Raw genomic sequence first — 576,716 nt, 5'->3', positions numbered from 1 at the left:
ATCCACAGATCTCTAAAGGTTGCCAGTCAAGTGGATAGAGTTGTGAAGAAGGCCTATAGTGTGTTAGCTTTTATTAACAGGGGGTTGGAGTTTAAGAGCCGTGGGGTTATGCTGCAACTGTAGAGGACCTTGGTGAGACCACATTTGGAATATTGTGTGCAGTTCTGGTCACCTCACTATAAGAAGGATGTGGAAGCGCTGGAAAGAGTGCAGAGGAGATTTACCAGGATGCTGCCTGGTTTGGAGGGTAGGTCATATGAGGAAAGGTTGAGGGAGCTAGGGCTGTTCTCTCTGGAGCGGAGGAGGCTGAGGGGAGACTTAATAGAGGTTTATAAAATGATGAAGGGGATAGATAGAGTGAACGTTCAAAGACTATTTCCTCGGGTGGATGGAGCTATTACAAGGGGGCATAACTATAGGGTTCGTGGTGGGAGATACAGGATGGATATCAGAGGTAGGTTCTTTACGCAGAGAGTGGTTGGGGTGTGGAATGGACTGCCTGCAGTGATAGTGGAGTCAGACACTTTAGAAACATTTAAGCGGTTATTGGATAGGCACATGGAGCACACCAGGATGATAGGGAGTGGGATAGCTTGATCTTGGTTTCAGATAAAGCTCGGCACAACATCGTGGGCCGAAGGGCCTGTTCTGTGCTGTACTGTTCTATGTTCTATTTAACTCATAGCTTTTGTGATAGGCAAAAAAAACTGTTATCACAATCAATCTTGCTCCTTTAATGTAGCAAACACTTCTATAATATGGCAAAATAATGAAGAACATACCTTGGCATAATCAGCTTGTCTTCCATTTACTTTAGCCTAAAAACAGAGACAAAGTGATAAACAATAAATATTTAGCACCAATGACTCAACTGGAAGTTAACCAAAATATAATCTACTACGACTTTTAAATAACTTTGCATCATCATTCCCAATCTCTTTAAGTTCTGCAGGACATAAGATTCCGTAGACTAGATTTTCCCATTGCAATAGCGATATTTTAAATTGGCCACAGTGGAAACATGTTCTCGTTCCTGTAGTTATGGTTTTAATGATTAGTGGACTAAAACCAGCAGGTTTACCTTTTTCCAACTTAGCAAATCACAATCTGTCTAGAGTCATGTTTACAAATAGTGGTCACACAATCACTTCTGAAGTGGAAGCACGGAATCCATCAAGCTTCAGTTTCTACAGCTCCTGGATCCTATAAAAGGCCATTTCATTTCAAGTGTTTTAATTCAACTGCATTAAGTTCACTGACTACACCAGCCTCTTCTTCCTTTTGCTCCACTACCAGCAGCAAGGTCTTCAGCCACTTTACAAAAGTAATACTTCAGAAAAACCACTCTATTGGCTGTAAAGCATTTTTGAGATGTCTGGTGGTTGTGCAAAGCACTATATAAATGCAGAGTTTCCAACTCTGCAGCACTGCCTCATTAAACCCATCCACCTCTCCCCCTTCCTCCTTTAAAAAGCTCCACAAAATCCAGCTTTTTGACCAAGTGTTTAGGTGCTTCTCTTAATCTTTTCTTTCCTGGGTCAGTCTTCGTTTATCATTATTTGCCCATTTGTGAAGTGCCTCTGGATGCTTGTAACCTTAAGGTGTGATATAAAAGCAAGTTACTGTTGTACAATTAAATTTCACCTGGACCTGAATTACATGGTTTGAATGGTCAACAAACGTCCATGTGTAAACCTGATTCATAAGAAAGGACACGTATAAAAGACCCGTTTTCTGCTAGATGGATTTTATTAAGTACAAACTTGGTGCATTGTGCAGGCTTTTGTTACATGGAACCATCCCACTTTGAAAGGGATGTTTATTTTCAGCGTGCTTCCACTGCACCCAACCATCACCACAATTCTTTCTACACTCAAAGGCACGACTGGCGTGGAACCCAATTCTGTACAACTAAAATCACTGGTCACTCCTCTAAACTATGAATAAAGTTAGCTGCACATTTCTCAAGTAAACAAATGCCCAAAATATGTTCAATACATGATATTTCATCTATGTTTGATTCTTGTTGCAATACTAATTTATTTTATAGGAAAATTAAGCAGAGTTGAAATCCTGGGCTGAGCTGTAAGATATCGCTGTCAATAAGAGTCCCATATAAAATGGGTTTCAATCAAAGAACCAAAAAGAAAAGTTAGGGCACAGAAAGAGGCCATTCAACCCTTCTCCATAGTTCAACAAAAACAGAGTTTCCTATCTGGAGGTCCACAGCAGACGCCATCTTCCTGGCCCTGCACTCAACCCTGGAACACCTAGATAACAAGGACACTTATGTCAGACTCCTACTCAGACTGCAGCTCAGCCTTTAACACCATTATTCCTACGAAACTCATCTCCAAACTCCGTAGCCTAGGGCTCAGCTCCTCCCTCTGCAACTGGATCCTAGACTTCCTAACCCACTGACTGCAATCAGTAAGGAAAGGCAACAACACCTCCTCCATGATCACCCTCAACACCGGTGCCCAACAAGGCAGTGTCCTCAGCCCCTTACTATATTCCTTATAACACCTATGACTGTGTGGCCAAATTCCCTCCCAACTCGATTTTCAAGTTTGCTGATGACACCACCGTAGTGGGTCGGATTTCAAACAATGACGAGACAGAGTACAGGAAAGAGATAAGAGAATCTGGTGAATTGGTGCAACGACAATAATCTCTCCCTCAATGTCAACAAAACGAAGGAGATTGCCATTGACTTCAGGAAGCGTAGCGGAGGACATGCCCCTGCTGACACCAACGGGGTCGAAATGGAAATGGTCGAGAGCTTCAAGTTTCTAGGTGTCCAGATCATCAACAACCTGTCCTGGTTCCTCCATGCTGACGCTATTATCAAGAAAGCCCACCAACGCCTCTACTTTCTCAGGAGGCTAATGAAATTTGGCATGTCCGCGACGACTCTCACCAACTTTTACAGATGCACCACAGAAAGCATTTTTTCTGGATGTATCACAGCTTGGTATGGCTCCTGCTCTGCCCAAGACCGCAAGAAACTACAAAGGGTCGTGAACGAAGCCCAGGCCATCACTCAAACCAGTCTCCCATCCATTGACATTGTCTACACATCCAGCTGCCTCGGAAAAGCTGCCAGCATAATTAAGGACCCCATGCACCCCAGACATTCTCTCTTCCACCTTCCTCCGTTGAGAAAAAGATACAAACGTCTTGAGGACACGTACCAACCGACTCAAGAACAGCTTCTTGCCTGCTGCCATCAGACTTTTGAATGGACTTACCTCGTATTAAGTTGATCTTTCCCTACACCAGGGGTCTCCAAACTTTTCAGTACAAGGGTCACATCGTATATTTTACACATTTTCAGGGGCCAAAGAAAAAAAAATTAGTTTTATAAATGAACTGGAGATGATTAAGCCCGTGAGATCGAATGAAATTCACTGTTGAAACAACAGGTTTCAGAACGCAAGACATATCCACATATTTTCCACACAATGCTTGTTGATGGATAATGCAATGCAGAAACATGGGCTTTGAGAATCCACCAACCTCACAAGCTTTTGTGATTTGTCCAACCAAACCTTTCTTCACCCCAGACATGTTCTTTCCTCCATCAATTGTCACGCATTGCAGTTTATTCCACTCCAGGTTATATTCTAACACAATTTTTTGCAATTCTTTGAAGATGTCTTCTCCAGTTACTCTGCTGTGCATGCTATGCACTGATGCTAATTCTTGTGTCACATTAAATTCACTGTCAACGCCACGGATGAACACGAGGGGATGTGATGTGTCACACACATCAGTCGATTCATCAAGTGCGAGAGAATACAACTGAAAATTTCTTGCTTTGTCTGCAATTTGATGAAATATATTGCTTCCTATATCCTCAATTCTACGAGCAACAGTATTTGGCGCAAGACTGATGATTTTGAACAGATTTGCTTTTCCTGGGCATAACTCTTCCACTGCTTCCATTATACACTCTTTGAAGAGATCTCCATCGGTGAATGGCTTTCCTCTTTTAGCCAACACATGAGCTAGTTTGTAACTGGCCCTGGTTAAAGCTTCATTTTCAGTTATCTTCTGCGTAAAAAAAGCTCATTGGGAAAGCAACCTGCGTTGCATTGATTCAAACTTTCCCGAACGCTGTGTTCCTGTGAATTGGGAATAACTTGGTTCATATTTGGTCTCATAGTGCCGACGTACATTGTACTCCTTCAAAACGGCAACAGTTTCATTGCATATGACACACAAGGCTTTAGGGGCGGCACGGTGGCACAGTGGTTAGCACTGCTGCTTCACAGCTCCAGGGTCCCGGGTTCGATTCCCGGCTCGGGTCACTGTCTGTGTGGAGTTTGCACATTCTCCTCGTGTCTGCGTGGGTTTCCTCCGGGTGCTCCGGTTTCCTCCCACAGTCCAAAGATGTGCGGGTTAGGTTGATTGGCCAGGTTAAAAATTGCCCCTTAGAGTCCTGGGATGTGTAGGTTAGAGGGATTAGCGGGTAAAATATGTGGGGGTAGGGCCTGGGTGGGATTGTGGTCGGTGCAGACTCGATGGGCCGAATGGCCTCCTTCTGCACTGTAGGGTTTCTATGATTCTATGATCATCTGCTTGTACAAAGAAGTACTTTACACCCCATTCTTCATTAAACAGGCGGCACTCACTGTCCACTTTTCTTTTCTTTTTTCCTTCCATAACTGAATTGGTCTGAATTGCCGCCATCATCGTCATTGCTCTCGCTCATTTCAGACAGATGGAGCTTACGGATTGGATAAAGCAGCTGTCACTCAGTCAATGCAGAGCGGCAATTGGATAACAGATGTCTCAATTGCTGATTCGTTTAATGAACTGTCAGTCACAGGACGGCAGCTCTGATTGGACAATAGGCCGGTAAAGAGGGCGGGGATTCCCATGGGTCCATCAGCCACCGCACGGAGCGGCAGCAAATGTCCGGCCTGTGGCTTCCGTCCCCGCGTCCGGATCCCGAGTCAGCGGCGGGGTTCCGGACGCGGGAGTGTTTTCGGCAGCGGGAATCCCGTCTCGCCCCACTGGCTGCGGGCCAGATGTTAGCCCGCTGCGGGCCGGATGTGGCCCGCGGGCCGTAGTTTGCTCTACACCCTAGTTATGATTGTAACACTACATTCTGCACCCTCTTCTTTCCTTTTCTATGTACAGTATGGTTTGTCTGTATAGCGAACAAGAAATAATACTTTTCACTGTACACTAATATATGTGACAATGAATCAAATCAATTTCTACAACCATCCTGAGCAGACAGATGCATCTTGGTTTAACACACTAGCTGACAGGTCAGTTCTCCAATAATGCAGCACTCCCTCAACACAAGACTGAAACATCAGCCTTGGTTGCTGGGTGAAGCATGAGAGGTAATTAAGTGTTCTATATGCAGGGGAGGTGATGGTTTAGTGGTATTATCACTGGACTAGTAATCCAGGAACCCAGGGTAACGCTCTGGGGACCAGAGTTCAGTGAAATTTGAATTCAGGCTGGAATTAGAAGTCTCATGACGACCGTGAAACCATCATCAATTGTTGTAAAAACCTATCTGGTTCACTGATGCCTTTTAGGGAAGGAAATCTGCTGTCCTTACCTGGTCTGGCCTACATGTGACTCCTGATCCACAACAATGTGGTTGACTCTTGAAAAAAAAAAGCCTTCTGAAATGGTCTAGCAAGCCACTCAGTTCAAGGGCAATTGGGGATGATTAGGAAGAAACATTTCCATGACATGGCACAAGTACTCCTTGACTTGATGTTCCAAATGCATTCCGTTAGAAAAAATACAATAAATATTTACATTATTTCCACCAATTTTTTTCCCCAATAGCTTTTCTCTGGAACGGAAAGCGGCTTCTGATAGAAAACACTAAATTTAAAATGTTCAAAAGGATAGTGAGATGGTACAACAGCCTGGAATTTAAAAAAAACCTGTCATTTTCCTTACTATTTATTAACATGCGGTGAAAACACAACACTGAAGAAACTGCCATAACACTTGGGCTTAATAAGCATACACAGAATGAAGTTGCAAGTTTGAGCATGCAATTAACCTGGTGTTCTGGGTGTACATCACTAAACTAATTATCCTGAAATGTCATGCTGTTATTTTACAAATTCGAGTTGTGTTTTATTGGTATGAAAGTACTTATATGCAGCATGCCTCTTTGACTTTTCCTATGTGATGGAACTCGGTTGTCTCGTACATTCACCTGATGGAAAATCTCACACCAGACACTCCAGAAGCATCGCTCTTTTACCGGTAAAAGCAAGAGTCACTCAGACTCTGTAGGACCACAGTGAACAGAACTGAAACTGAGCTGTTTCTGCTGGCCGCAGGCTTCTAGATTGGCAAACTCGATCAGAAAGACTTGCAGATACTGGTGTGAGGAATGGCCTGAGCCATCCAGTGAGTGCTCCTCTGATGTCAGAGATGTAGGCATTTAAAGGACACTATTGGAGAAATGTCCTTGGCGGCACGGTGCACAGTTGTAAGCACTGCTACCTCACAGGGCCAGTGACCCGGGTTCAATTCCGGCCTCAGGTCACTGTCTGTCTGGAGTTTGCACGTTCTCCCCGTGTCTGTGTGGGTTTCCTCCGGGTGCTCTGGTTTCCTCCCACAGTCCAAAGATGTGCAGGTTAGGTGGATTGACCATGATAAATTACCCATTAGTGTCAGGGGGATCAGCAGGGTAAATACATGGAGTTGGGGGGATATGGCCTGGGTGGAATTGTGATCGGTACAGACTTGACGGGCTGAATGGCCTCCTTCTGCATTGTAGGGATTCTATGACAGGAAAATCTATCAGCTCTGACGAAGGTCACCCAGACTCAAAACGTTGGCTCTATTCTCTCTCCACAGATTCTGTCAGACCTGCTGAGTTTCCCCAGCGTTTTCTGTTTTTGTTTTAGATTCCAGCATCCGCAGTATTTTGCTTTTATACTCTATCTTCTGTCTGGTCATTTTTTTCTGATCCAAACTCATTTGATTCTGACAGTTGGTGCCAAGTTGAGACAAGTTCAGCTCCGTAACACTAACAATTGTCACCGTGATCACATTATATACAAATTGCTGGATTCATGCAAACCAGCTTCCCATCCATTGACTTGGTCGACACTTCCCACTGCCTCGGAAAAGCAGCCAGCATAATCAAGGACCCCACATATCCTGGACAGACTCTCTTCCACCAGGAAAAAGGTACAAAAGTCTGAGGACAGGTACCAACCGACTCAAGAACAGCTTCTTCCCTGCTGCCATCAGCCTTTTGAATGGATCTACCATATATTAAGTTGATCTTTTCTACACTCTAGCTAGGACTGTAACACGACATTCTGCACACTCTCCTTTCCTTCTCCCCTATGTACTCTATGAATGGTATGCTTTGCCTGTCAAGCGCACAAGAAACAATACTTTTCACTGTATCCCAATGCACGTGGCAAGGAAAGGGGAGCTAAGACCACAACCAGATCAGCCATGATCTTATTGAATAGCAGAACAGGCTCAAAAGGTCAATTGGCCGAATTCTGCTCCTACGTTCTGTATTCCTAACTTAAACATTTTTAAAAATTCATTCGTGGGACATGGGCATCTTTGGCTGGCCAGCATTTATTGCCCATCCCTAGTTGCCCTTGAGAAGGTGGTGGTGAGCTGCCTTCTTGAATCGCTGCAGTCCATGTGCTGTGGGTTGACCCACAATGCCATTAGGGAGGGAATTCCAGGGTTTTGACCCAGCGACTGCAAAGGGACGGCGATATATTTCCAAGTCAGGATGGTGAGCGGCTTGGAGGGGAACTTGCAGGTGGTGGTGTTCTCATGTGTCTGCTGCCCTTGTCCTTCGAGATGGAAGCGGTCAAGGATTTGGAAGATACTGTCTAAGGATCTTTGGTGAATTGCTGCAGTGCACCTTGTAGATAGTACACATTGCTACTACTGAGCGTCGTTAGTGGAGGGAGTGGATGTTTGTAGATGTGGTGCCAATAAAGACGGCTGCTTTGTCCTGGATGGTGTCAAGTTTCTTGAGTGTTGTTGGATCCGAATAAGCTGTGGATTTATTAAATTATGTTTTTTGCAAAAATATACTTTATTCATAAAATATCTGAAAGAACACAGCAAATCATGTCAAAACAGCCAAACTATATCTTGGCGCTTGTTTGAAGGTTCTGGCAATGACTTTGACAGCCTACCCAGGGGACCACCATCTCCTTTTCATGCAGGGCCTCGAGGACGTTACATGCATCCCACTGCCTGATGGACTTGTGGTCAAAGATGTTTTTCTACATAAATGTTTCCATGAGGGACAGGTGGTATAACACGTTCCAATTATCTGGAGCGTTCTGGGACAGTGTGGCCAGACCCATCCTTCACAACACCAGGGACAGGTAGAATCTCAGCAAGTAGTGACACTTGGCGTTTGTGTACAGAGGATCTACACACAGCTTGATGCAGCCACACACAAAAGTGACTATCAGGGTTAGGGTGATGTTGGATACATTTTTTCCCCTCTTTATCAAGAGGATTGTACATCGCGTCCGTAATAATGGGCATCGACCTCCAGATAAAGCAGAAGATGGCTCAGGTGATTGTCACAGCACAAGAGTGAGGAACAGACCAGACCTGTACAGCAACGCCAAGAGTGCCTTGCACCTGGTGACCAGGTTCTTAACCATAATGGAGGGGGACTGTTGCCCCTACATGCCCAGTTTTTGTTTCACTATAGCTACTCGCTTCTTCCTGTTCCAAACGCATGTCCTGATCCCTCCAAACCATATCCCCAGCACATTCAGGCAGTCTGACCTGACAGTGAAGGGGACAAGAGATCTGTCAGCACAGTTCCCAAAGAATGTGGCCTCACTCTTGCTACGATTTACCTTGGCATCTGAGGCCAGTTCACAGCAGGGCATGGAAGGTAATGTAGGACCTGCCTAGCTAATCACTCTTGATCTTTCAGATCTTGTGCATCTAATGTACACCCTTTGGTTAGGGTGAGTGAGATAAAATGGAATTCTCCCCAAAAGAGAGAAAAGAATATTTTAAAAACTGAAATTGTGTGCAAGTTTATCAGTTCCTCTCATGAGTGTATACTTGGTCAATTTGCTTTGAATTTCTATCTCCGTAACAATTTTACGATTGTATTATGAGATCACCATTCCACTTTAGCAAGGATGAAGTCTTCGGGGTAACTGCCTTTAACAAAAACCATACTCTGTGCTACAATTCCCTTTCAAGCTGATTCACTGTAATAAAGATTCAGAGTACCACTGGGACAAATGATTAAAACATATTGCTTTCTGAGCATTAATTAAAACTATTCGGAGGACTAGGTGGAATAATACATTATTACCCTTACACAATAGGGACCAATTAATAAAAACATACTTGTACTCACTGATTTCTGCAAAACCTGGGCAGTCTACTGCTTTCGCTACATTGTGTGCATGCTCCCATTAAAAAAAACAAATTATTGGCATACTTCTATTTTTAGGTAAAAGAAAAATCAGAAGAGTTTTGCGTTAGTTTTAATAGCTCCAGATTTAGATAAAATAAGCATGATATTGTGCTTCTCAGTGAATGAAAAAGCGCACTAATTTTCTTGACTGTAATGCCCTTAAAATAAAAAAACCTTGAGGCAACGTCGCTGACATTCTTATTTTACCAAATGCAAAAACACTGGATCTGATGCTGATGAGGTTATTCCTAAAATCAGGATGAAATACACACGAGTTTTATGGTTTTTGTATTTGTAACAAGGGTGACCATTATCTGAAATAATGACTGAACACTTAAGCAGTTGGACAAATGTATTCTTCAAATGAGTAACACACAGCAACTTCGACAAACCGGTTTCTACAGTCTCCTACACTTCCACACATGCTGCAACTCCAAACTAATTCTTCATTCATTCGGCACTTCATGGGATCACAGAATTTTACAGCAAGTGAAGCCACTGTTTGGTCCACTGCTACTTAGTCAGCTCTCTGAAAGAAATATCCATTTAACTCCATTTCTCCACCCAAATTTTGATTTTTAATAACTATTTAAACCACTGTTTCTGGTAAGGTATTCCACTCCACCTAATCTTCATCCTTTTGGTGATGATCTTAAATTCATGCCCTTCAGTTATTAATTGAAGGATCAGTGCAAATGATTTTCCCCAATTACATTCTGAGATCCTTCACAATTTTTGAACACCGCTTTCTCTGCCTGAATGAAAAGATGCCGTTGCACCTCTCTCACCCTCCTCAAACACCTCATACACCAACTGTACAGCAAACGCCGCAGCCTGGAAACCAAGATCGAATCCATATTCTCAACTTGCGCTCAGGACGCAGACCAGCTGCAAAACTCTGCCAAGCAGACGAGACAAAGGAACTACACCATCTACATGCACACCAAGAACAGGAAACGGCATCTCCACATCATGAATGAAAAGAGCCAGGGTTTTGTAGTGTTTCCTCACAACTAATGTGGCGGCACAGTGGTTAGCACAGCTGCCTCACAGCACCAGGGACCCGGATTCAATTCCAGCCTCGGGTGACAATGCAAAAGTTTGCACATTCTCCTCCGTGTCTGCATGGGTTTCCTGCGGGTGCTCCGGTTTCCTCCCCAAAGAAGTGCAGGTTAGGTGGTTTGGCCACTCTAAATCGTCCCAAAAGAGACCCAAGATGTGTAAATTAGGGGAATTAGCAGGATAAATACATGGCATTACAGGAGATAGGGCCTGGGTAAGATACTCTGTCAGTCATTGCAGAATTAATGGGCTGAATGGCCTCCATTCGGGATTCTATGATTTCTTTTTTTTATTTGATTTGATTTATTGTTGCCACATGTATCAGTATACAGTGAAAAGTATTGTTTCGTGCGTGCTATACAGACAAAGCACACCATTCACAGAGAAGGAGAGTGTGTACAATGTAGTGTTACAGTCATAGCTAGCATGTAGAGAAAGATCAACTTCGTGCGAGGTAGGTCCATTCAAACGTTTGATGGCAGCAGGGAAGAAGCTGTTCTTGAGTCGGTTAGTACGTGTAACCAGACTTTTGTATCTTTTTCCTGACGGAAGAAGGTGGAAGAGAGAATGTCCGGGGTGCGTGGGGTCCTTAATTATTGCTGGCTGCTTTGCCGAGGCAGCGGGAAGTGTAGACAGATTCAGTGGAAGGGAGGCTGGTTTGCGAGATGGATTGGGCTACATTCACGACCCTTTGTAGTTTCTTGCCTCGCGTCCCCGACCACTAACGTATGAATCACTTTTGCATCCTTTCTGTAGTCTTGTCTTCCTAAAGCACAGCGAGATAAACTGCACAAAATTTCCTAACCCCTGATGGACCAATGATTTGTAGAGTTGACATGCTTTTCAGGACTTGGATTTGATGTTTCTATGAATAAAACCTGAGATTTCATACGTTTTTCTTCAATGCAAATCACAGTTGATTAGTAAGAATTACAAAAATGTGTACTTTTGTATCCAATAGTGACGCAACTATGCTCAACCAGAATGGAAAATATCGGGTAAATCCCTCGACAGAATGCACTACACTAAATATAAAAGCAAAATACTGTGGTAGCAGACTCAATGGACCAAATGGCCTAATTCATAGAAACATATAAGATATGAGCAGGAGGAGGCCATTCGGCCCTTCGAGCCTGCTCCGCCATTCATCACGATCATGGCTGATCGTCCAACTCAATAGCCTAATCCTGCTTTCTCCCCATAACCTTTGATCCCGCTCACCCTAAGTACTATATCTAGCCGCCTCTTGAATACATTCAATGCTTTGACATCAACTACTTCCTGTGCTCATGAATTCCACAGGCTCTTTGGGTGAAGAAATGGCCCCTCACCTCCGTCTTAAATGGCCTACCCCGAATCCTCAGACTGTGACCCCTGGTTCTGGATTGCCCCACCATCGGGAACATCCTCCCTGCATCTATCCTGTCTAGTCCTGTTAGAAAGTCTCTATGAGATCTCCCCCTCATTTGTCTGAACTCCAGCGAAAACAATCCTAGCTCAGTCAATCTCTCCTCATACATCAGTCCCGCCAATTCTGCTGCTATATCTTATGGGTTCTGGAAATCTGAAATAAAAGCAGAAAATGTTGGGAATGGTCAGTTGGTCTGAGCAGAAAGAAGCTAAGTTAACATTTCAGGTCGATAGCCTTTCATCAGAAACGGTCGACCAGTTGCTGCTGAGAATTTTATTTCAGATTTCCAGCATCCACAGTGTTTTTCCTTATTATTGATGGGATCGACATTCTTGCAAGATAAATCAAGCTTCTGACGTACAAACACTAGACAGACACTGAGTTCCCCAACCCGTGAGATTCGATCTTCAACCTGCGATCATTCCTACAATATGCTGCCATTTCTGGCTTTCAAAATCAGTTGAACAACAGTAGCACAATATTGACAAGCAATAAACACAAGAGATAAGCGGATGCTTTATGAGGAATCTAAATGAATTTAATCCAAGCCTGTGCAATTGTGACAACATTTCAACCTTATGTACACATTAATTGCACTCCATTCACACCTGCTGTAAAGTACCTCTAACCTAATTGATTTTCTGCGCCGTAGTGAGCGGCCTTCCTCCTGAAGCCTGCTCAGATCAATATATTAACATGTCAACATACTTTGTCCCCTTCAAAGGAATGACACAAACCTCGATATCTTGACTACGTTGTGACCTCCAGTTTGAGGGTGATATTTCAAACCTGCTGTTTAAAAGTGAAGCAAAAACCACAAAAAGCACGGCCAATGTTCCTTTGTGTCACAATAATGGAACAATGTTGAACATTTGCACATTTAAAGCTTGGTTTAGGGAATACACTTGAATTATTTGTTACTTGCGTTCCAAGTTAAACTTGATCAAATTTTGATCGGATCATTTAATATTGCTATGAAGAAAAAAAATCCCAAGTAAGCTTAAAGCTGAAGATTTAGGCAAGGCAAGGTGTGGGTAATTAGTTGATGTCAGCAGGGGCTGCAATTGGGTAGTTGAATCAGATTCAATCATAAGATCTTACAGCACACAAGGTGTCCATTCAGCCCTTCATGGCTTTACTGGTCCCTTGGAAGAGATTTCCAATTAGTCCCACTCCTCTGCCCTTTCCCCACCGTTCTGCAATTTTCTTCCTTTCAAGTATTTATCCAATTCCCTTGATAAAGTTACTGAATCTGCTTCCATCACCTTTCAAAATAGTACATTCCAGATCATGACAGCTCCCCATGGAAAATAATTTCTCATTTGCCTCCCTTCTGCCAGTTTCCTTAAATCTGTGTCCTCTGGTTAATGACGTACCCATAACCATCCTTGTATCATCCTATTCATATCTGTCAATAACACAGAGACAACTTTGCCTCCAAAAGTTTCTCTTTCTCCATGCATTATCAATGGTTGTAACAATGTTGGGCGAGTATGAGGAGAAATCAGGGCGGCACGGTAGCACAGTGGGTTAGCACTGCTGCCTCACAGCACCAGGGACCCGGGTTTGATTGCCGGCTTGAGTCACTGTCTGTATGGAGTTTGCACGTTCTCCCCATGTCTGTGTGGGTTTCCTCCTGGTGCTCCAGTTTCCTCCCACAGTCTGAAAGACGTGCTGGTTTGGTGCATTGACCCGAACAGGCGTCGGAACGTGGCGACTAGGGGAATTTCACAATAACTTAATTGCAGTGTTAATGTAAGCCTTACTTGTGACTAATAAAATAAAAAGGTTTCTTATTCCTGATCGCTATGCAATGAATTGTTGAAAAGTTTTTATATATGGAATCCAGTGTGAAGCAGAGTCAAACAGCCACTTACTGTCTAAGTTTCCAAATGAAGAATGGACACTTCAGCATATTTTGAACCGCGTGGGGAGTTAGTGCCTGATGGAAAAGGTGCATGCTGATCAGGATAGGACTAGTGTTTGAAAGATTCTAAAGGGATTTCTTTCATGCAACATGACACAACATTCCCCAGTGTTGCACATTCTACATTCATTCATTTGTGGGACATGGACGTTGCTGGCTGGCCAGCATTTATTGCCCATCCCTAGTTGCCCTTGAGAAGGTGGTGGTGAGCTGCCTTCTTGAATCGCTGCAGTCCATGTCCTGTGGGTTGACCCACAATGCCGTTAGGGAGGGAATTCCAGGATTTTGACCCAGTGACTGTGAAGGGCTGGCGATATATTTCCAAGTCAGGATGATCAGTGGTTTGGAGGGGAACTTGCAGGTGGTGGTCTTCCCATTTATCTACTGCCCCTGTCCTTCTAGATGAAAGTGGTCGTGGGTTTGGAAGGTGCTGTCTAAGGATCTTTAGTGAATTTCTGCAGTGCATCTTTTAGATAGTACACACTGCTGCTACTGTGCGTCGGGATGGAGGGAGTGGATGTTTGTAGATATGGTGCTAATCAAGCAGGCTGCTTTGTTCTGGATGGTGCCAAGCTTCTTGAGTGTTGTTGAAGCTGCACCCATCCAGGCAAGTGGGGAGTATTCCATCACATTCCTGACTTGTGCCTTGTAGATGGTGGATAGACTTTGGGGAGTCAGGAGGTGAGTTAGTCGCTGCAGTATTCCTCGTCTCTGACCTGCTCTTGTAGCCACTGTGTTTTTGTGGCGAGTCCAGTTGAGTATCTGGTCAATGGTAACCCCCAAGGATGTTGACAGTGGGGGATTCAGTGACGGTTACACCAGTGAATGTCAAGGAGTGGTGGTTCGAGTGTCTCTTATTGGTGATGGTCATTTCCTGGCATTTGTTTGATGTGAATGTTACTTGTCACTTGTCAGCCCACGCCTGGATATTGTCCAGATCTTGTTTCATTTGAACATGGACTGCTTCAGTATCCGAGGAGTCGCGAATGGTGCTGAATATTGTACAATCATCGGCAAACATCCCCATTTCTGACCTTATGATGGAGGGAAGGTCATTGATGAAGCAGCTGAAAATTGTTGGGCCTAGGACACTACCCTGAGGGATTCCTGCAGAGATGTCGTGGAGCTGAGAGGGCTGACCCTCCACAATCACAACCATCTTCCTATGTACCAGGTATGACTCCAACCAGTGGGGAGTTTACCCCGATACTCATTGTTTCACTAGGGCTCCTTGATGTCACACTCGGTCGAATACGGCCTCGATGTCAAGAGCTGTCACTCTCACCTCACCTCTGGAATTCAGCTCTTTCGTCCATGTTTGAACCAGGAGCTGAGTGCCCCTGGCGAAACCCAAACTGGGCGTCACTGAGCAGGTTATTGCTGAGCAGGTACTGCTTGATAGCACATTTGATAACCCCTTCCGTCACTTTACTGATGATCGAGAGTAGACTGATTGAGCGGTAATTGGCCGAGTTGGATTTGTCCTGCTTTTTATGTACAGGACATACCTGGACAATTTTCCACATTGTTGGGTAGATGCCAGTGTGGTAACTGCACTGGAAGAGCTAAATCTGCAGGATACGGGAAATATATTCCCATGTCAATGGGTTGAATAAATAAGGAAACAAAAGTGTTCTTGATGGAATTTTAAGAAATCTAACAGGAGCCAATTAAACTCCGAGTCAGAACCTCAAGCCTCAAGGAGGTTTCCGAGCCTCTGCTTTGAAACAGGATGTTTAGCCTCGATTTCCAGCAAAGCCTGCCCTAACCCTAACCCACTTTTGAATTACACCTGCGTTCATAATTTTTGATTTGTAAGTCAATCGGATACCTGCAATGCCTCACAAAACCTACCTGTTTAAGTTGATTAATCCAAATGTCCCGGCCCGAAGCTTCCTGATGCAGGATTACTGGAGCAGAGTTCAGACTGAAAGGCACCGTGTCACAGGATGTCTCCGCAACAAATGGCTGGAGGTCAGAATTCAGCTGCAAAGTCATAAAGAGTAAAGTCAAAAACAGTGAGAATTTAAAAAGGTGAGTCAAACAAACATTTTTTTATTTAATCAAACAAGACTATAATACTGCACGAGGAAACTTCAAACCATTCAGCAGCTCAAAAACACTCATGAGGAACAGCAGATTTCAGCACACAGAGGTTCAAAGTGCTGTGTCAAACTGGCAGAATCTTGTGATCGCGAACAAGGCAAAAAGCTGGTAGAAAGAATGTTCGGGGTAAGTTTTTCACACAGAGGGTGGTGGGTGAGTGGAATCGGCTGCCGTCAGTGGTGGTGGAGGCGAACTCAATAGGGTCTTTTAAGAGACTCCTGGATGAGTACATGGGACTTAATAGGGTTATAGGTAGGCTTAAAAGGTAGGGGTATGTTCGGCACAACTTGTGGGGCCGAAGGGCCTGTTTTGTGCTGTAGTTTTTCTATGTTTCTAAAGAAAGGAGAGGGGTAAAACCTGGAATGCTTTCAAAAGGAAAAAGAAAAGGAATTCACTGCTTGGGAGGGTGGTGGAGGCGGGATGCCTCACATCCTTTAAAAAGTACCTGGATGAGTACTTTCAAGGCTATGGACCAAGTGATGGCAAGTTGGATTAGGTGGGCAGGATAGGACCTTTCATGCGTCGGTGCAGACTTGATGGGCCGAAGGGCCTCTTCTGCACTGTAGCATTTTGTGAAAACCCACCCGCAAAACGTGAAATGTGAGACAGTAACAATTCCCTGCATTTAGCTGATCCATATCCGGTCTCCTCTGTACCACTTTGCGTTTTACGCCCTCAATTTTAAAAAAATTTCTAATCGGTGAGTAACATCGTGAGAAATCTGTGAGTCAATAATATTTCAAAACCTTGTACATGGAAATACAGAACCACAGCATAATGAGCCGGTGTTACAACTGCAAACTGTTTTTTGGTGAATCACATTGTTGTACTGGAAATTGGCCAATTGCATTATAGAACTAGAAATCAAGCCATCAGGATGACCCGAGACTCACCCTGTAGCCTAATTTTCAACTGATTAATTGATGTGACAAATGCACCACATTGTATATCCACTTAGAAGTTAAATTTATATAAAACACATTAAAGTTTCAATCATTTATTGGGGTTGGAATTCTTCCCATGAAAATTCTCAAACTTTAAAAAATGAGCAGCTTCTCAAAGATGATCTCCTCTGCGGATCCGCTGCTCCGCAATCAAACTCTATGTTTTCCCACTCTCAACAAGGCACCTGTACCTGCAATGGTTCAGCACGGGAGGAGAAAGGAGCAATAAAGTCAGGTAACATTGCTCAGGGCGACCATTCTAGAATATTTCCCTCCTATTTTTGCTTTTCTATGGACTGCTTTTCCCAAGGCTGAACTCACCTGACTGTATTTGACTGTGTATTTTGAACCCTACACCATGTTGATGCACTCTAGACTTTAGCCCAATTCAAGGCTGACATGGTGTCATAGACCACACCAATGACGATAGTTCCACCTTACCCACAGTCCCCCTGTGCCTATGCTGGTTTGGTCACGTTGGAGTACTTTACACTTCATTTCAATGCTACTTACGCATCAGTACTCACTCAAATTTCCAGCTTTTTGAAATTAATCTTCCCCAACATTAATTTCTGTGAAAGCTTAAGTGAAAATTTTGCAAGATTAGTGGTCCAATTATCACATTTGCATTGCAAACTGGGTCAGTTTGACACTTCATTATTCACAAATTGCACGATTAGGATTCTAGATATGATTGTTGTCAGCATTTTGTACTAAATGGATGTATTTTTGTAATGCAGCACACCTTTGGCGTATCTCGTTAAATGCATACCAGGGCTAGGAAGATAAACTGTCAGGAAAAATTACATGCAGAATAAAAATTTTAGGTTGATTTAATCTAACTTCCTTATGCTCAGTAGAGTCAATGAGGCATATCTGATGCAGCTTAACAATGTGTGGTAAATTATCATCCATTTCTGAAAAAAAAGAGACTTGCTGTAAAAGCTTTTGTCTTGCAGTCATCAGGACAGATGCAAGAATACCAAATCTCAAAGGGAATTATTTATACAGCATGAGAAGAGGGTGCAGATTGGTTAGCAAGTGGGACTCTGATTGGCACAGGCATTGCCATGCAGAATGCACCAGCGAAGAATTAAGTGCCAAGCCTTTGTTTAGTTTAAAAAGGTGCAATGCGTGAACATGTTCTTTCTGTTTACAAAGGACAGTGCCCTGTGTTGCTTCTAGCACTGTAAGTAAGCCACACTGCAAGCCTAACTGATCATCGTTTATTGGTTGTTAGTGCAATTTGTAGCACAATTGGGATTGTTGAGTAAGTGTTGTTCAATCGTGGAATCTAATGTTGGACACTATGTTCTGAGTTTTGCAAGCACGGGCTGGTTTGGTACGATCAGTAACTTTGCCTGTTGTGAACAGTTGGAAGGATGTACTGTTTGGTGCAATCCACCAATCACTGGGATGTACAGCCTACAGACCTGGCAACATACTGGCACTGAAATTCATATACCACGCATTATTCATTTGTGTGATAGAACAAATTGGCTTGTTGGCGGCATTTTGTTAGCGGGGACTTCCACTCATGTTGCTACTGCATAGTAGCAGTGCAAAATGGCTCACTTCATCCGTTGCTTAAATTTTTGAGACACCTTATTCTTCCAGGGTGACCTGAGGTAAACTGGGCACTTACCAGGACTTTTAAGGCCACAAACCTATCCCGTGAGAAATGACTACTCTGGTCAGATCATTAGTCGAAGTAGGGAAGGAGGTAGAAGAGGGGGAGGGGTAGCATTATTGGTCAGAGATTGTATCACAGTGTCAGAGAGGAGGTTTGATGAGGACTTATCTGTTGAGGTAGTATGGGCGGAGATTAGAAATAGGAGAGGAGAGGTCACCCTGTTGGGAGTCTTTTATAGACCTCCTAAAAGTTCTAGAGAGGTTGAGGAAAGGATTGCGGAGTCAATCCTGCTTAGGAGTGAAAGTAATAGGGCAATTGTTATGGGGGATTTTAACTTGACTAATATTGACTGGAATTGTTATAGCTCTAGCTCGTTAGAGGGGTCAGTTTTTGTTCAAAGCGTGCAGGAAGGTTTTTTGACTCAGTATGTAGACAGGCCAACTAGAGGTGAGGCTATATTGGATCTGGTGCTGGGAAATGAGCCAGACCAGGTGCTAGACTTGGAAGTTGGTGTGCATTTTGGTGATAGTGACCACAATTCGGTTACGTTCACCTTAGTGATGGAAAGGGATAGGCATGAACCTCGGGCCAGTGGTTTTAGCTGGGGGAAGGGTAATTATGAGGCTATTAGGAGAGAATTAGGAAACATAGGTTGGACTAGGAGATTACAGGGACTGGGAACGTCCGACATGTGGAGTTTTTTCAAGGAGCAGCTACTGCGAGTCTGTGATAGGTATGTCCCTGTCAGGCAAGGAGGAATTGGTAGGGCTAGGGAACCGTGGTGCACCAAAAAAGTTTCTTTGTTGGTTAAAAAGAAAAAGGAGGCTTATGTTCGGATGAGACGTGAGCACTCGGGTAGTGCACTAGAAAGCTTTAGATTGGCTAAGAGGGAGTTGAAGAGCGAGCTTAGAAGGGCTAAAAGGGGACATGAGAAGACTTTGGCGGATAGGGTTAAAGAGAATCCTAAGGCGTTCTATAGGTATGTCAAGAACAGAAGGTTGGTTAGGGCAAGTTTAGGGCCAGTTATAGATGGCAGAGGGAAGTTATGTGTGGAACCGGAGGAGATTGGTGAAGCATTGAACCAACATTTCTCTTCGGTGTTCACGCAAGGGGACATGAATATAGCTGAGGAGGACACTGGGTTGCAAGGGAGTAGAATAGACAGTATTACAGTTGATAAGGAGGATGTGCAGGATATTCTGGAGGGTCTGAAAATAGATAAATCCCCTGGTCCGGATGGGATTTATCCAAGGATTCTCTGGGAGGCAAGAGAAGTGATTGCAGAGCCTCTGGCTCTGATCTTCAGGTCGTCGTTGGCCTCTGGTATAGTACCAGAAGATTGGAGGTTAGCGAATGTTGTCCCATTGTTTAAGAAGGGGAACAGAGACTTCCCCGGGAATTATAGACCGGTGAGTCTCACTTCTGTTGTCGGCAAGATGTTGGAAAAAATTATAAGGGATAGGATTTATAGTTATTTGGAGAGTAATGAATTGATAGGTGATAGTCAGCATGGTTTTGTGGCAGGTAGGTCGTGCCTTACTAACCTTATTGAGTTTTTTGAGAAAGTGACCAAGGAGGTGGATGGGGGCAAGGCAGTGGACGTGGTATATATGGATTTTAGTAAGGCGTTTGATAAGGTTCACCATGGTAGGCTTCTGCAGAAAATGCAGATGTATGGGATTGGGGGTGATCTAGGAAATTGGATCAGGAATTGGCTAGCGGATAGGAAACAGAGGGTGGTGGTTGATAGTAAATATTCATCATGGAGTGCGGTTACAAGTGGTGTACCTCAGGGATCTGTTTTGGGGCCACTGCTGTTTGTAATATTTATTAATGATCTGGATGAGGGTATAGTTGGGTGGATTAGCAAATTTGCTGATGACACCAAAGTCGGTGGTGTGGTAGACAGTGAGGAAGGGTGTCGTAGTTTGCAGGAAGACTTAGACAGGTTGCAAAGTTGGGCCGAGAGGTGGCGGATGGAGTTTAATGCGGAGAAGTGTGAGGTAATTCACTTTGGTAGGAATAACAGATGTGTTGAGTATAGGGCTAACGGGAGGACTTTGAATAGTGTGGAGGAGCAGAGGGATCTAGGTGTATGTGTGCATAGATCCCTGAAAGTTGGGAATCAAGTAGATAAGGTTGTTAAGAAGGCATATGGTGTCTTGGCGTTTATTGGTAGGGGGATTGAATTTAGGAGTCGTAGCGTTATGTTGCAACTGTACACAACTCTGGTGCGGCCGCACTTGGAGTACTGTGTGCAGTTCTGGTCCCCACATTACAGGAAGGATGTGGAGGCTTTGGAGAGGGTGCAGAGGAGGTTTACCAGGATGTTGCCTGGTATGGAGGGGAGATCCTATGAGGAGAGGCTGAGGGATTTGGGATTGTTTTCGCTGGAAAGGCGGCGGCTAAGAGGGGATCTTATTGAAACATATAAGATGATTAGAGGTTTAGATAGGGTGGATAGTGATAGCCTTTTTCCTCTGATGGAGAAATCCAGCACGAGGGGGCATGGCTTTAAATTGAGGGGGGGTAGTTATAGAACCGATGTCAGGGGTAGGTTCTTTACCCAGAGGGTGGTGAGGGATTGGAATGCCCTGCCAGCATCAGTAGTAAATGCGCCTAGTTTGGGGGCGTTTAAGAGATCCGTAGATAGGTTCATGGACGAAAAGAAATTGGTTTAGGTTGGAGGGTCACAGTTTTTTTTTTTAACTGGTCGGTGCAACATCGTGGGCCGAAGGGCCTGTTCTGCGCTGTAATGTTCTATGTTCTATGTTCTATTGCTCTCTCACTATCGCACAAACTCGTGAAGAGAGCCAAGGCCATGGCTTTTGGTCCTGAACAGTAGCCAGTCTACCTCAGATTGCCCTGGAAGGATAAACCGTCTCAAACATTTGAGCAACAGATGACACTAGCGGTGAATAATTGCATATTATTCAATTTTTTAGCGCTGAAGTCAAACCGTTAGGTTGCCAAATAAAAAGATATTAACCAATTCATTTTGGTGCAAAGATTTACTTTAAAGGAATGGATGTGTTAGGCAAACTCTACCCCATTTCTATAAAACATACACACTCTCAACATACTGGGGGAGCAGACGAGAGACAGATGAGGGGAGCAAAGGGAAAAATTAACAACTTGACAAATGTTGGATAGCAATAGCCACCATTCGAATGGTCAAGGCTAGTCCCAAGTATAACTGTTATATTTTCAAAGGTAAACTAATATTCCAGTTAAGAGCATTAACTGGCTGCATTGACTAATCATCATGAATTAAGTTGCACCACGCCACACAAAAGCCAATTTCTCCAGCTGAGAAAGGTACCAGACTAAAATATATTTGCAGAAATACAAATAAAATAAACCCTTTGTCTAACTTTTGTGCTAGTCAGTTTAACCTCAACAGTCACTTGGATAAATCCAGATTGATTAAGGAAAGCCAGCCCATATTTGTTCAGGACAAATCATGTTTAACGAAACTGCTCGCATTTTTTGATGACCTAACAGAGGGGGTTGATGAGGGTCATGCGGTTGGTGTGGTGTATATGGACTTCCATAAGGCAGTTAATAAAGTACCATGTAATGCAATAGTAAAGTTGAAGCCCTTGGGATAAAAGGGACAATGGCAGCACGGATAGTGACAGAAAATACAGAGAAGAAGTGGACAGTTGTTTTCTGGACTAGAGAAAGATAGAAACTGGAGTTCCCCATGGTTAATGATAAGACTGCTGCCTTTCTTGAACCATATCAATGGCCTAGACTTTGGTGTACAGGACACAGTTTCAAAATTTGGAATGATTGTGAACAGCAAGGAGGATGGTGATCAATTTTAAGAGGAATTAGACAGGCTGGTGGAATAGGCAGACAAGTGGCAGATTAAATTTAATGCAGAGACAGTCAGAAGTCTCACAACACCAGGTTAAAGTCCAACAGGTTTATTTGGTAGCACGAGCTTTCGGAGCGCTGCTCCTATATCAGGTGAGTGCTAAGGAGCAGTACTCCGAAAGCTCGTGCTACCAAATAAACCTGCTGGATTTTAACCTGGTGGTATGAGACTTCTTACTGTGCCCACCCCAGTCCAACACCGGCATCTCCACATTAATGCAGAGAAATGTGAAAGATTCATTTTAGTAAAACGAACATGGGGAGACAATATAAAAGGTCCAGTTCTAAAGGGAATGCAAGGGCAGAGGGGCCAAGGTTGTACTTGTGCATATACCATTGAAGGTGGCAGGGTAGGTTGAGAAAGTGGTTAATAAAACATAGACGATCGTAGGTTGGAATTCTCCAATGTCAGACCCCTGACGCTGCGAGAATGGAAAATTTGGCACTCAGCCAAATCTCCATTCACTCCAGCAGGTCTGGAGAATCCCAGCTGTGGGCGCGGTTGGATAATTTCAGCCTTAGTCTTTATAAATAGGAGCATGTGGTACAAAAGGAAGGAAGTTCAAATGAATCTTTATAAAACCGTGGCTCAGCCGCAACTGGAGTATTCTGGACATCATGCTTCAGGAAGAATGCGAGGGCATTCGACAGAATGCAGAAAAGATTCACAAGAATAGTTCCAGGCATGAGGAACTTCAGTTGTATGGATAAATCGGAGAATCAAGGCTGCTTTTTTCGAAGAAGAGCAAGAGAGGATTTGAGAAAGTTGTTCAAAATCAGGAGGACCTGCACAGAGTGGACAGGGATGAACTGTTCCCATGGGCAGAAGAACCAAGAACCAGAGGACACCGATTTAAGCTACTTGGCAAAAGCAGCAAAGGTGATGTGAGGAAAAGCCTTTTCCCAGTGAGTGGTTAGGACCCGGAATGCTCTACCTGAGGATGAGCTGGAGGCAGATTTAATTGAGGCTTTCAAAAGAGAATTGGATAATTACCTGAAGCAAAACGTTTCAGGTACAATGTGGGACTAGACAAGTTGTTCTTGCAGAGAGCTGACATGGGCACGATGGGCCGAATGGCCACCTTCTGCACTGTAAGCATTTTATGATTCTATCAATAATAAAGTGCAATATGGATTCGTGCTACAGATAGGTAAAGAAAATTAGACTCATAATGCATCATTGAACTCCTGTTCTTTGACATATTAACTGTACAAGACAAGTGAAAACAAAGGTGCTAATGCTTGGTAAGTGATTGCAATTTATCCAATTAGCAATATTTTATAAAAAAAAGCTTGTGTGGTCTCCAACATAACTAATGCCAGTTGGAAAAACTTTCAGTGGGTGCAGTCATATCCAGCACAAAGAAAACTTTTTTTAAAAAACATGACATAGTTAAGCCTCAATTGAAGCTTATTGGCAACCCATGTGACCACTCTTTTTTGTAAATTTAACAAAATAAGGAAATTCCATTCAGGCAGCCAGATGTTAACTACTTATTTATTTACGCCAAGGGAATTAGAGTAGGTAAAATTTGTAATATTGTACCTAATAAATTCATACTACGCCATCACAATGCATGAGGGAATTCTTTATAGTTTAGCCAAAGTATCTAGAACAGAGAGCTTTTTCTACTGAAAAGCACAGCATGTTACACAAAACAAAACTCTTTTCTGCCATTATTCCTGGTACCGCCAGGGCAGGCCAAACACAATTTAGTATGCCTGCCTGGAAAAGGTCTTGTTTTAGCAAGTGCATTAGCTTGACAGCTGGTACTCGGAGTAAAACAGAAAACTGTCCCCCTTCAAAATGTAAAACTTGCCAGAAACCTTTTTGGGGAGATGAACAATAATTTAGCAAGTAGAATTCAGACGTCATAAACCACTAATGAGTAACATAGAACAGAGTGGATGTGGTGCTCTCCAGGGAAAATTTGTATATTACATAGTGATATTATGCAAATGGGCTGGGTGGCACCGTGGTTAGCACTGCTGCCTCACAGCGCCAGGGACCTGGGTTCAACTCCGGCTTCGGGTCACTGTCTGTGTGGAGTTTGCATATTCTCCCCGTGTCTGTGTGGGTTTCCTCCGGGTGCTCCGGTTTCCTACCACTGTCCAAAGATGTGCGGATTAGATGGATTGTCCATGCTAAATTGCCCCTTAGTGTCCCAAGATGTGTAGATTAGTGGGATAAATGTGTGGGATTACGGAGATAGAGCGGGGGATGAGCCTGGCTAAGATGCTCTGTTGGAGAGTGGGTGCAGGCTCAATGGGCCGAATGGCCTCCTTCTGCACTGTAGGGATTCTAAACACAAAGTACATGACCAAGAGAATAGCCTTGACCATTTACTATATATCCTTAAAGGAGTGGATCGCTCCCATTTTAAGCTCAAATTTCTTCTTTTAGCCCATGGTAAATGGCAGGCCACAAAAATAAGAAAAATCAACAAATTCAAAAGTAGAGATGAAATGATTTCATAGAGATATAATCTATGTGCTGGAATAATTTAAGCAGATAACAACTTGATGGAATGAGCGATTAACCTGACTCTATATGACAGAGAGTTACGTGCAAGTGCATCATTCAGAGAAAAGAATCATAATTATTTGTGTCCACTTAAAGTTTAGCCAGGACTTCATCTGGAAAAGGAGCAAGTTGAAAAAGTAACTTACAAGTAACTGGAGAGATTGTCTGACTACTGATCAAGTCTGGCGCAATTCCTTCACGGGCTGCTTGTAGTAACGCCGTGACAATAAAAAGCAACTGGTAAGTCAGCCATCTTAAATTACAGCAAAACTACACTGTATCTGAGATGGAGCAGCAGAATGACGAAACAATCCTGACATTAAACCAACACTAAATCTGTCACTTGAGGCAATACTCATACTTTATACTCAAACATTCAGGAAGAAACCAAACGTTTGATCGCAATAAACCATAGAAACCCTACAGTGCAGGAGGTGGCCATTAGGCCCATCGAGCCTGCACCGACAACAATCCCACCCAGGCCCTACCCCCGTAATCCCACATATTTACTCTACTAATCCCTCTAATTTATGCATCCCGGGATACTAACGGTCAATTTAGCACGGCCAATCCACCTAACCCGCACATCTTTGGACTGTGGGAGGAAACAGCAGCACCCGGAGGAAACCCACACAGACACGGGGAGAATGTGCAAACTGCACACAGACAGTGACCCAAGCCGAGAATCGAACCCGGGTCCCTGGGGCTGAGAGGCAGCAGTGCTAACCACTGTGCTACCGTGCCGTCAATCTTCACAATGCTTCAAAGAGGTTTCTTTTTTAAGGTTAATCTCATTAGTTACAATTACCAGGTTCTCAGCTCAGACCCCAAATCTAAATCACTGGACTGAATGTGTCTGGAAATCCTGCAGGTTGAATTCCGCCCAATATCCCACTTAAGGGAATAGGGAAAATGTGACCACAGCAATTCTGCTCAAGAACAATTTTCCTTAGGTTTATCTAGCACCAACATAAAATGACAATAATCAGAAAGGCGCTACAAGTTAAACTGAACATTAATTAAATTAAAGTTTAAAATTTATTTATTAGTGTCACAAGTAGGCTTACATTAACACTGCAATGAAGTTACTGTGAAAATCCCCTAGTCGCCACACTCCAGTGCCTGATCGGGTAACAGTGAGGGAGAATTTAGCATGACCAATGCACCTAACCAGCACGTCTTTCAGACTGTGGGAGAAAACCAGACTACCCGGAGGAAATCCTCGTAGACATAGGGAGAACGTGTAGACTCCGCACAGACAGTGACCCAAGCCGGGAATCGAACCCAGGTCCCTGGCGCTGTGAGGCAGCCGTGCTAACCACTGTGCCACTGTAGTGGATTAACAATGAACCAAGGACAACAGATAGGGTCAGTATGACACTCGCTGTTTGCTTTTAGTTTCTGTTCTTAAACACAAAGGGGAATTACCCTGATGATGAGATGATAAATTTCACACAGAACGGCACCAACAGTGAATTAACCCAATTATTTTCCAATTCGTTCCCGAGGGTAAAGTGGATGGATTGAAGTGAGGGCATGGGAATGTTAATAGCTTAAATAATAATTAACTGTGGTCACAGATACACTTAGAAAGAGTCTTTGTCCAATTGTGGTTTTAATGTCAATCTGGTACTGTAACTAATCTTTTAAATACAATTTCCTCTGGTGGTCTCAGTTTCTGTTTGAGAGAGAGGTACTGAACATTAGAGAAAATCTCAACCTCCATGATGATGATTGATGATGTGGTTATGCCTCAGCTTGAAGACATTATTATTAAAATTAACTAACGTAATACTGAAAAGGCCATTCAGACCTGCAAACTCCCATCACCGAGGCAAGCATTTGGGTCAACTTATTTGCAGTCTGTGGTGTCCCAAAAATCACTACACTGGCAATTTTCCATCCGTATTTAAATATTCATGATTGTAACGGCTCATCTATTTTCATTACACTGTAGAAAGCCGCTTACTTTGTGAGCTAAAGACATGTGTTTTCCGTACTGAAACGCCATTTCTTGAACTTGTGTGTCATGTTTTGCCAGTTGCATCGCACCTTGACAACTCTTCGCCAGCAAAGCACCATGAGATAGAAAAATCCGCTCCACCCAGTTAGTCATCAGGATGTCATCAGTCACCTTCTCCTAAGAATAAGCACATCAATGATCATGGGATTATAAGTAATAAATGCACCTCCAGATATACCAGTACATTCCAGAGCAATACATGGCTTAATGACCTGTGGTAAGTTAACTACCGATAATAATGCGCACAGTGGTTAGCACTGCTGTTTCACAGCGTCAGGGATCCGGGTTCAATTCCCGGCTTGGGTCACTGAATTTTTTGAGGAGGTAACTAAGTGTGTAGATGAAGGTAGTGCAGTTGATGTCATATACATGGATTTTAGTAAGGCGTTTGATAAAGTCCCCCACGGTCGGCTTATGAAGAAAGTAAGGATGTGTGGGATAGAGGGAAGTTTGGCCGATTGGATAGGTAACTGGCTATCTAACAGAAGACAGAGGGTGGTGGTGGATGGAAAATTTTCGGACTGGAAACCGGTTACCAGCGGAGTGCCACAGGGATCAGTACTTGGTCCTCTGCTATTTGTAATTTTTATAAATGACTTGGAGGAGGGGGCTGAAGGGTGGATCAGTAAATTTGCTGATGACACCAAGATTGGTGGAGTAGTGGATGAGGTGGAGGGCTGTTGTAGGCTGCAAAGAGATATAGATAGGATGCAGAGCTGGGCTGAAAAATGGCAAATGGAGTTTAACCCTGACAAATGCGAGGTGATTCATTTTGGTAGGACTAATTTAAATGTGGATTACAGGGTCAAAGGTAGGGTTCTGAAGAATGTGGAGGAACAGAGAGATCTTGGGGTTCATATCCATAGATCTCTGAAGGTTGCCACTCAAGTGGATAGAGCCGTGAAGAAGGCCTATAGTGTGTTGGCGTTCATTAACAGGGGGTTTTAGTTTAAGAGCCGTGGGGTTATGCTGCAACTGTACAGGACCTTGGTGAGACCACATTTGGAATACTGTGTGCAGTTCTGGTCACCTCACTACAAGAAGGATGTGGAGACACTGGAAAGAGTGCAAAGGAGATTTACCAGGATGCTGCCTGGTTTGGAGGGTAGGTCTTATGAGGAAAGGTTGAGGGAACTTGGGCTTTTCTCTTTGGAGCGGAGGAGGTTGAGAGGAGACTTGATAGAGGTTTATAAGATGATGAGGGGGATAGATAGAGTGAACGTTCAAAGACTATTTCCTCGGTTGAATGGAGCGGTAACTAGGGGGCATAACTATAGGGTTCATGGTGGGAGATATAGGAAGGATGTCCGGGGTAGGTTTTTTACTCAGAGAGTGGTTGGGGTGTGGAATGGACTGCCTGCAGGGATAGTGGAGTCAGAAACTTTAGGAACATTTAAGAGGCTATTGGATAGGCACATGGAGTACTTCGGGATGATAGGGAGGAAATAGCTTGATCTGGGTTTCAGACAAAGCTCGGCACAACATTGTGGGCCGAAGGGCCTGTTCTGTACTGTACTGTTCTATGTTCTATGTCTGTGCGTAGTCTACGTGTTCTCCCCGTTTGCGTGTGTTTCCTCCGGGTGCTCCGATTTCCTCCCACAGTCTGAAAGACATGCCGGTTAGGTGCTTTGGCCATGCTAAATTCTCCCTTAGTGTACTCGAACAGGCGCCGGAGCGCGGCGACTAGGGGAGTTTCACAGTAACTTCATTGCAGTGTTAATGTAAGCCTACTTGTGGCACTAATAAATAAACTTTAAACTTTTTTTAAAAATCAGAAATGCGACTGAAGAAATTTTTTGCGCGAAGGGCCACAATCCGTTATGATTCCCAAACAAAGGTGATCAATGTTGACAGATTTTTGAATCATTCCAATCGCAAAGAGAAGCCCAGTGCGGCAGTCACCATCTCACAGCAATTCATATTTTAGAAACTTAAGTTTCTGGTGTCAGAATCAATCATGTTTAGGAAATGATTTCTCATTCACGAGATAATCACCAGCCCCTCATTCCTGCTCCGTCGGATGGTTCATTTATTTGAGGCTTAAAAAAAAAATGAAAGCCCTGGAAGCTGAGCAAATTAATAGCTACCTACAATATGTCCTTGAAGAGGTGACTGGAAAAATCAAAATTTAGTTACTTTTGCGTGACTATCTAAAGTATCCCATTTTTCTTGATAAAAAAGATCTCTCAAAATATAAGTGGGTTGACTATCTGTTAATAGTGGATCTCACGTTCTGATATGCAACCCAATTGACCTGAATAGCAAGGAAGCGAAGGAGATATTAATTTTCTGAAACTGTATTGCTTTGTTGGTCATAATGGAACAGTAGAGCAGAGGGGACCATCTTGATAGCTCGGGTGAAAGTAGTATTCTCTTCAAACTGTAAAAGTGCAATGATCCCTGCAGCATATTCCCAACCTCACTATAATGTTGCTCTCCTGAGCATTGCAGGCAGTTTGTGGCAATGAAGTGCTAGCTAAAAAAAAAATAATGTAAGGTTCCCCAAGAAGCAGATGATTGCAATTAATTGTTAGTTTGGGACTCCCTTCCTCATTAGCGCACAGGCACTTTTTTCAGATGCATTTCACTCAGAATTCCATTATTTTCGTTTGTGAAGGGTGGGGGGAGGTGAACTGAGGAGTTCACCTCCCCCCACCCAGCAGACAGTTCAAAGTTCAGGTTATATTAGAAAAGCATCGCTTCACCATGATGGCAATTTCAGTTTCTGTGGAATTTTCATCTTTCTCAATGCGCTGGTCCAGAGACTGCATTACTGCACGGGTATATGGCACCGAGAGGAAAATTGCGAGCCTGGAGTGTGTTGTGAACAGACACTCTGCCGGCAGAAGCACGCGTGAGGGAGAATTTTCAACACATCACCGCGGAAAAGCAAAACGTGCACTGGAGTGGCTACAGGATCGAAATCAAGCAACCCCAGAACCAGTCTATTTAATATTTAAGCATTGTCGCACATCAGGCATTCAAGTCTAAAAACAGCATCGCAAGATTGACATTTTTTAAAAAAAGTTTATTTATTATTGTCACAAGTAGGCTTACATTAACACTGCAATGAAGTTACTGTGAAACCTCCCAGTCGCCGCACTCCGGCGCCTGTTTGCGTACACTGAGGGAGAATTTAGCATGGCCAATGCACCCAACCAGCTTGGCTCTCTGACTGTGGGAGGAAACCACAGCATCTGGAGGAAACTCACGCAGACACGGGGAGAACGTAGCCCTTCAAAGCTTTATTAATCAAAAATATAAGTATTAGTCTTGTAAACCTTTTCTGAACTGCATCTAATGGCTTAGATGCATCTAACTTCACCTTTCCTTAAATAAGGATACTAGTACTGTACACAATACTCCAAATGTGGTCTCATCAATGCCCTGTACAATTGGAGCATAACCTCCCTAGTTTTGTAATTAATTCCCCTCACAATAAATGATAGCATTGTAGTAGCTTTCTTAATTACTTACTGTGCTTGTAGACTAGCCTTTTGTAAATCATGGACTAGGACACCCAGATCCCTCTGCACCTCAGAACTCTACAATCTCTCATCATTTAGATAATAAGCTTCTTTTTTATTGTTCCTGCCAAAACGGACAATTTCACATTTGTCCACATTATACTCCATTTGCTAGATTTTTTTCCCACTCACTTAACCTGTGTCCCTTTGTAACCTCCTTACGTTCTCTTCGTAATTAACTTTCCTACCTCCATTGTGTCAGCAGCAAATTTAGCAACCATACCTTCAGTCCCTTCAAAGTCATTCATGTAAAATACTGATCCCCGTGACACACCACGCATCACATCCTGCCAACCAGAAAAAAACATTTATGCCAACTCTGTTTCCTGTTAGCTAGCCAATCTTCAATCCATGCCATGTTATCCCCCACACCATAAACTTTTATTTTACACAATAACCTTTGATGTGGCACCTTATCAAATGCCTTCTGGAAATCTAACTACACTATATTCACCGATTCCCTTTTATCCACGGCATGTGACTCCTTCAAAGAACTCCAATAAATTGGTTAAACATGATTTCCCTTACTTCTTTCAAGACCTTAGGATGAAGTCCATCCGGACCTGGGGATTTGTCAGCCAGTAGATCAACTATTTTCTCAACGTAACTTCCCTGGTGATTGTAGTTTTCCTGAGTTCCTCCCTCCTTTCATCTCCTGGTTAACGACTAATTCTGGGATGTTACTTTTGTCCTCTGTAGTGAAGACAGATGCAAAATACCAGTTTGATTCACCCCCCATAGTCCTACTTTCTATTATCAATTCCCCAAATGCACTTTCTATAGGACCAAAGATCACTTTGTGAAGTTTTCTTACTTAAATATCAACAGAAACTCTTACTGATGGTCTTTATATTACTAGCTAGCTTTCTCATACTTCAGATTATCAATTTTGTCACTTTTTTGATGTTGTCTATATTATTTCCAATATTTTGACCTGCCACTCGTCTTTGCGCAAAGATGCTTTTTCTTGAAGTTTAGTACAGTATTTTAACTTTTGAGTTAACCACCAATGATGATTTGATTTGACTTATTATTGTCACATGTATTAGTATACAGTGAAAAGTATTCTTTCTTGCGCGCTATACAGACAAAGCATACTGTTCAAAGAGAAGGAAATGAGAGTGTGCAGAATGTAGTGTTACAGTCATAGCTGGGGTGTAGAGAAAGATCAACTTAATGCAAGGTTGGTCCATTCAAAAGTCTGATGGCAGCAGGAAAGAAGCTGTTCTTGAGTCAGTTGGTGCATGACCTCAGACTTTTGTATCTTTTCTCAACGGAAGAAGGTGGGAGAGAGAATGTCCAGGGTGCATGGGGTCCTCCGTCTACACTTCCCAAGGCAGCGGGAAGTGTAGTCAGAGTCAATGGATGAGAGGCTGGTTTGCGTGATGGATTGGGCTACATTCACGACCTTTTGCAATTCCTTGTGGTCTTGGGCAGAGCAGGAGCCAAACCAAGCTGTGATACAACCAAAAAAGAATGCTTTCTATGGTGCATCTGTAAAAGTTGGTGAGGGTCGTAGCTGACATGCCAAATTTCCTTAGGCATCTGAGAAACTAGAGGCTTTGGTGGGCTTTCTTAACTATATAGTGTTGGCATGGGGGGACCAGGACAGGTTGTTGATGATCTGGACACCTAAAAACTTGAAGCTCTTGATGGGCCTTTATCTTGGAATCTTTCCTCTTCATCTACACCTGAACGTTGTTCATGCACCGTTGCTATACATTTTGATACATTTACATAACTATAATTTATCCATCTTAATTCTGAACTTTTCAGTTCATCTCTTATTCACAGACTTTTGGGCGACCAAGTTCCAGATTACCTCCACATGATTTTAGCTCCTAAATGACATAACTTTCAAAACTTTACGAATGTGTCTTGTTGGCCTGGATTCCTCCACCGGAGGAAATGGTTTTTATGTGCCTAATCTATCAATTCCCTTAATCGCTTTAAATGCCCCAATTAGACAAATTTACAACCTCCGAAACTCAAGGACATACAAGCTAAGTTTATACTTCTTAATTTAACCCAGCATATCTGCGCTCTACTCTTTCCACAGTCAATGCACTGTTCGTAAGGTGTAAGGGGAGGCAGTGGCGTAGTGGCATTGTCACTGGATTAGTAATCCAGGAACGCAGGGTAATACTCTGGGGACCAGAGTTCGAATCCCACCATGGCAGATGGTGAAATTTGACTTCAATATAAATCTGGAATTTAAAGTCTGATGATGACCATGAAACCACTGTCGATTGTTGTACAAACCAATCGGTTTACTAATGTCCTTTAGGGGAGGAAATCGACATCCTTAGCTGGTGTTACATGTGACTCCAGATCCACAACAATGTTAACTGCTCAAGGGCACTTAGGGATGTGCAATAAAATGCTGGCCCAGCGAGTGGTGACCACATCCCATGAAAGAATTTTTTAAAAAATGACCAAAACTGAATGCAATAGTCTAAATGGGGTCTGACCAAGACTCTGTACAACACAAATAATATTCCCCCACTGTTGAATTCCAACCCCATTTCAGATAAAAAGGTCTCATTCATTTCATTTGCCTTTCCCCTTTTTTCCTTTCTGAATGCAACCAAAGTCTAAATAATATGTAACTGTATCCAATTAAATATGGCAAAGACTGAAGGCATTGCTTTCAGCCCCATCTCCAAACTCCATTTCCTAGTTAGTGACTAGGTCACTTGCTCTCCCTGGCAACAGTGCAAGAAAAAGGTCAATTCACAACCTTGGTGTCAGATAGGACCCTGGGATAAGCTCTAAAGGAATTCCAGAGCGTAGAGTCTAGACAGCTGCCTGCGCGGCCACCAATGGAACAATTTAAATTGAGGATGCTTGAGAGGTTAGAATTAGAATGGGGGCAGATAACTAAACCTGTTGGACTTTAACCTGGTGTTGCGAGACCTCTTACTGTATAAGCTCTAAACTCATATCTCTGCCACATTAGGGCAGCCTATTTCCATCTCTGCTGCTGTCTCAGCTAATGAGCTGCTGAAACCTTTGTTGCCTCTTGGCTGGATTCCCAAAGTCTACCCTCTGTAAACTTGAGGTTATCCAAAACTCTGCTGCCTATGTGTTCCCACATTACCCCTGTATTCACTAACCTAGATTGGTTCCTAATCAAGTTGATTTTAAAATTTTCATCCTTCCTTTCAAATCCCTCCATGGCCTCATCCATCCCCCTCTCCACAAGCTCCTCCACCCTTACAACCCTCAGTTATCTGCCCCCATTCTAATTCTAACCTCTCAAGCATCCTCAATTTAAATCTTAGAAATCTTAGAAACCCTACAGCACAGAAAGAGGCCATTCGGCCCATCGAGTCTGCACCGACCACAATCCCACCCAGGCCCGATCCCGACATATTTACCCACTAATCCCTCTAACCTACGCATCCCAGGACACTAATGGCAATTTTAGCATAGCCAATCAACCTAACCCGCACATCTTTGGACTGTGGGAGGAAACCGGAGCACCCGGAGGAAACCCACGCAGACACGGGGAGAATGTGCAAACTCCACACAGACAGTGACCCAAGCCGGGAATCGAACCCAGGTCCCTGGAGCTGCGAAGTCACAATACTTTTCTTTAGTCACAATACATTACTTTTTAATGCATTGATGAATTTCTTGCACACTTCATCTTCCCAATTGACCAATTTTTTATTCATGAAGCTCAGGAATTGCTAGATGAGGAAAAAAAAAATCCAGGTCCACCCAGTTTAACTTCTACCACCCTGGCAGCTGCCCAGTTCGATGAGGATGGAGTTGTTGACTGAAGTTCCAGGAGAGAGAGTGAGTGAAGAGGAAAAGGGAAACTTGTCTATCTTTGTCAGCTATAAACGCTCCAAGGTCAGACAGAGCAGAGCCAGAGAGTAGAAGTGTCAGTACTTAAGGTCAACTTCAGAAAACCATTCCCTGCTTCACTCACAGCAGCGAGCTTTAATCAGTTATTTTTTTTCCCCGATCACTCCAGTTTGGATTGGAACTCAGGTCTTAAAGATCAGAAAGACAGTGTCCTAACCTACCTTTTTCCCCTCATCGTAGTTCAACAGATAGTGCAACAATCCAGAGTCAAAAAATACTCCCAGCATTTTCTGTTCTTAACTTCAAGACTTCCACAATTTGTCGTGTTTCTCCCTCATGAGTTGAGATATTGCCAAGTCTATTAAAATTGGTGTTAGACTTTTAACTGCTTTTGACCCAAAGTTGTTATCTTCTCAGAAATAGAATATGTTTCTCTTTATTGTCTGCTGTCCTTTCACTCTTTGATCATGTGAAATGTGGAGGTTTATTTTTAACACCCTAGATATATATAAAACGTTCCTCAAATAGTTCATGGTTTTACAAAGGAAATACAATAAAGTGATTATATTACCTCATCAGTTCGAGCATTTTCGTAATACACGCCTTGAACCAAGTCTCCAATTGCACTTGATACAAGCTCCACAACCTGCGGAAAGAAATAAAGACGTCATTCAGGATTGCGAGGACAGCCTCCCTCGCCAACTGAAATTCTATACGCTCTCACCCATTTGTATATGGCAATCAGATTCTACTGGACTAACAGCTCTTCCAGCAGCAATCATTTCTTACTTTCTTTCCATTCACAAGATCAGCAGTCAAGTCTCCCCGGTCGTGCTGTTTGAAAGATTAACAATTTCAACTCAAATTGAAAACCCGATCAGAGCACGTTGGATTGAAATTACATCCTAAAATCATGAGTGATATTTTTATCCACTTTCTAATGTTGCGCCGTGTGTGGGGATAAAGTGAAATGTACAAAACAAATCGTGATCTTAACCAAAGTTTCGAGTGATGTGATTAGCATTCAATTCTATTTAGCTGAAGAAAATACCGTGAATTATACAAATCTGACAAAAGAAAAATACGTCTCAACCACATTTGCTAGCATCACGGATTTTAAGGGGTCCAATTCTGGCCACATCAATCCAGATTCAGTACTGAACTAATCAGGTCACTTACATGTTGCTTTTGATCACAATTTCACCATATGATGCACTTGTATTGAATTTTCATTGGAAAAGAGAACTTTACAAAGTACAAATTGTAACTGCATTTGTGAGTGTTAGTGTAGGTAGGCATTCATGTCACAGTGTATGCAAGTGGTTTAAGCAACTTTTGCTCCCTTGACCTACTGCATAAAACAAGGTTCCACTGTATTTCTACAAATTAAGGTACATCTCATCTCCCAGCAACATGCCCTGTTCAGTAAAACAAGCTTTAAAGTACAGTGCAAAACAAAAAACTATTATAATCAAAAGCAGAAGTATTAATTATGTAACAATTCCATGTCAACCAATGCCATTCTCAACAACTCTACTGTTACGATATATTTTTTAAAAAAAACTATTTTTCTCCCTTGAATCCAGAAGGTTTAAGTTTGGAGTCCAGAGTAAACATGGTTCTTAATCAGTCATGTTGCCCTTTGAGTAACTGGATCCTTGAGGAAATATTGTAGCAATATGAGCTGCAGCAGTAACCCAAGGACAATGCTCCTACAGTGTTACCAGATGTGTTGTGCTATTTAACATGGGAATAGAGAAAATGAAGGTTTTTTTGGAAAGTATCAGATAAGCCCCATTCCCAAATCCGAACGGATTGAGTATCGCCAACAGGTCTATGAAGAACTGTAACCAAACTCCTAACAAAGGATTGTATTACAGTTCATACAAGCTACATCCCAAGATTCTTCTGATGGCTGAGACACATAATACAAATCAATCACTCACAAAAATGTTATGGTTTGTGAAACGGTCTGTGCCTAGAGACCGGCAGATCAACAGCCACTGGTAATACGAAGAGGAATTCACGAAGACACCAAGTCCTGTTCTAAATGTCAAAGTGATAGCATGAACTCCTAACAATGCATTGAGCTGTGGATAACTAGCTATTTTCTGCCTATGCTGTAACACTAGACACCATACAATGCAAGCAGAGACTTTGTTCTCTTTCAGCACTGATCCTGACCAGCATTAGGAGAGCCAACTTTTTTTTAAGCCAAAGAACAAGGGACAGAAGTAAAATTGCAGATGTTACTATTTGGTTTGCAATTCAGTGACTTAGCAAAAATGGAATCAGAATTATTGAATAATTAGGAACTTGGTTAACATTATTCCCCACGCACTGCAGACAATAATGCACACATTCACATCTATCACTCCCACTAATACACAAGTAAGTAAAAGGACTTTTGCCAGAGTGCAAGACTCTGTCCAATAATGCATTTTATTGCTGATATTATTTCAGGAAATTATATTATGCAATTCCGAACAAAACTTGCCTGAAACATTACAGAATATGAAGACTCCAAGTGTTATATTTCAAAGTTCACAACCCAAACGTTAGTACTGGCAATGTTTCCCTAGCTGTTAATGGAATAATTTAGGATCACTAACATAGGTCTTATTTTTGAAAGAATGATTGCAGGTGTCAGCACTTATATGAATAAGCCGTGGAATAATGAATTTCCTTTTGTATTGGACAGAGCACCAATATTTTCTGCAACTTGACAATGACAATAGCAAAATGACTTTATGAATTAATATGACAACAAAACAAAGGATCAGAGAAATCAAAAAAATTCAACGGTAAAAAAGAATATATAAACTCATTATTCATTTTCAATTCAGTCTTTGAAGCTCTGTTCCCAGAACATTGTCAGCAGCCTAGTCACCAGGATGCAGTAGGGAAGCTGATCAGCAGCATCTCTCCATTCTGAATCTTCCTGTATGTTCAGGAAGACAATCCAACATTCACCAAACTGGAGAGGAGCATAATCAGACAGATGCTCAGCATTAGAGACATGATTTCATACGGTGGGGCTCTTTAGACCGAACAATAGGTGCCTCAGTGGGGGACATTATAAAGCAGAGGTCGCCCAAATTGTTTATGTTCCTTGTGTATTACAGAGCTTGCGGCGTGTCGATTTTTACAAACTGCCAAAATGATTATATTGATTGAGATGATTCAGAACTTCTCAATTTGTTCACACCCTTTTGACGTTTTGGTACTTGTTCCCCATCCTTTCTCCTTCCACCCCCTTTCCATGCAATTTCTTCCTCAATCTCCAGTTGAGGATGAAGTCTTTCTTCCCATGATCTACTTCAAGGTGGAGTTTTCTTCCCTTGCCTCCCCAATTCAAGAGCGTATTCTTCTTGGCCTCCCTTCCAACTTTCATGCTGGCGCTCTGTGTCCTCACTACCACCCCAGGCCTTTTGTGCTTTCTACCTCACCTTGCCCCATGGTTGGTGCAGATCCTTTGTTGCCTCAGCCCTGGAACCCTAAACTCATTCAACTGGAAACACCATCTCCAAACTCACCTGTTAACTAAGTTTTTGTGAACTCTACCGAACTGCATGGAGCCTAACAGCAGCATACTTTTGGTATGGAGACTATACCCCTGCTGCAGAACTCTAACTCACCAAGAAAGCGCACAGATAAATTGAAACCAGGGAACCACCTTACGTTTCGCCCACCTCCATGACAATATGGCCTTTCAGGGTTCACCGAATGCTTTTAAGGTAATGTAGCCCTAACTTCAAAAACAAAACAACTTCTTGGACTTAAGTTCTTTGCAAGCAGTATAGACATCGTATCTCCTGTTCTCCTGCAAAATCAGCCCAACTGCTGTTTTAGGATCTTACCTTTCTCGATATTAACCCCTTAAGTCAACATGGCCCTAACCCTTTACGTGCAATAGTCTTCAAGTTGCTTTAGTTGCATCTATCCCATTTTCAACAATTAAACTTTAAGCTTCACAGAACTAACCATGAACTAGATACATGTCTCAGTGCTAGACAAGGGCAAATGGAAAATTGGAGGGAGATTCAGGGCATTTAGGGATTACTAGCATGCGTCTACACTTCAATTTCCCCGTTTGATTTCAAATTTCCACCATTACCTCCCCTCCCTCCTTCTCCAGTTTCTGCACTAAAAGATCATTCCTAGGGCTTCTAGAACCTTAAAATGTAGAAATAAAAATAGGATGAAGGAACAAATATGATAGTGGGCAGCACAGTGGCACAGTGGTTAGGACTGCTGCCTCACAGCGCCAGGGTCACAGGTTCAATTCTGACTTCGGGACACTGTCTGTGTGGAGTTTGCACATTCTCCCAGTGTCGGTGTGGGTTTCCTCCGGGTGCTCCAGTTTCCTCCCACAGTCCAAAGATGTGTGGGTTTGGTTGATTGGCCATGCTAAATTGACCCTAGTGTCGGGGGGATTAGCAGGGTAAATGCATGGGGTTACGGGAATAGGACCTGGGTGAGATTGTGGTCGGTACAGACTCAATGGACCGAATGGCCTCCTTCTGTGCTGTAGGGATTCTATGATTCAATGAACTATCTGGAAAAATTGATTTTTGGATTTCTTTAGTTAAAGTGGCAAAGGGAAGATTGCCAAAGGCTGCATTTGAAGTGGTGTTAAACAATTATTACGCAGATGACTTAAGCTTGACCCAGGATGTGGGTGGCCGTGGAATTTCTGATGGCTGGAATCATCAGCTATAATAAGCCAGCTCCTAAACAATTCTGAAGTGATGTCAGCAGTTGACCCATCCCTTTTATACACAGGAAATGTCATCCACTCAAAGGTAATTGGCAATGCTTCACCACAAATCATTTATTGGAGAAAATCTATATTATCAAACAGAGACAAAGAACAAAGAAAATTACAGCACAGGAACAGGCCCTTCGGCCCTCCAAGCCTGCAGCGACCATGCTGCCTGACTGAGCCAAAGCCCCCTACCCTTCCTGAGACCATATCCTCTATTCCCATCCTGTTCATGTATTTGTCAAGACGCCCCTTAAAAATCACTGCCATATCTGCTTCCACTACCCCCTTGGCAGCGAGTGCCATGCACCCACTACCCTCTGTGTAAAAAAACTTGCCTCGTACATCTCCTTTAAACCTTGCCCACCTTAAACCTATGCCCACTAGTAACTGACTCTTCCACCCTGGGAAAAAGCTTCTGACTATCCACTCTGTCCATGCCCCTCACAATCTTGTAGACTTCTATCAGATCGCCCCTCAACCTCTGTCGTTCCAGCGAGAACAAACCAAGTTTCTCCAACCTCTCCTCATACCTAATGCCCTACATGCCAGGCAACATCCTGGTAAATCTTTTCTGTACCCTCTCCAAAGCCCCCACATCCTTCTGGTAGTGTGGCGACCAGAATTGAACACTATATTCCAAGTGCGGCCTAACTAAGCTTCTCTAAAGCTGCAACATGACTTGCCAATTTTTAAACTCAATGTCCCGCCCAATGAAGGCAAGCATGCCGCATGCCTTCTTGATTACCTTCTCCACCTGCGTTGCCACTTTCAGTGACCTTTGTACATCCAGATCCCTCTGCCTATCAATACCCTTAAGGATTCTGCCATTTACTATATATTTCCTATCTGTATTAGACCTTCCAAAATGCATTACCTCACATTTGTCCGGATTAAACTCCATCTGCCATCTCTCCGCCCAAATCTCCAACCGATCTATATCCTGCTGTATCTATCCTCTGATGGTCCTCATCGCTATCCGCAAATCCACCAACTTTTGTGTCGTCCGCAAACTTACTAATCAAACCAGTTACATTTTCCTCCAAATCATTTATATACATATTACAAACAGCAAAGGTCCCAGCACTGATCCTTGAGGAACACCACTTGTCACAGCCCTCCATTCAGAAACGTACCCTTCCACTGCTGCAACATAAGCTTCAAGTCAGTACTTTTATTTACGATGTGAACTCACATTTATGAACATATAGTGACGATACTGCAGCAGTGGCAGGTTACATTTTGATTTTGTCCTAAGCGTGAGGTCATAGAGTCAGAAAGCAATACAGCATGGAAACAGGCCCTTCGGCCCAACCGGTCCATGCCAACTATACTGCCCTTCCAGCTCATCCCAATTGCCTGCGTTTGGCCCATATCCCTTAATTCTTTCCCATCCATGTACTTATCCAAATGATTTATAAATATTGCTGTTGTACCTGCCTCAACCACTTTCTCTGGCAGCTCATTCTATATACACACCACCCTCTGTGAGAAGAAGTTGCCCCTCAGGTCCCTTTTAAATCTTTCCCCTCTCACCTTAAACCTATGCCCTCTAGTTTTCAATTCCTTTTCCCTGGGAAAAAAAGACTATGTGTGTTCTACCCTATCTCTCTCTGCCCCTCATGATTTTATACACCTCAGTAAGGTCACCGCTCATTCCCCTACGTATAGGTGCTTACAGATTCTTCAGCGCAAAGATTGAAATGATGCATTCAATTTTCTCTGCTACTTCTTCACCTTCCACTTTCCAACCAAGCTAAACTTCCCTTCCAGGTAACCCCCCTGCTCTTGCCTGAATCTGCATCTTTCTCTAATCTCTCTGTTTTCCCAGCTCCCTCTCATGCCCTTTGCAAGCTTATCTTGTCCCCAAGACTTATGTCCTGTTTCTTTGACCTCGCGAAGACTAAACTTCTCTTCTTGGACTCCCATGTTAGCTGACATTATAAATGGTTCCCTCGGTTAAAGATATTGTTCGTATCCCTTTTAAAAGCAAGCCCATTCTTCATCCCTCATGAAAAGAAAACCGTCCCATGACCCTGCTATTCTTGTGAACCATTAGCCCACCTGCAACTTACCTTTGTTCAACAAAACCCTCTTAAATCTGTACCCATCATTCCCACAACTCTGCAGAGAGAATTTCTCCAACCATATTAACATCCCTGGTTCTAATCAAAATCAATGCTATGATCTGTGAAGCGTGATCTTTTAACCCTCTTCGACGTCTCCGCACCAACTGCTGCCTCTTGCACAAGCTACCTGGTCCTCAAACCACTATCTGTGTCTTTCTCACCTCCAGGTGCACCTATTCCAATTCTCTCACCATCAGCCTCGCATACTCCACCTTCCATAAACTTCAACCCCAATGACTCCAATTCAAAACTCATCCTGGTGCTTAAATCACCAGGAAGTCTACACTTCCCGCTGCCTCGGAAAAGCAGACAGCATAATTAAGGACCCCACGCACCCCGGACATTCTCTCTTCCACCTTCTTCTGTTGGGAAAAAGATATAAAAGTCTGAGGACACGTACCAACCAGCTGAAGAACAGCTTCTGCCCTGCTTTGAATGGACCTATCTCGCATTAAGTTGATCTTTCTCTACACCCTGGCTGTGACTGTAACACTACATTCTGCACTCGCTCGTTTCCTTCTGTATAGCATGCAAGAAACAATATTTTTCACTGTATACAAAAACACGTGACAATAATAAATCAAATCAAAATTGCTTCATGAGCTCACCCCTCCTTGCATTTGTAATATCAAATTGTACAACATTTTCTTGGTGAGACCACATTTGGAATATTGTGTGCAGTTCTGGTCACCTCACTATAAGGAGGATGTGGAAGCACTGGAAAGAGTGCAAAGGAGATTTACCAGGATGCTGCCTGGTTTGGAGGGTATGTCTTATGAGGAAAGGTTGAGGGAACTTGGGCTTTTCTCTTTAGAGCGGAGGAGGTTGAGAGGCGACTTAATAGAGGTTTATAAGATGATGAAGGGGATAGATAGAGTGGACGTTCAGAGACTATTTCCTCGGGTGGATGTAGCTGTTACTAGGGGACATAACTATAAGGTTCATGGTGGGAGATATAGGAGGGATGTCCGAGGTAGGTTCTTTACTCAGAGAGTGGTTGGGGTGTGGAATGGACTGCCTGCTGTGATAGTGGAGTCAGACACTTTAGGAACTTTCAAGCGGTTATTGGATAGGCACATGGAGCACACCAGAATGATAGGGAGTGGGATAGCTTGATCTTGGTTTCGGACAAAGCTCGGCACAACATCGTGGGCCGAAGGGCCTGTACTGTGCTGTACTGTTCTATATTCTGCAGCCATTCTCTGTAACATGGCTGGTTTATTATACATTGCAATCATACCAATAACATGTCAAGGAACCATGCTCTGCTGTTCTCTCTCCAAACTCATCCATCTGTCTCTCCATTAAGACCCCAAGTCTTGAAAGGTAATGCAGATTTACTAAAATATTTTTACCAGGGTTGCAAGGGTTAGATCACAAGGAGAAATGACATAAACTAGGCTTGTCTTCCCTGGAATAAAGAAGATTAAAGGGTGATTTGGTTCAGCGATTTAGGATTTTGAAATGAATTGATAAAAAGAAAGAGAGAGAAACTCTTTCTATTGGTGGGATTCCATTGGAGGGAGTGTCTAGGACCAAGGGATCCAACCTTCAAATCCGAACCAGCCCATTCAAGAAATGACTTAATGTCAGAGATACTAGCTTAATCAGATTAAATCTACAGCTCACCAGCTCCTTTGGCTTGGCATCTTTTTTTTTTGTCTGACAACCTTTGCGAAGTGATTAGGGATGATTTTCGACATCAAAGGCCTGACATAAATTGTTGTAAACAGCATTAAATCCTGCCCACATCATCAAACTGCATATAGCTGAAGAAATAAACAGTCAAAAGCCCTAGTATTATAATGAGATGTCTCAATTCACTTCATTCAGGGAAAAGTATCGCTGTAGGTTATATTTACTGTTAATTCAATAACCGATTACTTCCTGAAATTCATTCTTTTGTTATCTATAAGAAACAAGAACTGCATGAGCAGAGGGAGAATTTAATCATAAAATCTCTTTGCAAAAACATTTTTGATTTGATTTATTATTGTCACATGTATTAGCATACATTGAAAAGTATTGTTTTTTGCGTGCTGTATGGACAAAGCACACCGTACATAGAGAAGGAAATGAGAGAGTGCAGAATGTAGTGTTACAGTCATAGCTCGGGTGAAGAGAAAAATCAACTTATTGCAAAGAGAGGTCCATTCAGAAGTCTGACAGCAGCAGGGAAGAAGCTGTTCTTGAGTCGGTTGGTACGTGTCCTCAGACTTTTGTATCTTTTTTCCGACGGAAGAAGGTGGAAGAGAGAATGTCCGGGGTGTGTGGGGTCCTTAATTATGCTGGCTGCTTTTCTGAGGCAGCTGGAAGTGCAGACAGAGTCATTGGATGGGAGGCTGGTTTGAATGATGGACTGGGCGTCCTTCACGACCCTTTGTAGTTTCGTGCAGTCTTGGGCAGGGCAGGAGCCATACCAAGCTGTGATTCAACCAGAATGAATGCTTTCTATGGTGCATCTGTAAAAGCTGGTGAGAGTCGAAGTGGACTTACCAAATTTCCTTTGTCTTCTGAGAAAGTTGAGGCATTGTTGGGATTTCTTAACTATAGTTTTGGCATCTTGGTTAGTCAAGGCACGAATCAATTCCAGCCTCCCGGGCTACCTGGATCCACTACAGTTTGCCTATTGCCGCAACTGGTCCGCAGCAGACGCCATTTCCCTGGCCCTGCACTCAACCCTGGAACACCTAGATAACAAGGACACCTATGTCAGACTCCTATTTATTGACTACAGCTCAGCCTTCAACACTATTATTCCCACAAAACTCATCTCCAAACTCCGTAGCCTGTGCCTTGACACCTCGCTCTGTGACTGGATCTTGAGCTTCTTAACTCACAGACCACAATCAGTAAGGATAGGCAGCAACACCTTCTCCACGATCATCCTCAACACCGGTGCCCCACAAAGCTGTGTTCTCAACCCCCTACAATACTCCTTATACACCTATGACTGTGCGGCCAAATTCCCCTCCAATTCGATTTTCAAGTTTGCTGACGACACCACCGTAGTGGGTCGGATCTCGAACAACGACGAGACACAGTACAGGAATGAGGTAGAGAATCTGGTGAACTGGTGCAGCAACAATAATCTCTCCCTCAATGTCAATCAAACGAAGGAGATCGTCATCGACTTCAGGAAGCGTAAAGGAGAACATGCCCCTGTCTACATCAATGGGAACGAAGTAGAAAGGGTCGAGAGCTTCAAGTTTTTAGGTGTCCAGATCACCAACAACCTGCCCTGGTCCCCCCACGCCAACATGACAGTTAAGAAAGCCCACCAATGCCTCTACTTTCTCAAAAGACTAAGGAAATTCGGCATGTCAGCTACAACTCTCACCAACTTTTACAGATGCACCATAGAAAGCATTCTTTCTGGTTGTATCACAGCTTGGTATGGCTCCTGCTCTGCCCAAGACCGCAAGGATCTACAAAAGGTGCTGAATATAGCCCAATCCATCACGCAAACCAGCCTCCCATCCATTGACTCTGTCTACACTTCCTGCTGCCTCGGCCAAGCAGCCAGCATAATTAAGGACCCCATGCACCCCGGACATTCTCTCTTCCACCTTTTTCCTTCGGGAAAAAGATACAAAAGTCTGAGGTCACGTACCAACCGACTCAAGAACAACTTCTTCCCTGCTGCTGTCAAGACTTTTGAATGGACTTACTTTGCATTAAGCTGATCTTTCTGTACACCATAGCTATGACTGTAATGGTACATTCTGCACTCTCTCATTTCCTTCTCTATGAACGGTATGTTTTGTCTGTATAGTGTGCAAGAAACAATACTTTTCACCGCATGTTAATACATGTGACAATAATAAATCAAATCAAATCCAATCAATCAAATAGTGGTAGAAGTGATCCTAAAAACATTCAGAAAAGCTGAATTCAAAAAAGCACACACATTTACCACAGTAGCAAGAAATGTACTTGAAGATGGAGCCTTTTGGAGCTTTTAAACTTGTGCTTAAACTACAGTTATGCTATGAAGAGCTTTACTATCTCTGCTGTTGATGAAGCTGGAAAATTACAGCTCTATTGTCTTTTATTACATTAACTGCCTTCTGTTTGGCAGAATTTTAACATACACAAGAGTACGTGTATTGTACAAAAGCTACTTCAGCTCCCAGGGGATGTCAGTGTTTTTGGGTACACTAACAGATGTGGTATCCGGTATGCATATTTCTGAAAGGATGACAGGAATTCATTCATGAAATTTGGTGAAAATAATACAAGGTTAGTGTTCACACACGGACACATGAGCAGCTCTATTACAGCACACATTTCTGGCTTCTATAATGAGGAGGCAGGATTGAAAAAGAAAAAAATCATGCGTCGAGTTGATATTTTGACAATGCCAAAGTACTGACCATAGTTTATATTACCAGAATATTATATATTAACAAGCTTCACTGCATTGATGGCAACAGCTTTTGGAGAGTGTCTGACCAAGCTGAGAAAGGTAAAATATAATTTTATATTGTAGAATGCAAAAGTACAGCTGGAGACAGCACGGCAAAGAGTAGACAGAATCATAGAACAACCACCTTCTGTGTCGTAACCATTCAACTTATCCTGTCCATACCAACCCTCTGCAAGAACTCAGCTAGTCCCACTCTCCTGTCCTTTCTCTATAGCTCTACAATTTTCTTTTCAGTTCCTCTGTTTACCCAATTCCCTTTCTAAACCCACAGTTGGAACTGCCTCCACCGCATTCCCAGTCATTTCATTTAAGATTCAAACCACTAACTGCATTAAAAAAAATTCCTCATGTCGCCTCTGGTTCTTTTGCCACCCACCTTAAATCAATGTCCTCGGGTTTGTGACCCTTCCGCCAATGGAGTTTCTTTCTTGACCATTGATGAATAACTTCTATCAAATCTCTTCTCGATTTCTCTTCTCTAAAGAGAACAACCCTAGTTTCTCCTATCTATCCACATAACTAAAGTTCCTCCTATCTATCCACATAACTAAAGTTCCTCATCCCTGGAAGTGATCTCGTAAATCTTTTCAGAACCTTCTGCAAAGCTTTCACAGCCATCCTAAAAGTATGGTGCCTGAAATTGGATACAATGCTCCTGTTGAGGTTGAACTAGGTTTTTAATGGTGTATCGGGGTATGTTCTGAGGCCAGCTTCAGCTGCTTCTTCAATGACCTTCCCTCCAGGCACAGTCATTCAGTAACATCCATAGCTCCTCATATACTGACCATGTCCAGTTGCAGCAAGACTTGGACAACATTCAGGTTTGGACTAATAATCAGCAAGTGGCGTTTGTGTCACACGATGACCATCTCCAACGAGAAACAAACAAATCCTCGCCCCATGACATTCAATGACATTACCATCACTGACTCATCCACTGTCAACAACTTGAGGGTTACCACTGACCAGAAACATAATTGGATCAGTCACATAAATACTGTGGCTACAAGAGCAGGATAGAGGCTCGGAATTCTGCCATGAGTAACCCACCTCTTGATTCCAAAGTCTGTCCATCATCTACAAGATACAAGTCAGGAGTGTGGTAGAATAGCCCCCACTTGCTTGGATGAGTACAGGTCCAATAATACTTGACACTTGACATCATCCAGAACAAAACAGCCCACTTAATTGGCACACCACCTTCAAAATTCAGTCTGTCCACCACTGGTGTACAGTGGCTGTAATGTATACCATCACAGAATCCCTACAGTGCAGGAGGCCATTCGGCCCATCAAGCCTGCACTGACAACAATCCCCCCCCCCAGGCTCTAACCCCATGTAGTTACCCTGCTAGTCCCCCTGACACTAAGGGGCAATTTAGCACAACCAATCAACCTAACTCCCACATCTTTGGAATGTGAAGGGAAACCAGGGCACCTGGAGGAAACCCATGCAAACATGGGGAGAATGTGCAAACTCCATACAGACAGTTACCTGAGGCCAGAATTGAACCCGGGTCCTTGACGCTGTGAGTCAGCAATGCTAACCAATCTGCCACCGAGCCACCCATGCTGTTTCTTCAAGATGCAGTGTAGCAACATGCCACTGCTCTTTCGGTAGAACTTTCCCCACCTGTGACGTACACCACCGTCACCTGGAAGTTCCCATTCAAGTCACAGATCTTCCTAACTTGGAGCTATTCTTTCATTGTCACTGGGTCAAAATCATGAAGCTCCCTCCCCTATCAGCATTGAGAGTGTATCTACACCGCATGAACTGCAGCGGTTCATTGCCACCCACTCAAAGGCAATTAGGGCTGGTGAAATAAACACTGGTCTTGTCAGTGATGCCCGCATCCATGGCCAAATAGAAAACAAGCGAAGTAGGCACCCAGTAGAATGCACATCTCTGACATGCTGCGTTAACTCAATGCTATTAACTACATGCAGATAAATGATCTTAGGATCTGAAAATGATCCCACTCTGGAACATTTACCACTAAAATTAACCAACTAGATACTGCAAAAGTGTGACTTTTCAAGGCAATTTTAAAAAAAATTGTTTAAACTAAATTGAAAAAAAACCTAATTTTGCTCTATCTCCCCACAATAACACAGCCTTTAAAATATCAGGATCTAGATCTGCATCTTTGCCACAAACAAGGCACTTCTTCCTTGGACCAAGTTAAAACTCATCTGTTAGTGTTTGGCATATATTGTTCACAGACAAAAAATGTTTGTTTTCTTCATAGCCATAGTGTGGCTGTTGGCATCATCTCACCTTTTTTCCAGCTTTCTTCAAGTCTCCCACAGTTCACGTCTCAATGTTATCCCTCCATCTCACTTTTCTTCTTCCCCTTCTGTTTTTACCCTAAATATCTCCTTCAGTTGTTGCCAGGACAAGGCAGTCAGGTCTTTATTTCCAATGTCCGTACATGGCTATCAACAGGGATGAAAACATAACCTATTTGCACCTTCAGTGGTAACAACAATTGGATGGACCGAGCCACCATTAGGTTTGATTCAATTTATTACTGTCACATGTACCGGGATACAGTGAAAAGTATTGTTTCTTGCGCTATACAGACAAAGCATGCCATTCATAGAGTACATAAGGGAGAAGAATAGGAGAGTGTGCAGAATATAGTGTTCCAGTCATAGCTAGGGTGCAGAGAAAGATCAGCTTAATATATGGTAGGTCCATTCAAAAGTCTGATGGCAGCAGGGAAGAAGCTGTTCTTGAGTCGGTTGGTACGTGAATAGGATATGTCTGGGGTGCGTGGGGTCCTGAATTATGCTGGCTGCTTTTCCGAGGCAGTGAAAAGTGTAGACAAAGTCAATGAATGGGAGGTTGGTTTGCGTGATGGACTGGGCTATATCCAAAACCCATTGTAGTTTCATGTGGTCTTGGACAGAGCAGGAGCCATACCAAGTTGTGACACATCCGGAAAGGATGCTTTCTCTGGTGCATCTGTAAAAATTGGTGAGAGTCGTAGCTGACATGCCAAATTTGCTCAGCCTCCTGAGAATGTAGAGGCTTTCTTAACTATAGCATCAGCATGGAGGGACCAGGGCAGGTTGTTGGTGATCTGGACACCTAGAGATTTGACATTCTCGACCATTTCCACTTCATCACTGTTGATGGGGCGGCACAATGGTTAGCACTGCTGCCTCACAGCACCAGGGATCCAGGTTCAATTCCAGCCTTGGGTCATTGTCTGTGTGGGGTTTGCACATTCTCCCCATGTCTGCGTGGGTTTCTTCCGGGTGCTCTGGTTTTCTCCCACAGTCCAAAGATGTGCGGGTCAGGTTGATTGGCCATACTAAATTATCCCCTAGTGTCAGGGGGACTAGCAGGGTAATATGTGTGGGGTTAAGCTTTGAGTGGGATAGTTTCCGGGCAGGCTTGATGGGCTGAATGGCCTCCTTCTGCACTTTAGGGATTCTATGTAGACAGGGGCATGTCCTCCACAACGCTTCCTGAAGTCGAGGACTATCTCCTTCATTTTACTGACATTGAGAGAGAGATTATTGTCATCGCATCAGTTCACCAGATTCTCTACCTCTTTCCTGTACTCCGTCTCGTCATTGTTTGAGATCCGACCCACTACGGTGGTGTCACCAGCAAACTTGAAAATCGAGTTGGAGGAGAATTTGGCCACACAGGCATAGGTGTATAAGGAGTATAGTAAGTGGCTGAAAACACAGCCTTGTGGGGCACCGGTGTTGAAGATAATTGTGGAGGAGGTGTTGCTGCCTATCCTTACTGACTGCAGTCTGTGGGTTAAGTCTAGGATTCAGTTACAGAGGGAGGGGCCGAGCTGCTGGCCACAGAGTTTGGAGATGAGTTTTGTTGGGATAATGATGTTGAAACTGGAGCTAAGTCAATAAATGTGAGTCTGCTATGTGTCCTTGTTATCCAGGTGTTCCAGGGTTGAGTGTTGAGCCAGGGAGATGGCGTCTGCTGCAGACTTGTTGCAGCGATAGGCAAACTGTAGTGGATCTGGACAATCTGGGAGCATGGAGTTGATCCGTGCCATGACTAACTTTCGAAACACTTCATAATGATGGATGTCAGAGCCACTATTATGGCTTTATTACAGTTACATAACTCTGCTTTGAGGTTTTTCCCTGTCTGGTTACCTCCGCCACTGAATGTGGGCAGAGGTAATGCTTTTGCCCATTGGTTAGTCTGTTTGTCTGTAAACTAGCCGTAAAAATCTAATGGAGAGATTTCAATGAACGTGGTACACAGATAGAGTATGGCCCAAGGAAGAACCTATTAGCTTTTGATGAAGTTGCAGATCGGGATCCTGGAATTCTTTAACAGATCCGTAAACATTGAGAGATAAGACAAATGGACTTTTTTTTGAAAAAAAGTGAATTATTTTAATTAGCACGTTGTTAATTGTTTTAGAATGTTGGGAACTGTCTCAGCTGCTGTGGTGGAACTGGTCACAGCGCTCAAAATGTGAACAGAGTTTTCAGAGCAAATCGTTAGACGTGATTTGTTCTGAAGCCTCAGCAATTTGATGGAAGTTCTTAATAAAAAGATTTTATTTCAGTAGTTAGAGCATCAACAAATGAAGAGGGCATTCAGTAGAGTGTATCTGTTGCCAAGCTGTATTAATTCAATGTTAATATAATTACACAGCACTTCCTTGAGGCTTTTTCTTGCTTGGTTGATGCTACGGACACATTCTCCCTGCAATTGAATCAATCATTTTTACCACGCTCCACACATTCATATACATGCACAGTAACCCTAATTTAGGCTGTATTAGCTTCCCCCTCACTCTGATTCCACCTAATAACTTACTATTGCCTGCTCTAGTGGTATCTATCTCTTCCAATATTGTTTGCACCTTGGTATCCTTTTCTAGTATTATCACCTGGTTCGTCATGTGTTTGGGGTCTAGCCGGGATCTTTGGGGCTTGCCTGTTATTTCAAAACAAGTAGCTTGAGATTGAGCATTGTTCAAATCATTGCACCATTTTACTGGAAAAAGATTGGAACTTCTCCATCCAGATCTCTGTTAATTATGTGACGCTACATCAGCATCATGTGTTTCTGATGTTAACTCTTCACTCTACAGTTCCCAAACCACTGCCAATAGCACCAGTAAATCACCCCAGAAGGAAACTGGCCCCAGCTCCGTTAGGTGAAATCCGTCTGGTCCCGTATAGCTCCCATCTTTTTATTCATTCGTGGGACATGGACTTCAAAAGCCAGCATATATTGCCCATCCCTAGTTACCCTTGAGAAGGTGGTGGTGAGCTGCCTTCTTGAATCGCTGCAGTCTACATGTTGTGGATTGACCCACAATGCCATTAGGGAGGAAATTCCAGGATTTTGACCCAGTCACTGCGAAGGTACGGTGATTATATTTCCAAGTCAGGATGGCGAGGGGTTTGGAGGGGAACCTGCAGGTGGTGGTGTTCCCATGTATCTGCTGTCCTTGACGTTCTAAATGGAAGTGGTCGTGGGTTTGGAAGGTGCTGTACAAGGATCTTTGGTGAATTGCTGCAGTGCATCTTGTAGATAGTACACACTGCTGCTACTGAGCGTCGGTGGTGGAGGGAGTGGATGTTTGTAGATGTGGTGCCAATCAAGCGGGCTGCTTTGTCCTGGATGGTGCCAAGCTTCTTGAGTGTTGTTGGAGCTGCACCCATCCGGGCAAGTGGGGAATATTCCATCACACTCCTGACATGTAGATGGTGGATATGCTTTGGGGGGTCAGGAGGTGAGTTACTCGCCGCAGCATTCCTAGCCTCTGACCTGCTCTTGTAGCCACTGTGTTTATGTGGTGAGTCCAGTTGAGTTTCTGGTCAATGGTAACCCCAAGGATGTTGACAGTGGGGGATTCAGTGATGGCAACACCATTGAATGTCAAGGGACAGTGGTTAGAGTGTCTCTTATCGTTATGGTCATTGCCTGGCATTTGTGTGGCGTGAATGTTACTTGCCACTTATTAGCTCAAGCCTGGACATTGTCCAGATCTTGTTGCATTTGAACATGGACTGCTTCAGTATCTGAGGATTCCCAAATGGTGCTGAACATTGTGCAATCGTCGGCGAACATCCCCACTTCTGACCATATGATGGAGGGAAGGTCGTTGATGAAGCAGCTGAAGATGGTTGGGCCTAGGGCACTACCCTGAGGGACTCTTGCAGAGATGTCGTGGAGCTGAGATGAATCACCCTCCACAACCACAACCATCCTCGTGTGTACCAGGTATGACTCCAGCCAGCGGAGAGTTTTCCCCCCTGATACCCATTGATTCCAGTTTTGCTAGGGCTCATGATGCCATTCTCGGTCACATGCAGCCTTGATGTCAAGGGTTGTCACTCTCACCTCACCTCTGGAATTCAGCTCTTTTGTCCATGTTTGAACCAAGGCTGTAATCTCTCTCAGAGCCGGTCTCAATGCCCCAGGAATCTAAACCCTCCCTCCTACACCAGCTTTCCAGCCAGCTGCTTTATCCTTCTATTTATACACTCGTGCACGGAACTGGGAGTAATGCAGAGATTACTACATTTGAGATCCTGCTTGCTAATTTCCGACCAAGCTCCCTAAATTCAGACTTGCAGAGCACATCCCTCTTTCTGCCTATGCCACTGGTACTGATGTGGGTCACGGCTGCTGGCTGTTCACCCTCCCCCCCTCAGGGTGCTCTGCAGCCAGTCATAATGAGGAGTTATGCAGTGATTCTTTACAAATGCCCATTCTTCTGTCAGGACTCTCAGTCATCTTGATCACAGCCTTGCTCCAGCGTAAATCATCGCTGCTTAATGACCCAAAAGCTTGTATTCAGTGGCACTAAATGCTCTCAGCATCATCTTTTTTCGAGGGAAATACACCAGTCTTAAGTGTTAGTTGTCTGTTTCAGCTTCTGAAAATATCATCACGAGACTAACTTCTCAATAACTGAACTGGAATGAACACTTTTAAATGTCCTGATCACAGATTCTGTCAGTCAATAAAGAGACATTAAGCAATGCATTACAAGGAGACACATGCCACCACTTCACATGAGCTAAGTCGTGAAATGTTGATGGTTTAGACTCTCTGCTCCTGAGTGGTTAGTAATTTATTATAACAGCAGTGCCACTTCATTCAGCAACAGTGTAAATGAATTGGGTCATCACAATTTTTTGACCATAAATTGAGTGTCACCACATCAATCATAAGCAGGTGCCTCATATAACATAGTCACAAAGCATAATTCATTGGGTAATAATCTGATATACATGACAGCCTGAAACACTTTTGCCTCCGAGTCAGGGGGCTGCAGATTCAAATGGCACTGCAGGACATAAGCACACAATATAAGGAAACACTTCAAGTGTTGTAGCCATAGAAGCCCTACAATGCAGAAGGAGGCCATTTGACCCATCGAGTACGCACCGACAACAATCCCACCCAGGCTCTATCCTCCTAACCCCATGTATTTACCCTGTTAATCCCGCTGAAACTAAGGGGCAATTTAGCATGGCCAATCCATCTGACCCACACATCTTTGGAGTGTGGGAGAAAACTGGAGCACCCGGAGGAAACTCACGCAGACATGGGGAAAATGTACAAACTCCACACAGACAGTGACCCATGGTCATAACTGAACCCGGGACCCCGGCGCTGTGAGGCAGCAGTGCTAACCACTGTGCTGCCCATGATCGGCACTTGATGCACTGTCAGATGTAATGTTAGACCTATACTGGTGGATATAAAAGTAAAATCTCATGGTACTCTTTGGAGAAAGAGCAAGTAACCCACCCCAGCATCCTGGCCAATATTTATCCCTTGAGTAACAACACTATGAAGACAGATTAATTGTTGATCTATCTCATTGTTGCATATGAAATGTTGGAGTGTACATATTGACTGCCTCATTATGCCTACAAAAAAGTGATTAAATTCTAAAAGCAATCTATTAACTTGCTAATTCCTGAGACAATATCCTCAATCGAACTGCAGGCTTACTACTTGCTGAAAACTTGACAGTGAATTTGGTTCCATTTTCATTCTGTTCTCTCTATTTATAATGTTAACAAACCATGCGTTTCATATCCTGGCTTGTGCCCATTCTGCTCAAGACAAAAACTAAACGTCACAGATACCAGGCAGTCCAGAATCAATGTAAGCACAGGCAAAGAACAAAGAACAATACAGCACAGGAAGAGGCCCTTCAGCCCTCCAAGCCCGTGCTGCTCCCTGGTCCAAACTAGACCATTCTTTTGTATCCCTCCATTCCCACTCCGTTCATGTGGCTATCTACATAAGTCTTAAACGTTCCCAGTGTGTCCGCCTTAGGCAAAGGATATCTATCTAAATCACGAGCAGCTTTCATACAAAGCATTTAGGAACATACCTATTGCTAAAACAGAGGCATATTTTACTGTCCTCAACCAGCAAACTTGCAAGCAGCGTCACCCACACCCATGGGTGAAAGAGGCCTGTAAAATTCCCAGGTGGCCTTCCCGCTGCCCTCTACCTGCCCCAAAGTGTCTGCAATTTTACAGGAGAGCGGTGAGGCCTAGCCACCCTCAACACAATCGAGGCCTATAAGCGGCCAATTATTGGTCAATATTAAGGCCAGCCGGAGGAGTTCAGGGGCTGGTGGGGAAGCTCAGCTGGTCATCCTACTCAGGCCTGAGCAGGAAGTGTGTCGGGGGGGAGGGGGGTGTCATCCAGACGTGAAACATTGGCTCTATTCTCTCTCCACAGATGCTGTCAGACCTGCTGAGATTTTCCAGCATTTTCTGTTTGTGTATGTGTGATGTGTTTTACTTTCTTGCTTCATCTGATCACCCAAGTCCAATTTAATTATATCTGCATAATTGCAGTTCACCATCCGTCATCCCACATTTAAGACAGATGCAAAATAGTTCACCTGATTTGATCTGTTGCAATAAAGCAAAATAGCTTTAATATGACTGCACCCTCCACATCGTGCAAAATTATCTTAGGCCCTACAGTAATGTCGCCTTTACAACCTTTAAATCGATATCGTGGCCTTTTGTTTGCACAGGCAGGCTCTGTGGCCCCAACGTATAATGGCATGAAAAGTTAGAAAGAGAATAAACTATTTGAATACATTATGTGCAAGAAATAATAGTCAGGTTTAGGGTTGTAACCCAATCGCTGGATTGTGTAGACACAAACTGCTCAGGTTTCACTTTTGCACTTTAGGACATTTGAACGGTGTGATTGAGTTACGGTAATGCAATAGCTTTCTGTGATTCACAGGGTGCTGTGCTCTCCAATAATGACATCAGCAAGGGCTGCAATACCCTTCTGAGATTCAGGCAATTCCACTCACAAAACTCAGCACGAACTGCTCAGCACTTTCACTCAACCGTAAGCATGCTCTGGAGTATTTTCTTTCAAAATACAGCAAAAACAGTGCATATTACATAAAATAACATGGGTAGTTAAAATAAAGGCGGTAAACCCATCCGGGAGTTCAAATGACATTTAAATTGTGGTCATTCGAACCCCTTGCTCAGGTTACAGCTTTGCCACTCAATCCCAAGTATCTATTATTGTTTATGCCACACACATGGTCTCCCGAGTGTTGAGATATGGAAATAGCACTGGACATTTCACAAGACTCTGGTCAACAAGTTAGCAATGTCACAAAGACAGCTTGTTGTTAAGTTATAAAGGTTTTATGCTTATTGCAGTAACAATGTAGGATGTCCAGCTAATAAAGTAGTAAATTTCCAATCCATTTAACTCAAATAATAAAGTGAAGCCAACATCCTTCAGGCATCACAGGCTTATGCTTTACGTCTTATTAATGTCATTCCGAATTACTTTGCAGTAGTCTAAAACCAGATGGTTAACAGATATTCTGTTAATATATTCTACACATGAATAGCTGTCGAGTGCCAAGAGAAAACTGGAGAAAAAAAAAATCATTCCTCTACTTGGTCCCATAACGTTACCACTGGAATCGCTCAGTGTACCGTCCTTGGTATCATCGCTTCCTCGTCAACACCTTGTCTCTTGGTGCTATCATTCACACACATGGTATCAGCCTCCACATGCATGTTAATGACACTTTGCTCATCAATTCCACTGCCTACATGCTGTTTCACTGTTTGACTGATGAGCCACAATTTCCCCCAGTGAAACACGAGGAAGTTTGAAGCCGTTATCCTTGGCACCCACTGTGAACTCCATGCCCTCACCATTAATTCCTTCCCCTCCCTGGCCCCTTTCACAATCTAACCCAGGCTGGTCACACACTCTGCCCTCAATGCCACCCTGAAGCTGAGGTGCTGACCCTCTATATTCTCCATAAACTACCAGGCAGCAACTACATTTCATTGCTTGCCTCCACGACGGTCTTATCTCATCATCGAACTCTCCTCCATGCGCGTAACACCCTCAGACTCAACGATTTCAAAGTTCTCCTGGCTGAGCTCCCATTCTCCACAGTTTATAAGTATCAGCTCATTAAAAATCTTGCTGCTCGCATCCCATCTTTCACCAAGTCCCACACTTAGTTGTCACTGCTTCCGTACTTATCTCCATTGATTCAAAGTTGCTCAAAGTCTAAAATTTAAGGTCCCCATTGTTGTGTTTAAATTGCCTTGTGGCTCTGTCCCTCCCTATTCCTGCCACTTCCTTAGGCTGTACAACCACCCCCTTCACTCAAACCTGCCACCCTCTTACAAATCACTTCACCTGCGCTTACGCCCTGGCAGTGATCCTTTCAGCCCCTTTGCCTGCCCAGCATGGCGTTGCTTAAAGTCCATTATTTTGACCACGGAATTTGGTTAGCCATCCTAAACTGCCTTGCTTTGGCTCAACATCCAGTTTTGTCTGATTATCTTCCCACAAAGCAACCTGGAAGTTTATTATTTTTAAAATGCTCTGGAAATGGAAGTTCTTGGTGTTGTTGTTGTATTTTTTTTCTACTTAAATGTAAAGGATTTGACCTAGGCTTCAAGAAGGATATAACCCAAGGTTGCTGATGGTACCAGTTAGGGAATATGGAAAACTACGAGGAAGAATGCAGGATAGTGCAAGGGGGCAGATAGCACTTGTTAGGGAGAACAGAAGCAACCAAATGCATTCCCTAAATGGCAAGGGCCTGAGCAATGGAGGCACAGGAGATTTGATCTCCTGTGATACCCAATACTTTAAAGGTGGGAGCTACGCACAAAAGGCCACAAGAATCGCAAACAGGATACTAGATTTTATGCAAAACAGGAAAGTGATCTGGACAAAAACACAGGTTAGAAATTAAGAGCATCATATGCAGCTCATGACACATAAATGAGAAAGATAGTAGGTTGACAGAAAGAATACTGTGAAGATTCACCATAATACTACAAAGTGGTCACGGTTATGAAAAATGTTAAAAGGGCCTTTTTTCATCAGAACACAGAATGTATGCGTGTAGGAGTGGGGGGGGGGCGGGGGGGGGGGGGCTCATAAAAGTTTCCAAATGGTTCTACTGTTTGTTTAATCATTCATACAGGAGTTTGAACTTGAGAATAATCATTAGGAGATTATGGAGAAGTGGCACATGGAAAAATGTGTTTCCAATCCACTCCTTTTAATTCAATTTGAATTACCTGTTTGTTTGATTTTTTTTTTGAGTGCAATAAAGATAAGTACTCTTTTAACTGAGTTGTTTAATGAAAATTGCAGGGTAATTTGATATATTTCATTCAAAAAATAAAACCAAATTTAGAGCATAGGATGTTTTGCCATAAGTAGCTATTGAGGCAGCCACCACATTTAAAAGGGAGCTGTGTAGGACCATAAACAGATACATGGAAAAGGCAAGGAAATGCATTAAAAGATTGAAATACTGTATTATCTCCAATTGAAGGGCTCGCAGCAATGCAATGACTTCTATGTAATATCTCTGATTCAAATAGTGCTTCAGCTGAGAAAGTGAGAAGCAGCCAGAAATTCTATTCATTGCATCATCTCTTACTTCATATATAGCTGTATCACAGTTCCACTTTAAGTAAGCGTGCTTGAATCTATTCTCAATTTCATTGAAGAATTTCACAGTTCAACAGTGACTGGTAAGATTGCAGAGTGACTGGTCGGATTGCACATTCTTATCTGTCTCCTTGCAGTATTCTCGGCAAGATGCACTTTAAGTAAATGCGTGCAGAGATTTTGCTCCTTCAGATTCCACTTCAAATTATTAACACTTGGCCCTGGGCTTTGTGCAAGGACAGGAAAATATGAGTCGGGACCTTTTGGGGTCTCCAAAATGTGAGCTTAACTCCAAACCCCATTCTTGTGATATTTTTGTCTCTCAGAGATGTGGGTGAGGAGAGCTTGTGTTTTACAAGCCGTGATGCAATGCTGGAGAGTGGGGGGGGGGGGGGGCAAGGCGTGCTGGTTAAAGGGCCTGCCTTGTTCTCAGGGCCATACGTCCAGCTCTCAACATTGTTCTTATGCCCCCTAAGCCTCACCCCATCATCTCCCCCACCCATCCTTCATGTATCCCCCATAGACACTCAGCCAGTATCCACAACAGGTGACCTCAGGGTGTCTTTGAAATAGACAAAAGAAAGTGTAAAAATCTAATGGAGATGTTATTCAAACATACTTCATACCAAGAAAAACTCTTGCAATAAAACCCAAAAAATGTAAATCCCCTCATGCAGTCAATCTCTTTGTAAAAATAAACTCTTATTCAAAGACCACATCAATTCAGATATGTCTTCAACACCTCTTTCAACTATCAAAATGTGAGTACAGACTCATGCTGAGGTAAGTTCTCAGCTAAGCATTCATAATAAGCTTAGCTGTCAAAACAAATCATTACCAATGCAAACAATGGAGTCTAACAAAAAGCTTTTTTTTCCTAAGCTACAGTAGATATGCTGTCAATCAAAGCAGTTTTTGCCATCAATTAGTTTTTATCCCCCTCTAAATGAAAGCTGTTATATCATTTTTTTTCCAATTTAGAAGAGAGCTGGGCATTTAAATCACTTCAGATCATTAAGCAGTATTTTCTTCAGTTTCTAATGCATAAGAAAACTTTCCCCATGAGAAAAGTACTCTAATGCATCTCAACACTGAAACAATGCTGGCCACTTTACCAGAGCCCTGTGATGAATCATGGCAGTTCTAATGCATATACATTATAAAACAGCATCAAATAGTGTCATTTGAAGTTGTCAAAACAGTTAACATTTACTTGACGGAATTCTCTTGATGCTTCAGCAACCTTCCCCCAGTGGTAATGAATTGCCCAACAAGGCGTTTTTAAAATGGACCTTCAAAACCCTCACCAGCACACGAAGCCAGGGGATTGAGGAGGAGGGATTCGCATTCCATTCTCCTGGAATCACAAAGACAACCTTGACCTCAGAAAAGATGCTGGAGGGTCACGACCCAAGTCCCTACCAACCCATAAAATGGCCACAGAAAAAAGCCCAGGAAGGCACCACAAATTCCAATCTCCAGCAAAATAAAATCAAGTTTTGTGCAGCCAAGACCATTCCCACATCCAAATTGACAGAGAAGCTAGGTCCCAAGTTTCAGAAAATAGAACATTATAAACCAGAATCATTCACCTGATCTAACAGCTATGTTAAACAATAATATGAATCAGTATTGTAGAAAGTTAACTTTTAAACTTAAAGTATATGCTTTCATCCTAATTGCCGTAATATTCCTGACTATTCATACGCAATATTCAAATCACAATAGAAAATTCCACTCGGATATAGCACAAAACAAGATCTGAAATTTTAACTCTGTTCCTTTTCCCACAGATGCTCCTAACCTGCTGAATGTTTCCAGCAATTTTGGCATTTAATTTAGATTTCCAGCAGCCGTAGTAGTTTTACTTTTATCCCTGCCCACCTCAAAAATCAACATTTAAGGCAGGCAGGGAAAAAAGTATCTCGCCTGGTCCAAATGTGAGATATTTCTTCTCTGGTGAAAAATCAAATCAACCCACCGAGTGGAGGGCAGAGAAGACCTAACAAATGTGTTATTGAGCAAGTGAAAAGAATGACAATAGGTATACACCTTCGATCAGAGAGCTCCATACACCTGAGCATTCAACTCCAATGCAGGTTTAACAACAAGTTTCAGATCCCCTCAACTGCACCTCATCCAAATCGTTCTGAGTCTGACACATTGCTAACATAAAACAAGTTTCTGTCAAATCTACAGTTATCATAGAATCCTACAATGCAGAAAGAAGCCATTCGGCCCATCGAGTCTGCACCGACCACAATCCCACCCAGGCCCTATTCCCATAACCCCATGCATTTACTCTAACTAGTCCCCTGACACTAAGGGACAATTTAGTATGGCCAATCCACCTAACCCACACATCTTTGGACTGTGGGAGGAAACCGGAGCACCCGGAGCAAACCCACACAGACACGGGGAGATGTGCAAACGGCACACAGTCAGTGACCCCCAAGCCGGGAATCGAACCCAGGTCCCTGGTGCTGTGAGGCAGCAGTGCTAACCACTGTGCCACCGTGCCAGCCCGTGTTGTTCCTGAAACTTAAAAAATCATGATTGTTGGAGATTTCCACCCCCCAAAGAAAGTTGAGGATTAAGACTCTGTATTTTCCATTAGCTCAGTTTAAGCTCCATATTAACGAATAACTGGTAAAGTGATCGACGATCAGCTCATGACGAAAACCTATGTTCAGCCTGTAGATTCCAGAGATTCAGTCCGCAACATGTGTAAATGGTGAGGTAACCCGTCACCACAGAGACATGCTAATTTGTTAATGCAAGGAAGAAACAAACTCAAACGTCTTGCATTTTACTGATTATTATTGAGAAAAGATTTATTTTTAAATCCCACACTACACCCATTCTCCCCAGCTTTCAGGAAATGCATTGTGGTGAATGAAACCATAAGATATACCAAAATGTTGAAATTCCAACAGCAGTGTTAATATGATGCAAAGTAGCATCTTTTATAACAGACGTAGCGAATCCCCAGGCAATTGCACGAAGCCCTACATATTGATGTCTGTAAATTAGACTGCAACACCAACTCTTGCATAAGGCAAACATTCTGGCTTGTAAGGTTCCAACAACTTGACCAAGATATTTTATCCAGAAAGATCTCCATGAGCAAAATTCATCATGTGATAAATGTACAGATGCTTCCTTCAGGAAGCAGACACGAAAAAGTAATATTCAGTTCAAAGCAAAAAAAACAACCCATCACACTGGTTGCCACAGCAGATTTATTAATCATCCATCGGGATTACACATGCGAGTTGAATTAAGGATGTGAGGGCAATAGTGTGGGTGCAGAAAAAAATTCAAGAGAACGGTTCCAGGGAGGAGGAAGAGTTACATCAAGCCATTTGCAGTACAGGAGGTAGCTCTTTGGTCATGTTGATAGATCGGGGAAGGTGGGGCTCTTTGCCTTGGAAAAGAGAACGAGAGGAGATTTAATAGAGATATTCAAAGTCATGAGGCGCCTGGACCAGAGTAGATAAACTGTAGAGAAACTGCTCCCATCGGTGGAAGCATCAACAACCAGGATCAAGACAGATTTAAGGTCACTGGCAAAAGCAATGAAGGCGACAAGAAGAGAAAATTTGTCACACAAGTAACACGGCCTTAGAGTGTGTTGGGGTTCAATCAAGGCATTCAAGAGGGAATTGGATTATCATAGAGTGATAGTGGTTTACAGCATGGAAACAGGCCCTTTGGCTCAACGTATCCATGCTGACCTTTTTTTACAGTAAGAAGTTTAACAACACCAGGTTAAAGTCCAACAGGTTTATTTGGTAGCAAAAGCCACACAAGCTTTCGGAGCTGCAAGCCCCTTCTTCAGGTGAGTGGGAATTCTGTTCACAAACAGAGCATATAAAGACACAAACTCAATTTACATGAATAATGGTTGGAATGCGAATACTTACAACGAATCAAGTCTTTAAGAAACAAAACAATGTGAGTGGAGAGAGCATCAAGACAGGCTAAAAAGATGTGTATTGTCTCCAGACAAACAGCCAGTGAAACTCTGGGGGGGTTACAAATAGTGTGCCATGAACCCAATATCCCGGTTGAGGCCGTCCTCGTGTGTGCGGAACTTGGCTATCAGTGATCATTGATAGCCAAGTTCCGCACACACGAGGACGGCCTCAACCGGGATATTGGGTTCATGGCACACTATTTGTAACCCCCACAGAGTTTCACTGGCTGTCTTGTCTGGAGACAATACACATCTTTTTAGCCTGTCTTGATGCTCTCTCCACTCATTGTTTTGTTTCTTAAAGACTTGATTAGTTGTAAGTATTCGCATTCCAACCATTATTCATGTAAATTGAGTTTGTGTCTTTATATGCTCTGTTTGTGAACAGAATTCCCACTCACCTGAAGAAGGGGCTTGCAGCTCCGAAAGCGTGTGTGGCTTTTGCTACCAAATAAACCTGTTGGACTTTAACCTGGTGTTGTTAAACTTCTTACTGTGTTTACCCCAGTCCAACACCGGCATCTCCACATCATTACCTTTTTTTAACCACTAAGCTAGTCCCAATTGCCCGCATTTGGTCCATATCCCTCTATACCCATCTTATCCATGTAACTGTCTAAATGCTTTTTAAAAGGCAAAATTGTACCTGCCTCTACTACTATCTCTGGCAGCTTGTTCCAGACAGTCATCACCCTCTGTGTGAAAAATTGCCCCTCTGGACCATAAGACCATAAAACATAGGAACATAATTAGGCCACTCAGCCCATCGAGTCTGCTCCGCCATTCAATCATGGCTGATATTTTTCTCATCCTCATTCTCCTGCCTTTTCCCCATAACCCCTGATCTCCTTATTAATCAAGAACCTATCTATCTCCGTCTTAAAGATGCTCAATGACCTGGCCTCCACAGCCTTCTGCGGCAAAGAGTTCCACAGATTCACACTCTCTGGCTGAAGAAATTCCTCTTCATCTCTGTTTTAAAGGATCGTCCCTTTAGCCTGAGGTTGTGCCCTCTGGTTCTAATTTTTCCTACTGATGAAAACATCCTCTCCACAGCCACTCTATCGAGGCCTCGCAGTACCCTGTAAGTTTCAATAAGATCCCCCTCATCCTTCTAAACTGTAACGAATACAGACAGAGTGTCCTCAACCATTCCTCATACAACAAGCTCTTCATTCCAGGGATCATTCTTGTGAACCTCCTCTGGACCCTTTCCAAGGCCAGCACATCCTTCCTTAGATATGGGGCCCAAAACTGCTCACAATATTCCAAATGGGGTCTGACTAAAGCCTTATACAGCCTCAGAAGTACATCCCTGCTCTTGTATTCTAGCCCTCTCGACATTGCATTTGCCTTCCTAACTGCCGGCTGAACCTGCACGTTAACCTTAAGAGAATCTTGAAAAATGACTCAAGTCTCTTTGTGTTTCTGATTTCCGAAGCATTTCCCCATTTAGAAAATAGTCTATGCCTCCATTCTGCCTTCCGAAGGGCATAACCTCAAACTTTTCCACATTGTATTCCATCTGCCACTTCTTTACCCACTCTCCTAAACTGTCCAAGTCCTTCTGCAGCCCCCCTACTTCCTCAATACTACCTGTCCCTCTACATATCTTTGTATCATCTGCAACCTTTTGTATCTCTCCCCTCTCACCTTAAATCTATGCCCTCTAGTTTTAGACTTCCCCTACCTTTGACTATCCAGCTGACCTATGCCCCTCATTATTTTATAGACCTGGTGTCTGAAGAGTTGTGCACGGCTACAGGGAATAGGGGAGGACGTGGGACTAGGTGGGTTCCTCTTGCAGCGAGCCAGTAGGAAAATGATCGTCCAGATTGGCCTCCTTCTGTTTTATAACCCGTTCTACCATTTGAATATATACGGCTCACATTTCACTAAATCTAATATGCAGCCATAAGATACTGGCTCACACTAACGAGTTATTATTAAAATCAAGAATAAACTGCACAGAAGATTGCACGCATGCTTTTCCACATGAATTGTCAAAACTAGGCAACCAACAGAGGGCGACACCAAGTGGCCATCCAGCATAGCAACACAAAGCCCCATGGGAAAACTAGAGCTAACCTGAGGTAATCTCGGACACTAAAATAAAAACAAATTTCTGTGGATGCTGGAATCTGAGACAAAAACAGAAGATGCTGGAAAACCTCAGCAGGTCTGACAGCAACTGTGGAGAGAGAATAGAGCCAATGTTTCGAGTCAAGATGACCCTTTGTCAGAGTTGAAGACAATAAAAAATAGGAGGATTGACCAAGATGTCATTGCCAAAAAGACAAAGGGAATGTAAGTGGTGGTGGCTAAGAAGGGTGCTGATAGCAGCACATTCAGAGATCAGAATGTGTAACTGACAGGACAAAGGTAAGCAGAGTGTCAAAAGACAAGCTGAGACATGTAACAGATGGCCCTCATGGAGTGAGGGTGGGAGGACCATAGTGAGTGGAAAAAGATGGAAACCAAGGTTTTAATAAAGTGGAAAAATGAAATAATGGAAGAAATAAAAATACTTTTTAAAAAAGATAAAATGAAAAGAAAGAAAATAAAATATATGGAAATGTGGAGGAGAGTTTATGCTCTGAAGTTGTTGAATTCAATGTTCAGTCTGGAAAGAGTGCCTAATCGGAAGATGAGGTGCTGTTCCTCCAGTTTACATTGGGCTTCACTGGAACATTGCAACTTGTCAAGGGAAGACATGTGGACATGAGAACAGGGTAGTGTGTTGAAATCGCAAGCGACAGGAAGGTCTGGGTCCTGTTTGCGGACAGACCGAATATGTTCTGCAAAGCAGTCACCCAGTCTGCGTTTGGTCTCTCCGATGTAGAGTAGACCGCATTGGGAGCAGCGAATGCAATAAATCAGATTGAAGGAGGTGCACATGATGCGCTGCTTCACCTGAAAGGGATGTTTAGGCCTTGGGTGGTGAGCAGGGAGGAGGTAAAGGGACAGGCGTCGAGAGGTGTTGGATGTGATGGAGGAGTGGACCAGGATATCCTGGAGGAAACAGTCCTTGCAGAATGCTGACAGGGCGAGTAAGGGGAAGATGCATTTGGTGGTGGCATCGTGGCACAGGTGCTGTCAGACCTGCCGAGATTTTCCAGCATTTTCTGTTTTTGTGATTTCCGACACCTTCTGCCTCATGGTTGGCACTGGCAAAGAAAATGAAAAAATAAAAAATTTCATATCCACAGAAGCTTTCATACCTTTGGAATGTCTCAAAGCACTTCCCAGATAATAGATCATTGTACTGAAGTTCTGCAACTGTTATGTAGACAAAAGCAATAGAAAGCTTGAGCACAGCAAAGCTCTACAAATAGATTATCTTTTAAATTGTTCATTAATGGGGTGTGAGTGTCACTGGTTAAGCCATCGTTTGTTGCCCATTCCTAACTGCCTTCGGGAAGATGATGCTGCGCTGCCTTCTTGAGCCACTGCTCACTGTGGGGAGTAGGGGCCACCCAGTGCTGTTAGGAATGACCAGCTAACTTGTTTCTGGTGGTGTTTTTAGCCATGATGTGGAGATGCCGGCCTTGGACTGGGGTAAACACAGTAAGAAGTCTAACAACACCAGGTTAAAGTCCAACAGGTTTATTTGGTAGCAAAAGCCACGAGCTTTCGGAACAGGCTGTCCCTTCGTCAGGTGGGTGGGAGTTCTGATTACAAACAGGGCACAAAGACCCTTTGTTCTGCACACATGAGGACGGCCTCAACCAGGATATTGGGTTCATGTCACACTATCTGTAACCCCCACAACCTGCCTGGATATGCAAAATCTCACTAGCTGTCCTGTCTGGAGACAATACACATCTCTTTAACCTGTGCTTAATGCTCCCTCCATTCACATTGTCTGTACCTTTAAGACTTGATTCACATTGTCTGTACCTTTAAGATTTGATTCAGCATTTGGAATACTGCGTCCAGTTCTGGTCGCCACACTACCAGAAGGACGTGGAGGCTTTAGAGAGAGTGCAGAGGAGGTTTACCAGGATGTTGCGTGGTATGGAGGGGCTTAGTTATGAGGAGAGATTGGGTAAACTGGGGTTGTTCTCACTGGAAAGACGGAGGATGAGGGGAGACCTAATAGAAATGTATAACATTATGAAAGGCATAGATAGGGTGAACGGTGGGAAGCATTTTCCCAGGTCGGTGGTGATGTTCACGAGAGGTCATAGGTTCAAGGTTAGGGGGGGGGGGGCGTTTTAACACGGATATCAGAAGGACGTATTTTACACAGAGGATGGTGGGGGCCTGGAATGCGCTGCCAGGCAAGGTGGTGGAGGCGGGCACACTGGGAACGTTTAAGACTTATCTAGATAGCCACATGAACGGAATGGGAATGGAGGGATACAAAAGAATGGTCTAGTTTGGACCAGGGAGCGGCGCGGGCTTGGAGGGCCGAAGGGCCTGTTCCTGTGCTGTATTGTTCTTTGATTAGCTGTAAAGACTCACATTCCAATCATTATTCATGTAAATTGAACATAGAACATAGAAAAGCTACAGCACAAACAGGTCCTTCGGCCCACAAGTTGCGCTGAACATGTCCCTACCTACTAGGCTTACCTATAACCTTCTATCTTACTAACTTCCATGAACTTATCCAAAAGTCTCTTAAAAGACCCTATCAAATCCGCCTCCACCACCACTGCCGGCAGCCGATTCCACGCACCCACCACCCTCTGAGTGAAAAACTTACCCCTAACATCTCCTCTGTACCTACTCCCCAGCACCCTAAACCATTTCAGCCCTGGGTAAAAGCCTCTGAGAATCCACTCTATCAATACCTCTCAACATCTTATACACCTCTATCAGGTCACCTCTCATCCTTCGCTTCTCCAAGGAGAAAAGACCTAGCTCTCGCAACCTATCCTCATAAGGCATGCCACCTAATCCAGGCAACATCCTTGTAAATCTCCTCTGCACCCTTTCTATGGCTTCCACATCCTTTCTGTAATGAGGCGACCAGAACTGGGCACAGTACTCCAGGTCGGGTAAATTGAGTTTGTGTCTTTCTGCCCTGTTTGTAATCAGAACTCCCACCCACCTGATGAAGGAACAGCCTGTTCCGAAAGCTAGTGGCTTTTGCTATCAAATAAACCTGTTGGACTTTAACCTGGTGTTGTTAGACTTCTCATGGCGTTTTTAGCAACAGGAATGTGGCGTGGGACACCAGCTCTTCTTCAAATCGTGCAATGGGATCATGCGCATCCACCTGAGCAGGCAAGAATGACCTTAGTTTAATATTGCATCTAAACCTCTAACAATACAGCATCAAGTGTCACAATAGATTACTATTTACAATGCAGAATAGGAATGGAACCCTTGACCTCCTGAATCTCTGCTAGTAACTGAGCCAAGTTAACATAGAAAGCATTCTTTCTGGTTATCGCAGCTTGGTATGGCTCCTGCTCTGCCCAAGTCCGCAAGAAACTACAAAAGGTCATGAATGTAGCCAAATCCATCATTGACCTCCCATTCATTGACTCTATCTATGCTTCCCACTGCCTCAGAAAAGCAGCCAGCATAATTAAGGACACACGCACCCGGACATTCCCTCTTCCACCTTCTTCCGTGGGGAAAATGATACAAAAGTCTGAGGTCACGTACCAACCAACTCAAGAACAGCTTCTTCCCTGCTGCCATCAGACTTTTGAATGGACCTACCTTGCACTAAGTTGACCTTTCTCTACACCCTAGCTATGACTGTAACACTACATTCTGCACTCTCATTTCCTTCTCTATGAATGGTATGTTTTGTCTGCATAACACACAAGAAACAATACTTTTCACTGTATACCAATACATGTGACAATAATAAATCAAATCAAGAACTGAAAGGAACTTGCCCATTTCTCTGAACCCCAAGCAAATATAATAGAAGACTTGTATGACTTACACTCCAAAACTCTGAAGGATCATGCCCTTGTTAAAAAATAATGGCAAAACTGAGTTACTGCATATCAAGAGGATTTTCATGTTTAAGGCTGGACGCATTCCCTTGTGTACATTTCTTTCAACATGAAAAGATGCCCTGGGATAAAATATTAATTATGCAGACTGCAATTAGCTTCGTGTGTCTATATATTGGATTTATCTACCCATCAGAAGATGACTTGTGCAAATTTATCCATGTAGTTGAAAACATAAAGCTTCAAAAGCCTTTCAAGCATAGACGACTTACAGGCCAAACACAGCAGGTTGCATCATTTATATACACTACGCCACTCACGATATGCAATCTTAACATATCAGAAATTGCTTACTGTGATCATTCGTTCATGGGGTAGTTTGGTTAAAACCATCTATTTTTTAAAAAAAAGAAACCAAATAAAACCTTCTGGAATGTTTGCAATCCCATGGCCATAGGGATTCAGTTAGCATGATAACTAAATTTTTAAAACAAATACAAATTGTCTTGTAGAGGAAAAATGAGATCCAAGTTTATGCCAGTGTTGATACAGTGATGAGTGGTTACAAGAATACAAGGAGATATTTAGTGTCTCCACTTACCATTCAACTGGCCATTTTTTATGAAGCATGAATTTTAAACCCAGAAGGTTGATCTGCTTGTTCTGGAGCACAAGTCTTTGGTACAATTGCCAAAATATTATCAGGGCCTTTGTCAGTCTTTGCACCCTCCAGTGCCTTTAGCTATTTCTCAATATCATTGGCTGAATCGAATTGTCCAAAGCCTGGCACGTCTGATGTTGGGGATCTCAGGAGGAGGTCAGGGAGGATTACACACTCAGCACGTCTGACTGAAGGTGGGTGCAAAGCTCCAGCCTTGTCTTTTGCACAATTGTGCTGGGCTCCTCCAATATTGAGCATGGAGATATTTGTGGAGCCTCTTCCTCCAGTGAGTTGTTTAATTATCCATCACCATACACGAGTAGGTATGGCAGGAGTGCAGAGATTAGATCTGATCCGTTGGCTGTGGAATCACTTAACTCTATCTATCTCGTGCAGCTTGTGCTGTTTGGCACTCAGATAGGTGTATCTGAGTGTAACTTCAACTTGGTGAAACTTCACCAAGTTGACAGCATGTTTCTAGGTATGCATGATGCTGCTCCTGGCATACCTTCCTGCACTCCTCATCGAACCAGGGTTGAATTCCACACAGAACAGGGTCTGTGTGGAGTTTGCACGTTCTTCCTGTGTCTGCGTGGATTTCCTCCGGGTGCTCCTCCTATGGGAGGAAACCGGAGCACCCGGAGGGAAACCCACGCAGACACAGGGATAACTTGCAGACTCCACACAGACAGTGACCCAAGCCAGGAATCAAACCTGGGTCCCTGGCACTGTGAGGGAACAGTGCTAACAACTGTGCCACTGTGTTGTCCCGAGACTAATTTTCAATTCCAGGTTTACTAATTGAATTTAAATTCTACGAGCTGATATGGTGGGGTGAGAACACCCGTCACCAGAGAATTAGTGTGGGCTCTGGGTTGTTGGTCCAGTGACAATACCACTATGCCACTGTCTCCCCCAAATTCCACGGAAGGAAACTTGCTGCTGTGGGCTGCTCTGAGTTATCAATCACTCCAATCCCACATCAATGTGGTTGATTCTCAGCTGCTCGCTGATGTACCTGAATAATCTTCCACTACCCTGACGAAGGAGCAGCGCTCCAAAAGCTAGTGGCGTTTGCTACCAAATAAACCTGTTGGACTTTAAACTGGTGTTGTTAGACTTCTTACTGTGTGTACCTGAATAAGCCATTCAGCCAAACCAAAATGATAGAAGAGAACAAAAGATTACAACTTGACCAACCATTCTGTTGTGACAGAGGCATTCCAGTAGGACCTGCCAAAGGCACACCCTGCCCAAACCCAAACCCAGCAACCCTACAAAGACCTCCTCCCTAATGTCTGGAAACTGATGCTATAGCTCAGATAGTCTTTGAACAAAGTCAAGCAATAGCTTGACATAGGCATTCTTAGAATCAACCAATGTCCAAGGCTTCATCATCACCATTCCTGGGTGTGTCTTGTCCCAGTGGCAGGATGGAACACCAGAGTAGGACTTAACATCCTTGTTAAGACTGAGATTCGTCTCCACACTGTAGACACCTTCCGAACATGTCACGTGTCACCCCCACCCTGCTAAACAGGACAGATTAAGAACAACTCTAGCAGCTCAAAACGAGTTGTCCATGAACACTGTGGGCAATCAGCAGCAGCAGAATTACACACCGTCACAATCTGTAACCTCATGGCCGGGCGTGTTTTTCACTTTTTCATAACTGTAAAGTTAAATGGTCAACCCTTGCTCAGTGAGGAGTGTAGAAGGGCAAACAGCATCAGGTTAACCTGAAAATAAAGTGTCAACCTGGCCAAGCTACAACACCACATGCAAGCTAAAAGCTGGATTCAACGTGCTCCAGGCAGTATAAAATGATTGCACAACCAACGGGTCAGATCAAGCTCTGCAATTCTACCACATACAGCCTCAAACAGTTGGGAGCAATTAAGCAGCCAACAGGAGGAGGAAGCTCCATGGACATTCCTATCCTCAATAATAGCATGAGGCCAGCACGTGAATCCAAAAGACAAGGCTGAAATGTCCGTAACTATATAATCCAGCGGTGATCCATCTCAGCCTCCTCCTTGAGACTCCCGATATCACAGCTGCCAGTTTTGACTCAATTTAATTCACTCTGTCAAATCAAAAAACAACTGAGGGCATGCGGACACTCAAATCCAAACACATGCCCCAGAACAAATCATGCTTTTTCTAAACTATTCCAGTGCATCTACACCAATAATTGCTCAGGTAAACGTTGTCCACAAAGCTGCACAAATCCAATCCTGCCACACACTGTTCCACCAGCTGACTCTGACTCATTAGCAAGTAATGGCATCATCAACATTGTTACCAAGTGGCACCATGAGAATCACTAGCCTCCAGATTTTATTATAACCTTAATTGTAATAATGGACACGAACTGAATTCCAGAGCAGAGGTGACAGTGATTCCCTTGATCAAATGACTACAAAAATGTCCAACAGCACTGCATGAAGGAGTTTTCCATTATAGAATCATATCATAGAATCTACAGTGCAGAAGGAGGCCATTTGGCCCATCGGGCCTGCACCGACAACAATCCCACCCAGGTCCCATTACCGCAACCCAATATATTTACCCTCCTAATCCCCCTGACACTAAAGAGCAATTTATCATGGCCAATCAATCTAGCCTGCACATCTTTGGACTGTGGGAGGAAACTGGAGCACCCGGAGGAAACCCACACAGACAGGGGGAGAATGTGCAAACTCCACACAGACAGTCACCCGAGGCCAGAATTGAACCCGGGTCCCTGACATGTGTCACCCAAATTGTCCTGCACAACATTCCCACTTCAACTATCATAAGAACAGGTCACCTATTTCATTTGTTAGACATTTTTGTGTACAAATTGGTTATAGTTATATACACAGCAGTGATTATACTTTAAAAGTAACATATTGGTCATGAATGCTTTGAGACGTTCTATATAACCATATCTTATTTCTTTGTTTTGCAGGCATTTCAGCATTCTTTTACCTCTTGCACTCCAGTTTAACCTGGATTTCATTTAAATCACATCAACTTTAGAAACCAAAAGTGTTTGAAAAGTATTTTTTCCAAAAGATTTCTAAGAACTGATGAATATGGTTTAAATTACACACCAGAAAAACTAATTATTGAAGAATTGTATGAGATGTTGCTAATTGGGTAAATGAAACATTTTGTGCCTGTGGGCTAATATTGCATGGGGCAGAATTTTACAGGCCATTCAGTCCATTAGGCTGCACATGAGCCTCCTGCAGAGCTTTCTATTCTCATGTACTTATCTAGCTTCTTAAACCAATCTACTGATTCAATCACTCCGCGTGGTGGTGAGTTCCACATTCTAACCACTCTCTGGATGAAGACAGCCTATTTATATATCATGTTATTTCTATACCTCTATTCAGGAGTTTGATTTACATACAGTTTTAAAGAGTATTGCTTTCCAGTTGATATGTTTTAATTCTCAACATCCGAGAATTGCGGGTACAATTTTATTTTTTAAAAAGCATTTAGATAGTTACATGGGTACGATGGGTAGAGAGGGATATGGGCCAAATGCGGGCAATTGGGATTAGTTTAGGGGTTTTTTAAAAAAATAAGGGCCGAAGGGCCTGTTTCCATGCTGTAAACCTCTATGACTCTAATAAAAACTATGATAAATCAACTTTGTGGAAGTTTGCACTTTTAATTAACTATTCACATACAGACAAAATGCAAAATCAGACTGGCTACTTAATATTTTTTTAAATACTTTTGTCAGATATATCTCTCCACATTGATAAATTCACTTCCTTAGTTTGTTGATCATGACTTTAGCTTAATTAAAAGGATAATTTCATTCTATAGTTTTCACATCCAAAAAATGCCACAGCAATGTTTTGTCAACATGCTGTCATTCTGTTGACAAACGGGGTTTTTTTTAAAACACAAAGCTACATTGTACTTTAAATTGCAGATGTTAGATACTGAGGGTCCTTTTGTTTTAATTCAATTTCCTTGGATGGCTGGGTTCTTACAAAGGAATATTCGCAATGATAAATCAAACTGCATTTAAAACCAAAGTACTTACCTCCAGCTCCATTTACCTTACAAACAGGGAGGCACCTGAAATAAGATCAAGGAACCCGAAAGAGAATTCAAAATAAAGGAGGAAAGGAGCACACGATGACAACCAAGAATAAAATGACAAAAATCTGAAACAAGGCCATTTGAACAGAGTGAAGATCGAAGAGAGGAGATAATTAAAGATGGAATGCAAGATGGAATGAAAGATATCAAAGATAAATAATGGAAAATTATTGAAAATATTTATCTTTCAAAAATTGAAAAAAAGAGTGTGGAATAAAAGATCACAAAAGATAATGGGAAACAGATAAAAACAAAGGCAAAAATCAGAAAAATGCTAATAGTTGCAAAAATGCATCCATGCTAATATCTCCTTTGGTACTTGGAGACTGCAAGTCATAAATTGAACAGTTGCACCAATACAAGCAAAGAACGCTTTAGTCTTTCCATTTTCAAGGTCTTTCCATGCTCTGTGCACTTGCAATAGACCTGTTGTTTCCAACTCTGTCTGGACAGAGATCTAGCAGGCTCTCGGACTTGCATGTGGCTTTCCCTGTCTGATTTGCACAATGGTGGAGATGGTGGCATAGTGATAATATCAATGGGCTAGTAATCCAGAGACCCAGGTTAATTGGGCTCTGAGGACATAGGTTCAAATCCCATCAAAGCAGCTGGCAGAACTTAAATTCAATTCATAAAATCTGGAATATAAAACTAGTTTGACTAAAGGTGACCTGCAACTACCATTGGTTGTCGTAAAAACCTACTGGGTTCACTGGAGTCATAGAGGTTTACAGTATGGAAACAGGCCCTTTGGCCCAACTTGTTCATGCCGCCCAGTTTTTACCGTTAAGCTAGTCTCAATTGCCCACATTTGGCCCATATCCCTATATGCCCATTTAACCCATGTAACTGTCTAAATGCTTTTTAAAAGACACAATTGTACCACCTCGATTGCTACCTCTGGCAGCTTGTTCCAGACACTCACCACACTGTGTGTGAACAAATTGTTCCTCTGAACCCTTTTGTATCTCTCCCCTCTCACCTTAAACCTATGCCCTCCCGTTCTAGACTCCCCTATCTTTGGGACAGGATGTTGACTATCTACCTTATCTATGCCCCTCATTATTTTATAGAACTCTACAAGATCACCTCTAAGTCTCTTACGCTCCAGGGAATAAAGTCCCAGTCTATCCGGCTTCTCCTTATAACTCAAACCATCAAGTCCCAGTAGCATCCTAGTAAATCTTTTCTGCACTCTTTCTAGTTTAATAATATCCCTTCTATAATAGTGACCAGAACTGGACACAGTATTCCAAGTGTGGCCTTACCCAATGCCTTGTACGACTTCAACAAGACATCCCAACTCCTGTATTCAATGTTCTGAACAATGAAACCAAGCATGCCGAATGCCTTCTTCACCACTCTGTCCACCTGTGACTCCACTTTCAAGGAGCTATGAACCTGTACTTTTAGATCTCTTTGTTCTATAACTTTCCCCAACACCCCACCATTAACTGAGTAAATCCTGCCCTGGTTCGAGCTACCAAAATGCATCACCTCGCATTTATCTAAATTAAACTCCATCTGCCATTCATCAGCCCGCTGGCCCATTTGATCAAGATCCCGTTACAATCCTAGATAACCTTCTTCACTGTCCACTATGCCACCAATTCTGGTGTCATCTGCAAACTTACTAACCATGCCTCCTAAATTCTCATCCGAAACATTAATATAAATGACAAATAACAGTGGACCCAGCACCGATCCCAAGCACATCGCTCGTCACAGGCCTCCAGTTTGAAAAATAACCCTCTACAATCATCTTCTGACATCAAGTCAATTTTGTATCCAATTGGCTACCTCGCCCTGGATCCTGTGAGGTTTAACTTTACGCAACAACCTACCATGCGGTACCTTGTCATGTGGACTTTACCTTGCTAAAGTCCACATAGACAACGTCGACTGCACTGCCCTCAACCACCTTCTTGGTTACCCCTTCAGAAAACTCAATTAAATTTGTGAGACATGATTTTCCACTCACAAAGCCACACTGACTGTCCCTAGTCAGTCCTTGCCTCTCAAATTGCCTGTAGATCCTGTCTCTCAGAATACCTTCGAACAACTTACCGAGTACAAACGTTAGGCTCACCGGCAAGTAGTTCCCAGGCTTTTTCCTGCAGCCCTTCTGAAACAAAGACATAACATTTTTCACCCTCCAAACATCAGGCACCTCACCTGTGGCTGTCGATGATTCAAATATCTGTTAAGGGACCCACAATTGCCTCCCTAGCCTCCCACAATGTCCTGGGATACACACTTCATCGGGTCCTGGGGATTTATGTACCTTGATGCATTAATGTCCTTCGGAAAGGAAATATGCCATGCTTACCTGGTCTAGCCTACATGCGACACCAGATCTACAGCAAAGGACTTCAGCTATCCTTTGTAATGTAAACCACTCAGTTCAAGGGCAATTATGCTTGGGCAACAGTGATGCCCACATCACTTGAAAGAATAAAGGAGAAATAAATGTTGTGCATTGAAGCCAAATGCACTGGGAGAGAACTCCACCCAAACTTGCTGCAGTCACACGATTGAGATCAGGCACTGGGGCTCTGCTAAATGTTGTGTAAAATTCATATACTAATGAATGCGACAACTTCCGTAGCAACTGCTAAAATAAAGTCACGTTTAACAGTTTTTATCTTAGAAGCGTATTCTGGCAGCAACAATGCATTGTTGTCTTTGGCATTCACCACAAGAATTCATTTGGAACTCTCACTCCATAAAGCTGCGACACTGACTAGCTGCTGCTCGGAAATCTTTGCTGGGCTCAGGTTTTCATTTAGCTCATGTAAATGTACATGTACACAATGCATTTCTGACAAAGATCTAATCAGTGATGATTTTTGAGAGCCCTCTCCGTCACTTGCTTCTCAAGATCAGGCTGGTCTCCCTTCTCATGATGCATTTGGCCGTGGGCATCTGCTTCCTGGTCTCTTTATTCCTCCATTCTTGTACCAGCCTTTCACTAACGCCGAATGCCCTCATTGCAGCACAGTTACTTGGCAAGTTAGCGAATATTAAGACTTCTAGCTGGAAACTGGTTTCATATGCCATTCGTCTTATTGCAACTAATTTCTCTTTGTTGCTCATCATGTGGGGTCTGCCCTGTGTGGGTGTATCTGAAACTGCCATGCACCATCGCAGCACAGCCCATTTTACCCGCTTGGCACCCTGTACCCAGTAACAAGGTACCGCTGAGTAAAACATGCATTTGTAGGCTGAAAGGTTGAGGCTGACGACTAATGCGAGTGTAGCAGGTCACGGATGCTATATCACCCGGGGTTGACTCATTGTGATTTCACTATAATTGTTTTTTGTATTTATTCTCAAGATGAGGGCAACCCTGGCACGGGTGGATGTATTGCTGATCCCCGGCTGCCCCGAAGTGGTAGTGGCGGGCCAGCCACCTTCTTGAAGTAGTGATTATTTGTACAACTGACTAGCTCGCTAGGCCACTTCAGTGGGTAACCAGTTTGTGGCAACACCATTGAATCAGTTCCAATGGCCACTTTTTATTCACTTACACAATCTGTGATTTGAACTCTCAAAGTCTGGGTTGCTAGACCGATATCATCACCAGTGTACCACCTTGCCAGATTTGTTACCGTCAGCTGTGGGATGAACTTAATACCGTCAGCGCACCATGAAATAGTACTTCTAACAGCAATGGATGCTTTACTAATGGATGTAACTTTATATGAGGGGCACCTCTATTCATGACCTGGCTGTCATCTTGAAAATCCCAAAAAAATGAAACAAGCTTAAATTTCTAACCCATAACTCAACAGAAATGTCAAAATTAAATGTTAATGCCGCACGTTTTTGCTGTTGAAGCTGGTAACCAACAGTTAAATACAACCACGGTCAACATGTTGAAACATAATTGTACACACATTAGTCTCAATAAACGTGGAAGAAAATTACCTCCATAATAATAGAAGATTTTTAAACGTGTAAATGAAGAGGTTTGAACACAGACCACAACGAGGGAAGTGTTTCTCGTCTGTGTGCCTAAATCATTCATCTCTTCAAGGGTCTGTTTGATATTATGAACAGTTGATGGAGAACCTTCCAAATCAATTTGTACAAGTTAAAATGCCTCAGAATTGGTCTTTGATGGCCCATCTGCTCTTCTGAAAGAGCTTTAAGGATATAAAGAATTATGGAATTAAAAAGGCTATCTGGTTCTTCAACTCATTCCTTTTATAGGTCATTTAAAACTAAAGGCTCTATCATAACTACCCTGCCAATGGAAAAGTCTGAAACAATTGAGTGTTCTCCACAGGCAACCAACCAATGCTCTAGACTATACAATGGCCACCATTCACTACATTAAAATACTCTACAGTAACTCAGCCACTTGCAGGGGTTACACTGCTGTGGAATCTCACTAACGGCAAAATCGCCAATGACAGACCTACTTTACAATGGGAGTCAATTAGATAGGTTCCAGCCACCCTAAAATTTCACATGTGTAAACGATCATAGAATCATAGAATTCCTACAGTGCAGAAGGCCCATCAAGCCTGCACCAACCACAATCCCACCCAGGCCCCATCCCTATAATCTCACGTATTTACCCTGCCAATCCCCCTGGCACTAAGGGGCAATTTAGCATGGGCAATCCACCTAACCTGCGCATCTTTGGAGTGCGGGAGGAAACCGGAGCACCCGTAGAAAACCCCGCAGACATGGGGAGAACATGCAAACTTGACACAGACAGTGGCCCGAGGCCGGAATTGAACCTGAGTCCCTGGCACTGTGAGGCAGCAGTGCTAACCACCGTGCCGCCCATTAAAGGCAATATAGAACATAGAACATAGAACATTACAGCGCAGAACAGGCCCTTCGGCCCACGATGTTGCACCGACCAGTTAAAAAAAAAAACTGTACAAATTATGTTTTTAATAAATTTAAGAAATTTTTACTGGAGAAATTCTATAATAATGCAATAAAGCAAGAACAATGTAAAATTTATCACACTTACAGTCCTGTACTTTACTTCGCGTGTGGAGGGAGTGGGTGAAGTGGCTGATACAGATTGCCTGCTTCACCTTTTGCTATTCAATTTTGTGAACTTTTCGGTAAAAAGCAATAACAGTGTCAATTACTTTGCTTCTTTGCATGTCAGTCTCAGTCTGTCATCCATTTTTTTCAAATTTTCAGTTCATGAGGTCTGCCATCACCTTGGGTCCAAAATGAGTTTTCTCTGGTTCATCTTACTGCTCCTGTTTAAATCCATTTAATTCCATTAATTCCACCAATTGTTCTGCAGAGAGTTTTGCTTGATGAGACTGAGGCAACTCCTTTGCTTCATCTGTGGCTATATCCTCAAATCCCACACTTCCGACTTGTTTTGCAAATTCAACAATCTTGGTTACCTCAACGTCTACATTGGGGAACCTTGCAAAATCATTCACAGCCTCAGGCCAAACATTTTCCCGCAGGCAATATTGGTTGATTGTCTAATCTCACCCTGCAAGTCCTTAATTATCCCTATTTCTGAGAGAATGTTGAATCCTTTCCAGGCCAAAGGATTTGCTTCCATCAGGCTGAAACTTCGACAGACGTAATGAACTTTGAACAAGGTCTCTCCGACTTAAAAAGTTAACATGGCAGTACAACTACCAGAAACACTGACACTGGGCGTCATTATCTTCAAATGGCCTAATGTACTAACCATTGCATTCCCTGATCCACATGGCAGCGCTTGCACAGTTTTTAAAAATAATAAATCTAATATTGGCCAAGATTGTGACATGGTTCCAAAATCCCACAAGCCAAAAACAGAGAACCTCGCCAGCGAGATCTCATTTTCTGATTTCCCTCGGCAGTGACCCAAGGAGGGACTTGCCCAGGAAGGTCGAGAACCTCATTTCCATACATTTAAATATAACTAATGCGCTTACCCGCTATATCGCATCCCCCTCACCCTCCTGTGAGGGAGGGACATGCCCCAGCACTGCCCCCTCGCCTAAGCCAGCACTCTTGTGCAAAAAAGGAAAAACTCCACCCATCGTCACTTTAGAACATAGAACATTACAGCACAGGGACAGGCCCTCCGGCCCACGATGTTGTGGCGAACAGGACGCCAAATTAAAATAATCCCTTCTGCCTGCCCTTGGTCCATATCCTTCTATTTCTTGCATATTCGAGTGCTTATCTAAAAGCCCCTTAAATGCCCCTGTCGTATCTGCCTCCACCACCAACCCTGACAGTGCGTTCCAGTCACCTACCACTCTCTGTTAAAAAAAACTTGCTCCACTTTGTGAAACGTGTCATCATTTTTCTAGAATGTCTACTGCTTGGCTCTGACTAACTGTTAGCTTCAGTACTGTACTGCACAGGCTTAGAAAAAAGGCCTAAAAGATGTCCCAGATATGGAACTGCCCAGGAATTAAATCACAGCAACAAGGAACACCCACATGCAAATAACAGCAGACAACACACGCGCAATGGATACTTTCTACTGCAGGGAATACATCACGACACCTTCCTTTTTAAAAAAATCTTCATTGAGTCAGTTTTTCTTTTTTGGTGTTTTCTGAAATTGCCTTCTATTTTTTAATTCTAGAACTGTGGGGATAAGGAAACATTTGGGCCTGCAGTGGCCGATTTGGTGCATAAATACTTTAGTGCAGGTAAGTGAACTCACCAAAGAGGAAGTTTTGAATGGTGGGACTTTACCTATCTGTGAAAACGGCATGCGAGAAGTTCCAAACACTGTTCAAAAATCTCAGACATGTGCACCAACACGTGGGCAGAGAGTGTGTCAATCACTTAATGTTACAAAAGTAAACAAGCAATTGAAAAAGCAATTTCGCTGTTGCAAGCCAAACAGAATTTTCAGGAGGCAACTGTTAATTCCAAGACACTGAAAAATGTGGAGGCATTTTTAATTGGAAAATATTGTGCTTTTTTTTAATTATCTGAAGACCCATCTGTCCAAGTGGATTTTAGTGATTATCGCACTATTTGCATGTGTTAACGTCTGCCATCACTTAGGCATTTTGTCACTTTTGTTAATGCATTAAGTTACACAAGACAATGCTTCAACAGTTAAAGCATGCCTGCAATTCACGTGCTTATAACACAACAAAGGGAGCAACTTTGCAATAAATTCAAAATACTACAAAATAGAATATTTAAAAATATATCGAAGCTTCTGCAAACACTCCTCTGCTATCCACAGGGAAATAAATGCCTGAGGAAGAATAATTGACTCAGCTAATGTTACCCTTGGCAATAATCAAAGAGATTTGCATTTCATTAAAATTGTGTAATATAGAAATTCCTCAACCTCACGTTTAATTGTTCCCCGAAATGCATATGGAGATGAATGCTTTGTGCAGATGGACAGAAGTAGGCCCCCATCTGTTACTGGCTTTAGCTCAATCATGTTTTGAAAATGATTACACCTTCCCACAACATAACTATTTCTTGACACAGTAAATTTGCTAATTAACTGTTGACATGCCTAATCACAAGTGACAATCTCAGCCAGTTCCTCCAAAAGTACGCCTTGGATTAACAAGTTCATTGTTTTACGCGTTGCTAAATCAGGCTTGCCTCGGAACCGTCCCCTCTCCAATCACACTGATTGTTTTTAACATAATCCTAGGTACAGAGATTTACCACAAATCCACGTGTAACAGATGGGCGATGAGATAAAAACTACTCAAAATGTTTAAGACAACAACTTAAACAGGATTTACACATCCTCAAGTGATTTTTTTAAATAGTTCATTCTCAATTTATTTAAAGTTGTTAACTCTGCACAGCACATCTTTAGCTTTGCTATTGTAAATCGCCGAATAATAACTGGCAAAAGACAGAAGCCCATTACCCTTCACAGTAACAGCTTCTTCAGGGTTTAATTCCGCAGGGAAAACAGGCACATTTAAAGTTGATTCATTAGTCACAAGTAGGCTTACATTAACACTGCAGTGAAGTTACTGTGAAATTCCCCTATTCGCCACACTCCGGCGCCTGTTCAGGTCAATGCATCTAACCAGCCCAGGGGACCCGGGGGAAACCCACGCAGACACGGGGAGAACGTGCAAACTCCACACAGACAGTGACCCAAACTGGGAATCGAACCCGGGTCCCTGGCGCTGTGAGGCAGCAGTGCTAACCACCGTGCCGCCCCGCCGCCCCAGCGCAGGTCCTTAAGCCCAACAAGCCCTTCATTCCTTTGAATTATCCCAACGCCACAAACCCAGCTTTTCAGTGTACCCTGCAATTCTGGTGTAAATAAACGTTCCCTGATGTCCCTCCTTATTCTAGGAGGCAATAATTATGCACGAGTTCAGGATGGTGGAGTTTGATGGTTCAAATGGCCCTTTCTAATTTTATTATAATTCTGATTTCTGTCCACTGGCTTTTGAACAAATTGTCGGGAGCAATCACATCACACATTTTCACTTAGAACAAACTCATCTACCTTGCTCTTTCCTCATAAAGAGTGATTATCCAGAATTACCTTTAGGTCTGTGTCTCTATGTTCGATGTGGAGCTGCCGGCGTTGGACTGGGGTAAACACAGTAAGAGTTTTAACAACACCAGGTTAAAGTCCAACAGGTTTATTTGGTAGCAAACACCATTAGCTTTCAGAGCGCTGCTCCTTCGTCAGGTGGAGTGGAAATTTCCACTCCATCTGACGAAGGAGCAGCACTCCGAAAGCTAATGGCATTTGCTAACAAATAAACCTGTTGGACTTTAACCTGGTGTTGTTGAAACTCTTACTGTCTCTATGTTCGTGCAAGGATAATATAATTTCAAAAATTGAGAGCGATATGACATCCTCAGTATTGTGTGGCTCACTTCAGGCTGCCCTGAAGCAGCTATCAGCTAAGTTTGAAATCGTAACTGGTGGCAGCACAGTGGTTAGCACTGCTGCTCGCCAGGAACCCAGGTTCAATTCCGGCCTTGGTGATTGTGTGGAGTTTGCACATTGTCCCAGTGTGTGCGTGGGTTTCCGCCGGGTGCTCCGATTTCCTCCTGCAGTCCAAAGATGCGTGGTTTAGGTTGATTGGCCATGTTAAATTGTCCCTTTGTGTCAGGGAAATTAGCAAGGCAAATACATGGGGTTACACCGATGGGGCCTGGGTTATTGCTGGCTTCCTTCTGCACTGTAGGGATTCTATGATTCTATGATGCCATCTTTAGCACTTAAGATATACAGAGGGCCAACCCTGCATCTGACATCTAAAGTCTAAACTGGAGAGAGAGAGAGAGAGACTCTCCTTCTATGGTAGCAACAAAAGTGTAGTCCTTTTAAAAGAAAATAAAACAATGCAATCATTCTTCTTCTGGATAAAGGGGGTGCTGGATTTGAACAAGGTAACTTGGACAATTTTCTTTCTCCCACTTGGGCCAGCTGTAAACAAAGCCACACAGAGAAAATGCAAACAAGGACAAGAGACACATAATGGCGCGTGCGGTTTTAACCTATGATAATTGAACCGTGGGATGATGATTTGGAATACAGTATCTAAACATACTGGAAGGTGATTAAATAGTAAATTACAAATGGAATTGGGCAAATACTTGGAAAGGAGAAGTTTGCAGAGCTACTGAGAAATACCAGGGGAGTTGGGGTTGCTTTTTGAAAGCCAGCACAGGCACAATGGCTTCTTTCGAAACATAGAAGATATGAGCAGCAGGAGGCCATTCGGCCCTTCAAGCCTGCTCCGCCATTCATCACAATCATGGCTGATTGTTCAAATCAATAGCCTAATCCTGCTTTCACCCCATAATCTTTGAGCCCGTTCATCCCAAGCGCTATTTCTAGATTCTGTGATGAATCATATTATGAGATGCATTATTGGTGAGACACGAGTTTCATAACATTTCCTTAGATCCTGATCCAAGTCACACTTTTGTGATGTGACACCACGTACAGAAGGCTTCAGTGTGTCACTGTCCAATTTCCATGCATTTCCAAGCAGCGACTCAATAGTAGAATTGGAAGAAGTCTACAGATCTGCTTGATCTCTGGACCACAGCTGCTGTGTTACCTTCCCAGAAAAGAATGTGCTCATTAGAGGGCAACAAACTCTCAAAAAAACAACTCGTGTACACCAAAACAGCAAGTTTGGAAACAATGTTAAATCTGCATTTCAGATCTTAACTTGCTGACAAAAGATTCTAAAAAAACACCACGCAGATATAAAGAGGCATTTATAGTTAAATGTGTTTTGTCCCCCCCACATCCTGCCACGAATAAATTACTTTTACCAGACACTCATTCCTCACAAGATCAGTTTTATCTTGGAAAGTGATATTTTATATTTAATTAATTTTGGAAATGTGCTTCCTGAACCCAGCCATTAACTACTTGCATTTATATAACGCCTTTAGGAGTCAAAGAACATCCCAAGGTACTTCACAGCATTGTTAGGAAAATGAATGTTGAGCCAATGGATTAGCAGGCAAAGCCAAAAGATTTTAAGGAAATCTTTAAACGGACAGGGAGGAAGTCGAGGTGTAGGGATTTAGGGAGGGAACTCTAAAGAAAATTAACCAGGAACAGATGAGGGGCAGGAGTTTAGGGGGGGGATGTCAGGAAAAACCTTTTTACCCAGAGGGAGCTGATGGTCTGGAATGCGCTGCCTGGGAGGGAGGTAGAGGCGGGTTGCCTCACATCCTTTAAAAAGTATCTGGATGAGCACTTGGCACATCATAACATTCAGGGCTATGGGCCAAGTGCTGGTAAATGGGAATAGGTGAGAGTTCAGGTGTTTCTAATGTGTCTGTGCAGACTCGATGGGCCAAAGGGCCTCTTCTGCACTGTATGATTCTATGAACAGATACCAAGCACGTTGGCAGAAGTGACTAAAGCTTGGTTGAGTGCATCAAGTTTAAGAAGGCTGTTAAGAGTGGAGAAAGGAGGCAAATAGAAACACAAGTTAAGGGGCTGAAATGACTGAAGTTTACCGCGAGGGAGGGCGGGGGGGGGTGCATGGTAACATAGTGGTTAGCACTGCTGCTTCACAGCGCCAGGGACCCGGGTTCGATTTCCGGCTTGGGTCATTGTCTGTGTGGAGTTTGCACATTTTCCCCGTGTCTGCATGGGTTTCCTCCGGGTGCTCCGGTTTCCTCCCACATTCTGAAAGACGTGCTGGTTAGGTGGATTGACCCAAACAGGCAGCGGACTGTGGCGATTAGGGGAATTTCACAGTAACTTCATTGCAGTGTTAATGTAAGCCTTACATGTGACTAATAAATAAGCTACTCAGGAGCTACAATGTCCAACAGTAGTAGCACAGCTAGCCTTTTATACCAAATCAATACAGAAAGGCCTTCTTTGCCTTATTACAAATGTTTGTAAGGTAGTTATGACACACTGAGTTAACAAACCCACATCCTAAATTGGGATTTTAATTAACAAAATATTTCTAACGTTAAAAAAAACTTGCGCTCATTTACGTTACAACAAGCAATACGAAAGAACAGCCCAGTACCTTAGTATTCTGTAACTGAGCAAGACCTGTAGAAGCATTCGCAAGAAGAAAGTCTCCACTCAGGACAGCCATCTTGTTGCCAAACTGCATATCCTTCAATGATCCGTGAGATGATGTCAGCTCGATAATGTTCACTATTCCGCGATGCACTAAAAAAGCCGTGTGGATCAGTTCTGTAATTTCGGCCAGATTCCGCTGACTAAAAAGAGAGCACAGAATAAATTACTTATACACCCAAGCTCCCAAAACAAGAAATTCCTTATCTCCCTAATGATTCAGTGTTAAAGGGACATCACAAGCAGTTCGCAGGAAGACTTGCCTTTCTTGGAATCAAAGCATAGTTACAACAGAAACAAAAAAAGAGGCCTTTGCCTTGTAACACAAGATGCTGACTCTCCGCATGAGCTACTCAACTCTTCTTTGGGGGGAGACAGTCAGATATGGTGAACAGTTTTGGTCCCCTCAGCTAAGGAAAGATATGCTGGCATTGGAGGCAGTCTAGAGAAGGATCACTAGGTTGATCCCGGGTATGGAGAGATTTTCATTTGAGGAGAGGTTGAGTAGGTTGGGCCTGTACTCATCGGAGTTTCAAAGAATGAAACGCGACATTATTGAGACATACAGGATTCTTAGGGGGGTTTGACGGAGTAGATGCTGAGAGGTTGTTCTCTTTGTGGGAGAGTCTAGGTTTAGGGGGCATGATCTCAGAGTAAGGGGGTCAACTCATTTAAAACAAAGATGAGGAGGAATTTCTTCTCTCGAGGCAGTGGATCTGTGGAATTCTTCACCGCAGAGGGCTGTAGGGACTGGGTCGCTAAGTATGCTCAAGGCTGAGGTGGATTGATGTTTAACCAGTAAGAGAGTCAAGGGTTATGGGGATAAGACGGGAAAGTGGAGTTGAGGATCATATCAGCTCAATCACGATCTCACTGAATGGCGGAGCAGGCTCGATGGGTTGAATGGCCTACTTCTGTCCCTGTGTCTTATGGTGCAGTGGTAATGTCACTGGAGTAGTAATCCTCTGGGGGCATGGGTTCAAATCCTACCATGACAGCTGATGGAATTTGAATTCAATTAACAAAATCTAGAATAGAGTTTAAAGTCAATTAGTAATGGAATAGCAATCAGTAACATCAACCATTAAACTATCAGTACTGTAAAGGAGTCATATGAACTCAAATGTAAACTCTGTTTCTCTCCCCGCAGATGCTGCCAGACCTGCTGAGTTTATCCAGCATTTTCTGTCTTTATTTCAGATTTTCAACATCCACAGTATTTTGCTTTTAATTGTGTGAAACTATCATTGTTTGTCGTGAAAACCCATCTGGTTCACAAAGTCCTTTAGAGGGGGGAATTTGCCACCCTTACCTGGTCTGGCCTACATGTGACTCCAGACCCACAGTGATGTGGTTGATTCGTAACTGCTCTCTGAAATGGCCTAGTAAGCCATTCAGTTCAAGGTCAATTAGAGACAGGTAACAAATGCTGGCCCAGCCAGCAATGCCTACACCCATGAGAGAACAGAGAAATGAAAAAGTTCCACTCCTCTGTCCTTTTCAAGTGCGTCAACACCAAATTCATGAGCCGCACTCACAAGACAGCCCCGAACATCACCCAAGCACAACGTAACGCCATTCACGCTCTCAAGACCAACCGCAACATTGTCATCAAACCAGCAGACAAAGGAGGGGCCATCGTCATACTGAACAGAACGGATTACTGCAAAGAAGTGTACCGACAACTAAACAACGAGGAACACTACAGACAGTTACCTGCAGATCCGACCAAAGAACACACCCGTCAACTCAACACTCTGATCAAGACCTTTGATCCGGACCTTCAGAACACCCTCTGTGCTCTCATCCCACGTACTCCCCGCGTTGGAGATCTCTACTGCCTCCCGAAGATACACAAGGCAAACACACCCGGCCGTCCCATCGTATCGGGCAATGGGACCCTGTGCGAGAACCTCTCCGGCTATGTCGAGGGCATCCTGAAACCCATTGTACAAAGAACCCCCAGCTTTTGTCGCGACACGACGGACTTCCTACAGAAACTCGGCACACATGGAGCAGTTGAACCAGGAGCGCTCCTCGTCACAATGGATGTCTCGGCACTCTACACCAGCATCCCCCATGACGATGGCATTGCTGCAACGGCCTCAGTGCTCAGCGCCAACAACTGCCAGTTTCCAGATGCAATTTTACATCTCATCCGCTTCATCCTGGACCACAACATCTTCACCTTCAACAACCAGTTCTTCATCCAGACACACGGAACAGCCATGGGGACCAAATTCGCACCTCAATATGCCAACATCTTCATGCACAGGTTCGAACAAGACTTCTTCACCGCACGGGACTTTCAACCGATGCTATACACTAGATACATCGATGACATTTTCTTCCTTTGGACTCATGGTGAACAATCACTGAAACAACTCTATGATGACATCAACAAGTTCCATCCCACCATCAGACTCACCATAGACTACTCTCTGGAATCGGTTGCATTCTTGGACACACGCATCTCCATTAAGGATGGTCACCTCAGCACCTCACTGTACCGCAAGCCCACGGATAACCTCACGATGCTCCACTTCTCCAGCTTCCACCCTAAACACGTTAAAGAAGCCATCCCCTACGGACAAGCCCTCCGTATACACAGGATCTGCTCGGATGAGGAGGATCGCAACAGACACCTCCAGACGCTGAAAGATGCCCTCATAAGAACAGGATATGGCGCTCGACTCATTGATCAACAGTTCCAACACGCCACAGCGAAAAACCGCACCGACCTCCTCAGAAGACAAACACGGGACACAGTGGACAGAGTACCCTTCGTTGTCCAGTACTTCCCCGGAGCGGAGAAGCTACGGCATCTCCTCCGGAGCCTTCAACATGTCATTGATGAAGACGAACATCTCGCCAAGGCCATCCCCACACCCCCACTTCTTGCCTTCAAACAACCGCACAACCTCAAACAGACCATTGTCCGCAGCAAACTACACAGCCTTCAGAAGAACAGTGACCATGACACCACACAACCCTGCCACAGCAACCTCTGCAAGACGTGCCGGATCATCGACACAGATGCCATCATCTCACGTGAGAACACCATCCACCAGGTACATGGTACATACTCTTGCAACTCGGCCAACGTTGTCTACCTGATACGCTGCAAGAAAGGAAGTCCCGAGGCATGGTACATTGGGGAAACTATGCAGACGCTGCGACAACGGATGAATGAACACCGCTCGACAATCACCAGGCAAGACTGTTCTCTTCCTGTTGGGGAGCACTTCAGCGGTCACGGGCATTCGGCCTCTGATATTCGGGTAAGCGTTCTCCAAGGCGGCCTTCGCGACACACGACGGCGCAGAGTCACTGAGCAGAAACTGATAGCCAAGTTCCGCACACATGAGGACGGCCTCAACCGGGATATTGGGTTCATGTCACACTATCTGTAACCCCCACAGAGTTTCACTGGCTGTCTTGTCTGGAGACAATACACATCTTTTTAGCCTGTCTTGATGCTCTCTCCACTCACATTGTTTTGTTTCTTAAAGACTTGATTCGTTGTAAGTATTCGCATTCCAACCATTATTCATGTAAATTGAGTCTGTGTCTTTGTATGCTCTGTTTGTGAACAGAATTCCCACTCACCTGAAGAAGGGGCTTGCAGCTCCGAAAGCTTGTGTGGCTTTTGCTACCAAATAAACCTGTTGGACTTTAACCTGGTGTTGTTAAACTTCTTACTTTTCAAGTAGCACAGCAAATGTTCTCTCTCAGGTGCTGATCCACCAACCATCCATTGACTCTGTCCACACTTCCCGCTGCCTCGGGAAAGCAACCAGCATAATCAAGGACCCCACGCACCCCGGACATTCGCTCTTCCACCTTCTTCCGTCAGGAAAAAAGATACAAAACTCTGAGAACATGTCCCTATCGCTCAAGAACAGCTTCTTTCCTGCTGCCATCATACTTTTCAATGGATCTACCTTATATTAAGCTGATCTTTCTCTTCACCCAATCTGCAACTGCAACATTATATCCTGCACCCTATCCTTTCCTTTTCCCCTATGTACTTTAGGAATGCAGCTTTCACTCAAATGTCAAGCAATTGCTGAATCAGATTTTAAACTGAATTGGTTGAAATATTCTGTGACTATAAAATGTTGGGTCGTTGGAGATGGGAGATTTTGTGACATCTACAGCATTGCCATTGCTCTGAAGGAGCCAGCAACTGACTGCTCTTTGAAAGCAATGTCTTGAAAATAATCTGCTCTTAAAACGCAGAAATAATCACCGTCGAGTTTCCCAGCTGTGTTAATCGTGTGTGCCTCTTGTCCCTTCATTAATTTCTGTACATGTCTCTGTTTCATATACAAGACGTTTGAAGCGTACTGTTTGAAAACTTGCTGGTTTCAACATTTGCACCACCTGAACTACTGGAATGAGATATAATCCCACTTCATTGTGTGCTTGAAATAGGTGTGAATTATTGACGCTGAACTTCAGCCAGGGACCTTGAGATTATTTTAACAGATTGTACAGAAGTGAATTTTAAAATATCTTGTAATTTCTTGAATACATTTAACACTTGACATATTTGGTATTTTAGCTTGTGTTTTTGTTACTTTTCCTGTTTATTGCAGCTAGTTTAGTGCTGTGCTGCACCATGAAAGATATTGCTGTTAAAAGTCTTGTGGTCTGAAAATTATGTCCTCCAATCTGGCCAGTTGCACTCAATTAATTTCTTTTGCACAATATTTTGTCTGCAGATTCTGATTTGAGGTATTAGGCTCTCTCTTCTGAAGTGCTCACGATTATCTTATTCACTTTAACATGGCTGATTCATTTCCGCATTTGCGCTACGTCAGAAGAGGTGCTCCTTTATAACAGTAGTTATACTGCTGCTGGGAGCTAGCTTTGTGTAATGCAGCCTCTCCCTTGAAAGCCTCGTGGGATGATCTTGCCTTCTTGTCCCATTGGTCGATGGGTGGGGTTAGCCAGTAAGATCGCAAGAGAGGCAAAAAAAAAGTGTTCGCACCCGATTTCTCGCCCCTCACGATCTTACTGGGCCCAGATTTCCCTTCCTGGCCGCGAGGCTGTTTAGTATTTAAATCCATTCAAATGTTACTAGTGAGGCCGGGACGCAATCGTCCGGGCTGCCTTGCCTTAGCGGCCTCGCCAGTGAAAGTCCTCACCAGTGAGGATCACACATGGACTCCATCAATGAGGGCCTGTCGTGTAGGCCTCACCGGTCGGATTGGAGGACATTGAGGCCTCCCAGGAGGTCGGGGGCGGAGGTGGGGAAGTGCTAGCCTGGGACGCAAATTGTGCAAAATGCACAGAGCGGCATAAGATTGGACTTGTGGCCTCGCTGAAAAAAACGGATCTGAAACTCTCCCATTTTCACACTCGTTCGGGACTTAAAATTTTTTTTGATCCCCCCCCCCTCTCAAACTCTAATTGTTATAAATCGTTTTAAGGTCATTCTGAGACCAATTGGGATAACTACTTGACTGCACAGGGCAGAGAGTGATTTTTAAAAATTGTTTTGTTTCTGTTGCACTAATTGGGAATATTTCTAGGTAACTGGGTGACCTCCTGTGCCATTGCTCATGGCAAGGCAGGGGAACAAAAGAAGTTTAGTGCAGCAGACTGAAGTCTGATTGCAGTTTTGAGCCTTTCATCCCACCAATGCCATGCATCCTTGAAAAAGTATGCTACTTGCTCCAGGGACAGAAGGACTCAAGAATTGCCAATGATACGCCCTTGTTCAGGAAGGAGTGTTAGGATGAACCCAGCAAGTCAGTTTAACTTCGATGGTGGGAAAGCTTTTCGAAATGGTAATCCGGGACAAAATTAATGGTCATGTGGACAATTGCGGATTAGTGAAAGGAAAGGCAAATTGTGTTCAACTAAATTGGTTAGGGTTTTTTTAATGAGGTAACTGAGAGTTGATGAAGGTCATGTGGTTAATGTAGACTTCCAAAAGACTTTTGGTGAAGTCTCACACAGTAGGCTTGTCAGCACACTTCAAGCCCATGGAAAGAAAGGAAAAGGGAGTGCGATAGACTAGATGCAAAGTTGGCTGAATAGTAGGACAGAGCAGTGGTGAACGTTGTTTTTTTGGACTGGAGGAAGGAATGCAGTGAGGTTTCTCAGAGGTTCATGTTAGTAATCGAGCTTTTTTACAATGTATATTAATGACTTAATTTGGAGTATTGCCTGCAGTTCGGGTCACCATGCTACCAGAAGGACGTGGAAACTTTGGAGAGAGTGCAAAGAAGGTTCACCAGAATATTGCCTGGTCTCGTTGACTAGGAGGAGAGGTTGAATCAACTAAGATTATTTTCACTGGAAAGACAGAGGCTGAGGGGAGACCTGATAGACATGTGAAGTGATAAATTTTGGTCAGAAGAATGAGGAGAGGCAATATAAAATAAAAGGGTATAATTCTAAAGGGTGTTAAAGAAGAGAGACACTTGGGGATAAGTATGTATAAACATTAAAGCTGGCATGATAGGTTGGAAACAAAGTGGTAGAAAAACATTTGGGATCCAGGACTTTATAAGTAAATAGAGGCAAAGCACAAATGTGAGTAAGTTATGATGAACGCAGAAGTAAAACTGCAGATGGTGAAAATCTGAAGTAAAATAAAATGCTGGAAATACCCAGCAGGTCAGGTAGCATCTGTGGAGGAAAACAGAGCTAATGCAACCCCCCCCCCCCCCCCCCCCCCAGTAAAGAACCGTCAGAAAACGCAGAATCTAACATACAAGAAAGAATACAGCAAGTTCCATTATTATCTCAGGTTTGTTTTTGTATCGCGAAATCCAGTCATCCACAAAAAAAATCAAAAGCAGCAAACAAGACTGTTGTGCTGAACTACAGACCTTTTATCTAAAAAGTTCAGTGCCTCTGCCCAGCATTTCTGTCCTCTTGACAGGGAATGAACATGTTATGGTCTTGCTCCATGGAGGTCAGGAGAGATAATGGTTTTGAATACTGAGTAGCAGAGTCTCTGATCAGTCGCTGTGCAATGTTGTAGTCGGTCCCAACGTATATTGGGAGCACAAATGATGAGCAAGTTTTTTTTTTATAACAAAAAGCAAAAACGCCAGCGATGTCTCATTTCCTGGACTGAAAGCAAATAATTGTATCCGGCGATGATCAGAACTAGGTTTATACTCTCAACAACTGAGGCATGGTGATGAGAGAGCTGCTTGCTTTCAACTGTAGAGGGGGGAGGTCAGTTCAGTCTAGTATTCAAGACAGATAGAAGATATTCCTGCATGCAAACGTTTTATAAATACTTATTTTTTCTGACAAGCGCTTTACTAATTTTAGGAACAGATCAGCTGCTAATCTGATATTTTTTCATTCTGGGGGTTGGGGGTGGAGAAGCTAAAGTCCATTTTTTTTTTAAAGAAGTGATGGAAATGATGCTCCACTTATGAAGTTGTAATGCCTAACAACCCTGCTGCTACTATATCTTTGATATTCAGTGTCTACGCTTGAAATCTAGATTCAGTAGCTCAAATGCTCCAACTTATTCCCCAATATCGATGACATTTTTCATAAATTCTAAAGCTGAATATGTACATCATACTGGAGTGAGAGATAACAGAACCCGGAGGAACTCGCTGAAGTTGCTCGGAAAACATGAAGAGCCGTACTCCACAGGAGATGAACCTTGATTATGCCCAAGAACAGTAACAGATTTACAGGAAATTGAAAAGCCCTCACGGAGCCACTGATTTATGTAAAGGTTTAGCAGACACAACAAATCTGATTGTTAAATTTAGAAAGGACTGAGAGACCCACGGTAACAGTGAATCATTAATCAGGCTGCATTAATTAAAAACAAATTCTACTAATAATGAAGAAAATTAAGGAAACATCCACTTTGCAAAAGCAGTTATAAACAGATGGTGAAGACAAGCAGCAGTTGTTCTGCTGTATCTTAATCCTGAATTATTTAGCTGTCTTGTAAGATGCTTGTACAACACTCATTGTTACTTATCAAAGCAATTTCGTGCAATTTCAGTGTCAGCTTGGCTCAGTTGGTAGCCCTTTGCCCCTTGGCACAGGAGGTTTGCAGGTTTAAACCTCACTCCAGCAATGCATGAAAGAATGGTAGAGACAGAAGCCCTTGTCACGTCTTTAAAAAACACATTTGGATATGCGCTTTAAGTACAGTAAACTACAGAATAATGCATCAAGGGCTAGAAGCTGGAATTAGGCTGGTCGGTGCTTTTTCAGGCAGCACAGACCACTACGGCTCAAATGGCCTTCCTCTGTGCCATAAATATTTCTATGTTTCTTCAGCATGTAACCTCGGCTGACACTTCAGTGTTGTATTGATAGAGTGCTGCATTGTTAAGGTACTGAATTTCAGTTCAGACACAAGGCATATTCTGGGCTTTACAAATAGGGGCATAGAGCACAAGAACAAGGAGGTTATGCTGAACTTAAGAAAGACACTAGTGAGACCTCAGGTGGAATATTGTATACAGTTATGGGCGTCAAACTATAGGAAGGATGTGAACGCATTGGAGAGAGTACAGAAGAGGTTTTCAAGAATCGTTCCAGGGACGAGAACCTTCAGTTATGAGGATAGATTGGAGAGGTTGACACTGTTTTCCTCAGAGAGAAGGCGGCTGAGAGGAAATTTGATAGAAATGTTCAAAATCATGATGGGGCTGGACAGAGTAGATTGGGTGAAACGGTTCCCGCTCATAAAAGGATTAAGAACAAGAGGGCAAAGATTTAAGCTGATTTGCAAAAGAAGCAATGGTGATGTGAGAAAAAATGCATTCACAAAGTGAGTGGTTTGGGGCTGGAATGTACTGCCTGGAAGTGTGGTGGAGGCAGATTCAAATCAAGGCATTCACGAGGTGATTACTGGAATCGAGTCAATGTGCAGGGGTTTGGGGAAAAGGCAGCGGAATGGCACTAAGTCATGATGCTTGTTCGGCAAGTTGGTTTTGACACAATGGGCCAAATGGCCTCCTTCGGCGCCATAACAATTCTGTGATGCTGTGATTATAACAAGCTGTTTCACCGGTTTAGGGAGACCCTAAATCTGACAGGAACATTCTAAAGAGTACAGAGTCTTCCCAGTGTCTTAATCAACATTTATCCTTCAACACCATCATAAACAAATTAAAACAAAGATTGTCAGTTATCTCACTGCACTGTAGGGATCTTGCTATGTGCACAATTCCCCCTTCTGGTTAATTAATAATCACTGCACTTAGCTGAACGTTAAAACTTTCCTCATAGAATCCAAAAAGTTTCTTTGGGATTTTTAAAACAGAACATAACTTTGCTCTCATATTGTCAAACCAGTTACAGTTCTTTACTCTATTAATGCGCTTTGCTATTCCCTTGACCCTAGTTTTTGTTGTTACAGCATCCTAATGTATATCTACTCTGCCCATCACACTTCCATCTCCATCAACTGAAGTAGCAGATGTGAGAGTAAGCCTGGGGAACCAGTCACTGTCCCACCGGCAGCCTGTGTAACAGTAGGAGAGACTGCAGGTGGGCTGTAACACACAGCTGCAATCTGTTCACGCTGCCCACTTCCAAAATGGCAGCCTTGGCGGGGGAACCTCTCTGCTGGAGATGATGGCTCTTTCAATTATACATGTGGAACACAGTGGAATCGTTGCAATGTTGGCTGTACGACAGTGGCAAGTATGCGAATACTTTGGTGCCCAGCAGTTCTACCAGCCTTGCAACAAAGATTTAAAACAAGGGCTAACAAATAATACAATAAGGAATGCAGTGGGGAGGTGAGGGGGGGGGGGGAGGTGAGGGGGGGATGGGGTGGGGTAGCACCAGAGGTGTCCCACTGCATTTCGCAATTTTAAAAAGTGGCAGCAGCTTACTCAGGAAGTGCCTCACCCTCACTCAGAACCATGGCTGGGTAACAGTACCGTCAATCTTATACCTTTTCAGCTCTCAACCATTCAGCACACTTCGCCCTGCATGTTTACTTGCAGATGCTGTCCTCTAAACTTGCCAAGCTGCTATATTTAACTCCTTTGTCCTCAGAAGTTCTGTGCTGCAACAAACTGACTCGGAGTTAGTGAAACAGGGAGCGATTCTCTCTTCCGGTAGCATGCCCTGAAAGGGCGTTGGTGTCCATGGATTTTAGCGTTGGTCCAGAGCTATGCTGGGCAAGGCACTGCAGTGGTCTGCCGTTGCCTTCTACAGATGGCTGACCAGGAGTCTCTCCCATTCTTACTGCCTGCCATTGGAAGGATTTACAAGTTGATACTCAAACCAGTTTAGCCACATCATGAGCTCACTTTCCTCGGCCAGCAAGTCTTGGAGTGGAAATTGAACCCGGAGCTTTTGGCTCAGAAGCAGAGACACTACAACCTGCTCCACAGGTATTGATTGGGGTAATAAAACCAGAAAATGCTGGTACCCAACAGAGCTGGCAGCATCCTTGGAGAGAGAAACAGAGTGAATGTTTCAGCTCAACCTGGTCTGCATTATCTAGTGTTTCCATAGCAACTATTCCGGCCCTCAACAGGAAAAATTAACAGATCGGCTGTGCTACATCTGGATCCAGCACACAATAAGTTCAATAGCTGGCTGCTCGATAATGATAGTTGTCATAAATAAAGTAATGTAAAATGCATCATTCTGCTAAATTTAAGGGGCTAACTTGCCTTCTCCTGCTCCTCGTTCTTATGGTTCTAAAGCGAAACGATATCCCTATAAAGGTACGGAATCCAACTTCTGATAAACAGGTACAAGCTAAGACCTCTCAGGTTCTAATTATGAAGTTCTTGGCGATTTGTGTCAGCAGTAGCTAACAGTTTATTCTCTGTTATGCAGATTATTTTGTATCTCTGCCAAAATCCAACACTGCTTTTCAATACAGCACTGGGGGAGATCCAATGTTCCTGCTTACAGAAACATAGAAGATAGGAGCAGGAGGAGGCCAGTTGGCCCTTCGAGCCTGCTCCACCATTCATTACGATCATGGCTGATCATCCAACTCAATAGCCTAATCCTGCCTACTCCCCATAACCTTTGATCCCATTCACCCCAAGTGCTATATCCAGCCACCTCTTGAATACATTCAATGTTTTGGCATCAACTACTTCCTGTGGTAATGAATTCCACAGGCTCACCACTCTTTGGGTGAAGAAATGTCTCCCCACCTCCATCCTAAATGGTCTACCTTGAATCTTCAGACTGTGACCCCTGATTCTGGACTCCCCCACCATTGGGAATATCCTCCCTGCATCCACCCTGTCCAGTACTGTTAGAATTTTATAAGTCTCTATGAGATCCCCCCTCATTTGTCTGAACTCCAGTGAAAACAATCCTAACCGAGTCAATCTCTCCTCATAAATCAGTCCTGCCGCCCCAGAACCAGCCTTCACTGCACTCCCTCGAGAGCAACATCCTTCCTCAGAAAAGGAGACCAAAACTGCACACAATATTCTAGGTGTGGCCTCACCAAGGCCCTGTATAATTGCAACAACACATCACACTCGAAACCTCTCGCAATGAAGGCCAACATGCATTTGCCTTCTTTACCGCCTGCTGCACCTGCATGCTTACCTTCAGTGACTGGTGCACAAGGACACCCAGGTCCCGCTGCACACTCCCCACTCCCAATTTACAGCCATTCAGATTGTACCATAATTACCATAATTGGAAGGTAGCTAATGTTGCTCCAATATTCAAAAAGGGAGGTAGAGAGAAAACAGGGAATTATAGACCAGTAAGCTTAGCATCGGTAGTGGGGAAAATTCTCGAATCCATTGTCAAGGACTTTATAGCAGAGCATTTAGAAAGCAGTGGCAGGATCAGACAGAGTCAGCATGGATTTATGAAGGGGAAATCATGCTTGACGAATCTGCCTTCTTGTTTTGCTTCCAAAGTGAACAACCTCACACTTATCCAAATTATACTGCATCTGCCATTGATTTGCCCACTCATCCAACCTGTCCAGATCATTCTGAAGGATCCCTGCATCCTCGTCACAGTTCATCCTCCCACCCAACTTGGTGTCATCCGCAAACTTTGAGATGTTACATTTTGTTCCCTCATCCAAACCATTAATATATATTGTGAATAGCTGGGGTCCCAGCACCGATCCCTGTGGCATCCCACTAGTTTACTGCCTACCAATTTGAAAAGCACCCATTAATTCCTACTCTTTGTTTCCTCTCAGCCAACCAGTTTTCTATCCATCTCAATACACTTCCCCCAATCCCCTGCCCTTTAATCTTGCACGACATTCTCTTCTGCGGGACTTTGTCAAACACTTTCTGGAAGTCCAAATATACCACGTCGACTGACTCCCTCTTGTCAACTCTACTAGTTACCTCTTCAAAGAATTCCAACAGATTTGTCAAGCATGATGGCCCCTTCATAAATCCATGCTGACTCTGTCTGATCCTGCCACTGCTTTCTAAATGCTCTGCTATAAAATCCTTGATGATGGATTCGAGGATTTTCTCCACTACCGATGCTAAGCTTACTGGTCTATAATTCCCTGTTTTCTCTCTACCTCCCTTTTTGAGAATTGGAATGACATTAGCTACCCTCCAATTATGGTAAGCTAAATGATATGCTGCTTTGTATGACAATACGAGGACATGTATTTTGCTGAAACTGATTAAAGCTGTGTTCCTTGAAGGTCTCAGTACTTAAATGCCATTAAGTAAACGGCGAATAAGTTTAACTCCAAGACTATCATTCACTTCCATGACTTTCGTTCTGCATTTTTTTGAAAACTGTAATTGCAACTGTCTCCTGCCTTTAGACATTGTGGCTCCTCGTGCTTTTTAAAAATCTGTGACACAGAAATTTAACGTGGAGAGAAATTTGATGGACAGGAAAAGGGTGCTGGGTGCACACATTACTAATGGACACACGCATTATCAACCTCAAAATATCTTATATCAGCACGCGCTGTCAATTTTATTCGATATTCCTACGTCAAGGAAACTGCTGAAGTTGCCTCACCATAGTAAGGACAGAACGTGGAATGCTAAAATGTGGATTGAAATATAGCATCTGACCTTTGACCCGTTTCAGCTGTAGCCAAGTTTGACCTCGACTCACCTTACGTGCCGGCCAGAGGAAGCCGGTTAGCAGACCAGGACTGATAAATGAGAGTGGTCTCATTAAACAGCAGGTGACCTGCAGCTCCAAATATTACCTTTCGTGTCACAATAAAAATACTGCAAGTCAAGGAGTTCTCAAAGGTTTGCTTACAAAAGGTAAACACTTCATTGGTTTTGAAGAAATACAAACAGTAACATTAAATAAATCTTACTCCTGGATTGAGATAGGAATGCTGATATCTAATTAGGCCGGCATCATGTTAAAGATCAGCAGGTCGCTGCTAATGAAAGTTTAAAATACACAGACAAATTTCCAAATCTTTACCAATTCTCCATTTCAGTTCTGCTGAAAAACACACTCATCGAGGCAATACTTAAAGGTTAATGCTTAATGTTTACAGGGTCCCTCCTGTGATAAATGTAACCAATATTTGGCTTGGGGAGTTGGTTGGGGCTCCCTGCAAAGGGATGCCATATTTTGGTTTCCTCTTCCTTCTCTCTCCGTGCTGAATTCTCCCTCAGTGTTACCCAAACAGGTGCCGGAGTGTGGTGACTAGGGGATTTTCACAGTAACTTCATTGCAGTGTTAATGTAAGCCTACTTGTGACACTAATAAATAAATAAATAATGTAATGGCCCATGATCCAGGAGTATGAAAGTTTTAGTTGCATATAGATAAATCTTCTTTGTAGTTATCAATTAGGCAGAGAATTAAGGAGTTAAATCAATGCTATTCACATTATTTTTTCAGAAGGGTCCCTTTTCAAATGGTTAAGTAATGCTGGACACCACCATGCCCCCCCACAATCGGAGGTGCTGCATATGAAGTCTGCTCTAATAAAACTCCTAAGAAATCGACTATTTACTTTTGTACCTCTCTCAGATCTCCTAGGTGCTTGCTCCCCTCCGAGGGGAGATGGCCGCCCCACTCTATACTATCGGTAGTGGCTGTACACCGCTCTCCTCTCATACTTTCACATCGTCTCTCCGGACGCCCAGGAGCCCAGTTTGAGAACCAGTGAACTAACGAATAAAATTACATCAATCCCCAGACTTCATATTAACAAGCAGTGCGCTTTTTTATTTAAGATGCTGAAATGTCATTTTGTAGAATACCTTGGGGCTGTTTGTATTACAGTCTGGGTGTTGCAAGCAAAAGCTAAAATAAGTTTACATTGAAGAGCGCTCAAACTAAATGTTCACAATTAATTATATTTAAGTGAACGTGGCTTGCCCCCCTATTTAACCATCACTAAGACTACCCAATACTTCATGCTTAGGCACGAGGGGAAGTGTAATGGAGTCAATGCAGTCAGAGGGATAGAAACTCCAAAGTAAACAAAGACTTTATAGAAAAAATTCATGACGTTAGTGGTGAAAAGGGACTGGAAGAAATCAGTCAGTTCCTGCTACAGCCACGATTAAAACTCTCAGGAGGGCTTTACAGAAAATTAACAAATTGCTTATAACAACTTGAAATTGCAGTGGCACATGGCACCTATATAATATCCAGTAAGTGAACCATGCTCAAAGCTGGGAATATTTAGCGACTGAATGGTACAGCTCATTGGTGCCAAGAATAATATACTTTATTTCCACCAAGTCTATTCTAAGTAATAGGTAACAGAGCATATTAAAAGAAGCTGGACGTAGGTGGGCAATCTGCCACAGTATTCAATCTTTTCAAGACTAAAGCAGTAATTTTGGAATGCTTCACTTCATTTCAAGAACACAGATCTTGAAATTAAACTATGTGAAGATTAGCATGCAACTCTTACCTCTGAAATTTCGACACATTTTAAAAGGGTAAAGTCCCGTTTAAGGATTCAAGCTCAGAAACATCAATTTCAATAATGAATAAAACACGCGATGTCCCTGCAAAAGACTCTTTATGACATTTCTAATAAAAAAGTTGCAAAATCTCAATTCCTATGCTACTTCAGAAGACTGGGTTTCAACAACTTCTGTATGTTCCTCAATGCTATTCTTGCGCTATTTTACCACGTTTCAGCTGTGACGAAATATTTCAATGACATTTTGTTGAAAATGATCCACCTCACCGCTACAAATTAAACAGGAATAATTAATAAGAGGCCAACCAATCTATTACAGAATCAGAGTGCAGAAGAAGCCCTGCAGCCCATCAAGTCTGCATCGACACTCCTGACCTCCCACCTAATCCCATTCACCAGCACTTGGCCCATAGCCTTGACTGTTATGATGGGCCAAGTGCTCATCCAGGTACATTTTAAAGGACGTGAGGCAATTCATCTCCACCACCCACCCAAGCAGCGCATTCCGGACCGTTACCACCCTCTGGGTAAAATATATAAAATTATATAAAAACTCTGATTATTAAAACAAAGTAATCATTTGTTTGAACTTAGCGTCGTATGTGATTCCATTCAACGGCTTCTTCCTGCTGCCATCAGACTTTTGAATGGACCTACCTCGCCACTAAGTTGATCTTTCTCTACACCTTAGCTATGACTGTAGCACTACATTCTGCACTCTCTCCGTTCCTTCTTTATAAATGGTGTGCCTTGTCTGCATACTCTGCAAGAAACAATACTTTTCACTGTATGCTAATACATGTGACCATAATAAATCAAATCAGTTTGCAGTCAAGGTCACCCATCCCCATAACCTATTGCTGAAGGTAAGTGCATGTTGCTAACTAATATTGTAGGACAGGCCATTTTGTTCCGCAAATTAAGTCAAATTAATTACGTCTAAAACATTCCAACCCCAAATATTGGAAAGTCCTCATCCATCGGATGGGAAATGCCTTTCAGTCCACCTCCACTTTAATTCACAAGAATTTTGAGCTTCCCATCCCCAGATGCCTTTAATACAGTTAGGAAAATTCCAGCAGTATCAGCCAATGCAATGAATGAAGTACCTGGAGGGCCTCAGGTACCCTGTCAAGATGTGTTACTGATATGTTTGGACAGTTTTAATACTGGGTGTCTCACCATTCTGGTCAAAAATGATTCAAGAAAGGTGACAAGTGATGTCAAATATGGAGCATAACTGCCTAACTCTGTAAGTATTTAATTCATAATTATTGTTTAAAAAACTAGCTCATGGAAACCTGCAGTCAGTTATTTCATTGGTAAGGATTTCTTTGTATTCTAAGGCAAGTTCCCTCCTCTTCTTGAAATTTATTTTCAGACAGAATATTGCTCATTATTATTGCTGAAATATGTTCAGAACAGCAAAAATCTACCTGAAAGGAAGGAGAACTACTTTACTCTCGTCTGTAACCAAGGAGAGCTAGAATTGAAGTGTGCCGAGAGGAGTAACCTATTCACTAAGACAGTGAATCTGTGTTATTCAGAGTTTCTGCGAACAGAGTTTCAATAACCTGCTAAATGATCAAAATTTATATCCTAGGAATCTGAGAGCTAGTTATATATAGAAAGCACGACACGTTTAAGTTCATTTATTAGTGTCACAAGTAGACTTACATTAACACGGCAATTAAGTTACTGGGAAAATCCCCTAGTCACCACACTCGGGCACCTGTTCGGGTACACTGAGGGGGAATTTAGCATGGCCAATGTACCTAACCAGCACGTCTTTCAGACTATGGGAAGAAACCAGAGAAACCCGGAGGAAACCCACACAGACACGGGGAGAACGTGCAGACTCTGCACAGAAAGTGACCCAAGCCAGGGATCGAACCCGAGTCCCTGGCGCTGTGAGTCAGCAGTGCTAACCACTGTGCCACCGTGCTGCCCAACTTCCACTTATGCCTTTAAGGCAGGACGGCTCAGGTTCTTTATAGAGCAGAACCAGATAAAAGCAAATCAACAGTGTGCCAAAGTGGCATTAGGATGGGTGGCCAAAGATTGGCCAGAGAGGTTAAGGAAGATCCCAAAGGATGAGAGAGAGCTGAAGGAAAGACAGGTTTTAAAGAGGAAATCACAAACTGAGGGATTAATCAGTTCAAAGCATATTGTGGGGATTTACAAGTCCAGAGTTAGAAGGAGTTCTCTGAGGGATGCAGGACTGGAGAAGGTATTAGAGATAGGAATAGCTATAAAAAGATTTTCAGTTTGAGGCAACTGGAAGACAATGTAGGTTAATGAGCGGCACTTGGTGCAGATAAGGATAGATCCTGTGCCAGGAGCAGAATTGATCCAGCAGAGGTGGCAACACTGGTATATAATCAGGAGGGGATGCCCTGGGAGTCAATATTGACTCCAGATTCCATGAAGTTTCTTGGCATCAGGTCAAACATGATCAAAGAACTCTCCTGCTGATTACCCACACTACCCTTCTCCAGCTGAAGTATTAGTAATCCTCCAATTCGAACTTGGAAGCAGCACAGGGCAGCAATGGTACAGAATGTACTCTGGCCGAGGACGTTCAAGGTCCACTACCAATAATACTTCAGTAGCACCAATATTGATCAAGCCTGAAGGACATAGCATCCAAACTGGTCCTATGGCAGGTAGTGGGAAAGTACTAAAACCTGCTCCTTACCAATCTATCTGTCCCAGATGCATCAGTCTGTGGCAGGAGTGACCAGCATCCAGCCATTTTGGAGACAAAGTCCTACCTTCATACTGCAGACATGCTCCACCATGTTCCGTGGCATTCCAGCGTAGGGAATGGGATATATTTAGAAAGATCTTGCAGTTCAAAACTCTGTATCCATGAGATGCTTCATAAGTAACAGCAGAATTGTATTCCATCACAATCAGGAATCTCCTGACCCAGTTTATCCCTCAATTTACCATTACCATCAAGCCAGGCAAGCAACCCTGATCTGGTGAGGAATGCAGAAGAGCACGTCAGGCAAGAATGACCTGAAAAGGAGGTGCCAGGCCACTACCAAGAATCAAAGAAACCTCTGCAGTCCTTCCATGCTGAATTGTGAATGGTGGTGGACAATTAAGCAACTAGTGGCCATAATTCTATTAGTTTTAAGATAGCTATGGAGAATGATAGTACTGTCCCAAAAGTTAATATTCTAAATTGGGGTAAGACCAATTTTGATGGTATCAGGCAGAGACTTTCAAAAGTTAATTGGGGGAGTCTGTGGGAAGGAAAAGGGACGTCTGGTAAGTGGCAAAAGTGTGTTAACCAGGGTTCAGGGTAAACACATTCCTCTTAGAGTGAAGGGCAAGGCTGGCAGAAGTCGGGAACCCTGGATGACTCGGGATATTGAGGCCCTGGTCAAGAAGAAGAAAGAGGCACATGACGTACATAGGCAGCTGGGATCAAGTGAATCTCTTGAAGAGTATAGGGGGTGTGGGAGTAGAGTTAAGAGAGAAATCAGGAGGGCAAAAAGGGGACACAAAATTGTTTTGGCAGATAAGGCAAAGGAGAATCCAAAGAGCTTCTTCAAATATATAAAGGGAAAAAGTGTAACAAGGGAGAGAGTAGGGCCTCTTAAGGGTCAACAAGGTAATCTATGTGCAGATCCACAAGAGATGGGTGATTTCGTAAATGAATATTTCTCATCAGTATTTACTGTTGAGAAAAGCATGGATGTTAGGGAACTTGGGGAATTAAATATTGATGTCTTGAGGAGTGTTCATATTACAGAGAAGGAGGTGCAGGAAGTCTTAAAGCGCATCAAGGTAGATAAATCTGTGGGACCTGATGAGGTATATCGCAGGACATTGTGGGAGGCTAGGGAGGAAACTGCGGGTCCCCTAGCCAAGATATTTGAATCATCGATAGTCACGGGTGAGGTGCCTGAAGATTGGAGTGTGGCAAATGTTGTGCCTTTGTTTAAAAAGGGCTGCAGGGAAAAGACTGGGAACTACAGGCCAGTGAGCCTCACATCTGTGGTGGGTAAATTGTTGGAAGGTATTTTGAGAGACAGGATCTACAGGCATTTAGAGATGCAAGGACTGATTAGGGACAGTCAGCATGGCTTTGAGAGTGGAAAATCATGTCTCACAAATTTGATTTGAGTTTTTTGAAGGGGTAACCAAGAAGGTAGATGAGGGCAATGCAGTTGATGTTGTTTACATGAACTTTAGCAACGCCTTTGACAAGGTACTGCATGGTAGGTTGTTGCAAAAAGTTAAATCTCACGGGATCCAGGGTGAGGTATCTAAATGGATACAAAATTGGCTTCTTGACAGAAGCCAGAGGGTGGTTGTAGAGAGTTGTTTTTCAAACTGGAGGCCTGTGACCAGCGGTGTGCCTCAGGGATCAGTGTTGGGCCCACTGTTATTTGTCATTTATATTAATGATTTTGGATGAGAATATAGGGGGCGTGGTTAGTAAGTTTGCAGATGACACCAAAATTGGTGGCATGGTGGACAGTGAGGAAGGTTATCTCCAATTGCAGCGGGATCTTGTCATTTATCTCAAGAGGCTTGGAATACAAAAGCAGGGATGTACTTCTAAGGCTTTATAAAGCACTGGTTAGGCCCCATTTGGAGTACTGTGAGCAATTTTGGGCCCCACACCTCAGGAAGGACATACTGGCACTGGAGCGGGTCCAGCGGAGATTCACACGGATGATCCCAGGATCATTAGGCCTGACATACGATGAACGTCTGAGGAACGTGGGATTATATTCATTGGAGTTTAGGAGGTTGAGGGGAGATCCGATAGAAACTTACAAGATAATGAACGGCTTAGATAGGATGGACGTAGGGAAGTTGTTTCCATTAACAGGGGAGATTAGGACGCGGGGGCACAGCCTTAGAATAAAAGGGAGTCACTATAGAACAGAGATGAGGAGAAATTTCTTCAGCCAGAGAGTGGTGGGTCTGTGGAATTCATTGCCACAGAGGGCTGTGGAGGCCGAGACGTTGAGCGTCTTCAAGACAGAAATTGATAAATTCTTGATTTCTCGAGGAATTAAGGGCTATGGGGAGAGAGCGGGTAAATGGAGTTGAAATCAACCATGATTGAATGGTGGACTCGATGGGCTGAATGGCCTTACTTCCACTCCTATGTCTTATGGTCTTATGGTCTTAATTGGGCCAGTGGGCTGACGAATGGCAGATGGAGTTTAATTTAGACAAATGCGAGATAATGCATTTTGGTAGATTGAACCAGGAAAGGACTTACTCAGTTAATGGTAGGGCGCTGGGGAGAGTTACAGAACAAAGAGATCTAGGGGTACATGTTCATAGCTCCTTGAAAGTGGAGTCACGGGTAGACAGAGTGGTGAAGGCGGCATTCAGCATGCTTGGTTTCATCAGTCAGAACATTGAATACAGGAGTTGGGACGTCTTGTTGAAGTTGTACAAGACATTGGTAAGGCCACACTTGAAATACTGTGTGCAATTCTGGTCACCCTATTATAGAAAGGATATTATTAAACTAGAAAGAGTGCAGAAAAGATTTACTAGGATGCTACCGGGACTTGATGGATTGAGTTATAAGGAGAGGCTGAATAGATGGGACTTTTTTCTCTGGAGGCGGAGGGGTGACCTTATAGAGGTCTATAAAATAATGAGGGGCATAGACAAGGTAGATAGTCAATATCTTTTCCCAAAGGTAGGGGAGTCTAAAACTAGAGGGCATAGGTTTAAGGTGAGAGGGGAGAGATACAAAAGTGTCCAGAGGGACAATCTTTTCACACAGAGGGTGGTGAGTGTCTGGAACAAGCTGCCAGAGGTAGTAGTAGAGGCGGGTACAATTTTATCTTTTAAAAAGCATTTAGCAGCACGGTAGCACAGTGGTTAGCACTGCTGCTTCACAGTTCCAGGGTCCTGGGTTCGATTCCCGGCTTGGGTCACTGTCTGTGTGAAGTTTGCACATTCTCCTCGTGTCTGCGTGGGTTTCCTCCGGGTGCTCCGGTTTCCTCCCACAGTCCAAAGATGTGCGGGTTAGGTTGATTGGCTGTGCTAAAAATTGCCCCTTAGTGTCCTGGGATGCGTGGATTAGCGGGTAAAATATGTAGGGAAATGGGGGTAGGGCCTGCGTGGGATTGTGGTCGGTGCAGACTCGATGGGCCGAATGGCCTCTTTCTGTACTGTAGGGTTTCTATGATTTCTAGATAGTTACACGGGTACGATGGGTATAGAGGGATATGGGCCAAATGCGGGCAATTGGGATTAGCTTAGGGGTTTTAAAAAAAAAAGGGCGGCATGGAGAAGTTGGGCCGAAGGACCTGTTTCCATGCTGCAAACCTCTATGATTCTAGTGAAAGGACACAGTTTCAAAAATATTCCCATCCTGAACGATGGTGCAGTCCAGTAAATGAATGCAAAAGACAAGACTTTCGCAGGCACCTTCAACTCCAAGTGTTCACTGGATGATCCATCTTCCACCTCCTGAGGAAACCACCTTCACAAAAGACAGTCTTCAGCCACTTCAATTCAATAAAAATAATGATGTTCGGACATTGTTTTACGAAAGGCAAGTTTGTGCTCGACAAATTTATTGGAGTCTTTGAAAACGGAAATAGAAAGGTAGATAAAGGGGAACAACAAGGTGGCAGATGGCGTATAATGTGGGCAACTGTGAGGTTATTTACTTTGCTAAGAAGAATAGAAAAGCAGAATGTTTTTTTTAAAAAATGTGTTAAACTTTAAAATGCTAAATGTCCAGAAAGACTTGGGTGTATTTGGATAAGGAATAGAAAGTTAGCATTCAGATACAGCAAAATATTAAGGCAATAAATGGCACATTGGCCTTTATTACAAGAGGCTTGGCGTACAAGAATAAAGAAGTCTTGCTGCAATTGTACAGGGTTTTAGTGAGATGACATCTCAAGTCCAGTGCACAGTTTTGGTCTCCATATTTAAGGGAGGATATTCAATAGTTTGTTCACAAATCTCCACATGGGAACAACTAGGCTACAGTTGAAATACTGTGGCAGTATGGGCACAACATTATACAAAAGCTGAAAATGCTGGAAAATCTCAGCAGGTCTGACAGCATCCGTACAGAGAGAACAAAGTTAATGTTTTGAGTCTGGATGACCCTTCACAAGTAAGTATGGCTGTGTTTTGCTAACTAATTATAAAGAGGGGTTTAAGCTTATAAGAGAAACTTTGCTTGGTTAGAACTCATAGGGATAGGTTAGCAGTTAAGAATTGTATCTTGTCATGTTTAAGTATTGTTCAATTGTTAAAAGTTGAGATAATTCATTTGTTATAGTTAAACTTTGTTGTTAAATAAAATTTGGTTTGATAAAAGATCCCTGGTTTGTCAGTAGAATTGCACCTGGAGTGAAACATCCCATCCTTACATGAATGCCAAAATTCAAAAATTGTTGGGGTCTACTCTGGCTTCATATTATACCTTGGAGTTTCTGATCTGGTACCCTAACACAAACACAAGCAGGCAAGACACTGGCAGTGCGCACTTTCTACTGCAGGAAATGCACTGTGGATATCTTCCTTTTTTTAAACTTCCCTTAGGCAGTTTTTCTTCCCTTCGGCATATTCGAAAGCCGATTTCTATTTTTTATATTTTTTAAATCATGGATAAGTGAACATTTGGGTGAAATGGTGTACAAAGATTTCTGCGCAGATTAGCAAGTTCACCAAAGAGAAAGTACTGAATGGCAGGAGTTTACTGTACTGTCAAATTCTCAAGCACAATGGATCTAATAAGTCTTCTTATCTATCTTTCTGCCATTTAGTCCATCCATACATTAACCATCTCTGCAAACATTACATAGAATACTGCAGCACAGAAAGAGGCCATTTGACCAAACTGGTTTATGCCAGCATAATAAAAATAAAAGTAAGTTATTGCGGATGCTGGAATCTGAAACAAAACAGAAAATACTGGAAAATCACAGCAGGTCTGACAGCATCTGCGGAGAGAGAATAGTGCCAATGTTTGGAGTCTGGATGACTGGTTTATGCTACTGTTTCTACTGCACATGAGCCTCCTGCCACCTCACTTCATCTCACCTATCAAGGTGGTCTTCTTTCCCTTTCACCCACATGTACTTATCTGGCTTCCTCTTAATGAGTAAAATCATGGAATGAAAATCTTAATGAGTAAAATCATGGAGTAAAATCATGGAATCTTAATGAGTAAAATCATGGAATGAAAATCATGGAATGAAAATCTCAGCGCACTCAATAGTTTTTTTTGTTAGTAAAATCGAGCTTTGTCCAGCAGTAAGGATGGATTCTTTAAAGAAGTATTTGTGGGGGGATATTGTGTTATTTTGTAAAGAAGGCCGTGTGTGTCCGTGCCCACAATTGATTTAATTAAACTGGGGAAATGTTAAAGGAGACAGCTTGTCTGGGAAAATTGAGAAATAAAAGGAGCAGAGGTGTTAAATGCATACATTTGTAATTAAGCTTTTGATCAAGCGGACTTATAAGTAAATAGTTCAAGTTTATTTATTAGTGTCACAAGTAGGCTTACATTAACACTGCAATGAAGTTGCTGCGAAAATAAGTAGAGTTTAGAAATTTGCATTAGGATAAAGGGGACTTGAGTTTTTCCAGCTATTAAATTTCAAAGGGGAGTAAGGCATTTACTGATTGCAAAGGGTTCATAAGTAGACAAGAGAAGGTTATTTAATCTTATTTGACCCAAAAGGGGAGGCAATAGGAAAAGCATGGAAGATTTTTATATTTTGGAAAAGTTAAGTTCAGAGGTGCTAAGAGTAGTGGAATCGAAGATGACAGGGAAAAAATATATTTAAGGAGACATGCCCCTGTCTACATCAACGTGGACAAAGTAGAAAGGGTCGAGAGCTTCAAGTTTTTAACTGTCCAGATCACCAACAACCTGTCCTGGTCCCCCCCATGCTGACACTATAGTTAAGAAAGCCCACCAATGCCTCTACTTTCTCAGGAGACTAAGGAAATTTGGCATGTCAGCTACGACTCTCACCAACTTTTACAGACGCACCATAGAAAGCATTCTTTCTGGTTGTATCACAGCTTGGTATGGCTTCTGCTCTGATCAAGACCGCAAGGAACTACAAAAGATCATGAATGTAGCCCAATCCATCACATAAACCAGCCACCCCATCCTTTGACTCTGTCTACACTTCCCGCTGCCTCGGCAAAGCAGCCAGCACAATTAAGGACATTCTCTCTTCTGTTGGGAAGATACAAAGTCTGAGGTCATGTGCCAACCGACTCAAGAACAGCTTGTTCCCTGCTGCTGTCAGACTTTTGAATGGACCTACCTTGCATTAAGTTGATCTTTCTCTACACCCTAGCTATGACTGTAACACTACATTCTGCACTCTCTCGTTTCCCTTCTCAATGAATGGTGTGCTTTGTCAGTATAGCGCGCAAGAAACAATACTTTTCACTGTATGTTAATACATGTGACAATAATAAATCAAATCAAATCAAATCAGATGCTGAGTTGGGTTGTGTTGGCTGTGTAGAGAAGACATCCTGGAAAGTCTCAGGTTTCAGAAAGCAGCCTTGTTTCCGAGTTTCTTGGATTTCCACAGCAGAGTGGAATTGGGTGTGAGAAGCTGTGGGGTTTACATTTACTACAGCAACAGCAGGTTTGACTTGGCTAACAATGCTGGATTTCTATTGTAGACATTTGTAAGGGAGTGTTACGTAGAGGGTCTAACTAAATAGTATTTTTGGGGTGATATCTTGTACAACTATTTTAACTGTGTTATTGTACTCTTGTGTGCTTAATTTATCTTTTGTTCTTGCTTTTTTAAATTTTTAAGTAGTGTTATTGGAATTCTATGTTGCTGAGATCAGTAGGTCTCTTCTCATGTTCAGAATACAAAAAAAGGTTGTGGTTTATAAGTCAAGTTTTCCTCTGGGATTTGGCTTGCTTAGTAATTAACATCTGCTGTGGTCATAACACCAGCAAAGAACTGAGCCACGCAAGCTGCAAATAATCCCCATTTAACCTTAAATATGCCGAGTTACCTCATTTTGGATAACAGAGTTTGGCACAATTGGCCCAAATACCTCTAGAATAGGAATTGGAGATAAAATCTTGCCCATGTTTCCCATTCATGATCACCACTCTGATTCCGTTGGTAAGTGCATGTGAGCCAAAAATGGTGAGAATGGGATGAAAGAAAGGTTTTAACCATCCAAAAAGAAAATAATTTTTAAAACTCCAAATATGATTTCAGGTCATCTATTGTAAAAGAAAGCAGGGTGGAGTAACGATAAGTTACTCTTTTGTAGAAAGCTGGTTCATGCACATCACTCTCCACGTTACAAGTCAGTCTCCATCCTGCCACTTTTGGGGGTGCAAAATGGAGGCCAGTCCCTTTGTCTACAGAGAAGGTCGGGAGAGAACATTTGCCAGGCAACCCAGTTCACTTTCAGTTACCTCCTCACAGTCAATTTCAAAGAACTCGGAGTGCTAAGGATGTGGCATCAATCTCTCAGACTGGCTGATGCAGGGCACAGAAAAAAGACCATTTAGCCCAACAGGACTTCACACAAACCTTCTCCCACACCTATTCATCTAACCCTACAAACATATCGAACTACTCCTTTATACCTCATGAATGATCTAACTCCCCACTGCACACATCTAAGCTATTTATCTGAACAACTCCCTAAGATAGGAAGTTCCACATACTCACCAGTCTCTTCGGATTTATTTGTGAGGACAGCTGAAGACGTCAACACATCCCTTTTTTTAAAAATAAGATGACTATGAGTGGTTGGGGGATAGTTTATAAAGAGGGAGTGCCTTCCTCAAAATGAAAATTGCATCCAGCTTCTTATTGTACTGAAACGACCAGCTACTAACATTGTTTTTAGAACTTTTTTTTTCAAGATGGTGCCGAGCGAGGCGACTTCTTGCAATCTGTGCCCAGCATACCTTCTAACTCTATCTTTTACTCTCGTTCTATGCTTCTAAAACTTCATTCTCTTTTAAACTCTCTAACGATGTTCTAATTCAATCTCTTCTACACCCGAACTATGACTGTAACACTACATTCTGCACTCTCTCATTTCCTTATCCATGTACAGTATGCTTTGTCTGTAATACACGTGACAATAATAAAACCAAATCATAGAAACCCTACAGTACAGAAAGTGGCCATTCGGCCCATCGAGTCTGCACCGACTACAATCCCACCCAGGCCCTACCCCCATATCCCTACATATTTTACCCACTAATCCCTCTAACCTACACATCCCAGGACACTAAGGGGCAATTTAAGCATGGCCAATCAACCTAACCCGCACATCTTTGGACTGTGGGAGGAAACCGGAGCACCCGGAGGAAACCCACCCAGACACGAGGAGAATGTGCAAACTCCACACAGACAGTGACCTAAGCCGGGAATCGAACCCAGGTCCCTGGAGCTGTGAAGCAGCAGTGCTAACCACTGTGCTACCGTGCCGCCGTACCGTACCGTACAAATCAAGTAAAAAAATAACTTCAGCTGAGTAAAACGTACCTGGGGTAAATTCCACTGACCAGATCACCTTCAAGGGGAGGATCAGCTGTCTTGCTAGGTCCAGCTGCTTTTGACATCAATAAGACGACAAGACCTCGCAGTTGAAGATTATTCCTGCTGTCGTAGATAAAGCCCCTGTCGAATCAAAACACAATATTAACTGACAAATAAAAATATAAATTCCATACCTTCTTGGCTTTTCATTTTTATTACAACCGTTTGCATAATGAAATGCTAAAATGTTTTGGCATCAAGCTACCAAAACTCTGCAGACCTTCATGTATTCCTTTAAAAAAGTGCATTTATTAAATTTGCTATTGTTAGTGTATCTTTATTGTTTTGGGAATCGTGATGCATCCATGTGCAACAATTATGAGAAGGACTGCCAAGAAGTGACAAATTAAATTTTGCACTCCATGTTTTATTTACATCAGGAGTCACTTCAGGTGGTTGAATTTCTCTTTGTGCGTATCTGCCTATCTGAAAAAGAACACAAAAGTCGCAGAGCAGGAAAGGAGCAACTTTACAAGACGGTAATTCAGCAAAGGTTATGCCAGTGTGCAAGTAAGGAGGGAAGGTGTTGAATACAAAGTGCTGAACCCAAACATTATATAAGCAGAAGCTCAAGGAAGGCAAATGCTGTGGAGGAGAAATTTACAGGTGAGACACTTATTTCCTTAAATTTGACCCTAGCTATAAAAATCGAGCTAGATTGATGGAAGTCTGTTTACTTGATAGTTGCAAGCAAGTATTGAGGATTAACCCAAATAATGCACGGTGAGTCCTCAAATTTTTTCAAGCTTTTGTTACCTGCTAGCAAGGAGAACAGATACAGTGAACAGTGACTTTCACTATGGTGTTCTGTCGATTCATACAGATATTTAGCAGTTATAGTTACAGCAAATGAGAAACGAGCAATTTTCTAATCCTTCATTTGCATACATAGTCCACCAATCATAGCATAGCTTTTTGCCCTTTCTTATCCAATAGGAAACCGTCTCCTTCATTAGCATAATATGTCAACATATCTTGTTTCTTGGTATTTGTCATGGTGACTTGTCTTTGTTTTCATCCTGTGTCCTAGCCCTGGAATGCAGTGTTTATGAAACTGATTAGTCTCTTATCCTGAGTACGCAAGCTCTGGCATCACTTCAGACCTTGTTTGCTAATAAACATTTTCCATTACTTGACAGAGTTGTTTGTCATAACTTAATTTTTCCCTACCAGTATCTGCAGTTTTTAACTGCTTTTAAATATAACTTCTCAAGTTCCAGCAACTCCATGGTGTTTTATTTGAAGTGACCATCTTTAATCTTGCAGAACAAAGTGAATTAAATATTTGGCCGGAGCTGGAATTACAACTTAGTTTCCATACAAGAGCTGAATTAATTTCACTTTCTGTAAGGTTTCATCATGTGTATCAATTTTATTCAGAACTTTATGCTCTACACCTTAACCGCAAGTTATGGAAGGATTTGATAGCCGTGACATTGAGCTTTTAAAGAAGAACACATCCTGTTCATTGCTGAACAAAAAAGGGACACAATGACAAAGCTTTTCGCCTTGCACTCATCAGGACGCCTATACAAGATAAACCAATAGTAAATGGAACAACAATTCATACCGCATGGGAAGAGAACACTGATTGGCTTGCAGGTTGACTCTTCATCGCCAGAGTCACATCCAGCAGGACCCCCTTACTCAATGGACTGGAACCATACTGATGAAAATTCTCCTGAACAATTTCTACAAACTCTTGCCCCTCTCTGCCCTTTACACTATTCATACCTGTGATGACTTCAGCCAGGCTGATGAGGTTGGCTTGTGAGAGTATGAACTATCTGATGAGTCTTAAATGATGGTTAAATCAGGGAGCCTCATGCTCCCTATTTAAAGCAGGTGTGTCAGACTCTCAGCCTGCAGTCAGCAGGGAGCAACTGGAGAGCTGGCTGTGTACAGATATATGGTGTAAATAAAGTAACTTGGTGATGGGACTTTCGCCTCCGTGGAGTGATTACAATACCCTAGACTGTACTCAGATAATTGAAGTTCCCCATTATAACTGCTCTATAGTTCTTGCACTTCTCTGTAATTTCCTTGTAAATTTATTCCTCTATTTTTCCCAATTGTTGGTGGCTCAGTTTCTTCGTTCTAACCAAATGGATTCTGCTCGTGACCCCTCCAGAATGTCCTTTCTCTCCAGCACTGCAATGTTTCTCCTTGATCAAATTTACTTCTACCCATGCTCCTTTCTTTTCATTCCTCCCTCATCTTTCCAAAACATATTATATTCTGGAATATTTAGGACTCAATCCTGCTATTCTTTTGAGTCAGGTCTCCATTATCACCATATCATCATATTTCCACTTGGCTATCGGCGCCTGTAGATCACCAATCTAATTTACTACACTCCATTCACATCCATTTACAGTGATCCTAATTTAGATCTTATTACATTCTCTTACTCTGACCCCCTTATATTTCCTACTCTAGTGTTATCTGTCTTATCCAATTCTGTGCACATTGTTTTTTCCATTTAATGTTACCTCCTGGTCACATTAGTTAAAACCTTTCCCAATAGCACTATAGCAAATCGTCCCACAAGGAAATTGGCCAAAGCTCTGTTCAGTTGTAGCCCATCCAATCTGTACAGATCCCATCTCCCCTAGAACAGGTCCCAGTGTCCCAGGAACATAAAAGCCACCCATCATCGATTACTCTGCATTCTGTTAACTTGTTTATACAAACTGAACCAGTTTTTGTGCCTTGAATCACCAATCCGCTCTCTGTAAAGACAGGACACCATGTGGTAGCATGGGTGAGATTATAATGGGCAGTAAATGCAACAAAGATTCTACCTTAGAACTCCTGAGATCATCCAACTGCTCGGTCGTAAACACATTCCAGATTGTAGGGAATGCAACATCCACTTATGACAGAAGCCAGTAAAACTGGCACTGGGTTATTGGAATAGTTGAGCTTCCCCCGTACAAATTCACATCTGAATTCAGGATGAGCTTTGCCTGTCTGGTTTTAGCTTGGGTGCCTCATAGCAGAAACAGCAACGTAAGAGCCCATTTTATCTCCCAAGTGCTGCTTCTGTTGACCACTGGAATATCATAAAACCTTTTACATTTTCCTTATATATAATAAAACACTTGGAATGTGATATTTCTTCACTTAAAATACTATAACCATGAAATACTTAAAATTAATTTTTTTCCCTCCTGAGAAGGTTGAATCATTCTCTTCAGGAGCCACACATTAATAGCAAGGACTATTTTATGATTTTTTTTATTAATGAGGGATCTATAAATAATGTTTTGTATACCATAATTTATGGGCCATTGGGGTTAGTGGCTACAATATATTGAAGAAAAGCTATGATAAATTAATTCCCAAAGGGCAAGAGAGAATTTCCAAGTGCACGGGCACAGCACGTTTTATCTGTAAAACAGGGATATATATCAATTATCTTCTTGCCAGTCTTCAATGATGAATCATGAAACAACATTACCAAATGCATGGATAAAAGCTAGAGTGTAAAATTAAACTATTAAAATATCCACAGCACACTGAATTATACAAGAGCATATTCTGTTTAAGTAGCAATATTATGGAAATTTAATAACCAAAATTATAATATGGAACCCTTGGGAAAATGCAGACACGAATCAGGGGAATCATTAAGGACAAAGACAAGAGAATCACACCGCCTACTCCAGCTCAGACCACTTGATGTATGTTGCAATTACTCATCCGCTGTAGGGGCTGAACCTGGCTTGTCTTTTCATAAATGCCTGCTTCGGTACTAACTAAGCATTTATATTTTTCGTATTGCAAAGAAATTGCGCAGAAATATTTGGTGTACAAACAGGTTCAAAGGAAAAGGTTTTAAAGCAACAAGTATTACACAATTTACACTATTTTTCAATTTTTGTAATGATCGTGTAGCATATAAAGAGGACTGAGTCCTCTGACACACACAGCTGTGTTCCTGCACTTTCACATGGAGTTCAGCCATAACCAAACGGATCAGCCGGCAGTACCAGAGGTTTGTAAATCTAGGCAGGTGGCTCACAATGAAAAAGGAATCTAGAAAAAAAAAACCTGCTGCTTTTCAAAAAGAAATGCTGCTTTTAAATGACAAACAATTGCAGAATCAAATATAGCTCTGTCCTGACACAGTTACAGCTATCTGAATCCAGCACAAATCACAACTATTTTTTTTTAAAAGGAAACAGACTCTGTGAAGTTATCCAACCCTCCAACCCACCTCCATTATATTTGTACAGAAACCATAGAAGGATGTTGGAAATATTTTAACGAAAAGGGTTTCACTTTGCATCAGGACACGGAGGCACAAAAAAAAAATGACAAAGCAACTTATTTTACAGGGATGTTAGTTAAAACAGGAGCAGAGATTTAGGGGTTTAGTTCCCAAACGTTCAGTGGTTATGATGCTAGAGGTCATAGACTGATAGAGTTTTACAGCACAGAAAGAGGCCCTTCGGTCCCTCATGCCTGTGCCAGCCCTCAAGCACCCATCTACCCTTATCCCATTTTTCAGTATTTGGTCCATAGCCTTGTACGCTATGGTGTTTCATGTGCTAATCTGTTCAACTATATCCCTACTTTCTAAACCTACATTGTTCTTCTCCATAGTGAACACAGATGCAAAATACCTCACCTACATCTTTTGGTTCCACACACAGGTAGCCACTTTGGTCCCTAATGGGCCCTACTCTTTCCTTGGTTACCCTCTTGCCCTTAGTGTACTGATAAAACACCTTGGGATTTTCCTTTATTTTGCCTGCCAGTATTTTTTATGCCCCTTCTTAGTTCTCCTAATTATTATTTTTTTAAATACTCCTCTGCTCTTTCTAAACTCCACTGTTTTGAACCCCCTGAATCTGCGATAAGCCTCCCTTTTTGTCCTTATCCCTTGACATCCAGGGTGCTCAGGATTTGTTGGTCCCATCCTTTGCCTTTACGGGAACATGTTGGCATCATACTCTCTCTATTTCCTTTTTGAATGACTCCCACTGCTCTGATGAGGATTTGCCCACAAGTAGCTGCTCCCAAGCCACTTTAGCAAAATTCCATCTTATTCCTATTAAAAATCAGTCTTCCTCCCAATTCAGAAATCTTAGTTCTGATCCTTCTTTGTCCTTTTCCGTAATTAACTTCAATCTTATTGAATTATGGTCACTATCACCAAAATGTTTCCCCACTGAAACTTCTATCCCTGCCTAGCTTAATTCCCTAAGATTAGGTCAAGTATCGCCCCCTCTCTTGTGAGGCTTTCTATGTACTGGCTCAGAAAGCTCTCCTGGATACACTTTCCGCTCCCTCTCGGGCGTTCACACTTTGCCTATCCCAATTAATATTGGGAATATTGAAATCTCCTGCTCTTATTATCCTTATATTTTTAGGTCCTGAATTCGAATCCACTGGTAAGTTAAAAAACTGTATTTTTTTTATTCTTTCACCGAGTTAGGCCAGCATTTGCAGTCCATCCCAAACTGCCCTTTGGACGGTGGTGGTAACTTGGTAATTTTGGGAAAAAATCACTAAAATGATTGTTCACTAATGTCCCTCAGGGAATTATATCTGCCACCACTCTGATCTACTGGACTTGAGTTTGTAGAATAGCAAGGCAGTACATCTGGTCCCACCAGCTAAAGGTTTATGTCAGATTACTCCTACCTCGCCATAATGTCTTTGACAGTGGATGTGTATCACTTGTCTAGGTCCTCGAGATGGTTAATTGTTCCAACCATCAACACTTGAAAGGAATGCTGTGGGGTCCTTTGTCCGAGCAGACTAACAAATTCTGGTTGGGCAACCTGGCCTTTGTATGATTCTCTTTGAATTTGGTCTTTGCAGCCCACAATGTGTCTGTCATTCGTGTCTCTTCAGAGACAACAAGGTACAAGTTTCTTCAGAACTGCCAGTTAGCGCCTTTTGTTCAGGGGACACAGACATAGATTCAGCCATTTTAAAACGTCTCGGCTATTTCTAGCATTTTGAAAACTGGACCATGAGGATATCTCATAGAAATCATAGAAACCCTACAGTGCAGAAGGAGGCCATTCGGCCCATCAAGTCTGCACCGACCACAATCCCACCCCACATATTTACCCACTATTCCCTCTAACCTACACACCCCAGGACTCTAAGGGGCAATTTTTAACCTGGCCAATCAACCTAACCCGCACATCTTTGGACTGTGGGAGGAAACCGGAGCACCCGGAGGAAACCCACGCAGACACGAGGAGAATGTGCAAACTCCACACAGACAGTGACCTGAGCCGGGAATCGAACCCGGGACCCTGGAGCTGTGAAGCAGCAGTGCTAACCACTGTGCTACCGTGCCGCCCTTGTACAATGACCATGTATTCGCTCCAGCACCAAGACCATCTACATCCCCCTCCATAACATTGCCTACCTTTGCTTCAGCTCAACTGCTGCTGAAACTCCCATCCATGTTCGAGTGACATTCTGAACTTGACAAACCCATGCACTGTTGGGTCGGCCTCTCACCTTCCACCCTTTATAAAATTCAGTTCATTTAGACCCATCAAATTTTGACTGTTCCTGTGAAATCTTATAGGTCCTATGTGCAAGTAGTGAAGGGAGTGTCCCTGGACCCAGGATTATTTGATCTTAACAACGGGTTTAAGAAAAAGGAAAATATCATATTCCAATACTAGCATTATTCATTTTGATAGGCAAAACATTTTAGCAATTCAAGGTTTTGTTTAACAAATTGTCTGTCATGTTGATCCTCTGGCAGCCCAAATGGGGTCTTGGTACATAGAGAAGCAATGAAGTAGTTTTTGACTGATGAAAGGTATTGGCAGTAATTTGTTGGGTATAACACTCTGGTGGGCAAAGAGACTGACAATTATGGTAGAATTGCAACAAACCATTTCAGTTTCTGAGCTAAACCATTGGGATTTGTCAAAAACACCCAAAGCAACCAAATTCCAACTTCATTGAATCGCTCACAATATTCTGAAGAGAAATGCTACAACTTTTATTTAAAACTATTTTCAAATAGAATTTGAAATTCCAAGAGCAGGAAATGGATGGAGAGAGTGTTCTTTGCACAGCTGACTCACTCACTTGGGGCGGCACAGTGGTTAGCACAGCTGCCTCACAGTGCCAAGACCCCAGGTTTGATTCCCGGCCTGAGTCACTGTCTGTGCACGTTCGCCCCGTGTCTGCGTGGGTTTCCTCTGGGTGCTCTGGTTTCCTCCCACAGTCCGAAAGACGTGCTGGTTAGGTGCATTGGCCATGCTAAATTCTCCCTCAGTGTGTATCCGAACAGGCACCGGAGTGTGGCGACTAGGGGCTTTTCACAGTAACTTGATTGCAATATTAATGTAAGCCTACTTGTGACACTAATAAATAAAATGTAAAAACTTTGCTGAATACAGTTCCAAACAGCAGAAAGGAGAATCACATCCACTGCCCCATTACTTTGTGCATTTCCACCACCTAAAGTTAAAAACATGAGGCACTGCGGACATTCAGCTGACCTCATTAGACAGCAGATTGTAATTTATGATTCTGTCATTTTTCCCTCTGGCAGCAATCCCTTCTCCAAGGACCCACATTTCATGCTTGTATCTTTCAGCACTCAGAATATTTTTAAACATGAAAGATTTATTCTTCTGCGTTATAATTTTTTGTGAAAGGAGGAAGCCTGTTTTTGACCTAACTATTTGATTATTTTTGATTTGCCTCTGCGAGAACACACATTGATATTAATAAGGTAACGCGCTGGAAAGTCTCTACCAGCTGTTCAAGCTGCGCCTTCTTTTTGATAACACTGATTTATCTTATCCAAAAGATACATGTTAATGCGCTTGGCAGCATTCTACTAAAAGTTGCCCATGCCAGTTTAACCAGCAATACACTCTCAAAAAAATAAACAAAATTACGCAGTCCATGCTGTAAACCTCTATGACTCAGACTGCATTAAGCAGTCAAATTACGCTGCGTGAAAATCGTTACAACAGATATTTCATACAATTTCAGTTCACTGCACTATAGCTGTTTTTGGGGAGGTGAGCACGGGGGTTGGGGGAAGGGTTAAGTACATCCTAACCGTCATTGCTGAAGATGACATTTTATCTCTCCTTTGCTCTCAAAGAGGCGGCCTCCTGGAGAGAGACAGGCACCTGGCATCAATTGAGCCTGAAGGAATCTGCATGCGATTAAAGTTTCCACTTTTATTTTGAATATTATTTATTTAATACAAGCTTTTTTAAAAAGTTGTTGCATTAGTGCCCAAAATATTAAACATTAGTTGGATTTTAGTTTGAATTTGTGGCTTACTTATTAGCGTGTGTAGGGCAAGAGAGAAACATCAAAATGAAGGAAAAAAAGGAACATAAAACACAGGATATAGCCCTTTAACAGGTGCCAAGGTGATTGCTCCGACTTCTCCCTGGGTGGACCCAGCCTCTGCTCACTTCTCCCAGTAAGAAGTTTAACAACACCAGGTTAAAGTCCAACAGGTTTATTTGGTAGCAAAAGCACACAAGCTTTCGGAGCCCCTTCTTCAGGTGAGTGGGAATTCTGTTCACAAACAGAGCATATAAAGACACAGACTCACACTTCTCCCAGACAGGGTTGGGCTATGGCACATTCTTGTCACTAATTACCAACAGTAACCCGCCTCCATTTAACAGCGAGCAAAGGAACTCCATAAGTGTTCAACATTCAGTTCATGCTGTACCAATTAAACTTCATCCGTCCTTATCAATAAATTAGCAGGCTTGTTTGTTAATCTTGATTAATATGCAAGGGAATTCACGCAACAAAAATGTGATCATAAAGCTGCATAATTGTTCAAAATGAGTGCCAGAGTTCTTTCAATTATTTGTAGAGGAGACTGACAGGGGGCGAGAAAGAAAAGGGTGAAGTTTAATCGATGCACGAGATTGAAGCAGTAATATCTCTCCAGTACAGTGCCAATTGTAAACCAGAGAGTATGTCAAAATGACAAACAATGTAGTCATATGGCCTCTCTCTCCTCTCCAAGATGCTCAAATATGTCTTTGCTATCTAACTTCATGCCCATCTCCTAAAGCTGAGTTGAACATTTTTCACTGCTTCTGTACTTGTCACGACACTGAAAGGTATGTAGTGAAGATCCTAATGACATTGAGACAGACAGTTCAGGTGCATTATTGCTCCTCGACCTTTGTGCAGCATTTATAGTTGAGCATACCACCCATTTTTGTGTTGATAGCTAGTACAACCTTTCCACCACTTTTTCCAGCCCCTCTGCGCTGTCAGATTGCACGCACAGTCTTGGATGCATCATAACTTCCTCCAGCTCAACATCAGCAAGGCCTTTGCCTTGATCCAAGCCACATACTTTGCTCTGTTGCTGGATCATTTCCTCTCTAGCCTCTCCTTCAGAGTGACAATTCATAATCATGAGGTGGCGATGCTGGCGTTGGACTCACCTGATGAAGGAGCAGCGCTCGGAAAGCTCGTGATTCCAAATAAGCCTGTTGGACTTCAATCTGGTGTTGTGAGACTTCTTACTGATTCGTAATCATAGTATTCTGTTCAATCATCAGGTGAGTTTCAAACCTCACTTCCACCTCCAGAATACTATGTACCTCAGTGTCTGTCACTGAACGTCTTCCACCCACTTATCCCTTTTGTTCAGACACAAGTTCTTTAATGATTTGATTTATTGTCACATGTATTAGTATACAGTGAAAAGTATTGTTTCTTGAGTGATATACAGACAAAGCATACCGTTCATAGAGAACGAAACGAGAGAGTGCAGAATGTAGTGTTACAGTCATAGCTAGGGTGTAGAGAAAGATCAACTTAATGCAAGGTAAGTCCATTCAAAAGTCTGATGACAGCAGGGAAGAAGCTGTTCTCGAGTCGGTTGGTACGTGACCTCAGACTTTTGTATCTTTTTCCTGACGGAAGACGGTGGAAGAGAGAATGTCCGGGGTGCGTGGGGTCTTTAATTATGCTGGCTGCTTTGCCGAGGCAGCGGGAAGTGTAGACAGAGTCGAAGGATGGGAGGCTGGTTTGCGTGATGGATTGGGCTACATTCATGACCTTTTGTAGTTTCTTGCGGTCTTGGGCAGAACGGGAGCCATACCAAGCTGTGATACAACCAGAAAGAATGCTTTCTATGGTGCATCTGTAAATTTGATGAGAGTTGTAGCAGATATGCCAAATTTCCTTAGTCTTCTGAGAAAGTAGAGGCGTTGGTGGGTTTCTTAACTATAGTGACGGCATGGGAGGACCAGGACAGGTTGTTGGTGATCTGGACACATAAAAACTTGAAGCTTTCGACCAATTCTGCTTCATCCCCGTTGATGTAGACAGAGGCAGGTCCTCCAGTACGCATCCTGAAGTCAATGACAATCTCCTTCATTTTGTTGACATTGAGGGACAGATTATTGTTGCCGCACCAGTTCACCAGATTCTCTATCTCATTCCTGTACTCCGTCTTGTCATTTTTGAGATCCAATCCACTACATGGTGTCATCAGCAAACTGAGTTGGAGTGGAATTTGGGCACACAGTCATAGGTGTATAAGGAGTATAGTAGGGGCTGAGAACACAGCCTTGTGGGGAACCAGTGTTGAGAATGATCATGGAGGAGGTGTTGTTGCCTATCCTTACTGATTGCGGTCTGTGAGTTCGGAAGTTCAGGGTCCAGTCGCAGAGGGAGGAGCCAAGCCCCAGGCCATGGAGTTTGGAGATGAGTTTCTAGGAATAATGGTGTTGAAGGCTGAGCTGTAATCAATAAATAGGAGTCTGACATAGGTGTCCTTGTTATCTAGGTGTTCCAGGGTTGAGTGCAGTAATGATTTTCCTCCAGGTATTACATCTTCCATTCCCCAGAGACTCCAACTGATCCACAACTTTGCTGCAAAATGCCCCATCCACCAAATGATCTACCCACCTAACATCAGTATTCAATCACTGGCTTTCCCCTGCCAGGGACACATTCATTCAAAATCTTTGGACTTGCACACAGCCTGTCCTCCGTGCATTCTCCTCCAGCCCCAGAGTCCTGCCCAAGTGCTTTATTTCTTTGGCTCTGGCCTCTTGTGCATTCCCTTACCCTTCCTTCATCCAATCACTGCCGGCAGAACCTCCAGCCACCTCAGTCCTAGTCTTTGGAACCTGCTTGCCTTAGCCTCTCCCCATTCTCCATCCACATCTGCAAACCCACAACCCATCTCTTTGACCAAGCTTCTGGTGACCACTTCTAATTTCTCAGATTTGAAAAAAATACCTGAGCACATTCCCTTTATGTAAATTACATGGACTGCATTTTAAAAAAATCTTTAAAAAGCACAATGGGGATCATGGCCCAGCAGGTGTATGGTCTGCCACAGCACAGGTCTGCTCCTGCAGCCAACATGCCTATGTTACAGCTGAACTATCAAAGTGAATGTTTCCAGTCACCGAACTGCCCAAAAATGTTGAAATACAATATTCCTTCAACTGAACCAGGTAGACATGGTGAGAATGCACTGGACCAAATACGCAATCAGCAGACTCTGCTAAAAGGCAAATTAAGTTGGGAGATGCTTCAAAATGTCAACATTCCAAAACCAACTGTATAAATACTTTATCAAGCTAACAACAATTTAATTCTCAAGAGTCATCAAGGCAAATACAGTTATCACGTTCCTGCAGTACATAACTTCTGATATGAATGCAACCATTGCTAATGTATGTATAACCACAAAGTTTGACAAGTTACAATATTTCCTTGCAGCCCATAGAAACTAGAAGTAGAAGCAGGCCATTCGGCCCTTTAAGTCTGCTCCAACATTTATTTTGATCATGGCTGATCATCAAATTCAATATCCCGATCCTGCCTTTCCCCCAATAACCCTTGATCCCTTTAGCCCCAAGAGCGACATCTAATTTCTTCTTGAAATCTCACAACATTTTGGCCTCAACTACTTTGTGGTAGTGAATTCCACACATTAAGAACATAAGAACATAAGAAATAGGAGCAGGAGTAGGCCATCTAGCCCCTCGAGCCTGCCCCGCCATTCAATAAGATCATGGCTGATCTGAAGTGGATCAGTTCCACTTCCCCGCCTGATCCCTATAACCCCTAATTCCCTTTCCGATCAGGAATCCATCCACCACCCTCTGGGTGAAGGAATATCTCCTCACCTCAGTCCTGAAAGGTTTACTCCTTATCCTCAAACTATGAGCCCTAGATCTGGACTCCCCCACCTTTGGGAATCTACCCTGTCTAACCCTGTTAGAATTTTATAAGTTTCTATGAGATCCTCTCTCACTCTTCTAAACTCCAATGAATACAATTCCAACTGACTAAGTCTCTCCTCATATGACAGACCTGCCATCCCAGGAATCAGTCTGGTAAATTTTCGCAGCACTCCCTCTAGAGCAAGGACCTCCTTCCTCAGAAAACGACACCAAAACTGCACACAACAATCCAGGCGTGGCCCCACCAATGCCCTGTACAATTGCAAAGCATCCCTACTCCCACACTCAGGGGAGGCAATGGCATAGTGGTATTATCGCTAGACTGGTAACCCAGAAACTCAACTAATATTCTGGGGATCTGGTTCGAATCCCACCATGGCAGATGGTGGAGTTTGAATTTGAAAAATAAAAATATGGAATTAAGAATCTACTGATGGCCATGAAACCATTGTTGATTGTCGTAAAAACCCACCTGGTTCACTAATGTCCTTTAGGGAAGAAAATCTGCTGTCCTTACCTGGTCTGGCCTACATGTGACACACTAAGAAGTCTCACAACACCAGGTTAAAGTCCAACAGGTTTATTTGGTAGCAAAAGCCACTAGCTTTCGGAGCGCTGCTCCTTCGTCAGGTAAGTGGGAGTTCTGTTCACAAGCAGAGCATATAAAGACACTTTGGCAGTTGTCGGCGTTGAATACTGAGGCAGTTGCAGCAATGCCATCGTCGTGAGGGATGCTGGTGTAGAGTGTTTGTGAACAGAACTCCCACTTACCTGACGAAGGAGCAGCGCTCCGAAAGCTAGTGTCTTTTGCTACCAAATAAACCTGTTGGACTTTAACCTGGTGTTGTGAGACTTCTTACTGTGTTTACCTCAGTCCAACGCCGGCATCTCCACATCATGACTATATGCGACTCCAGAGCCATAGCAATGTGTTTGACTCTCAACTGCCCGCCAAGGGCAACTAGGGATGGGCAATAAACGCTGGCCAGCCAGCAATGCCCATGTCCCATGAATGAATAAAAACAACACTCAAATCCTCCTGCTCTGAAGGTCAACACACCATTTGCCTTCTGTACTGCCTGCCGCACCTGCACACCTACCCTCAGCCTGCTGATCAAATGATTGCTTTAAAGCATTTAAGTATTCATTTCTTTGAAAATAAGAGCAAGTTACATTACATGAAATCGCAATAGATTACAATGTTGTTGTAGATCAGCAACGCAGAAATGGTGAAATTGGTTTTAGATCTGTACACCACCTAGTTTCCTGCAACCTTTCACAGATTCACTGTACACTTCCAATTTATTTGTACATTTTACATAGCGTCAAGTAGGAGAGCTATCAAAAGAATCCCAGTGTATTTCATTGCTTCATTGAAGCAGCTGAGGCAAGATTGAATCAGTATTGCTGGATTTCAAAAAGGTTGTACATTTTAAATTCCATCAAAAATCTTGGTTACAATGGCAAACGTAGATCGGATTTGTTCCAAAAGCTGGTCTTTGCCACTGTAAGCAACTGACACAAAAGTAAACAAGATCGTCCTCAAGGTAGGTCTCATTTTCCCTGGATCAGGAAGCATAGGGATATCTGCCTACTTAAACTGGCAGGTACAATTGCGATCTGAATTCTTGCCATTGCCCATGTTCAAATATAAAAGAAAATGACTGAATGAAAATTATCTTTGCACATATCACAGTGTCTGGAGTTAAGGTGGGTGGAATGGTGTCCAAAACCATGCATTAAAGATACCGCGGAATCAGAAACAATACAAAGTTCCACATACTCATTAGAGGCATGATGGCTTCAGCACATAAATCAACTAATTGCCCCTAGAGCCGAATTTTATGATTTCCTACATCAGCCACCCGAGTAGCTTACTGGGATGAGATCGCCAGTTAAATGTCCCTGTCTTGTTTCCGTCCATCCTCATTCCAAGGATTGGTCACACCATGAGCAATCTTTCTCCACAGATTTTCTATTCTCTGCTGTCCTCACTGCCTGCCCAATAGATAGACCAGTCCATGTTCTTTTCACATCACATGTCCAAAACATGAGCCTCCCAGACAGCACTGCCTCAAACAAGTTCCTCTAAAACACCAGTTTTCACGAACACCCACTCGTTGGTCCATTTAGCTGTCCTTTCATTTCAAAATCTCATGTTTGGGCCTCGTCACTCTTCATCATGGCACAGTGGTTAGCACTGCTGCCTCAGAGTACCAGGGACCCGGGTTCGATTCCCAGCTTGGGTGACAGTCTGTGAGGCGTCTGCACATTCTCCCCATGTCTGTGTGGGTTTCCTCCCAGTCTGAAAGACATGCTGGGGCCATGCTAAAATTCTCCCTCAGTGTACCCAAACAGGTGCCAGAGTGTGGCGACTAGAGGATTTTCACAGTAACTTCATTGCGGTGTTAATGTAAGCCTACCTGTGATGCGAATAAATCAACTTTAATAAACCTTTCACAGCAATACATCATCATTGGCCATATAAGGGCTTTCAGAAGACAAATTCCTGCTGTAATTGAGGGGCTGTGGTTACTCCATATTCTTAAGTGAGTTCGCAATGCCATGACCCCTGTTAAGTTCACTCCAAATGCCCAATTGTGGACAATAATATCCCACAAGCATAAATCCAAGGCGGAAGGACAATGTGTCAAGTCAATTATTTCCACACACACACAATTATTGTCAAACATTTATTTGGTGGACTAAATCACAAATTAAAATGGCAATCAATAGTCACATACATTTCAATATGACGAAAATAACATAACGTATAACTGGATCCTCCTGATTTTATCTGTCCAGGATTATCAAAATATCTTGAAGGAATCATTGTGGATTAGCCCTTCATCATCTTCACACGCACACAAGTCTTTTCTTCTCAACAATTAAACTCATCTAAAATGAAATAACACACTACAAGAAACACAAAGCACCACTCTCCTCAGAAATTTGTTCTGATCAAGGTCACTTGTACATTGAATAGAAAAGCGATAGAAGAATTTTCTCAAGAATAGTATACTTTTCCTATAACCACAGAACCAGTATAATTTCCTATAACCACAGAACAATTTACAGTCATACAAAAGTCAAGATGAAGCCCACGTCCTGGATTGTAAGGGTAGCACTATGCTATTGTGGTTTCTTGTCAGGCTAACGAGAGTTGGAGGAATATCATATTAGAACAGAGAAAATAACAATACAGGAACAGGTCCTTCAGCCCACGATGCCATGCCGAACATGACGCCAAATTAAACTAATCCCTTCTGCCTGCCCTTGGTCCATATCCCTCTATTCCTTGCATATTCATGTGATTATCTAAAAGACTCTTAAACACCCCTACCATATTTGCCTGCACCATCACCCCAGCAACATGTTTCAGACACCTACCACTCTCTGTATAAAAAAACTTCCCCCTCACATCTCCTTTGAACTTTCCCCCTCTCACCTTAAGTGCATGCCTTCTAATATTAGACATTTCAACTCTGGGAAAAAGATTCTGACTGTCAACCCTATCTATGCCTCGCATAACTGTCTTGGAAAAGCTTTGGGTGGCTACCCCCAGCAATAATTACCTCACCCCAAGCAGTTCACATCTGTTCTCAGCTCAATTCCTTGATCCAACAAGTCCTTGATGATTAATAAACTTCCTATTGACCTGATATGCTTGTGCTTCCTTTCTTAAGAAACAAACCATAAAACCCAATCTCAAAGGCTCATTGCTGTGAAATTTGGCTATTAGACCGATTTTAAAATGTCACGTTCGCATGGGCCATTATTTTAGCGTTTGAGCTTTTCTCGATGCGCTCAGCTTGAGAAAGGAAGCATGCTTTACACACTTCAAAGTAACACAATGATAATGACACAGATCACTAGCACTCATCACCATTAACTGCTGGGACTCAGAAACAAAATATACTCTCAACTGGAAAGCCTTGTGCATAACTTGCTTCAGTTCAACAGAATCAGTCTACGCAAAACAAGAAAGTGCTTACCAGAATTATAGCGTCAACGAAATCAGTAATCGATAAGCAAAGAGGAAAAGATAAACTTTTCCCTGTGAAACAGCAACATTTCAGATGAAAAGAAATCTTGCTTTACATAAGAACATAAGTGTGTAAGATTATTCTGCAGGGCTTTTCAAAAGGTGGACGACTGTGATTGGTTACACTTACCAACAAAAGGAACGTGTTGATGTATTTGGAGAAATAAATAAATCCAGTTTTTTTTAATTTTTGTTCTATCGTTAAGAGTTCAATAAGTCACCTGAGTGATATCAGTAAGCACCTTCCTTTAGTCAAAGGAGCTATTCAGGACTTGGAAACTCAACCCTGGACGTCCAACAACTTTCTGAGCCAAAATGGTTAATCTGATGCGAGCGTGCAAAAGAAGGAATAAAATAAAAGACACTGTTTCTACCACTTAGAAAAGTGCATTTCCTTCTTGGCAAAAAAATATAAACACATTATACCATTATATTGAAAAATATAAATGGGAGCAATTCATACGTTCCCCCTTAAGGGGCGACACGGCGACCTAGTGGTTAGCACTGCTGCCTCACAGTGCCAGGGACGCAGGTTCAATTCCGTCCTCGGGTGACTGTATGGAGTTTGCACATTGCCCGTGGGTCTGCGCGTGGGTTTCCAGTGGGTGCTCCGGTTTCTTCCCACAGTCCAAAGATGTACAGGTTAGGTGGATTGGCCATGGTAAATTGACCCTTAGTGCCGGGAGAACTGCAGAGCAAATGCATGGGATTACGGGAATAGGGCCGGGATGGGATTGTCATCGGTGCAGACTCGATGAGCCAAATGGCCTCCTTCTACACATTGGGATTCTATGATTAATGCGCAACAGTAGTTGACACTGCCACCTTGGGTGGCACGGTGCCTCACAGCGCCAGGGACCTGGGTCGATTCCCGGCTTGGGTCACTGTCTTTGCGGAGTCTACACTTTCTCCTCGTGTCTGCGTGGCTTTCCTCCCGGTGCTCCGGTTTCTTCCCACAGATCGAAAGACGTGCTGGTTAGGTGCATTGGCTATGGTAAATTCTCCCTCAGTGTACCCGAATAGGCGCTGGAGCGTGGCAACTGGGGGATTTTCACAGTATCTTCATTGCCATGTTAACATAAGCCTACTTGTGACACTAGTAAACAAACTAAACTTACATCACGAAGGTATGTGGGGAATGTAATGTCCCAAAATAAAAAGAATTTATAAAAGAACCATGTTATTTCTCAAGAAAAAAAAAATCTGTGCTACATAAAGATGTTTGGCACGAGCAGTTGGGAATTTGCATGCAGGTCAAAGGTAAATTTGCCTATGAATTGATGGGTGCTTATAAACCAAAATTCATTGGTACTTATAAACCAAAACTCAACAAGTTTTTCCGACTCTAAAGACTAATAATTGAAAGGCATATATTACATGCATGTTTACACCAGTAAATTTCACAGCTCTTTCCTGACTCTGAATAGCCGCAAATTCAGTTGGCAAGCACTCTGCTTAACATGGAACTGAGCCTCACAGACCAAGGCTGATCCATGCTCTGCGCAATGTTGGCTGATATAAAGCAAGACACAACAATTAGCTTCAATGTCCGTAAGCTTAGGAGGGAAGGGAGAAATAAAATAGTCAGATCTCTTGTCCCTCATCACTATTTGGTGAATCTTGTTAGAAAGTATGCATGTTTTAAAGTTTATTTATTCATGTCACAAGTAGGCTTACATTAACACTGCAGTGAAGTTACTGTGAAAATCCCCTAGTCGCCACACTCCAGCGCCTGTTCGGGGACACTAAGGGGCAATTTAGTATGGACAATCAACCTAACCCACACATCTTTGGACTGTGGGAGGAAACCGGAGCACCCGTAGGAAACCCATGCAGGCACCTGGAGAACATGCAGACTCCACTTAGACAGTGACCCAAGCCAGGAATCGAACCTGGGTCCCTGGCGCTGTGAGACAGCAGTGCTAACCACTGTGCTATCGTGCCATCTATGTGGGCATTAGGCTTTTTCATTTAATTGGTTATGCAATGAAACAATCAAGGAGGTGGAATCTTTAATTATTTATTATTATTTTTCTTCATCCAACTTATTGCTTTTTTTTTATTTCTAAAATTTTCTAAAGGCAACATTTATAAAACTGTATGAGTGAGGTGAACATAAACAGTCGCAATGGACCATTAATTTTTTTTCATGTCAACTGTGAATTGGGACGACTAGTATTGCAGCAGGTGCCACGTCTACAGGGAAATGAACCGAGGTTGTCTAATCTTACTTTACTTCAGGACTGTTAGCAGCTGTCGAAGGGAAAAGGCTATCATTCCATTTGTCTGCAGTGGATACAAACCCAAGGCACAATGGCAGAGACAATTTTACGCTTAACATTAACGGGTAACTGCAGCTTCCAAAAGCCTGCACCATATCCACAAATCAAACCAAAATATAGACATGCAACCCCCACTGGAGTCATTAAAATCTGCAATATTTTCTCAAATACGGGTACACACACTTCCAATGGGAAGCGCTACAAACCTGAACTGTACCTAGTCAAATGCAGCACTAATCACAGGTCACTTTGCACTGACTTGCTTTGGAGTCTCAATTGTGTGAATTAATTTGCACTCTCTCATGTCCTGAGCCCCATCTGAAAACAATTCTTTCACAAATTCAGTGATCGTCCATGCTAAACAAATCTGCGACAATGGTGTAATTTCTTCACAGAAATCAAAAATGGGTGGCATGGTGGCGCAGTGGTTAGCACTGCTGCCCCACAGCACCAGGGATCCCAATTCAATTCTGGCCTCAGATGACTGTGTCTGTGTGGAGTTTGCACATTCTCCCCATGTCTGCGTGGGTTTCCTCCGGGTGTTCCGGTTTCCTACCACAGTCCAAAGATGTGCAGGTTGGGTTGAGCGGCCATGCTAAATTGATCATTAGTGTCAGGGTAAATAGGTGGGGTTACGGTGATGGGGCCTGGGCGGGATTGTTGCCTGTGCAGGTTCGATGGGCCGAATGGCCTCTTTCTGTGCTATAGGGATTCTATGTAATGTGCTTCGCAAATCAGTTCTAGTTGACAATATTCACAATTTCAGCCAACCCTTTCCTTCAGCCCCACACTGGATTACAAGCTCTTTGCAGAAAGAACTAGCAGAGGCAGATCTTAAAGGAAACCAAAAACAGCGAGAACCCAATCGCCTCTTGCATTCGATTATTATGAAGTTAGCCTGGACTCTAACTTTTCTCTATTTTGGCAATGGGGTGAGCATAAGGTATATCACTTCAGGTATGATTCAATTGACCCACTAGGAAGCTTTTCTCAAAACAAACTTTATTTTTAACAACACAGTTAAAATGTAACAAAAAGAATTAGCATAACTTTTGCCAATTGGAAATACTTAACAAAGGCAAGGTATCATTCTTAACTATAGCTATCTCTATAGTTCCATTGTAAGTAGTATCCTCAGAGACATAAATCCCTGTAAGAATCAACACAAACAGATATGATCATGTGGGTGCTATGTTTCCAGCCTGTTCACACCTCTGGACAAAAACAGAAAAACACCTGTCTCCTGACTCTCATACAGCAACCTCGAGAGAAAGATTCACCACCAGACAGCAGAATCTCAGAGAAAGAGACTAATTTCCTGGCAGATCCCAGTCTCAAAATCCAGAGAGACACAGAGAAAGTGACCTCTCTCGAAAAATCCCAAGCAGCAAACCCAAGCTTGATTTCTCTGTGCAAGCCTAGCTCCACTCAGTCACATGATCTTACTTATCAAGCAACCTAATCAAGCCCCACTTTGAAAACCCCCAGGGGAAAGACTGAAATAACAACCCTGCATTAGTCCAGATTTTAAAAAAACATTCCAGCCATTAAAATTAATTATGCTGCTGCAGTAACAACAGAGACTGCCGAATGCAGTCAAAACAGCACCAAGAATAAAACAAACTGCTAACACAGATTCTGCACAAGAAACGTGACCCAAATACATTTCTTAAAGGCACAGTATCGTCACACAACATCGGGAGATGTCTGCTCTTGTTACAGCTCTAAGTAGCCATGCTGCGTTATGTTGTCCATATCTTACCAGCAATGATTATCAGCTCAGTACAAAGAGGAGAGGGGGGTAGGTCTGTCTCTATTAATAATCCACTTTATTATCGTTGCTCGACAGTGTACATATAAATCATGCATCTGGTTAGAACATAAGCATACAGTTTGTATCAAAATTATGCAGCCAAATGCACTCCTATTGGTTTCCATGTCAATCTCTGAGTAATCACAGAATATGAAAGGCAATACCCGGCAAAGGAGAGCCAACTCTGACCAGGTATTCATATTCCCTCTGGATGCCATCTCTATGTCCTTGACACAGGGTCTTCCTCTTCTGCGTGGTTAATCTCTGGAGTTTTCGCTGCAGATGGTCCTGAATCTTCATTCTTATCCTGTCGCTTATCTTTTCCAAAATATGCTGCCCTCTTCGTTGTTGGTTTAAACTTTGTCCGCCTATTTCGTATCTTCCCCTCATTGGACCCAGCCCAAGGTCCTGGGTAGGATTACCTCATTGCTCTCTGGCTAAATAGGGGCTTATGCCTTACAGCATTTCCTTTGTCTTTTTTACAGAACTGAGTAAGTTTAACCAGTTCAAGCCAGTTTCAGGTTACTGCAGTTCAAGCAGAGTTTGCAGACTTTATCTACCCCTTTCAACCTCTGGGCAACAGTTATACCACCTAATGTAAAAAATAAGCAAGCACTACTAAGTGGTGAACAAACAGTGATTGTTAAAGAACAGAAAGATTTGCATTTATATCGTGCTTCATCCTGTTTATCAGAAATGCGTTATGTTCCCACTAATACAGTGAAAAAGTGCAGTAACAGGTATCCTGCAGGCCAAGGCAGCTGCTATGCTAAAAGCTGAAAGGTCCCACAAAGAGAAATGAGATAAATCATGAATTAATCTCATTGTCAAGTGTTGGGTGAGGGAAAGAGTGTGTTGGCCAGCACACCAGCAGAAAGCCCTGCTCTCCTTTGAAAAGTGTCAAATCTCTTGTAAAAAGGCAGCTGAGGTCTTTAAAATTATGAAAGGTTTCAAGAGAGTGGAAAGAGGAGAGAACATTTCCTTCTGCAAGGAAGTACATAGCCAAAGGCCATCAATATAAAATAGCCACCAAGGAGTCCCAGAGGGAATTCGGAGAAAACTTCTTCACCCAAAGAGTGACGAGAATGTAGATCTCACTACCCAAGGGAGCAGTTGAAGCAACTGGTGTAAATGGATTTAAGAGGAAACTGCACAAGCATTTGAGGTACAAGGGAATAGATGGTTATGATAGTGGCTTTTGTTGAGGAACGACGGGAGGCGACACTAGTGGAGCATGAACACCAGTGTAGACTGGATGGGCTGAACAGGCTTCTCTGCCGTAAATCCTGTGTGATCCTACGTAATGGATTTAACAAGGACTTACACCAATAGGTTAGGGAGGTGGGACCTCAGTCTTAATGTCTCTTTTATAAAGCAGCAATTCGTTAACTGCACTAGTGTTAACGTAGATTAGAAGTTCAAATCAGAATCTTGCTCGAACCAAAAGGAGTCCATCTGGGGTGGACCGGTTTAAAGAGGCGAGTCAGGCCGGTGCTTGGTTGGTGATTTGTAGGGGGTAACTGGTGAGAACTAACCTTCCTATTTCCCCTCCTCTTGGCACGGGAGTATTTAATTTGATGTCTCCCTAGCAATCAAGAGATCACTAATTTGGCAAAAGCAAGTGGGAGGAGAAAAATTGCACTGAAAGAAACAAAATTGTAAAAAAACAAGTACACTGACAAAAGCAAGGTGGCACAGAATGGGCTGATTATTGCTGAGGTAAAAGAATAGCATCTAACAACCCTAAACTATTTCTGAACTAATCTGGAAAAAAGTGCTCCCTTTCAAAAACAACACCTAAGGAAGTCTGTTGACCTTAAAATAGTTTTCTGCGTCAACTTTGAAATGTGAGATTTTGAAAGTCAATGACATCTATATTCTAAATGTTATTTGAGTCTTTCCAGTGTCTTGAAACAGTCTCCCTGGTAACCTGAAACCTCGGCTTTCTTCACTTCTCATCTTCCATTGCTGAAATCACCAACAGGCCTTGTGTTTAAACTCTCTTATATGTGGCTCACCTTAAGCTTGCACATATCATCGCTTTGCTCACACACCAGTAGGAGACATATTTCCAAGAGGAGATTAGATACTCAGGGAATCCGCTGAGAAAGCCAGTGTTAGCAAATTCTGCAACAAACGCAAGCAATTTAACTGATTAAAATATAAATGTCAGACAAGAACTTACCCAGAGATAAAGACACAACCCTTCATTTAGGTATGAATGAAGCCCGAGGTCTGATTTGACTGAGTCAAAACAATTTCTAAAATGGCAAAAATAACAGAAAATTCCTCCAGAGAGAAGAACTTGGACATCATATGGTTTGTGTTTCCAGGTCCCTGGTTGTTTTAGCTGGATTTTACAATTTAAAAATCTTAGGATTGGCTTTGCTCATGATTGAAATTTCAACTTGTTTCCATGATATTTAAATTCTCCCTTTTTCCTACTGTTCTATCCCTACATATATCATGGAATCCTAGAATCCCTACATTCAGCCCATCGAGTCTGCACCGACTACAATCCCACCCAGGCCCTATTCCCACATATTTACCCTAGCTAATCGCCCTGACACTAAGGGCCAATTTATCATGGCCAATCAACCTAACCTGCATATTTTTGGGCCGTGCGAGGACACCAGAGAAAACCCATGCAAACATGGGGAGAATGTGCAAACTCCACACAGACAGTGACGCAAGGTTGGAATTGAACCTGGGTCCCTGGCGCTGTGAGGCAGCAGTGCTAACCACTGTGCCAGCCGTGCCGCCCCTATGTAGCCCTATGCAGGTTCACATTTTGGTGCCGTTTTCTCGGTAATTCCTAAAAGGAAAAATTCCCTTGTGGAACTGTGACAGAGTTTGAATGATCCCGTAAATCTAGCTTCCACCTCACTAGCCCCAGCAGTATTTTGCTCGGACGTCCCAGCTGCCTCTTCGAAAACACGATAGCATGGCTGTTACTTCATTAAACTAGCATCAAAGTGTGAAAAGATGGCAGCATTTATTCATCCTTTTGACATTCTAACACCCAGCATCCATCTGTTTTGACTAAGATGTATTCTGCAAACGACAGCTGAACATCGCCTGTTCAAAACTTTCCCAACAATGACCCTGGACTGCTCTGAAGTGATATCCAGGTTTCGGGATGTAAGTGAAGGCAAACAGCATTCCAAATCCTGGGGTCACGATAGGATTTGAAATACTAAGAATTGATTGAATTAAAATCACAGATTATCTTTAAAGAATGTTCACAAAGAAGGAATTTAATAATTTAGCATGAATCATAAAATCCCTACAGTGCAGTAGGCCATTCAGCCCATTAAGTCTGCTGTGACAACAATCGCACCCAGGCCGTATCTCCATGTACGATACTGCATTTTCTCTTTTGATTCGTATCTCCACATATTTACCCTGCTAATCTCTGAAAACAGTGTCAAATTGGACAAAAGCATAAAAGCAAATTATTGCGGATTCTGGAATCTGAAACCAAAAGTGAAAATGCTGGAAAATCTCAGCACGTCTGGCAGCATCTGTAAGGAGAGAAAAGAGCTGACGTTTCAAGTCCAGATGACCCTTTGTCAAAGCTCTAAGCCAAGCTGGGAATCGAACCCGGGTCCCTGGTGCTGTGAGGCAGCAGTGCTAACCACTGTGCCACCCCCCAATGGAAAAGAGAGAAGTAGAGCTTGGTGTCATTAGCATAGTTGTGGGAGCCAATCTCATGCTGCCAGATTATGTCACCAAGGAGTAGCATGTTTCACTGGTCGGCGCAACATCGAGGGCCGAAGGGTCTGTACTGCGCTATAATGTTCTATGTTCTATTTGGATGAAGAGAAGAGGGTCAAGGATGGATGGAGAATATTGGAGCTGACTATATAGAAAAAAGCCACTAGAATCAAAATAGTGGCTGCAGTGCAGTAGGTAGGAACAAAAATTAAGAAGTGCCACTGCAGCAGAGTATAGACAATAGGCATTAGAGAAGAATGGAATGCTCAGTCTTAAAAGTGACAAAAGAAGCCTGAATAGATAAGGAGGACTGGCTTTGATTCCAGTCTTACAGGAAGTGGTTTGTCAATGTGTAATCTTGGTATTGTGGACAAGTGGAAACCAAAGTTGGAGAAGCTCAAACAAGCTGCAAAACTTTAAGCCAAACGGTCCATTCCAGAACTTTAAAGGCTATTTTTAGGTAGGCCAGTGTGAAAGCCTCTAAATACCTTTGCTGCAGAGTGGAACCAGATTCAACACTTTAGAAGTCACTCATGTTAGCTTGTGCTGAGTTACATTATCAAGTGGCTAACCTCACATGTGGCACAGAGACAGCACTGGCCTGCTGTGTGTGAAAAGGCATTCCACGGCTCCCACACTGAATGAACCCTTTCCTCCTCTCCACCGACCACCTTTCACTTTCCCATACAATTCCCCCCTCTTTTTTTTTCCTGAAGGCATCAAATCATCCAGAGTGCAATTCCACAAGATTCAGTGCCAGCAGATCTCTGATTTCTCACTCAAATGGTTTTCTCCACATGAGAGTATTAACGTGAGTGTCTTTTGTCATACCCAGTGAAGGCATGCCTATTCATAGCTTTAAACATCAAAGCCTCTGGAACTGCCTTTTATTTTTATTAAAAATAGATATTCACAAAGATGGCAGTCAAAGGGTCAGGTGACCTTTGTAACGTCAACACAGACTATTTCAAGCTTCCTGAAAGTTCCTAATGGAGTCATCCTGACTTTGGTGCAGGAATTCACACCTGCCAATGTTTGAAGTTAACACAATATCAATGGATTTCTGGAATCCACAACGCCAAGTTTACAATTTAACAAAATAGCCAGTTACCCACAAGTGTGAAAGACAACCATTTATCTCCTGTTGTGTAGAGATGATTTTGGATTTCCAAACCATTCTGGTTAGTCAATAACAGAATCATAGAAAGAAACCCTACAGTGCAGAAAGAGGCCATTTGGCCCATCGAGTCTGCACCGACCACAATCCCACCCAGGCCGTACCCCCATATCCCTACATATTTACCCAATAATCCCTCTAACCTACACATCTCAGGACACCAAGGGACAATTTTAGCATGGCCAATCAACCTAACCCGCACATTTTTGGACAACAGCATTGGTCATGTCACCAAAACTGGCTATAGATGATGGGTTTTGAGCTAAAGACCGCCTAAAGACCTGGGCAGTTTACAGAAGAACAGCACAAGCCCCAATTGCTGCAGAACAGACTTCCATGTTTGCCTTTTAAAAACCTGGAAGCTGTAAAGTCTTTAAAAGCATCCCAGTCAGAGTCCAAAATCCAAATGCACCTGTAAAGAAATTGGACTTCCTAATACAAAAGGCACAAGCGCTTAAGTTCATGACCCATCGAACGCTCATCTCGTCGAGACAATTCTATAATAATCCTATTTCCAACTCCTGACCTCAGTTTACCTGCTTCTGAGACACTCATTCATGCCTTTGGTTAGCATCCAATTTAAGGGTATCCAAAACTCTGCTGCCCAAGTCTTACTTCGCAGCTAGTTTCCGGTCAAACTATTTGATTGGAAATTTTCATCCTTGCTTTCAAATCCCTCCGTGGCCTCCCGCATCCCTATCTCCAATTTCTTCCAGCCCCACAGCCCTCAAATATGTGCACTCAGCTGTTTCTGGCTTTTTGAGCATCCCTGATTTTAATAATTCCAGGATAGGTGGCTATGCTTTCTGTTGCAAAGGTCCTAAGCTCTGGAGTTCCTTCCCTAAGCCTCTCCACTAGTCTACCTCTCTCACTTCCTTTAAATGCTCCATAAAACGTATCATTTTTCAAGCTTTTGGTCACATCCTCCTTATGCTTTCAGTGTCAAATTTTGTTCGATAACACTCTCATGAAGCACCTTGGAATTTTTCCACATTAAAAAGGTGCTATATAAATGCAAGTTATTGCTGCTGTTGCAGTGATTCACCAATCAGGTTTGGGAATTCTGGCTGATTGTTCCTGTGGCCAGTCATAAAACCAATTGCATTGTCCCCAGCTGAGATGAGTTAATTAAGCACAGTCCAGGGGTTGGACCTAGGGCTTTCCTGATCGCTGTGGCTCAGACACTACCAGATGGTACATTTATCCACTGAGCTATCTGGGGAGTTTGATGAAATGTGTATATTAATGAAGCTTTCTCTTACTTGTGAGCATCTCTCTCCCTCATGTCATCAGCATTCAAACGTGACAGCAAATACTCTAACTGTTCAGTTTTTAAAAAGGAATCCCAATAATGAGACTTTTGGGCAGCTGTACAATATTCTGCAACAGTGATATAAATATGCACAATTCATAGCTCTCATTAACAAAAAAAATGCTCTCACTCATGCCTGTAAATCTCCCAGAAGGAACATTATTAACTTGTGTACTGCATTTCTTCATTCAGCCCCCAGGGAATTTGAAATACTCACATGCAGATATAATCCCTACAACATTGAATACTAAATGAACCTGAACACATATCGTACTACAACACCTGCAAATACTTATCTTACATGCTGATGATGAATGCAGCAAGAAACACTAATTGCTCAATCATCAGATCCTCAATACTAGCCTTGCTGAGAATGATTATCCTGGTGTTCCAGCACACCCAAAACTCTGCTGCCTTTATTCAATCCCAATCCACCATCACTTACTGCTCTACATTGGCTCCTGGTCCTCCAAAGACTCCAATTTAAAATGCCCATCCTCATGTCTTTCATGGCCTCACCCCTAGATCACTCCAACTACTCACCATCCCTCATACTTTGCCCTCCTTTGCATCTCCCCTCCACCACTAGCAGTTTCTTCAGTTGCCTCAGCCCCATGCTTTGTAATTCCCTCCGCCCCACACTTTGCAATTCCCTCCCTGAATCCATCAGCCTTTCCACTTCCCTCAAACTCCTTTAAGATCCTCCTTAACCTTCTGATGCACACTTAGCCCAGCATCAATATTATTCTGATAATATTTTAGTGAAGTGCTTGTGGATGATTTTGTAAATTGAAGTTGCAATATAAATGCAAGCTGTTGTTATAGAACTCTTCTGTGTTCCTTAAAGGGATAATTGCACGACAGACGACTGGCTGCTTTCAGCCAGTTGAAAATATCTGCCAATAATCATCGCAACTGTAAATGTCTGTTTCCATGCCAATTGTTTCACTCACTTTGTACATTATGTAGCCACACAGTAAAATCCGAGCCACCTACCTAAAATCCAACATTATTTGCCTCGTGCTGAAAAATAGATCCGTGCTAAGCAATTAGAGCAATGCTCATCATAGAATCATAGAAACCCTACAGCACAGAAAGAGGCCATTCGGCCCATCAAGTCTGCACCGACCACAATCCCACCCAGGCCCTACCCCCATATCCCTACATATTTACCCACTAATCCCTCTAACCTATGCATCTCAGGACACTAAGGGCAATTTCTTTAGCATGGCCAATCAACCTAACCCGCACATCTTTGGACTGTGGGAGGAAACCAGAGCACCCAGAGGAAACCCACGCAGACACGAGGAGAATGTGCAAACTCCACACAGGCAGTGACCCAAGCCGGGAATCGAACCCAGGTCCCTGGAGCTGTGAAGCAGCAGTGCTAACCACTGTGCTACCGTGCCGCCCTCCAGGAACTCCTGGAACTCCAGGAACAACTAGCTTACTGCTAGTTGTTCCTGGAGTGCACCATGCTCAACTATTAACAAGTTGTCCGTAAAACCAGAGAGCTATAGAATAGCATATCGCAGGAACCCATTCAACCCCAGAGTCTATGCTAGCTCTTTTCAACAGTAATCCAGTTAGTTCCAGTCCCCAACTCTCTCCTCGAATCCCTGCATTATTTTCTCCAATTTCTTCTTGATAACTATTGAATCTGCTTTCACCCGTCCCCCCCCTTCGGGCAATGTATTCCAGATCCTAATCACTCCTCAAAAAGAGTCTTGTGATTCCTCTGGTTCTGTGCTCTTGGCTATTGACCCTTCAACCATTGGAAAGAATTTGCTTTATTTATTCTATTTAAGCCCTTATGTTTTTAAACACTTCTATTAAATCTCATCTGAACCTTTTCTGTGCTGAGTAGAACAACCCCAGCTTTCCAATCTATCCCTATAACTATAAACCCTCATCCCTGGAATGACTGTGGTAAACCTCTTCTGTACCCTTTCCAAAGCCTTGCTAAAGTATGGTGCCCAGAATTGAACATTATACTCCAACTGATGCCAAACTAGGGGGGATTTACATTAGGTTCAGTATGACTTCATGGCTGTTGTATTCTCTGCCTCTATTTAAAAAGAGTGCAGTTGTTGCTAACACTGTGCATGCGCAGTTCTCGTGTTTTTCTCAGTTCCATCATTAACTGCTTTGTTTGAGGTTTGTGCGCAAACAACTCTAGGTCTCCATCTTCTTGCATCCCCTCTAAAATTAGCATTTATTGTCTCTCCATATTCTTCCTACCAGAATGCATCACCTTAGACTTGACTGCATTGAATTTCATCTCCATCTGATTTGATTTGTCACATATATTAACATACAGTGAAAAGTATTGTTTCTTGCGCGCGATACAGGCAAAACATACCATTCATAGAGAAAGAAAAGAGAGAGCGCAGAGTGTAGTACAGTCATAGCTCGGGTGTAGAGAAAGATCAACTTAATATAAGGTAGGTCCATTCAAAAGTTTGATGGCAGCAGGGAAGAAGCTGTTCTTGAATCAGTTGGTACGTGGCCTCAGACTTTTATATCTTTTTCCCGATGGAAGAAGGTTGAAGAGATTAGGTCCGGGGTCCTTAATTATGCTGGCTGCTTTCCCGAGGAGACGGGAAGTGTAGACCGAGTCAATGGATGGGAGGCTGGTTTGCGTGATGGATTGGGCTCTGTTCACTGTCCTTTGTAGTTTCTTGTGGTCTTGGGCAGAGCAGGAGCCATACTAAGCTGTGATACAATGAGAAAGAATGCTTTCTACGGTGCATCTATACAAGTTGATGAGAGTCATAGTGGACATGCCGAATTTCCTTAGCCTCTTGAGAAAGCAGAGGTGTTGGTGGGGTTCCTTAACTATAGTGTTGGCAATGGAGGGACCAGGACAGGCTGTTGGTGATCTGGACACCTAGAAACTTGCAGCTTTCAACGTATGGGCATTCACCCATTGCACCCAGTCCATTTGCTTCTCTATGTCCTAATGAAGTCCATTACTATCTTGCTTATTTGCATTTACTACACTCCCGAGTTTCATGTGATCTGCAAATTTTGAAATTGTAGCCTGGTCCCCAAAGGCATTATTAATGCAATGGTTTAGGGATGAACCCTGGGGAACAACACTGCATCTCCTGCCAGTCCAACAGCCCATTCACCACAACTGTCTTCTATCATTTAACTGGCATTGTATCCATGCTGCTACTGCTATTTCAATCCATGGGCTTTGCTTATTGTGTGGTATTTTATCAAATGCCTTCAAAGTCCACATACACAACCAACAGCTGCGCTGCAGGTGTTTACCCTCTGTTACTTGCCAAAAAGCTCATGCAAGTTGGTCAAATATAATTTGCCCTCAGCAAATCCACGCTGACTCTTTATTAGTCCATTCTTGTCCAAGTGGCTGTGCATTTTCTGCTGGAGTTATCCTCCTGTTATTTAAACAATGGTGTAATATTTGTAATTCTCCAGCCCTCCAACACCACTCCTGTAATTGAGGAGAGTTGGCAGATTTTGGCAAGCACCTCAAATGTTCCTATTCAATGTCGTAGCCGGACCCCCACCGATCACCCCAATCCCACTGGCCCCGCCCCCTTTGTACTGCCCGATGGGCAGTGCCAAGGTGCCTCTTAGGCATTGCCACTTTCCCCTTGGGCAGTGCCAGGGCCAGGCCGGCACTGCCAGACTGACAATACCAGCAGGCAACCCTCCCTTACCCCCTAGGGGGCCTCCATGGCCTTTTTCACTCGTGGGGTTGGGCTGCCACCTCCCCATTACTGGGGAGCTGGTGTAAATCCCGCTGGAGTGAAACACCCCTGGCCTTAAAACAGCTCCGCGCCAATTTCTGACGCAAACTGACAATGCCGGAAATCCAGCAGCCAGAGGCACATGGAGGCCAATGGGAAGCCCGCTACATGACCTCTACTTACACCTCCCAGCCCGCTTCGCTGCTAGAGCAGTGCCGCAGTCTGGGAGAATTGCCCCCATGGTCCTTCCCAATAAATTAGATGCATTCAATGGCCTTCCTCATACACAACAGTTTTATGACAATTGTACAAATTTCCTGTATGGTATCGGCTATGTTCCAGCTTGTAAGAAAATGGGCACATAATTCAAATTCACCAGAACAACACCAGGACATGAAAGGGTTAAATTATTAGCAAAGATTGCGTAAACAAATGATGGCGTACAGATCATCCAGGAATTACCCACTGCTGTTCCCATGTTCCAATGAGCGGCCATCATCCGATTACGCAGAAGCAATTGTCAGGAAAGTTGCTGAAATTGAATAAAGAATCAGCAGCTAATGACCAAAAGGTTGCAGAGAGAGAGACTGAATGGTGTAGCAGGCTGGGTAATTCACCTTTTGGGCTCAATTCAACCTAGACTAATGAGATGCAAATTCTCTGGTGTCGACAAGCATTACAAGAGCAATTAATTTTGAGCAATCTCAATCCACATTCTAATAGGCTAGATTTCAGAGCATAAAACTGCCCACAATTGATTAATCTTACCATGGGATGGCTGGTAAAGATGTAGAAAAAGTCACAATACCACAAGAAAGTAGTACTGAGCTGAATTTATGGCCAAGGTACATGTTTGGATTAGATTAAACTTGGGCATTATTCAACTGAACTGGAAATGACTACGGAATGATCCTTTGACCCCCTCACTGTCAGGTCAGATTGCCTGAAGGTGCTGGTGATGTGACTTGGAGGAACCAAGGCATTTCTTATCAGTACCTACAGTCAAATAAAAAAAACAAAAACTGAACATCTGGGAGTGCCCCGTCTCCATTGCAGCTAAGAACCTGGTCATCAGGTGTGAGGCAATCTTGGTGTCACTGTACATGGGCACAGGTCTGGCCCATTCTTTACACCTGCGCTGTGGCGATCACCTGAGCCATCTTCCATTTTATCTGGAGATTAGAAATGGACCGGTTCACAGGAACACAATGTACAAACCTCCAGATGAAAGTGGGAAAAACATGTCCAACATCACCCTCATCCTGATGACCTGTGTGTGACTGCATCAAGCTGCACAAAGATGCAAACACCATATATCACTACTTGTTGAGGTCTACCTGACCCAGAGTTGCGAAGGGTGGGTCTGGCCACGCAGCCATGGAATGCTCCAAGTAGTTGGACCTAGCCGTATTACCCATCACTCATGGAAAAACTTATGCAGAGAAGCACCTTTAACCACAAGCCCATCAGGCGGTGGTCTGCATGTAATTGCCTCGAGGCCCTGTGGGAAAAGGAGGTGGTGGATCCTATTGGATGGTTCCCTGGGTAGACTGTCAGGCATCTGGCAGAATGCCTCATCACCAGAACTTTCAAACAAGCACAAGATGTAGCTTAGCTCATGATGAGAAAGGCCCTTCCCGTCAGATCCTTCCTACACGCCCAGAGTTTCACCCCCTCCACACGTTGCCCTTGAGGTGGCTGTGGTGGGGAAGAGACCATCGCCCTCCTCTTCGTGGAATGTGCCTTTGCAAAAAAGGTCGGCAGAGAAATACAGCGCTTTTTGTCATTCTGAGCAGTTCTATAATGCAGGACTCTGCTGTATGGGCTGTTCTCAGGGCGCACACTGAGACAAACATCAGCTGCTACTGGAAGGTTTTCAACATAGTGAAAGACGCTCTTTGGTCTGCCCGAAAGTTGTTAGTCATCCAGTCCAAAGAGCTGTCCTCGGCCAAGCGTTGCAGACTGGCACGTTGCAAAGTCCAGGACTACGTGCTGAGGGACACACTGCAGGCACTGGTGAGGAGCAATGGGGAAAGCCGCTGTCTAAGATCATTCAGCCACTGTACACCAAGGGACTGGAAATTGTATCCAACACCTCTGGCCCTATGACTCACATGAATATATACAGTAAATATTACATGCACCACAATTGTATTGAAGCACCTCAAAGATGTAACATGATATACGCAGATAATGTGAATATCACTGCACTGTGATGACCATTTTGAAATATTTTATAGTATTCTTTTTCTACATTTTAGTCACTATATTTTTGCAATAAAGAGGAAATGACTGAGGCAGAGAAAAGGGAGGAAAAGAAAGGTAGGTAGAAATTGGTCAATAATTCTTATTGGCTACATTCGCGGTATGGTTTAGAGTGAATCTTTTATGGGTCGCCTGCTGTCACAATTTACCAAAAATACAGTCCTGTAGCATGGAGTTCGACTTCGGAATTGTGCTCAGTTGTGGAGGACATGAGCGGTTTCAGTGTGCGCCATCTGAAAACTCAGACCAGAGGTTTCAAATTCTTCCGATATTTTTGACTACTTGGTACAAGATAAGGCAGTGTTACTTCGGTGGCAAGCAGGCATTACTCAAAGAAGCAGTATCAGTGTAGCTTGTTCTATTTTGGAATTCCTGGAGTATCTGGATATCACAAATTTCTGACCTTTGCAATTACAACCCAGTTTATATCAGTTTCACGTCCGTATCAAATTCAAAAACTAACCCACCAGTGATCGCTGCATACTCCAGTTGACTCAAAAGATTAATCATCATTAACGCGATTGCTGCAGTAAAACTTAATCTTTTTCAGTCGGGATAAAATTACATAACTTTAAAAAAGACCAACATTTAGAACATCCCCCCAGATGTAATAGAGAGAATTATGACTATACAGCTTCAAAAAGTCTTAGAAAAGTAAATCTGGAACTTTAAAGGTCAAATGACAAACTCAAACTTGTGTGCATTCTAGTTACAACTAAATTCCCACCCTGTTCCCAGTTTGCTGCAGTTCCTACATATCTTTTCTATGGTACTCTAGGGGGAGTTTTTGCACATTTTGCTACCAAATAAACCTGTTGGACTTTAACCTGGTGTTGTGAGACTTCTTGCTGTGTTTATCCCAGTCCAACGCCGGCATCACCACATCACTCTAGGGGCAAGACAGTGGCACATTGGTAATGTCACTCTGCTAGTAACCCAAAACCCCAGCTAATACTTGGGGACAGGGGTTCATATCCCAGCATGGCAGCTGGTGGAATTTAAATTCAATTCATAAAAAAATCTGGAATTGAAAGCTAGACTCAATAATGGTGACCATGAAACAATCGTCAATTGTGGGAACAGTGAGAAGCTGTTCCCACTCCAGGGAACTTCAAGAACCAGATGCACAAGTTCAACATAATTGGCAGAGGGTTTACAGCTGAGGCAAGGAAGGAAAATGGAGTCTGGAATGAACTTCAAGAGGGTGGTGGAGGGCAGGTTCGATTGAGATAGTCAAAAGGAAATTAGATTGCTTTCTGAAAAGAAAGACTATGCAAAGTTACGTGAATAAGGTAGGGCTAGTGGGACGAGGTAGAACCAGTGCAGGCTCAGTGGACTGAATGGCCTCCTTCTGCACTGCATTGTTTCTGTGATTCAGCGATAAACCCTCCTTATCCAGTCTGGTCTTCATGTGACTACAGACCAACAGCAACGTGGTTAACTCCAACTAGCCTCTGAAATGGTCTCGGGGTAGGCAAAAAATAAAGTAAAGTTTATTTATTAGTCACAAGTAGGGCTTACATTAACACTGCAGTGAAGTTACTGTGAAATTCTCTTAGTCGCCACACCCCGGCGCCTGTTCGGGTAAATGCTCCTAACCAGCACGTCTTTCAGACTGTGGGAGGAAACCGGAGCACCCGGAGGAAACCCACACAGACATGGGGAGAACATGCAGACTCCGCACAGACAGTGACCCAAGCCGGGAATTGAACCCAGGTCTCTGGCGCTGTGAGGCAGCAGTGCTAACCACTGTGCCACCCGTCATGGCCTTGCCATCGACGCTCACATCCCATGAAGGAATAAAAGAAGATGTTTTAAACCTTAACAGAAACAACAATGTCATTACTGCATTTTGGCTGTGAAAAGATTTTTCTACTGTGGTTGCATTTTTTGAAGTTTAATTATATGTTTCCATGTGTTTGGGTCAATTTCTTTCCTCTTTCTACCTCATGCACAGGTAGGAACCCACTCTTGGGGCTCATGTTGGAAATGACTGCTTCAAACTGTACAGTGTTGGGGAATGGAGTGGGAGAGAAGAGAGAAAGAACTAGTGGCAAATGGTTCTGCTTATTTTACCAACCTTCCTGCCCAAGAAAGCAGACGAATTATGACTGATGGACCACCCAAGATTGGTAACTCAATGTGTGGGCAAATTATGGGTAAAAGTCACCAATGGTACATAGAATCCCTATAATGCAGAAGGAGGCCATAAGACCATCGGAGCAGAAATGGCCACTCGGCCCATCGAGTCTGCTCCGCCATTCAATCATGGCTGATATGATTCTCATCCCCATTCTCCTGCCTTTTCCCCATAACCCCTGACCCCACTATTAATCAAGAACCTATCCATCTCTGAATTACAGAAACACACAATGACCCACTTGGCCCATCGAGTCTGCACAGACCACAATCCCACCCAGACCCTATTCCCGTAACCCCACATATATACCCTGTTAATCCCCTGACACTAGGGTCAATTTACCATGGCCAATTAACCTAACCTGCACATCTTTGGACTTTGGGAGGAAACCGGAGCACCCGGAGGAAACCCACGCAGACACAGGGAGAACATGTAAACTCCACACAGAGAGTGACCCGAGGCCGGAATGGAACCCAGGTCTCTGGCACTGTTAGGTCACTGTGCCATCCAATGAATCAGTGCAAAATCCTCCAAATGCAAACCAATCCTTGGCTGCTTCCCTTTTCTGTGTATCTTGTCACCATGAGCGTGACTAAAGAGCAGTTTATTTAGTAGCAGCATTAGCTAGAAAATTAGGCAACTTATACCAGCTACCAAATACACAATTTCAGTTCATACATGATAAACATTTTTAGCTCACCATACTGAGCATGCCAAAAGAGACCAAGCGTATTTACCCACCACTTAAAGTAATACAGCTTGTTACCAACTGAAAAATTGCACAGAGCTTTAAGCAATAATTAAAAATTAAAGTGCAGCGATTTTCCATCTCTGCTGTTTTCAATGAACACTTTTCTGAGATCTCTTCAGCATTCCACTGCCTTCAGTTGCAAACCAAATGCAACATTGCTCATCTAAAAGCATTCAGTTTCTTTCAGACAGTAAAATATCATCCTATCAGAGGATTTATTTTGGCAATACTATCATACACAAATGGATTGGTGGATTGAATTTCAGGATAAGGTTATCACACCCTTGGGCCAACACTTAGAGTCTAACTGCATTGCAGTCATGACAACAATGTAACTCCGTGTTTCCGTGAGCTTTCTCATGCAAAAGAGAAACATAACTTGGCCCCAATGGAAACACAAAACCTTTTTCGAAACAGATTAGACCGGTTGAGATTTTCCAGCATTTTCTGTTCTTTTTCTAAACTCCCCTTCTCCCAAAACAAGCACGCCCTTTGAGAACTTGGTGCTCACACTCAGCAGAGAAATCAATTGAACAGTGGAGGTGCCAAAGCACTTTACAACCAACTAAGCTCACCTGGTCTGACCTAGATGTGACTCCCGGTCCACAGCAATGTGCTTGATGCTTAAATGCCCTCTGAAATTCTTGGGCCATTCCTGAGATGGCAGGACTGTTATACGAGGAGAGATTAAGTCAGTTAGGATTATATTCATTTGAGTTTAGAAGAGGGAGAGGGGGATCTTGTAGAAACTTATAAATTCTAAAAGGCTTGGGCAGGGTAGATTCAGAAAGAACGTTCCTGATTTTGGGGGAGTCCAGAACTAGGGTTTGAGGATAAGGGGTAAACCTTTTAGGACTGAGATGAGAAGAAATTTCTTCACCCAGAGAGTGGTGAATGTATGGAATTCACTACCACAGAATGTAGTTGAGGCCAAAACATTGTGATTGCAAGAAAGAATTACATGTAGCTCTTGCAGCTAAAGGGATCAAAGAATATGGAGGGAAGATGGGATCAGGATATTGAATTATGATCAGCCATGATCCTAATGAATGGTGGGGCAACTCAAAGGGCCGAATGGCCTACTCTTGCTTATATTTTCTATGTTTGTTTCTATGTAAATAGCCCAGCAAGCCACTGAGTTCAAGGGTAATTAGGAATGGACAACAAATGCTGGTCCAGCCAGCAACGCCCACATCCCATGAATGAATTTTTAAAAAAGGTGTTCTGAAGTGTTCTGCAGTATAAAGTGTGAAACACAGCAACCAATTTGCACATGGAAGCTCCCACTGTTTTTAAATAGAAACACAGAAACTAGAAGCCGGAGTAGGCCATTCGGCCCTTCGAACCTGCTCTGCCATTCATCTTGATCATGGCTGATCATCGAATTCAATATCCTGATCCCCCCCTTCCTCCCATACCCCTTGATCCCTTTAGCCCCAAGAGCTATATCTAATTTCTTCTTGAAATCAGACAACGTTTGATTTGGTGGTAGTGAATTGACCCTCTGGATGAAGAAATTTCTCCTCACCTCATTTCTAAAAGGTATCCTCAAACTATGACCCCTAGTTCTGGACTCCCCCACCATTGAAAACATTCTCTGAATCTACCCTGTCTAATCCTGTTAGAATTTTATAAGTTTCCACAAGATCCCCTCTCACTCTTCTAACTGTTGTTGATGGAGGGATAAATATTGGTCAGTGTTAATAGTATGTTAATTATGTGTCAATTATATGCGGCACAGTGGTTAGCACTGCTGTCTCATAGCGCCAGGGACCTGGGTTCGAATCCTGGCTTGGGTCACTGTGTGGAGTTTACACATTCTCCTCATGTCCGCATATGGGTTTCCTCTGGGTGTTCCAGTTTCCTCCCAGGGTCCAAAGATGTGCAGTTAAGGTTGATTGGCCATGCTAAATTGCCCCTTAATGTCAGGGGGACTAGCAGGGTAAATATGTGGAGCTACGGGGATAGAGGCTGGGATTGTGGTTGGTGCAGACGCGATGGGCCAAATGGCCTCCTTCTGCACTGGAGGAATTCTATTCTTCTAAGATGCACAGATGAAGGATATTGTTCAATTAAGTACCTAGAAACTTTAAAAAGCGACATCCCCTTTAAGGGACAATGGTTCTTTAGTTAATTGGTTTATTTACTTGTTTGTTTTGAGCTATAAAGAGAAACTGACCCCTTTAAAAGGCTGTTATTTAGTGAATTTAGTGGTTAGCATTGCTGCCTCACAGCGCTAGGGACCAGGGTTCGATTCCTGGCTTGGGTCACTGTCTGTGTGGAGTCTGCACGTTTTCCCTGTCTGTTAATTATGCTGGCTGCTTTTCCAAGGCAGCGGGAAATGTAGGCTGGTCAATGAATGGGAGGCTGGTTTGCGTGACGAACTGGGCTTTGTCACAACCCTTTGTAGTTCCTTGCGGTCTTGGACAGAGTAGGTGCCATACCAAGCTGTGATACAACTAGAAAGAATGTGCATCTGTAAAAGATGGTGAGAGTCGTAGCAGACATGCCAAATTTCCTACGCCTCCTAAGAAAGCAGAGGCACTTGTGGGCTTTCTTAACTATAGCAACGGCGTGGAGGAACCAGGACAGGTAGGTGGTGACCTGGACATCTGGAAACTTGAAGCTGTCGACCATTTCCACTTCATGCTCATTGATGTAGACAGAGGCATGTCCTCCACTACGCTTCTTGAAGTCGCTGACTATCTCCTTCATTCTTCTGACACTGAGGGAGAGATTATTATCGTCGCACAGTTCACCAGATTCTCTATCTCTTTGCTGTACTCCGTCTCATCATTGTTTGAGATCTGACCCACTACGGTGGTGTTATCAGCAAACTTGAAAATTGAGTTGGAGGGGAATTTGGTCGCACAGTCATAGGTGTATAAGGAGTATAGTAAGGGGCTGAAGACACAGCCTTGTGAGGCACCAGTGTTGAGGATTTTTAAAAATTCATTCATGGGATGTGGGTGTCGCTGGCTGGGCAACATTTATTGCCCATCTCTAATTGCCCTTGCTAGGTAAGAACGGCAGACTTCCTTTCCTAAAGAACATTAGTGAACCAGATGGGTTTTTTTGACAATTGACAATAGTTTGATGGTTATCGGTAGATTCTTAATTCCAGATTTTTTTTATTGAATTAAAATTCCACCATCTGCCATGGCAGGATTCGAACCAGAACGCCAAATAGTAATAGAGATGTGGAGCAAGAAATTGCTAAGCAGATTATGGATAGGTGTGGAGGTCACAGGGCAGTTGTCATGGGGGACTTTAACCTTCCAAATATTGATTGGAACCTTTATAGGTCGAATAGTTCGGATGGGGCAGTTTTTGTGCAGTGTGTGCAGGAGGGGTTCCTGACACAAGATGTGGATAAGCCGACAAGAGGTGGGACCACATTGGATTTGGTAATGGGAAATGAGCCGGGCCAAGTGTTGGATTTGGTTGTGGGAGAGCACTTTGGAGATAGTGACCACAATTCGGTGTCTTTTGTTATTGCAATGGAGAGGGAGAGGGCCATACAGCAGGGCATAGTTTACAATTGGGGGAGAGGTAATTATGATGCAATCAGGCGGGAATTAGGAAGCATAGGATGGGAACAAAAATTGTCAGGCAAAGGCACTAATGATAAGTGGAACTTTTTCAAGGAACAAATACTGCGTGTCCTTGATAGCTATGTCCCTGCCAGGCAGAGAGGAAATGGCCGAGTGAGGGAACCATGGTTCACAAAAGAGGTGGAATGTCTTGTCAAGAGGAAGAAGGAAGCGTATGCGAGTTTGAGAAAACAAGGTTCAGTTGGCTCGATGGAGGGTTACAAGTTAGCAAGAAATGAGCTGAAAAAGGGGCTTAGGAGAGCGAGGAGGGGGCATGAGAAGTCCTTGGTGGGTTGGATCAAGGAAAACCCCAAAGCTTCTTACTCTTATGTGAGGAATAAAAGAATGACCAGGGTGAGGCTGGGGCCGGTCAAGGACGGCAGTGGGAATTTGTGCATGGAGTCAGAAGAGATAGGAGAGGCGATGAATTAATACTTTTCTTCAGTGTTCACCAAGGAGAGGGGCCATGTTTTTGAGGAAGAGATGGTGTCACAGGCTGATAGGCTGGAGGAAGTAGATGTTCGGAGGGAAGATGTACTAGCAATTTTGAATAAACTGAAAGTTGATAAGTCCCCTGGGCCTGATGAAATATATCCTAGGATTCTTTGGGAGGCAAGGGATGAGATAGCAGATCCTTTGGCATTGATCTTTGCGGCCTCACTGTTCACGGGGGTGGTGCCAGAGGACTGGAGAGTGGTGAATGTGGTTCCTCTGTTTAAGAAAGGGAATAGAAATGACCCTGGTAATTATAGGCCAGTTAGTCTTACTTTGGTGGTCGGTAAGTTGATGGAAAAGGTCCTTAGGGATAGGATTTACGACCATTTAGAAAGATGCAGCTTAATCCGGGATAGTCAGCACGGATTTGTGAAGGGCAAGTCTTGCCTCACAAATTTGATAGAATTTTTTGAGGAGGTAACTAAGTGTGTAGATGAAGGTAGTGCAGTTGATGTCATATACATGGATTTTAGTAAGGCGTTTGATAAAGTCCCCCACGGTCGGCTTATGAAGAAAGTAAGGATGTGTGGGATAGAGGGAAGTTTGGCCGATTGGATAGGTAACTGGTTATCTAACAGAAGACAGAGGGTGGTGGTGGATGGAAAATTTTCGGACTGGAAACCGGTTACCAGCGGAGTGCCACAGGGATCAGTACTTGGTCCTCTGCTATTTGTAATTTTTATAAATGACTTGGAGGAGGGGGCTGAAGGGTGGATCAGTAAATTTGCTGATGACACCAAGATTGGTGGAGTAGTGGATGAGGTGGAGGGCTGTTGTAGGCTGCAAAGAGATATAGATAGGATGCAGAGCTGGGCTGAAAAATGGCAAATGGAGTTTAACCCTGACAAATGCGAGGTGATTCATTTTGGTAGGACTAATTTAAATGTGGATTACAGGGTCAAAGGTAGGGTTCTGAAGAATGTGGAGGAACAGAGAGATCTTGGGGTTCATATCCATAGATCTCTGAAGGTTGCCACTCAAGTGGATAGAGCCGTGAAGAAGGCCTATAGTGTGTTGGCGTTCATTAACAGGGGGTTTGAGTTTAAGAGCCGTGGGGTTATGCTGCAACTGTACAGGACCTTGGTGAGACCACATTTGGAATATTGTGTGCAGTTCTGGTCACCTCACTACAAGAAGGATGTGGAGACACTGGAAAGAGTGCAAAGGAGATTTACCAGGATGCTGCCTGGTTTGGAGGGTAGGTCTTATGAGGAAAGGTTGAGGGAACTTGGGCTTTTCTCTTTGGAGCGGAGGAGGTTGAGAGGAGACTTGATAGAGGTTTATAAGATGATGAGGGGGATAGATAAAGTGAACGTTCAAAGACTATTTCCTCGGTTGAATGGAGCGGTAACTAGGGGGCATAACTATAGGGTTCATGGTGGGAGATATAGGAAGGATATCAGAGGTAAGTTTTTTACTCAGAGAGTGGTTGGGGTGTGGAATGGACTGCCTGCAGGGATAGTGGAGTCAGAAACTTTAGGAACATTTAAGAAGCTGTTGGATAGGCACATGGAGTACTTCGGGATGATAGGGAGGAAATAGCTTGATCTGGGTTTCAGACAAAGCTCGGCACAACATCGTGGGCCGAAGGGCCTGTTCTGTGCTGTACTGTTCTATGTTCTAGAACATTAGCTGAATTTCTGGATTAATAGTTTAGCGATAATACCACTCGGCCATCGCCTCCCCCAGATGGATGATCGTGAAGGAAGTGTTATTGCCTATCCTTACAATAATAAAACAATCTCTGTCATTTACTGTTCTAAGTAGAAGAACTATAATCCCCATGAGAACCAGGGATTTCTGGCTATTGGAGCTTTATTAACACAGAGCTTTGGGCTGAAGAGTAACCAATGTTGTCTTGATATTGTTAATAAAGGAGTATGGCAGGAACCAGAAATTATAGTTAGCCTTGCATCTATCAGTGGTGTTAAATATTTCAGAACAATTGAACAGAATATTATCAGTTCACACCTCAAGAGCAACTGTCATTAATACTTATTTAAAGAATATATGAAGGAACGTTCTTTGCATGCCACATCGAGATTCTGTTGTACTAATTAACGTAAACAACAGCTCAAATGATCTCTGTATCTGACGCATCAGCATCTCAAAAGTTAGAAATACCCAGTGTGTAGCTCATTGTTGGACAACACTTTTCAGCAGATATTAACACTTTATGTAGCTATACAACCTCCCATCTGCTGCTCGGAATATTAGCTTTTCATTTCCTTCCATTCAATGATCTCAACCCAAAAGCAGTCAGTCTGAGAGGAGCACTGTTCAGCTGATTAAAATGCTATTCTGTCCTAAGTAGCATTGCTCATTTTCCATTTTTAGGGGCGGCACGGTAGCACAGTGGTTAGCACTGCTGCCTCACAGCTCCAGGGACCTGGGTTCGATTTCCTGCTTGGGTCACTGTCTGTGTGGAGTTTGCACATTCTCCTCGTGTCTGCATGGGTTTCCTCCGGGTGCTCCGGTTTCCTCCCACAGTGCAAAGATGTGCGGGTTAGGTTGATTGGCCAGGTTAAAAATTGCCCCTTAGAGTCCTGAGATGCGTAGGTTAGAGGGATTAGCGGGTAAATATGTAGGGGTAAGGCCTGGGTGGGATTGTGGTCGGTGCAGACTCGATGGGCCGAATGGCCTCCTTCTGCACTGTAGGGTTTCTATGATTTCTATGAAACACTTCACAGTAGCTCATTAGAAATACCATTACCCATTTATCGGATAAAATTGAATCTGCACAACCTATCACGGCAATCATCTCGCAACCACTATGAACTGGTACTAACGTGAGCAATGCTACTCCAATACAACGATCACCACACAATTGTATCAGATGGGTTGGAAAAGCAGAATTCGATCACTATAGGCAACCGGTCACTACAACAAATGATGAGCGTAACAGGATTAAACTGTATTATTAAATTTACAATTCTCCTCTCACCTCAGTGCACCACCTGGTGTGGTCATGAACCTGGGATCTCTGTCATTTTCAGGTTAGCAAACTGTAATTAGTGGAGTGCCGGAGGGATTAGTGTTGCAGCCGCAATACTTTTGATCTATCTTAATGATTTCGAAGAAGGCACTTACTACATCGTAGCCACATATGTTGATGATACAAAGATAGGTAGGAAAGCAAATTGTGAGGATGTAAAGGGTCTGCAAAAGGATATAGATAGGTTAAGTGAGTGGGCAAAATTTCAGCAGATGAACTTTAAATGTGAGGTAATGTAAGATTGTACACTCTGGCAGGAAAAATAGAAAAGCAGATTATTTAAATTTATTATTTTATTAGTGTCACAAGTAGACTTACATTAACGCTGCAATGAAGTTATTGTGAAAAGTGGCAATAAACTATAGAATGTTGAAGTGCAGAGGGATCTGGGTGTCCTTATACATCAATCACAAAAAGTTAGCATTCAGATATAGCAGGTAATGAGGAAGGCAATTGGAATGTTGCCTTTTTTGCGAGAGAGATGGAGTATTAAAGTAAAGAAGTCTTGTTACAACTGTAGTTGGTGAGACCACACTTGGTGTGTGTAGTCTTGGTCTTCTTATTACAGGAGGTTTGTATTCACATTGAAGGTAGTTCAGAAGAAGTTCACACAAGTTGATTCAAGTTGACTCCTGGGATGAAGAGGAATGGTTGAACAGGTTAGATCTGTACTCACTGAAGTTTAGAAGAATGAGAGGTTAGCTTACTGAAACACAAAAGTTTCCAAGTAGGATTAATAGAATAGATTTTAAGAGGATGGTTCCTCTTAAAGAGGGGGCAGAGTTTCAGAATCAGGAATTATTAGAATTTAGGACATAGAGGAGGAATAATCAGACGAATGAGGGGGGAATCTCATAGAGACTTATAAAATTCTAACAGGACTAGAGAGGGTAGATGCAGGGAGGATGTTCCCGATGGTGGGGCAATCCAGAACCAGGGATCACAGTCTGAGGATTCGGGGTAGACCATTTAGGATGGAGATGAGGAGACATTTCTTCACCCAAAGAGTGGTGAGCCTGTGGAATTCATTACCACAGGAAGTAGTTAATGCCAAAACATTGAATGTATTCAAGAGGTGACTCAATATGGCACTTGGGACAAATGGGATCAAAGGTTATGGGGCGAAAGCAGGATTAGGTTATTGAGTTGAACAATCAGCCATGATCGTGATGAATGGCGGAGCAGGCTCGAAGGGCCGAATGGCCTCCTCCTGCTCCTATCTTCTATGTTTCTACGTTAATTTCTTCTCTCGTTGGAATTTCAATTTAACCATTGGAATTTTTATAGCAGAGAGCAGTGGAGGCTGGGTTATTGAATATATTCAAAAGCTGAGTGAGACAGATTTTTGATCTATAAGGGGGTTCAGGGTTTGGTGGTTAAGAAGGAAAGTAGAATTCAGGCCATGATCAGATCAGCCACAATCATATTGAATAGTGGAACAGGCTCAAGGGATTGAAAGGCCCAACCTCTGGCCTATTTCTTATGTAAAAAATGGCAGAGGATTTAAATCGGGTTGGTGAGAGGGATAGCAATGATACAGGTGAAAAGTGGACTATCTTTAAAATCATTTCATTGCAAAGAAAGCCATATATGCTGGGAAAGTTAAAACACAATGGTGTTGGTAAAGCCACATCAAGGTGCTATCTTCATATATACCCTGTTTCAAATCAGACTTGGAAAAATACTTTGACATGTTAAAAGAAAACAACTCTCAAGAGAGTTCAGAAAGCTTGGCAAAATATCTGTTTCGTTGTCTTGCTGAGAGTTTCTAGAATTTTTCTGATTTGATTTTACATTTGAAGCTTTTTTTCAATATCGAGATTATGATCAACATAAAGCAATGACAGGATAGTGGAGAAGGTTGAAGATAACTACGGTGTCAATACTAAAATCTTTTAGTTAGGTTAGGAGTTGGTTAAGACGTGGCACTGCTGCATCAGTCTTTGTTTGTGTATTTGTACTAAGAGAATTGGGGGTCTTAGAAACATAGAACAGTACAGCACAGAACAGGCCCTTCGGCCCACAATATTGTGCCGAGCTTTATCTGAAACCAAGATCAAGCTATCCCACTCCCCATCATCCTGGTGTGCTCCATGTGCCTATCCAATAACCGCTTAAATGTTCCTAAAATGTCTGACTCCACTATCACTGCAGGCAGTCCATGCCACACCCTAACCATTCTCTGCGTAAAGAACCTACCTCTGATATCCTTCCCATATCTCCCACCATGAACCCTTTAGTTATGCCCCCTTGTAATAGCTCCATCCACCCGAGGAAATAGTCTTTGAACGTTCACTCTATCTATCCCCTTCATCATTTTATAAACCTCTATTAAGTCTCCCCTCAGCCTCCTCCGCTCCAGAGAGAACGGCCCTAGCTCCCTCAACCTTTCCTCATAAGACCTACCCTCCAATTAAATCTTAAATCAGTCTTAATTAAGTCTTTAACCAGATCGCGGTGCCAGTCAAGCATCATATAATTGAGAATCATAGAATCCATAGTGCAGAAGGAGGCCATTTGGCCCATCGAGCCTGCACCGACAATAATCCCACCCAGGTCCTATCCCCGTAACCCCATATATTTACCCTCCTAATCACCAAGGGGCAATTTAGCATGGCCAATCAACCTAACACGCATATCTTTCGGACTGTGGGGGGAAACCGGAGCACCCGGAGGAAACCCACATTGACATAGGGAGAATGTGCAAGTGACCCAAGCCGAGAATCAAACCCGGGTCTCTGGCAGTGTGAGGCAGCAGTGCTAACCACTGTGCCCCAGGAGGTTGCTTAAAGAAATGGGAGCTGCATTGTCAGCATCTTGCTCAAACACGGAATAGTTTTCTGATGGTAGAGATTGTCTCAGGTGATTGCCAGGAGACCAGTGTTGCACCAACATTCAGAAATGGAAACAAATCAGAAATTATGACCCATTAACTGAAGGTTGCTAGAAGGAAATGCTCCATACAACCACCTCACCAGGTAAGAGGCTATCCTGAACATGCTGCCTTTAAAGAAAGTTACTTCTAATTGATGGCTGTAAGAAGGATATAGTTACTGATGAACAAATCATCAATACAGAATGTAATGCCAAGATTACTACGTGCAAAACAAAACAAAAAATTACCCTGTTGTTTTTATACAAGACCTTGGTTAGGACTCATCTGGATTACTTTGTTACCAATTACCAGTTTTTTGTTCGAGCATAGGTACTACACAAGACCTGGAAATGAGATGGACCACAGACTGGTATCTATTTTAAAAGCCCATAATTACCATGAGCTGAGAGCTGTACGGTTTTACCATTGAAAAGATAGGCTCCAAGGGGATTTGGCGGAGACCTTCAAAACAATTAAACAATTGGAGTCAATCCATGGGAACAGGTGGCAGCCAAGAGAGACGATAAGTGAGTTGTGCAAGCATTGAAGTGGTAATGTGACAGGAGGTTTTTTTATAATAGAGTTGTTGACCGAAAGTTGCCAACTTGTGCAATGAATGTGGATTTGTTGAATTTTCAAAAGGAAGCTGAAGAATTTCTAAGATGCAATGCCAGTACAAGGTAGGTGGGATACTGCAGAGTTTTCTCCCAGTCACCACTTATTCCCGGAAACCTGCTTGGTCTCCCTCAGTGGTTGAAGAGGAATTTCTTAGCTTTTTGTTTTCCATAAATTGGTCTTGGGTGTTTCTCCTTTTTTTCCACTGCCCAAAGATTGCTCAGTTGGCTGGTGGGTTACGTTACCAGGTTGATATTACGATTTGCAGAAGTTGCACCATGAATATATGGGTCATAGAAACTAGAAGCAGGAGTAGGCCATTCAGTCCTTTGAGCCTGCTCCACCATTCATTTTGATCAAGGCTGATCATCAAATTCTATATCCTGATCTCCCCTTGCCCCCATATCCCTTGATCCCTTTAGTCTCTAGAGCTATATCTCAAATTCCTTCTTGAAATCAGACAACATTTTGGCCTCAACTACATTCTGTGATAGTGAATTCCACACATTCACCACCCTCTGGGTGAAGAAATTTCTCCTCACCTCAGTCCTAAAAGGTCCCTTATCTTCAAACTATGACCCCTAGTTCTGGGCTCCCCCACCATTGGGAACATTCTTTCTGAATCTACCCTGATGAGATATGATGAGATCAACTCATCAATTCCTGCCCATTGTTTTAATATTTTCCCATTGTCCAAGACGCTTCAGTGGAAAGAACCTATCCCTATAGGCTCGTTCCACCTCTGTTAAACATACAAACTAGAGAAAGTAGGCTATTCAGCCCCTCAATCCCACTCCCCATTCAATAAGATCACGGGTGACCTGGTTGTGACCTCAGCTCTACCTTCCTCTTATCCCCGACTGTGATCCATTGATCCAGACTCTCCCACAAGGGAAGCATTCTTTCAGACTTCACCTTGCCAAGTCTGCTCAGGATCTAATATGTTTCAAAACTCTAATGGATACAGGCCCAACCTGTCCATCTTTTCCTCATAGAATAACCCCCTATTCTAGATCAGTTGAGTGAACTTTCTCTAAACTGTTTCAAACACTTTTATATTCTTTCTTAAATAAGGAGACCAAAACTATATACAGCATTCCAGATTTTGTCTCACCTGCGCAAATACAACTATAGCAAAAAATCACTACTTTAATAATCTATTACCCTTGCAATAAATGACAACATTGCATTTGTCTTCCTAATTACGTCATAATTTTAAACAGATATCAAATCCCCCCTGTTAACCCAATGAAAACAGATGTAATTTTTCAGACCTTTCTTTACATATATATTTAGCAAACAGAATCCAGGTGAATCTGTACGGTATCCTCTCTATTTCCTCGACATCCTTACTATAATGAGGTTCCCAAAGCACACAGCTGTGGTCGATTAGTTCATTTTGTCAGATACTTAATTTTCCTCACCCTGCATGATGTGCGCTCTCATTTGGTAGAGCTACGAAGTGGCGACCTTCAAAAAAGTCTGGTGAGACAGCCCTGATAATTTAAATAAATTATTCCCTTGAATGAAAGGCTCATAGGTTTATAGTAGCTACTGGAACACTTGCGTTCTGCACCAGGACCAAAATCCAGAACAGGTCAGCGTCACATCCTAACTTTGATCCCAATGCTTTGAACCCAGTTTACAGATCTCATGACAAAGAGCACTTAGCGATGAAGATTAATGATGACTTCAATCTGAAGTTCAGTTCTCATCATTGCATCTGCGTAGTCGACAAAATTGAACCATCGAATTCTCATCAGTCGCCTCTCCACATCCTTAACGGGTCGTACTAAATTTTGATGCAATGTTGTCATTTATTGCAAGGGTAATAGATTATTAAAGTAGTGATTTTTTGCAATGATTGTATTGAAACATATTAGATCCTGAGCAGATTTTGAAATTGCACAATAGCACTCACGGACATCAAATTAATGTTTCATGGCTTCTGTACACACCACCTAACCACGAAGCATAAAGAAAAGCATGGTTAGAGATCACAGTCAAAACACTCTTGAATCTTAATTTCACCATGGATAGCATGCAAATCCAAGCAAACGTTACATTCAGCAAATGGTAAACCCATCCTCCAAACTTCCAACATGCCTGAGATCGTGCTTATGATGCCAGGCAATCAGCAGCCATTAGTAAAAAAAAACCTGACAGCCCCTATCCAATCATATTTCAAATTATAACTGTGGGGTTTAATAAGATGCAATAATGCCATTAGCCTGTTGTTTCAACCATTGAAAGCCAACAATCTTAATTCGTGTAATCCTTAGGCAATGGTCTGAAATCACTTTCAGCATTTGCATAATATATTCAAAAGTCAAGCCACAGGTTTATTAACTTTTTCTTGGGCCCATCATCACAAATATTATGAAACTGAATTCTTGTAGTACTTTCTTCACGTTGAAAGAAGAACAAAAAACTGAAACACAGCTGTATTACATTCTACTAAATGAGTACAACAGAGTCTGAATAATACCCACCCAACACAAAGCTGTACAATTAATAGGGCAACAGAGTAAATAAATATATATTTAGAACCTTTACAGGTCCAAAAGTGAGCTGATCATGAAAAAATGGGTTTGTGCAAACATATAATGTGATTGGATGTCAGCTGAAGCCAAGTGACAAGAGTTAATGATTTGATTTATTATTGTCACATGTATTAGTATACAGTGAAAAGTATAGTTTCTTGCGCACTATACAAAGCACACTATACATAAAAAATGTAGTTTAGAATGTAGTGTTACAGTCATAGCCAAGGTGTAGCGAAAGACCAATTTAATATAAGGTAGGTCCATTCAAAAATCTGACAACAGCAGTTGGTACGTGATCTCAGACTTTTGTATCTTTTTTCCAACGGAAGAAGGTGGAAGAGAGAATGTCCGGGTTAATGGTGCTTACAAATCAAAGTAGATTACACCTTAAAACTGTAGAGTATAGGACTTTACATAGACAGGCACAGCTGAAACATAAACATGCGTGTATTTAACATCTTAAACATTTACAAAAATTAACTTCAAGGTTGTTTTTTATACAATAACGGGCATTCCTTCCACAGCACCAACTGTCATCATTAAAGGTAGAGGACATTTCACGCTAGGACATGGGGGTTGAAGGGGTGGAGGCACAAAGCTGCTTTTGTACCCCAACCCAATATTTTCTTCACTTGGAGTATACCATTAGGCTGGATGTAAAATCAGCATTTCCACATGATCCAATGAGTTTTGTACTCAACAAGTTAGGTTAACATGATCAACCATCGCATCAAGCTGCATGCAGATAAACTGCAAGAAGAAGCTTATGATAATATTTCAGTTAGATGATTTACTACAAATTCAGGGGTATTGGAAGAAAAGTAGTACTGAGTATAGGCAAAACAACATTATCAGGACTTTTAACTGAGCTAGTCGTAGAGTCCTAGAGCAATACAGCACTGAAACAGGCCCTTCGGCCCAACCTGTCCATGTCGACCGTGGCGGTCTTCCAGCTAGTCCCAATTGCCCACATTTGGCCCATATCCCTCGAATCCTTTCCCATCCATATACTTATCCAAATGCTTTTTAAATATTTATTTTAAGTCCACAGATCAACAAACAGTTCGTGCACCACTTAAATTCTCACAGGTGCTGCCTGTGACAGAAGTTATGGTTCATCCTTCTTTCTTATATTAAAATGGTTTATTTAACTCGCTAAGAGTTTCAGTTATGACTGCTGTTCTGTCGGTTTTTCTTAGTCTATTTCTTAAAAGCTGTAGGCAGAGTTATCTAAGATTATGCTTGGAAGAATGGGTAACAGCATAGAAATATGTAGAATTTGACAGCCTATGGACAGACCATGGATTGGCCAAATCAGTTGTAATATTTTCACGGACTGGAACTTGTGAATATGAGCACCCATACATCTTTACAGAATGCAACCCAATCTTAGGATTATTGTGAGCCCCGTGGTGCACAAAACTATTCACAATTTCAGATCGTAACAGTAACACTGGCCATAGGAAGTGCATTGTTATTGTTTGCAGAATAACTGTTTCTGGAAACAGATTTCTGGATACTAATGTCATCAAGAGATATGGGGATAGTGGGAAAAAATGACAGAGGGATAGATGATCAGTCATGGTCTATTTGAATGGCTGAGCAAGCTCGACAGGCCAAATGGCCGACTCCTATATTCCTAACAGGGCAGTGAAGGGCGGGTCATAGGGCGGCACGGTAGCACAGTGGTTAGCACTGCTGCTTCACAGCTCCAGGGACCTGGGTTCGATTCCCGGCTTGGGTCACTGTCTGTGTGGAGTTTGCACATTCTCCTCGTGTCTGCGTGGGTTTCCTCCGGGTGCTCCGGTTTCCTCCCACAGTCCAAAGATGTGTGGGTTAGGTTGATTGGCCATGCTAAAGAAATTGCCCCTTAGTGTCCTGAGATGCGTAGATTAGAGGGATTAGCGGGTAAAATATGTACGGATATGGGGGTAGGGCCTGGGTGGGATTGTGGTCGGTGCAGACTCGATGGGCCGAATGGCCTCTTTCTGTACTGTAGGGTTTCTATGATAAATACTGTCTGGCCAGCATCATCCACATTCTAAGAACATTTTTTTAAAAACATTCCAAAGATGTGCAGGTTACGTTGATTGGCCATGCTAAATTGACCCTAGTGTCAGGGGGATTAGCAGGGTAAATATGTGGGGTTACGGGAATAGGGCCTGGGTGGGATTGTGGTCGGTGCAGACTCGATGGGCCGAATGGCCTCCTTCTGCACCGTAGGGACTCTATGATTCGAGCTGGAAAACACAAGATGAAAGACAATACTATCCCATTCTGAAAAGGTTGTAATTAAAAACTTACCCATAAGATTAGTCATGTAAAATATATGCAACAGGTTGCCCCACAGCCTCTCTCTCCCCCAGGACCTGAATTTGGATTCTGCAACCAGAACTGGAAAACCTTCCCCATATCCGTGATAGTCATGTCTGAACGACGAGAAAACCATACAAAATTCTGGGATAAGAATGGGGAAAATAAACAAATAAAGCATGCCTGTAGCACAAGAAAACATTGCAAACAGTTAATTAAAAATAAATGGGAATGAATTAAGCAAGTTTTGTTAGGCAGCAGGCAAGTACAAAATATATCTTTGAAATTTGCAGCTTTGAATATTAGTGAAGAATTGAGGTTTTGAACAATGTATTGAGCAGCATGGGGGAAACAAAGAGTCTTTTAAACAGTGCAGCCATTAAACTGCATTAAAAATTTCAAAATTACAAAAGCTCCGATATCTGTCATAATAGGCTTTTTAAAAACGAATATCAGTTGAATGTTTCAAATTATCCGAACTGTTTTGTTGAAGTTTATATTAGATCTCACTGTGTTTAGTTAGATATTCTCTACATCCTATACATGTATAATATAGAAATGTAAATGTGAAGTATTATAGTTGGCTTTCACAAAATGAAAGTTAAATTTTTTAAGATATGGCTAACTTTTAACAACACTTATCCTAAAGTACAGAGACAAAAAAGGAGTTTATGGAGAAATGGATAAAAAGCTATCTCGCACTTTGTTAAAAACATTCTTCTTGTACAAAAAGTGTGGGAGGGTGTGGTTGGGGAAAGAGAGAAATGAAGGAAACAAAGAAACATTACCTTACTGTCTTGTGTCGTGAATTGTGTTGGAACAGTTGGAAGAGTTAACTTGTCCATGCACCAGCGCTACAGCTACACCTCAACAAGATTAATACAAGGACACAATACTTTTGCACTTCCTACCAACATCGTCTCAACTTCATTGAACATAGAAGTTGGCCATTTGGCCCTTCAAACCTGCTCTGCCATTCAATAAGGTCACGGTTAATTGGTTGTTGGTTCAGCTCCATTTTCCTCTGCCCCGTCCCCAATGTACTTCCTTATCAACAGTGTGACTCAGCATTAAATAAATTTAAGGACCCAGCCTCCATCAACTTTCAGGGAAAAAGAATTCCACAATGACCCTCAGAAAGATGTGTGGGTTTTCTCCAAAGATGTGCGGGTTAGGTTGATTGGCCAGGTTAAAAAAAAATGCCCCTTAGAGTCCTGAGATGCGTAGATTAGCGGGTAAATATGTGGGGGTAGGGCCTGGGATTGTGGTCAGTGCAGACTCGATGGGCCGAATGGCCTCCTTCTGCACTGTAGGGTTTCTATGATTTCTATGATTAAATAATTTTTCATCATCTCGGTCTTAAAAAAGAGACCCCTCATTCTTGAACAATATCCCTTAGTTTTAGCCTCCATCTCAAGAGGAAACATCCTCCAAATGTCCAACCTATCAAGTTCCCTCAGGATCTTATATGTGTTTCAATAAGATCACCTCTCATTCTTCTAAACTCCATTGGGTGTAGGTTGACCCTGTTCAATATTTCTTCAAAACGTCCTTCACCGCAGGAATGAATGGATTGAACCTTCTCTGAAGGTTCTGCTTCTAAAGTAGTTATATAATTTTTTTCAAATAAGGAGTCATAGAATCATAGAATCATAGAAACCCTACAATGCAGAAGGAGGCCATTCGGCCCATCGAGTCTGCACCGACCACAATCCCACCAAGGCCCTACCCCCACATATTTACCCGCTAATCCCACTAACCTACGCATCTCAGGACTCTAAGGGGCAATTTTTAACCTGGCCAATCAACCTAACCCGCACATCTTTGGACTGTGTCCAAAACCATACACAAAGCTCCAGATCCAGTCTCACCAAATCCCTGCATAGCTGCTGCTTTTATATATTCCTTTTTTTTTGCAGTAAATACCAACACTCCATTTGCCTTCTTAATCACTGGCTGTACTTGCATGTTAACATGTGAATCATGGATCAGGACACCCAGATCCTTCTGTATAACTGAGTTCTTCAATCTTTTTCCATTTACATAGTTATTTCTTTTATATTCTTCCTGCCAAAGTGGAGAAGTTCACATTTACTCACATTAAACTCCATCTGCTAAATCTTTGCCCACTCACTTAACTGGTCTACATACCTTTCTATCTTCTCTTGACAACTTACTTTCCTACCTATCTTGTTGTCATCAGCAAATTTAGCTACAATACATTAGGTCCCTACATCCAAATCATGGATGTAGACCGTAAATAGTTGAGAACCCAGCACTAATCCACTCCACTAGTCACAGCTTGCCAATCCAAAAAAGACCAATTTATCCCTACTCTGTTTCCTGTTAGCTAACCAATCTTTTAAACATGCTAATGTGCTACTCCCTATACGTGTACTCTTTCTCGTGTAACCTTCGATGTGGTAACTTATCAAATACCTTCTGGAAATCCAAGTGCTCCACATCCACCAGGACCCCTTCATCCATCTTGAATGTTACTTTGTCAAAAAACTCAAACAGCTGAGTTAAATACCATTTCCCTTTCATGATGGCACAGCAGTTAGCCCTGCTGCCTCACAGCACCAGGGATCTGGGTTCGATTCCAGCTCGGGTCACTGTCTGTGCGGAGTCTGCATGTTCTCCCCGTGTCTGCATGGGTTTCCTCCGGGTGCTCCAGTTTCCTCCCACAGTCCAAAAGATGTGCTGGTTAGGTGCATTACCATACTAAATTCTCCCGGATAGACGACGGAGTGTAGCAACTAGGGGATTTTCACAGTAACTTAATTGTAGTGTTAATGTAAGCCTACTTTGTGACACTAATAAATAAACTTCAAAAAACTTTAAACATTGGCTCTGCCTGATCACATTGTGATTTTCTAAGTGTCCGTCTCCAACCTCCTTAATAACGGATTCAAGAACTTTGCCTCTGACAGATGTCATGCCATGAGGTCACCATCGAATGGAAATTCTAATGTTAACAGCTTTTCCTGGTTACTCGCAAGGAGGTTATGTTGAGCCACCAAGTCCCGAACATCACAACAAAAATTGTAAGCATAAAATATTATACAAAACTGACCAAAACACAATGAAGAAGTTCCAAAAAGCTATCATTTCACTCCAACCATACCATTATGTTTATGGGTAGCACAGTGGCACAGTAGTTATCACTGCTGCCTCACAGCACCAGGGACCAGAGTTCAATTCCGACCTTGGGTCACTGTCTTTGTGGAGTTTGCACATTCTCACCATGTCTGCGTGGGTTTCCTCCAGGTGCTCCGGTTTCCTCCCACAGTCCAAAGATGTGCGGGTTTGATGGATTGGCCATGCTAAATTGCCCCTTAGTGTCAGGGGGATTAACAGGATAAATACATGGGGTTACGGGGATAGAGCCTGGGTGGGATTGTTGTAGGTGCAGGCTCGATGGGCCAAATGGTCTCCTTCTGCATTGTAAGGTTTCTATGATTTCTATGATCTATATTATCCATAGAATCCACAGAATCTGTACAGTGCACAAGCAGGTCATTTGGCCCATCGAGTCTGTACCGATTGTCCAACAAAGCATCATACCCAGGCACACAGCCCCCAGCGTATCTCTGTAACATCGCACATTTACTGTGGATACTCCATCTAACCTACACATCTTGGGACTCATAATCTCATGAGACTGACCTTCTGTGAAGTGGCAGAGCTGACTGCCACTCCACTTCTAGTTTCTTATGTGGAAATCCAGCTGCTCCTCAGACGGGGGGGGGGGGGGGGGGGGGGGGGGGGGAGGAGGAGGAGAGAGAGAGAGAGAAAGAGTGGTGAGAACTGTCTGGTGCAATTCGTTCCTGAGGCCTGTGTCAGAGGCTGGAGAGTTTGAGGTAAGGAAGCCTCGCTGGCTTTTTCTAAAAGAAAACAGCACTAGCTGCAGTAAAGCAGCTAAGTTTAAAGGTCCATCCTCTTTCAGAAGCCAGGGGGAAGGTAAGTTTAATGCAGCATGACTTTCAAAAAGAGAACTTAATTACCATTACATTATTGACGCTTGCACATCATTTCCAAACTTGCTCAAAGTTATGAACAGGCAGATGTGCTGCCTTATAAATGGCTTCTCACAAAAAAAAACTTGACAGGGCTGGAAAGAGTGGAAGAGAGACAGTTTCCTTTCTGGGGCAGCTGTTCCACTGGGCAACTATGCTCCTCATTTGAAGAGATCGCTGCTATAATTTATCTGTCCAATTAGGTCAGCAAAATTGTAGGTTGTACAGCAGAAAGGCAATCCTGCAGAGTCTTCAATGTTAACATTTCTGTGAGTACTGTGTAACACAATACGGTAATGTCCACACTCCCTTCATAGAAATGAATTTCTAGCAAGGCGAAGATTGCATTGAATTCTGGCTGGGACATATTATGCTGGAAGTCAGGAAATTCTACTTCTTCTGACAATAGATTAACCACTTTCCGTATCATACAATCCTTACAGTGCAGTAGGAAGCCATTTGGCCCATCGAGTCTGCACTGACTCTCTGCGAGAGTCTTATCCAGGCCCTCTCCCTAACCTATGGGGCGGCACGGTAGCACAGTGGTTAGCACTGCTGCTTCACAGCTCCAGGGACTTGGGTTCGATTCCCGGCTTGGGTCACTGTCTGTGTGGAGTTTGTACATTCTCCTCGTGTCTGCGTGGGTTTCCTCCGGGTGCTCTGGTTTCCTCCCACAGTCCAAAGATGTGCGGGTTAGGTTGATTGGTTATGCTAAAATTGCCCCTTAGTGTCCTGGGATGCGTAGGTTAGAGGGATTAGCGGGTAAAATATGTAGGGATATGGGGGTAGGGCCTGGGTGGGATTGTGGTCGGTGCAGACTCGATGGGTCGAATGGCTCTTTCTGTACTGTAGGGTTTCTATTCTATGATTTCTATCGCAGTAACCCCACACATTTGCCATGGCCAATCCACCTGACCTGCACATCTTTGGACTGTGGGAGGAAACCGGAGCACCCGGAGGGAAACTCACGCAGACACGAGGAGAACGTGCAAACTCCACACAGACAGTCACCCGAGGCTGGAATTGAACCTAGGTCCCTGGCACTGTGAGACAGCAGTGCGAACCATTGTGCCACCGAGCTGCCCTATTCTGAAGTGGTTTAGAAATAAAGATGAGATTTCATTAGCAGCGGGAGAGCAGCAAATTCAACTCTTTTCTCATTATTCCTCAGCTCCAAATTTTCCAGGGAATGGGGTTACACACCAGCAATGAACTTCATTCTCCATCATTATTGCTCATTCGGCCCCAATCAATCATACAGGAGGTTGCAGTAGAGCTCACTTCCTAAAATGATTGACAAAATGTTTGATTGAGTTATATGAATTTTGATGCAATATTTGTCAGTGTTACCGTAGCCAAATTAAAAATGGTACTGTTACAGCCTGTAAGTATACCTATCCACTTGCCACGATGGCACAGCGGTTAGCACTGCTGCCTCACAGTCCCTGGGACCGGGTTCAATTCCAGGTTTCGATCACTGTCTGTGCGGAGTCTGTACATTGTCCCCCACATCTGCGTGGGTTTCCTCTGGCTGCTCCGGTTTCCTTCCACAGTCCAAAGATGTGCGGGTTAGGTGGATTGGCCATGCAAAATTGCCCCTTCATGTCAGGGGGATTAGCAGGGTAAATACTTGGGTTACAGGGATAAGGCCTGGGTGGGATTGTTGTCGGTGCAGACTCGACGGGTCAAAAGGCCTCCTCCTGCACTGTAGTGATTCTATGATGACTGACACATCGATAAGCACAGGGTTTCATATATTACCGTTCACCAACATTGTACGGGTTGCTTGATGCTTTATATAAGTGGAAGAACCAACTGAAATGAGCAACTAATTTAAAAACATGTTACACAAAATAACGTGGGTCATTTTTAACAATCGAGCGCTTACTGGTTCCAGATACAGAGTTCCAGCAAATTTTCAAAGACCTCTGAGACCCCAGCTGCACTCCACAAGAAAACACTTTCAGAATTCTCTCCTCGGCCCAGAACATTTATAGAGTTCTGCCAAGGGATAAAAATTAATCCTGAAGAAAAATAAACATTGTATAGTTTTAAGAACTTATTAACACCACCAATATGGAGATGTTAAATAGGATGTGTTCCCAACAGTCCCCTTTCAAAACAGTTTATTCTTTGTTTCATCTATCTGCTTCTGTCCATCTTATTTAAACATTTTCCTTCAACATCTGGTTTCTGACAGGATTGGAGAATTTGCCGCCAGACAATTACCGAGCTCAGAAGTGTAACAATACCAAATATCAGCAGAAAGGCAGCAGGTCATGAACCCTGGGTGTTTCAGCTCCACCCCACCCTACCGGTACTGAGCAATACCCCACCACCACCCCAAACCAGTTCCTACAATAATAATTCATGATGAGGATATCAAAGAACTCCTGGAGAAATTAATGAGAATAAAAGCTGACAAATCCTCTGGACCTAATGACCTACATCCTAGGGTCCTAAACAAGATGGCTGCCAGCCTGACAGGTGCATTGTTTGCGATTTTCCAAAATTCCCTAGTTTCTGGAACAATCCCAGTAGATTGGAAGGTTAGGTGTCTTAACAGAACGCTTAGAAAATCATACTATGATCATAGAATTCCTGCAGGGCAGGAGGAGGCCATTCGGCCCATCGAGCCTGCACCAACAACAATCCTACCCAGGCCTATCCCCATAACCCTACGTTTTTACCCTAGCTAGTCCTCCTGACACTAAGGGGCAATTTAGCATGGCCAATCAACCTAACCTGCACATCTTTGGAATTTGGGGGAGGAAACCCACGCAGACACGGAAAACCTGCACAGATAGTCAACCGAGGCCGGAATTGAACCCGGGTGCCTGGCACTGTGAGGCAGCAATGCTGACCACATGGCCACCGTGCCGCCCCATGATAAGGGAATTGTGTTTGACAAATCTATTTACGTTTTTTGAGGTTCTAACCAACAGAATAAATAAAGGCTGAATCGTGGATGTAGTGTCTTTGGATTTTTTTTAAAGGTGCAATGTGAAAAATTCTCACACAAGAATTCATGGGATTGAGGTTAATCTATTAGAATGTATTGAGGATTGATTAACGGACAGAAAACAGTATATGAATGAATGGGTCATTTTCAAGTTGGTCTGTAGGGGGTTGCTATACTTGGTGCTGGGTCTCAGCTATTTACAATCGATATTATTGACTTAGATTAAAGGGCCAAGGTGTAATCAATCCAAGTTTGCTGATGATATACGGTTGGTGGGAAAGTAAGCAGCGAGGAACTTTGGCAAGCAGGACCAGAGGGGGCATATTGCTAACGGCGCCCAATTAAGAGGTTACCACCAGGTCCAGTGTCCTGCTGCCAAAGGGTCAGCAACCATAGAAGCGCCAACACTAGTAGTGGCATGTAGGAGGCTGCAGCACCAGGGTGAAGGTGCCTCAATGGCTGAAAAAGAGACAAGTCAGGTGGGGAAGCCATGGCCAAGCAGAGGTGGGAAGTGGTCACTTAAGTGGTTCTATTAGCATCCCACCAAACACCCAAGCCACCACCTTTCTAGCCAATGGCTATGTAACATGGCGACACAGAAGATGTCTGGTTCCCTTCCACCACCACTTTGCCAGCCCCCCTGCGTCTCCTGAAAGGACCCAGAAAATTTAACCCAAAGAGTCTGCAAGAAAATATACACAGGTTCAACAAGTGGCAAGAAGGTGACAATAGAATGTGTGGGTAAATGAGAGGTTATTTATTTCAGTGGAAGAGTAGAAGAAAAGACTTCTTTAAAAAAAGTGAGAAATCATCAAGTGAGGGATTTGGGAGTTCTTGGAAACTAAATTAAGAAATTTAATATGCAAATACAACAACTGAATGGTAGGTTGATCTTTATTGCAAAGGGATAGGAGTACTAAACAAAGGCAACTTGTACAGGACTTTGACCAGACCACACCTGGAGCACTGCGCAGTTTTTTTACCAAACCAAAGGAAGGATATACTTTCCTCAAAGACAAAGCAACAAAGGACAATTAGACGGATTCCTGGGATGAGAAGTTTGTTCTGCAAGGCAAGACTGAGTATAATGGATCCATATTCTTTGAAGTTTAGAAGAATGAGACATGATCCCATTAAAGCATAAAAGATTCCAAGAGGACTCAACAGGGTAGATGCCCCTGGTTCTCGATACCCATCGCACATTAAAGTAACATTAGCTACTAATGGATCAGTGCGAGCAAGAGCTTAAGGCTTCATGGTGTATTACCTGAAAAACTGAAGAAGAGGTTACAATGAAGACAGACAATGTATGAGGAAAGCAAGATAGAACTACCATGTCTCTTGCATCCTCCATGAAGTCAGAGCACCTCAAAGCATTTTACAGCCAATTTGGCCTTTCTGAACTGCAGTCACTATTGTGATGTAGGAGACAGGAGTCAATTTGACTACAACAAGGTCCCACAAACAGTAACCAGCTCATCAACAGAATCTGTTTTTGCGATGATGGTTAATGGATAAATAACAACCAGGACTCCGGGGATAAACTGGCTTGCTCTTCCCAGTTGTACCTTGACAATTGTTCCAAACACAGGAGAGACACAAGGCCTCAGTTTAGCATCTCATTTGGGTGCTCTCAAGACATTTTTGCATGTTCAGCTGCTGTATTACAAAGCTTGGCCTGATTTGAGAATGTTGGATGCAAACAAATGTAAGAAGTGCCTAAATATCACACTTCTCAACACTGGACTCAGGTGAGCACAAAGTTCACACTTAAAACATTCCCAAAATTAATACAAAAAAAAAGATCCTCCTCGATTTTTTTGGCCTTGGGCCACATCACATTTCATACTGTGCTCAATAGTTATTCACTCTTTGGATACTTGTAGTCTGAACTGATTGAGGACATTTCCCTATGTGATCTGACAAACTAAGATTTCAGTGACAGGTCAGTGCTGCGTATTTCTCAAGCTCACAGTTGCAATCCTCTCCATGTGTTCAGTTAAATTTTATCATTTACTCCAAAGCATTTTCTGTGTCTAACCACACTGAGGCACAGCATATTGGAGCATCCCCTGATGCACCATCCAGATTAAGTTTTAAAGTAATTGAGGCTAAAGTTCAAGTTTATTTATTAGCGTCAGAAGTTGACTTACATTAACACTGCAATGAAGTTACTGTGAAAATCCCCAAGTCGCCACACTCTGGTGCCTGTTTGGGGACACTGAGGGAGAATTTAGCACAGCCAATGCACCTAACCAGCACGCCTTTCGGACTGTGGGAGGAAACCGGAGCACCGGGAGGAAACCCACGCAGACACGAGGAGAACGTGCAAACTCCACAGAGACAGTGACTCAATCAAACCCATGTCCCTGGCACTGTGAGGCAGCAGTGCCAACCACTGTGCGACCATGAGGAGACAAGATCATGATCTCAGATAAATAGACAGACACAGCAGCTTTTTAAACAGCCAGGCGATTGCAAGTCAGGGAAGTGTTCAGCCCCCATGACTTTCCTTGGCTCCCATGAAACAAATGGACCAACCGTATTCACAAAATGAGGCATAACGTTACAGCATTTGTTTTTAATGCAGGGCTCCATGTGAAATGTGACAAGGGTGGGGACCACTGGAGGGATTGGAAATTTAAAACTGTGTCATAAGTCATAGAACAAATGTGTTATTACAGAATATGACTGTTGTTGGCAATATCCACTGCTGCAGATATACAAAGTCTGCTGGGTAAACAGCTCCGAGGCATTCAGAAAACAGAGCACAAATCTTGCTGTGTTGGATAATTAAGGCTGATGGACGAACAAAAGACTGACTAATAAGAGTTTATCACTGCAATTATTTAGGTCTGGCCGCAGCAGGTACTTTTTCTAGTTTTTACTTTCTAACCATACACTTTACAGAAACTCCAGGGGGGGTGATCATTTACACGCAGAATACTCACACAGTGCAAACATCACTTTTCCATCGATTTAAACAAAAACAAAAATAGCTGAGAAGTTGTAAAGTCCAAATATCGCAAGAAAAAAATGTGTACAATTATTAGCCAGCTCGTTCCGTGCTGAAGTGATGCTAATATTTCAAAAAAAATAAGCTTAAATTCACTCGTAAGTGCCGGGGTGTAGATTCCACCAGATTACTGCAGTAAAGATTGCAGCATGTAATCAAATCGCAGAAAGCATTTGCCAGTGAAAATTTGATCAACTGTCAGAAGACTGAACATGGGAAAGAGGATTTTGTGCAGATGTTAAAAATACAGGTCAGGCCAACCCCCTCGAACAGGCAACAAACATTAGTTAACTTGCAACTCCTCATCAGCCACAGCTAGTTAGCAACAAAACTAGTGTTGCCACAATCAACAGCACATGGAACAACAGATCAGCCCATGGGAACCCCATGTGATCAAATCAAGTATATTGCACTAAGATAAACGCAAAATACCGCGGATGCTAGAATCTGAGATAAAAACAGAAAATGCTGGAAAATCTCAGCAGGTCTGACAGCATCTGTGGAGAGAGAATAGAGCCAACGTTTCGAGCCTGGATGACCCCATGACAGAGTACATTGCACGTTAGTACATTGCACGTTTTCTAGATTCCCTTGCATTATACACAACCAACCCTGTACTTTCTCAGGAGGCTAAGGAAATTCGACATGTCCACTATGGCTCTGGCCAATTTTTACAGACGAAAGCACCGTTTCCGGATGTATCACAGATTGGTATTTTTCCTGCTCTGACCAAGACCGCAAGGAACTACAAAGGGTCGTGAACGACGCCCAGTCCATCACTTAAACCAGCCTCCCATCCAGTGACACTGTCTACACTTCCCGCTGCCTCGGAAAAGCAGTCAGCATAATCAAGGACCCCACGCACCCCAGACATTCTCTCTTCCACCGTCTTCCGTTGGGACGAAGTTACAAGAGTCTGAGATCAAGTACCAACCGACTCAAGGACAGCTTCTTCCCTGCTGCCATCAGACTTTTGAATGGACCTACCATTTATTAAGCTCATCTTTCTCTACACTCTATCTATGATGGTAACACTGTATTTTGCATCTTCTCCCCTATGTACTCTATGAACGTTATGTTTTGACTGTATAGCATGCAGGAAACAATACAATGCATGCGACAATAATAAATCAAATGTGGTCTGTAATGGGAATCATTGTCCAGAACAAAATTATATTTTGTACATTTACTAAAAATAAGAACAAGATAATTGTATTTATTTTTTGTCTAAGACAAAAAACAAGAAAATACAATTCACTTTGTGTCTAATATTAGTAATGCCAATGAAAATGGCATTGCAATAGTTCCAACAAAATGTTAAAACATCTAACCTATAACTTTGAAAAGGAATTTGGATATATACTTATATAAAAAGGGAGCATATACATGGTGACAGGGAAAGAATCAGGTAATGGGAGTAATTGAATTGCTCTCTCAAAATGCTGGCTCATGTCAAAATGCCTCTGTGCTGTACGATTCTATTCCATTTTGGTTATCAACAACTTATCTTTATTAAGCACATTTAAAGTAGTGCCCAAAAGGCTGAACAAAAGAGAGACCAATAAAAATCGAAACCACAGAAAGAAATGTCAGGACCGATGTCTAAAAGCTTGGTCAAAGAAGTAGGTTTTAAGAAGCATCTTAAAAGAGGGGAGAGAAGAGGAGAGGAGAGGACAGGCTCGTGGAGAAAATTCCCAAGGTTGGGGTAAGGCAGCTGAAAGCGATGACCAGTGATGAGACAACCTGGTAACAGAAAAATCAGGGAACCGCAAAATGCAGGAATTCCATTACAAAACCCATCCCACTCTGCTGTCAGCACCTCTGCATCCTCAATGGTTGGTTCACAAGCCAGCTGTCATACAACATGTGCTATCATAGGAGGGGGGAAGTAGGAACTTCTGAAATATGAACCACAGAATGCAACTGTGGACATCCACGGCCAACGGGTCCACACTGTTGGAACACAAAGTGGGTCAGCAACGGATAAAATGAAAATCTGGAAATGGGGAAGGAAGGCAATCAGGAAAAACTTGCACTTAGATAGTTAGCCACCAGCCATCCCAAGTTGTTCAACAACCAATGAAGTACTTTTGAATTACAGTTATAATTGGAAAACATGGCAAGCAATTTGCACCAAGTTCCCACAAACAGCTATGTGCTAATGATGAAATAAGCAGTCTTTGTGATGTTGATGGAGGGGTAAATATTAACCAGGAGATCTGGGATAACTCCCCTGCTCTTCTTCAAAACAGTACCACGGGATCTTTAACATCCAGCCAAGGTGGGAAACAAGGTTTCAGTTTCATGTCACACCCAAAAGACAGCACCTCTGACAGTGCAGCATTCCCTCAGTTCTGCACTGGAATTTCAGCTGAGATATTTGTGCTGTGGTCCTGGATTGGGACATGAACACACAAGCAGGCGAAAGCGCTACTGAGTGAGTCACCGCTGACACACACAAAATAGGTGCGTAGATTTTTCAACGAAGATCACACTCAAATTTTACACTCCAAAAGGATAAAGAATTCCATCAGATTGGTTTACTGGGAGAAGTGCGGCTTCAGGAAAGTTTAACCGTTAATGCCATTTTGATAGCCATCTGTTTTTTGACTTTCTGCAGACATGATCCAAGAACACAGAATGGAAAAGGAATGCAATAAATTTTCAATGAGCCACACTATGTTCTCACTATGTTCTCCAGTAAACAAAGCTCCCAGCCTTTTGCAGGAAGTGGTGCAGATCTGATTACTCAAACTGATACTAAAAGGACAGTTCAGCGCAACAGTAAATGCTTAACATTTGAAACGACAGATGTTGTTATGTGCAATAGATCACCATTATCTTACCTGGGTCAGCAGATATTACCTGATGTAGTCTTTGCACTCAAGGATTACATCAACAACAGCAGCAATTTACAGCTTCTCCAGTATTGGAACGTGTCCAGCAAAATGGTTTGAAGCAAACGTTTATTATTTGGCAACGTAAACTAACTCATAATACTTCACTCTATTCCCAAACAGGCAGACCATTCATTCATCTTGTTCCTACCTCTGAAAAGCTCTAATGGTGCAAAAGTGAACTCCGCACCTTGGCTTTCAAAGGTTCCAAGGAAGTGTCTGTTTTTTAAAACTTTATTTTCAATGTCTTTGTTAGTGTTAGTTTTTGTCACCTTCTATTTATCTGGCCTCGCACTTCTGCAGCTGCTGTGAATATCCCATCCAGTCAACGAGTGGAGTCATCCAGGTACGATTGTATCTGATAAAGGCAAAACACTGCGGATGCTGGAATCTGAAACAAAAACATCCTGGCTCAAAACGCTGGCTCTATTCTCTCTTCACGGGTGCTGTCAGACCTGCTGAGTTTCTCCAGCATTTTCTGACTATTATATCTGATTTCCCCCATCTTCCAGAGATGAAGCACAGACTCAGGTTCTTGCTGGTTTACTGCCTTCAGCTGATGCCAGGTTCCTTAATGTTTGCTTGGGTTCAACTGGTTGTCTTCTGATACCTGGCTTATCAGCCCATTCTTCCATGTTTCAACTCAAACTCTTTATATGGTGGAATAGTCTTCTCATGAGGCTGGAGTAAGCTTATTCCCCACTCTGACCCAAAGTCCGTACTTCCTCATGTCCACCAGTGGCAGTGGACAGCAGTCGGGGATGGGAGCCAAAGCCAATCATCTCACCTCCATTATCCAGCTCAGACTGGTTCCAGTCTCATGTCCAAAAACATCCAGCAATTCTATAGATGACTTCTCTTCTCACTCCCTCATTGATAACTTATGAACCAACAAAGAATCCATTCTTGGTTCCCTCCTCTTCCTCTTTGACTTGCTGACAGTATCTACAGACTTGTGGCTCTGCTTCATATGAATATCAACAAAGCTTTGTCAACTTTACTACGTCAGTACCTCCCTCCACTGTCACTATGCTGTCTAACTCGTGTCCGACATCTAATCTTGGATGAGGTGCAATACCCTCCCCTCCCAAGCCATTGTCTCAGGATGAATCAGACTGTTCATAACTTTGGGGTCTTATTCTATCAGTATATGCACAGTATCCAAACCCATACCTTCCCCATTACAAGAACCAGCTACTTTCACCTCAGTAACATATTGTCCCCCTGCTCATAAGTCAGCTCACTTGCTGCTAAAATGCTCATACGTGACTGCCACCTCTAAGCCCGACCACTCCCATACTCTCAGAGTCATTGAGCTATACAGCACATTTCCCAGCACTTGGCCCATAGCCAAGTATGCCTCGGCTGGTCTCTCTTGGCTGGCCTCCCATTCTCTATCCTCTGTAAAGTGCAGCAAATCTAAATCTGATCACCATTTCTATTCTCACAGCTCTGGAGGCTCTTCAAGCATTATGTTAAAAGTACTATTAAATGTTGTTGTTACAGACATATTTGCACCATTACAAGTTTCTTCAACAAGTGGGCATAATCTTAGAATTATAGTTAGACCGTTTAGGAGTGAAATCAAGAAGCACTTCTTCTGCTGACAGTAGTGGAAATCTGTATCTAGTTCCCCAAAACATTGTGAACTCTCGGACAACTGCAATTTTTAAGAATGAAAGATAGATTTCTATTAGATAGTTCCGTTCCGTTGCAACATGTGCAAATAAAATGGAGGCGAGACACACATCAGTCATAGCCTAATAGGTTCAAAGGGCTAAATGGCCTACACTCACCATGGTTCCTTGGACATTTCCTTCCAAACCCGCAACCTTTACCACCTAGAAGGGCAAGGGCAGCAGATGCATAGGAACACTACCATTGGCAAGTTCTCCCCCCCACCCCCCCAAGCCACACTCTACCCTGATTTGGAACTATATCACCTCTCCTTCACTGCTGTTGGATCAAATGCCTGGAATTCCCTTCTCAACAGCACTGTGGGTGTACCTGCATCAGTTCAAGAAGGCGGCAGCTCACCACCACCTTCAAGGGAAATTGGGGAAGGGAGCAACGGCCGCATCTTGTGAAGGAAAATATATTTCTCATCAGAATGTGACATAACGACAGTGCATGTTGGGGAGGAGCTGAAAAGTATGTTCAACTCCCAACCACAAAGGATACAAGGTTGAGCCTTGATGCTGTCCCATCAATCCTATTCACTTACTTCACATCATGTCAGTTTTCAGCCAAGCCTTTCAGTACAGCACCCTTATTGTGTGATCCTGCATCTCAGGGTGAAGGAAAAACTGACTTCATCCAAATCCGCCTTTTGCACTGAATGAGAAGTGGATTGACATTGACAGCAGCACTGACTGTCCCACCCTCCAGGATGGAGGAGGAGGTGGTGGTGATACACAGCTTAGAAAATCATTTATTTCAGTTGAAAAGCACAACAACTCCAGTAACGTTTCTCAAATTCAGCAGAGTTCATTCACTAAAAATGCAATATTTGTCCAGTATTACAGACGATACTTAATCACTATAATCTGTGCTGGTTATCCACGTTTATTGCTTTCATAAAAAGGCTGCTGGCAAGAGGCTGAAGGTGAATTTAGTTGGATTTAGAAGGAAATGCTGCCATAAAACGGTTACAGTTTCACTCTAGTCTCTGCAGCTCTACCGTTAACTTAGAAAGAGGTCCCATTTTTCTAGGATTATGCCATCGCACCACACCAGAGCTCCAACTTGTTACACGGCTTCATCCCTGGATGTTACTCTCCTGCACAGTAAATTAATTAAATCAGTTTCCAGAAGAAGCAAAGCAGAGGCCAGAGGCTCGGAGTTAGAAATGCGCACTCGCACTCACTCCCCCTCCCCTGACACCATCAGCCACCATGATTCCTCAGTCAGCCTGACAAGATATCTGCAATGGAAGTGCTGCACAAATGAAATCTCCCCTCCTGCAAACACAATTCAGACAGGAACAGGAAAAACCCTCTCAAGGGAAAGCCCAAACCCACAGCTGTTGAAACTCAAAAATAAGTTAATTTCTGGACCCGCATTAAGAATCGATTAAAATGGGTAAACATTTTGTGGTAAGCAATTTTTGTCCTTCTGGATTTTGAACAAAAAAAATAAAATTCCTGATCTTAATTCACTGGAAATGCTGTGACAAAATGAGATCGCAAACTTGCTAAAAAGGAAACTTAAGCTGTAATCAAATTCCCAATAAGCCTCCACTACAAGCGGAATCGTGTGTATTATCAGTTGTTGCTTTCTAACTTTGGCAGTGCACATCCGTAACCTTCTCCACAATAAAACCGTCCGTCACCTTCTCCACAATAATACCATGGCAAATTTTTGCAGTACAAATTAGCGTAGCACACAGAATGTTGACACTTTAACCATTCATGGGATGTGGGAGTCATTGGCAAGGGCAGCATTTATTATCCATCCCCAATTGCCTCCACCCTTCCTGAACCACCGCAGCCCATGTGTTGGATACCCACAGTGCTTTTAGAATGGACTTCCAGGTGATTATACCCAATGGTGAAGGAACGGTGAGATTGTTCCCAGTTGGGACAGTAAGTGATTTGGAAGGGAACTTGCAAGCGATGGCATTCCATGCACCTGCTGCTCTTGCTCTTCTAGGCGGTAGAAATTGCAGGTTTGGAAGATGCCAAAGAAACTTTGGTGAATTGCTGCAGTGGATCTTGTAGATAGATAGTACACATTTTGCCAGTGGCAGAGTAAATGTTTAAATGATGGATGGGGTTTTGTGCTGTATGGTGTTGTTGGAGTTACACTCACCCAGGCAAATGAAAACCATTCCTATCACACTCCTGACTTGTGCCCTTTAGAGGGTGAACAAGCTTTGGGGAAATCAGCAGACAAGTTACTCTCTACAGAATTCCTAAGGTCTAACCCGCTCTTGTAGCCGGAGTATTTATATGGCCAGTCCAGTTCAGCCTCTGGTCAATGGTAAGCCTCAGGATGTTAATAGTAAAGTTCAGTAAAGGTAATGCTATTGAATGTCAAGAGGGGAACTTGGTTAGATTGTCTTGTTAGAGATGGTCATTGCCCGGTACTTCTGCAATATGAATGTTACTTGGCACTTAACAGCCCAAGCCTGAATATTGCCCAGGTCTTTCTGCAGGTTGACACAGACTGCTTCATGATGGGACTGAGCACTATGCAACTATTTTAACAGATATTCTGCGTCGGAGCATTACACCACCGCACCATGACAATGAATACAAACACAAAATAGGGTACCACAAACTAGGCTCTAGCCAACTCAACAAACCAAGTTCATTCTCAGAAATTGTACAGAAGAGGACACCACCACATTTTACATTGAGGGCTTTCCATAACTGTCACCACTGAAAGTTATACCAAAAAATCGTTTGTATTTCCCTTAGTTTTATCCCCCTCTCAATGCATTTGCAGCACCAACATGTTAGGAATATAATTGAAGCAGAGGTAATCAAGACAGTCCTCAAGCCTGCTCTGCCCATCCATATTATCATGGCTGATCGCCAATCGCAATTCCAGTCTCCTAACAAATTCCCATATCCCTCGATTCAGTAAAGTGCCTAAACATAAGAACATAAAAACTAAGAGCAGGGGTCGGCCATCTGGCCCCTCGAGCCAACTCCGCCATTCAATAAGATCATGGCTGATCTTTTTGTGGACTCAGCTCCACTTACCCGCCCGCTCACCATAACCCTTAATTCCTTCACTGTTCAAAAATGTATCTATCTTTGCCTTAAAAACATTCAATGAGGTAGCCTCAACTGCTTCACTGGGCAGGGAATTCCACAGATTCACAACCTTTTGTGTGAAGTAGTTCCTCCTCAACTCAGTCCTAAATCTGCTCCCTCTTATTTTGAGGCTATGCCCCCTATTCTAGTTTCACCCACCAGTGGAAACAACCTCCATACTTCTATCTTATTTATTCCTTTCATAATTTTAAATGTTTCTATAAGATTCCCCCCTCATTCTTCTAAATTTCAATGAGTATAGTCCCATCTACTCAGTCTCTCCTCATAAGCCAACCCTCTCAACTCCGGAATCAACCTAATGAATCTCCTCTGCACTCCCTCCAGTGCCAGTATTTCCTTTCTCAAGTAAGGAGACCAAAACTGTACGCAGTGCTCCAGGTGTGGCCTCACCAGCACCTTATACAGCTGCAACATAACCTCCCTGTTTTTAAAACTCCATCCCTCTAGCAATGAAGGAGAAAATTCCATTTGCCTTCTTAATTACCTGCTGCACCTGCAAACGAACCTATTGCGATTCATGCACAAGGACACCCAGGTCCCTCTGCACATCAGTATGCTGCAATATTTTACCATTTAAATAATAGTCCATTTTGCCGTGACTCTTACCAGAATGGATGACCTCACATTTACCAACATTGTACTCCATCTGCCAGACTCTTGCCCACTCAAACTATCTATATCCCTTTCCTGACTTTCAGCATCCCCTGCGCACTTTGCTCTACCACTCATCTTAGTGGTATCTGTGAACTTTGACACACTAACACTTGGTCCCCAACTCCAACTCATCTATGTAAACTGTAAACAATTGCGGTCCCAACACTAATCAAACATCCATCGCTTTTAGCCTGAAATATAAACAAGTAAACATCCACAGTATTTTAGTTTGAGAATTCCACAGACTCCCAATCTGCCGAGTGACAAATTTCCCATCTTAGTCCTAAATGGCAGACTCCTTAACCTGAATCAGTGAACCTGGGATCAACCCTCTCCAACCATGAAATAAGCCTCTCAGCATCTATCATGTCAAGTCCCTTTAAAATCTTGTATATTGAAACAAGATCACCTCTTATTCTTCCTATTCCAGACAGTATAGTTCATTCAATTCAATCTCTTGTCATACGCTAACCCTCTCATTCCTCTCCAACCTCCTTGCAATAAAAGCCAACATGTAATTTGCCTTCCTAATTACTGCACTTGCATACTAACTTTGTGTTTAATGTACAAGGACATGGTGGCACAGTGACACAGTAGTTAGCACTGCTGCCTCACAGCGTCAGGGACCTGGGTTCAATTCCGGCCTCAGGTCACTGTCTGTGTGGAGTTTACACGTTCTCCCTGCGTCTACGTGGGTTTCCTCCGGCTGCTCCGGTTTCCTCCCACAGCCCAAAGATGTGCGGATTAGGTTGATTGGCCATGCTAAATTGACCATTAGTGTCAGGGGGATTAGGGGGGGTAAATGTGTGGGTTTACGGGGATAGGACCTGGGTGAGATTGTTGTTGGTGCAGGCTCGATGGCCCAAAAGGCCTCTTTCTGCACTGTAGATTCTATGGCCCTCAAATCCCTCCAAACACCAACATTTAATAGTCTCACTTCACTTAAAAAATGATCTGCTTTCCACAAAAGTGAATTACCTCACATTTCTCACATTACTTTAAACTGTCCATTATGTAAAACCATTATGTCTACATCCTTTTATAGGCTCTTTATGTTCTCCCCACAGCTTATTTTCCCACTTAGCTTTGCATCTTCAACAAATGTAGATGCATTACCAATGAGATAGATGAAGGGATCAAGTGTAAACAGCTGAGGAATCAGCTCTGATGCTTGTGGCACCACATAAGTCACAACCTACCTCTTGTAAAAGGACCTCTTTATTCTTACTGCTTTCTGTCCTTTAACTAGCCTTCCAGATTGCTCAATTCCACGAGCCTTTAACTTATGTACCAACCTTTTGTGGCATTTTGTTGAATACTTTCTGAAAATCCAAATGTACATCTACTCATTCCCTTTTCACCTACCATCTTTCCTCTCTCCTGCTTTTCTTGGATAGCGATATTGTTTTGCCGTAGTTCCAATAACTATACTTTCAATTAACTGGGACTGTTTTGGAAATTTTAAAAGATCACAAAAATGCAATATTATCTCAGCAGTTAGCTCTTTTAAAACCTTAGACCACGGGATCAGAACTAGGAATATAGCACAGATGAATGTGTGGCTTAAGAGCTGGTGCAGGAGGGAGGGTTTTAGATTCCTGGATCACTGGGGCCGTTTCTGATGAATGTGGGACCCATACAAGCGGGACAGTCAACTGAATCAGAGTGCGACTAGCATTCTTGCAGGTCGGTTTGCTAGTGTTATTGGGAGGAGTGCAAACTAATTTGGCAGGGGGAGGGGACACAGCATAATACAATAAAACAAATCAAGTCAGTGGGAGTACAGCTTTATTAAATTTCAAGGAAGTAAGGTCAGGCCGGATAGCCTCTACTTTAATGCTCGGAGTATTGCAGATAAAACGGGTGAGTTAAGGGCGATGATTGACACGTGGAATTGTGATATAGTAGCCATCACAGAGACGTGGTTGAGGTAGGGTCAAGATTGGTAGCTCAACATTCCAGGACATAGGGGGAATTCTCCAGCCTCCCAGCAGCGGGAAGTGGCGTGGTGTTCGCTGGCGGCCGGATTGTCTGGTCCCGCCGCTGTCAATGGGATTTCCCGCTGATGTCATCCTACGCCGCTGCGAAACCCACGAGAGGAGGTGTGCTGCCAGTGGGACAGCAGAATCCCACCGGCGTGAAAGGACAGGGAATTCCCCCCATAGAATCTTCAGGTAAGGCAGGGGAGGGGGTAAGAGAGGAGGAGGCATTACATTATTCGTTAAAGAGTCAGTCAATGCAGTAAGGAAAGATGATATATTGGAGGGAGCATTGAATGAAGCTTTGTGGATAGAGCTCAGGAATAAAAGAGGGGCAGCCACATTGCTGGATGTTTATTATAGACCTCCACAGATAGTCAGCGGGAAATTGAGGAGCAAATATGCGCACAATTCACGGAGGTTTGTAAAAATAACAAGAGGGTAATTATATTAGGTGATTTCAATTTTCCCAACATTAATTGGGATAGACATAATGTTAAAGGCTTGGATGGAGTGGACGTCTTGAAATGTGTACAGGAGAACTTTTTAGGCCAATATCCAGAGTCAATTAGGAGAACAAAGAGGAGATATGAGGAAGCTCTAGCTAGTAAAAGTAGAGCAAATCCTATGATATTCTATAAGTATATCAATGGGAAGAGGATAACCAGGGAAAGAGTGGGACCCAGGGGGAAATCTGTGGAGCCAGAGGACATTGGTAGAGTGTTGAACGAAAACTTCACATCTGTCTTCAGAGAATAAGAATTAGGGTGTGGAACTCAGGGAGAGAGGCTGAGAAGTTGTTGAGCAAATTGACATAGGGAAGGACAAGGTATTGGTGGTGTTGGCAGGCTTAAAAGTGGACATATCTCCAGATCCGAATGAATTACGTTCCAGGTTGCTGTGGGAGGCAAGGGAGGAGACTGCAGGGGCTCTGACCCAAATGTTTAATTCCTCTCTGGCCATGGGGGAGGTGCCAAAGGACTGGAGAACTGCTATTTAAGAAGGGTTGTAGAGTTAAGCCCGGGAACTACAGACCAGTGGTAGGGAAACTATTGGAGAAACTTTTGAAAGAGAGAATCTATCTCCACCTGGAGAAGCAAGGTTTCTTCACGGATGGTCAGCATGGCTTTGTCAGAGGGAGGTCATGCCTAACAAATTTGAGTGAATTTTTTGAGGAGGTGACCAGGTGTGTAGATGAGGGTGGTGCAGTTGATGTAGTTTTATATGGATTTCAGAAAAGCCTTTGATAAGATCCCATATGGGAGACTTATCAAGAAGACAAATGCATAAAGGATACAGGGCAATTTGATGAGGTGGATTCAAAATTGGCTCAGTTGTAGGACAGTAAGAAGTTTAACAACACCAGGTTAAAGTCCAACAGGTTTATTTGGTAGCAAAAGCCACACAAGCTTTCGGAGCTGCAAGCCCCTTCTTCAGGTGAGTGGGAAACAGAATTGTGAACAGAATTCCCACTCACCTGAAGAAGGGGCTTGCAGCTCCGAAAGCTTGTGTGGCTTTTGCTACCAAATAAACCCGTTGGACTTTAACCTGGTGTTGTTAAACTTCTTACTGTGTTTACCCCAGTCCAACGCCGGCATCACCACATCAGTTGTAGGAGACAGAGAGTGATGACGGAAAGCTGCTTTAGTGACTGGAAGCCAGTATCCAGTGGCGTATCACAGGGATCTGTGTTGGGTCCCCTATTAGTCATCTATGTTGTTTATATAAATGACAAATATGTGCAGGATAGGATTGGTAAGGTTGTGGATGACACAAAGGTTGGTCAGGTCGTTAACACTGAGTTTAAATGTCTTGGGTTACATGAAGATGTAGACAAGATGGTCAAATGGGCAGATAAGTGGCAGATGGAATTTAATCCTGAAAAGAGAGAGGCAATACACTTTGGAAGGAGTAATTTGACAAGAAAGTATTCAATGAACTGCATGACACTAGGAAGTTATAAGGAACAAAGGGATCTTGGAGTATTTGTCCATAGATCGCTGAAGGCAGGAGGGCATGTTAGTGGAATGGTGAAAAAAGCATATGGAACGCTTGCCTTTATCAATCAAGGCATAGATTACAAAAGCAGGGACTCAATGTTGGGGTTGTATAGAACCTTGGAGAGGCCACAGCTGGAATACTGTGTGCAGTTTTGGTCACCACATTATAGGATGGATGTAATTGCGCTGGAGTGGGTGCAGAGCAGATTCACCAGGATGCTGCCTGAGATGGAACATTTAAGTTACGAAGAGAGGTTGGGTAGGCTTGGGTTGTTTTCATTGGAGTAGAGAAGACTGAGGGCGAACTGATTGAGGTGTACAAAAAATGAGGACACAAGTTCAAGGTGAACGGCAGGAGGTTAAGGGGGGGCATGTGAGGCTTTTATCCAGAGGGTGGTGATGGTTTGGAATGCACTGCCTGGGAGGGTGGTAGAGACGGGGTTGCTTCACATCCTTTAAAAATTACCTGTATGAGCACTTGGCACGTCATAACATTCAGAGCTATGGGCCAAGTGCTGGGAAATGGGACTAGGTAGGTAAGTCAGATGGCTCTCATATGTCGGTGCAGACTCGATGAGCCAAAGGGTTTCTTCTGCACTGTGAGATTCCGTGATCCGGGGGACATTTCTGCTTTTAATCCATTTTCTTTCAGTACTTATTCTTTACTAACGTTAATTAAATACAGTCATAGAGGTTTACAGCATGGAAACAGGCTCTTCGGCCCAACTTGTCCATGCCGCCCTTTTTTTTTTAACGACTAATCTAGTCCCAGTTGCCCACATTTGGCCCGTATCCCTCGATAGCCATCTTACTCATGTAACTGTCTAAACGCTTTTTAAAAGACAAAATTGTACCTGCCTCTAAAACGACCTCTGGCAGCTTGTTCCAAACACTCACCATCCTCTGTATGAACAAATTGCCCCTCCGGACACTTTTGTATCTCTTCCCTCTCACCTTAAACCCATGCCCTCTAGTTTTAGACTCTCCTACCTTTGGAAAAAGGTATTGACTATCTAGTTGATCTATGCCCCTCTTCATTTTATAGACTTCTATAAGTTCACCCCTAAGCCTCCTACACTCCAGAGAAAAAAGTCCCAGTCTATCCAGCCTCTCCTTATAACTCAAACCATCAAGTCCTGGTAGCATCCTTGTAAATCTTTTCTGCACTCTTTCTAATTTAATAATATCTTTCTATGATAGGGTGACCAGAACTGTACACAATATTCCAAGTATGGCCTTATCAATGTCTTGTACAACTTCAACAAGACGTCCCAACTCCTCTATTCAATGTTCTGACCAATGAAACCAAGCATGCCGAATGCCTTCTTCACCACTCTGTCCACCTGTGACTCCACTTTCAATGAGCTATAAACATGTACCCCTGGATCTCTTTGTTCCACAACTTTCCCCAATGCCCTACCATTAACTGAATAAGTCTACCAAAATGCATCGCCTCGCATTTATCTAAATTAAATTCCGCCTGCCATTCATCAGCCCACTGGCCCAATTGATCAAGATCCCGTTGTAATCCTTGATAACCTTCTTCACTGTCCACTATGCCACCAATTTTGGTGTCATCTGCAAACTTACAGATGCCTCCTAAATTCTCATCCAAATCATTAATAAAATGTTAAAGGCAGATAAATGTAATGTCTATGCTGTTGGGGTCACCAAGGTTGCCCACACTTACTTCAGGATGGCAATTAATGCTAGCCTTGCCAATAATGCACATCCTGTGAAACAATAAATAAAATTTAAAGCTGTGTCTCCATTGATCTCAAATACTTGATAAATCGTGAATCAAGCAATGATAGTAACAATCAGTGAGGCACCACTGGGATAACACTTTTTTCACATTATTTGGAACAGGACAAACCAACAAGTGAAAACATACAAACAGGATAGACTTGTACAGGCTTCTTCGGGTTCCTCCCCAGATTAGACACCCATACAGACTCGCATCAAAATGCAATTCAGTCCTCAGTCCAAGACTCAAAACAGTTCAGAAGGTTCAATAAACGGCTGGCAAGAAATACACTCCCATCCACTTCAACCGTGGCTTCCACGTGGCTTGCACCACCTCTCCCTTTCCACACAGTAAATCTCTTTGCTAACCTACCTATTGGGTTATGTTCATAGCATTTCAATCAAACTAATGGGTGTATTTATAAATCAATATTTGGCCATCTCCACCTGGACTTACATAGTGCACTGGACACCTGTAAGGAGCACTTGATATGAATTACCTTTAATAAAGCAAAATTCCCCAATACCTCTGTTTCTAATCATCTTTCTCTTCCTCCCTCCATCTTGGCTGGAGGGAATTGCCCAGTGCTCATAACGAACCATTCTTAGAAAGCTTATTGAAGCAGCTATTGTTCATGTGTCTGCCAAGATAGTTTGTTAGCAACCTACCCCATATGGAAGACATTATAGTTCTGCCTTCAGTTAATGCTCTGACATGAACATATGCTTATCAGCCTACTAAAGGGGTCATTGGATAATTCGCTCCTCCCTAACAGTATGAAAGTCTAATGTTTCTATTCCTATCTTAGCTTAGATAGATCAAGAATCAAACCTGACAGCTCATTGGGCTGCATCACTTGGATGAGATTATTTCCACATTCAACTAAGCACAGCATACAAAACCTAATCAAAGTTATGATATGAAAGCCATGAAAGCCAGTTTCCCCTGTTACTGAGATTATAAAATAGGCAGATTTGGCAACAATGTGTAACAGAATGTGTGGAAGATTCATAACACCGGTTTTATGAAGTCATCGTTGCCCACTGCTGCTCAGCCATCCCCAAAGTATAAGCAAGGCTCCTGGCAGTAATAAGTATTTGTGACTTTGCCAATCAAACTATGAGACCTCTACTGATTTCGGGGAAGGTCAGTACTAACTAGCAGCACTGATGGCCTGTATATACGAGTCAGTTGAAATCAAAGGGCACCAGAGGTCAGACCTAAAAATGGCAAGTGCAATGACGATATGCATACCACAGAGGATAAAAGCAAAAATACCCTCCTGGCTCCAATATTATGTTTACTATACAAAGCATTTCTGTGTTGGAGGCAACCCTGTAAGTAAATGGAGGTAGTTGTATGGTTGGTGCCCCCCAAACAAAGCACTGAAAAAATTAACCAGGATTTCCTTTAGATGCACGTGCATTACATCAGGAAGCATGTGTGGCATTTCTTATAGTCAAATAGCCGACTGACAGCTACTGTCCAAATTACACAAGAACCACCATTTGCACAAAGTGACAAAAGCAAAAGCACCTTACCCCAGCAGAAATCTCTACTTCAAGAGAAGAACAGAGAAAACAGAACATTCCACTTGCTTTGCACTAGTACGGACCGCAATCACCTACAGCAGCATTGCAACACATATGAGGTCGGCACGGTAGCACAGTGATCACCGACAGCAGCATTGCAACACATATGAGGGGCGGCACGGTAGCACAGTGGTTAGCACTGCTGCTTCACAGCTCCAGGGAGCTGGGTTCGAATCCCGGCTCGGTTCGCTGTCTGTGTGGAGTTTGCACATTCTCCCTGTGTCTGCGTGGGTTTCCTCCGGGTGCTCTGGTTTTCTCCCACAGTCCAAAGATGTGCGGGCTAGATTGATTGGCCATTCTAAATTGCCCCTTAGTGTCCCGGGATGCATAGGTTAGAGGGGTTAGTGGGTAAATATGTAGGGATATGTGGATAGGGCCTGGGTGGGATTGTGGTTGGTGCAGACTCGATGGGCCGAATGGCCTCTTTCTGCACTGTAGGATTCTATGGGGTGACAATAAATAGCAAGATACTGATCATGGAGTGCATGTCCACAGACCTCTGAAACTAGCTGGACAGGTAGATAAGGCAGTCAAGAAAGCATACTGCCATTATTAGCTGAGGCATAAAATATAAGGTTATGTTGGAGCTTGATAAAACACTAGTAAGGCCACAACTGGAGTACCACACGCAGCTCTGGTTACTGCACTATAAATGTGTTCCACGAGAGAAAGGACAGAGAAGATCTGAGAATGTTACCTTGTCTGGGCTATTTTAGTCACAGGGAAAAGATTAAAGAGGCTACGAACTTTTCCTTTGGGACAGAGGAGACTGAGGATAATCCAAACTTAAATGTATGGAATAACGAGGGACCTGGATCGAGTGCATACGAAGGTCCTATTCACCTTTGGTTGAAGAGTCCATAACATCAATTTAGGGTTAGAGATAGGAGGTTTACAGGTGATTAGTAGGAATTTCTTTTTCACCTTGAGATGGTAAAGATCTGGAACTCAATCTGAAAGGGTGACAGAGGTACTTGATGGATATACATGTGAAGAGGTTTAACATACAATGCTACAGACTAAGAGACAGAAAATGGGATTCGACTGGATGGCTGCCTGGATGGCCTCCTTCTGTGCTATAAATTTCTATGACTGCCACTGCAGCATCCAACACCCACGTACTGGCACGTGACAACTAACAAATATAGGTGCTGCTCCTGAAGGCAGAGCACGTCCCCCTTTCTGCTGGTTACACTGCTCACCTGTACAGCCACAAGTGCACTTTTGCTTCAACTCCCTGGCTTATAACTTGCTGTTTTGCCAATAGTAAATTCACCTGATTCCACAGCAGCTTGAAAGGTGCAGAGGAGGGTGGAAATCAGGTAATTCTGCAGAACCATTCAAGCTCTACGTAAAATAGGACATAAGGTCTGTATAACCTTCCTGGAGATCTGGGAGGTCAAAAACAGCAGTGCTCAAAGAACAAATCAACAAGATAACTCCATTAAAACAATCTGTGTTCTGCATTTTATCCAGCTGGAGATCTTACCTGGCTGTCGATATTAAAGGATGCTTTGTCCCAACCAATTTCCTGACATGAAGGGCAATGTTGCTCAGCTCATCGCTCAGCAGACAGCGGAGACTCATGAAGGAGGTTGGATATCCAACAATCTTCTCCGCCTCAGACACCACCTTGGTCCAAGAGGAAGCGGATGTAGTGGAGTAAAGAGTTTGACTCCGGCAGAAAGCACCAGCCAGAATGGGGACATATACCATTCTCCTCAGGCTCCGTAACATGCTGATGTGTCTAGATGTTTAATTCTATACCTAGGAAACAGAATGCTCCCTCTGCATCCAGGCTGAACGTAGAGGAGGAACACCAGATAGAGGAAGTCATCAGCTGATCCTGACAAGACAAACATAACATTTGATTAATTGAATATTGTGTGCATTTTGCCCCCAGTCATTTTTTAAACTGAAACCACTCAATCGCTTGTTGACGCTGGGAGTTAAAAATCAAGATTCACAGATTAGAGACAGCATTAGATAGTTTTTCTGGCTCAGTGGTACACGATGTACTCAGAAGCAGTCCCAATGTCTTATTTTTTACTAAAGGCCTCAGTATATCCAAAAACACTTTATTGGCAATAAAGTACTTTAGAAGAGTGGTCTTTCTGGCAATGTTGGAAGATTTTAATGTAAATGATTAACACTACCCAATATCTATTTGTACAATAGTGTAACGTATGGAATAAAAATAGATCTGGTAGCTTCTGCAGAGAAAGTAATAAAGTTAACATTTCAGATCTTCAATTTTTCAACAGAGCTGGGATGTAATAATTACACTTGTGACCTGATCTGAGTATTCGTGTCTTTTGCACGTGTATTTCTTCTCAAAGGCACATGAAAGAAACACCAAACATGACTTCAAAAATTGATAAGCTGTTTTATTTCACAATAAGATAAAAAAAATACTGCAATACAGGACTTATGACAGGACTCACTGTATTCACTCAGTTTATCTTTTAAGATAATAATACAAAAGAAAAGACCAGTCGAAATTTCCCCACTGAAGCCAATACTCTCATCTTCACTCTCACCTTCTCACTGCTTGTCTGTATTTTCTTTCAATAATCACCCTGGGCTGCCTGCCTGTGTCTTGTCTCTTGTTATTCAAACCTAGAAGAGGAAGGCCTCTAAACAGCATGTCCATAGAAACCCTACAGTGCAGAAAGAGGCCATTTGGCCCATCGAGTCTGTACCGACCACAATCCCACCCAGGTCCCTACATATTTACCCACTAATCCCTCTAACCTACGCATCTCAGGACACTAAGGGGCAATTTTAGCACGGCCAATCAACCTAACCCGTACATCTTTGGACTGTGGGAGGAAACCGGAGCACCCGGAGGAAACCCACGCAGACACAAGGAGAATGTGCAAACTCCACACAGACAGCGACCCAAGCCCGGAATTGAACCCAGGTCCCTGGAACTGTGAAGCAGCAGTGCTAACCACTGTGCTACCGTGCCATGTCGAATGCCATCTGTCAACAATTCCAACCCATCTCCAACTTCCTTTCCTTGCCAAACTCCTTCAACATGTTGACTCGCATCAATTCCATGCTTTTAACTCCATGTTTGATTCTATCCAGTTTTCTGCCTCGACAATGCACTTAAACATCCCTAATCAAAGGCAGTGATGACACGCTGCGCCTGTGACAGAACATAAATATTTCCTCAATCTTTCTGAACATTTTGACAGTCAACCACACGATCCTCTTCCAACAGTTTGTCAGTTTCATGCTCAAATGGTGATTTCTTTGCTTAAGTTTTAAGTTTATTTATTAGTGTCACAAGCGGGCTTACATTAACACCATGAAATCCCCTGGTCAACACACTCCAGCACCTGTTCGGGTTCACTGAGGGAGAATTTAGCATGGCCAATGCACCTAACCAGCACATCTTTTGGACTGTGGGAGGAAACTGGAGCATCCGGAGGAAACCCACACAGATACAGGGGGGAACATGCAAACTCCACACAGACAGTGACCCAAGCCAGAAATCGAATCAAACCTGGGCAGCGCACTTACTCAATCCTATCCTAAGCATCAAGTAATGTTTTCTCCTCCCATCTCACAGCATTACTTCTGGAATCCCCCAAGTATCTACCTTGGATTGGGATACAAAGAACCAGAGTAGTTTATTTGCAGTAAGAGCTACAGTGTCACCACTGGCAAGATTGAAATTATAGGCTAGCAAGGCAGTTTCCACTGTAAACATGGTCACAGAAATGTATAATGAAGAAAGCTGACAAAATCCACACAGACATAACATTTTAATGTTATAGAATCATAGTCATAGAGGTTTACGGCATGGAACCAGGCCCTTCTGCCCAAATTGTTCATGCCGCCCCTTTTTTAACCACTAAGGTAGTCCCAATTGCCCATATCCCTCTATACCCATGTAACTGTCTAAATGCTTTATAAAAGACAAAATTGTACCCGCCTCTATCATTAGCTCTGGCAGCTTGTTGCAGACACTCCACCTTCTGTGAAAAAATTGTCCCTCTGGACCCCTTTTGTATCTCTCCCCTCTCACCTTAAACCTATGCCCTCTAGTTTTAGACTCCCCTACCTTTGGGAAAAGATGTTGACTATCTAGCTGATTTGTGTCCCTCATTATTTTATAGTCCTCTACAAGGTCACCCTTCAGCCTCCTACATTCCAGGGAAAAAAGTCCTCGTCTATCCAGCCTCTCTTTATAATTCAAACCATCAAGTCCTGGTAGCATCCTCGTAAATCTTTTCTGCACTCTTTCTAGTTTAATAATATCCTTTCTATAATAGGGTGACCAGAACTGTACACAGTTATAAATGAAGGGAGGTCATTTACCACTGAGTCTGACATTGTTACTTTATTTTACCTCTCGCCACCACATTACTTATCGTATATTTAAAATGCATGCCTGTTTAGCGACAACCCTAGCCTCTCACTGTCCCGAACTTCACATATAGCGCAGCTTCTCTCCTCCTGCAGCCAGACCTGCAGAAGGGGATGATAGAGGAATTCCCTCTGTAAGAGGGGAGGTCCGTATGTGCTAACTAGGGGGTGGGTGAGCGAGCATCAGCTGCTGGCCTGTACACTTCGGATAGTTTCACTGAATGTGTCCAAACAACTCCACATGAAGCAAACACAAAGTCTGCCAGTGCAGCGCTGTCTCGGGGCATTTGGAGTTTAGACTCTGAGACATGATGATTTGTTTCTCTGTGTGTCAGAACAAAACAATCCCTGGTCTCTCCCCCCCGCGGCTTGACCCTGCTGCTACGCCCGCAAGTGGCGGGTCTCCCCCTCCGAGCCAGGGTCCAGGCTCCTGCCGCGAGCCTCGGTCTGTTTTCTGTCAGCCGGAGGAGCGCAAACTTACCTGGAGCTGGGCGCCGCCATATTGAACAATCCACAACACGGCACATCGCAAAGAACAGCGGAGGGGGCCACGACACGGGCGGTAAAGTGTGAGGCGCCGGCTGGGCTCTGTAACCATGGAGACGGCGCCCAACGGCCGGGCCGGTGGGCGCATGCGCACTAACCGGCGCAGTCACTGCCGGCGGCTCCAGGGTGTCAATTACTTTGATTGACAGGTTCCTTCCCACTGATTTCAAACTTCAGATTTTTCCTTTCAATCTAATGTTATTTTTATATATTTTTGTACCCGGTCTTTTTTTTTATATTGATCACAGCTTCGGGGGAAAAGGAATGAAATATCAGTTTATTTGGAAAATGAGGCTGACTGAAGAATGGGGTGATCAGAAAATTTTAAATGCTGAATAAACTAGACAGTAAAAAGGTACAGTACCTGATCATGAAGATCAGCAGGCCATCATCTCGAAGGCGGTAGAACCGGAATGGAAAAGGAAACACTACAGCTGCTAGGAATCTAAACTGAAAACAGAAAATACTCAGCAGCATCTGTGGAGAGAAACAGAGTTAACATTTCAGGTCTACCCTTCTGCTGAACCATTTTGATTTGATTTATTATTGTCACATGTATTAGTCTACAGTGAAAAGTATTGTTTCTTGCTGCTATACGGACAGAGCATACTGTACATAAAGAAGGGAAGGAAAAAGTGCAGAGTGTAGTGTTACAGTCTTAGTGTACATTTACATAATATTGGAGAATCATTTTCCATGCTGCAGAAGTCTTTCTTAATAACTCGTGACAAACGGGGAAATCTGAAACAAAAACAAGAAAAAAGGTTCAATTCTGCCCTCAGGTGACTATGCGGAGTCTCCCCAGGTCTGCGTGGGTTTCCTCCCACACTCCAAAGATGGGCGGGTTAGGTGGATTGGCCATGCTGAATTGCCCCTTCGTGTCAGGGGGACTAGCAGGGTAATACATGGGGTTACGGGGATAGGGCCTATGTGGGATTGTTGTCGGTGCAGATTCGATGGGCCAAATGGCCTCCTGCACTGTAGGGATTCAATGATTCTATGAAAATGCTGGATAAACTCAGCAGGTCTGGCAACATTTATGGAGAGAAACATCGCTAACGTTTCAAGTCCATATCACTCTTCTTCAGAGCTGGAAATCTGAATGGAATAAGCTTGAATTGAAAGAAAAATCTTAAACCACGTTCTTATCCTTAACTTCTTTACTTCACCTAACAGGAATCATTGAATGATACATTTTAAAGGACCATTGAGCCCACCATACCTGTGCTGCTTTTTGAAAGATTTGTTCAATTACTCCCACTTTCCCGCTGTTTTCCCATAGTTCAGCAAAATTTCCGCTTCAAATATACCTTTTGGATGTTTTTAAATCTGCTTCCACCATCTTCTCGTGCAGAGCAGCCTAGATCAAAATGACTTTCTGTGTAAATATGTTTTTCTCATGTCACCTTTTTTCCATTTACCTTAAATCTGTGATCTCTGGTTAATGGCCTTTCTATCACTAAAAATTGTTTCTCCTTATTTTCTCTCGAATTTTGAATGCCTCTATCAAACCCCCTCCTCTAAGGAGGACAACCCCAGCTCTCCATATAACTGAAAACTTCTCTCAAAGTTGACAGCGATGGCTCAGTTGGAAGCATTCTCACCTCTAAAATACAAGATTCGGACTTTATGTCCAGGACTTGAGCAAATAAGTCTATGCTGATGCTCCAGTGCAGTACTGATGGAATGCAGTGTTGATAGAGGTGCCATCTTTTGGATGTTTTTTTAATTTGAGGCCCTACCTACCCTCTGAGGTGGGTGTTAAAGATTGCATGGCACTACTTTGAAAAGAACATGGGAGTTATCCTTGGTGTCCTGGACAATATCCCCAATCAACAGTACAAAAACAGATTATGAGATTGTTATTATATTGCTTGTAGGACTTTACTGTGTGCAAATTAGCTGCTGCATTTCTGACTACAGTGGTTATAAAGGGCTTTGAGATGTCAGGTGGTCATTAAAGACACCATATAAGTACAAGTTTTTTCTTTTTCCAGTCTGAAAAACAACCGTTCACCATGATTCTGCTTTATATCTCTTGGACTATTTGGTTTTAATCGCAGGAGTTTCTATTCTCCTGACAACTCGATATGTGGTACTTTATCAAATGCCTTTTGAAAATCCACATATACAATATCAAATGCACTACCGTCATCAACTCTTCATTACTTCATTAAAGAACTCGATCATGAACTCAAAAACTAATTACTTTATTAAAGAACTCAAAGGTGATATGCCTGTAATAAATTCATGTTGGCTATCATTCATGAACCCACATTTTTCCCAAGTGTCAATTTTTTCCCCACATTAATGTCATCAAACTTTCACTGCCATCAACATTAGGCGAACTGGCCAATAATTGCATGATTTATCCCTCTTTCCTTTTTTGAATAGGGTTGTGATATTCACAATCCTCCAGTCCTCTGGCACCATTCACATATCTGAGGAAGATTTGGAAAGATTATTGGAAAGTTGGAAGAGCTTCTGCAATTTCCACCCTTATTCCCTCAGCAATCTTGGGTGTATTCCATCAGTCAAGGTGATCTTTCTACTTAGACACTGCCAACATTTTAAGCAACTCCTCTTTATTTTTATCCAATCTCTACCACCTCCTCCTTTATACTGACATTGGTAGAAGCTCCATTTTTAATGAAGTATTAATTTAGTACCTCAAAAGGATAATTTTGTGAGTGGGGTCGGAGGGAAAAAGGTGTTTTGTTCCGGATTGTCTTACATGCTGTGATATTTTGACTCCACAGCGTGTCCCTTTTCTTCCAAGCAGGTTCTCTACCTGGAAGCAAGCCTGATTGGCAGGCTTGTTCGGGAGCAGATGGCCGGATAGGAGCAGGCAGGCACTCCACAGCTGACTAAGTGTGAGCATGGGGGAATCACAATCTTGGGTTAGGATGGTCACCAGGAAGAAAGTAAGGTTGAGGGCCAATGGGCTGATCTCCAGATTCTGAGGATGACACCAATCCTGGTTGGGAAGGGGTGGGGGTGCCAGAAGCTGGTTACCGATCGCTGGAGGTGATCTGATATTGATGGGGTATGGCTAGGGTCATCTGATAACATGGCAGGAGTTCTCAGCTTGATCGCAAAGAGGTCTTATCATGGTGTGAGAAGATCTTTGAATCTTGATCAGAAGCAGTACTGTAAAGACATTGACGTTTTCCGTGAAGCAATTTTCACCTTCTTTATGCTGCCAGGTTTCACAAGGTGCAAGAATCTTGATGAGGCACAGTTAAATCTGGAAGATGCATTGAATATGAGACACACGTAAATGGACAACCCATCTCCTGGGAGCAGGTTGCTTTGGTTCTAAGTCACCAGATTCCTTTTCAACTGCTGAAATTTCCCCTCCTTCAGTTGAATATTTTTGCATTCAATTTTCCCTTGTCCTTTTTTATAATTGGTCTGATGCTAATTATATTTTTACCAATTTTTACCAAACCTTAAGGGAGGCAATGGCCTCGTGGTATTATCGCCAGGCTATTAATCCAGAAACTCAGCTAATGTTCTGGGGACCCAGGTTTGAATCAGATGGTGGAATTTTAATTCAATAAAAAATATCTGGAATTACGAATCTACCGATGACCATGAAATCACTGTCAATTGTCGGAAAAATCCATCTGCTTCACTAATGTCCTTCAGGGAAGGAAATCTGCCGTCTTTACCTCGTCTGGCATACATGTGACTCCAGAGCCACAGCAATGTGGTTGACTCTCAACTGCCCTCTGAAATGGCCGAGCAAGCCATTAAAATTTCAAGGGCAACAAGGGATGGGCAATAAATGCTGGCCAGCCAGCGATGCCCATGTACCACGAATGAATTAAAAAACAAGCACTGTCGAAACATATTCCACTTGCCACTACTTCATTTGCCAGAACACAATCCAGACTGCTTTCTTCCTCCACAATAAAAATAGAAAATGCTGTAAAATCTCAACAGATCTGACAGCATCTGTGGGAAGGGAATAGAGTCAACGTTTTGGATTGGTATAGAGGGAGTTGGGCCAAATGCGGGCAATTGGGATTAGCTTAATGGTAAAAACTGGGCAGCATGTAAAAGTTGGGCCGAAGGGCCTTTATGACTCTATCCGCAGTATTTTGCTTTTATCTGCTTTCTTCCTTGCTCATTTATAAATATACTGATGAACGAATTCTTTGAGAACATTACATGTGCAGTGGACAATGGGGAACCTGTGGATGTGGTGTATCTGGATTTCCAGAAGGCATTTGACAAGGTGCCGCACCAAATACTGCTCCATAAGATAAAGGTGCACGGTGTTACGGGTAATGTATTAGCATGGATAGAGGATTTGATAACTAACAGAAAGCAAAGAGTGGAGGTAAATGGGTGTTTTTCTGGTTGGCGATCAGTATCTAGTGGTGTGCCTCAGGGATCAGTGTTGGGACTGCAATTGTTCATGATTTACATAGATGATTTCGAGTTGGGGACCAAGTGTAGTGTGTCAAAATTCACAGATGACACTAAGATGAGTGGCAGAGCAAAGTGTGCAGAGGACGCTGAAAGTCTGCAAAGGGATACAGATAGTCTAAGTGAGTGGGTGAGGGTCTGGCAGATGGAATACAATGTTGGTAAATGTGAGGTCATCCATCTTGGTAGGAATAACAGCAAAATGGACTATTATTTAAATGGTAAAAAATTGCAGCGTGCTGCTGTGCAGAGGGACCTGGGTGTCCTTGTGCAGGAATCTCAAGGAGTTGGTTTGCAGGTGCAGCAGGTAATTAAGAAGGCAAATGGAATTTTGTCCTTCATTGCTAGAGGGATGGAGTTTAAAAACAGCGAGAATACGTTGCAGCTGTATAAGGTGTTGGTGAGGCCACACCTGGAGTACTGTGTACAGTTTTGGTCTCCTTACTTGAGAAAGGATATACTGGCACTGGAGGGGGTGCAGAGGAGATTCACTAAGTTGATTCCAGAGTTGAGAGGATTGGCTTATGAGGAGAGACTGAGTAGACTGGGGCTATACTCATTGGAATTCAGAAGAATGAGGGGAGATCTTATAGAAACATAAGATTATGAAGGGAATAGATAAGATAGAAGCAGGGAAGTTACTTCCACTGGCAGGTGAAACTAGAACTAGGGGGCATGGCCTCAAAATAAGGGGAAGCAGATTTAGGACTGAGTTGAGAAGGAACTTCTTCACACAAAGGGTTGTGAATCTGTGGAATTCCCTGCCCAGTGAAGCAGTTGAGGCTACCTCATTGAATGTTTTTAAGGCAAGGATAGATAAATTTTTGAACAGAAAAGGAATTAAGGGTTATGGTGAGCGGGCAGGTAAGTGGAGCTGAGTCCACAAAAAGATCAGTCATGATTTTATTGAATGGCGGAGCAGGCTTGAGGGGCCAGATGGCCTACTCCTGCTCCTAGTTCTTATGTTCTAATATATACTCATATGTTTGATGAATACTGTAATTCTGTGTCTTTTTACCTTCCCTATCTTTGTTGAATACATTGTAGCCAGGAATATTAAGTGTCCATTCTACCCTTATTTGTGCAGGTTACCGTTATTGTACCTTAACGTAGTTCCATTTGGCTACTTGTGTCTATAGCTCGCCATCCTTATTCAGCATGCTCCTTGCATTCACGCACAGAACACCAAACAATCTTAATATGCATCACATATCCCCCTCTATCTGATCTCTCCTATTTCCAAGTACTGTTTATTCTAATGTTTTTGTCCCTCCCAGACTTCTGTGCATGCGTAGAAATCAGGAGCAGGGGTAGGCCATTCAGCCATTCAGCCTCTCAAGCCTGTTCCACCATTCAATAAGAGCACAGCTGATCTGATTGTGGACTCAACTCCACATTCTGCTGACTCTCTGATAAACCTTTACTACTTATTAGTCAAAAAAAAGTTGGGATGATTAAAAATAGCATTAAGGTAAACCTGAAGGCTTTGAACCTTAATGCACTAAGCATTCGGAATAAGGTAGACAAACTGACAATGCAAATCGTGGTAAGTGGATATGATTTCATAGCCATGACGGAGATACATGTAACACATGCGGATGCTGCAATCTGAAACAAAAACGGAAAATGCTGGCAGTGTCTGTGAGAGAGAATAGAGCCAATGTTTCTAGTCAGGATGATCTTTCACCAGAGCTCAGACATTTTGGAAATATTAATATTTAAATCGGCTTCACGCCCTGGCTTTCAGCGCGGGACCAGTTCGCATCCAATAGACCGGCGCAGCAGGCCAGAAAGATCGCCTCCATGGAGTGCCTTATGGGTAGTTTTCTCATGCAGTATGTCATGGAGCCAATCAGGGAACAGGCTATCTTGGATCGAGCAATAGGTAATGAGGCAGGTTTAATAAATGACCACAGAATAAAAGATACCCTCGGAAGTAGTGATCATAACACGATAGAATTTAATATTCAGTTTGAGAGTGAGAAACTTGGGTCAGAAACAACTGTGTTAACTTAAATAAAAGGAATTATAATGAAATGTGAATAGGATTATCTTAGGATTAATGATGTTCCTTACTGTTCCACCAACAAAGCGAGACACCATGCAGGACTCATATTAGTAGTTGTAGAAACACCGGTCCATCCGGTCTATGGGTGGCACGGTAGCACAGTGGTTCACACTGCTGCTTCACAGCTCCAGGGACCTGGGTTCGATTCCCAGCTTGGGTCACTGTCTGTGTGGAGTTTGCACATTCTCCTCGTGTTTGCATGGGTTTCCTCCGGGTGCTCCGGTTTCCTCCCACAGTCCAAAGATGTGCGGGTTAGGTTGATTGGCCATGCTAAAAGAAAATTGCCCCTTAGAGTCCTGAGATGTGTAGGTTAGAAGGATTAGCGGGTAAATATGTAGGGATATGGGGGTAGGGCCTGGGTGGGATTGTGGTCGGTGCAGACTCGATGGGCCGAATGGCCACTTTCTGCACTGTAGGGTTTCTATGATGATTCTATCTCCCTAACAATCAAATCCTTTATGACCACTGTGTATCTACACTTGGAGGGTTCTGGAGGACAAGCAGGAAAGTGGAGTTGAGGCCGAGGTGAGATCAGCCATGATTGTATTGAATGACAGAGCAGGTTCAAGGGGCTGAATTACCTACTCTTACTCCTAGTTCTTATGTTCTTTGCTGTGCTCCCTGTACAGCCCTGGTGTCATGGATGTATTCCAAACGGCACTCCTCCAAGATATCATCACCCTCACCAGTCTTCAGCACTGCACACCTTCCTGACAATGCCAGACTCCCAAAAGTTTCCTCCTCTGCCAGACAACCACCCACTTAATATCTTCCTGAACTCTCTGTAACTGTGCAGTGCCCCTCCCTCAAAGGTGCGCTGCAGGAAATTCTCAGCTTTTTACATTAAATGTCCTGGGGTTCCCACACAGCACAGGAATTGCAGACAACAGGGCTCAGCTGTCCCATCATTTTCTGTAGTGTGTGCTGACCAACCTGCTGAGCTCTACCCTTCAATATTTCCTTTACATAGGATGAACACGGTCATGAAATCCCAGCTCAAGAGGGAACATAAGCAGAAAGTAAACTGAGCAAGTCAAGTCTGACAGATTTGCATTCAGAAAAACAATAGAAGTTGAAGAGTACCAGAAAGGAAATTAAAAGTAGTTGGGATTTTTCACTATAGGAATCAAGTTTGATTAATTTCAACTGTGTAGAGCAGGTTCAAAGCAAATGTGAAATGCTTGGCCAGCTCATTCATCCCTTTATCCAAATTACTTTGACCACATGATGAAGGCTGTCCTGCCCTGGTGTAGGTTCCTGCCTCAAAAATGCAACCAAGCTTTAACAGAGTTGTTCAGTGTTACCATGATTAAAAGCCTAAAACCTCATCAAATGAGGCAATTATGCTATAAACTAAAATTGTGTACCTTTAGAAATGATCTAAATGTGCATTTCTGAGCAACATGACATTTTCTTCTATCACAAACTATAAAGGGAAATGTTTCAAATCTCTGCCTGAAGTGTCTCTCTTTTTCCATCCTCCTTAGTCTCAGTTTCTATCAGTATCTGTTTACATTCCACCCTTTTGCCAATAAACCATTACTATTTCTCTTCAGGCGGATTTTGACTATTCATAACTGCAATCTACATTATAGATCTGAGAATATTTAAACTTAATTTCAGAAATATTTTTAACCACACAAATGTGTTTCTAACAATTTTTTTAACGTTTCTTTTGACATTAATTCAACCTTCAAATCACTAAACGCTTTCTGGAACTTCATCACTCACTCAGGAGACATAAATTGTGAATGCATTCAAAAACTGAGCAACCCAAATCAAGGCAATAGACTCAAAAGCCAAAGCTTTGATGGTGAAAAAGAAGCATTGGGTCCTTTATTCAGACTGTCAAATCATTTTTTTTTGCAGTCACAGCGACATTGCTGACAACAGAGGATTGTATAGGTCATCCTGTCAAAAAATATTAACATATATGCAAAACAAAAGGCCCCAAACTGGAGTACACTGTAGAACAGCCACTAATACCCATACAAAGATTGCACAAGCTAAATCTGGCAACACATCAGAGTGAAGAATAATCCATCAACACATACAGTACACATTAAAGGAGGCCATTTAACTGATGCTTCCTATTGGGGACAAATCTGGAGAGAGCCACACCTGAAACAAAAAAAATCTAGTTGATTGTACGTCATACCCAGCAGAAGTGACTTCTATCCAGGTCAGGTGGTGTTTTGCAAGTAACCTAGAATCATAGAATTTCTACAGTGCAGAAGCAGGCCATTCCGCTCATCGTGTCTGCACCAACCACAATCCCACCCAGGCCCCATCCCCATAATCCCACATATTTACCCTGCTAATCCCCCTGACACTAGGGTCAATTTAACATGGCCAATCAATCCAACCTGCACATCTTTGGACTGTGTGAGGAAACCGGAGGACATGGAGAAAACCCACGCAGACACAGGGAGAATGTACAAACTCCACACAGACAGTGGCCCGAGACCGGAATTGAAACCGGGTCCCTGGCACTGTGAGGCAGCAGTGCTAACCACTGTGCCACCGTGCTGCCCCTACTTCAGGATAGAAACTGAAGATGATATAGAAACCCAAATGTCAATCTTTATGAATCTGACAATAACCTGTAAGATAAATAATACTTCCCAAGAGGTGGAAATTGCATTTTCTACACACGTAAAAGAGGGACAAGATGGGGAGTTCTTGTGACACAGTGGCAGCATCCCTATCTCTGAGCCAGAAGCTCTGGGTTCAAGTCCCACTTCAGGACTTGATGGCCATAGAAGGTGTGTTGGTAACAGAGCCAAACAGGTTGTTTATCAGCCTGTTGGCAGGCAGTAAGGAGTGAGAGAGAGTTTCCTGGTCAGTCATATTGCAGTACCACTGCAGTACTTTGCCAATTCATAATCATTGCCCTATCCAATGGAAGTTCATGGTTGTCAATGCCTTCTTAGGGCATGGTACCTGGAGGAGGAGGATGGGATGAGGGCTTTAAACCAGGAAAATGTTCCCTTCTTCCATTTCTTTTCAGACCTAATGTTCCATCAGTTTGATTGCAGCCAAGGCTGACAAACAAGATAAGAATGTTGTATTCCAGAATATCATATGGACAATTTATTATCCTTTTGATGGCTATCATCATCATCAATGTGCTCTGCCTGGAGGCAGGTCTTTAGCTCACTGTCTGCTGATGCTTCATCCTGAACCATTTTCTTAGCAGCTTTTGACAGTGGTGGTTTGCCATTGCCTTCCACTCTCATGGGCAGGACAAAGGGGGCAGGTCCCAAGTCTACCTCAGCTGAAACAGGAGTCAGACCCATGCTGATGGCATAATTCTGTACTATATGTTAGTCATTTGTCCAGCTGAGCTAACCGGACCCCGGTTATTCATACAAACAGAAATTATTTGTTCTGCAACCAGTGATTAAGGATCTCAGCCAGCTCTTTTCAAAACAAATAGAACAGCTCCATTGAATTTGGAAGTTGATAAACTTACTTTGGAAAATGTAACAGTTTTGCTACCTTTCCTTGAACAGGTTTTGCTACCTCCTTCATATATACTTTTAAAATGATTATTGCAATTTGCTTTGATGGCTTGAGAAATCCTTGTATAAGTAAAGCACAAGTTAGAATCTAGTAAAATAAAAAGTTAACGTACTGTGTTCTTGGCTTTATATGGAGTACGATAAGTCTTTGTGCTACAACCCAAATGAATGGCCTGACTCCGTGGTCTAACTCCTATGTATTTCTATATTTCTATACATATATTATGCTCTTGTGGTTATCAATCCCCTGCATATTTCAGATCAAATATGAGACCCAGAGTGTCATTTCAGGTGTCAAGAAATTTTAGTCCAATTGTAATAAGCAAACTATTACTTAGTTCCTGTCCATATTATGTGTTAATGCGTTAAAAGCACGGAAGAATATAAAAGCTTGTTACTACTGGCAAGAGGAAACCAGTTTGTGAGACAGAGGGAAATGAATTGCCAAGAGATTCACCATGAGGTGGAAAACTCTGGAATTGCTTATATTCAAACACATCCAAACTTCCATTCCCTACTGCACCCTCACACCCACCAGCACCATCAGCCCCTCCAGCCCCACTCTGCTTTTCCAGGTCTTTCCGGGTCTTATTCCAAGATTCAAGTGATACCTACCATATAATTATATAACAACTTGAATTTTAAAAGTCAGACAATGGTCAGGGACAAGGCGATGTGACTGCCAACCAGGCAGGTATGGGGACCCATCATGTAGCGATGGAGGAGCCTCAGCCCCTGACTTTGTTCAACAAGTACGAGGTGCTTACTAGTTGTGTGGATGAGGAGAAAGATTACAAAGTGGATGAGCACACTGGCCTGGGCACCATGGTGAAAAAAGACAAATCAATCAAGGGGAGTGAAGAGAAATGCGGTAGTGATGGAAGACATTGTAGTCAGAGGGATGGATACTGTCCTTTGCATCCGCCACTGGGAGCTCCGAAAGTTGTGTTGCCAGCATGGTGCCAGGGTTAAGGATATTTCCTCACGGCTGGAGAGGAGCATGAAGTGGGAGGAATGGATCTAATTTTTATGGTGCATGTGGAAACCGACACAGGTAGAACCAAGAATGATGTTCTGCTAAGAGAATTTGGGCATTGAGGGTCCAAATTAAAACTCAGAACATCAAAAGTAATCAACTCTAGATTGTTACTTGTGTTAGAAAAACAAAAGTAGTTTTATGGAATTTATATTCATCTTGATAAATAGTGGAAATAATATCTCAGTGGGTTTAATTTAACATTGCTGTGTAAGGAAGGGTAAACCTACAGTTATATTCATGCTGGACAAAGTTGTTTGTATGTGTGGGGATTGCTCAGTTCTAACTGTGCTTCTATTGTGCTTAGAGAGGATTATGGTATAAAAAGTAAATACACTAGCAGAAGCATGTGGTCATTCCTTAGCAATTTGGGGCTCTTTTAAGGTAGAAAGGCTTTTTGCCTTTAGTTTTAGCAGAGCTTGTTTGCAGTTGAAGATAGGACAGCGGGGAGTGAACATCTCTCTACTCTGCCAGAAGAAAGATTGGATGGACAAGGGAGCTGCAAAAGGCAGACTTCCCAAATAACAAGATACAGTCCAGACAACCAGGGAATTAGGATAGAAAGAATGTCTTAGGAAGATTGAAGTTAAGAGAACAGAGATCCAGAACGTATTGATCAGGAGAATTCAAGGGAAAAGCAAACAAAGTGTTCTGAGTTAAAGAGACAGCTGCAGTAACCAGATTTAAAGAGGGAAAGCAGACTTCAGAGGTAAATCAAAATATTGCTGCCATCTTAATAGAGTCTGGGAATTGATAGTTAAAGAAATTGTCAACAGTTTGTACAACAATCAAAACAAATAAATCCTAAAGGGGAAGTTGTAAAATCTGGATGCGTTCTGTTCCAATTCTTTGTTAAAGGTGGAGGAGAAGCTATGTTTGAAAGAATAGTTTGGAAATCTTGAATTGAATTGATAATGCAAAACGCTGATGGAAAGCATTGCTGTTTAAAAGAAGATTTGAAAGTGTGTCTTTTTGAAAGCGGAATTTGAAGTCACTCATGTGGAAGCCGGAGTTCAGTGAGACAAGGTGGCTTATGGTATGAATATCATCTGAGGGGATTTTGAGGAGAAATCCACAGACATTCACTTGGGTTCAGAATGGAGTGGATCCAACCACAGCCAGTTTATGTGTTTAAAGGGAATTTGTGTGACTGAGACCATTGTAATTTAAGATATACTTTGTAATCCATGTTAACCTTAAAATCTGTGTATATTTGCGAAGCTTAGAAGGGGAGTAAAGGAGTATTGTATCATAATCCAACTTCTTGGGCACAATTTTACGACTTTGTCCCACCCGTCAATCAGTGTGGTGAGGTGGTAAGATTGTGTGCAAACCAAAAAATCAGGATTGCACCTGGTTTCATACCATACTCAATGTGACCGGCACTGTTTTGCCGACAGGATCGGCTTCACGCACAAAAAGCGTGCAAATCCGATTTGTCATGATTTACATGCTTTGGAGCTTAGGCTCCACCCTCCCAAAAGGTGTGAATCGTATTGTCCAAAAATGTGACAAGAGTGTCATAAGATTGTCAAACATGCCCAAAGTATAGGTCTGAAACATACCTGTTTTCAAACTTTTTTGGCACTTCAAATTCTTTTCGTAAGATCATGCTCCTTATGTTTAATAATTTTTTTTTCTGGTTGTTCAAACTAATTAGCAGCCTTGTGACTCTGTTCATTCATGTTTTCTAAAAGAGTAAAAGTTGTGGTCTTTTGAACCTGGGTTCCATTCTGGGATCTTCCCGTTGAGTTATGACATCAACTGGGACTGTAATACATGAGCCATGCACAGTTGACATGGGGTCAAGCAGATTAGAAAATTGAATGCCTGGCTCAAGAGTGATGTGGGAAGAAGGGGCTTTGATTCATGGGACACTGGCACCAGTACACAGGGAAGAGTGAGCTATTCCATCGGGGGGAGCTCCAATTGAACTGGGCTGAGATCAGTGTCACTGGGGCAGGTCAAGGGAGATTTAGAATAAGAAGGGGAAACACTGAGGCATTGGCACGCTGTAGTGATGTGGATAAAGTCAAGCAGAGAAGGGAAGGAAGGAACTGTGAATTTATCAAAAATTGTACATTCAGTGAATGAGGTCATTGCTGAGAATAGAATTTTAAAAATGAAAATAACGGTTCTTTATCTGAATGCACAAAGCATGTGCGATTAGATAGATGAACTGGTGGCACAAATAGAGGTAAATGATTAGCATCTAATCCATGCCATTACCTGGGCATGGTTATAAGTTGATCAAGGTTGGGAATTAAATATTCCAGGTAATACAGTCATTTAGAAAAAGAGACAGAATGACAAAGGGGAAGGGTTAACCTGGTAGTAAAAGATGACATATAAGGTGGGATTCTCTGGCCTCCCAGCCGCATGTTTCTCGGCAGCGGGAGGCAGCACACTGCTAAATGGTGGCAGGATCTTCTGGTCCCACCGCCGTTAATGGGATTTCCCATTGATTCCACCTCATGCCTCCAGGAAACCTGGGGCAGTGGTGCATTATCAATGGGACCGGAAGATCCCACAGGCAAAAACAGCCGGAAAATTCAAAGTCTAGAGAGAAACAATTTGCTCTCAGAAGATAATGTGTATGCGTGGAAATTAGGAATATCAAGAGTCAGAAAACACTGGTGGGAGTAGTTTATATCCCCGAACAGTAGTTAAAGGGAGAGAGGAAACAGTGAACTGTATGCCAGTTAGCCTAACATCTGTTGTTGGGAAAAAGTCTTACCAATGCACTTAGAAAAGCATAGTATGATTAGAACAAGTCAACATGATTTTACAAATGAGAAATCCTTTCTGACAATCCTTTCTGGGCAGCACGGTGGCACAGTGGTTAGCACTGCTGCCTCACAGCACCAGGGACCCGGGTTCAATTCCGGCCTCGGGTCACTGTCTGTGTGGTTTGCACGTTCTCCCCATGTCTGCGTGGGTTTCCTCTGGGCGCTCCAGTTTCCTCCCACACTCCAAAGATGTGCGGGTTAGATGGATTAGCCATGCTAAATTGACCCTTAGTGTCAGGGGATTAGCAGGGTAAATATGTGGGGTTACGGGAATATGGCCTGTGTGGGACTCTGGTCGGTGCAGGCTCGATGGGCCAAATGGCCTCCTTCTGCACTGTAGGGATCCTATGAAATTGATTAGAGTTTATTGAGGAAATAACTTGTAAGGTCGATAGGGAATCATTTGATGTAGTATGCCTGGAATTTCACAAGACATTCAATAGGGTGCCTCACAAAAGGTTAACAGACAAGACAAGTGTTTCTTCAAAAGGAACTGTTCAAAATGCAGCTAATGAAAATACAACAAAACTTACTCCAACTTATAAATCAAAGAAAGAGTTTAATAAGAAACATCATTACTCCAAACTTGGGGCCTCATCCTTGGCCACTCCAAGCTCCCCACAATTCTACATAGTTCCTTATTTATAGTGAACCAGCTGGTCAGCTGACTATTACAGCACTCTATAATTGGTTCCATGTTTTACTGGGTCAGCTGACCCTTACATCTTGTTCCCATTGGTCACATTACATCCAATCAAAGTTGTCACCAGTCACATTCTAACAACAAGGGCTCATAGTGTTGAGGATAATATTTTAGCATGATTAGAGAATTGGTTAACAGATGGAAAACAGAGAATGGGCATAAAGGGGACTGTTTCAAGTTGCCAGCTAGTGAATAGTGGAATGCTGCAAGAATAAGTGTTGGGGCCTTAGCTAATTAGAATCTTTATTCATGACTTGGATCAAGAGACAAAGAGTAAGGTATCTAAGTTTGCTGATGATGCCAAGTTAGGTGGGAAGGTAAGCTACGGGGTGGACACAGAGAGGCTACGAGATATAGGCACGCTAGGTGAGTAGGCAACAAGATGGAAGATGAAGTTATATAGAGGGAAGAGTGAACTTATTCACTTTGGTCATAAGAATAGAAACACATAATATTTTTGAAAGGTGTGAAACTTCTAAGAAACTTGGAAGGGGATTGGAGTACACAAATGAAGGTGGCTTGTTACAGTTGTACGGGGTTTTAGTGAGACCACATCTGCAATACTGTGCACAGTTTTGGGGCTGCATTTTACGTGGTTCTGGAAGGGGGACAAGTAAAATAGGACAGGTGCCACCCCTGAGCTCACCCTCATAATACAGGGAGGTAGACGGGTGTAGATCTCAGCAGCACTCCTTTCATATTTAATTAGTAATCAAGGGCCAATCAGGCTTGTTATCAAGCCAATTGACTGTGTTAATCTGCTGCCCAAGCCATTAAACATCTGGTGCGGGCAGTCGAACGGGAACAGACAGCCCAATTTTTAATTACATTAAGGGCAGGAAGGAAGGGGATTTTGATCTTTGGGGGCTGCCCTTTGCAGATCAGGAGAGGGGGAGTGGCCCACCTATGATGGAACCCCCTTTTCTTTGTAATCCCCCGCAACCTTAAACCCAACCCTTTTCCATTCCCCCTCCCTGACCTGCCAAATTCCTCCCCATCCAAGACCTCAGACTTAAGAGATCCATGGACTTTTTATCCTCTTCATGTTTCAGTGCCAACAGAGGCCACTATCACATGCTTGGTGCTGCCAGCACTGGAGGTGTTGCTCGCCAATTGCCTCTCATTCTTCTAAGCACCAGAGAAAATAAGCCTAATTTATTGTGACTTTCTCCCCAGTGAAGGGGTAGAAGTCCCACACCAGCCTGCCTGCAAATCTTTAAGGCTGCAAGGGGGCTGGCCTTTCTTGGAAGGGTGGGCGAGCCCTCCGCATCCCTCATATTACTCGGCCCTTGATCTCCACATTAGGAAAAGATATACTCACATTGGAGATGTTGCAGCAAAGGATATCTAATTTTGTCCCTCGGATGAGGGTTTGTCCTATAATGAGAGGCTGAATAAATTAGGCTTATATTCTCTGGTGCTTAGAAGAATGAGAGGCAATCTCATTAAAACAGACAAAATTCTGAAAGGGCTGCAAAGGCAGACATGAGAGAATGTTTCCACTGCTAGGAGAAGCTAAAACATGGGGGAACAGTCTCAAGATAAGGGACTAATCATGTAGGACTGAGATGAGGAGAAATAGCTTCACTCAAGGGGTTGTGAGTCTTTGGAATTCTATACCTTACGTTGTGACTGCTCCATCGAATATATTTAAGGGTGGGATGAGCAGATTTCTGGTTTCTCAGGGAATCAAGGGATATGGGAGTGGGCAGGCAAGTGGAATTAAAGCCCAAGATTAGCTATGATCATACTGAGTGGCAGAGCAGACTTGGCAGGCCATATGGCCGACTCGACCTACTGTTTTTTGTGTTCTTATGATGTCAGTCAACCACCTAACATTAATGCAGTAGTTTTGCAGCTGTTGGTGACCTGACTTATATTAAACATCAGCTCTGTGACAGTCCTCATGAAGTGGGTAAATCTCAATGTGGATACATTGAATATAAAGTACTCATGCTTAGGCTATGCACTCTGACATGTGAGGAAGGGAATTCCCTTAACTGACATCTAGCGGCCTTTCTTCACATAGAACACAAATTACTGCAGCTACACATCCTTGAAAGGTGATACTTTAAAGAGCAAAAGGGTTGAAATTTCTCTCATTTTGTACTCCTGCCAATTTCTTTGGTATAATTATCAACAAGAGGAGTTTTATCCTCTCTGTTTCTTAAGAATTAAAACAATACATGTCATATGATGAAATGCACAGGCTAGAAATTACAGTTGATGATGTATAACATGAAAGTCAAATAATTGGGTTTACACCTCTACTGAAATAGCAGAGCAAAGCATTTAATACGAGTTTGTTGAATGTTCATTCGATTAAATTGTCAACAGTCACTTCTACATTTAAATACTAAACCTACACTCATCTTTTTCTCTGAGGCAATTTCAGAGGGGTTTGGAATCTTGTGCAAGACTTAAAAATGTATTAAAATTAAACAGATGATCTGGCCATTTGTCTCCCTGAAGTACTCCACATAGTCTTATAACTTGCACCTCCCCTGCCCAAGCATCCCCTCCTGTGTCAATTGCAATCCTTGCTGATCCACCTCACTTGCCATGCTGTGTCTTGTTTCTGTGGGTCCCCGAAGCAGTTTGAAACCCCCCCCGCCCCCCCGCTGAATCTGCTGGCATTGGCATAATTCCTTGCTGGATATAAAATTTCCTGGGCTTCACTGGGGCAGTTTGGAGGCGAGGTGGTGGAAGAGTTGGCGAGGAGCTGGGGGAGGGGGTTGGTGAGAATTAGGGAGAGTTGGGCATCTTCCAGATCGCTGTCTGCTTCAATTGGTTCCCAATTCCCAGAGGAGGGACAACAGAAAGCTGACACCGGAAGTCCACCTTGCCCAGGAGTCGGTAGACCTGTTAATGGAGAGGGGAAGAAAACGTTTTAAAAAGAAAAGGCATTTCATCTTGAAGAATTGACTGATATTTAAAAATAAATAACTATAATGATGGAAGCACAAATTATGAATAATGGTTTCAAAGTAGGTCTTAAATGAGAATTTATAAACTTATCATGGTTCCTAACACGCAAGGTGTTACTATGACACAAGGTAGAGTGCTGAAATGGACTCAGGCTGTGCCAAAACCTAGTACATACAAATGTAGGCAACTGATGGATATATAGATGCTCGTTCTTCAATAAATATTTTAATTTATATTTTCAATTGCTGCTTGTCATTCTCTTGACACCACAGCATGAATTGTTGAAGAATAGCATGGGTGAGTTCTGAGACCAGCTTCTGAGGTTTTCAGTTAATTATAATCTAATTTAGGTTTACCAATTGTCTTTATTTTGGAAATGTGTAAAGAATAAATTTGATCAAATTATTAACTAATAAGCACAAACATGCCAAAGAATTTAATGTATGTTTTCCTTTCAAGAATCTTGGTGAGGCGGTGTAATAGTAATTACCTAGAGACCCAGGCTAATGCTCTGGAACTTCAAATCTCATCCTGCCCTCTGAGTCTTGTATGGTTGAACATTGAGGGTGGAATTTTCCAGCTGCGCTCACCTCAGGTCCGGAAAATCCAACTCAAGGTCAACGGATCTTCGCATGATTCGTGTCCCACCCGCTATGATTCCCGGGTGAGGCAGGAAACTTCTGCTCTAAATGTTTATTGATAACACTGTCTATGTACATATACAGGGTGGCACGGTGGCACAGTTAGTACTGCTGCCTCACAGCGCCTGGGACCCACGTTTGATTCCTGGCTTGGGTCACTGTCTGTGTGGAGTCTGCACGTCCTTCCGTGTCTGCATGGGTTTCCTCCGGGTGCTCCGGTTTCCTCACACAATCCAAAAGATGTGCTCGTTAGGTGCATTGGCCATGCTAAATTCTCCCTCAGTGTACCCGAACAGGCGCTGGAATGTAATGACTAGGGGATTTTCACAGTAACTTCATTGCAGTGTTAATGTAAACTAACAAATAAATTTTATAGCCAAGCTATGAGCTAATTCCATGCTTGCTTATACACAAGTCTCTGTCCACTCTACAACTCACCCTAGTCTCAGGTTATGTCTCTCTTTACATCACACTGTGATGGTTTCCCAGTCCCACATTAACCCTTGCTATGTCAGATACCCTTATATTACACCTCCCCAAATGTCTTTACCCAACGAATTGGCATTACTATCATGCACTGCCCCATCAATCTATGACTTTATGAATTCTGACTGTATGGAGGCTTGCCAATTCTTCCAGACCTCATTCTGATCACACTCAAGAAATGGTAGGCTCTGTTGATTTAAGTAACCTTTGTTGATGGAAATTTTGAGTTGCAGACTGTGTTTCTGGCACTTGGTTATCTTCTTTTGATAAGCCTTTACCACTCCTTGGAGTTGAACTTCTCTTTGTCGACTCCCGAACTTTTCGGAGAGATTGTTTACTCTGTTCATTCATGGCGTGATCCTGGTTTTCCTTTTCCCCTGTGGTCCTCATGATCTTTGTGGGAGTTGGTATCTTTCCCTGTTGTTTAAATTTTCCTCATCAGTGGGCTCACCTTGGAGTTTGGCTTTTAGCTCAATACTGTGTTCTTCCATGTGTCTCTGTGCCTCACAGAGGTATACTCTGGTTAGTTGATGGTCACTGGTTTCTTGCTCCAGCATCATTTTGCAGCTTTGCACATTGGCAAGATGCTGCAGTGTCAGCACCACGGTGTTTACACGTAGTGTGGCAGCAGCCATTGCAGCCTACAGTTGGGGCTCATTCTTCTGTTGCTGGTAATTTTCCTGTGTCATCCACTCAAGCTACCATGGTAATTATCTGAAGGTTTGTCTGGTCTGAGCAAAGAGGAGCATTTGCTGCCTGCAAAGAAAATGGACAAACCAGCTCTGTGAAGACAATTCAGAGCTGAAGACCCAGTTGGGAGTTACCAATGGGCCTCTCAGGAACTTACAGTTGTGTGTAGTTGACAACAGAAATTGTATTGACATCTTCTGCTGTTTCAAGAAAGTTGAGGGCAAACAGGCATCTCTGCTCAAGAAGGAAAATAATTGCTTTTGGATGACATGCATGACTTTGAATATCTGCTTATCATTATACCTTAGTGATCCGAGGATCATGCCTAAAACCAGAAATCAGATTCGTCCAGGCCCATAGAGTGGTGTGTCTGTTGTTCATAGCCAGAGGTCTTTCAGCCATGTTTCCTTATCGGAGAGGACTATAACACTGGCTTCCATGTCCAATTCGAAGTTGGTGAGGTGACTGTTTACTGGGACTCCGCATTCCAAAAAGAGAATCTAGGTCCTTGACCTCACCCAAGAAACATGATTGTGCCTCTTCCTGATGTGGTACATCAATCTCATGGATTGTGTTGGCTTAGCTTTGCTTAGCTTTCCAAAGTGTCCCAGGCAGTTGCAGTTGCAACATTGCACTGAGATTGCTGAAAGTTGCTCTGACCAATGAGGTCGTTTGGTTCTACAATGCAGCCATTGTTACCTACCCTCTTGTGGTAGACTTTGGTATTGTCTTCCTTGGCCTGGAATCTGTCTGCCCCTTTGTTGCTTTACTAGCTCTGTACCATGGCTTTCTTCAGCCACGTGAAATGGATTGGTGCTGTTGGCAGATTTCAGGCTGTTTGACCACTTGGATGGCCGTTTGCAGAGACAGATATTCCTTGGCCTGTAGTGTGTCTGAAAGGACATTGTCAGTCACACTGACAATAATTCTGTCCCTTATGACTCCTAACTCAGTGTCACTGTATTCACAGCCTTCAGCCAACCTGTAATATGTGTTTATAAAAGAGTCAACTGGTCTTCCAAGCTGTTGGACACATTTGTTGAATTTTGATCTCTCTATAATTTTGACTTGATTTGTTTTATTATTGTTACATGTATTGGTATACGGTGAAAACATTGTGCACATTTGTTTCTTGTGTGCAAAATATCTATCAAATGTTTTTAGAACTTCATCAATGTTATCTGAGGACTCATTTATCCCATGCCTCACAATAATATTATTGGCTATTGGACCTACTGGATAGATTAGTGCACTCACTGGTTCAGCTCCTGTCTTTTTATCTAGTCCTGAAGCTATTATGTATCTTAAGAATATTTACTACCGAAGTCTCCAATTTTGTTCCTGGTCTGGTCTTCGAACAATGTTGATTTGTTGTCCATGGTTGCTTTAAATTCCAAGTGAGTACAACTTTAAATGCTGCTCAGGTTTTAAAGATGATACTGCAGTAATTGTTTTCAGAGTCTTCTGCACTTGTCAAGTTTTGGCTGACTCTCTGTGGTGGTCCCTTATACTACAAAACCTGAATTCCATTCATAAAAACATCTGGAATTGAAAGTTTGTGTCAGTGATGGTGAACATGACAGTTATCATTGATTGTCATCAAAATTCATCTGTCCTTGAGGGAAGGAAATCTGCCATCCCTACCATGTCTGGCCTACATATGACCCCAGATCAACAGCTTCTGAAATGGCTGAGCAAGCCATCAGTTAAAGGATGGTTAGAGATGGACAACAAATACTGGCCTTGCCAGTGACACTTACATCCTACGAAACATTAAATAAATAAAAAGGTAAGGATGAATTTGGTCTGGCCAATGAGAATCATGAATGAGAATTTGAAGTAGGCTTTTCCTGCAGAAAAATGTGTGAAAGAAAAACACATGGGGTGGAATTTTCCTGTTCCGTCCGCCACGGGAATCGTAGTGGGCAGGTTGGACCATGCAAAGGTCCATTGAACTCGGGTAGGATTTTCCGGTCTTGGGGCGACTGCGGCCAGAAAATCCCATCCTTGATGATAATATTTGACAAAGACTTTGAAATATTTTTATATCTTCAGGAATTTGTAACTTTGTAAAGATCAAATTTGTACTTAGAAAGAAGTAACACAAAGATAAATTTTCAATAGCAACAAAAACTTTACATTTATATAGAAAGAACGTTCCCCAATGGTGGGGGAAGTCCAGAACTAGGGGTTATAGTTTGAGGATAAGGGGTAAACCTTTTAGAACTGACGTGAAGAGAAATTTCTTCACCCAGAGAGTTGGTGAATTCATTACCACAGAAAGTGGTTGAGAACAAAACGTTGTCTGATTTCAAGAAGAAGTTAGATATAGCTCTGGGTGCTAAAGGGATCAAGGGATATGGGGGAAAGCGGGATCAGGGTATTGAATTCAATGATCAGCCGTGATCAGAATGAATGGCGGAGTAGGCTCGAAGGGCCGATTGGCCTACTCCTGCTTCTAGTTTCTATGTTTCTATAGCGCCTTTAACATAGTAAAATATCCCAAGATTCTTCACAAAGCATAATTGGAGGAGGATTAAAAATGTTATTTTTTTCTGAAGAAATTGCAGATATGTAGAGAATAAATAGGATCCTATTTAGAACAAATATGGGAGCGATGATACAGAACTTTCCACCTTTTTACCTTAAGAAATTTGTATGTGTACGAAAAATGTTTTTATCTAAACCTTCTTTCCTGTTCACAGACAATAAGGAGAGGAGCATGATCATAGGAATTAGAACTAAATGGAGGAAAATTGTGACTAAGAACTTGAATTATTATTTCAACTTGATTTTACCCCCATTGCTCCTTTCTTGGACAGCACGCTGGCACAGTGGTTAGCACTGTTGCCTCACAGCGCTAGGGACCCGGGTTTGATTCCCGGCTTGGGTCACTGTCTGTGCAGAGTCTGCACATTCACCCCCTGTCTGTGTAGGTTTCCTCCGGGTGCTCTGGTCGCCTCCCACAGTCCAAAAAAAATGTGTTGGTTAGGTGCATTGGCCATGCTAAATTCTCCCTCAGTGTATGCAAACAGGCGCCAGAGTGTGGTGACTAGGGGATTTTCACTGTAATTTCATTGCAGTGTAAATGTAAGCCTACTTGTGACACTAATAAATAAAAACTTTAAACTTTATGTCATGTTTACACAATCTCTCAGTGCTTCATCTTAATTTTTCTGATCTTGAGGAAACTGCAGAATTACCAAAGGATGTATTCACATTAATGACAATTCATTTTGGGTTAGGTTGCAAAGTGTTATATTTTTCTGGAAAGAATTTATAAATGGATGAAAGATTAATAAATATGTTACTTCGACCTGGTAGTTACCATTCTTGAATGAAGGTATGTTCAGCATATTGTATTAATTAGAAGGACATATGAATGAAATTAATCCTCAGCAGCACAGAATGGAAAAAAGTCAGACAGGCTGTGTGAAACAGGCTGCTATGTACAACGTGCAATTTTACTGTTGTGTAGAGTTACAAAACCTCTCAGGCATCAATTTTTATGTTTAATTCAGAGGTAAGCAAGTTCAAAGAAAGCAATAATCTGCCATCACCTAAATTCATAATGCTTCACATATCTGCAGTGACTGATAACTTATATCATCCTGGTGCTTCCTGTCTGAAGAAAGCTTGGTTGATATTTCAACAGTACAAGTAGATCCCCCCATGGGAATACTCATATTCAGTTGGAGGACTTACTAAAGTGCTATGCCAAAGTTCCACTCACAGTTGTATAAATTCTATAAGAGAAGAGCCGTCACTTCTTGATAGCTTTCTGCCTATTGGAAAAGGGCTTTGAGCTGCCTAAATAGAATGTTGTTTCACCGAACAATGTCCCTTTAAGGCCACAAAATTGAACCAGATCACAGTGAATACTGTACATGTTTTAATTGTTCCCTCTGGTGAAATGGTGTAACTAGGCACACTTGGAGGTTGACTGGAGGATGTCAGTCTCAGCTCACTAATAGCAGTTTTACCTCTGTCAGAGGTTTGCGGGCACAAGCATCTCCCATGGATTTTAACACATAGGGTTTGACACTTGGCTACTCTATTAAAAGAGTGAGGTATTGTCTCTCCGATAAAACACTCAACTTGTCTTATTTGAAGGAGAACAGGGGTGAACTGGTCAACACCAATTTCTCAATCAACACCTCCAAAAATAAATTAACTGGCTATTTCTCTTTTTGCCGTTCGGGGGAAGACTGCTGGGCAAGCCTGTGGCTTGCAAACTAACAATGATTGCATTTCAAAGCAATTCATTGGCTGTGGTGTGCTTCCGGATGTTCCATAGATGTCAAAAAGCAAATGAAATGTAAGTTTGTTCTATTGTGTGACATATTACTATGTTGCTCTGCGAGCATTTTACAGGTTATGTGCTGCTATGAATGGCTTAGCAGGATATCAATGCACCGCTTCAGGTAAAGATAGAAATCAAGTTTAAGTTGATTTCTTGGTGCAACAAGTAGGCTTATATTAACACTGCAATGAAGTTACTGTGAAAATCCCCGAGTCGCCACACTCCGGTGCCTGTTTGAGAACACTGAGGGAGAATTTAGCATGGCCAATGCACCCAACCAGCACATCTTTCGGACTGTGGGAGGAAATCGGAGCAGCCGGAGGAAACCCACGCAGACACAGGGAGAACGTGCAGACTCTGCACAGACAGTCAGCCAAGGCTGGAATTGAACCTTGGTCCCTGGCGCTGTGAGGCAGCAGTGCTAACAACTGTGCCACTGTACCACCCAAATCTTTGATCTACCGCTGATAATTGTGACAAATACCAAGTGAGTGTTAATTGTATATCAACCGTTTAATTGTTCACAGGTGGTGGGAACTCACTTGTGTTTCTATAAATAGGAATAGACAGAAAGATGTGCTGAGGTTAGGAGAGGTTTATTTATGTAAATTAAATCTGATAAATGTATTTAAAATTGGCTCTAGTTCTATCCTTTATTTTTAGGATTAGAACAAAGAGAATGACCATCCCTCTACAATGCAAGCTAGAGTTCTCAGCATGGAGATTCCATTTCCTGGATAAAAGCACCTGGTTCCCGGCCCTTTATTTCCATAGCAACCATCAGTGTGAAAAGGCGCAGGACTTGCTCTTTGGTGCAATGGAGGGATATTCTTTCTGTCACCGTGTTAATCATCAGAAGTGTTATCTTTTTGAGGAGATGTTAATTTGAACCCTTTTCTGTTTTCTCACATGGATGTTAAAGAGTGTGAATAACGTGCAGGATAGTATTGACTGGCCAACATTTATCCCTAAATTAACATGACTAAAAAAAGATTATTTAGTCACTTATCTCATTTTTGTTTGTGGGAGCTTGCTAATGTTATAATGTTTAGTACCACCACCGTACCTACTGTTCTTAATGCTAAGGCTCATATCTTATCACTTTTATTCATTTTCATCTGAAAATGAGCAGATAAAAAAATTTTTTTTGAAAACACTGTATTTTTTTCAAGTCTTTCAAGAATTGTTTCAGTGGTGTACTTGCAAGGAAATAACACCTGGCACTATTTTGTAGTTTTTTTTTCTATTTGGTAAATGATATAATGCTGCAAATATTCTAAATCACTGTATTAAGTTGTGACATGAAAAGGTTGGAATGAACTTCCAAGAGCATTTTAACAAAGAATGTTGTTATTTATAACTAAATATATTGGAATGAAATTGGCAATGATGGAGAACCATATTTCACTCCCAAAATATAGCCTTGTTCTACTGGGGACCTTTTAATTCAATGTCACGTATTTGTTTGTGTCACAAAACATATAACATGCTCATTGATGTCGCCTCCATTATTCAATCCTATCACAGTAACTTCATTGCAGTGTTAATTTAAGCCTTACTTGTGACTAATAAATAAACTTCAACTACAGCTTCTGTGATTTCTTCCTAGAAAAGAGACCTGAGGCAACATTGAATGCTGCTGTCAAACATCCCTCAGCTTCCACGACAAGCATTTTTAAAATTTATAGCCATAAGGGAAAATAGTAGGGAGTTTTCTATAACTATAGCAAGTAATTTTCATAGGCCATTAAGTGTCCATTATAGATAACCTATTTAAGATCACCTGGTCAAAACAAGTTAGTATTCAAACATTATTTTGTGCATTTATTGCTCAAAGGAGTAACAACAGCTTATGGGAGATTTCTATGATTGAGAGTGAACTGTAATCACACCTATATCTCTTGTTCATCCTCATGCGAAAGCACTTCTTCATCATGTATACGCCTTTGTTTTTTCAGTTCTAGCCTGCATTAATATTTATGAATCAACATTAAAATCCATCTCCATTTCTGCGCCTATGTATCTCAATGAGTCAGAGCTTTTCCAGTATAGTTTATCTACTTCATATTTCCCATGTGGCCACGCAGCCTGGCACCAACAAATATGATAGTATTATTACAAAATCCACTCACTTCCAAACTATTTATGAATGGTCAGAATAGCAAAAAGGCCTAGAACAGATCACAATGAAACTATTACTCATGCTTTTGATAATGTTACAGTATCCGCAGAGAATGAATTCTGAAGGTCGAATCTCTTTTTGAAAGTTACTAGCTGAAAGAATGACATGGCAAGATTTCACATTTTAAAACTTTTACTTTAACGAAAGACTCAAAGGACTTTTGGCTAAATGCTATTTTCTTTATGTGTACAAATTATGCCTCAAACTACAGAGGAACATTTTCCTTTTATACTCATCATCGATTTCACTCTCCGCAGAATTACAGCCCTTATAAATAAACACTCCGCAGCTCCAAATGGGATCCTGTATCCTCGCTACACCGAATAGTGGCTTCAAGTGACCATCTCCAGACACTTTCCTCAGTTTTCAGAGAGTTTCCTAAATCTACCAACAGTAGTAGATGATTCCTTTTTCCTTTGACCATGCCAGCATGAATCTCCCCAAATCCTTAGATGGATTTTCTTTTTTAGAGACCATCTCCCTTCCACATTGGGCTGTGGTAGCTCACAAAGCCAAGCAACCTCTTCTCTCTGCTGACACACAGAACTCTATCTTGGTGATATTCACTGATTAGTAGGGAGGTTTGTAATCTGATCTCAAAAATGGCTCCCTCTGCCCTCTTTCCCATGATGACATTGATAACATGGGCAGCACGGTGGCACAGTGGTTAGCACTGCTGCCTCACAGCGCAAGAGACCCGGGTTTGATTCCAGCCTTGGGCGACTGTGTGGAGTTTGCACATTCTCCCCGTGTCTGCGTGGGTTTCCTCCAGGTGCCCCAGTTTCCTCCCACAGTCCAAAGATCTAGATGAATTGCCCAGGCTAAATTGCCCCTTAGTGTCAGGGAGATTAGCCGGGTAAATAGATGGGGTTATGGGGATAGGGCCTGGGTGGGATTGTTGTCCATGCTGGCTTGACGAGCCGAATGGCCTCCTTCTGCATTGTAGGGATTCTTGGGATTCTACAACATGAATGGCATTAGTCCTGTATCTCAGTGGAAATACTATCCTTGATCCCAACTCCCTTTCATTCTAACAACTGCTCAACATACAGTATAACTGTTTATAACCTGGTACATTTGACTTATTTCTGTGACTTTGGGAGACTCAGAGTTCAGTAATTGCAAACCTAAAGACTGTTACCATTTCCTCCAAGTGTAAATACTTTGCACTTCTCAGAAAAACAATCCACGGCTTCCTTTGATCTCCAACAACCAAACCACCCAGGTTTACAGCGAGGCAAACCTCAGAACAGGTCACATGACCCTCTCAATATAAAAGAAGATAGGAAGAGTTTTGTTCAATATATAAAAGACAAGAGAGAGGCAATGGTTCCCTTGCACCATTGGAAAATGAGGCTGGAGAAGTAATAATAGGAAACAAAGCAATGGCAGAGGAACTGAATAGTTACTTTGCATCAATCCATAAGACCATAAGACATAGGAGCAGAATTAGGCCACGCAGCCCATCGAGTCTGCTCTGCCATTCAATCATGGCTGATATTTTTCTCATCCCCATTCTCCTGCCTTTTCCCCATAACCCCTGATCCCCTTATTAATCAAGAATCTATCTATCTCTGTCTTAAAGACACTCAATGACCTGACCTCCGCAGCCTTCTGCGGCAAAGAGTTCCACAGATTCAACAGATACGACAAGCTCTTCATTCCAGGGATCATTCTTGTGAACCTCCTCTGGACCCTTTCCAAGACCAGCACATCCTTCCTTAGATATGGGGCCCAAAACTGCTCACAATATTCCAAATGGGGTCTGACCAGACCCTTATACAGCCTCAGAAGTACACCCCTGCTCTTGTATTCTAGCCCTTTCGACATGAATGCTAACATTGCATTTGCCTTCCTAACTGCTGACTGAACCTTCACGTTAACGTTAAGAGAATCTTGAACAATAATTGAAGAGCTTGTCGTATGAGGAACGGTTGAGGACTCTCGGTCTGTACTCGTTGGAGTTTAGAAGGATGAGGGGGGATCTTATTGAAACTTACAGGATACTGCGAGGCCTGGATAGAGTGGATATGGAGAGGATGTTTCCACTAGTAGGAAAAACCAGAACCCGAGGGCACAACCTCAGGCTAAAGGGACAATCCTTTAAAACTGAGATGAGGAGGAATTTCTTCAGCCAGAGAGTGGTGAATCTGTGGAACTCTTTGCCGCAGAAGGCTGTGGAGGCCAGGTCATTGAGTGTCTTTAAGACAGAGATAGATAGGTTCTTGATTAATAAGGTGATCAGGGGTTATGGGGAAAGGCAGGAGAATGGGGATGAGAAAAACATCAGCCATGATTGAATGGCGAAGCAGACTCGATGGGCCGAGTGGCCTAATTCTGCTTCTATATCTTATGGTCTTATGGTCTTAATCTACATTAAATTTAAAGCTGCAGCCTTAAAATATTATAATCTTATAAACCTCATAATTGAAGTAACTTTTATTGTTACCCTCTGCTTCCCAGTTCCAGACTTGTTTTCACAAGGTCACAAGTTCAGAAAAAACCTACATGTCACAACCTCATGTTATCCCAAAATAATTTAGAACTGCTCAAGTACATTTGAAGTATAGTCACTGCTATAATGTAGGGAAACACAATGTTACAACTGGATGAGGAGAGGTTAAAGAACTCCCCTATTTTCCCTCTCCTCATCTGACCATGGCTGGGGTTTGTTTAAAAATGAGGCTATACTTGCCAGTTCAGTGTAATTAATAGTTGACATGCTGATTACAAATAACTAGTCAGACATTAAGTTTAACAAAGTAAGGGGATGGTTTGATTGCACTAAAAACCAACCTGGATAAGATATAAAAGGGGGGAGGCAATGACGTTGTGGTATTGTCACTGGACTAGTAATCCAGAGACCAGGGTAATGCTCTGGGGACCCGGGTTTGAATCCCACCACGGCAGATGGCGAAATTTGAATTCAATGAAAATCTGGATTTAAAAGTCTAATGGTGACTACAAAACCATTGTCGATTGTCATAAAAACTCTGGAGATAGGATCTGATGATCTTGATGCTTCAATTTAAGGATATCGACGACTGAGTTGATTTTTCTTCTGGAGACACAGCTGTGGAGTTGAATTCTTTCATTTAAAAATCAAACTCCACTGCAGAATGGAGTCACATTAATAGTCAGGTTCAGCTTGTAGTTGGAGAGATGGACAGGAAGTTTCCCTTCATTCAACTGCTGGTGATATTCTGCAAGTCATGTGCTTAAAACACATATAATGAGAGCTTGGTATGTCATGTGACTTCACTCCAGCTGCCAATACTTAAGTATTTTTCAATGATATTTCATGTCTCAGAAAAAGTTAAGGGGAGGGAGGGGGGGAAGTTTTCCCGTCCCCATTTACCATGGGAATCGTGGAAGGGCATTTTTCAGAATGGAGATCTGTAGCGAGTGGTGTTCCACAGGGATCAGTGCTGGGATCTGTGTTGTTTGTAGTATATATAAATGATCTGGAGGAAAATGTGGGTGGTCTGATTAGTAAGTTTGCGGACACAAAGATTGGTGGAGTTGCTGATAGTGACAGGGATTGTCTGAGTATACAACAGGATATAGATAGATTGGAGTCTTGGGCACAGAAATGGCAGATGGTGTTTAATCTGGACAAATGCGACGTGATGCATTTTGGAGGATCAAATTTAGGTGTGAATTATACTGTAAATGGCAGAACCCTTAGGAACATTAACATACAGAAGGATCTGGGTATGCAGGTCCACAATTCCTAAAAGTGGCAACACAGACCGGCTAAGGTGATTAAGAAGGCATATGGCACGCTTGCCTTCATCAGCCAGGGCAGGAGTTGGGAAATCATGTTGCTGCTATATAAAACCTTGGTTAGGTCACATTTGGAGTATTGCGTGCAGCTCTGGTCACCACACTACCAGAAGGATGTGGAAGCTTTGGAGAGAGTGCAAAGAATGTTCACCAGGATGTTGCCTGGTCTCGAGGGTGTTGGCTATGAGGAGAGGTTGAATAAACTAGGATTGTTTTCACTAGAAAGATGGAGACTGAGGGGAGACCTGATAGAGGTCTACAAAATTATGAGAGGCATAGACAGGGTGGATAGTCAGAGGCTTTTTCCAAGGGTGGAAGTGTCAATTACAAGGGGGCACAGGTTCAAGATGAGAGGGGGAAAGTTTAAGGGAGATATCCGAGGGAGGTTTTCACACAGAGAGTGATGGGTGCCTGGAGCACGCTGCCAGAAGAGGTGGTGGAAGCAGGCACATTAGCAACATTTAAGAGGCATCTGGATGGGTACATGAATAGGAAGGGAATAGAGGGAGATGGCCCGAGTAAGAGCAGAAGGTATTTTTTTTAGTTTAGTTAGGGCATCATGATCGGCATAGGCTTGGAGGGCTGTAAGGACCGGTTCCTGTGTTCAAAGAAGATGTCTTTTGAAAGTCCAAAATTTGACTTAAAACACGTTTTCATAACAACCAATCTTCATTCAGCAGATTCTTTCACTGTTGCCTGAGTCAAAATTCTGGAACTCCCTCCATAACAGCACTGTGGTTGTACCTACACCAGCAGTTTGAAAAGGTAGCTCATCACTATCTTCTCAAGGGTAATTAGAGATGGACAATAAATGCTGGCCTAACCAGTGATGCCCACATCCCATCAATTAATAAAACCAGCAGTGCCCCCTGGATATAAATGAAATAATGGCCAAACAATCTGTTCTGATGAAGATTTAATAATTGGCCTAGACACTGGGAGAACTCCCCAACACTTCTTTGATTGGTACAATTAAATAGTTTACGTCCATCTGCGAGGGTTGACGGAGCTTCAGTTTAATACCTCTTCTGAAAAATGCCCCATCTAACAGTGCAACAGTTAGCACTGCATTAGAGTGTCAGCAGAGACCGCATGATATCTTTGAAATAGGACTTAAACATACAACCTTCCAATACCAAGGTGCAAATATTACCACTGTGCCCAAGGCTGACAGAAACAAATAAGGTGGGTATTGAAATCAAAGATAAATGTGAAGCTAAAAGATTTAGTGCAGAAGAGATAAAATAAGGGTGGCTGAGAACAATGTTTTAGAAACAAAGCTGTTGATGATGAATAGAACATAAGATTCAAGGTTACATAGGAAAGACTTGCACTTATCCCATAACAATTCAACTGCTTCTTAAATGATGCTACGGTTATTTGTCTTCAGTACACTGTGAGAAAGTTTATTCTGGCTGTTGGTTAATCTTTGTGTGAAACATAAATTCCTGACTTTTATCCTTGGTTTCAAAATGCCCATTACAAAAAGTTCACTAATATTCAAGTTTTCTACGTAGATCATGTTGCACTCTGAGATGCTTCAATACTGTCAATCCTTGGTTTGAACCTTCCTTGTCATCACAGCTAACTATTTTTTCTTTCACTTCCTTTCAAGGTTACACATCAGAAAAGATGCAAGTAGTAGTTTGTTAGAGAGGCCTCGTGACACAATGGATAGTGTCCCATTCTTTTGACCAAACATTCCGGATTCAAGCCTCACTTCAAGAATTGATGGCCATGGAAGGTGGCAGTACCACCGCGAAGGATGAGGGCAGCAGGCACATGGGAACATCACCAGCTGCAAGTTCCCCTCCAATACACTCGCCATCCTGACTTGGAACTATATCACCGTTCCTTCAGTGTTGTTGCATCAAAATCCTGGAACTCCTGTACCTGCATCACATGGATTGCAGTGGTTCAAGAAGGCAGCACACTACCCACTTCTCAAGGACCTTGGGGATGGGCAATCAATGCTAGCTTAGCCAGCAATGCCCACGTCCCTTGAATGAAAAAAGGTACATCCATAATGTAGCTAAATAGGTTGTTTATCAGCCTGTGAATCTTTCCAGATGGTAGATGGTGAGAATGGGAGAGTTTCCTGGTCAGCCATACCTCAGATGTTAATGGCAAACCACTGCAGTACTTTGCCAAGCATATTCATGGATCAATCCAATAGAAGTCCATGATCGCCAACACCCTCTTATGGCATGGTACCTGAGGGAGGAGGAGTTTGGAAAAAAATGTTTTCTTTGGGAAAGAAAACAGAGGTCCTTAGTTGTACACTCAGAACAAGTAAGTGAGTTAGTTCATTCTAAGATTAGTTAGCTAAAGTAGTGAAAGTGTTTCAGGATACAGCAAGAATTCTGGAAAGTATTTATTTATTGGGTTTTATAACGGAAAATTATCAGAATATTCAAAATCATCCAAAGCAGGTATTCTCAAATTGCCGTAGGTATGTACCCCCTGGGATGTGAGACATCTCTGGCTGAGGAATAGGGGAGAAATTATCTGACGCCAGGACCTCTTCTGTGATCCCTCAGTTTGCCCCCTTTCATCCCTGCTCCCTTGTTTCTTTTTCCCTATTTCACTGTTACTTGTGATTTGCATTTAACAAAGAGCTGCAGACTTTCATTGTTTTTGTTGCAAAAATATACTTTATTTATAAATATCTGAATGAACATTGCAAACATTTCAAAATGCCCATTACAAAAAGTTCACTAATATTCAAGTTTTCTACGTAGATCATGTTGCACTCTGAGATGCTTCAATACTGTCAACCAAAACCATTACAGACATTTCAAAATGTTAATTGCAAATGGTGCAATAGTATTTAAGTTGTCTACAGGGATCGAGGTGTCCTCTAACCTAGCTATATGACTTATATTGAATATATATGGTGAATATTACGTGTCACAATTGTATTGAAGTATTGCATTCAATACAATTGTGACATGTATAGTATGCACCATATACATTAATTATAAGTCATATAGCTGGAGTGTTTCTACACAATTCCACTTCCCTCAGTTCACTGTGGCTGAAGACAGCAACCTTTTCCCACTGTGCCTTTGCAGTAGTTTCCCGAAGCTTTAGTGCGTCCCTCAGCATGTAGTCCTGGACTTTGGAATGTGCCAGTCTGAACACTCAGTCAGGGACAACTCCTTGTACTGGAGGACCAAGACGTTTTGGGCAGACCAAAGAGCATCTTTCACCGAGTTGATGATCCTCCAACAACATCTGGATGTTCAATTTTCCCAGCCTGCTGCGCGGCTCTGTGGAGGCGGGGGGGGGGGGTTGTTGGGGGAGCTGCCAGGGGAGTCGGAGACATCGAAACAGCTGGGGGGGTGGGGGGTCAGAGAGATTGGTCGGGGCTGGTGGAGTGGGAATGGGAACATCGGGAGAGGTCCAGGATGCCAGCATTCGGGGTAGGGGGGATTGGAGAGGCACCAATGGTTGCTGTGCTGGCCAGTGATCGGGAGGCCGGCAATACGGAGCTACTGCGCATGCAGCGATCTGGGCGATGACAGATCGGCGCATGCGCAGTGGCTCAGCACTATGCTGTCGGCCTCTCCAGCGGGAATAGGCCCCGTCTCCAGATTTTCAACATGAATCTCCCTGAGGCACTCTGCAGTGCACAGAGTGTGGGAGATTCATTTAGAAAATCCCACTGAAAAAAACCAGCGGCAGTTAATCCCGTTTATACGCAAATTCGGCACTTAGAATTTTTTTGGGAGAATCCCGGCCCTGATGTTTACGTTGGTGTGTGACACTGGGAACAGCCCGTAGAGCACAAAGTCCTGAATCACAGAGCTACTCGAGATGAGCCTCGACAAAAACCACCTCATCTCTCTTCTTTGCAAAGGCACATTCCACAAGGAGGTGACAACAGTCTCTTTCCCACCACAGTCACCTCAAGGATAAAGTGTGGATGGGATGAGACTCCAGGTGTATAGGAAGGATCTGATGGGGAGGGCCTCTCTTACCACCAGCCAGGCTAAGTCTTGGTGCTTTTTTGAAAGTTCTGGTGATGAGATATTCTGCCAGATGACTTTGACCATCTGCACAGTGAACGATCCGACTGAATCCACCATCCCTTTTCCCAAAGGGCCTTCAGGATGTTACGTGCAGACTAATACAAAGAACAAAGAACAAAGAAAATTACAACACAGGAACGGGCCCTTCGGCCTTCCAAGCCTGCACCGACCATGCTGCCTGACTTAACTAAAACCCCCTATGCTTCCGGGGACCATATGCCTCTATTCCCATCTCATTCATGTACTTGTCAAGATGCCCCTTAAAAGTCACTATCGTATCCGCTTCCACTATCTCCCCCGGCAACGAGTTCCAGGCACCCACCACTCTCTGTGTAAAAAATCTGCCTCGTACATCTCTTTTAAAACTTTCCCCTCGCACCTTAAACCTATGCCCCCTAGTAATTGACTCTTCCACCCTGGGAAAAAGCTTCTGACTATCCACTCTGTCCAAGCCTCTCATAATCTTGTAGACTTCTATCAGGTCTCCCCTCAACCTCAGTCGCTCCAGTGAGGACAAATCAAGTTTCTCCAACCACTCCTCATAGCTAATGCCCTCCATACCAGGCAACATCCTGGTAAATCTTTTCTGTACCCTCTCCAAAGCTCCACATCCTTCCGGTAGTGTGGCGACCAGAATTGAACACTATATTCCAAATGCAGCCGAACTAAGGTTCTATAAAGCTGCAACTTGACTTGCCAATTTTTAAACTCAATACCCCGGCTGATGAAGGCAAGCATGCTGTATGCCTTCTTCACTAACTTCTCCACCTGCATTGCCACTTTCAGTGACTTGTGTACTTGTACACCCAGATCCCTTTGCCTATCAATATTCCTAAGGGTTCTGCCATTTACTGTATATTTCCTATCTGTATTAGACCTTCCAAAATGCATTACCTCACATTTGTCCGGATTAAACTCCATCTGCCATCTCTCCGCCCAAGTCTCCAACTGATCTATATCCTGCTGTATCCTCTGATGGTCCTCATCGCTATCCGCAAACCACCAACCTTTGTGTCGTCCGCAAACGTACTAATCAATCCAGTTACCTTTTCCTCCAAATCATTTATATATATTACAAACAGCAAAGGTCCCAGCACTGATCCCTGAGGAACACCACTTGTCACAGCCCTCCATTCAGAAACGTACCCTTCCACTGCTACCCTCTGTCTTCTTTGACCGAGCCAGCTTTGAATCCACCTTGCCAGCTCATCTCTGATCCCATGCGACTTCACCTTCTGCACCAGTCTGCCATGAGGGACCTTGTCAAAGGCCTTACTGAAGTCCATGTAGACAACATCCACTGCCCTATCCTCATCAATCATCTTTGTCACTTCCTCGAAAAACTCAATCAAGTTCGTGAGACACGATCTCCCCTTCACAAAACCATGTTGCCTCTCACTAATACGTCCACTTATTTCCAAGTGGGAATAAATCCTGTCTCAAAGAATCCTCTCCAATAATTTCCCTACCACTGATGTAAGGCTCACCGGCCTGTAATTACCTGGTTTATTCTTGCTACCCTTCTTAAACAAAGAAACAATATTGGCTATTCTCCAATCCTCTGGGACCTCCCCTGTAGCCAGTGAGGATACAAAGATTTCTCTCAAGGCCCCAGCAATTTCCTCTCTTGCCTCTCTCAGTATTCTGGGGTATATCCCATCAGGCCCTGGAGACGTGTCTACCTTGATATTTCTCAAGAACCCCGATACCTCCTCCTTTTTGATCTCAACATGACTCAAACTATCTCCACATCCTTTCCCAGACTCATCATCCACCAAGTCCATCCCTTTGGTGAATACTGATGGAAAGTACTCATTTAATACCTCGCCCATTTCCTCTGGCTCCACACTTAGATTCCCTCCCTTGTCCTTGAGTGGGCCAACCCTCTCCCTGGCTACCCTCTTGCTCTTTATATATGTGTAAAAGGCCTTGGGATTTTCCTTAATCCTGCTGGCCAATGCTTTTTCATTACCCCTTTTAGCTCTTCTTACTCCTTGCTTAAGTTTCTTTCTACTTTCCTTGTATTCCACACTTGCTTCGTGTGCTCCCAGCCTTTTAGTTTTGACAAATGCTTCCTTTTTCTCTTTGACTAGGCTCACAATATCTCTCGTTATCCAAGGTTCCCAAAACTTGCCATACTTATCCTTCATCCTTACAGGAATATACCGGTCCTGAATCCCTATCAACGTACACTTGAAAGCCTCCCACGTGCCAGATGTTGATTTGCCCTCAAACATCTGCCCCCAATCTACATTCTTCAGTTCCTGCCTAATATTGTTGTAATTAGCCTTCCCACAATTTAGCACCTTAACTTGAGGACTATACTTATCTTTATCCATCAGTACCTTAAAGCTTACTGAATTGTGGTCACTGTTCCCGAACTGCTCCCCTACTGAAACATCGACCACTTGGCCGGGCTCGTTCCCCAATACCAGCTCCAGTATGGCCCCTTCCCTAGTTGGACTATCTACATACTGTTTCAGGAAGCACTCCTGGATGCTCCTTACAAACTCTGCCCCATTCACGCCCCTAGCACTAAGTGAGTCCCAGTATAGGGGAAATTAAAATCTCCCACCACAACAACCCTGTTACTTTTACACCTTGCCAAAATCTGCCTACATATCTGTTCCTCAATCTCCCGCTGGCAATTGGGTGGCCTATAGTAAACCCCCAACATTGTGACTACACCTTTCCTATTCCTGAGCTCTGCCCATATTGCCTCACTGTATGAGCCCTCCGAGGTGTCCTCCTGGAGTACAGCTGTGATATTCTCCTTAACCAGTAGCGCAACTCCCCACCCCTTTAACATCCCCCTATATCACGCCTGAAACATCTATATCCTGGAATGTTAAGCTGCCAATCCTGTCCTTCCCTTAACCAAGTCTCTGTAATGGCAAATACCTAATGAACTTGTGGTCAAAGGTGTTTTTCTGCATATATTTTTCCATGAGGAGCAGGTGGTATAACACGGTCCAACTACTTGGAGCGTTCTGTGACAGTGTGGCCAGATCAATCCTTCACAGCACTGGGAAAAGGTAGAATAGCAAGTAGTGATACTTGGTGTTTGCGTACCGAAGATCTACCAAACAGCTTGATGCAGCCACACACAAAGGTGGTCATCAGGGTTAAGGCAATGTTGGGATGTTCTTTTCCCCCTTTACTTAAAGGCTTGTCTATCATGTCCCTGCGCATTTCCAACCGGCAAATGAAGCAGAAAATGACTCGGGTGATTGCCACAGCGCAGGAGTGAGGAATGGGCCAGACCTGCGCCATGTACAGCAACACCGAGAATGCCTCAACATGATGACCAGGTTCTTACCTGCAATGGAGTGGGAGTGTCACTCCCACATATCCAGTTCTTGTTTTATTATAGCTTCTTGCTCTTTCCAGTTTCTAACGCGTGCTGTGGTGCCAACTGGACCGAACCCCCAACACCCTCAGGAAGTCTGACCTGACAGTGAAGGGGACAAGAGATTGGCCAGTCTAATTTCCAAAGAACATGGCCTCACTCTTGCCATGGTTTATCTTGGCACAAAAGGCCAGCTCAAAGTGATCACAGATGATGATCAGTCTGCACAATGACCGCGGATCCAAGCAGAAGATGGTGATGTCGTTCCCCTGCAGGGAGGCTTTGACCCGAGTGTCTCCGTTGCCTGGGACTGTCACAAACCTTATGTCCGAATTCTTCCTGATGGACTCAGCAAAAGTTTCTATACCACACATGAATGGCACAGGAGTGAGAGGGCAGCCCTGCCTGACTCCAGGTTGCATTGCGAGCCTTTAAATTAAAGTGTCTTTGGGATATGCTGGGAACATTTGATTGGGTTTAAACCTTTTGCGAAGTGGAGCTGTCGAATTTGTTCAGATATTCGAAAATGAAAAGAAATACTTGCAGTTAAGTGTATTACCAAGATCTCTACTGACCAAACATTACAGGATGTGGTGGACACTGGTCACAAATGTGCTAGAATATTTCATGTGTGAGTATGTTCCCTCCCTAATGGCATTGTGGGTCAACCCCCAGCACATGGACTGCAGCGTCTCAAGAAGGCAGCTCATCACCACCTTCTCAAAGGCAACTAGGGGTGAACAATAAATGCTGGCCAGCCAGCAATGTCCATGTCCCACAACTGAATTAAAGAAAAGTCTAGCGACAATACCACCATGCCACTGTCTCCCATGGTTTCGAGGGTGCCTCCATTTTGAGGTGCCCTTATGCTCACCTTTCTGCTTCAGCAGTACCCACTTCTCCCTGTAACAAGGCGTGCTGCCTCAGAAACTCAACTGCCGTGGACAGCAGACGCAGAGGCCAACAATCAGGAAGCTGCCTCGTAAAAGATCACATCTGAAGGCGTGCTGCAAACCCCGGTGAGTTGGGAGCTGGAAAATAATCTATCAACAGAAGGTTCTACCCAAAATATTCAGAGCAACCATATAAATAATCCTCTTTTCAGATGTGGTTGAGCTTTTATACAATAGGATGCTTTAAAAATAACGCGCTTGGAGGAACTGAAACGTTAACTTCCATTATAAGTGTTGTAGTTTGAAGGTTCAGTTGTTACAAAACTAAATTATTTCCACTGCTGAAAACTGGATTTCCCAAAACTAGCATGAAGTAAGTTTGCTTCCAAAAAAAACTCTTCATGTTCTGATATGTTTCTGGGAAATGTCAAATAGGAAGACATACTCAAAATTAGAGTGTTACCTTAATTATTAACAGTGGATTTGATTTGATTTATTATTGTCACATGTATTAGTATACAGTGAAAAGTTGTGTGCTATACAGATAAAGCATACCGTTCATAGAGAAGGAAAGGAGAGAGTGCAGAATGTGGTGTTACTGTCATAGCTAGGGTGTAGAGAAAGATCAGCTTAATGTGAGGTAGGTCCATTCAAAAGTCTGATGGCAGCAGGGAAGAAGCTGTTTTTGAGTCGGTTGGTACGTGATGTCAGACTTTTGTATCTTTTTCCCGACGGAAGAAGGTGGAAGAGTATATGTCGGAGTGCGTGGAGTCCGTTATTATGCTGGCTGCTTTTCTGAGGCAGCGGGAAGTGTAGACAGTGTCAATGGATGGGAGGCTGGTTTGAGTGATGGAGTGGGCTTCATTTCTTGCAGTCTTGGACAGAGCAGGAGCCATACCAAGCTGTGATGCAACCAGAAAGAATGCTTTCTATGGTGCATCTATGGTGAGAGTTGTAGCAGACATGCCAAATTTCCTTAGTCTCCTGAGAAAGTAGAGGCATTGTGGGCTTTCTTAACTATAGCATCTGCATGGAGGGACCTGAACAGGTTGTTGGTTGTTGGACACCTAAAAGCTTGAAGATCTCGACAATTTCTACTTCGTTCCCATTGATTTGACGGGGCATGCCCTCCATTACACTTCCTGAAGTCGATGACTATCTCCTTTGTTTTGTTGACATTGAGGGAGAGATTATTGTCATTGCAGCAATTTGCCAGATTCTCTATCTCTTTCCTATACTCTGTTTTGGCATTGTTTGAGATCCAACCCACAATGGTGGTATCATCAGCAAACTTGAAAATTGAGTTGGAGGGCAATTTGGTGTATAGGTGTCAGTCATAGGTGTATAAACAGTATCGTAAGGGGCTGAGGACACAGCCTTGCAGAGCACTGGTGTTGAGGATGATCGTAGAGGAGGTGCCATACCGTTCATAGGGAAGGAAAGGAGAGAGTGCAGAATGTGGTGTTACAATCATAGCTAGGGTCTAGCGAAAGATCAACTTAATGTGAGGTAGGTCCATTCAAAAGTCTGATGGCAGCAGGGAAGAAGCTGTTTTTGAGTCGGTTGGTACATGGCCTCAGACTTTTGTATCTTTTTCCCGACTGTGGTCTGTGCAGAGGGAGGAGCCAAGCCCCATGCCACGAAGTTTGCAGATGAGTCTCATAGGAATAATGGTGTCTAAGCTGTAGTCTATGAATAGGAGACTGACATAGGTGCCTTTGTTATCTAGGTGTTTCAGATAAGTGTAGGGCCAGTGAGATGGTGTCTGCTGTGGACATGTTGCAGCAATAGGCAAACTGTAGTGGATCCTGGTAGTCTGGGAAGCAGGAATTGATTTGTGCCACAACTAATCTTTCGAAGCACTAGATAATAATGGATGTCAGAGCCACCGGACAATAGTCATTAAGGCACGCTGCCTGGCTTTTCTTTGATACTGGACTGATGGTCATCTTCTTGAAGCAGGTAGGGACCTCAGATTGGTGTAAAGAGAAGTTCAAGATGTCTGTGAATACCCCCGCCAGCTGGTCCGTGCAGGACCTGAGTGCTCGTCCGGGTGCCCCATCTGGGCCAGTTGCTTTCCGTGTGTTGACTTTTGAGAAGGCTAATCTGACGTCGGCAATGGTGACATTGGATATAGGTTTGGCCGAGGCTTCCAGGATGAAGGGGATGTTCTCACTGACCTCTTTCTCAAAATGGGCATAGAATGTGTTGAGCTCATCGGGAGGGTTGCATGGGAGCCGGCGATTTTACCTGCCTTCATCTTGTAGCCTGTTATATGCAGACCTTGCCATAGTCGGCAGGAGTCCATGTGGCTAGCCTGGGATTCTAGCTAGTTCCAGTACTGTCTTTTGGCATCTTTAATGAACCTCCCTAGATCATACCTGGCTTTTTTGTATAGGTTAGGGTCACCTGACTTGAATACCTCAGACCTGGACTTCAGCAGGCAGTGGATATCCCTGTTCATCCATGGTTTCTGGTTGAGAAACAAGCAGATTTGCTTCTTTGGCATACAGTCTTCTACACACTTACTTAAACTGATCAGCCTGTCATGATAGCTTTATGAGAAACTGGCAGGTGAGGTCCATTTTGTACCCAGTGAATAGCAAATAGCTGGGTCTGCCACCCTTTTGCAGCTTTTCTGCAGTACCCATACCACAAGATTTGTCAATTAAAGAACAGGAGAACCTCATTGGCACCTCAACTGACGACATGCTCAAGATTGAGTTCCAGCAAATGTAATTGGCCGTGTCTTGAGTAGTGAGTAGAGTTTCCTGAATTGTCAGACAGGGCTCTTTAAGTTTTTATGCTGTGCGCAAAACCTTCGCTGTGTGAAAGCAGTTTTTCATTTGTCACTGGAATTAAATCAAAGTGTGATCCAGTGCCTTTGTGCCAAAAACTTACTACCCAAACTACCACCTCACACTTCAATGCATTATGCACCTACCCTCAAACAACTCATTAATCATATTAAAGGTGAATATTACAATCAAGGCATTGTTTAAGTTGTATAGGTATCTCGCAATGTGATCATTTTGCTCCATGCATGGTTTTTAAAGAGGTTAAAATATTAAATGTATATGCCTACATGTGACTCCAGATCCACAATGATTGACTCTCAAATGCCCTCTAAAATGGAGGGCAGTTAGGGACAGGCAGTAAATGCTGGCCCAGCCAGCGACGCTAATGGCCTGTAAAAATGCATACAAAAAAATATTCAATCTGCCAAGTTTTTGTCTATTCACTTAACCTGTCTTTATCACTCTGTAGGATCTTTGTGTCATCCTCACCACTTGCCTTCCCACTTACCTTTGTCTCGTGTCATCTGCAAACTTGGCAACAATACATTCACTTCCTTCGTCCAAGTCATTAATATATATTTTAAATAATTGTGGACCCAGCACTGATCTCTGTGGTACTCCACTAGTTACAGTTTGCCATCTTGAAATTGCCTCTTATCCCAACTCTGTCTTCTATCAGTTAGCCAATCCTCTATCCATGCTAATATGTTCCCCCAACACCTTGGATGCTTGTTTTATTAAGTCGTCTTTTGTGCGGTACCTTATCAAACGCTTTTTGGAAATCCAAGCGTATTACATCTAATGGTTCTCCTTTATCTATCCTGCTCATTGGCACCTCAAAAAATCCTAATAAATTCGTCAGGCATGATATCAGTTAAATAACTTCATAACTGCAGTTAAATAACTCCCCAATCATCTATACATAAGGGAATACAAAGAAATGTTATGCTCATCCTCATAATGTAACCCATTAACCATCCTGCCCCCAAAACACCTCAACCACCCTGTGTCATTCTGGTGATCTGTGCTGTATACCCTCTAATGCCAATATATCCTTCCTAAGATGCAGTATCCAGAACTGAACATGATACTCCAGACGAAGGTCGACTAAGATTAGTTGAAGCGACGGCCTTGCCCAAATCATTTGGAAGAAAATATTGTTAAGTTGAACACATAAATCAGCAATAGAAATATTTAAGCAGATGATAGAAGAGGTGCAAATGATTTTCAAATAAGAGAAAGGAGAGTTCCACTAAATAATGGAGAGTTTATTGAAGGCAGATGTCCATGGATCAATAGGGGAAATCAGATGAAATCTTAAAGTTCGTAAAAGATGTATCTAACATTTGGAGAGTAAAATAATAACTTTGTTGAAAAACAAAATAAATATCAAGAATTCATACAAAAGTTCCCAAAATAAATGCCGGAATTTTACCGGCATGTCCCGTTTCTGGGGGCGGGCGAGGCTCAGAGAACGGCATTCTCTGTTAGCCTCAGGCGGGATTGTATGAACTTCAGGCGGACAGGCCGGTAAAATTTCACCCAAAGAGTAGAAAAGCAAATAGGAGATAGAAAGAAAAGATTGGCAAAAAAAATAACAAGCAATAAAAGTGAATCAGTAGATGTAATATACTTGGATTTCCAAAAAGCATTTGATAAAGTACTGCACAAAAAACTACTTAATAAAATAAATAACAAACAATAAAGATGCATTTCATAGACATATTAATAGTAAGAAAACAGATGAATGGGTAGCGTGTTAATGAAGTCCCACTCCTTATTTGGACCAAGCCTCCTATAGTTGGCTCAAGGTGCCAGACCCTTGTGCTCAGCTGGTTAGCCAGCTCACTCCTTAGACCTCATGGTTCTGTTCTGTTGCAGTGTGGCCAGGTGTATTGGAACTCTGCTTGTGCATTGGCACACCACTCTTAGTGATGATGCCCTTAGAAATGATCGCTTCACGAGGCTTTAAATTGGTGCATACTACGCAACCATGAATGTAAATTTGATGGCAAAATATTTAACTTATAGAAAAAATATTTTTTCCCTAATCATGTGTCAATAGATAAAATATTTAAAATCTCAGTTAAAAGTACAAAATAAGGAATGGGCAGTTGCAAGATGTGGGTAAGGTTCTTGTTAGAGAGATAATTGGCAGGACATTGGAACCACTGTCCAAGTACAATGTTATTTTAAGGTGTGTAGCAAAAAATGTCGAGCAAAACTCAAGTGCTGCAATGCACTAATGAGCCCACAGTTGGATTACTGCAGCTGATGTTTGAGGCTCTATTTACAGAAAGATATAGATGTTCTGCAATGAGCACAGCTAAAGCAGCTAAAATGATTTTAGGGCTCAGATCCAAGTACAACGAGAATAGAATGAGGAAGCTCAGATTATTCTCCTTACAGCAAAGAAGGTTAAATGGAGATGTGATACATGCATTTCAAATTTTGAATGAAGTTGATAAAATAAAGGTTAATAAGTTTTTCGCACTGGATAATGATTGCAGAACAAGGAGGGAGCACTGCACAACAAGATTCAAAGAAAACATCTAGCAAGGAATTTAGCATGAAGTATTTTCCCAAAGGATAACCAGTGTATGGAGTGAATTACCTCAGAAAGGGATTAAAGGAGAATTAGTGTGAGCAAAGTACTTCCAGATATGTGTCCAACAAAATCAAGACATAACACTTCATAGATATCCTGAGGGCCCATGCTATAGACCTTAGAAGTTATTTTAGTACAGCAGTATCCGTGTGGGCTCATTGTGATAACATGGAGCAGAGGAATTCCAATGAAGACCGCCCGTTAGCCAGCTAGGAACTCTGTGAGATTTGTGTTTATAAATGTGTATTGCAAACCATTATTGTTGGAAACGTTTGTAACTGTCACCACTTTTATTGTAACATTTAAAAGAATAGGGAAATGAAGCCAATGAGTTTGGGTGACATCAGTCAACAGGCTTGCATGGAGTAAATCCATTAGTTACTATTATCAAGTGTCAGTTTGGCTTACCAGTACCATTTTCTCCCTCTGAGTCAGAACGTCAGACTTTCAAGTTCCACTCTAGGATCTGAGCATATAACATATGCTGATACTTCAGTGCATTAAGTGCATTAATTCAGGACTATAGCCTTGTTAAATATGCTGTGTCACATTCTGATGAGATGTTAAACCAACTGTCTATTCAAGTGGATGTTAATTAACCCATAGTAATATTCAAAGAAGAGAAATGGAGCATACTCAGTGTTGCAGGCCAACACTTGACGGCTCCACCAAAACAGATTAGCTACTTATTTGCTTCTTTGCTGAATGTGAGATCTTCTGTAGGCAATTTGGCTGCCATGTTTGTCTACATAGTGGCAATGAATACACTTCAAAAGTAACTAATTGTCTGTGAGATGCTTTTTGGACACCACAAGGACTGAAATACACTTTTTTTTTGTTGCAACCAACAAATATGATTTGTTTCCAGACTAATTGGGAATATTTTGTTTGAATTATTGTTCACTGAATTTTTGTTGACCAATAGGGATGAAACTGAAATAATAATTAGGGCTAACTATGTTCATCTCAATTCTCACGATTGGTGATGGTCACTCGACTGGGATCCATTTGGCTCAGGCCACCACAGTCTGTCTGCTTCACTTTCTCCTCAGCTAACTATTCTCTTCCACCATCCATAAAGGAACCTTTCAACTATTACTTTCCAACAGTACAGACAGATTTCAACAAGGAAAGCATCACAACCAAACCATTTCCCCATCTACTTTCCTTTCAGGTTTTGGCAATGTCAGGTCTAGAGTAGTAAAAATAAATTATAACAAATCAAAGGGAAAAAGATCCGAGTGCCTTTGTCCAAACAGGTCCCAGACACCTTCAACAAGATTTTGATGGCATGGACTAAGTTATAAGATGTAGCTGATATCCCTGACCCTTCATCCCAGCCAACCATTCAACTGACTCAAAATTTCATCTTTGTAAATCTCCCTTTGATCCTTTGGCCGCTCTCTATTTTTTTGTGTATTTTTAATCATTTACGGGACGTGGGCATCATTGGCCTGGACCAGCATTTCTTGCTCATCTTTTCCACACTTGTTATTATTCCCTGGTGTCCTTCATAAATTTTCATCCAGCTCATTGAGTTGAGAATAAATGTGAATGGGGCGGCACAGTGGCACAGTGGTTAGCACTGCTGCCTCATAGCGTCAGGAACCCGGGTTTGATTCCCGGCTTGGGTCACTGTGCGGAGTCTGCATGTTCTTCCCATGTCTGTGTGGGTTTCCTCCGGGTGCTCCGGTTTCCTCCCACAGTCTGAAAGACGTGCTGGTTAGGTGCATTGGCCATGCTAAATTCTCCCTCAGTGTACCCGAACAGGCGCTGGAGTTTGGCGACTGGGGGATTTTCACAATAACTTCACTGTAGTGTTAATGTATGCCTACATGCAACACTAATAAAATAAAAATAAAAATCCATATGTCAGACTAACACCATCATAATATTTCGTAAACCCCAATAAACCGCATTGTTTAAGCTGATGTCTTGGGGACTGTTTTTTATGCTATATATAATTTTACATCATACCAAGGCACTGATTCAGACATGCCATAGCATTCCTTCGAATGCTGTAATGAGTGTAGTAGTAAGAGTAGTAAGAGTAACTGCAGAATGATTTCTCAGATTTACTTCAAAATCAATTACTTTTCTTGAGCAATGAGAGAACGTGCTTTTGTAACTCTTTAAATTGAACAAACTTTTTTCCTTCCCTTTTCACTTCTTTCCTACTGTCACAGATTGGGTAGCCTTTTAGTTCATGTTTTTTTTAAAAAATCTCTTTCCTAACTAGCTTTTAATGGAAAAAATGAACAAACGCCTTCATCGTGGGAATAAAAGGGACTGGAAGAACCAACGTATGAATTTTACCACGATAACCTCCATTGTTATAGATGAGGAAGGTAATTTGGCTCATCCTAGTTCTGCTATCTCGAACCCAACCCCTACCCCAGTGCAGCGCCCAGTTAATATTATTCAATGATTGCTATTGCTTCATTTTATTGAATACTCAGTGTGTGAAAGAACTTCCCAATATCACATCAGTTTGAACCAGTCGTACTCTCGCTATTTCAATCTTCTGGAATTTTCCCCTATGTTGCACCTTTTATCTTTCATATTTCCATAAGATCACCTCAGATGCTTTCCTTTCAACGCTTTAAAACTCATGATTCTCCAGCCGTTCCTTGGCATTCAGAGCACAGCGTCGCCAATATATCCCCTATGTCATGGTAACCAGAATTGGAAAGTGTATCGAAGGTGCGGTCCGATCAGAACACTATACAGTTTAAGCGTGACCTCTTCTGATTTGTATCTGATTTCTGATTTCTATTTTGACTAAAGTAATTCAGCGTTCGATTGATTTTGTTAACTGCTGGAGCGCGGTCCTGAAGCCACATTGGATGTCAAATCTGCACAGCTGATCTCTGGCATATTTTCAAAATAATTTACATCTTCATGTCATGTATTTATCAACCAAGGGGAGTAAAGTTTGCTAAACAAAATCTTTTTTGTAAAGACAGCGCCCCTTTAAGGTCTTAAGTTTTGCTAAGAAACTGGATGTTAAGTGAGACAGCATTTTATTACTTTCTGGTATTGAGTCAGAAGCACTGACAGGATTTTCCCCAGTCTACTAGTTTTGCCGGTAACCTTGTACAGGTGTATGTAGTCGCTTGTAACGGTAAACTTTGCATCGTTTTTATAAAAGGGTTAAAACACCCCAAAGAATCAGATTGTCAGAACCTTCTTGACCATTTCATAACATCGGGTTTAAAGCTTCATGAAAACTATCCGGCAAACCTCTTTGTTTGCCATAGTCGAAGCAAGGAACGAGCCCGGGCTTCTGCTGACCCCATTTGCCATCTCTCACTTTTGCAAATCAGTGCTAAATGTGTTCATATTAATGAAGCGGTGCCTTTTTAAAAAAAAAACACTCACTGGCTGATTAATTGTAAAACTGTAATCGAACAATCTCCTGGGTGACCATTCGGGGGGTGGGGTGGGGGTAAACAGAAGAGGGGGCAGCTCACAAATTCCGAAGCACTGTGGACCTCTGCTACTCAGGGGAGCAGAGCAGCGCTCACTCAACCTGGTCCCTGCACTGATCTGTGGCTGAGTCTGTGGCAGTCAAAACTCTTCAGTAGATGGTCAGTCACCTCAGCCACTCAATTGTTATTTAAGGGAGTTGGGGGGGGGGGGGGAGGTGAGGAAATCATAGACTGTGCTATCGGTATGTTCCTTTTTAACCACAGTGGGAAGAGAAGGAGCTGGAAGAGAGTGAGGTTTGCAGCGTTGGGACAATATCCTCCCCCCACCTTCCCCCCCATTCTCAATTGAAAAACAAAAGAAAGCCAAGTGTCTGAGTGAGGTGAGGGGGGTTATGAATGGACAGATAGACAGAGGGACACGGTGACCTCGGGAACATGGCGTTGCTTTGCTGCTGTCAGGCAGTGTTGGGAGAGGATTGCAGGCTCCTCCCCTCCTCTCCCCTCCCCTTGCTTTCCCCTCCCTCTCTCTCTCTCTCTGGATCTGTCTATGTCTGTGATCCCATCGCAAAAAAAAGTGGGCTGTCGGAAGGGAAAAAAAAAGCAACGGCGTCTCCACCGTCTCGGCTGCAAACTCTGGGACAGAGGGGAGGAGGAAAGAGAGAGCCAGGGGGGGTGGTGGTGCTGAGGGGGGGTGGTGGTGCTGAGGAGCGGGGGGGGGGGGGATTTAGTGGGAGGCAGAAGATGGCTGACTTGGCTGGCCAGCTGCAGCCCTCTCTGGTATTAGCAGCCACATCTCCACAGCCGCTCTCCTCACCTCAACAATGACAGGCGACAATTAAGAGGTGGTGGTGGTGGTGGTGGTAGTGGGAGGAGGAAAAAGGAGTCAACAAAAAAAAAGAGAGGAAGGAGGGAAAAAAAACATCCAACAGACTGACTGACTGACAGAAAGCCGCCGGCGTCAGATTTGGGTGGGAAAGGAGACTGCTGACAGCTGGGGCTGAGGGAGGGAAGCTCGCGGCGTTCCCCCTCCCCTCCCTCCCTCCCTCACCATGGCAGAGATGGAGAAAGAGGGCAGACCGCCCGAAAACAAACGGAGCAGAAAACCCGCTCACCCCGTCAAGAGGGAAATAAACGAGGAGATGAAGGTACGGCTTCCTGTCACTTGCTTGAGAAACTGGGGGGGCTCAGGCTGAGAGCAATTGGTCTGTCTGTCTGTCTTGTCTGTTGTGTTGTCTCCAGCGTTTAGCAATAATAAAAGCTGCTGCATCTGATTTGCAGGGATTCAAACAGCCGGGCTTTTCTCCCCTTTTCCCCCCTCCCCTCCCCTCTCCCCTCCTCTATCTTTCAAATTCTTCCAACAGAAATGAAAACTGAATTCTGGACGTTTGTGCATCTTCCCCAGTTAACAATCACACAGCTGACGTGTATCACAATAACAAAATTAAAAAACCCAAATCTGTTGCAGATTTGGTGATCCACTGATGCTGGCTGGAGTTAGCATTTTCGTGCAAATACGGCGTTTGGTGCTGTCTTTGTAGCAGTCAGTGGCAGATCTGTAATTAAATTGTCAAAAAGTGAGATGAGGAGGCTGTGACTACAGTACCCGGAGTGTGTGTGTGAAGACACCGACCAACCCTTCATTTTCATCTTTCTATCTCTTTCCCCCCCAGTAACAACCCCCCCCCCCCCCCTTTACTTCACTTCCAGCACTGCTGTTTTCCACTTTCCAATATCTGACTGGTGAAAAGGCAGCTGACACATCCTTTCATCCTTGCATTAACTATTTTATTCTAGTTAAAGAAAGAGTTCTCCCCTCCTCAATATCCCCCTCCTCCTCCTCCTCCGCTCCTCCTCCCCGGGTAATTCAACAGTATTTTCGACACAATGACTTGCCTTCTGTTAGTGCCCAGATGTGTGGAGGTAGGTGTAAGGGACGTGAGTGTGAAGGGAGGTGTACTCCAGATGTGCATGTGTTGGATTAATTGTTTCATTGGTCGGCTATGTTACTTCTTTTAAGTCCTTTCAAATCTGTGAAAGGGCATCTTGGCATGTTAATTATTAATACCATTATAATATATTTGAAATAACAAAGGGAAAAATGCTTTTTGACACAGTTTCCAGATATTTTATGGGTGGTCAAAAGATTACATTGAAAATTCTGACAAATCGACTGAAGTATATTCACCTTTCTCTTGAGTTTAAGATACTTCACATTACATATTATCCTCGTTTTCCCCCACTACCCAAATGACTAGAAATATGGACTGCGACCAGGATTGTTATATCTTGATAAAGTGCCTCGATTACAACTTTATAGTTACTTCTTGCATTGGAACTCTCACTGAAATATGTTACATATTATTTCAGTTTCCCTCAGTTAATTGAGCAATGCCGCCAAATGCTTTTGTTTGAGTCATAGGCGTTTGTAGGAATTCATTGAGATTAGGTGGAAAATGTTTGTTATTCACCATGTTGATTGTGGGGACTTCACCAATCTCTCTGGAATCCAAGTGTGTGTGACATTGTACAGTCTGACTTACACTTCTGTGGCAAAATCTTGCACATTAGTTTTCATCGAATAACTGCATCATTGAGAGGAGGCGTTGACATTTGTAGTATAATTTAAAAAAAATCATAGCTCTTTATTGTGCGACTCTTTAGGGTTTAGGATTACAAATTAACTAATTTTGATGAAAACATGTTGCTGTGAAATGTTATCCTGGTGGGTATAAAGGCTGACTGTGCGGGATGGTTGCTAAATTCGCTGGGTTTGTTTTGTTTACTTTGGCTGCAGCAAGACTCAGCGGTTTGTGAGATAGTCATTCCTCTGTAACAGATGTTTGTCTGAACTGCAGAGGAAGAAACAAAAACAACATTGTTTGAAGTGGGGGTGGGGGGTGGTGATGGTGGGTGGGGGAAGGGATTGAAGGGGGAGAAACCGCACAAGCTTTGCCCCCTCCCCCCCCCCCCCCCCCCCCCTACCCCCCAGCATTCTTATAACACAAGGCATTTTCACTTTGTGAATGTGACCCAGGATGGAGGATTTTGGGATGGAGATAAGCCCTTGTTTTGTAAAGAAGTATCACTCCGGTAGCCTCATGATGATTTTGCAACAGCTATTCTGTCTAAAACAGTTTCCTTTCACAGGCATTAACATTCTCATAGACATCAAAAGATATTTTACTGAAGATGGATGTCATAAATCACTACCTTTGTTTTTCATGAAGCGGCGATACAGTTTAAAGTTGCTGCAGACTGTTTATCGCTCTTGGTGAACAATCATACAAGCCAAACTAATGTAGCATTTGTACCTCTCAAAGTAAATTCTGTCAGAAAAGTGTATTTACTTCAAATGTAATCGACATCTGTGACTGAAACATTCTTCTATCATATATAATTAAAAATGTGCAAGTAGGATTCTCATTTAATTTTAAGAACACAATGTACTCTTGTGTGGATTCATATCTGAAAAACTAGAAGAAAGTCTCAGTGTGTTTCTTTCATTTGACTGACTTTCATCTGGACCAGTGTAAAATAACCATGGAAAGTAATCAGGGTAAGCTAAAAAGAAAGGAATGCATACAGCAATAGGCAGTCGACTTTAGCCTAAGCTGTAAAAACTGTAACACGAGCAGGCAAAGCAGATCAGCTTTCAAGCTTTAAGGTAAGAGAAAATGAAAGAGATGTGGTGGTTGGGTGGTGGGGGGTGGTGGGGTGGAAGGGGTGGGAGCAGGGTTTGTGGGGGGGGTTAGAGCAAAGGAATGAGAGAGGCCATTTGGGAGGAGGAGAAGGAGGAGGAGGGGCCCCTCAGGGTAACTTGGCTCAGGATTAGGGAATTTTATCATAGTGTACAGTGACCTACTCAAGTTACAGCCTAGGAGGGATCAAATTGCTTCCCTTGCCAGCAGAAATACAGAGGGATTGGTGTGATTTTTTTTTCCCCCTCCTCCTATGAAGAAAAAGACCATTGGTATGAGTTGCTACATAATGTCTGTGTAAATACTGTGAAGCCATGATGAATGAACCTTGAATATTGTACAGATTGTTAGTGGAGGGGTGGGGGGGGGGGGGGGGTGGTGGAATAGACATGTTTAGATAATTTTCAGTATGTATGAAAATATATGGTCCGACAACGATCATAACTTTGCATTAATCCATTGACATAGTAGTTAGTGAATTGCTGATGTGTATAAAAAAAATACTTTGCCAGAAGTTTAAGTAATTATCTGTATTTGAATAATGGTTTTCCCCAGTGATTTTATTACAAGATGCTGGTTGATGCATAATTGAAAATCACATTTTACTCACCTTATGTAAAACCCTGTCTTTACTCCTTAAATTGTTTGAAAATAGAGTTAGTTCTGGTTCAGTTATTTTATATTACTATTTTGTTTTCAAATTGAATTGGTGGTGATTGGCACAGGTCCCATTATCATCCAAAACTGTGAAATAAGGCTAGAATGAGAAGCGGAGCTGCAGATGTTGTAGAATGCATCTGTATCTTTGAACCTGTGTTTTTGTTACAGATCTGGTAATGGTATATTCAGTACTTGCACGGGAAGCAGTCTGGTATTCAATTATCCCTTAATTGAAATGCTTGGATTACATAGTGAAACAGATATGCTCTTTTTTGAGGGAGGGATGGGGGAAGGGGAGGTTACTTGTAGTAGCCCCATTCCTGCCAGTTATCTCCTTGAACTGGATAAGCAAAACCCATCTGATTCACAGACAACTGTATGTCCATCTTTAATACTGCTCCCCAATCAGTTAATAGGAAGTATCTTTCTGTGTGGCCAGAGAAAGGATGGAATCTATCTGCCTAAACATTCCCCAAAGGCAGATTACCAGTACCCTGTTTAGCATAAGGGCAAAATATATCTGCTTGAGAGGTGGTCAGAAGAGGTTTGAATGTGAACTCCGATTGTGTTCCTTTGGAAGGCCACCAATACTGCTGGAGCCTCGTTCACACAGTTAAAACATTTTCATGTATCAATGATATTTGATTGTATTTGCACAGTGAAATAGTGGACTGATGGGATACAGACACTACAGTGATTGTCATACTGTCCAAATATGGTAACTTGATTGCTCTAAGTTAGGCGAATGCAACAAAAACCTCAAACAAATTTAATGCAAGTGATAATATTTCAATGCTCTGAGTAAATGATTTTAAACATTATATCAGGAGGTTTATAACAGAAGGTTATTTCAGTGCAAGCTTCCTTTTATTAAATGTGTACAATCAAATTATTGTGTAACATTAGCATAATTAAGTTTCTTGATATCCCGAATTGTGGTATTTTTGTTCTATTAAAGAAAGCTGATGACCGAGTTGGTTAATGCATCATCCAGGCTGGTACAGAGTAGAAGTTTTCAGGTTGGATTTTTGAATTTTGCAGACTTTACTGTCTTAAACTAGTGCACTGTTAGTATTGGCTTTAACAAAGCTGAAGGAGCTGGGGGGAATTTCACCCCAAGGGCTGTCACTCTCGATTGCAGTCCAGTACACTGAGCATCCTAGTACAAATACACTAAAGTCAAACTACTGCTGCTGCTAGGAAAATATTTGATGTTCAATTAAAGATAACCAGTAAAGGATACAAAGCTGCAGAGGGAAAGAGGAAGTCGAAGGAATAGTCCAAAATGGAGACCTCTCAAAACCAAGTAAATCATAGGCCGAAGAATCGTTAATGTCAGATTATCAGTCACAAATCAACTGTGTACCCGAGGCATCAATTCACAGCAACAATATAAACCTGGTTAAAAGGGCGAGTGGAGTCTGTGGCATGCACTGCAGGGGACAGCATTTCATGCTTTAATCTTGACTTTGCTGCCCTATTGCAATTGATGTAACTCTTTCAGTCACTGATTGTCTTCGATTATCATTAGAATGATCAAGGTGTGCAGTGCCCGAAAACTGCATTTTTGTATTCTTGTACAGATTGCTATCTTACCTAACTTGATAACAATACAAGCACACAGTGAAAATGTAGCTCCTTCAGGCTTTACCATGAATGCAGTGCTGGTTCTTCATCCTTAGGTGAACTTGGTATTGAAATATTCTTTTCCTCCCTTTTCTCTTACCTTTTCTGTTTCTTTGTTTGCCTTTGGTGCCTTTCTGTTTTCCTACAGATCTGAGTCATCATGTTGGTACCAAAATCCAAATGCAAGCCAAATCACTTTGATGCTGTGTTAATATGATTCTTTGCAATATTCTCAATTCATCATTTCAAATTGCTTTTACAACAAAGGATAGCCTTGCAATCACAAATCCTTTACCCAAATGTTACATAATTCAAAATGCTCTCTCTAGCCCTGATTCATATTTGCAAAGGCAAAACCTACTTTGTATCGCAGAATATCATTTTGCAGTTCATGTATAATGTGGAAAATTTACATGCTGTTTCTCATGTTTCACTTTATCCCGCTAGTTGTTCTTCTCATTCTATCTTTCTGTTTCTCCCTTCACCACCAAGCTGGCTTTGCGATTTGTGTTTTCCTTTGTCATTCGCCCTCTCGTGAGAGAATACCAGACAACGCCATGGAGGCTGCACAACCTGAGTAGTGAAAGGGGCTGTGTTAAACTGCAGGCCCTGTCGTTTTAGGAAACCACTTGGCTTAGAGAAACAAAGGACTGCCATCTAAAACATATTTTCTAAGGCAGGACAGTGGCGGGCAAGATCTCACAAAGGAGACTTCTGCCAAAGCTATAGTTTCAGAAATTGCTGGTTAAGTAAAAGTAAGGACATGGCATTTGCCATTGTTAGGGTGTTAACCCAACCCTCCCCCCAGGAACCTGTGGTGAGGAAAAGTTGCCCTTGCCCAATTACGCCTCTGTTTGCGATGCAGCTTTGGCAATGCTATCTTGCCATAAGCCTCACTATTGTGTGACCTGGAATTGCTGAATTTGCAACATTTAACATGAATTAATCTCACCATAGCCATTTAGGGCTGATAATTTATGTCAAAAGGATTCTGCTAATGAGACAATTTGTGGTCCGAATATGGCATACAACTTGAGGCCCAGAAAGGGAGCAGTGAAGTTGGAGTCTCAGGCAGGTAATAAATTAATCTTAGAGGATTTTTAATATTTAAATTAGAAATGTACATCTCTTTCTTGCTTTCCCTTTGCCTTTTTTTCTCTCTTAATCCAATGTTTCTTTCCCTCCTCCCTCTTTCTGTATCTAATCTGACTCCAGTTCACCCTAGGTGTTAGCCTCCCCATCATTTGCTGTTTTTTTCTTTATGCTTAAACACCATGGCTTAAGATAGATAATTGGGCCCACATTTGTAATGTTGCAAATGAACCAATTACACCATTATCAATCAGCATTTTGCAGTGCTACATTAATACAATTTGAAGGGTGAGGTAACTAATCTAATTCATAGTGCTCATCTTAAGGTTTGCCACTCAGCTGTTTCTGGGTCTCGAGTGTCACCACAACTTTTTAATATTACATGCACAAAATGTTTGAATTGCTGTTGAAAGTGCATTCATTCAGTACTTAGTTGCCCTCAGAGGATATTAGTGAGTCCCTTTCATGACCTTCCTTAGCCCTTGTAGTGATGGTGTTAGGTAGGGAATTCCAGAATTCTGAACCAGCAGCAATGAAACAGTGATACATCATCCTGACTTGGACTTGTGCTTTGACAGAGAGTGGGACTTTTTGGAGGAATGTTGTTCCTATGATATTGCTATCCTAGTCCTTCCCATTGATAAGAGGTTACGGGGCCGGGACTTGCATTCAAAATGAGCTTGGTAAGTTCATGCAATGTAACCTGTAGATAGCACATAATGGAGCCACACTGCTGTGGTGATAGGGGAGGTGGATAGTGAGTAGATGTTCCAATCAATTTAACTATTTTGTCCTAGATTGTGTTGAGCTTCTTGGGGTACTGTTCATGTATTGTATCACATTCCCGAGCTAAGATCAAGTGTAGCAGATCAAGCCCAAGATGGGGCCCTTTCTTGTCAGCTTGCCAACCAAGCTATTAATATTGCTGAAACAAAAGCTTCTGGTCACTGGTGATCCCCACATCGTCAATGTGCATGATTCAGCTATTTTGATGCCATTGAAATTTGGAGAGAGGTGATTGGGCTTTCCTTTGCTGGGAATGGTCACTATTTGGCATTTAGGTGGAACAAATGTTACATGGCCCTTGTCAGCCCAAAGGTGGAGTTTAGTATTGTAGAATCATCTGTGAGGAGTCTGTTTTATGATGGAGGATAGTTGGGTGAAGGATGCTGCCTTAAAACATTCCTGCAGTGATATCCTGTGACAATGATAATTGCCGTCTAACAACCAAGACCATGGACTCCAACTGCTTGTTTTTGCTTGACTTGCATTGATATTTGTTTTGCTAGGGCTCCTTTGTGCCATACTTGAATGCTACCTTGATGTGGTAGGCAGCTACTCTTACCTGTATCCTGGACCCATGCTGGATCAAGGCTGTGAAGTATATATCTGAATTGTCCTGGAAAAACCTGAACCGGTTGGTGAGCAGGCTATTGGTGACTCAGTGATATCATATGCCTCCTCTGATGACTTTACTAATTACTGTTAACAACTTTATTGATTGTTGTTTACCTTCCTAATTAAGGGAGAGGAGGCTGGTATGGCCTCTAAATTGTCCAAGTAACTTTCTGCTTTATCTTTTGTTTTGGGCGGTTCCCCTCCTTTTAGGGAGCTGCCACTTTTGAGTTGTCCCTAAGTTAAGTTGATTTTGTTTATTTGGTTGGACGCAAAAAGACATCCAAGTAAGATTTATTCTCCTTTTTATGGTTAGGATAGTGAATGATAGCTGTCCAAGTAATTCTATAGATATCAGTTTCATGGCTGGGGAATGTGCCTGGTTCTGGTGTGTAGATCTTCAACAATACTGCTTGGATATTGTCAGGGATTGTACCCTCTGTTGTGTTCAGCATACTCAGCTACTTCTCAATGCCATGTGGAATGACATAAGTCAGGAGTGCGATGGAATACTCTCCACTGGATGAGTGTGGCTCAAGAAATTCAACAACATCTAAGACAAAGTGCCCACTTGATTGTTCCCCCATCCGCCACCTTAAACATTCACTTCCCCCCCGCCATTGACACACAGTGGCAGCATCCACAAGATACATGTCAGCAACTCACCAGGGCTCTTTGACAGCACCTTCCAAACCCATGATGTGACCTCTACTACCGAGAAAGATAATGACAGCAGATGCACGGGAATCTATAAATTCCCTTTCAAATCACAGACTATCCTGACCATTGCTACTGGTTCAAAAGCCTGGAATTCACTTCCTAATAGTACTGTGGGTATAACTACACCAAATAGACTGCAACAATTCAAGAGAGTGGCTCACGCACATCTTCTCAAGGGCAATTAGATCTGGACTACAGATGTTGGTCTTGCCAGCTACATTTATGAAAGAATTTTTAAAAAATCAAATAGACAAGACTAACAATAATATAGGGATGATGAGACTTGGGCTTGCAAATACTTCAACCTAACCTTTTGTACCGGGCTTCTTGAAGGATGGGGATGTTCATGGAGGTAATTACCATCTGTAGTTTCACTAAGTTGGTGCCTTTTTCAAAGGCACAGTCGGTGCTGCTCTTGGCATGTGTGTGCCTAAACTCCCTAATTGAGCTGGATCTATCAGCTGGTGATGGAGACTGAGTTAGAAGAGATCGGTTGATTTACTTTATTTCTTCTTTTGTCCTGGAAATGAAATGGTAGGTCAGACAGTTACTGTTGGACTCTGGATGAGGGATCCTTCTTATTGGCCCCATTATCATCAAACAGCAGGGACTTGACCATTGAAAGCCAGCTTGACTGGACATGCTGCTGGATGTGTCACTGGGTGTTCATGAAGCCCAGCTTTTGCCATTTGTGAATCAGTGATGATCAATCGCGAACTGTCTTTGTGAAAGAAGAGGCCAAGTTTATATTTTATATGCTGGACATTCAAGATCATATGGTCACAGATTGCGCTGGCTATTATTCTGTTACTAAGCCATTGCACCTCCTGATAGTAGGTGACTTCCTTGACCTTGTTTGATGCAAAGCTGGGAGATTTTATGTTAAAGACTCGCCGGGTAACCCCTGCCTGGGTGTATACTTCTGTATCCCCATTTATCCACTGACAAAATGCAAATACTAAAAAAATAACCATTTACAAAATTCCAGGCCCACACACCAGCAATGAGAATAGGATTGAGTCACCTGGGTTTCAATGGGTAGATAGCTGGGGCCATAATTTGGGCATTCTGAACTGAAAATGGTTATTTCCTGCTGGCTGGTTGATTAGGATATACTCGCAATGGTGAAGGAGGAGTTTGAGGTGTTGCTTAATAGATAGATATATTATCAAAATGACTGCATTTTGATTAGTCTGTGGGATGTTAGTAAGGAGGATTCAGCAGGTTCAGCTAAGATTGCCTTAATATTGTCGTAGCATATTGCCTGGACCATTGCTGCTAGTTTAAAATAATTATTATTGAACTTTATAGTGATTATGATACCTCTTCAGAGGCACATGTTGGAGTTACCAGGTCACTTCCCTCACTCATCCTGTTGGGATTTGATGGTTTTCAGTTTTCATGGCCATATTTCACCACTTACCATGGTGGCATTTGAACCCATGACCTCTGTTAATCCGATCCATACGCACACTATAACCACTATACAAACATACCTGATCTGAAAATGGTGCTTATGAATGATAGACAGATGGAGAGGAGAAGATATGAAATCTTAAGAGGAAACAAAATTTGAAAAATAATTAAAGTTGTGAAAAATATTTTTTAAAATACAAAGGAGAGAAATTTTTAAAATGATGCAGAATATGTATAAAATTGTTTAATATTTCTCTTACAAATAATAGCTTGTATTTTTCCAAGACTTATGGTTAATTATATAATGAAAAGAACAACTGGTCTTAGTTGGCTCTATTCATGTATGGATATGAAAAACACAATTCCTTATGTTCTGATTTGAAAATTTATCCACTGACAAAATGCAAATATTAAAAAAACAGCCATTTACAAAATTCCAAGCCCACACACCAGCAATAAGAATAGGACTGAGTCACCTGGGTTTCAATGGGTAGATAGCTGGGGCCATAATTTGGGCACTCTGAACTGAAAATAAAAATCACAACCAATTTAAATTCTAATTCTGCTCACTTTGCACCTGGTGTTCTGCAGTTTGCTACAAGATAATATACTGTCGGATAATTGCTGCTGCTTTTCCCCATGCGTCATTGGTAAATACTAAACTGAACGGCAGTTAGTTATTTGCAATGATCAGGAAGCCTGTTCAGTGCAACTCAATCACTTTGGAGGTTAACAGAAATGTGAATGAATGTTTTTTTTTGATGAATGCTGTTAACTTCAAATGAATACATTGCAGATCCAGACATTTCATTGACCTACTTCATATTCACTTTCAACACATAACAGGCCCAACCCAGGTTTCAGACATTTCTCTAATTATTCTTGCTCCGATTGCTCACAAATGCAAAGCGTGCCATTCATTTCTGTACACCAAAAAATATCACTTCAAGAACAGTTTTACTTCATTGCAGTGATTTAAATGAAGCATGGTACGAATTACAAACTGGTATTTGTTTGAGTAAATCTGATTCAGTTCAAGCATGATCCTCATCCAAGCACTTCTAATTTTGAGGAAATGCGGTAATTATGTGTAATATAAAAGTTTTTTGTAGATTATCTCGTTTTCAGTCGGAACCATCTTCAGATGTACTCATTAGGGACTCTCAATTACTATTTTGATTTTTTTTGTAATATCTCAGATTCTCTGTATTTGTGTCTGAAGTCCCCATGTCGTGATCCAAGACACACAATGTGGTGCAGATGGTGCATAGAAGTGGGGTGGTGGGAGAAGATGGAATGGAGGCCAGCTCAAAATGCCAAAGTATGGTGAGAATCTTCTTTGTAACCATAAACCCTGCCCCTCCCTGACCTTGGTGATCTTTTGGTCAAGATTATGTCAGTGGGAGAGGTGCTGAATAGTGGCTCAGTACTTTTAATGCTTGGAAAGTAGAATATTGTCACATGACTTTTTGACCTACCGGTCAATGGTACTGAGGCACCAGCAGAGACCTGCGACAGGTTATTTATTTGGTTTCTGTGTTTTGAAAGCTTCAGTGTGAACTTATTACATTGGGGAAGGCAGTGGTATAGCGGTGTTGTCACTGGACTAGTAATCCAGAGATCCAGGATTATGCTGTCTGGACCCGGGTTTGAATCCCGCCACAGCAGATGGTGAAATTTTAATTCAATTAAAATCTGGAACCGAAAGTCTAATGATTTTCATTAAAAACCATCACTAATGCCCTGGGAATTCTTCCATTCTTACCTGGTCTGACCAACATGTGACTCCAGATCCACAGCCATGTGTTTGGCATGGAAATGGTCTAGCAGGCCACTCTGTTCAAGGGAAATTAAGGATATGCGATAAATGCTGGCCCAGCCAGCGATGCCACATCTCACGTATAAATAAAAAACCATGGGGTTTCACAAAGGTACTGAGCAATTTATAACCAAATATAACTATTCAAATGATTGAGATGATGTTGGAAATTGCAGGAGCAACCAGATGTGTTACTGTCTTTTTTATATCTTTGCAATTTGTTATATTTGCTTTTTTTTGGTCAAGAGGTGGAAATCAAGGGTTATTTACTCTGCCTTATTAGGTACACAAACCAAAGGTGGTACTTTACTGTTTTGGTCCAGAGGAATACATGGTATATTGCTTTGTGCAGTGCTACATGGTATATACAGCTCCACAGGCATTCAAGCTCCAGATAAGCTTCATCCCATACTTCCTGATCTAATTATGTAGCAACAAATCTTCTTATTCTTTTTCACGTGTTCATCTGGCTTCCCTTAATTACATTTATGCTATTCACCTCAACTACTCCTTGTGGTAACGAGTTCACATTCCAACCACTCTCTCGATAAAGAAGTTTCATAGGATCATATAATCCCTACAGTGCAGAAGAGGCCATTCGACCCCCTGACAGAGTAATTCCCCAGCCCTATCTCCATAACCTCACACATTTCCCATGGCTAATCCCCCCTAACCTACACATCTTTGGAGGCTAAGGGGCAATTTAGCATGGCCAATCCACCTAACCTGCACATCTTTGGACTGTGGGAGGAAACCAGAGCACCCGGAGGAAACCTGGTTTCCCTGTTGGATTTTTTTAGTGACCATTTTGGGGACAAAATTAATAGTCACTTTGGCAAATGCAGGTTAATTAAGAAAAACCAACAGTGTTGTTCAGGCCACATCACGTTTAACTGCCTTGCTTGAGTTTTTTTGATGAGATAACAGAATCGACGAGGGCAATGTTGTTGACGTGGTAAACATGGACTTCCAAAAGGCACAACAGACTTCTGATCAAAGTTAGAGCTCATGGAATAAAAGGACAGTGGCAGCATGGATACATAATTGGCTGATAGAAAGGAACCAGCAAGCAGTGGTTAATGTTTTTGTTTTAGACTGGAAGCAGGCTTATATTAGAGTTCTCCATGGGTCAATGTTAGGACTTCTGGAAAGAGTGCAGAAGAATGTAGTGTTACAGTCATATCTGGGTTGTAGATAAAGATCAAGAATATCTCTCAGTGAATTGCTCCTTCAGAGAGCCAGCACAAACACATCATACTGAATAGCCTGACATATATTAATGACCTAGATCTTTGAGTTGATTTATTATTGTCACATGTATTAGTATACAGTGAAAAGTTTTGTTTCTTGCACGCTATACAGATAAAGCATACCACCCCCCAATCGCTGGCCTCCCAGACCTTCCCTGACCAGCCCCCCCTCCCACCCAGGCCAACCACGATCTCACCGAACCCTTCCACCCGGCCAGCTGCAATCTCCTGATCCCCCGCCGACAGTCCTGACGCACCCCACCCCCCCACCCCGGATGGCGAGCCCTGATTGCCATCCTCCCTCTCTCTGCCTGCGATCCCTGTACAGTGTGGCAGCGGGTTCTCCCCCTCCCCTCACCGATTGCCCCCCAATTAGGCCCCGTTCCCCCTTGGCATTGCCCGATGCCCAGTGAGCCCCTTGGGCAGTGCCAGGGTACCAGGTTGGCACTGCCCAAGTGGCACCGCCCCTTGCCCCCAACCTCATGGGGCCTCAATGGTCTCTGTTTCCTCCAGTAGGGTCAGCCATCTGTTCCCCATTACTGGGGAGCAGTTGTAAAGCTCACTGGAGTGCACCACCCTTGGTGGTGGTGGTGGGGGGTGCCGGGGGGGGGGGGGGGGGGGGGGGGGGTGGTGGAAAAACTAGAGGGTGGAAATAGTGGGGCGGCATGGTAGCACAGTGGTTAGCACTGCTGCTTCATAGCTCCAGGGACCTGGGTTCGATTCCCGGCTCGGGTCACTGTCTGTGTGGAGTTTGCACATTCTCCTCGTGTCTGCGTGGGTTTCCTCCGGGTGCTCCAGTTTCCTCCCACAGTCCAAAGATGTGCGGGTTAGGTTGATTGGCCATGCTAAAATTGCCCCTTAGTGTCCTGAGATGTGTAGGTTAGAGGGATTAGCGGGTAAAAATATGTAGGGATACGGGGGTAGGGCCTGGGTGGGATTGTGGTCGGTGCAGACTCGATGGGCCGAATGGCCTCTTCCTGCACTGTCGGGTTTCTATGATTCTATGAGGGTCCAGAGGCTTCACTCCCAGGCCCGTTAATGAAATGTAAATCAGCTCCGCACTGGAAATCTTAGTCACCGGGACTCGGAGGCCGTGACGCCAGTGCGAAGCCCGCGAAGTGGCCTCCGCTGGTGTCACCCAGCCCACTGCACGACTGGGAGAATCGCCCCCTATAATTCTCAGGTGGGTGTAAAAGATCCCATGGCACTGTTTTGAAGAAAAGCAGGGAGTTATACGTCGTGTCCTGCCCAATATTTATTCTTCAATCAGCATCACAAAAATAGATTGTCTGGTCATTCTCATATTGCCGTTTGAGGGAATTTGCTGTGCACAATAGTTTCCTACATTGTGCCTACACATGAAAAAGTACTTCATTGACTGTAAAGTGCTTTGGGATTTCCTGTGGTTGTGAAAAGCATAATACAAATGCAAGTTTTTCTTTTGCTTTTACATCCACAACGTATGATCACAGAATGATAAACAAATATTCTAAATAAGTATTTGTGGCACGAGAAAAAATATAAAAAGGATTTATACAGAAGGTACTAAAACCAAAGAGATATACCTATATCTATTTCAAGAGAAATTTTCCCCAGTCTATTTGATCTTTCCCTATATACCTATAGGGAAAGATCAAATAGACTGGGGAAAATTTCTCTTGAAAGGAGAAAATATGAGAGAGAGAGGGCTTTAAGATTTTGAAAGTGGTAAACATATTTTTTTACCTTTGGGGGAGAACAGAACTATGGGCCATAAATATACAATCATAGAATAGTTACAGCACAGAAGAAGACTATTCAGTATGATGCATTTGTGCTGGCTCTCTGAAGGAGCAACTCACCGAGAGATATTCTCCCACTTTCTCCTCGTAGCTCTCCACATTCTTGCTTTGTAGATAATAATCCCATTTCCTCCTGAATGTTTCAATTAATCCACCACATTCTCAGGCAGTGCAATCCAGATCCCAGCCATTCCACTGTGTGAAAATGTCTTTCTTCATTTCACCATTGCTTCTTTTGCCAGTTGCTTTAAATCTTTACCCTGGCTTCTCAATCTTTCCAACGATGGGAACTGTTTCTCCCTCTCTACTCTGTCCAGACCCCTCATCATTTTGAACACCTCAATCAAATCATCTCTCAATCTTCTCTTCTCCAAGGGGAACAGCCTCAACTTCCCCAATCTATTCATATAACTGAAGTTCCCCATCTCTAGATCCCTTCTTGTGAGTGTTTTTTTCTGCATTCTCTTTCATGCCTTCACATTCTTCCCAAAGGGTGGAGTTCAGAACTGGACACAATACTCCAGCTGAGGCCAAACCAATGTTTTATAGACTCACCTGATGAAGGAGCAGCACTCCGAAAGCTCGCAATAGGAAATAAACCTGTTGGATTTTAACCTGGTGTTGTGAGACTTTTTACTGTGGCCACCCCAGTCCAACGCTGGCATCTCCACACCAATGTTTTATAGCGATTTAACATAGAGGTTTGTATTCTATGGCCCTATTGATAAAACCCAGGATACAGTGTGTTTTATTAACTGCTCTCTGAACCTGTCATGCCATCTTCAATGATTTATAGAATTATAGAACGTTTACTGCACAGAAGGTGCCCACTTGACCCATCTGTACACATACAGCCAATTCCCTTCACTCAGGTCCCTTTGGAATTGTATTCTTTATTTTATATTTTCTCTCGATAGTCTTCCTATTAAAATGAAAGCCTTCACACTTCTCTGCATCAAATTTCATCTGCCACTAGTCCGCCTTTTTCACAAACCTGCCTGTGTCCTTTTCAAGTTCTACACTATCCTCCTCACAGTTCACAAATGTTTCTAAGTTTCACGTCATCCACAAAAGATGACAAAAGGTGCCTTCACAAGGCTGTGTCCTCAGCCCCCTACTATACTCCTTATATGCCTATGATTGTGTGGCCAAATTCCCCTCCAACTTGATTTTCAAGTTTGCTGATGACACCACCGTAGTGGGTTGGATCTCAAAACAACGATGAGACAGAGTGCAGGAAAGAGATAAAGAATCTGGTGAATTAGTGCAATGACAATAATCTCTCGCTCAATGTCAACAAAATGGATGAGATAGTCATTATCTTCACAAAGCGCAGTGGAGTCTACATCAATGGGGATGAAGTGGAAATGGTCGAGAGCTTCAAGTTTCTAGGTGTCCAGATCACCAACATTCTGATCCCTCCATGACGACGCTATAGTTAAGAAACCCCACCAACGCCTCTACTTTCTCAGAGGATTAAGGAAATTTGGCATGTCCACTACGGCTCTCACCAACTTTTACATATGCACCATAGAAAGCATTCTTTCTGGTTGTACCACAGCTTGGTATGGCTCCTGCTCTGTCCAAGACCACAGGAAACTACAAAGGGTCATGAACAAAGCCCAGTCAACCATGCAAACCAGCCTTCCATCCACTAACTCTATCTACACTTCCCGCTGCCCCGGAAAAGCAGCCAGCATAATCAAGCACCCCATGCACCCTAGACATACTCTCTTCCGTCAAGAAAAAGATACAAAAGTCTGAGGACACATACCAACTGACTCAAGAACAGCTTCTTTCCTGCTGCCATCAGGCTTTTGAATGGACCTACCTCGTATTAAGTTGATCTTTCTCTATACCCTAGATATGACTGTAACACTACATTCTGCATTCTCTCCCCATTGGGGGGTGGGGAATCGGAAGGCCAGCGATGGAAGCTTGTGGGGATGGCCAGTGATCTGGAGGCCAGCAATACGGGGCCTCTGCGCATGTGCCGATCTCTGCTCAGGCAGATTGGCGTATGCACGGTGGCCTGCTCGGCGCTATGCTGCTAGCCTCTCGGGCAGGAATAGGCTCCGCCCCCAGATTTCCAGAGTGAATCCCGCTAGGGCATTCTGTGATGCAGTGTGTCGGAGATTCATTCTGGAAATCACGTTGAAAAAACCAGTGGGAGTTAATCCCATTTTCCTGCAAATTGTAGACATAGAATTTTCTTGGGAGAATTCTGGCCATAGAATCACAGACATACAGAGACATATACAACCGGAAACTTCGGCCCAACTTTCCATGCTGACCAGGTTTCCTAAACTGAACTAGTCCCATTTGCCTTCGTTTGGCCCATATCCCTCTAAACCTTCCAGGGCAGATGGCCGAGGTCCCGGTTTAACATCTCAGCTGAAATACGGCTCCTCTGACAGTGCAACACTCCCTCAGTACTGCAATGCAGTGTCGGCATTGATTTTTATGCTTAAGCCCAGTGAATCTTGAATCTGGAACCTTGTGATTTAAGAGATGCGAGAGCCACCAGCTGAGTCACAGCTGACATTCCTGATCACTTGTTGCAGCCGATTGAGATTTGGATGTGTATCCAAAATAAACTGTTTAACTCCCACCTATCACTAGATTATTTACCATTAACCATCAACGAAAAAAATCAATATAACTCCCAGTGCTGAATTTTATTTTTTAATCTTATAAACAAACATCTTGGAGACACTTGCAGCCACCAAACATGATCGGGTGCGAGAGATGATGTTTACAATGCGCTTAGGTTATTTTGCTCTTTCTCTCCTTATCCCGCATACTCCTTTATATATGAGAATGTAGTTAAAGAAATTGAATCATAGAGAATTTAAGGCATAGAAAGAAGCCATTCAGCCCATCATGCGTGTGCCAGCCAAAAGAAGAGCCACACAGCGAAATCCCATTTTCCAGCTTTTGGTCTGTAGCCCCGTCGATTATGGGACTGTAAGAAGTCTCACAACACCAGGTTAAAGTCCAACAGGTTTATGTGGCAGCACAAGCTTTCAGAGCACTGCCCCTTCATCAGGTGATGAAGGAGCAGTGCTTACTGTGCTTACCCCAGTCCAACGCCGGCATCTCCACATCATGATTATGGGACTTCCAGTGCAGGTCCAAAGATTTTTTTAAAAATGCACAGATGGTTTCTGCTTCACCCTTTTCAAGCAATGATTTCCAAACCCTCCACCATCTTTAAGGTGAGAAAAATTACTGTTCAAATTTTAGGTAATTGGTAGGATTAATGGCCCCTGGTTATTCATCTCCCTGCTAAGGGAGATAGTTCATTTCCACCCACACTATTTGGGCCCTTCTTCATTTTGTATAACCCAGTTAAATCTCCTCTCAGCAGATTTTGTTCCAAAGGAAATAACCCCAGGATATCCAATCTTTCCTCATAGCTAAAAATCTCCAATTGTCACAAAAACTTCATAAATCTTCTCCAGTGTGATCCCCGCTGTACTATGGTGACCAGAACTGTCGGCAGCACTCTGACTGTAATCTAACTAGTGTTTCATACAGTTCACTCATAACTCTCCTTGCCCTTGTTTTGTGCCTTGGTTAATAAAGGGAAACATCATAAATGCTGTCTTAACCACCTTATCTACCTGTCCTACAGGTTTGATTTATTATTTGATTTATTATTGTCACATGTATTAACATACAGCGAAAAGTATTGTTTCTTGCACACTATACAGACAGCATACCATACATAGAGAAGGAAACGAGAGTGCAGAATGTAATGTTACAGTCATAGCTAGGACATAGAGAAAGATCAACTTAATGCGAGGTAGGCCCATTCAAAAGTCTGATGGCAGCAGGGAAGAAGCTGTTCTTGAATCAGTTGGTACATGTGCTCAGACTTTTGTATCCTTTTCCCAATGGAAGAAGTTGGAAGAGAGTATGTCTGGGGTGCATGGGGTCCTTGGTTATGTTGGCTGCTTTTCCGTAGCGGATATGCCCAACTTTCTTAGCTTCCTGAGAAAGTAGAGGCATTGGTGGGCTTTCTTACCTATAGCATCAGCGTAGAGGGACCAGGTCAAGTTGTTGGTCATTATGCAATTGCGGCATTTCATGTAGTGGTGGTACACTCACAGAACTATTAGAAAGGGAGCTCCAGAATTTTGACCCAGTAATATACTGGGTCAAAAGGAAGGAATGGCGATATAGAATCATCGAATCACACAGGGTTGAAGAGGCCCGTCGGCCCATCGAGTCTGCACCAACACCAACATAGAAAGGATGCAGAGGAGATTTACAAGGATGTTGCCTGGGTTGGGGAGCATGCCTTATGAGGATAGGTTAGAACATAGAACATAGAAAGCCACAGCACAAACAGGCCCTTCGGCCCACAAGTTGCGCCGATCACATCCCCACCTCTAGGCCTATCTATAGCCCTCAATCCCATTAAATCCCATGTACTCATCCAGAAGTCTCTTAAAAGACCCCAATGAGTTTGCCTCCACCACCACCGACGTCAGCCGATTCCACTCACCCACCACCCTCTGAGTGAAAAACTTACCCCTGACATCTCCTCTGTACCTACCCCCCAGCACCTTAAACCTGTGTCCTCTCGTAGCAACCATTTCAGCCCTTGGAAATAGCCTCTGAGAGTCTACCCTATCCAGACCTCTCAACATCTTGTAAACCTCTATCAGGTCACCTCTCATCCTTCGTCTCTCCAGGGAGAAGAGACCAAGCTCCCTCAACCTATCCTCATAAGGCATGCCCCCCAATCCAGGCAACATCCTTGTAAATCTCCTCTGCACCCTTTCAATGGCTTCAACATCTTTCCTGTAATGAGGTGGCCAGAACTGCGCGCAGTACTCCAAGTGGGGTCTAACCAGGGTCCTATAAAGCTGCAGCATTATCTCCCGACTCCTAAACTCAGGTTGAGTGAGCTTGGCCTTTTCTCCTTGGAGAGACGAAGGATGAGGGGTGACCTGACAGAGGTGTATAAGATGTTGAGAGGTATTGATCGAGTGGATAGTCAGAGGCTTTTTCCCAGGGTTGAAATGGTTGCCACAAGAGGACACAGGTTTAAGGTGCTGGGGAGTAGGTACAGAGGAGATGTCAGGGGTAAGTTTTTCACTCAGAGGGTGGTGGGTGTGTGGAATGGGCTGCCAGCAATGGTGGTGGAGGCGGATTCAATAGGGTCTTTTAAGAGACTTTTAGATAAGTAGATGGAACTTAGTAAGATAGAGAGTTATAGGTAAGCCTAGTAATCGCTAAGGTAGGGACATGTTCGGCACAACTTTGTGGGCTGAAGGGCCTGTATTGTGCTGTAGTTTTTCTATGTTTCTAACACACTAGAACCATCTGAACTCCCACCTAATCCCATCTGCCAGCACTTGGCCCATAGTCCTGAATGTTATGGTGTGCCAAGTGCTCATCCAGGATATGAGGCAACCCGCTTCTACCACCCTCCCAAGCAGCGCATTCCAGACCGTCACCACCCCCTAAACCTCCTGCCCCTCATCTTGAACCTATGTCCCCTCATGATTGACCCTTCAACTAAGGGGAACAGCTGCTCCTTATCCAGTCTGTCCATGTCTCTCATTATCTTGTACACCTTGATCAGGTCGCCCCTCAGTCTTCTCTGCTCCAACAAAAACAACCCAAGCCTATCCAACCTCTCTTCATAGCTTAAATGTTTCATCTCCGGTAGCATCCTGGTGAATCTCCTCTGCACCCCCTCCAGTCCAATCACATCCTTCCTATTGTGTGGCGATCAGAACTGCACACAGTACTCTAGCTGTGGCCTCACCAAAATTCTATACAACTCCAACATGACTTCCCTGCTTTTGTAATCTATGCCTCGATTGATAAAGATTGGAGCTGAGCACGAAAAGATCAACCACGATCTTATTGACTGGCGGAGCAGGCTTGAGGGGCTAATGGCCAAATTCTGCTCCTAGTTCTTATGTTCTATAGACAAGTGTCCCATATGCCTTTTTTACTACCCTACTAACATGCCCTTCCGCTTTCAGAGATCTGTGGACAAACATGCCAAGGTCTCTTTGTTCCACAGAACTTCCTAGTGTACTATCATTCATTGAATACTTTCTTGTCAAATTACTCCTTTCATACTGTATCACCTCACACTTTCCAGGGTTAAATTCCATCTGCCTCTTATCTGCCCATTTGACCATTCCGTCTATATCTTCTTGTAGCCCAAGACATTCTGCCTCACTGTTAACCATCAGTCCAATCTTTGTGTCATCTGCAAACTTACTAATCCTACCCCCCACATAGTCATCAATGTCATTTATATAAATGACAAATAATAGCAGGCCCAACACAGTTCCCTGTGGTACGCCAATGGGCACTGGCTTCCAGCCCTAAAGCAGACTTCTGTCATTCCCTCTGGGCCCTATTTTACCAAATGGGCGCGAAATCGCGGTAAAGTCGGGCATCGGGCCTTTAACGCGATCTGCACCCGAATCTGAGCAGATCGCTTTACCGACATCTGATTCGGGTGCCCGAATCGGGCGGCCCAACGATTTAAATTCATTTGCATGCATTTAAATCGGCTTAATGAACCGCACGCCCAACTCTACCACCAAATCCCACTTTACCGTCTTTTGGCCCAATCCGCGTCCGCGCTGTAATCGACCTGCAAAATAAAAGTCTGAGTCGGGTGCTCCAGCGTCTGAAGAGCGCGTTCAGTGTTTCCAACGGCTCTCTGACTCAGATCAGTGGTGGGGTGGGGGTGGAGGCGGGTCAGATCATTCTCTGGTTGGGGGAGGAGGGGAGTGAGGTCAGATCATTCTCTGGTTGGCGGGGGGAGGAGGGGAGTGAGGTCAGATCGTTGTCTGGTTGGGGGGGGAGGAGGGAAGTGAGGTCAGATCGTTGTCTGGTTGGGGGGGAGGAGGGGAGTGAGGTCAGATCATTGTCTGGTTGCGGGGGGGAGGAGGCGGGTAAGATGTATCTCGGGGAGGGAGGGGCAGATGGATCTCTGGTGGGGGGGGAAGATGGATCTCTGGTGGGGGGGGCAGATGGATCTCTGGTGGGGGGGGAGGGGGGCAGGGGTGGCGATCGGTCTGAGTAGTGGAGGGGGTGAATAAGGGGGACACACACATCACTGTCCCCCTTATCCACCACCCCCCACTACCCAGACCGATCTCCACCCCTGCCCCCTCCCCCCCCACCAGAGATCCATCTGTGACCATTCCCCCCCCCATCCGAGATACACCCTCGCTGCCGCTTTTCGCTCCCGGGCCGCTTTCTCCGCTTTCTGTGGCCCGGGAGCGATCCGACACGGGCGCACTGCTTCAGATTTTTTTTTGAATTGCGCATGCGCAGTTCAGAGCTCCGATCGTTCCAGCAGCGCTAAGCCCTGCCCACTGTGCGGATCAGACTGGAGCCGGCAAAAAGCGTATGGGCGCGCTGGAAAGAGGATTCTGGGCTCGGATCTCTATTACACCCGGATCCGGCCCTTAGACTCCAAATGGTAAAATAGGGCCCTCTGTCTCCTACAACTGAGCCAATTTTGAATCCACTTTATCAAATTACCCTGTGAATTTACCTTTTTTACAAGTCTCCCATGTCGAACCTTGTCAACGGCTTTGCTGAAATCCATATAAACTACAACGAGTGCGCCACCCTCATCTACACACCTGGTCACCTCCTCAAAAAATTCAATCAAATTTGTTAGGCATGACCTCCCTCTGACGAAGCCATGCTGACTATCCCTGATCAAGCTTTGCCTCTCCAAGTGGAGATAGGTGCTCTCCTTCAGAAGTTTCACTTATAGTTTCCCTACCACTGACATGAGACTCACTGGTCTGTAGTTCCCTGTTTTATCTCTATATAGTTCGAATTCAGGATGGTGTGACTTCAAGGAGAACTTGCAGGTGTTCTTATGCATCTGCTGCCTTTCTCCTTCTAGTGGTAGAAGACGTCGGTTTGGAAGTGTTGTCAAAGGAACCTTGGTGCCACTGTGCATCGGTGATAGAGGGAGTGAATGTTGAAGGTGGATGTGGTGCCAATCAAGTGGGCTGCTTTAGTCCTGGATGGTGTCAAGCTGTGAGTGTTGTTGGAGCTGCACTCATCCAGGCAAATGGACGGTATTGAGCCACACTCATGACTTGTTCCTTGTAGATGATGGGCAGGCTTTGGGGAGTCAGAGGTGAGTTATTGTCATAGAATTCCCAGTTTCTGAGCTGCTTTAGTAGGCACACCATTTATATGGCTGGTCCAGTTCAGTTTCTGGTCAGTAGTAACCCCAGGATGATAGTGCAAGTGTCAGCAATGGTAATGCCATTAAATGTCAAGAGTAGATGGTTGGGTTCTCTCTTTTTTGGAGTTGGTCATTGCATAGCACTTGTGTGGCACAAATGTTACTTCCCAGCTATCAGACCAAGCCTGGATGGTGTCCAGTTCTAACTGTACAAATGCTGCCTTGATGTCAAGGGCAGTCACTCTCACCTCACTTCTGGATTTCAGCCCTTTTGTCCATGTTTTGAATTCATAAACAGGTGATCAGAGAACTCCTTGCAAAATTGAGAGTGGGGTGGAAATTATATTCACTCAGACCCTTACTCTCCAATCGCTATCTTTAAACTAACACTGGAAATGCTACATCAGGTGATTTCATGACGCATATCATTCCACAAGCAAACTGATTAATTCCTTCCACAAAATCTGTTTGGCCAAATAACTCTTCAAAATCAATTCATCGGAAGGAATGTGCTTTGAGCCACCCTGAGGATCTGATAAGCTGCTTTATAAATGCATGGCATTTATTTATTTTACTTTATGATTCTTGAATAAACAGAATACACTCTGGGCTATTGTTTTATGTAAAATAAGCCACTTGTGTTCTTACTGACATAGTCCCCCTCATGTCGACACTTGGCCATTATGCAAGCACAGCGACTCTTGGTATTATTGCCCTTCTTTGAAATAAGTTCTTCTCTTTATAAATTTGCATTTTAAAAATTTGTCGTAGATGTATAAACAAAAGACATAATGGCTAACATTGGGAAACATTGCCTCCATTAATCACTCTAGTTATTGGGACCTCTGGGGCGGAATTTTCCCATCCCGCCTGCCACAGGAATCGTAGCAGGCAGGAAACGGACCACGCAAAGGCCCGTTGACCTCGGGCGGGATTTTCCAGTCTTGGGGTGAGCGCGGCTGGAAAATCCCGCCCCTTGTCTCTAAAATAACTGGGGTATTTCAATATTCCTACTGTGAGTGAATGTCATAGACACACTGGGCAGGATTTTACTGTCTCGCTCAACCCGAGACCGGAAAATCCCGCCTGAGGTAATTTCCATTGTCCGCCTCTTGCCCGCTCCGATTTTGTGGTGGGTGGGGAAGTAGAATTCCGCTGAATGGGTATAATGACTTTGGAGTGTATCCCTAATAATTAGGTTTCATTTCTTGTATCAACAGTGCAGTGTAAACAGCATGTACCAAATTAATTTATTCATTGACTTTAATACAGGAAAATAAAGGCCTAATGGATATTTTATTCAATGTCTTGTTATAGCCATTTGTACTTTCAGCCCTTTCTGTTTTTGCAGTGGAATTGACAAAACCTTATTCATGTGTGGTTGAATATACGTATAAACACAGCGTTGATTCAGTGTCAACAAAGATTGCCGACAGGCTCAATGTGCTTTTCATTCTGTGTAAATTTTAATTCAGTTTTGGTCCAATTGATCTTATCACCTTTGCCTTGACAAACTATTGCCTGCCCACAACTGCCATCAGTACCTCTAGAATCTTACAGCACAGAAACTGATCCATCCAGTCAGTGCAAGTGTTTTTCTCTATCTGAGGCACCACCTTCTCCTATTCACAATATATACCTTTTAATATTGCTCTCTCTCAATCAATGATCCAATTTCCTTCTTTAAAAACATTATCAGCTCTAACTCAGGAACATTTGTGACAGAGATAGGCACTTACTATGATTTTTTTTCCCGTTCATCTCTTCTATTCTTGTGATTATTTTTAACTTGTACCCTCCCGTAATCTTCATAACCTTGTGAAATGCTGATATTCAGTCCCTAGATGGGGCTAATGACCTTTAAATACTGTACTCCAGAGTACAATAGCTACTGACATCTAGTGGTAATAAAAATGTCATGCGAGGTAATGAGACAAGGAAGCTATCAATCACAATGGTGATCTATTTATTGAACAACAGCAGCAAAAACAATACACACAAGCTCAATACTGATTCGGATGCTCCGTTCCGATAGGTCCGGGGAGGGTCACATTACCCATGAATGATCGTCCCTTAAAGTTGCCGCGCTATCACTCTCCTCCCCCCTTAAGTTCCCAGATAAATATACGAAAAAACCTCTAATATACTACAATGTACAGCCAAATCAGAATTTCCAGAGAAGTGGGTAAATTGGCAAAGTTCATAAAATGAGTCTATCCGGGGACTTTCAGACTCTTGCAGAGCGCCGCAAATCTGTGACCGGTTTGTCCCTGGTTGAGCTAGTGGTGTCTACAACAGTGGCAGGCAGATTCACGGATTCTGAAGATGCGCAAGTGCTGACGCCCTGTTCTGCTCCTTCAGCTGACACCCGAGATTCCCCTTGGGAAAGATTTGGTCAAGCTATCGCTGACTCGGTTGCTGGCACATTTCAAACTGACTGGTTCCACATGTCTAACTGTGGGGGCTGCAGCTCCCCACCTTTGTATACGGTCTACCTGCTTCTGCACTTCTCTCTCTCCTGTAGGTTGACAACATAAGGCGGCACGGTAGCACAGTGGTTAGCACTGCTGCTTCACAGCTCCAGGGTCCCGGGTTCGATTCCCGGCTCGGGTCACTGTCTGTGTGGAGTTTGCACATTCTCCTCGTGTCTGCATGGGTTTCCTCCGGGTGCTCCGGTTTCCTCCCACAGTCCAAAGATGTGCGGGTTAGGTTGATTGGCCAGGTTACAATTGCCCCTGAGATGCGTAGGTTAGAGGGATTAGCGGGTAAAATATGTGGGGGTAGGGCCTGGGTGGGATTGTGGTCGGTGCAGACTCGATGGGCCGAATGGCCTCCTTCTGCACTGTAGGGATTCTATGATAAGGGTGGTCCTTACAATAATCTTCTGGGGTAACCAAGCTGTTCTGGTTCCCCACACCCACTTCCCCCACCAAAGTTTCAGACATAAACTAAATCATCCGTTTCAAATGATCTGTCCCCCTTAGCTGAGTCATCGTACTACTTCTGTGAGGCTTGCTTAGCCTCCACCCTCCCTGTCAAATTGGGGAAAACAAGATCAGGGCGGGTTTTAAGGCACCGATCCATCAACAACTCAACCGGTGTAACCCATGTCATGGTGTGAGGGGTTGTGCTGTATGAGAGAAGAAAATTGGCTATCTGGAGCGGCAGTGGCCTGTCGAACTCCTTCCACGTCGAGGCTTTAAAGGTTTGGACTGCTCTCTGCTCTTTCGGCCAACCCGTTGGAAGCAGAGTGGTCGGGGGCCGTTTGTGTGTGCTGAATCCCATTAATCTTGACAAAATGTTGAAACTTTTTGGCTGTGTAGGTGGTGCCGTTATCAGAAACTAGCACCTCAGCGATGACATTCATTGCGAAAATATTTCACAGCTTTTTGATAGTGGATGATGGAAGTCATCGAATGCACGACTTGGAAGTTGAACCTTCTGAGTGAGTGCCCCACTACGATTAAAAACATCATTCCCGTAAAAGGGCCGGCAAAATCAATGCGGAGCCTCATCCGAGGGTGACATGGCCATTCCCTAGGGTGGTTGAGCTGTGAGCGGCGGAAAGGTCTGCTGCGTCTGGCAGTGCTCACAATGGCTGACTCTCTATTTCTTTGTCAATCCCTGGCCACCAAATGTAGCTCCTGGTCAACATCTTCATTTGGGTCTGTCCAGGATGCGTGTTGTGTAGCTCCTGGAGAAGTGGCTGTCGCCCCAGGGGTGGTAACTATCACTCGGTACCCCCACAGGAGCACCTTGCCTTCATGGCTAATTTTATCCCTTTGCTGCAACTAGGGCCTCACTTCCTGATTTATTGTACTGGCAGCTGGTCAAAACCATCTTTTTGACTCTCGATAAAACCAGATCTCTCTCAGTCTGTGTCTCGATGTGGGCTGACAAAATGGACTGAGTGCCAATAAAATTCAAGGCAAGGACTATTTCCTATGGACTAGGAGGCATTGATAGACTATGCGGAATTGGAAGTTGGCATTGGAGATCTGAGTACCCGGCCTATGTTGAAAAGTATGTACGATGTGGAGATGCCGGCATTGGACTGGGGTGAACTAATGGTATTTGCTACCAAATAAACCTGTTGGACTTTAACCTGGAAAAGTATGTAATCAGCCAATAGTATGGACTATCTTTGTACACTGACTGGCGCATTCGGTGGAACCGTTTATCCTCTCTGAACAGCCCTTGTAATGGCTTGTGGCCCGAGATGATGGTAAAGTGGTGCCATAAACACATTGGTGGAATTTCTTTATGGCGTACGTGACTGCTAAACTCTCTCTATCAATTTATGAATACTTCCTTTCAGCATCTGAGAAGATCCTGGAAGCAAATGTGACTTATCAAACAATAGCATCAAAACAATACACAATAGCTCAACACTGATACAGTACTTGTCCCTCTGACTCCCTGGCTCGCAATGAGGGTTTCCCCCTCCCTGCACCCACGCTCTAGCACTCCATAGGTCACGGTTTGGACGGTCTGTTCTGGCAGGTCCTGGGCGGGTCATGTGACCTGCGAGCAATTGCCCCTTAAAGGGGCCACGTTACCACAGTTTCTTTCATCAGCTGCTATTGCTGTTCATTGAGACAGGAAGCATCGGAAGCTTGTGGGAAAAATTTTATTTCCTTAATTTGGCTGCAGAAGCTCTTGTCGGTAATAAACCTTTAAAATGTAAACCTACATATCACTATTTAGACAGGATAATAGCCATATCCAAGCCGAGGTTCCCTCAATGATTGAGGGTCAGAAATATCTTTTTTAAATTGCTGAAGATGAATTTTTAAAAATGTTTTTATTGAAATTTTTACAGTTACCACAAAACACAACAAATCCCCAAAGTCCAGTACAGTACAATGTAATCATTATTCCACATAAACACACAGAAAAGACCAGCAAATATTCATACAAATGGTTCCAATTATCAGGCATTGCAATTGTTGTAATCGGCGTCTCCTCTGGTATGGATAAAGAAAGGATACCGGAAAGAACGGGCGATCTCAGGGTAAAACCACGAGCACATGGTGCCGTGGTGCACAACCTCTTCCACAGAGTAACAGGGACAGAGCTACACAAGATAAGTGATCCCTAATGAGGGTAATATACAACCAATTGGGGCCTAACTCAGCATCCCAGGACCTCCAAGCAATAAAAGGATAACCCAGAAAAAGGGGAGCATCAGGGTACTGCCGTCTGTACAAGATGTGGCATGGCAATGTATGCTCTTGTGCACATAGAATCATAGAATCCCTACAGTGCAGAGGGAGGCCATTCGGCCTCTTCAACAGAGCATATTACCCAGGCCCTATCCCCGTAACCCTTCTAACCCCCCTAACCTAAGGGGGCAATTTAGCACGGCTAATCCACCTAACCCACACATCTCTGGACTGGTACCAAGGATTCATACACTTCACCTCGGCTCGCAACACAATTCTCCAGCCATATCAAAGGCACTAATCACCGGAAAAGTTAAACCATTTTCCACCAAGGAAACCCTACTAACAAGGAGAAGAAGAATCATCAAGATACCCATCAACAGGGTATCTTGGAGAGAGATACAACTCTCCTTCTCCTGACAAGATAAGAGAAACTCTCTCTCTCTCTCGATAGCAAATCAGAGTCTATATCAGCGCCGCACCTACCCGGATAAAGAAAGAAAACCCCAGAGAGAGAGGAGCATCAGGATTATCCAATAAACGCCAGATGTTGTCTTTCAGCGTACATTTTCATGGGAAGGCCAGGGAAGCCCAAACCTAGAGGATAGACAGATAGGAAGTCTCCATATAAAACCACTTGGAGGAGGCGGCCTACTCTTCCAACTGAAGAAAGACCCCAATAACACAACCAAAGCACCCAGATTTGCACTCAGACCCTGCAGCCAACAAGATACAACATCCCCAGAGGAACCAAGTCTCAAGAAGGAGAGCAGTCCAGAAGACACCAAAAGGGGATGTTTCGGGGGAGGGCAACCTGCTATCCCATCCAACATACCCTCCACCTGACCCAGATAAACACAGCCATTACAGCCCTAACCTACTCAACGACATGCCTGAATAAGGGCCAACAAACCAAGAACACTTATATTACTCTTACATATTGAACAAAGCATTTACCCCTATCACTGGGCACCCAGAAGCACCAGATAGGCCCCACCATCAATGAGGTTCGACCCATTTCCCATCATCAGAGAAACCCTAACAACAGGATAATATGCCCATCATAGGCACGGTAGTGGTTAGCACTGCTGCTTCACAGCTCCAGGGACCTGGGTTCGATTCCCGGCTTGGGTCACTGTCTGTGTGGAGTTTGCACATTCTCCTCGTGTCTGCGTGGGTTTCCTCCGGGTGCTCCGGTTTCCTCCCACAGTGCAAAGATGTGCGGGTTAGGTTGATTGGCCAGGTTAAAAATTGCCCCTTAGAGTCCTGAGATGCGTAGGTTAGAGGGATTAGCGGGTAAATATGTGAGGGTAGGGCCTGGGTGGGATTGTGGTCGGTGCAGACTCGATGGGCCGAATGGCCTCCTTCTGCACTGTAGGGTTTCTATGATTTCTATGAAATAACAAGTAACCACTGCCACCACTTGTGCCACCATGTCAAAATAGAAGATCAACCTAACAAGGCTGGATATCCAAGGATGAACCAACCATGCCCGGGCGTGCACCAATACATAGTTTCCCCGCTCCAATAACACCAGACACAAATGACAAAAAAAAGCACCCAGACTTTTTCAGGATACATGATCTGTTTGTACTTTCATTGGAAATAAGCGGAAGTTCCCTAATCTCAAAATGATAGAAGTACAAAAAGAAACTCGACCTGAATAGTTCTAATGGGGAATTTTCCGCAGCCACAACAAGAACTTGTAAGGCCGGACCAACCATCACTACAACAAATCACTCACCCAGCTGTGGCACTGCTCATCTTGTATAAAAAAAAGTGAAGGGTATTAAAAGTTGTACTCCCTCGGTATAAATGCAAGGATTATAGCACATCAAAGAAAAAACAAACCAGATAAACACCACACCACACAACTCTCATGTCATACAATCAACCCAGCATACTCCTCAATAGAAAGAAAGAGGCACAAACAATCCCCAAACAAGTAATTATCTTCATATTGCAAATACTGAAACCCAAGATTTACTATTTGACACAGGGCGAGACGCAGGGCAGGCAGACCTTCCCAGATCCACCCTATGGGGAGGCGTTGGCCTAATGGTATTATCGCTAGACTATTAATTCATAAACTCAGCTCATGTTCTGGGGACCTGGGTTCGAATCCCACAATGGCAGGTGGTGGAATTTGAATTCAATAAAAACTATCTGGAATTAAGAATTTAGTGATGACCATGAAATCATTGTCGATTGTCAGAAAAATGCATCTGGTTCACCAATACTCTCTTTAGGGAAGGAAATCTGCCATCCTTACCTGGTCTGGTCTACATCTGACTCCATAGTCACAGCAATGTGGTTGACTCTCAACTGCCCTCTGAAATGGCCTCGCAAGCCACCCAGTTCAAGGGCAATTAGGGATAGGCAATAAATGCTAGCCAGCCAGAGACGTCCATGTCCCACAAATGAATAAAAAAAACCACACCACTCCCCTGGTACCAATCATTAAAATTAAGATTGAATGCAAACGGGAATACTGGTTGGACTGTGGCCACCCTTGTTCCACTGTCGAAGCACCCGGTCGATGAATACCATCAAAAAGAAAAAATAGATAATCCTGATTTTCGCAGTATAACAGGCGACAAACGCCTCTGTGCTGATATATCACACACCCTTGTCAGAATAAAATGCAACATCACAAAATCAGGATTATAATCTCAAGGGAACAAAATTCAGGATTAATGATGAACTGCAGGATAAAATAACCATTCACGAAACTTGAAAAGGTCAAAGCCATGCAACGTTCAGGATCCATCCAGAGTTTAGCCGAAGCCTCTGCACCTCTGCCGTGTTGTCATCCCGAAGCTCTGGTGAAGAAAAGCCTAGGCCCTGGCAGGTGGCAAGGATCCGACCCGTCCAGCCGCCTCCGACCATTCTTGACAAACACCGAGGACAAGATTACATAAGACCAGTGGTCGGAGTCTTTGACCGATCTCCGACCTCGAAGACCTGCTATGTCGTGCTCCTTTAAACTCGAAACACCCAGCCCTCAAATCGAGATTTTGAAAGTCAGTTCTCAAATTCAGCCGGGGAATTCATAGCTCCCCTCGGGAGACAGGGCACACGGATGCTCCTTCTCTGGCCCCATCTCCCCAAAGCAACCAGATGTTTGACACACCATGCAGCAGGATTTTCAAGAACTGAAGATGAGCCCCACTTGACTGACAGGATTCTCTTCTCCACTCTTCTCTTTAGGATATTTCGCAGTTGATCAATATGAGCACCACAAATCTGTGCCGGAGAGCCAAGATCATTGTCCACATCTTCACTCATAATTGTGGCCATCATTTCGACGCCAACAGCATCACCGAAGCATAGGCCCGATCGCCAGCGAAACCACCATGGCAAACTGGGCCCCACCCCAGCTGTCTCTGACCGCCTTGATCAAACAAGGATTTTCTTGGCTTAACTCAGCTCCCCATGGCCAAAATTCAGCCAAGATGTTTCAGGAACATAGCACAGGTTATACACATCAGGGTCGGATAATTACAGGTTGTGCATCAGGATAAAAAACAGATTAAAAGATGAGGAACACCAGAGCTCGAGAAACCGCAAGTGCTCCCGTGCTTACATCACATGACCCCTTGAAGATGATTTCTAACCTACAAGGGAATTATTAGTCCTGGAATAAAATAACATTGAATTTCTAGCTCATTTAGAAGTAGAACAAGTGCTGTCATTTGGATGGGTCATTGAAACGAGGCACCATCTCTCTGCTCTGCTCATCTAAATGGACATTTAATGATTCCATGGCACTATTCTAGATACAGCAGAAGTTTCCTCCTGCTATTCTGATCAACAGCTGTCCCTCAATTGACATCGCCAGAATGATTAGCTTGTCACTCACCCGACTGCTGGGGGCATAGCAAGGATGCTGTATTTTCTTGCATAAGAGTTACTGTGCTTCCACAGTGATTCATTTTGTGAAGCACAAACATTTTGATGAAATAACATTTTTTGTTTACAAATGCCATCTATTTAATATAGGTGGAATTTCCTGCTTGTGGAGGCAATCCCATCAGGGTCAACATGTGGGAAGTTAACAACAACCTATTCTGAAAATTCTGCCGGGCAATTTCTGTGACAGATGCAATTGGGTTGTGCTGTACAAATTGCTATGATGTAGGTCCCATATGGATCTTTTTATAAACTCAGAAGAGGTTTTCTTCTCAAATTCTTATTCCTTCCTCTGTTTAAAGCCAGGATATGATTTCATAGAGTACTGCAGGTCTCTTGGGTACCTCAGCCAAGTGGTCATTGTTCATTCATGAGTTGCATCAGGCTCTTGTTAAATCACAACTGGAGTACTGAGTTCAATTCTGGACACTACTCAGGACGAATATGTTGGCTTTGGAGTGCAGATTCATTGGAATGGTATTGGGACTAAAAGGGTTAAATAATGAGGACTTATTGTACAAATTCGGCATTTATTCTCTTGAATAGGGATGACCTGATTAAGGTGTTTAAGGTGATTAAGAGTTTTGATAGAATGGATAGTGAATATCTATTTCCTCTGGTGGGGTTCAGATGTGGAGATTCCGGCGTTGGACTGGGGTAAACACAGTAAGAAGTCTCACAACACCAGGTTAAAGTCCAACAGGTTTATTTGGTAGGAAAAGCCACTAGCTTTCGAAGCGCTGCTTCTTCACCAGGTGAGTGGGATTTCAGGTACCTGATACGCTGCAGGAAAGGATACCTGAAATCCCACTTGCCTGATGAAGAAGCAGCGCTTCGAAAGCTAGTGGCTTTTGCTACCAAATAAACGTGTTGGACTTTAACCTGGTGTTGTGAGACTTCTTACTGGGGTGGTTCAGAACAGGGGGTCATAATCGTAAAGTTAGAGCTAAGCCATTCAGAAGTCATGTCAAGAGACAATTTTTCACTAAGTCTAGACCAGAGCTTCCCTGTGTAGTTATGAATGAGATTTTGGGGTCATGAACTTCAAGGCAGCAATGGCTGTCCTGGAGCTTGGACTGATTTTTGACGCTGCAATGTCCCTTTAAACCTTTGTGTTTTTTTCCTATTGGTGGGCACGTCCTAATGGACTGCTCTCTGAGGTCCAATTGCTGCTGCAAAATAAACTTATGAATTGGTCAGTGTTCCTTTTGCTTAGTCGAAACCTTACTTTTTCTTCAATCCTCCCCCCTCCCCAATGTTGCCGCATAATCCTTGGTCAAGAACTTAAGTCCTCCCACCCCCCCACCTCGAGCAGCAACTGAAGTTTCCTCCCTGCCTCCTGCTACTCAGCAGGTGAAACCTCCTCTTCCCGCCCCCAAACCCCCGCACTCCCCTGTCAGTTGGTTCTCATACACCCCCCCCAAATTTTCCCTCTGATGTTATGCACTGAGGCATTGAAATGGGGTCACATGGGCAGGGGGGGCGGGGGGGGGGGGGGGGTGGCGGGGGGGAAGCTTGGGAAGCAGCTCCAGATTTCCACCACCCTATTTCAGTTGAAAATTTCAAAACAGAATTGATAGATTTTTGTTAGACAAGTGTACTGAGGGTTGCAGAACCAAGACAGGCAGAAAGAATTAAAATATGGTCTGCCATAATACAACTGAATAGTGGAATAGTCTTGAAGGGCAGATTGAAAATAAAGAAAGACATGCACTTATATGGATCCTTTCATGAGCATTAGGCATCTCAAAGCACTTTTTGGCCAGCAAAGTACTTTTGAAATGTAGTCACTGCTGTGATGCAGGAAACATGGTGGCCAACTGCGCACGACAGCAATGTGATACTGACTAGATAATCTGTTTTTGTGATGTTGATTGAGGGAAAATATTGGCCAGGACACCGGAGATAACTCATAGAATCATAGAATTCCGACAGTGTAGAAGTGGCCATTTGACCCATCGAGTCTGCACTGACTCACTGACAGAGTACCTTACCCAGGCCCTCTCCCTCACCATATCTGTGTAATCTCATTTCCCATAGCTAATCCATCTAACCGACGCATCTTGGGACATGGGAAATTTTGCATGACCATTCCACCTAACCAGCACATCTTTGGACTGTGGGAGAAGACCAGAGCACCCGGAGGAAACCCATGCAGACACGGGGAGAACGTGTGAACTCCACACAGCTAGACACCCAAGGCCGGAATTGAACCTGGGTCCCTGAAGCTGAACTCCCCTGTTCTTCCGCAAAATAGTGCCATGGGATATTCTATATCCACCTGAGCAGGCAGATGGGACCTCGGTGCAATGTCTCACCTGAATTTCGGATCCACTGGCAGTGTAATACTCTCTCAGTACTGCATTGAAGTGATTTGAAAGGCCTACTCCTGATCCTGTGTATCCAGATGTTAAATACCTGCAAGGGTCATTGACATCATCCCCTGATCCTGCTCTCATCTGATCACAAATCCATTTTACCATAGGCTGCTTTTTCTCCTCCATCACATCCCTTAATTGTCCAAAGGCACTGAGGCTAATTACACCACCCCATTTCTATCCTGGCTGAGTTGACTAACTTGTCAAGAATTGGAGACGTTCTTCTCTACCTCATTCAGTTTCAGGTAATTCATTCATTCATTCAGTCACCCACAGGATGAAGCTTTGAAAATTATATTTTAAGTTGAGATTTGATCTGTGATTCAATGAATGTGTCACTAATCAAGTGTGATTAATTAAAAATCTGCTAACCTGCCATAAAAAGAACTTTACCAGGATGACAGTGGATTTTTGGGATTGTACATGGGAACACAGATGACCAGGAAAGTCACAGCTAAGGTTCATGGTTTAGTCCCTATTTTTAGGAAATATCATACTCTGCAAGACCTTTCCTCATTCTGCTCCAACAAATATTTCTCCAGTCACTTATCCAAACCCCTCTCTGTTGAATTAGTTGGTGTATCAGCCTTGAGTCGGAAATTCACTCCATAAATTCAACATCCTCTACACTGAGTAGTTATTTTTAATTGTGATGATTTCCCCCTTCATTCTGCCAAATGATACAAATGTAATCATGTGGGAATTGTAAAGTGTTGGATTAGTAGTGGTGCACTGCAAGGGGTGGGGGGGAGGTGGTGGATAAAGAAAAGTAAGATACCAGAGATATTGCTGTGGAAAAGTACTTTAGAATCCTAATTATTCTAACGTTCTGCACAAGTGGGGCTTCATCATAATCTGTATCTAAGTTCAGATTGTACACTCACTAGGGTGGCATAGTGGTTAGCACTACTGCCTCACAACGCCAGGGACTTGGGTTCAATTCCCGTCTTGGGTCACTGTCTGTGTGGAGTCTGCATGTTCTTCCCGTGTCTGTGTGGGTTTCCTCCAGGTGCTCCAGTTTCCTCCCACAGTCTGAAGGACATGCTGGTTAGGTGCGTTGACCATGCTAAATTCTCCCTCAGTGTACCCGAACAGACGCCGGAGTGTGGTGACTAGGGGATTTTCACAGTAACCTCATTGCAGTGTTAATGTAAGCCTACTTGTGACACTAATAAATAAACTTAAAAACTCTCCAGCATTGAGAGGGAAGAATTCCCTATGTCTGTTGTCTGTGCAACTTTTACTTAATATTGTGGATTGACTGCACCTGCAGTCAACCTGATTTAGATAAAGTTCATTCTGGCCTCTTGTTTCAGTCAATTTTTTGCTTGCCTATATTTGAAGGGTATAAAATGAATATGAAGGAGTGCTTCAATACTTTGTTTTTGGTAGCACGTCAACACATTGGGACAGTTGCAATATGCTGGTTGAAAGTTTGGGATCAACTTTTTCTGTTCTCTATTTGAACTGGGCCACATCCTATTTCATAGAATCCTACAGTGCAGAAGGAGGCCATTCGGCCCATCGAGACTGCACCAACCACAATCCCACCCAGGCCCTATCCCCATAACCACAATCATTTACCCAAGCTAGTCCCCCTGACATCTAACGGGCAATTTAGCATGGCCAATCCACCTAACCCGCACACCTTTGGACTGTGGGAGGGAACCGGAGCACCTGAGGGAAACCCACGCAGACACGGGGAGAATGTGCAAACTCCACACAGTCAGTGACCCAAGCCAGGAATTGAATCCTGGTCGCTGGTGCTGTGAGGCAACAGTGTGAACCACTGTGCCATCTTGCTGCCGTGACATATGTGAAAAAGGGTTGTGCCCAATTATAACTCCATATAAATGAATGGATTTTGAGTGAATTTGAATTTTGTCCAAGCAATCATAAAATAACGGAAGAGGTTGAGTCAAATGTATTAACCAATGTGTTAAAAATATCAGTAAGGAGTCTAACAACACCAGGTTAAAGTCCAACAGGTTTATTTGGTAGCAAACGTCACTAGCTTTCGGAGCGCTGCTCCTTCGTCAGGTGAGTGGGAGATCTGCTCATAAACAGCAAACAGGGCATATACAAACTCAATTTACAGAATAATGAATAATGATTGGAATGCGAGTCTTTACAGCTAATTAAGTCTTAAAGGACAGACAATGTGAGTGGAGAGAGCATTAAGCACAGGTTAAAGAGATGTGTATTGTCTCCAGACAGGACAGCCAGTGAGACTTTGCAAGTCCAGGCAAGTTATGGGAGTTACAGATAGTGTGACATGAACCCAAGATCATGGTTGAGGTCGTCCTCATGTGTGCGGAACCTGGCTATCAGTCTCTGCTCAGCGACTCTGCGCTGTCGTGTGTCGTGAAGGCCGCCTTGGAGAACGCTTAACCGAATATCAGAGGCCGAATGCCCATGACCGCTGAAGTGCTCCCCAACAGGAAGAGAACAGTCTTGCCTGGTGATTGTCGAGCAGTGTTCATTCGTCCATTGTCGTAGCGTCTGCATGGTTTCCCCAATGTACCATGCCTCGGGATATCCTTTCCTGCAGCATATCAGGTAGACAATGTTGGCTGAGTTGCAAGAGTATGTACCGTGTACCTGGTGGATGGTGATCTCACGTGAGATGATGACATCCGTGTCGATGATCTGGCACGTCTTGCAGCGGTTACTGTGGCAGGGTTGTGTGGTGTCGTGGTCACTGTTCACCTGAAGGTTCGGTAGTTTGCTGCGGACAATGGTCTGTTTGAGGTTGTGCGGTTGTTTGAAGGCAAGAAGTGGGGGTGTGGGGATGGCTTTGGCGAGATGTTCGTCTTCATCAATGACATGTTGAAGGCTCCGGAGGAGATGTCGTAGCTTCTCCGCTCCAGGGAAGTACTGGATGACGAAGGGTACTCTGTCCACCGTGTCCCGTATTTGTCTTCTGAGGAGGTCAGTGCAGTTTTTCGCTGTGGCGCGTCGGAACTGTCGATTGATGAGTCGAGCGCCATATCCTGTTCTTATGAGGGCATCTTTCAGCGTCTGGAGGTGTCTGTTGTGATCCTCCTCATCCGAGCAGATCCTGTGTATACGGAGGGCTTGTCCGTAGGGGATGGCTTCTTTAACGTGTTTAGGGTGGAAGCTGGAGACGTGGAGCACCATGAGGTTAACTGTGGGCTTGCGGTACAGTGAGGTGCTGACGTGACCGTCCTTAATGGAGATGTGTGTGTCCAAGAATGCAACCGATTCCGGAGAGTAGTCCATGGTGAGTCTGATGGTGGGATGGAACTTGTTGATGTCATCATATAGTAGTTTCAGTGATTGTTCACCATGAGTCCAAAGGAAGCAAATGTCATCGATGTATCTAGTGTATAGCATCGGTTGAAGGTCCTGTGCGGTGAAGAAGTCTTGTTCGAACCTGTGCATGAAGATGTTGGCATATTGAGGTGTGAATTTGGTCCCAATGGCTGTTCCGTGTATCTGGATGAAGAACTGGTTGTTGAAGGTGAAGACATTGTGGTCCAGGATGAAGCGGATGAGTTGTAAAATTGCATCTGGAAACTGGCAGTTGTCGGTGTTGAGTACTGAGGCAGTTGCAGCAATGCCATCCTCGTGGGGGATGCTGGTGTAGAGTGCCGAGACATTAATTGTGACGAGGAGTGCTCCTGGTTCAACTGCTCCATGTGTGCTGAGTTTCTGTAGGAAGTCCGTAGTGCCGCGACAAAAGCTGGGGGTTCTTTGTACAATGGGTTTCAGGATGCCCTCGACATAGCCGGAGAGGTTCTCGTACAGGGTCCCATTGCCCAATACGATGGGACGGCCGGGTGTGTTTGCCTTATGTATCTTCGAGAGGCAGTAGAGATCTCCAACGCGGGGAGTACGTGAGATGAGAGCACGGAGGGTGTTCTGAAGGTCCGGATCAATGGTCTTGATCAGAGTGTTGAGTTGACGGGTGTGTTCATGCACAGGTTCAAACAAGACTTCTTCACCGCACAGGACCTTCAACCGATGCTATACACTAGATACATCGATGACATTTTCTTCCTTTGGACTCATGGTGAGCAATCACTGAAACAACTATATGACGACATCAACAAGTTCCATCCCACCATCAGACTCACCATGGACTACTCTCTGGAATCGGTTGCATTCTTGGACACACACATCTCCATTAAGGACGGTCACCTCAGCACCTCACTGTACCGCAAGCCCACGGTTAACCTCATGATGCTCCATTTCTCCAGCTTCCACCCGAAACACGTTAAAGAAGCCATCCCCTACGGACAAGCCCTCCGTATACACAGGATCTGCTCGGATGAGGAGGATCACAACAGACACCTCCAGACGCTGAAAGATGCCCTCATAAGAACAGCATATGGCGCTCGACTCATCGATCGACAGTTCCATAAGAACATAAGAAATAGGAGCAGGAGTAGGCCATCTAGCCCCTCGAGGCTGCCCCGCCATTCAATAAGATCATGGCTGATCTGAAGTGGATGTTCCACTTACCCGCCTGTTCCCTATAACCCCTAATTCCCTTACCGATCAGGAATCCATCTATCCGTGATTTAAACATATTCAACGAGGTAGCCTCCACCACTTCAGTGGGCAGAAAATTCCAGAGATTCACCACCCTCTGAGAGAAGAAGTTCCTCCTCAACTCTGTCCTAAACTGACCCCCTTTTATTTTGAAGCTGTGCCCTCTAGTTCTAGTTTCCTTTCTAAGTGGAAAGAATCTCTCCATCTCTACCCTATCCAGCCCCTTCATTATCTTATAGGTCTCTATAAGATCCCCCCTCAGCCTTCTAAATTCCAACGAATACAAACCCAATCTGCTCAGTCTCTCCTCATAATCAACACCCCTCATCTCTGGTATCAACCTGGTGAACCTTCTCTGCACTCCTTCCAAGGCCAATATATCCTTCCGCAAATAAGGAGACCAATACTGCACACAGTATTCCAGCTGCGGCCTCACCAATGCCCTGTACAGATGCAGCAAGACACCTCTGCTTTTATATTCTATCCCCCTTGCGATATAGGCCAACATCCCATTTGCCTTCTTGATCACCTGTTGCAGCTGCAGACTGGGTTTTTGCGTCTCATGCACAAGGACCCCCAGGTCCCTCTGCACAGCAGCATGTTGTAATTTCTTTCCATTTAGATAATAATCCAATTTGCTATTATTTCTTCCAAAGTGAATAACCTCACATTTGTTAACGTTATACTCCATCTGCCAGATCCTCGCCCACTCACTCAGCCTGTCCAAATCTCTCTGCAGACCTTCTACGCCCTCCACACGATTCACTTTTCCACTTATCTTTGTGTCGTCTGCAAACTTTGTTACCCTACACTCAGTCCCCTCCTCCAGATCGTCTATATAAATGGTAAATAGTTGAGGCACCAGTACCGATCCCTGCGGCACGCCACTAGTTACCATCTGCCAACCAGAAAAGCACCCATTTATTCCAACTCTCTGCTTCCTGTCGGATAGCCAATCCCCAATCCACGCTAACACCCTACCCCCAACTCCGTGTGACCCAATCTTCTTCATCAACCTTTTGTGAGGCACCTTATCAAACGCCTTTTGGAAATCCAAAAACACCGCATCCACCGGTTCCCCTCCGTCAACTGCACTAGTCACATCTTCATAAAAATCCAATTCTGACCCGCCACAGCGAAAAACTGCACCGACCTCCTCAGAAGACAAACACGGGACACGGTGGACAGAGTACCCTTCGTCGTCCAGTACTTCCCCGGAGTGGAGAAGCTACAACATCTCCTCCGGAGCCTTCAACATGTCATTGATGAAGACGAACATCTCGCCAAGGCCATCCCCACACCCCCACTTCTTGCCTTCAAACAACTGCACAACCTCAAACAGACCATTGTCTGCAGCAAACTACTGAACCTTCAGGAGAACAGTGACCACGACACCATACAACCCTGCCACAGCAACCACTGCAAGACGTGCCGGATCATTGACATGGATGCCATCATCTCACGTGAGAACACCATCCACCAGGCACACGGTACATACTCTTGCAACTCAGCCAACATTGTCTACCTGATACACTGCAGAAAAGGATGCCCCGAGGCATGGTACATTGGGGAAACCATGCAGACGCTACGACAACAGACGAATGAACACCGCTCAACAATCACCAGGCAAGACTGTTCTCTTCCTGTTGGGGAGCACTTCAGTGGTCACGGGCATTCGGCCTCTGATATTCGGTTAAGCGTTCTCCAAGGCGGCCTTCACGACACACGACAGCGCAGAGTCGCTGAGCAGAAACTGATAGCCAGGTTCCGCACACATGAGGATGGCCTCAACCGGGATCTTGGGGTTCATGTCACACTATCTGTAACCCCCACAACTTGCCTGGACTTGCAAAGTCTCACTGGCTGTCCTGTCTGGAGACAATACACATCTCTTTAACCTGTGCTTAATGCTCTCTCCACTCACATTGACTGTACCTTTAAGACTTGATTAGCTGTAAAGACTTGCATTCCAATCATTATTCATTATTCTGTAAATTGAGTTTGTATATGCCCTGTTTGCTGTTTATGAGCAGATCTCCCACTCACCTGACGAAGGAGCAGCGCTCCGAAAGCCAGTGGCATTTGCTACCAAATAAACCTGTTGGACTTTAATCTGGTGTTATTAGATTCCTTACTGTGTTTACCCCAGTCCAACGCCGGCATCTCCACATCATTAAAAATATCATGCAGGACAATCTTTACCTATCACCAGTATTTACCTTCTTATTGTTGTTGGCTTCCTAAAGGGTGGTCGGAGGGATGTTTTGGGTTTAACAACATGAGCAGTGGGTTTTTCTATGATCTTTGACAGAGTTCATTGTTAACAGCACCACAACACTGATAAGGCTTTGACTCACTTGCCATCGCTCATGGACAGGGTGGATGATTGTGGATCAATTGCTGTTAACAGAAATGCCACCGCTGTCTGAATGCTTTCCCTTTAATTTCCTTCACTAAAGTAGTGTGTTCATAACATTCCATTATACACTTTATATTGGTCAATTATTTTTTGATTATATTTGATTTGATTTATGCATTGGGATACAGTTGGATACAGTGGGATATATTGTTTCTTGCACATTGTACAGACAAAACAGACCATTCATAGAGTACATAGGGGAGAAGGAAAGGATAGGGTGCAGAATATAGTGTTGCAGTTACAGGGAGGTAAAGAGATAGGTAAGCTTAATGATTGATAGGACCATTCAAAAGTCTGATGATAGCAGGGATGAAGTTGTTCTTGAGTCTGTTGGTACATGTTTTTAGACTTTTGTATTTTTTTCCTGATGGGTGAAGGTGGAAGAGAGTATGGGCCTGATTTTACCAAAACTTTGCGCCCGTTTTCGGGTGCAAAATGGCGGTAAAGTTGGGCGTCGGGCCTATGCCGCGATCCGCACCCGATTCCTAGCAGATCGCGCCTTTACCAACGGCTGATTCGGGCGCCGTTCCGGTGCGCGCCCAAATCGGCCGGCGCGACGTTTTAAATGCATTTGCATGCATTTAAATCGGCATAATAAAGCCCACGCCCAACTTTACCAACAATTCCCCTTTACCAGCGTTCGGCCCAATTCGCATCCGCGCCTTTACCGACCTGATAAATAAAAGTCCAACTTGTACTTTTATTCGGCAGGGGAATCGCTGAGGCCCACCCTTCGCGGACACCCCCTCTAACCACTCTGGCAGACCCCCCACTGGGATCGGACCCCTCTGGGAGGCAGTCCCCGCCCCCCCCCCCCCCAGGATCGGACCCCTCTGGGCGGTGGCGCCCCCCCCCCTTGGGGGGGTGGGGGATGAGGAGAGGGGGCGGGCCCACATCGCTCTCTTGGGGTGGGGGGGGGGGGAGGGTGGGAGGGGAGGGGAGGGGATGTGACTTACCATACGGGGGGGGGGGGGGTGGGAGGGGAGAGGGGGTGTGACGTCTCATCCTCTGGGTGGGGGGGGGGGGAGGGGGTGCGACGTCTCATTCCCTGGGTGGGGGCAGAGGGGATGTGACTCTCATCCTCTGGGTGGTGGGGGGTGAGAGGGGAAGGGGTGTGACGTCTTATCCTCTAGGTGGTGGCGGGGGGGTGTGGAGGGGGTGTGACATATCATCCCATGGGGGGGGAGAGGGGGTGTGACGTATCATCCTCTGGTTGGGGGGGTTCCGCTGCGTGTCTGCGGCCGATCCCTCCTGGCACCATCACTGGTACACTACCAGCCACAGCCATCTCTCCCGCTCTCTCACACCTGCAGGGAAGAGTAATCTGTGGCTGGTAGTGAACCAGTGATGGGGCCAGGAGGGATCGGCCACAGACAGGCAGTGGAACCCCCCCGACCAGAGGATGAGATGTCACACCCCCTCCCCTCCCACCCCCCCAGGGAATGAGACGTCACACCCCCTCCCCTTCCACCCTCCCCAGGGAATGAGACGTCACACCCCCTCCCCTCCTCCCACCCTACCCTCCTCCCCTCCCCGACCAGAGGATGAATGGCAGAGAGGCTCTCTCCGCTCTCTGCTTTTTCTTTCACGCCTGGGTGCGTTCTGTCAGATTTTTTCCGAACTGCGCATGCGCAGTTCGGAGCTCCTATCGTTCTGGCAGCGCTGAGCCCCGCCCACTGGACCGGCGCCGGACAAAAGCGTATGGGCGCGCTGGAGCGCGGCCTCCGGGCTCGGATATATTTGACGCCCGCACCCAGCACTTAGTCTCTAAATGGTAAAATCGGGCCCTATGGGGTGCGTGATTATGCTGGCTGCTTTGCTGAGGCAGTGGGAAGTGTAGATGGAGTCAAATGGATCGGAGGCTGGTTTGAGTGATGGACTGGGCTGCGGTCACAATTTTTTGTAGTTTCTTGCGGACTTGGTCAGAGCAGGAGCCATACCAACCTGTGATACATCTGGATAGGATGCTTTCTGTGGTGCATTTGTAAAAGTGGGTTCCTTCGCCTTCTGAGAAAGTAGAGGCATTGGTGGGTTTACTTAACTATAGCATCAGTGTGGAGAGATCAGGACACATTGTTGGTGATCTGAATACCTAGAAACTTGAAGATCTCGATTTCATCATCTTTGATGTAGACGGGCATGCCCTCCACTATGTTTCCTGAAGTTGATGCATAGCTCCTTCATTTTACTGATATTGAAGGAGATATTATTCTCATTGCACCATTTCACCAGATTCTCCATCTCCTTCCTATACTTCGTCTTGTCATTGTTTGAGATCTGACCCACTACGGTGTTGTCATCAATAAAGCTGAAAATGGAGTTGGAGGGGAATTGGGCCATACAGTCAGAGGTGTATAAGGGGTATAGTAAAGGCTGAGGACACAGCCTTCTGGGGCACCGGTGTTGAGGATGATCGTGGAGGAAGTGTTGTTGCCTATCCTTACTGATTGCGGTCTGTGGGTTAGGAAGTCGAGGATCCAGTCGCAGATGGAGGAGCCACACCCTGAGCTACGGAGTTTGCAGATGAGTTTTGTAGGAATAATAGTGTTGGAGGCTGAGCTGTGATCAATAAATAGGAGTCTGACATAAGTGTCCTTGTTATCCAGGTACTCCAATGTTGAGTGGAGGGCCAGGGAGATGGCATCTGCTGTGGACCTGTTGCGGTAATAGGCGAACTGTAGTGGATCCAGGCAATCTGGGAGATTGGAGTTGATGTGTGCTATGACTAATCTTTTGAAGTTCTTCATAATGATGGATGATAATTGAGAGTATGGTGATCACATTGAGAATAACCTCCATTGTGTTGCGTGGCACTATTGCCATGCTAAATGGGACAGACATCGAACAGACTGGGCATCCATGAGGCAACTCAAGACTGGGCATCCATGAGGCTCTGGGGGCCTTCAACAGCAGTGGAATTGTACGCCAGCACAATCTGTAACCTCATGGCTCGGCATATCCCCCACTCAACCATTACCATCAAGCCAGGGGATCAACCCTGGTTCAATGAAGAGTGCAGGGCGGCACACCAGGAACAGCACCAGGCATCCCTAAAAATGGTGAAGCTACCAAACAGAACTACTTGCATGCCAAACAGCAAGTGATAGACAGAGTTAAGCAATCTCGCAACCAACTAATCAGATCTAAGCCCTGTAGTCCTGCTACATCCAGTCGTGAATGGTTTGGAGAATTAAACAACACACTGGAGGAGGAGGCTCCACAAATATCTCCATCCCCAATGATGAACGAGCCCAGCACATCAGTGCAAAAGATAATGCTGAAGCATTCGCAACAAAGTGCCGAGTGGATGATCCATCTCAGCCTCCTCCAGTGGTCCCCAGCATCTGAGATGCAAGTTTCCAGCCAAGTCGATTCACTCCATGTGATACCAAGAAACGGTTGGAGGCACTGGATACTGCAAACGCAATGGGCCCTGATAACATTCTGGCAATAACACTGAGGACTTGTGCTCCAGAACTTGCCACTCCCTTGGCCAAGCTCTTCCAGTATCGTTACAACACTGCCATCTACCCAACAATGTGAAAAATTGCCCAGGTATGTCCTGTACACAAAAAGCAGGACAAATCCAACCCGGCGAATTACTGCCCAATCAGTCTACTCTCAATCATCAGTAAAATGATGGAAGGGGTCATCAACAGTGCTATCAAGCAGCACCTGCTCAGCAATAACCTGCTCAGTGACACCCAGTTTGGGTTTCGCCAGGGTCACTCAGCTCCTGACCTCATTACAGCCTTGGTTCAAACATGGACGAAAGAGCTGAATTCCAGAGATGTGGTGAGAGTGACAGCCCTTGATATCAAGGCTGCATTTGACTGAATATGGCATCAAGGAGCCCGAGCAATATTGGAATCAATGGGTATCAGGGAGCAAACTCTCTGCTGGTCGGAGTCATACCTGGTACATAGGAAGATGGTGGTGGTTATGGAGGGTCAGTCATCTCAGCTCCAGGATATCTCTGCGGGAGTCCCTCAGCATAGTGCCCTAGGCCCAACAGTCTTCAGCTGCTTCATCAATGACCTTCCCTCCATGATAAGATCAGAAGTGGAGTTGTTCACTGATGATTGCACAATGTTCAGCACCCTTCACGACTCCTCAAATACTGAAACAGTCCATGTTCAAATGCAACAACATCTGGACAATATCCAGGCTTGGGCTAACAAGTGGCAAATAACATTCATGCCACGCAAATGCCAGGCAATGACCATCACCAATAAGAGACACTCTAACCACCACCCCTTGACATTCAATGGTGTTACCCTCGCTGAATCCCCCACTGTCAACATCCTTGAGGTACCATTGACCAAAAACTAAACTGGACTCATCACATAAGCACAGTGGCTACAAGAGCAGGTCAGAGGCTAGGAATACTGCGGCGAGTAACTCACTACCTGACTCCCCAAAGTCTGTCCACCATCAACAAGGCACATGTCAGAAGTGTGGTGGAATACTCGTCACTTGGATGGGTGCAGCTCCAACAACACTCAAGAATCCTGACACTATCCAGGACACAGCAGCCCACTTGATTGGCACCACAACACAAACATCAACTTCCTCCACCACCAACGCTCAGTAGTAGTAGTGTGTACTAGCTACAAGATGCACTGCAGCAATTCACCAAATATCCTTAGACTGCATCTTCCAAACCCAGACCACTTCCATCTCGAAGGACAAGGGCAGCAGATGCATGGGAACACCACCACCTGCAAGTTCCCCTCCAAGCCACTCACTATCCTGACTTGGAAATATATCGCCATTCCTTCGCAGTCGCAGAGACCAACTCCTGGAATTCCCTCCCTAACGGCATTGTGGGTCAACTCACAGCACATGGACTGCAGCTTCTCAAGAAGACAACTCACCACCATCTTCTCAAGAACAACTAAGGATGGGCAATAAATGTTGGCCAGCCAGCGACACCCATGTCCCACAAATAAATTTAAAAAATGTTAGAGCCACCAGGCAATAGTCATTAAGGCACACTGCCTGGATTTTCTTTGGTACAGGGATGATGGTCGTCTTTTTGAAGCAGATAGGGACCTCCGATTGGTGTAAGGAAAGGTTAAAGATGTCTGTGAATACCACCGTCAGCTGGTCCGCGCAGATTCTGTGTGCTCGTCCGGGGACACGATCCAGGCCAATCGCTTTCCGTGGGTTAACTTTCAAGAAAGCCGATCTGATGTCTGTGATGGTGACCTCGGATACTGGATTGACCGAGTCTGTCGGGGAGAATGATGACCTCCTGCTCCAAACATGCATAGAATGCCTTGAGCTCATCAGGGTGGGGTGCATTGTTGCTGGCAATCCTACTCGTCTTCACCTTCTAGCTTATAATGTCATGTAGATCTTGCCACAACCGATGAGTGTTTGTGTGGCTACCCTGGGACTCTAGCTTGGTCTCTTGGCATCTCTGATAGTCCTCTGTAGATCTTATCTGGATTTCTTGTGTAGGTCTGGGTCACCCGACTCGAATGCCTCAGACCTGGACTTCAGTAGGCAGTGTATGCCCCTGTTCATCCTTCAATCTTTAACAGCCACGTTATCCAGCCTTGTTGTTAGGCAGACATCAGAAGCGATGATAATTTACCTACACTGATTACTCAGTCCCAAAAAATATCAATTGAGTAAATCTCATAATTGTAACAATATTGATTAAAAGGAAACATTTTACTTACTGTGAAATATTGAGAAACAACAGGGGCACAATGATGCAGAGCATTGGAGAGTCAACACGTTGCGCCTCTACTCTCCAGAGAACAATTACTGCTGGCCATTGGAAATAAAGGTGAGATTTGAACACTTGTTCTCATTTACTGATGGAAGAAAGAATTGCAACAGCATCGAGTCTCACATCTCTCAATGGTGCTACAAAATCTTGTGTACAATGAGCAGCTGTTGAGCTGCGTTCTGTGTTACAATGAGAGAGGCAGCAGCAATGTACAAACAACATCTGCACACATGGCAATGTGCTCTTGATATTCGCAATATTTGAATGAAGTCTGTTGCCCAGAAATGGGAGAACTCTGTACTTTTCTTCAGGGAATGCTATGAAGTCTTGAACGTCTCCTGATTTACCAGAAGTGGCAGATGGTCTCTGTGTCGGACAGAGCGCATGCATCAATGTAGCACACCCTTTCAATACTGCATTGACACATCAGCCTTAACTTTGGTCTCGAGAAAGTTACCCTCTAATTATTTCTTCTTTTTTGCACATCCTATTCATTCAAGAGCGTGAGCCCTTTGGAATTATTTTATGGAGCCAAGCTCACACAATAACTTAAGGCATTGCATTGTGCCCGGCTGCATGGGAATTTCCAGGTTGCCACATAGCTTAAAGGGATCAATGCTCTCAAGTCCTAGAGTGAAGACGAAATTCACCCCCAGCCTTGAATTCCTGGATAAGAATGCAACAAACTGCTACTAGACAACTATTGCCAACAGTGACAACATTTCTGCTGCCCATCGCACAATCCAACTCCCCCAAATTGTAGAGACTGCTGTATATCTGCATTATCAATGCACATGGACGTTTTTCAGTTAAAGATCAGTGAACAAAAACTTGCATTTATATAGTGCCTGTCATGACCATTGAATATCCCAAAGTGCTTTACAGCCAAGGAAGTACTTTTGGAAGTGCATTCATTGTTGTAATGTAGGAAACAAGGCAGATACTTTACTTTCAGCAATTTCCCTCAAACAATGACGTGATAATGACCAGATAATCTGTTTTGGTAATGCTGATGGAAGGATAAATATTAGCCAGAACATATGAGATAACTCCCTGCTGTTGTTTAAAACAGAAATACTGATCTCCTGAGAGTGCAGATAGGATCTCACTTTAACATCTCATCTGAAAGGTTAAGATAAAAACGTGAAAATCCTAAAATTTTCAAATGTCTCACAAGATAGGTTTGGATGAAGAAGGTGTTTTGATTTATCTGATCTCATTCTTGCAATGTATTTAACACATCATTTTCCAAATGTGATTTAAAAGAATACCGTCATCTGGACAGGCCTCGATATAATATTTCATCCACAGGATGAAGCAGTAGCTCAGTATTACAGTGGAATTGTCAGCCTAGGTGGGCTTTTGAATTTGACATTGGCTGAAAGTGGAGTCCTCTTTGACCTTACACAGTTTTAAGTTGTCACTGCTTTGAGCTACAATGGTGTGAGGGTATTGTCTCAGTGCCATGGAGATAGTGAATACTATTGAGGGTATATATCGCCTTAGTTGGTTATAAGAGGTTTCAATCACATTAAGAATTGTGTTCCGTTGGCTGTTAGTGTAACTGGTGACCCAACATCCAGCATTGCTAGAAAGTCCTGGTTTTATTATACCCATGGGCCAACAGTAATGTTCATGAACAAGGACATTCTTGCCTCTAATATCACTGCTATGATTAAGGTTAGCACTCCCTCGACGATCTTATGACAGAGCACATGACTGCAATCCTTACTGGGATGTTTATGCAATTGTATAGAAGAGAAATTCTCCTCCAAGACAAAATGATTATTCCAGATTTTTCTGTACGAATATGGTAAAGCTCATTGTGTCCTTCTGCTGGAGAACATTTTAATTGATGTTGGATTTGCTGTCAGATGTCAAAGCCATTAGGATCTGCTGATAGCCCGGTGCTAATGATAATGGATTGCACAAATTGTATAGACTTAGAAAATGGCACGTTCAGTTGGCAGTGTGTGCTGCACCAGCAGAACTTTGATAGAGACAGGATTTGAGTTGGCACAATTGGCTTCTGTGTCCCTGAACTGAGAGGAGAGTCAATCAAATCTCACAAGAAAGTCCAGATTTTGGTTGGAAAAGTGTTAACATTCATCTTTGTATTTCTGTATTGCCTCTTGGCTGTTGCAGAGGAGAGAGACTCTTTATGATTGAGGTACTGGAGGTCTAAGCTGTCTGAGACATATCACACTCAGTTCAAGTGAGTGACTTAAGAAAACTAGGGTTGGGGGATGGGTAGAGAAAATGATGGGAGATGCTCAAAACAGTTGCAAAGATTTAGGGAAATTAATCCTTTTTCCTGTTTCCACAACAACATGGAAGCAACTGCATATTAGTTACCCGGAGAACATAAATGCATCTGGAGTAATGTTGATGTTGAGCTGTCCATTGGTACTAACCCTGCAGTATAACAGAGTGGATTAGATGCCACAGAACCCAGTCCAATGGAGCGAACTAATGTGAGATTGAGACATTTACCCAGAGGTGCTTAAATAAATTTCATACTTGTGTGTATGTAAGCATAAAATAATTGTTTTATTCTACTTCTCTGATTCCATTTCACCATCCCTTGGAAACAGAAGAAAAATAAGCAATTTTTTCAACTATGAATTAGTCATCACCAAGTGAATAGTAACTTCTTAATTACTCCACTGTGGAGTATTTGTCTGGTGTACAGGAAACATCCAGTGCTTGTAATGGATTGCCACACAAGTATTTTTTTTAACAAAACAATCATATGCTGTTTCTGTGCTGTACTTTCTCAATCCCAATTTATGGTTCACATAAGCCTTTTTCTGCATTTAATCTCAATTTTTCAATATACTCTTCTATTCATTTCTTCCATGTACTTATTCAGTTTCCCCCTAAATGCATCTATAATACCTTTTAAATAAATAAATGTCTGTAAATCAGCCCGTGGGAGTTTTCTTGGCTTCCAACTTCAAGAAAGAAACTGATTCTAAATGTATCCATTTTACATCTGTTGTTGCAAACAAACCGAGTTTTTTTTTGCTGTTGAGTTGTGCATTGAAACACCACTTGTTGATGCTCAGACACTGAACAGATCAGGATGGTGTCTGACTGTCATAGGGAGTAATGGAGTGGAGACAAGTGATGGGGAGGAGGGAACATGTGGGGCCCATCGTACATTGGCTGGGATATTACTGGGTGGTGATGTCAATTAGAAAAGTGGGGTATGGAATGAGTTTACTATCTTCTCTTTCTCCAAATATCATTGTCCATTTTAAGTGTGTGTATTTGCAATGCTGTCCTGAATACATGAGAAACATCTTGGCATACAAGTGAACATAATGGGACTGGGACTCTTTTCCTTTTTGCTGCACATGTAAAGTCCTATTGGGTATACATGTTGGCACGTGGTCTGCAGTATTCGATCTGCAATATCTGTTTGGATAAGGGACATGTTTTTAGCCACAATAGGAAATTAATCTAAACAAAACAAATACTACATGAGACCTATCTCTCCTAATAATAATGCATGCAAGTCAGCAGAGTTGGGGAGGAAAACGATGAGATTAGTTCTTGGAATGCTAGCAGGGCTTGGGTTGTTGTTTTGGATACAAGCACCTGCACAAGCTGTGAAGCATTTTGCAACAGAGGAATAAATATATGTGTAATTATCTTGACCATGTGAAGTTGGGCAGTAAATGTAATTTGACCATGGCATTCCACTGATTTTTTTTTGGAACGCCAATGATAGCAAATACTGCACTCGAAGTGGTAATCCTGAAGATAGTACTAGTGGTAGCAGGTGTCAAATGAAAACTTCCTCAGAGGAAATGTCTCCTACAATGATGCCAGCATAGTGTCTATCAAGTGGTCTGTAGTTGTATTCTAGCCATCAGAAAGCACCCTGCAAAGCATACTGAATATCAATCTCACCCCAAGACATTCTTCAGTAATGCCAGCTGCCCTTATTCAAAACAAAAGGATTCCAAAAAAACCTGAATAAAATGATTGATGCTACAGTGGAATAGGATGCAGCTTGTCATAGTCATCCCAACCACTTGTGTCACTGAGTTCCCACCCTCAGTTATGTTCCAGTGAGATACTGAGTGGAGACTAGTTGTACTACACATTGAGGTAGAGTCACCAGAACATTGTTGGGTGGAAGACACATTAACTGCTCCTAGGATCAACATTATATTTTCAGGCGTTCAATAGGAGCCCACTGTGAGTGCACATACTTCTGATCTGGGTTTATTCTGGTTTATTATTTAATTGAGGCTCCAGGTCTCAGATTTTGAAAGCAATTTGGAATTAACGCAGCTGTTAAAGAGTAGGGAGGAGCTGCCAGAGGCAGCAGATACGTGCTTTTTCAGCACTGCTTGGAGCCAGAAGGAAAAGAATGTTATCCCTGACCCCTGAAAAAAATCTGTCCTGATCCTAGTCTCATCGCCCATGCCACTCTCAACTGTCCACTGACCTCTGAGTTTCCCTTCTTGCCAGGCACTGTTCCCAGTGGTTCCCTCAGACTTTCTAACTCTACAACTGCCCAATCTGCAGTGAAACTGGAGGCAAATACGCAGAACAGAGTTGGACAGTGTCGATTGACCACTGCGCAGGAAGAATGGTGATGGTGAAAATGTCTTTTGTAATCGCTCACGTACCTAATGAGGAGATCTCGGGTTTTCTCACAGCACTTTGCTCACTTTGGCTCAGTGCTGATGGGTCAGCCAGGGTTCCTGCTCCTGATCACTCTGCAGCAGCCTCTGCCATATCCAGCCAGATTATGGACAGCGGATTGAAATTGGCTGCAATATGCCAAAACTTGAATAGTTTACTGATATTTAAGGCCTGATATTAACTTCTGTTGGGGTTGGTGAAGGTGGCAGGAGAGGGTTTTAGATGGTGAGAGGGATTTTGTGTTGTATTCCCAATTCAATCCCTCCACCTGAATTCATGCACTTGAACCCCAGAGGGCTCGAGCCAAACTTTGATGGTTATGAGAAGAGACTTGAAGTACTGGAACTACTGGGTCATTATTGAGTGATTATGGAGCTAGAGAAGGTTGAGGAGATTTATTGGAGTTTCTTTAAATTCTGAAGGATTTTGTTAAAATTGAACAGGGGAACACTTATTTCCTTCAGGTGGCCAGTCAGTGATGAGAGTCTCAGCATAAAATTTCCACTGAGGTTGGGGGGAGAGGTGCAAAGCTTTTGAATTCCGAAGCCTGTTGCATCAGATCTTCAGGGGTTGCTTCTGGAGACCATTGCATAGCTTAAGACAAAATTGGATAGAGATTTGAAGTCCTGGAGGGAGCTGCACTGTCTGAAGAGAGTAGGATTATTTTTCGGATTGATTTAGTGAAGAGTCAGACAAGATGGGTTGAATGGCCTCCTGAGCTCTAACCTTGTTTGGTTCTATAGGTTGGTTGCTATTGAAAGGTCTGTGGGGTGGGGGGATTTGGAAGTTCACCGAAACCTTAAAAACATACATGTGTAAGGTCCTAAATGACTTAACAAACAAACGTTCTCGCAATGGGCTCCAGCTATTTCGCAGCTTCAGTCTGAAATGACACACTAATTATTATTAGCATAAGGTGCAATTGTACTGCGGAATAGTGTGTTCCAACATTTCAGCAGCATTTTTAAAAATGAATGTGCTTTATGTTACTATGCGGAGCTCCTACTTGGGAAAGGATCCAGAATTCTGAAATCTTTATTCAAAAGAAGATGAATGGGGGCGTGAACAGATGGCTGTCAAAGTGTACTGAGTCCAAGTGGAGGGGAGGTGCAAACTGCAGCAATAGTGCTGATTCTGCTTTCTTCTGCACACATTTGGTGTTAAAAACTCATAAATATTTTGCCACCAGGTTGATAAGGCATCTGCTGTACAAAGATAATTGTGTACTGATGGGGCTTAAGTAGTACAACTGTATATTAATGCGTCTTGTGATAAATTAGATTTTACTGAGTGGCTCCACACCGAATGTTGGGCGGGTGGCCCTTGGCTCACCTGACATGGTGAAGCCTCGAACTCAACCACACTGTCACGATCAAGAATTGAGCAGAGGTGGGGCCAGGGGAGGTGCTGAGATGGAGTGGCAGGAGTCACTTACACTGCCTCATTGTGTGCCTCGGCAACATATGAGGAGTTTGGGGATCAAGATTTCCTGTGAGCTTTCTGCTGAGTGGCGGGGTAAGGACCGAGAAGAACAAGGGGAGAGGGTGGAAGATAAAATAATGCATTATTAAACAAACTGGAAATGAGCTGTTCTGACAGATGTGATTTTCGTGAGTGAACATCACAAAATGAGTGCTGTTTATCCTTTTAATATGTAACTGCTTACCAACCAATTATATTTCAGGTTGTAATGCAGGAGTACAGCAGTATATCACACGATCATATACCGTGACCAATATCCTCAAATACAATGGAATGGCATAAGACAACAGATAGTACAGCACAGACAACTACTGAAAGAGTCATATGTATACAGTTTCTTAAAGAGTTTTAGAGGTAGTCATGTAGCACAGTTGTTTACGTATGGAATAATAGGAAGCTGGGAGGAAGTTACATACCTGTAGCATAATCAAGGGGCTCAGATTACATCTCTCATAGTTTATTAATGTAATTTGAAACCTGAGATTTTATTACAACCTTGAACTCCCTCCTGAGTATCTGTTACTTGTTATTTTATACACTGCAGGCGGCCCCCTCTTTTACATTGTTTCTGGGAACCGCGCAAAAAGAATGTTCCGGGGCAATTTTCTGTGTTAGCAAGAGAAATCTGTTTTGTACCAGTGGCCTGTGGAGAAGGGGTGATAACAATTAAGGTGAGCAGTGTTATTTTTTGAAAAAGAGACACATGGCTAGTCTCAGTAATTTTTGTGGGCGTGTGTCTCAATGACTTTCTTAATATAAAATATTGTGGAAGGTTCAAGATTTGCATTCCTTGGTCCATGCATTAAGAACATAAAAACATACTAAACAGGAGCAAGAGTAGACCGTATGGCCCATTGAGTCTGCTCTGCCATTCAGTATGATCATGGATGAAGAAGAGGTTAGAGGCATGGGGGAGGGAGGCAGGAAATCAACCCCGGCTTCCACTTCTGATCGTTATCTGGTGATTTTTGTGGCTGTCCGTTGAGGACACTCTTGGATTCGTGATGTGTTTTGTTCCAGTATGGATCTTGCTCTTGTTCTATTTGGGTCTGAAGTGAACACCACTTTGATGCATTAATTGAAGTGCAACATGAAAAAATGTCTAAATTTAAAAGGTGGGGGGGAATATAGAGTTAATTTACAAGGCAGTTATGTTTAAATGTGAAGTGATGTATGATTAAACTGTGCAGAAGTTGTCTGTGCTTGTTCCAAGCCCATCCTCCAGTTTTCCTCCCTTTGGTGTCAAAGATACTGGCTCCAGTGCTGGTGAACCTCCACCGTTTGATTCAAATAGGTGAGCCTCAACACTGAAAGCTGGTGGGCTGAGCACAGTTCAGTGTTAAGTCAAATTCTCTCTCCTGCCTAATTGACTGAAGTCAGTTGTAATTGCTCAAGTGATGTCCCTGTGAGGTCAGCACAGATTTGAATCGAACATCATCATGGTACAGCCTTTCCCTTCAGATGAGATGTTGAACTGGGATTCCCACCTGCACTCCCAGGTGAACAGGAAAGGTGGTTTCAAGGTAGAGCTGCCCAATCCTCAATCAACATTGTTAAAGCCCATTGTCCGACCATCATCACATTGCTATCTGTAGGAGCCTGCTGTACACAGTTCGGCTGCTGTGTTTCACACTGCAACAGGGAATCAAATTTTTAAAAACTTCGTTGACAGTGAAGTGATTTCAGATGTCGTGAGATCAGGAACCGCAGTTAAATAAATGCAATTCTTCCTTTTTTAAAAATCTGGGTTTAAGTGATGTTGAGGAATTCATAAATATGGGACAATACAACTGAGGTGGATTTTGCTATCCCCCCGCAGTGACAAAAGCACTCTTCCCAGAAGACGTCACTCAACAGCTTTGGCAGGTTTTCCCTTGGCTCACACCACATTCCGAGAGATGCCTGAGGACAGTTGTAACTTCCCCATTGAGACTGGTTAATTCAACGCACATTAGGGATAAAATTCAGATCTTTCCTGACTGTATAGACCATAAGACATGGGATCAGAAGTTGGCCATTCAGCCCATCAAGTGTGCTCTGCTATTCAGTGAGATCATGGCTGATCTGATATAATCTTCAACTCCACTTTCCCACCTTATCCCCATAACCCTTGATTCCCTAACTGATTAAAAATGTATTTATCTCAGCCTTGAACATACTGAATGACCCAGCCTCTACAGCCCTCTGTGGTAAAGAATTCCACAGATTCACTACCCACTGAGAGAAGAAACTTCTCCTCATCTTTGTCTTAAATGGGTGACCCCTTACTCTTAGATTATGCCTTCTGGTCCTAGAATCTCCCACAAGTCTCGAAGTGCATCAAGGTAGATAAATCCCCAGGATCTGATGAAATATATCCCAGGACATTGTGGGAGGCAAGGGAGGAAATTGCGGATCCCCAAGCAGAGATATTTGAATCATCGACAGCCACAGGTGAGGTGCCTGAAGATTGGAGGGTAGCAAATGTTGTGCTTTTGTTTAAGAACGGCTACAGGGAAAAGCCTGGGAACTACAGACCGGTGAGCCTAATGTCTGTAGTGGATAAGTTGTTGGAAGGTATTCTAAGAGACGGGAGCTACAGGCATTTAGAGACACAAGAACTGATTAGGGACAGTCAGCTTGGCTTTGCGAGTGGAAAATCATGTCTCACGAATTTGATTGAGTTTTTTGAGGGAGTAACCAAGAAGGTAGATGAGGGCACTGCAATTGACTTTGTCTACATGGACTTTAGCAAGGCCTTTGACAAGGTACCGCATGGTAGATTGTTGGATAAGGTTAAATCTCATGGGATCCAGGGTGAGGTAGCCAAATGGATACAAAATTGGCTTGACAACAGAAGATAAAGGGTGGTTGTAGAGGGTTGTTTTTCAAACTGGAGGCCTGAGACCAGCAGTGTGCCTCAGGGATCGGAGCTGGGTCCACTGTTATTTGTTACTTATATTAATGATTTGGATGAGAATTTATGGGGCATGGTTAGTAAGTTTGTAGATGACACCAAGATTGGTGGCATAGTGGATAGTGAAGAAGCTTATCTAGGATAGCAATGGGATCTTGATCAATTGGGCCAGTGGGCCGATGAATGGCAGATGGAATTTAATTTAGGTAAATGTGAGGTGATGCATTTTGGTAGATCGAATCAGGGCAGGACCTACTCAGTTAATGGTTGGGCGTTGGGGGAGAATTATAGAACAAAGAGATCTAGGGGTACAGGTTCCGAGCTCCTTGAAAGTGGAGTCACAGGGTGGTGAAGAAGGCATTCGGCATGCTTGATTTCATTGGTCAGAACATTTAATACAGGAGTTGGGACGTCTTGTTGAAGTTGTACAAGACATTGGTAAGGCCACACTTGGAATATTGTGTACAGTTCTGGTCACCCTATTATAGAAAGGATATTATTAAACTAGAAAGAGTGCAGAAAAGATGTACTAGGATATTACCAGGATTTGATGGTTTGAGTTATAAGGAGAGGCTGGATAGATTGGGACTTTTTTCTTTGGAGCATAAGGAGGCTGAGGGGTGATCTTATAGAAGTCTATAAAATAATTAGGGGCATAAATAAGGTAGATAATCAACATGTTTTCCCAAAGGTAGGGGAGTCTGAAACTAGAGGGCATAGATTTAAGGTGAGTGGGGAGAGATACAAAAGGGTCCAGAGGGGCAATTGTTTCACACAGAGGGTGGGGAGTGTCTGGAACAAGCTGCCAGAGGCAGTAGTAGAGACGGGCACAATTTTTTATTTTAAAAAGCATTAAGACAGTTACATGGATAAGATGGGTATAGAGAGATATGGGCCATATGCAGGCAATTGGGACCAGCTTAGTGGTAAAAACTGTGCAGCATGGACAAGTTGGGCCAAAGGGCCTGTTTCCATGCTGTAAATCTCTATGACTCTAGGAGGAAACATCCTCTCAGTATCAACACTGTCAAGCCCCTGTATGGCACATCTCTGTTCAAGGTAGTGTTTATAGTTGCTGAAGATCCTAATCTACAAACTTTCACAATCTTAAATCTTCCAGCAGAGGAAAGAAAGAGGTGACTTGGGAGTCTTTGATTTGTAACAGATGACACAAGCGTTGTGGCATGGGTTCACGGCATCGTCATTGTCTTCCACATTTCAATCAGAGATGCAAAATGAGACTTAATGCCACAGCGTGACAGGAATGCCACCTCCCTCCAGCAAGTGCAACTGAAGTAACCTTCTGATTGCTATTCATTAATCAATGTTCAGCCTCCCATTCTAGTTAGGAGGTTTGAAACAAAGGGAGATCAAGCAGCTATGGGATGGAATTTTAAAATAATTGGTGATCTCTTGTGACATTTATGGCATGTGTGGGGGAGGAGTGGGTGAGAGAAAGAAGCACATAAGACAAATAAAAGAATGTTTTTTTGTGTGCTAGTTTTACATGGAGAGAGGGAAAGGTGAACAGTTCCTGACTTAGCTGAACGACCTTGTCAATCGTTAAATCACAAGTTAGTTATTCGGAAAGTGGCTCCTTCTGGCACGTTGCGGCTGTGGAAAGAGAAAGATCAATTTTCCATTTGAAAGATGGAGGGATTTTTTTTTAATTTTCTACTCGAATAACAGCAAGGACTTTATGTTTGCAAGCGCACCAGCTCCAAAATGATTCAGATTACTCTGGCGGCACTTCGGGTGCAGTAGACTGTGAAGGAAATGCATTGTGCGGAAGTGAAGGGAGGTGGGAGTGCTGCAATCCATGGATTTGCATCATGGTAAATGCAAGGTCACCAGTTCTCGAAGTGAATTAAACCTTGTTGAATCTTATCTTGGCTAACGCAGCACAGACCAGAAATCGAACTTGGCAACTCCTGGTCCCCATCTCTTAGTCGTATCCCAGATTGATTCATTTATTCAGTAATCTTACGTGGGGCACTGCTTGGGCCATCTAGATTTAATAGATTAGTTTTATAAGCGTACAAAGGATAGAATCTCCTTGGGATAGATGTTGATTTTGTATGTCAGTGTAAAATGGGCGGCTGCAAGTCAATGGAAATAAAAATTGAGACAGATGTAAAACATCCTGTAGCTTGGCATCACCCTTTTCACACTGTGACACAAAGTGAAGCTTCTTACAGTTTGTGTTTTATGCCCCCTAAATGCATCATCACTTATTTGGTAATTTTATTTTCCGTTTTGAAGTTTGTATAGTTTAGGTCTTTTTGCAAAGGGAACAAATAATCTTGTGAACTATTCGTCCAATTCCACTGTGTTTGGGGTGGGTGGGTGTGGTGTGGCACTTGGTGAAATTAAAGATGACTTTGTCATGTTATCTCGGTTTCTAATTTCACCTCAAAAACTTGAGAAATGTTGAGCGGATTGTGCTCCCTGTTCAGAACCTCGACAAACCCAATCAGTTTCTGGATTGTGTCCAAACTCTTGGTTCCTTTTACCCCCTCTCCGCAGAAAGCTTGATTTGCCTTTGCCAATCTTTTGAGTCAGTAAATGTGAGAAGTATTGATGCCAGATTAAGCATGTCTAATCGCTGGCAGCATTTGCTTCCAGATTGCTGGTGTTCTCAGGAAATCTGGAGCCATTTCGTCCCCGGTTTTCTTACTCCTCCTTCATTCCTACAGAAACTGATTCATTACCAAAAGGCTTGGTTCCATGGGTGCTGATTTGCCTCCAGTATCTTGGCCAAATGGCCGTTACACATAAAGAATTAGTGTTGGCACCATGACAATCTGTCCTCACCTCACAATTCATAGGGGTGTCAACCCTCCCAAGATAGCCCAAGAATTGATAATTAATCTTTGGAATGGTGCTGCGAGGAATCCGAGGAGGAAAGTCCAAGGAGCAACCAACAAAGTTTAAAGTTTATTTATTAGTGTCACAAGTAGGCTTACATTAACACTGCAATGAAGTTACTTGAAAATCCCCTAGTCACCACACTCCGACCCTGTTCGGGTATACTGAGGGAGAATTTAGTATGGCCAATGCATGTAACCAGCATGTCTTTCGGACTGTGAGAGGAAACTGGAGCACCCGGAGGAAATCCATGCAGACACAGGGAGAAAGTGCAGACTCTGCACCGACAGTGACCCAAGCCAGGACCCGGGTCCTTGGTGCTGTGAGTCAGCAGTGCTAACCACTGTGTCACTGTGCCACCAACAAAATGAGTTTGTAAAATTTGCTTTTAACACTTAAGTTTATCAGTTTCAAAAATATTGGGGATTTGGCTGGGGCAGAGGAAAATTGCTCCACTATTGGTTACGATTAAACTAATTGGGTAACAGTCAGTTCACATGGAAATTGGCACGGGGAGATAATGCAACCGGAGAAGGGAGCAGTGAAGGGAATGTGGTAAGGGCTGGTTCAAGGTGCTGAAACCTCTGGAGTGCACTCAACCAGAGTGGTTAACTCTTGATTCAATGAAGCATGAAGGAGAGCATGTCTTTAAAGTTAAAGTTTTATTTATTAGTCACAAGTAAGGCTTACATTAACACTGCAATGAAGTTACTGTGAAATTCCCCGAGTCGCCACAATCCGGCGCCTGTTCGGGTCAATGCACCTAACCAGCATGTCTTTCAGAGGGTGGGAGGAAACCGGAGCACCCGGAGGAAACCCACGCAGACATGGGGAGAACATGCAAACTCCGCACAGACAGTGGCCTAAGCCGGGAATCGAACCCAGGTCCCTGGCGCTGTGAGGCAGCAGTGCTAACCACTGTGTCACCGTGCCGCAGTCAGGAGCAGCAACAGGCTGACCTAAAAATGAGGTGTCAGCCTGGTATAGTTATAACACAGGACTAATCGCGTGTCAAAAAGTGAAAGCAGCATATAATATAAAAAGTGATTCCACAATCAACAGGTCCTGCCACACCCACCCAAAAATTAAACCGTGAACTGGAAAATAAGGCTCCATAAATATCCCCATCCTCCATGTTGGGAGAGCCCAGCACATCAGTGCAAAAGATGACGCTGAAGCATTTGCAACAATCTTCAGCCACAAGTGCCAAGTGGATGATCCATCTCGGCCTCCTCTTGAGGTCCCCAGGATACCACAGATACCAATCTCTCCCTCACTCAACGTGGCTTCAGGAAGACACAGGGAGAAAGTGCAGACTCTGCACCGACAGTGACCCAAGCCAGGACCCGGGTCCTTGGTGCTGTGAGTCAGCAGTGCTGAAGGCACTGGATACTGCAAAGGTTATGTGTTCTGACATCACTCTGGCTTTGGAATTAAGACTTGTGCTCCAGAAGTAGCTGCGTCCCGGACAAGGCTGCTCCAGTACAGCTACAACACTCACATCAACCTTGCAATGGAGAAAATTAGCCAAGTATGTCCCATACAAGAAAGAGGACAAATCCAACTCGGCCAATTACCACCACATCAATCCACTCTCGATCATCAGAAAAGTAATGGAAAATGTAAACTGCAGCCATAGGCAAATATGAGAGCTTATGTTGCGAACCTGCCAAATGTCCTTCATCCTGCTTTCATCTCCCACAAACAAGATCATCTGTTTGTTTTTGTGAAGTTGATTGAGAGATAATTATTGGCCAGGACACTGGGGATAACTCCCCAGCTCATCTTTGAATTGGTGCCAATGGTCTTTTACATCCACCCAAGCTGACAGATGGGAGCTTGGTTTATTACCTTATCCAAAAGACTGACTTCCAACGGAGCAACACTCCCTCAGTACTGCACTGTGGTGTCAGTCTTAACTTTGAACTCAGTCCCCGGAGTGGGCCTTGAACCTGGAGCCTTGGGGAGTCAAAGGTGCTACCAAATGAGCCGTAGCTGACACACAATATAGAAGGGAAACTGAAAAAGAAAATGAAAGACAAAGAGAATATGAGAAAAGGCTGGCAGCTAACAAAAGGAATTCAAATGTCTTCTTTAAAGTTTATTTATTTGTGTCACAAGTAGGCTTACATTAACACTACAATGAAGTTACTGTGAAAATCCCGCAGCTGCTACACTCCAGCATCTGTTTGGGTACACTGAGGGAGAATTTAGCATGGCCAATGCTAAACCGGGCACGTCTTTCGGACTGAGGCAGGAAACAGGAGCACCCGGAGGAAATCCACGCAGACACAGAGAGAACGTGCAGACTCTGCACAGAGAGTGACCCAAACCGGGAATCGAACCTGGATCCCTGGGTACTGGTGAATGGTTGTTCTTCAGACTGCTGGAAAGTATATTGTTTCCAAGGGTGCATACTGGGACCATTGCTTTTCATGACTGGGGTGTACCAGGTAAAAATTTAAAAAGTTGCAGATGAAATGGGCAGACACGTGGCAGATGAAATTTAAAGCAGAGAAGTGTGAAATGATAGGTTTTGACAGGAAAAATGAGAAGATGCAATATACGCTAAAGAATATATGTGCACAAATCATTCACAATGGCAGAGCAGAATGAGAAATTGGTTAAAAATGGCAGACAAGATCCTGGGCTTCACAAATAGAGGTATTGGGCAGAATCATAGCGGGTGGTTCAGGACCATACAAATATCCGTTGACCTTGGGCGGGATTTTCCAGCCCTGGAGCGAGCGCAGCTGAAAAATCCCACCCATTGAGTACAGAACAGGGAGTTGTGGTGAACCTGTATAAGACACTGGTTTGGCCTCAGTGGAGTGTTGCACCCAGTCTGGGCATCACATTTCGGAAAGAACGTGAAAGCATTGGAGATGGTGTAGAAAAGTCTGAAGAGAATGGTTCCAGGGATAAGGTCCTCAGTTACTTGGATAGTCTGGAGAAGCTGGGACTGTTCCTGTTGGAGCAGAGGAAGTTGAGAGAAGGTTTGATAGAAGGAGACAGATTTCAGTTGATTGGCAAATGAAACAAATGCAACGTGAGGCAGATCCAGTCAGAGTTTTCAAAAGGGAATTGGATAAGCACCTGAAGAGAAAAGAAAATGCAGGATTATGGGAATAGAGTGGGGGGAATGGGGCAAGTTAAATGAACCTCCGAGCTAGAATCATTCTGTGATTCAGTGGTAAAATAAATGTATTCCTAGTGGCATGCCATGTGTTGCATTCAGCCACAAAGCTGTCAGGGAAGTGGGATGTTGATTTTTAAGTTCTGTAAATAGTTTAAAACAAATAAGCTAAAACACCGTCTTCCACAAAAAAATATTATCCAGAACTGTGACAATCCTGCCCAAAGTGATTATCTACATATCTACTTATCTGAACTGACAATGTCATTAGTATTTGCATGTAATAAAAAGAATGAGCTAGACAGAGAGAAACAAATTGATCCAAATTTGAATCTGATTCTTTTTAATATTATTTTGGCATTCCCAGCCTAACCCAATTGTGGATCACAAGTTCTGTAGCAATTTCACACAGCCAACAAAAAATCTTATCGGGGCAACTAAAGAGATGCAATACATGTGGCCATGTCAGTATCACCCTGTCAGTCTTCCGTTCACTCCATACCTTCCATCCCACTCACATGGGCCACATTGGACCTTGCTGTCCTATATAAGAACAAAGAACAAAAAACAAAGAAAATTACAGCACGGGAACGGGCCCTTCGACCTTCCAAGCCTGCACCGACCATCCTGCCCGACTGAACTAAAACCCCCTACCCTTCCGGGGACCATATCGCTCTATTCCCATCTTATTCATGTATTTGTCAAGATGCCCCTTAAAAATCACTACCGTATCCGCTTCCACTACCTCCCCCGGCAACGAGTTCCAGGCTCTACTACTACTCTCTGTAAAAAATCTGCCTCGTACATCTCCTTTAAACTTGCCCCTTGTACCTTAAACCTATGCCCCCTAGTAATTGACTCTTCCACCCTGGGAAAAAACTTATGACTATCCACTCTGTCCATGCCTCTCATAATCCTTGTAGACTTCTATCAGGCCGCCCCTCAACCTCCGTCGTTCCAGTGAGAACAAACCAAGTTTCTCCAACCTCCCCTCATAGCTAATGCCCTCCATACCAGGCAACATCCTGGTAAATCTTTTCTGTACCCTCTCCAAAGCCTCCACATCCTTCTGGTAGTGTGGCGACTAGAATTGAACACTATATTCCAAGTGCGGCCTAAGGTTCTATAAAGCTGCAACATGACTTGCCAATTTTTAAACTCAATACCCCGGCCGATGAAGGCAAGCATGCCATATGCCTCCTTGACTACCTTCTCCACCTGCATTGCCACTTTCAGTGACCTGTGTACCTGTACACCCAGATCCCTTTGCCTATCAATACTCCTAAGGGTTCTGCCATTTACTGTATATTTCCTATCTGTATTAGACCTTCCAAAATGCATTACCTCACATTTGTCCGGATTAAACTCCATCTGCCATCTCTCCACCCAAGTCTCTAACTGATCTATATCCTGCTATATCCTCTGATGGTCCTCATTGCTATCTGCAAATCCACCAACCTTTGTGTCGTCCGCAAATTTACTAATCAAACCAGTTACATTTTCCTCCAAATCATTTATATATATATATTACAAAAAGCAAAGGTCCCAGCACTGATCCTTGAGGAACACCACTTGTCACAGCCCTCCATTCAGAAACGCACCCTTCCACTGCTACCCTCTGTCTTCTTTGACCGAGCCAGTTTTGTATCCACCTTGCCAGCTCACCTCTGATCCATGCGACTTCACGTTCTGCACCAGTCTGCCATGAGGGACCTTCCTTGTCAAAGGCCTTACTGAAGTCCATGTAGACAACATCCACTGCCCTACCCTCATCAATCATCTTTGTCACTTCCTCGAAAAACTCGATCAAGTTCGTGAGACACGACCTCCCCTTCACAAAACCATGTTGCTTCTCACTAATACATCCATATGACTCAGAGTTAAGCTTTGAACCCATGCCATAACTAAGAAATGACTTGTTCCAAACTCTGCTCCAAACACCAACTACTGCCAATGCCTTCATTCACATTTCTGTTAGTTCTAGCCTCAATCTCTCCAACACACTTCCTGCTGGTTTCCATTCTGTCACCTTTGATTTGATTTGATTTATTATCGTCACATAGAGTCATAGAGGTTTACAGCATGGAAACAGGCCCTTCGGCCCAACTTATCCATGGCACCCGTATTTATTTTTAAAAACCCCTAAGCTAACCCCAATTGCCCGCATTTGGCCCATTATCCCTCTATACCCATCGTACCCATGTAACTATCTAAATGTTTTTTAAAAGATAAAATTGTACCCGCCTCTACTACTACCTCTGGCAGCTTGTTCCAGACACTCACCACCCTCTGTGTGAAAAAATTGCCCCTCTGAACACTTTTGTATCTCTCCCCTCTCACCTTAAACCTATGCCCTCTAGTTTTAAACTCCCCTACCTTTGGGAAAAGATATTGACTATCTACCTTGTCTATGCCCCTCATTATTTTATAGACCTCTATAAGGTCACTGCTCAGCCTCCTACGCTCCAGAGAAAAAAGTCCCAGTCTATCCAGCCTCTCCTTATAACTCAATCCATCAAGTCCCGGTAGCATCCTAGTAAATCTTTTCTACACTCTTTCTAGTTTAATAATATCCTTTCTATAATAGGGTGACCAGAATTGCATACAGTATTCCAAATGTGGCCTTACCAATGTCTTGTACAACTTCAACAAGACGTCCCAACTCCTGTATTCAATGTTCTGACTGATGAAACCAAGCATGCCAAATGCCTTCTTCACCACTCTGTCCACCTGTGACTCCACTTTCAAGGAGTTATGAACATGTACCCCTAGGTCTCTTTGTTCTGTAACTCTCCCCAATGCCCTACCATTAACTGAGTAAGTCCTGCCCTGGTTCAATCTACCAAAATGCATCACCTCACATTTGTCTAAATTGAACTCTATCTGCCATTCGTCAGCCCACTGGCCCAATTGATCAAGATCCCGTTGCAATTGGAGATAACTTTCTTCACTGTCCACTATACCACCAATCTTGGTGTCATCTGCAAACTTGCTAACCATGCCCCCTATATTCTCATCCAAATCATTAATATAAATGACAAATAGCAGTGGGCCCAGCACTGATCCCTGAGGCACACAGCTGGTCACAGGCCTCCAGTTTGAAAAACAACTCTCTACAACCACCCTCTGGCTTCTGTCAAGAAGCCAATTTTGTATCCATTTAGATACCTCACTCTGGATCCTGTGAGATTTAACTTTATGCAACAACCTACCATGCGGTACCTTGTCAAAGGCCATGCCAAAGTCCATGTAGACAACATCAACTGCACTGCCCTCATATATTAACATGCAGTGAAAAGTATTGTTTATATGGAATATTATTTAAATGGAGAAAAATTACATCGTGCGACTGTGCAGAGGGACCTGGGGATCCTTGTGCACGAATCGTAAAAACTCAGTCTGCAGGTGCAGCAGGTGATCAAGAAGGCGAATGGAATGTTGGCCTTTATCGCGAGGGGGATAGAATATAAAAGCAGGGAGGTCTTGCTGCAACTGTACAAGGCACTGGTGAGGCCGCAACTGGAGTACTGTGTGCAGTCTGGTCCCCTTATTTGCGAAAGGATATATTGGCCTTGGCGGGAGTGCAGAGAAGGTTCACCAGGTTGATACCGGAGATGAGGGGTGTGGCTTATGAGGAGAGATTAAACAGATTGGGTCTGTACTCGTTGGAGTTTAGAAGGATGAGGGGTGATCTTATAGAGACATATAAGATAATGAAGGGGCTGGATAGGGTAGAGGTGGAGAGATTCTTTCCACTTAGAAGGGAAACCAGAACTAGAGGGCACAGCCTCAAAATAAGGGGGGGCCGGTTCAGAACAGAGTTGAGGGGGAACTTCTTCTCTCAGAGGGTAGTGAATCTCTGAAATTCTCTGCCCATTGAAGTGGTGGAGGCTTCCTCGTTGAATATGTTTAAATCACGGGTAGATAGTTTTCTGATCGATAAGGGAATTAGGGGTTATGGGGAGCAGGCGGGTAAGTGGAACTGATTCACTTCAGATCAGCCATGATCTTGTTGAATGGCGGGGCAGGCTCGAAGGGCCAGATGACCTACTCCTGCTCCTATTTCTTATGTTCTTATGTTCTTGCGTGCTATACAGACAAAGCATACCGTTCATAGAGAAGGAAACAAGAAAGTGCAGAATGTAGTGTTATAGTCATAGCTAGGGTGTAGAGAAAGATCAACTTAATGCAAGGTAGGTCCAGCAGGGAAGAAGCTGTTCTTGAGTCGGTTGGTACGTGACCTCAGACTTTTGTATCTTTTTCCCCGACAGAAGAAGGTGGAAGAGAGAATGCCTGTGGTGCGTGTGGTCCTTAATTATGCTGGCTGCTTTGCCGAGGCAACGGGAAGTGTGGACAGAGTCAATGGATGGGAGGCTGGTTTGCGTGATGGATTGGGCTACATTCACGACCCTTTGTAGTGTCTTGTGGTCTTGGTCAGAGCAGGAGACATACCAAGCTGTGATACAGCCAGAAAGAATGCTTTCTATGGTGCATCTGTAAAAGTTGGTGAGAGTCGTAGCTGACAAGTCAAATTTCCTTAGCCTCCTGAGAAAGTAGAGACGTTGGTGGGCTTAACTATACTGTCGGCATGGGGGGGACCAGGACCTTCCATAAACTCCAACTTACTCCACATTTGCCACGTGTTATTCAAATGCTGTTTAGCTCAGATAGTTAGTGCTTGGTCTTACTGTGGTCTTACTTGGCCTTACTGGTCTTACTGTGTGTTTGAGTCCTCGACTTGGTGAACTCTGCGACATTGTTCATATGGCAATTAATTAATTTTCAGCTTTGTGCTTCAAGCTTCAGGCAATTTAATTTTTCTTAGTGTCAGTTGTGTTTCCAATAGTACTATTGCCTCTTGAGTCGGAAGGTTTTACGTTCAAGTCCTATTGAAGGCCTGAACAAAGATATCGTGGCTGAGACTCCAATCCGTGCATTACTGAAGGAAGTGGTGTACCGCTGGATGTGCTGTCTTTCTGTTGAGATGTTAAACCGAGGCCCTGTTTGCCCTCTCAGATGAACATAAAGGACTCCATGCTACTATTCCAAAGAAGAGCAAAGGAGTTCCCCCGCCCTCCCCACTCCTCCTATTCTATCCCTCAATCAACATTACAAAATACAGAATATCTAGTCATTGTCATGCTGCTGTTTGTGTGCGTATATTGGCTACTGAGTTTCCTACATTACAGCAGTAACAACACTTCAAAAGTATTTAATTGGCTGAAAAACACCTCGAGACCTCTGCTGAAAAGCACTGTATAAATTCAAATCTTAAATTTATGTTCTGTGCCAAGTCCTGTTCACCCACCACAATAATACAGTTGTTTGCCAGAATTCTGCAACAACCTGTTGCCTTGCTGGGAAATCTATGAAAGCTAAAAATATAATTGAAAGCATATGGTCTTTAGAAAAAGAAATATTCAGCAAGCATTTCATGATTTGACTGCAATAACATTTGGTACATTGGGGAGGCAACGGCCTAGTGGTATTATCATGAGTCTATTAATCCAGAAACTCAGCTAATGTTCTGGGGATTCAGGTTCGAATCCCGCCATGGCAGATGGTAGAATTTGAATTCAATAAAAGCTATCTGGAATTAAGAATCTACTGATGACCATGAAACCATTGTCGGTTGTCAGAAAAACCCATCTGGTTCATTAATGTCCTTTAGGGAAAGAAATCTGCCATCTTTACCTGGTCTGGCCTACATGTGACTCCAGAGTCACAGCAATGTGGATGACTCTCGACTGCCCTCGGGCAACTAGGCTTGGGCAATAAATGCCAGCGACGCCCATGTACCACGAATGAATAAAAAAAACATTATATTACATTAACTTCATATGTATTGAGCAGCACATCATTAAGACCAAAAAACATACATTATCTGGGCTATCAGGTTCGATGGGCTGAAGGTTTCCTGGAGCTTTCTTATGTATCATTTGATTTGATTTGATTTATTATTGTCACATGTATTAGTGTACAGTGAAAAGTATTGTTTCTTGCGTGCTATACTGACAAAGCATACTGTACATAGAGAAGGAAAAGGAGAGGATGCAGAATGTAGTGTCACAGTCATAACTAGGGTGTAGAGAAAGATCAGCTTACTATATGGTGGATCCATTCAAAGGTCTGATGGCGGCAGGTAAGAAGCTGTTCTTGAGTCGGTTGGTACGTGTCCTCAGACTTTTGTATTTTTTTCCCGACGGAAGAAGATGGCAGAGAGAGTGTCCAGGGTGCGTGGGGTCTTTAATTATGCTGGCTGCTTTTTCAAGACAGTGGGAAATGTAGACAGAGTCAATGGATGGGAGGCTGGTTTGCGTGATGGACTGGGCTTCATTCATGACCCTTTGTAGTTTCTTGCGGTCTTGGGCAGAGCAGGAGCCACACCAAGCTGTGAAACAACCAGAAAGTATACTTTCTATGGTGCATCTGTAAAGGTTGGTGAGAGTCATAGCGGACATGTCAAATTTCCTTAGCCTCCTGAGAAAGTAGAGGCATCGGTGGGCTTTTTTAACTACAGCGCCGACACGGAGGGACCAAGACAGATTATTGGTGATCTGGACACCTAAAAACTTGAAACTCTCAAACATTTCCACTTCATCCCCATTGATGTAGACAGGGGCATGCTCTCCTTTACGCTTCCGGAAGTCAATGACTACTTCATTTTGCTGATCTTGAGGGAGAGATTATTGTCGTCGCATCAGTTCACCAGATTCTCTATCTCGTTCCTGTACTCCGTCTCATCATTATCATATTTATAAAAGTGAAGTAGCTACCTAGGTAAGATGTAAAATATAAAATAATTCACACAATTAAAATAAAGTGTACTTGTTAAATTTTCCATGGCTTGTTGGACATTATTCAATAATATCGGCTGCAGTTCTCCGGCCATTCATGCCCCTCCACTGCTGCCAGTGAGGACGGAGAATTTGACGCACAGCCAAATCTCCGCTCACTGCAGCGGCACCAGAGAATCGTGCTGGTGTGAACGGCCGGAGGATCTGCCTGTTGTTTCCAGAGGGCTCCTCTTAACCCTATCTGTTGTGAATGAATCTGCTTCCTTGTGGAACCTAAAACCTCCCTCTTTCCCCACTCCCCCCTTGCCCAAAAAAAATAATTTTCTCTGTTGTCACTGAGACTGCTTTTAGCTTTGGTCTCAAATATGTTTCCTTATCAGTCTCAAGCATATTAATATTAACTAAGAAATTGTTGCCCAGTGTGGTCTCAAAAGTATCTTGTTGATCAACCACAAGTGAAATATTGAGGAATGCGAGGTAATTGTCATGTTTACTAGAAATCACTTGTGAGTGTCATTTTGTAGCAGCTATATTGAGGGTACTGATCATTGTCATCCAAAGATAACATTTGACTAAGATGAGGAGAAATTGCTTCGCTCAAACGATTGTGAATCTTTCGCAATGATATACTCTTGGGGGTTGTGGATGCTCCATCGCTGAAGGCTGGGATGGACAGATCTATGGTCTCAGGGAATTAAGGGATATGGGGAGCGAGTGGAAAAATGGATTTGAAGCCTGAGATCAGCCATAATCATATTGATTGGCGGGGCGGACTTGATCATCTGTGTGGTCTCTGCCCATTTCTTGTCTTCTTGTGTTTTACACACTGAGTTATAATGATTTGGAATGTGTTGCCGACAAGGGTGATGGAAGCAGATGCAGCAATAACCCTTAAAACGGAATTGGATAATTTAAAGGGAAAACAATTGCAAGGCTATCGGAAAGAGCTGGGGAGTGGGATTAATCAGATAGCTCTTTTCAAAGAATCAACACAGACACAATGAGCCAGAAGGTTTCCTTGTGTGCTGTCTGATTCCATGATTCTCCCTCATCAGGTTCAATGTAAATAATACCTTACAAATTTTTGTTTTATCATGTTTTCTAAGATGCAATCTCATATTGGGGAGGCAGAGTTCTGGTTTGGTGGAGTGTGGGTTTTAGCTAATTCATGCACATTTATCACTTCACCATATTTCACGAGAGGATGGACGTTTAATGCAGTCGTTTGTAAGAAATGTCCATACATGCAGAACAAGTTTGGAAATACCTCCTGGGTACTTTTGAATATTTTGCATGACTCACTCTTATGACACCTGATGCAATTGATTGGAATCAATCAGAAACATCCCTGCAACAGAGTGAGGAAGGAAACACAAAGACCCCATGAGAACACATTTTGCAGTGTAAGACTGGTGGTGTGTGATCAAATATACCGTAGAAGAATATTCCATTTAAAATGAAGGTGACACCTTCTGTTGAGCAAAAGAGGAAACAAAAGAGAACCTGCTCTCTTAAAAGTTTAATCTGAATTTGGCTGCTGTGCAGGACAGGCAGAAAGAGAGTGAATCACTGAATCCTCCTATGTTGTTCCCAAGCAGTCTCGATGTGCTCCAAAGGCAGGGTGTCCCAAATAGGAAAATGGTGAGCTGCACCGGGAGATGTTACCGAGAGCAGCTGGAAGGTCGACAGACACTGCAGAAATATGATTGCAGGACACATAACAGCAAGTCATATGGATGAACCTTACAGATTGTAAAGGCTGTTTGCTGTAAATTTGTGAAGAGGAATGGATTATGTTTGTACTCACACATCATTAGGCTCAGAATTGTCACTCGTTTGAGGAAAGGTGGACTGCTTTCGTACAGAGAAATGTGATAGGTAGGAGCCAATTTCTGGAATATTCCACACGATATTCATATTTTAATCAGCCTTCCACAAACCTGGAAAGAATTCCAGATCATTGAGGGCCAATGAAACAATCAAGCTTGCCCTGGTCGAGAAGAGGTAGAAATGTGAGAGGTTTTTATATTGTTGAAAAGAGGGAGTGGAGCAGTTAAAACAAAATAAGTCAGGGATAGGCGAACTTTGACAAAGATATCAAGGAGACAAGACAGAGGGAGTGTTAATGATAGTGTTATTAATGATCGTGTTTAAAGACTAAGGAAGGTGCTGTTGGTGGCATAAAGGTCTGCACTCCGTTCTCCCAGGTCCAACCCTGACTTTGTTATCAAACCTGCTCACAAGGGTGGTGCTGTCATCTGGAGTACTGGCATCTACCTCGCAGAGGCTGAATGTCAACTCTTCCTACTTCCCCCTGGACTATGATCCCATAACAGAACATCAAGTTATTGTTTCCAGAATTGTCACTGAGCTCGTCTCCTCTGCAGATCTTCCCTCCAGAGCTTCAAAACCTCATAGTCCCCTAATCCTACGTAGCCTGCTTCTACCTCCTTCCCAAGGATCAAATTGTATGCAGCAAGGTCCCACAAATAGAGATGTTATAATAACTGGTCTGTTTTGTAGTGTTGGTTGAGGGATAACCATAACAAAATAGAGAGATGACCTCATTTGAGAAAGTTCTGAAAGATCCAAAGATTAAATGAAAACGCCCTTTTCTTCGCCAGTTTTAAATTTGAGTCCTGGAAATGATTGACTTTGAAAGTGGAACAGGTTGAAATAGAAAGTACACCGTATACAGGGGTTCTTTCTCTGGTGCCAATTAAATCACACATGGTCAAAGCATTAGACCATTAGCAGACGGGTCAAACTGAACTAATGTGTGAGCACCTGCTTATTAGCATGGCGTTGTAATATTCTGTATCATTATGTTGTTAAAAGATGTTTGACGTGCCTCACTTCAGAGGTGATTGGAATGTATGTAATCAATCCTGTCCTGGCAGAAAATTGAGTGGCAATGAAACATTTCTATTGCTGTGCCCTCGGCCATACTGATGCCTGAAAGAATGCCCGATATAAAATTGAGGCTGGGCAGTTTTCACGTGTACCTCTGGCTTCGAGCATGCTCTGTCTTTTCTCAGCCTTAAAACAGACTTACACAAATTTCAACCTTCTTAAGTTTGGGGAATGCTCCGATTCACCAGAATTCTACCCCCTCGCCCGCCACGGAATCGGAGCGGGCGAGGGGCGTTCAACGGAAATGTACGCTGACCTCGGGTGGGATTTTCCGGTCTCGCTCGACCGAAGCTGTAAAATCCCAAAATAGTTATCTTTAATTCCAGCTCAAGACCAGAGCTCCTGAAATCCACCTATCAAACAATAACAATAGTTCGGATGGGGCAGTTTTTGTGCAGTGTGTGCAGGAGGGTTTCCTGACACAATATGTGGATAGGCCGACAAGAGGTGAGGCCACATTGGATTTGGTACTGGGAAATGAACTGGGCCAAGTGTTAGATTTGGTTGTGGGAGAGCACTTTGGAGATGGTGACCACAATTCGGTGTCTTTTGTTATTGCAATGGAGAGGGATAGGGCCGTACGGCAGGGCAAGGTTTACAATTGGGGGAGAGGTAATTATGATGCGATTAGGCAAGAATTAGGGGGCATAAGTTGGAAACAGAAACTGTCAGAGAAAGGAACTAATGAAAAGTGGAACTTTTTCAAGGAACAAATACTGGATGTCCTTGATAGGTATGTCCCTGTCAGGCAGGGAGGAAATGGCCGAGTGAGGGAACCATGGTTCACGAAAGAGGTGGAATGTCTTGTGAAAAGGAAGAGGGAAGCTTATGTAGGGATGAGGAAACAAGGTTCAGATGGCTCGATTGAGGGTTACAAGTTAGCAAGGAACGAGCTGAAAAAGGGGCTTAGGAGAGCTAGGAGGGGACACGAGAAGTCCGTGGCGGGTCGGATCAAGGAAAACCCCAAGGCTTTTTACTCTTATGTGAGGAATAAAAGAATGACCTGGGTGAGGTTAGGGCCGGTCAAGGACAGTAGTGGGAACTTGTGTATGGAGTCAGTAAAGATAGGCGAGGTGATGAATGAATACTTTTCATCACCAAGGAGAGAGGCCATGTTTTTGAGGAAGAGAAGGTGTTACAGGCTAATAGGCTGGAGGAAATAGATGTTCGGAGGGAGGATGTCCTGGCAGTTTTGAATAAACTGAAGGTCGATATGTCCCCTGGGCCTGATGAAATGTATCCTAGGATTCTTTGGGAGGCAAGGGATGAGATTGGAGAGCCTTTGGCTTTGACCTTTGGGTCCTCGCTGTCCACGGGGATGGTGCCGGAGGACTGGAGAATGGCGAATGTTGTTCCTCTGTTTAAGAAAGGGAATAGAAATGGCCCTGGTAATTATAGACCGGTTAGTCTTGCTTCGGTGGTTGGTAAATTAATGGAAAAGGTCCTTAGAGATGGGATTTACGACCATTTAGAAAGATGCGGATTAATCCGGGATAGTCAGCACGGATTCGTGAAGGGCAAGTCGTGCCTCACAAATTTGATAGAATTTTTTGAGGAGGTAACTCAGTGTGTTGATGAAGGTAGGGCAGTTGATGTCATATACATGGATTTTAGTAAGGGGTTTGATAAGGTCCCCCATGGTCGGCTTATGATGAAAGTGAGGAGGTGTGGGATAGAGGGAAAGTTGGCCGATTGGATAGGTAACTGGCTGTCTGATCGAAGACAGAGGGTGGTGGTCGATGGAAAATTTTCGGATTGGAGGCAGGTTGCTAGCGGAGTGCCGCAGTGATCAGTGCTTGGTCCTCTGCTCTTTGTGATTTTTATTAATGACTTAGAGGAGGGGGCTGAAGGGTGGATCAGTAAATTTGCTGATGACACCAAGATTGGTGGAGTAGTGGATGAGGTGGAGGGCTGTTGTAGGCTGCAAAGAGACATAGATAGGATGCAAAGCTGGGCAGAAAAATGGCAAATGGAGTTTAACCCTGATAAATGTGAGGTGATTCATTTTGGTAGGACTAATTTAAATGTGGATTACAGGGTCAAAGGTAGGGTTCTGAAGACTGTGGAGGAACAGAGAGATCTTGGGGTCCATATCCACAGATCTCTAAAGGTTGCCACTCAAGTGGATAGAGCTGTGAAGAAGGCCTATAGTGTGTTAGCTTTTATTAACAGGGGGTTGGAGTTTAAGAACCGTGGGGTTATGCTGCAACTGTACAGGACCTTGGTGAGACCACATTTGGAATATTGTGTGCAGTTCTGGTCACCTCACTATAAGAAGGATGTGGAAGCGCTGGAAAGAGTGCAGAGGAGATTTACCAGGATGCTGCCTGGTTTGGAGGGTAGGTCTTATGAGGAAAGGTTGAGGGAGCTAGGGCTGTTCTCTCTGGAGCGGAAGAGGCTGAGGGGAGACTTAATAGAGGTTTATAAAATGATGAAGGGGATAGATAGAGTGAACGTTCAAAGACTATTTCCTCAGGTGGATGGAGCTATTACAAGGGGGCATAACTATAGGGTTCGTGGTGGGAGATATAGGAAGGATATCAGAGGTAGGTTCTTTACGCAGAGAGTGGTTGGGGTGTGGAATGGACTGCCTGCAGTGATAGTGGAGTCAGACACTTTAGGAACATTTAAGCGGTTATTGGATAGGCACATGGAGCACACCAGGATGATAGGGAGTGGGATAGCTTGATCTTGGTTTCAGTTAAAGCTCGGCACAACATCGTGGGCCGAAGAGCCTGTTCTGTGCTGTACTGTTCTATGTTCTATGTTCTAACCTAAAACACTGGGGGAGTTTCAGGATATGGGGCTGATCGTTTAGGACTGGGATGTTGAGAAATTATTTCACTCAAAGCACTGTGAATCTTTGGCATTTCCTAACCAGGAGGGTTCTGGATGTTCCATCATTGAATATATTTAAGGCTAGGATGGGCATATTTCTCGCAGGGAATTGAGGGATATCAGGAACCGTGCCAGGGTTGTGGGTAGCGGGATGTGGAATGGAGTTGAAGCCCAAGGTTGACCATAATATTGAATGGCAAAGCAGAATCCATGTGCCATATGGTCTCTATCTGCACCTATTTCTTGTGGTAGACAAACAAGTGGAGATAACACCACAATCCAATCAGCCATGATCTTATTGAATGGTGGAGCCAATTGTAGAGTCAAGGGGCCAAATAACCTATTCCTGCTTCCATTGCTTACAATCTTACACTATGTTATTGGACTGGTAATTCAAGGCAGTAGGGGTGCAGGAGATGGGGATGATAGTGGGTGAGGTTAGGGTCAGTGGGTGGTGTGAAGATTTCAATACAGGAAGCATGGAACGTCGCATTTTCCGGCCTACTGAGATTAACCGTGGGATGTTTACCGACTGACCCACCTCCCAAAAGTGTTTCCGTTGTCATTCCCCCTACCTGTCTCCATTAAAATCATTTTGAGACTTTTCAAATTTTACTGTATCATCATTATAAAAGAATTATTACACACTTGGTTTATGTTGGATTTTCAATTGCAGTGACAGAAATTCTCAAATGAAGCTAACTAGTGCATTCACACCAGGGAAACCAGGGTAAGTATAATGCGTATCTCCTAGAAACACCAACAGTCAGTCATTTTCAAATCAAAACTTGAAATACATTGACATCAGGACATGTCCAAGAAATTCCCTTTCAGGAAATGGCGGGTTTTTAAAAGCTGCGTTTTTACAATTTTCTCTTTGCAGAGAAACACCAAATAAATTATAATTGTGACTCTTAGAAACAAACGGCTCATTTTACATTTTCCACTTCAAATCCTTTGTGCATGAACCAATGCGAAGGAGATAATGAAGAAGATAATGAAGCTGATCTTGTGAGGAGAGTAATGATAAGGCTATCAATGTTCGCTGATATAATAGAGTAAATTGCACAGCAATTTCCAGGGTCCGGATGTTCATTAGAACCTGCTGCTTTATAACGTGCACCAGCCAAAAACCCAAATCGTTACACAAGGTCAAAATCTTCAATAATCAGGTGACCATGGAGATGGTATAGAATGGAGTAACCACAGCATTTCCCCCAGAAATCCACAAGTTGCAGTCCAAGTTAACCCTCCTGCTCCACAGGAGGCATGGTATTGCTGTAACAATACCATGCCTTGAGACTGAAATACAGGAAAGGACATGAAGTTTCAGAATGTTCCCACTATTACCCACTAAACACACCAGAAAAAGTTAGAGTTGGTGCATTGAGGAGTAAATGTATTTTTAGTGCCATAGTAAGTTACTTACTGCCAAACAAGCACTTTGAACCCGGATAATTAATTATACAGGTGTTGAGTCTCAATCCTTCGAAATTTAATCAATATTTAAAAGATTTAAGGTTAACCTTTTCTTTACGTACCACTGGATGAGACGCCCAATGACAAGTTGTCATTCAACAGGATGAACGGCAAGTGACCTTCCTTCTCTGCTGACCACAAAATCTGTTTAATTCCTGTTCTATCCTTCAGTCAAATTGTTATTGACAGCCTCCAGTCCCATTTTCCAAACTAGTAGACTAGTTGGTACTGGAAGTTTCCAAAATCAGTGAAAGAAGCTGATTTTTCTGGGGAAACATTGATGAGTTGGTTGGAATGCCAACGGTTGGCAAGGCCCTGTACCTTGTTCTTGCTGCATACAGAATCTTTTGTCACCATACTAGTATTTTGTTGTCGATAGATGCATGGTTCAATTATTACATCATGAAATGTTCACCTGCCGTGTTTATATTGTAAACTATCCCATGTTGGTTTGCAGTATCGTTGTATTTGTTTCTGTTTTATTGGTTACAGTTAAGTCTGTAAGATTGGCCTTTATTTTTTGTTGAGTGCTAATATTGCTGTGTTCCTTAACCAGATGGGTTTCTGTGCTCTGTGTACAGTATCAATAATGGCAAAATGAAATGTGTTGCATATGTTTAAGCAAAGATACAAGCTGGAGCAAGTTCACACTCAACGGGCTTATAATGTCATCTGAACTTCTGCTCTAGAGACATTGTCAGTTGACCACTATCCTCTCTGTTTAAAATATTTTATTTAAAACTACCAGAATACACATGACAAGTATTGGTTCACTGAAAACTAAACCGTAGCGCTCCGAAAGTTCGTGCTACCAAATAAACCTGTTGGACTTTAACCTGGTGTTGTGAGACTACTTACTGTGCCTACCCCAGTCCAAGGCCGGCAACTCCACATCATGGCTACCATCAAATAAGGCTGTCCTAGTGTCTGTTTTCCTAGTATCTCAAGTATTTATTCTGTATTTTGGTTGTACTAGATGCTGATGACTTGTCAGTTAAAGATGACAGTCACTGCACTCGGGGAATAATTTCTTATGTGAAATACTTGCTGCCATTTTAATGACCTGATTGAGCAGTGTACAACTGTGCTTCCCTTAAATATGGCTGCCACAGAACGGCACCATTAGTTCGAGACACCATGACAGCAAATGTACGTAATAGAACTTATCTTTACTCATTTGTGGGACATGGGCATCGCTGGCTGGCCAGCATTTATTGCCTATCCCCAGTTGTCCTTGAACTAAGTGGCTCGCTAGGCCATTTCAGAGGGCAGTTGAGAGTCAATCACATTGCTGTGGCTCTGGAGTCACATGTAAGCCAGACCAGGTAAGAATGGCAGATTTCCTTTCCTAAAGGACATTAGTGAACCAGATAGGAAGTATGGAGAGAAAGGGAATATGAGTGTAGACTCACAAAAGACATAAAACTATAAGGTACTGAAATTATTGACCTGCCTCTGGTAAACCATCCTTGAGTATGTCTTGTCCTAACGCAGGACAAAGCCAGCAGAGGTGGCACGGCACAATGCTGATTTTTATTTGATTTATTATTGTCACATGTATTAACATACAGTGAAAAGTATTGTTTCTTGTGCTATACAGACAAAACATACCATTCATAGAGAAGGAAAGGAGAGAGTGCAGAATGTAGTGTTACAGTCATAGCTAAGGTGTAGAGAAAGATCAACTTAATGCAAGGTAAGTCCATTCAAAAGTCTGACAGCAGCAGGGAAGAAACTGTCCTTGAGTCGGTTCTTGTGACCTCAGACTTCTGTATCTTTTTCCTGATAGAAGGCGGAAGAGAGAATGTCCGAGGTGCGTGGGGTCCTTACTTATGCTGGCTGCTTTGCCAAGGCAGCGGGAAGTGTAGACAGAGTCAATGGATGGGAGGCTGGTTTGCGTGATGGATTGGGCTACATTCACGAACTTTTGTAGTTCCTTGCGGTCTTGGGCTGAGCAGGAGCCATACCAAGCTGTGATACAAGCAGAAAGAATGCTTTCTATGGTGCATCTGTAAAAGTTGGTGAGGGTCGTAGCTGACATGCCAAATTTCCTTACTCTTCTGAGAAAGTAGAGGCGTTGGTGGGCTTTCTTAACTATAGTGTCGGCATGGGGGGGACCAGGACACCTAAAAACTTGAAGCTCTCGACCCTTTTTACTTCGTCCCTGTTGATGTAAACAGAGGCATGTTCTCCTTTACGCTTCCTGAAGTTGATGACAATCTCCTTTTTGGTGACATTGAGGGAGAGACTGCTCTACAGTTGGGAGGGTATTGTCCTGGGACTCTGGACCTATGATGTCTCATGGCATCAGGTCAAGCATGGGCAAGGAAACATCCTGCTGATTACCATGTACCCCTGCTCGCCCCCTTGGCTCCTTTGCCTGTTCCTGTAAAAACCTTGTAAAATACCCCCTCTACACTCATCTGAGACTCACTGCTTCAGCTGATGAATCATGAATCAATACCTTTCCATGGTGGCAAGGGCGCAGATTATATCTTGGTGGGGGGCTTCAATGTCCATCACAGGAGGGGCTCGGTACCACAGACCAAGCTGGTCGGGTCCTAAAGGACATACCTGCTAGACTAGGACTGCGGCAGTTGGCAAAGGAGCCAAGGGAGGGAAAAACATACTTGATCTCGTCCTCACCAATCTGCCCGTCACAGATGCATCTGTCCATGACTGTATCAATCGTGTTGAGCTGAAACAAATGTTGGGTAAATGCCTTAAATGGTTATTGTGGCCCCTTCAAAATAACCTTAACTTTTCCTCAATCATATATTTTAAATTATGTCTTATTCAGTCTCTTATTGCCTCTGGTGTTGTAAATATCACCGTTTAGCTCTGAGTGATGCTGCAAACAATCCATTCCTGACAACAGACGACATAATTCACAAGCCTTTGGGAATTGGTGTTATCTCATCTGAGACTAACAGAATTATTGTATATATTCCATTGACCTGCGTCATTTTCCCCCAATATTTAGCTGTTTGCATTAGATTAGCAACTGTAGTAATTACACTAATGTTCAGTCATGGCACAGAAATTGAGACAGATTTTGTTTGGGAGGTAAAGTTTTTTTTTAAACTGTATCTTCACACAAACACGTTTTTCCCCTTTGGCGAATAGTGGGGAAGTGGTGAAAGGGTTTCTGAGTTGATTATCAGCCCCTTGAACCACATTACGAAGGCTCCTTCTGTCGCCAACAAATCCTGATGTTGGACATGAATCCAGAGCTTCTGGGTTCCAGATGTACCGATCCTTCCACTGTCCCACAAGACCTCTTTCTGACAAGGTATTAAGCAAGGATTACTGAGTCAAGACTGATAGATAGTGTACACAGCGGCCGTGATCTAATTGAATGGCAGGAGAGGCTCAGTGACTACTGTTCCTCTGTTCCTGTAAAAACCTTGTAAAATACCAAAATTGTTAACAATTACAATAGTTGCTGAACTTTCTACCTGCTTTTCCATTGATTTTTCTAATTAAAGAGAGCTTGCTGCCATTATGGAGCTGGGATGTGTGATAATATTAACAATAGTAGTTAGCAGTTCAGAATCATGTTGAGATTATTGGCACACTTCCTTCATTTCATCATTGTTCTGCCTTTGACTTGGGGTTAAGGGGGAGATAGGATCAGAGAATTTCTTTCATGTTATACTTTGACGGGTTGTCATTAGCCACTTTGACGCCAACTGGAACTTATACTGTTATAATGAGAAGTCATGGCGCATCACTCGGGTCCTCTATGCTGATGCAAAATTATGGATTCATTTTTCTGCTTCAATAAATGCTATTATGGTTATAAGGTTCTTTTTATGTTCGAATTCAGTCTTTATTAAATGGGGCCTTCTAATTACAAGACACTCTGATTTGGCCAACTGCCTCTACCCTTAAAACTTGGTCAAAAGTGATTTGATATTGGTTTGAAAATTGTTGCAATGGAATGGATGTTGTAGCCCTTAATGTTTGATGGCCAATCAACGATTTTGTGTTTTCAGTCATCTGTTCTTGCTTAAGATGAATGTTTGACATTATGAGTGGACAAAGATTGACCCTGTGGAGAGGGCGGACAATTAGATCTTAAGAGAGATGTCAACATTAATTACACCCAGCAAAAGTACTACTCCGCGTTCTGATTTCTGCACGTGGCATGACCCAAAGCTTTATAAATTCTGAAATGTGCCATGAAGTGTTTACAGCATCACCTCAGCAAAGGACCCTGTCATCTTTGAGCCTTGACAGCAATTTAATGAAATGACAAGAGAATCAAAAATTAATCCTGAGCATTGTTACTCCGTATATTATGAATACATTGCATGTTATAAATAAATTTAAAGAAAAAAAAACACATGCATTTAAATAGTATTTTTTCACAATCACTGAATGCTTAAAAGTGCCTTACAGTCAATGAAGTGTCGTCACTGTTGTAACATAGGACATGTAGCAGCTAATTTGTACACTGCGCAAACAGCAACTTGATAATGACCAGATAATAGGTTTACTTCTGATGTTGATAGAGGAATAAATATTGGCCAGGACACCATGGATCACCATGGATCCTAGTTTCTTCAAAAAATAGTGCTACAAGATCTTTTATGTCCAGCTGCACAGGTAAATCGGGCCTCAGTTTAATGTCTCACCTGAAAGACTGCCAGAGCAGGATGCTAAACTGCAGCTGAGGCTGAATCAGTGTTCTGTACATGTTTAACAAAATTTTCTTGCCCCTATTAATAAAACCTAGGATGCTTTATTAACTGTTCTCTCAACCTCTCCTACCACCTTCAATGATTAATGCGCATATACACTGAGATCCCTCTGCTCCTGAACCCCCTTTAGGGTTGTATCCTTCACTTTCTATTGTCCCTTCCTCCAAAAATGAATCACTTCACACTTCCCGGCATTAAATTTCATCAACAACAGAAACGGAAAATGCTGGAAAATCTCAGCAGGTCTGACAGTATCTGTTGAGAGAGAGTAGAGACAACGTTTCGAGTCTGGATGACCCTTCATCAGAGCTGAAATCGTCAGAAATTTCATCTGCCAACTATCTGCCCATTCCACCAATCTATATCCTTTTGAAATCTGACACTATTTTCCTTGTTGCTGACAATGCTTCTAAGTTTTGCATGGGGATCTAAACATGAATTAACCCCGACTCTCTGTTTTTCTTCACTCAGACAATTTCATATCTGTGTCATTATTTTCCCTTTTATTCTGAGAGTTCTAACTTTGCTTATAAGCCTGTTATGTGGCCTTTTATCAAATGATTTTTGGAAGTCCCCATAGACAACATCAGCAGATTCACTTTCATCAACCCTCTCTGCTATCTCATCAAAAAACCCCAGGAAATTATTTCAAGACAATTTTTCCTTAGCAAATGCATGCTGGATGTCCCTAATTAACCCATATTCATGAAAATGACTCCTAATTTTGTCCCGAATTATCGTTTCTAGAAGGTTCCTGGCCACTAAGGTTAAACTATCTGCATAACAACCTGTTCACTGTAGCTCAGTTCGGGTTCCGCCAGGGTCACTCAGCACCTGGCATCATTACAGTTTTAGTTCAAATATGGATAAAAGAGCTGAATGCCAGAGGTGAGGTAAGAGTGAATGCCCTTGATACCAAGGCAACATTTGACCGAGCAAGACATAAGAAACCCCAGCAAAACGAGTTGACAGCAAGCAGGAGAAAAACACTCCAGTGGTTGGAGTCATACCTAACATAAGAAAAGATGCTTGTGGTTGTTGAAGGTCAATCACCTCCACTACAGGACGTTGCTGCAGGATTTGTCAGGGTGGTGTTCCAAGACCAATCATCTTCAGCTGCTACATCAATGACCTTCCTGCCACCATAAGATGGAAAGATGTCCAAAGATGTGCAGCTTAGGTGGATTAGCCATTCGAAATAGCCTCTTGGTGTCCAAAAATGTGTAGGTTAGGGGGATTAGCGGGGTAAATGTGCAGGGTTACAGGCTTGGGGTCTGCCTGCATAAGATGTTCTGTCGGAGAGTTGGTGCAAACTCGATGGGCCGAATGGGGTTCTATGCTAAGGTCAGAAGTGAGGATGCTCACAGATGATTGCATAATGTTCAGTACCATTCACAACTCCTCCAATACTGAAGCAGTCCATGTCCAAATTCAGTAAGACCTGGACAACATTCAGGCTTGGGCTGATAAGTGACAAGTAACATTTGTGCCATGTAAGTGCCAGGCAATGACCATCTCCAACAAGAGAGAATCCAACCATTGCCCATTGATATTCAATGGCACTACCACTGCTGATGCCCGTATACTATCATCCTCCTGGGGGTTACCATTAAGCTGAACAGGACCAACAATATAAATACTCTTGAATGTAAGAGCAAGTCAGAAACTAGCAATTCTGCAGTGCGTACTAAGCAACTGAAGGCACTGCCACCAATGGTGAAGTAATTATTCTTGTGGATCGTAATAACTTGGCTTCACGTTATAAAGGGTTTATAATCAATAATATGTACAATCAAAGGTCTGACAGAACTGCTATTCACATCTACTCTCCTTCTCCCTGAGGCTCCTTTCCACTCCAGGATGCACACCCTTGCATCCCATGGGTTTGGCTTCCTGCACTGCCTCTCCATAGGGTCTGGCCCAATCATGTGGCTCTCAGGGATCACCCTCTTGAAGGGGCCACACTATCACAGGGATGCAAGAGAGTTCAAAATTAGATGAGCATAGATATCATAGAGGTGTGGCTAGGTACATTGACCAAATGTCTACTGTACTTCATTAGCTGTAAATGGCTTTAGGGCATTCTGATGTCATGATTGGTGCTATATAAATGCAAGTCCTCCTTTCTTTAGATACTCTATATCAAGTATTGGAGTAGAAGGATCAATTTTTGAATGGGCTATCTGGAAATTTTTAAGATGTAACGTCGATACCAAGAGCTGGATATTAAGTTGGGGATGGAATGGAAGCAGTTGGATTGCTTTAAGATTGGGAAACTCAGAGGAATGGGTTTCCCTCAGGTCATGTGGAATTGTGTGCAAAGGTGAGGGGTGGGGGGTGGTTAAGAGATTGAAGGTCTTGGGGATATCTGATGAGCTGGGCAGGGTGGTGTGGGGAGATGGGAGGCCTTGTGAGGAAAATCAGAAGGGTCCAGGAGGGAAGATCAGGAAGATCTGGGCAAGGAGATGGGAAGGGTTAGTGGAACATTAAAGCAAGTGAAGTATAGCCATCAGATAAATGTATAATAATTGCTTTGTTGTCCAACAGTCCTCGCTGCTGTTTAGTAACTTCAGAGGCTATTTCCAAGGGCTGAAATGGTTGCTACGAGAGGACACAGGTTTAAGGTGCTGGGGGGTAGGTACAGGGGGGATGTCAGGGGTAAGTTTTTCACTCAGAGGGTGGTGGGTGAGTGGAATCGGCTGACGTCGGTGGTGGTGGAGGCAAACTCGTTGGGGTCTTTTAAGAGACTTCTGGATGAGTACATGGGATTTAATGGGATTGAGGGCTATAGATAGGCCTAGAGGTGGGGATGTGATCGGCGCAACTTGTGGGCCGAAGGGCCTGTTTGTGCTGTGGCTTTCTATGTTCTATGTTCTATGTAACCCTGTTTCCCAAGGAACGTTCAGCTAACAAGGGCTAAATTTAAAATGGTGGTTAATTATGAGCCTCATCACAAGATTAGAATTGCCAAACCATTTCCTGGGAGCAGATTGTCTGCCTGCACTCATCCACCATCCATTGAAACTTGACCTGGACCTGTTCGGATTGCGAGTCAGATTTCTAACACTTCAACCTGACCCAAATGGCCCATTCTTGGGACTTAACATCTCCAACCTCCGCTCCCCAGCCCCATACAGTCTGTTGTTCAAAAATACAGTTTAGCTTTCGTATCTCATAGCGTGGAGGCATTTAGTGCTGAGGCGATTTGAATTCTTTATAACTTTTTTCCAATAACCAAGAGAATCCCACCCTTGATCTACTTTTACATTACACTTCACCTGATGAAGGAGCAGCGCTCCGAAAGCTTATGATTTCAGCCTGCTGTCGTTTGGCCTCTCATCTTGTCCACCCCAGTCCAACACCGGCTGGTTCTACATCGTATTTTTACACTGCCCTCTGGCAGTAGAAGGCAATTCTGTGCATCACATTTTGTGTAATTTGTACATTTAAACCATTTAATTATCAAGTTTTATCTTCCATTTCCAGAAGCCAGATCAAAAGAAACTTGTTTTAAAACAGACAACAATGAAACCAAAATATTTAGCATCTGAAAATAATCAAAACAATTTTGGAAGGAAATACTTTAAGAAAATAATGAGCACTTCAAACTATCTTCAAAAACGGTGTAAGAAGATTTGATGGTGTCATTAGCTGTGTTATTATCTGAGTCACTGATGCTTTATCCTTGTGGAATAAACTTGAGTTGTCTTGCCAAAAGCAGCTGAAACCATTCTGTAGCCTGATGCGGCTCATCGGTGTGGCGAGTTCATGAAATATTCCCTGTGCCAGAAGGAAAGTTGGGAAATTTGTCACATCAGGCTCACACTAGCACAACCTCCTGCTGGTTACCACCGACAGTCCTCTGTCAGCTGATAAATCGGCACTTCTCCTGTTGTGTATCACACTGAGTAAGATTAACACATGCTCAGTTGCAGGCAGCCATTGTTGAACTAACTTGATTTACACTTCCCCCAGCAGAGAGGCAGCAAGAGAGGGCAATCTAACAAAATGTTCAGATCTTGTAATAAATTACACTTCCATTTGAAAACCACTCGGGGGGGGGGGGGAAAGCACCAAGGATAACATGTGCACAGAATATACACCAGATGAGAAACTTCAATGTTTATCACCAAGCCTTGTGACTGAGCTGACCGAGTCCTGAAGGACATCTCTGTGATACTGAGCTTGCGATGTGGAGATGCCGGCCGTTGGACTGGGGTAAGGACAGTACGAAGTCTCACGACACCAGGTTAAAGTCCAACAGGTTTATTTGGTAGCACGAGCTTTCGGAGTGTCGCTCCTTCTTCAGGTGAGTGAAGAGTTGTGTTCACAAACAGGGCATACACAGACACAGACTCAATTTACAAGATAATGGTTGGAATGCGAGTCTTTACAGGTAATCAAGTCTTAAAGGTACAGACAATGTGAGTGGAGAGCTTGCAGCAGGAGGTCAGTGAACCAACACAACGGACAACCTACCTTTGCCCTTGTCCTCACCAATTTCCCTGTTGCTGATGTCTTTGTAGTTGAGTTGATCCTTTAGTTGGCATGTAGGTCTTTTGGGAACAAAGGATTCTCATGAAGCTGCAGTGCCTCTTATAGATGAGTATCCAGGATATTGGTTCCCTGGTGGAATTGGAAGCTGGAACAAGTACTTTGGCTGCCTGAGAAGACTTTCAGCTATGATGGTTCACCTGTTTCATACGTTTGTTGTGTTTCAGAGGTTCCTTTGTTGGATATGCTTTCTTCAGGATATTTTATACTGTAGTCCCTGAAAGTTAGTTTCAGCCACATGACTACAGGGTTACCACTTCTATGTTCCAGTTCACAACGATGCAATAGCAGCTGACAATGGTTGTTTCTGCTCCATATATATGAGTTCATATATTCTCCTTTGTTCAATATTGGCATTCTAAGACCAATAGTCTGAAGATTTCATATTCCTCAATGGCTGGTTCATCCTTACACAATAAGATGTTTAAACCTCACAGGTGGCTATAAAGTATCCTTATTCAGGTCCATGTTGAATGTAACAACTTCAAAGGTGACTGGTTGTTGCTTCAAGTTATGAAGGGTTTATCGTCTATTAAATATGTACAAACGATGTACATATATAAACAACAATATCTACAGAACTGTGATACATGTCTAGTCTCCTCTCCTCCATGGCTCTAACTGAGGTTCCTCCCTGACCCGAGACATGCGCCCTTGCTCCTGATTGGCTCGGCTTCCCGTGCTGCCTCTCCATAGAGTGTAAAACCTGTAAGTGTTGATGCTCAGAGAGACATGGGTATATTTGTATAAAGAACACAAAAGGTTAACATGCAGGTATGGCAAGCAATTCGAAAAGCAAATGGCAAATTGGCCTTTATTGCAAAGAGGTTATAGTAAAAAAATAATTAAGCCTTGGCACAATTGCACATGGATTTGGTGAGACCGCACCTGGAATACTGGTCTCCATATCTAAAGAAAGATATATTAGCATTAGAGGCAGTACAGCAAAGGTTCACCAGATAGGCCCCTGACATGAGAGGGTTATCCTATGATGAGAGGCCGTGTCAATTGGATCAATATTTTCTGAAGAATGCCAGTGCCACCCTAGTCATAAGATCTCAAAGTGTCTCATGATTTAAGTGAGGTTCCCTTCATGATTGAGACCAGTTGAAATATGTTTCTGGGTTGAAACGGAGAGGAATCCAACCATTTGGTGGGTAATTGTGTCCTCAAATTTAAAAAGTATCAGGCTATGTATTTTGAAGTAGAAATATTTGACAGCTGCCATAGTGGAGTAGATTATCATAAGAGCAATTAAGGGACCTTCAAATAAACCCAGTGGCACTAGGTTAATTGAGTTTTCACCCCTCCTTTGTATTGCACTGGATAAACGATCTGTCACGGCAAATACCGGCTGTTGCTGAACTGAGTGAGTTGGTTTATTGCTGGAAACACACTTGCAGTCCATTACATTTCTACTTGTGATGCTGTCGTAAACACTTGCGTTAGGTATTAATCTGATATGTTTGTCCAAATGTATGGGGTGAAATGAAATATCAGGACAAAAGCTCACACCTTTTTCTATTAGCTGGTGCCTGGGGATATATTGGTATAAGTACCAGAATGCTGTGGCTTAGCGCTTTAACGTACTGTTTTCATGCAGGCAAATTAATCTTTAAAAAAGTTAATTTAGTTGGATCTCTTGCCTGTTTTCATGTTCTCTGCCAGAACTCCATGGAGACAGTGGGAACAAGCTGCTGTGTTTGGCTGCAGCATTTCCTACCCATGCACACAAGCTGGAAAAAAGATTCTGTTTTTGTAATGTCGATGAAAATGTGCGCCACGCAAAAATATTGATATTTGCTTTTATGTAGTGTTTTACCATTTTTAATTAGCTCAAAGCACTTTACACAGTAGCTGTGACACACATACACACAAGGGGTATTTTTACCACTGTTTAGTGTTCGTCTGTGCTTACAGTAAAATTGCTGGCGAATCTTTTGTCTGGGTGAATCTCAGGGGATTAGCAGTAAGGATGTGTGTTGTAAAGGAACGTGGAGGGGGTGGGGTAGAGGGGTGAAGCAAGGATTTGGTGAAGGAAATCTGGGGGTGGATTCTGGTGAGGTATAGAAATGATTAGTTTCTAAGATCTTTGAGCACATTGAAATTTAACATTTGACATGTTAAGACAAATAAAAACACTAAGACCCAAATCTCTAAACAGGTAGTTACACATCCATAAATGATTTGTTTTTTAAAAAATTAAAACTGAATGTTTTATTTTTGGCCTGTTTCTCTTGTTACACAGATGAGTGGAATATATTGTTCTCCCAGTGACCTGGCCAAGATTCCTTCCTTGGCCAATGCCTTCAAAAACAAGTTAACTAGGCATTCGCCAGACTTGTTGTTTTTGGAACATAGATGTATGCAAATTGTTACATAACACCAATAACTACACTTGTAAAGTAACTTGGTTGATTGTGAAGAGGTTTTGCGATTCCTGAGGATGTAATAAAATGCTACGTAAATGCACATTTTTTTCCGTCTTCCTCCCTGTTCTGCTTTCTGAAAGTCAGACAGCCTTTCTCAGATCTGCTTTGTAATGTGTTGCAAACCGATTTGTGAAGTGTGAAAATATGTATGCTGTATTTTTAAGCGTTTTCATTTTAAAATAAATGCTTTGAATAGTGCTTTGAATAATGCTTTGAATAGTGATATGAGTGCACATAAAGGAAGTGAAATAAAATGTTATCCACATTAATGCTAATTTTATTTTATGTTTATTAAAGTCACATTTTAGCTTTCCAGCCAACATGACAACAATTGTATAACAACACCAACAAGAGATTTATTAGAATAAAATTCCCGTCAGTCTGTTCGTCTTGCGCTCGTCAGGTTAATGCGCAAGAAATTACTAATAGTAACGGGGGAACAATAATTTATCTTGCATGAGAAGAGAGTGCTGATTGGTTGGCAGATGAACTCTGGTGGAGGCGTTGCCATTGCAAATACAGCATGAAACAGTTAACTGCTCAGCTTTGTTTAATTTCAAAAGCTGGGCAGTTAACTGTTCCATGCTTCATTGGGCTTTGATTGGGTAAACTGGGGTTGTTCTCCCTGGAAAGACGGAGGATGAGGGGAGACTTAATAGAGGTGTATAAAATTATGAAAGGCATAGATAGGGTGAACGGTGGGAAGCTTTTCCCCAGGTCGGTGGTGACGTTCACGAGGGGTCATAGGTTCAAGGTGAAGGGGGGGAGGTTTAACACAGATATCAGAAGGACATATTTTACACAGAGGGTGGTGGGGGCCTGGAATGCACTGCCAGGCAAGGTGGTGGAGGCGGACACACTGGGAACGTTTAAGACTTATCTAGATAGCCATATGAACGGAGTGGGAATGGAGCGATACAAAAGAATGGTCTAGTTTGGACCAGGGAGCGGCACGGGCTTGGAGGGCCGAAGGGCCTGTTCCTGTGCTGTATTGTTCTTTGTTCATTATCCATGGCAATGACTCCACCAATCAGAGTCCACTTGCCAACCAATCAGCACTCTCTTCTCTTGCAGTATGAACTGTTGTTCTCTCATTACTGCTGGTAGTTGCTGCTGAGCATCACTGAGATCTGAATTCTGCATAATGACCTTTTTCTAAAAAAAGGTATGAAAATAAACCTTGCATTTCAAGCTGATACACGGCACGGTGGCACAGTGTTTAGCATTACTGCCTCACAGCGCCAGGGACCCGGGTTTGATTCCGGCCTTGGGTCACTGTGCGGAATCTGCACATTCTCCCCATGTCTGCATGGGTTTCCTCCAGTTTCCTCCCACAGTCTGAAATACGTGATGGGGGTTAGTTGCATTGGCCATGCTAAATTCTCCCTCGGTGGACCTGAACAGGCGCCGGAGTGTGGCGACTAGGGGATTTTCACAGTAACTTCATTGCAGTATCAATGTAAGCCTACTTCTGACACTAATAAATAAACTTTAAACTGATACATTTTTTTAAATGGCTGAGACAGTCAGTTTGAGCTTTGAACACATCAAATTTTTGTATTTGACTTACCATCAGCACAGTGGGCAGAAGATGGGTCAAAGTATCTTGTGAATGGATTTGATAGAGGGTGAGGTTCTATTAATGCACTCATCTGCCAGAATGATTATTCATTGCTTACACCAACATTTAATTATTTTCTGTCAGAATTTTGCAGAAAACACCATGAATGAACTCCTTGGCTGGTATGGCTATGATAAGGTGGAATTAAAAGAAGGGGAAGACATTGAGATTAAGAACTACCCTGTGGATGTTGAGGGCCGCCAACATGTTTCTGTGTTGAAAGGTAAAGAAAGCCTCTGTCTTGCATTGTGTACACTTTGTTCATCTTATATTGCATGTGTTGGTTGACTGTTGACAGAAACTCTCTCAAGCTGCCCCTTGCAGTCTTTATGCAAAATTCACTTATATTTTATTGTTTCTCGAAGGATAAGTGCTTGCATTGGATCTTTATCTGGAAGTTTATTTTTACTTTAATTGTAGCTTTAGTTCAACAAGGGCCCTGGAATTTTTTAAGTGTTATTTTGTTTTTAAACCTCAGATGATCTTAATCCTCATCATAGTTGTGTCTTTTGTCTCCCAATTCTGCTTATATTCACGCAGATAAAAGCAAAATACTGTGGATGCTGGAATCTGAAACAAAAACAGAAAATGCTGAAAAAACTCAGCAAGTCTGATAGCATCTGTGGAGAGAGAATAGAGCAAATGTTTCGAGTCTGGATGATACATTGGCACTATTCTCTCTCCACAAATGCTCAGACCTGCTGAGTACTGCTGTTGTTGTGCAGTACGATATCAAATATCTTTTGGAAGTCCATGTACACCCATCAACAGCATAACAGCATTGCCCTCATCGACTGTCTGAGTTTCCTCACCAAAGAAAATCAAGCAAATTTGGTCAAACATGAGTTGCCCTGAACAAATCATTAATTAACCCGCATTTGCACAAGTGACTATTAATTTTGTCCTGAACTGTTGTTTTTACAATCTTTCCCACCATGAAGGGTAAGTTTGACTTCTTCTTCCCAAGTAGGGATTGAGGGATAAATTGAGTGTATGAGTTGATCGGTTGATTTGTGCCAGTGGGTCATGCCTTAATGGCCATTCCCTGTTCTTAAAAAAAAAAAAATTCTGTTTTATACCTGTTTGGCCTGGATTTTCCATGGAGTTGCAATGATCATCAGATTGTCTCTCCACTCGAACTTTTCCCCACCTCGACACTGCTCCTCATTTCTTGCTGGATCTTTCAAAACCGGCTTCTCCAAAAATGCAGCGACCTTCGAGGAGCTCCATTCACAGCGTTGTAGTGTCAAAGGGAAGATGAGACACCCCATCCATTTTACAGCACTAGTTACCTTACGGTAAGTTTAAATGCCCAGTGTGAATGTTAGTGAATGGTTGAGTGGATGAATAGGTAGGGTGGTAGGTGGATGAGGTAGGTCGGTAGGGCGTATGAGGTAAGTGGTTAGATGGCAGATGGTGGTGGTAGTCGGATCCAGGACTAATCAGGTCAGGTTAGGTTGGGAGGGGAAGGGGATGGGGAGTAGTCAGGTCTGGTCAGGGTGGGTAGTCAGGTTGGATCAGGGGTAGTTGGGGGTCAAGGAGGGGGGTGAGCTGGAGGGGTCAGGGCGGGGCAGTGGGGGAAGTTTTGTAGTTAACCAGAATTGTACTGGGATTATTCAATCTAAGATTTTCTGGTTAACTATTCAGGTAAATCCCACAGAATTGCCCAATAACCCTGACTCTAATCCAGACACTTTTGTGTGTGTGTGCGTGTTTGGGAGGGGGGGGGGGGTGCAGTTTCAGGGAGCAGAGAAATTGCCTTTTTGAAGTTCAAACCTGCCAGGCAATTTCCACGGAGATCAGGGCATTGGGACTCCTGCAGGGTCTCGAAGTGCATCTTGCACTGCAGTCTGATCTCTGACGGTGAAGATGCTCATTCACCAGTTTAGGGAAAACACAACTCATTTATTTACATGTTAAATTGTGCAGAGGATTACGGCCTTGTGGTTGAAATCAGTTCCCGAGATGACACCGAGTCCAGAGGCCTGCACTTACCAGGGTGATCCCCACTCCTGCTCCCTGATTGGTCTCCCCAGATCAGGTGACCCTTATTCTGCAGATTGACTCTTAAAGGGACACCGACGTTCGGAGACTGGAAGATCTGGGCCACTATCTCAATACCTGTTGGACTGTGACTGTTAGTAAAGAACCAGCATGCAGTGTGGTTCCATCTGCTCAGGGCATGGTTTTTACTATTCTAAATGTTGCTAGTGTTAATTACGATGTGGAGATGCCGGCGTTGGACTGGGGTAAACACAGTAAGAAGTTTAACAACACCAGGTTAAAGTCCAACAGGTTTATTTGGTAGCAAAAGCCACACAAGCTTTCGAGGCTCTGAGCCCCTTCTTCAGGTGAGTGGGAATTCTGTTCACAAACAGAACTTATAAGACACAGACTCAATTTACATGAATAATGGTTGGAATGCGAATACTTACAACTAATCCAGTCTTTAAGAAACAAAACAATGGGAGTGGAGAGAGCATCAAGACAGGCTAAAAAGATGTGTATTGTCTCCAGACAAGACAGCCAGTGAAACTCTGCAGGTCCACGCAACTGTGGGAGTTACAAATAGTGTGACATAAATTCTGATTCTAGGATCGCATGATAAAGACTCAGGAGGAAAAAAGCAGAAATATTTATGTGAAATAGTGTGACATAAACCCAATATCCCGGTTGAGGCCGTCCTTGTGTGTGCGGAACCTGGCTATCAGTTTCTGCTCCGCGACTCTGCGCTGTCGTGTGTCGCGAAGGCCGCCTTGGAGAACGCCCACCCGAATATCAGAGGCCGAATGCCCGTGACCGCTGAAGTGCTCCCCAACAGGAAGAGAACAGTCCCGCCTGGTGACTGTCGAGCGGTGTTCATTCATCCGTTGTCGCAGCGTCTGCATAGTTTCCCCAATGTACCATGCCTCGGGACATCCTTTCTTGCAGCGTATTGTTTTGTTTCTTAAAGACTGGATTAGTTGTAAGTATTCGCATTCCAACCATTATTCATGTAAATTGAGTCTGTGTCTTATAAGTTCTGTTTGTGAACAGAATTCCCACTCACCTGAAGAAGGGGCTCAGAGCCTCGAAAGCTTGTGTGGCTTTTGCTACCAAATAAACCTGTTGGACTTTAACCTGGTGTTGTTAAACTTCTTACAGTGTTAATTACCACAGACAATGTGCAGCTCATTTGCAGCCATTATATTTTAACACGCATGTTTAATTTGTGGTTTTACTGCATCTCCCAGGATTATTTTGGGGATTAACATATTGGTCTTTTTGTTTCACGAGTTAGGTTTCATTTAGAAAACGTTGTCATTGTGTTGGGGGGTTTTAAGAAGGACATATGAACAGGAAAGCATGGAGCATCTTTAGACAAGAACAGAGGATGCCAGAAAAATTCGTAGAATCCCTACTGTGCAGAAAGAAGCCATTTGGCCTGACGGGTCTGCACCGACTCTCTGAAAGAGCATCCCACCCAGGCCTGCCCCACTGCCCTATCCCCGCGCCATGGCCTGTCCACCTATCCTGCACACCTTTGGACTGGGGGAAGAAACCAGAGCACCCGGTAGAAACCCATGCAAACACAAGGAGAATGCACAAAGTCCGCGCAGACAGGGACCCAAGGCCAGAATCAAACCCAGGTCTCTGGCACTGTGAGGCAGCAGTACTAACCATTGTGCCACCGTGCCACCCACCCAGGTTCCCCCAGCATCTATCAGGAGAGAAGCACAGTCAATGTTTTGAGTTCTTCGACTCTTCATCAGAACTAGCACCTTTAGAGTTTATATTTAAAATCCCTCTACATGTCTGAGTAAGTGGAAGCCACAGCAGCTGGCATATCTAAGGCCGTGAATGCTGCTGCAATATGATTTTCAGCTTGTTAATGAAACTTTGGTGAACGCTTTATGCATATTAACTGCACCAATTAACCGTTTTGCCATTACAAATCCAATAAGGTGCCATGCCGGATGATGCATCTTTCAGTTCTGTTTGATTTAATGAATCACTTCAGGTACTCCGCAGTTACTAATGATCTACTAATAGGCTTCGAAAGAAATGCAGTCGTCAAAAATCCTGCTGTGCAGCTCTCAAGTTTATAAGCAGAGCTCCAGTACTCTCTTGTTGCTAATTATCTGTTCTTCATCTTATGTGGTAGATGTAAGATTATGGACAGAATGAGGCACAAAATGTTGAGTCTACCTTGCTTCTGCCACTATATAGATGTCAAACTCTGTTAAAGATTCAAAGAGATTAATATGCAGCTTGATAATTGATAAGTAATCGTGACTGCCCTTCAAGTGGCCTCAGCAGTTATAAATTGCTATGGTTAACCAATAAGTGCAAGTTTAGGGTGAATTTTCCGCTCAGATCAGGCTACCAGTGGGAAGGCAGTTTGCGTTTTGACTGACAGAGGCAGGAGGAAGTGGCACACTGACACAGTGGTTAGCACTGCTGCCTCAAAGCTCCAGGGACCCGGGTTCAATTCCGGCCCTGGCTGACTGTGTAGAGTTTGCATGTTCTCCCTGTGTCTGTGTGGGTTTCCTCCGGGTGCTCCGGTTTCCACCCACAGTCCAAAGATGTGCAGGGTAGGTTGATTAGCCATGCTAAATTGACCCTTAGTGTCCCAGAGTGCATAGGTTGGATGGATTAGCCATGGGAAATGTGTGGGGTTATGGATATTGGGTGGGGGCGAGGGTCTTGGTGAGAGACTCTGTCAGAGAGTCGGTGCAGATTTGATGGCCCGATAGGCCTCTTCTGCACTGTAGGGATTCTATGAACATTTCACCTGGCACTGGTCTGCTTCCTAGCTGGTGTGGGCATGAGGGCACAGATCAGCTAACAACGGGTGAAAATCAGGTGGGACTGTCATTTCCCGGTTTCCAGGTAAGTGGCGGGGATGGGATTTCGGAAGGGTCTCACGAGGTTTAGAGTGAACTGGGGTGGCAGTTGGGCAGTTCTGGAGTTGGGGAGGCTGGGCCTTTCCTTGTGGCACCCAAATGAACAATACTGCCCCGCAAGGCCCTGCAGAGAAAGACTGTTCTTTCTGGAAACCATCAGCTGATGACTGTGTTCTCTCAGACCCAGTTAGAATTACTTTAACATAACACAGTGAGGCTCCTGCTTTAGGCAGATGCCTTATTCGCGTGCGCTGCTACGTCACAAATTGTCACCATCTAAGCAGGTATGTGACCTTCTTTCCACCTGGTCAGTGTACAGCTTGAGTTAAAAATCAACTAAATGCATGGACCAGGTTATTCACCATCTCCAAGACCACTCGAGCACGACAGCAGAGATTCACAGTGTATAAAGCTGATTCACTTTCAAAATAGCTGTAAATATGTAACATTTACACTTCCAGACACGATTCTTCAAGTAGCCTAAAAACAAAGTAAAACTACTAAAAAAAACCTGCAACCTCAGTGGGAGGTGTGATGTTTATTTATTAGTCACAAGTAGGCTTACATTAAAACTGCGGTGAAGTCACTGTGAAAATCCCCTAGATAAAACAAGTAAAGTAGGAATGAAAGCTTTAATTGTGAATTACGTGCAACTAATATAAAAGAGCTTTTGAACCAACTGTTGAACATTTGCGTCTGATTTTGTTTGATGCAGCTTATGTCTCAATCTGGGTGACAGAATTGATGTGCTGCAGTATCATCTGATTTTAGCAATGGGGAAAGATGTTTTTGAAATTGTGCATAGCAACAGCTGTGTGATCACTCACAGCAGGCACACGCTCGGATCTATGCTGTGACATTGAGTGGCTTAGAAACAGAAGGATATGCCACAGTGCGCTTCTGCAGCTGGTGATGTGTCTAACAATTGAGTTGTGAATCAGCAACCGATCCTTTGCTACTGTTTGAGGTTTGAGTGAAGTTGTGGTTTTGTGGAGAAGAATCTCAGTGGGACCACCAGAAACCCCAGAATATTACAATAATAAGATTGCCCCCCCCCGCCAAGATCTCGTTGGAGTTAAAGCATGTTTCATCCTCCTTTGTTTAATTTCTGATTTTGCAGAACAGGAATAAAAATGACATTTTACCATCCAACGATGATGAGCTCAGATGGTGTCATGTGCATGACTTTCGAGTCCTAGACTATTGGTTACCTTCTCTATCATCCAACTGCTGCTGTCGGACTAGGAAAGTAAATAGTGGACTTGATGGGAACTGGTTGTTCTGCCTCAATTTGATAGTCGAGATTGTATTCAGCTCCTTGGGAGCAGAAAGATTTACTGAGAGCTGAAAAGGCGCTCTACCACACTGCCTTCAGCGTATGAAAAGCCCTGAGGTGGTCAGGATATAAGCAAAATGAGAATGTCATGAGGCAAACTAAATTAGTGACTATTCTCAGGGAGTGATACTGGAGGAAACGAGGTTGGGGAGTCAGTGGACAGGACCTCCTACTGTGGTTGACAGACATTGAACTATGCTGGAAAGAGAACAGCTGACAAAAGACTGTTGCCAAGGTTGCTGCTATCCAGCTTGTTTAGTCAGGCGTGCCTGAATGAATGAGTTGGCAGGACTTCCGCTACATGGTCCAAGTCAGCTGATATCTATTTAAATATATTGAGAATTTTCTCCAAGAACTAAGAATACCAGAGCCAGAACATCTTAAGGCTTTTAATTGCTCTCGGCATAATTTCATCTAATGTTTGCTTATCAGCAATTAAACTTCTTCAAAGGGCATATAGCTGCTGTTGAGCAGAAGAATAAAATGTTATAATGTTCCTGTTGATTTAGCTAAGTGCAGTCTCTGCCTCTCGTTGTAAGTCAGTTAGAAGATTTGTTATATTATAAAACAATTCAACTGCACACAATTTTTTCTGTCCCATTACATCACACTTCCTATGTTTTTTTTTTATTTCAAAAATATACTTTATTCACAAAAAAAACCTCTCAAATAAGACATTTCAAACGACAGATCCAATAGTTACAAACAGTCCAATAAATGAATCATTTTTACCCTACAATACAGTGCTTATTTACAAAACATTACATTCATTACATTTCATTACTTAAAACTATGTACATACATCATCAGAGTTTACTGTGTGCCGTTATTTTTCAGATTGGCACACAGTTACGCAGGCCGAGGGTATTCTGCAGTTACCCGGCCCCATGTTATTTTACTGGAGCTTTGAAACCCTCTCCAGTTTCTACACCCAGCACCTCTTTCACAGAGAACAGCACTCACCACGAAGCACGTCACAGAGGATCTGTCAGTCACCTACTTAATAACCCAGTAAATGGCAATATTGCCATGTTCTTGGCTGTGCTGGAAATTGCATATAAGTTCCTGAAATGGTTAACTGTTCTTTTGTAGATAGCTAACAAATAAAATAGAAATGCATTGAACACTTTAAACATCAAAGAGCTAGTTTCCCAGTGTGATGATTGTGTCATTGTTGCTTCGACTATTCAAAGTGAAAAAATGCCTTTTTATTGAAACATCCTAATGTTTGAATTATCTTGATTTTAGTTGGTTTGTTCCAATTGAAAGTTTTAAAATGTGAAATCCTGTCCAATAGTTTTCTTTCCGTTGGCATAGTGAAGTATTCCTTTCTTTTTCAAATGTTATTGGTCTCTCCCAGGACTGTAACAAATTGAGAACTCATCTGCAATCTCAATGGTGAGATGGGAAAAAGGGTAATCTTGAATTTCCCAGATTAACATGGCTACCTTTAATGTTCAGACCTTTCTGGAGAGAACAAAATGATCTCTTGGTGCCTTGGGACAGTTCACAAAGGTTAATTTGAAAGCTGTGGCAGAGGAATTAAAGGTACGTGGCCCCTTGGATACGGGGCCAACTGACGTTATGGACAAAGACAGTCAAACTCTCAAATTATCATGCAACAATCTCCTTTATTGCACTTTACCAAGTTACCAAAAAGTATCAAAGTTCCACTACAAAAGGCATCAAACCTTTGTTACACACTAAGGGCGGGATTTTCCTGCCCCGCTCATCCAAAAACCAGAAAATCCTACCCGAGGTCAATAGACCTTTGCATGGTCCGTGTCCCGCACGCTACGATTTCCGTGGCGGGCGGGATGGGAGAATTCCGCACAAAGTATCTAACCTCTGACCTACTTTGTTGTATACAAAGTATCAAAAAGGTATCAAAACTTCATAAAAATATGACTTGGACACTCTTTCCAGCACTTCCACATCCTTCTTGTAGTGAGGTGACCAGAACTGCACACAATATTCCAAATGTGGTCTCACCAAGGTCCTGTATAGTTGCAGCATAACCCCACGGCTCTTAAACTCCAACCCACTGTTAACAAAGTATACTACCCGTGATGGGGCAAGGTGATCAACCTTCCTCCTGATGGATTTTGTTCTGATGTCTCCGAGTCCCAGGCCCAGAGTCTTGCTGTTTCCTCTGCGGTGGTTGGTCCCAGGTACTCTTCCTGAAATTCCTTTGCTTCTTCTTACTATAGCGATCCTGCTGGGACTGATGTCACGTATTCACAGTAAGAAGTCTCACAACACAAGGTTAAAGTCCAACGGCTTATTTGTCGTCACGAACTTTCGGAGCGCTGCTCCTTCATCAGGTGAGTATCCATTCACCTGATGAAGGAGCAGCGCTCCGAAAGCTCGTGATTATAAATCAACCTATTGGACTTTAACCTGGTGTTGTGAGACTTCTTACTGTGCTCACCCCAGTCCAATGCTGGCATCACAGGACGGACAGTAAAACTCACTGTCTTCACAAATGCTCGGGGGGTCGTATTTTTCTTAGGAACATGACACACAGGGGTCTGTGTTCAATTACTGTCTGTCCAAGGCATAGCAACAGCCACTGAACAATCAACCCCTGTGCAATCAGCTCCACTGCCTGTTCTTCACTACCCATCCTGTTCTTTGCTGATACTGATTTAGCCATTTTTTAAATCATCAGGCTTTGCTCGTGTCTTTATGGATACCCATCAGGCTAGCCTTGAAATTTAGAGCTGAGAAAGCAGGGATATTGCAATGGTGGCTCAGCACCTGAAGCTGAGGAAGAAAAGGGAAGTTCTACAAATATTGAATCGAATTAGCAAAAATTGAGTTAGAAAAAGTGAATGAAATCTGAAAAAGAAATTAATTAGCAAGAGGAGGAAAGAGAATTGAAAAGAATCTTGAATTCAAAAGAGAAAGAAGTGAAGGAAAATGCAAAAGCATGAATTAGATTTGGAAAAGGCTCAAAGCTTGAGCATTGGGAGGGAAAGGTAAGGATAGCACAGAGTCAAGAACACGTATTTTTTATTTTGCAAAGAATATTTACTTCATACCTATATTTAATGTCATTTGTGAACATAAGAACTAGGAGCAGGAGTAGGCCATCTGGCCCCTCAAGCCTGTTCCGCCTTTCAATAAGATCATGGCTGATCTTTTTGTGGACTTGGCTCCACTTACCTGCCCGCCCACCATAAGTGAAAGTTGCTATAAAACTGAAGTGGCCTAAAGAAGATGGTACTATGTTCCTGCAGAGTGTTTTTGTAGGATAGCTTTGGAGGTGTATTAATCTCTTTCCAAAGAGCAATCAGGTTACTATGATAGAGTAAAGAATGCTGTTCTCAATGCCGATGAGTTAGTACCAGAAGCTGACAAACAGAAATTAAGAACCTTGAAAAGAAAACCAAGTCAAACCTTTGTGGAATTTGCTGGAGGTAAGAAAATGGCATTTGATAGATTGTGTTGTTCATAGAATCCGTATAGTGCAGAAGGAGGCCAATCAGCCCATCGAGCCTGCACTGACAACAATCCTATACGGGCTCTATCCCCATAACCCCATGTATTTACCGGGCTATTCCGTCTGACACTAGCAGTCAATATAGCATGATCGATCCACCTAACCCGCACATCTTTGGAGATCGATGAAGGTTGATTAATACTTTGAGAATGTGAGGGAAGTTTTAGTGGTGAAATAATTTTAAAATAGTATTCCCGCTGCGATGAATGTCAAGTTTGTAAAATAAAGGATGCTACAGAAATGGCAGACAATTGTGAACTGACTCACAAACATATTAGTAACTGGCTCCAGTTTGGAAACTCTCAGAGAAAGTGGAGAGAGAAAGGGTTTGATATTAAAATTGATCTGTTTCTGGTGGGGAAGAAGGCCAGGGTGAAAAGATCAGTACTCCTCAGGTTGGTAAAGAAAAATTTTGGAGGCTACGTTCCATTCAAAGGGACCTGTAAAGGCTGACTGTTGCATATTGACAAGCAAATCCATAGCATTAGTACAGTCGCATGGTGTCCTGGAGCATACTTTTCTAGTGAGTAAGGCTTATGACAAGCTGCTAAGTTCTGTATTTAGTAATGAAGTAACATAAGGTGCAGGAAATTACATATGAACATACAAGTTATGAGCAGGAGCAGGCCATTGGGCCCTTCGAGCCTGCTCCCCCATTCAATAAGATCATGGCTGATCTGATTTGTAGCCTCAAATCCACATTTCTGCCCACCCCGATAACCTTTCTTACTTACCAAGAATCTATCTACTTGAAAAATATTCCAAGACTCTGCTTCAGCCGCCTTTTGAGGAGGAGACGATCCAAAGATTTTCTGAGGGTGAAGTGTCCCCAGTTTTGTTTGGTGAGGCAGGCAAGTTGGTCGAGATACAGGAATGATCCGATTACTAACAGTCCCAGGTGACATGAAGCTCGCTCAAGTGAGTTTGCTGAATAAAGGGGTATTGATACAGGATGTTTACCCTTTATTTTGCACCAATTAATTTAAAATGTGATTACACTAATGGTCTTGCTAATGCGTGGTCATTCCTGATTTGCCTGTGGAGTGGAATAGATTTCTTACTGGAAAACAGTTTGGCTGGGATGAGGTCTTGCTGTCTCCAATGGTTTACGGAAAGTCTACCGAGGCTTCTGAAACTGAAATTTGACAGAGAAATTTGAGTAACTTGAAAAAGCAATTACTTCCTTTAAGTCTGATAAAATAAATGTTCCAGCAAGAAATGTGTTGAAAGAGTCAAAAACTTAGCCTGCTATTTAACAAAGACAAAGAACAAAGAAAAGTACAGCACAGGAACAGGCCCTTCGGCCCTCCAAACCTGCGCCGATCATGATGCCTGCCTAAACTAAAACCGTATGCACTCACAGAGTCCGTACCCTTCCATTCCCTTCCTCCTCATGTATTCGTCTAGTTGCCCCTTAAATGCCGCTATCGTATCTGCTCCCACCACCTCCCTGGGCAGCGTGTTCCACCCTCTGTGTAAAAAAAACTTGCCTCACACACCTCCTCTTAATCTTTCCCCACGCACCTTAAACCTATGTCCCTTTAAGAACTTTGGAGCATCAGGCTAAGGAAGAACAACTAATGGCGTTGGAGAAGTTTTAAAACAGCTTGAATTAAAAATGCAGAGAAGGCATATGTGGGATATGGCAAAGCTGATAGCGACAGTACTCACACTTAATGATGAGACAAAGGAAAGGCATGCTTTGATGGAAAAACTGAGGTATTAATGCTATGGAACTGCAAGAATGAAATGCTCTTGAATGCAAATTAGAACTTCTGAAAAAGGAAATGAGAACTTTTACCAAAACTGAATTGGATAAAACTTGTATTCAGTAGAAACATTGGAAAAGATCAGAAAAACTTGTGAACTGAATAAAAATGATTATCAAACTCTCTTAACTGTGCATCAAAATAATCTCAGCCATGTTCTTAAAGCAGCCAAATAGGACTTTACTCAGCAGAAAATGACCCTGCATTTGAACAGGGCATTGTCCTTCATTACAGTTCAGATGTTTGGTTGGTTAACTTTTTTTTTCAGAGATTTGCATGTTAAAAAACCTGCACACCTGGAAGAAAATGAAGATTAGGTGTTGAAATCTGAGCAAAATCATTCAGAGCCTGTTTCAAAAGGTGAAAACTCTGAAACTAGCACCAAAGAAAGCCACGTTGGCAGCCTGGTGCCCTGTTTTGAAGAAAAGCAGGAGAACTGTCAAATTCAGAAACTAAGAAGCAGTACGATGAGGAATTTACAAACATACAATGTGGGAGCAGAATTAGACCATTTGGACCCTCCCCCTGCTCCATCATTCAATAGGATCATGGCTGATCTGTTTGTATGTCGAACTCCACGTTTCTATCTACTGTTAATAATCTCTGATTCTCTCACCTAACAAGAATCTATCTACCTCTGCCTTAAAGATATTCAGTAACTTTGCCTCCACCACCTTCTGATGCAGAAAGTTCCAAAGTCGCACAACTCTCAGAAAAAAAATTCTCCTCATTTCCATCCCAATGGGAAAGGACGTTTCGTGAAAAAATGTAAAGGGAAACAATCACCGGTAAAACAAACTCTTGTTTACAAAAGCTTTGGGACTCAATACCTCACCCAAGTTGTACTTGAAAACCTAATTGTCATGTTTGTTTGGTTTTGTTATAAGTTAAACCTTATGGTTTTGACAGTAAAAAATGGTAAATGTAAAATGTCACAGGTAGAGAATGTAATAAGGTAATTGTTAGTGTTTATAATAATAAAATGTGTTGTATTTTGAAAGGACTTTTTAAAAAATCCTTACTTATGTTGGACTTTTCCCTTTTGGAGATGGACATCTGATGACCTATGTGCTTTGGAAAACATGTGTTTTCTTTTTCTGAAGTGTCCCTTTAGGAACAAAATGTGCAGAGGAGTATTTTGAAAGAAAGTATTAAAATATCATTGGGTTTCAAGAAATGTCCATGTTACCTGGAGATGCCATGGGATAGACAACTAAGAAACAAAATGTAAATAGAAAGCTAATTGCAGTGAGGTAGGGCCAGCCTGACTTTCTGTTTGGCAGTTTAGAAGGTGGGAATTTGTGTAAAGAGAAAACAAGCTAAAATAAATGGAACAGTTTTCTGCTTGGCAGTCTTCGAGCAAATCCTGGTATTGCAGCAGGTCTCTGAGGATAGGAAAGAGACTGTTACTGTGTGCATTGTACAATTGGAAAGGACAGAACACTGAAGACACGAGGAGCAAAGGATTGCGGATGGGACAATACCCATTGCTGCCATTGGAGTTGTACCAGAGTCCACCGGACTGCTTAAAGGGAAGTAACATTCATGTCAGGCTATGACCATCTCCAACAAGAGAGAATCTCACCATCTCCCCTTGACATTCATTGGCATTCCCATCACTATCAACATCCTGGTGAGTTACCATTGACCAGAAACTGAACTGGACTAGTAACATAAATACTGTGACTGCAAGAGCAGATCAGTGCTGGGAATTCTGCAGAGAGTAACTTACCTTCTGATTCCACAAAGCCTGTCCACTACTTACAAGGCACAAGTCAGGCGTGTGATGGAATACTCGCCACTTGCCTGGATGAGTGCATCTCCAACACTAGGACTAAGCGGCCTTCTTGATTGACACCCCATCTACCACCATAATCACCGATTCACTCCAGTACTGACGCACAGTGACAGCAGTGTGTACCACCTATAAGATGCACTGCGACAACTCACCAAGGCTCCCTCAACAGCACCTTCCAAACCGGCAACTTCTAGAAGGATAAGGGCAGAAAATGTATGGGAACACCACCACCTGCAGGTAGCTCTGGAAGCCACACACCTGACATGGAAATATATCACTGTTCCTTCATTGTCTTTGGGGCAAAATTCTGCAACTCTCCCTAACAGCACTGTGGGTGTACCTAAACCACAGCGATAGCAGTGGTCTAAGAAGGTGGCTTACCGACAATTAGGGATGGGTAATAAATGCTGGCTCAGCCAGCAAAACCCACGTCCTGTGAAAGAATAAAAAAAGAATACCATGCCACCCTCCTGACACGACAAGTTCACACAAGCCACTCAGTGAACTGTCTGTTTATAACAAATCTGCTTTGGTCTGTCCTGAGGTCTCCACCAGGGCAGATGCAGAGAAATCACAAATGGAATTGGTTCCACTGGGCTAATCAGAGGAAAATTATGCAGGTTCTTGCTGCCTTTTGTGCTATTGAGTAGATTTTGGGTGACAACAGAATTGGCTCAGTCGTTCAGCTTCCTGGCAGTGGCCATTGAGGCTCAAGTGTGAAGAATGGCCTCTTTGATAGGACTGTAGAGGCCAATCTTCCTGCATACCGCTGAAAGGCATTGGAAGCTTCAGTAAGAGATAAGTGATGATGAAGTAATATAAATTGTACATGAGCATCAATTATAGTTTGTAGATCATTGATAACTGTGCCATATACACGATACTGAGCCCTGCAGACCTGAAAGAGCAAGGTTTAATCCAGTTTGTCAATTTCAGCAGCAATATGATTGGGTCCAGAATTGGCCGCGGGAGGGATGGGGAGAGTAATATTTGACCAAGGTTGCATATTTTTAAGCTGCTTCTGTGCTGATACAAACACATTGACGAAGGAAGAGCGGTGGATGTGGTCTATATGGACTTCAGCAAGGCGTTCGATAAGGTCCCCCATGCAAGACTTCTTGAGAAAGTGAGAGGGCATGGGATCCAAGGGGCTGTTGCCTTGTGGATCCAGAACTGGCTTGCCTGCAGAAGGCAGAGAGTGGCTGTGGAGGGGTCTTTCTCTGCATGGAGGTCAGTGACCAGTGGAGTGCCCCAGGGATCTGTTCTGGGACCCTTGCTGTTTGTCATTTTCATAAATGACCTGGATGAGGAAGTGGAGGGATGGGTTGGTAAGTTTGCTGATGACACCAAGGTAGGTGGTGTTGTGGATAGTTTGGAGGGATGTCAGAAGTTGCAGCGAGACATAGATAGAATGCAAGACTGGGCGGAGAAGTGGCAGATGGACTTCAACCCGGATAAGTGTGTGGTGATCCATTTTGGCAGATCCAATGGGATGAAGCAGCAGTATAATATGAAGGGTACCATTCTTAGCAGTGTAGAGGATCAGAAGGACCTTGGGGTCCGGGTCCATAGGACTCTTAAATCGGCCTCGCAAGTGGAGGATGCGGTCAAGAAGGCGTACGGCGTACTGGCCTTCATTAATCGAGGGATTGAGTTTAGGAGTCGGGAGATAATGCTGCAGCTTTATAGGACCCTGGTTAGACCCCACTTGGAGTACTGCGCGCAGTTCTGGTCACCTCATTACAGGAAAGATGTTGAAGCCATTGAAAGGGTGCAGAGGAGATTTACAAGGATGTTGCCTGGATTGGGGGGCATGCCTTATGAGGATAGGTTGAGGGAGCTTGGTCTCTTCTCCCTGGAGAGACGAAGGATGAGAGGTGACCTGATAGAGGTTTACAAGATGTTGAGAGGTCTGGATAGGGTAGACTCCCAGAGGCTATTTCCAAGGGCTGAAATGGTTGCTACGAGAGGACACAGGTTTAAGGTGCTGGGGGGTAGGTACAGAGGAGATGTCAGGGGTAAGTTTTTCACTCAGAGGGTGGTGGGTGAGTGGAATCGGCTGACGTCGGTGGTGGTGGAGGCACACTCGTTGGGGTCTTTTAAGAGACTTCTGGATGAGTACATGGGATTTAATGGGATTGAGGGCTATAGATAGGCCTAGAGGTGGGGATGTGATCGGCGCAACCTGTGGGCCGAAGGGCCTGTTTGTGCTGTGGCTTTCTATGTTCTATGTTCTATACCTTCTTGCTTCAAATACCAAAATGCTACACAGTCAAACACAGTTTCTTTATCCTGGTGACCAAATCACAACATAGCACAGTTGGCAAGCACCAAATTCAATCAAGTGTTAAATTAGGCAGGGTAAATTGGGCATCTTCCAACTCAAAGGTGCTCCAATCATTTGAGGTGCATTTGAGCCTACAGATACAGCTTTTCATTTCTCGTAATCTGAATTTAAAAGAAGCACTAGTATAAAAGTGACGTTGGATTCTTGTAGCACATTTCCTGACTGCAGAGGCAATAGTCAACAATGTTACAATTTGTAATGGCAATTACAATGGATGATTGTTCGAAACAAGACAGTGAAGCCCCCAAGTACATTCAGTAGGCACTGCAAAAAGTAACCCCTTTCATCTCATAGATTGCGACGGTTAATTAAATCCAGTGGATCTGCCCATCTGATCTTTTAGAATTCATTGACTCCATCTGTTTTTTTAATTAAATGAAACATGAGTGATGGTCATGACAGTAGTAAATAGAATATTTTGTCTGTTATAAACTGAGTTGCTAGAAGTTAAGTATAAAACATCTACTGCCTATCTGTGCTAAACATTTTGGATGGAACATGTAAAGGTATAAGGAAAATCCCAGTGGAGACAGTGCAGATAGTTTAACCTCAGGGATTGGAAAGTTTTTCAAGATCAATCACCTGGGAGAAAATTAACAGTCACTTTGATGAATATGGATTAACTAAGCAAAGCCAGTACAGATTCGATCATGTTTAACCAACTTGCTTGAGTTTTGCGCTGAGGTTACAGAGAATGTCGATGAGGGTACAGCAGTTGATGTGGTGTACATGGATTTCTGAAAGGCATTTAAAGAAGAGCCACAGAATAGGCTTAAGCCAGCCAAGTTGATGCTCATGGAATGAAAGGGACATTGGCAGCATGGATACAAAGTTGGCCAAGTGACAGGAAACAGAGAATAGTGGTGATGGCTATTCCTTGGAGGGAGTTATACAGTGAAAAGTTACACAGAGGCTGGTATTTTGACCACTACTTTTCTTAGATGTGCAGGGCGCAATTTCAAAACATGCAGAGATACAAAACTTAAAAATACAGTAAACTATCAGAAAGATAGCGATAAGAACAAAGAACAAAGAAAATTACAGCACAGGAACAGGCCCTTTGGCCCTCCAAGCCTGCACCGACTATGCTGCCCAACTTAACTAAAACCCCCTGCCCTTCTGGGGACCACATCCCTCTATTCCCATCCTATTCATGTATTAGTCAAGACGCCCGTTAAAAGTCACTACCGTATCCCCTTCCACTACCTCTCCCGGCAGCGAGTTCCAGGCACCCACCACGCTTTGTGTAAAAAATCTGCCTCGTGCATCTTCTTTAAATCTTGCCCCTCACACCTTAAACCTGTGCCCCCTAGTAATTGACTGTTCCACCCTGGGAAAAAGCTTCTGACTATCCACTCTGTCCATGCCTCTCATAATCTTGTAGACTTCTATCAGGTCGCCCCTCAACCTCCGTCATTCTAGTGAGAACAAACCAAGTTTCTCCAACCTCTCCTCAGAGCTAATGCCCTCCATTACCAGGCAACATCCTGGTAAATCTTTTTTGTACCCTCTCCAAAGCCTCCACATCCTTCTGGTAGTGTGGCGACCAGAATTGAACACTATATTCCAAGTGCGGCCTAACTAAGGTTCTACAAAGCTGCAACATGACTTGCCAATTTTTAAACTCAGTGCCATGGCCGATGAAGGCAAGCATGCCGTATGCCTTCTTGACTACTTTCTTCACCTGCGTTGTCACTTTCAGTGACCTGTGTACCTGTACACCCAGATCCCTTTGCCTACTAATACTCTTAAGGGTTCTGCCATTTACTGTATATTTCCTATCTGTATTAGACCTTCCAAAATGCATTACCTCACATTTATCCGGAGACTAAAGGGAACACAGTTTGGTATAATGGGGAGACACAATTGAGATAAAATTTAATGCAGGAAATTGTGAAATGATACATTTTGTTTGAAGAACAAGGAATATGTTCACAAATCATTGAATGTGGCAGGCCAGTAGTTAAAAAGGTAAATGGAATCTATAGAACCATTGAATCCATAGAATCTCTACAATGCAGCAGGAGATTGCACCGACTCTCTGAAAGACCATCTTACCAGGTCCAGTCGCACCCCATGAATTTACCATGGCTAATCCATCTAACCCACACATCTCTGGATTTCATAAATGGTGACATGGGGCCAGAGTTTTGAGAGTCAGGAATAATGAGTCTAGTATCAATTCTTGATACGGGTTCCTGAGTTCAATGAATCCACACACCTTATTTTCCTCTGGAGAAGCAAAGCTCAAGTTGAAGTCAGGGCCTCTTCCTCCCAGAGCAAGGCCCAAGCTGGGAATGGAGGACGGTGGATGCTGAGGCCAACAGGTTAGAAGGCCCACGTCCACTCTCTGTGACATCAGTCTGGCGCTAATCATTACTGTTAGGACCCCCAGTCCTCACCACCCCATCCACAGTGCCCCCTCCACAAGCACATCCTCTTCATATCGCCCATTCCTCCTCCAGACACACTCACCCCAGTATCCACTGTGAACTCATGAATCCTTTCATAATACTGCAAAGTCTTAGAAATGCTCAGGAAATAAAAGAAAAATTCATTCAAACTCCACTGAGAAAAGTGCACCTGTTAAGGTCTCATAAATCTCAAACTTCCAGTTGAACAAAACTCTCTCCTTTTAAACGCTCATAAATTTCAAAATCAACAGGCATTTAAAACCTCTTGAAAGCACTTTAGTTCCTGTCACGGACAGAATTTATGTGTCCTCATACTGCCTGTGATCAGTATGCTTCGTACTAAAAGTGTGTGTTTTCTTACCCTTAGAGTGTGTAATCCAATTAAATAACACAGCAGCAAGCTTTTGAGAGTTTACAAAAGTTATTTATTTTCGCAGTTACCCTGAATTACATGCAATCATGCAGCCAAACACACAAAGATTGAATACAGATAAAGATCATGCACTTTTACAAGTTAGAATTATTTTCAGTCTCTGATTTATGGTCTCTGGTTTCCCGCATGGCAGGTCTGCGGACTTTTGAATGGATTTGATGACAAAGTAGGAAATTGGAGTCTTGTAACACAAAGGCTTTACAGTAGGTTATCAGGTTTGTAGTCTGATAACTAGGAGGTTCGTTCTCAGGCAAACTCTAAACTGGAGAAGGTTACAGGCTGTGGCTTCCTGATCTCTTGCAGTTTGTTTCTGAGCCTGGTTCATAGACTGGTTGCATTGAAGCTTTTGATGGCTTTGGGGGAACAGCCTGCATATGGTTCCTAGTTGATCTTTTTAAACAGACAAAGAAAACATGGCTGTCTTCATGTGGCTTTTCACAAGTTCAAGATATTATGCAAAGAAGGTGTGGTGCTCATGTTAGTTCCACATCCTGCGTTGTGAGTCAACACTTCTGAGACCCACCCAGTCTAGCTTAGATGGGGGGAAACAAGAGTGATATAATGAGAGGTTGATAGGGGTCATTCACTTCCATTTGCCACAAATTAAGTTTCAATCTTTTCTTTTGTCCAGTATGATACATGTAGAAAGGTGGTCTGGTAACTCCGTTGTCTTTTGTGTTGGCCCATCCTTAAACAAAGAGATGTGTGAATGCCGCAGATGGCCATGGATGTCCATATTTAATTAGATATTTGATTGAGACTTGTTACTTTTGGCATTCGGGCTACAGACAGTTACATGATTGGTGGCAGCCATTTTAACAGCTGGTTTGTGTCCAATTCTGAGAGGTTTTGATTGAAAGGTCATTATATGACATGCTGGTACTGGGCATGACAAACTGTTATCTGCTCATAAAACTGAACCAAACCAGTAAAGAAACCTAGAAACAAGAAGCAGATGTAGGCCATTCGGCCCTTCGAGCCTGCTCCACCATTCATCTTGATCATCGAATTCAATATCCTGATCCCCCATCCCCCCATATCCCTTGATCCCTTCAGCACCAAGAGCGACATCTAATTTCTTCTTGAAATCAGACAACACTTTGGCCTCAACTACATTCTGTGGTAGTGAATTCCACACATTCACCACCCCCCGGGAGAAGAAATTTCTCCTCACCTCAGTCCTAAAAGATTTACCCCTTTCTCTCAAACTATGACCTCTAGTTCTGGACTCCCCCACCATTGGGAACATTCTTTCTGAATCTACCCTGTCGAACCCTGTTAGAATTTTATAAGTTTCTATGAGATCCCCTCTCACTCTTCTAAACTCCAGTGAATATAATCCTCATCGACTTAGCCTCTCCTCATAGATTTTTTAAAAGATTTGCACAGAGTGGGTATGAAATATAATGCATAATTTTGTCCAAAAGTAAAAGAAATGAAAAACAAGCTGGCGGAGGGTGAGGGGGGGGGGGTGCGGGGGGGGGGGGGGGGTGCGGGGTGGGGGGGGGTGCGGGGGGGGTGCGGGGTGCGGGGGGGGGTGCGGGGGGGGGGGGGCGGGGGGGAGTGGAGGGGGAGGATTTATGGTCTTAACTTGTTGAAATTAATGTCAACTCCAGAATTGTCTCATTGAAAGTTGACCTGAGGCCCATCTCATTCTTCAATTCGGCACTTCACAGTCTTCTAGACTCGAGCGAGAGGTTGAAGGTCTGAAATTGGTGAATTTGGTCAGACCATTTTTTCTGTATTTTTGCTTTTGAATACAGCTGTTCATTATTCTGCCTTTTGCTGCTGCTCTGGACAGATATTTTGTACCATGAAATCTTTAGCCAGTTAATCTCTCCCACCCTCCACCCTATCACAGACTTTCCCTTTTGTTCTTCCTTCCTCACTTTCAATTGCTTAAAATCCCTTCAGTTTTGAAGAAAAGTTCTTGACGTGAAAAGTTAACTATCTCTGGATGAACGTAAGAATTAGGAGCAAGAATGGGCCACCAGGTCCATTCAGCCTCCTCTGCCACTTAAAAGATCATAGTTGATCTGATTGGAACCTCAACTCCGCATTTCTGCCTCCCCTCGATAGCCTTTCACCCCCTTGATCAAGAGGAATCTATCTACCTCTGCATTCAAACGATTCAATGCCTTTTGAGGAAGAGAGGTCCAAAGACTCATGAACCCTGAAGAGAAAGAACTTCTCCTCATCTCTGTCTTAAATGGGTGATCCCTTACTTTTAAACAGTGACTCCTAGTTCTAGATTTTCACACAAGAGGAAACATTATTTCCGCATCCATCTTGTCAAGACATCTCAGGATCTTATGGGCCCAATTATACCATTAAACGTGGTAAAGTCGGGCGTGAGGCCATTAACGCGATCCGCGCCTGCGTCCATGCAGATGCCCACTTTACCAAGGCCCGAAAATGGCCGCGATCCGATACGCGCCCGAAACGGGCGCAACGGCGATTTAAATGCATTTAAACTGAATTAATTAACTTTATCAGCATTTCCTTCTTTACCATCGCATTTACACGTCCAGATTCAGTGCGGAAAAGACATGCTCGGCAAAGGTCTGTTTCGGGCGCTCTAGCTGCTGAAGAGGTAAGTTCAGAGCTTCCAACGGCTCTCTGACTCAGATCAGTGGTGATGGGGAGAGGGAGGTGGGCCAGATCATTCTCTGGTGGGGGGAGGGCAGGAGAAGGGAGGCCCGATCATTTTCTGGTGGGGGAGGGGGGGGGGGAGGAGGCGGGTCAGATGTATCTCTGGCGGAGGGGGGGGGGGGGGGGGGTGGGGGGGGCAGAGGGAGGCCAGATTGTTGTCTGGTGGGGGGGGGGGCGATCATTCTCTGGTGGAAAGGAGGGAGGAGGAGGCGGATCAGATGTATCTCTGGTGGGGGGTGGGGTGGGGGAGGCCAGATCGTTGTTTGGTGGGGGGTGGGGAGGAGGGAGGGCCAGATGGATCTCTGGTTGGGGGGGGTCAGATGGATCACTGGTGGGGGTGGGGGGGTGCGGGCGGGGGTGCAGGGGGGTCTGCTGCCACTCTGTGGGCGACCGGTGGGGGGAAGGGGGCAGAGAGTTGCGATTGGTCTGTGTAGCTGGGGGGGTGGGTGGATAAGGGGGAAAGTTATGCTGTGGGGGCGATGTCTGTGGGGGCTATCGCTCCCGGTTTTCACTCCCGGGCCGCTCTATCCGCTTTTTGCGGCCTGGGAGCAAAGTGACAGCAGTGCGTTTTTCAATTTTTTTTCTAACTGCGCATGCGCAGTTCAGAGCTCCGATAGTTTAGGATGCACTAAGCCCCACCTACAGCGCGATTCAGACCTGCGATTTTTTTTTCCAGGCTGAGTGCGTATGGGGTCACCTGAAAGCAGATTTCCAAGTCGGACCTGAATTGCACACAGATTCAGCACTTAGAATGAAAATGGTAAAATCGGGCTCTGTATGTTTCAATCAAGTTGCCCCTCACTCTTCTAAACTCCAGCGGACATAAGACTGGCCTGTCCAACCTCTCTCCATAAATGCTTCCAGACCTGCTGGATATTTCCAGCATTTTTTTGTTTATATTTCAGATTTTCAGGATTTTGCTTTTGTTTTAGAGAGGCTGGAGTTACTCTCATAGAATCACTACAGTGCAGAAAGAGGCCATTCGGCCCACCAAACCTGCACTGACAACAATCCTACCCAGGCCCTATCCACGTAACCACATACATTTAGCCTGCTAATCTCCCTGACATTAAGGGGCAATTTACAACCTAACTCACACATCTTTGGACTGTGGGAGGATACTGGAGCACCCGGAGGAAATCCACGCAGGCATGGGGAGAACGTGCAAATTCCACACAGACAGTGACCCAAGGCTGGAATTGAACCCGGGTCAGAATTGAACTGAACATTCTCGACCCAACCTGTCATTTCGGACTCACAGATGTTGAGGGATCTGTCCTATATTAAGTTTAAGTTTATTTATTAGTGTCACAAGTAGGCTTACATTAACACTGCAATGAAGTTACTGTGAAAATCCCCTAGTCGCCACACTCCTGCACCTAAGAGAAGTTTGAGAGGAAATTTAATGGAGATGTTCAAAATTGTGAGTGACCTGACAGAGTATTTAGGGAAAACCATTCCCATTGGCAGAAGTGTCATGAGCTAAAGGATACAGATTTAAAGTGATTGGCAAAAAAATCGACAGTGATATGAGGAAAATGTTTTCTTTATGTAGCAAATGGTTAGGAACTGGAATGCGCTGCCTCATAGAGTGGTGGAGGCAGATTCAAATCATGGCCTTCAAAAGGAAATTGGATGATTATCTGCAGAGAAAGCATTTGCAATGCGATGGGGAAAGAGCAATTGGAACTAGCTGAATTGCTCTTGTATACAGCAGCCGGGGTTTCGACAATACATTGTCTTTTCTGCGCTATAACCATTCTATGATTCTATGGAAGGCACCTCCAAAATAATTGCAAAAGGCACTTCTTTTTCTGAAGTGTTTTTTTCTCTTCCATTTGTTCATGTCCTGTGTTGGCTGTTTTCTCTTTAAACGAGAAAACAAGCTAAAAGGATGAATGTGGAGCGACGAGAAAGATTGAACCCACCCTCGCTGGTATAAGGTATCCCTGGTGGAACTGCTAGGTGTCCTCACTGAGTCATTGACTGTGTGTTTACCTGTCAAATGCAGGACCTGTGTTTGCTGTCACAATGTACTGAACTAGACTGGTGCACGCAGTGGCTGTTGGAATTTTGTTCAGTGAATTAGTACAAAATCAGAAGGGTAGAATAGATTTTCATCATAACTAGGTCAGACTGTTAGCCCAGTTGGTGGTTGGCTTCCAACAGCAAGGCTGCCAGTTGAAGTGGTGAGGCTGGTCTTTCAAACAAAGTGCTTATGGTCTGCTAATCTCAGTGGAACTATCTCTAACAGTGTGTCTACACCGCATGGACTGCAGCAGTTCAGGAAGGTGGCATCTTCTCGAGGGTAATTAGGAATGGACTATAAAGGCTGGTTTTTCTGGTAACCCTCGCATCTTATGAACAAATAAAAAGAGAATTTCTCTCTGAGTCAACATCACAAACTTTGCTGTTTCTGGGAGCTTGCTGTGTGTGAATTGACTGTTGCATTTCCTGCATTAGGACAGTGACACCATTGCAAAAGTCCCTCATTGTAAAACACTTTGTCATATCCTCTGGTGATGCAAGGCACTACAGAAATGCAAGACCCCCTTCCTCTCATTGTTTATAACCTAACAGCACATTTGTGAAACTCGTGCACAACAGAGGCCCAGGCTGAACCTAGTACTCATGTGGACAAATAATCATGAACCTGATATCTGACAGCTTCTCCATTCCAGAGGTTAGCACAACTGTTTTTACTGACAAGCTGTTGACACATTTATAGGACATTCAGAGTTTTATTTTTCCCTTGAGGAGTGTTTGTCTCTGCAGCACAAACACTAAAATTGATAATTGGTCCATTGGGATTGGAGAAGTACCTACAATACAAAATGCTTCCCGCCTTGTGCACTTCAGTCATGTGTTATGAAAAACAAAAAAAATCTTCCAGATGATGGGTTAACTCATCAGATGCTCGAGGAGTATAAAAAGTGCAAGAAGCTACTTAAGAGGGAAATCAGGAGGGCTAAAAGAAGACATGAGGTTGCTTTGGCAGACAGAGTGAAGGAAAATCCAAAGAGCTTCTATAGGTATGTTAGGAGCAAAAGGATAGTGAGGGATAAAATTGGTCCTCTTGAAGACCAGAGTGGTAGACTGTGTATGGAACCAAAAGAGATGGGGGAGATACTAAATGGTTTTTTTGCATCCGTATTTACTGAGGAAACGGGCATGGAGTCTACGGAAATAGGGCAAACTGGTAGGGAGGCCATGGAACCTTTACAGATTAAAGGGGAGGAGGTGCTCGCTGTCTTGAGGAAAATCAGAGTGGATAAATCCCCAGGACCAGACAGGGTATTCCCACGGACCTTGAGGGAAGCTAGTGTTGAACTTGCAAGGGCCCTGGCAGACATATTTAAAATGTCAGTATTCACGGGGAAGGTGCCGGATGATTGGAGGGTGGCTCATGTTGTTCCGTTGTTTAAAAAAGGTTCCAAAAGAAATCCGGGAAATTATCGGCCAGTAAGTTTGACGTCGGTGGTGGGCAAGTTATTGGAAGGTGTGATACGGGATAGGATCTACAAATATTTGGATAGACAGGGACTTATTAGGGAGAGTCAACATGGCTTTGTGCGTGGTCGGTCATGTTTGACCAATCTATTAGAGTTTTTTGAGGAGGTTACCAGGAAAGTGGATGAAGGGAAGGCGGTGGATGTTGTCTACCTGGATTTCAGCAAGGCCTTTGACAAGGTCCCTCATGGGAGGTTAGTTAGGAAGGTTCAGTCGCTAGGTATACATGGGGAGGTAGTAAATTGGATAAGACACTGGCTCAATGGAAGAAGCCAGAGAGTGGTTGTGGAGGATTGTTTCTCTGAGTGGAGGCCTGTGACTAGTGGTGTGCCGCAGGGATCGGTGTTGGGTCCATTGTTGTTTGTCATCTATATCAATGATCTGGATGATAATGTGGTCAATTGGATCAGCAAGTTTGCTGATGATACAAAGATTGGAGGTGTAGTGGACAGTGAGGAAGGTTTTCAAAGCTTGCAGAGGGATTTGGACCAACTAGAAAAATGGGCTGAAAAATGGCAAATGGAATTTAACGCAGACAAGTGTGAGATATTGCACTTTGGAAGGACAAATCAAAGTAGAACGTACAGGGTAAATGGTAGGACTCTGAAGAGTGCAGTTGAACAGAGGGATCTGGGAATACAGGTACAGAATTCCCTAAAAGTGGATAGGGTCGTAAAGAGTGCCTTTGGTACATTGGCCTTTATAAATCGGAGTATCGAGTATAAAAGTTGGAGTGTTATGGTAAGGTTATATCAGGCATTGGTGAGGCCGAATTTGGAGTATTGTGTACAGTTTTGGTCACCTAGTTACAGGAAGGATGTAAATAAGATTGAAAGAGTGCAGAGAAGGTTCACAAGGATGTTGCCGGGACTTGAGAAGCTGAGTTACAGAGAGAGATTGAATAGGTTGGGACTTTATTCCCTGGAGCGTAGAAGATTAAGGGGAGATTTGATAGAGGTGTATAAGATTTTGATGGGTATAGATAGAGTGAATGCAAGCAGGCTTTTTCCGCTGAGGCTAGGGAAGAAAAAAACCAGAGGGCATGGGTTAAGGGTGAAAGGAGAAAAGTTTAAAGGGAATATTAGAGGGGGCTTCTTCACGCAGAGAGTGGTGGGAGTGTGGAATGAGCTGCCGGATAAAGTGGTAAATGCGGGGTCACTTTTAACATTTAAGAAAAACTTGGACGGGTTCATGGATGAGAGGGGTGTGGAGGGATATGGTCCAAGTGCAGGTCAGTGGGACTAGGCAAAAAATGGTTCGGCACAGACAAGAAGGGCCAAAAGGCCTGTTTCTGAGCTGTAATTTTCTATGGTTCTATGGTTCTAACTCAATTTCAGCAATGTCACAAGGATCTTGCGCCTAAGGGTAAATAAAGAGTTTTTCAATAGAACATTACAGCGCAGTACAGGCCCTTCAGCCCTCGATGTTGCGCCTACCAGTGGAACCAATCTAAAGCCCCTCTAATCTACACTATTCCAATATCATCCATATGTTTATCCAATAACCATTTGAATGCTCTTAATGTTGGCAAGTCCACTACTGCTGCAGGCAGGGCATTCCACGCCCTTACTACTCTCTGAGTAAAGAACCTACCTCTAACATCGGTCCTATATCTCTCACCCCACAATTTAAAGCTATGTCCCCTCGTGTTAGCCATCACCATCCGAGGAAAAAGGCTCTCACTATCCACCCTATCTAATCCTCTGATCATCTTGTATGCCTCTATTAAGTCACCTCTTAACCTTCTTCTCTCTAATGAAAACAACCTCAAGCCCCTCAGCCTTTCCTCATACGATTTTCCCACCATACCAGGCAACATCCTGGTAAATCTCCTCTGCACCCTTTCCAACACTTCCACATCTTTCCTATAATACGGCGACCAGAACTGTACGCAATACTCCAAATGTGGCCGCACCAGAGTTTTGTACAGTTGCAGCATGACCTCCTGGCTCCGAAACTCAATCCCTCTACCATTAAAAGCTAACACACTGTACGCCTTCTTAACAACCCTATCAACCTAGGTGCCAACTTTCAGGGATCTATGCACATGGACACCCAGATCCCTCTGTTCATCCACGCTACCAAGTATCTTACCATTAGCCCAGCACTCTGTATTCCTGTTACTCCTTCCAAAGTGAATCACCTCACACTTTTCCGCATTAAACTCCATTTGCCACCTCTCAGCCCAGCTCTGCAGCTTATCTATGTCCCTCTGTAACCTGCCACTTCCCTCCGCACTGTCCACAACTCCACCGACTTTAGTGTCATCTGCAAATTTACTAATCCATCCTTCCATGCCCTCATCCAGGTCATTAATAAAAATGACAAACAGCAGTGGCCCCAAAACAGATCCTTGCGGTACACCACTAGTAACTGAACTCCAGGATGACTATTTCCCATCAACCACCACCCTCTATTTTCTTACAGTTAGCCAATTCCTGATCCAAACCACTAAATCACCCTCAATCCCATGTGTCTGTATTTTTTGCAAAAGCTTACCATGGGGAACCTTATCAAACACTTTGCTGAAATCTATATACACCACTTCAACCGCTTTACCCTCATCCACCTCTTTGGTCACCTTCTCAAAGAACTCAATAAGGTTTGTGAGGCACGACCTACCCGTCACAAAACCGTGCTGACTATCCCTAATCAATAGGAGAGCATAGCATAGAAACGAGAGTAGGCCATTTAGCTTCTCAAGTTGGAATCTGTGAATGACGTAAGGGAACAATTGACGGTTTGGAAAGAGGCACACATTAAGTGCATAGACAACAGCGGAATAGCATAGAAGTATTTAAGGGAAACTAGACAAGCATTTGAGGGAGAAGGGAATAGATGGTTACGATGGTAGATTTAAGTGAGAAAAGATGGGAGAAGGCTAGAAATGATGGCATGGACCAGTTGGGCCAAATGGCCTGTTTCTGTACCTATGTATTATGTAATCTGTGTAATTATTAAATTTAAATCAGAGATAGATTTTTGTGAACCACAGTTAATAAAGGTGATGGGTTAAAAGTGGAGTTAGCTTAGCATGATCTCGTTGAATGTTGGAACAGGCAGGAGGAGATAAATGCCTACTCCTGTTCCTATGGCCTGAGTTTCATGTGATACTATTGGGCATGCATTAGCCCCGGTAGAGCATAAAATAGCACGAGATGGTGGCGGGCTTGTGTCCTGATATAATCGCGCACCCTTGCGATATTTTAGTTGGTGGCGTGCAGGGGGCTTGGAAGTTTACCCGCTGACAATTAATGTTTGTTGAGGCAATTAAATGTACAAGCAGCCAGAATTTCACATGGACCATGAGAGTTTTAGCTTGGGTAGGGGGCCATCCCATTTTTTTCATTTTCCTCATCCAAAGGTGGGATGAAAGTGGCTGAAGTATGGGCTGTGAATGTTGACAGGAGTTCAGGTGAGAGTTTGCTGTTGCTTTAGACTTGAGCTTTCAGACCTTTCCCTCTGTTTTCTTGAAGTATTTGCTTTGTTAGCATTGTTCTGAGGACTCTTGTTTTGGTACTTGGTGTTGGGAGAGGGTGTGACAGAGGTGTATCTGTCAGAGGCGCATCCTATGGTGTGAATGGAAGGTCTTCGGGGTCCTGGCTGGCTTATCTGAGGGAGGAAAACAATCGGTCAGTATTATAACTCATCACACACTCAATGTCCATGCTAGGAGACTGGATTTGTCAGATCCCAGTGGCAACACAGTGGCTTTGTGATTGCTGAATCACTGGGGACTCTTTCTCAGAAGTCCTTATGAGGGGTGAGATGGCTCTACATTCTTTTCACTCTCTGTCTGTCCCGTTTTTGTTCACTGGACTTTTATCTTCCTCTGAAACGCCTGCCTCTTCACGACCTGAGGACCTTTCTCCTTGCTCGCCCTCAAGCTTCAGGGCACCTACTTATTGCTGGTGAGGATTACCAGGTTGGCCACTGCACCACCAGTTGCTGATCGCTCAGCATTATTGTGGTCTTGCTTCTCCTGTAAGTCCATTCATTATTTAACTTTCCAGCTCCAACACCATACCATGTTCTCCCCCCTTGTCAGAGTTCTTTGGGTAACAGCAATCTAAAGGCACTCAGTCAACTCTAACACAATCAGCGCTGGACACCATGCATCCAATGCAAGGTCTTTAATTACTTGTGCACAAGGAGAACCCCCTCCGTCCACAGAATGGCCGGAGCAGTTCTGAAGTCACAGAGAAACAGCTCAGCAGTTATAGCTAATTACAGCAAATCAGGAACAAGAGATTTTTCACATATTTCACTGACACACATATTTGCCAATTAAATCCTGGCTTTTCGCCCTTTCTCATTCGATGAAAAATTGACTTCTGCTAATCTGGGATATACTCCAGAATACTGAGAGAGGCAAGGGAGGAAATTGCTGGGGCCTTGAGAGAAATCTTTGTATCCTCACTGGCTAAAGGGGAGGTCCCAGAGGATTGGAGAATAGCCAATGTTGTTCCTTTGTTTAAGAAGGGTAACAAGAATAATCCAGGTAATTACAGGTCGGTGAGCCTTACATCAGTGGTAGGGAAATTATTGGAGAGGATTCCTCGAGACAGGATTTATTCCCACTTGGAAATAAGTGGACGTATTAGTGAGAGGCAACATGGTTTTGTGAAGGGGAGGTCGTGTCTCACGAACTTGATCGAGTTTTTCGAGGAAGTGACAAAGATGATTGATGAGGGTAGGGCAGTGGATGTTGTCTACATGGACTTCAGTAAGGCCTTTGACAAGGTCCCTCATGGCAGACTGGTGCAGAAGGTGAAGTTGCATGGGATCAGAAGTAAGCTGGCAAAGTGGATACAAAATTGGCTCAGTCAAAGAAGACAGAGGGTAGCAGTGGAAGGGTGCGTTTTTGAATGGAGGGCTGTGACAAGTGGTGTTCCTCAGGGATCAGTGCTGGGACCTTTGCTGTTTGTAATATATATAAATGATTTGGAGGCAAATGTAACTGGATTGATTAGTAAGTTTGCGGACGACACAAAGGTTGGTGATTTGCGGATAGCGATGAGGACCATCAGAGGATACACAGGATATAGATCAGTTGGAGACTTGGGCGGAGAGATGACAGATGGAGTTTAATCCGGACAAATGTGAGGTAATGCATTTTGGAAGGTCGAATACAGATAGGAACTATACAGTACCCTTCAGAGTATTGATAGGCAAAGGGATCTGGGTGTACAGGTACACAAGTCACTGAAAGTGGCAATGCAGGTGGAGAAGGTAGTCAAGAAGGCATACGGCATGCTTGCCTTCATCGGCCGACGTATTGAGTTTAAAAATTGGCAAGTCAAGTTGCAGCTTTATAGAACCTTAGTTAGGCCGCACTTGGAATATAGTGTTCAATTCTGGTCACCACACTATCAGAAGGATGTGGAGACTTTGGAGAAAAGATTTGCCAGGGTGTTGCCTGGTATGGAGGGCATTAGCTATGAGGAGAGGTTGGAGAAACTTGGTTTGTTCTCACTGGAGCGATGGAGGTTGAGGGGAGACCTGATAGAAGTCTACAAGATTATGAGAAGCATGGACAGAGTGGATAGTCAGAAGCTTTTTCCCAGGGTGGAAGAGTCAATTACTAGGGGGCATAAGTTTAAGGTGCGAAGGGCAAGGTTGAAAGGAGATGTACGAGGCAGATTTTTTACATAGAGCGTAGTGGGTGCCTGGCACCCGTTGCCAGAGGAGGTAGTGGAAGCAGATACAGTAGTGACTTTTAAGGGGCGTCTTGACAAGTACATGAATAGGATGGGAATAGAGGGATATGGTCCCTGGAAGGGTAGGGGGTTTTAGTTAAGTCGGGCAGCATGGTCAGTGCAGGCTTGGAGGGCCGAAGGGCCTGTTCCTGTGCTGTAATTTTCTTTGTTCTTTGTTCTTTCATTTGCATAGCATACCCCCATATCATGCCTTTGGTAATTGTTACGGAAACAAATCTGGTCTTGCTCACCCTCTGGTGAAGGCCAAAAAGCAAAATGTTACGAGGCTAAGCAGAATAGCAGAGACTGACTCATTTTGAATGTCAGTAAGCTGATAAACATTTTCCACTACTGTACAGAGAAAGCATGAAAATTTGATTTGAACACTTTAACTTCCGCACAATTTAACTTCCAAACTATGAAACTTCAATCTGAACATTTTAGCTTCCACACCCTCACCCCTGCCGACCATGTTGATGTTCCTATCATCTTTGCACATCTGACCTTTAGATGCACCCAGGGCTTCCAATCTAATCTCCCAGCCTTAACAGGCACGGTATATATGCCTTCCTTTACTTGATTGCTACACCCCTGAGCAATGCTGAGGACCGTCACTCTTTCAAACTTCTACACAGTCCTCATCCTTGCCAAGGACAGAAGATCATTGAACCTTTTCAGCGTTGTATCCATGTGCGGCGCACAACATCATGCCCGTTGACTTCAATGGAAAACCTCTGCCCTGTCTTTCTTGGTTTGATGCGGTGGTCTCCTCTTGCTATCCCGTGGTATAAATATGTCTCGCCTGGCAATCACTGCCTCCACAAGACAGTTGTCAGAAAACCAGTTGGGAGTTCGGTGGGGGGGGGTGCGGTGGGGGGGGTGTTGGTGATGAGCGCCCACCTGCATTGCCCTGCCTGGTGTGTGCTCTGGGTGCTGCTGCCATTGGTTGGAATTATTCAGCCATTCACGCCAACAGGGTCTTCCGGTCCCAGGGATGGTGCACCCCTGCCATGGGTTTCCAGCAGCAAGGGGAGCATTCAACAGGAGACCCCATTGACAATGGTGGGACCAAGAATCTTGCCACTGGCTAAAGGCCTCTGGGTTGCAGGAACATAGATTTGAGGGAGAAAATTAGCCATGATCATGTTGATTGGCAAAGCTGCTAGATGGGCCGTCTATTTCTCCTATTTCTTATTTCTTATGTATTGCCCCCAGTTTTAATCCCTCAAGTCTAATTGACACAAACTTAAAGAAACCCAGTTGCACAATTAGCTCACATCTAGCTCAATGGCCTCATGCTCTGTGCAGTTTCTACTAAAGTCGCCCCCTTGCATCCTGGAGAACAAAGAAACCCAGGTTCCTTCAGTCTTCTACCAAATGCTTCCTTAACCCACTTTTCCTACCGTCCTTGAGCTGAATTGTATGGGCCACTAGTGAGTGGGGAAGTAGGGCCATCCACCCCCGCCTACACTGCAATTTTATGGGCAGTGGGGGAGATACCAGGTTGCTGGTCCATGAAAGTGTGTGGGAGTGTCTTTTGGCATGAAAAATTTACAGCAAAAGAAGGAGGCCATTTGGCCCACCTCGTCCATGCTAGCCTGAGAACACCCAGGTGCCCTTTCTGATCCCATCTTTCTCCCATAGCCCTGTGGCTTACTGCACTTAAGTTGCAGATCCAAGTACTTTTTAAAAGAGTTTAAGGTCTCTGCTTCCACCACCAACTCGGGCAACAAATTCTAGAACACACCACCCTCTGCATAAAAAGATTCTTCCTCATGTCCCCTCTGCATCTTCTGCCACTTATCCTGAATCTGTGCCCCCTGGTTCTAGAATTCTCTGCCAAGGGAAACCTCTGGCCCCGGTGCCAATCGGAGGCTCCTCTCCAAAGTTTTGCCTCCCATATCCATGATCTCCCTCTTGGCCCATCCAACATGCCCTCTGCCATCCCCTCGCTGGGGCCTGTCACCCCAATCGCAGTGAGATCCCAGATGTACTTGAATGAATGGGTACATTGCTGTGACACAGGCACTGCTGCCATTCATGCTGCCCATTCATAAATGGCTTCTCAATGTAATGCGTCATGCCTCATAACCATACTGCAATCTAAGTAGTCTGCAGGTAGAGAGTCAACTGAATATCCTTGACCCTGCCACAGAGAGCACACATTATGGGATGGAGGTGTGTGGGGAGGTGGTGGGGTTGGAGGTGTTGATGATATGGCACACAAGCACCAGCAAACACAGCTTATGCTATGCCTCCTTGTGTGCAAAGTACGAATGCCACCCTCTTGGCAGTACCAGCAGTGGCCACCGCTCCCTCTGGCACTGTGCAGAGCCGGCAGCTCTAATGGGGCGGGACTTCCTCCTGGAGATAGACAGAACTCCTATCTCTTACTAATTAAAGAGCCATTGCCTAAAAAAATAAAGCAGGGCAAGCCGGTTAAGCAGAAGGCACGGTTACCCCCAACATTTATGTGGAGTGCAGGGAGCCTGCCATCAGTCTCAGATCTTATATATGTCTTTATATGCCCTGTTTGCTGTTTATGAGCAGATCTCCCACTCACCTGACGAAGGAGCAGCGCTCCGAAAGCTAGTGGCGTTTGCTACCAAATAAACCTGTTGGACTTTAACCTGGTGTTGTTAGACTCCTTACTGCATCAGTATAAGATCCAGCCCTTTGTCTCAAACAAGTGTTGAGTTCTTAAGCTTTAATTTGTTGCCAAGTTGGAGACCACAAATTTTTTGCTTCCTTCCTTTTGCCCACTTAAACCCTCTCCCAGTCTTCTCCCAACTCTAAATCTGAATCACAGTCATTCTATAGTTTTTCCTGTATCTCCAGCCAGTCCTCTCCATACTGATCCTGTCAATATGGCCCCAAAGGCCAGCTCTGCCATTCAGTATGGTCATGGCTGATCTTGGGCTTTAACTTGACTTTCCCGCATCCTTTCTTGATTCCTTAGGAGACCAAAAGTCTGCCCACTTCAGCCCTGAATATATTTAACAGTGCATCACCCACAACCCTCTGGAGAGAGGATTCCAAAGATTCAGAACTAACATCTCATCTTGGTCACAGAAGACGGAGGGTGGTAGTGGAAGGGTCTTTTTCCGGCTGGAGGCCTGTGACTAGTGGTGTTCCACAGGGCTCTGTATTGGGACCTCTGCTGTTTGTGATTTATATAAACGATCTGGAAGAAGGAGTAACTGGGGTGATCAGTAAGTTTGCGGACGACACGAAAATGGCTGGACTTGCAGATAGTGAGGAGCATTGTCAGAGGCTACAGAAGGATATAGATAGGCTGGAAATTTGGGCAAAGAAATGGCAGATGGAGTTCAATCCAGATAAATGCAAAGTGATGCATTTTGGTAGAACTAACGTAGGGGGGAGCTATACGATAAATGGCAGAACCATAAAGGGTGTAGATATGCAGAGTGACTTGGGTGTGCAAGTCCACAGATCCTTGAAGGTGACGTCACAGGTGGAGAAGGTAGTGAATAAGGCATATGGCATGCTTGCCTTTATAGGATGGGGCATAGAGTATAAAAGTTGGGATCTGATGTTGCAGTTGTATAGAACGTTGGTTCGGCCGCATTTGGAATACTGCGCCCAGTTCTGGTCACCACACTACCAGAAGGACGTGGAGGCTTTAGAGAGAGTGCAGAGGAGGTTTACCAGGATGTTGCCTGGTATGGAAGGGCTTAGTTATGAGGAGAGATTGGGTAAACTGGGGTTGTTCTCACTGGAAAGATGGAGGATGAGGGGTGACCTAATAGAGGTGTATGATATTATGAAAGGCATAGATAGGGTGAACGGTGGGAAGCTTTTTCCCAGATCGGTGGTGACGTTCACGAGGGGTCATAGGTTCAAGGTGAGGCGGGGGAGGTTTAACACGGATATCAGAAGGACGTATTTTACACAGAGGGTGGTGGGGGCCTGGAATGCGCTGCCGGGCAAGGTGGTGGAGGCGGACACACTGGGAACATTTAAGACTTATCTAGATAGCCACATGAACGGAGTGGGAATGGAGGGGTACAAAAGAATGGTCTAGTTTGGACCAGGGAGCTGCGCGGGCTTGGAGGGCCGAAGGGCCTGTTCCTGTGCTGTATTGTTCTTTGTTCTTTGGGTGAGTCTCAACGTGCTCCAGCTCAATGTTTGGAAGACTGACATCACTGTCCCATTTTAATCCCCTTTATTTCCCTCCTTTGCACTCTCAAAATGTGGACAGTTTAGCACCTGCTAATAAATTGAGCAGATCTCTCAAACCTCATTGTCTTTTAAAGTCTATTTTACTTATTGTCAGCATATCTCAAAGAAATCGGACTCTTAATCCACCTGCCTCATTGTTGCTATGAAATCTCTTTCAGGTGGAACAGTTTCTGAACATTGCTGGCTCCTTATCCACATTGTGCCCCAGCTGATTCTGACCATTTCAAAGCAAGCTGCTCTTGTTACACCCGGCATATGTTTCAGATTTTCCGCCCTGTGCTTTTCACTGCCTCTGTCCAATGCTTCTGGAAGCTTTATCGATTTATCGCAATGGTTTTGAATCCATCTCCAATTAATAAGAGATTGTTCACGAGAGTGAACAAACTTAGACCCCTACAGATTAGACTTAGTTCCTCTGGCCCCATGCAGGGCAATAGGTAGTAAGAGTCTGCCATCGGCCCAGGTCCATCTTTTTCACTCCCGTCCTGCTTTTGGAGCTGCTCTTTAGATGTACTTCTCACCATGTCTTCTTTGGACAGCTCATCATCTTCTTCCGTCTGGTGGTGTCCATTCTACTGCCACTCTGGTGGAGCGTACGTTCAGGAGGCAAATTACGTGTCCTGCCAACCTCAGTGGTCTCTCCGTCACGGAGTCCTGCAGGCCCCTCTGTCCAGTCCTCTGTACCACTTCTTCATTGGTGAAGCTCTCTCCGTGTGAGGCCCAGGATCACACATCGGTAATGGTGGTGAAAGATGTCCAACTTAGGTGACATGATAACCTGAACAGAATGCTTTCAATCTAAGTGACCCATGTTTAAAGCAAACTTTAAATTTTCTTCTTTAATACCTCACCTTTGTACAGGGATGTTAAATCTATAAACCAGCAAAACCTGACTATTTTAAAAAATGCTGATGCATTCTGTCAAGAAAATAGCAAGTTTTTTTTTCATTCATTCCTGGGACATGGGCATCGCTGGCTGGGCCAGCATTTATTGCCCATCCCTAGTTGCCCTTGGCGGTGTAAGAAGAGTTAACCACATTGCTGTGGCTCTGGAGTCACATGTAGGCCAGACCAGGTAAGGACGGCAGATTTCCTTCCCTAAAGGACATTAATGAACGAGATGGGTTTTTCCCACAATTGTTTCATGGTCATCAGTAGATTCTTAATCCCAGATATTTTTTATTGAATTCAAATTCCACCAACTGCCGTGGGTGGAATTTAAACCCATGTCCCCAGAACATGAGCTGAGTTTCTGGATTAATAATCTAGTGATAATACCGCTAGGCCACCACCTCCCTCTTAATATAGCCCTGATGCAAGCCTCTGATAGAACACATGGAAAGTGCCATGAATAAAGGAAACCTTAAGCTGTAAGTGTCACAACATTTCTTCCATCAAATAGAAAAAAATACATGAAAGCATAAAAGCAGATACAAATTGGAAAGAAAGAAACAACTTCAATTTATTTTAGACCTTTCAGTCCCTCGGCATAGCCCAATGCGCTCCCTGAGCACTTTCAAAGTGCAGTCACTTTTGTAAAGTAGGCAGTAACAACAGTCAATTTGTGCACAACATGGTTCCACAAATAGCATTGAGATAAGCTGCAGATGATCCCTAATGACATAGCTTAAGGGATCAATGTTGACCCGGATATTGGGAAAATGACCTTCCCCTCTTGAAATCATGCCATTGGACTTTGTTGAAACTCTTCACTTTCTAAAAGAGCACATCTTCAGACCTCTACCCAGTACCCTTGTGTGTGTCCCCCCACCCCTCACCATTTCAACATGACACCACATATATTCTTTGGTGATGAAAGGTCTGAAGCCCACTCTCCTGTATAGTTTAATCTTGGCATCTTCATTTTCCAAACATACACTTCACCAGCTGGCAAAATATTATTATCTAGTCTGCAACTTACCCTGAGACCTCAAAAGCTGATGAATCTAGATTGGACAAGAAGCTGGTTAATACTTGTGGTTCCAGCCTATGCAACCTCACCGCAGTGAAGCCCCAGTTCCCCTCCTCACTATAATCTGTCTCACCAGGTATCAGACAGTCACAGGAAATGACATTGCATGCATTACACTTGGGGCAGAGTTTTACTCTCCCCCTCCAAGGTGGGTTCTGAGGTTGGGGGTTGTGGGGGGGTGGGGGCGGGGGGGGGGGGGGGTTGGGTGGGGAGGATAGAGCATAAAATTGAATGGATGGGATTCCCAACAGGAATCTGCCTGTCCAAACCCAGTGCAATTTCACACTCTGATGGGCAGGGCCTCAGGCGGGAAAACCGCCCATTCATGTGTTAAGGCCCTAAGGACATTGTTCCACCCAGTCTCAGTGTTTAGGCTGGTGGGTGCAGGTCGGGTGGGATAGTGACATTTGCACTTTTCCCCATCTTGGGTGGGAAGAGGATACCTCACTCTGAAATCCCCCTCAGAGTTGGCATGTCTTTGCACCCTAGAGAGTTGGAGCTCTGAGAGTCCCACTTGCCTACCCCCGCTCACACGATTGCCCCCCCCTCCCCTCCCCCGCGCGCCTCCCCCGCGCGCCTCCCCCGTCGGACGTCCCCTACGCTCCTGCCCTTGGGACTTGCCTTTTCAAAGGTCTCGGGTCTTAGTTCCAGGCAGAGCACGGCAGTACCATTTCTGGCCACTGCAGCGCTGTGCTTGGCTGGGTTGAAGAGCCGACAGCTCTCATGGAGGGATTGAAGTCCCTCCTACTGCCAATCAAATCTCAAGTGAGTGTTAATTGGCAGTGGGACTGAGAGTCAGCAGCTGCATGTTAGGCGCTGACTCTCGGGATGGCAAGTACTGATCACTCACCATCTTTAACATTCTATCCCTGATGGTTCATGTTATGACCAAGACAATAAGTATCCAATCATAAAATCATGGAATAGTTACAGCAAAGAAGAGGGCCATTCAGCCAGGTATGTTTGTACCAGCTCTTGAACAAGCAACTCACACCCACTCTCCCATCTTTTCCCGTAGCCCTGGATGGCACGGTGGCACAGTGGTTAGCACTGCTGCCTCACAGCGCCAAGGATCTAGATTCGATTCCCAACTTGGGTGACTGTGCGGAGTCTCGAAGTTCTCCCCGTGTCTGCATGAGTTTCCTCCGGGTGCTCCAGTTTCCTCCCACAGTCCGAAAGACGTGCTGGTTAGGTCCACTGGCCATGCTAAATTTTACCTCCGTGTAACCCGAACAGGCATCGGAGTGTAGTGACAAGAGGATTTTCACAGTAACTTCATTGGAATGTTAATGTAAGCCTACTTGTGACTAATAAATAAACTTAATTTATTTTCTCTTTAGATAATTATCTAGATTCCGTTAATTATCTAGATTCCAGATTCAGTCATGGCCTTTTGAAAGCCATGACTGGGTCTGCCTCCACTGCACTCTCAGGCTGTGCATTCCAGATCCAAACTACTCATTATGTAAACATGTTGATGCACCATCAATTACGATACGAGGACTCCAGCGAGTGAGTGAGATAACAGGCTTTTAATCGCAAGAACTGGAGCACACCCTTGTAGCTAACCTGGCCCAGACTGAGGCAAGGAGGAGGAACCATCACCTTTATACCTCGCTCAGGAGGAAAGGGAGGAGTCTCAGGTGGAAAGGGAGGAGTCTCGGGCCAGGATGTGTCCAGGCATACAACATGTAATTACAGTGGGTCACCACACATGTTTTCCCTCATGTTGTCATTGGTTCTTTTGCCAATCACTTTGCATAATTTGGTATCCTTTCGTTCACGACTCTGCCTACTTTGTCCAGAATCCTCTTAATCTGAAGCAAAATACTGCAGATGCTGAAAATCTCAAATAAGAAAAGAAAATGTTGGAAATACTCAGCAGGTCAGGCAGCATATGTGGAGAGAAACAGAATTGACATTGAAAGTTGATGGCCTTTCGTCACTGCTGATGCCGGTTAAGATAGTCAATAAAATCGCGCAAACCAACAATAGAGTTTATTTCTAGAGAGGGATAATTGAAAGATAATAATTTACACTTAATATGTATTGAATCTTGGTTAGTCCACACATGAAGTTCTGGTTGTCATATTATTCCAAGGTACTGGAGAGGGTGCAAGGTAGATTGACAAGGATGATAATAGATACACAAAGTTGTGGCTATCAAGAAAGGATGAAGAGGTTGGATCTGTTTTTCTCTTGGAAAGGGGCGGCTGAATAGTTGTAGATGTCTTTAAAGTTATGAAAGGTGTTGATAGAGTTGATGCAGAGCATCTATTTCTATTTTTGGGGAAGAGCAAAACTAAAGCCCATCAACATAAGATAGTCACCAAGATATCAAATGGGAAATGGGAATCCATTGACTCCGTCTATACTTCCCGCTGCCTCGGGAAAGCAGCCAGCATAATCCAGGATCCCACACACTCTGGACATTCTCTCTTCCATCTTTTTCCATCGAATCAAATATACAAAAGTTTGAAAACATGTACCAACCAACTCAAGAACAGCTTCTTCCCTGGTACCATCAGAATTACGAATGGACCTATCATATATTAAGCTGATCTTTCTCCTCACCCTACTGGTAGCTGCAACACCATATTCTGCACCCTCTCCTTTCTTTCTCCCCTGTGTACTCTTTGAACGGTATGTTTTGTCTGTATCGCGCACAAGAAACAATGTTTTTCACTGTATCCCAAAACATGTGACAATACTAAATCAATTCAATTGAATCAGAAGAAACTTCTTTGCCCAAAGAATGGCGAGAATGTGGAACTCACTACCTCTGAGAACAGTTGAAGTGAATAAACTAAGCATGTGTAGGAGTAAGGGACAGAGGGTTATGCTGATGGAGTTGCATGAGCAGCATAAATGCCAAGGTGGACTGCTTGGGCTTAATGGCCTGTTTCTGTATTCTAGGAAGTGTGTGCAGATAGCTCCTTCTGGCATTTTTGTGCGGTCCTAGAGCACATAACCATCTACAATTTGCAACTAAATAGCAACAAATTGGAAATGTGCTCAGAATTACTGGTGTAGGAAATGGGGGCAAAATAAGTTTGATGCAGCTGGAGAGTGCTGTTGTGGATGGCACGGCGGCACAGTGGTTAGCACTGCTGCCTCACAGCGCCAGGGACCCGAGTTCAATTCCAGCCTTGGGTCACTGTTTTTATGGAGTTTGCATGTTCTCCCCGTGCCTGCGTGGGTTTCCTCTGGGTGCTCCGGTTTCCTCCCACAGTCTGAAAGACGTGCTGGTTAAGTGCATTGGCCACGCTAAATTCTCTCTCAATGTACCCAAACAGGCACTGGAGTGTGGCGATTAGGGGATTTTCACAGTAACTTCATTGCAGAGTTAATGTAAGTCAACTTGTGACACAAATAAACTTAAGCTTAAAACAAATGCACACTTGCTGGTATTGAATGGAAGGGGCTTTACTCAATCTTCAATGCTGACACTGGATGGCAAAGGCCTGTCTATTTCCCTGTACCACCTGACATTCTTAAACTTGATGAGCAAACAAATTCATCACAACCTGCTTTCCTGTATGCAGCCTTTGTACTGATGGGCAAGATGTGTTATTAGATGGGGAGAGGGTGGATATCTGTTTCAGCATCATTAGCTGGGTAACAAATCTGGGGAACTATACCTGAGTCGCCAGCTGTGTGTTCTGTAGAATTCCCTATCCCACAGAGACTCCTGTACACTGCGGAGAAATGCGTCTGAATTATATACAGGGTAAGGAATAGTGAGTGAAACTGCAAACCATTGGGACTGCTGGCCTTCAGTTAAGCTTGTTGCTTGATTCCCAAATGACTGCTGTTTCCAGAATCTATAATAATGTCCTGAATTTGTTAACGTCACTTCCAACAGTGTGATTTAATTATCTTCGAAATGCATTTGCTGGGATAACTTGCAGGATGGTTTAAAAGGTATGTGGTGTTGTCTCTGTGTCTTTTCTGCACATTTTCCCCAATAAGAAAAGACCTGTGAAAATCACTGACCCTGCAAAATATTTGGTGCTGTTTTCCCCTTAGCTTTGTGCAGATGTAATTTACATCCATTGTGTCATCAATCATTCCATTTGTGGAACATGTGGCCTGCCAGAGAACTCCCCAGTAATAGTCTGTTACATTTATAGGATACTGTTGGCAGTACCTACATTTGGCATAGTGTAATATAAAGGAGGAATAAAACCCTGACCTTATTGCAATTGCTGACCTGACTTTTCGTGGGTTTTCAACATCAGAGCCCATAGGTCCTCCAACAAGGACAATCAGGAATTAGTACATGTTCTGATAAAAAACTGACTTCTCGTGATTTTATTTTTTGAGATGACTTGATACCAGTCACCATCTTTTGTTTTGCTATGAATGCTTCTCTAAGTTCTGATTAATTTTGTTCTCTTATTCACTTAAGATTGTAACACTGTCAGTGGGACTAATTGCTCATTCACAGCTGGCATAGGCCCGATGGGAGGAATGGCCTCCTTCTGTGCTATATTTGTTTATTACAAAGAACAAAGAACAGTACAGCACAGGAACAGGCCCGTCGACCCTCCAAGTCTGCGCTGATCACGCTTACCTATCCAGACCAACCGCTTATATCCCTCTATTCCCCATTTGTTCATACGTCTATCAAGATAAGTCTTAAATGTGGCTAACGTGTCTGCCTCAACCACCTCACGTGGCAGTGCATTCCAGGCCCCCACCACCCTCTGTGTAAAGAAAACTTGCCCCGGACATCTCCACTGGACATTTCCCCCCTTATCTTGAACTTGTGCCCCCTTTTAATTGTCATTTCTGCCCTGGAAAAAAGCTTTCAACTGTTCACCCTATCTGTACCTCTCATAACTTTATAAACTTCTATCAGGTCGCCCCTCAGCCTCCATTTTTCCAGGAGAATAATCCCAGTTTATGCAATCTCTCTTCATAGCTAATCCCCTCCATACCAGGCAACACGCTGGTAAACCTTTTCTGAACTCTCTCCAAAGCCTCCACATCCCCCTGGTAGTGTGGTAACCAGGATTGGACACAGTATTCCAAATGTGGCCTAACCAGCGTTTTATACAACTGTATCATAGGTTGCGAATGTTTATACTCGATGTCCTGTCCGATGAAGACCAGCGTGCCATATGCTTTCTTCACCACCTTTTCCACCTGTGCTGCCACTTTTAAGGATCTGTGGACCTGTACTCCCAGATCTCTCTGTGTATCTATGCTCCTGATGGTTCTGCCATTTATTGGATAGCTCCCACCTGAATTGGTTGTACCAAAATGCATCACCTCACATTTGTCCGGATTAAATTCCAACTGTCATTTCTCCGCCCAATTTTCCAGCCTATCTATATCCGGCTGTATTCTCTGACAATCTTCACCACTATCCGCAACTCTGCCAATCTTAGTATCATCTGCAAACTTGCTAATCAGATCAGCTACGTTTTCTTCCAAATCATTTATATATTACAAACAGCAAAGGTGCCACAAGTAGGCTTACTTTAATACTGCAATGAAGTTACTGTGAAAATCCCCTAGTTGCCACACTCCAGCACCTGTTCGGGTAGAATCATAGAATCCTACAGTGCAGAAGGAGGCCATTTGGCCCATCGAGTCTGCACTGACCAAAATCCCACCCAGGCCCTATCCCCAGAACCCCACGTATGTACCTTTGCTAGTCCCCCTAGCACAGAGGGAGAATTTAGCATGGCCAATTCACCTAGTAAGAAGTTTAACAACACCAGGTTAAAGTCCAACAGGTTTATTTGGTAGCAAAAGCCACACAAGCTTTCGGAGCTGCAAGCCCCTTCTTCAGGTGAGTGGGAATTCTGTTCACAAACAGAGCATATAAAGACACAAACTCAATTTACATGAATAATGGTTGGAATGCGAATACTTACAACTAATCCAGTCTTTAAGAAACAAAACAGCGTGAGTGGAGAGAGCATCAAGACAGGCTAAAAAGATGTGTATTGTCTCCAGACAAGACAGCCAGTGAAACTCTGTGGGGGTTACAAATAGTGTGACATGAACCCAATATCCCGGTTGAGGCCGTCCTCGTGTGTGCGGAACTTGGCTATCAGTTTCTGCTCAGCGACTCTGCGCCGTCGTGTGTCGCGAAGGCCGCCTTGGAGAACGCTTACCCGAATATCAGAGGCCGAATGCCCGTGACCGCTGAAGTGCTCCCCAACAGGAAGAGAACAGTCTTGCCTGGTGATTGTCGAGCGGTGTTCATTCATCCGTTGTCGCAGCGTCTGCATAGTTTCCCCAATGTACCATGCCTCGGGACATCCTTTCTTGCAGCGTATCAGGTAGACAACGTTGGCCGAGTTGCAAGAGTATGTACCGTGTACCTGGTGGATGGTGTTCTCACGTGAGATGATGGCATCTGTGTCGATGATCCGGCACGTCTTGCAGAGGTTGCTGTGGCAGGGTTGTGTGGTGTCATGGTCACTGTTCTCCTGAAGGCTGGGTAGTTTGCTGCGGACAATGGTCTGTTTGAGGTTGTGCGGTTGTTTGAAGGCAAGAAGTGGGGATGGCCTTGGCGAGATGTTCGTCTTCATCAATGACATGTTGAAGGCTCCGGAGGAGATGCTGTAGCTTCTCCGCTCCGGGGAAGTACTGGACAACGAAGGGTACTCTGTCCACTGTGTCCCGTGTTTGTCTTCTGAGGAGGTCGGTGCGGTTTTTCGCTGTGGCGCGTTGGAACTGTTGATCAATGAGTCGAGCGCCATATCCTGTTCTTATGAGGGCATCTTTCAGCGTCTGGAGGTGTCTGTTGCGATCCTCCTCATCCGAGCAGATCCTGTGTATACGGAGGGCTTGTCCGTAGGGGATGGCTTCTTTAACGTGTTTAGGGTGGAAGCTGGAGAAGTGGAGCATCATGAGGTTATCCGTGGGCTTGCGGTACAGTGAGGTGCTGAGGTGACCGTCCTTAATGGAGATGCGTGTGTCCAAGAATGCAACCGATTCCGGAGAGGAGTCTATGGTGAGTCTGATGGTGGGATGGAACTTGTTGATGTCATCATAGAGTTGTTTCAGTGATTGTTCACCATGAGTCCAAAGGAAGAAAATGTCATCGATGTATCTAGTGTATAGCATCGGTTGAAGGTCCCGTGCTGTGAAGAAGTCTTGTTCGAACCTGTGCATGAAGATGTTGGCATATTGAGGTGCGAATTTGGTCCCCATGGCTGTTCCGTGTGTCTGGATGAAGAACTGGTTGTTGAAGGTGAAGATATTGTGGTCCAGGATGAAGCGGATGAGATGTAAAATTGCATCTGGAAACTGGCAGTTGTTGGCGCTGAGCACTGAGGCCGTTGCAGCAATGCCATCGTCATGGGGGATGCTGGTGTAGAGTGCCGAGACATCCATTGTGACGAGGAGCGCTCCTGGTTCAACCTATTTCACCTAACCCACACATCTTTGGACTGTGGGAGGAAACTGGAGCACCCGGAGGGAACCCACGCAGACATGGGGAGAATGTGCAGCCTCCGCACAGACAGTGACCCAAGCTGGGAATTGAACCTTGGTCCCTGGCACTATGAGGCAGCAATGCTAACCACTGCGCCACCGTGCCAACTGTCATCTTGCGACTCTAATATCTCATTGTTTAAATGGGAAAATTATGGTAAAGCACAAGTCCATAGTGTTTAATTTATTTGTGAGAACTGGCATTAAATTGAAGCCATTCTGTGGCAAAAAGTAAAAGTGCAGACCGAATATCTACAAAACCAATTCTATTGCTCTTGTACAAAACTCCGACATGTGAATGACTTCCTGAAACTGTTTATTCTGCACCAACTGCTTCCTTCCTTGTCCAGCTTGGAAGGACAAAATCTGCAATTGTGCTGCTCATTGCTTTTAACCATTTGTCAAGGAGACTCAGTCAAAACAGTTCAACCGCTCAGTTTTAATCTTCACTGAAGCCCTGCTGGTAGTAAATGTTGTGCTTTTCTGCAGCCTCTCTAATGCCTTCACATCTTCCTAAAATATGGTGCCCAGAATTGGACACACTGGGCGGGAGTTTACAGTCTCGCCCGACCAGAGACTGGAAAATCCTGCTCAAGGTCAATGGGATGTTTCCATTTTCCGCCCCTTTCCACTCCGATTCCGTGGCGGGCGGGGTGATAGAATTACTGCGATTATCCTTTAGTGCCCAAAAATCTATCTCAGCCTGAATATACTCAAATACTGAACCCTCTGGTATAGGACACGGGTTTAAGGTGCTGGGGGGTAGGTACAGGGGAGATGTTAGGGGGAAGTTTTTCACTCAGAGGGTGGTGGGCGAGTGGAATCGGCTGCCGCCAGTGGCGGTGGAGGCAAACTCAATAGGGTCTTTTAAGAGACTCCTGGATGAGTACATGGGACTTAATAGGATGGAGGGTTATAGGTAGGCCTAAAAGGTAGGGATATGTTCGACACAACTTGTGGGGCCGAAGGGCCTGTTTTGTGCTGTAGTTTTTCTATGTTTCTATGTTTCTGTAGCCGATTCCAAAGGTTGAAAATGTGCTGAATGAAGAAATTCGATCTCCCCTCAGTGTTAAGTGGCCAACGCCTTATCCATGGTCCATGATAACTAGTTCTAAATGCTCCAGCTGAGGAAAACATTTTCCCCATTGAGGCCCCGAAGACTTTTGATTATTTCATAATCACCCCTCATTCTTGTAAAATTCAGAGAATGTACCTGGATCTGTTTGAAATGAAACACCAGATGTGATTGGTTTAAAGCAAGCCACAAAAACTCACGGGTGAGTAAATGGAGTTATTAGCTTTTGATCTATACTGTCAGCTGTAGATTAGCACTCATTACTTCTTCAGTGAGAATATCATAATCATCGCTCGTCAGTCGTTCAGAGCACATTGACTGCCAACATCTGTTATTGCACCTGTCACTGCTATTTACTCGTCCCCTTCCTATTCCCCAGGGCTCACTCGGGCTGTGTTGAACAGGAAGGTTCCAGGTCCAATCACTGGTCTGCGCTCAGTTAGGTGCTGCAGTTGACCATGGCAGCTCCCGGAGAAAGCTCCCACTCCAGATTGCGAGAGGTTTCCAGTCCCCTGCTGGAATTGCATGTGTATGTAGGGTGGATGAAGACAGATTCTACTCAGCTGTGATGCCCTTGTAGTCAAATAGATTTATCACACGCACAGGAGTGATTCAGTCCGATTGTCTGTGGCAAAAGACCCCACATTAATTAATCAACACGTTCAGGAGGAGGGCAGAAAGTTGGTGAAGTAATGGCCTGGCTTTTGCTGGAGTGGGACTTTTCATGGTGTACGCTGTTAATTAGATTCTTTTCCTCTCACCCCTAAACTCAAATATGTGGTGCCACATGTTAGTGAAGGCGTCAGCTGATAATGGTGCAGCGAGGGCAACAAGGCATCTGGGGCCTTGGTGAACAATGAGACCCGCAGTCTCTCATCTGTTTTTTATTCATTCGGGGGGCATCGCTGGCTGGCCAGCATTTATTGCCCATCCCTAGTTGCCCTTGAGAAGGTGGTGGTGAGCTGCCTTCTTGAATTGCTGCAGTCCACGTGCTGTGGATTGACCCACAATGCCGTGAGGGAGGGAATTCCAGGATTTTGACCCAGCGACTGCGAAGGAATGGCGATATATTTCTGGATGGTGAGTGGCTTGGAGGGAAACTTGCAGGTGGTGGTGTTCCCATGTATCTGCTGCCCTTATCCTTCTGATGGGTTTGGAAAGTGCTGTCTGAGGATCTTTGGTGAATTGCTATTTTCTAGATAGTACACACTGATGCTGCTGAGTGTCGGTGAAACAATGAGATTGAAGGGAAAGATTCCGAGGAATGACTGAAAAGAAAGCGAATGTCTTGTATAAATGACTTGCATGAAGGGATTGAAGGGACGGTTACCAGATTTGCTGATGGCACTGTTTCGAACTTTGTTACCTTTAAGTGACCAGATGAAGAATTTCAGAGCTTTTAAATCGGCCTTTCTTACTTCAACCGCAACAAGGGATCTGATACGCCAGCTGGTGGCTCAGAGAGAGCCCCGAATAAAGCGTTACACAGACGGTTATACTTTCAGGTTTGGTTACAAGTAACTAGAGTTCTAAAGGAGATAGCTGAAGAAATAGTGGAAGCGTTAGTTATGATCTTTCAAAAGTCACTGGAGTCAGGGAAAGTCCCAGAGGATTGGAAAATCGCTGTTGTAACCCCACTGTTCAAGAAGGGAACAAGAAAAAAGATGGTAAATTATAGGCCAATTAGCCTAACCTCAGTTGTTGGCAAAATTCTAGAATCCATCGTTAAGGATGAGATTTCTAAATTCTTGGAAGTGCAGGGTCGGATCAGGACAAGTCAGCATGGATTTAGTAAGGGGAGGTCGTGTCTGACAAACCTGTTAGAGTTCTTTGAAGAGATAACAAATAGGTTAGACCAAGGAGAGCCAATGGATGTTATCTATCTTGACTTCCAAAAGGCCTTTGACAAGGTGCCTCACGGGAGACTGCTGAGTAAAATAAGGGCCCATGGTATTCGAGGCAAGGTACTAACATGGATTGACGATTGGCTGTCAGACAGAAGGCAGAGAGTTGGGATAAAAGGTTCTTTCTCAGAATGGCAACCGGTGACAAGTGGTGTCCCGCAGGGTTCAGTGTTGGGGCCACAGCTGTTCTCTTTATATATTAACGATCTAGATGACAGGACTGGGGGCATTCTGGCCAAGTTTGCCGATGATACAAAGATAGGTGGAGGGGCAGGTAGTATTGAGGAGGTGGGGAGGCTGCAGAAAGATTTAGACAGTTTAGGAGAGTGGTCCAAGAAGTGGCTGATGAAATTCAACGTGGGCAAGTGCGAGGTCTTGCACTTTGGAAAAAAGAATAGAGGCAGGGACTATTTTCTAAACGGTGACAAAATTCATAATGCTAAAGTGCAAAGGGACTTGGGAGTCCTAGTCCAGGATTCTCTAAAGGTAAACTTGCAGGTTGAGTCCGTAATTAAGAAAGCAAATGTAATGTTGTCATTTATCTCAAGAGGCTTGGAATACAAAAGCAGGGATGTACTTCTGAGGCTTAATAAAGCACTGGTTAGGCCCCATTTGGAGTACTGTGAGCAATTTTGGGCCCCACACCTCAGGAAGGACATACTGGCACTGGAGCGGGTCCAGCGGAGATTCACACGGATGATCCCAGGAATGGTAGGCCTGACATACGATGAACGTCTGAGGATCGTGGGATTATATTCATTGGAGTTTAGGAGGTTGAGGGGAGATCTAATAGAAACTTACAAGATAATGAACGGCTTAGATAGGATGGACGTAGGGAAGTTGTTTCCATTAGCAGGGGAGACTAGGACGCGGGGGCACAGCCTTAGAATAAAAGGGAGTCACTTTAGAACAGAGATGAGGAGAAATTTCTTCAGCCAGAGAGTGGTAGGTCTGTGGAATTCATTGCCACAGAGGGCTGTGGAGGCCGAGACGTTGAGCGTCTTCAAGACAGAAATTGATAAATTCTTGATTTCTCGAGGAATTAAGGGCTATGGGGAGAGAGCGGGTAAATGGAGTTGAAATCAACCATGATTGAATGGTGGAGTGGACTCGATGGGCCGAATGGCCTTACTTCCGCTCCTATGTCTTATGGTCTTATATACCAATAAGAGATTTACATTTGTTCAGAAGTTATCTATATCAACTCACAACTAACAGTGTTACTTAAGATATAACATATAAGGTATAACATATAAGGTATAACATATAAGGTATAACGCAAAAGGTATAACATATGTTGGCCAATTACAACTTGTGCACATCTACCTACCTGTGATATCACCAAGCACTTATTTCTCACTATTTATCTATTAACTTCCAGACATGATTATGATAGCCATATGTCTAACCAGTGATACATTAACCCCTCATATTCATTGTCTTTTGTCAGAACAGACACTGACAAGCTGCAGTTGCACATAATTCAATGTTTTATGTGTCGGTTGTGTGACTGAAGCCTCCTGTGTAACTGGGACTTTTATGGTCCTTGACTCTTATCTGGGTCTGCTTTAATCAGGACCTATGGTTTCCTCACAGTTTTCCCTGTGGGACTGAGTTTAGCAGCTTACAGCTTTTGTGATTTTTTTAAAATGGTGTGATTATTAACCCTTTCAACACAAAGATAGGTCAGAAAGTAAGTTGTGAAGGAGACATAAGATCTGCAGAGGGGTGTGTTTAATAATAACATTTATTTACATGGATGTAATTTAGGTTTTCACCCGTTATGAGCATGGCTGGAAAGAACATAGAACATAGAACATAGAACATAGAACATTACAGCGCAGAACAGGCCCTTCGGCCCACGATGTTGCACCGACCAGTTAAAAAAAAAACTGTGACCCTCCAACCTAAACCAAAGGGCAGTGAAAAGTGGAAAATGCGATCTCACTGGTGAGATTCGCGATTTTTGGGTTTCACCAGATCTTGAGTCCCCTGCACTGACTTCACAGACAATGTGTGGGTCAAGATCACCACAGTACTATACTTTGATTTCCAAATGGCATTCAATAAGGTGCCATGTAAAAGCTAAGGGCTCTTGGAGTTGGGGGATGATATGTTGGGCAGCATGGTGACACAGTGGTTAGCACTGCTGCCTCACAGTGCCAGGAACCCAGGTTCAATTCTAGCCTCAGGTCACTGTTTGTGTGGAGTTTGCACATTCTCCCTGTGTCTGCATGGGTTTTCTCCGGGTGCTCCGGTTTCCTCCCACAGTCCAAAGATGTGGGGTTAGGTTGATTGGCCATGGCATATTGACCATGGGGGATTAGCAGGGTAAATGTGCGGGGTTAGGGTAATAGGGCCTGCGGGGGATTGTGGTCAGTACAGACTCGATGGGCTGAATGGCCTTCTTCTGGACTATAGGGATTCTATAATTCTATATTCTAGAGGATTGACCATAAGATATTGGAGCAGAATTAGGCCATTCAGTGTCTGCTCTGCCATTCAGTCATGGCTGATAAGTTTCTCATACCCATTCTCCTGCTTTCTCCCCATAACCCTTGATACCTTTACCAATCAAGAACCTATCTATCTCTGTCTAAATTGCACTCAATGAACTGGCCTCCACAGCCTTCTGTGGCAATGAATTCCATAGATTCACCACCCTCTGGCTGAAGAAATTCCTCCTCAACTCAGTTCTAAAGAGTCGTCCCTTTACTCTGAGACTGTGCCATTAGGTCCTAGTCTCCCCTACTAATGGAAACATCTTCCCCAGACCCACAGTCTTCAGACGCTTCTCATACCTTAAGTTTTCCTCGGGATCATCCTCATGAACCTCCTCTGGACCAAGGCCTACCTTAGATACGGGGCCCAAAATTGCTTGCAACATTCTAAATCTGATCTCACCAGAGCCTTATAAAGCCTCAGCAGTATATCTCTGCGGCTTTTGTATTCTCGTCCATTGGTTAAAGGAAGCAAAGATTAGGCTTAAATGAGGCTTTTTCAAGTTGGCAGGCTGTGACTAGTGAAATGCCGCTGGCATCAGTGTTGAGCTATTCCAATCTATATTAATGAATTAGATGAAGAGGCAGGGTGAAATGTATCTAAATTTGTTGATGATACACAGCTTGTGGGAATACCAGAGGTGAGGAAGGCAGTGAGACTGCAAAGAGATATAGTGCAGGATTTTCTGGCTGTTCCCCGTGGCGCCATGAGTCCCCTGGCGACGGAGGATGTGAACAACAGGAAACCCCATTGATAGCAGCAGGATGAGAAGCATAAGCCACGAGGAGCGGGTGTGTGGAAATACCATCTATAGACAGCTTAAGTGAGTGGACAACAAGGTTGCAGATGATGTATAACACGGGGAACTGTGTAGTTATTCACTTCAGTCAAAAGAATAGAAAAGCAGAATATTTTTTAAAAGGTGTGAAATTTGTAAATGTTGATGCTGAGAGAGACTTGGGTGCACTCATACAAGGAATGAAACACATTAACATGAAGGTACAACAACCTATTAGGAAGCTAAATGGCATGTTGGCCTTTGTTGAAAGAGAATTGCAGTACAAGAGTAAAGAAGTCTTGCTACAGTGTGCAGGGCTTTGGTGAGCAAATACAGAGGATACTGTGTAACTTTGGCCTCCAATGCAAATATAGCCTTCCTTAAATATGGAGTCAATACAGTGAAGGTTCAGTAGATTGGCTCCTGATATAAAAGATGATGAGAGGCTGTGATGAGTTGAAAAAAATCGGAGGTGATCTCATTGTAACTTCCAAGATAAGGAAGGGCTCCACAAGTTAGGTACAAGGAAGTTGTTTTCCCTGGCTGAGGAATCTAGAACAAGAGGACACCATTTTAGGATAAGGGTTAAGTCCCACACCACCCTGACGTGGAACAGGGTTACCATTTCTTTAATGTTTTTAGGTCAAAATTCTGGAACTCCCTAACAGTAGGTGTATCACAATATATGGACTGCGACAGTTCAAGAACATAGAACATTACAGCGCAGTACAGGCCCTTCGGCCCTCGATGTTGCGCCGACCTGTGAAACCAATCTAAAGCCCATCTAACCTACATTATTCCAATATCATCCATATGTTTATCCAATGACCATTTAAATGCCCTTAATGTTGGAGAGTCCACTACTGTTGCAGGCAGGGCATTCCATGCCCTTACTACTCTCTGAGTGAAGAACCTACCTCTGACATCTGTCCTATATCTATCACCCCTCAATTTAAAGCTATGTCCCCTCGTGCTGGCCATCACCATCCGAGGAAAAAGGCTCTCACTGTCCACCCTATCCAATCCTCTGATCATTTTATATGCCTCTATTGAAGGTGGAAAGGGGCAAGTAGGGTTGGGCAATAAATTGTGGTGTTATCAAGACGCATTCCAATAATGAATATACTGCCATGTACCGAAAGGTGCGGCGGCTGGCTTTCCCATGTTGTGTGCCATCAATTTAATGTCAGCAGATCTCTCCATCCAAAATATCTGCGCTGCAGTGGATATATCCGATATTATTGGTGTGTGACTGTTAGCTGACCCTGAATGCTGTTAGGTTTTCTGTGCAGGGTTACTCGGGTCAGTTAGCTCTGTTTGATGGATGGCTGCTTTGTGATGCAGAATGCTGCCAACAGCATGGATTCAATTCCCGTACCTTCTGAGGTTATTCGTGAAGGCCCTGCCTTCTCAACCTTGCCCCTTGCCTGGGGAGTGGTGATCCTCAGGTTAAATCATCACGAGTCACTGACTATGGTCATCTGGGACTATGGTGACTTTACTTTTCCCTCTACTATTATAATACTGCATCATTAAGAGGCACCACAACACAGTTGGTTATCTCAACAGTCTTGAATTTCTTTTAGATGAAAAATAAAAATGCTGGCTTGCTGTTTGCTCGGCTTAATATTTTCTGAGATTCCAGAACTCATTCTGATAACAAGAATTGTAGAACCTGTAATACTACAGGGAAAAAGAGAAAGAACTTGCAAATATTGGCTGTCATATCACAGCCTCGGGATGTTGTAATGCGCATTGCAGCTTTAAGGGGAGGCATTGGTACAGTGGTATTGCCACTTGACTAGTAATCCAGGGACCCAGGTTAATGCTCTGGGGACCCGGGTTCAAATCCCACCGTGGCAGATGGTGAAACTTGAATTCTGGAGTTAAATGTTTAATGATGACCATGAAACCATTGTTGATTGTCTTAAAAACCCCCCTGGTTCACTAATGTCCTTCCAGGGAAGGAAATCTGCTGAATTTACCTGGTCAGGCCTACATGTGACTCCAGAGCCACAGCAATGTGGTTGACTGTTAAAAGCCATCATGGATGGGCAATAAATGCTGACCCAGCCAGTGACGTCCATGTCCCGTGAACGAATAAAAAAAAGAAAAGTACTTTAAAATTAGAGCCATTTTTCTAATGCAGGGAACAATGAAGAGAGACTGACTCACTGCTCTATACATTTGTTATTCAACACTCCAACATTTATTGGATTCATATTTTGACCCTCAGAATTTATTTTGAATTTTAAATGTGCATTTGTTTTTGCTAAATTAGTCTGTAAGAAGGATTTATTAAAGGAAGAGTGTCAAAAGTAACTTTTCCTCTGTATATTCTCAGCACTCCACAATTTTGTTTGCAGGCTAGGTGAGTTCAGTTACAGAAAGCTCTTGAACATTTCTTCATCAAGATAGAAAGCACAACTAATTTATCATATTACTCAATCTGCATATTAATTGATAAAATGAGAATCTAAAACAGATGATCGAGTCGAGCTCCGCGCAATGGTTGGGCTCTGGCACAACGCTCGGTAATGTTACTTTAAAGGAAAACTGATAAACTCTGACAAAGGGTTACCTAGAGTCAAAACTTTGGCTCTACTCTCTCAACGGATGCTATCAAGCCTGCAGAGATTTTCCAACATTTTTCTGTTTTTGTTTCAGATTCCAGCATCCGCAGTACTTTGCTTTTATCTGATAAACTTAACTTGTGTTTATTAACTTGTGGCATAGTTTAGCATTTAGTTTGGTGGGAGGTGATGGCCTAGTGGTATTCTCACTAGACTATGAATCCAGAAACTCAGATAATGTTCTGGGGACCTGGATTCAAATCCCGCCATGGCAGATGGTGGAATTTGAATCCAATTAAAAATATATATATATACCTGGAATTAAGAATCTACTGATGACCATGAAACCATTGCTGATTGTTGAAAACCCATCTGGTTCACTGATATCCTTTAGGGAAGGAAGTCTGCCGTCCTTACCTGGTCTGGCCTGCATGTGACTCCAGAGCCACAGCAATGTGGTTGACTCTTATATGCCCTCTGAAATGGTCTAGTAAGCTACTCAGTTCAAGGGCAATTAGAGATGGGCAACAAGTGCTGGCCCAATCAGTTACGCCCACATCCCATGAATGAATAAAAAGAGTATTTGTGCCCTGCTATAACAAGTGCCTCAGTCACTTACTTATACTTGGTTCCAGACAGTGCTGCACTGAGAGAAGGGAATACTTGGAAGCAGTAGTATTTGCTGATCCCATCCTTCTCTTACAGTTCCCAGTAATTTCAGCCATTGAATTAAAATAATATAAAACTGAGTGAAGACGAAGAGGTCATTTATCAATTCAAATGTCCTATAATAAAACACTCAGTAAAATTATTCTGTCACATAAAATCTAAGCTGCTGGTGGAGTAGCTGACTAGTTCCATCGAGGCAACTTCAGCTGAAATTCACAGTTGATAATTTGTCCTTGAACATATCATAAATGTTTAATAATGGTTTTTTATTTTCCCTCCATGTTATTTGTAGAAAACTCCTTGCCAAAACTAAAATTATCTGAAGACAGTGTTATTACTTCGCCATCGAACTCCAATTCAAGCTTTCCAGGAATGACTGCAGGAAACGGGCTCTTGGAAACACCAGCTGGATCAAAGGATCACGGGAATGTACCCATCATTGTACCATTGATCCCACCACCCATGCTGAAACCACCAACAGGTAAGGATCTTATTTATACCTGTACAGAGGGGAGATGAGAAGACACCGAACCAGGATGTGGAGATGCCAGTGTTGGACTGGGGTGGACAAGATGAGAGGTCACACGACACCAGGTATATTTGAAATCACAAGCATTCAGAGCACTGCTCCTTCGTCAAGTGAAGTGACTTCACCTGAAGAAAGAGCTGCGCTCCGAAAGCTTGTGATTTCAAATAAACCTGGTGGACTATAACCTGGCATCGTGCGACACTGAACCAGGTTCTAGCTGTGCTGTTAGGGTCTGTTGTAAGAGAGACACTGATTGCAGTGCAGCATACGCAACTTTATACCGAAATATTACAACATGGTCAGGTGTATGCATATATGTATTTGTTGCAGATGATTTGGTAGCAAAGATGATTTTTCTTTTAAATTTGGAACTCTTAATAAGAGAAATGGTCAACAATATTGCTACATGCAGGACTTTGGGGTCTGGTTGTCAATCGCCCCCTTCCCCCACCCCCAAGATTGCCTTTAGGGCTCCAAAAATAGAGACAAATCCACAAAATGCTGCTACAAGCAATCTGAGAGGAAACATCAGTTGGGCCATTTTTTAAAAATTGTGTATTTTCAAAAAAGAATCTTTGAAACAATATGGTCATTTTGAATACAAATATCTCAGAGAGAGCTGTTTGAGTCAAAATTCACCCTGGTGGATCATGAAGAATCTAATTGTCTTCTGAATGGCTTGAGAAGGTGAGCACTGCAGGTGTGGACACATTGGGAGTTCAGTGGCAGGTATCTGGGGCAGGGTGGCAAGAGGCAGGTGTTCATGCGGTGACACCTCCAGGAATGTGTCTGACTTGAGTTGGCAGCACTACCCCAAGGGACAGGTGTATGTTTGTGCGCAGCTTTTAACTTTGAAGGCTGATTTTGGAAATTAATGAACACAGACAGCAGCACCAAGAAAATGACAGCCAATGGATCAAGAGCAGCAGTGGATGTGGCATTCATTGCTTCCCCCTCCCCACTCTCCCAACCCATATTGACCCAACCATCCATTCCATTCCCCACCCCCCCAACTCCAAACCCCACAACCACCCCTCAGTTGTTGGCAGCTGTGAACCTTGAAAAGCAGGTAAGGATGTGAGGGGGGGGGACAGGATTTTCTTGTTATGTGAACGAGCACAAATGGATCTCACTGTCACTTTGTTGTGTGAAGACTGCGTAAGTATCTGGAATTGGATTGATTTATAGTAAACTGTTTCTCAATCCTGATAGCCCACCCATAGACGCTGCCAGGCGGAGGGTCTTGGAGAGGGCACACACACACACACACAAACCTCACCAGGAGTGACATTGATGGTGCCATGCGATTAGCTTATCCAGGTTTATCCACAAGGGAGGTGATAACGTTAGATGATAGGTCATGCGTCTCCTGCGTGATTGCCTGAAGGGTTTGTAGAGGAGACGAGGGCAGAACTATTTTGAAATAGCTTTGTGTTTATTTTTTGATTCAGAAGGCTGGTGTACAAAATTGTCTCACCTGACAGGGTGATCACTAATGGACCCGATTACAGTTTCTAACCAGTATCACACACGGTTTTAACCGAGGTTTGAGAACAGGATGTGCTCTCTTAAGTAGATCTGATGATTTCTTGGAAATTGCAGGAGACTAAGGCAATCTCCAGGTAACACTAGCTAGAAATAAAGCAATGGAGATGTTGTGGAAAAAAATATAAATGCAGTATCAATATGAAATGTGACATAAGGGAGCAATCCAGAAAATGATGGGAATCTGCGGCCACCTGCAGGGTTTCCAGTCTTGAGTTGTAGTCGGCAAGGACGGGAAGTGTTTTGGCATTAATGATAAAAGATCTCTTCTGGACTGAGATGGTCAGCTTGTTACAACACCTGAGACTGATGGGCTGGGCATGATGAGAAACCCTTCCTTCTTTTTAAGTATAGGATCAAATGGGACAGATATCAGCATGGCAAGAAAGTAACAGAGACTGGATTGAGGTGGCAGTAGTGGAAAGATGCACTTTATGCTCTACCCTGATGTATACCCTGCTACCAGCTGTGTCTGCTCTGGTTTACTACCAGCACTTTATCAGTGGATCAAGGTTAACATCCAGCACTGGCTGAGCAGAAATTCTCTCCAACAAAATGTTGTCTTCATGTCCTGTCTCAAATTCAGTTTCTGAGCCACCAACGCCATACCTCTCTCTGTTAATTGTCTGAGGCTGACCCAGATGATGTATATTATCCTGAAATGAGCCTCCAGCCACATATCACTTCTTCACCAAGACCACGTATTTCCACTTTTGTAATACCACCCAACTTGTCTCTGCCTCGCCTCATGTGCTTACACTTTCATCCATACCTTTGTTACCCTGAGACTTGACTATTCAATTTTTTATTATTCATTCATTCATGGAACATGGGCATTGCCAGCATTTATTGTCCATTCCTAATTGCCCTTGGAGGGCAGTTGAGAGTCAACCACATTGCTGTGACTCTGGATTCACATGTAGGACAGACCAGGTAAGGACGGCAGAGTCAGTTAGGCTTGAGTCAGTTAGGATTATATTCGCTCGAATTCAGGAGAATGAAAGGGGTGTCATAGAAACCTATGAAATTCTAACAGAACTAGACAGGGTAGATGCAGGAAGGATGTTCCCGGTGGTGGGGGTCCCCAGAACCAGGGGTAATAATCTAAGGATAAGGGCTAAACCTTTTAGGACTGAGATGAGGAAAGATTTCTTCACCCAGAGAGTGGTGAGCCTGTGGAATTCAATACCACAGAAAGCAGTTCAGCCAAAACATTGTATGTTTCAAGGAGGAGTTAGATATAGCTCTTGGGGCAAAGGGGGTCAAAGAAAAAGGAGGGGAAGGTGGGATCAGAGTTGGATGAACAGCCATGATCATAATGAATGGCAGAGTCATCAGGAGTATAGAAACACAGAGGGACCTAGGTGTGCAAGTCCACAAATCCTTGAAGGTGGCAACACAGGTGGAGAAGGTGGTGAAGAAGGCATATGGTATGCTTGCCTTTATAGGACGGGGTATAGAGTATAAAAGCTGGAGTCTGATGATGCAGCTGTATAGAACGCTGGTTAGGCCACATTTGGAGTACTGCGTCCAGTTCTGGTCGCCGCACAACCAGAAGGACGAGGAGGCATTAGAGAGAGTGCAGAGAAGGTTTACCAGGATGTTGCCTGGTATGGAGGGTCTTAGCTATGAGGAGAGATTGGGTAAACTGGGGTTGTTCTCCCTGGAAAGACGGAGAATGAGGGGCGATCTAATAGAGGTGTACAAGAATATGAAGGGGATAGATAGGGTGAACGGTGGGAAGCTTTTTCCCAGATCAGAAGTGACGTTCACGAGGGGTCACGGGCTCAAGGTGAGAGGGGCGAAGTATAACTCAGATATTAGAGGGATGTTTTTTACACAGAGGGTGGTGGGGGCCTGGAATGCGCTGCCAAGTAGGGTGGTGGAGGCAGGCACGCTGACATTGTTTAAGACTTACCTGGATAGTCACATGAGCAGCCTGGGAATGGAGGGATACAAACGATTGGTCTAGTTGGACCAAGGAGCGGCACAGGCTTGGAGGGCCGAAGGGCCTGTTTCCTGTGCTGTACTGTTCTTTGTTCTTTGTTGAATGGAGGAACATATTTGAAGGGCTGAATGGCCTCTTCCTGCTCCTATTTTCTATATTTCTAAATGTACATTGCATGGGAGCTCTCCACTTGTAAATCCCTATTTCCCTTTGGGACAGAGGGAACCTCCTTTTGTAACACAAAACAAATCCAAATAAACAAGCTTTTAAATAATACATATGAAGGCTACATACTTCATATATCAAACACAAACTGTTTATTACTTAGTGGGGAATGGCTGAATAATGGGCAACGCTGCCCGGTGTGGGAAAAACACCAGAAAGTGTTGAAAAGCAGATAATTGCATCCTATGCTGAACCTTCAGATGCATTGCTGTATTTGTGAATTGCGTGTCAGGATACATTTTATTCAGAAGGAAATGCAAGCATATTGAGTTGCTCTGTTAATGCAGTAGAATTCAGTAATAAATACCCTGCAAGGGGTTTAGGTGACAGTTGTATTTGAGTGCTTGTGGGGCATCCTGTAAATTGTGTTATAAAATGCTGCTCATTAGACTAATGCCGGTTGTCGCTAATATGCTGACGATTGTAAGTCTATCGACAAAGCATTTAAAACCTTTCAGTTTCTGTCAAATTTTGTTGTTTCCAAACCCTCAATGACTCACCGAAAGCCCATACCTTCCAGAATGATAAAGTTCATTACATGATTTACACAAACTATTGGTGTTTCCATAATTGATGATGAATGGTTTATTAAACATTAGATCATGTTTATGGTATAATTTTGGATCAAATGTTAGACTTGTGCGATGGTACGGTCTGCAAACTGAAGTGCAATCCTGTCCACAATAATCTCAAAACAATTTTTTATTTGCTTCTCCAAAAAAAACCCCATGCAGAGTCACTAATAGGTTTCGAGTAGAGTGAGGAGTGCTACAAGGGGCAAATTGTGGCATTACTACATAACATTAACACAATTAGTCTTTAGGCTAGTTACTTCAGATTTAATCAGTGGTCAGGGATTTAATCAGTGGTCATGGCTCTGAATGAGACAGACAGATATGGGGATCCAGAAGTTAGCAATCTAGGGGTCTTAGTCCTTGCACTGGTCCAACAATTTTGATGCCCTATTAGGTTATGTGAACAAGAGCAGGGACTGGAGGGAAGTAAACTGGCCACAGTAATATGGTACAGTGAGCCATTCAAGTGGGGGCAGTAAAAAGGAATGTAGTTCTTGTAGGGGTTGTATAATTAGGAGGTAGATAGTGCTCTCTGCAGCCGAGAGTATGAGTTCTGAAGACTGTGTTGCTTGCCAGGTGAGAGGGTGAAGGCCATCATCAGGGCTCCTTCTCCAGAATCACTGAAGATCATCTTGGTGATATAAGCCACTGTGACTTGACTTTGAGAGATACTCTCTGGAGCTATACTAGCTGTGTTAACAAATTAACTTGTAGAGAGAAGACACTGGATCAGTGTGTTTACTCCAATCTTGACTCTTAGCAGTCTTTGATTTGATGGGGGATTGGAGATTCAAATCATCTCCTCCATAAGTAGCAACAAAAACTGAAGACAGTAAAACCTGGCCAGGAAGTGGTTAAAGTACGGGATAATGTGGTCATTCAAGGCCTGAAAATTTGTTTTCATAACACAAATTGGGATATTTTTGTGCAGGATGAAGACATAAATAGAAGCACAGATATCATCAATAATTGTATCATCTTCTGTGAACAGCTTCATATCCAAACTAAAGCCATTAAAGTTTATTTATTAGTGTCACAAGTAGGCTTACATTAACACTGCAATGAAGTTACTGTGAAAATCATCTAGTCGTACACTCCGGCGCCTGAGGGTACACTGAGGGAGAATTTAGCATGGCAAATTCACCTAACTAGCACGTCTTTTTTGAACTGTGAGATAAAACTGGAACACCCAGAGGAAACCCATGTAGACACGGGGAGAAAGTGCAGATGGGGAGAACGTGCAGATAGTGATCCAAGCGGGTAATCGAACCTGGGTCCCTGGCGCTGTAAGGCAGCAGGACTAACCACTGTGCCACCATATTGCCTTAAGATCTATTAAGATCTATTCAAGTGTTCAACCCTAGATTACAAAGGAGATAAAAGGAATATTGAAGGAAAGATGAATGCATTTAATGTAGGGGACCAAATCAAACTTGATGTATTAAAAATCAAGGTGAGAAAGGAAATTCAGAACACGAAAAGATGAGTGCAGAGACAAGCTGCATAAGAAGAAATTAGATATCGCTCTTGGGGCTAAAGGGATCAAGGGATATGGGGGGGATGGCAGGATCAAGGTATAAAGGTTAAAGTTTTTTATTTATTTGTGTCACAAGTAGACTTATTAACATTCCAATAAAGTTACTGTGAAAATACCGTAGTTGTCATAATCCGGCTAATGCACCTTACCAGCATATCTTTTGGGCTGTGGGAGGAAACCGGAGCACCTGGAGGAAACCCACGCAGACACGGGAAGAACGTGCAGCCTCCACACAGGCAGTGACCCAAGCCGGGAACAGAACCCAGGTCCCTCGCACTGTGAGGCAGCAGTGCTAACCACTGTGCCACCGTGCTGCCCCACTGAATTTGATGATCAACCATGATCAAAATGAATGGCGGAGCAGGCTTCAACGGCCGAATGGCCTACTCCTGCTTCTATTTCCTATGTTTCTATGTTAAGACAAATAATTCCAGAGATGTCTGGAAGCATACGCCTTCACATTGATAAAGAAAAATGATCACTTTTTGTCCACAGATAATCCTCGCGATGTTGCGAATGAATTGATCAGATTTTGCAGCTGGTTTGAAAATGATGAATTTGAGGAATGTGTGATTCTGCAGCTGGCTTGACTTTGTGAATTAGAAGAGTCTCGTATTAACTATCGACAAGTGGGAGGTAGAGAAGCAGTTCAAGCAGGTGAATCCTCAGAAAAAACCCCAGACCCGATCAGTGGAAAATTGTTAAGGAATGTACTCATCAACTGGCAGTTTCTTCCTCTCTGTACTTCTAGTTATCTTTTGATTACGCATACTGTTCCTTGCCCTTTGAAACCAACCACCATCCTTCCGGCTGCTAAAAAGTCGCAGCCTGCTGAGCTGAATAAGCAACCAGCTGCTCTTACATCAATAGTCATGAAGTGTTTCAAGCGCATTGTGTCAATGCATCTTTTAGATCCAATTGTTCCACATATTGATCAGTTACACTTGCTGATCAATCTAATAAGTCAGTGGACAATGCTGTTCTGATCTTTGCTCTTTTGATCCAACAGCACATGGACAGATTAGGCAACCATGTTTGCGCTATCTTTGTTGATTTCTCTTCAGCTTTTAATACCCTGCAATGATCCAAGCTTATTGAAAAATTAAAAAACCTTGATGTCAGTTCTACTGTCCTATTTTGGATCAGTGATTTCCTTCCCAACACGACCCAATGGGTGTTAGGCTCTGATCAAATGCTAGACTATGTCAATGAATACTGGATCGCCCCAGGGCTAAGTACTTTCACCTTTACTTTATATCCTCTGCACGGATGATTGTCACTCTCGATTGTTGCTCTCGAAGAATTTTGACGAAAGCTAAGAGTGTCGTGAACAATGAGAATTGCCCATCTCTCTAACACAGTCTCTGTATTACTGCTGGTTGCATTCAGGGAAAAGGCTACAGTACCGGAGATGCAGGATGAATCAGTTCCTGAACTTGTTTCTGTCTTTTGCTACAAACATAGAACATAGAACATAGAACAGTACAGCACAGAACAGGCCCTTCGGCCCATGATGTTGTGCCGAGCTTTATCTGAAACCAAGATCAAGCTATCCCACTCCCTATCATCCTGGTGTGCTCCATGTGCCTATCCAATAACCGCTTAAATGTTTCTAAAGTGTCTGACTCCACTATCACTGCAGGCAGTCCATTCCACACCCCAACCACTCTCTGCGTAAAGAACCTACCTCTGATATCCGTCCTGTATCTCCCACCACGAACCCTATAGTTATGCCCCCTTGTAATAGCTCCATCCACCCGAGGAAATAGTCTTTGAACGTTCACTCTATCTATCCCCTTCATCATTTTATACACCTCTATTAAGTCTCCCCTCAGCCTCCTCCGCTCCAGAGAGAACAGCCCTAGCTCCCTCAACCTTTCCTCATATGACCTACCCTCCAAACCAGGCAGCATCCTGGTAAATCTCCTCTGCACTCTTTCCAGCGCTTCCACATCCTTCTTATAGTGAGGTGACCAGAACTGCACACAATATTCCAAATGTGGTCTCACCAAGGTCCTGTACAGTTGCAGCATAACCCCACGGCTCTTAAACTCCAACCCCCTGTTAATAAAAGCTAACACACTATAGGCCTTCTTCACAGCTCTATCCACTTGACTGGCAACCTTTAGAGATCTGTGGATATGGACCCCAAGATCTCTCTGTTCCTCCACAGTCTTCAGAACCCTACCTTTGACCCTGTAATCCACATTTAAATTTGTCCTACCAAAATGAATCACCTCACATTTATCAGGGTTAAACTCCATTTGCCATTTTTCAGCCCAGCTTTGCATCCTATCTGTGTCTCTTTGCAGCCTACAACAGCCCTCCACCTCATCCACTACTCCACCAATCTTGGTGTCATCAGCAAATTTACTGATCCACCCTTCAGCCCCCTCCTCTTAGTCATTAATAAAAATCACAAAGAGCAGAGGACCAAGCACTGATCCCTGCGGCACACCGCTAGCAACCTGCCTCCAATCCGAAAATTTTCCATCGACCACCACCCTCTGTCTTCGGTCAGACAGCCAGTTACCTATCCAATCGGCCAACTTTCCCTCTATCCCACACCTCCTCACTTTCATCATAAGCCGACCATGGGGGACCTTATCAAACGCCTTACTAAAATCCATGTATATGACATCAACTGCCCTACCTTCATCAACACACTTAGTTACCTCCTCAAAAAATTCTATCAAATTTGTGAGGCACGACTTGCCCTTCACGAATCCGTGCTGACTATCTCGGATTAATCTGCATCTTTCTAAATGGTCGTAAATCCCATCCCTAAGGACCCTTTCCATCAATTTACCAACCACCGAAGTAAGACTAACCGGTCTATAATTACCAGGGTCATTTCTATTCCCTTTCTTAAACAGAGGAACAACATTCGCCATTCTCCAGTCCTCTGGCACCATCCCCGTGGACAGCGAGGACAAGAATGTTCAATGCAAGCTTGATGTAGGGCTGAGGACATGCACTCATTGTGGGATTCATTGGTCGATTATTTTAATGCATTGGATTAATGCTAATACATATTTTAATTAAAGATGAACCTCTGTGAGGGAGAGAGGGATGGGGTCTTTATGGAGAGGCCAAAGAGGAATGGAGCACTCACAGGGCAACCAGCTTTCAACCAGCCAAGGGAGCTGGGAACGACTAGTTTTCAACAGTCCCAAAGCACAGTTGACTACCTACCAATCTAAAGCTGCTTTTCCATTCTGGGTAATGAGACTAAAGGCTGACAAGTCCCCAGGTCCTGATGGCCTGCATCCTCAGGGATTAAACAAAGTGGATGCAGAGATGGTGGATGCGTTGATTGAAATTGTTCATAAGTTCCCTAAATTTGGAAATGTTCCAGTGGATTGGACAACTGCATAGGTAGCACTAAGGAGGTAGACAGAGAGCAGGAAATTATCGGCTAGTTAGCCTAACATTTTCATTGAGAAAGTGCTCGAATCCATTATTAAGGAAGTAATAGCAGGACGTTTCAAAAATCACAATCCAATCAGGCAGAGTCAGTGTGGTTTTATGAAAGAGAAATCTTGGTTGAAAAAATTATTAATGTCCTTTGAAGATAAAATAAGCATGGTGGATAAAGAGGAACCAAGAGATGTTGTGTATTTGGATTTAAAAGGCATTCGATAAACCGCATCAAAAACATTAACCCTAACACCAGGGGCTCTTATCATGTCTACTTAAATATAAGCATGGATAGAGGGTTAGCTAACAGGAACCAGAGAGTCGGGATAAATGGGTCATTTTCAGGTTGGTGAACTGTAACTAATCAAGTGCCACAGGAATTAGTGCTGCGGTCTCAACTATTTACAAACTGTATTAATGACTTGAATGAAGGGATAAAATGTATTGTAGTTAAATTTGCTGATTGTACAAAATTAGGTAGGAAAGCAAGTTGTGTGGGGGATACAGGATCTGCAAAAGGATATAGATAAGTTGTTCATTTTGGGAAATATGAAAAAGCTGCATATTATTTAAATGGAAAGAGACTACAGAACGTAAGGTACAGAAGAATCTGAGTGTCCTTGTACCTGAACCACACAAAGTTAGCATGTGGGTATAGCACGTAATTAGGAAGGCAAATGGAATATTGGCCCTCGTTGCTTGCTTAACCTGTTGTTCAAAGTTTTTGGGCACAGTAAGAAGTCTCACACCCTAGTTTAAAGTCAACAGGTTTATTTGGAATCACGAGCTTTCAGAGTGCTGCTCCTTCATCAGGTGTGCCCACCCCAGTCCAACGCTGACATCTCCACATCAAATTTGTTGAGATGCTTTGCCTTTCCAGGGTAATTTGAGCCGTTTCACACTGCCAGTATACAGCGGCTACACGAGTGGTATTTTCCAGTGAGAGGATGCTTCCGTCAATTCAAAAAGGCATTCTGCCTACCACACAATTAAGCAACCTTGTGTATGAATTTAGTGCTAGTGTAATGCCAGGTATGTAGATCTCTATCCCAACAAATGCCTGATCGAATCAAACAGCATGTTCCTTCAGTGGTTCAAAAAAGGCAGAGTACAGACTGTTCTGAACCAACCCAACCCAGTGCTTGTCAAGCCCAGCACAAATTATACTCCATTGGATGCAATTCTACAGTTGAGCAGCATTGCTGAATAATCACGAATGCGCTACTAGCTGCACTAACAACAAAGTCAAGCTCATAACATTGTTGCTTCTAGCAAGCATAATACATTCATGTGAAGGGATCCATTTTCTGCAAACTAAAGGAATACGTTCAAGCCTTGTACATTATTTGAATTAGCCCAAAGCTTAGGGAGCCTACAGTTCCTGTTGCTTTCTCCATGGCAATACCTCGGCCAAGCAGAGTCGACTTGCCAACCAATCAATACCTGTTCTCCTGTTGTAAAAATTGTTGTGCTTATTTGGAATTTGGCATACCTGCATTTGTCCTGATGAGTGCAGGATGAAAAGCTTTGGTAACATGTCTCTCTTTTCAGCAATATTCAAGCTCTGTACTAGCAAATCAAGACGTATGATGAAACTTATATGATAGACTTAAATATTGTGTTACCCTGTACTCTGAATAATATAAAAGTTAGATGTGGATTTTGTGGTCACTTTGGCAGTCAATCTTTAGAGGGTGGCAATGGCCTAGTGGCATTATCACTAGACTATTAATCCAAAAGCTCAGCTAATGTTCTGGGGTGGGACTCAGGTTTCAATCCTGCCACGGCAGATGGTAGAATTTGAATTCAATAAAAAATATCTGGAATTAAGAATCTACTGATGACCATGAAACCATTGTCGATTGTCGGTAAAACCCATCTGGTCCACTAATGCCCTTTAGGGAAGGAAATCTGCTTTCCTTACCTGGTCTGGCCTACATGTGACTCCAGAGCCACAGCAATGTGGTTGACTCTTAACTGGCCTCCAATAAATGCTGGCCAACCAGCAACGCCCATGTCCCACGAATGAATTTTTTAAAAAGTCACATCGCTTACTACATTTCTGCTGCCTTTTTTGACTGCGTGTTGCTCAGAACACATGAATGAAGATTTGGTTTGTGAGAAAGCTATTGAAACTTGCCACTTTCTAAAAATTTAGACTTTCCATTTAGAATATTTCTAACTCTTCATACAGTGATCCAATATCAAGTGTATTAAGTTACATTATAAGGAATGAAAGAAATATTTTCTCTGGGAAACTGAGTGCTACATCAGAGGAAGGTTTTGTGTGCGAGTAATTTGAAATATGTTCTTAACCTCCTGCCGCGGAAGATTATTGCATTTACTGGAGGAATCTCTTTGTGGTCAATCACATTTCTTATCTTGGATATAGGAGGCCAGAGGACAAGAAGAGGAAGTAACCAGTTTTATTAAAGCTCCTCGATTTGAGAATGAGGGATGATTGTTCAACTTTAAATACGGAAGATAAAAATGTTTTTAAATCCAATGTTTGCTGGGTATCTGATTCATGTGGCAATGGCCCTGTCTCTGGGAATATAATCAGAATATTTTTACAATTATATGAGTACGTGCGTGATCCCAATATCTTTTCCCTCCCTCTCCCTGAGTTTACCAATGATTGTTTTGTTTCTAATCACTGCATGCTGACATCCACCAAGTTGCTAATCAAACCTTTTCCCTCTTCATATCCATTCTCATTCTCCTCCCTTCAATTTATTCAGTCCCTTCACCAATAACATTTAGTTTAGTTTAGTTTGTTTATTAGTGTCACAAGTAGGCTTACATTAACACTGCAATGAAGTTACTGTGAAAACTCCCTAGTCGCCACACTCCTGTGCCTGTTCGGGTACACTGAGGGAGAATTTAGCATGGCCAAAGCACCTAACCAGCATGTCTTTCGGATTGTGGGAGGAAACTGGAGCACCCGGAGGAGACACAGGCAGACACGGGGAGAACGTGCAGACTCCGCACCGACAGTGACCCAAGCCGGGAATCGAACCCGGGTCCCTGGTGCTGTGAAGCAGCAGTGCTAACCACTGTGCCATCCTTGTGGCACCATGCCGCCCTCACCATCTTATAATACTGACTCAGTATTAACCTCATCACTTCCAGAAGTTTCCACGCACGGAGTGGACCAGTTATTCTGCCGATGACAGATTCCTTTGCTGATAGGATGTTAATGAACCAGCTTATGACAAACTGGTCATTCGTTCTGGTGTCAATTCACAATTACCATATTAATTGGAGTGAATTTGAACACCCCAAACATGTGGGTTTGGGGGGCGGGGGGTCAGGTCAGATGCTAAAATCTAAAGGTCTGAAACTTAACATATTTCCAACTTTTTGGGTTCAGTAGAGGTGGGACTACACGTGGTGGGTAAGAGGCAAGTTAAATGTTTTCCTGAGGCTGGCAGCCTCTGATTTAACTGCATTCCCAGCCCCTGTGAAACGGAGCGGTCAGGTCAGTTTTGGGGAGAAGTTAAATGCCTTCATAGTGCTATCTGGGCACCAGAAGGCACCGAAGTTCTTCCCCACCACCCCCCCGCCCTTTAAGCTTTCCAGACCCCCTGTCATCAGACAGCGTCCCCATATAAGCTCCTGGGTCAGAAATAGGATGACTGCCCTCCCCCTTAAAGCTTCAAAGAAACAGGGAAATCAAGATGTTCAGAACTTTAACATACCTCACAGTGATGTTCATCATGAGAGAAAAATGTGACACAGGTATTAAGTGCAACAAACAAAGTGTACTGGACACAATGCAAAGATAAATACGCAGAGTTGGTCTTGGAAACTTTTTGGAATCATAGAAATCCTACAATGCAGAAGGGCGCCATTCGGCCCATCGAGCCTGCACCAACAACAATCCCACCCGGATCCTATCCCTGTAACCACACATTTACCTTGTTAATCCCCCTGACACTAAAGGGCAATTTAACATGTCCAATCCACTTGATCTGCACATCTTTGAACTGTGGGAGGAAACTGGAGCACCCAGAGGAAACCCACGCAGACATGGGGAGAATGTGCAAACTCCACACAGACTGTGACCCAAGGCTGGAATTGAACCTGGGTCCCTGGTGCTCTGAGGCAGCAGTGCTAACCACTGTGCCACTGTGCCGCCCCAGTGAAATGCACTAGGTGGAGGGAGTCGCAGAGCAATTGGCAGGAATATGCGTAATTCTGAATTTTATTTGCTCAGCCCTGGTGTTTCTTAACAAATTCTGGCAGTTGGAGATTAACACAGAGAGCTCATTTCCGAGTACCGCAATGGCTGAACCAGCATTGTAAGTCACGTTGTATCGCGTCTCCTTATTTTTGACCTGTCCTTCTGCCCTGGAGCAGGGTGAGCATCAAGTAGAGTTCCAATGTGAATGACATTCAGGTTGATCATGATATCACCACATGGCAACCGACATTGCACCAAACGGATCTAAATTTCACTGAAACGGTGGCTTCACTGAGATCAGTTGACTGGGATGTAAGAAATATCCCTGTCGAGCTGTCTCTCAACGCTCCAGAATAGGCTCAATGTTGTGGTATTAAATTTTGTTTGAAAAAGATACAGTTTAAAAATTGTCCGGGGTCATTGGCACACCACAAGGAAAGGTGACTTTGGTTGTCTATAAACTTAGTGCATGGCCAGGAGAGGAGGACGGTTCATTGCAACAAACTATTTCCCCTGAAGTTTGAGCTGATGTTGCTGGCATTGTCTGGGCTCTGTACTTATTATGCTGCACAGTAGTTATTTAAACAATATAAGTTGTCCAATTCAGGATCAAACATCTTCCAGCACAATATAAAGTGCCTTGGTATGTAAAATAAATCTGATGGGAGGGGATTATTTTACAAGTCTTTTCTTGCATCTTGAAATGATTCAATCCGATATTTAAACTACCGGTATCTTCCTTCCTATAAATCATAAAATTGAGGTGACAAATGTGAGGATTTTAAAAATAGTTGTCGCACCTTCCCCAGATTTTCAGTGCTTTGTGGGAAGTGATGCATACACAATAAGGGTGGAGCACAGCTTTGGAAAGACCTGCAGACTTCAGATGCAATTAATGTACATGTAGAATGATAAAGTCAAGTGGTTCTTTATGAAAGGAGGTCATGTAACACTTGGGGCTCTTCCCACAACCTTAGTCCCTTGTTACCTTAGCACAAAGTCAGTACCTGTAGAGGAGATATGCCTCACTGTTGAAACTCTGAATTCCTCTTGTGTACGTGACTAAGGAACCTTGGTGTCATTGTGTCACAGGATTAACAATGGCCCTTTCGTATATTTTTATTTTCTTTATTCTTTCATGGGATGTGGGTGTAACTGGCAATCCCTTATTGCTAGGCCATTTTCAGAGGGCATTTAAGAGCCACCCACGTTGCTATGTGTCTGACGTCATATATAGGCCAAGCCAGGTAAGGCCAGCAGATTTGTTCTTTAAAGGACATTAATGAACCAGATGAGTTTTTAATGGCAATTGATATTGATTTCATGGTCATCATTAGACTCTTAATTCAGAATTTTATTTATTGAATTCAAATTTCACCATCTGCTGTGGTGGGATTGGAATCCACCTTATTACCCAGCATTACTTTGGGTCGCTGGATTGCAAGTCCAGTGACAATGCCACTATTCCATTATTTCCCCTTAACTGAATACTTATAATTTCCCACAACATGCTCTTGTCTGCTTCAACAGATGGAATAAACACCACTCTCTTAGAACATTGTGTTCATGCTAAAACTTGTGGGTGAATTTATGTTTAGCTCAGAGGCTGGGAATCCTGTGGTGAGTAACTCACTTCCTGACCCCCCCCCCCCAAAGCCTGTCCACAATCTATAAAGCACAAGTCAGGAGTGTGATGGAATACTCTGCACTTGCCTGGAAGTGTACAGCTCTAATAGCACTAGAGAAGCTTGACATCATTCAGACAAAGCAGCCTACTTGACTGGCACCCCATCCACAACATTCTCTCTCTCCACCATCAACTCACAGTTGCAGCAATGTCTACCATCTACAAGGTACACTGCAGGAACTCACCACGGTTCCTTAGGCAGCACCTTCCAAACCCACAACCATCACCATCCAGAAGGACAAAGGCTGCAGACATATGGGAACACCACCATCTGGAAGTTCCCCTCCAAGTCACCATCCTGACTTAGATCTAAATCACCATTCCTTCTGAGTCCAAATCCTGGAACTCCCTCCCTAACAGCACTGTGTGTGTACCTACACCACAGGTGCAGTGATTTAAGAAGGCAGCTCACCACCGTATTCTCAAAGACAACTACAGACAGGCAATAAATGCTGGCCTAGACAATGTTGCTCACATCCCATAAACAAATAGAAAAAAAAAAATGAAACATGATTGTATAAAAGCAGAAGAGAATAGCAGGTAACTGATAATAAATGTGTTTGACTGGCACAATTGCCCGACTGTTGTAAAAAAATGTCTTCGTTCTTTCTAGAATTCAACAACAGACTCCCTGGTGGCTCGTAACATGGCGGAGAGGCTATCACTTCAAAATGAAACAAGGAATTAAAAATTCCAAGACCATTCTAGGGTATAGGAGTAATATTGTGCTTATTGGGGAAATCATGGGCTTGATGCTCATTACTTTTTATCTGTTATGAAATACAAGCAATCTAGTTTGAATAACAAATAGATTCTTTCTTCGTCGTCATGTAATCAGCATATTAATATTTCTTGCCACTTGAGCAGATGAAGTGAGCGATGTTCATACCAGCTGTCCAGTGACTGAATGAACACATTCAGAATTTCAACTAGCTTCAAATTACTTGCGTCGACTCAGCAACCAAAATGTTGTTTTCCCACCAAAACTTCCATTCATTAGCACTCCAGGTATTTAACAGATGATATTGATTCACGGCTATTGACAACGAGAGAAATCAGGTAGGAGAGATGGCCCCCCCAATGCTCTAGAGAGCTTGGTACATTGGCTAGTTATATAGTGTTAATATGGTGGCGTCCCAAAATCCCCATCTTAATAGCTCGCTTTTGGAGGCAGACTTGGGTAAGGTGCTAATTAATGAGATCCTGCGAGTAAATAAGCCCAAAACGGGAAATGTTTATCTGGAATATTCCCGACACATTAATATCATGCGATAAACTTGGCCAAGTTTTTCAGGAAGGCTCTAAATCAATAAATTAATTTGTATCTTTGTACTTTTCATCTTCAACGAGTTAGTTTACATGTGGAAAGTAATGGGTTTACTGGGTTGCTGAATATGTTATTGGAGGTGACTTCAATACGGGGTGTCAGAGCAGCAATGCCTTGGAAGGACTCCATTTCATTCTTCTCCCCATTGCATTGAGTTTCAGATCTCAGCCACGCTGCTGAGGGAACCCCAGAATTTGCCAAGTGAAAACCGAATGGGAGTCGAGATGGCATTAGACTATTGTGGGTCTACCGGGAGCAATCCAAAAAGAGCACTTGTTATGGTCTGGGAAGAGGCTTCATGTCCTGCATTTGGACAGAAGAAATACATGGCCTTCTATATAAAGAATTCCACTGTTCAATCATTATATCATTAACGTATCAGCATAGAAAACTGTTTGCCTTATGTCATATTTAAATAATGTGAAGTACATTTCCTGTACAATAATAAGGAAACAAGCTGCTTTGTAAAAGTATTGGCATCATAAATCACAAGCATCTTTATTGCCCTGCCATGTAACATGACTCCATCCCTATAATGCTCAGTATATTTTGTGGCATATAACATTAAAGTTTTTAAATTTGAAAAAAATATAAATAATATTATGAAGTCGAACAAACATCTGGCAATGCATATAAACTTGTAATTTAATTCTGGCATTCGACTGTTGTGGTTTTGCATCAGAGTGGTTTTCATTCTCAGTGACTGCGCAGCATCGCAAGAGTTGCCTGTGCTTCAGCTAACCCTCTGTTTGTACCCCAGCAGCTCCTGCAGCCTCATTCAACTCACTTCTGGATCAATCCACCAAGGTTGCACAGAACCCTCAGCAGCAACTAAGCCTGGAGAGAGAAAAAAAACAGTAAACTTGTGTTGTTGCCTGCACATCTGTCACTCATGTTGAATCACAAACTCAAAGATAACAATTTCTCACTGAACTGGAGAGCAAGAGGTCAGGAATCTGGAATAACAATTGAAAATGCAGGGTCAGTGTCAGTGGGGAGAGAAACAATGGACCATTTGTCAGAATTGGAGCTGTCCCTATTTCTCTCTCTCTCTCGCCTTCTCCACATAGGCTACTGGCCCTGATGAGTGTTTTCATGGTTTTGAAAGACTTTTATTTAACTGGCACCATTTCAGACATCAGGATGTCTTAAAGTGCTTTGCAGCCAATGAAGTACTTTTGAAGTCTAGTCACTTGTAAAATGGGGAACGGGCAGGCAATTTGCACTTGCCAAGGTCTCAAAAATAGCAATGTGTTAATGGCAGGGTAGAGGGTCTTGTGGTACAGTGGTAGCATCCCAATATCTGGAGCAGAAGCTCCACCTTCAGCAATTGACAGCCATGGAAGATGTGCTCATAAAGTGGCCATGCAGGTTAATTATCAGGCTGTAAATTCTTCCAATACACCTGATGGCAGGCGGTAAAAGCAAGAGAGTTTCTTGATCAGCTATACTGCAAAAGGCAATGGTTGACCACTCAGTACTTTGCCAAACATAATCATGGACCAATCCAATGGAAGCTCATGGTCACCAATACCCTCTTGGAGCATAGTACCTGAAGGAGGAAGAATGCCCAGATATACTGTGCTTCACTTCTCAATATCGATGAGAGGGATTGTTCATCTGGGGAGTGCAGCCAGAGCCATGGCACCAGAGGTGGCTCAAGTGTGCAGGCAGATACAAGGGAAACTGGAAGAGAAATTATGATAGGGTGATTCAATAGTAGGGGAATAGATATGCATTTCTGTGGCCACAGATGTGAACTCATGATGGTGAGTGGGATTTTCTGGCCTCGCTCACTCCAAAACCGGAAAATCCTGCCCAAGATCAATGGACCTTTGCATGGTCCATGTCCCACCCTCTACGATTCCTGTGGCAGGCGTGACAAGAAAATTCTGCCCGGTGTGTTGCTTCCCTGGTGTGAGGGTCAAAGATGTCACTGCGTGGCTGCAGTGCGCTCTGAGGGGTAGGTGAACAGCCAGCAGTCATAGTCCACATCACCACAACTGACACCAACAGAAAGAGGGATGTGGTCCTGCAGTCTCAATTTGAGGAGCGAGGTGGAAAATTATCAAGCAGAAGCTCAAAAATAGCAATCTCTGGATAATACTCAGTGCCACACGCAAGTGAGTGCAGAAATAGGAGAAAACTGATGAAAGTGTGAGAGGAAAGATGGTGCAGGAGGGAGGGCTTTAGATTCCTGAGACATTAAGATTGGCTCTGGGGGAGATGAGACCAGTATCGGCTGAACAGTTTGTATCTAAGTAGAGCTGGGAGTCATTTCCTTGCATTTAGCTGGTGCTATTGGAGAGGGTTCAAACTGACTTGGCAGGAATGTGGAGCTGAGATTAAAATGAGATCAGCCATGATCTTACGGAATGGTGGAGCAGTCTCAAAGGGCCGAGTGACATACTCCTGCTCCTAATTTGTGTTCTCATGTAATTTTGTTCTTTACGTCCAGATGAGCAGGCAGATGAGGCCTCACTCTAATAATGGCCCATCTTAAATACACCACCTCTGTCAGTGCAGCACTGAGAAATGGCCAACATTAATTCTTGTATTGTCTAAAATGAGGCTATCTACTGACTTTTCTTCATGTTTTCATTCATGGGATGTGGGCATCGGTGGCCCATCTCTAATTTTCTTGAGAGGGTGGTAGTGTGCCACCTTCTTGAACTGCTGCAGTCGCTGAAGTGTAGGTATACCCACAGTGCTGTTAGGAAGCGAGTTTCAGAATTTTTGATCCAATGACAGTGAAGAAACAGCGATATAGTTCCAAGTCAGCATGGTGTGCAGCACCACCTCCAGGTGGTGGTGTTCCCATGCATCTGCTGCTCTTGTCCTTGTTGGGAGAGGTTGTGGATTTGAAAGGAGCCTTGGTGAGTTCCTGCTGTGCGTTGTGTAGATGGAGCACACTGCAGCTGCTCAGTATCAGTGGTGGAGTGAGTGAAAGTTAATGGATGTGGTGCCAATCAACCCTGCTTTGTCCTGGATGGTGTCGAGCTTCTTGTGTGTTGTTGGAGCCGCACTCATCCAGGCAAGTGGAGAGTACTCCATCACACTCCTGACTTGTGCCTTGTAGAGATGGTGGGGAGGCATTGGGGAGTCAGGAGGTGAGTTACTCTCCAGAGAATGCCCACCTTCTGACCAGAGATTTTAATGACAGTATTTATGTGGCTGGTCCAGTTTAGTTTCTGGTCATTGGTAACCCACAGATGTTGATAATAGAGGATTCAGCAATGGTAATGCCGTGGAATGTTATGGGGAGATGGTTAGATTGTCTCATATTGTAGATGGTCATTGCAAGCCACTTGTGTGGCATGATTGTTAGTTGTCACATATCACCCCAAGTCTGAATATTGTCCAAATCCTGTTGCGTTTGGACATGGACTGCTTTTGCATCTGGAGAATTGTGAATGGTGCTGTAGTCATCAACGAATATCCCCACTTATGACCTTATGATTGAGGGAAGATTGTTGATGAAACTGCTGGAGCTGGTCGGATGCAGGATACTACCCCGAGGAACTCCTGTAGTGATGCCTTGGAACTGAAGTGATTGACCTCCAACAACCACAACCATCTTCCTTTGTGCCAGCTGTGAGTCCAACCAGCGGAGTGTTTTGTCCCTGTTTCCCATTGATTTCAATTTTACTCGGATTCCTTCATGCTACTACCCAGAATCGGAGCGGGCGAGGGTCTAACAACGGAAATCTCCACTGACCTCGGGTGGGAATTTCCGGTCTCGCCTGAGTGAGGCCGTAGAATCCTGCCCTGCATGTTTTGTCCTCAGCCCGATCCCTTGCAAAAGAACATTAGTACATATGGAAGAGTTTCTCACCTATGTTGTTAGGGATGTGGTATTCCAGGGAATGTCTGTGATTGTGAATAAATGGGATTCTCACCATCCTTTCTCATCTGTGCAATCAATGTTGAAATTCACTGTTCTGTTCTGATTAACGGTGCTTCCCCACAATCATTAGGAGACCTGAAACACTCACCTGAATGACATGTGGCTTTTAAACCTTCGCTTAATTTCTTTCCATCATATCATTGATCCCATGTGGATAGCAAAAGTGGCTCCTATGAGCATCCCTTTTAATAGCTTTTTCACCCTGCTGTCTCTACCACTTAACACTCTATACTAACATCTTGTATTATTAGGGTCCGCGGGTGTCTTTATATATTTATTTTACATTTTTTAAGAAGTTGCAGTTACTAAATACAATAAAAATTTCAGCATAATTTTGTTAGCCTGGAATAAAATTATGTTAAATTTTACTTTGATGTTGGAAAGGATTTTGTGACTGCCAGAGGTGTGGTCACCTGCTTCTGCCCATGTCTTGTTCTCTAATCGGTTTCCTGCAGCCGCACTAGTCGAGGAACAGCACTAAGACATGATGTTGAATTTTTGTTCCAGAGCACCGGTCCCGATGCTGGTCTGATTTTGTCTTTGGGACACCGAAATGGCTGTGGCAGGACCCTGGAAGAGACTTCTGAGGAGATGGGCAATTGACAAGCCGCCTTTGGGAGCCCCATCAATTAAAGATGGAGGACAGGCTCTGGAGCTGGGAGGGCTAATTGGAGTGCCTGGGGTTCTGCTCCTACTGGGAGCATTGTGCATGGCTGCTGCAGACAGAGAAGGTGTCTCAAAATGGAAATGCTCGCTGAAGATGTTTCATAGAATCGTCAAATCATATAGTGCAGAAGAGGCCCTTCAGCCATCGAGTCTGCACTGACAAGTGAGAAACACCTGACCTCCCACAATCGCATCTTGCCAGCACTTGGCCCATACCCTGAATGTTATGACATGCCAAGTGCTCATCCACGTACTTTTTAAAGGAGGCAACCCGCCTCTATCACCCTTCCTGGCAGCGCATTCCAGACCATCACCACCCTCTGGGTAAAAAAGTATTTCCTCACATCCCCCTTCAACCTCCTGCCCCTCACCTTGAATCTATGTCCCATCGTGACTGACCCTTCAACTAAGGGGAGCAGTTGCTCCTTATCCACTCATCCATGTCTCTCACAATCTTGTACACCTCGATCAGGTTGCCCCTCAATCTTCTCTGCTCCAACAAAAACAACCCAAGCCTATCCAACCTCTCTTCATAACTTAAATGTTCCATCCCAGGAAACATCCTGGTGAATCTCCTCTGCACCCGCTCCAATGCAATCACATCCTTCCTATAATGTGACGACCAGAATTGCACACAGTACTCTAGCTGTGGCCTCACCAAAGTTCTATACAACTCCAACATGACTTACCTGCTTTTGTAATCTGTGTTTTGATTAATAAAGGAAAGTATCCCATATGTCTTTTTCACCACTCTACTAACATGCCCTTCTGCCTTCAGAGATCGGTGGACAAACACTCCAATGTCCCTTTGTTCCACAGAACTTTCAAATGAACCACATCCACTGACTCCCCCGCACCAACTCTACTAGTTGCAACCTCAAAGAACTCCAGTAGATTTGTCAAGCATGATTTCCCTTTCATAAATCCGCGCTGACTCTGTCCAATCTCCCAATGTTTTCCAAATGTTTTGCTATAAAACACCTCCCACTTTTCAGGATTAAATTCCATCTGCCACTGATGTGCCCATTTGACCATCCCATTTATATCTTCTTGCAAACAAAGATACTCAACCTTACTGTTAACCACTTGGCCAATCTTTGCGTCATCCACAAAGTTACTAATCCTACTCCCCACTGTGTCGTTTCTATCAATGATGAACACTAGGGGACCCAGTGCAGAACCCTGTGGCACACCACTGGACACTGGTTTCCAACCACTAAAGCAACCTTCTGTCATCACCCTCTGTCTCCGACAACTGAGCCAATTTTGAATCCACTTTATCAAATTACCCTGTATTCCATGTGGGGGTTTGTCTTGATTATAAGTCTCCCATATGGGACCTTATCAAAAGCTTTGCTGAAATCCATATAAATTACATCAACTGCACTACCCTCATCTGCACACCTGGTCACCTTCTCAAAATAACTCAATCAAATTTGTTAGGCATGACCTCCCTCTGACGAAGCCATGCTGACTATCCCTGATCAAGCTTTGCCTCTCCAAGTGGCGATAAATGCTCTCCTTCAGAAGTTTCCCCAATAGTTTCCCTACCACTGATATGAGACTCACTGGTCTGTAGTTTCCTGGTTTATCTCTACAATCCTTCTTAAATAGCGGAACCACATTAGCTGTTCTCCAGTCATCTGGCACCACCCCTGTGGCCAGAAAAGAATTAAAAATTTGGGTCAAATCCCCTGCAATTTGCTTCCTTGCCTCCAACAACAGCCTGGGACAAATTCATCCAGACCTGGTGATTTGTACACTTTTAAGCCTGCCAACACCTCCAATACTTTGTCCTTCCCTATGTCACTTTTCTCAAGAATGTCGCAGCGTCTCTCCCTGAATTCTATGCCTTCATCCTCATTCTCTTGGATGAAGATGGATGTGAAGTATTCATTCAACACTCGACCAATATCATCTGACTCTGCCCACAGATTGCCCCTTTGATCCCTCATGGGACCTAATCTTTCCTTGCTTATCCTCTTCCCTTTGATATACTTATAGAATATCTTGGAATTTTCCCTACTTTTACCAGCCGAAGTTTTCTCATATCTCCTCTTTGCTCTCCTAGTTGCTTTCTTAAGTTCCACCTGTACTTTCTGTACTTCACTAATACCTCTGCTGATTTGCTCCTCTTGTTCCTGCTAAAAGCCTCTCTTTTCCTTCTCACCTTCACTGGCATGCTGATGGGAGGCCACATTCAACCAACCATCTGCTGGGGCTGGCCTCTGAGGGGCACCTATTCCATCTGGGAAGTTCCAGATGATGCATGAATGGTGCCCATAAAAGCACTTTAATTGCCTTACTTAGCTAGCTGCTGCATGATTAGCCTTCACCCCCACCCTCCCCCTCCCCCACCCCACAACCCCCCACAAACAGCCTACACCAACGGAAACCAGAGGCAGAAAGGTGCCAGCCGAGCCCAGTTCCATCATGCTATTAAAATCCAATTCCCGATGTTGTCTTTGCTACTAAACCTGACAGATTCAATTAAGTGAATAAAGCTTAGTTCTGGTTGTTCTGACTCCTGTCCTGACAATGACAATTAAGGAGAGTGGTAGGGGAAGGGGGTACTACAAAATTGATAGTGGGCTAATGCAGTCAGTTTGACATACATTGTAGATTATGTTGCACCATTTGGCAGCATGATACTGCATAGAGATTACAGTAGAATGGGTCTGAGCCAAGGAAGATGGGTCTATTACCCATGGTATCTCAAGATATTGGATGTCCTTTGTATCATTTTAATGGCTCTGTCATATTTCACCTTTGAATTGTTTTTCACTTCAATTTTTAAAATCTTTCTTCTTTGTGCTCCAGAGCTTTGCTTCCCTGTTCAGGTTCAGATGTAGTGTCACAATCACAATGACTCCATATATACATACAAACAAACATATGAATTAGGAGCAGGAGTAGGCCACTTGGCCACTGGAACATGTTCTGCCATTCAATGAGATCATGGCTGATCTGACGGGGTAAGAAGTTTAACAACACCAGGTTAAAGTCCAACAGGTTTATGCAAAAGCCACACAAGCTTTCGGAGCCTTAAGCCCCTTCTTCAGGTGAGCCAGAACATGCTCCTGTCTACATCAACGGGCACGAAGTAGAAAGGGTCGAAAGCTTTAAGTTTTTAGGTGTCCAGATCACCAACAACTTGTCCTGGTCCCCCCATGCTGACACTATAGTTAAGAAAGCCCACCAACGCCTCTACTTTCTCAGAAGACTAAAGAAATGTGGCATGTCAGCTATGACTCTCACCAACTTTTACAGATACACCATAAAAAGCATTCTTTCTAGTTGTATCACAGCTTGGTATGGCTCCTGCTCTGTCGAAGACCACAAGGAACTACAAAAGATCATGAATGTAGCCCAATCCATCACGCAAACCAGCTTCCCATCCATTGATTCTGTCTACACTTCCCGATGCCTCGGCAAAGCAGCCAGCATAATTAAGGACCCGAAGCACCCCGGAGATTCTCTCTTCCACCTTCTTTCTTTGGGGAGAAGATACAAGAACAGCTTCTTCCCTGCTGCTGTCAGACTTTTGAATGGACTTACCTCGCATTAAGTTGATCTTTCTCTACACCCTAGCTATGACTGTAACACTACTTTCTGCACTCTCTCATTTCCTTCTCTATGAACAGTATGTTTTGTCTGTATAGCGTGCAAGAAACAATACTTTTCACTATGTTAATACGTATGACAATAAATCAAATTAATTGATGGCATAGTGGACAGTGAAGAAAGTTATCTCCGATTGCAGTGGGATCTTGATCAATTGGGCCAGTGGGCTGACGGATGGCAGATGGAGTTTAATTTAGATAAATGCGAGGTGATCCATTTTGGTAGATTGAACCAGGGAAGGACTTACTCAGTTAATGGTAGGGCGTTGGGGAGAGTTACAGAACAAAGAGATCGAGGGGTACATGTTCATAGCTCCTTGAAAGTGGAGTCACAGGTGGACAGAGTGGTGAAGAAGGCATTCAGCATGCTTGGTTTCATCGGTCAGAACATTGAGTACAGGAGTTGGGATGTCTTGTTGAAGTTGTACGTTGGTAAGACATTGATAAGGCCACACTTGGAATACTGTGTACAATTCTGGTCACCCTACTATAGAAAGGATATTATTAAACTAGAAAGAGTGCAGAAAAGATTTACTAGGATGCTACCGGGACTTGATGGTTTGAGTTATAAGGAGAGGCTGGATTGACTGGGATTTTTTTCTCTGGAGCGTAGAAGGCTGAGGGGTGGTCTTATAGAGGTCTATAAAATAATGAGGGGCACAGATCAGCTAGATAGTCGATATCTTTTCCCAAAGGCAGGGGAGTCTAAAACTAGGGGATAGGTTTAAGGTGAGAGGGGAGAGATACAAAAGTGTCCAGAGGGGCAATTGTTTCACACAGAGGGTGATGGGTGTCTGGAACAAGCTGCCAGAGGTAGTAGTTGAGGCAGGTACAATTTTGTCTTTTAAAAAGCATTTAGACAGTTACATGGGTAAAATGGGTACAGAGGGATACGGGCCAAATGCGGGCAATTGGGATTTGCATAGGGGTATTAAAAAAAAGGGCGGCATGGACAAATTGGGCCAAAGGGGCTGTTTCCATGCTGTAAACCTCTATGACTCGATGACTCTAAATCAAATGAAATCAAATCATTCCCATATACCCCGATAAACTTTCACCACCTTTCTTATCATGAATCTGACTCTGTCTCTGAGGGGAGACTTAATAGAGGTTTATAAAATGATGAAGGGGATAGATAGAGTGAACGTTCAAAGACTATTTCCTCGGGTGGATGGAGCTATTACAAGGGGGCATAACTATAGGGTTCATGGTGGGAGATATAGGAAGGATATCAGAGGTAGGTTCTTTACGCAGAGAGTGGTTGGGGTGTGGAATGGACTGCCTGCAGTGATAGTGGAATCAGACACTTTAGGAACATTTAAGCGGTTATTGGATAGGCACATGGAGCACACCAGGATGATAGGGAGTGGGATAGCTTGATCTTGGTTTCAGATAAAGCTCGGTACAACATCGTGGGCCGAAGGGCCTGTTCTGTGCTGTACTGTTCTATGTTCTATGTCTTAAAAATATTCAAAGACTCTGCTTCCACTGCCTTTTGAGAAAGAGAGTTCCCAAAGACTCATGATCCTCTAAGGGGAAAAAAGTTCCCCTCATCTCTGTCTTAAATAGGTGATGTGGAGATGCCAGCGTTGGACTGGGGTAAACACAGTAAGAAGTTTAACAACACCAGGTTAAAGTCCAACAGGTTTATTTGGTAGCAAAAGCCACACAAGCTTTCGGAGCTGCAAGCCCCTTCTTCAGGTGAGTGGGAATTCTGTTCACAAACAGAGCATATAAAGACACAAACTCAATTTACATGAATAATGGTTGGAATGCGAATACTTACAACTAATCAAGTCTTTAAGAAACAAAACAACGTGAGTGGAGAGAGCATCAAGACAGGCTAAAAAGATGTGTATTGTCTCCAGACAAGACAGCCAGTGAAACTCTGTGGGGGTTACAAATAGTGTGACATGAACCCAATATCCCGGTTGAGGCCGTCCTCGTGTGTGCGGAACTTGGCTATCAGTTTCTGCTCAGCGACTCTGCGCCGTCGTGTGTCGCGAAGACCGCCTTGGAGAACGCTTACCCGAATATCAGAGGCCGAATGCCCGTGACCGCTGAAGTGCTCCCCAACAGGAAGAGAACAGTCTTGCCTGGTGATTGTCGAGCGGTGTTCATTCATCCGTTGTCGCAGCGTCTGCATGGTTTCCCCAATGTACCATGCCTCGGGACATCCTTTGTCTTCTGAGGAGGTCGGTGCGGTTTTTCGCTGTGGCGCGTTGGAACTGTTGATCAATGAGTCGAGCGCCATATCCTGTTCTTATGAGGGCATCTTTCAGATGCTCCACTTCTCCAGCTTCCACCCTAAACACGTTAAAGAAGCCATCCCCTACGGACAAGCCCTCCGTATACACAGGATCTGCTCGGATGAGGAGGATCGCAACAGACACCTCCAGACGCTGAAAGATGCCCTCATAAGAACAGGATATGGCGCTCGACTCATCGATCAACAGTTCCGACGCGCCACAGCGAAAAACCGCACCGACCTCCTCAGAAGACAAACACGGGACACAGTGGACAGAGTACCCTTCGTTGTCCAGTACTTCCCCGGAGCGGAGAAGCTACGGCATCTCCTCCGGAGCCTTCAACATGTCATTGATGAAGACGAACATCTCGCCAAGGCCATCCCCACACCCCCACTTCTTGCCTTCAAACAACCGCACAACCTCAAACAGACCATTGTCCGCAGCAAACTACCCAGCCTTCAGGAGAACAGTGACCATGACACCACACAACCCTGCCACAGCAACCTCTGCAAGACGTGCCGGATCATCGACACAGATGCCATCATCTCACGTGAGAACACCATCCACCAGGTACACGGTACATACTCTTGCAACTCGGCCAACGTTGTCTACCTGATACGCTGCAAGAAAGGATGTCCCGAGGCATGGTACATTGGGGAAACTATGCAGACGCTGCGACAACGGATGAATGAACACTGCTCGACAATCACCAGGCAAGACTGTTCTCTTCCTGTTGGGGAGCACTTCAGCGGTCACGGGCATTCGGCCTCTGATATTCGGGTAAGCGTTCTCCAAGGCGGCCTTCGCGACACATGACGGCGCAGAGTCGCTGAGCAGAAACTGATAGCCAAGTTCCGCACACACGCGGACGGCCTCAACCGGGATATTGGGTTCATGTCACACTATTTGTAACCCCCACAGAGTTTCACTGGCTGTCTTGTCTGGAGACAATACACATCTTTTTAGCCTGTCTTGATGCTCTCTCCACTCACGTTGTTTTGTTTCTTAAAGACTTGATTAGTTGTAAGTATTCGCATTCCAACCATTATTCATGTAAATTGAGTCTGTGTCTTTATATGCTCTGTTTGTGAACAGAATTCCCACTCACCTGAAGAAGGGGCTTGCAGCTCCGAAAGCTTGTGTGGCTTTTGCTACCAAATAAACCTGTTGGACTTTAACCTGGTATTGTTAAACTTCTTACTGTATTAAATAGGTGACCCCTTATTTAAAGCAGTGACTCCTAGTTCTAGATATGGGGCTGGATTTTCCAGCCAAGCTCGCCCCGAAACTTTAAAATCCTGCCCGAGGTCAATGGACCTTTCCATGGTCCACCTCTCGCCCGCAACAATTCCCATGGCAGGTGGAACGGGAAAATTGGCCCCATGATGCTTAGTTTTCCTGGAAATTGTATTTTTCTACCTTGCACACATGGATTAACTATCTTCATGTATTCACGAGTGAGAGTGAATCAGGACAAAATATGGAAACAATTCTGCACAGTTTAAATTCACTCTTACACATTGATAATGATTGCTGGGGGCTGTAAGTAAAGCAACAATCCAACATCTGGATTCAGATGGCAAGAAGAAATCACTTGAGATTCATTTGGAATTTATAATGGTTGCCGGGCTTCCCATTGATTTCCTGCCTTGAACTTCACTGACAGGAATCTATTAGGTTTTATGTTCTATATATAACTCTAACTCCTGCCTACAGTCTTAGGGTTATAAAACCCAGGTTCAATGTTGCCTAATCATTATTTCCCAATTTATCTGATCTTTCTTGCAACACAGGCCTGGGCCTTTTGCCAGAAATGAAGCGATTACCAAAAACATTATACCACCAACCCTGACATTTGCATAACTGCTTCAGACACATTTTTTACCTTTTGTTGTTTTGGAATGGACATAAGGGACACCTGTTTCTCATCAGATTTTTAAAATGAGACTAGTTTAACTAATTCAGTGTAATTGTCCTTTCGCTAATCTGTAGGTACTTTGCTGTGCCCAAATAGATGTGATTGGCCACTTAACAGGAAAATTTCCTACATTACAACAGTGACTGCATTTACTTTAAAAAGTATATCATACTTGGATAGGGGATTGATTGGCTAACAGGAAGCAAAGAGAAGGAATAAGTGGATCTTTTTCAGGTTGGCAAGATGTGACAGGTGGAGTGTCCCAGGCATCAGCATTGCTGGGACTTCAACTATTCAATATCTATGGCAATGACTTGGATGAAGGGATGAATTGTATCATTGTCAAATTTGATATAAAGATAGGTAGGAAATTACGCACGGTGGCACAGTGGTTAGCACTGCTGTCTCACAGCGCCAAGGACGCAGGTTCGATTCCCGGCTTGGGTCACTGTCTGCGCGGAGTTGCACATTCCCCCCGTGTCTGTGTGGGTTTCCTCTGGGTGCTCCGGTTTCCTCCCACCGTCCAAAAGGCATATTGGATAGTTGCAATGGCTGTGCTAAATTCTCCCTCAGTGTACCCGAACAGGAGTGCCAGAGTGTGGTAACTCGGGGATTTTCATAGTAACGTCATTGCAGTGTTAATGTAAGCCTACTGTGACAATAATAAATTAACTCTAAACTGAAATTAAGTCGTGAAGAGAACATACGGTGTCGGCAAAGGGGTATAGATAAGTTAAGTGAGTAGGCAGCTAGAGGATAATGAGGGAAAATGTGAACTTGGTCATTTTGGCAGGAAGAATAGAAAAACATGGAGAGAGATTGCAAAACTCTGAGGTACAAAGGGATCCAGGTGTCCTGGTACGTGATCAGATGAAGTTAGTATGCAGGTACAGCAAGTGATTAGGAATACAAATAGAATGTTGTCATTTATTGCAAGGAGAATGGTCAATAACAGTATGGACTTGATTACTCTTCAATATAACCATTAGCACTCCTTGTCCTGTGTCCATGACATCTTTGTCAAATCTCTTCTTAGCTCCTACCGATCCTTGACCTCTATTTCACTCCACCCACCCCCTCGCAACAGTATAAAATCCATCACATTTCTACTTCTCTTCAGCTCTGAAGAAGAGTCATGGAGCATCGAACATAGAACATTACAGCGCAGTACAGGCCCTTTGGCCCTCGATGTTACGCCGACCTGTGAAACCAATCTAAAGCCCATCTAACCTACACTATTCCAATATCATCCATATGTTTATCCAATGATCATTTAAATGCCCTTAATGTTGACGAGTCCACTACTGTTGCAGGCAGGGCATTCCACGCCCTTACTAATCTCTGAGTAAAGAACCTACCTCTGACATCTGTCCTATGTCTATCACCCCTCAATTTAAAGCTATGCCCCCTCGTGCTAGCCATCACCATCCGAGGAAAAAGGCTCTCACTGTCCACCTTATCTAATCCTCTGATCACCTTATATGCTTCTATTAAGTCACCTCTTAACCTTCTTCTCTCTAACGAAAACAGCCTCAAGTCCCTCAGCCTTTCCTCATTAGACCTTCCCACCATACCAGGCAACATCCTAGTAAATCTCCTCTGCACCCTTTCCAATGCTTCCACATCCTTCCTATAATGCGGCGACCAGAACTGTACGCAATGCTCCAAGTGCGGCCGCACCAGAAGTTTGTACAGCTGCAACATGACCTCATGGCTCCGAAACTCAATCTCTCTACCAATAAAAGCTAACACACTGTACGCCTCCTTAACAACACTATCAACCTGGGTGCCAACTTGCAGGGATCTATGCACATGGACACCCAGATCTCTCTGCTCATCCACACTACCAAGTATCTTAGCATTAGCCCAGTACTCTGTATTCCTGTTACTCCTTCCAAAGTGAATCACCTCACACTTTTCCACATTAAACTCCATTTGCCACCTCTCAGCCCAGCTCTGCAGCTTATCTATGTCCCTCTGTAACCTGCAACACCCTTCTGCACTGTCCACAACTCCACCGACTTTAGTGTCATCTGCAAATTTACTAACCAATCCTTCTACGCAAAATGACAAACAGCAGTGGCCCCAAAACAGATCCTTGCGGTACACCACTAATAACTGAACTCCAGGATGAACATTTCCCATCAACCACCACCCTCTGTCATCTTACAGCTAGCCAATTTCTGATCCAAACCGCTAAATCACCCTCAATCCCATGCCTCCATATCTTCTGCAATAGCTTACCGTGGGGAACCTTATCAAACGCTTTACTGAAATCCATATACACCACATCAACTGCTTTACCCTTATCCACCTCTTTGGTCACCTTCTCAAAGAACTCAATAAGGTTTGTGAGGCACGACCTACCCTTCACAAAACCGTGTTGACTATCCCTAATCAAATTATTCCTTTCTAGATGAGTAAAAATCGTATCTCTTATAATCCTTTCCAAAACTTTGCCCACAACAGAAGTAAGGCTCACTGGTCTATAATTACCAGGGTTGTCTCTACTCCCCTTCTTGAACAAGGGGACAACATTTGCTATCCTCCAGTCTTCTGGCACTATTCCTGTAGACAATGACTACATAAAGATCAAAGCCTGCAATCTCCTCCCTAGCCTCCCAGAGAATCCTAGGATAAATCCCATCCGGCCCAGGGGACTTATCTATTTTCACACTTTCCAGAATTGCTAACACCTCCTCCTTATGAACCTCAATTCTGTCTAGTCTAATAGCCTGTATCTCAGTATTCTCCTCGACAACATTTTCTTTTTCCTGCGTGAATACTGACGAAAAATATTCATTTAGTGCCTCTTCTATCTCTTCGGACTCTACGCACAACTTCCCACTACTGTCCTTGACTGGCCCTAATCTTACCCTAGTCATTCTTTTATTCCTGACATACCTATAGAAAGCTTTAGGGTTTTCCTTGATCCTACCTGCCAAAGACTTCTCATGTCCCCTCCTGGCTCTTCTTAACTCTTTCTTTAGGTCCTTCCTGGCTAACTTGTAACTCTCAAGCGCCCTAACTGAGCCTTCATGTCTCATCTTTACATAAGTCTCCTTCTTCCTCTTCACAAGAGATTCAACTTCTTTAGTAAACCACGGTTCCCTCGCTCGACCATTTCCTCCTTGCCTGACAGGTATATACTTATCAAGGACACGCAGTAGCTGTTCCTTGAACAAGCTCCACATTTCAATTGTGCCCATCCCCTGCAGTTTCCTTCCACATCCTATGCATCCTAAATCATGCCTAATCGCATCATAATTTCCTTTGCCCCAGCTATAACTCTTGCCCTGCGGTATATACCTATCCCTTTCCATCGCTAAAGTAAACATAACCGAATTGTGGTCACTATCTCCAAAGTGTTCACCTACCTCCAAATCTAACACCTGGTCTCGTTCATTACCAAGTACAACATCCAATGTGGCCTCGCCTCTTGTTGGCCTATCTACATACTGTGTCAGGAAACCCTCCTGCACAAATTGGACAAAAACTGACCCATTTAAAGTCCACGAACTACAGCTTTTCCAGTCAATATTTGTAAAGTTAAAGTCCCCCATAACAACTACTCTGTTACTTTCGCTCCTAACCAGAATCATCTTTGCAGTCCTTTCCTCTACATCTCTGGAACTTTTCGGAGGCCTATAGAAAACTCCCAACAGGGTGACCTCTCCTTTCCTATTTCTAACCTCAGCCCATACAACCTCAGTCGACGAGTCCTCATCAAATGTCCTTTCTGCCACCGTAATACTGTCCTTGACTAACAATGCCACACCTCCACCTCTTTTACCACCTTCCCTGATCTTACTGAAACATCTAAACCCCGGAACCTGCAACAACCATTCCTGTCCCTGCTCTATCCATGTCTCCGAAATGGCCACAACATCGAACTCCCAGGTACCAACCCATGCTGCAAGTTCACCCACCTTATTCCGGATGCTCCTGGCGTTGAAGTAGACACACTTCAAACCACCTTCCTGCCTGCCGGTACACTCCTGTGACCTTGAAACCTTATTCATTACCTCACTACTCTCAACCTCCTGTACACTGGAGCTACAATTCAGGTTTCCATCCCCCTGCTGAATTAGTTTAAACCCTTCCGAAGAGCATTAGCAAATTTCCCCCCCAGGATATTGGTACCCCTCTGGTTCAGGTGTAGACCATCCCATTTGTAGAGGTCCCACCTACCCCAGAATGACCCCCAATTATCCAGGTATCTGAAACCCTCCCTCCTGCACCATCCCTGTAGCCACGTGTCCAACTGCTCTGCCTCCTTATTCCTCTCCTCGCTAGCACATGGCACGGGTAACAAACCAGAGATAACAAGTCTGTTTGTTCTAGCTCTAAGCTTCCATCCTAACTCCCTGAATTTCTGCCTTATGTCCCCATCCCTTTTCCTACCTATGTCATTGAGACTTGAAGTATTAACTCTGTTTCTCGTTCCACAGATGCCAGGCTTGCTGAGTTCTTTCCAGCATTTTCTGTTTTTATTTCAGATTTCCAGCATCTGCAGTATTTTGCTTTTGTAAAAGTAGGGATGTTTCACTACAGTTGTACAGAGTGTTGGCGAGACCACATGTGGAGAACTATGGACAGTTTTGGTCTTATTTAATAAGATGATGTGAATTTGAAGCAGTTCAGTGAAGATTTACGACTGACATTGACTCATATCTGGGATGGTGGGCGCATTTTATCTTATGAGGAAAGTTGGACAGGCTGGGCCTGTATCTATTGGAGGTTTAGAAGATTGAGAGGGGGACTTGACAGGGTGGATGTGGAAAGGATGTTTCCCCTTCTAGGAGAAACGAGAACTAGAGGACGCAGTTTAAAAATAAGGAGTCTCACATTTAAGATGGAGATTAGAAGATTTTTTTTCTCTGAGGGTCAAGAATCTTTGAAACCTTTTGTCCCCAAGAGGGTGGAAGCAGGGCAATTGAAGGAAGCCCTAGGTAGATAGATTGTTGACTAACAAGGGAGTTGAAATTTAGCAGTCGGAATGTGGAGCTGAGGCCATAATCAGATTAGCCATGATCTTACTGAATGGTGGAGCAGTGTCAAGGGTCTGGATCATCTACTCCTGCTCCTAATTCATACATTCATAAATCTGTGTGTTCACATTGGCTGTGCCACCTTTGAGACATCCTGCGGATATGAATGGTTCTCTGCAAATGCAAATTTTCTTTCCCTATCAGCTTTAGATAATCATATGAGAGATCATTACGCAGCACTAAGGTAATTGATAGTGTTGTGGCAATTTTATACAATGCATAACAACAGTTGACTCTCACCCCAGCTGGGACAATTGCTTATTCCCTAGACTGCAGCATGAGACAGTCAGTGAGTCGTGTCTTCTGCTTCTCCAAGCGTACACTAGCTCCCTGTCATGTATTTAGATTTGGGGCGGGATTTCACCTCCGTGCCATGTTTTCCAGCAGTGGAGGTGACTCGTCATTTCCCGCCAGCAGGATCTTCCAGTTTTGCCAATGATTACAGCGTTTTACGTGGCTCGCTCATCTCACTGCCGGGGGTAACCTTCAGCGGGACTGCAAGGTCCCAACAGTGAGAAGAGTCAGAAAATCCCACCCTTGATTTCTACCCATCTCAAAGTGGCTGTCAAAGTAACCCAATTAAAATGTGACCAAACTTTTAAATTCTGATCTAGAAATATATCAGAACAACATACAATAAGATAACTTTTTCCAGCATAAGGTAAAACACTCTCACTCTACCCTGTCAAAGCATGTTATTGTACATTAGATGTATTTTTTTGTTTGTGTCCTACACAGTGTATCACATGGAACAAGGCATTGTTGTCTGCACAGAAATAGTCAATCAGGCTGACTTTGTAAGCTGTAAATATAGAACAGTATTTATAAATTCCTAGAAACTTTCAGCATTGAAGGAGACTATTTGGCCCATTATACCTGCGCTGTCTCTTGGAAAGAACAGTCGTGCTTCGTATTTTTGTCAGTTCCTCATCGTCAAGCATCTGCCAAGTCCCTTTTTAAATTATCAGCTTCCTCCACTTCTTCTGATGGAGCATTTTAGATTCTAACAGTTATCTTCATCTCCCTTTCAGGCCTTCAGCAAATTATTATTAATCTATGTCCCCTTGTTATTGATCCGGGGAGAACAGTTTATCTATCAAAACCTCTCATCAGCTTAAAAATTTCTATTAGGTGACCTCTTAACCTCTATGTTCCAAGGAAAGCAGGCCTAATGTTTCCAACCTCTCCTCAACACTGAAATCCGTCATCCCTGGTAACATCCTGGGTAAATATCATACACCCTGTCTAAGACCTTTACCCCTTGCCTGAAGTGTGGTGCCCAGAATTTTCCATAGTATCCAGCTGAGGCTTAACCAGTAACTTACAAGGTTCTAGAAATCTCTGTGATTTCATATTCCATGCCTTTATTGATAAATTCAAAGCACTTTATCAGCTTGCCCTGCCACCTTTAAGGATTTGACACCAAGGTCTTTCTGTTCAATTACACTTTCCGAAGTGATGTTATTTATAATACAGTAAACTTTGTGTTACCCAGCACTTTCCCAACTGGAATTTTCTACTAACCTGAATTTCCGATATTCCCCTCACATGAATTGTCACTTTACCAACCAGAAGTTATCTGGAAATCCTACCTGCATACTATATTATTCTATATTTTAATTTATATTTTAATGAACCTTTGAAGATTAGGAGTCAAAAAAATACTGTTCTTTACTTCTTGAGTACTTGCATGTTAGCTCATGCTCCAAGTATTGAGCTATATTCTTTTGACAAATGGAGTTCTCTGTTAACGGGTATTTTTGATTAACTAGCACCATCCTTTCCCCATGCATGCTGGATAATAAAGATTTTACTATATATGTATTTTCATATTAGTCCCCCTAAAGTGCGTCACTTTTACATTTCTCTGCATTGAGCTTCATCTGCCATGTTACTGCTCATTTCATCATCTGTATATGTCATTCTCAAGAGTCTACAAAATATCTCTATATTTGATTTGATTTATTGTTGTCAAATGTATTAACATACAGTGAAAAGTATTGTTTCTTGCGCGCTATACAGACAAAAAATACCGTTCATAGAGAAGGAAACAAAAGAGTGCAGAATGTCGTGTTACAGTCATAGCTAGGGTGCACAGAAAGATCAACTTAATGCAAGGTAAGTCCATTCAAAAGTCTGACAGCAGCAGGGAAGAAGCTGTTCTTGAGTCGGCTGGTATGTGACCTCAGACTTTTGTATCTTTTTCTTGATGGAAGAAGATGGAAGAGCGAATGTCTGGGGTGCGTGGGGTCCTTAATTATGCTGGCTGCTTTGCTGAGGCAGCGGGAAGTATAGACAGAGTCAATGGATGAGAGGCTGGTTTGCATGATGGATTATGCTACATTCACGACCTTTTTTAGTTTCTTGCAGTCTTGGGCAGAGCAGGAATCATACGAAGCTGTGATACAACTAGAAAGAATGCTTTTTATGGTGCATCTGTAAAAGTTGGTGAGAGTTGTAGCTGACATGCCAAATTTCCTTAGTGTTCTGAGAAAGTAGAGGCGTTGGTGGGCTTTCTTAACTATAGTGTCGGCATGGGGGGACCAGGACAGGTTGTTGGTGATCTGGACACCTAAAAACTTGAAACTCTCGACCCTTTCTACTTCGTGCCCGTTGATGTAGACAGGGGCATGTTCTCCTTTACACTTCCTGAAGTCGATGACAATCTGCTTCATTTTGTTGACATTGAGGGAGAGATTATTGTTGCCGCACCAGTTCACCAGATTCTCTATCTCATTCCTGTTCTCTGTCTCATCATTGTTTGAGATCTGACCCACTTTGGTGGTGTCGTCAACAAACTTGAAAATTGAATTGGAGGGGAATTTGGCCACACAGTCATAGGTGTATGAGGAATTTAGAGGGCTGAGAACACAACCTTGTGGGGCACCGGTGTTGAGGATGATCGTGGAGGAGGTGTTGTTGCCTATCGTTACTGATTGTGGTCTGTGAGTTAGGAAATTCAGGATCTAGTCGCAGAAGGAGGAGCCGAGGCCCAGGCCACGGAGTTTGGAGATGAGTTTCGTGGGAATGATAGTATTGAAGGCTGAGCTTTTAGTCAATAAATAGGAGTTTGACATCGGTGTCCTTGTTATCTAGGTGTCCCAGGGTTGAGTGCTGGGCCAGGGAGATGGCGTCTGCTGTGGACCTGTTGCGGCGGTAGGCAAACTGTAGTGGATCCGGGCAGCCTGGGAGGCTGGAATTGATTCGTGCCATGACTAGCCTTTCGAAGCACTTCATAATGATGAAGTATATACAAGATATATACAAGATACATCAAATATATTTATCACTAACTGCTATATTGCCAAGTTTTGTATTATCTGCAAACTTGACAATGTTGTTCGCTATATAAGTCTAGAAGTTAATAAGAATTGAAAACTGTATGGATCTTAAATTGATCTTTGGCAAACATCACTCCACACTGCCTCTCAGTTTGAAAAAATATCCATCCACCACCAAACCTGGCTTCCTGTCATTGAACTAAATTTGTATCCCCACTGCCACTTTTCCCTTAATTCAATGGTCTTCCGTCTTCTTAAGAAGCATGACACTTTATCAAATTCCATGTGAGAGTCCAGATATAAAATGTCCACAATGAAACCTTGATCTGTCTAGTTAGTCAGACTCAAAATTAATAAACTCATGCTCGCTCTCCTTGAGTAACCCATGTCTTTCCAAATGAAAGTTTACTTTGTCTCTGATAACGGTTTCCAATAATTTTACCACCACCAATGTAAGGCTGCCTGGCTTCAGGTTCCCTAGCTTATCCCTCTCCCCTCAGCAAAACTATCAAATGAATAATCTCGATTGAAGTTATCCTTTAATAATAATGGAAAAATGTAATAACCAGAGGGTGTAGTGTGATTCCTGAATTGGAATACTGTAAGTAGAGTTGATTTGGGGTCATTTGGCTTAAAGACAGCTGGAACGGTTGAGGAGAAATGTTGAGATATGTCATAGAACCATAGAATCCTTACAGTGCAGAAGGAGGCCATTCAGCCCATAGAGTCTCCACCAACTCTCCGACAGAACATGTTACCCGGACCCTATCTCCGTAACCCCACATATTTATACCGCTAATTCCCCTAACCTGTTCATCTTGGGACACTCGGGGATCGATGCTGGGTCCACTGTTATTTGTCATTTATATTAATGATTTGGATGAGAATTTAGGAGGCATGGTTAGTAAGTTTGCAGATGACACCAAGATTGGTGGCATAGTGGACAGTGAAGAAGATTATCGAGGATTGGAGCGGGATCTTGATCAATTGGGCCAGTGGGCTGACGAATGGCTGATGGAATTTAATTTAGATAAATGCGAGGTGATGCATTTTGGTAGATCGAACCAAGACAGGACTTACTCAGTTAATGATAGGGCGTTGGGGAGTGTTATAGAACAAAGAAATCTGGGGGTACAGGTTCATAGTTCCTTGAAAGTGGAGTCACAGGTGGACAGAGTAGTGAAGACGGCATTCAGCATGCTTGTTTTCATTGGTCAGAACATTGAATACAGGTGTTGGGACATCTTGTTGAAGTTGTACAAGACATTGGTAAGGCCAAGGTATAGTTCTGCTCATCCTATTATAGAAAGGATATTATTAAACTAGAAAGAGTGCAAAAAAGATTTACTAGGATGTTACCAGGACTTGATGGTTTGAGTTATAAGGAGAGGCTGGATAGACTGGGACTTTTTTCCCTGGAGAGTAGAAGGCTTAGGGTGATCTTATAGAGGTCTATAAAATAATAAGGGGCAAAGATCAGCTCGATAGTCAATATCTTTTCCCAAAGGTGGGGCAGTCTAAAACTAGAGGGCATAGGTTTAAGGTGAGAGGGGAGATACAAAAGGGTCCAGGAGGCAATTCTTTCACACAGAGGGTGGTGAGTGTCTGGAACAAGCTGCCAGAGGTAGTAGTAGAGTCGGGTACAATTTTGTCTTTTAAAAAGCGTTTAGACAGTTACATGGATAAAATGGGTGTAGAGGGATATGGGCCAAACGCAGGCAATTGGGACTAGCTTAGTGGTTAAAAACAAAGGGGCAGCATGGACAAGTTGGGCTGAAGGACCTATTTCCATGCTGTAAACCTCTATGACTCTATGACAATTTAGCATGGCCAGTCAACCTAACCTTTGGACTGTGGGAGGAAACTGGAGGAAACCCACGCAGACACGGGGAGAATGTGCAAGCTCCACACAGACAGTCACCAAAGGCCAGAATTGAACCTGGATCCCTGGCGATGTGAGATAGCAGTGCTAACCACTGTGCCATTTGATAGCACTTTTTTTTCACCCAGGGAACATCACGAAAGGATATTAGCATTTCCAAAAATTGGGGGATGAACAGCTTGTGTGGACGGCAGTCACATAAACTGGTTTAAATGGTCTCATTCTTGCCCTGGGATTTGCTTAAGTACTGAGTCCTGTCTGTTTTCATTTGTTTTTGGGGTGGGTGATGGTGATGGTGGGTCATCACCTTGAACAACTGCAGTCCTTATGGTGATGGTGCTCAGTGAGGTATTTTAAAATCTTGACTCAGCAACAACGAAGGAACAGTGGTACATGTCCCCTAGTGAGTGATCATAGAATCATAGAATCCCTACAGTGCAGAAGGAGGCCATTTGCCCATCAAGTCTGCACCGACCACAATCCCACCCAGAACCCTATCCCCGTAACCCCATGCATTTACCATAGCTAATCCCCCTGACACCAGGGGGCAATTTAGCATGGCCAATCCACCTAACCCGCACATCTTTGGAGTGTGGGAAGAAACCGGAGCACCCAGAAGAAACTCACGCAGACACGGGGAGAACGTGCAAACTCCACACAGACAGTGACTTGAGGCGCGAATCAAATCCAGTCACTGGCATGATCTGTATGGGTGTAAGTGGAGATATTATTTGCAATTCAGTTGTTGTTGATAATCCAGGTCAGAGGCGATGTGCATCAGGATTTTGCCTTGTTTTTAATATTTATTATGTGCAGAGAATCTTGTGAGAGTAAAAGCAGTAAGATTTGTAAGTCTCTGTGGAGGAGACAGCAGAGGAGATAGCAACTGGCAGATAAAGTTAGCTTAGCTTTTTAGATTGAGCCTTTCTAAACTGCTGTCTGACTGGCTATCCACTTCCAACAGTTTCCATTTTTATTTCTGACTCGCAACCTGTGCCTCTTACACCTCTTTATCACTGCTGTATGAAAATAAAAATCGTGACATAGAGAAATCTCAACTAGTTTGAGCATTAAAAGTGACAGGAATTTCAGAGCGTGTTGGTCAGTGCAGGATTTTTAAAAAGGTTAATCCAGTGTTATGTTGCCATATGTACTAATGCAGTTGTCTTAATCCTCTTCATGTCTGGATATATAGAATGGGTATTTAGTCCAATGGGCTAATCTGTTAAGGTTCCATGCAGGATGTGACTTGATGTATTTTGTGTTCCACTGTATTAATCCTTTCAAGGGTTTATTTGCTTCCCCCTATGTTTATTTTGATTCAGTCCTAAAATATTCGTAGAAGCTGTTTGCTATAATCACCAGTTTCAAGAGAAATGTGTGTTTTTGTTTAGTTCCTTCCATAAAACCCCTCGTTATATTGTGATCGTCTCTCCACATGAAATTTAGTCTGTATCATCAAAACAGGAGTTCAGAAGGATGATCACACTAAACAGCTTCTTCTCCAGAACCATCTCTGGAAGTGTCTCAGGCAATGATGCACCACTCAACATGGCAGCATCTCCTTTTTTTCTTATTTTTAATTGTGCTATTTTTGTGACAATTGAAAATCAAAATGGTAATACAATCTAGAACCCAATTGATTTGGTATGGTTTTAATACAAAGTACAGGTTTAGCATTATTGGGGCAACTCCATAGAATCCCTACAGTGCAGAAAGAGGCCCTTTGGCCCTTCAAATCTGCACTGACCCTCTGAAAGAGTATCCCACCCAGGCCCTCCCCTTCACCCTATCCCCATAACCCTGCACATGGCTAATCATGTGCAGGGTTATCCATGGCAAATCCTATACATCTTTGGACACTGAGGGGCAATTTAGCATGGTCAATCCACCTAACCTGCCCATCTTTGGAGGATAGGAAGAAACAGGAGCACCCGAAGGAAACCCACGCAGACACGGGGAGAATGTGCAAACTCCACACAGACAGTGACCTAAGGCCGGAATTGGACCCGGGTCCCTGGCGCTTTGAGGCAGCAGTGCTAACCATTGCGCCAACATGCCGCCCTCATTCTAGTGGATCAACTATTATCCAGTTTGTGATGTTGGGAAGGGGAGGGGAAAAAGATGTGCTTCTGCTTGACTCTAATGGATAATAATTATAGTTTAAACCTGGACGGCTGCTGGTGGCTGCCTTTGAAGAATAATACCTTGATGGAGCGCTTTTAGAAGATTTTAAACTGGAAGCAAATAACATCAGGCCTTTACATCTTCTCACACACCACGAACTGTCAACGCTTAGGTAGCAGATTATGTGTAGATTTCTGGCTGGCTCTTGTGTTCTGCATTGTACCTGCCTCTCTCTGTTATAATTATAGGTGGTTCAAAAAAGGGGGATCATTATCTATAAATTGATAAACATTTTAGTTAATGTCATAGAAGATAGGATGTTTAAGAAATGTTAAGTGGAATGACTATTTGAACATAATATATACAGGGGCAGTAAAACACAATACATTAATTGTCAGTGGAACACAGCCAGGTTATACTCTTGACCTAGGGTAGGATGTCCCAAAACGTTCACTCATTCCGTCAAATGTGCGGTTGCATAGATGTATGCGAGAGTGGGGATGGTGCTAGAACAAAAAATATAAATTACACCAATATATTAAAAATATACTTGAGAGGGAATTGCCTGTTTCAGAGTGTGTTCAAGGTTGAAATCTAGCTATTGGGTTTGGTTGACTCACATTGAATCACACAAAGGGACAAGACTGTACAAGCTGGTGAGTCAAATGACCAAAATCATTTGTAGGTTGAGGGATGAATATTGGCCAGGTCACCAGGAGAACACTGCCATGGGGTTCTTTACATCAACCCAAGAGAGCAGACTTGGTTCAACATCTTATCTGAAAGCCAGTAATTCTGACCAAGTAGCACACCTACAGTATAGCGGTGTAGTATCTGCCTAGATTCTGTGTTCTGAACTCAGGATTGGTGGCTTGAACCGATAACACTCAGACTCTGAGGTTAGAGTAAAACTGCTATACTAAAGCTGACTCTTTGAATCTGTAGAATCCCTACAGTGCAGAAGGAGGCCATTCGGCCCATCGATTCTGCACTGACTCTCCCAAAGTGCATCTTACCCAGGCCCACCCCCTTTCCCCATCGCCATAACCCCGTGCATGGCCAATCCACCGAACCTGCACATCTTTGGAGTGTGGGAGGAAACCGGAGCACCCGGAGGAAACCCACACAGACACGGGGAGAATGTGCAAACTCCACACAGACAGTGACCCAAAGCTGGAATCGAACCTGGATCCCTGGCGCTGTTTTGACAGCAGTGCTAACCACTGTGTCACCGTGCCACCCGTGGATATTCCAGCCCTGCCCAGCGCCGGGGTCGTCTGCTCCCACTGAAAGCCAATAGGTTTTGGCCGGGCCCATTCTCCCATAGGGGTCCCGTCAACACGGGACAAGAAAATCTCAGCCTCTATCTCTTTCAGAGAGTTGGCAAAGGCATGTTGGGCAGAATTGTCTCCTTTTATGCTGTTAGATTCTTAGATACTGGGGGACTAAGAAGAATCAATCAGAAGGAAAATATATTTATGTCCCTGAAGTGTGATGTGAACCCACAGCCGTGTGACTCAAGAGGTAAAGTCACTGCCTATTGAGCCAGCAGCAGCAAAGGACCTACACCCAACATAAGACCATAAGGTACAGGAGCAGAATTAGGCCATTTGACCCATCGAGTCTTCTCCGCCATTTAATCATGGCTGATAAGTTTCCCAAGCCCATTCTCCCACCTTTTCCCCTTAACTTTTGATCCCCTTACCAATCAAGAACCTATCTATCGCTGTCTTAAATATACTCAATGACCTGGCCTCCACAGCCTTCTGTGGCAATGAATTCCACAGATTCACCACCCTCTGGCTGAAGAAATTCCTCCTCATCTCAGTTCTAAAGGGTCATTCCTTTAGTCTGAAGCTTCTCAGATGCTAACAGGCCTGTTCTGCATTTCCAGCATTTTCTATTTTTATTTCTAATTTCCAGCATTTACAGCCTTTCCTTTTTTTTTTGCTGCACCGTCAGATGAGCTTTGCCACTGACTAGTATTGGGGAAGTGTGAAAGGTCTCAGCTGATGAGATGTTTTGTCTGTTTAAAACAGCTGGAGGTGATAGATAAAAGAAAATCTAGCAATAGGATTGTAAGGGCTGCAAGCAATGCTCGGATTTATCAAGACCATGTTTTAGCTGAAAACTGTACCTACTTCGGGCCAAAATTGCAATTTCTATTTTTAATAGCAGGCCTGCAGTCTGTGAACTCATGACGGAATATATTTCTTCTACAGTACCTCCACTGTGACAGAGTCCATGCTGTTTAATTGTAACCACCTGGGTAAGGCAAATGAATTGCTGTTAAGCAGCTGTTTGACTAAAAGAAGGGATTGTTTTGGGAACGGAGCTATTTTACATACATCGGGAATACCCATTACCTACATGATTGTTCTCCGTTTCGTGTGCTTTGCTGATTAGCCATCTGATCTTACACAAGGTGGGAATTATGAGAAATGGGAGCAATTACATTCGTTAGCTCAAGTATTTGAATGGGGATTATAACAATGGCTTTGGGATGAAATATTATTTTTGCCTCCAGCTCCATCCAGCATGTATTTATTAAAAAATATTAATTTGCACAAGTGACAGTTGATGTGTGGGGGTGTGCATCTTAACAGATTTTATGTATGTGTTAACGGATTCTGTCTGCTCGGTATATATTAATATATTACATGTGTTTATATGTATGTTAATGTGTTGTGCCTGTGTGTGTTTTCTCTGGATGCTTTTACATGGCACGGTGGCACAGTGGTTAGCACTGCTCCCTCACAGCACCAGGGACCCGGGTTCGATTCCCAGTTTGGGTTACTGTCTGTGCAGAGTCTGCACATTCTCCCCGTGTCTGCATGGGTTTCCTCCGGGCGCTCCAGTTTCCTCCCACAGTCCGAAAGCCGTGCTGGTTAGGTGCATTGGCCATGCTAAAATTCTCCCTTGATGTACCCGAACAGGCGCCAGAGTGTGGCGACTAGGGGATTTTCACAGTAACTTTATTGCGTATTAATGTAAGCCTACTTAGAACATAGAACGTAGAAAAAATACAGCGCAAACAGGCCCTTCGGCCCACAAGTTGCGCCAGTCATGTCCCTACCTACCTAGGCTTATATATGGGCTTACCTATAACCCTCAATCCTATTAAGTCCCATGTACTCATCCAGAAGTCTCTTAAAAGACCCTATCGAGTTTGCCTCCACCACCACTGACGGCAGCCGATTCCACTCACCCACCACCCTCTGAGTGAAAAACTTACACCTGACATCTTCTCTGTACCTACTCCCCAGCACCTTAAACCTGTGTCCTCTCGTAGCAGCCATTTCAGCCCTGGGAAAAAGCCTCTGAGAATTCACCCGATCTATACCTCTCAACATCTTGTACACCTCTATCAGGTCACCTCTCATCCTTCGTCTCTCCAAGGAGAAAAGACCGAGCTCCTTCAGCCTATCCTCATGAGGCTTGCCAACCAATCCAGGCAACATCCTTGTAAATCTTCTCTGCACCCTTTCAATCATTTCCACATCCCTCCTGTAATGAGGCGACCAGAACTGAGCACAGTACTCCAAGTGGGGTCTGACAAGGGTCTCATAAAGCTGCATCATTATCTCCTGACTCCTAAACTCAATCCCTCGATTGATGAAGGCCAGCACACCATACGCCTTCTTAACCATCTCCTCTACCTGCGAGGCCGATTTAAGAGTCCTATGAACCCGGACCCCAAAGTCCTTCTGATCCTCTACACTGCTAAGAGTCTTACCCTTGATATTATACTCCTTCATCCCATTTGACTTGCCAAAATGGACCACTACACAGTTATGCGGGTTGAAGTCCACCTGCCACTTCTCCGCCCAGTCTTGCATCCTATCTATGTCACACTGCAGCTTCTGACATCCCTCCAACCTATCCACAACACCACCAACCTTCGTGTCATCGGCAAACTTACCAACCCATCCCTCCACTTCCTCATTCAGGTCATTTATGAAAATGACAAACAGCAAGGGTCCCAGAACAGATCCCTGGGGCACTCCACTGGTGACTGACCTCCATTCAGAAAAAGGCCCGTCTACAACCACTCTCTGCCTTCTGCAGGCAAGCCAGTTCTGAATCCACAAGGCAACAGCCCCTTGGATCCCATGCCCTCTCACTTTCTCGAGAAGTCTTGCATGAGGGACCTTATCGAACGCCTTGCTGAAGTCCATGTAAACCACATCTACCGCTTTACCTTCGTCAATGTGTTTAGTCACATTTTCAAAGAACTCCACCAGGCTTGTAAGGCACGATTTGCTTTTGACAAAGCCATGCTGACTACTTTTGAGCATACTAAACTTCTCTAAATGTTCATAAATCCTGTCCCTCAGGATCTTCTCCATCAACTTACCAACCACTGAGGTTAGACTCACCGGTCGGTAATTTCCTGGGCTATCCCTATTCCCTTTCTTGAATGTAGGAACCACATCCGCAATCCTCCAATCCTCCAGAACCTCTCCCGTCTCCATTGACGACGCAAAGATCATCGCCAGAGGCCCTGCAATCTCTTCCCTCGCCTCCCACAGTAACCTGGGTACATCCCATCCGGTCCCAGCGACTTATCTATCTTGATGCTATTCAAAATTTCCAACACATCCTCTTTCTTAATGTCCACTTGTGACACTATTAAATAAACTAAAAACTTTAAATGTGTAGAATATCCCTCAGACTACAGGCCTGCTATTAAATATGGAAATTGCCATTTGACTCTTAAGTGGAGCTAAAAACTGGTCTTTATAAATTCTCGCAAGCCTTGCAGTTCTATAATCCTATTGCTAGGTTTCTTTATCTAGCACCTCTGGTTGTATTTAAGTCAAAATACCTTATCAGCCAAGACAAGACCTTTCACATTGCCCCACTCTTAATGAGCAGCAAAGCTCATGTCAAGATGCAGAGAAATAGACTGTAGCCCAAACTTTCCAGCTGTTCACACCGGCAGGATCCTTGGATCCCGCCGATGGTTCCCCAGCAGCAAGGGGCGCATTCAACCGATTTTGTTGACAACTGCGGGACCAGAAGATCCCGCTAGAAATCAGAAATACAGAGCAGGCCTGTCAGCATCTGAAAAGAGGGAAGGCAGGTTAACATGTTGAGTGTAGGTGCTTGGCTGTGGCTGGCGCAATGAGTCATATTCATACCTCGGTGCCATATGACCAAGGCTGCAATCTGACCAACTCGGCCTAACTAAGCAGGCTGCTGAAAAAGCGTCTACCGAAACGCTGGCCCAGGTCTTAATAATAGAGCCAATGATTAATGGATTGCCATTGCACTTGTAAATTCCATCAGCTTGACACTGCTGCACATTTCCTCTGGTGGTCCTCCGAGCCCGGCTTTTTTAAAATTTTCCGTTCATGGGATGTTAGGCTAGGCCAGCCTTTATTGCCCATCCATAATTGCACTTGAGAAGGTGGTGGTGAGCTGCTTTCTTTAACCTCTGCTGTCCACATGGTGTCGATACACCCACAGTGCTGTTAGGGAGGGAGTTCCAGGATTTTGGCCCAGCGAGCAGTCAAGGAATGGCAATATAGTTCCTAGTCAGGATGTTACCTGCCTTGTGCTTTGTAGATGTTGGACGAGCCGTGGGGTGTCAGGAGGTGAGTTATTCACTGCAGGTTTCAAGGCCTCTGAACTGCTCTTGTAGCCCCAATATTTATGTGGCTAGTCCAGTTCAATTTTGTGTCAATGGTTGTTGGTAGTGTTGGATTCAAATATGATAAAATCACTCAATGTCATGGGAAGATGGCTATTGCTAGGCACTTCTGTGGCAAGAAGGTTGCTACCGCTTATCAACCCAAGCCTGAATGTTGTCCAAGTCTTGCTGCCTTAATTGCCAACTTCAATTGAATGCAATGCTGCCCACAGAACTTTCCGATGTGGACTTGATTGGGTAGAGGTGGGAAGGCGTGATCATTATGACTGCCATCCTCCCACTGGATTATACGCGTCTCACCACCATGCAGAACCCTTTTAAATTCTACTCTCTGTTTTGTCAATCCATGCCAATATGTTACCCCGAGCACCATGAGCTTTGTCTTCTGTGGTGACCTTTTAGGTGGCACCTTATCAAATCTGTTGGAAAATGGAATTGAGTATAGTTAGGGTGATAGTGATAATTCTATTCTCCATGGAATAGAATCATTGATGTGCTTCTGGAGTTGTGGACAGGTCACCCGTGCAGTTGTTCTATACTTTAAGCATGATGATGAACAGTACTGCTCAGCAAAAAATTGCACAGTACAATTTATCTCAAATTCCTCCTGCAGAGGAGGGCCCTCATCTCCCAACTCCTCACGTCTGCTTTTCTCTAAAATAAAAGTGCTCCATCCAGTAGTTCAAGCAGGAAGTGGTCAAGTTCACCCATTGAGAATTATCACTTCCATTGCAGAACCAGAATTTTGGCATTTTCTCTTTGATTTTGAGTCTGCTGCTCAATCATAGGGTGCAGAAGAGGCCCTTCAGCCCATCGAGTCTGCACCGACAGGCGAGAAACACCTGACCTCCCACCTAATCCCATTTACCAGCACTTGGCCCAGAGCCTTGAATGTTATGGCGTGTCAAGTGTCAATGGTCAGGTCACTCGCATCAACTTTGTCTTTTTCCGCCACTTTGAACAAGTTATAGGAGCTCTGTCACTTTAGGAAGATCAAACGACTGAAGTTCTGAGCATCTTGACGCATCATCTGAATACATACCAAAGCTGCTTTTGCAATCCGGTGACCTGAGCCAGTATACTTCAGCAAATGGTCAGCACGCAGCTCATGACTTTCTGATTGTTAAAATCAGTGAATGGAAAATTCAAAGCTGCATCCTGGCAAATCTCCTAAATGTCACTACCTGCAAGCTCTGCCTCCCACTGGGTGTGCCTGATTGCAGAATCCTCACCGGATTGTAATCCCATTGACTGAACTGATAACTTTTTCCGTGAAGGGTTGTGCGTTGATGGCCCACATAGACAAAGTAGGATGAAAAGGGAATAGTGAGAGTGCATGAAACTGGTGATGTGTCAACAGATTCAAACACAGGCCAATATACATTCACCTTTAACAACTCGCACATTGTTCAGGGGCATGGACGGGGGATGCAGTGAGAGAGGGGATGAAATGGACTTGAAATTGGTATGACATTATAAAAAACATTTAATTGTAAGTATGTAGTCAAATCATTTATTGACCGCTGTTCGACATGGATTCTGAATGCAGCTTGTTGGAAACCTGCACACAGTGAATTGACTATAGCTGCTGACTACAGCAGTGGGTGCATGGTTTGATGCGACACTGTCTACCGTAATGCATTAAAATGCCAGCACTAAATACTTAACTTTTCTTGATATCCCAAGCTTTATCATTGTTTAAATAGGGTCGGCACGGTAGTACAGTGGTCAGCACTGCTGCCTCAGAGCTCCAAGGACTTGGGTTTGATTCCTGGCTTGGTTTCACTGTGTGTATAGAGTTTGCATGTTCTCCCCTTGTCTGCGTAGGTTTCCTCTGGTGCTCCGGTTTCCTCCCACAGTCCAAACGTGTGTGGGTTAGGTGCATTGGCCATGCTAAATTGCCCCTTAGTGTTCTGGGATGCCTAGGTTAGAGGGATTAGTGGGGTAAATATGTGGGATTACGAGGATAGGGCCTGGGGGTGGGATTGTTGTCAGTGCAGACTTGATGGGCCAAATGACCTCCTTCTGCACTGTAGCATTTCTATAAGCAATGATTTCTATCATCCTTGCTTTGGTTAATCATTCATAAATCATTTTCATGTGCAGATTGTTAATTCCATTAATAGTATATGGTGAAGGAATAAGTCTGAAACTTGCCTTTTATCTGAAGCAAGTTTATTCTCAGAACAGCTCAGTACAGTAAGTCACCTCTGCTTCCCCACTCCCAGCTGTGTCCATTTATACTCTCTTGGAGGTTGTGCCAATTGTCATTACCTGACTTTAACAATGCAACTGGCTGAACAATGTAATTGCCAAAGGATGCAATTTTAGAACCACGATGCTGATACATTGACACATATCTTGGTGGGGATGATGGAAAAAAAACATACATCCTTTACAGTAATTTCCAGCATCAATTTGATTTCACATTTTGATCATACCAATTGTCTTCTATAATTCTCTCTCATGGTCTGCTCCACCATTCACTACAATCATGGCTGATCATCCACTTCAATGCCCTTTTCTCCACAGTGTCCCCATATTCCTTTAGGTCATTGGTATTTAGAATTCTGTCAATCTCTGTTTTAAACATTCTGTCAATCTCTGTTTTAAACATACTGAGCTTCCACAGCCCTCTGGGGTAGTAAATCACAAAGATTCACAACCCTCTGAGTAAAAACAATTCTCCTCATCTCAGTGGCTTACCCATTATTATGAAATTGTGTCTGCTGGTTCAGGGGAAACATCTTACTTGTATCCACCCTATCTATCCCTTTAAGGATTTTGTAGGTTTCAATGAGATCATCTCGCATTCTTGAATCTCTAGAGAATACAGATCCAGTTTCCCCAAAGTCTCTTTATGGGCTAGTCCTGCCTTCCCAGGAACAAGTCTAGTGAACCTTCATTGGCAATTGGCCTCTTTGGCAATAATATCCTTCCTAAGGTAAGGGGACCAAAACTGCACACATTACTCTAGATGTAGTATAACCAAGGTTCCACATAATTGAAGCAAGACTTTGCTACTCCTGTACTCAAATCCTCTTGCGATAAAAGCTAACATTCCATTATACTTTCTAATTGCTTGCTGCACCTGCAATCTCACCTCATTCTACAACTGTCGCACACGTAGGATGTGACCTTTGTACCATAGGTGTTACTAGGTCAAGGACTGACACCTTGGGTTTTGAAGAAATAAAAGGATGACAACAGAGGATTGGTGGATGGAAGAAGTGATTAAACCAAGATGCTTCGTTCAGAATGGTTGATGGGCAGATTTAATGAGCTAATTGGTCTTCTCCTGCTTATTAATTTTGTATGTTCATATATTGCTTCACAAATAGGTCACTTTTCTTATGTTCACATGCACCTCCTTCAGTCTGGTCTATTGCATTCACTGCTCCCAATGTGGTCTATCCTACATCAAAGAGACCAAGCATAGACAAGGTGACCGTTTTGCTGAGCACATTCGATCCGTCAACAAGCAGGACCCAGACCTTCCTGTCACTTGCCACTTCAACACACCACCCTGCTCTCCTGTCCACATGTCCGTCCTTGGCCTCTTGCAATGTTCTAGCGAACCCTGACGCAAACTGGAGGAAAAGCATCTCATCTTCTGATTGGGCACTTTACAGCCTGCTGGACTGAACTTCAGAGCATGAACTCTCCCCTCCACCTTCACCCCATTTCCATTTATTTTATTTCATTCTGTTGCTTCTTTTCATCCAGTTTATCCATTTTTATCATCCTTCTTTCGCTCTTCCATTTTTCCACTTCTCCATTCCTGCTCTCCTTCTTGCCCACCCCACCCACCCACCCCCTCAGCCCAACTGTCTTAACCATCTGTACCTCTGTTCTGCCATTCACACATTCTGATCTCTTAATGGACACTTCTAGCACCTTTCCAAGCTGACTTTATCCTCATTTACATTCCCTTTGTCCTTTTACAGCTCCCCTCCCCTCCAACACCCCCCCCCCCCCCCCACCGCCTCCAACCCTCATAGTATAAATCTTGTCTGATTTTCTTTGTCCTCAGCTCTGATGAAGAGTCATCCAGGCTCGAAACGTTGGCTCTATTCTCTCTCCACAGATGCTGTCAGACCTGCTGAGATTTTCCAGCAGTTTCTGTTTTTGAGTCCCTTTCACATATGGGATGTAATGATATAATGCAGTATTATCACACAGAAAAGGAGAGAACTTTCATTTCTATAGCATCCTTCTTATTATCAGGATGTCCCAAAGTGCTTTACAGGCAATGAAGGGCAAACAAAGTGTAGTCACTGTCATAAAGTAGGAAACATGGCAGTTAATTTTCACAAAGCTATCGGGAATGAGTTATTGACCAGATAATCTATTTGAGTAATGTTGGTTGAGGGATAAATGTTAGCCAGGACACCGGGAGAAATTCACATACACATCTTCATACAGCGCTGTGGGTTTCTTAAGGCACACCTGCGAGAGCTGACATCTTAGGACCTTAGTTTAATGCAGCACCTCTAATAACACAGTAGTCTCGATAATAAACTTCCGTAAGAAACACCTCAATAAAGCCCAGATGTGTGGAAGCTCAAGTGCCTAAAAGTGATTTGTAAGAAATTCTTCCTTCTACTATTTATTTCAAACCCATTTGAAATAAATGGACCAATGACTTTGGTAGTCTGTGGACTTACTTATGAATACATTGAAATAGTCATATGCTAATATTCTCAGCATGATTTAACTCAGTTGAATTTTTAACTTGGATAATTTGTGACTCAAAAGGCAGCATTACATTTCATCCTATGTAGATATTTTATATAGGAATTTTGTAGTCATTAATTTTCCCTATACTGTACATTTCAGAAGCTTATGTACAACCAATGAAATGATGCTTTAGTGAACTAAGGTGATTCTGTAAATTATTATTGAGTGGGATATATTACAAGATTCTGCTTCTTGTCCTCACTGGAATGTTGTTTTGACATTACGTTAGCACCGCACAACTCAGTTCTTCTCTATATTCCAGAATAACTCGGCCCTAAAAGTTGAATGGGAGCACATTGCCTACATCAAAATTGTTTTAAAAACATGTATACTGCGACCCCTCCAGTCTGGAATTCTTGGGATCATGACACATCCGGATTTTGAAATTTTCTGGATTATAGAATGACAGTAGAACCACATAATCACAAACAAATGCTTGAACCAGAAAACACTATAGTTATAAATAACTAGGGGAGGCAGTGGCATAGTGGTATTGTCATTGGATTACTAATCCAGAGACCCAGGTTGATGCTCTGAGAACCCAGGTTCAAATCCCACCACAGCAGTTGATAAAATTTGCATTTCATAAAAATCTGATATTAAAAGTCATGAAACGAATGTCATAAAAACACTAACCTCCTTTAGGGAAGGAAATTTACCACCTTTACTGGTCTGGCCCATATGTCACTCCAGATCCACAGCAATGTGGTTGACTCTTAAATGTCCTCTAAAATGGCCTAGCAAGCCACTCAGTTCAAGGGCGATTAGGGAAGGGCAAAAAGGTGCTGGCCAAACCAGCGACGCCCTCATCCCATAAAAGAATTTTTAAAAAATTACCTGAAGCATGCAACAATGATAAAACATTATAAAGCAGTAATAAAAAATGTTTCGCATATCCAAATTATGTATCTTATGTTTCTGCTCCCTAAATACCGTACTGAAATGATGCTGAGAGTTTCTTGGGTCTGCTCAAAAAATATCAGAGAGCTGGTATTTCTAAAAAAATAGCTTTCCATACTGAAGAGGTTACAGTGCATGTGTTATGATTCAGAATGGTTGCAGAGAGCTTCTGCAGGAATAGAGTCAATTGGATTGGGCTGGTCAGTCCACACGGATGGTGCTTTTCCTCATGATGTTTGCATGTTTTTTCTGTGTTTCAGATGATGAAATGATAAATGTGCAGATAGTTTGTGCTTGGTGCCAGAAGCTGGGAATTAAGCGTTACTCCCTCAGCATGGGAAGTGAGGTGAAAAGTTTCTGCAGTGAGAAGTGCTTTGCAGCTTGCAGACGGGCTTATTTCAAGCGTAATAAGGTAAGAGGCCATACATTTGAGCAGCGAGATGGTAGCAACAATTGACATTCACATCACACAATTCTCAGACAACCCATAGCTCATCAATGCAGATCATTTTTTGATAAGAGGAATGTAAAATGTATCATGACCACAATCAATGCTTTGAGGACTGCAACTGTAATTCTGCACTAGATTTAAAAAGTTTGGGGTAATTTGATTTCCATGTTTTCTGCTATTTTTTCTGTCCTCCCGTTTCATTGATGGGGCTTGCTTGCCACCAAGCTTGGAGAGTTTGAATGATGCGAGCTGGTTTGGAAGGACGAGGGTGGACAGTGTGAGTCTTTACCCATCCTCTCCATTCTCAAACTCCTTGCTCCTGCTCTCTGGTAAAGCTTGGCTTGCGAAGGGGAGAAGTGCTGCCTCGCAATGGGGACAGCGAGCCCTGGGCGTTCAATGTCATTACCTTCCACTCAGCAGGCAAACATTGGAGTAGCTGAGCTAGCAAAATGTCCAGTGTTTCACTTCGGGTGAATGAGGGCTGTGTATTAAGGAATGTTTTACGGTTCTGTACATTGCTGAAATTTTGCTTAATTTAGAATTGGAATTTGACAATTACGCTTGTACACATTTGTAACAAAGAAATTTGTGAAGTTGTAAAGGATACTCATTGCTCAAAGGAGTTAAATGTCAATTCATGAATTCACACTTCAGAGTCTGATAAACAACAGAGCATCAATCTTGTGTTCATTATTATTTGTCTGAACTAGTATCTGTTCAAAGTACCCTGCTCAATGAGCTGCTGGTTTCAAATAGTGGAACTATCTTTCATGCTTCTCAAAGTCTGCGAGGAAATCCCACTATAGCAGTTGGTGGCTTCATCTTTGTATGAGATTCAATGTACAAAAAAGAGGAGGAAAACATACAGTTTATTTGTACAAGGTTGATGTACAGTGGAGGCAATGCAATAAGTAGGTTATTGATTGCAGTTTTAATTCTACTCATGAGGATTTCCATAAAGCAATAATTGTGCAGTCACCTCGCAGTAAATGTGACATTTGTGCAACCTCACAAAAAATAGCAAATGGTAATAGGTATGAACGCATTTGAAATTGTCACAAGTCAGTCCTGATTTCACCACTTCCTCTTGGGTTCAAACAGGTTAAATTATCTTGCCCATGGCCATCAATGAGCCTCTGTTTGGTACAGTAACCAAATTGGCAGACCCAAGATTCCAGTACTGCAGAAATAAACTTGAACAGAAACAGGATTTTGTCTTTAAACATTAAAATGCTATGACAGTCAACTGCATTCTGTTAAACGTTACGCGGCAAATGCTGATCTAGATAGAAATTGCAGCTTCAAGGATTATTGTGGCTCTGGATTATGGAAAAGTGTCCAGATACTGGGTTTATCATCAGGAAAAGAGGACGAATTCACTTAGTGAATAGTCTCCTGTTTCAGCCGGTACCTTGCTAAAAGGTGTTTGTCTTGACTTGCGGTAGTGTTATAACAGTGGTTCTTTGCTCTCAGATATATATGTCAGTGGCTGCGATGGAAGTGTGAATCCTTTGTTCTGGGGCTTTTTGACGGTTCATTGCTGAATTGGAAAATATGATCTGCCATTTCCTTTTAACATGATGACATGACTTTGTCATGTAGATGTTTTCTTTCTTCAATGCATGCACCCTATATCTTGCTATTTTCATTGTCTATATATTGTTTCAAAGAATGTGGAAGCTGTCTTTGTAAACAGAGGGAGGTGGCCTGTAATACCTTTTGGCTTCAGGGAATTCCTCTTGTGACCTGATACTGTTGCTGAATGAGAACGTTATCAGTGAAAGAGTGCAGTGCTTCTTAAGAATGTTGCAAGCAGTGTCATGGTGGCACGCATCTGCTTTTCTCCCTTATTTGTGTATCACAGCACTTAGCTCAAACTGACTGAAAATAATCACTTTAAAATGACCACATTACAGAAAAGGTGTTTATTTCTCTGATTTGCAAAATTATTGGACTCGGTCATTTATTGGACTAGGTCATTCCAAAATTATTTGGCAAATGATATTCCACCTGTTGCAGAGGTAAATTAGGAGTGCATCTGAACAATGAAATGACTCCAGTGGCTTGTGGAAATCAGATTGGACAGCATTCGGCTTGACGCTTTTAGCACCTTTCTCAGCCTTTATCATCACCATTCACATTTCCTTTGTCCCATTACAGCTCCTACCCCGACCCTCATACTATAAACCTTGTCTGAGTTTCTTTGCTTTCAGCTCTGACCAAGGGTCATCCAGACTCGAAACGTTGGCTCCATTCTCTCTCCACAGATGCTGTCAGACTTGCTGAGTTTCTCCAGCATTTTCTGTTTTTGTCTCAGCTTGACGTGGTTCAATGAGGACGGCCTCCTTTGGGATTTTGGGTTCATGTCACACTATCTGTGACGCCCATGACTTGCCTGGGCTTGTAAAATCTCACTAACTGTCCTGGCTGGAGACGATTCACACTTCTTTAACCTATGCTTAACCCTCTCTCCACTCGCATTGTTTGTACCTGTGAAGACTTGATTACCTGTTAAGACTCGCATTCCAACCATTATCTTGTAAATTGAGTCTGTGTCTGTGTATGCCCTGTTTGTGAACACAACTCTTCACTCACCTGAAGAAGGAGCGAGACTCTAAAAGCTTGTGGTACCAAATAAATGTGTTGGACTTTAATCTGGTGTTGTGAGACTTCTCACTGTGCTTACCCCAGTCCACATCAATTGAGCCACGCAGTTCTTTCTGAGCTGAATTTTTAAGATTCCAATTTGTAGTCATCTTTAATTTTTTAAATATACTGATTATGTATTTTAGAAAGATATTTACCACCCGTAGGCGCTGGGGAAGACCTGGCATACCCTTGCTCTCCCAGCACTGCAAAGCTCTTGTCTGGTTCCTATGTGTTCAAACTGAGTAAGAAGTTTAACAACACCAGGTTAAAGTCCAACAGGTTTATTTGGTAGCAAAAGCCACACAAGCTTGAGTGACATGTTCACATATTAACAGAGGAGCCAATGTCTGAAAGCAAGTCAGGCCGCGTGGGCAGTGGCAGCAAGAGCTGCTGCTCATTTACATACCACTTTTACTTTTCAACTACCATGCATGGCGGTGTTTCTGCTTTTCCCACATTGTGCTGTAAACAATACTGTTAATTCGAGATGTTGTGAGCTTTCAGAGGGTTGATTGAGTGGCAGGGGTACGGTGAAAGCTTCCTGTGCCACTTCATTCTATTGTACTATGTGCTGAGGCATTAAAGTCCCCACTGGAGATCTATTTACTCCATTCTGTGAAATGTTTTGCTTTAGACTGATATCAGCAACCAATTAGAATCAAAATCTTGGAGCATCAGTCTATCTTCTACAAACGTTCTGAAATTCAGTAAAATGTAGCATATAAACCTCAGGGTATATAAATTTAACAGTGGATCAGTATAAAAGTCATGGTTACTTTTGGTACATTGGACATTATTGCAGCAATAACACTGTCAGGCACATCAGTTAGTGCGAAAGGGGATAGGAATTTGCTAGAAGGGGTGGAACTGCTGAAGGGTGTGGGAAAGTGGCAGAAAAGTGAGATTATACAAGATGCATGGGTTAGATTTTCTGGCCACGTTCACGGTGAACTCAAATCCCGTTATGGTCAGAAACTCTTGCGAGGGGGCCAGAGCGGGATTTGTGAGGGAGGGATCTCAGAATGCTATCTTCACCTCCCCCTGCCTGCAACATCATCAGGTTCACACCCCATTACCATGGATTAATAGACATTTAAATATTCAAAAGTGGCTTTACGCTGTACGTCACTGACCACCAACCCCCCCCCCCCCCCCCAACCCCCCCCCCCCCCCCCCCCCCCCCCCCGCACCCCCTCACTCACCTTCACCACCATCGTGGGGAGAGAATCACTCCTGGCTTCCAAAAATGTAAACCATTTGTGATGACCACACCAGGGGTGGGGAGGGCAGTGTACCCCCTAGGTGGTCAGGGACATGGCAGGACAGTGCCCTGGCACCCTGTCGGTGCCAGCAGGCAGGGCTTCTAGGCAATGCCATAGCATGGGTTTGCTCATGTTGGGGGTGGGGTTGGCACGCTAATGCCCTGATGTTGGCAATTGGGGTGAAGCTGGGCGGTGCCCCGGAGACCCGATGTCGGTGAATAGGGATGGGGGGGGGGGGTCTTCAACATCAATTTGAGATCGGTGTGCTGTTTTTAAAGGGTGCTCTGTGGAGCCAGTCTTGTGGTATCTTTAGGTCCCACCCCTTACAATGATGGTCACTTAAACACTTAAAATGGCAAAATGTCATAAGATCTGGAGAGAAAACCTGCCTGTTTCTCTGGGGAGAAAGGCGCTGGTTTTCCTTCAGAACCTGGCATTTGCCATTTTTTGGGAAAGCACCACCCACAGTCTTCTCTAATTCTTTGCTGCGTCATAACCCCTCGTTCAGTGTTTGCTTGCACCTCTTTGTCTCTCCACCCTTTCACACTGCTACAAGTACAACAGCCACATCACAAGAAATGCAGCTTTTTTCAACAGTTCTGAAACAATACTATAAAGTGTACGTTAATGTCCCTTTCATGTCTTTGAATATCCCCACTGGCACTATGAGAATCAGTGGAACAAAGTGGATCAGGGACCACGTCTTATTGAAGTCAGTGGAAAGTAACAATGTAAATGGATAAGGACAACGAAAGGGAAGAATCAGCAAATGGTTTGTTTTCTTTCTGATTTGTAACTCTTGGTATCTTGTTTGAGTGCCGAAGAATCAAAACATTCTTCATCCAAACCCACGGAAGCAGCAACATTAACCATAGTTGTGCCACTTAAAAAAAAAATCCTGGAATCAGGTTACTGAAAATATTGAAGCTGTTGAATTTGTGTTGACTGGATGTGATTTTTGTGGTCAGTCTGTTTAATGCTGACATTAGCAGTAAAAAGGAAATAAAACGGTCTCAGCCCTCAAATGATGGTTTGTGGATGGTTGCATTGAAAGAAAATAGGATTTTGAAGATGCCTTGCAGTCAGTGTCTTAAGATGTCTCTTGGTGGGAAATCGTAAGTACGGTAACGTAGACAGGTGCAGACCTGGGTGCTGCTGTGGCTGCATTAAGCACAGCTGCTGTAATGCTAGGATGTGGAGTCTCTAAGCTGCATTTAACACAGTTGCCCATTAGTATTAAGGAAGCAGTTGCCAGCAGAGACCAGTTAGACACATGATTTTAGTTAATTAAAACAACTCCAGCACCTGCTATCTTGTTTTATTTTAGACAAGTTTTTTAACAAACTCCGCACAAGGGTGGAATTCACTACCATCTAATTCTTAGGGAAATGCTGGGCCACGTTCTGGTTTTAAATGAGCTGAAGGGACTATTAGCTGGAGTGTCTGGACTGTGCTGTCATTTCCCAGTCACGCAGCACGTTAGGCTTCTCTTTCTCCCTCGCAGTCTTGGCACACCGAAAGCCAGTTTGTTTATTTGTTATCAAGAATCAGGACAGGTTTCAAGTTTTTCACATTTAAGGCCTATCGGGCATTCTCTATCTCCAGCCCTCCATCTAAAATCTGTATCTCTTCATCTCCTAGCCAAGCAGAGCCTTGGGAGGGGGGGGGGGAATCTCATTACTGGAAGGATGGGCCCGCTTGCTCTTATCAAACTCACTGTGGAAAGGCAGTGATATTATAACCAGACTTGAGTGCTTTGTCAGCTAAAATTTAATGTTAATAAGTTAGTTAGAAATTATAGAAAAATAAATCAAATCAATCCATGCTCACATCTGCGCCTGATTAAATTGGTCAGTTGTTAAGTGTCCACATCAGGGTTTTTTGTCAGCTGATATCGCAAACTTCTTGGAATTCAATAGACAAGTGTTTTACAAACTTAAAAGTATGGTGCACTGTATGGAGTGTAACACAAGCCTTGCTTTACACATGGGCCCTGAGTGTGGTTATCACACAGACATTTCCACTGTCAGTGGTAATGAAACAGAATTAGGCGACTTGAATGGCAATTGAACCCTGTCTGACCCCACATCATGTCACGTTTTCAGTCTCATGTCATAGAATCATAGAATCCCTACAGGAGGCCATTCAGCCCATCAAGTTTGTACCGACCACTAACCAACCCAGGCCCTATTCCTGTAACCCCACACATTTATCCTGCTAATCCCCCTGACACTAGGGTCGATTTAGCACAGCCAATCAACCTAACCCACACATCTTTGGACTGAGGGAGGAAACAGGAGCACCCGGAGGAAACCCACACAGACACGGGGAGAAAGTGCAAACTCCATACAGACAGTGACCGAGGCTGGAATTGAACCCGGGTCCCTGGCGTTGTGAGGCAGCAGTGCTAACCACCGTGCCACCTTGCCGCTTTTGCTAACTTTTCCAGTAAAAACCTCGGGCTAAGCTTTCCTCTGTACACTCACAGCAGCAAAATGCACAGAGGGAACTTGAAGGAGGGACCCTCCCCCACCCATCCTCAAGCACCTTACCCTAACCCATATTCTTCATTGGCCAACACAGCTTGGATTTTGAAGAGGGGGAAGGGGAGGGGGACATTCCTAAAATCATCGTTGCTTAACTTTGTCTATTCAGTTTCTTGGGATTCCTGTGATTTTCAAGTTGTGTTGTGATTGCAATTTTTAAAAAGCTGGTTGCTTTATAATGGGAAGCAGCCTGCCACTAAAGAAATTTAAACAAAATACCTTTCAAAGGATATTTTAAAGAATTGAAGAAGAAATGAGACAAGATGGTTTCACAATTTAAGTGGCAGTTTTTCAAAAAAGCAATCAGTGCACCTTCAGTATTCCGATTCACTCGATATCATCTAACTTAATGCAGTTCCTACATTTTTCTGAGTTTGAGTCGGAGAGCTATCTATTCACTTGGTCCCTAAAGGTTAAAACTGCATGAAATAACCATTTTTATCCCTGATGTTTTGCTATGTCAGAATGTGCAAGGTTTTAGTTTTAATAAAAAAAAGGAGTTAAGATATCATGTTCCTAGTTTAATCTTCCATATGGATTACTTGTGGTGTCTTTTAATTGGATATTGACTGCTTAGTGCTCGGATGCAAATAACATGAGATGTCAGAAGAGGTTTTCTTCTGTGCTAATGTTGATATGGGGAGACTATAAAACCAATGAACCTACTCAGCCACCTGCTCAAATATTTGTGCAGCTAGACTGGAGTCAGTCGATTTTCCAAATAACCAATAATTATCTCAGAAATGGGTCTTTTCTGCTGAACGCTTAAATCCAAGACTCGCCTTTTAAAAAGACAACACAACCTTACAAAACTAAAATAAAATGGGGAGATTGGAAGTGATTTTATTGTTTATTTATTGGCACAAGTAGGCTTGCATTAACACTGCAATGAAGCTACTGTGAAAATCCCCTAGTTGCGACGGTCCAACGCCTGTCAGGGTACGCTGAGGGAGAATTTAGCATGGCCAATGCACCTAACCAGGACATCTTTCAGACTGTGGGAGGAAACCGGAGCACCCAGTGAAGTCCCACGCAGACACGGGGGGAATGTACAGACTCCGCACAGACATTGACCCAAGCCGGGAATCGAACCCAGGTCCCTCGCGCTGTGAGGCAGCAGTGCTAATCACTGTGCCACCATGCTGCAGGCATTTAATAATTCATCGCTCTTAGGCAGCTAACTGGTACAGGAAAATAATGCTCTTCCTTGCTGAGTTTCCAAGCCCTAAATTTGGGATGCTGAAATTTGCCACGCTGTTCCAAGTAATAAGGCTACTTGCATTTCAGGAATTTCATTAAGATTATTCCAAAACTATGCAGATAGACACTTTCAATGCTCTAATCCAGGAAAAAAATATATTTTATTTCTGCTTTCACAAAATTAAAATGGACGAAGAAGGCTGTTTAAGTGATCTTAGTTCTTCCATCCCAAAACATTCAATGATCCTTCACATTGTAGTGTCCAATTGTCTTATAAATGACTCTCAATTTTTGCCTTCAATGCTTCACCCAGAAGGTCCATTCAATCTCACGATTTTTCGTTGTATAAAGTCAAGCGTCCCAACATCAGTCCTAAATTGGCCCTGTCTGAGTTTAAAAGGGACCTGAGGGCCAACTTCTTCACGCAGAGGATGGTGCATATATGGAATGAGCTGCCAGAGAAAGTGGTTGAGGCAGGTACAATAGCAACATTTAAAAAGCAATTGGATAAGTACATCGATGGGAAAGGATTAGCGGGATATGGGCCAAACGCGGGCAATTGGGACTAGCTAGGATGGCACCATGGTTGGCATGGACCAGTGGAACATAGAACATAAAACATTACAGCGCAGAACAGGCCCTTCGGCCCTCGATGTTGCGCCGACCTGTGAAACCAATCTAAAGCCCATCTAACCTACACTATTCCAATATCATCCATGTTTATCCAGTGACCATTTAAATGCCCTTAATGTTGGCGAGTCCACTACGGTTGCAGGCAGGGCATTCCACACCCTTACTACTCTCTGAGTAAAGAACCTACCTCTGACATCTGTCCTATATCTATCACCCCTCAATTTAAAGCTATGTCCCCTCGTGCTAGCCATCACCATCCGAGCTAAAAGGCTCTCACTGTCCACCCATCTAATCCTCTGATCATCTTGTATGCCTCTATTAAGTCACCTCTTAACCTTCTTCTCTCTAACGAAAACAGCCTCAAGTCCCTCAGCCTTTCCTCATTAGACCTTCCCACCATACCAGGCAACATCCTGGTAAATCTCCTCTGCATCCTTTCCAATGCTTCCACATCCTCCCCATAAGGTAGGGTTCTGAAGACTGTGGAGGAACAGAGAGATCTTGGGGTCCATATCCACAGATCTCTAAAGGTTGCCACTCAAGTGGATAGAGCTGTGAAGAAGGCCTATAGTGTGTTAGCTTTTATTAACAGGGGGTTGGAGTTTAAGAGCCGTGGGGTTATGCTGCAACTGTACAGGACCTTGGTGAGACCACATTTGGAATATTGTGTGCAGTTCTGGTCATCTCACTATAAGATGGATGTGGAAGCGCTGGAAAGATTGCAGAGGAGATTTACCAGGATGCTGCCTGGCTTGGAGGGTAGGTCTTATGAGGAAAGGTTGAGGGAGCTAGGGCTGTTCTCTCTGGAGCGGAGGAGGCTGAGGGGAGACTTAATAGAGGTTTATAAAATGATGAAGGGGATAGATAGAGTGAACGTTCAAAGACTATTTCCTCAGGTGGATGGAGCTATTACAAGGGGGCATAACAATAGGGTTCATGGTGGGAGATATAGGAAGGATATCAGAGGTAGGTTCTTTACGCAGAGAGTGGTTGGGGTGTGGAATGGACTGCCTGCAGTGATAGCGGAGTCAGACACTTTAGGAACATTTAAGCGGTTATTGGATAGGCACATGGAGCACACCAGGATGATAGGGAGTGGGATAGCTTGATCTTGGTTTCAGATAAAGCTCGGCACAACATCGTGGGCCAAAGGGCCTGTTCTGTGCTGTACTGTTCTATGTCTATGTCTATGCGGCGACCAGAACTGTACGCAATACTGCCAAGTGCAGCCGCACCAGAGTTTTGTACAGCTGCAACATGACCTCATGGCTCCGAAACTCAATCCCTCTACCAATAAAAGCTAACACACCGTACGCCTTCTTAACAACCCTATCAACCTGGGTGCCAACTTTCAGGGACCTATGCACATGGACACCGAGATCTCTCTGCTCATCCACACTACCAAGTATCTTATCATTAGCCCAGTACTCTGTATTCCTGTTACTCCTTCCAAAGTGAATCAGCTCACACTTTTCCACATTAAACTCCATTTGCCACCTCTCAGCCCAGCTCTGCAGCTTATCTATGTCCCTCTGTAACCTGCAACATCCTTCCGCACTGTCCACAACTCCACCGACTTTAGTGTCATCCGCAAATTTACTAACCCATCCTTCTACGCCCTCAGGTCATTTATAAAAATGACAAACAGCAGTGGCCCCAAAACAGATCCTTGCGGTACACCACTAGTAACTGAACTCCAGGATGAACATTTCCCATCAACCACCACCCTCTGTCATTTTACAGCTAGCCAATTTCTGATCCAAACTGCTAAATCACCCTCAATCCCATGCCTTTGTACTTTCTGCAATAGCTTACCGTGGGGAACTTTATCAAACGCTTTACTGAAATCCATATACACCACATCAACTGCTTTACCCTCATCCACCTCTTTGGTCACCTTCTCAAAGAACTCAATAAGGTTTGTGAGGCACGACCTACCCTTCACAAAACCGTGTTGACTATCCCTAATCAAATTATTCCTTTGTAGATGATTATAAATCCTATCACTTATAATCCTTTCCAAAACTTTGCCCACAACAGAAGTAAGGCTCACTGGTCTATAATTACCAGGGTTGTCTCTACTCCCATTCTTGAACAAGGGGACATTTGCTATCCTCCAGTCTTCTGGTACTATTCCTGTAGTAAGAAGGTTAACAACACCAGGTTAAAGACAACAGGTTTATTTCGTAGCAAAAGTTGGCTTTTGCTACCAAATAAACCTGTTGGACTTTAACCTGGTGTTGTTAAACTTCTTACTGTGTTTACCCCAGTCCAACGCTGGCATCTCCACATCATGACTATTCCTGTAGACAATGACGACATAAAGATCAAAGCCAAAGGCTCTGCAATCTCCTCCCTAGCCTCCCAGAGAATCCTAGGATAAATCCCATCCGGCCCAGGGGACTTATCTATTTTCACACTTTCCAGAATTGCTAACACCTCCTCCTTATGAACCTCAATCCCGTCTAGTCCAATAGCCTGTATCTCAGTATTCTCCTCGACAACATTGTCTTTTTCCTGTGTGAATATTGATGAAAAATATTCATTTAGTGCCTCTCCTATCTCTTTCGACTCCACGCACAACTTCCCACTACTATCCTTGACTGGCCCTGATCTTACCCTCGTCATTCTTTTATTCCTGACATATCTATAGAAAGCTTTAGGGTTTTCCTTGAGCCTACCTGCCAAAGACTTCTCATGTCACCTCCTGGCTCTTCTTAGCTCTCTCTTTAGGTCCTTCCTGGCTAACTTGTAATTCTCAAGCGCCCTAACTGAGCCTTCACGTCTCATCTTTACATAAGTCTCCTTCTTCGACTTCACAAGAGATTCAACTTCTTTAGTAAACCACGGTTCCCTCGCTCGACCACTTCCTCCCTGCCTGACAGGTACATACTTATCAAGGACACGCAGTAGCTGTTCCTTGAACAAGCTCCACATTTCAATTGTGCCCATCCCCTGCAGTTTCCTTCCACATCCTATGCATCCTAAATCTCGCCTAATCGCATCATAATTTCCTTTCCCCAGCTATAACTCTTGCCCTGCGGTGTATACCTATCCCTTTCCATCGCTGAAGTAAATGTGTGGGGCCGAAGGGCCTGTTTCCGTGCTGTATTGCTCTCTGACTCTATGGGCAGGATTTTACGGCCTCACTCGGGTGACACCAAAACTTCCCGCCCGAGGTCAACGGAGATTTCTGCGTCGATTCCGTGGCGGGCGAGGTGGTAGAGCTCCGGCCGATGACTGAACTCACCCTGCTCTTTTTTTCACAATAGTGAGAGAAATCTTGAGCCCGCATTCACCGTCTGTGAGGTTGCCAACAGGGGCTCAAGATCCAGAAGTTGCAGTTCACACAAACTGCTTTGCATGCATTGACAAGCATTTCACTCTTATTAACCCACCCGCCCCGCCATATCTGTATCACTCACCATATTCTGAAACCATGCCGATGCGATGTCATGTAAACTTGGTTTATAACAGGTTCACACAGACGTGATCCTGTCATTGGGGTCTCCCCTGGGATGTAAAGGTAAGTATAGCCTCCAGGGTCCAAGGGACATAGCCAGGCAGTGCCCTGGCAATGGCCATTGTGGCGGGGGTGGGGTAGATACCAGCTTCGACAATTGTGGGAGCGGACAATGGTTGCAAGGGGAGGTGGGGAACGGGCCGATGTTCACTGGGGATTGGGGGGAGGGAAGGTCGGGGTGAATGCTGGTTCTGACTGGGGGTGGGGAGGGGAAACCCTTAGGCCTCAGTGGTGAGGTGGGGGGGATGTTTATTGCAGTTCTGATCGGGGCATCCTTTACAGATGGCACTCCGATCTCTGAGCAGCTAGGCTTTCCAGACATGCCCCACCCCTCTGTATGACTGCGTGAAATACCCTCCCTTGATTTTTTTTTGGCAGAGTGTGGTAGAATCTGGAGAGCAAACCGACTGGTTTCTCTCCAGAGAAACTCGCTGGTTTTTTTCACCAGAAACAACTGTGCCAATTTTGGTAAGATTTCGCCCTTTGTTTAATGGACCCAACCTTTCCACAAATATTTCATCCTCATACCTCCATTCTATAATACTGGAGATCAACCTCGTAATTCCTTTCTGTGCTGCCTCTAACATTTGGATGTAGTCACTTTTGTATCATTGACCAGAACATTGGGCATTGTTCTCAACGTGTGGTCTGATCGCAGCATTGTACAGTTCGATTATGATCCTTCCTTAACTTTCTGTCTTCTCGTTTATGTTTACCTCGTCTACTTTTTAAACTTTTATTTTTATTTTTCGAAAACTAAACTCTCAAATCTTATTGATTTGGGGGCGGGCCATCTTGTGGGGAAGACAGAGTTGGGTTTTAATCAGCTGGCAGGCAAATTTAACCAACCAAAAGCCAGATGCTTGAAGATTGACACAACTATGTCTCAACAGAACAATGAGCGAACTTACCAGGAACCAGAGAACCTAATCCTGGCTGAACAAGTGAACTCGCAGGACTCGAAGAGTTGATCCTAATGGAAAACAGGATGTTAGTCTGTCTTGTATTGGTTAGGGCTCAGCAATTTTAGTTAGGAACATCTGGCATTGCTGTAAAGGGAATCAGAAATTAGAGCCTGATAATTTGCCATACTGTTGTTTTAACTGTTAACAAATTTTCTTGGTTGAAATGTTGTACTTCTCCAGATGACTGCATCTTCTCTGCAAATTTTAACCCTTTGAGTACTGAGTATCCTTTGCAACTTACAAAATCCAATTCGCTTTTGTGTTTTACAGCATCTTACCATTCCCCCCCCACCAAAAAAAATTCTGTAAATTCCTAATGCACTGAATTGGAAAAATGTTCGCAACTGTAGGATGTTTTCTTAATCCAAGGTAAACCAAGATATTACAACCTTAAGGTTTTTTTTTCTTCTTAATTGTTTCCATTGGTGCAGAAATGTTACTGCAGTCCTCAAAGAGTTAAAGAGAAGGTCTCTGTTTCCCACCTGGCATGTTGCTGTTGGCATAGAAATCTAGCAACAGAGATCTTACACTTGAGTTTGAACTATGTAGTTGGATCATAACTTGCAATTGGAGCTTTTCAGTGTTGGTTACAGAATTTTTAGGTTGCCCATTTCATTCAAGTTGGCTCATCAGGTTGATAAAATAGCATAATCTCACCCCATTTCACATTGTTAAAGTTAAGTTGATGTCTGCAGGACTGTGGTTCACAACTGTCAAAGATCGATGGCTTAAGAAAATATGTTAAAACTCCTTTGTTCAAAAGCAGCCAAGCCTCCTGATAAATTTCTACCTTTTACTGAAAAAGTATAGTATCCCATTCAGTATAAATTCTGTTCTGTATAAATATTGCAATGCTCATTTTAAAAATAAGGAGCCAAAATAAAAATAGTTGAGACCGTGTTGGTGACTTCCTGGTTTTATAGATTTCATATACCAGCCCATTGGATGAAATTATACAGAACTAATTAATTGCTGATCATTTTAAAATCCAACTATTCAAACCAATTTTAAAGGCTTCATTGCACCATAGACACATTAGAGAACCGTGGGTGTCTCTTGGCTTGTTATTTGTTCCAAGTTCCTCCCACTCACGTCCATTCTATTATTTTGTTTGGAAGGGGATGATTGCAACAGTAATTCTACCTTTAATCCCTCTGCCTGACCTCTCTCGCTTCTCTGCTGCCCTACCCCTGTTATTGCCCCGTCACTCTCCTTGTTCCCCTCTGTCCATCTTTTGTGTGTGTGTATGTGTATCTTCCTCTTTCTGTACCTGTCTCTCCTTGTTGTCCATCTCTCTCTCTCTGTCTCTCTCTCTCTCCCCCCCTTTTCTCTCCTATTTTCCATATGTTTATCTTTTACTTTATGGATTTATCTTTGTGCGTATCTGTTTGTCTGTCCTCAGTCATCCTTCATTTTTCCTCTCTCCATCTTGCTCTCTGTCTCTATTTGTATATCATCCTGTAAGTGTGTGTGTGTCAATTTCTTTGTATACCTGTCTGTCTCTCGTTTAACTCTGTTTCTGCCCCCCTCCCCACTTCCTCTCCATATTTTTTCCTGTCTGCCTATCAGTCTTTTTTCCCTCTTTGCATGCCTGTCTTTTTTCCATTTTCCCACACTTGCACTCCCATACAACCAGGGTGTCCTGAAACTGGAGTATGCCGACATAAAGTTAGATTGAGAGAATCAATTGAGACTGAGGTTGGCTCACTCTACTTCCTGCTGCCTGTGTCCAACTCTGTGGCTGCTGTATTTACCTGCATTTATTTGCATTCTTTATATCCCCAGTGCTCAGAAACCTACACCACATAGCCCCAAAAATAAATGTCATCTTGGATGGAGAGCTTTTACAGAAGTCTATTCAGAGCCAGTCATTTTATTCCTTGTGACTTAAACATCCTAATTCATCCTGACCATGTTATTTTCAGCCAGTTTGCTGATTATCATTTGATATAGACTGTTAATACAATGTCCCCACACATCCACACCGACAGAATGGGATATGACATCCACACTGATAACCTCCATCAGTCAGGAGCATAAAAACACTTCAAACTGAATCACATCACCCAACCCCATCAACCATAGGCAGGACTTTTCGGCCGCGCTCACCCCAAAACCGGAAAACCCCACCCAAGGTCAACGGACCTTTCCATGGTCCAATACCCATGGCGGGTGGGACAGGAAAATTTCACCCATATGTATCAACTGTCTTGAGGACTGAGTCATTTTTGTTTTAAAACACCTGTAATCTCATTTTGATTTAAGAAGTCTGTAAGCCTCATTTTGAGGTTCAAATGATGGGAGTTAGTGTACAGACCTGTCGATGAGATTGCAGCCTTATAATTTGCCTCCCGGTATATGTTTATACCAAACAATCCCGATCTGTAACCGTCGAGAAGTCAGCCACTCTTGTTCAGAATTGGAATCCCATTAACTGATAGTGCAAAAACGGGGATATCTTCTTAAAATATATCTTTTAGGGCCTGGAACTAAAATATTCTAAATGTACTTCGCATGTTTCTGTCCTGGGCCCTCGGCTATGCTAAAGCCTGTCCCGGTAGCTGTGCCTCTCCCCTCTTTGGCACTGGTAACTTTACTGAACAATGAGTTTTAAAGTCACAGTGCTCTCCTTTCCCTGGTGTGTAAAAAGTTATCAGCGGGCCTTAAAATTAAATAACAATTAATTCAGATTTTATCTGAGACAGTGAACCGAGCACATGACTATAAAAGCTATTGGTTACTGTGCTGACTGGTGACCTCCACCACGTTTCGGAGGCCGGGTGAAAGTAAGGAGCCAGTACTTTGTACTCTGTCACTATCAAAATTAAGGTAACTGTGTGCTTGGGAATAGGGCTGAAGGTTGTAACCGTGCACAGAGCATATAGTTAGTTCTTAATTTCCCAACTGTTTTGTCAACAGACCTATGCAATATGTCTGTATTGTGGAAATGGTTTTCACCAAAATTCATCCGATTTGCAGAATTCCGGCTTGGGCACCCATGGCCTATGATGTTCTGGTTTTCCATCAGGCCATTGAATGGACACGCTTGTGGTCATGGAATAAAGCAGAAATATTACCTGGAAAGGCTGATCGTACACCCAAATATCCAGCTGGCAGAATTCCTGTCAGTGCGACAGGTTAAGTCTGTCTCACTCTCAGCACCAGAAAGGAGCGTTGTAAGGTGCAAAGTTGGAGAGATAAAATGCTAATAAAAAATAGGCTTTTTAAAAAATGATGTACCTTACATACTAATGTATGTGTGCTTCTTTGTTGAGTTTTTTTTCTTGCTGGTTGGCTGTATATATTTTTACTACTTTTTTATCCCTAAAAATAATCAGCGTCAGTTATAATGAATGGAAGAGGCCAGAAGTGTTCTTAACGCTTGACTCTCCTATCCTGATCACTGCTTTCAAGGTAGCAACTTTGTCAGGTGGGCAGCAAATGGCAACATTGGAACAGGATTTTAAATTGAAGCAAAAGTTTTTGAGTAGCTAACAAAAGGTTAAATGTGAGGGTATTGGGAACAGAGAAACCACAGTCCTTGCATTTACTCCCATATTTAACAGTGTTAGAGTTAACTTTCCTAGCGTCCAATTGAGATCCTATTTTTTGGGGGAAAAAAAGCCCTTGGCCATGAAACTAGATTCACCGTTGAGGTAAGAGCATAAAAACCTACCTTAAATTACTAAAATAAATTCTCACGACATGTAAGCACCTTTATAATAGCTACTGTGACCTTAGTTATAGTGAATAAAAGCAACTTTCTATACACCCGTAGATCAACTTTTATCACAAGTTGTCTGTGCTATGCAACATGCAATTGCAGCGGCAAAAAAAAAGGTTCAGTATTAAATTTGTCAATAATTTACAGGTTTTCACAATGAAGAGATGAATTGGTGTGAGCATTACTTCTCTGTGTATGTGAATAGACAGAATCCCGAGCTTTCACCATTGAATATATTACTCGGCTGAACACATGCTCCAAGTCAGTTGTGAATTGGTAATGTCAGGCCACGTGGGGCTTTTTTTTTCTTCATATGTAACAGTTACAAGTGAATGTTGTATTTGTGAACATTTGATAAAGTTTCTGTATTTTTACCTTGTATTTATATCATTTCATGTGATGCGGCCAGAGTATGCCATTTACTGCGGAAGGTTGGCCATTTGAAAATAGCCCCGGGTCCCATCGTGTTCAACAGGTGATATTCAATGATCACTTTCATAATATAGAAATAGTGTTAAGTATTTAAAAAATGTGACTGAACATTCATTTATCTAGTCATTAATGTGAAAGAAAAATCTTGTGCAGGATGTTCTTAAAACAAGCCTCTGCCTCAATTGAAATATCTGTGATTCTCAATGAAAATGGTTAACATCAGCCTGAGGAATGACAAATGCATCACATGGCTTGTGGATGAACTTAAACATGACCAGAACATCCCAGGTATGATCCCTGGCCTGAGTTGAGTTAGCTGTATCCAGCTGAGTTGGAAGTATGTGTGCCCGGGGTCCTTGTGCTGCAGTGAGACAGAGTCAGCCGGGATCTCACTGTCCAGTGGCCACTGATGAATGATGGTGGTCAGACGACAATAGGACCTGCCTTGGCTGTGATGGATTGTCTCACCTGACACCCCAACGCAGAGATACTTGGATGAAATGCCAGAATGTAGCTAGTACCTGTGGAAACCAGTGGATAATAAGTGTCACTTTCAGGAGAAGGGAAGGAACAGTAAATGAGAAATAGAAATATATGGTCACATCTTACTTCAGCATCCAATTGATTTAATAGTTCCAGAGTACAGTCTCTTAACTGAATTGGGGAAAAGTTTAGACTGGGTTGACCTTTTTAATGGAAATTCTACATCATTTAATTTTAGTGTCGTTACCCTCCTTCATTTTGCCCTTCCTTCGTCAACATTAGGTACCAGAACTGACCTAAGGCAGGTATTCTCCACATCCAATCTTGTGCCGGTAACCTCAGGAGATGTAGTATATCAGTCACTTTCAGTCACGCGATTGATACCAGTAACTAATGATAATTCTTTATTTGCATTCCTATTGACTTCTGAACATGCTCAGGTACTCTATTGTATTTGTTAGGTTAGTTATTTGACAAGGCGCTTATGAATGTATCAGAGAATGTCATTTACATTTGATGTAGTGTAATCAGTTGTAAGCTGTAAGCAGTTCTGACTGTGAAACCCTCTGAAAAGGGATTTGTCCGACATTATTACGTGTGTCTTTATTAACTTTCAGAAATAAGAACAAGTGGATTCACACACCACTGAGTTTTGAGAGTTGCTGCCAAGGCTTGATGGCAAGTCTTGCAGTGGGATATTTCCTCAATGGGAGGGGAGATGGGAGAGAGGATTGGCATTAGTTGTCTCATTTTTACATGAAAACTACCTTCCTTCAACCACCCTTCCCCCATCTGCCAGCTGATTGAACAGGGAGTAACACTAATGGTTGACAATGGTTGACAAGTGGTCAAAGTAGTGAGGAATAAGAAAAAATAATGATATAAAATCTAATTTCTTTTGGTTAATACTTTATTATTTATTCAGTCTTACGCAGAAGAAAATGTTTGAAAATATATATCACTGGGTACTTGTGTTTTTTTGTTCCCAGCCTACTGACACGGTTTTAAATCTAAATTCTGACCACCCCCCTCTGTCTTTTTCCACCACATTCTGGCTTATTTAGTGCAATGAAATTGGTGGCAGAGAGCCAGGAAGTCATCATATTTATGGACTGCGAAATGGAATGAGTATAATTATGTGCGTACCATATGTGAATGAGGCAGCTAACCAGTGATCTTCCGGATGATGAGAGGGACTCAACAGGGATTAGGTGAAATGATTATAGGAACAAGTGCAAATGTCAGCTAAGTGAACATGCTAATGAGCTTGTCACTGCCGAGTCTCCCCTCATGTGACTCCCATCTTCTGATCTTCACTCCAAATTAACATGCAAGTCAGGGGTACAAAATTGAGGTTTCTTTTTTAAAACAAATTTTTCATCCACTGTTCTGCTCTGTGATTCCTCAAACCCTTCTACTGTAATTATATTTTAAGATGTTCTCGTCCACAGCTGTAACAGCGGCATAAAGCTACCACCCACAACAGATTTAAATATACATGTCTTTTTTTAAAACCGATTTATCCTTTGAAACTCACAAACCCACCCAGCAGCTGTTCTGGGGAAAAACTTGGATTAACTGTTCAGGCTCAGAAAGACCTTGCTGGATCACAAGGGCTCTCCTTTGGGTGATTTGAGGTTAGTCTGTCTGTGTGATTTCTCCAGTTGTTCCAGAGGTTTGGGGAGGTGACCAGCTTCAAAGATTTCGGCAAATGCGTGGGTTTCCTCCGGGTGCTCCAGTTTCCTCCCACAGTCCAAAGATGTGCGGGTTAGGTGGATTGGCCATGCTAAATTGCCTCTTAATGCCAGGCAGACTAGCAGGGTAAATACGTGGGGTTATGGGGATAGGACCTGGGTGGGATTGTGGTCAGTGCAGACTCAATGGGCTAAATGGCCTCTTTTGGCACTGTAGAGATCCTATGATTCTATAATTCTAAACGTCACCAGGAGCAGCTGCTGGGAGGGGATATGAATATTCTGGGCCGAATCCCCCTTCCGTTATCCTCACCTGCCTGTCATCCCAGCCCATCCCTCTTCCCTCTATTCCTCACATTAATGGCTACTTATTACCTGGCATGTCTCCACAATAATTGGAGTGTATGAGAAGACAAAGCGATATCAGCCCATCAGCTTCATTTGCTATATTGCCTTGTCACTCATTCTTGTTTCCAAGTCTCTCAGTAAGATATTTTCTGTAATTACACAATAAAAGAATGGGATTATCAATGATGTATATTGAACATAAGATGGTTAGAATGCTTGGAGAGTAATTAGCCACTTGTTCCCCAGCCGCAAGCTGGCGCGCAATGCACCTTTATCATGGACACTACCAAGCCCTTTTAGTCCCCTGAGGTAAAACTGCACATCAAAGTTGCCTGATCTCTATGGGTAATTGAGCAAAACTCTGCAATATCCATTCTTCTTTTAAAGTGCAATGTTGTTCAGGGATGACATTCTACTCCCTTCGCCCGCACCCCACAATCCCACCAATCCAGCAGCACAGGAACTGTTACGCTGTGTGAAACTTTGGCTGACAGAATTTACAAACCTGGAATCAGTGTCTTGTATTTTTCTTTTAGTGAAATAAATTCTGTTCTATTAGTCTCTCCATGTAACTGAAGCTCCCAAGTTCCTGGTCTCCTTATTGCTCCTCCCTCAGACCATTACAGAATATCAATGTCCTTTAGATGGCAAGGCACCAAAACTGTGTACAATATTCCAAGTGTCACCCAGCAATAGAATAACTTGTTTCAATTTGTAATGAAACGTTCTTCAGCTGCATGTTCATAGTCCACTAGCCTTGTTGACAGTAGCTTCAGAGTGACTTTATAAGTGGACAGCAAAAACATCCAAACTCTTTCCTTGTTTCACTTATGCTGATCAACATCCTTCATTGCAATGCACATAATTTCTGTTTCAGTTCCTCACATTACATTCACTTGTATTGAAATTCATTGCTTATCCCATCAAGTTAGTTGGGCTGAATCAGTATTATCCATCTCGCATATACTTATCATTGAAACAAAGCGTGATATTATCAGCAAATGCCAGCATATAATGTAAGGTAGACTCCTCAATATTCTTTACAAACAGTTTGAGCCATTCATGCAAATCTTGGAGCAAGCCAAAATTTTCAATAATTTTGAATTAGCTGTGGTTGTAACTTTCTTTTTAAAATTTATTTTCCGTCCCTATTAATGTATTCTCTAAACCTTAAGTCTGCACACATTTCTCTATGAACGGTATACTTTGATTAGCACGCAAGAAACAATACTTTTCATTGTATGCTAATACATATGACAATAATAAATCAGATCAAATCAAATCAAAATTTCCATCTGTATCGCTGGACCTTGGGGTGTCATTTTTTTTTACTATATCTCATCATTTTTTATTTTGGATTCCTATGTCCACATTTACTGTGGCCTTTGCCAAGCAATTTCACTTTGCTAATTGTACGATCTGGCACTTGGCTTCTTTGAATTCTCTAAGAATGCGTTCTGAAATGTATTTAGTTGCTTTCTTTTCTTAACTAATATATCTGATATCCTAAAATACTAAATATAAAATTATTTTTATGATAATTAAATCGATCCATCTCATTCATGTAAGAGCTTTAGAGGGAGAGAATGGGAGGGAGGGGGGAATGAGAGTGAGAGAGGGAAGAAGGTGTAATTATCGTGCATAGATAATTTTGTGTTATAAAGGTGAACACAAAAAATTATAATGGAAGCATAAAAATAGGACAGAATTTGAGACTTTAAAATGCTGACTGAGTTACACACCTACGCCCTCTAGTTCACTTATCCCCAGCCTCTAACCCTGCCTCACCTGAAGACCACATCTGACCCTGATTCTCCAAGTGTAATGCAATAGAAAATCAACTATTAATCTAGTAAAAATGTCAAGCCCAATGCTCACTTCCTCTCAACTATTTCTATCAGGGGTTCGTGTCTGCACATTTATAATGGAAACTGCTCATGTAAATCTCTTACAGTGTAATTACCTTCTTCCCCCAGTGGAGTTACTCTAGTGCCATATTTGGCAAAAAAGTATAATTACTTTTTAGGCAGTTTCCATTAAAAATATGGATATAACTTATAATAACAAATATGAAAAGAAGACTGAATTAAATCTACTTGCCCTGGTCAAATTATCCCCTGGCCTTCACCGACAAACTACATTTTGTCTTTGTTCCCATTGTGTAGTGCCAGTGGTGAATAATTAGTGTATAGCCAATGATTCATGTCTTGAGTGTGGATGCTACGGTTTACTGTATATCACTTAACCACTCTGATGTGGGTAAATTAGCATAATTTGAGAGCTGCTGGAGAAAGGGCTGTATTGCTTTTCCACCTTTGAAGTGGGAAGAAATTTTTCAAAATTGATTCCAGTGACTCTCAAAATATCGCAACTGCAAATGAAATGGAAATGGTGCTTGGGAATTTTAACAAAAAGGCAGCCCATTGTTATGGCTTAAAAACAGCTCCATTAAACATAATGTAATGGTCAACAGAAACCCTGCCCATTGCAAATTTAAAAGCTTCATGAAGGGAATAGAGAACAATTAACTCTTTGAAATTGGCAACCACACGTTGCTTGGTGGCTAAATAAACCAGACTGAACCTTGGTTCTTATTAAACATAACCTTTAACATAGATGAATGCCTAGAGACACTGTTACTGACTAAACGTTCTGTCAGTCAATACATTGCTCCCACTTGGGTTAGATGTTCTCAGTAAATCCACTCTTTTGGAGATGGGGTGTTCCCAAAGAGTGAAAGAAGACTCAACACTCAACAAACAGCCAATGTAGACACTTCAAGCTGTCTTTCAAAGTGGCTGATCAATTGCACCAAATGTTAGGCAACTAGGAATTGGTAATTAATGCCAGCCTTGACACCCATATTCCATAAATTATTACGTTTAAACAGCTCACTGAATTACATTCTCAATATTCTAACCTGCTATGCTTTTTATCTTGACCAAATTTGATTAGAAGCTCACCAATATATGTTTAGTAGCAATGACAGTCAGATACAAGGTCTCAATTTTCCTCATCGCTGTTCCCAATCTGTTCTCAAAAATGCGAGGGCAGAGGAAGAATTGGAACCAGTTGTCTGTCACCTGGAAACATGCTGTTCACAAACCTCTGCCGTGGCTTTTCTGGTATCTGTACCTGACTTTGTCTGAAGAGGGCGCAGTAATAGCCATTGCATGCAGATGAATGTCAGAAACCTCCGAGATTAAATATCTCACCAGTTGCAGTTCAGGTTAAAATGCTGGTCGGTGTCAGACTTTGTTTGATAACATTGCTGTGAAACACTTTGGGATGTTTTTACTACATTAAAGGTATTTAAAAGCTATTTATATAAATCAAATCATTGTTGCCGGGCTCATATTTGCCACACTATTGCCAACTCCATCTAATGCAAGGGTGGCCAGACTACTGCTTGGGATGATACTGTGATTGCAACCAAGGCATTGGATTAAGAACTCATTCATGAGATGCAATCTTCAGATAAATGTAAAACCACCAATGTGTACACCAGGGTCCCTGCCGCAAATAAATTAGTTTTAAAAATCTACTGTTTGTCATCAGATGTTGTCCAAATAACAATTCCGCCTCACTGGTTGGGGGAAGCCAGGATCAGGATATTGAATTTGATGATCAGCCATGATCAAAATGAATGGCGGAGATGGTTCGAAGGGCCGAATGGCCTACTCCTGCTTCTAGTTCCTATGTTTCTAAGAGCCGTTTCTTAGGAGATTTAACTGTGGCTTCTCCCTCAAGGCCCAGGGTACACCCCATCTCTCAAAATATGATGCAGCAAGCTTTTTTGCAGATTTTGTTTTAATCCATTCATAGGACATGGGCATCATTGGTTGGCCAGCATTTATTGGCCTCCTCCTGGAAGTTTCCGTGATTCTATGTATTTCAGACACTCAGCTCTTGCTGTGTTTCACATTAGCTGTTGCAGCAATGTGTAGGGAAAAGCTGACTGGTCTTAATATTTCACACTATCATCCACATATCTTGGAATTCCAAAAGGTTAAACCTTCCAAAAAATGTTCTGACATGTTCCTGTGTACCCACTGCTCTTTTAAGCAAACATTAAAAGTTATCTTTACTAAAAAAATAACCTGACTTGTAATATACAAACACCACTTAACGCAGTCCATAAAGAACTCCAACCATTGCCCCCATTCCTTAACGATATAACATTTCCAGATTTTATGCTCTCTCTATTTTACTTCCTTTTAAAAGAGCAGGCCTGTTTCCTCTCATTTCCTCTGAGTTTATTTTTGGTTTTGCACCTACCCATTTATTTATTTGTCTGTATAATCCTGTCTAGCTGCTGCATGTTTTTATCTGGCTGATAAACGTTGTGACAGTTTTGTGCATATCAGTTTGCTCAACAAATCAGCTACAATAATGAAAGAAGCAAAATACTTTGGATGCTGGAATCTGAAACAAGAACAGAGGATGCTGGAAAAACTCAGCAGGTCTGACAGCATCTATCAGGAGAGAAATAGATTCAGTGTTTCGAGTCCATAGACTCTTTGTCAGAACTGAAAAGAGGGAGAATGTGTTCAAACTGTAGAAACTGCAACAAAATCATAGAATCCCTACAGTGCAGAAAGAGGCCATTCAGCCCATCGAGTCTGCACTGGCTGTCTCTGACAGAGTAGTTTACCCACGCCCTATCCCCAACCCTATCCCTGTAATCCCACACATTTACCCTGGCTAATCCATCTAACCTACACATCTTTGGTCTGTGGGAGGAAACCGGAGCTCCTGGAGGAAACTCATGCAGACAAGGGGGGGAACTGTGCAAACTCCACACAGACAGTCACCCAAGGCGCTTTGAGGCAGCAGTGCTAACCACAATGCCAAAGGTCGGAACGTTGAGACCAAAAGACAGATGGCCTAGTGTGAAATGGGGGGAGGGTGTTTTGCATTGAGGCAACATATGTATGGAATATTTTTTTAAATGAAAGAAGGGTTAACATGGAGGAGAAAATTCAAAATCTAAAGTTGCTAAACTCAACATTGAGTCCCGAGGGCCGCAAAGTGCCCAACCAAAAGATGAGGTGCTGCTCCTCCAGCTTCTACCAGGCTTCACTGGAGCATTGCAGCAGGCCAAGGATGGATATGCGGGCATGAGAGCAAAGTGCTGCCAACCTAGCAGAACCAATCTGTACCAAGGGGCAGTGCAAGGTTTGGGCCCTCTGGGTAGCCCTCTGAGAAGAATTCCCCTTATGTTTGTTGGGGAGGGCTGATACCTGTAAGTCAGTGGTGATGAGAGGGTATCTCCCTGATGCTTGCGATGGGGAGGCTATGTCCCGATGTTGGCGTCGTGGTGGGGGGGCGGGGAACAGGGTGAGAGGGGAGCCTCCGATGCTTCTGAGGGTTTCCTAACGTTTACCTGGGGGGAGCGCCCCCAACCCCGCCCTGCCAGAGTGACAGCGGGGGTTGGGGGCGCTCAAGATCTGGAATGATAACTGGGCTGTACATTTGGGGAGCTACATGCCGGGTTTCAGTCTGAGCTTGACACTTTGAAAAACAATATCAAAATGGTGCAGACAGTAATCACTAAGTTTGGAAAAGTATATTTACCGAAACTTGATGCTGGTCAGTATGAGGAATGCAGATGCTGAGAAATGGAACATTACTTCACATCAAATGGTCGTATCAAATCATACAGACCAGGGGCTACCTGGATTAGATGTGTGGCCCTCTTTTCTGAGGCACACGTCACTGGGTGTGGTTAACAGTAATTTTACCCCAGTGTGTTTATTGCAAACTCCCAAAGAACACTCCATCTGCATGATCTTCCAGATCCTGTCACTTTGCAGCCCTGTTAACTGCAATTACCAAGTACTAACTTATGCCAATACACCGATAACATATTAAATTGGATCAAGACTAGCCAAACTCATCTTATGTAGGGTTCTTAAAGCTAGCAAAGGAAAGTGACTTCAATCAATACAATAGTTTTGCTAAAAATAACCTGCATAAAATATCCATTTCTCTTAGGAGCAGACCTTTGAATAGTACGTTCTATGGTCAGTGTAGACGTTTCAGAAGGGATACATGGGATAGTGCATCTATGATGGATAAGAATGTACTTTACAGATGTGTATTAACAATCTGTTATGGTATATTCTGTCAGAGTATTGTGTGGTGATGTGAGAAGATGCTTTGAAATGGGGTTAATCCCAGTAATGAGGCTTATCACACAAGTTTCAATTAAATGCAACTCAAATTGTAATCTAGTACTTCAACAGGTGAAGCTTTCTGCTCAACAGGAGTTGTCATTGGAAACTATTTTTCATATTTTATGGGATTAGGCATGAACATTGCTGTTCTTGCGCAGTATTTGTCAGAGATGAGAACAAAGGATTCATGAATTCACATTGGTTCCACAAAGAAAAACTTGCATTTATAAAAAAAGACTTGCTTTTCATGACAACTAAACATCTTCACAACCAACAAAATATTTTGAAGTGCAGTCACTGTTGTAATGTTGGAAATGCAGCAACAAATTCTACACAAAGTAAGCTCCCATAAACAGCAATGTGATAATGACCAGATCATCAGAGATGTTAATTGAGGGATAGCTATTGGTCAGGCACAGTGGCACGGTGGTTAACACTGCTGCCTCACAGTGCCAAGAACCCAGGTTCAATTCTGACACCGGGTCACTGTCTGTGTGGAGTTTGCACGTTCTCTCCGTGTCCGCATGGGTCTCCCCCAGGTGCTCCGGTTTCCTCCCACACTCCAAAGATGTGCGGGTTAGGTGGATTGGCCATGTTAAATTGCTCCTTAGTGTCAGGGCACTAGCAGGGTAAATATGTGGGGTCATAAGGCCTGGGTGGGATTGTGGTTGGTACAGACTCAATGGGCTGAATGGCCTCCTTCTGCATTGTAGGGATTCTACAGTTCTAACTACTATGTTCTCCTTCAAAATAGGGGCATGGGACCTTTTATTTTATATGGACCTGAGAACAGTCTTTGGTTTAAGTCTGATCTGAAAGACAGTACCTCTGAAAGTGCAGCACTCCTTCAGTACTGGAGTGCCGGCCTTGAGTCTCTGAAGTGGGAACTCAGAACCCTATGTCTTGGAGGCAAGGGTGCTACAGATTAAGCCATGGCTGACTCAGTCAGCTAGCTAAGGCACAGTGTCATCTATAAGTTGGCCGTTGTCCATCAAAAGTCAACACTAATTTTGCAGTCTTCATACAACTGGCAAATGATGTGCGTGGCCCAGTCTCAGTGAATACAGCTGTGAGTGAGCTACTGATTTATATTAAATACAGACAGTGTTGTGTTCTTAATAGGAAAACAAAATACTGAAGAAGCTGGAAATCTGAAATAAAAACAGAAAATCATGCAAATTCTCAGCAGGTCCTAACCTGGCCAGCTCCATTGCCGGGATAGACATACCCTAGCCCTTCATAATATTCATGGAGTGGGGCAAACTTTCAAAGAGTTGTGGTTCACAGCATCAATGAGGTCCACCTCATGTCTCCCATGCCAGGATATTCTCTTAGCCAAGTCTCATTATGCATATTTAAAGTTTATTTATTAGTCACAAGTACTAATCACAAGTATGAGTCACAATTAGTTGAGATCCCAAAATTTCATTGGCCTGCAGAAACACCTGAGCCCCTAGGAGCACATTGCTGATTGACAGCCCTGCCTCTCTGATCTATGCTGTCAATTTCACAATGTTTATTTATTTCAGCCAGACCGTTCAAGAATGAAATTAGGAAACACATACATACAGACAGAGTGATAAAAGTTTGGACTTCTCTTCCACAAAAGACAATTGATGCTAGGTTAATTGTTCATTTTAAATCTGAAATTGCTGGATTTTTGTTCATCAAAGGTATCGAGGGATAGAGGGAAAAGATGGATAAATGGAAGTAGATTGGGAATTAGTCATGATCTCATTGTATAACTGAACAGGCTTGATTAATGAAATTGGCTTATTCTGTTTAAGGCTGCATAGTGGTTAGCACTGATGCCTCACAAAACCAAGGACCCGGGTTCAATTCTGGCCCCGGGTATCTGTCTGTGTGGAATTTGCATGTTGTCCCCGTGTCCGCGTGGGTTTCCTTCGGGTGCTCTGGTTTCCTCCCACGCTCCAAAGATGTGCAGGTTAGGTAGATTGGTCATGCTAAATTGTTCATTAATGTCAGGGGGATTAGCAGGGTAAATACGTTGGGTTATGGGGATAAGCACTGGGTGGGATTGTTGGCGGTGTAGGTTTGATGGGCCTAATGGCCTCCTTCCATACTGCAGGGATTCTATGATTCTGTTTGCAGATCTGTAATATTCCAGTTATAAGAAAACCTATATAAATCTTGTATAGTGTTGACTTTCGATGGGAGGTCACAAATGAAGATGTGACACCTTGCTTTAGCTAATTCATCTTATTGTACAAATAGATCATCAAGATGTAAGCAAGATCAGTATAAATAGAGTGCCGCAGGTCAATTAGATACATAGTTGTTTGGGAACATATAAAAATCCAGACAGTAGTAGGTTAAAAGATGCATCACCCCATTGAATGCTTTTAAGGCAAGGATAGATACATTTTTGAACAGTAAAGGAATTAAGGGTTATGGTGAGCGGGCGGGTAAGTGGAGCTTAGTTCACAAAAAGATCAGCCATGTTCTTATTGAATGGCGGAGCCGGCTCGAAGGGCCAGATGGCCTACTCCTGCTCCGAGTTCTTATGTTCTTATTAGCTTTGAAAACTGAGAACTGTACGATTTGTTTTTTAGGGTGGTTTATTTAGATTCCTCCAGACTGACCGTAGGCCCATTTGACATTGACTGTTTAACCTCTAACAATAATTTGCAGGAGACCAGAAGTCAATCTTTACTCAGTTTAGTCAAATATTGCAAATGTATAGCTCCTCACTCTACTTACCAACCCTGTGTCATCCATCGAGCCTGCTCCACCATTCAGTAAGATGATGCCTGATTGGATTGGGCCTTAACTCCACTTTCCTGCCTCCCAACCCTTGACTTTCATATCGATCAAAAATCTGTTCTGATAATCAAACGATGGTTAGCTGTCTCTTTCTCCAGCCACAACTGCTGGTTGAAATTTATCAATGACAACAAGTAACAGCAGATAACGACAGCAGATCAAAAATCTGTTCTGAAATTTATCAATGACAGGAAGTAATAGGTTTGAGCAAGCTTTATTTTTTTTTTAATGTACTTAATAGAAAACCTGTCTCCTTGCTCCTGACTCCAGTTGGTGAAGTGCTTTCTTAGCTTAAGGGGTCAACTGGCATTTTACACCCATGTGTCATTGTGATTGACAGATAACCATTCTGACCGTGAAGATGTGTGTGCTGGAAGGAAGCTGCCAGGATGGATTCAGGGGGATCAGCCACTAACGGGCTCTGTCTGCTAAATTGCCCTGGGGAGATTGACTATGTGTGCCAGGCATACTAATCAGCTTGCTTTAGATTCCACGTTGTCTCCTAGTTTCAAAGAAATTATAACAGACGCAGTATAGTTGACTTGTCCTCTTCTGTATCGTTTCTCCGAACTGGTCATTTAACAGGCCCTCCTCTCCTTTGCACATTTTTTAACAGTGTTTTCCGATCATGGATGTTGGTTGACCACTTGCCACTGTTAAACTGCTCAATGCGTACCATCACCCGGTCTCACCACCTCCGCCAACCTACCCACCCCCGCCAACCTACCCATCCCCGCCAACCCATCCTCCCCTGTCTATGTAGGATCTTCCTTTTCCAACAAGCTGTAGCTATATTCACGCGAATATTTGTAAAGTTTTCCTCGGCGACAAAAAAAATGAACGAGGGTTCCAGGAAACGCCATTTGACCCATTCAGCTGGTTATCTGTTCACTTTGAAAAACGATGGCTGCAAACCATTCTAATCTAATCTCCTGCCTGTAATGGCAGAGTTTCTTGGAATGCCACTTTAGTTTTAATTAGAGCTGGAATATCACAATGTTGGCCAAGCTCCAAGGTGGTAGCACTTGCTTCCTCCTGACTCTACATGATGCACTTATTCAGCTTTCCCTCTGTACTAGGGGGTAATTTAACTCCCCATTGATGTTGCCTCTTGGGCTGAGGTGTCGTTTTCAGACAGCCACTTTATTGAAACTATAAATTACAAAAAGCTGGAACAATCAGTATCAGCTGTTCTTCTGTGGCTCGGAAGAAACTGCTGGAAAAGCCGAGGAGAGGACCAGGATGTACGATTTTAGTCAGACATTAGCACAAAGGAAGCACATAATTGGATCCCATTCAACATCAGAGCAGTTTGTTGAAATGTTTTTAGGGGAGGAGAAGAAAAAGCATTGATTTTAGAGCACCGATCATTCAACAAGAAGAACTGACTCGAGGAAAACCTGATTGCTGATGATAAAAGTGATGAATGTGGGTGGGAGTGGTATGGTGGGTAGATACGATCTATTCATCTCAGTGGCGGTATTTGAATTCAGTCATGACTGATGGGATTGTTGTATTGAGTGAAATGAGTTTGAGGATTCTCAGCCCAGTTCCTAATGGTTGTAAACCACAACAGCATCAATAATTTACCGTGCTGTTCTCAGCAGTGGCTGAGTTCACAGAGCGATAAGTGGTTCTCCTCTGAAGTCTTAAAGTTTATTTATTACTGTCACAAGTAGGCTTACACTGCGATGAAGTTTACTGTCAAAATCCCCTAGTCGCCACACTCGGGTACACTGAGGGAGAATTTTTAGCACAGCCAATGCACCTAACCAGCACGTCTTTCAGACTGTGGGAGGAAACCGGAGCACCGGAGGAAACCCATGCAGCAACAGGGAGAATGTGCAGAGTCCACACAGACTGTCACCCAAGCCGGGAATCGAACCTAGGTCCCTGGCGCTGTGAGGCAGCAATGCTAACCTCTGTGAGACCGAGGACCTGCTAGGAATTCTGTTCATCACCTCTTCCTGGTCAGTTAATTCCTCCCACTTTAGACCATAGGCCAGATTGCCATTTCAGGCTACTCTGACCCTAATCCTGAACTTTCCGTTGACTACTTTGAGCCAATGTGTCCAGCTCTCATGGTTTAACTTGCAGCAGTGTTTTGGATCATCCATTAACCTCCTGCCTGCCACCTTCCACACCTCTTCTGTTGCCTCCATTCACGGCTGAAAACCCAAGCTTTTCCTATCTTTGCTGCAAACTGAATCCTCGGAGACTGGGAAATCAGGCTTGTTCCTCTTCTCTTACTTGAGAAAGGATATACTGGCACTGAAGGGGCTGCGTAGGAGATTCACTAGGTTGATTCCAGAGTTGAGAGGGTTGGCTTATGAGAAGAGATTGAGTAGACTGGGATTCTACTCATAGAATCACAGAATCCCTACAGTACACAAGGAGGCCATCCAGCCCATCGAGTCTGTACCGACCACAATCCCACCTGGGCCGTATTCTCTTTGGAATTTAGAAGAAACATATAAAATTATGAAGGGAATAGATAAGATAGAAGCAGTGAGGTTGTTTCCACTGGCAGATGAAACTAGAACTAGGGGCCATAGTCTCAAAATAAGGGGAAGCAGATTTAGGACTGAGTTGAGGAGGAACGTCTTCACCCAAAGGGTTGTGAATCTGTGGAACTCCCTGCCCAGTAAAGCAGTTGAGGCTACCTCATTGAATGTTTTTAAGGCAAAGATAGATTTTTGAACAGGAAAGGAATTAAGGGTTATGGTGAGTGGGTGGGTAAGTGGAGCTGAGTCCATGAAAATATCAGCCATGGTCTTTTTGAATGGTGGAGCAGGATCAAGGGGCTAGATGGCCTACTCCTGCTCCTAGTTCTCATGTTCCCTGTATTGCCATCAGGACTTGAAGGGCCTGAAGAAAACAAAAATCCAGTAAGCTTAACAATTTCCACACAGCTTGCAAACAAAAAGTGAAAACCTGCACATGTTGTGAATCTGAAACAATTGAATCGACGGAGCAGTGAAGTAATCCATTGAGAAACTGCTTTCCAGGATTTTGACCCAGAAGCAATATGAGAAAGGACGGGCTTTGTGTTTGAAGGTGCTCAAAACTGGGAAACCTCATAGTTCTTCTCTCACTTTCCATTGATCAGTGCTATAGCAAAGCCAAGATGTAAAGAGAATACAATATCTTACATTTATATAGCACCATTCACAACTTCAGGAACTCCCAAAGTGCTTGGCAACCAATGGAATACATTTTGAAGCGTAGTCTCTGTTGTAATGCAGAAATGGGGCAGGGAAGTCTCATTCCAACAACCACCCAACAAAGGGTAACTGACATAATCAATGAGGTGGTCATTCAACGCTGGATTGGGATCTGCAAACAAAAGCAGTCCATGTCCAAATGCAGCAAGACCTGGACAATATCCAGGCTTGGGCTGACAAGTGGCAAGTAACATTCAAACCACAAAAGTACCAGGCAATGACTATCTCCAAAGGTGTGCAGGTTAGGTGGATTGCCCATGCCAAATTGCCCCTTAGTGTCCCAAAATGTGTATATTAGATGAATTAGCCATTGCAAATATGTTGAGTTACAGGGTTAGGATGGAGGAGAGGGCCTGGGTAAGGTACTCTGTAAGAGAGAGTTAGTGCATACTCAATGGACTGAATGGCCTCCTCCTGTACTGCATGGATTCTAAGATTCTGTGATCTCCAACAAGAGAGAATTTAACCATCGCCCCTTGACTTTCAGTGACATTACCATCGTTGAATCCCCCACTATCAATAACTTAGGGTTACCACTGACAAAATACTTGACTAGGCTAGTCACATAAATACTGGAGCTACAATAGCAGGCCAGAGGCTAGGAATCCTGCAGTGAGTGACTCCCCAAAGCCTGTCCGCCATCTACAAGTTGAAAGTGTGATGGGATATTCTCCCCTTGCCTGGATGAGTGCAGCTTCAACAACACTCAAGAAGCTTGGACACCATCCAGTACAAAGCAGCCTGCTTGATTGGCAGCCCATCTACAAACATTCACTCCATCTACCACCAATGCACAGTGGCAGCAATCTGTACCATCTACAAGATGCACTGCAAGAACGCACCAAAGCTCCTTAGGCAACACCTTCCAAATACACTACCATCTAGAAGGACAAGGATAGTTGGAGAGGGATGTTTTTCAAACTGGAGGCCTGTGACCAGCAGTGTGCCTCAGGGATCAGTGTGGGTCCACTGTTATTTGTCATTTATATTAATGATTTGGATGAGAATATAGGAGGCATGGTTAGTATGTTTGCAGATGACACTAAGATTGGTGGCATGGTGGACAGTGAAGAAGGTTATCTCAGATTGCAACGGGATCTTGATCAATTGGGCCATTGGGCTGACGAATGGCAGATGGAGTTTAATTTAGATAAATGCGAGGTGATACATTTTGTTAGATTGAACCAGGGCAGGACTTACTCAGTTAATGGTAGAGCCTTGGGGAGGGTTACAGAGCAAAGAGATCGAGGGGTACATATTCATAGCTCCTTGAAAGTGGAGTCACAGGTGGACAGAGTAGTGAAGAAGGCATTCAGTATGCTTGGTTTCATTGGCCAGAACATTGAATACAGGAGTTGGGACATCTTGTTGAAGTTGCGCAAGACATTGATAAGGCCACATTTGGAATACTGTGTACAGTTCTGGTCACCCTATTATAGAAAGGATATTATTAAACTAGAAAGAATGCAGAAAAGATTTCCTAGGATGCTGCCGGGACTTGGTGGATTGAGTTGTAAGGAGAGGCTGGATAGACTGGGACTTTTTTCTCTGGAGCGTAAGGAGGCTGAGGGGTGATCTTATAGAGGTCTGTAAAATAATGGGGGGCACAAATCAGCTGGATAGTCAATATCTTTTCCCAAAGCTAGGGGGTCTAAAACTAGAGGGCATAGGTTTAAGGTGAGAGGGGAGAGATACAAAAGTGTCCAGAGGGGCAATTGTTTTCACATAGAGGGTGGTGAATGTCTGGAACAAACTGCCAGAAGTAGTAGTAGAGTTGGGTACAATTTTATCTTTTAAAAAGCATTTAGACAGTTATATGGGTCAGATGGATATTGAGGGATATGGGCCAAAAGTGGGCAATTAGGACTAGCTTCGGGGTTTAAAAAAAGGGCAACATGGACAAGTTGGGCCGAAGGGTCTGTTTCCATGCTGTAAACCTCAATGACTCTATGACAAGGGTAGCAGACACATGGGAATACCACATGGGAGTTCCCCTCCAAGCCTTGGGATTGCTTGTTGGTGCAGACTCCATGGACTGAATGGCCTCCTTCTGCACTGTAGGGATTCTATGATGATGATTCTATGATGATGATTCTATGATGATGATTCTATGAGGCCACTCACCATCCTGATTTGGAAACATATCGCCGTTCCTTCATGGTTACTGGGACAAAGTCCTGGAAGTCCCTCTGTCAGTAGTGTGGATATAACTATACCTCCGGGATTGCAGCGGTTCAAGAAGGCAGCTCACCGCCACCTTCCCGAGGGCAATTAGGGATGGACAATAAATGCTGGCCTCGCCAGCGATGCCCACATCCTTTGAACTAATAGAAGAAGAGCAGTTACATCCATCCCCTGTCTTCTCTCTATGTCAACAGTTGCATCTCCGAATGTATCCACAGATGTAATAACTGGGGGTTGGATGAAGAGTTATATCTCCCTTTTGTCCTTCTGCAAATCAAGAATTTCCTGTTATCACTTCTGAATTCTGCATATATTAGAACCTGTTTCCTAACCTATGCCATTGCTTAAATTCTTATGAATATATTTTGAGTGTATTGCATTACTTATGTTCCTTAATCGTTTCGTTAAGCCTCGTTTACTTTGACTCCTGGTCTAGCTCTGAGGTGTGAATATTTTTGGGCTGGGAAAGAACTGTGTCGAATGCGGAAAAAAATGTAATGGTTAAGTAGGAGATAAATTGTTGTGGGTATTAATAGATACTGTAACCGTTCGCTCTGGCTTGCGAGTCAGCCTTTGCCCCGCAAAGACGTTGTTTCACTATCGAAACAGAGTTTAAAACAAACAAGTCGGAGGAAGATGTATGATTTTATTTGGCAATGAGTGTAAATTTTTCCTTTTAGTTAACAAAGTTAGAATGTGCTGTTTCACAAATTGAAAATGTTGAGAGGTATTGGGGAAGTTGACTCACTCTGCTATCTATTTGTGTGATAATGTGACCCTGGTATGTAACAGTAGTACCCCCTTGTGACCTGAACTGGATATTTATGTTATTCTCACATGTGCTTCCTCAGTTTCTCTGAAGTCGGACTGAGCTAACACTTTGTTGGACGCAGCTAGACGTGAATCGATAAGCTGCTTTATTTCACAGTAAGACGAGTCTACAGAACAGAAGTCAAACTGCAATAACTTATCTTCGTGCAATAAAAAAAACAAAGCACGTCAATGGATCGTCTTACTTAACTTTAAAAAGATGGCTTTTAACTGTTCCTCCAGCACTTCTGACCTTTTAGCCTCTGTGAAAGTTTCTCGTTGTTTCTCCTCCAAAAACATGTTTGCAGCTCCCTGTTTCTAAAGTCCCTCTGCCCCGATTTCTATCTTTTAATCTCATGCGGTCCACATTCAGAAAATAGGATCAACAACGTTCCGATGCACTGCATGGTTTCTGGTTGCCGGAACGGGAAAAACATACTTGCTTATTTCTTAATTTATCAAGGGCAGACCAACATCACAAAGAGCTTGTTTGTTTTCTTTTCCAAAAAACAACCGGGTCTGAATACACTGGCTCTTAATTTTCCCTGGAAACTAAGACTTGACTTAACAGTTATTTTTTCCAGCCATTTTGTTAGGCGTTCTATCTATTTGCTAATAGAGAATGCTTGTGAAAATTCTCGGCAATTCTTGTCTTTAAGAATCCAACATTAAATATAACTCATTTTATTTGCTGGGGAAAAATTGCTTTATAAGTATCATTACACTACTTAACTGATAACTATACCTTGTAATAAAAGCATTGCAATATTTCTGCTGAAACAAAATGAAAAATGTCAACTTGGCTCAACACTGTAACAGTTTCACTTCTGAGTGACAAAGTTGCAAATTCTAGTCCCACTTTAGACTTGAACATCATACTTCCATACTGAAGGAATGCCAGATTGCTGGTGGTGACATCGAGCTGAGACTCTGCCCAACTATTCAGATGCACTTTAAAGTTTCTATTTGAAGAAGAACTGGGAGTTCTGTCTCTACCCCATCCAATGTTTCCTCTTCAACATTTGCTTTGATACTATATGGTGTAGTTTATGACTTCAGTTTTAAGTCTGAACAAGTCATTTACAGCAACTAAACATTTCGAGTCTCACTTGATAGTCACAAAGTAGGCGATATTACAACCGGTACATACAGTTAACTTTTTTTTAAAGAAGTTTGCATTGAAACTGCCAGAAGAAATGGTCTGGAAGTAAGGCAGGTTCAATTGAGGCATTCAAGAGGGCATTGTGTAGAAACAATGTGTAGGGGTACAGAGAAAAGGCAACCGAATGGCGCTAAGTCAGAATGCTCATTTGGAGAGCCGATGCAGACACGATGGGCCAAATGGCCTCCTTCCACACCATAACAATTCTATGATTCTGTGAAAAAAGTGTGTCTTGTCTGGTAATAAGTGAATAATGAATATAACTCTGCTCGGAGTAGAATCATCTTGCCAAACTGCCTGCAATTTTGCTGGTTGTGGGCTGGGAAGAGGGAAAGATTGGAGAAAGTGGAAACTAAATGCCACAGGACTGTTAGCAGCAAAGAAAATCAACCCATAGCAAACCAATTTATTTTTAAACAGTTCCGCACTGTGAATTGGATGAGATACAATATATAAAGTACTTAAGAGTCATTTGAGAGATTTAAAGTTACTCCCTCGGTGTCAACTGCCAGCCGTGGTTTTGCATCTAATAGTACTGTAAATTATTGAAGAAGGCTCATTCAGAAATGATATCCAGGACTAGGACAGCTAAGGACATTTTGAATGGTAAGGTTGGCAAAGAGTGTGTTCAACCTTCAAGAATCAACATGGCACCCTTCCCTAAAAAATGTGGTGCAGTGGAGGCTTATTATATCAATTTGAATTTATCATTCACAAGATTTGTCATTTGTGCAAAGCACTCACTCAACAGTCAACAGTGAGAAGTTAACAGAGATTGCTAGCAGTGGTCAGTGGATAGTGACAACTCTGCCTGATTACCTTTTTACCCTAAACCACCCTCCCAACCCTGCCTGATTGCCCTTTTACCCAAAACCACCCTCTGGAGAAGGTGAAGTAAGCAATTACACAGTAGCATGGTGGCACAGTGGTTAGCACTGCTGCCTCCTTCGATTCCTGGCTTAGGTCGCTAACTGTGTGGAGTCTGTACCTTCTCCCCGTGAATGTGTGGGTTTCCTCCAGGTGTTCTAATTTCCTCCCACAGCCCAAAAGCCACGCTGGTTAGGTGCATTGGCCATGCTAAATTCTTCTTCAATGTACCCGAACAGGTACCAGAGTGTGGCGACTGGCGATTTTCACAGTAACGTCTTTGCAGTGTTAATGTGAGCCTACTTGTGACACTAATAAATAAACTTTAAGACTGTTTTCCTGCAGTTAGGGAGACAGCTCAGTTTTCTATCTATGCCACTTGGTGATCAGCAGACAAGCAGTGGCACCTCCCTCCCAGCTAAATTCCAACTAAACCTGCTCGATAAATGACAGTCAATATCCCTGAGTTGTGGAAATGTACTGCTGTCCCTCTTGTTGCAATATTCATAAATTATGGGGGGACAATCAGGTCAGAATTTGTCAAAGTATCAGGCTCAGTCAGAAAACCAACATATAACTCTCCAGTTCCACAGACCAGTTTCCTCTCCAGATTTTAAGCCTCTTTCAAGAAAAGAATGAGTGGGCGTGGTTTACGGTGTCACTCAGGTGGGCAGGGACTCTTGAAGCCGGCAACAGGCTCCACAGAGATCAGGGCGCCATCTTTAAAGGGCACCCCAATCAGAAATAATAAACTCTCCCCCATTCCCCCACCACCATGGAGGTATCAGGGGCTCTCCTCCACCCCTGGCAATCATCGCCAGCATGTCAACTTTACAATTCCCCAACCCCCAGCCCCCACTCGCTCAGTGATGGCTCTTCCTCACCCCCCCCCCCCCCCCCAACCCCCCCACCGCACATAAATGAACACCCCGCACCTCTCCCTCCTCCCCCTTCATGACCTCCCACTAGGGTCTGGCACAGGCACTCCACCCTGGCACAGGTTGGCTGAATTCGCCGGCAGAATGAGGCCTGTAACATCTCAAGAAACCAGGCACAAACCCAATTTTCCACCTCTCACCCAAACTTACCGGCTCGCCACACTGATCAATTGGCGTAACAAACCGGTACGATCGCCCCCAATGACTCCAATTGTGACTTTGGACAAAATTATGCGGCTCAGTCTTAATCCACCCGTAACTCTCTGAGCAAGACACCAGCTTTGGGGGTGAGTGCCACCTGCCATGGGGATCTGTACCTCACACCTTCAAAAGTTTCACACTTTCAGAACAGAGAATAAAATTAGGGGCAGGGGGAAAGGAAGGATATAAAAACATTGAATTTATTTCAGAGTTCTTGCCCCGTAGCATTTCTGTTTATCTAAATTGTAAATGCATTATTAGACAAGCCAGGGTAGCATTTCTGGAACTTGGAAGGCTAAGGGGTGAATTGATTGAAATTTTCAATATGTCAAAGGGTACAGATAGGATACATAGAGAAAAACTATTTCTGCTGGTTGGGGAGTTGAGGACGAAGGGACATAGTCTAAAAATGTGAGCCAGACCTTTTAAGAATGAAACACATACATATAGACAGAATGATAAAAGTTTGGACCTCTCATCCATGAAAGACAATTGATGCTTGGTTAATTGTTCATTTTAAATCTGAAATTGATTTTTGTTTAACAAAGTTATCAAGGAATAGAGGAAAAAGGTTGGTAAATGGAATTAAATTATGGATTAGCCATGAACTCATTGGCTGAACAGGCTTGATTAGTAAATTTGACTTACTCCTGTTTAAGGCTGCACAGTGGCACAATGGTAGTACTGTTGCCTCACGGTGCCAGGTTCGATTCCCAGCTTGGGTCACTGTCCATGCAGAGTCTGCATGCTCTCCCCATGTCTGTGTGGTCTTCCTCTGGGTACTCCGGTTTCCTCCCACAGTCCGAGAGATGTGCTGGTCAGGTGCATTGGCCATGCTAAATTCTCCCTTAGTGTACCCAAACAGGCGCTGGAGTGTGGCAACTAGGGGATTTTCACAGTAACTTAATTGCAGTGTTAATGTAAGCCTGCTTGTGACACTAATAAATAAACTTCAGTTTTTCTTTGTTTCATTCAAATTCAAAGCGAGACCTTTGTACACTTCATTCAAAAACAAGATTCTTATTAAACGAATCAGTTCCTTAAAACTTCACTTTATGTGTAATATCATTCACATTACATTATACATCCTTGTTTGCACTGGTAGTTTATTAAGTGATAACCAATTAGCCTGCATTCAAACAAGCCATTATAGATAATTGAGTTAAAGTGAAATGTCGACATTTGGTTCAGATTAATATTCCATCCTTTATAGTCTAAAACTGACATTTGACCCAACAGAAAGGAATTACTTTTGCGCTGACATGCTGATCACAGCTCTGCTGTAAATCCTTGGCAGAAATCAAATCCCACAACTCAAGCTTACTGTAGCCCTGAGAATCTGGATTGTAAATTATAACTGATGTGAATTCCAGTCCTCACGAACCCTCGAGTCAGATCTGAATTGAAATGACTGGCAGTGTAATAGTTTATTGAGAAACTGGAATCTTTGCAATCACCTATCCTATCGGTAGCAATAGCAATGGTTGACTTAAAAATCTTCTTTCTCTTTTGCTCCTCAAACCCAGGAAAACTTGGACTCGGTCTTATTTTTTCCTTTTCATATTAAAATTATTCATGTTTTATGAACAAGATATTTAGTATCCTGTGTTGCTGCTTTGTAAGTAATAATCCACACTTTGCCTCTAAATGGAAATCCGTTTATTTTAATTTTGGTATGTCAGACAGCTTTTATTGAAAAAGCATTTTAAGGTATTCATACAACACAGTATTTGGTGTTCTGTAGTAAAAATGTATTACCCAAGAATTGTGTAATTTGTCCATGATATTCTCACAAATAATTCTTTAAGAAATATTAATTTGCTCTTTTCTCGCTAATTTAAATTTCTGTTGTCCAAAACAAACATAGATTTATAGAAACCCTACAGTGCAGAGGGAGGCCATTAGGCCCATCAAGTCTGCACCAATTCTCCAATAGAGCATCCCACCCAGACACCCACGTATTTACCCCGCCATTTCCCCCTGACCTAGGACACTAAGAGGTAATTTAGCATGGACAGTCCATCTAACCAGCACACCTTTGGACTGTGGGAGGAAACCGGAGCACCCGGAGGAAACCCACACAGACACGGGGAGAACGTGCAAACTCCATACAGACAGTGACATGAGGCCAGAATTGAACCCGGGTCCCTGGCGCTGTGAGACAGCAGTGCTAATCACTTTAACCACTGTGCCACTGTGCTGCCCACAAAGTAAAAAAAAAAGATAAACATTAAATATTTCACAGTGGACGGTAAAAATCATCCATGTAAGTGCCTTTTGTGTCTTTTAATGCCTTCGCTAAACTTTTAATTGAAGGCCTCGATATCTCTTCAAACTTATGCTCAGAACTGTAACTCAGCTGAATTCAGATTGTACAGTGGATGTAAACTCTACTTGTATTCCTTGAGGCATCAGCCCTCTATATTGAGGGAATGATCAGATGAGAGGAGAGCTTTGATGACCACATTTGCCCATGACCCCCCCACTCTAAATATTCCCTCCACTGAGGCAGCAGCTCCTTTCCCTGCCACAACACAGCCCACCATCCAGCACCTCCCAGCAGAAAGGAAAGGAAAAGGACACATTCAGAAGAAGATAGAGTTAAAAGCAAAGAAAAATTTAAAGGGAGAGGAAGCAACAGAGGAAAGGCAGTGAGAAAGAGAGGAGCACCAGAGACAGGTAAGAGAGGGTCTGCATTCTCCAACTTATCACACACAAAGCCACAGGGGGTTGACAAATAATTAAACAAAGACAAAATTAATAGAAACATGTTTATTACAAGCAACTTATGCTGTGGGATACCAGCATGTCAACACTATATACATTGGGCTTCAAAGTCTCTGAACCGTACTTCGATGGTACACTGTGATAGTGTCAAACATCTATAGATTTTGATGCTGATTCTGTTGTAAGTGACAGAACCATAACTGGGATGGGTGGGATATGGCTATATCAGTGCTATAGAGCCCCCACCTTCTTCTGCCACCAGCAAGTCAGACTTACACTATTAGTGGAACCCAGAGATTTGGGAACCACCAAAGAATGACAATGCAAATATTTCCTCCAAATCCTCAGGGAGCTCATGATAGTGGGTTTAGAAGTCATTGCTCTCTTCAACACTGGCCAGTTTTGTCTTGCTTCCTCTTGCTCCAGCATTGAACTTGCATCAGCTTTCAATGAGGGAATGTTTCCTCGGGCCTAGTGGAGGTGTTTCTGATGGGATTCACAAGAAACTATTCAACACTTGTTGCCAAAACATACCTGGCAAGAGGAGGAGGAGGGAATGGTAAAACACAAATGGGTGGAGGATTTGTCCACTAATCCCCACCTAAGTATAATTTGTTACACAGCTTAAGCAGGGCAAAAACCCAATGGATCAGACATTGCCACAAAATTTCCTACATCAGCATTTCTCCCAGGACCTGTTGTTCTAAAATGTGCCCATCTCTCTGCTATTACCATTTATTTTAAATAGGAACTTGCTATTTCTAAAACTAAGAGAAATATTAGGTGGTATTAATTAATTGAATTTGAATTCCACCAGTTGTGATGGGATTCGAACCTGTGTCCCCAGAGCAATAGTCTCTGGATTATCAGTCCAGTGACATTACCATTACACCACCAGCTCCCCAGGGAAATTTGAAGGCTATTAATTTTTACTTCTCCACGTTTGCTTCGCTTTCCCTTTTAGGGTCTTTTGTATCTCTGTGCAGGTCATTCGACATGACCCACACTTTTTCCCTTGCAGACTGGTCCATGTTACAAGATACGTTTTCCCCCTCAACTGTTTGATATATGGAATACTAAATAAGTCCCATGTGGGGCAATATTAACAACTCTCATGTTTATTCAGGTTTCACTGTTCATTTACTGCTATTACACTTTTCTCAATAGAATTGTACCAATGCAAACACTAAATTTATTATCTCTCTCTTTAAGACAATCGTTCTCTTCAAAATAATTCATTAGCATTTTTTCAATCCACTCAACCATCTCAAGATGATAAATTTCAGCCCGTTACCATAACCATTGTGTTCTGTGGTCATCCCAAAATTAGTTTCACTGCCCAATGTGATTAGCAGAAAACACCCTTCATGTAGAACCATATTGGATACATTAACAAACAAAAACTCCACTGAAGTTACAAAGCTACACACTTTCCGAATCCTCAACCAGCTTTACATGCATATCTAGTTACCGAGGAATACTATCAAATTAGAGGAAAATCATTAATGTTTGTCCGTACTGAATCTCCCCATAGCTTCAGTAAGGATATAACCTGATTGAATGTGAACAGATATTGTCAAATAAACAAATTACTTCTGCAGATACTTTTTTTCAGTGGGGAATTCAGATTCTAACTAGTTTAAAGTAAAGTTAAAATTTATTTATTAGTCACAAGTAAGGCTTACATTAACACTGCAATGAAGTTACAGTTTGCTGTTTCCACTCCAGGTTATGATCCAAAGGTAACATTTTGTAATATACCAGATTATAAACTCGGGTTATACTGTTGGCTGATAACCCGAGTTGAAATCTCTGCGTTCTTTTATTTCTTTCCCATTCTTTAGCTACTAACCGTTTTTCAGTAATGTGTGATTTACAAACAAACGTTGTTTCATTGTTTTCAGGCCACAGTTAGAAAGAGCCTCTCAATAAAAAAGCCCATCAAAGTGAAAACTGCGCATAGATATAGCATCATCAGCCACTCAGAAGCTCTACACTGCTGCTGAGATTTTATAAAAATAGTTTTACCCTTTCCGATACCTTGTCGCTTTTCAATTATTATTTCCTGCGGGTGGCAGCAGTTGAGCAAGTGGCCTCGTCATTTGAGAACCTTGATGCCATGTGTCAATTAGCTGTTTTGATTGGAAGGAAAGAGGTTAGAGAGAGGCAAGGCAGCAGCATAGCCCAGCCCTTCCTCACCTGATGCCCCTAACCTGCGTTTTCTTTCTACGGACGATGATCAGGAACAGAAACCCTGATTGTTATTTCCCGTCCTTAGCCCAAGAATCGAGGATCCCCCAGCATCGCTCGACTGACTCAGCACGGAACAGAGGTTGAACTTGGGAGCGTTCTGGTTTGTATGGCTCAGCACCACACTAGACACTGCATTTACCTTTCTTTTTAAAAAAATGTGCTCTGTTTTACAAAATATAACTTGAAACAAGCATTTAAAACCGTTCTAAAGAGCAGAGTAGAATGAGCTCACCCTGACGTGAGCACTAACATATACTGATTAAGGACACAGTTTCACACAGACAGGACTTTATATAGTGCATTACAACATAGCACATAGATTTCTGCACAAACTCTAACTCAACAATAAGTTTTTATTTATTTAAATACAATCCAGCAATTTGTAGTTTTAATGCTATTTTGAAACTGTAAAGGGTTCATTGCATTTGTCATTAAAACCTTTTTTCTTTTCTTTTTTTAGGATAGAATAAAAGACACAACAGTAAGAATACTTTTTTTATTATTATAATAGCAAATAATTAATCTTTTAATTTCCTTTTAATTCTGCTTTAAAACTGCACATTAATTCCCTGATTGTACCAACCTGTCAATCATCTGCAGCACTGACATCACAATAGCCTCTTCCCTTCTTTTCAGTCAGTGTACTTTCAGCTCCACTTCAATTGTCATTAACATGCTTTCCATATATAATTTCATACAATATATAAACATATGTGTAACAAAATATTACTGTAGATGAGGGAGCATGAATAATGAAAGTGTAATTTAATCTTGAGCTCAAATGGCATCTGCAAACTGCTCGAGTTTTTCCTTTACTGTTTATGTTGTCTGGATGTGGAGATGCCGGCTTTGGACTGGGGTGGGCACGGTAAGAAGTCTCACAACACCAGGTTAAAGTCCAAGAGGTTTGTTTGGAATCACGAGCTTTCGGAGCGCTGCTCCTTCCTCAGGTGAGTGACCTTCACAAGCTCGTGATTACAAATAAACCTGTTGGACTTTAACGTGGTGTTGTGAGACTTCTTACTATGTTGTCTGGAGCTAGTAATTCCTAATATCTGGCCTCTCTGCCATTTTCTAGGGTTTTGAAAAAAAATCTATGCCTTAACAGTTTTCCATAGAACCATAGAAAATTACAGCTCAGAAACAGGCCTTTTGGCCCTTCTTGTCTGTGCCGAACCATTTTTTGCCTAGTCCCACTGACCTGCACTTGGAATAGAATTTTCCTTAAATATGTACACTTCTTTATTGGGAGAAGTGATTTTTTTTGAAAATCTTGTGGATTGTGATTGTTACATGGCAAAACTATGGAAGCTGGTTTTTGTTTGTATTTGGGGGTTGTTGGTGGTTATGGACTGTTGTAAGAGAGAGCAGGATTTTAACTTGCTGGACCCGGAGTTAGTGACTGAAGTCACATTATCACAGCACTTGAAGTGACTTGCCTCCAAGTTGATGGTAGTTTTTCAAATATTTCTTGGGCACTGCAAGGCATGCCTTCTAACACCATTTATCTCAAGGTCAAATTTCCTACAAATTATCCCTCAATGTATGATGAACTGGTATGGGAACCTAATACATTCTGGCTGAGCTTTTGAGCCTCAGGTGCCTTGGTGCTTCTTGAGAGTGTCCTTTGGAATTGGAAATGATCCTCTGGCTTGGCTTGTGATTCCAAACAGTTTATAGTATAGAGCATATGGCGATGTTGAAGTGGTATTGGCAATGTGAAAGTGATGCTTGCAAGAGACACCACTGATTGTGGCTGTTGATAATTCACATGGGAAACATGAAGCCATTATACGTGACTTATCCAACAGCTCATGCTTGGATGGCATTATTATTAATGATAATCCACAAATGACCAATATGTTGATGGAAATTTAATAGAAGTACAACTTTCCATTTTTTCCAAATGTCACATTGACTGTAGAGTGAGCACCGAACCTGGAAGAGAGTCGTAAAAGAAACATTTTGGCTCAGAGAGTTATTTGAGAGACATAGCATTGTGTGGCCAGAAATGTTACTTAATTGAAACCCAGTGAACAACTGAACTCCATAATAACAAGTTTTTGCAAACAAGACGCCCTCTCGTTCTGCCTAATATATAAGTTGAGGAGACGTTTCCATGGCTATAGAATCGCTCTCCGGCAAACTACTGGAACAGAATCGGGTGGCATCTTATTGCCCACAGAAAGATTATGACTAGCAGGGATAAATATATTTTAGTCAATTACCTGACAACTGATTGATGCCTTTGTTGACCAACACAGGTCAAAAACAGTCTTACTAAAACCTAACAGGCTGTGTCCAGTCAATACTGGAAACTGCACAGAGAAAGTTTTGATGTCAGTGCTATACTTCTGAATTAAACATTGTAATGTTCAGAAAGATACAAAGGCAGCATTGCCCCATTTTTTGGCAGAGTGGCATAGTGGGCGGGAAAAATGGTGTTAAAACAACGGGGCCTGCCAATGGCTTTCTCCGCCATATCGTTCAGTTCATAGCTGAAAGAAGCCCGCCCTGTGGGCAACTTAGGTTTTAAACCTCAGGGCGTGCTTTAAAAAATAAAATAGAACCACCCCCCACTCCGCTCGTGGAAAACCAGCCTGCACCCCCCCAACCCAGAAAACACACACACAACACCCCTTGGCACTGCCCCCTGGCTAGGCATGACTCTCTCTCCCCCGAGTGATGGATTCTCTTGAACTCCTTTGGCGGGCTCTGCTTGTCATTTGCATGCCATGGGAGACTTGTTGTGATTCACGCTGATGTGAATAGATTATATAATGGGTGGGGATTATCAGGTATAGAGACCAGATAATCAGATGTTAATGTATTCTAATGGGGACCCCGACTTTGAATGCCGGGAATGTCAGGATTCCCATTACTTCATTGACAGAAGACGGGGTTAATCACCGCCAGTGTAAATTGCGTTTTTGGCCTCCCATGGGATTTTCTGTTCCCGCCGCCAATCCCACCCACCAAAATCGGGAGGGTAAAATCCCCTTCATAGTGAATTTAAGAGTTGCAATGATTATTTGGGCAGTTAGCACTGCTGCCTCACAGCACCAAAGACCCAGGTTCAATTCCCGTCTTGGGTCACTGTCTGTGCGGAGTTTACATGTTCTCCTCGTGTCTGCGTGGGTTTCCACTGGTTGCTCCAGTTTCCTTCCACAGTCTGAAAGACGTGCTGGTTAGGTGCATTGACCGTGCTAAATTCTCCCTCAGTGTGCCCGAACAGGTGCTGGAGCGTGGAGACTAGGGGATTTTCACAGTAACCTCATTGCAGTGTTAATGTAAGCCGTCTTGTGACAATAATAAATAAACTGAAAACTAAGCTATTTATGGTTGGAATTCCCTTTTGCTTGTCCTCACCCTGCTCCTTTCCATTAACCTCTCTAACCTATTTATTTCTGATAGTCATTGATACATCACTTCCCAGGTAGATGGATCTGTGAGTGGTATCCACCCAGACAGTATAGGACAGTAAATAGTATTCTGGAATAAAGCCAATAAATAAGGTACAACCAATTTCCTCTGTAAGGAAAGATTTTTTCCCTTTTTTCTGAAATCATTTGTTCTAGATGATTGAGTCTTGCTTAATAGTATTTATATCTTGCAAAAGTTTTAATTTGTAGCTTTTTAACAAAGCTGGTATCTCTATCTCTAACAGGTGCCTGAGGTAACTGTAGCTTGGCATCTTTCCCAGAAATAAATGGTACTATGGTACCTTTTACAATGTACTTCAAAAAGTATTTTAGTTGAATCTAAAAACTTATATTACTTTAAGAAAACAACAACTATACGAAAAGCACAGCATTTACCGATCTATCTGTTTATCTATCTATCCATCTATATATTTATCTCCATTTCTCTCTCCAGCTACCTCTCTCTTTATTTTCCTCTCTCTGGCTACCTCTTCCACTCCCATATTGAAAACTTGCACATTTTTGCACATCCTGGCATGCTTTTGTCACGCATTTTGTGTTCAATTTTTCTCATTTCAAAATCTTATGTCTACATCCATAATGGTTTTTGCTTAAATGAATTTGGCGGCACAGTGGTTAGCACTGTTGCTTCATATCGCCAGGGACCCAGGCTCAATTCTGAGTCTGTGTAAGTTTCTTCCCGGTGCTTTGGTTTTCTCCCACAGTCCAGTGATATGCAGGTTAGGTGGATTGGCCATGCTAAACTGCCCCTTAGTGTCCCAAGATGTGTAGGTTAGGGAGATTAGTTATGGTAAATGCGTGGGGTTACAGGGATAGCTCACGGGGGTGGTCCTCGGGAAGACGCTCTGTCGGAGGGTGCAGTGCAGACTCAATGGGCCAGATGGCCTCTTATGCACTGTGGGGTTCTATGCCACTGACCATGCAATGTGCTACTGGTTCCCAAAATCACTCAAAACCACACTGTGATTTTCTTTTATCTGCCCACTACTTTAAGCAAGTGAACTTTCCAAACTAAAGTTGGCCACAAACTGAAAACAAAACACATACCTTGACGAACATGATTAAGGTTATCCATTGAATTGCTTTTTATGCTTTCTCTGCCTTCATTAAAGGTTTAACTTTTCAACAAGCTAAGTTTATTTTGCCTGGAGCTGTAACACTTCGAGCTGCATCAGCAACATTCACTCAGTTGTACTGATGCAATATTTTCTTTTGCTTTGAAGGTGAGAGGAAGAGTAAAAGTTCAATTTTCCAAAAGTAAGTTAGTTGAATTTGGAAGCCAACTGATTGTCTCACCTGATTGCTGACAATTCTAAAACTAAACCATCAACAATAATTGCTTCTACCTACGAAACAGAGATTCCATTTGTAATACCTATAAGACCAAGGGAAAGAAAAAGAAATCAAGAGAAAGGCAGGCAGTTTCTTTCATTATTCTAATTTGATTTTTTTTTTGGAAAGAAATTTTAAAAGTTCAACCACGCCTCCTTTAAAGAAAAATTTAAAATAAAGTTTGGATGGGGTAGGAGAGGAAGCAAACAGATTGAGGAGGACCTCTGACCACTCATCTTTCACTCTGGAAATAAATAAGTGAGAGTAGGGTGTAAGATTGGAAAGTTAAGGGTGAAGCCAGTGTCAAAAGGGGAAGAAGAGAATGTTGCGCAGGTAGTTCATGGGAGAAAGGGTAAACGAAGGAAGAACTTACATTTCATGATCTCAGGATAGCTCAAAGTTCTTTACAGTCTGTTCCGTACTCCTGAAGTTGAGTCACTGTTGTAATAGAAAGGAATAGTGATGAGAGTCAGGGGTCCATAGGAAGGGAAGTAATTTGTGGGAAGGTAAAGGGGTGGGAGATGCAAGGAGCTAGAGGTGGGGGAGAAGAATAAGTGATTGGGAATGGGATGGAAACTGCCGATGGCCAGATTTTTCCCACAATACTCACCCCAATGTAGCCTGCAATCATTGATGGCTTATCTCCTGTCACACTGCATCATCCCACCCACCACCCACTCCCTGAAAGGAAAAGAGAAAAAGACAAAGCGAACAAGAGAAGCAAAAAGAAGAGTTAAGAGGAAACAAGAAAGAGAGAAGGATAGGCAGAAAGGGGAGAGGAACATGAAGACTTCAGAAGCTGGTAAGAGAGTGACCATATTCTTTGACCTACCATGTACCAAGAGAAATTGGCTAGTGTTATTTGAAATCCTAAATAGGATGCAACTTTCTATCATGTTGACAGATTTGTGCCAACTTTTCCCATCATCAGTTGAGACATCAGTATTTCCTATTCATGTTTGCTATGTCAAAATGCAATTACTGGTTCTGGTTTTTGGTTGGGTTTGTGGAGAAAATTCCTGAAGTCTTTCTCTAAACTTTGTCACCATATTTTTCTTTTTCTTTGAGGTAAGAAGTAGGTAAGTCATCTTAATATGTTTTCCCTTTGATCATTTTAAATTACCTGGTTTATGCAGGCCGCAGATCATTCAGTCTCAGATCCCATCCCACCCCAACATAGCCTCCTCTTCCATCACTCACTGAGTTTATTCTTACAATGCTTCACTGTTCCCTTTACTCTGCCCTTGGCCACCTGTCTTTCTCATGGGCTTCTTCCCAATGCCTCACCTTCCATTGCTGTCCTTTCCCCCCCGCCATCATCACCCTTTGACTCCTGTTTCTTCATCTATTAGGCCATGCAATTCCTCCACTGGTGGGATGCTATAATTTCAACATGACCAGTTTTCAAGTATCAATATGGAAATAGCCAGAAGATACTTGAAGAGCTACATATCCTTTTCCTGTTCCCTCCTTTTATTAGTTCTTTGGCAACATGGACGTAGAAATTCTGCTTCTTGTCATTTGAATTTGTGGAAGCTACACAGTTCCACTGATGGTTGCAGCTGCACAGTGAGTGACAACAGAAAGTATGAGTGGCACAAGTGACTGATAACAGCCTATTGATCCTGTGACTGGGAGATGAGAATTCTAAATACTAGGCACTGGAGAAAAAGCAAACTACTTTCATGGAATCATAGGATCCCTACAGTACAGAAGGAGGCCCATCAAGTCCCACCAATTCCCATTGATTCTGAATCCATGTGACTATTAACCCTTTGGGTTCCCAGTCTGCCCTTTCCCACTTTTCAGCATGTCTATTTTCTGTCATGTAACAGCTGTACATTATTTTTTTTACAACCCTCTTTGGCCACACATTGAATTATATAAAACAAATATTTCAGCAGAAATCTACTGAGCGAATGTGTTACGTCCCCATAACTGCAGGTACAGAAAGCTTCTGGTCTCTATATTTATTCTAAATATCTAAAGTCAAACTGAAATTATATAATGGTTGACAGACATTACAGCTTTGATATACTGAAGGTGGGTAAGCATTAATTCACATCCTTTACTTAGAATTACATGGAAACCACAGCACAGGAGGCAACCATTCAATCCAGCTGTCCTGTACAGGCATTAGTGCTTATGGAAGCTTCTCTCCCAACCCACAATTCAACTCCATCTTTCCATCCTGCTTCATGTCTTCTTGCTCCTTTTTCCTCATGTAGGTGCCAGCAGTCCCCTTAACTGTGCCAATGCTGTCTGCTTCAACCAGGCCTCCTTGTTATTCGCTATTCCAATGAAAGAGCTCCAACCTGCTCAGTCCTTACCAATAATTATATCCTCACAACTCAGTCTTTTTGTACTACCTACAGTGCATCTATTTTTTTGTAGTATGGGCAGAATATTAATTGCCCATTTAGTTGTACATGAGAAGATGATGATGAGCCTTCTCAGACCACTGCTGTCTGTGTGGTGAAGGTAGTTCCATATTGTTGCATTATTGTTAGGTAGGGAGTTCCAGGACTTGAGCCCAAATGTGATGAAGGATGGTGATATATGTCCAAGACAGGATTGTGTACAACTTGGAGGTGGATGTCATGGTGATGGTATTCCTATGCATCTGCTACCATTGATCTTCCAGCACTACACTCTACATACTGCATTCTGCACTCTCTCCTTTCCTTCTCTATGTACAGTATGCTTTGTCTGTATTGCGTGCAAGAAACAATACTTTTCACTGTATACTAACACATGTAACAATAATAAATCAAATCAAAGATAGTGGCGATTGCAAGTAGGAAGATGTTATTGAAGAAGCCTCGATGACTTACTGCAGTGTATCCTGTAGATGGTGCACACTGCAGTCACAGTACACCACGGTGGAGAGAATGTATGTTTCAAATGGTGCATGGGGACTGATTAAGTAAACCATGTCTTGGATGGTGTTGAGCTTCTTGATTAAGTATAGCTGCATTAATAATCAGCTAATCAGAGAGTATTCCATGACTTGCACATTGTCGATGGTGTAAAGGCTTTGAGGACTCTTAAGATGAATATATCCTGCTGCAGTATATCCAGCCTGCTTTTGTAGCCACGACATTTAAATGGCTGGTCCAGTTAAGTTTCTTCTCAAGGATAACCTTCAAGATGTTGATGCTGTGCGATTCAACAATGCTATTGAATGTCAAGGAGGATGGGGATTAAGCTTTAAGTTTACTTATTAGTGTCACAAGTAGGCTTACGTTAATACTGCAATGAAGTTGCTGTGAAAATCCCCTAGTCAACACACCCCAGCGCCTGTTCGGGTACACTGAGGGATAGTTTAACATGGACAATGCACCTAACCAGCACGTCGTTTGGACTGTGGAAGGAAATCAGAGCATCCAGAGGAAACCCACACCGACACGGGGAGAACATGCAAACTCCACACAGACAGTGACCCAAACCGGGAATCGAACCCGGGTCCCTGCCGCTGTGAGGCAGCAGTGCTAACCACTGTACCACTGCGATTAGGCGCTATCTTCTTAGAGATGGTCAGTGCATAAGAATCCTTTTTCCAAAATATTTTGTTCTGTGTGGAAGGTTAACACACCACACAGTTAAATACAACTGGTGCCTGATGCTGCTTATCCTTCAAAGCTTTGCTACAGTCACGCAGAATGTGCCTTTGAAATGTGTGCAGAGGAGGAGTGAAGCACTCTGGTGGGAATAAGGTTACCAATCATGCCTGTGAAATAAATTGAGTTACACGTTTCCGAGGTAATATTTTTGTTCGTGATTGAATAATTTAGTAACTGAATCTATTCCTGTGTTGCTGCAATGAAATGGGCCAGACAGCACTAATCAGTTTGATAGTATTTGAAGTGGCACACCATTCACACCCACACTGACTTAAGCACTTGTAAGATAATGAATTATTGACAGTGAAAGAAATCGGTGGAGAATTTCAGAGAGCTCTTAGGAATGTGTTTGGATTAGAAAGTATTTATTTATTTAGTTGTTTCTGACATTGGAGACTCTTAGAAGCCAAAACGGATCAATACAGCAGTCAAAGATGTCTTTTTGCCAATTTATACCAAGCAAAACAATATGAAAAAAGTAATGATCTATTTTGAAACCATTCAATTTTAAATTGCCGAGGTAAGAAATTATGCATGCTTGCTTTCCGTTTTCTGTGTCAGTGATGGTTTGTGAGGGGGAGATGACACACTGAACTCTGTGACTGGTTCAAGGGAGAACCAGTGTATTTTCTGCATGTAAACCTGTAATCTTTATCTTTGACAGGACATTTCTGGCATTGGTCATTCAAGAATTTTAATTGGTTCTTTGAACAGTTCTTATCATCATTAGTGACTGCTGGGGGGTTAACTTATATGAATCTTAGTTCATGCTCTAAGTTTTTTTATATGTATATTTTTAGCTGATCAGTGGGCCCTTCTCAACTTCCCATCTTTTCTTGAAGATGCTGACAGCCCAAAGATGTGCGGGTTCGGTTGATTGGCCATGCTAAATTGACCCTAGTGTCGGGGGGATTAGCAGGGTAAATATGTGGGGTTACGGGAATAGAACCTGGGTGGGATTGTGGTCGGTGCAGATGCGATGGGCCGAATGGCCTCCTTCTGCACTGGGAATAGAGGGATACAAACGGATGGTCTAGTGAGGAACACGTGATCGGTGCAGGCTTGGAGGGCCGAAGGGCCTGTTCCTGTGCTGTATTGTTCTTTGTAGAGATTCTATGATTCTAAAGTTGACCTGCACTTCTTCTAAATAGCCTATTTGCAAGTGAGAGTAACTGGCTATTGAATATTGGTCCACGAGTGGCCCACGAGGCTCTGTCAACTAAGAGGCAGAGCATTCAACCTACTGTGTGCCACTGGGGGAACATGACAAGATTTGTCTGCTGATGTGTATGATTCTTTGAAAATCAGGGTTAGAGAGACTCTGGAGCCAGGTTGTACATCAAGCAGAATCTTTAATTATTGGAAGGAAACAGATGTTAATTGTTTAAATAGTGCTATATGTTCATTAATACCTCAAGTGGTTGTCAGGTAGACTAGTATCCGACAGATTAAATGCAATGTGTTGTTGGTGTTAGGACGGGTGGGTGTTCACACTTGCAATTCACCTCTAGTTGAGATACCAATCTGCAGGAGAAGCATCAAATCAAGCTGTATTTCCCAATCTTGTACGGCAGCATTGATGGCAGCTGCCTTGGGATTTCAGTCACTCACCTGTCCCGTGGTGACACAGGAGAAAAGGAGAATCACAAACCCTGAAAAACTGAAACAGGATCAAAAGGTACTGAAAACATGCCTCACTAAAGTGAAAAATGTAAGTTAGTATTTCAGTGGGTCTTAAAACAAAAAGACTGTTCGCTGAAATGTTAACCTAGTCTTTCTCTTTGTAGATTTGGTGCTCTCTTGCAAAGAATACAAGATAGTAGTAATGTGTAAACAAAGTAATCATTCATCCCTCAAAAACCATGACTCCAATTAAATTCAGGATTATGTTTGTTATACTAAGATATCATCATAATTGATGCTAATTTATGAATTCAAATTATGTCACATTAATTGCTATTTCTTCCATAACAAGTGCCAATTAGATAGTGACTAGGTATTTCTTCCATTTGTTTTATCATTTGGGAAGCATTATTGTAATTTAAACTGTTTTAATGGTTTGGTGATAGTTGGTAATGACTACAAAGCCCTAGGTTCGATTTTCACGATCCCGATCAGGACCAAATGAAGATGGGACTGAAAATAAGTGGCCACTGAGAAGGGCAGTTGGAATTTCTCCTTCCCTTTCTGCCCTCAGAAATAACAACTATGCTGTAGTATGACTTGTATCTATGTTCAGTAAGGTGAGCTATGACAGTGCAGTGATTGGAAGATGTAACTGCCCCTTAAACAATATGTTTACTGGGTTGTTACTTCCGTTAACTACCAAACTGGCAAGTAAAAGATCAACATTATAAGTGTGGAAACGTCTTCAGGTGAGTTTTTAAAAATTAATCTGATGGATAAAAATGTTGAGTATATTTTACACTCTAGAAAAGGTAGACTCATATGGTAGCCAAATATAAATATTAGTAATGGAAACCATTTATTTTTTGACAATCTGTAAAGAACTGTCCATGAATTCACTAGATTGAGAAATACATACCAGTTCACAGACTCAAACCAGATTTTACCCCCCCCCCCCTTCCAACTCCCATTACTTTGAAAGGGTGAGAATTGCACAGGCCATGTTATGGATGTGCAATCTTATCAGCCAATGGTGTGCCCTGGTGATTGAGAAAACCTGTGTTATTTGCAGCTATTTTGTTATCAATGCTCCTCACTCTCCAATCAGCATCTGATGCAGCCGAGTTTTGGAAGAACTCGATGGGTACTCGAGGGTGAAGTGGATGCTTGGATTACAAAGATATCGTGAAATTAGAAAACTAGCTACGAGCCCACACTTTGGGAGTCTTTTCCAGAGTGGTTCGAGAGCAATCCTTGCCTTCTCCAGAATAGTGGTGACCAGTCGTGATCTAGTTCTACCAGAGCTTTCATATCACATCAGTACACATAGTCTCATGCAACAGCTATGTTGCTATCACTTGGGAAGCAATTGTCACCAAACTGGCAGCACAGAGCACCATCTTGATTTTAAAATTCTCATCTTTGTTTTCAAATCACTCCATGACCTCACCCTTCCCAATTTATGCAATCTGTCCCAGCCCCACAGCCCTCCGAGAAATCTAATTTCCTCTAATTCTGGCCTCCTGTGCATTCCCAATTATAGTTATACCTTTATTGCTGGCCTCACCTTCAGTTGCCTGGACCCCAAGCTCTGGAACAAAAATGGAAAATGCTGGAAAATCTCAGCAGGTCTGACAGCACATGTGGAGAGAGAATAGAGCCAATGTTTCAAGTCTGGATGACCTTTCATCAGGGTCTGGATAAAGAAGGGTCATCCAAACAGATAAAGAAGGGTCATCCAAACAGATAAAGCTCGGCACAACATCGTGGGCCGAAGGGCCTGTTCTGTGCTGTACTGTTCTATGTTCTATGAAACGTTGATTCTATTCTCTCTCCATAGATGCTGCCAGACCTGCTGAGATTTTCCAGCATTTTCTGTTTTTGTCTCACGTTCCAGCATCTGCTGTATTTTGCTTTTACCCCAAGCTAGGAAATCTACCCCCCTACCCCCCCCCGCCCGCCTCTCCTCCTCACTTTCCTCCTTTAAGAAACTCCACAAAACCTACCTCTTTGAATAGGCTTTTGTTCATCTGATCTAATATCTGCTTATGTCCGGTGTCAAACTTTGTTTTACAATGCTCCTGTGAAGTGCCTTGGGATGTGTCATTACTCTAAAGGTGCTATATAAATGTAAGTTGTTGTTGTCTAAGGTAGCATTCCAGCAGCAGAGTGATGTTGTTGAACATAATACCGACACAATAGACTATAATTCTCAGAGGGCGTTAGTCTGTGGAATTCTCTTCCGCAGAGAGCGGTGGAGGCTGATCAGTGAATATATTCAACGTTGAGTTAGATAGATTTTTGATCGACGAGGGAGTCGAGGGTTATGAGGGATTGACAGGAAAGTGGAGTTAAGACCACAATCAGATCAGCCATGATCTTCTCAAATGGTGGAGCAGGCTCAAGGGGCCGAATGGCCAGCTCCTGCTCCTAATTCTTGTGTTCTTGTGTTCAGTGTGCATTGTCAGAATCCCTGCAGTGCAGAAGGAGGCCATTCGGCCTATCGAATCTGCACTGACTCTCCGAGAGAGCATCTTATCCAGGTCCTATCCCCGTAACCCCATGTATTTAGCCCATTAATCTCCCTAATCTACACATCCTGGGACACCAAGGCCCAATTTAGCATAGCCAATCCATCTAACCTGCACATCGTTCGGACTGTGGGAGGAAACCAGAGCACCCGGAGAAATCCACGTAGACTGGGAGAACGTGGAAACTCCACACAGACAGTCATCCAAGGCTGGAATCGAACCTGGGTCCCTGGCACTGTGAGGCAGCAATCTTAACCACTGTGCCACCATGCTGCCCAAATGCATTGATCTGATATTTGGATGTGCCCATGGGCACAAATGTAGCCTCAAGTTAGATGGGTAGCACATTTGGGGCTGTTCTGGATTTCTTCATTGTTCCCAATTATAAATTAACTGTATTGAAATGTGTGCAGGAGGTGGGCCTTAACTGGGGATTCATTTGTATTTCTTTAAATAGGAACAGACTGAAATTGTAGTTGTTGGGTTCGGAGATGCATGTTTCTTGTGTATTGCTGTATATAAATACTTACACACTTTTATAATGTTTGGCTCCAATTTTGCCCTTCACCACCTGACTTTCTAGACTATAACAACTATAAGATACGGAGCAGAGCAATGTTATCATAAACCATGTCAAAATTATACACATCAATTACATGAACATTTTTACTGGAACAGATAAAACAATCACCAAAAGAAAAATATAGGTGAAGTACCTCAAATCCACCAACCTCGGGACCGAGTCCATGCCAGTTTTTGGATTTTAAAAAATCAGAGCGCATTAATTTAGTGAATAGGGGCCACAACATGATCTCTCTTCTCTTAGTCGTGTGGGGTCAAGGTTCACTCAGCCACTCCAAGCACAAGAATAAAATGTCCAGTTCTCAGGCACGGGTGGTTTTCAGGTTGCCAGATTTAAGGCATTATTACTTGTACTTTGGACACTGCGAGTCTGTAATTAAAATAGAAAATGGTGGAAAATACTCTAAGAAGTCTCACAACACCAGGTTAAAGTCCAACAGGTTTATTTGGTAGCAAATACCATAAGCTTTCGGAGCACAGCTCCTTCGTCAGATGGGGTGGATATCTGTTCTCCAACAGTGCACAGACTCAGAAATCAGTAATACTCAGCCAGGCCAGGCAGCAGCTGTGGAGCAAGAAACAGTTAACACTTCAGGCTGATGATAATCTTCCTGATTTAGGTACGAACATTAATACTTGACATTCTGTTAACTCCAGCCTTGCTTTCTGAATTTATTTCCTGAATTACAGAATCCTTGACTATGATTCATTGTTGGGTTTTTCTTGAAATAAATTTCAAGAGCAAAGGTCAGCAGTGTAGAATTGCCACAGTGACCCCAAGAATTCATACAGAATTGTTACAGTGCAGCAAGAGGCCATTTGGCCCATCATGTCTGCACCAGATCTCCAAACTGTTAACGTGTATTATATTCTGCTATAATTATCTGCAGAAGTGATATTCTGTTTTGTGTCCATCTCGGTGCTGCAGACACTGTGCGGAGGTTGAGAGTCACTCCAAGCAGCCTTGTGTGACAACCGTCACAAGGTTGCTGCAAATATACCAAAGATTTGTTTACAGTTGACCATGAAAGACTGTGTGCTGGACACGATTGTGATTCAATAATCTTCACCAGTGTATGCTCATTCTCTTCAAGGAAGGGATTTTTAAAAATCGGCTGTACGGCCCAGAAATGGCCATTCAGGTCTATGCCAATGTTTATTCTACTCGTGAAGCCTCTTTATACCCTACCTCATCTCACCACACCAGCCTGTCCTACTAAATCTTTTAAACATCCAGTTTTGAAGTTCCAGCACAGGGCCCTGCCTCCTGTCAGAATACATTGGTCCAATGAGACTTGCATACTCAGGGCAAAGCTGTACAATGATTAGTGCCAAGAAGTTTTGAGTCTGGAAGTGGGTGAAGAAGGCAGGCTGCACTCTGAGCCTTGAAATTTATGTAAATGTGGAAAGGAATCCCTTGCCGGATTTCAGTTTTTTTTACTGACGTTTAATAGTTTAGCAGCTGTGGCACTGCTATAAACTGGACACGTGAGCTCCTCAAATCGAGGAACTTTATTGTTGTGTGGATTTTATTTATTTCACCATTTATAGACATTTTCTTTGCTTTATTGCACAGACTTTGCTTTTGTTGAGCTGGGCATTGTTTCTCTGCATTTTCAGCATAGGTTTCTGCCAATACATCCATCCGTTCATTCTTCTTAGTTGCTGCTGCCATTTACATATCATCCGACAAGGTGAGATTGTCAACCCCTTTTGGAATCCTCTTGTGACCCAGGATTTAAATATGCAACGCATGTTTCCAGAGGAAGAACGAACACTAGAGGCCACCAACACTTCCTCTGAGACCCTTCGCTGTTAATGGACCGTTGGTTTCATTGTGCAGTCCCTTCAACATTCCCATGTGTATATGCACATGACATATTCCGATTGCTGAGTGACCACACACTCGGACAGCTTGGAGGGAATGTCAAGGCCACCTGTACTTTACAGATGAAACTGCCATGCAGTTTTTCCATCCACTGTGGACAGACCTGCAAATCTTGTTCGATCTTGTACGATCAGTGCCTCATTCTGCAGGTGTGAGTTACAATCCGTGCTCATTTAGTTGAAGAATGGAACTCTTCACATTGCAGACTCTCAAGTATCAACATTAAGCCTTGTCAGGTCAGATATAGAACAAACTTTACTCTGTCTCAGCCCTAACCTCAGAAGTATATCCTGTGCTAAACCAGCATGGTGTGTTGTTTCCACACCAGCTTGTTGCCTTACCGAATGAGGTCACTAATTAATACTGAATGAGGGATGATTTTTCTGCTGCCAACCCATGCACACTTGGAACTGGACTGAGCTTTCACATCCAGCCAGCAGACAGAGTGGAGGACTTTCATGCAGTCTGTCTGAGTTGGATTCCAAACCGGGTCCCAGAGGTGCTAGGTCAGTTCCTGATGCAATAATTTTTTTATGCCACTGAAGCATTCCCAGTCATCTGCAGTGAGTTTACCACCTTTAGAGAGTTGGCCGCTTTCTGCATGAAAAGCGAGCATCAGGACTCAAGATGCACTGGCTGTCTAGTTTCCCCAAGAGTGAAGGATATTGGAGGTGGTGACGACACAGGAAGGAAACATTTCCTGCCGGTGGCTGCTCGGGATGGTCAGCCAACGGAGCTTGTCAAACACTCACCTGATGGGATGAGGCTGTTAACTGGCTATTAATTGCCCACTTGAGAGCTTCAATTGGCAGTGGGATGAGAAGGCTGTCCACAGGCCTTTCTGCCACAAGTTTAAATTGGACAGTGGTGGGAAGGTGGGTGATTTCCCACCTTTCCATCTGGTTAAATGCTCCCCCCCCCCCCCCCCCCCCACCGGCCAATGCCAAACCTGCCTCAGGGGAGGGCACTAACTTCCTCACCATAACTATGTTTGAATGGTGGAGGGGGAAAGGAGGAGGATCTGGCAGTGGTTTGTCTACTATTCCCCACCACAACCCTCCCCAAACCTAAAGTTAAAATTTATTCATTAGTGTCACAAGCTGGCTTACATTAACACTGCAATGAAGTTGCTGGGAAAATCCACGGGTCGCCACACTCCTGCGCTTGCTCAGGCACCCTGAGGGAGAATTTAGCACGGCCAATGCACCTAACCAGCACGTCTTTCAGACTGTGGGAGGGAAGCAGAGCACCCGGAGTAAAACCCACGCAGACATGGGGAGAACATGCAAACTCCACACAGACAGAGACCCGAGCTGGGAATTGCACCCGGGTCCCTGGTGCTGTGAGACAGCAGTGCTAACCACTGTGTCACCGTGCCACCCATGCCAGGAATCTCAACAGAAACTAAGAATTTTGACTGCATTTTCCATTATTTAGTGGCTGCTGTAACACTGTAATTTAATACTGCCTTTCAGAATAATGGCAACTTGTAGAAATGAAATAAAAACTGTGCTACAGGAATCATAATGGCCTTGCACAATCTGACAGGTTGGAACAACAGCTGTGGTGCAGTAATAGAGGTGAAAGGGCAAACTGGTTCACATCAAATATAACCGCACCTGAAAATCATTCACGACCACTGGAAACATACCAGAAAAGCAGCAGCGAGATTTACTCATTTTGGTCCAAGAATAATTATGTACGTTAAAGACCAAAAAAAAAACCCTCTAGGTTCTTAAATGTCCACAGTGCTGGACTCCAACAGAGGCTAATACAGTGTTCTGTGCACCTTGTATCTCAACTTCCATTTGATTCCCCATTCTCATAAAATCTGCATTCCTGGGATATGCTGTAACCAGGAATGTCCGCGATTAAGGCAAAGTGATTATTCCCAATGTAACATCTGCAACTCTCCACTTACCTCATTTAAAGTGATTTGCCGCTTGTATGACTGAGCAAATGGGATAAGTTGGAAAAGGCTGGTGTGGAAGGTGCAAAAGGAGAGTGAATAGTGTACAGAGAAAGGGTAAGAGAAACACCAGTGTCTTCCGACTTCTGAGAAACCTCAGCAACTCTGAGCACTTGGATATTAACAGATATTACCCCAAGTACAGAATATAAAGGAGGCAATCTAACTGAAGTGTTTAACCTCAATGAAGGATTTGATTGGGTGAATCGTGATTAAACTAATTCTTCTGGTGGGACAGACCAGAAAAAACTTCAAATTACAGCAGGGCTGTACAGGGGTGACAATGTAGAAATCTGAAACCCTTTGCTTGGTCAAGTAAAAATTTCAATATCCAGATTGATGGATTTTTGTTAAACAAGTGGCTGGATTTAATGGAGCCATTGAGGGATTCTCACCCCATGTCATCTCCCTTGGGGAAAGCACAACATGTTAAATGCAAATTAGGCACTTAACTGGACAGTGGGGGGTCCTTCTCTGGGGTCAAGGATTCCGGAGACAGCAGAAGTCCCATCCGCCAAGAGCTGCCTGCCACAGATCTGTTGAAACTAGGGAGATGGTGGCTGCTGCCGGTACAACATCTACCCAAGGCCCAGGATTGTCGCTGGGTCCCAGTTGGACATGGACGGGTAATAGTGGGAAGTGGGGGGTCATGGGTGATGGTCAAGGGGGAAGGGAGTTGGCACCAAAGGCAGTGGGGGATGGCTCTCTGCGGCCCTCCCCTTCCTAATGTGGGGTCCCTCAATCAGACACCGAGTGCCTTGAAACAAATGACCCCCACTATCTCCATACCCCTGCCAGGAACCTGTTAGCAATCCCGCACAAGTTTGCGTGTCATGCTCCCCATATAATGAGACCCCCACCCGCCTCTGAAAGAATACCAGCAGCGGCGGGATGAGGCCCATACATAGGCACTAATTGGCCAATTAGAGGCCTCAACTGACAGTAGGGTAGGAAGGCCATTTATGAGCTATTATAATCTTCTTAAAGGGCTGCCCACCATATGTTCAAGGGAATTAATCAAGGTGGAGGCAACAGTTGCCGGGGCCCCAACCATTATCCTCTCGCCTGGTTGAATGACCCCCCATTACCAAACACGCCAGGCAGGAGGACATTAAATTTCACCCAAGGGTTAAAGATTCCAGGTTAGGTACAAATCAGCTGTGATCAGACTGAATGGTGTTACAGGTTCATTAGGCTGTTCTTGTTCCTAAGGCTTGCTGTATGCTTTACGTAAACTAATTGTAAGCTACACTTAACTAGAGCAATAATGCTGTTTCCTTTGTATGACAGGTACCAGGCCAGTTCAGTATTCATTTCACAAATCATGATGAAAAAGACCAGGTTACCATTTTTCTGAATAAAGTGTTTCTCTCCCTCTGGAATAATCTTCAGTTAACAACAGTAAGGTTCGAATTGAACCATTCCAAGGGACTGCTATAGAAAGGGAACATTGGGCTGGATCATATGAGATGCAGATTCCGCACTCACCCCCATGCCCCTCTCCCCACCCCAGCCCCCGCCACCCCCACCAGCTAAAACATCAAGGGGGGGGGGGGATGCCCGCTGAGGAGAAGACTCACAGCTCTTCAGACAGAGACTTGAGATGGGATTTCCCCTCCTCAGGGACATGAAGTCCCACCTCAGAGAGCTGACAGCCAATCTGAGGCCGGCAGCTACCTAACACTTTGTGGGCCTGATTTGACCATCAAGTTGCGCCCATTTTCGGGCGTGAAAACTTGGTAAAGTCGGGCGTGACGCGGGTAGCGTGATCCGGGCCTGCTTCCGCGCCAGTTCTCCCTTTACCAAAGCTCGAAAATGTGCGCAACAGCCATTTAAATACATTTGCACACATGCGTATGGGGGTGCCTGAGGACGGGTCTAAAGGTCGAATCTGAAACACTCCCAGTTTCAAGTCCGCCCAGCACTTGTATCAACGTGGTAAAATAGGGTCCTGTGTGTCTGGTGTTGGATCATTTGGACATGTCTGGGGATCCCACCATGTGCCAAACTGACAGGCCCTGTGGAGGGAAGGGCAAGGGACTGTGGGACTCTGGCTTGAGAGGCCAATGAGGGAGGAAAACCTGGGTGAGCAGGGCACGGGAACCTTGCGGGCTGGTAGTGGGGACGGGAAACTGATGAGCCCAAGGAGCCCAACTCTTTTAACCAGTTTTGTAACTGTAAAAGTCTAGGATTTCGACACACAAACATTTGTAATGTATTACCTAAACCAAACAGCTTGAGGATATGGGCACGCAGTAGCATCCCTGATGTGTTAGTTATTTCTGAGACTTGGTTTAATAACTCTATTCTGGATCATGAACTATATTTAGTTTGAGTGGAATTTTCCATTCTCTATGCTGGGTGCTGGCTGAGGTGAGAGAACCAGCGTGCAACTAGCTGACTGCACAACCGCCGATTTCCTCGCCCGATAATCCAGCACTCTGTGCAGAGAATGGGAAATCTGCAGGTGTGGTCCACGCCGTCCAACTGACGGGACAGAACCGGACAAAGCCGGCAATGCCGGGAATCCCGAGATTGGAACCCAAACAGAGTTCCCCAGCAAGTCCCCTCCCTTAGCATTGCCCCCTCTGGTGGGTTCCCTCTACCTTGTTCCCATTTTTAAAACTTGTCATAAACCTCGTCGACGAGACGCCATGTCGGTGAAGCGGGGGTGGGGGGAGTTTCCAATGTGGGGGAACGTACGGCGGGGCAGCCCTTTAAATAGATTATCATTTATTAAACTGACAATCCTGTCCTTTCTGGGCAGGAACCCGATTATGTCACTGGCGGGGGAATCGGAAAACATGATTGCGTCAGCAAGGTTCTTGTTTTCCGACTCTCATGAAATTTTGCGCCTACATCACTGTTTGCACTCACAGTAAACATGGGCAAAATCGCTGCAAATATCTTTCAGCAGGACAGATCATCCAAAGGAGGAGGGGTTGTTATTTTCACTAAAGAGCACCTACATAGTTCAACTGTATTGTCAAAATCAATCTCTACACAACTTGACTTAATGGTATTAAAAATTAAGCTAGCAGGTAATTTTTCTCCGACAACAGTTGGTTGCTACAGACCTGTCCCAGCAAGCACTCAGCAGCCTTTAGTCAGCTCCTTGCTCTAATTACTACTCCTGAGTTTGTGTTACTCGGAGATTTAAACAGAGTATGAATAAAACTTAATGATATTCAGTTGGCATTTGGAAATTTTGGAATCTTTTTATACCTTTTTCTAATTATAAGAGAACCTATTAGACCTGCTGCTAAGTCTCGTGTTAAGTCTCCTGATAAATCAACCCCTCTTGATATCATTCGCACTAATGCCCCCTGAAATACAGACAGGCAGCCTATTGCCAGGATTTGAGCGATTGTGGCTTTATTGCTCGTGTTCGATGTGCATGTGTAGTAAAACGTCCCCCACTGATTTTAATCAAACATCGTTTTGGAATAAACAAAACTTTTTTTTTTACATGATTTAGCTCAGGTAAATTGGTATAGAATTAAGTGAATTCCTTTTGCAGCAAAGGCATGGGCCTTTGTTAAAGATACTTTTAGCTACATTATTAATAAAGATGCAGCAATGAAGAAGTTCAGAATCAGAAGCCACAATAGCCCTTGATTTAATTCTGTAGCAGTTTGGATCTTAACTATTACCCCCTTTAAAGGGGTAGTTAGTTGTGTTCCTACAGCGTTCATCAATACCAACTCTGTACCTTACGTCAGCAAAATAATGTAATCTGGCAGATGGCAAGGACAACTCAGACCAAAGTAGACTGACTTTTCTTCTGGCAAATTAGAAATAGATGTACTAAGACCACAGGAAAAGCAACGGTTGATTATTGCAAACACCAATTTACTATTTCAGGATGTAATCTGAAAACATTTTGGCAAAGTGTGAAATGTTTAGAAAATAAATCCTCCTGCTTTCAGTTACCTTGTTCTATAATTTTCTACAATATTGTAGTTACAGATTAAATGCATGTTCAATTCTGATTTTATTAAAGCAAAACAGGCATTTGACATGGCTATAGCTAATAATAGTTAGTTGTGTTCCTACAGTGTTCATCAATACCTACTCTGCCCTTGTCCTTACAGTTTTTCTTTATGGTCTGTCACATTACCAGATGTGTTGGAAAAACTACTCAACTTGGACCCTAATAAGACATCCGGTACTGATGACCTGCACCTGTTTTTTGTCAGAACTACAGTTTATGTCATTTCTGCCCCTCCATGTTATCCATTTAATGCCGCTATTCAAATGGCAGAAATTATTTTTGCGTGGAATTTCCACCGCTGCCCTGCCCCTTTAAAGGGGGTAATAGTTAAGATCCAAACTGCTACAGACCAATTTCTGTTTTAACCTGCTTTTTTAAAGTTATTGAACCAAGTTGTTTATATAAATAGAAAAAAGTACAGGGCCTAAAATAGAACCTGGTGGGACATCCTTTTGAACTGTAAGTAGGCCAGAAACAAGCACGGGGTGGCACGGTGGTTAGCACTGCTGCCTCACAATGCCAGGGACTCGGGTTCGATTCCCGGCTCGGGTCACTGTCTGTGTGGAGTTTGCACATTCTCCCTGTGTCTGCGTGGGTTTCCTCCGGGTGCTCCGGTTTCCTCCCACAGTCCAAAGATGTGCGGGTTAGGTTGATTGGGCCATTCTAAACATAGAATCATAGAAACCCTACAGTGCAGAAGGAGGCCATTCAGCCCATCGAGTCTGCACCGACCACAATCCCACCCAGGCCCTACCCCCACATATTTACCCGCTAATCCCTCTAACCTACGCATCCCAGGACTCGAAGGGGCAATTTTTAAACCTGGCCAATCAACCTAACCCGCACATCTTTGGACTGTGGGAGGAAACCGGAGCACCCGGAGGAAACCCACGCAGACACGAGGAGAATGTGCAAACTCCACACAGACAGTGACCCGAGCCGGGAATCGAACCCGGGACCCTGGAGCTGTGAAGCAGCAGTGCTAACCACTGTGCTACCGTGCCGCCCCTGACACTAAACTGACCTTAGTGTCAGGGGATTCGCAGGGTAAATATTGAAAGGATTGTCTGTAAGCAGCTAACTTCTTTTTCAGACACAAACAACATATTGTCAGATGTGCAGTCTGGTTTTTGCTTGGGACATGGTTACATTACAGCTGCATTAAAAGTTTTAAACAATATTATAACTGCCTTGGATAAGAAACAAACTTGTGCTGCTATTTTTATTCATCCATCTAATTCTTACGAAAAGATTGAGTGGCATTGGTTTTAACAAGGATTGTCTTGCATGGTTCATAAACTACCTTTCTAATCGTATTAAATCAGACAGGCTTAGATAGAATAGATAGGATCCCTACCATGCAGAAGGAGGCCATTTGGCCCATCAAGTCTGCACTGACCACAATCCCACCCAACTCCTATCCCCGTAACCCCACATATTTACCCTGCGAATCCCCTGACACTAGAATGGTCCAATCAACCTAACCCGCACATCTTTGGACTGTGGGAGGAAACCGGAGCACCCGGAGGAAATCCACGCAGACACGGGGAGAATGTGCAAACTCCACACAGACAGTGACCCGAGGCCAGAATCGAACCCAGGTCCCTGGTGCTGTGAGACAGCAGTGCTAACCACTGTGCCACCATGCCACCACGTGCTTATTTCTGGCCTACTTATAGTTCAAAAAGATATCCCTCCGGGTTCTATTTTAGGCCCTGTTCTTTTTTCTATTTATATAAACAACTTGGTTCAAACAACAAGGATCTCTCTTATCCATCTGTATGCAGATGACGCAAGCTTATATTCTGTAGGTCCATCCATTCCTTCTGTTTCGCACAATTTGTAACTTCTGGGACCTTTCGCAGAGAGGTTAAGGCTCTGTTGACTGGTGCTTGTACTTGCTAAACTGTCAATTCTCTTTCATTGCTAATTTGTATTTCATTGTTTTTAGAGTTTATGGTGCCACAGTGGTTAGCACTACTGCCTCTCAGTGCCAGGGACCTGGGTTCAATTCCGGCCTCGGGTCACTGTCTGTGTGGAGTCTGCACGTCCTCCCCGTGTCTGTGTGGGTTTCCTTGGGGTGCTCCGGTTTCCTCCCACAGTCCAAAGATGTACGGATTAGGTTGATTGGCCATGTTAAGTTGCTCCTTAGACCGGAATTTTACCATCCCGCCCAACTCGGGAATCGGAGCGGGCGAGGGGCAGACCATGGAAAGGTCCATTGACCTCGGCCAGGATTTTACGGTTTCCGGATGGGCGAGGCTGTAAAATCCTGCCCTTAGCTGGGTAAATATGTGGGGTTATAGGAATAAGGCCTGGGTGGGATTGTTGTTGGTGGGGGCTCGATGAGCCAAATAGCCTCTTTCTGCACTGTAGGGATTCTGTGATTCTACAAAATGTATTGTGAAATTTCTGTTGCTGCAGCGTTAGCCTCTTGGCCAGATCATTATTGTAAATGAGAATTGGTTCTCATGGCTAAGTAAAAAATAAATACAGCGGCATTGGGATGACGCTCATAAGTGGGCAATAATTACCCACTGAAAGGCTTCAATTGACCCTCTGGCGGGCGGATGAGCTGCCCAACAGCACACCTGCCGCAGGTATAATTGCCATGGGGGAAGGTGTGAGCAGGAATCAGGTGGGCTGGCGCCTGCTGGATTTAACAAGAACCATCCAGTTCACAAAGCTGCTAGTCTGTATTAACTGTCCTCTCGGCTTTATCTACTCTGTGGAAGTGGTCCATATGAATCTTGCCTTATAGCTACAGGATTTCCTGAGAATCGTGCTGATAACTCACCACCGCTTGCTCTGTGGTTTTAATATTACTAGGTTCCCAAAACTGAACGCAATAATCTTCCACCCAAAAACCAATGTTTTGTGTAAATTCATCATTATATATTGATGCTTGTTCTCCGTGCCTCCACCTTATAAATCCTGAAATTAGATTGCATAAACCCAAAATAAGATTGACCTTTTTTTAATAGTTCCATTTGCTTGCAGTTTCACTCACAAAATGTGTATTTGAACATTTAGATCTCTGTTCATCATTATTTTCCTGTTGAATGTACCCCATTCCCTGTTTCTCTCCAAAATGTCCAGGCTTGAGCAGACAAATGGCAAGCAAGTGCCAAGCAATGGCCATTTCCAACAAGACAGAATTTAACCGTCACCCCTTGATGTTCAATGGCTTTACCATTGCTGAATCCTCCAATTTCAATATCCTGGGGGTTACCATTGATAAGAAAATGGACTGGACCAACCGTATAAGTACTGTGCCTACCAGAGCACGTTAGAGGCTAATCTTGCAGTGAGTAACTCACCTCCTGACTCCCCAAAGCTTCTCCACCATCTACAAAGCACAAGTCAGGAGTGTGATGGAATACTCTCCCCTTGCCTGGATGAGTGCAGCTCCAATAACACTCAAGAAGCTTGACCCAATCCAAGACAAAGCAGTTCACTTGGTTGGCATCCTATCCACAAACATTCACTCCCCCCACCACTGATACACAATGGCAGCCATGTATACCATCTACAAGATACACTGCAAGAACTCACCTACCCCCACAGACAGCACCTTCCAAACACATGACAACTACCATCTAGAAGTAGACACCTGGGAACACCACCACCTGGAATCCCCCCTCCAAGCCACTCCCCATTTTGACTTGGACATACATCACCATTCCTTCACTGTCATTGGGTCAAAATCCTGGAACTCCCTCCCCAAAAGCACTATGTGTGTATCAACACCACACAACTGCAGCAGTTCAAGAAGGCAACTCACCACTAGCTTCTCAAGGGCAATTAAGGATAAGCAATAACTGTTGGCCCAGCAACAACCACATCCTATGAATGAATTAAAACAAAAATTACTCCACATTTTTCTAAATTTACTTGGTCTACCGTGGTCTGCTATTTTCAATATATTGACAATTTCTTCTTGAAGTTTTTTTTGGTTAACCTGTTGAACAAACTTTCTACATTTGTATAAGCAAATTTTGAAATTGTCCTTCGTGTATTCAAGTTCAAAGCATCAATATATACCAAGGGTAAGAATAGGTTCAGTTGTGACCACCGTGATACAACATTTCCAATCTTACTCTAATGTAAACAGCATCAATTTACCCCAATTTTTTGTTTCTAGTCTCAACTATAAATTCATGTTTTTAAAACCATAATGTTCAATTGTTTGAACAAACCTCTTGTGAAAAACTTGTTGAATGTTTTCTGAAAATCCATTTGTAGTGCACATATCACATTCCTCTCAACTATCCAATCAATCTTCTGAATCCTCTGTATAATTTGGCAAACATGACTTGCCTTTAACAATAATGTTTGCTGTTAATAGACTTTCTTTCACAAATCTGTACAGATGGAAACTCTTAGCTCAGAGCTGCTTTCTTCACAAACTGATACCACATATGCCAAGTTGTTCCAGTACAGCTACAACGCTTGCATCTACCCGACAATGTGGATGATTGCCCAGGTATGTCTTGTACAAAAAAAAGGACAAATCCAACCCGGCCAATTACTGCCCGACCAGTCTACTCTCAATTATTAGTAAAGTGCTATGTGTCATGCGGCACTTGCTCAATAATAACCTGTTGACTGACGTTCAGTTTGGGTTCCACGAGCATAACTCAGTTCCTGACCTCATTACAGCCTTGGTTCAAACATGAACAAAAGAGCTGATCACCAGAGGTGAGGTGAGAGAGTGACTGCCCTTGACATCAAGGTAGCATTTGACCAAGTGTAGCATCAAGAAGCCCTAGCAAAACTGGAATCAATGGGAACTGGGGGGTAAAACTCTCCAATGGTTGGAGCCATACCTAGCACAAAGGAAGATGGTTGTGGTTGTTGGAAGTCAATCATCTCAGCTCCAGGACATCACTGCAAGAGTAACTCAGGGTGGTGTCCGAGGCCACAACCATCTTCAGCTGCTTCACCAATGACCTTCCCTCTACCATTCGGTTCAGTTGTGACCACCAAACTGAAGTGGGGATATCTACTAATGACTGCACATTGTTCAGCACCATTCACAATTCCTCAGATACTGAAGTAGTCCATGTCCAAATGCAACAAGATCTGCTTTCCAGGCTTGGGCTGACAAGTGGCAAGTAACATTCACATCTCACAAGTGCCAGGCAATGGCCATCTCGAACAAGAGAGAATCTAACCATCTCCCTTTGACGTTTAGTGGAATTACCATCACTGAATCCCACACTATCAACATCCTTGGGTAATTATTGACCAGAAACTGAACTGGACTAGCCATATAAACATAGTGGCCACGAGCAGATCAGAGGCTAGGAATCCTGCGGCAAGTAACTCACCTCTTGACTCCCCAAAGCCTGTCCAACATCTATAAGGCACAAATCAGAAAAGTGGTGAAATACTCTCTCCTTCCTGGATGAGTGCACTCCAACAATACTCGAGAAGCTTGACACCATCCAGGACAAAGCAGCCTACTTGATTGGTAACCCTTCCACAAACATTCTCTCCCTCCACCACTGACATACAGTGGCAGTAGTGTGTACCATCTACAAGATGCACTGCAGGAACTCATCAAGGCAAGGAGCACCTTCCAAACCCATGATACCGTCTAGAACGACAAGGGCAACAGATACATGGGAAAGCCACCACCTGGAAGTTCCCCTCCAAGTCACTCACCATCCTGACTTGGAAATGTATCGCTCTTCCTTCACTGTCACTGGGTCAAAGTCTTGGAACTCCCTCCCTAATAGCACTGTGGGTGTACCTGGGGGCTGCAGCGGTTCAAGAAGGCAGCTCACCACCACCTTCTCAAAGGCAATTAGGGATAATCAATAAATGTTTGCCTAGTCAGCAACTTCCACATTCCATGAATGAATATTTTTTTAAATCTCCAATACTTACTGCGGCATTTCGTTGAAGATGCACCCATATGCTGACCTTTCCTATTCCACCAGTTACAGAAACAGTCTGAGCAGCCAGTGTGTATGCGTATTGGAGTGGGAATTGATCAAGTGGCTTTGCAGAATGCAGGAAATGTGAACAGGATCAACTTGTATCTGGTAAAAGTGTCTGGGTGCAGAGGTGTGTGAATGGTCGCACTTTATTTTTGGAGGAAATCAGATTTTCCGCCATATTCCTGACCTTTTGCCATTTTCCTCCGGCCTTGTTATGGGTTGGGATTGCCTAGTATGCCAAACACACACTCACCCCTGCTGAAGTCCGGTTCTCCCATTGAAAAAGGTGACGAAAACCGGAATACCTCAGACACGTTATTTTTGTCTAGTGCTGCGGAGTTTTAGAAGCCCATTAAAAGCAGGCCAGGTTTGAAAGTTTGTGAAGAAAATGGCAGGCCTGCTGAGAAGTTGGGAACATTCTGAAAGGTAAGTGTAAAATGATTTTACATCTTCAAATGTCATCAGTAGGTACTGTACTGTAATGTAGATGTGTTTGTAATTCAGTTTATTCATTTTAAGGATCTGGCCTGCAAAAATAAGTTGACCCTTATATTGATCAGCATTGTGTAATGTTCACATGCATTACAGTTTCAATGGAAAACATACCATCGCATTCTCTGCTGTGAGGGTTTTATGTTCTGAATTAATTGAAGTGGCAGATCTGACTTTTTAAAAAAAAGACCCTGCTTCTGCAGCTGAAAAAAAATGGTCTCCATCTGCTTCCTTTCCATTGATTGAGAGACACTTTGCTTGTAATTGAAATAGACAGAGCTGCAAGATTTTGCTGTGACAGTTGTGCCATTACGAATATTTGGCTGGGTTTCAAAAGTTTCAGTTTAATAGGTTGTCTTTTGATCCAAGAACTATTGAAACTTTTGGGAGCCTAAAATAACAGATTATGTCTTTGATGTGGTTTCGCATTTGTTTACAAACCTACCAGACACTTCTAGTATTATAACTTCTTTCTCCGCCTTGGGTTTTTTGATCCAGTACCACTGATAGTAATTTTGAATTCAAGATTTTCTTAGATTTTTAGCGTTTTTTCCAATTATTTCAAAATATTTCTAAGTGCTATTGCATGGCTCCTGGGAATTGTATGTAGTGTGTACTGGGTAAGTGGCTATGCAGGATATATTTCAAGTTTGTTTATTAGTGTCACAAGTCGTCTTACCTTAACACTGCAATAAAGTTAGTGAAAATCCCCTGGTCGCCACACTCCGGCACCTGTTCGGGTACACTGAGGGAGAATTTAGCATGGCCAATGCACCTAACCAACACATCTTTCAGACAGTGGGAGGAAACCAGAGCACCTGGAGGAAATCCACGCAGACACAGGGAGAACATGCAGAGTCTGCACAAACAGCGGCCCAAGCTGGGAATCGAACCTGGGTCCCTGGCGCTGTGAGGCGACACATGGCATGGGGGCATATGAAGTGTCATGGGATGGCATGTGAGGGAGTATGTGGACGTAGCAGTGGTATGGGGTGGCATGGGGAATGTGAGGGGGATGGGTTGCATGAGGGAATGTGGGGAAGCATGGGGTGACATGGGGAATGTGAGGGGGCATGGAGGGAACAGAGGTAGCATGGGGGGGTGAATGGGGAGCATTGAGAGGGGTGAGGTTTATGGGGGCCTTTAAACAATGTTGAAAACTGGACTGCTATGTTGGAGAATTAAGATGGACTTTCTAACTGCCCACCTCCACATCCACACACCTCGCAAACTCCATCATGGCTCACAAAATGCACTGTGAACTTAACCATGTGTGAAATGAGCAAAGTCCTGGGCAAAGTCACACATGTTTCAGATGTGCATTTTGCGAGTTGTGACAGAGTGCAGAGTGGGTTTTCCTGAGCCCAGGCAAATAAATTGACCTAAAACCTCTGTCATTCAATGTGACAGACTGAGTAGTGTTAATGTTCGGGTGGTAGTCATGCAGAGGAATTGCATCCTAAGGCAGGATCGTGTGTGTTGAAGCTGTCCACATCTGCAAATTCACTTTACTACTGAAAAGTCACTGTAAATGGTAAACCAAAGAGAGACAGTTTTGTCTGATTGGGAAGGAAGTCTACTTATTTATCATTGTGCTTGCTTGGACAGCAAAGGAAGGAGACACGTGGAAAGAGTGCACTCTAGTTTTCTGTACTGCTGTATGAGTTGGGACTCTGTGATGATTTCTTTGCACAAATGTTTTTCATTATGATCCATTGTTCAAAAATTATTGAAGAGAATTCATGATTCATTAAAAAGTTATCTTTAGTTAGTGAGAAGTGGGAGCTGATTTGGCTTGCTGCTGTCAGTACTGCGTATATCTAAACATGAACTCATAGTTTTAGTCTTAAGTTACATTGTTAGTCAATGTGGTGTATTTTCCATCTGTCAGATCTGCCTGAACAATAATTAAAGATCTGTGGGAGAAAGCAGAGGCCTTTGAAATGTGGATTCTAAGCCTATATTTAAAATTCCATACATACGCCATAAGAGCAATGAAAAGGTCTTTGAGATTGCAGGAGCAAACGAGCTCATAAAAAGTGACACCTAGAAAACAAACTGTCAGTATTTTGGCCATCTGAACAGTTCTGAAAAGCTGCAGAGATCCTTCCTCGAGGATCAAATGGAGGGCAGCAGAAAGAGGGGTCAGCTTGGGCGTGGTTAGAGGACTGACGTCAGAGTGGTTGCAGGGGAGCTCTGTGAATGTATGAGGATGGCGCAAGACGGACGGGTGTGACGTATCATAACAGCAGATCTCCTGGTCGGAGCAGCTACAAGCAGCAGTAGAAAGATCAGGGGGATATGATGCATGGTCCATTTTATTTCCAAAGCATAAATCCAAACTGTTCACTGTTTGACCTGCAGCGCATATTGCCATTGATAAGATCAAGTCTCAATTCAGAGAAAGTGCATGCTTAACTGTTGACTTCTGCAATGAAAACAACCTGAATTGCAAAAGTAATCATACCATTAACCAACCTCAAAATTCTTTGTGTAAAGACAATAGCCGGACTTCTCCGACCGTTCACGCCGGTGGGAGTTTCACATCCCGCTGCAGTGAACGGAGATTTGGCTTGTTGCCAAAATCTGCGTCTCCGCCACAGCAGGAGCAAGACGTGAGCGGGCGGTAAGAGTGCACCCAATGACTTTGGGTGTGTGATGATTTGGATGCACCGAAAATAGTGTGTGAAATAACAGCCAAGTGAGTAGTTTCACCTGAACTGCAGTCAATGGGTGAGTGGGTAAGTACTCAAATAGACCTTTTGACAAGTTAACTGGGGTTGGGTTTTTTTTCTGGCGGTATCTTAGCGCTGATTGACAAATTCGTTGGTGCAAAAGTACTGGTGGCTGGGAGTTGATTTTTGATTGGTTGATTTAAAGGTGATGATACCTGTGTTTGTATTGGCTGTTTGTTTATGCCGACCTGTGTCAATTTGATTGGATTTAAGTAGGTTGTGTAAGATGCTAATAGAATGAGAAAGTTGTCGGGATGGGACATTAGCTACATTTTAACCATTGAAGGATAGTTGGCTTGAAGTTGCTTCAGGTTATTTGAACTTTCAAATCCTTTTCAGCCTGCTTATCATGGTAACACACTAAAAATTAACATAGTGAGAAATTTGTATGATGAGAATCTGGTTTCAGAAAACCAGGAGTTTTAAGTACAATCACAGATGTAAGAAATGTTTCCACATCTGGACTTCACTGACATGTGTATGAGGAAGGAAAATAATAGAAGAGAAAGAATACTGAGGAGTAGCAGTGTGTTGGGACTGCAATGTTTATATGTGAATATGTAAAGTATTAGAAACAAAGTCAGGGAAATATTCCTCCATTTCAAAAATCACTCTTGATAGAATAGGGAAAAAAGGGAGGAAGGGTGGCTTTGTTAATTAAAGATACAGTTAAAGGTTTAATTGATAGTGATTCTCTGATAGAGTCTCCCAGCCTCGAGTTTAGAAAAAGTAAGGGATCAGTTTCAGAAGACAACAGCAAACCGCTGCAGGAGCTTGGCATTGCATAACATTGGCATAAACATATGGCAGTCCATGGTTGCCAACACCTGAAGAGAGAGACAGGATCATTTATTCAGAGTACTTGTTGACCACCAAATAGGAAAAGAATGGAGGATGAGGGTTAGACTGGCAACAGACTTGTAGATATGTGTAGTTCATCCACCCTAAAATAGACTGTTATAAGAACTTAACTTTATGATCCAAGTGAGGAGGATTCTCAGAATACATTGGGTATTGTTTCCTTTATAAGTTGCATGTCCAAAATGCAAGACAATAAGATCTGTTTCTGGGTAACAAAGCAAGACCAGGAAGGAGAATCAGTTGGGAAATTCTGACCACAATCTAATTAGGTTGAAATTGAAAACAGATAAGGTCTCTAAGACACAGATTTTGGATTGGAAATTTGTTAATTTCATACCGTTGAAAATTCATTCATTCAGGTTTGATTGGTTGGGCAAAACTGTCAATTGTACTGTGGACCAGAAGTGGAAGGTACTTAGAAATGACACAAATAGGGCACAGTTTCATCTGATTAAAGTAAAAGGTATGGATATGTTGGAACTGAAACACCATTTTAACAAAAGATACATGATAAATATAGAGATGATAATGCAGAAAAAGATACGAGTTGTAATAGCTATCAAAATAATACAGAGTAGTTTGGAAGGAACAAAGAAAGAAGGCTCTTGATCAATATAAATCAATATTGCAAGAGTTGGAGAAATAAGAAATGGTCAAAGAAGGGGTGTGTCCGCTCAAAAGGTAGGCAATGAATATCAGAGATTTTTAACATGACTTTGCCTCAGATTATCCAAGGAGAATGTGGAAGTACCAATATTGTGGATAAATATTCAAAAGGATTGTATTTTAAAAAGTTAACGGGACTAAGAACAGAAAATGTGCCTGACCCATACATTATACATCCTGGAATACTGGAGGAGGCTGAAGAAAAGGTAACAGAGCCACTAATTATATGTGGAATGGGAATTGTGACAAAAGATTGGAGGGAGGTAAACATTACAACCTGTTTTAAGAAAAGGGTAATGAAAAGGTCAGGAAATCACAGGTCAGTAGGTTTTACTGTAGTTGTGAATGATCTTGGAGTCATGGAGGTTTACAGCATGGAAACAGGCCATTCGGCCCAACTTGTCCATGCCGCCCTTTTTTTCAAAAAACCCCTAAACTAATCCCAATTGCCCGCATTTCGCCCATATCCCTCTATGCTCATCGTACCCATTTAACTATCTAAATGCTTTTTAAAAGATAAAATTGTACCCGCCTCTACTACCACCTCTGGCAGCTTGTTCCAGACACTTGAATTCATCATCCAGGATTAAATTATTGCACACTTGAGAGATGTTGTGTGGGTTAGTTAGAGATAGACAGCATGGTTCTGTAAAGCACAGGCTGTGTTTGATCACATGAATTGGAATTTTTGAGGCAATCACATCAGTCTGGATTTTGCAGTCACCTCTGACCCATAAGAAAGCTGCTCACAAATATTTAGCAGACTCTGTGGCATCGATTTCCCCAATTATGACATCATTTCATCCTGGTGCCAGCTACAGGAGATCTCCGGTATCCAGGAGAAGTGAAGTCCTCCAGCAGATTGAGGATTCCAGAATTCTCACTTGCAGCAACCAGGAAGTGAACAGAGCTAATGCAAAAGCAAAAACACTGTGAAGGCTAGAAATCTGAAATAACAACAGAAAATGCTGGAAATACTCAGCAGGTCTGGCAGTACCCTGTAGAGTTAAAGTTTCAGGTTGATAACCCATTCTGATGCAGGGTCAATGTAAAGGATAGGAAGAAGCTTCATTCCCCAGCATCAACATCTTTGCCGAGCACTAAAATATAGAAATAAAATAATGACAATTACAGTGTGGGAGGAGGGTAAACTGAGGGAGCGAGACAGTGAAAAGAACTGTACACGAAAAAGTTCATAACAATAGTGAAGGAGCAGAGATGTCAGAGTGTAGGTACATAATAAATCAAAAGCAATTAAGATCCCATGTCTTAAACATTGAACATTGGAATGTAAAATCAAAATGATGTTGAATATATACAAGACATTCAAGGCAGCATGGTGGCACAGTGGTTAGCATTGTTGCCTCACCGCGCCAGGGACCCAAGTTTGATTCCTGGCTTGGGTCACTGTCTGTGGCTTTTGCACATTCTCCCCGTATCAGCGTGGTTTTCCTCCGGGTGCTCCGGTTTCCTCCCACAGTCCAAAGATGTGCGGCTTAGGTGGATTGGTCATGCTAAATTGACCCTTAGTGTCAGGGGGTTAGCAGGGTAAATGCATGGGGTTATGGGGATAGGGCCTGGGAGGGATTGTGCTTGGTGCCGAACGGCCTCCTTCTGCACTGCAGGATTCTATTCTATGAAATAATCTTTAAGTAACAGTTGGGATAATGTGTACACTCTGGATACCCCATCATAGGAAGAACATTACAGTTATGGAAATGTTAAGAATCAGAAGCATGAGAGGAACTATTGACTGGTTACAGCACAGGAGACAATTCGCCCCATCGTTTCCATGTCAGCTCTCTGCAAGAGCAGCTCAGCTTGTCCCACTCATCCCGTCCTTTCCTACAACCAGTAGTTTAATTTCCTTCAGCTATTTATTCAGCTCCCTTTTGAATCTGCCTCCTCCACACCCTTGAGCTGTGTATTTCAAGTCCTCAGCACACGCTGCATAAAAAGTCTTGCTTGTGCTGCCTTTGGTTCTTTTGCTTAAATCAGTGTCCTCTGGTTCTTTACCTTTTTGCCAAGTGGAACGGTTTCTTCTATCTGCGCCTGCTTAGATTCCTCATCATTTTGAATACAACTATCAAATCTCTTCTCAATCTTCTCTTCTCTAAGGAGAATCACCCAAGACTCTCCAATCTGTCCAGGGTAACTGAAGTCAATCATCCCAGGAACCGTTCTCCTGAATCTTTTCGACACTCGTTTTTTAAAATGCAATGCCGTGAATTGGACACAATACTCTAGTTGAGGTGTTTTATAAAGGTTAATGACATAACAAGTTGTTTTATGCAGAAAGGCTTCCACTGGAGAAAGTTGAGAGAGATGGAGGAAGCGATTCACTGGTCCCGCGTGCCCTGGCACAGATCACATTATGCGGTATGGCTGGAGAATTGTATGAGATGGGCCAAATGCGATTCACGCCAAGGAGAACCTCTCTTGAGATGCTCCACCCCACCCTCCCATGACAATGCTGGATGTTCACCAGATTAACATACTGAAATCAGTATTTAAATATGCATTTCTGGATTTTAGCTGGAATCACCCAACTCCTGGTATTCACTGAACCACCCTCCTGCCTGCATGCTGTGGGGGGGTGGGAGTTCTCCAGGGTCAAGGGTTGGGGGTGTTCCTCATTTCCTCACGCATACTGGGGCTGCAATGTCCATGGGGAGGGAGACCTTCAACTTAACTTTGAGATGGGATTCTCTGAGGAGCCGGTATTGTCGGTGTCATTTGATCCCGCACATCTCTTTGCAGCGGGAATCTCCCCAAAAAATGACCAGTTGTGGGTGAATTGCAATCTGGATCATGCTGACCCACCTGGCAGAATTCTCACCACTTTTCCCACCGGGGAAAAGTCATTTTTTGGGAGCGGTCAGCCCCTCATCAACGTTTCCATAATCATGGCAGTATTTGAGAGAATAAATAGTGAAAGGTCGCTTTGTAACTTGGGAGTATACAGACTGACATTGATCGCTGCAAGAACTAAGGTGTTATTCAGGTTATTAAAAGTTATTAAAATGTGGAATGCTTTCATCAGAATTGGTGTTGAATACCCAGTTCTTTCTTTCTTACTAAAAGTACCTAATTGCAGTTATAATCTAGACCCTGGCTGTGCTGAAACAATACAAGTCACGGACATTGCCGTGTGTGACCTCGTCCAAGAGGGTGGTGTAACCAAGGAGTACGGGGATTTGTAACCATATTATTGTCAGCTGCCCAAAGTTGTGCTCAAGATGCCAGCAGATGCCAAATGGAGCGAACTGGCGCAAGCTCAGAAAGCAACGCCGTTCAGGCACATGTGCCTCTTCTGCATATGTACACATTAAAGTAGATTCGTGCACTCTTAGGGCAGCTTGGTAGAAGTGGTTGGGAAACTTACTGGGATGTACCTGAGATGCTATCCAATCATAAGCCCAGATCAAGGGGACATGCGGTGGACTGTCCATATAAAACACAGCAGGTGTGTAAAGTTGCTGAAGCATTATTATTGCTTAATCTTGGACTGCTTGAATGGGGACTCTGGTGCCTCCAGAAAAGCGTTTCCTTCTGTAGCAGTGACTTCATTCATTTTGAGATTCTATGGGGTGGAATTGTACAGCTCCTCCCGCTGGTGTGATCTTCCATTCCTGCCAAGTCAGTGGACCTTTGAACGGCTCACCATATTTTCCGGCCCTGACCCCGCTGCAACGGGGCCATAGAATTCCACTCTATACATCAAATATAAGTCCCTTTTCTTAATGTCAAGTGAAATACAGGCGCAAGAAATTTTATTTACTACACGGTCAGGCAAAAACCATTCTGGCGGAATCTTACAGCTGTTCATGCCGGTGGGATTTTCTGGTCCCGCTGCAGTGAACGGGGATTTGGTTGGGCCTCAGATTCTCCATTCCCGCTGCATCAGCAGTTAGGTCTGAACAGCCGGTATCGCACCTCTGGTCTTTTTTTTAAGCTGTTGTAGCCAGTGGCACCATTTGGCTTGGTAGTGGCATGACAAAGATTCTAGATTGCTTAATTAATTTATAAAAAGACTCCAGGAGAAGTTTTCAAATTGCCTACCTGAACTAATAAATCATATCTTGGAGCAGTGCAAGGCCAGGATGAAATGGTATCCATCCCCATTTGCGGCCAAGAACCACCTCCGGTCCTGGAGGGTAAAACCCGAAAAACATTGAAGAAACTTCGATGATGTTATTGAGCAGCTGCAGGTTTTTGTCGCTGTGTCTGGGCTCAGATTGGCTGAATGGCCTTCCTCACTGTTCTGTCTTTAGATCTTATGTAAACCTAAGGTCAATCTCCTTCCCCCTCCCCACATCCTGCCAATAAGAGGGGTGTGTATACATGTTGAAAGTGAGCATAAATTAACTTTGACACCCACAAATCCTTTTTAGGATTGCACCGCCTAATTGAGTACTTCATTTTGTGCAGCTGAACATGCTGTCACTTACAGCAGCTAGCAACAGACTACGGCCATACTTGCCTGAAAGCCTAAGGCCATACTAGCCTGAAAACGCCCAGTCTCGTCTGATCTCGGAAACTAAGCAGACTCAGGCCTGGTTAGTACTTGGATGGGAGACCGCCTGGGAATACCAGGTCAGTAGGCTTTAGGGTGGCATGGTGGCACAGTGGTTAGCACTGTTGCCTCAAAGTGCCAGGGACCCAGGTTCGATTCCCAGCTTGGGGCACTGTCTGTGTGGAGTTTGCATATTCTCCCAGTGTCTGCGTGGGTTTCCTCTGGGTGCTCCGGTTTCCTCTCTCAATCCAAAGATGCGCAGGTTATGTTGATTTGCCGAACACCATGGGCCGAAGGGCCTGTTCTGTGCTGTACTGTACTGTTCTATGCTACATTGTCCCTTAGTGTCCCAAGATTTGTAGATTAGGGGGATTAGCAGGTTTGATACGTGGGGTTACGGGGATAGGGCTCGGGTGGGATTGTTGTTGGTGCAGGCTTGATGGGCTGAATGGCCTCCTTCAGCACTGTAGGGATCCTATGATTCAACAGCAAATATGGGCTCAAGTTTCTGGTGGCTAACGTTTTGGAAATCAGTGGTTTCACAAAAGATAAGTCCATTACTACATCACTGAGTAATAATGGCTATGTGGACTGGCGTTTATTTATTTGCCAAACTATTTATGGAGACCAATGTCTTACAAAGCATTAAACAATGATAGGAGTCTTAAGCGTGACTTAAAGGTGCCATTGCTCCTTCCTTCATAAACCATGGTTAACGCACTATATAACCAATAAGGAGGCAGGACCTTTACAGAGGGACATAGATAGGATGCAAGACTGGGCGGACAAGTGGCAGATGGACTTCAACCCAGATAAATGCGTCGTGGTCCATTTTGGTAGGTCAAATGGGATGAAGGAGTACAACATAAAGGGAAAGACTCTTAATACTGTAGAGGATCAGAAGGACCTTGGAGTCCGGGTCCATAGGACTCTAAAATCGGCCCCGCAGGTGGAGGAGGTGGTTAAGAAGGCGTATGGTGTGCTGGCCTTTATCAATCGAGGGATTGAGTTTAGGAGTCCGGGGATAATGATGCAGCTATATAAGACCCTCGTCAGACCCCACTTGGAGTACTGTGCTCAGTTCTGGTCGCCTCACTATAGGAAGGATGTGGAAAAGATTAAAAGGGTGCAGAGGAGATTTACAAGGATGTTGCCTGGATTGAGTGGCATGCCTTATGAGGATAGGCTGAGGGAGCTCGGGGTTTTCTCCTTGGAGAGACGAAGGATGAGAGGAGACCTAATAGAGGTGTATAAGATGTTGAAAGGCATAGATCGGGTGGACTCTCAGAGGCTTTTTCCCAGGGTGGAAATGTCTGCTACGAGAGGACACAGGTTTAGGGTGCTGGGGGGTAGGTACAGGGGAGATGTTAGGGGTAAGTTTTTCACACAGAGGGTGGTGGGCGAGTGGAATCGGCTGCCGTCAGTGGTGGTGGAGGCGAACTCAATAGGGTCTTTTAAGAGACTCCTGGATGAGTACATGGAGCTTAATAGGATGGAGGGATATAGGTAGGTCTAGAAGGTAGGGATGTGTTCGGCACAACTTGTGGGCCGAAGGGCCTGTTTGTGCTGTAGTTTTTCTATGTTTCTATGTTTATTTTACACAGTCTGACTGCATTCTTAATTGAATTTTCATAGTTCCAAGGTTGCAAGCTCAGAACATTGCGGTCATCCTTGGGAGCAATGAGCAATGAAGTGCAATTATTTATGCTATTCAGTACCCAGTCTTAGTTTTATCATAAGGCAAGACATCAAGTAAAAGTTGTGACATCTAATTGCAAGAAGAAAGAAAGGAACAACCCATATGACAAGGCCCATCTAGTGTGTTCCTGACATTGTCTTCAAGGCAGTCGAAGTTGTCTGCTTCATTATCACACCCCGTTACCTCCCATCAGTCATATCTGGACTAGCAGCAGCAGAGGAGTACGGTCCAAGCTGACTCATGAAATATGAGAACAATTTACACTGAGAAATAATACATAAATAAAAAAGATGAATCATGTAACCCAAGCCCCTAATCAAGTCCCATTTGGACATACACATTGATTGGTTTGTCCTGAAAGCTATATTCAGAAGTGAGCTGTAATGATATTACCAGAGCCTGCGATGAAGTATTTCTGTAGTGCAAATTCAGCAGGTATTTGTGAAGAGGGATATGTGACACAGCAGAATTGTGTAGCCTCTGATTCCATTCATTAAATATCTACCGATTCCATATTGTTACTTTAGAGCCACTCAGTAGCTTGCATCTGACTGAGGAGGTAAATGGGGATTGAGCAGCACCTTACTAGGATTCACAGATCAGTAATTCATAACTTAAATATATTCCTGTCCCAATGCATTCTTCACATTGGAGGGAACAACTTCAAAAGTGTCTTCGAAAGTGCAATTATGCCATATCTGTGGAATCAATGAAACCTGGTTTCACCTTGCAGTGATGATAGATTGATGGTGTAAATACGACCTGATTCTCACGGCAGGATCTGACATGACACTAGGGCCAAGCACGCTGAGGCTCCCTGAAAGAGAAAGCCTCACTCCACTTTGCTCTAGAGTCAGGTCAGCTGGAGTTTAGAAGAATGAGAGGGGTTCCAATTGAAACATATACAATTCTGTCAGGGCTGCACTGACTGGATGCAGGGATGTTGTTTCTTCTGGCTGGAGAGTCTAGAACAAGGAGTCACAGTCTCAGGATACAGGGTAGGCCATTTAGGACTGAGATGAGGAGAAGCTTCTTCACTCAAAGAGTGGTGAACCTGGAAAGCTCTACCACAGAAGGCTGTGGAGGCCAAATCACTGAGTACTTTTAAGAAGGAAATAGATTTCTAGAATCTAAAGGTGTCAAAGGATACGGGGAGAGTGAGGGAGTATGGTGTTGAGATAAAGGATCAGCCGTGATCATATTGAATGACAGAGCAGGCTCTAAGGGCCACATGGCCTACTCCTAGTTTCTATGTTGTTTCTTGCGTTCTCTGTCCAAAGCAGGTCCAACCCACAGTGCTGGGATCCTTACCATGGGTTGGGCAAGGACGCAGATCCCGAACCCATCACAGCCAAAACATGGATTAACCCCATGTGGTAGGCACCAATCTGATCAACTGGTACCACCCCTCCCCCACCAAGGGTGACCAAGCTGCTGTGGCAGTGTGCACTTTGACGTGCATGGAGTTATGGATAGTGATGGCAGAGGCTTCAATCTCTGGCCATCACACAGCTGACTGGGAATCTCTTCCATTTCAGGTCAGCTGTTAACACCTAATGTATCTAGCAGTAGCATAGTATTGGATCAAAATCAAGTTAAAGCCAATAAAATAGGAAGCAAGCTTGCATTGCAAGTGCACCCTAAAGGTGACACCTGCACAGGATACTCTGATTTCCTGGCATACCTGGGGTAGGAAGGGGAAGATCAAGCAAGGATCCTGCTTCAACTTGCTGCCTGGTGTGTTATAGTCACGATTGCCTTCCAAAGAATGTCCACTTGGGTGTAGTAGTGAAGGATGACTAATGACATTGAAGCTACAGGGCAACATACAAGGTTATTGCCTGAGGAATTAAAATCAACAAAGAGGACTTGCTGATATGGCAGAGAGTAATTTTGCTTCTGTTAGAGGGAAGTGTTGGTATTGGTGTAATAAGATTTCCACCTTCCCCCTCACCCACCCCTCACCTCATCTCCAATTTCCAATAGTAAGACATGGGCCAGGATTTTACAGCCCGCCATGGTGTGTCATCCCCAACCCCTCCAGCGGATGCGGTGGGCCATTTAAATTGCTGTTTACTTCAGCAGGACCGTAATATCCCACCGGGCGGGAAGGGGCCATAAAATCCTGATCATGGAGTTCAGGGAAAGGAAGAGGTCAGCCTGGTACAACTGCTGGTCAGTTCACTTCCTTATCTCTCCACTCAAAATCAAGCACATCAATGCTTCCATCCTTTCTGATCTGTAGGCTTATCCTCCCTAGGAACAGTGGCCTCAGTTTACCAGTTATAACACTAACATGAGAACATCAGCAATGCAGTTGGAAAGTTATAAGTGCTGTGCTTTAAGGATGCAATAGCAATGCAAGCTATTGCTTTTGAAGTGGAGATGCCGGTGTTGGACTGGGGTAAGCACAGTAAGAAGTCTCACAACACCAGGTTAAAGTCCAACGGGTTTATTTGGTAGCATGAGCTTTCGGAGCACTGTTCCTTCATCAGGTGAGTGGGAATTGGGTTCACAAACAGGGCATGTATAGACACAAACTCAGTTACAAGATAAACAAAAGACTTGATTACCTGTTAAGACTCGCATTCCAACCATTATCTTGTAATTGAGTTTGTTTGTGCCTGTTTGTGAACCCAACTCCTACTCACCTGATGAAGGAGCAGCGCTCCGAATGCTCGTGCTACCAAATGAACCCCTGTTGGACTTTAACCTAGTGTTGTGAGGCTACTTACTGTCGCTGTTGAAAAGAAACCTTTGTTTCTACCAGTAAAATGTGTCTGTGGTCAACCATTTCACGTTAACATCATGTGATATCTGATTTAGTTGGATATAAAATTCACTCTATTTTCAGTGAAAAATAGATAAAGTCTCTTCAAAAGATTAACTTAAACTGTGTAGGTGACAAAATAACATTATATATCTTCTTGAGTTGTTTTCAACAAACTTCATGTTTGTTTTGGAGTGGCTATGCTTTCTAATGTGCTCTCAATTGTTCTAACCACAGGTATGTGACTGGTGCAAGCACATCCGGCACACAAAAGAGTACCTAGACTTTGGAGATGGAGAACGGCGGCTTCAATTCTGCAGTGCAAAATGCCTCAATCAGTACAAAATGGACATTTTTTACAAAGAGACACAAGCCAACCTTCCTGCTGGCTTGTGCAATACTGGGCACCCTCCAGTGGAAAATAAATCTGATAACACAGGCGTGCAACTACTGACTCCAGAGTCTTGGAACATGCCACTGACAGATGCTCGGAGAAAGGCCCCATCTCCCGTGGCACCTTCCTCACAGACTCAAGTCCCCATCCCTTCCGTATCTGCTACTCTCTCCCCATCTGATCCTGCCAGTAGCTCTGCTGCCAAAATTCACACTCCAATCTCCAAGGCAGTGGCTGCAAATGAAAGTCCAAATATTGCACCAATTCAGCTTCAACAGCCAGCCAATATTGTGCCTCCAGTGGGTGTCCCTCCAGGTAATCCGTCTATGGTAATGACAAATCGAGGTCCTGTGCCTCTGCCAATATTCATGGAGCAGCAGATGATGCATCAGATTCGTCCACCATTTATCCGAGGGCCTCACACTCCAAGCCCTAATAGCCCTCTGTCAAATCACATGATTTCAGGGCTTGGTCCCCCATCAGGTGGCTCCAGAACTCTAGGTCCTAATTCTAGCCCCATGCATAGGCCAATGCTCTCGCCACATCTTCATCACCCATCAGCGCCCACAGTGCCAGGGAATCATCAAGGGTTACTTCCCTCGGGAGCACCCCTCCCTAATGTTTCCTTCCCACCTATTAATATGATGCCAAATGGCCACATGCACATCCCACACCTTTTAAACTTTGGAGTGCCATCACTTGCTCCGTTGGTCCCCCCTCCAACGCTTCTGGTGCCCTATCCTGTCATCGTTCCACTGCCTGTGCCGATTCCGATTCCCATTCCAATTCCACATGTGTTCGACTCCAAGTCTACCAATGGTATTTCCAGCAGCGCTGAGAGTCTCATTCCAAGCACATCTAACGATGAAGATGACACTAAAAAGCCAAGTAGTTCATTGACATCAGACAATGGGCAGCAGAGGCCTTCCAAGTCTATTAAAGCCTCACCTAACTGCTCAAGCCATTCTTTGAACCAGCCAGCCATACTTCTTGACACCAGCAGGAGTGAGGTTGTCGATCTAACTGTCAAGCCTAATGGTCCAATTAAAAGTGATTTTTCTTACTCTGAAACGGTAGACTTTCCACAAGATGAAGTCATAGACTTGACTATGAGCCATAGAAGCAGACTTAATCACATCGGTCATAGGCCTTTACATCCTTCTGTGAAACTTGAGAATGAAGGTAGAAGTGTTGTAGATTTGACTGTTTCTAGTCCAGATAAACGGAACTGTATTGACTGTAGGGATTTTCCTCATTTGAACCCTATTGAAACAAAGGTGTTATCTTGTAGTGATTCCTCCCACTGCAGCACTATCCAGCTAAATTCAGGAAGCTCAGGAGGTGACTCTGATTTAACACCTTGTAATCTGGTTATGAATGGCACAAAAAATCTGGATGGTTCACACTCAGACGAAAGACCAGAGCAGCAGCAGCAACAGCCAGAGCAGCAGCAGCAGCAGCCACAACTACAGCAGCAGGAGCAGCAACAGGACGAGATCGCAGTCAGCGAGCTGGAGTCAGTCAAAGAAAACAACTGCACACCAAACTGTCAACTGGAGTTAGAGGCAGGTAAGAAGGCCTCAATTGAGTCACCCCTGGGTGGGGTGGACAAGCAGGATGTAAATCATAATCCTGCAGATGAGGACCATGCATATGCCTTGAGAGTAGTACCCAAGTCGGGCTGCTTGATTCAGCCTGTGCCAAAAGCGACTGAAAAGACTGCCATAGCACCCTGCATAACCTCAACGCCAGTACTCAACACAGGGCCCGAGGACAGTGAGCCGCCACTGAAACGTCGATGTCTCCGGATTCGAAACCAGAACAAGTAAAGGTTTGTTTTGAAATGCGTTTACAAAAACCTGAAGGCAACACATTTAGAATACAAAAGAAGACACCCAGAGTCATATTTCACTATTATGACAATGAGCATTTCAAAAAATCGTTAATTGTAATATTTTTTTTAAAATGTCTTGGACCAATTAACATGGCACTTTTTCTCCAATGAGGCTTTATCCATTCAAACTGGCACTGGTTTCTGGAGTTAATCGGATAGATTGCTGGCGCTAATGTCAAGGGATCCAAAACTGTATGACTTAAGCAATGGCAAAGCTCTTTGATACTGCATTCTGATGGGTATACTAATTAATCATAAGTTTAGAGTCAATTTTCACTTTTCGTTTTTAAGCTCAGAATTGAAAACAAACCTCTTATTCATCTGGCAAAATGTGATAACAATTCAGTTTATAGTGAAAATTAACAAGGAATAATCAAGTATATGTTTAGATGTCTTCCATAATATCATGATTCCAAAGAAGGCTGCCCACAAAGATCTAGTGATGGATTCCCCAGTTTTAATTTTATTCCAGCGCCAGCTTTAGGGGATTTCTTGTATGCAGCCAATCACGTTCAAGAATTCTCACAGACAGCAAGTCAGGAAGTTAAGCACTGTTTATCTTTCACCCTTTAATGATTTTACAGTGAATGTAATAAATATTTGGACATGTAAATAGGGATTAAGTTAGAAGCTGAAATATTATGAATTTTTTAAAAAATGTTTCTAGAATCTATAGAATTTTGCACCATCTTGGAGGACTTTGACATTCCACAAATATAAAATTAGTTTTACAGAGCCGGAGAGGGCGGCGTGGTGGCACACTGCTGCCTCACAGTGCCAGGGACCCAAGTTTGATTCCCGGCTTGAGTTAATGTGCAGAGTCTGCACATTCTCCCTGTGCCTGCATGGATTTCCTCCGGGTGCTCCGGTTTCCTCCCACAGTCTGAAAGACATGCTGGTTAGGTGGATTGGCCATGTTAAATTCTTCCTCAGTGTACCCGAATGGGTGCCAAAGTGTGGCAACAAGGGTATTTTCACAGTAACTTCATTGCAGTGTTGATGTAAGGCTACTTGTGACACTGATAAATAAACTTTAAAAAAAGAGTTTATCATCAATAATTATGACTTAAAATGCTGCTAAAACCCAGCTACATCACATTTGGCAAGGCATTTTTTTTTCAAATCTTTTTGCGGTGAGACCAATGGTGTAAAAATTGGAAGTTGCAATCAAATCAATCTGTTGTTCAACAGCGAACACTTAAACGGTGCACCTTTCAAAAATTAATTTCTGGGATGCAGGCTTTGCTGGCACGGCAAGTATTTATTGCCCATCCCTAGTTGCCCTTGAAAAGGTGGTGGTGAGCTGCCTTCTTGAATCGCTGCAGTCCAGCTGGTGTAGGTGTACATACAGTGCTTTTCAGGAGGGAATTTCAGAATTTTGACCAAGCGACAGTAAGGGAACAGCGAGCCAAGTCAGGATGGTGAGGAAAGGGAGGAGCTTGGAAATACTGACTTTCATACTGTGGACACCAAAATTTCTGTCAATTTTACATTTGAAATGAATGTTGATAGTTTTCTCATCATTACAACCACAAAATCCGGGCTGATGAATTGTATGGCTGAAGGGATAATTAGCTGAGCAAACTGGCTGGCTGGTATAGATTGGTTAAGGAGAGCACTGAATAATGTGAGTACTAGTAAATTGTGTTCACTGCTCTTCATGGATAGGAAATGTGGCATGTAAAGGGCAGATGCATAATAGAAATGACAACCTTAAAGTAACTGCAGTTTTTATTGGTATTCCTGCATATAATTCCAAAGAGGATTGCTTTAACATTCAACAATTTTACAATTACCATTTTGCATAAACAACCTTCTGTAGCAACATAGCTACCAAGATCCTGGAGCATTGGGGGACTGGCCCATGCTTTGGGGAATGGAGGGACAAAGGGACTTGGCTCAAGGTGAAGAGAAGGAAAGTGGAATGGAAAGTAGAATGAAAATGCAATCCTATCTGCTGTTCAGTTTGCAGAATTTTGTGGCTTGTGACGGGACTTTGGCGAGAGAAAATTAGTGGGGCCAGAAAAGAAACTATGAAAAATTACAGTAAAAACTTTAGCATTATGATGACAGGAACTGCACAGGCTGAGGGTAAGGAAGTAGTTCTAGCCCCATAACTGAATAAAATGTACAGTCGGGGAATATGAAATAAAATAAATGTATCATTTGTTGGACTTGTTCTTCTGGTACAAATTAGATGGGCTCCGATTGCAAATCTTTCGAATTTCTTCAAATTCAATTCATTACCAGTGTTTTCAGCAGAGAACCTAATTGTGGTACAGGTGCAGTTTTAGAATAAATTACAAAACCATTATCCAGAAGATCGACAAAAGCGTTGCAATGTTGTATCCATTGCTAAATTCAGCGAAACGTTTACAGAATGGGTTGTAATTTAGGCTCAAACATTGGGAACATCTACTTTTGAAATTTAAAGTTTTTATAGAACATAGAAAAACTACAGCACAAACAGGCCCTTCGGCCCACAAGTTGTGCCGAACACATCCCTACCTTCTAGACCTACCTATAACCCTCCATCCTATTAAGCTCCATGTACTCATCCAGGAGTCTCTTAGAAGACCCTATTGAGTTTGCCTCCACCACCACTGACGGCAGCCGATTCCACTCGCCCACCACCCTCTGTGTGAAAAACTTACCCCTAACACCTCCCCTGTACCTACCCCCCAGCACCCTAAACTTGTGTCCTCTCGTAGCAGCCATTTCTACCCTGGGAAAAAGCCTCTGAGAGTCCACCCGATCTATGCCTCTCAACATCTTATACACCTCTATTAGGTCTCCTCTCATCCTTCGTCTCTCCAAGGAGAAAAGACCGAGCTCCCTCAGCCTATCCTCATAAGGCATGCCACTCAATCCAGGCAACATCCTTGTAAATCTCCTCTGCACACCCTTTCAATCTTTTCCACATCCTTCCTATAGTGAGGCGACCAGAACTGAGCACAGTACTCCAAGTGGGGTCTGACGAGGGTCTTATATAGCTGCATCATTATCCCCGGACTCCTAAACTCAATCCCTCGATTGATAAAGGCCAGCACACCATACGTCTTCTTAACCACCTCCTCCACCTGCGGGGCCGATTTTAGAGTCCTATGGACCCGGACCCCAAGGTCCTTCTGATCCTCTAGAGTACTAAGAGTCTTTCCCTTTATATTGTACTCCTTCATCCCATTTGACCTACCAAAATGGACCACGACGCATTTATCTGGGTTGAAGTCCATCTGCCATTTGTCCGCCCAGTCTTGCATCCTATCTATGTCCCTCTGTAACTTCTGACATCCCTCCAGACTATCCACAACCCCACCAACCTTCGTGTCATCGGCAAACTTACCAACCCATCCCTCCACTTCCTCATCCAGGTCATTTATGAAAATGACAAACAGCAAGGGTCCCAGAACAGATCCCTGGGGCACACCACTGGTGACCGACCTCCATTTAGAAAAAGGCCCATCGATACCCACTCTCTGCCTCCTTTGGGCAAGCCAGTTCTGGATCCACCGAGCAGCAGCTCCTTGGATCCCATGCCCTCTCACTTTTTCTAGAAGCCTTGCATGGGGGACCTTATCGAACGCCTTGCTAAAATCCATATAAACCACATCTACCGCCTTCCCTTCGTCAATGTGTTTAGTCACATTTTCAAAGAACTCCACCAGGCTCGTAAAGCACGATCTGCCCTTGACCAAGCCATGCTGAGTATTCTTGAGCATACTAAACCTCTCTAAATGCTCATATATCCTGTCCCTCAGGATCTTCTCCATCAGTTTACCAACCACTGAGGTTAGACTCACCGGTCGGTAATTACCTGGGCTATCCCTATTCCCCTTCTTGAAAATAGGAACCACATCTGCAATCCTCTGGTACCTCTCCCGTCTCCATCGACGATGCAAAGATCATCGCCAGAGGCTCTGCAATCTCTTCCCTCGCCTCCCACAGTAACCTGGGGTACATCCCATCAGGACCCGGCGACTTATCTATCTTGATGCCATTCAAAGATTCCAGCACAACCTCTTTCTTAAAGTCCACATACTCAATCCTTTCAGTCCACTGCACACCCGCAGTACATCCACCCAGGTCCTTCTCCTCTGTGAAAACCGAGGCAAAATACTCATTGAGCACCTCTGCCATTTCTACTGGTTCCGTACAGACTTTCCCGCCTTCGCCTTTTATAGGCCCTATTCCGTCACATCTCATCCTTTTACTCTTCACATATTTATAGAACGCCTTAGTGTTCTCCTTAATCCTACCTGCCAGGGCCTTCTCGTGACCCCTTCTGGCTCTCCTAATTTCCTTCTTTAGTCCCTTCCTACAAGCCGTATACTCTTCTAAATCCCTATCTTCGCCAAGCTCTCTGAGCCTTTTGTACGCTTTCCTTCTCGACTGGGTCCCGCACAGCTTTCATGCACCATGGTTCCTTTAACCGACCAACACCTCCCTGTATGCTCGGAACGTTGTCCTGTAGACAGACATTCCTTGAAAAACTGCCACCTCTCTTCAGTACATTTCCCTGAGAATACCTCCTTCCAATTTACTCCTCTAATTTGCTGTCTAATGTCTTCATATTTCCCCCTACTCCACATAAACACTTTCCTAGCTTGCCTGATCCTCTCTTTTTCCAATGCAAGCCTAAAGGAGATAGAGTTATGATCGCTATCCCCAAGATGCTCTCCCACTGAGAAATCTGACACCTGTCCAGGTTCATTGGTCAGTATCAGATCAAGTACAGCCTCTCCTCTTGTGGGCTTGTCCACATGCTGTGTCAGGAAACCCTCCTGAACACACCTAACGAACTCTTCCCCATCCAATTCCCTTACCCTAGGGATATTCCAATCTATGTTTGGGAAATTAAAGTCTCCCATCACAGCAACTCTGCTATTACTGCATCTCTCCAGGATCTGTTTCCCTATCTGCTCCTCCACCTCCCTCTTACTATTGGGCGGCCTATAGAAAACTCCCAGCAAAGTGACCGGCCCCTTCCCACTCCGATCTTCCACCCACAGAGACTCGGTGGACAATCCCTCCACAGCATACACCTTCTCTACAGCTGTGACACTATCCCTGATCAGCAGTGCCATTCCACCCCCTCTCTTGCCTCCCTCCCTGTCCTTCCTGAAACACCTGAATCCCGGCACCTGGAGTATCCAGTCCTGTCCCTGAGACATCCAAGTCTCCGTAATGGCCACCACATCACACTTCCAGGCATCGATCCACGCTCTGAGCTCATCCCCTTTATTCACTATACTCCTGGCATTAAAGTAAACACATCTCAATCCTTTGGTCTGAGCTCTCCCCTTCTCTATTCCCTGTCCATCCGCCCTCTTGCACTGCCTATAACCCTTCTCTGTTGGCGAGCTACCTTCCTCACTCTGTCACCTCATTTTGATCCCCTCCCCCCAACCTATCTAGTTTAAACTCTCCCCAGTAGCCTTAGCCAACCTTCCTGCCAGGATATTGGTCCCCCTGGGACCAATATTGAATTATCCAATGTCTTTAATTATACGGCATGAATAACAAGACATGGTAGAAATTTATTGCTAAAAATTTAGATAATTTGAACTAAACAACTTTGTATTAAGAGGAGTAGACTGAAAACTATAGGAGTGTTTTAATTCATTACAACTTTAATAATAATAGTATTCTGTTCAAGAAATGCATTTGCAGCCAGAAAGCTGAGTTATAATGTAACTTGCATTGAAAAATTTATATGAGGACTAAGTAATCAAGTTTAAAAATATGTAAGCAGGTAACAGGGAATTGGCGGCAGGATATTAAAGGAAGGGTAATGTTGCATTAAAATTATATTAAAATTATTAGCCAGTACAGCATTCCTACATTACTGGCACTGAAGTATACATAAACCTCATGACCTCAATACAGCCTTGTTTCAAACATGGACAAAAGAGCTGAATTCGAGAGGTGAGGTGAGAGTGACAGCCCTTGACATCAAGGCACATTCGACTGAGTGTGACATCAAGGAGCACTAGCAAAACTGGAATCAATAGGTATCAGGGGGCAAACTCTCTGCTGGTGGAGTCATACCTGGCACATAGGAAGATGGTTGTGATTGTGGAGGGTCAATCATCTCAGCTCCAGGATATCTTTGCAGGAGTCCCTCAGGGCGATGTCCTAGGTCCAACTATCTTCAGCTGCTTCATCAATGGTCTTCCCCCCATCATAAGGTCAGAAGTGGGGATGTTCACCGATGATTGCACAATGTTCAGCACCTTTCACAACTCCTCAGATACTGAAGCAGTCCATGTGCAAATGAAACAAGATCTGGACAATATCCAGGCTTGGGCTGAAATGTGGCAAGTAACATTCGCACCACACAAATGCCAGGCAATGACCATCACCAATAAGAGACACTCTAACTATGGCTCCTTGACATTCAATGGTATAACCATCACTGAACCCCCACTGTCAACATCCTTAGGGTTACTATTGACCAGAAACTCAACTGGACTTGCCACATAAACACAGTGGCTACAAGAGCAGGTCAGAGGCTAGGAATACTGTAGTGAATAACTCACCTCCTGACTCCCATCTATGAGGCACAAGCCAGGAATACTCCCCACTTGCCTGGATGGGTATAGCTCCAACAACACCCAAGAAGCTTGACATCATCCAGGACAAAGCAACCCACTTAATTGGCACCACATCCACAAAGATCCACTCCGTCCACCACAGATGCTCAGTAGCAGCAGTGTATACTATCTACAAGATGCACTGCAGCAATTCACCAAAGATCCTTAGACAGCACCTTCCAAACCCACGACCACTTCCATCTAGAAGGGCAAGGGCAACAGATACATGGAAACACCACCACCTGCAAGTTCCCCTTCAAGCCACTCACCATCCTGACTTGGAAATATATCGTCATTCCTTTGCAGTCGCTGGGTTAAAATCCTGGAATTCCCTACCTAACGGCTTTGTGGGTCAACTCACAGCACGTGGACTGCAGCGATTCAAGAAGGCAACTCATCATCACCTTCTCAAGGGCAACTAGGGATGGGCAATAAATGCTGGCCAGCCAGTGACACCCATGTCCCATGAATGAAAAAAAATAATGATTTAAGTACTTAATTGAGGATCGGAACCATGCAAAAATTAGGGTGACATTGGTACCTTTCCATTCCGTATCTTAGGGAGTTGAATTTCGTCGAACTTCTGAGTTGCTTTGATTGTTTTGGTTCTGTTGTTGATGACCAGTTCTGAAATTGTACAGATTGCATAAAGGATTTACTGAACTTGGGGTAAACATTTCAAAAGGTTGGACAGGACAGAGTGTGGGGTACTATCTTTGAGGCAATTCACTTCGCGCATTGGGATGCAGTCGCCTAAGATACTCTGCCCCCCTGCTCAATAACCCCAGCCCCCCTCCTCCGCCCCACCATCTCTCTCCCCGCGCCCCCCCCCCCCCCCCCCCCCCCCCCCCCCCGCCCCAAAGACTTACCTTGCTCCAGGAACCATGGGCCTGTTTCTTTCTATTGTAGATTTTTGAACCCTGTGACATGAAGGGTGTTGTCATGCAGCTGGTACTAAGGGCCTAAGACCAATCTCAGCACGGGCTTCTGTACTCTCTCAGTAGGCAGCTTACATGCATTTGAGGCCTGAAGTCAACAGAAACTTCTGACCATCCATTTGAAAACACTACAGAACTTGAGCTGCAGGATTAGAGTTAAAATAGTATACCTGCTTGTCCCATGGGCATAACATGCTATCAGTGGACTTGGGCAAGGGATAAAGAGGATGCCTGTGGGACTTTTGTCCCTCACTGGAGAGGAAATCACTCCCACTGGAGCTGCTGCCCAATCAGAATGGCCAACAGCTCCTTCTGTGCCAAAACCGCATTAGTGGGCACTGACAGGACTGCAAGCAGGGGCCCAAGAAACAGGCCCATGGATCCTGGAGGAGATCCAGGGGAGGTTTAACACAGATATCAGAAGGACATATTTCACACAGAGGGTCGTGGGGGCCTGGAATGTGTTGCCGGGCAAGGTGGTGGAGGCGGACACACTGGGAACGTTTAAGACTTATCTAGACAGCTATATGAACGGAGTGGGAATGGAGGGATACAAAAGAGTGGTCTAGTTTGGACCAGGGAGCGGCGCGGGCTAATTGTTCCTTGTTTCTCGTTTCAAGGCTTCATTCTATGATCATCTTGCTGGTGCTAGTACAGAGCGAGACTGCGGATAGTTGGGAACCTGTCTCGGGGGCAGGGAATTCAGATGGTGTTCGTGGAAGTGGAAATAACTAGGGTTGGGAAGCATTTTCCGATCGGGGCCATTGTGATCTCCTGGACTCGTTTCGATCGCCTCAGGGGGTCGGAGAGGAATTTCCCAGATTTTTTTTCCCCATATTGGCCCTGGGGTTTTTCACTCTGGGTTTTCGCCTCTCCCTGGAGATCACATGGTCTGGAATGGGGGGGTGGGGGTGAGTTAATAGGTTGTAATGAACAAAGCATCGTAGCTGTGAGGGACAGCTCGGTGGATAGGATATTGGTATGTAGATAGGCTGGAAAATTGGGCGGGGATCCTGGATTCAGTATTCAATCCTGGACCGGGGAGCGGCGCGGGCTTGGAGGGCCGAAGGGCCTGTTCCTGTGCTGTATTGTTCTTTGTTCTTTGATCCTGGAGCAAGGTAAGTCTTTGGCAGGGGAGGGGGGGTGGTGGTGGGGAGAGAGATGGTGGGGTGGAGGAGGGGGGCTGGGGTTATTGAGCAGTGGGACAGAGTATCTTAGGCGACTGCATCCCAATGCGCGAAGTGAATTGCCCCAAAGATAGTACCCAACACTCTGTCCTGTCCAACCTTTTGAAATGTTTTTTAAAAAGACAATCTGCTCACTCCTGCCTGAATATCGCGGTGCGGTCAGGCTCAGTTGGCTTGTTAAGAAACTGGATTGATCCATGATTGCTTACTTGAATAAGGTGGGGAGGCTGGCGATTTCAGCACCCACCCACCCGTGTTATGGGGGTGAGTTCAGGGGTGGACGTTAAAATGGTGGTTTAGGTAGCTGCCTTATTTTACCAGACAACCCACCCGGTCGGCACGCTGGCAAAGTGGTTGCCATTGCTGTCTCCCAGCGTCAGGGACCCGGATTCAATTCCGGCCTTGGGTGACTGTATGAAGTTTGCACATTCTCTCCGTGTCTGCATGGGGTTTCCTCCGGGTGCTCAGGTTTCCTCCCATTCTCCAAAGATGTGCAGGTTAGGTTGATTGGCCATGCTAAATTGCCAATTAGTGTCCCAAGATGTGTTAGTTAGATGGATTAATGAGATGAATGTGTGAGTTACAGGAATCGGGTAGTGGAGAGAGCCTGAGTAAGACACTGTCAGAGAGTTGGTGCAGAGTCGATGGGCCAAATGGCCTCCTTCTGCACTGTAGAGATTCTATGATCAACAACAGAACAAACAGGAACACATAAAATCTAGCCCATTGTGTTTTTGTCAAGATAAAACAAATTATTTTGGAGAAGTTCACGTTTACAGGCCTCTTGTCCTGTGAAATTTCAGAAGAAGCAATGAAAGATTTTCAAACAGGTCAGGTGTCTCAGAACATAAAATTATTCACCTGTGCAGCTGCACACCAGGGTATGCTGAATGGGATAGATGGAGAGGGGTACGGATGCTGGCATGATCCTTTTGGGACAAATGACCTGTGTTTGTGCTGTGCATTTGATGTAATTCTATGAAATTTCAGTATGTCTGGTCCTGTGAACGTCTCGCCACTGGGAAGCTCTGTGAATGTAAATATCAACAAATGGCGTGGTACACTGATTAGCACTGCTACCTCACAGCGCCAGGGGCCTGGGTTCAATTCCCGGCTTGGCTCACTGTGTGGAGTTTGCACGCTCTCCCCGTGTCTGCGTGGGTTTCCTCCGGGTGCTCCGGTTTCCTCCCATAGTCCAAAAGATGTGCTGATTAGGTGCATTGGCTGTGCTAAATTCTCCCCGAGTGTACCCGAACAGGCGCTGGAGTGTGGCGACTAGGGGATTTTACAGTAACTTCATTGCAGTGTTATTGTAAGCCTGCTGGTGACACTAATAAAAATTAAACTTTCAACTTAAATTAGATATGTGAGGAATTTTACTTCTACATTGCTGATCCCGTTTCAAATGGTGCCTGTTCCAGTGACCTTGTCCAACTGTTGTCTCTGTTGGTCCCCACGTTCAGCTCTCTGTCAGTTCCTGCTTTTCCTTATCATCAGATTTGACAGCACTGTCTACTATCACTTGCTGTCCATTTCCCATTCCTGAATGGGGAGTAAGCAATGCTGTGAGAGATTAACTAATATTTTGTGTTTTTGTTTTAAATATACACCTTGGGACAGAGTAAGTGATAGGTGCTGCTGTAATACTTGTCCCCCCTCACCTTCCCATTCCCCACTTCTCCCAGAAAACACGTACCTTTCAGACATGCATGAAGTCCTAGTCATTTACTCCTTTGTCCATCCTCAAAAGCAAATTACTATGTAATAGTTGTGATTTTTTTAAAAAGCAGATATTGCAGTTTAGTATTGCTGAAAAAATATTCAAGGTTTTTTATCTTGCACACAGCAGGACCGATTTGTAATCTCAAAGAGCATAACAATTTATGATGCATGAGAAGAGGGCGTTAATTGGTTGGCAAGTGGACTCTGTTGAGATGTTACCATGGAAGAATGCACCAGGGAACAGTTAACAGCCAAGCTTTTGTTCAAATTCAAACCAGGCAGGTTGATTCTGATTGGTCAAAGCATTGCTATGGGGAATGAACCGGGGTTTTGTACAGGTTTAGTGAGTGGGCAAGAACATAGCAGATGTAATATAATGTGTGAGGTGTAAGTGTGAAGCTATCCACTTTGATAGGAGGAACAGAGGCACAGGGCGGTATTTTATGGCCTGGCTCGGGCGAGACTGGAAATCCCGCCCGAGGTCGATGGAGATTTCTGTTGTCGGACCCTCGCCCGCTCTGATTCGTGGCGAGCGAGGTTGTAGAGTTTCGGCCAGAGAGTATTTTGAAAACAATGAGAGATTGGGAAGTATTGATGTCCACAGGGACCTCAGGTGCCCTTGTTGATAAGTGGCTGAAAGCTAACATGTGGGTTGAGCAAGTAGTTGAGCAAATGGCTTTTATCGCAAGAGGGCTTGAGTGCAGGAGTAAAGATGTCTTGTTTCAATTCTGTAGAAGCTTGGTCTGACCGCACTTGGAGTATTGTGTGACAGTTTGATTCCCTCACCTAAGAAAGGATAGACTTGCCATAGAGTGCAGCAGAGGTTAACAAGACTAATTTCTGGGACTGTCCTTTGAGGAGAGATTATGGAGACGAAGCCTGTATTTTCTAGATTTTAGAAGAGTTAGAGGTGATCTCATTGAGTCTTAGAAAACTCTTAGGGGGTTAAACATGGTAGATGCAAAAAGGATGTTTCCCCAGGCAGGGAGGTTCTGAAACCAGGGGATAGCCTCAGAATAAGGAGAGATGAGGAGGAATTTCTTCACTCAGAGGGTGGTGAATCTTTGAAATTCTCTACCCCAGAGGGTTGTGGAAGCTCAGGCATGGAGCATGTTCAAGACAGAGATTGATAGATTTCCAGATACTAATGACTTCAAGGGATATGGGGATAGCGTAGGAAAATGACATAGAGGTAAATGATCAGCTCTGATCTATTTGGCTGAGCAAGCTTGAGTGGCTGAATAGCCTGCTCCTGCTACTAGTATTTGGAAGCAGTTCCGAAGTCACAACATACCTTGGACGTTATAAAAAGCTGAGTTGTGGGGAAATGAATTGGCACAAAAGTGGAAACTGCCTTTTTGTAGGAAATTTTAGCAATAGAGCAGAAGAGATTCCATTGTTTGCACCGGTTACAGATTAACATTGGACAAAGTGGTATTTAATCTAAAAGTCTGGAACTGACTCTGATGTCAATCATCTGCAGTTTGAATGAGGAGCAAAGACATGACCTCACTCTCCTTTCCACCCTGCTCTTCCTCCTACACCATTACAAACTATTCTGTTTCACTCTCTCCATATCCCTGATGCTGGACACCTTGCAGTATCATACAAGCAGCAAGGGGTAAGTATCTGAAGCAATGGGACTGACCACAGCTATGCGATATAGGCTACATTCTTAGTGACTGTTGGGAATGCCAGCCACTGTCATGGCTTTTTTTTCTGTTGTGTATTTGCACTTAGAACTAAGAATGCTGAAGGAGATTTTGCACAGCACACAAAACACTTGAAGGCAAAGAAAATTACAGGACTGTGGTGAAAGTGCAGCGGGGTGGGATTAATTAGATAACTCTCCCAAAGAGCCAACATAAGGATGATGGGTAGAATGCCCTCCTTCTGTGCTGTATCATGCTGTGGTCTGAATGGACTGAGGCAAGAATTGAACTGAAGTTGTGTTACCTACACTTCTTCCATCATCAGTTCTCAGACCAAAGTGCACACAGTGCAGAACCATTAGAATTAAGCGAATGCATGAAGAATTTCCTTTTGCAGAATCTGTACAATAATGAAGCCCTCACTTCACGACCCATCATCTATTTCCACTGCTTACTATTACAGTAAGTTGCATTAAGCAGGCAGGTTTGGTGTCTCCTGTGGTTTCACTATGTGTAACATTATCTGGAATTGCTATCTTGCACTTTCCATTTACTAAGTGTGATTTTTGTGACTACTGTTAACCAGTATTTCACTGTTTTAGTGAGTGGCTTTATTGCTGAGTGAAGTGAGATTGAATGATCTACTATTACACAGTAATGTACTGGAGGCTGTTAGATTGGATTTGCAGTGCAGACACAGGCCATTTGACCAAACTAATATATGCTGGTGTTTGTGCCCCTCACAAGCCACCCTGTACCTTTGCACCTATCACTATTTCCTTCTATTCCTTACATCCTTATGTAGTTGTCAAGCCATCCCTTTAACGTGTCTGTGCTGCCTTCAATCTTGCCAAGTAGGCATAATCTCACAGTTGTGCTTTCACCTCTGCAAATCAGCTTGCACTTCTCCAGTGCCTCTGTCTTTTTTGAAATATGGAGGCCTGAATTCTGCACATTAATATCCAAGTGCTATGGAATCCAACACCTTTAAATGGCAAAACAGGTTATGCAGTGCTGGTCACATCTGAACAAGAACTGTGCATGTACAGTATTGCTTGTTATTTCAAAGTCACAATCTGTAGCCAATCAGTTCTGGCAGTCATGACTTTTCCTGCTGCGTGGTGTAATAAAGCAAAGGATCTTGAAGAAAATGCATCACCAGCAGCCTATCAAAACTCAACAGAAGCAATATAACATAGCCAAACAGACACCTACCTCTCTTGCCCACTTGTCCATACAACTCAAGCAGGTCATTTGATGCACCACTTTCAGTGTTTACTTATCCCTTGAGCAAGTAATCAGAATCACATTTATCGACGCTGTTCTTATGTAAATTCGTTCTTTTTCCTTTATCCATCTGTCCAATCCAATCTTGAATGTTTACATAATTTCTGTGACTAACTTTGGAAGTTAATTCCACAGCCCTTCAATTCTTCTCTTGAAGAAGTTCCCCCTGCTCTCTGTTTTAAGTCTGACGTTTGAACATGTATCTATCATTCTTGATCTCATAGTAACTGGAAACAATCTGCTTTTATCCACCCTGCCTCATCCTTTCACCAAGATGTTGATGCATTTGTTGAAGTGGCTCGAAAATATATGGTCATATTAAGGAGTCTTAAAGATCTTCAAGGCAAAATGATGCAATGCTCTCCAGCTCAACTTTTCTCATTGAAGAATATCCCATGCTCCAACACACATCTGGATGACAATTTCTCCTAACTTCTCATTCACTTTTAACAAAGATTAAATTAATAACCCCCTGTTGCGGTCTCCCAACCAGAGGAAAGTATTTTCCCTCTTCTTTCAAAGAACAAGAACAAAGAACAGTACAGCACAGGAAACAGGCCCTTCGGCCCTCCAAAAAATCTCATTAAATGTCCTCATTATTAAATGATCTCTCTTAAATATTCCCAGTCTTAGTTGTTTTAGTGGATGTAGTCAGTACCCATGCCTCTCCTGCCAACAATAGTTTTCCGTTGCTGCTGTCACCTTGGTGAAATTGTGCTGTACACATTTTGTGGGTTTAATGTTCATTCATTAGGGTGGCAGAGTGGTTAGCACTGCTCCCTCACAGCCCGAGGGACCCGGGTTCAATTCTGGCCTTGGATGACTGTCTGTCTGGAGTTTGTACATTCTCCTCGTGTCTGTGTGGGTTTCCTCCGGTTCTCCTGTTTCCTCCCACAGTCCAAAAATGTTTGGGTTAGTGGATTGGTCATGCTAAATTGCCTCTTAGTGTCCAAAGAGGTATAGGTTAGATAGATTAGCCATGTTAAATGTGTGGGGTTATGGGGATAGGATGGGGGAATGGGCATAGGTAAGATGCTCTTTCAGAGAGTTGGTGCAGACTCGATGGGCTGAATGGCCTTATACAGTATAGGAATTCTATGATTCTATATTGGGGCACCCAAAACCACACAGTCAGTTTGGCCAAACTAGTGTTTTGTACAAACTTATTATTACTGCTTTACTCTCATGCTATGTGCCTTCATTTCTAAAAGCCAAAATGTTGTTGAATTTTTTCCAGTTCTATTTATTTGCACCTGCACCTCAGGGAACCATATATTTAAAGTTTAATGTTTATTTATTCACGTCACAAGTATGCTTACATTACTGCAATGAAGTTACTGTGAAAATCCCTAATCGCCACACTCCGGCACCTGTTCGGGTACACTGAGGGAGAATTTAACATGGCCAATGCATCTAACCAACCTTTCGGACTGTGGGAAGAAACCAGAGCACCCGGAAGAAACCCACGCAGACTCGGAGAATGTGCAGATTCCACACAGACAGTGACCCAAGCCGGGAATTGAACCTGAGTCCCTGGCACTGTGAGGCAGCAATGTTAATCACTGTACCACTGCACCACCCTAAACCTCTAAATATCTCTGTTCATCCTTACTTCTCAACACTCTTCCATTGTTTGTTTCTCCTCCCAGAATCCATTACCTTGCACTTTTAGCCATATTGAATTCAATGACCAGATGCTTAACCAGCGTTCAGCAATTCTTTTACAAGTCATCTTCGGTGATAACCAATTCTGTGCTATCAGCGAATTCTGATGGTGCTCCTGTTGCCTACATCATAATCATCAGTGTTGAAATGCCAGTGATTTTGCAGTTTCTTGGCAAAACTGTCCATATACGGATAACAACTCAATGTTTACAGACTCCTGCTGGATGTATGGCAATTGTGTACTCAGTTAACAAGTATTGTACTTCACAGATCTGACATGTTTATTGTTTGAAGTAGAGTTACATGCGAGTTTGTCTCCATTGAATTCATTAGCATATAATTACTCTCCCGGGTAGTGGCAAGATAGTTATAATTGTAATTGCGCTGATCTCCTGACACATTTTTCTTGTGATGCATGTTAATATTTATGATATGTGTTTTCGAAAATTCAAATCTGAGACGTAATTTAGCAAAAGCTGCAACCTGGGTTTGCCAACCACAATAGGTGAATGTGATTACCATTTTAATGTGCTTTTACAGAAAGAATGTTAGTGCATTTCATGATCTCAGGATTACCCTTGGCACCTCACAGCTAGTTCGGTATGTTTTGAATTCCTGTAATGTAGGGCAATGCAGTTGCCAATTTGTGTACAGAAAGATCCCACAAACATTAGTGAGGATGCAGAAACGATTTGGGAGAATGATTCCAGGGTAGAGGAACTTCAGTTGTGAAGATAGATTGGAGAAGTTAGGACGGTTTTCCTTAGAGTAAAGAGGTTGAGAGGAGATTTTATGGAGGTATTCAAAATCAGTACAGATAAGGAGAAATTGTTCCCACTTGTGATAGGATTGGAATCGAGAGAGCACAGATTTAAACTAATTAGCAAACTAATCAAAAGTGGCATGTGAAATCTTTATGCAGAGGATGGGTAGGGTTTGGAATGCACTGCTGAGATCATGGTGAAGGGAGGTTCAATTGAATCATTCAGAAGGGAATTAGACTGTTATCTGAAATGGAAGAAGAGAAAGGAGAGAAGGCAGGGGAACGGTACTAGATAAATTGTTCATTCGGAGAGCAAACGCAGACACCATGCCAAATGGCCTCCTGCACTGTAACAATTCGCAGATTTTTTAAAGTTTTAAGTTGATTTATTAGCGCCACAAGTAGGCTTACATTAACACCGCAATCAAGTTACCTGTGAAAATCCCCTAGTCGCCACAGTCTGGTGCCTATTCGGGTACACTGAGGGAGAATTTAGCATGGCCAATGCACCTAACCAGCACATCTTTCGGACTGTGGGAGAAAACTAGAGCAACCAGAGGAAACTAGAAAGAGTGCAGAAAGGATTTACTAGGATGCTACTGGGACTTGATGGTTTGAGTTATAAGGAGAGGCTGGATAGACTGGGATTTTTTTTCCCTGAAGCATAAATGGTCTAGTTTGGACCAGGGAGCAGCACGGGCTTGGAGGGCCGAAGGACTTGTTCCTGTGCTGTATTGTTCTTTGTTCTTTGTATGTGGACCTGAAATGGCAGACCTGGGGTTTAGCATCTCAGCTGACACATTGCACCTCTGACAATGCAGCACTCCCTCTACTGCGCTGAGGTCTTAATTTATATGACCAGGCCCCTGGAGTGAGGCTCAAATCCACAACCCTCTAACTCAGAGACAAGAGTACCACCTCTGAACCAAAGTGGAAACCTGCTGCTTCTATACTTGCCAGGTATAGAGTGCTCTCCGTTCAGGGTTTTGGTGCTTATTCTAAACCAGTAGCTGCATGTGGTTATGGGGTTCCACTCAGCCTCATTTTGTGGTGCAGACCCTAACCTCAAATCGTGTGTTAGAAGCAGCTGGATCTAAAATAAATATTGGGACACTAGGAAAACGAGTTACCAGTGGACACAGCCAGGACACTCTGTTAGATACAGTCTCAAAAATGCACCTTGTTACACTCTGTGCAACTTAAGACACAGCAGTTTAAATTAAATAAGCATGTCTTTATATTGACATCACATCTTTTCTTTCCAGCAGACAAATTACGATGTCTCAGAAATGGTACAAAAGATTCACGATTATAATTATCCCATGTTCTCGTGACTCAAGTCTCTCTTTCTCGTCCCTCTGATCTCACTGAGATTTTACACTTTATTCACCGACATTGCTTTTGAGTTCAAGTTGCGAATTTATATTTCTCTCGATTCCATTTAAAATGCAGCTGTTCAGATAATTTGGATTTGAGTTCCAAGTATTGCTCATCTGGGATCTTAGCAGGAAAAATTCTCCCGTATCCCACACAACATTCAAAGCACATGCAAGTAGAACAGCTTCTGATAACCAGCAGCAAGGTACCTGGATAACGGGAAGCTATCCAAACGGAACTCAGCAGCGATATTTATAGTTTAGTACTTTAATATGAAGCAACTGAGCTCTTTGTAACATACAGTTCAGATTTACCCATTTAAAAACTTATTGCTGTACCATTGATTTGATTTATTATTGTCACGTATTATTATACAGTGAAAAGTATTGTTTCTTGCACACAATACAGACAAAGCATACCGTACATAGAGAAGGAAAGGAGAGAGTGCAGAATGCAGTGTTACAGTCATAGCGAGGGTATGGAAAAAGATCAATTTAATGCAAGGTAGGTCCATTCAAAAGTCTGACGGCAGCGGGGAAGAAGTACCAGGAACCCAATTATGGAGTTACTGTCCAAGTGGCTTCTTCCACCCTCCCTCATACCACCCCCAAACCCATATGTGCTCAGAAACATAGCTGAGCAGAAATACTGGGCCAGCCGAACACCACTGACCATCAGCTGAGTAAGCTGGCAGGTTGGTGAAGAAACCATTCCATGGGGTTGACTTCTAAAAGGACAAAACCTTACCATCAGCCACTGAGTTAAGTAAGACCATCAATTGTGGGTAATTTCAATGTAAACAGCAACAACGTAGAGAAGTGTGTAAAGGAGGCTTTGTGGTCTTGAAGGTCAAGAACAAAATGAGTACATGCTCCCATGAATCTGGTAAATTACTTCCTTCTACACCATGTCGTCTATCACAGATCAACTGATAAGAAGCTTAAGAAATAGAAGATACATTGATACCATTTGCTTTTGCGATTTGACTCGGGTATCATTCCATTCCAATTCTGTTCCCGCACCTAGTGGTGCACTAAGGCAGACTTCCGTCCATTTCCATTGCTAGTAATTCCAGGAACAGGTCACTAGTCTGTTGCCAGGGCCTTATAGCTTGAGGGATGCCGCTCCACATGAGCTGTGGCTGACGAGGAGTCTCTCCCACTCTTACTGCCAGCCATTGGTGTGTTTGGAAGGTTTTGCAGGTTAACAGACTCAACCTGTTTGACCACATTATGATCCCATCTTTCTTGACCATCAAATCCTGGGACGGAACTCGAACGTGGAGCCTCTGGTTCAGAGGTAGGGACGGTGCCACAAGACCTCCATCCAGGCTTCATTGCCAGTAGCATTCATTATACTTGGCAACAAACCTTCAATGGATGTTTGCATTGAAAGTTCCACTGATTAGATGTCAAAAGCAGCACTGCACACTTTTCAGGAGATCTGGAACTGTGCGAACAGGACAAGTGAGTCAATCAGATTGAAGGATCCTTACTGAGCAGTGCAGAGACCATACCAGGAAGTAAAAGTCAGAAATATTTAACTCAAATGCCAAATCACGTACAGAAAATGAAATAAAATCAGACAAAGAATATGGATATAAGAGAGGTAAGAGACAAAAAAGTTTAAATGTATATATATACTTTTTAACATCTGAAGAAATGAGACTTCACACCAGCAGCAGTTAATTTTCAATGCTGGAGTAATTAAGACTTAGCATGCCATTTAAAAATTCATTTAAACTTGAATGCACCAGAATAGCTTTTTCTGACATGTTTGGTGATTATCTATCATATAAGTGCAGCAACTCTATACTCTTGCATGTATTTGAATGCTGAGTCTCTAGATGTGTTATAGGAAAGCATGTAGGGTAGCGCAGGAGCAACTTCCATATTTCAAATGCACATGCATAGTTGCTGAAAGTTGCTGTCAGATATACTCCTTAATAAAAGTAAACACTAATAGCCTTGCCATTTTACCACAAAATCCAGCCCATTATCCATATTTTAGTATTACTGCTTGAGCATTGAGGACTGTGATGTACAAAAAAGTTTAGTGTTTATTTATTAGTGTCACAAGTAGGCTTACATTAACACTGCAGTGGAGTTACTGTGAAAATCCCCTAGTCGCCACACTCTGGCGCCCAAACGGGTATACTAAGGAAGAATTTAACAAAGCCAATTCACCTAACCCGCACGTCTTTGGAGTGTGAGAAGAAACTGGAGCACCCGGAGGAAACCCACGCAGATGTGGGGAGAACATGCAGATTCCGCACAGACAGTGACCCAAGCTGGGAATCTAACCCAGGTCCCTGGCGCTGTGAGGCAGCAGTGCTAACCACTGTGCCACCATGCTCTGCGTTAAAAGAATTTGTATAATCCAGATTACTGTATCACATCTCAAGCCACACATACATCCACCATCATTTTGCCAGGCACCAGCATAGATAAAGGCAACCAGCATTTCATAGAAGTGGTGAATCAGCACCTCACAACACTCATTAAGCAGGGACAATCTAATGCCTGCATGAATTAGAGGTTTATTAGAGAGGTAATGAATGATCATGGTCCCTAAATCTAAAGTGAAGAATGGGAAAGTACAGATGCCGGGGGAAGCCATCATGCTGGTGAAATGATGCATCCATGATGCTATGACCATCATGCATCTGATGTTTGAGGCCAGAAAGGAGAGAAAGATCCAAATATCTCAGTGTCCAGCATAAATCATTATTGAATTTTATTTTTCATTTTAAGAACTGTCTTAACAATCCTAGGGATTGGCTGATATTATCCATCAAAAGGAGCCTATTTTAGTAATGGGATCCACCAGCCAGGAGACCACAAAAATAATCTGGATTTCTGTTTGCTCAGAAAAGTTTCAATTCTATTACAGCACAAATTCTTGTACCCAGGAACCCGGTTCTTTGGTGTGGCATGGAGTTGTTCTACATGGCTAATGATACAAATATTGTCTACAACAATCTATCAAACATGGCAACCAGTTTCACAAGGCAAGATCCCACCAACAGCAACGGGATAAATGTTCTGGGTGTTGAGGGATAAATGCATTGTTAATAGTGCTGCAGGAGTGATTGCATTCAACTGAGAGCGTTAACAGGGTGTTGGTTTAAGTGCCTTATTTAATGTACATAGCAGATGAGAAAAGTCTAGGGTACTGAACACGATATAAATTGCTTCTCCCCTAGCTCTGTCTGAAAAAATATTTTATGTATTTATATATTATCAAAACACCATTTAATTTTCTGCTCCATGATATTTCCTTTCCTTTAATATATAGTGACTTTTTAAAAAATAATTTACTGTTTAAAATAATCTGCCAATAATGGACAAAAGTCATAAAGTGTGAAGTGCTAAGTCATAAGGCTGTACATAATCATTTTCTAAGAGTATTATAAACACTAAAAATATTCCCATTTACAACCTACACTGAAATAAAAGCTGTATTTTATATGAAAAATATTCCCTATCCACCATACATTATAAATAATACCAGATGCCTCACAGTGAATTAAGGCAGTAATCCGATCGAGGGGGTTCAGATGACAAATATAAAGCACTCAAGCTTTGCTCTGGTGGTTTATGATGTCATCTGAACCCCTCGATTGGATTACTGTTTTGCAATGAACTGAGAGGCATCCAGTGTCCTCCGCATTACTGAAAACAATGTGCATTCTTTAATGTTCGCAATAGCTAGACAGGGTTCTGACAGCAGCAACAAGGCTCAAACTCATTCTTCACTTTTTTTAAATAGTCCAGGATAGTGAAGGTGTGTACAAACTGGAGCATGGCATTTCCAACCGGCATATCTGAAAAGGTGCCAGCAACCCATTCAGAGAAAAGAAATTGCATTTGTTGTATCTTAATGTGTCCATTAAGAAATATTCCAATTACTTTTTAATGCCCTGATTATTCTAATTTAGGCAAACACAGCAGCTATTTTGTAGCTGGTAAGGTCCCACAAAGATGATTAAGCAGTTGCTGATTCATTGTGGAAAATACTCAAGAGGATGAAAAAGTGGAATCCTTCTGGTTTTGAATTCAGCTGCATACTTTCTCTTGATTTGAATCACATGAGTCATAATTCTCAATCCCCTGTGATGCTCTTCATTCTACACCCCTTAAGTCAATTTAGAGAAATAGAAACCAATTTTGGAAAGAAAGATCTTGCATTCATATGGCACCCTCACGTTCTCAGAACATCCCAAGTACTTTTGAAATGACTGCTGTAATGTAGGCGAATACAGTCATCAGTTTGTACACAGCAAGGTCCCACAAACAGCAATGAGCTAAATAAGAACATAAGAACATAAGAAATAGGAGCAGGAGTAGGCCATCTAGCCCCTCGAGCCTGCCCCGCCATTCAATAAGATCATGGCTGATCTGAAGTGGATCAGTTCCACTTACCCGCCTGATCCCTATAACCCCTAATTCCCTTACCGATCAGGAATCCATCTATCCGTGATTTAAACATATTCAACGAGGTAGCCTCTACCACTTCAGTGGGCAGAGAATTCCAGAGATTCACCACCCTCTGAGAGAAGAAGTTCCTCCTCAACTCTGTCCTAAACTGACCCCCCTTTATTTTGAGGCTGTGCCCTCTAGTTCTAGTTTCCTTTCTAAGTGGAAAGAATCTCTCCATCTCTACCCTATCCAGCCCCTTCATTATCTTAGATCCCCCCTCAGCCTTCTAAATTCCAACGAATACAAACCCAATCTGCTCAGTCTCTCCTCATAATCAACACCCCTCATCTCTGGTATCAACCTGGTGAACCTTCTCTGCACTCCCTCCAAGGCCAATATATCCTTCCGCAAATAAGGGGACCAATACTGCACACAGTATTCCAGCTGCGGCCTCACCAATGCCCTGTACAGATGCAGCAAGACATCTCTGCTTTTATATTCTATCCCCCTTGCGATGTTGACAACTCTCAAGTTCCCTGTTCTTCTTTAAATAGTATCATGAGATCTTTTATGTTCCTTTAAGAGGGTAGACAGGCTGTCATCTTAAAGAAAGCAACTCTGACAATGTAGCACTCTTCCAGCAGTACCCAGGGTTTTGAGTCTAAATTATGTTATGCTCTTCTGGACGGGTACTTGAACCCACAACCTTGTGACTAAAAAATTAGAGTGCTATCAATGACCCAATGCTAACAACTGCATTAATCTAACACACTATTGGTCATAGAAGTGGCACCCTACCAAATAGTCTGATGGTATGAATTGTTGCATGAGTGAACAGAGACATGCGGATGATGGGTAAAATCAAATGGTTGCAGTTACCTGCATCTCAAATAATCTGGACACATTGGCTCTGAAATTCAAGTGTGCCCATTTTGCGCATACTGGTTGTTGCAGGTTACATGCTATGCACTGAATGGTGGTCATGAGATGTCCCAGATATTGGGCCTTGAGCCTCATTACAAGGGATCCATAGAGGGAGGAGGATGGGTCAGGAGAAGATATCAGAGGATGGGAGCAAAGGATCATAAGGCAGGAATCAGAAGATCGAAGAACGGTAGGGTGATAGACAATTTTCCACAAATGTGGGAATGGGGGATGATTAAGGAGGAGATCTCTTGTTCTGGACTAAATGTACTCAAGTGAAAATCTTACCTTGTAGGTGTACGCAATCCAGTACAGTTAATTGCAAACTAGGGGCAATTTACACAACAATAACGTGTTTACTGACATTCAGTTCAGATTCCAACAGAGCCACTTGAGATCCTCATTACCTCATTACAGCCTTGATTCTAACATAGGCAACAGAACTGAACTCCAGAGGTGAGGTGAGAGTGACTACTCTTGACATTAAGGCAGCATTTGACTGAGTGCAACATCAAGGAACCCTCGCAAAACTGGAGTCAATGGGAATCACGGGGAAAACTGTCCAATGGTTGGAGTCATACCTAGTACAAAGGAAGATGGGTGTATTGTTACTGATCAATCATCTCAATACCAGGGCATTGCTATAGGAGTTCACCAGGGTAGTGTACTTGGCCCAACCATCTTCAGCTGCTTCATCAATGATCTTCCCACCACATGAGTTAGAAGTAGGGATGTTCACTGATGCACAATGTTCAGTACGTTTTGCAACTCCTCAGATACTAAAGCAGTCCTTGTCCATGCGTAGCAAGACCTGGGCAACATTTAGGCTTGGGATGATAAGTAGCAGTAACATACAAGCCACACAAGTGCTAAGCAATGACCATCTCCAACATGAGAGAATCTAACCATCACCCCTTGACATTCAATGGCATTACCATCACTGAGGCCCCCATATCAACATCCTGGTGGGTCACCATTCACCAGAAACTGAACTGAGCAGCCATATAAATAATGTGCCTACAAGAGCATGTCAGAGGCTAGGAATCCTGCAGAGAGTAACTCAGCTTCTGACTCCCCAAAGCCTGTCACCATCTACAAGGCACAAGTCAGGAGTGTGATGGGAAAGAATTAGAGGGATATGGGCCAAACGCAGGCAACTGAGTCTAGCTGGGAGGGCACCAATGTCGGCATGGACCGGTTGGGCCGAAGGGCCTGTATTGCTCTGTGACTTTATGACTGCAATAGATAAAGCAGCCAGCTCACCATTACTTTCTCAAGGGCAATTAGTGACAGCCACATCCTATGAAAGAATGAAATGTTAGACGTCCACCTCTATTCACTGGAAACTAAATTGAGTTTTCCAAAGGATCAGTGCAGCCAACAACCAGAGGACAATTTCATCCCTTTATGTGCTGGATTCCAATCCAAATCCTAGAGGCAAAGGTACAGCATTTGACTTCTATACCACTCAGTCTTTTGAATAGTTTATATTCTCTTCAGTGCATGGTCTTGTGAAGTAATGAATGAGTTTTAAGGACATGTTCCTGTAATGAATTATCAGAAGCATTATCTTCAATAGCGACAATGTCCTTCCTCAGATGAGGAGACCAAAGGTGTTGACTCACCAAGGCCCTGTATAATTGCAGTAAAACATCCCTACTCCTATACTCAAATCCTCTTGCTATGAAGACCAGCATGCCATTATTTTTCTTCACCGCCTGTTGTACCTGCATGTCAACCTTCAGCGACTGTTGCACTTTCCCTTTTCCTAAACTGCCACCATTCAAATAATAATCTCCCTTCCCGTTTTCGCCACCAAAGTGGATAACCTCACATTTATCCACATTATTGGGCGGCACGGTAGCACAGTGGTTAGCACTGCTGCTTCACAGCTCCAGGGACCTGGGTTCGATTCCCGGCTTGGGTCACTGTCTGTGTGGAGTTTGCACATTCTCCTCGTGTCTGCGTGGGTTTCCTCCGGGTGCTCCAGTTTCCTCCCACAGTCCAAAGATGTGTGGGTTAGGTTGATTGGCCATGCTAAAAATTGCCCTTAGTGTCCTGAGATGCGTAGGTTAGAGGGATTAGTGGGTGGATATGGGGGTAGGGTCTGGGTGGGATTGTGATCGGTGCAGACTCGATGGGCCGAATGGCCTCTTTCTGTACCGTAGGGATTCTATGAGAATAGACTTCTATGAGAATTATATTACATTTGCAAGTATTTGCCCACTCAGTCAGCCTGACCAAGTCACCCTGCAGCCTCTTAGCATCCCCCGCACAGCATACACTGCCAACTGTGCAAATTTGGGGATATTGCATTCAATTCCTTTGACCAAATCATTAATGTATATTGTGAATAGCTGGAGTCCCAGCACTGAACCCCTGTGGTACCCCACTAGTCACTGCCTGCCACTCTGAAAAGGACCTATTTATTCCCACTCTCTGCTTCCTGTCTGCCAACCAGTTCTCTATCCACGTTAATACATTACCCCCAATACCATGACCTTTAATTTTGTTCACTGATCTCTTGTGTGGGACTTTGTTGAAAGCCTTCTGGAAGTCCAGATACACAGCATCCACTGGTTCACCCTTGTCCACTCTACTGGTCCCATCCTCAAAGAATTCCAGAAGATTTGTCAAGCACGATTTCCCTTTAGTGAATATAGAATATGTATCCCTTTAGGATATAGATAGGCTGGAAATTTGGGCAAAGAAATGGCAGATGGAGTTCAATCCTGATAAATGCGAAGTGATGCATTTTGGTAGAAATAATGTAGGGAGGAGCTATGCGATAAATGACAGAACCATAAAGGGTGTAGATACGCAGAGGGACCTGGGTGTGCAAGTCCACAGATCCTTGAAGGTGACGTCACAGGTGGAGAAGGTGGTGAAGAAGGCATATGGCATGCTTGCCTTTATAGGATGGGGCATAGAGTATAAAAGTTGGGGTCTGATGTTGCAGATGTATAGAACGTTGGTTCGGCCGCATTTGGAATACTGCGTCCAGTTCTGGTCGCCACACTACTAGAAGGACGTGGAGGCTTTGGAGAGAGTACAGAGGAGGTTTACCAGGATGTTGCCTAGTATGGAGGGGCTTAGTTATGAGGAGAGATTGGGTAAACTGGGGTTGTTCTCCCTGGAAAGACGGAGGATGAGGGGAGACTTAATAGAGGTGTATAAAATTATGAAAGGCATAGATAGGGTGAACGGTGGGAAGCTTTTTCCCAGGTCGCTGGTGACGTTCACGAGGGGTCATAGGTTCAAGGTGAAGGGGGGGAGGTTTAACACAGATATCAGAAGGACATATTTTACACAGAGGGTGGTGGGGGCCTGGAATGCGCTGCCAGGCAAGGTGGTGGAGGCGGACACACTGGGAACGTTTAAGACTTATCTAGACAGCCATATGAACGGAGTGGGAATGGAGGGATACAAAAGAATGGTCTAGTTTGGACCATTGAGTGGCACGGGCTTGGAGGGCCGTGCTGTATTGTTCTTTGTTCTATGTTTGAATCCATGCTGACTTGGACTGATCCTGTCACCGCTTTCCAAATGCTCAGTTATTACATCCTTAATATTTGACTCCGGCATTTTCCCCATCACTGATGTCAGGCTAACCGGTCTATATTCCTCCATTTTCTCTCTCCCTCCTTTTTCAAAAAGTGTGGTTACATTAGCTACCCTCCAATCCACTGGAACTCTTCCAAAGTCTATAGAATGCTGGAAAATGATCACCATTGCATCCACTATTTCTAGGGCTTCTTCCTTAAGTACTCAGGGATGCAGAGCAACAGACCCTGGGGACTTCTCGGGTATTAATCCCAGCAATTTCCCCAATACAACTCCCTGACTAATAAGGATTTCCTTCAGTTCCTCCTTGATGCTAGACCCTCTGATCCTAGTATTTCTGGAAGGTTACTTGTGTCTTCCTTAGTGAAGACAGATCCAAAGTATTTGTTCAGCTGGTCTGCCATCCCTCATGTTGCCCATTATGAATTCAAATACTAACCAGGCCTGAGTCTGCTTAGCTTCTGAGATCAGACGAGATCGAACATTTTCAGACTAGTATGGCCGTAGGCCACATATTCCTCCCAGATGTGTTAGGTAGCCCACACATTAATTGTGTTGACTATTTGTTGCCTTTGTTGCACTGGATTGGCATGGAGATAGCCCTGATCCTCTGTTATGGACAGGGATGACAGAGAACTGAAACTTCTCTCTCATTAAACTTCCCTTAATGTCCATAATCAATGCGTTTTTATGAAAAGGAAGATTTTCTTAACCCCTGAATGTATGGCCAATCTGAGTAACCAACAGCATGCTTTTTGTGGGTTTAAATAAAGAGGATTATTTATTCATATGCTCACTCCAAAGTTCTAATGCTATATCACTCACTTGGCACTCACACATGAGAAAAATATATTTAAAGAGAATAGTGCACTTTTCCGAGTCGTAAACGAAAGGATAGTTTGTAATTCATGTATTTCACTCATCTCAAGAAGAACATGTTAAAAAATGTTGGACATACTTGAGTAGGTCTTAATAAGGTATTCATACCTTAGGCAGTTTAACAGTAAGTATTTATTGACGACAGAAACTTACTGAATACATAGGCACAGTAAGGGTCTAAGCTAAGGGCTATACAATGCTTGCCTTTACACACGGCTCTGTCCAATACTATACTGACCACTTGATGTGGGTTATGTGTTCTCTTACATCTCTGTATGGGTGGTCCCTTATATGCCAGATCCTTATTCCCAAGCTGGGAATCGAACCCAGGTCCCTGGCGCTGTGAGGCAGCAGTGCTAACCACTGTGCCACTGAATGAGGTTCCTGATTTTAACCACGGGCCTCTCATTATGCAGTGCTGTCCACCAGCAATAGTCCTTCATGCCACCTCGTGATGATAAGAGATATCTCCTTGACCTGTTTCATGATTTCCCACTGGTAATGAAGATGTTACCGGGAGAGTGAAGAGGAACAGGATTTCACCCTTCCTATCCACTGCCCGATTGGAGCTTCCAAAGCAGCATTGGAGAATGTCTGTATACAAGACCTTTTTTATTCGTTTGAGCTGCAGTCACCCAGGCAAGTGGAGAATATTCCATTACACTCCTGACTTGTGCCTTTATAGATGATGGATTGGCTTTGGGGAGTTAGGAAGTGAGTTACTAACTGCAGGATTCCTAGCCTTTGACCTGCTCTGGTATTTATACGGCTAGTCCAGTTCAGTTTCTGGTCAATGGTAACCCCAGGATGTTGATAATGGGGAATTCAACGATGATAATGTCATTGAATGTCAATAGGTGATGGTTAAATCCTCTTTTGTTGGAAATGATCATTGCCTGGCACTTGTGTGGCACAAATGTTACTTGCCACTTGTCAGCCCAAGCCTGGATATTGCCACACTCGGTCAAATGCTGCCTTCATGTCAAGGGCAGTCACTCTCACCTCACCTCTGGTATTCAGCTCTTTTGTCCATGTTTGAACCAAGGTTGTAATGAGGCCAGGAGCTAAGTGGCCCTGATAGAACCCAAAGTGGACGTCACTGAGCTGGTTATTACTGAGTAAGAGCCGCTTGATAGCACTGTTAATGACTCATTTAATCACTTTATTGAAGACCGAGAGTAGACTAATGGGGTAGTAATTGGCCAGGTTGAATTTGACCTGCTTTTTCTGTACAGGACATACTTCAACAATTTTCCACATTATAGGGTAGGTGCCAGTGTCATTGCAGTACCGGAACAGCTTGGCTAGCAGTGTGGCAAGTTCTGGACCACGAGTCTTTAGTACTGTTGTTAGAATATTGTTAGTATTTATAGCATTAGCCTTCAGCTGTTTCTGGGTCCTTTTTGTTCATAGTATACATAAATGATTTGAAGGAAAATGTAGCTGCTCTGATTAGTAAGTTCGCAGACGACACAAAAATTGATGGAGTTGTGGATAGTGAAGAGGATTGTCAGAGGATACAGCAAGATATAGACCGGTTGGAGACTTGGGCGGAGAAATAGCAGATGGAGTTTAATTCGGACAAGTGTGAGATAATGCATTTTGGAAGGTCCAATGCATGTAGGAATTATACAGTATATGGTAGAACCCTTAGGAGTATTGACAGGCAGAGAGATCTGGGCGTACATGCACACCGATCACTGAAAGTGGCAATGCAGGTGGATAAGGTGGCCAAGAAGGCATACAGCATGCTTGCCTTCATCAGTCGGGGCACTGAGTATAAAAATTTGCAGGTCATGCTACAGCTGTACAGAACCTTAGTTAGGCCTCATTTCGAGTATTGTGTACAATTCTGGTCACCACACTACCAGAAAGATGTGGAGGCTTTGAAGAGGGTACAGAAAAGATTTACCAGGATGTTGCCTGGTATGGACGGCATTAGCTATGAGGAGAGGTTGGAGAAACTTGGTTTCTTCTCACTGGAACGAAGGAGGTTAAAGGGCGACCTGATAGAAGTCTACAAGATTATGAGGGGTATGGACAGAGTGGATAGTCAGAAGCTTTTTTCCCAGGGTTGAAGAGTCAATTACTAGGGGACGTGGGTTTAAGGTGCATGGGGAAAAGTTTAGAGGAGATGTACGAGGCATGTTTTTTACACAGAGGGTGGTGGGTGCCTGGAACCTGCTGCCGGGGGAGGTCGTGGAAGCAGATACAATAGTGAGTTTTAAAGGGCATGTGGACAAATACATGGATAGGATGGGAATAGAGGGATATGGTCCCCAGAAGGGTAGGGCGTTTTAGTTAAGTCGGGCAGCATGGTCGGTGCAAGCTTGGAGGGCCGAAGGGCCTGTTCCTGTGCTGTAATTTTCTTTGTTCTTTGTTCTTTAGTCCTGTGTTGTAGCTTCACCATGTTGACACCTCATTTTTAGGTATGCCTAGTATTCCTCCTGGCATGTCCACCTGCACTCTTCATTGAACCAGGGTTGATCCCCTGGCTTGGTGGTAATGGTCGAGTGGGGGATATGCTGGGCATGAGGTAACAGATAATTCTGCTGCTGCGGATGGTCCATAGTGCCTCATGGATGCCCAGTCATGTGTTGATAGATCTGTTCAAAGTCAGTCCCATTTAGCATGGTGGAAATGCCACACATGATGGAGGTATCCTCAATGTGAAGACAGGACTTTGTCCCACAAGAACTATGTGGTGGTTACTCCTACCAATATTGTCATGGACAGATGCATCTGTTGCAGGCAGGTTGGTGAGGATGAGATCAAATAGGTTTTTCCCTTTTGTTGGTTCCCTCACCATCTGCCACAATCCCAGTCTAGTGCTATGTCCATTAGTACCCGACCAGCTCAGTGTGTGGTGGAACTACTGTTGTGGGAAAAATCCAATAGTAGTCAGATTTCGAGATTCAGAAAATACGATTTATTAAATGGAGCTCCATGGAGACAAAGTACTTGGTCTGTAGCAAACCTTCTCTCAATTGTATGCCGGGAGCGGTTCAATTTTATACCCTTTACACAATGAGTAGACCGGTGATTCGAACATTATCACATTGTTTAAGTGAGTACAAGTATTTAACATTTTATGAATGGGTACATTTCCCCATGTTTACAAGAGTACAAACAGGTATAGACATTTAGCATTTTATGAATGGGTACATCTCCTTATGTCTGTATCTATCAATGGCTAGTTTCGTCTCGTTCAGGTGCTAATCGGTTCCCTCGCATTCATATTTCCCGCCTTCCTTTAACATTAATCTAAGCTCTTTGTTTTGGGGTTTCCTTATCTTAAAAGATGTCTTGACCCTTGGCTTTGGCTTCCTGAGGTGTTTGTTTGCTATGAGTCACTGTCTGTGATTTGGAAATGGCTTGTCTGTTAGGTTTTTCTGAACAGCAGGAGCCTGTGTCTGCTCTTTTGGCTTTCCCAGTTAACCCTTTATGTGCCAGGCAGCCATTTTAGAGTGTGCTTTCTTGTATTGCCATTTTAGAGTGTGCCCCCCTTGTATTTTCCCCCTTACACTACCAACCCACTCTTGGTGATGGACATTGAAGTCGCCCACCCAGAGTACATTCTACACCGTTGCCGCCCTCAGTGCTTCTTCCAAGTGGTGTTCAACATGGAAGAGTACTGATTCATCAGCTGAGGGGGGGATGGTACGTGGCAATCGACAGGAGGTTTCCTTGCCCATAGTTGACCTAGTGCCATAAGACTTCATGGGGTCCAGAGTCAATGTTGAGGACTCCGAAGGCAACTCTTTCCCACAATATACCACTGTGCTGCCATCTCTGCTGGGTCCATCCTGATGGTGAGACAGGACATACCTAGAAATGGTGATGGTGGTGTCTGGGACATTATCTGTAAGGTATGATTCCGTGAGTATGACTATGGTTGACTAGTCTGTGAGACAGCTCTCCCAATTTTGGCACAAGCCCCCAGATGTTAGTAAGGAGGACTTTGCGGGGTTGATAAGGCTGGGTTTGCCATTGTTGTTTACAGTTGATGTTGTGTCAATTAATTCCTTTGAAAAGAAGCTGACTAAATATCTAGTGTGATACTTTCCTCGCTGCATTGGCTTGAATGAATTCTTAAATACATCTACAGACAGCATCTTTACAAGTTCATCAAAACTAACAGAGGGTATAGGATAAGGACACTGAGATGATCAAATACTCCAAGGAGCAAAGTATTCTGTTGGGCTCTGGCTGAAAGTATTGAATAGTGGACATGTCATAGAGTCATAGAGGTTTACAGTATGGAAACAGGCCCTTAGGCCCAACTTGTCCATGCCGCCCTTTTTTTTAAACCCCTAAGCTAATCCCAATTGCCCACATTTGGCCCATATCCCTCTATACCCATCTTATCCATGTAACTATCAAAATGCTTTTTAAAAAATAAAATTGTACCCACCTCTACTACTACCTCTGGCAGCTTGTTCCAGACACTCCCCACCCGCTGTGTGAAAAAATTGCCCATCTGGACACTTTTGTATCTCCCCCCTCTCACCTTAAACCTATGCCCTCTGGTTTTAGACTCCCCTACCTTTGGGAAAAGATATTGACTATCTACCTTATCTATGCCCCTCATTATTTTATAGACCTCTATAAGGTCACCCCTCAGCTTCCTACACTCCAGAGAAAAAAGTCTCAGTCTATCCAGCCTCTCCTTATAACCTCAAACCATCAAGTCCCGGTAGCATCCTAGTAAATCTTTTCTGCACTCTTTCTAGTTTAATAATATCCTTTCTATAATCGGGTGACCAGAATGTACACAGTATTCCAAGTGTGGCCTTACCAATGTCTTGTACAATTTCAACAAGACGTCCCAACTCCTGTATTCAATGTTCTGACTGATGAAACCAAGCATGCCAAATGCCTTCTTCACCACTCTGTCCACCTGTGACTCCACTTTCAAGGAGCTATGAACATGCACCCCTAGGTCTCTTTGTTCTGTAACTCTCCCCAACGCCCTACCATTAACTGAGTAAATCCTGCCCTGGTTCAATGTACCAAAATGCATCACCTCACATTTGTCTAAACTAAACTCCATCTGCCATTTGTCGGCCCACTGGCCCAATTGATCAAGATCTCGTTGCAATCAGAGTTAACTTTCTTCACTGTCCACTGTGCCACCAATCTTGGTGTCATCTGCAAACTTACTAACCATGCCTCCTATATTCTCATCCAAATCATTAATATAAATGACAAATAACAGTGGACCCAGCACTGATCCCTGAGGCATACCGCTGGTCACAGGTCTCCAGTTTGAAAAACAACCCTCTACAACCACCCTCTGTCTTCATCTGGGAATGGATGAATATTCAGAAGTTTTACTTTGTTACCTTTGGGAATCAGACAGTATTTATGGGGAATATTTGCCCTGAGTATTACATGGATGAGGTAGATTCTAAGATGAGGTTAATTGCTTATAGTCTATGAAGGATGCAGGCAGGATGGGGCCAACGTGTCATTTCTCATCCTGTATTTTATTCTTTCTAAACTTCACTATTCTGTTGCATCACATTAGATCAACTTTGGAAAATACTTTCTAAGTCTGAAGTTAAGTAACATGCTCTCAAAACAGGCTTTGTACAGTCAGCATCAGACCACAGTAAATGGGGATTAATATGACACGATCCACTTTTATTGGTCTTCAGCAAAGTGGGAGTCAAGTATAGCAGCCCGCTGGTCTTGGTACTGGGCTAGCAACCTAGAGGTTGTTAGTTTGAGTGACAAGTTATGAAATCGATATCTGGTCATTTGTAACTCCAAAATAAAAACATGAAAGCTGCTGGATTGTTATACACATTCAGCAGTTCATTCATGTGTGAAATGGGAAGGCAATTTTCCACTTCCACTGGACCTGGGCCTGAATATTGGACCATGAATTCCTGATTCCCCAGTGTAGGATTTGGAGGGTAGCCCAAAGATGGGCTGGGGAATCCCTCTCTGAAGCCCCCGCGTAAAGATTTACCTGGCACTTGTTGAGAAGCACTAACTTCCCCTGGATCATTGCGTTGTATTGGGAACCATCCAACAAAGCAATTTAAATCGCTAACTTCGGATGGTTCTACCAGTTTAACACTCATAGTTACGCAGAAAATGTCAGAAGGACAAAAAGCACTTCTAACTTCAGAGGAACTGAAGAGCCAGATCAAGCCCCACACGGGAAATCCCAACACGCCAGGCACGCCCCCACCGCCCCCCCCCCTCCCACCACCCCCAACCAAGTAAACCCCCCATCTCACACCCAACCCGACACCTCTCACCTCAAGTGAAGATCCATCCCTGACTTGGCCACCCCCAAACTCAACAACACACAGCCCGACCACCCCCAACCCGACCCCCCCAACCCGACCACCCCCAAACTCAACAACACACAGCTCGAGACCCCCCAACCCGACCCCCCTAACCCAACCACCCCCAAACTCAACAACACACAGCCCGACCACCCCCAACCCACCCCCCCCAACCCGACCACCCCCAAACTCAACAACACACAGCCCGACCACCCCCAACCCACCCCCCCCAACCCAACCACCCCCAAACTCAACAACACACAACTCGAGACCCCCCAACCCAACCCCCCCAACCCGACCACCCCCAAACTCAACAACACACGGCCCGACACACACCCGACCCCTCTGAACGACCACCCCAACCCGACTCCCCAACTCGACACCCTCCTAACCCGTCCCTGCAACCTGACCCCCCCAACCCGACCACCCCAAACCCAACAGCCCCAACCCAACTCCCCCAAAGTCAACGACACATAACCCAACACCCTCTTCCTGATAAGAACCGACACATCCCTGACCCAATACAATCTGATACCCCTCCCGACCTGAAAACCCCTGACCCCACACCTCCCCACCTGACACTCCCCCTAACTCGACACAAGACAGCCATCCATTCCCCAGACCCATCCAACCCACAGAGCTGACACACCCCTGACCCGGCACACACCCGCCCCCCCCCCCCCCCCCCCCCCGACTCGACACCCACCCCCAACCTGGCACACTGGCACATCCCTCATCACAAGCTGTTACCCCAACCCATCATGACCGGAATACCACCCCTCACTCCGCCCCCCCACCCCCCACACACACACACACAATGTCCAGACTCCCATCCCATCCACTTACCGGAGAAACTTACCTTCTCCATTTCAACTCACTGACTTTACAGCAGCTATTGCCATAAAAAAGGATGCATGTCCCCCACTCCTGCATTGGCTGCTTCAGCCACTGACCTGCTTCACTTCCTCAGTCTCACCCAGCCTGGAAGATCAGGCAGTTTGGGTGCTTTGGTATTCGAGTGTGGTTAAGTTGTTACGGAGTGGCAAACTGCCACTGATTGCCACTCCGAGGACATTACAAGCCATTTACTGTCTCATGGCGACCGGGATTGGGCAATGAATACTGCAATGCCAGTCTTACCCAAGTCCCAAGGTAAATAAAAAGGTAAGTCATAAATATGTTGTGATATGGAAAATACTTTACGTTTTAAAACCTGGCTTTGGAACGTTATTGCTGATTATCTTTACATTTGACTCTTTTCAACCCTTTCTCTGTCAATACTGTTGAAATATGTGCATCTGAGATTATCCAAATCTTTTTTCTTTAGATTTCTCATGGTGAGTATTGTGAAGTTGGATTATGAGGCAATGCATGTATTCTTTTTTCAGTATTCCGATTGAAAATGTTAAACTTCTTACATGTGCCAGTGTTGCAAATGAATCCTGTTTATTGGATGAAGGTTTGAATAAAATGACATGCTTCTCCTCCAGGTTTGGCAGGGAAGGATGGTGAAGGTGGGGCTGTGTGACCCTGACACAGTTTGCCATCGATAGTCACAAGAACTGCAACTGAATGTGACCCACACAGGAGATCATGTTCAGTCTGACCATTGTTGAGATAATAGAATGAAGACGACCAGCTGTTCCGTTGTCTTTACTGCCTGCCCCGCTTATCACAGCAACTCTACTCATTCATTCGTGGGACATGGGCGGTGCTGGCTGGCCAGGATTTATTAACCACCCCTAGTTGCCCTTGAACAGAATGGCTTGCTAGGCCATTTCAGAGGGCAGTTGAGAGTTCACCACTGTGGCTCTGGAGTCACATGTAGGCCAGATCAAGTAAGGACCTCCCTAAAGGACATTAGTTATCCAGTTGGGTGTTTCCGACAATCAACAATAGTTTCATGGTCATTATTAGACTCTTAATTCCAGATATCTTTATTGAATTCAAATTCCACCATGTGCTGTGGCGAGATTCGAACCTGGGTCCCCAGAACATTAGCTGAGTTTCTGGATTAGTAGTCTAGCGACATTACCACTAGGCCATTGTCTCCCTATTAATTCAAAGTCACTTTATTCAAATGCTCTGGTAATTCTGTTTTTTTTAGCTTTTCATTGTATTATAGCACAGAAATGGGCCAGTAGGAATGTGCCAGTGTATTTGCTTTTCAGGAACCCTGGCACAGACACGATGGGCCGAATGGCCTCCATTGTGTCATCCGCGCCCTGCTTTTCTCAACTTTAATCACTATCTTTTAAATTTTCCTTCCTAGTATATTTATCCAAGTTCCACAATCCACCCACACTGAATTAAAACAATTGAAACATTGGCACGGTGGTACAGTGGTCAGCAATGCTGCCTCACAGCGCCAGGGACCCGGGTTCGATTCCTGGCTCGGGTCACTGTCTATGTGGAGTTCGCACGTTCTCCCCATGTCTGCGTGGGTTTCCTCCAGGTGCTCCGGTTTCCTCCCATAGTTAGGTGCATTGGCCATGCTAAAATTCTCCCTCAATGTACCCAAACACGCAGGAGTGTGGTGACTGGGGGATTTTCACAGTAAAAAGGAAAACCTACTTTTGACACTAATAAGTAAACTTTAAAAACTTTGTTTTTGTTTGTACAACAGAAAATGACTTTGAATTATCGAGGTGGGCGGGGGGGGGGGGGGTGAACTAATCGGGGTGGGTGGACTGGATGTCCTCCCCCGCCCTGTGATGTTGTGACTGGTATCTCTGGAAGAGTGGTTTTATCTGATGGGGTGCGCGGGATGATGGGCGAAGCAGGGATGGCAGAGAGCTGGTGGTGAAGGTTTAACTGGGCGAGTCGAGGCCGGGCTGATTCACCCACAGTTGCGTTCTCTTTTCAGGAATCTCGGTTGACAATCCGCTGAGCAGCCTGGAGAAATGGAGCAGCGCAATCAACTTCCCCGCCACCAAGACGCCGGCAGCCGGCAGCTCCCCGGACAGCAGCCGCCCGGAGCGCCAGGGGTTGAGCCAGGTGACATCCCACCGCAAGCGGCACTACTTCCAGTGTTCCGAGCTGAAAGAGAGAATCTGGAGCAATTCCGTCCAGGAGAAAACTGAGTCCAACCTCTCCTCGTCCTCCTCCTCTTCTCCCCACTAGATGATGTACAGTAACCATCAGAACAAAGTTTTGTGGCATTCCTATTTCTGCTCCCTCCCCCCTCTTTATTTCCCTGTGACTTGACACTGTCCCCAGAGTGACCTGCTCCAGGGCTGCTATTATTTCTTCTGTCCTTTTTTTTTAAACACCAAAAAGAAATGGATGCACGGACCAATTTTAGGTATTTCTTTTTAAAAAAAAATAGATTTATTATTTAAACCCTTTTCTCCCGTGACTGTTCCCGCACCGAACCTGGGATTAGAAAATACAGGAAGGTTATGTGGTTGAATCTGCCCATCTTTTGCTGCTAGCCCGTAACAGCTGGAATTGCGACCCAGCTGCTGGCTCGCCTGCTCAGCCGTGTTCAGGAAGGAGACGCAGAGAGCAGGGTCATGTCGTTCGGAGTTGAAGCAAAGCAGTTGTGGATTGCCTTGACTATCTGCTGGGAGTTGGGTGCAGATCACACGGCCAATGTTGACAGTCTTGCTTCCTGGCAGCTGCTGCTGTCTCCATCCTTTTTGTTTGTTTAGAAAACAACATTATCTTTTCAGTGTTACCTGCTTCAATGACCCTTGGATCCTATTTGGATAGAAATGGGAAGCTACGCGAATGATTGTTTCTGGGTTTTTTTTATTTACCGTGGCTGTTCACACTGCTACAACATGGCCAGGAGAAGCTCAACAGTTGTTCAATACGTTGTGTTTAGATCCCCCCCCCCCCCCCCTCCACCCCCCAAATCTTCTCCTGGAGGAGAACACCTTCAGGGAGCCACAAGAAGGAGTGTTGGCTGAAGACCTCCTGATGGGAGAGATCTCTCTCTCTGTGTCTGCGGCGACATTTCAGAGCCAGTGCTGAAGGAAGTGGGTGAGACAGACCCTTGCAACCACCCCGGGCACACAGTCGCGCGTTTGTTAGGATGATCAACATGGTACGGTCAAAGTAACAAATGCAAACATTGCAAAAAAAAAGTGAGGATCAGCCTCTTGTAATTTTTTTTTAAAAAAAATATTTCTGCCTTTGCTTTCTCCTCTCTTGAGTTGAAAAGAGAAATGTGCAATTTAATCCGCGGATGCTGGGTGGAGGAAACAGGGTAGGATGTATACTTGTCTGCACTACAGTTAGGCCCAGCCAATAGTGCACAGTGTCGCCCACACAGCCCGCTGGCACTGCCCTTGAAGGATAAGTGGGTGTCTCATTTTGCATGGTGACTTACGTTGTGCAATCAACAGTTTGTTTCGATGTTTTGTGTAATTATTTTTAAAAGTCCGATAAATATGATACCATATCAAAATTGTTTTTTTTGTTTAATTGTAGTCATGTACAGCGGTGTGGCATCCCCCCTCCCCCCCCCCTCCCTGTCCCTTCCTGCGGTGTAATTCAAGCCAACAATGTTCACACCAGCTATCATGGCAAAGCACAGACACTCCCGTGACTGGAGCTCATGGAGCCGCAGCTCACAGTGCGGGCATGGCCGAAGTCTTTCTGCCCCCTGGCATATGCCATCTCCGGTACCATTTGAGGGCAGCTCCAACATGTTGTGATCTAGGAGGGAGGGGGGAGAGGTGATACTGGGCATTGTAACCTGAGCTGTGTGTGAGTAAATATTGATCTTTTCAATGAGTTGTGTTTCATGGATGTATAATTTAGTTTATTTTTTTGCCTCTTTGTGAATTTAATTGTTACATGTTTTTTAAAAAAATCTCTCTTCCCGTTCTGTTTTATTTCCCAAGCACTAAATCCATCAAAGTGGCTTTTATTTTTCCTGGTGTAACTTTTCAGAAATGTAAGAGCTGTCCCGCTGATGTCATGGGATCCAGTGACAGAATGAATGAAGGGAAAGTTCAAACCCGAGCTGCGAGCAGCCGCTGCCCCCTACCCCCCTCCCCACTCCCCACCACAGCCCCAAACGCTTCTCATTGCCTTTTCTCCCCAGGCTTGTGCTTCAGACAGGAAAGGCAGTCTGCTGGCTGCGACAGACATGTCACACGCCGTGCAGACAAAGCAGCCTCTTTGCGCTCTCTCTCTCAGCAGGAAGGTGAAGCCTGTTTCCAGGTTGGAAATTGTTGAGTCAGATTTGATTCTGAAATACGAAGCTGATGGCGGACTATTTAAGACCGGCAATCCTAATGTGTAAACCCATTCAGAGAGAGAGAGAGATGAAATATCAGCCCAACAAATTACTCGCCTCCATTTTCCTCTTCCATAGCAACACAGGAATTAGGAGCAGAAATAGGCAAATTCAGTCCTTGGAGTCTGTTCTACCATTCAATCAGATCATGACTGGTCTCAAATCTATTGCTACCCATGCTATATTTCTTTTTTTCAGAAGAGAACCCACCATCAGCTGGTCTCAGCATTATGAAGTGAGGGTTCACTACAACTATTGTATTGGTATCACCTCTGGCCCTTTGTCTTTTATCTTTATTGCTCAGATGTGAGATGCCGGCATTGGACTGGGATGGGCACAGTAAGAAGTCTCACAACACCAGGTTAAAGTTAAAGGTTTATTTGGTAGCAAAAGCCACTAGCTTTCGGAGCGCTGCTCCTTCGTCAGGTAAGTGGGAGTTCTGTTCACAAACAGGGCATAAAAAGACACAAACTCAATTTACAAGATAATGGTTGGAATGCAAGTCTTTACAGGTAATCAAATCTTAAAGGTACAGACAATGTGAGTGGAGAGAGGGTTAAGCACAGGTTAAAGAGATGTGTATTGTCTCCAGCCAGGACAGTTAGTGAGATTTAATCTCACTAAATTGAGTTTGTGTCTTTATATGCCCTGTTTGTGAACAGAACTCCCACTTACCTGAGGAAGGAGCAGCTCTCCGAAAGCTAGTGGATTTTGCTACCAAATAAACCTGTTGGACTTTAACCTGGTGTTGTGAGACTTCTTACTGCGTTTACCCCAGTCCAACGCCAACATCTCCACATAATGTAATTTCCACCAAAGTTAGGGCAGCCAATCACAATGGAAAGTCCTGGCGCTGAGTTCTGGTTGATCCCAGGCTGATGATGGGCTGACAGTGTTTGCTGTGTGTTGGGCTGACAATGTCCCAGTAAGAATGAGCCGCCCCCCCCCCCCCCCCCCCCCGTCCCCATCCCGGTTAAATTTGCTGCCCATGAGCATGGAGACACCGCACAGAACTGCCCGCCTCTCAGTTTAATTTGAGTTGTCCTGTGGTTGGCGTGGAAACCAAATTTGTGCATGAGGCACCTCATTCCGAGATGGTGTTTTACTCTGCGTCTAACTGTATAGTTAACTGACTGAGGGGTTGCTTGATATTGACACTGTTTGAGAATGGGATTGGACATATATTTTTGATCTTCTAATGGCACAATAATGTAAAAATGGACGATAGGTAATCAACAGTCGCCTTCAAGACAAAATTAGAATTAGCTCTTGGGACTAAAGGGATACAGGGGGAAGGCGGGATCAAGATATTGAATTTGATGATCAGCCAAGATCATAATGAATGGCGGAGCAGGCTCAAAGAGCTGAATGGCCTACTCTTATTTTCTGTGTTACTATGTTTACATCCAGCTCCATGTTTGTTCTCAGTGCTCAATGGGCAGGTGTAGAACAGGTTGCCGACTGCTTGTCGCCCATCTTGTGCTGACGCACAAACCCAATTTCACCCCATAGATTGAAAAGATGGGACTATAGTTGCCCTAAAATGTGAAGGAATAAGTGTTATCCAGACCCCTGGGTACATTGCTGTGATCATGCACTGCGCACCAGTAATAACTGAGGCATATAACATGGAGATCAAAATGATGCAATATCTTCACTCCAAATATGTTTGCAGCTGGATGTAGAACTCTTTTCACTGTTATTGGTGTAGTATGTCAATAGGCCTTGTACAAGTGTATTCTGTACAGTGGACAACACAATGCTAGGATTTACATTCTTCCCTCTAGCACATCCCCAAGACAAGGTGAGTCACTGAGCTGTCAAAGGTGTACACATCCGCTTTTAAGACATTGTGTACGGTCATATGCATCTGCCACCTGGGGAAAAGAGGATCTGGAATTAAAAACTAGTCTCAATAATGGTAATCATGAAATGATCATTGTTTGTTGTAAAACAAAATCTGATTCGCAAATGTCCTTTAGGGAAGGAAATCTGCCATCCTTGCCTGGTCTGGCCTCCGTGTGACTCCAGACAAATAGCATTGTGGCTAACTCTTAATTGCTCTCAGGGCCAATAATGCTGGCCTTGCCGGTGAAGCCCACATCCCATGAATAAGTAACACACTGCTCCACTAAAGCTTGCCATTAAATGGTGACTATTATAGACAGTGCTTGTACAGGGAAATATATTTCAAACCAGCAAGGACTTGATGCTTTTGCAATTTGTAAACACTAGAATCCTTCCCCTTCTAAAACATTACACCTTCTAATGAATATCTGCAAAAGTGTTGCACCTGTTTTAAACAGTGCAAAACTTTCTCATAATATCACAAGAAATATAAACAGGAATAGGCCATTCGGCCCATTGAACTTGCTCTGCAATTCAATAAGATCACAATTGATCTGACTGTCACTTCACTTTGTTGCATGTCTCCCATAACCTGTGACTCCCTTGCAGTTCCGAAATCTGTCTAACTCAGTCATGAACATATTCAATATATTGCTGCTTCCACTGCTTTCTGTTGAAAATAATTTGTAAGAGTAATGGCCCCATGAGAAGGAATCCTCCTCATCTCTGTCTGAAATGAGACACCACGGGTGGAATTCTCTGGCCACGCTCGTCTAAAAGCCAGAAATCCACACCCAACCATTAATGGTGTTTCACATTCTTTGCAACCCACCTGCTAAAATTCCAATGGCGAGCAGGATGGGAGAATTCCAGCCCCCTTATTTTTTAACTGTTTGCCCTAGTTCTAAATATCCCAATAAGTGGAAACATCCTCTCAGCATCTTCCCTGTCACGCCCCCTCAGAAGACTCAATAAGATCATATATTTCTAATTTCCAATGATTATGAGCCCAACCTGCTCACACCTTCCTCATAAGACAACCCCTTCATCCCAGGAATCAGCCTTGTGAATCTCCTCTGAACTTCTTGAAGTGCAAGTATGGTCCCTTCTCAAGTACAGAGACCTGAACTGTACACAATAATCTCCAAGTGTAGTCTCACCAATGCACTGTACATTTACAGCAGTACATCCCTACTTTTATGCTCCATCCCCATTGCAATTAGGGGCAACATTCAATTTGGCTTGCTAATTGCTTTACTTGTACTTCTAACCTCTTTGTGATTTAGACAAAGACGCCCAGATCCCTCTGCCATGCAGCATGAAATAATATTCTGTGTTTCTGTTGTTCATGCCAAAGTAAACAATTTCATATTTCCCCACATGATACTGAGTAAGCCAAACTCTGTCCATTCACTTAACCTAACTCTAAACCTTTGCAGACTCTTTTTATATCCTCCTCACAACTTGCTTTGTATCATCAGCAAATTAGCTACAAATCAATTGGTCCCAAGTCATATGGATCATAAATAGCTGAAGCCCTGGCACTGATCCCTATGGCACTCCACTAGAGTTTGCCAATGACCCATTCATCAGGACTCCATTTCGTTTTAGTTAGCCAATTTACAGTTAACTGGAGGTATGTGTCAGATGGTGACACTCTTCAAAGCTTCAAGTGAAAAAGTAAGCATACCTTGGAAAAGGTACAATACGTTTTGATGTAATCGGGTTAGCATGCGGGCAGGAGATGTAATAGCTCAGAGACTGAGTTAACTACGTTTTTAATTCATTCATGGAATGTGGGTGTCACTGGCCAAGGCAGCATTTATTGTCCCTAATTGCCCTTCAGAATATGGTGGTGAAGAGCTGCTTTCTTGAACCTCAATCAATGTGTTTCTATGAATTGCTCTCAATGCTGTTACAACAGTTGTTAGCCCATTTAATATAGAGTTCAACAACTGCATTGAAACTGCAAGCTCATATATCCAAGTAAACATATCACTTAATCTGATAAAAGCACTTCACAGACGAGGCATTTAAATTGACAATTGCACATTCCAAACTTTCAATTTGTTCTCCATGTAACTCCTGTTCATTTGTTATGGTTTTGGATTGCTGCATACCTGGAGTACATGGTTGAGAAATTCCTCATCCGTTATTTTGATCTTTAATGATTGGAAAAATCTCAGGCTGGAGCACAGAATTTCCTGATTATGTGCTCCTGCCAGCAGTAAGCCTCCCCCAAAGAAAGTATGCCAGAAAACAGACTGTTGTCTGCGGTCAGAAAAATGACAGCCAGTGAGGGTCAGAATTACATAGAAACCCGAAGCAAGAGTAGACCATTCAGTCCTTCAAGCCTGCTCCGCCACCATTCATTTTGATCATGGCTGATCATTAAATTCAATATCCTGATCCCCCCCTTCCCCCCATATCCCTTGACCTTTCAGCCCCAAGAGCTATATCTAATTTATTCTTGAAACCACACAAGGTTTTGGCCTCAACTACATTCTGTGGTAGTGAATTCCACACATTCACCGCGCTCTGGGTGAAGAAATTTCTTCTCACCTCAGTTCTAAAAGGTTTACCCCTTAACCTCAAACTATGACCCCTAATTCTGGACTCCCCCTCCATCGGGAACATTCATTCTGAATCTACCCTGTCTAACCCTGTTAGAATTTTATAAGTTTCTATGAGATCCCCTCTCACTCTTCTAAACGCCAGTGAATACAATCCTAATTGACTTAGTCTCTCCTCATATGACAGACCTTCCATCCCAGGAATCAGCCTGGTAAACCTTTGCTGTACTCCCTCCACAGCAAGGACATCCTTTCTCAGATAAAGACACTAAAACTGCACACAATAGGTCAGGTCACACCTGAAGTATTGTGATGTCTTTGGAGCCCAAATTTGGAAAATCTTCCTTTATGTCTTGTTCAAGAACTAGAATTATCCCAGAACTTTGAAAAGGCAGAGAGAACCGAACTGTCTTTCTCTACATAACTGTGTTACTCATGACTTGTGTATGTAGAGAGGCTGAATGGGAACATCACCTGAATAGAATTCCCAACAGTGTAAAACTGAGTGTCTCCTAACACAAAGTTACACGAAACATGTTTGCAGTCTAGATTATAAACAAGGCTTTAGTTGATGGAATCAATTCAGATAAAATCAGACACAGTTTGAAAAGCATGACCAATAATTGTTTTCCTAGATATTCTTAATGCATAAAACTTGAGTCGTTGCTGTCAATAAAGTTGGGGCCTTACTGATGAGAGATGCTGGGTGTGGAATACACTAACAATGTTATGCAGTCATATTTGAGGGAGTAAAGTACCAACTCGCGGCCTATTTGAAATAAACAGCAGATGTGGAAGGCAGTCGTATTACTACCCAAGCTTACTTGCTGAATGGACTTTTGGTTATTTAGTTTATGGTTCCTTTCCGTGTCAAATCTGTCTCGAATCACGCTGTGTCTAAATTTCGAATGTAATTATTTTAAAAAGGTAACCAGACACATGATGGGAAAGCCTCAACAATTCTTTCTCTTCCAACAATGTGGATTACTGGATGGCAAAGATGCATTAAACCTGCCTGGAAAAACAGGATATCCATAAACATGTTGCATGCTCTTAGAGACTGATTTATATATATATATATAAACACGTGGCCATCTGTTCATTTCCTCAAAAACATCTGTAATTATAGATATTCACTTCTATACAACCTCTGTGATTTTTCACAGAAGATGTCTATATATACACCAGACATTGCAGACACTATTTGAATAGCTACATTTTTGGGAGTTAGTGTAAAACGGACCATAATCGGAGCGGTCGCCGATTCCACACCTTTTCCCGATATTAGTTGAAGCGAAGGTGGTAATAATGAGCGCACTTTGCACTATCGGCCAAAGTTAAACTTACTCCGCGTGTGCATTTTCTGCAGTGTGTTAAAGTGAAGGAAAAATCTTATTGAACTCGCCACAACCCGGTGGCCACTTAGGCACAGAGGGAAATGTATCTAATTGTGCATGTCCCGCATAGGCCTTGCTTGGTTTTTTTTTGCACGCGGAAACATCAAGCAGCACTCTCCCGTTTAAGATAAATCAGGAATCTCACTAAACTGGAAAAGGTAGAGATTTATGACAGAGACGGTACTTCAATATGAATAGCTGAAGGATCAAATATCAAGTCATATTCCATATACACTGTACATTCAGATGAACAATTGCATAGACATATATACTACAAACAATATACTGCATAGAAAATACTAAAATCAACAGCAATTTTTTCACAAGGTAATTTTATTGACCTGGGATTGGGGAAAATAAAATGAATAAACTCCTGTACGTTATCAATTCTTAGTTTCCACATCTGTAACTGCCAAAATGCCGCCACAAAATAACTTGCACTCATCTTTTTTTAAAAATTACATTTAAAATTAGAAGCACAGAACTCCAATGAAAGGCCTGCAAGGGTAAAAGACAAATTCTGTATGCACTGCGGGTCTTCCCCTTTCTTTGTGTGTCGAGATTATCCTCAGACTGATACCAACTCTTCAATTCAAATGGAACAATAGCCCTTCCCTCTGTTTCGTTTTTCAAAAAAGAATAAAAATAACAGCTGCCTTAATTTACTGCGTGTATACTTAAATTGTCTGGTGACTGCCCGCTTCAGTGTCACTTAGCAACCTAAAATTGACAAAAAAAAACACAATTTTCTTATACTTGCTAATGTTAAATGGTTTCTTATGTGACCTGTTTTAACAGAACTTTACTTGTATATTCCAATGCGGCTATGTAAGTGTAAACAAGACCTTGTAGTGTTTTTATATATCTCATTTCAGTACGCTTCCTCAACATTTTCTAGTATTATTTATTTAAAAAGTTTAAAAAATAAAGCAAATTATTTGCATAAAAGCAACTGAATCCTTCAAGTCCGTGTAGACAGAAACGAGATGCTGGGTGTGTTACAACACTCTGTATTAGCGGGGCCATGCGGTCATAATGCCCTCGAACAAAATCATAGTTGTAGACAAGCATAATGTGGCATTAATTTAATTTTCAGATTAACCGTGCCATTCAGTTCCTTAAAGTAGAAAGTCATGGGGTGTTTCTTTCCTTGTAATGTAAAAAAAACAATGTATTTGTGATTTTTTTTCCCTCCGTGTATTGCATATGAAGCCAAAAAATAAATGCTTGAAACGTCAGTGTACATTCCTACAACAGTGGGTGGATGTAGTGTTGTTCCACAATTCACTATGTCTCTCAGTAGGCATCATGCAGAGTTGCCCATGTCTATTTATAGGCACGGGATTATACAGCTGTTCGTTGGTTGTTGAAACTTTCATGTCTGTGTACACATTAGACCTGCCCGCTGTGGCACTCCGTGTAAGGATCTTAAATGACGGATTTGGTCAGTCAATGCCAGTTGTTGGTTTGAATGAATCCAACAGAACTTGCATTCAATGCAGCATTCTTTAACTTGGAATAAAGCATCCCCAAGGCATAGCATAGAGACAGCAGGAAAATTGATGTTGAGCTGGAAACCAAGTTATTTAGGAGGGATGAGTAAAAGCATGGTGATGAGACGCAAGTATTTTGGGAGGACGCATTCCATGGTGTGGGGTAGCCGAAAGCATGGTCCTCAGTGATGTACAAGAGGTCAGAATCACAAAATACTCTGGATGTTGAAACTCTGAAATAAAAACAAAATAAACACGAGAAAGAAACCAACAAGTCAGGCGGCGGCATCTGTGGAGCGAGTAATGGAGATAATCGGGATTTTATGGCCTCGCTCGGGCCAGACCGGAAATTCCTGCCCGAAGTCAACAGAGATTTCCGTTGTCGGACCCTCACCCGCTCCGATTCTGGGCGGGCGAGGTGGTAGAATTCTGGAAAATGTTTTAACTCAATAACCTTTCACTAGAAAAAAATGGGTGTTCAGCACTGAGCAAGGTTCCAGGCACGCAGAAACATCACAGAAATAAGGAAGTGTGAAGCCACTGGACTGACAATTTTAAAATTTAGGCATTGGGGTCCCAGGAACTAATAAGGATACATATGATGGGGGAAGCAGATTTGGTGTATGGGATATGAGCAATAGAGATTTGGGCGCACTGAGGTAAATAACTGATGGAGGCTGGAGAGGGGAATATTGGAATTACTGACATTGGAGGTGTCAAAGACATGAAGGAGAGTTCCAGCAGCAGGCAGGGTGAAGGAGATGAGGTTACAGAGGTGGAAGGCGGCAGTTTTTGTGATGGTGACAGAGCTCAGGGTTGAAAAGGCTGCTGTGGTTGCAAATAGTCTGGGACAATGGCCAGTGGAATCTAAGTTGATGAAGTTATGAAATTTATTGGAGGTGCTGAAGACAATCACTCTGGTTTAAATCAATGTTTAACTGGAGGCAATTGTGACAGAGCAAAAAGCATTCCACTCTTGACCTCTCTAACATTGACCGCCCCAGTGAGTTATTTCATTAACAGGCAGCAGCAATTAACATTAAGTACACAACTAACCATCCATGTGCATTTACATTTTTTTATTTAAACTTGGTAACAAATACATTAAATGATTGTCAGTTCTCTCAGAAACACAGTAAAAAGCTACACAAACAAATTTTTGCACCATATTTTATTCCAAAGGAATGAAGAGGAATAGACAAATACCACTGACACTAGTTGCTATATACACTGATGCCACGGCCATTAATTGCTGTACTGGCAGTGATACCATTGATTAAAATTGTGGAAGAGGCAGGTACCAGCGCCTTTCATAAGTAAACAGGCAATGATATAATTCCCATTAACTGCAACTAGTGACAATATACCACTGGCATTCATTATTACGAGGGCAATAATATCATTGACACAGATTGCAACAGAGATAGTGATATCATTGGCATTACTATAGAGGCAGTCATACCATTGCCACTACTTTAAATGCAGTGATATTGTCATTCAGTACTTCTGAGGCAGTGTTAACATTGCATGCATTCGTATTGAGACATTGTTGCCATTCCATCATTCCCATTCACACTATTTAGACGGAAGTCATATACAATGACAGGAGGTAGTGGTGGGTTGATTAATGTGGAATAATAAAAGAGGAAAACAGAGGTGTGCCGGTTTAATGCTGTGGTGTTGAAGGTTGATCTAAAAATGTTGGAGGTTTCTCCTTCAGGAGAGGTGAATGGTAAATATGAGCAAATTATACTATTCAAGATAATACTTTATATAATCTGATTGTATGACAATTAAGTTAATAAAACGGAGTACATCGAATTATAAGGCGACAGTTTCAGTTACAGATATTTCTCCTGTGCTTCCTGTATCTAACTAGAGTAAGATGATCAAAGATGCATCAATAAAGAAATCATGTTAAGCAAAGGAATATAATCAGGAAAATACTGCACAGTATGGTTACTTTTGTCAGGGTCAAAGTTAGAGGCGAGGTATTGTTTCAGACATAATAAAACTAAGAGTTTCTTCTTTAGATGCCATTTCTGTTAATTATTCCCAGCAATTTATTCCCATGTAAAATGTAATCAGTTACTTATCTTAAAACATTCCCACTTCATAAAACTTCCAGAAATATTTGGACATTTTCTGTTTTTCATACATTAACTGGATTAAAGCAGAAAAGCCAATATCCATTCAAGGATGCCTGCCTTAAAACTGCAAAAACAGGTACTGCTTTCAATGAGGGACAATGGGAAATATGCATTTGCAAAGCACCTGTTAAGAATAAAGTCAGCCAACACTAGCATCAACAACTAGCTGAGGCTGAAATCCAAATCTTTAAAGTATGAATGAACATACTTGTGGAGCACAGCAGGACTTACAGACCAGAGAATAGGCTGAGAGATGTTTACCCAACCTCCTTTGGTCTTGTTCATCTCACCTTCTAGGGTGCTGTTAACTTGATAGGCTCAAACCACAAGTTACCTTTTAAAATGAGACTATGCATACTAACACAAGTGAATGCACAAACACACAGTGGTTCATTGTCAAATGACTCCTCATAGTTAATGGCAGCAGAACTATATAGTTGACAATTAGTGCCTCCATCACAAACTCTAGTTACACCTCCTGAAACAACTGCAGTCAAAACAAGTAAAATCCAGTTGAACGCTCAGTAAGAATGATGTTGTATGATGTATGCAGCATGAGCAGGATGGATGACTCATTCGGTGAGTGAAGTGTTTGAATTTATTCCGGCTCTAACCTGAAGCTTGGTTCTTGCCACAACAATACAGTTGGCCACTCAGAAATAAGTCAACTTTAAAGGGTCATATTTTGACTCTGTGATGCTGGCAGATTTCAGCAACTGATAGCAAATGGAATGGAAATGCTCTTGGTTTCTGCCAGGGGGGCTTCCCACAGGAACCACAAAGTTGGAAATGACCCCTACTATTTCCAGATTCACCCACCATCAGCTTTAACGATGATTCTCAGCTGGAATGATGGATGAAACTTCTGACAAAATTTTGTTTTGTGGCAATATTTCATTCAATTTTACAACCTGCTCAGTTTTATTAGCAAAAGAACAGCAATATTTGAAACTAACATGATCCAAATTGAGACAGACATTTGCACATCAATCCAAAGTGATGAACTATAAGTTCAGCTCCAGATTTGCAATATCTGTTAACTATTATCCAGTTCACTGTTTCTCTGGAAAATCCCCATCAGATTTAAATGTTATGCTTCAGGAACCTGACAGTAGTAGTGGTCGATTGTTATGGATATTGATATCATCAGTGCAGCTTCAGAAAACAGGAGGAGAAACAAACAAGTCAATTGGGCAAATCCTTGTACTTCCAATACTCTTCCCTTTTACCAAATGGGTTACTTGCAAGATAAATCAGTGATGTTCCTGCTAACCAACAAAGGGAAATATGTGACCTTCTGTAACTATTTGGAGCATGGTCCAATAGAATGATATTATACAATGGTTCAGCATCATAGTTACTGAGTGAACAGCTGTTAGCAGCTGGGATTATTAGTCAACAAACGTGTAGAAACTAATCACAACTGTTAATGCCTCAGTGTGGATAACATCATGCATTTGGCTTGAGAAATGCAATAGCAGTTGCTATTTGGAAGAAGAGGCCCAAAAATGGAATAAAGCAACCTCCATCGAGGCTGTGTATGTATGCATGTGTACATAACTGTATGCTTGTGTATGCATGCACATGTATGTGGAAACACAAATGTGTGTGGTATCTCACATGTGAAATATATGGATGCATATGTGTGTCATGTTGAACACACCTCCTGGAGTAACCTCAAGGCTGTAGTATCGTGGAGTTGGAATGATAGATGTAATTTTGGACATGTGTGATGTGCACAGTTTGTCTGGTACTTTCATAACACAAGGTGTTGGCTTGTTCATTAGAAATTTGTGAAGATTAGTGGCAGAAGACTAGAGGAAGTTGGAGACATCTCAAAATAAAGTCAGCAACTAGAGATAAAGTGCTGTCTGTTCTAAAATAATGCAATGCTTTTGACATTTGGGCTTGGTTCATGTGAACCTTTCAGTAGGATTGCTGTCCTGTGATTACTGCCAGATATTCTCCATGTTTTTAAATGGTTTGTTTCTTTAGTGCAATGGTAGGTGAGGGTGACTGCATTTAGCAAATGTCTGGAATAACAAATTTGTAAATGAAATTTCATACCAGAAACTGTTGGGGCAGAGGCAGGCAAATAAACTGAGACAAAAAATAATAATTTCAAAGGAAACAACGCTAGATGGAATAAGGGATGTACGACAGGATAGAATAATGAGTACAAATATCACAAGATAATGCACACATCATCGAATGATACATGGGTATGCCACAAAACAATGTACACAAAAGTCACAGGTAATGTACACATCACCAGGCAATATACATTACAGAATAACATAGGTATATATCACAGGGTACTATACAGACTTCACAGAGTAAATGTACACATATATCACAGGATCGTTCATTAAACAGAAGGCAAGGCCAAATATATCACATGGTTATAACACATAATCCCTCATTTACTCCAGCCTGTAAATGACCAAGAAAAGCAAAGACATTATTTTGGTTAGTTGAGTACTGTAGCCCTGTATTGTTGTCCTTAAAGAAACACCCTGCTCTAGCAGCTGCTTGTCTGCACACATCACAGGTAAAGAATTGGTGCAACTACAAGGACGTGCTCCAATCAGGAACATACAAAGTGTGGAAAGCGCACCCTTGACATTGGTGCTGGCATATCTATGGACTTAAAGAAACTATATGCAACAATTAAAACAAATTGAACTAGAGTTGTGGAATTTCTCTTTCATACCTGCACACCCTGGGGGTGTAACTTTAACTTTAGGTGATAATGCAAATGGGGTAATATTGGAAGCAGCCGACTGTTAATACAACTATCCCATAAACAACACTTGAACAAGGTGAACGGGCAGCCAATCTAATGCTGTCTTTGTACACTATCAGCATAAAGTTAAAACATATGAATTAAGTTTTAGTCCCTCTTTTATATATTAAATACGTTTTGTCTACCTGATCTCCCTCTCTCAGTATCACAGCTTGCATTTCATTAGCACCACTATTAATTTGAACGCTTGCAATGAGACAACTGAGGGAATTTGCAATCAGCCACTGCAATTCTGGCAGAAGCTCTGAAAACAAACCCACCCCCGCATAAAGGAAGTTTCCACCAACATTACCCACAACGGATCAGGAAAAAAAAATCTAATGAAATTCTCAGCAGTGATTTGTAAATTTGATCCAAAATGGATTTGCTTTTATAGAAGACGCAGGGTGAGTATTCAGTATTAAAGCGGAATGGAAGTCTTGGGATGTTTTTCTATTGCTAATCAACGGATGGTCTCCCAGTCTGTTCCGTGGATGCTACTCACTTTAATGTGAATGGACCACTCCAGGATGAAGACATTTGCCCCTGTTAATTGCAGTATATCCCTGGCCCGCCGTCACTTTCTCAGCACAGTCAGAGATTGGCAATAAATGCAGTTTTCTTAACGCTGACCACTTCCTACGATTACATTTCCAGAAACTACATGAAGACAGGAGACCAAATAAAGTCAAATCTCTGTCAGGAGTTAGAAATTTAAATAAAAAAATATTTATATATATTATTCATAGTCAATGGGGGTACATTTTGGCTGGAAAATATTCCCCCAAGACTTTCTCTTCAAATTTTAAGAAAAAAATAGTCCAAAATTAAAACATACAATACCTCATATAAATGTATATATGGCAATTAAATCTTTGGCAGCCCCACTTATTGAATGCGTACAGCTGTGGTTTGTGTTTATAATACAGATCATTAGGAGCGACATGCTGATTATATAACTGCTGCTCTTAAATTGACTTTCTGCTTGTTCATTATGTCCCATCTGTATGGTGAGTGCTAATAATTCACAAGATTTACTGTACTTGGGACACTAACTTCCACTATCAGTGCTACTTGTGGCTGCTACCATTGATCCCGCACGTACTGGAGAATCCATATGCCAGTTATTGCATAAACAGATATGCAAGAACTGCAGTTAACTAGAATAAGAGAGCAATTGACCAACTCGGAAAAGCATCCCTGGCCATTATCACAACATTGACTAAGCATGAGCGTAAGCCACTCGTGGTAAATTGCAGCCACAGAAAAATAAAAATGTGTGGTACTGCGTCACAATATTTCATTCAGAGTCTGGCAGGCATTTCTGCTTTGCTTGAGTGACAATGCAGACACACACAGTGCAAGTTAATACAGACCACTGATCTTTCATTAAAGTTGGTGTTGTTCAATTTGTAACCTCAATTACTTACCAGACCTAGTCAGTAATACCACAGCTACATTGCGCTGACAATAGAAATCCTATTAACACCAAAACTCAATGGAATATTCTGTTAAAACAAGAGAAATATTTTCCACATTTAATCTGCACTGTTTCTGGCAGGAATGGTTGGGACTGGCGGGCAGAGTGGAAAACTGGGTTGGGGGAAAGTGACAAATTGTGGTAAGGAGGGGCAATGATGAGATCAAACACTGCCTGTGGTTGGAGAGACAGGAAGGGGTGTGGAGGTAACCCCAGGATTATTCGGGGGATCCAGTGAAACTCTCCTGGCTCTTCCTAGCCCACTAGGAATCTTCATAAAAATGCGTAAAGTCCACTCACTGTGGCTTTTACTGCTTCCCACTCATTCTTGTAGAATCATAGAATAGTTACAACATGAGAGGTCAGTCAGCCCATTCGGTTTATGCCAGATCTTTCCCAGAGAATTCCACCTAGTCTCACTCACGAGTCTTTTCCCCAAGGCCTTGCAAATGATTTCTCTTCAGATAATTATTGAATTCTCTTTTGAAAACCATGATTGAATCTGCCTCTACCACATTTTCAGGTAGATCTTAGCCACTTGGTGTGTAATTTCTTTTTTTACCTCATAATGCCTGTGGTTCTTTTGCCATTCGCCTTGAATCGGTGTCCTCTGGTTCTCAACCCATCCACCAATGGGAACAGTTTCACTCTGTCTACTCTGTCCCAACCCTCATGATTTTGAAAATCTCCATCAAATCTCCTCTCAAGGTTTCACTTCCCTAGGGAAAAGAGACCCAACTCCTCCAATCTATCCATGCAACTGAAGTCCCTCATGCCTGAAGCTTTTCTGCACTCTCTCTAATACCTTCACATTCTTCCTAAAGTGTGGCACCCGGAATTGGACGCAATACTCCACTGAGACCAAACTAGTGTTTTATACATGATTTTGTAGAATTTGCTACCATATAGGCCTCCTGTGATTTTAAGGCAAAATTGCTTCATTGGAGACAATTAAATAACTGATATGACTTTGAGGGTTAAATTAAACCCTCACCTTCCTGTTGAGTTAAAATAGCTGGGGGAGGGGAGGGAGAGTGCTGCAGCTTCCACCTGTCCACAATTTTAACCTTCCACCCAAATCATTCATACCAGAGAATAGTTCAGTTAAAAATTGGAAAACATTCCATTGGCTAGTTCTAGCATCCCTCACCATAATGAGCACATAATTCACCAAGTGGTCTGATTTTCTGTGTTTTAGTTTTATAAAGTCATGCATTACATATTGTATAGATGAAGCTCAGTTCGAGCCCAGGACGGGGTGTAATGCCTCCTCCTGTCAGCTTGGATCTTGTTTGATCGAGCCCAAGATGGGATGTATATCCTTATCTTGTCAACTTGGATCTGGTTTGTCCCTCATATGGGGACTCTGATTGGACTTAACTGGCTTTTTTGATTAGGAATAAAGCACCAAAAGGTACAAAAAAAAGTTTGATAACTGGCATTACAACACTGACCACAACTTATATCATATATAATTTTTATATATAAGATAGTCACCAAATGATCAAATGGGGAATTGTTGCATTTCAGTGGAGGCTAGATAAGCATATGGAGAAGGGGATAGAACATTATACTGACATATAAGCAGATTGGAAACTCATGGGGAGCATAGTTGTGGGTATGGGCTTTTTGGGCCAAATAGCCTCTTTCTGTGCTGTGTACTTTATGTAATTGATGTAAACCTGAAGCAACTCAAATACGTCCCCCTGTTTCTTACTGGCAATACATAAACAAAATCAGCGCTACATTTCACAGAACTTGTGCTCTATTGTCTATGATGAGAAGCCTGTGAAATGTTACATCCACTTGAGTACGATACGGAGAAGTTCCCTTCATATCGCCAGGTGCTCTGTCAGTGTCACATAAAACACTGGCTAGCAAGGACCAAATTTAATTCTGCCCATCTGGCAGAAAAAGGGGCAATGGGCCTAACTATCCCTCCCCTTCCCTCTGCCGTTTTCATCAAAGGTGGCCCAGGCATCACCTCACCCAAAGAGTGATTAGAATGTGTGGGTTTCCTCCGGGTGCTCCGGTTTCCTCCCACAGTCCGAAAGATGTGCTGGTTAGATGCATTGGCCATGCTAAATTCTCCCTCAGTGTACACGAACAGGCACCGGAGTGTGGTGACTAGGGGATTTTCACAGTAACTTCATTGCAGTGTCAATGTAAGCCTACTTGCGACAATAATAAATAAACTTAAAACAAGGAGTGCATTTAAGAGGAAACTAGACAAGCGCATGAGGGAGAAGGAAGTGGAAGGTTTCGATGATAGATTCCGATGAGAAAAGGGAGAGGCTCAAATAAAACGTTAAAATTGAGAGTGGACTGGGTTTTGGCCTGTTTTTGTACCTTACACCCTTATGGCTGAAAGCTCGTTGCTTTCAAAGTCTGAACATGGAAGAGGGGATTCCAAATTGGAGCAAAACTTCAGTCCTGCGTCCCATTTTGTTGAGTGTCGAAGCAGAAGTTAGTGGTGGGTTTATGAGACCAAGAGGAGCAACGTACCTTAGAACAACCACAATGGCCTATGGCGACTGCAACCCATACCCCCACCCCGCCGGCGATTGGTACCGCCCCTGGACCTATCTCTCTGCTGGCTCGGAGTGTACCATAATGGGGTGGGGAGGCTCAAAGCTGGGCCTGTGCCATTGTCATGGCAGTGAGGCCCACCGGGGTTAAACCCTTTCCCCTTCGGCTTAGTTTGTCCAATGAAGCCAGGCCCATGACCTAACACTTAGCTGCTTGAATGGACACTTGTTTCCAACATGTGACACTATTTCATCAGTTGTCGGTGGGAAATTGCAGATTGGAGCGCCACACTGGGACAGGACGAAAGGCAATCAGGGGAGCTGCAGACAACCTGACCGTTTGCTCAGCCTAATGGCGGATTGCCCAAGGCATCCCCAACTCCACACCTGTAAGTTTAGAAAATTCACTGATTGAGTTTTTGCAACAAGCAGCAGTTTAAAATAATGCGCTCTTTGGAAATCGACGGTGTGAATCTATGGGCTGCACGGTGGCACAGTGGTTAGCGCTGCTGCTTCACAGTGCCAGGGACCCAGGTTCGATTCCAGCCTCGAGTCACTGTCTGTGTGGAGTCCGCATGTTCTCCCTGTGTCTGCCTGGGTTTCCTCCCACAGTCCAAAGATGTGCAGGTTAGGTTGATTGGCCATGCTAAATTGTCCCTTAGTGTCAGAAAAATTAGCAATATGGGATACAGGGATAGGGGTGGAATTGCCATCACTGCAGGCTCGATGGGCTGAATGGCTTTCTTCTGCACTGTAGGGATTCAATGAAA

General features: G+C 43.4%; 2 protein-coding genes and 1 pseudogene across 6 annotated transcripts in view; 2 read left to right on the top strand and 1 right to left on the bottom strand.

Annotated features, from left to right (window-relative positions):
- pdss2 (prenyl (decaprenyl) diphosphate synthase, subunit 2) overlaps positions 1–191,613 on the bottom strand; it is a 214,965-nt gene extending 23,352 nt beyond the window's left edge. Inside the window, exons 1-8 of one of the 2 annotated variants that reach the window (XM_078212395.1) lie at positions 191,577–191,613; positions 188,205–188,561; positions 110,156–110,290; positions 83,727–83,925; positions 34,863–34,937; positions 26,895–27,065; positions 15,691–15,822; positions 783–818 (exon numbers count right to left, since the gene is read on the bottom strand). In XM_078212395.1, the coding sequence (XP_078068521.1) occupies positions 783–818; positions 15,691–15,822; positions 26,895–27,065; positions 34,863–34,937; positions 83,727–83,925; positions 110,156–110,290; positions 188,205–188,452 (996 nt within the window). In that variant the 5' untranslated portion in view covers positions 188,453–188,561; positions 191,577–191,613. The remainder of the gene's footprint in view (positions 1–782; positions 819–15,690; positions 15,823–26,894; positions 27,066–34,862; positions 34,938–83,726; positions 83,926–110,155; positions 110,291–188,204; positions 188,562–191,576) is intronic. The other variant, XM_078212396.1, reaches the window with a different exon arrangement.
- Positions 191,614–239,041: 47,428 nt separating this feature from the next.
- On the top strand, positions 239,042–559,042 carry sobpa (sine oculis binding protein homolog (Drosophila) a). 4 transcript variants are annotated; one of them, XM_078212389.1, is made up of 9 exons: positions 239,042–239,472; positions 328,588–328,726; positions 382,279–382,467; positions 435,226–435,377; positions 452,328–452,393; positions 478,230–478,304; positions 478,665–478,685; positions 519,117–520,842; positions 557,308–559,042. In XM_078212389.1, the coding sequence occupies exons 1-9, from the start codon at positions 239,377–239,379 to the stop codon at positions 557,562–557,564; spliced, it is 2,721 nt and encodes a 906-aa protein (XP_078068515.1). In that variant the 5' UTR covers positions 239,042–239,376; the 3' UTR covers positions 557,565–559,042. The 4 variants fall into 4 exon arrangements, with proteins under 4 accessions (XP_078068515.1, XP_078068514.1, XP_078068517.1 ...); XM_078212388.1 differs by having other exon boundaries at positions 519,117–521,104; positions 557,308–557,430; XM_078212391.1 differs by lacking the exon at positions 239,042–239,472 and adding an exon at positions 242,187–242,297 and having other exon boundaries at positions 519,117–521,104; positions 557,308–557,430.
- LOC144494469 (5S ribosomal RNA) lies at positions 514,384–514,501 on the top strand (annotated as a pseudogene).
- Positions 559,043–576,716: the final 17,674 nt, after the last annotated feature.

This window comes from Mustelus asterias, chromosome 5 (genome assembly GCF_964213995.1).
Source record: "Mustelus asterias chromosome 5, sMusAst1.hap1.1, whole genome shotgun sequence".
Taxonomy (NCBI): Eukaryota; Metazoa; Chordata; class Chondrichthyes; order Carcharhiniformes; family Triakidae; genus Mustelus; species Mustelus asterias.
This window is presented reverse-complemented; position numbering and strand designations above follow the sequence as displayed.

What these genes read in the sequence shown, in the direction of transcription:
- sobpa (XM_078212388.1), top strand. Translation starts at nt 239,377, where the DNA reads ATGGCAGAGATGGAGAAAGAGGGCAGACCGCCCGAAAACAAACGGAGC. An exon ending in CTTATTTCAAGCGTAATAAG is followed by an intron (nt 435,378 to 452,327) that starts GTAAGAGGCCAT and finishes TGATGCGGCCAG; the next exon opens with AGTATGCCATTTACTGCGGA. An exon ending in TTGAACTTGGGAGCGTTCTG is followed by an intron (nt 478,305 to 478,664) that starts GTTTGTATGGCT and finishes TTCTTTTTTTAG; the next exon opens with GATAGAATAAAAGACACAAC.